The following is a 515,904-nucleotide window of genomic DNA, read 5'->3' as shown; positions in this document are numbered from 1 at the left end:
AAATTTTCACTCTCACTACTTTCTGTCTCCCAGAGGGAGACTTTACAAAGGTCAATCAATTCCACTGTTAGAGCTGAATTCGGGGGAAATGTAGACCACACTTTTGTCATTAAGTGTGAAAACACAAGTGTGGGGGTGGTTTTCAAAGAACTGCGTGTTTCTCTGGAACCAGGAAAACTGAGGTCAGCAGACAGGCTTACAGAAACTGTCGGGTTTTAGACTCAGCTCTACTCTGCGGCTCATTAAAAATCCGACCATATGTACCACATGGCAACCTGTCTTTGTGAGAGTGCACATCTGTTCGAGCATTTCACTTTTGAAACAGTTTGTACTGGCTTGCAGTTGTGTTGTCTCAATTTGTGAACAGTTGAAAAGAACACACTCCAGAAATGGAAAAACCTCTGAAAGAAACAGAGAAACAACACGGTGGGAAGAAAGGAAACTGTCACAGATAAGTTTCTTGGAATCAGAAACCTGTGATTGTTTAAGCCACAAAGGACACACAGAATAGGCTACTGCCGAATATCGTGAGCTTTCTGTTGCGAAAGTTACCTCCTACTGCTGCAGTTTCTGAGCCGCAGTCTTACGAGCAGCAGTTTCTGAAGATTTCAGTCTAATCACGATCAGCTATCTCTCATCAGCTCATCACAGCTCAGTTGACTTTTATAATGGGCAGGAAATACTGATAAATATACAGTTACATACAGAAAGTTAAAGGAAATTCTTACTCATTACATTTGAAGCTTGGTGACTAACGATAACTGGGAACAGAAGTTCAACAGAAGGAAGAAATACAAGCAGATGGATCTACTGATACACTTTATTTTTAAGTAAAACTGAAAGAGAACACACCCAGAATGGCAGAATCCAGCTTTTTGTATTGTTCATGGACCAAGAGAAGGGACTTTAAACCATTTAATCATCTGACTCTTTGGTGTTTTTTCCCAGCTGACACTGACAGCAATGCCACAAACATCTCACAAAAGAATCTATTTAACGAAATATACATTTTACTAAATTTTACATAACACAACATAAGTTTTTTTTATTGATCATGGTTTGTTCGGTATTGTTCATTCAGCACCGCTATATGCACAGTTGATTCAAGCTCCAGTTAGAGCTCTTTTTGGCCAGTTTATTGGAAGCGTGATCAAGTTATTGACTGAAGTATGTCCAACACCAGCCGTGGACTGTCTGAGAAAATGTCCAAGACATTTGGCTGCTTCAGGCTTTCTATGTGGGAGATCATCATATTTGATAACTGTCGCCAAATTCACTGAACAAATGCTGTCTTTTAGTTACTTGAATGGTGATTTTGTCAGATGATGGAACGACTATAAAATCAGGATTTTAATAAAGCAGATCAACAGTCTAGAAATGCTTTAATCGACACACACGTTGTTGTCATGTAACAAGTTCCTTTCCATTTACAATTATTCTTCCTATTACAATTTGATACGGCTGTGTTAAGATACAGCTACACGGGGCCCTCTCGGCCTGCTTCTGATTGCTGGAGGGGGGGGGGATTGTGGCCCTATACGCTGATATTTAAGCATGGTTATTATGTGGGACCATCTATGTGTATTGCATGTTCATGCACACACGCACGCACACACACACACACACACACACACACACACACACACACACACACACACACACACACACACACACATTCATTAGCCCAGTAGCAGGCTCGCTAAGCAGTTGTTGTGTTGTCCTGTGGTTTAAGGTCATCTGTATCCACAGTTGTATTATATGAGATTGCTGCTGCTTGTGCTTTTTTGTTTGTTTGTGTGTTTGTTCTCTGCTTGTCTGCTTACAGGTGCTCCTGGTGCCTCTAAGGCTGGATTCCCCACAAAAGCCGTGGATTGTCTTCAGTTTTGTTTTTACATTTGTAGCAGCTGGTTGTCTGATTTTTCATTGTTTTTTATGTTTGTCTCTTCATATTTCTGTTCCTTTTTTTCCCTTCTTCGCTCTCCCTCTCTCTCTGTCCCCCGGTCCGGTTCGGCACTATCACACTATCACATCATGTTAAGTATTGTAACAAAAATAAATAAATAAAAATGAGGAGTTGATGGGCATCAAGGGGAGCTTTACATTCATAAAGCTTCCCTTGGCATAGCAAATGTGTTTGGCATAAACGGTATTCAGATCACAATTCTGCTGCCATAATGCTGGACAGGACAAGGGGTAAAAAAAATTAAAAAAATTAAAAAAAAGATACAGCTACACATTAGTGTTTTAACAAAAAAAAAATCTAAAATTAAACGTTGGATCATGTGTGGAGTGTGTAGGTTCAATTTCGTATTATTATACTAAGACTAATATGGTTCTTTTTATTTCTAAAGTCTGCTTCTGGTTGGTCTAACATAATAATTTGTTGTGTGCTCAGTGGCTCTCGTGCTGCCACTCCAACAGATCCAATAAATATTTATTTGATAAATAACTATTGTCACGAGAGTTACAGGTGATGTAATCAAAACAGATACTAAACACTGTAGTACAGACAAATAAACAGCTTCAACCAAAGCTTCAAATGTAATGAGTAAGAAATATGACTCTGGGAGTCAAAATGAAATAGAAATTAAAACTAAGTACAAAGAGGGAAACATGCCTGTTTAAAACTTGGATGTTTGTTAGATAGAGAACATGATAAAAACTTATTTTACAAGTCATTAATAGGATAGCAACTATATGGATTTAAACACACACACTCTGCACTTTATGATTGCAACTGAGCAAACACACACATGTGACTCCAGTCCTTGTTTGCTGTACCATTTCTAACCCTGTAGTTTTACGTTTGTTTTTGTCTGGTGTGTGTTTGTGTGTGTATTTTGGGCACTCCCTGTATTACGCAGCCTGCTTTATGAAGAAGTACTCTCAGTGTGTAAAGTCGTGTCTGATTCGTTCTGTGTGTGTTTATCAACCCTGTCTGTTACACACTGGTTCTCTGTCGCACACACATGCCGACACGGTGTCCTTTTTCCTGTCCGCTGCACAGTTTGTTAATGTTAATTTTATCAGTATAGTCTGATCCACAATGAATCAGCTGTTTGTTCACAGTCTGTTTGACAGTACAAACTTATGTAGATGAACGACAGCTGAGTACAAAGACTTTTTTGTTCAAATCACCCAGCAGATAACACAACATTTCCTTGTTGCTCTTTTTTCAGATCAAGTGCTCAACTCATACTGGCTCCGTCTTATCACGGTGAGATACGATGATGTAATGACATTTTTATAGAGCAGGTGGATTTCCTCCTCCTTCAACAACAGCAACAACAATGTTAATAATAATATTAAGAGGAAGAAGAAAAGGAAAGGAATAGAAATACCATCAGATTTAGCTTAGTGTGTGTTTTCTGTCCAAGTTTTTAAAAAATTGAACCATACCTTAAAAAAAATCTAACAAGCTGTGAGAGTCTAACCATAGCTGTACAAAAAGGTAGAACGTTTATATTTAAAGAACAATGAAAAAAATAAAAAATTCAAAAGGTCTAACATTTGCCATTAATTCCACATGAGCTGAGCCAAGATCACTTACTATATTATCATGCATCTTTGAAACAAGATTTTTATTACATTATTAACATCAATAAAGGTATATTATGACACACGTCGAGATAAAGACTTCCTTCACTGCATCTGGGTTCAGGAGTTCCAAGGATTAAATATCAGAATTTAAATTAACTGTAACAATGATTTATTGCGTTAAACTGAGCTCAGTATGAGGACTATTCTGTTGATGGGGTTTGCTCTTCTCTCTGCTGGCATCAAATGAAAGTTATATAATCCTGCACCAAGTTATATTTAACAACAACAGTCGTCTCAGATGTGCCTCCAAAGGATCATTTTTAAAATCTAATTAAACAGGGTCCATGGTCTAATGCAAATCATTTTTGTTGGCATTGGGTGAGTTGTGGGTGGAGGTGTGGAGTCTTTGATACAAAAAGGCTTCAAATCCCCACGACAAAGGTGCTTTTTGTAGATTTGCTCCATAGGTTCTGAAATGCTAGATTCCCAAACAAATGTCTCCATTTTCAACCTGTTTCAGAGTCAGTAAGTCCTGTAGACATATTGGACACTGTGACTGACCACCAGCTGTCATCTGCAGCAGCAGCTTCCTCTACCCAACCACACCACTGTTTATGTCTGGGCTGCAGCCCTTTTGGAGTAGCAGAGGCAGCAAAACATGTTTTTCACCCAACGATCTGAAAGCTGGGCAGACAATGTTTCCAGAGTCAGTCTGCAGGTTGTTATCAAAGTCAACCTGAGGATGTTATTACTGAGACTGAGGCGGAATAGGCAAGGCAAGGCAAGGCATCTTTATTTATGTAGCGCATTTCATACCACAGGCAACTCAATGTGCTTTACATAAAGACAAGGCATTTAAAAGAACAGCATAAAAACAAGCAATTTAAAGAGAAAAAAAATAGAATAAAAATTAAAGCAATCAAAGAAGAGGGGAAAAAGAAAAATATAAACTCAACCATAAGCCCACCGAAAGAGAAATGTTTTTAACCTGGATTTAAAAGTGCTTACAGTTGGGGCTGATTTCAGGTCTGCTGGTAGTTTGTTCCAGTTGTGTGCAGCATAACAGCTAAAAGCTGCTTCACCGTGTCTAGTTTGAACTCTGGGCTCCACTATCTGACCTGAGTCAGTAGATCTCAGAGCTCTGCTGGGTTTATACTCTGCTAGCATGTCATTCATGCATTCTGGACCTAAACCATTCTGTGATTTGTAGACGAGTAGCAGAGCTTTAAAATCTATTCTGTATCTGACCGGGAGCCAATGTAAAGACTTGAGAACTGGGGTGATGTGATCTGATCTCTTTGTTCTGGTTAAAACTCGGGCTGCAGCGTTCTGAATGAGCTGCAGCTGTTTGAGACTCTTTTGGGGGAGTCCAGTCAGAAGACCATTACAGTAGTCAAGTCTGCTGGAGATGAAAGCATGAATCAGCTTCTCCTGATCTGTTTGGGACATGAAACCCTTAATTCTGGATATGTTCTTAAGTTGATAAAAGGTTGATTTGGTGACTGATTTGATATGATTGTTGAAGGTCAGGTCTGAGTCTATCAGCACGCCGAGGTTCCGGACATGGTCTTTAGTTTCTAGAGACAGTGACTCAAGATGTTTACTGACAGCAAACCTCTTCTCTTTGTTGCCAAACACAATGACCTCAGTTTTTTCTTGATTTAAAGGTAGGGTAGGAGATCCTGGATTTTGAGTCCAGCGAAGCTGCATTTTGAAAATACACAGGTAAAAAGTCCCAACCCTTTTCTTCACTTTCCCCCCGAAGGCACGCCTCTAGAGTACATGAACGCGCACGAGCACGAAGGTGCACGAGCGCTGTTCTGACAGCAAGCATCGATCGTTGCCGTATTTAGTATTTAGTTTATGCTAACTATACGTTTAATAATGCTAGGTGCTAGCCAAGCTGGCTCTTGTTTAGCTTCCTGCCAAACAAGGGGGGAGGAGCAGATTGCAGTTTGATAGACGGCATCAGAATCCAATCATTGTGAACGGACCGTTCACAATGATTGGATTCTGTTTTTCCTAGATTGTACGTTCTAGAGGCCACTAAAACTTTTCATATTTGTGTCAAAACTTTTAATTAATTGGTTGCAATGGGGGTGTGAAGAGTATTTCAAGCAGTATGTAAAAAAATGTTCCAGAAAAAGATCCCCTACCCCGCCTTTAACTGAAGGAAATTTAGGTTCATCCACTTTTTGACTTGCTCTAAGCAGTCGTACAATGACTCTATAGGACTGCAGTCATCTGGAGACAGTGCGAGATATATCTGTGTGTCATCTGCATAGCTGTGGTAGTTGACTTTAGAGTTCTTCAGAATTTGACCCAGAGGCAGCATGTATAGAGTGAACAGAAGGGGTCCAAGAACTGACCCCTGAGGAACTCCACATGTCATAGCCACTCGATCAGATTGATTACTTCCAATAGTCACAAAATAACTCCGCTCCTCCAAGTAGGACCTGAACCATTCTAGGACTGTCCCGTTGAGTCCTGCCCAGGTTTCCAACCTGTTCAGCAGTATACTGTGATCCACAGTGTCAAATGCAGCACTGAGATCCAACAATACCAGAACTGACACCTTGCCTGAGTCAGTGTTCAACCTTATGTCATTTAACACTTTAATAAGAGCCGTTTCTGTACTGTGGTGAGGTCGGAAGCCTGACTGAAATTTGTCAAGGAGTCCACTGGAGTTCAAGAAGTTACTGAGTTGATTAAAAACCACTTTCTCAACAATCTTGGCTATAAAAGGAAGATTTGAGATGGGTCTGTAGTTGGTTAAAATGGAAGCATCCAATGTTGTCTTTTTTAGGAGTGGCTTGATGCCAGGTACTTTTAAGGGTTTAGGAAACGTGCCTGATTGAAGTGAGCAGTTTATTATTTGCTGCAAATCTGTTTGGACAGAGCTTACAATAGTTTTAAAGAAGTCAGATGGCATTGTGTCAAGACAGGATGTCGATGGTTTAAGATGCTGGACTGTTTCTTCTATGGTTTTTTGGTCAACTGTATTGAATTCTGACATCATAGTTGATTGATTCCTAGGTGGTTTTAAGGTTTGCGTCATTTTATTATTTTGCTGATTTATGTTGATATTTAGCCTTATAGATTTGATTTTTTCATTGAAAAAACAAGCAAATTCATTGCATTTTTCTGTGGAACAGAGTTCTGAAACTATCTGTTTTGGGGGGGTTGTCAGCTTATTAACCATAGCAAACAGAGCACGAGTGTTGTTGATGTTCTTATTAATCATTTCAGATAAGTATTGCTGTCTAGCGCGGAGTAACCCGTGGTTAAAATTACAAAGACTTTGTTTGTAGAGGTCATGGTGAATTTGAAGTTTAGTTTTTCTCCATTTACGCTCTGCTTTCCTGCATTCTGTTTTCAAGGCCTTTATCATCATAGTGTTCCTCCATGGTGTTCGCTTTCTGCTCAAGATCATCTTATTTTTAACAGGTGCAACAGTATCCATGACATTTGAGATTTTCAAGTTAAAGTTATCTAAGAGTTCATCAACTGTCTCTGCACTCACAGTTGATGACATAGCTATAACTTCCATAAACTTAGCACTGGTATTCTCATTTATGTACCTTTTTCTAACAGACACACGGGTTAACTGAATGTTTGGAGTTAACTGTAAGTCAGAGAACACACAGAAATGATCAGAGAGCGCCAAGTCCTTGATATCAACAGAAGAAATGTCAACACCTTTAGAGATAACCAGATCCAGTGTGTGGCCTCGAGTATGTGTGGGTCCATTCACATGTTGAAGGAGGCCAAAAGTGTCAAGTAGAGAGCAGAGTTCTTTGGCATTAGTGTCCATGTTATTGTCCATGTGAATGTTAAAATCCCCTGTTATGATAAAAAAGTTATAGTCAGTGCAGATAACTGACAGCAGTTCAGCAAACTCATCAAAGAAAGTTCCTGGGTATCTTGGTGGTCTATAAATGATTAGGAAGATAACTTTTGGATCCCCCTTTACTAAAAAACAGAGATATTCAAACGAGCTAAAATCACCAAGTAAAATTTCTTTGCACTGAAAGACTGATTCAAAAATGGCGGCAACTCCCCCGCCCTTCTTACCACTTCGACACTTATTGATAAAACTGAAATTTGTTGGTGCGGCCTCATTGAGAATGGTATCACAGCTACATTCAGTCAGCCATGTTTCACTAAGAAATAAAAAGTCTAGATTATAGGTCATGATCATGTCATTTACTAAGAGGGATTTGTTGGCTAGTGATCTGATATTGAGTAGGGCTAATCTCGTGGAGACAACAGGTGATACTGGTGTGTTTCGGGGTTGACACACTATATTCAATAGATTGGTAGATTTAACTGAACCTTTTTTATTTCTCACCAGTTTGACCACTTTTCTGTTACCTGTCATCACAGGGATTGAAAAGGCTGTCTGAACTCCATAGGGCCCTGACTTTATCTGGGGAAGAGCATTCTTGATATCAGTATTACAGCCTGGACCCGGCACATATCAGTCAGACTCACAGATATGATGATTCAGAGGAGGTGGGGGGGCTTGGTCACTTCTGTTTGAGGGTTGTTTCCAACGTGATGGACGTGGTGCAATGGGAGGGGCTGGATGAGGTGGGATGTTAGGGGGGAAGAATATGGGATTTTGGCGTGGTGTCAATTGTATTCCAATATTGAGAAAGCTCTTCATCCTGTCCGGGAAATCCAGAAGTGAGGAGTCCAGGCTGAGTGGAGAGTGCTGGGGGCTGGGTGGGGTCCGGGGGGGCGAAGGCTGGGGGTTTCCCACTGGGGCTGGGAGAGACTCCGCCTGTTGGATTGCCGGGGCTGGTGAAGACTCCACTTGTTGGGCTGTTGGGGCTGGTGAAGACTCCTTATCTTGGGGTGAGGAATAGACTTTTTTTGTGCATGAAGAATGCACCTGACACGAAATAACAATGCTCGTTTCTAAATTTAAGCTTATAATGTTTGGATTTTCATTTGATCATTGTATTGGATATTCATTTAGGATTCATCCACCACCACAAAAGTCTAACTTTTTATATCTGTTCAATTCAAAATGGTTGAATTGAATGTAATGATCCAGCCATCCAGCCAAAAACAATTTTCAAGCTTTTACTTTAGGGATTGGAGCTACTATATCTAGAAATAAAGAACAACCAATGAACAGAGTGTTATATGAGGCAGAATTTAACCCCAGGTCAAAGATATTTGTGTGCAGAATTATGTTTAAAGGGGAGATATTTACAGTATCTCTAAGAGAAACTAAGCTAGCTGACTAATATGACCCAAAAAGCTTCTATTCGTCAAGTGATTTATGAATTTTTGGATATTGGACTGTCCTTGAACACATCAACGGGAAGGACAGGTGTCCAAATAATCTGTGATGTACAGGTATTGCATATATCAGCAAGACAATGCTAAACCATATACTGCATCTGTTATAACAGCATGGCAGACCAGTTCAGAACTCACAGCAACTGAAAACATTTGGTGCATCATGAAAACACAAAACACAACAAAGAAAGGCCCTGGACTGTTGAGCAGCTATATCAGACAAGAATGGGACAGCATTCAACACAAGGTGTAACAGCTGGTCTCCTCAGCTTCCAGATGTTTACAGACTGTTGTTAAAAGAAGATGAGATTCTACACAGAGGTAAACATGGCTCTGTCCCAACTTTTTTTGTGTTGGTGCCATCAAATTGAATATGAGCTAATATAATTTCTATACATATATATCAATGTCTCACTTTCAACATTTGATATATTTTCTACGTTTTTTTTAAATATGATATTAGATCATAAGATTTGTAGGTAATTACTCCTTTTAATTCATATTTAACACTGCATTGAAACCTCTTTGGATTTGGGATTTTAAATTCTGGTTTCAGTTATATCATGACCTTCTGAAACTCTTTTCTATTACAATACTAAAAGGCTGCATATCTTTGCATTTAAATGATGCTATCTTATCTGTTGTTACATTTTCATAAGGGAAATGGTTTGTTGGATCTATTTATTTAAAATACTATTATAATATGATAATATTTCAAATGCCATCAGATAACTTTAAACCTCTAAAGTTGCCTTGTTCCATTGTGCTGCCTCTGCTACCTCACTTGAGTGGCAAGCTAGCAGGTGATCACCATTTTGTTGTAGCTGAAAGACACCCGCTTTGTGCAAAGTGGCTTTACCCTTTGTTCGTAACTGATGGTGTAAAATGAAATATTGAAAAATATGTAAAATATTTCTAAACACCTCCTCACAAATTATTTGTTGTTGCGATGATCCTCTCAGGAAAGCTTTCCTCATTTTACTTTACTAAGAAGTATGCTGGATTCCAAGGAAAAATACTTCTAATAGTCCAATGTGACTTTCTACACAATTTATGTTTAAATTGAGGCCTTTACAGACTGTGAATGGATCATCACAGTCCAAACTTTCCGGTTATTAAGCTTAAAATAAAGTGTGACAACCTTTTACTTAAGTAGAGATTGGAAACAGGTTTGTTGCTTGCGTAGCTCTCTCCAGCATGTAAGAACAATAATCTATTGTTTTTCTGTTTTCATAGCAAGTTGCCAAACAACCAGTAGTGAGCGGAAAAGTATTTGCGCTTGCTCGGAAATAGTTACTCAGCAAGTGTTCAATGTGCTATAAAGTGGTTTGTTTTTACCTCGAATTACCAGATGAGCCGCTGAGAGAACCAGTTGCTGCTTCTCGCTTCTCATTTACAATGTAGATTTGAATTTGGCATTAATTATTTCATCTAACTCCCAGTAAGAAAGTGACATAGCCAGAAAAAGAAGGTCCTGTTTTTTCACTCATCATTTTCTGTTTTTTTCCGTTAATTTCTCTCCCATCTGTATATGGTATGTTGCTCAGAATGCCAAGAATTGTTTCCGGCAAACATACAAAACAACTGCCAAGGCCTTTTAAAGAAGAACATGTAGATAGATCCAGCAGCTGCAGGGCTACACATCTGCATGGTGAACAGATGGGGAGGGGAGAGGCGTGGGACAGCAAACCAGTGGACTCCAGGGCTGAGGGGTGACTAGTCTCGGCCGACTCCCCACCCTGACATCTTCCCCTCCTCCTCTTTCCCTTATTCCTCATTTCTTGCCTGCTTCCATGTCACCACTGGGCTTTCTGATGGATGCTGACAGTAGCGGCTGTCCTCCATCCCCTAAACCATCGCCCCTACCCATCCTCATCCCACCATCTCCTCCTCCTTTCCTTCATATTTTCATCTCTCCTTCACGCTTCCCCTCCACTCTTCACTGTTCAGCTCTGACCATGGTGACCTCACTTTGTAAGTTCTGATCCTGCGGCTCGACTCTTGGCTTCTTCTGAGGCAAAATCAAAATATCTGCTCTTGGCCGTCAAAAGCACATCCAAAGCGTGATCTGCCGCCCATCCTAGACTGTTAACCTCTGGTGTTGATTAACGTTTACCATCACTACAGGCAAATCACTGCATGTCTCTGATAGAGGAAAAAGGTGTTTTGAGCGCATGCATCAACACTTGTCTGAACTCATGAATGAAACGTAAAAGAAATGAGTCAATTTGACACCTGTGTTAAGAGAACGGTTACACAATGTATCACAAGTAAGTTTACCACATGTCAATCACTTTTTCAAACAGGGTGTGGCAGCATAAAGCACATTCACAAACGCACGCACTCCTTCCCACTTCCTGTTGTGCAATGTCATAAATAACCGGCAAAGACCAAACTTGCTGAACAGGATGGAAGATGGCAGCTAATCAGCACAATGGCCCGCCATAGAAATAAAAGTGGGGCAATCCAACACACAAACACGGCACATTCATTGCTGACATGGGTCAGTAATAATGAAGTAAACTCTACAAAATATGGGGGATGTCATCTTTCGGTGGGACATGTATTATTCATGCTGTCAGCGGAGACGTTGGTGAAGTCACAAGACTGTAAGTAATAGTATGTGTCACATAAATCAACAGCAATGATGACCTCATTTTACGGTATAACTCCTTCCACCCACACACTCTTTGAGCTCCATAAGCATGAGGACACGCACACACACACAGACCTTACAAACAAACCCACTGTGTACTTGTGTCAGCCGTGTGTGTTCTAACAACATATTTACAACAAGGCTACTTAATGCAAAATGCAATAAAAACGCCATGTATTTAAATTAAAATCAAATAGCAGTTGGATATTTTGGGAAATTACACTAATAAGACGTCTGATACTGCCCACAGCAATGTAGAGTGCAGCTCTATTCAGCGTACCTCGGAAGGTGAAAGTCATAATTGAAATGAAGCCTTTTTCTACCTCCATATGTTGTTTGTTCAAAGTTGTAAAAAAATGTGGCTTCTTCCAGGTTTGCTTTGCCTCCTTTCTACAAACAAAAAATGCTCATCAAAAGACATTATTTACTAACAGTCTATACTGTGCTCCTTATAGGTTCATTATTATTTTCTGCAGGGACTCTTAAAGGGGTTTCAATGCTTAAATGAATTAAAAAAACATTCATTATATTTCCCCAGACTGTACACTGCTGCACCAGCTTTGTTTTTCCTGTCCTCATTCTTAAAGGCCCCAAAAGGTCTGCCCTGCTGGTTGGTCAGGTGACTCATTGCACATCAACTGCACCTTTGAACTTCCCAAGTCCAATGTTTCACGCCTCAACAAAATAATTGGCTACATAAAGAGCTTCAAGAGTAAAGATGGTTTTCACAGTATCTGTGTTTCCTTTGCTGTCTTTGATTTGGATTTAGAGGATGTGTAAAATGAGAGGTGAACGAAAACAGTACAAAAAGAAAACTTCCTATGATGCACAAACGGGGAAGTCTTGATATGTATTGGATGGAATTGAAACAACTTTTGTCTCACTCGGAAAAAAATTTAATTATGTGACTCACCAGCTGTTTCTGGTTTGAGCTGACAAACAAACTCAGTAAATGACTGGCATCTTCCCAGATATGTTTTCAATAATTCCCCTTTCTGGGATCAATAAAGTTTTTGCCCAGTGGCAGTTGGGATGAGCTCCAGTCCCCCCTGTGACCCTGAACTGTATTCATCAGGTTTAGAAAAGGGATTCATTGTTAAAGTATTATTCAATTCAATGCAATATCCCAGAGATTAAAGTTGTTCCTGAAGAAGAGCTCTCTCCATTTTTCTCTTGTGATCATCCATTGCAGTTGTTGTTTTGTTTCTCCTTATGATAAGAGCTCTAGTTTCCAGTTAGGACAACTACTCCTACTGAATTACAACCACTAGCAGTGTATTTATTGCACCAACCTTTGGCAAAACTCTATAGCCTGTTTTATTCACTTCAAACTTCTCATCTAGTTATCTCTTAAGCGTACAAATGCCCCTGATACACATACTGTATATGTGCTATTGTCATTCCTTTAAAACTGGAGATTGCTTAGAGGTTAATCACTACAGACCCATTACTGTCTTACCAATTTTTTGAAAGATGTTTAGGAATGTTGTCTGTGAACAACTACTTATCTTTCTAAATATCACTTCAGGTCTTTTTGGTTCGGCTTTAGAGCCAACCATTCCACTGATACTTAAACTTCACATTTAGTAGAAATAATTTAATTAAAACTGGATAAAGGAAGGGTGTTTTTAGCTATATTTTAAATCTTGCTCATTGTTTAAAAATGATAGCTATCAAGATTCAATTTTTAATCCAGAGCCTTGGCATGTATGATTTCCTCCTTGATTAATAGGATACAATGTGTTAAAGTTGGTGACGCTATGTTCAGTAACAGGAAGTATTCCATAGGTGTTCCACAAGGATCAGTGTTCATTGCTTTTCAATTTATACATGCACATCAATATTTTTCCTTTGCAGTGTCAAGACAAAGAGCTGCATATATATGCAGATGACACAGCTGTGTATATACATGCAAATGCAGCTGCAGGATAGAGTTACATATCAGCTTGAGTTCTCTTGTCTCAGTTAAAGCATTAAAAAGACAAAAGGCATGTTCATTTATAACACAACGGTAAAAAATTCTGATTAATTTTGAATACACTTCAGTAAAATATCTTCTATAAGAGATTGTACCAAATTCTGGGATATCAGTGCTCTCTGAAACAGCTGCTAATCAGTCGGTTAACTTATCTCTTAATGTGAGGGGTTGTAGCTCTCTCTATATATATATCTATATATAAGTTGTGTTTGTTTGTATGCCTTCGTTAATAGATAATAATTACCTTTAATGTGACCTCTGCAGCATTTCAGAGTCCTAAACTTTATTTAAGATACAAGCAAACAGTGTGTTGACGTTGTGGTTACCACAGTGCTGTTATTGTGGTGCCTGCACATAATTATTGTGAAGAGGTATTCCTCCAGGATTCACGTTAGCTCATGGATAATGAAGGCCGGAGCTCCAAATGTTTCTCTTTTTTTAACATGGGTTGTCATAGTTTTCATGAAGTGGGGTTGCCTGAAATGTCTATAATCAGTGTAAAACTGACAGTAAACTGTGTTTGGCACTCACCTTGAACACCACATATGACTCCTCAGACTCTGTTGCCGAGTTACTGCAGACACAATAGGTGTTTCTGTACTTGGTATGATACAGCAGAGCTTACTCATTTTTTTTTCTTCCAGTTTTCCTCTGTATCTAGAACCCTGAACAGGTGTTACTTTTTTCGGGCACTACCTTGGCTAAAGTTCCAAGTGAGCTAAGCTGATACTTTACACTGACATGGAAACACTCCAGACTGCTGATTGGTCAGACAGGATCATCACTTGTGGGCATAAACAACATTGCAGCAGCACACACCAACACATTCCCTTGCTCCGTGAAGTAATTTGAACGTCTGGCCCACAAATTTTGGCATAAATCACGGATATCTCATTTGTGCACATGGATCATGTATCTTGTGAATGACTAATGAATACATAAACATATTTATCAATCACAAGTCTTGATTTTAAGATAATTTTTCCCCCCAAGCTGATCAGATTTGACTCACGCCCAGTCATCATGATCTCTCCCAAAGGATATTCAGCCTTTTTCATAACCACTCTGTGCTCCTCTATACTCCTCACTTGTATGTCATTTTAGATTTAATTGTCTGCTAAATAAATGTAATCCATCAAACACACACAGGAAAGCTGTTTGTCTCATCTCTGCGTTGCTGCAGCTTCATGCCCATTGCATTGACAAACATCTGATCCTATCCACATTGAGGTGATGCCAAGTTGGACCTTATTATACCGTATAATGAAAAAAGTGGCAGATGTAAATACTTTGCTTTTGTCATGTTTAGAAACAAATATCAAAATAAATGAAAAAAAGTATGATAGAAACAACTTAAGTGGTGAAAAAAGCAAGTCACATCACAGGTTGCTAGTTTACCACTACCTTGATCCATCAGTATGTTTTGATGTGACCATTGTGTTGTAATATGTTAGTTTGGAGCTGAATTTACTCTTTAAAGTCTGTGTTCTTGCAGATTTCCTGTAAAAACAGGTTAGGGTGGCCGACTGGCTCCCAAAAACCCTTACTCATTCTGTATCATCTCTGGTAAAATTCAAATAAGAAAAAAAATGAATCATTGGATGCACAATTTGTATACACCCCCTACTGCAGGCCGAGTCGAGAACATATTGGATTGATTTTTTTACAAGGTGTGAAGTGAAGAAATGCAGACAGGACTCCAGGAGGTAGATGGATCAGGAACAAAACACTTTTGATATTCTGATGAACTAAAGAAAACACAAAGTACTACAACAGGAATTCCAGGAAAACAAGCTACAGAACATAAATCTAAACACAATAAAATACAGAAAAAACATTGGCAGGAAAAAACAGAGCTGGAACAACAAGTGAAGGAACACAAAGATCTGGTAATGAACAAAGAAAATCAAGCAGAATATACAGGGGAAAAATAGTTGAACAAATGAATAACATGTGTGACAATTCAGGAGTTCAATTAAAAACTACAAGTATATGGAAAGACAAGCTCAACAGAATACTACAAGAAGTGAAGTAACCCACAATACAGAATGAATATTAACTAAACCCCGAACAGGAGATTTACAAAAGTGATGATCAAAATAAACCAAATCTAACCTAAATCGGGAGATCCTAAATAGGAGATAACAACACAACACAACATCAACGGAAGCAGCCAAAGAACATCTGAACCAAAACACAACAAAACCCCCAGATACCATTAAGATTACTCTCAAAATGACTTTTTTTTTGTCAAAGCTGGACGAGATATCTGTACATGGCGACATGAAATGTAAGATGGATCAAAGATAAGCATCAAATCTGACTTTAAGGTTGCGGTCGACTGGCAACTTCAATGTTCAGCAAGCACATAAATCATTAATCTCTTGGCAACTATGGGGGTCTTCAGTCCAAAGTTTCAGCTATTGTTTGAATTTCACTGTAGCTTTTGGCAGGAGTACAAAACTGAATGCAACTCTTTACCAAAACTGAGGAGAGAAAACATGCCATAGCTCGATAAAACATGTCTGATCGTGTTATTAACAAAATGGCCAAAACGTTGGGATAGAAATGGTGATTTCCTTTGATTTTTATGTTTCAAGAAATGGAAATTCCAAGTTTTTGTTTGCAACAGAAGTAGCATAGAAGTAGGGCATCAACCAATTAGGCAATTAGCTTTGCTGGAACCAGAGAGAAATATTACACTCAGGGTAGCATTCCATTAGCTACATTCGCTCATCTTTTAGAGGGTAACAGCTGAAGCCTATCTGAGCTGACAGTGGGAGGTAAGGTACACCTTGTTAATAACTAGGCTAGGTTAAAATTGACAAAAAAATAAACTCCTGCTGTAACAGTGCTCACACCTAAAAGAGTATTCCTTCAAGAGTTCACAAGATACATATGAGGGGTTGCAATATAATGTCTTGCAGTACTTTAATTACAATAAAACTATAACTGACTTGAAACTGAACCCAGAGTATCAGTAAATATACATAGTTACTTTCCAACAGTCCACATACTGCATTTTGTGTTCAGCTGCTGATGTCTGAGTCCATGCAGGCGTTAACCTAGCAGGAGAGCCAAAGACCCATCTGTCTACCTCTACACCTGGCTGGAACCGCAGACAACCGCACAGCAATAAACTCTTTTCCACACACGCACAATCATGAGTGCCCACGGCAGCACACACCCCACCACACACTCACCCATTGTCTCTGATAAGAAGATAACAGCGGCACAAGTCATGACCATTGTCAAAACATAGACAAACAAAGAGACTGTGAGGCAGCAAGAAACATTCCTGCCATGCAAATATGAAGTTGACTACAGTTTGTTCCCCCCTTTCCGAGAGGAAAAAACCCTCAGAAGTCATGAGCTTCATTTTCCCATGGCCTGAGAGCCGCATTCAAACAGAACTAATCATATAACAAAATACAGACGTGTCTGGTCTGTTCTGTGGTGAAGGCCCTCACATATACACCTTTCAAACACATTTCCTTCTCTTCGTTCTCACAAAACAGAGGAGTCCTATGATCGCAAACATTTCTCAGCCATTTTCTTTCAGTATTTTTTCCAATTGTCTTTCTGTTTCCAAGAGACCGTGGGACAGGTTCTCTCCTGATTCTTTGCCTCAGGCCAGCCTTAAGCCAGGAGGGGATGTCAATAATTTCTCAAGCCTTTATTTTCCACCTTGGTTCACGGCAGCTCTTGTCTTGTCTTGCTGCCTCTTGTTTTGCTGCTCAGGAGCCTTGAGAGGTGATCTCATCTGCACCTCGCTACTCAGCCCCTGCTCTCAAAACAACATTGTATTTATCTGACCAAAATAGCCACCTCAGGCTGGAAAAACCCTAGACAAACAGAAATAGGCCAAGAGTTTCCAAGGAAGCCAGTCTGGGCCGAAGGTGATGCTTCTGATTGACAACAGCCACGGGGCAGCAGAACAAGACTGCACATTTATAACTATAAAGTAATAGTTAGAAGCAGTAAGTAAAAACTGTCATTGTTCTTGAGCTACTGAAAACTGCAACAGCTGAACAGAAACATGTGGGTGCTTGAAATTCTCTGCCTGAAAAAATACTATAATGATCATGATATGTTATGACAAAAGGCTTATTGTAATGTGCATTAATTACAGATGGACCAACAAGAAAAGTCTAGTTGAGTCAAGGGTATTTACCTTTCCCAGATTCAAACATTTTACTATCCATAATTAGAAATTTGAATCACTTTAGCTTCTGAATGTTTTCTCTGAGTATCTGACAAGAATTTAAAAATAGGACTCTATAGTACTATAGTTATAGTACATTATTTAAAAAAAGCTATTTAAAGAGGCAGATATAAAAAAAAATCAAGGACTGAGAGGGTAAACATGAAAAAAGGGGAAAACCACAAGTCTCTCACTTCTGATTTGAACTGATAGTGCAGATGTTTTAAACCTGCTTCACTTATTTCCTCCATTTATGTAAAGCAAAGGTTTGACCATTCTTGTTGTCACTGTGTTGTTAGTATTGAAGCACAAGTGGACATGAAAATAGAGCACAATAGTCTTTTTCATCCAACTGTCATGTCATACCTAGCACAAGTCCGTATATGGAGTGTGGAGGAGTTACGTAGCTGTCACCCAAGAGGCCTCAGTTCATTTCCTGTCTACACTTTTGTTTTAAACTTCTCTTTTATGTTTAGTCACTAGTTACAGCTTCTTTCACTAGCTGTTTGGCCAGGTTTAGGCACCAAATAATAGACATCATGGCTTTCTTTTAAATAGACATTGTCACGATGTCAACCACATTTTACACTCTCATTTTGTTCACTAACAAATTGATAATTCTGAACGTGCAAAATCTTCAAAATGTTCTTTCCACTGCTGGAAGTTGTCCCCATTTTGGTCAGCAATTTTCCACCCAGATCAAGTGCAATTTTGGACAAGCCCTGCTGTCCCTCTCAGAGTCCTTAGATGTTTTGACAGAACTTCCATGAGGTCAAGTCTTCCTTCATGGCTTTGCTGAATTTTCCCACACCAAAGGTTTAGCTTCTGTAACCACCAAAGTTGCAGCCCTTTTGGCCATCTGGTGCCTGTCAGCTGCATCAGGTGCCTACCCAGATGACCAAGCCCGCAAGGCCTCCTTCTTCAACTTGATGGGTTCCCTTACCACCGGTAACACTATTGCACTGCATCTGTGGCACAAAAGCAAGCTTGTTTTCAGTGCATGTGGGACTCTGACAGGGCTGCCCACTGTCACTGATCCTATTTGCGGTGTTTATGGACAGGATCTCAAAGTGTCAACTGAGAGCATCAGCTGTGTGAACCTCGGGGGTTCATCTCTGCTCTTTGCAAATGATGCGGTAATGTTAACCTCTTCAAGCCATCACCTTCAACGCCCACTGGAGTGGTTCACAGCTTTGTGGGAAGCGGCCGGGATGAAAGTTTGCCCTCCGAAATCTGACGCCATGGTTTTCAATTGGAAATGGTGGAGTGCTTACTCTTGGTCAGGAGTGGGACTTTACCACAAGCAGAGAAATGTAAGTATCTCATGATCTTGTTCATTAGTGATGGTACGAGCATAGATGGACTGATAGATTGGGGCTTAGTCAAAAGTCATGAGGGTGTTGTACTGATCTGTTGTGGTAAAGAGGGAGTTGAGCCAAAAGGCGAAGCTTTCGATTTACTGGTCCATCTGTGTTCCAACACTCATCTATGGTCACAAGATTTGGGTCGTAACCAAAAAAAATAAGACCGCAATACAAGCGGCTAAAGTTAGTTTTCTTCCAAGGGTGACTGGGTTCAGCTGCAGAGATAAGGTGAGGAGCTCATGCATCTGGGGAGCTGTGAGTAGAGCTGCTGCTCTGAGCTCTCTGAGTCAGCTGAGGTAGTTTGGACATCTGATTATGGTCAGCCTGGTTTTGTTAAACTGGGAGGAGATGCCAGGGCAGACCAATAACTCACTGGAGAGATTATACATTCTTTCTCGCCTGTTAACGCTTTGAGATCCCCAGGAGATGCTGGAGAGTTTCGTTGGGGAGAGGGATGTCTGGGTCTCCCCTCCATGACCCGACCTCAGATGAGCAGATAAGAATGGTTGGATGTTTATCATAAAGTGATTGGTGTTGGGAAACAATGTGAATCTGTTGGTCAGACGTAATTTTATATAATGACGTTTGCAAATACAGTGGCTCTGAGTGTCTGAAAATCTGTCAAAAGGCTTTTGACAAAAAAAATGCTGACAAAAATGGAATCTCCGAAAATTTTGATGATGGATAAAAGCTTCTGAGTCAGTGTGTGAATATGATTTGAGATAGTCGAACATTGAATTATCTTGGAACGTGCAACAATATTAGAAATAAAAAAAGAAGTGTGCAAAGGCTTTAATAATATTGTTGTACACCCTGCTGTTTATTCTGCTACAGTACTGGCTAAATGTTGGACTGGGAGAAAAAGTCAATCCAGACTGAAATTCTCATTCACCATTGGAAATGAACCATGCCCTGGATGTGGGTGGTCGCTAGTTCAGCTGTATCTGAGACAGACAACTTTTGATCACAGCAATCCTTTGCTGTGATTGGAAAGGCTTGCACTCCTCAAATCTTAGTATACTGACAGGAATCAAAGGGGAATTCAATTTTGATATCACACAAATGAAACCAATGCCTCCACCCTGTAAGTGTTGATGACATTCTCGTATGAAAATCCATGCATACTGTACAAACACATTAGATAATGAGGTCAGTGACAAAATTTCCATTCATTTTAACATGACTCATCACTGTAATCACCATGGCAAGTCAGCATGTTAACCCTGAAAATGGAGGAGAAGCTTGTTGCAGGTAGGGGTCATTTTGGCTTCTGAAAAATAGCTAACATTGTGAAAAGGTCCGTTTCCACCAGCACAATGATCTTTTACTAAAAATAACCGAGCAGATTTGGTGCTAAAAGCTGACCAAACAGAAGAATAATGACCTGGACTTTAAAGATAAAACCGGCAAAAATCAATTGTTCCACAAACCCCAGGGTCTTGGCTTGCTGCTCTATCTTACCCATCTTTACAATTGTTCAAATTAGTTTTAGCGGTTCAGTCAGTTAGATATGATGAAATGTTTGGAGTTATCTTTGACGAGCTTGTATTTTGCAAGACCATTGGACTGTTTTAACTTTTATTTACTGTATCTATCTAACATGACTGTCTTATTTTTAAATCCAACTATCGGCAAGAGAGAAATTAAAGCAATTCCCAAAATGTGTAACTTTAAACTATCTTTGTATTCAACTGAAATCTAAAGTCAATCAATTATCTGATTGGTGTTTTTGTTTCAGCTCGTGTTGGGTCCAAAGAGGCCCCCCTTTCAGTCTTTTCCTACTCTCTGTAATCACCTGTGAGATAATTTGGGTTACCTGCCCTGAGGGATAGACTTGAGGCACACACATAAGCAAACAGACACACCGCAACATTCACACAGACAGACAAACATTTGTCCTTGGTCTGACCCTCCCCCAACCTCTCCAAAGCAAGGAGGAGTTGGGGGAGGAAAATAAAACTGAAGAATTAAAAACACATTCCACTTCCCGTAAAGCTGGGAGAAGGAGCAGTGAGTCACTGCAGCAACTTGAAACGGGCCCTTTTAAGTTTCAGACACATTGTGTGTGAACGTCCACTGGTCGTCTCAGTCGAATGATTGACGTTCCTTCCTTCGTCTGATCTGCCTGTTTGTACAGCTCATTCACTGACTGTGGCTCACAGCTGGTTTGAAACTGATCGCCACTTATCTGTTCAGTTTAGCTGGAGGTCATGTGGGCACTCTACATTCTGGGAAATGTAGTTAATGATCTAATAGTTAATGATCTAGCATGTTTTTAATTGTTTAAAGGGTAACTCTTTCCATGACAAAGTTACACTTATAATAACACATGGTGTAAACTCCCATCAAGAAAGCCACACATTTAATTACAGCTGAGTATCTGTAACCACTGTTTTTTCCCCACTATAATGCTGCCAGTAAAGGATTTTACTGTAGAGTAGAACTGCGGTACGTAGTCATTGTGAGAATTAAACCTCCTTCATTTCTTTTCATCTTGGTGTCCCCCTCCTACAGTCCAGACAGTGGCCCCCCAAAAAACACAAACCCCCAAATCATGCTTGTTTTCCATTTGGTTCACAGGCAGCATCCTGAGTCACACACAGCTTGCCCCGCTCCAGTCCCGCACATGCTGACAGCCTAATTAACTCCACTGAAGAAGAGTCCATGGTATCTGTTCTCTGTCAACCCCCCTGCTGGTGGGTCTGACTCATACTGACGTTCAGGTGGGCCAGCTCTCGGACGAATCTGTTCACACTCACCAGGGAGCCTGATGTAGACCAGCTGTCTCATAGCTTCATATTGTCTGTCTCTTTTTTTCTTCTTCCATATTTAGGCTCTTGTCATCTTATTTTACCTTGAGGTGTCAGCACCTTGAAGTCAAGAAAAAATCAATAGCAACCATTAAATTCAATTTCTCGCTATATTATTCATCCAACAAAACAAATCCCCTTCTATGTTTTCTATAGATTTTTATGCATCTAAAAGGCATACAGAGTTAGAAGTCTACACCAAAAGGAGATATGCTCCCCCCCAAAGAGATACTGCTCCTGAATTGCTTAGAAAAACCTAGTTTGCAGTCCAGGTTTTTCTTCTCCCACACGTCTACATCTCCATGTAACACATTTTAATAATGCCTGTCATCTGGCCACTTCAATACTATTCTGATAATGAATGCCCAGATGCCTTGTACTCCACCATTTTTTATTAATCAGGCCAATCAGAGAAGATGGAGGGGGCTTAAATAGACAGGAGCTCAAGCGAAAGTTCGGACAGAAAGTCACAAGGGGGTCTTCAGCAATGTATGGTGTGAGAAAAAAAGAAAGTTTTTTGAACATTTAGGCATGTATGAACATTCCAGCAAACCATGAAAATAGAATTACTAACTGGTAAATGAGAATATTCTAACTCCTTAATAGATATTTTGAGCCCCTGTTAACTTTTTATGTGGATTCAGCACATAATAAATAGTTGTTTTTGGTATTTTCATGGGATAACTTATCATTACAGTAACTTTATATCCTACTGACAGTTAGACTTAAGCTTGGGATCAATGACTATAATCAGGAGGTTAAAAGAAGATTCAACTGGACAGATTCAGTGTTGTAAGCAGTCACCGTATTGAGTTATCAGAGGAGAGTGCTCAGGTCTGGGCTTTCCACGGCACAAATAAGCACACATACACACCAAAGTATGGATGCTAATAAGCACACACGTGCATGCAGACAAGTACAAACTGCCCTCACTCTGTCTGTAACACACACTCACTGAAAAACTCTTCTTCTGTGCCCTGGCTGTGCACCCGGAGGGACGGCAGTGACTCAGAACGAGTCATACCAACAGCAAACACACAGCACAACACTGCCAACATGCCAAACTGCAACAAACTTTATTAGTTATAGTCCTCTGAGCCCCTGTGGAAGAGATGAGATGATGTCGGTGAGTGATGTTATATTTAGGTTGAAGGTAAGCTGTACTCATGAAGAGTTTCTGACTTCATGCAGAAAGATGGAATGTCTGATGATGTGATCCGTCATCACATATGGTCGGATATCAGCTTCTTCTATCAACAGAAATGTCTCTGCATGTGTGGCTAAACCTGAGTAAATCAAACATTCTTTAATATGAAACCACAAAAGTGACCATGTGAGTGCTGAAGTCAAACCTCATACATTAGCGGTGAAGGATATGAGTCTTGAATCTTGTTTGATGGGGGATTAGGGATTAATCTCCAAATATGGCTTTTGTTGTCATGTCAAAATTAATCCACACAGGGTGATACGTGCCAAAAGTGTTATTGGAGCCACTTGCACTTTCAAGTCTTTGTGGGGATAATTGTAAGACCCACAGTAAAATCCACATCACATGTAAGATAACGGCAGCCTTTTACTCAACATGGAGATATAAAAAATTTAAGTTTTGCACCAGAGCATTGTTGTATAAATGTAGGTTGCAGATGGCTTGAAGGGACAGAGGAGAAGGAATTTTGGCTGTGTTTTCAATCCACCCCCCCATCCTCATGTAGAACCATTAATCAGAGGCAATATGAAGTCATCACTCCCTCATGGGATTTCACTGCCCGTAAAAATAAACCTTACATGGCTCATAAGCTCGCTTGCTAATACTGATATCACGAACTAACAAGCCTTGGCAGCTTGTCGAGTATTCTTGTTATTCTGGAAGAATTCTTGTTTTTAAAAAATAACTTTTTGATGAAATAGGCCAGAATTAGAGGCACTGATGAGATTTGTTTCTGTTGCAGTTTTTATGGGATTTAAAAACAATAAAATACGATGACTGGAAACAGCAGGAGTCCATCAGCAGGTTCAGAGCTTAATATTTTCCATGAAGAGAGTGGAATTAAGCCTCTGTAACTGCCTGTATACAACATGGTGGAGAGGAGAGGTGAGGAGGAGGATAGAGGAAGGAGAGGGAACCTGAGAAGAAGCTGAAAGAGGAGAGAATAGAGAGAAATAAATTAACTTGGAGATGAAGACAGGAGAAGGCAGAAAGGGCAGGGGATATAGGAGAGAAAAAGAGAGGAAACAAGTTGGAAAGAAGAAAAGAGGAAAAGTTCAGAGGACAGATGGATGGATGTTGTAACACAGAATGGGGAGGTGAAAAAGGGCGGTTTGCTGGCATGGTGCTTCGAGCAAATGTATGCGTCACCGAAGCTATTCCAAGATGTACAAATTATCTCTCTCTCGTACACTCACAGGACAGGCTTTGGCTGTTGCCTTGACAACAGTATAGTATTTTTGGGGATCAGAGGTGGCAGTTGTATGTACGTGTGTGTCCAAGGCAGCCGTCAAAGGCCTGTTAGTCAACAGGCACGAGGCCAAAATGGTGAAAAAAAAACTAAACAAACCAACTGCAATCTACTGTGGTGAATTTAAGATTTGTCTACCACTTTATAGAGCAGCTACTCCTTTCATGCTGTCTGAAATAAGTCATAAAAAGTGTCAAGCTTCTTCTAACAATAGCAGATGTACAAAAAGTAGAGAAATGTAAATGTGTATGTGAGAGGACACATGGGATGTTTCTGATGTCCCCAGATGGCAGAACATGTTTAAATGGGTTTTGCAGCACAATCTAAAAATGTTGTCAATGTGTCAAATCTCTTCTCAGATCATCTCATTACTTTCATTCCTATTCATTGACGTTATCGATTGGCAATGACAACAAACTGACAACAAAACTGGATGGATTCAGTAATGTCAGGTGCATCTTTTTCACTGCTTAATGGGTGCTGATAAGTAACACCTTCACAGTTGCAACTCACCACAACGTAAAAGGAAGAGGAAAATAAACATGTTCTCATGTACTGCATTTCATTAACATCCATCCTTAGAGGGTGTTTCTGTGAAAAGCACAAGGTTGTTTTATAGATTTTAAAATTAAGTGTTTATACTGACATGCAATCAGAGGCTTGTCAAAAAAAAAAGACACACAGATAACCCCCACCTACACTTCACTACAGGAAATCAAGCGTTTCCTGCAGCACAGGATGTGAGGTTAGTAGCTCGCTGTTTCAGTGTATTATGAATGAGAGCCACTCTCACTGTGTACCACAATCTCACTCGCAGCACTTTTGATGTGCTATAATCAGCAGAAATCATATTTATTTTAGATGCTTCACTCCTACACGTTTGCTGAATGAAGTTCTGTTGTTGTTTTTTTAGAAAACAAAAGGTCAGGAAGCAACAGAATTTGCATTACATAAAAAGATAAGATTGGAAGTTAAAAAAAACAAGATGCACCAGCTTGCATCTTGAGGTTATTGCATACAAAGTAAATTCAGGAATATATTACTCGCAAAGTAAATCTGTAATGGCAATAGGTGTTTGTATACTGGGTAAAATATAAGATAATAGGGGAATTTTCTTCCCTTTAGCAATGACAGAGATTGGGGCTGACATTAGTTTTTATCATGATCAAACAAATATGTCAACCCATTTGTGAAGACATTTTCTCCTTTATTTTCTATTCTATTGTTTTTCTATTCCTGTTAAATTCAAGGTCCACAAAACTCGAGAGGGGATCTATGTTTGACAGACAGAGATGGACAGGTGGCACTTTGATGTATCAGATAAGGTGTGAGGCAGGCTACACATTGGACAGGTTGCATGTCCATCACAGGGCCACACAGAAATGAACAAGACAAATAACCACGCAGACTCACACTCACTCCTAGGATCAATTTAGAATCCCCAATTAACCCATGATGCATGTTTGCAATGGTGGGAGGATTCTGGAGTACCTGGAAAGAGCCACCATGTTATGGCCTTGCTAGCTTACTCAGTCCATAGTTGTACATGAAGTCGAACTGCAGGCTACGCCTCGTGGTATCTTTTAGTGGGTTTTCTTATATGCAAAATAACAGAGCCAAGCAAAACGTCTAGCATGTTAACATGTTATTAGAGTATTACCTCATTGCCATTTGTGCTTTATTAAAGCTTCCCTTCTTGAGTAAAACATGATTAAATTTACGAGTAAAGCATTTCTTTACCTGTTACTTTTCCTTAAAATATAGTAAGCATTAAAACAAAGTCACATTCCGATGAATAACACTTTAATAGGCTACTGTTTTAAATAACATTTAAGTAGTATTAGTAAAGTATCAGTTTCTTTAGGATTATATGATATGATCATTAATATATGCTGAATAAGTTATTTTAACAACTCAGATGGAAATATGAATTAGTCATCTGGAGATTAGTTTTTCAGCAGATTCAAAAAGTTGGTGATGATAAACGAAATGATAAAATCTGCTATTATGCAGCTGTCATTGGTTAGAAATAAGAAGCTACTTTTGATCACTTTTAGTTCAAATTGAAGATTTATTCATTGTCTGCAGAGTATGTTTTCATGTGTGCACAATGTATTTGGGTTTGGTTTGAAAAACATAAAGAATTCAATTCAGGTTTATCTACCAAGGCCCATATCATAACATAAGTCATCTGAGGGAACTTTACATAGTAAGATCACGACTTGAGGGTGAAAACCCAATTATTCCCCATTGGGTTAGCATTTCCCAACAGAGGGGAGAAAATCTTTCTTCAGGCCAATAGACTGGGATTTGTAGCTCTGGTATCAGAGATTCAGTCAAAAGAAAATATTTAGGCCCAGTTTCAATTGCATGACCAATTTCCATCCATTTAGATGTAAGAGCTTTCACATTAAACATGCAAATGAAGTTGATGTGCAAAATAGCCAATAAAGCTAAGGATTAAATGAATAAACCAGGTTTCTCTATGTGTATTATGTATTTGCACAGATCACATACATATTAAGCAATTTAATCTGTCTTGTTTCACACGATGCAATATTTGAAATAATCTAATGTTTTAACTGATTAAATTGAACTGTTATTAGTAACTGTAGATAAATAAGTAAAAGCTAGAAATATGATCATTTCAATAAAATCTAACTGATGTAAATAACCCAAAAATAAACAATGCCAAAGTTAATTTGTTGAGTGTGCCAACAGAAAGGCACAGGGACAGAGGACATATATGTAAACATGCAAACAAAGAGGGATGAAAGACAAAAATAATGACAGCAGCATATAAATACACTAAGAATGAGGGCAAAGAGAGTGGAGGCATTCCCTCCATTAAAGAAGGTCCACCAACAGCTTGAGCATATCCCAACATAGCTAAGAGAAGGTTCACCTGAGCCAACACTGACCATTAACCTTTCATCAATAGGGAAGATTTGAACCTAATCCTCAAAGCAGAGAGGGTGTCTGCCTCATAAACCTGAACACAGGTGAGGGATGGGAAGCCTTGCATCGCATCATGATTGCATGTGCACTGAGGCGTTCCTGCCTTAATCACATCGGTCAAGTGCTGCCCTGGAGCAGAGTTTTAAATACACAGCTTGTGCCAAGAGAGCCTGCACAAGAAAATAAAAACACCCAAAGGGCACACACCATGCTCAGCAAAGCACACATAATGTATGCATGCACGCAAGGACAAAAAAAGAGGTAAACAGACAGGCGGAAAGGGAAAGAAGGACCAAAGAAGAACAACGAAGAACAAGTAGAAGCGGTTTTCTAGAGAAATACTGAGCCAAGCAGAGATCTTTGCCTGATGGTTACTATCATACCCATCTGATTGAGTGAGAACGCCCTCCGCCTCATTTCCGGGCATCAGGCTCCACCGGTAATACTAGACAGCTGGGAGGTTAAAAAAAAGCAAAAGTGCAGTTTAACCGTTTCACTGCTGGGCAGAATTGACTTGCTTGTGGTTGTCTGACTAAAAATGCACTCTCTCAGTCTCTATATATCAGTAGTTTCACACAAGTGACTATTGATGAAAGTGTCTAGACCTCTCCCAGCCACGCCTGTCTCTGCAACTACCTGATAGATTTCTGAGCACATTGTGGCGACATTTAAAAGCATTGCATGTCCTTATTAATGGCTGGGTGTGTACCTGTATAACCTATATCACATATAGTTATCTCTTGCAGTAATACCAAAAATTAGGTGTTCACCACTTCTGTATTTCAGTGCTTTAGCAGAGGGAAGTTTTTTTTCTTTCCTTATGACTATGAATGAGTCTGCATTTCCCCTCCACGGTGTTTCTCTTTCTCCTTCACTCATGGGAATCTAAAGGGGGTAAATATGAGGGCTGAACTATGTGCTCAAAAACAGATGAGGACAGTGATTAAATTAACCGTTTGAACATAGATTTGAATATAAACTTGAAAAAAGGAGTGAACTGATTCATTATACGTTAGATTTGAAGTTATTTGAATAATCACTAGAAAGATAGGATTGCTATTAGAATATCTTCTGTATCATTTAACACTTGCAATTAAACCATAATGTGTATATGGTATGACTCACACCATCAGAATCAGCCAATACAACAGCAAACAAAGTTTTGATGAATCAAATAGAGATTTATCAAATAAAAGCTGAAGTGCGCTTTGAGTAAATAGCAGTTCTAACTTCTTCACCTCTGCTTTATGTTGAATCTGTGAAACCTTGGCAAAAAACAGACCATGTTGCTGTAAGATGACAATTTTGAAGTTGAACATAAAAAGCAGTTTACCAAGTGCTGTTACTCAGTGGTGGTAGTTACACAGCAGCATCTTAACGTTACACCATAAACCACCAGTCATTCCAGACCGAGTGGTGCTGCCCCCTGAGTGTGCTTTGTTTGATGAAAGCTTATGATCAGAGCCAGAGTATTTCAATTTTTCTTTTAAAAGTAATTCACTTTGGAAGTAAACAAACATGTACATGTGTATTAATCCAAACCACTATTTAAGACCAGTAAGAGCTTCATTTTAATTTACTTTTTTCAACTGTAAGGCATAAGGTTATTGTCATAATCAAACTAAAAGTGGAGCTGCACGGTGATGTGGTGGTTAGCACTGTCGCCTCACAGCAAAAGGGTTCCACGTTCAAATCCTGGCCTTTCTGTATGGAGTTTGCATGTTTTCCCCGTGTATGGGTGGGTTCTCTCTGGGTAACTTCTTCCCACCATCCAAAAACATGCATGTTAGATTAATTGGTGGCTGTAAATTGTCGATAAGATTAAATGTGAGCATGCACGGTTGTTTGTCTCTATGTGGCCCTGTGATGGACTGGCGACCTGTCCAGGGTGTACCCCACCTCTCACTCAATGACAGCTGGGATAGGACCCTTAATTGGATTAAGCGGGTATAGAAAATGGATGGATGGACCCTAAAACTGGCCAAAGAGGAATCTACAAAAAAAAAAAAACATGCATGAACTAAATGTCCTTCATACATAAGCACAGACATAATGCACTGATGTTTTCGAGTGGGCACAGTTTTTCAGTCATGCATGCAAAGAAATCTATCAGTCCATGTAGTCTGCAGAATACATTGTTTGTTGTTGATGCTGTTTAAAATTCTCCACAGATGCAAATAAAAAAAAAATAAAAACATTTTTAAATCCCTCCAACAAATACAGTTCATGTGGGCACAAAAAAAAGTGTATCCACAGAGAGCTTCACACACCCCTTTATTTCATGCAGCCCCCACAGAAGCCTCACAGGCCAGTTATTACAGACATTATATACCCCATAGAAACATACAGCTCATCACATGTGTTGTACATGCAGTTTATGTAGATTTCTTAGATGCGCAGTAGAGATTTTATTGTACAAGCACAAACATACATTGTCCATTTGTTCACTCACCAGACTAACATATTGTTGCTGGAAAGAGGACCCACTAAGTGTTAAGGCATGCCAGCTGCTGATGCATTTCAGACACCACTGACTCCCTACTCTACATAGTGAACTGTTTAGTCAATGAGTGGGCAATGCAAAGATAGCCATATTGAGTGCAGGTGAAATATGACTGGGAATTATTTCAAGGGGAATTATTTTATAGCACTTATAGCAATAAGCTATAAGTAGCTTATAACAACGGTAATATTTAGCACTTGAAAGTAAAATTTCTTCAACTGACTGGTGGATAGTTTAAGTATTATAAGCTGTTGTTGGGACATACAAACCTAATAATTAAGGGCTGAACATAGTTGATTGTATGCTCTCTGCTGGGGGCTTTACATTGCATATATGTAATTTATATTATATAATAATATAATATATAATAATAATATATTATAGTGTTTTGCTGCACTTTGGCAGCACTTTGACAGTAGTCTCATAAATATATGAAACAACCTCAGCAAAACCAATCAGCACTAAATCAACTTGCCGTGTAATCTCCGAAGCCCATGCGATATTTACTTTTTAGAGGACTATATGTCTGTCCATCTGTGTTGAAAAATAGCCATCTGCGTGGGCTGAGAGTGCCACAGATCTTCATGAAGGCATAAAATGGTTCTTACAATGCAGCCTTGACTCTCTTTCTCATGGGGTTTCACAATCATCCACACCTTAGATCTTGTGAACAAAATTTCTCACGAGGTGGTTAGGCAAGTAAAACATGCATAGGTGACAATGTCCTGTTGGCATGCAGGATGGGTGGGTAGTTGGGTCAATGACACATATGTGACCTCAGTGACTTTGAGAGTGTCAATCTTCCAACACCAGCTTCTTAACCAGAAATTTTCCACTCATCAGAACTAAATAAGGGCTTTGGATTAGAGCTATAACTTCTCAACAACCGTTTTTTATATAACAATGTATGCTGTATGTTCGACATAGATCATTTAACACTGGTATCAGAGCTGCACAGACTTATCTGCCCATGTATATGATCGTCCACACGCTCACCCATTGATGAGGACATTTCCCTGACAAAAAGCTTGCACCCTTGTATGCCTACTATAACATCCTGGCATCCTGAAGACCGGACTTCATCCCTTTGCTTATTACTTTTTGCAGTCTACTTCACTTTTATTTTAACTGATTGTTTCTGTTATTCTAACTTGCTGTTAGTCAGCAAAAATTGGGTAGTTAGGTAGTTAGTTAGGCATTATAACCAATTGGTCACACTTAGGAATAAATCATGGCTTACCCTCTAACAATGCCTAAGCAAACTTGTTAGAAATCTCCTTCCTCCAGCTAATTAGACAATGAATCCCTGTGTAGAAGATACAAATATGGGGCTGTCATGAAAGAAACCTTTAACAGAAATGCACTACTTTGAAAGTGGGTAACCACAAAAATGCACAATTTGTGGCTCAAGACAGTTTCCAGCTAATCAATCATAATTATTTTGGTTGTTATTAGAAAGGTTTCTTTTTAACTCAGAAGAGTGGGACAAAATAATTGGGGAAAGAAAAGAAGGTGTAAACAGATAAATAAAGAGTAAAACCAGTGTAGCAAACTGGTCGAGTACTATGACCGACCGTCTTACATGTAGATTCGCCAATAGATATGCGACAGGCTAAGTAGGTTAACTTAAGTGCACTTCTCCGTCTTATCATGCTTTGTTTTGACAGGATTAAACAAATGTCTGTGAGCCTCAAAAGAACAGTGCTGCCTCTCTAATGTTTATCAGTGATAACGAGAACTGGGCGATGTGAAGGATTACAAAGAATTTGTAGTAACAGCGATGAGGTGTTCTTTGCAAACCACAGAGCTGTAGGAAGAGCTCTCTTTTCATTCCCATGACTGTTGTTGCGCTCTACAAGCCCAAAAAGATGGAGCTAGAAGGATGCAAACAAGCAATATGATTACAAAAACAGAAATAATGGTTTTCTAAATATAATTTTTACAGGTGATTCAAATAACCCACTGCAGCGTCTGACCTGAACATTTTCAGTGAGCTGTTTGTGTGTGTAATGTGTATATGTTCAGTTAACACAACTGAGACACAGTGTTCAATATATTGTGCTAAAATGGGTATGTAATGTATGCAATTTGGCAATTAGCATAGCTGTCCCTCCTCTGTCTGTGGCAGACCAACGCGACCACCCATAGAGTTACCTATGGACATACATTTCACTAAAAAGGTCGAGAGGCTGTTGCAGGATGGTGACTAAGTCATCAGGAAATTCACACAGACACACGTCAGTAGGAGAGCTTGTAAACAGCAGATACAGTAAATGATGGAACAGACACGCAGTGATATCAGCTCATTCAAGGACTAAAAAGTCTCCCTTTGCAGTTTTACAGGTTGGTGTAAATTATTGCACAGCCCACTTATAGCTTTCAGTGGAGGCAGTAAAAGTGCAGATATAAAAAGCTGTCACCCCTGACCACTTTTGCACTCACTTGCTTGCCTTTCTTAGAATGAGAACAACTATCCTTTGACAGGAAAGTTCCTGTCTGTGTGTGTGCATGTGTGTGTGTGTGTGTGTGTGAGAAAACCCAGACTGGTGAACCACTTCTGGTAAATAAAATAGAAGTGGGCTTTGCTTGCTGGTGTCTTCTCTGCAGTGAGACAATAAATAATGAGGCTGGGTGAAGATTCTGATAACATTTTGAAGGGCTTGGAATGAGTAATGAAGCTATGAAGTTAGCATGTATTATGACTGCGAACCCTCTCACTGAGAGAAATTTGATTATGAGACTGATAGATGAATAGATGGATGGCTATTCTTCCTAAAACGGTCATTATGATGTTAATTTCCTCGCATTTTGTTTCTTTTATGCTTTTAAAGTAGAAGGAAAAATCTTAGAAACTGTAAACTGGGGCAGCGTGGGCATCAAAAGTCTTTCATGTACAGATGTTATCAGAATGCTCATCACTGATGAGCACTGTGTAATAAACCTGCTGCTTTAAATGAATGAATTAGTGGGTGGGAAACCAATTTTGAAAAACCATATTGAAATATGGAAAGATTTCATTACAAATAAAAATCATACACAAAACTCAGACTTTGATGTTAGCGAAAGTAGCTGTTTCATTGCATCCACTTCTATTCATGTCGCTTTATTTCCAGGAAGCAATGGATTCTAGAAGTGCTGAGTCTTGATGATCATCAGCGACAGTGAGAACATCAGAGTGCGCCTTCTGCGCCCACACAGTTTCAGCCAGATTTATACTACTGATGTTGCCCGTAACCACATAATTAGAAACACTATCCTTTCTTTGTATCTACTCAGCATCTCTTCGTAAACATTTCTCATAATCTAGGAAATAACTGAGTTGCTGGCAGGGATACAGTAAACACACATGCAGACAGCAAAACAAGGATTCCATATATTCAAACACACAAGCAATTCAAATGATTTGCCAGACTGGTTGAGTAGGCTATATTATCCAGCTGGTGGGCTGGTGTTGTTTTCACCTTGAGAGTCTAATAGCGTGTATTTGTCTGGGACATCATGGCAAAAAACACCTACAGTGGCGGATACAACCACAAAGAAGGTTTTTAGTGTTCATATGACTGTCTGGAGTTCTGTTACATTTTTACATTTCTAAAAAATCGTATAAATGTAAAATGACAACGTTTCTCAATCAGAAAGAGCAAAGAAAAAAAAAAAAAAAGAAAAAAAAAAAAAAGAGCAAATTGTCTCTCCCACGCATCGAATGACGTTTGGCTAGAAATATGTTGGGTTTTGAATGATTATTTTGCAGGAAACCATATTCTAGAGCAGTCTGTGTACCTTAAAATTATTAACTATATGACTCGTTTGGAAGTACAATGACTTTTGTTTTGCACATTCCCCAGGAGCTCAGGTACAGCAGTTCATGACTTTGTTTGCCCGCCCTGCACCACACCGTTTTGGTTTTCAGTAGCTTGACAGTTTTTAGGGCATTTGATGGGATCTTTCTGGCCTCTTCACAAAATAACACTTAACACTTATGGCTGCACATTTTCAGGGCTCACACTGACATTAGTTTTTATGACTGTGGTGTTAATTATTACAACTATAGGGGAAGCCAAAGAGCAAAAAACTTCCGAAATTGTTTAGTGTTACTTTAATTTAAAGTAACTTACTTTAACTTAAAGGGGAAGTTCGTTTTTTTAAACCTGGACCTTATTTCTGGCATAAAATACATTTATCTACTCACCGATAACAGTTCTTCGGCATCCTTCGGACGATATTTAGATTACTTGAGATCTGCGTATATCCATATAACGGGAGAGAACAGGGCATTGACAATACAGCCTCTAAATAAGGCATTATCTGTCTTTATTTCACCAATACTTTAAGACGAATGAATGAATGAATGAATGAATGCGTACTATTGCACTGTCAGCTCAGAGCTGCCATGTTGTTGTTATTGGGGGCTATCGGGGGCTTATAGGGGACTTTCTACAGCTAATTTTGACAGATGTTATTAAAGATATACGATCAAGCTTCCTCTGTAGATGAAATGGCATATCATCACTACTTTTCTTATTGCGACACAAACTTAAAACTTTCGGATATCTGTTTTCCTTGGTTTTAAACTCTGACTACACTAACCGGACATTTTCATTTAACTTTCTATTTTCTATATCAGTAACATTATCAAACATTGTCGATACTGTCTCTACATTGAAACATAAACATAGCTACCGTTTCTTATTTAAATTACCTGCTGGGAAATTGTGTAGGCTGAAGGGAGGCCTTAACCTCAAACCAATACCACATCTTGTCATTTGACGTCTCGAGAATAAACAAGTCAAGTCATTTACCAGCTACTGTGATTAATATTACAATTTACCTTCGTGCGAATGCACTCTCTTTCTCACAAGTCAGTTTTATACACCTCTCTCTCTCTCTCTCTCTCTCTCTCTCTATATATATATATATATATGTATATACAGCTTCCTCTTTAACTTTTCAGGAATGATGACATGATTAGAAGAATGCTAAGTGGATATGCTAAACAGGAAGAGGTATCCATACGAGGTCACAATGAAATAAATTCACGGAAGCCTGATAAAAAGAACCAGCACAAAATATGACTATGCCACACTTCATTGACATTTAATAATGGGGGAAAAAAAATTATTTTATGATAGAGTAGAAGTATAATACATATACAACAACATAGTACAAATAGGGTTTCCATTTCTCATGTCGAGTAAAGCCCACTTCTCTGCAATATGTGAAAGAATTTCCTGACACAAGCACGTATGCAAACCTCTAAAGAAAGGTAATTTGAGCAATGTACTTATTTTCTTTGAAGTTGAAATTGAAGGATGATGCTTCTTTTACATGTGCCATATAGCTCTGCAAATGAATAGCCCAACACAGTACAACTTCTCTTTTTGCAATGAATTAAAAAGACGAATGAATATCTTTAAAAAAAATTTTTTTTTTAGAAAAAAATTATTTGATGTACTTTAGACAGTGAGTCAGGCTGTTTCCAATCTTTACTGGAAGCTAAGCTAACTATTTCCTGCCTCGTGATTGATATTTTGCGGTGAGATAAGAAACTGGTGTCAATTAGGTCTCACAGCTCCTGCGAAAAAGCCTTCTGTCAAAAACGTCAAACTATTCTTTTAATGGTTAAAGCTGCAGTCGGCAAGTTTTCAAAATTCCGAGTCTAAAGTCGGAAAATTCGAACTGACACAACTTTCAGGTCCCTCCCCCAACCTCTACCAAGCTCCGAATCCCCCCCCAAACCCCTCCCCCTCTGTGGACGAGGTTGTGCACGTGAGTTCACACCAGTGTGAGCGCACACAAGCTGGGGCAGACTCACGCTCAGCAGCGTGTGCACAAGCTGTGATTGACAGGTAGGATTCCTCCACCCTAACTTGATTGGTTAAAAACAGCCGGGAGCGCTCGGTTTTTGCAAGCATGATTACAGGCTTCAGAGGGAGCTACAGATTTCGTTATTTTTCCTAAACAGCCTATTTAATATTCTACTTCCAGAATCCCATGACAGTTCAAGCTAATATGACTAAAAAAAAGTTGCCGACTGCCGCTTTAAATTAATTCATTGGTTAAATGAATCGGAAACTTTAAATATTTAATTTAGTTCATAGTGATGTAGAAAAACAAAATGAGTATAAGATTTAAACTGTGATTTTTAAACTGTGGAAATTAAGAAAACCTCATTTACAACAACAATAGCAAGTGCAGGCTCAAAAATCACATTAGTGGTTGTCCTACTTGGAAGGCTGCTGGTTTGATCCCATCTTCCACTAAGTTTTCATGGGCAATATACTGAGCCCCAAACCGTGTTCCTCACCTGTGAGTCGCTCTGGATGAAAGCCTCAGTGAAATCATTGTGATACTGTTTTCTCTACACAATACGTTTAAAGTGATACTCCGGAGTAGATTCAACCTGGGGTCATTTGAACCGTGATATCCAGCCAAGTAGCCCACCCTCAGTTTTTTCGATATTGGCTGAACATCAGCTGAGTTACCCGAATAGCTTCGTACAAGGGTTAATGGATCCTGGTCCGTATCTCCAAAATTACCACACTAAAATTACATGCCATGACACCAAACTTCTACAGTAGTAAAAATATGGTCTGTACTCACCAAACGATGCATTTGGAAGTTTGAAAATAGTCCAGGAGTTTATTATTATCAACACAAGCCTGATAGCTTCTCTGCAGCTAAAGCTGCGTCGACGTCACTTCAGGGAGCTGGGAGCTTCAAAGTAAGATGAGGGTTGATCTACTACTGTAGACAACAAAGCAAGGCTGCTCAATTTCTCCATTGATAAAATAATTTCACAACTCTACAACATAAAAAATTCATAAAAAAAACATGTAGAATATAGCATATACTTTGTTGTCTACAGTAGTAGATCAACCCTCATCTTACTTTGAAGCTCCCAGCTCCCTGAAGTGACGTCGACGCAGCTTTAGCTGCAGAGAAGCTATCAGGCTTGTGTTGATAATAATAAACTCCTGGACTATTTTCAAACTTCCAAATGCATCGCTTTGTGAGTACAGACCATATTTGTACTACTGTAGAAGTTTGGTGTCATGGCATGTGATTTTAGTGTGGTAATTTTGGAGATACGGACCAGGATCCATTAACCCTTGTACGAAGCTATTTGGGATTACTCAGTAACTCAGCTGATGTTCAGCCAATATCGAAAAAACTGCGGGTGGGCTACTTGGCTGGATACCACGGTTCAAATGACCCCAGGTTGAATCTACTCCGGAGTATCACTTTAATGAAACAGAACACAAAATGCATAGTTGACAAATGAAAGGGAAAACTGAGTTTGTTATATACTGGCAGAGTGAAAGGTAGAGAAATAGTCCTTATTTAATGGAGATTTTTCTTTTTGCAGCCATTGTAAGTGCTACTTGTTTAATTTAAAGGCACAATGCAGATTAATTCATCTCGTCTTCTGACACAAATCCAAACTGTTCTTCCACCAAACCAAGAGCCCAGCTGAAAGTATAACCGAGTTGTGAGGTATTGTTGTTTGACTCTTTGTCTTTGTGTCTGCAACAGTGCGCAAAACTTACTAAACTGAGAAGAAACCATCAAAGAGAATCAGGATAATTTTCTTTAAAACTGAGATAATCAGTACTTGCCTTGGCAGAGGATGGACTCACTTTCAGTGCACCTGTTTTAACTATGTTGAGTTTTAATTATGTTGATATCATCCTATAGCACAAAGAAGATGGCCCTGAGTGCCAAAAAATTAACATTAAGTTGGTACTTCCGATATAGGTTTCAATTTTTGTGGTAATCTGGCAAAAATAGATAAACGTTGTCCACAGCCATGATGTCAGTACAGAGATACAGGCAAGGAAAGCAGGAAGATGAGTTGTATTTTGACTGTGACCATTTAGGTAATCACAGGGGCAACTCCCTGCACTGTGTAAGGCAGTAATTTTTTTACATGAACTGTTGAACAAGAACGGATGACAATCACGTATCTGTTGTGTCTCAACCCAAGCTGCATGCTCATATTCACGTCTCCTGATGTCTTCTTCGCTCTTTCTTTAGAAAATAACCATCTATGAATATTCTTACAAACAGGAGGATACTCCTCTTTAAACTAATTAACAGTCATACAGTTTAACCCAAACCCTACGAAAGTTTACAGCTTTGATTAATTCATTTGATGTGCTGTGAAATAGAGGCTACTAGTGCTTATCCGTTGGAGGATGGGATCCCAGGGAAAACGTGGGACAGATCTGAACACATTTTTATAATGCATCTGTTGCATGATTCCTGACCCAAACCTTCTCAAGCCTCCTGTTACCACAGTGACACCAATGTTGGCCCATTACTGCATCTTACTGAGGAAATGAAAATGTGGTGCACCCACATCCTCCACAACTTGTCCTCCTGCCACTTCACATTCACTTCTCCTATTTTCACACAAAGAGGAACTCCTGGCCAGAGTCTGAGGAATTGAACGTCCGTAACACGCACCACCTCTCCTCTCTGATTCAACTCCTCTGAAAGAGGGTGTCATCTGTGTGGTATAATGGTCAACTGAAGTGGAAACCAAAAAAAACAAAGGCCAAGAAGGCACAATGCTGCCTAATAATCTATGTTTTGTTTAATTTAAGTATCAGAAGGCTAAAGGCTCATACTCTCACCTCACCTTCCTTTGTTGTTTCATGGGAACTGTGTGATGTGTCTTGTTTTGGTGTGTTTGCAAGGAAATCAGAATTTCTCCTCAATTTCTTTTCTGTTAGGTTTAAATACAGAGCATAGAAATTATAATGACCCTTATTTGATCTTTTGTTTGAGTTAGCTTTGGCCTTTTTTTTAGTGGGGCCATAGGAACTAAATTTCTTCTCTTTTATCCAAAAGCATTCACCTTTTTATGACTACATGAACATAAATATAGAAGCATTTCTTTTAATGGTTCAGTTCAAGGCATTAGAGGAACAAATCGAGAGAGATTAGTATATTCATTTTTTCTAAAATAAGGAAGAAGAGGGGCAGCATGCTGATTTGCTAAGGCCGTGTAACTGTCACAATAGTCAGCAGCAATGGACTTTCCTAAACAACTGATTTCCAAAGAGCAGGAAAAGTCTATGATAAGATCGTAAAATGTGCAAAGTGTCACTTCCATGGGGTTTTCCCCATGTTTTTAGTTTTATGTTTTATCATGTTTATGTCTTGGTTTTTAAGTTCATGTTTAGTATTAGTTTTGCCATTGTCTTCCCCACAGTTTCTGTTTGCTCATCCACCTTCCACCTTTCTCCATCCACCTTCACCTGTAGTTTTCTCCGCACTCACTCACCAATCACCCTCCTCAGTATTTAGTTTCCAGGTTTCCCCATGCACTTTGTCAGATCCTTGCACCTTACTCCGTCTTGACCCCTTCACGCCACGCCACGCCACGCCACGCCACGCCACGCCACGCCACACCACGTCCTTTTGTTATGTCAAGTCAAGTCTTTTGTTTTTTCTCACAGTTTAGTTTTTGGTATCCGGCTCAGCCGCTTTGTTTTGACCTTGTTTTAAATTAATAAATAGAGTTTGTTTTTTTGAAAGTCTGCATCCGTGTCCTTTTACGCCGTGCACCCACCCTTATTGACACAAAGATATGCTTGCGAAAAAGGGTGAAGAATTTCCCTCCAACTCTGTAGCTCTGAGGTAGATAAATCCTTCAATGGGCTGTTTTGCAGGGAGTAGCATGGGAAACATTTAACTGTTAGAGGGAAGAATGGATTCAATTAAATACCAGCAAATACTGTGAAAGAACTGAACATCACACTGAAAACAAACCTGTAAATCTTTCAAAAAGTATGGAAAACTCCAAAGAGTAAAACATGACAATATAGTATTTTTCTACCAACAAAGTGATTCCTAAAAATCTATTTGTTGAAAACGTATATATCTCAGTGTGTAAAAATTGAAGAAACTGAAGTGGAAGACAAAAGAAAAAGTGGCAGGTCTAAAAAAAAATGTATCTGAAAGTGATGTCCTTACGAAAGAGGACAAAATCCAGCAAAGACCTGACACAGGATCTGAGAGATGCATCTGGACCTTCAGCTGATCCATCTCCTGTTGGCCCAAGCCTCATCAGAAATGGGCTCCATGGAAGGGTGGCTGTTAAGAAGCCATTCTTAAGGAAGGGAAACGAGGAGAAAAAGCGGACTGAAGTGGACTGAAAATCAGTGGCAACAGGTCTGATGGAGGGATGAATCCTCCCCAGAGCCCGGACCTCAACATTACTGAAGCAGTGTGGGATCATCTTGGCAGAGAACGGAACAAAAGGCAGCCGACATCCAAAGAAGAGCTTTGGGATGTCCTTCAAGAAGCCTGGAGAACTATTCCTGAAGACTCCTTAAAGAAATGACAGAAAACTTGTCTCAGAGGGTTCAGGCAGTGTTGAAAAATAAAAGTGCTCAGACCAAATATTGTCTTTAAAGCATGATAGAACTCTACAAACTCTGTTTTGCTTCATATACTCTATGTTTGCACGTGTGTCTGTAAATCACTGCACCTATTTCCCTTTTTCCTGGTAATACATAGTGAAATGAGGGGTGGCTCAAGACTTATGTTCAATACTGTATATCTCTTCTGTAGGCCACGAATGTCTTGTTTCAGTAGCCCACTTCTCATCAGCATGTCCTCGGCCCCCAACATCTGAAGCAGACCTTGTTATTCCAGGTGGCGTCTGAACTGGCATGGCTTCTGTTTTACATCTTTCGCTCATGTAAATTCTGTGGTAGGTGGCTAGAGGCTTGCCCCGACTGGGATTCGAGCCACTGGGCCAACCAATGCCCAACTGCAAAAGATATATCTATATATACATATACAGTATTTAGCAAGGCTGTTATCGATAAAATTCCCAATACTTTAGTTAACGCCATCATCCTAATGCTTTTATTCGCCACTCGAGTTAATGTTTTCATCTTTTTCAGGCAAAAAAGCCAACAATGAGCCAGCTCAATTAATAAGCCAAATAAGCATGTTAAATCAGATTAGATTTAATTGCCCCACTTCCAGCTGTTTTCTGTATTTTACAGACTGACAAAGTGACAGGGAGTTAAAGCATCTGTGTAGATTGAGGGGAAGTGGGAAGGACAGCTCCATATGCGTTACGTCAGCCTGAGGGGACAGCTTGGTCCAACTGTCTTTTCCTGCCATACTCATTTGGCCTCAGCAGTCATCATGTCTTGTGCTAAAGGTCTCTCGTCGCTAAGAGGCTCCTTGGCACTGTCTGCGAGCTACAGACAAAGAATATACTGATTAAACATGCCTTCATTAAAACGATTACGTGCACAATGCAGTTCAATTTCCCACAGGCAGGCAACTAACGATGAAAGGGGGAAGAGGAGTAAAAAAGGCTGTTGGTGCACGCAGGGGTTTGGTTCAGAGAAGAGGGAAACCGATGGTGGCTTGTTTATTGTTAATTTAAAGAACACAGTCTTTGAGGACTAAGAGTCTTTTTACTTAATATGTTGTGGTTGTGTGAAGTGATGCACTGTCCTCTCCTCAAGGGGACAGTCATCTTTTTGCCCTAACGAACACCCCTACCTGACTCACCAAACCTACAGGCCGCTTCCAGGTCATCAAGCTTCCAGAATGGAAGACCTTGCCAAAGACACAGGAAAGATGTTACTTCTGGTTCATTTAATAAAGTTGGCAAGTGTTTTAGTGCTTGGGATGTAGAGGAGGGAGTTAAAGTTGTCATGAAGGCCAGATGAACATCAGAGGCTCGAAGGCATTCTTCAGTTTTGTCCTTTTCTGACAAAAGTTTTGTTTTTGACGTCAAAGAGAATAATTGCTAAAGATGGAAAGACAAGACAACATCAGGCTGGGTTTTCTTCTCTAATTAAAAAAAATCTAACACACAACTTGTTTTCTTTTTGTGTTAACAAGCGTTCTCCTAACCTAATTTTTGCCTGAACTTATTCTAATTTCACGTTAACTTATCTTGACTTAAAAACCACGTTTCTGGTTCACTTAAAACTCTTTGTCACCTTTTTTCTGGCTACTTAAAGCTTCTCAATTCTTAGAAATAAATGCTTGGAATGCATGATTCATTCATTCAGCTAAGACAGGAATGCATCATGCCATTATAGACTTTCTTATAAATGATACACACGTACCATCCAAATGTGACCATTTCAACTATTTCCTCTTCTGTGCTGCCTCACAGTCTCATTTGGGCTCAGCCAGCAGCCATCATGTGCTGCTGTGATGTGCTAAGAGCTAATAACAAACAGAAAAAAGCTGTTTATAACCCTCAGCCACAGGCGCCGTCCGCGCCGATGTGGCTGATTGCACCTATGCTCCTCTGCTGCTTTCATTCTTTTCTCTTTCTGCTGCTGCCTTTGTTCTCCATTGTTTTATCTGTCAATGTGAATCATACGCATTATGAAAGAAAGTGACAGAATTGTTTGTATTAGGTGTTTGTTCTGTGATTCTTTGAATTTCTGCCCATCGCTCTGCATAATCATGTGCATGTGAGCAAGAAACGATTCAGAGCCTCAGTTCTAATTAAGGAATTAGATAAGAAGTCACATGCATGTAAAGCCACAGAAAGTCTAAAAAGGATTCTGTCTCATTGTCAGACTGATAAATGAAAAACAGACAATAGACATCAGATAACAGAATTAAACATCACTCAGAATTATTGTCAGAAGTGACTTATGAGACCTTTGAGAAGTGGATGAGGTCACTCTGAAACTGGAACTGACCACTGACCGATACTTCTGTCTGTTTCCCTGAAACTACTTCTGTTTTTCTGTTTCCCCTGATGTTTGTGCTTACTGAATTTAGACCTGACCAGCCCATCAGACCACAGTTTCACTGGAAGGATCTTAGTTCAATCTGACCACTGCGTGACAGCTTGGATTGCATGACAAACCTTTGACTCCCACGATCAGATGAGGGATGGAAAGTGCGACTGATGTTGCATCAGATGTTCTAAATGAAAAAACAAAAAGAAGCTTTTCATGGAAAGAGAGGTTCAACTGAGTCCTGGGTTGTTGGTTTTTTTCAATCAGGGCTTTTCATGCAGTGAAAGAGCCCAAATGGGTGTCAGATAAAACTGCAAGACAACTAACCACAACCATTTGGACACATAAAGATCAGCGAGAAAAAATACTCAGCTTCTGACAACTTTGTGTGTGGCTCTAGGTGTTCTGAGGTGAATCTGAAAAATAACCCTGATGACCTCACAATGATGTCATCAGGATTATCTCACCATTAGTGCAACACTTATCTGGAATTTCTTTTAATTTGGGACTTAAAGAAAGACGCTGTTAAACTGTATTATGAGAAATGTTTTCTGGTGTGCTTCTGGTGTTTCACCAACAAACGTGCATAAAGGTCATGATATCTCAGCTTCTGCTTGTTTGACTTTCACCTCTCTTTTTCTTTTATACTGACACGTGTGAATTCCCAGAGTTTCTATGAATACATTCAAGAGAAAAACAGAACAGCTGACAAGGAAGCATAAAATTTCTGGCAAATTCCAAACAACAATCACAACCAGGGTCCAAAAATTCAGTTATTACCTCATTATCTTCTGCATCTTCCGTACTGGGATCATTTAATTGTAAATGCTCGCTTGACTAGAGTGGTGGTTCCCAAACTGTGTGCCGCGGCACACTCGTGTGCCGTGAGGCAAGTCCAGGTGTGCCATGGGATTTTGTGACAACCATACGTTATTATTGCAATATACAACTACACAAAAATAATTATTTTTTAAATTTACTATATCAGTACTTTGTATGCACTCATTTCATAATACAGAGGAAAACTCTATTCCTAAAAACAATTATTTAAAAAAGAAAATCCTCAGAGAACCCCTTATTTCGCTGTTAACGCAGTTGCGCAGGTGGGAATTATAAGATGTGACACATCAAAGGCTGAAGGACAACATTAAAACAGAGAAACATGCAAGAAGGAAAATGGAGCGCTTTCTTGTGCGGAGCAAACCACCATCAAATTTAGCAGACTGCTTATGGCTTCAGTTGGACCGGGGATGTCAACAATCTTCAGCCCGAGTGCGTCTTGTCCGGAGAAGTTAGCTAATGCCAACTTAACTCCTAGTTAGCTAATACTAACTTAACTCCTAGTTAGCTAATGCCAACTTAACTCCTAGTTAGCTAATGCCAACTTAACTCCTAGTTAGCTAATGCTAACTTAACTCCTAGTTAGCTAATGCTTCTGCATCAGACTACCCAAGCATCTCCAACCATGCGATTGAGCAACTTCTTCTTTTCCACACTACCTACCTGTGGGAGTTGGCGTTCTCTACTCTGGTTCACATGAAGAACAACAGGCAAAATAGGCAAAATATTTACAATAGCACATGTTTCAATGCTGATTGCTGAAATGTTACATTTCTAATTTGTAGTTTAGGACCATGGACAATGCAACTTCTTTGTTGCTGCTTTGATGAAGCCTAATTTGATAAAGTTTCAAATTCATTTTTGAAATATTTCGTTAATAAATATTTCATGGGTAATATAGTTGTCTTTGTCACATTTTATTTGGCATTAGTAAATAATTATGCACATTTTACACGATATGAGTGATAACACGTGTTATATTTTGAAAAATAGGTGTGCCTTGAGATTTTTACTTGTCCTTTGGTGTATGGAACTTGGGCACAAAAAGTTTGGGAACCACTGGACTAGAGGAATATTCTAACATTAAGAAACGCACAAAATGATCTGAGGTTGTTACAATCGACCAACATGTCCAGATAAAGCTTTTTATGGTACCAAATTGCTGTTTGTCCACATTCAATTTTAGATTTAAGAATTTAACTGAGTAAATGAGAAATTTCGCAAAAATTTTAACTGATTATGTCAAAAATACACATGAACGCATGTAAATTTGACCTGAGGATTGGTGTGACCATAAGACTGGAAAGTTAAAGATGTGAATGTGTGTTGGCGTAAGGCCCTCTGGGAAGTGATTCGGTGATTCAGAGGTCATTATCATACGGAGATGTCTTCTTCTTCTTCTTTTTTCTTTTCATTTATCAAACAGGTGTTCAGTTCTGGGGACATGCCTTCAGTCCCAAATACCTTAGCTGCTCCGTCATCCGTTAGAGCTTCCAAGATGAACACACTTATAGGCTTACTTTATAACAAACACAAAAAACTGCTGGTAAAACTTAGATAATAAAGCTCAACTGGATTTTATTTCTTTACTTTGTCAGTAAAAGGCGATTAAAACCTCATTTCAATCAACCTGCCTGATTTTTAACTTGCACTTATTGGCAGGAACACAATGTTCAGTCTGATATCCTGAGCGTTTGCCAAGCCAAGCACCCTTAGGGCTACACGCGACTCTTCAGTCATCACACCCAAGAGTTACCCATCCTCTCCACGCTTGCTGGGTGGAGGAAGGCAGCAATGCACCTCCTCCGCCTCCCACATCTTCGTCAGGAGCTGGACGCGCGCCAGGATGGGATCGGCTTCCTGCTCATGACAGGGAGGAACTGGTGCGCCGGGATACCCAAATATGGACCAGCAGATATCAGTTTGGATCGCATGACTCACCACCACACTATATATCCCAAGACTGGTGGGATTGATGATATGGATGATCATCCAAGTGATTGTTTAGGTGTTATGTTGAAATAAAACTGGATTGGGTTCTCTCTATATATTTTTTTATCTTTTTTTTTCTGGATGACGTCTGAGTTGTATGGGACAGAGAGATTAGTTAAGAGGTACTCGTTATGAGTTAACCTACTGGTTAAGAGGGGAAAACGTATACCGTGTGGACTATGTCGTCTACATATCTTGGCTTGAGTTTCCTCTACGCCGAATAAGCCTTGTCTTGTTTACAGTTCGTGTTACTGGCAAAAACGTCATCAAGCCCGGCAACCCATAGGCGGAGACACTGAGAAAACAACCAATCAGCAGGTATCTTGGAGCATAGATATAAAGAGAGCTGAAGCATTTCACCGCTTGTCATTAATAAGGAAACTAAGGGGAAGCACACACTCAGAGAGGAAGAAATTCTGCTACTCACGAGTGGAATGAAACATCTGAATTAGTCACTGGACTCCGCTTTGAACCCAACTAAAAGGTACAAATCGACGACTTGGTACAGTACAGTTCCACTATTTTGGAAGTTTTGCTGTTTTTTGATAGCTTTGAGCTTCAGTATAATAATACAACGGGACTTTGTGCTGAAGATTGACTCATTTGGGACACTGACGCCTCGGTGTCTGTGCAACATCTTTGCAGCGCACTCTTGTAGCTATTTGACTGTCTGATTTGAAATGTCCACAATAATGGAACAACCTTTTTATGACGACTCGTTTCTCTCTGCTTATGGCCATCCAGGCGCAGCGATACCCGACTACAAGCTGCTAAAGCAGAATATGAACTTGAACTTCTCCGATTCATATCGGAACTCAAACTTCAAGCCACAGCATCTGCGCGCCGAGAGTGATTTCTATTCAGCGGGCACTGCGGACGTGAGCTCGCTGAAGCTCGCCTCCCCTGAACTGGAGCGACTGATCATCCAGAACAGCAACGGGGTCATCACCACAACGCCGACACCTCCACAGTACATCTACAATCGCGGGATCACTGAGGAGGCGGAAGGATTTGCAGAAGGTTTTGTTAAAGCACTGGACGATCTACACAAGATGAACCAAATGGCTCCTCCAAACGTGTCAATCGGAACCGGTGGGGTCTCCTGCCCGGCTCCAACCTCGGTGTTCGGCCAATCCATGCAACCAGAACCGCTCGAGTACACAACTCTGAGCAGCTGCACTGGGAACCCCAGCATGACCTCTACGGCCAGCTATCCCTCCGCCACTATCAGCTACTTGCCTCATCACCAGTACCATCAGCATCCTCAGGCCATTGCGCACGGATCCCACCACTTCCAGCATTCCTTGGCCGCGGCCGGTATCCACTCGCAGCGCTTCGTGGGCCTTAAAGAGGAGCCTCAGATAGTCCCCGACATGCTGAGCAGCGACAACAGCTCTCCGCCGATGTCTCCAATCGATATGGAGAATCAGGAGAAGATCAAAGCAGAGCGCAAGCGGCTGAGGAACCGGCTCGCAGCCTCAAAGTGTCGGAGGCGCAAACTGGAGCGCATCTCCCGTCTTGAGGACAAAGTGAAAGTGTTGAAAACGGACAACGCTGGACTGTCAAACACGGCTTCTGTACTGCGGGAACAGGTGGCCCAACTCAAACAGAAAGTAATGACACATGTGAGCAGTGGCTGCCAGCTCATGTTAACGCCCAAAGTAAAGTCTTACTGAATCAATCACGCACTTTTAACAACACTGGACAAGAACTACACTGAAAAGCACAGCAGTCTTTGTACGCTGTCTACACGAGAACTGAATCACTGTGGTTTCTTTGACCAAAAGAAGAGTAACCCACACAAGACTAAAACACTTGGGGCATTTTTGAATACGTTTTTAAAAGTGTCGTCTTGGCTTTGCCTGTTTACATTTTCATTGCCATTTGTGATGCCTTTATGTAAGTTATTTGTGTTGATCAGGTTGAGTCTGATGAGCCTGTTTTCTTTCCTTTCTTACCTGTACAGTGTACATATATTTAAGTAAATTAAACTATGAAATCGAGAAACGTGGTGTCTTAACTTAGTTATTTTTAAATGTGTTCTCATTTGATTTATGCTTCTCGTAAACATAACCGCACTGTTGTCACTGACCAGCATTCAGGTTCACAGCAGAAGCTGCGAGACGTTGAAAACGTCCCAGCGTAGGATTTTTTCCCTGTTGACGTACGCACGTTAGTCCATAAATGGTAAATGTTGCCAGCAAACGTCATATCACGACAAGGTTTCCGGGAACTCCCTCCCTCCTACATTACCCGTCAGAGAAGCGGCTCTCTCCCCTTCACACCACAATGAAAAGGTTTGTCAATGAGTGGTTTGTTCTAGTTAAGGGAGTTTCCCCCAATCTGGTTTCAGTTTCCCAAAACAAGACGTGAGCAATAGATCAGAAGATGGTTGAAGAAAAAAAAAAAAAAAGATTCCATATAAATGCAGAATAGACTGAACAGCTTGTTAGAAGTTACAAGAAGTGGTGTAAACAAAAGCTGGCAGAAACAACAGGGAGGATAGCTAAATGTGTCCATAACAAGAGTGCGTGTGGAAATATCCACCCATCTCAGCTTCAATAGGAGTTTCTAAGGAAATGGTAGTCATTAGATATGAGACTACCTAAACTTTGAATACTGGTAGCAGTGAAAAATCTGTATCTGGGATGGTCATACAGGTATATTAACATAACCAACAATCCCATTTTTCCCAACGAGCCTCAGTGCCATTTGGCAAGAACAGAATGTTGTGCTGAGTCAGTCACCACAATAACTCCAATATTAACCAAGACCTGGCAGCTGTGATGTACTTGGATCTTTTGCCAGGCACAGAAGCCAAGGCGGTTGGCCACTGCATGTGCTTCAAAAACGTTTCTGGGAATTATACCTCCAATTCAAGTAAATGGGATTCAGTAGAGATTTACTGCCACCCAGTGGCCAACATTGAAACGACATTCCCCCTTATTCAAAATACAGACAAAACACACTCAACCAGTTTTCCCACTGTTTTAATAAAGATGGTAGCAAATCATTAATGACAGCAAGGAAAAATATCAACACTTTCATTGAAAAAGGAACAAAACTATACTTTCAGTGCTTGAGACTATGAGGTTACCCCACCAATTGTAGACTGCACATAAAAAGGTAACGTTTGCGACAGGATTTTCTTCCTAAACAAGCTGAGGGATTTGTTTTATTACATCAGATTGGACGCCATGTGTTACTGCTTCATGGGGACACCTCATCTGAAGGCAAGTGCTGCGGTCAGGAAATGAGCTGGACAGAAGACCTTCACATCTACTGCTTGGAGAAGAATGCTTTGCTCTTCTCGACATCTGGGACGATGGTGTCACTCCCAGGTTTCCAACCAGCAGGGCACACTGGGAGATAAGAGCAGAGGGACAAAGTTTACATCAAACTGCATTGTTACTTAACTCTTACATGAGGACAAAGTACAAACACGTAACAGTAATAACAGTGTGAACAAACTCTGTTAACTCTCAAACCTTGAAGTTCTCATTTAAAGATGTTCCTTTTGTCCAATATTTTTAAGTATTTAAAGATTACAAAACATCAAATATGTTAAAAATAAATAAACAAGAGCAGTCTAGGCATTTATTAGAAATTCTAAAACACTTATATTTCTGTTTAGTAATTTCCTGTTGTTTTTATTTCTAGTACAGTACGTCTAACAGTTGATTAGTACAAATAAAACTTTAAAAAGTGGTTTGGATGTTTCTGTTATATTTCAGATAGGTGGTAAGCACATGTCAACACATTTTTCTAATCAAACAAACCAATTATGTGCCAATAGTGGTGCTGTGACATTTGGCTTTGCGACTTAATCTAATGCCTGTGCCAACGGAGGGTAATTTAAATGCACTCGCACGAATGTTGGAGGCTAAACAACACCGCAAACAGTTACTGGCACCAACATGCCATTCAGGTGCTGTTAAAATGAAGCAGAAGTGGGTGTAACAAGAGCCTGTCAAACCCCACAAGGTGGAAAATGACATATTTGTTAGTTTAAATCCATTCACATTAAAGAGACCGAAGTGATTGTGACAATTGTGCCGATTAAATGAGAGTATGAATGCAGAGATTTACTCACCCTCCCCGTGTTTGTCAGTGTGCTGGAAGGCTTGAACCAGGCGCAGAGTCTCATCCACAGAGCGACCCACAGGTAAATCGTTAATGGTGATCTGTCTCAGGATGCCTTTGTCGTCAATCACAAACAGACCCCTGAGAGGAGGTTACAAAAATCGAAAAGAAAAAAAGCACATTTACAACCTTTTTTAGCAACTCGAGAGGCTTCAACTTACACCTCAGTGAAAACTTCAGATGTAAAAAAGAAAATATCTAACTGACCTGTATGCAATGCCGTCATCCTCCTTCAGCACACCGTAGTCTCTGGAGATTGACTTTGTAAGGTCTGCAACAAGGGGGATTTTCATGTTACCCAGGCCTCCTTGCTTCCTCGGTGTGTTAATCCTACAGAGAAAAAAAAGAAATGACCGAATGAAAAACTCATGTACAGGCCATCGATGTAACCACATTAAACACTGATCTGCTTCATTGCAAGCACCGGATTTTGGATTTTTATGAAACTTCAAAAGACCTCAGCAACTGTCAAGTAAAGGTTGTTCTTGAAGAGCTTTGACAGTAAGGCTGGTGTGTGTTCCACATGAATGCACGTGAATCTGCATGTGATACTATTCATACAACTTTTAGGGTCAGCTGCATTGAAGGTTACCATGCACGGGACTGTTTTAAAGTCTACAGACGGGTCTCTGAGGCTGCATACGTCCAATAAAATAACAGCGTCATACGGAAAGTCATTTCAAGTTTTATTTTCACTCTCTCTTCAGTTAAATAACACAAAAACTGTGTTACATTGTCCAGGTGAAGGAAAAGCAATAAACTAACAAAGCAGCATGTGTTCACAGATATACCTGCAACCTGCTTGTTTTAATAAACCTTTTTTTTTTTTATTGCTGTATACTTGTAATCCTTTTGCTTATTGTTTTTTTTATTTCCATTTTAACTGCTTTCTCATCTTTTTTTGCATATTGCTCGTTACACTTGAGTTTAAAAGGTGCAGGATAAATAAATGATTGCACCTCTCAGACTACATGCAGATTGTATGCATCTACCATTGTAGAGAACCTGTTGGTTTTAAATGTGCTTTTTAGGATATGTAGTGTATGGTCTATATGGTCATATGAACAGCATTTAGTTTAGAGCATGACTGGTCAGAGGGCAGGTCAGAGCCAACATGACACAGCATTAGATTTTCAATCAATCTTATTCTGGTGGTTTTATCAATTCAAATACACAGAAATTTGCAAAATAAACAGGTTTATTAAACACGTATCCTTGGACAGTCAAAGTCTGTTTTCCTAACAAGCGTCCATGTTGTTCTTCTGCTTCTTTTTCTTGGACGTTTTTAACAAATATTTTCAGTCATGTTTGGGCCCTAAATGGTTGGTCATAGTGGGACTTGATGGGGCCCTCAGACTGGTGTAGATGGTAAAATGTGTGTAAAAAGTTATGAGGCAACAAATGCTTACACCTCAAATATCATAAGGAAGTTTTAAAAATCAAGGCCTGTTCAGGCCGATTCAGAGACCGTTACCGCAACACTTATCAATATCACACAGGGAGGCGGGATGATAAGAGATAATCTGGGGCGGGTGTTTCTGCAGAGCTGAAACAAACTTCACCGTCAGCATTGCAGATAGAAACCTGACGAAGGCCTAGCTCAAATAGTGACCAGCTGGAAGTTCAGCCAACAAACCCTTTGGGCTTTTTTTTAGGATATTTATGTAGAGATGTGTCTTGACGCTAGTTTTCAAATGTATTTTTTTTTATTATTAGAAAAGGTATCAATGAAAGAATTCAAGAAATAATATTTTTTTAATTTAAGTAATCCAATAAACCCACCTGCTGACTCCTCATCAGCCGTGTGGGTCTAACTTTTTGTAAGGCATTCAGGACCCACTGAGGTTGACAAGTTCTCAAAAATCCACAGTTCCTCTCTGCTAGCAGGAGTTCTTACCATGCCAAGTGGCTGAAGTGGGAGTCTACGGAGCAGCCGATGACCTCGCATCCCAGACGGCGGAAATCCTCTGCCCTGTCGCTGAAAGCAATAATCTCGGTGGGGCAAACAAATGTGAAGTCCAAGGGGTAGAAGAAGAAAATCACGTACTTCCCTGATGCACACAGAGGAAAATAAATTAATCCGGTTTGCATTCTGGAAAAGGCAGATCAAATGCATCTTAAATGAGTGAAGCGCTGGTCAAACACCAGCTATGGCGTAGAAAAGTTCCTGCTCCTTGTTACCTTGGTAGTCAGACAGCTTGATGTCCTTGAACTGCCCATCTACTACAGCTGTGGCTTTAAAGTCCGGGGCAGGCTTGCCGATCTGAGCATTTCCAGAAGACATGGTGTTGGTGACAAATAACTGATGGAAAGGGAAAGCACATGTAGTTACCAAAAATAAATCCTTCACAATCAACGACCAATACATATTAGCTCAGTTGTATGGAGCAACAACATATTTAGGCAAGAAACTTCAGAAGTAATAAAACATTTAGCCTAAAAAGCCCCTACACAGTCGACTCTTTGTAGACCTGAAGGTTCAAAGGCTTGATCCTAAAGGCAAACACACCAAAAGGTCACATGCAAGTCTGGTTCAGCCAGCAGGGAACAATGAGAAGCTTACATAAGCATGATAAGCCAAAAAAAAAACCTTACTTAATGGATAATGGATGTTTTTAATAAGAAGAATGTGGATTAAAGACCAATTTAACCTGCAATCACAGACAAGTCGTGAGCATAATAGGGTAACATTAACATTTAAAGTAGTTGCATTGAAATAGTGGGTTTTTTCTGGTGGTGCCACTGAATGGTACAGTGCCGAAGCTAACAATCCTACCTCGCTTTGGTTTAGCTTTCATTTCAATAAGCATGCCGGAGATATCTCTTGGACAAAGTTCAGCACAGCATTTCAAGGACTCGCGTTTAATAACGTTAGTTCAATCAAGCAGAAACGGCCCAACATGGTCAAACTGAGCCGGTGCTCACCGGTATGCCCTGCGAGCTGCATCACAGGAACAAAGAAAGAGCCAGAAACAGGCCCAAAACACTTGGAAGGAGGGGAGCAGCTCACCCGCACAGCCCGCCTGACTAGCTTATCGTTAGCTAAATCAAGCAAACTGCTTTCTTTAGCTTCTCTTTGTTTCAGAACAAACGCTCAAAGCTGCGGCAGAGCTGTGCAGACAAGCTGTGAATTGCTGGCAGAAACACAGAAGATTTTTATTTTTTTTACGCACCTGTCTTTTCGTAACGCCGTGGAGAAGTTGGCAGCAGAAGTCTGCGGCTTGCAGGAGGAAAGAGAAGTCAAAGGAGGGAGGGCAGAGTGGAAAAAGTACACAGACAGCTGCGGCCCCCGGAAGTGAAAATAATACCCTCAAAAGTAAAAGCTGGGACTGTGCACAACTTTGCATTTACAGACGTACTTGAAACTTTGTGAACCCTACACAAGTTTGTGTATTTTTGTATAGCTGGGACAAAAAAAAAAACAACAATAATCGCACGAAAAAAATTTGACAAAAATACACCTATTCATTTAAGACAACTATCTGATATTAATGTAAATTAAATCATGTTTTTTTTTTTATCAAAGTACGAGTATCTATCAAAGGCTGTTCTTTACTTTTGTGGAAGTGGTACGAACAAATGAAAGTGAAAGTGAACAAAATTGTAGTGTGATAAGCTTCTGCCCTTTTGTTTCTAGTTTCCTAAATTAGCTTATTCCCTGTTCACTTTTTTAAATTGGAAAAGCCAAACAAAATTTTCTGCTAAGTTTATACCCTAATAATTAAGGTTATTAAGTAAAACCTCATTTAAAAACTAAGGATTTGTAAACACTGCAAACACTGAGCCATTTATGTGTATGTGCTTCTGCTGCTTCTGATTGAAGTAAATCGTCTTTTGTTATGCATATTCCTGGGCTTGAAACCACCCTGGAGTGCCATGGGCTGAGATACTGCAGTTCATAGTTTGCAGCCCTGCATCACACTGTTTTGGTTTATGGTTGCTTTACACTTTTGTGGCCTTTTTATGGGGCCTTTGTAACCTCTTCAGCATGACAATAAATACATGTGTATATCTGTAGGGCTCACATGGATAGGTGTTCATATGACAGTGGTGTTAAATCTTACAACTGTATGGGGGACCAAAGAGCAAAAACTAAATACTCTGTTGTGTTACTTTAAATCAATGGTCTGGACAACATTATGTTTGATTTGTAAAAAACGAACTGGTCGTTTATGCGCTTAAATCTTGTCAATCAAATTACATCCATTTAATGATAAAAGAATTGCAATTAAAATCTTTAAAACGTACAATGACAGAAAAGCAGATAAAAACAACAAAACACAGGATGTTTATATGTTTAGTGACAAATATTAAAATAAATGTGTGTGAAAAAATTGTTTGTACTCTTATCAGAGTGGCACCAGATTTTAGGGGATTATTATTAACTGAAAAATACATTTAATAATGTATTGATGATGCTGAACAGAATTACCACACCTACATAGTCTATGTCTTTAGGTGGTCACAAGGAGGCGCACTTAATCACCCAAAGCTCCAGTGTGTGCTCCTGGGCTCTTTTATTTTGATAGCTCCAGGAACCTTTGCAATGCTATTTCCACTGAGCCTGGAAGAATCTGATGTGCTGGGGCAGACTCAAAGATTTTAGGTAAATTTACAGCTATTGATCAATAAACGTTTTAGTTGGGTTTCTGCTCAAGGTGTAAGATATGTAGCGGGTTAAAACTGCGCGGAAATAAGATGGAATAAGGGTAACGTACGGCTAACAGTTGCATTTTAGAGCAAAACAAAGGGAGCTCTGTAGCTCAAGTTAGCTTTAATGTACAAGATTCATAATCCCATTTGGCATTTTTTTATATACTCCTGTTACAGTTCGTTAAAATTTGAACGGTAGAATAAGAAATAATGAAACCTCTCTGACTGTGAACAGTGTTATTAGGCGACATCAGGGAAAGATCCTCAGTTGTAAAGCTATATCTGAACAAGCTACTTTTTATCGCGAGATTTTAGTCCTATTGCGTTTTTTCAGGGTGGTCAAGCTGCTACTTTCATTTTTCTAGTACCGGTATGTTATTTGCCAATTTAGATGCCTTGATGGCTAATGACAATCTATCTAATGCCAGTAGTGTTAAGACTGTCCTCTTTGCTTTTTAAATTCCAGGTTTTATTCACGTTGGTGCACAGGATCTACAGAAAAACAGCTTTCCCTCTCCCTCAGATATAACTACATCATCATCAGTGCACATGGATTCTCAAGGTAAGACACAATAAATACAAGTTACCAGTAATTACATTGTCTATGGTAATTACATCACATTGTGTAGAGCCTGTGAGTACCATTTTCAATGGTACTAGATCAATATGGTTCTTCCCATATCAAATCCTCATCTACAATAACTTCTTTTAATTTGAGGAACCTGAGTGAAGAATCTTGATCAAAGGTGTCTCATTGAGTCAGTGATAACAATCTTCACCTGAACTTCCCTGCAGCGACCCCAGGGCCAGTCATTTGTGAGGTCTGCGGGATGTATTTCGAGACACGACGAGGGCTCTCCAGCCACGCCCGCCTCCATCTGCGCCAGCTCGGTGTCACAGTGTCAGAAAACAGCGGAGCTCCCATTGAGCTTCTCTACCAGCTCATACAGGAGAGAGATGGCTCTCTACCAGATTTAAAACCGGACTCTCCTGTACCTGTGTCGACGACTCTCAATAAAACATCCCAGCTGGTGTCCAAGACACCCACAGTGAAAGAGGACATGAACACCTCGGGAAAGACGGGGGTTCTTGCAACTCCACCAAAGACAGATCAGCAGGGATCTCCAGCCATACTGAAAGAACCAGCAGCATCTCTTCTCCCCTCATCTCCCTCTGCTCTAACGCCTGCTGAAGGCAGCAGCTCCTCTTCCTCAGATAACAAGCCACTGTGGGCACCACTGGAGACTGATGCCCCAATCTCTTTAAGTATGGCTATGATTTGAATTGTTTTCTTACTCTAATGTTGAACCTGAAGTTGAGAAGCTGTTTGTGAAAACTTACAGTGTGTAATTTATCAATGCAGATGTTGCATTTCTGTTTAACATCATCCAGCTGACTTTGTACCTTTCCCTTCGTTTTGTGTCATCCTTACAGCTTCTGACGCTAAAGATGAGGTTCATGTTTGCCAGCTTTGTGGCTGCTGGTATGGGACACGGAAGGGCTTGTCTAGTCACGCCCGTGCCCATCTCCGGCAGATTGGAATCCCTGACAGTGAGTTCAAGAGCGGTCCGATTGAATATCTTTACCAGATGATGGAGGAGGAGGACCTCAAGCCCATCAGTGCAGAGCAAGAGGAAGAGCTCACATCAAACAGTTCTCCTAGATCATCCAACAAACGTCCCTCTGATCTGTCCTCTGCACCTGCATCTCCCCTCAGCAAACGGCCGAAAACATCTGCGGATTGTACTTGTGTTCTGTGCGGGGAGGTATTCGAGAATCGCAAAGGCCTGGCCAGCCACGCACGCTCTCACCTGCGGCACATTGGGGTGAGTGACCTGGTGGGAAAAAGCTCTGCGATTGATGCCGTCCAGGAGCTGGTCAGCAGTGGTGTGTTAGAAGCCGCACCGCCCCAAAAAACAAACTGTGCATCCACCTCATCTGCAGCGCCATCTCAGACACCAACCTCTCCTTCAGTTCCCGCTCCATCTCCAAGCCAGTCCCGGAGCTCGTTTTCCCCCACCTGTCTCACCTCATGCCCTACAAAGAGCTCTCAGTCTTCTCAGCCTCCTTTAAACAGGGCACCGAAGGCTAAGAAAGGTTTTCGGCTAGCAGTGGACCCCCTACATAGAAAGCCTAAGCCTGAGCCTGTAGAGACGGAGGTATCTGTTCAGCTAAAGACGTCCTCTACTAACTCCTCTGGCAACTTGCAGAAGTCACCTACAGCTTCTGTTTCTACTAAGCCCGTTGACTCAGGTAAAAAGCTATTAATCTCCATATGTTTTGCTATTTTATTGGTAACTTGTTGTTCTATTAAAATTTCAATTAATTTGTATGTTGATGTGCACCAGATTTTGGATGTATAATGAAGTCACCACGTTCCACAGACGCGCAGTCACCGCCAACAGTCCTTTGCGACTTCTGTGGCCAGCTGTTTGAAACCCGCAAAGCCCTGTCATGTCACGTGCGCGCCCACCTACGGCAGCTCGGCCTAACTTGGTCAATCCGAACATCTCCAATCGATCTCCTCAAAGAGGTGATGTTGCATGGCGAAGAAAGAAAAGAGTCAGGACGCGGCGGTTCTTCAGCATCGGGCAAGGCAACGTGGACCCCTCAAAGCTCCAAAAGGTCCCGGGACAGCCTCCCATCAGGGGAGGGAGCCTCCAACTCCTGCATGTCCCCCCTTGATTACTCAATGAAAGAGAAATCTCCAGCAGTGAAGAGTGGTGCCTCACATGCTGGTAAGTCACATCAGCATTTTTTAAAGCATCAAATGCTGACCAATGTACTTTGGCTTGGTTTTTATCACAAACTTTGGTCAACTTGATCACTGAATCACTCCTGCAAAAAACTACTAAAGCCCTATTCGGACGGGACTAGTTTAATGGGGGGACCTGGGGTAAAGTAATAATAACCGGGAAATCTAGTCCCGTCTGAACGCGCCATGTCAGTAAAGATAGCGGAGTATGTCGGTAAACTTTGCCGAGAATTCTACCTCCTGTGAAACGGTCCGGAGTATCTACCATAGGTAATACTAATCCCGTGCGAATGCGACCTTCGGTAATAAGTACGGAATATGTCGTCACATCCTTGAGAGAAACAATTAGGTGTGTCTGTTTGCAAACATGGAGGTTCTGGATGAAGCGCTGCTTGCAAGCACGCATGGTCGGCGCCATGTCTGTTTACAGATGGGGTTTACGGAAGTGAAATGAAGACGTGCATGGCATCCAGGATGTGACAGTTGTGCGTAACCAACAGCTCCTCCCATGTTAGATGAATATTACAGGGATTTCTTGTACCGTCCGAATTGGTCATTTCTTCTCCCTGGCGTCGTCTGGTTAACCAACATTACCATACGTCCGCCCATTGAACTAGTCCCGTCCGAATAGGGCTTAAGAGTTCGTCCAAATGATGAAAATGATTCTAGAAAAATGCACTTTTTACTCTTGAAAACCAAAAAAAATACCTTCTTTTAGCATTTCCATCTTTGGCAGGAATAAACCGAGCTGATTGGAGCTAAATTACTATATTTGTATTGATCTTATTATCACATCTGTTCTCAATGATGGCCTGTTTCTACAGCATGTGCTGCTTATCATGGATAATTATGACAAATTCTCAAGCCAATTACACTATTACCACTGGACAGTTTTAATGTGAAACTGTCAAAATTTAGGATTTCTTTCTTTGGCAATTATGTTTCATTTCAATAACATTTGAAGTCTGTAGTACTCGCACTGCGGTGTGACGTTATGGATTCTAATATAGATACACAATGAGGCAAACCAGCTAAGGAAAAGGAAATTGCTTTCTAAATCCAGTCCCGCACACATGACGTAAAGTAAACAAAGTGTGTCTCCGTCTGTATGTGCTATTTTGGTTAGAAAACACAAATATTGTTATTTGCTTTTTCTTTGCGAGACGGGCACTTGGATCAGGCCTTGCCAAAACATGACCCACTTTATACTGCTTGTAGCGCACTGTAATATTTAGTTGAATTACCTTAAAGTGTGATTACAGCAAACGTTCCCTGTGGCATCAGTTGAATAAGCTTCTGCAATGTCACAACATTAATTTCCAACCAAAGTTGAATCGTTTTATTTTTCAAAACATTATGAATGGTTATGAAGGTTGAGCTGATATGTGTGTACAATACCTGTCATGTAATCACAATCACTGTAATCTGGTTGCACATGGTTGATATGTTACTCCGTGTGTCAGACACTTCCTGTGAGCTTTGTGGATTCGACTTTGAAAACCGCAAGGCCCTGGCCAGTCACGCACGGGCCCATCTCCGACAGCTGGGCCTCTTTGAATGGAAGGCAGACGGAGCGACTTCACCGATCGAACTCCTCAGTGAGTTGATCCGAAAAGACCCCGCCAAGGTGGCAGAAATAACCAGACGCTATCGTTTTGGAGACCTCTACATCAAGAAGGTGGGCTGTGCTCTAAAATGAGTCTGCTTCCGATACTCGGGATCAATTAATGAGGTGGATTTTTAATCATTGGCATTTTTTGTTCCAGTCCCAGAGAGCTGTTGCTTCGCCCTCTATGTCCACGGACTCTGAAACTGTGCCGAGCAGCAGCCCGAAGTTGTCCCAGCAGCAGCACGAACACAGAGCGAGCAGAAAGGACCACAGCAGCCTCCATGCACGCACAACAAGGGGTGAGAGATGGCAGGGGTTGGAAGATAGCTGGATAATGTTGTGCTGCTGTTTGAAATTCCTGTAACACTTGTCTTGTTGATTTCAGGGGTCCATCCCCTAAAACATGGAGTTTCTTTAGGGGAGGAGAATCGTGGCAAAAACTTCCAGCAGCCATCACGGTCTGGCATCATCCCTGCTCTGCTGCCAAAGCCCCCACTTACTCCTCTAGTGAAACTAGTGGGTAAAATATATTCCCTCAAGTGCAGGTGAGTCAATAAAACAACCTCTGTGTTTCTATTTAACTGCTGTAGAAACAAACTTTATCAGTTTCAGGGCTGTTATACACCAAATCAACATAATAAACTAGCAGCAGTGAAAGGGTCCTCGCAGGATGTCTTGCATTGCCAGCATCTGGACATTTTAAGGGACTTGAAGAAGTGTTTGCTTATCATCACTCGTCGTTCGCTCAGTATATAATATTGTGTCTAGTTTAGGGATCTGGTTAGTTAGTACTTTGTTGCAGGAGTGGTATTGGCAATGCTTGACTTGCTGGTTGTGGAAAAAGATCGGATGAGAAAGGGATGAAAAAAATAGATGAATCCATACTCAGTGGATGAAATTTCAACAGCCAGTCGGATGCTAATGCTAAATACAGGGTAGGCAGTGTTGTCAGAAAAGTGACTGTAAGTTGTTACACCTGGTTATATCCAGTGAGTGGCAAAAAAAACAGCCGTCTCAATGACCGTGGATTGTTTGACTAGCTGGAAAACACGTGGAAAATGGTAAAGAGCTGCTGTACAATCAACTGCATCAACAGATTCAGAAAGAAGTCAGGTTTTCTTTTCACAAAATTCTAGAAACTAACAAGAAGAGAAAACGGATTTCTTAAAGTCACTAAGACAACTGGCATCCAGGGCCAGAAAATTAATTAAGTAAAAATCATTATTGTACGATATTACGAATGCACTTCATGCTTATAGTCCGTGTACCTGCAGTGTTTTTGAGTTTGATGGAAAAACAAGACTTCTTTTAGGGTTGGATGTTAGCTAGTCGAGACAACCTTAGAGGAACACTAACAGGTCTATTCTGCATCTGATATGAATACAGAAAGTCACTTAATATTTAAATTATTGAGGTCTTAAAGGATGGTTAAATCACACTCTTCACCTGCCTTGTGATCCTAATTCCCAGGTTTACACATCAAATGTTTTTCCAGTGTTATTAGTCGAAGGGGGAAGGATATGAAGCTTAAAGTGGTAAAAAGTGCGCTCCCAAAACATTTAAACTGTCTCATGACTGTGGTCACATATCACATAGGCTGCACAGTGGATTCCTCATCCAGCCACTCAGTTTTCAGTACAAAGGTTTGAATGAAATAAAAGATGTTGGCATGAACCTTTCTGTATACAACCAGATTGTCAGCTGGTGTCTTTGTCGCCTTCATTTTGCTGGAAAATCCCTCTTTGAAGTGCGACCAGGCATCCAGACTTTTATATGCTTTCAGGGTTTGCTTCATGTATTTTTCTGGCCCACAAATGAAGACACGTAAACATCAGGAAACCTGATTTCTGGCCAGCTTTTAATGACCCATCTTTAAATATTATTTTAAGATGATGATCATTTCTTATTAACCTCCTGACTAGCGATGACAGCCATGTTGAATGTTTTTCCACTCAGTGGTGGTTCATACCCTTTATTTGCTGAGAAAAGACCATAATGGGGTCCAACAGTGCAGATTACACAAACAAGAGACGAGAGCGGCAGAAGTTCACGCTGCATAATGCATCACACATTTCCCCGCACTCTTTTTCTACTCAGCCACGCTGTTGTAACACATGCAGAATGTGCCGAAATAAGCAGGGACGTCCTAGCCTGGCTGACGCGTCCACAATCTCGATGAGATGGTGGTCTGGGAACTAGGTGTGCATTTTCTCGTATTTGAGGCGTGGTTTACGAATGCCTGGAGCCGTTTATTGGGCGCTACGAATGTCTATCAAATGACGTCAGGTTCTTCCCATGCTGCTTTGCGCGCGATTCATAGCCAATTGTATCACTTATACCAGATGACGACAGAAATTCGACGAGGAAGAAGAAAAAAATGGAAAATAAAAGTAAACTTGCGCTCTAAGCTACTTAAATTGACAACAAAGTAGGCCTATATGCTATATTCTACATGAATTTTTATATTGTAGAGTTGTGAATTTATTTTAATAATGGAGAAATTGAGCAGCCTTGCTTTGTTGTCTACAGTAGTAGATCAACCCTCATCTTACTTTGAAGCTCCCAGCTCCCAGAAGTGACGTCAACGAAGCTTTAGCAGCAGAAAAGCTATCAGGCTTGTGTTGATGATAATAATAAACTCCTGGACTATGTACAAACTTCCAAATGCATCGTTTTGTGAGTACAGACCATATTTGTACAACTGTAGAAGTTTGGTGTCATGACATGTGATTTTAGTGTGGTAATTTTGGAGATACTGCCAGGGTCCGTTAGCGCTTGTACTAAGCTATTCGGGATAACTCAGTAACTCAGCTGATGTTCAGCCAATATCGGAAAAACTTCGGGTGGGCTACTTGGCTGGATGTCACGGTTCAAATGACCCCAGGGTGAATCTACTCCGAAACACTTTCTAAGGCTGCATTGAACGGTAACGTTGTGTCCGCTGCCATGTTGGATTAACACTCTACAAGCTTCGGTGTAGCGCATAGACGTCGTCATTGTCTTGCTGCCCCCCCCCCCCCCCCCCCGTTCTGTGATTGGTTCCCAAACTCTAGCAAAAATAAGGGCGGTGGTTTCCAGGCTGACTTTGCAGTGAGAATGAAATCGAGCGCAAAGCAGCATGGGAATTCCCAGGCTAGGGACGTCCCTGAATAAGAACACAACCCCACACCATCCCAGATGCTGTTTTTTTTTACTTTTGGACCTTTTCCTCTTTGGCCCGAGGGACGCGAAGTCCATGATTTCCAAAAACACTTTGAAAATTGGACTCGTCGGACCACAGCGTCAGTCCATCTCCAAAGTGTTCCTGTGCCCAGATGGTTTTTCGCCTTGCTGCTTACATGCAGAAATTCCTCTGAATACTCTGTATCTTTTCAAATCAAATCAAATCAAATTTATTTGTATTGCACATTTCATGTACAAAACAATTCAAAGCGCTTTACATAAAATAAAAGCATTGCAGCAGGGAGTGGAAGAAGCATTAAACAAATAAGACAATTAAAATGATTAAAAACAAACAACAGTCCAGATGAATTAATTTGATGATATTATGGACTTTAGATGAATTTCTTGCACTTGCACTTTGAGAAACGTGCTTCTTAAACCTGTTGGGCTATTTTCTCACGCAGTGGAAGTGAACGACTGAGACTCTCAGGGATATTCCTTTTTTAACCAATTATGTCATTCACCTGTTTCCAGTTAACCTGTTCACTGTGGAACGTTTTTTTGAGCCTTCCCAGTCTTTAGTTGCCCCTGTCCCAGATTTTTTTTTTTTTTTAAATGTGTTGCAGGCATCACACTCAAAATAAGTAAATATTTGCAAAAAAAAAACAATAAAGTTTATCAGTTTGAACTTTAAATATCATGTCTCTGTAGTGTATTCAGTTGAATATTGGTTGTAAATGATTGTCTTCTGTTTTTATTTACACAATGTCCCAACATTGGAATTGGGGTTTGTAGTTAAAGGAATAGTTTGATGTTTTTGTCTTTGCTTGGTTTTTCCTTCTTAAAAAAAAAAAAAACTAGCTAATAAAGACATACTTGTGTCCAATTAGCAAAACATAAACCACTGCAACTTTTAAACAAACAGTTACCGTGGAAGTTGTGTTTCTTTAACCCGATTGGATTCAGTTCAGGTCTTTCCTCTGTCTGTCCCTGCTGTTCAGGTTCTGTGAAGAAGTGTTTCATGGACCTCTGTCCATTCAAGAGCGGTGGATCACACACCTGCAGAAACACATCCTGTCACTGGGCTACAAAGGCAAAGAAGCTCCACCTGCTGCACCTGTGACGGCTCCCACACTCGTTCAACCCGTCGCTGTCTAATCCACCAAATCCTCAAGAAGGAGTGATGTCTTCTTATAAAAATAAAGATAAATGGACGTTCCCTACTTGTCCTTGGGAGGGCAAGCATGAGCTATAAGATGGAAGCAGCACAGTGTAATTCACTCAGGTAAAATCCACTTCAGTGTTGATAACCCTCATTTTTATGGTATTGCTCCGCCTGCTCTCATATTTTTCTCCTTTTGAGCTGATGTCAGATGTGATTGGATGGGATGTAGCATTTTTGGCTCATAAACGCTGTGTTCCACAATGACAAATCAATCAAAATTGACGAGATCAGTATAGATTACAGTTACATGTATAGTCTTAAACGAATGTTATATTATGCATTTATTTTGAAATGTTTTACTCTGTGGGGTTATTTTTTCATCAAAGGATGCTGATATTGTCTTTTTGCACAGTCTTGCAATGTTAAATCTTGTTAACATGTCGATATTTTACTGATTTATTTGAGGTTTTTCCCCCTTTTTTTTCTGGTTGTTATGCGTTTTCTTTTTTAATTTTTTTATACATTATATAAATGAAATTTTCTCTTGTACAAATTTTCTCTTAGTGTATGTGTCATGTTTTCTTTTTAATTATTTCCAGATGTCATACAAAATAAACTTTTCAAGTGTTTGACAACTGAATTGTTCTTTTTTCCTCAATAATATCCATCCATCCATTTTCTATTGTCTATCAGGAACAATAACATTTCCATTCGGGGATTAAAAAGTATTCAATACAAATGAATTTAAACTGAAATGTGAGCTAACTAGATCACATTGTAATCTGTCAACCTGTGTGTATTTTTGTTTCCTTTTATTGACATAACTTTTTTCTTTTACTGTTCATTCAAGATTATTTAAGACAAAAAATGATGTCACTTGAGTTTATAGGAAAAAAAAAACTCACTGCTCTTTTTCTTTTTCTTATCACATAATAACTTATTTTTGAGCTGGGAAAGTACAGCTTTTATTGTGTCACAGTGCTTTCACTCGAGGTCAAACCCCTGCTGATGAAAACACTGAGCAAGTTCGAAGCAAAACACCTTTAAGCCGCCTTCATTTGAGCCCAGTTTGGTTTAATATCTTGTGTCCTTTTTCCAGGGCTGCTGCCGTCACCATCTTTATGAATTGGGTTTATAAAAGTGCACCTGATATCCTAAAGTTTTTGTGGAGGCAATTAAGAATAGTTTGGGAGAAACGGGTTATTTCTAGAGCATGGCGTAGGGCAGGAGGCGTTCTTATTTCAAAGGAGAAAGAGTCCTTGGACCTGAGTCAGTTCCGGATGATCTCTCTCCTAAATGTAGAGGGGAAGATTTTCTTTAGTTGCACAGAAATTAGCTAGTTATTTAGAAAAGAATACCTTGATAGATACTACTGTGCAAAAGGCAGGAATACCAGGTTTCGCAGGGTGTTTAGAGCACACTAGCATGATTTGGCATCAGATTCAGACAGCCAAGATTGAGAAAAAAGATTTGCATGTTATATTTCTGGATCTAGCAAATGCATTTGGTTCAGTGCCACATAGCCTTATTTGGAAAGCATTTGAGTATTTTAGAGTGCCTGTAGTAGTTGTTAACTTAGTAAGAGCATATTTTCAGGATATTAGACTGTGCCTAAGTACAGCAGGTTTCACAACAGGCTGGCAGAGGCTAGAAATAGGCATTATGGCAGGGGGTACGATTTCTCCATTAGCATTTACAATGGCGATGGAGATAATTATTAGAGCTTCCAAGTGGGTTGTAGGTGGAGAGAGACGTCAGGATGGCATGCGCCTTACACCAATTAGGGCATATATGGATGATATGACGTTAGTGACTACAACAGTGCCATGTATGACGAGAATACTTGAAAGACTTAATAAAAATCTAAAGGTGGCTGGTATGAAAATCAAACATACTAAGTCTAGAAGTATCTCAATAAGTAGAGGGAAATTAAGTGATAGATAGTTTGTAATAGATGAATAAAACATTCCAATAATTAGGGAAAAGCAGTAAAGAGTTTAGGCAGGTGGTACCAGGCAGACATGAATGATGGAGTGCGGGCAGTGTTTTCGGAAAGATGTTGCTGAGGGACTGGATAGAATAGATAAATCAGAGCTTCCAGGAAAGTTGAAGCGGTGGTGTCTGCAGTTTGGATTGTTTCCTAGGTTGATGTGGCCACTGTCTGTGTATGAGATTCCATTATCTGTTGTAGAAAAAATGGAAAGATTAGTTATTTTTTATATTAGGAAGTGGCTAGGTGTTCCTAGATGCTTAAGTACTGTGGTACTGTATGGGAAAGGCATACTCCAGCTCCCAGTATCTAGTCTAGTAGAGGAGTTTAAATGTACTAAAGTTAGGACAGAGCTCCTGTTAGCTGGGAGTAAAGATGTGGTAGTTAGTAAGGTGGTTCCAAACCCAACCTAGGGGAGGAAGTGGAAACCAAGAATGGCAGCTCAGGAGGCAGAAGCAACTCTTAGACATGCAGAGATTGTGGGTAATGTGCAAAAAGGCTGGGGAGGCTTGGGGCTGGGGAGGCTTGGGGCTTGGCCCAGGCAAACCAGTGTGGAGTAGAGCAGGTCCCAAGGAGAAGAGAAAGCTAGTTGTTGAGCAGGTTCGTAGACAGGAGGAAATGTTAAGGGGTGCAAAGGCTAAGCAGGGACGGTGGTTGAATTGGGAAGGTGTAGAGAAGAAAAAGCTTAGTTGAAAAGAGCTGTGGAGTATGGAGGAAAGGAGTATTAGATTTTTGATAAGTGCAACATATGATGTATTGCCAACTCCCCAGAACCTAAAACTCTGGGTAAATGGAGACCCGTTATGTTCGTTATGTTCAGGTACTGCAACTCTAAGGCATATTTTGTCAGGTTGTAAGGTTAGTGTGTCACAAGGCCGGTATACATGGCGCCATGACCAAGTATACTGCTTCCTGCTTCTGAAGAGTGCAGACGTGTCTCTGCTTCCTCCTGCTGCTTATCGCTTTATTTGCTTTTAAATCATTTTACTTCTTTCCACAAGTCTTGGATATAATTTTATTATTTTTCTTTTAAAGGGGAACTCCGGGGCATTTGAAGCGCGTTTCCATTGCTAGAGGTTGGCAAATACTGATAGTAGGACACAGAGAGGTGCAAATCGGCGCTCCCTGTGTGGAGATCGCGCTGTTCGCACAGCGTGTCATGCGAGGCTAATACGTGGTGGCTAAGGGGCAACTGCTAACCCTTCCACGTAAAACAACAACTTGCACACAGCAGAAACGTCACACCACTTTATAAACCATCCGACAATAAAGTCACAAGCCTTACCATCAAAACCATATGCATGGTTCTCACATTACTGGCATGGGGACGTTACAAAACAACTTTATAAACAGCATGTAACTCACCGGTTAGTTGTAGGCTCGCGCATGTGAAAGCCCAAAAGAGTCGATGGACGATAATCCCATATACAAAACAATTATATTCTCTAGAAAAACTGCGTTCAAGTATTTAAAACATTACAACAATACATGCCCAGTAATATTGTGCAGGGCTCTAGTTCAAGATATTTAAGTGGAGGGTGTGGCCCATGTGAGCCTTTTGAAACCAGGCGGCCATTTTGGGTGAGTTGACTTTGAGTGAGTTGTATGGCTTTGTTTTTGCTGGCATTTTTAGTGATTATAGGACTGTTTAGATGAGTTTGTCTGCTGAATCTGCTAGTGTGTTTTTTCCTGCCTCCACCTCTGGCACCCTCTATATTTTCATTACCCCCTACCCGAACCAGGGTTTGAATCCCATTCCTACTTATCTTTACCTCTTTTATTTCTCCCCCTACCCGAACTAGGGTTTGCATCCCCACCCCGCTGTGACTGGTGTGCAGTTGGTGAGAGGCTGAGGTAGCTTGTGGTTGTAAAAGATGGTTGTTGTGGTGTGAGGAGCAGTGTTGGCTGGCATTAGGGGGGTGACTCTGGGACGCCAGTGGTCATTGTCTACCCTCCTGGAGGTGTCGTGGGCCCAATTAGACGAAACACTGATGAAAGGAGGTTCCCACCTGATGACTCCAATGATATGTTGGTCAGCATTGCTCACTGATCTATATTATAGGGAGTATAGGGAATTATTCACTGAGTGTGGTCCATTTTTTTTTTCCCCATTAGCACAGATTCTTTTATTGGAAGCCCAAGAACAAGTTGGAGCAGTCTTAAGTTAAACAAAGTATTTATTGGAGGTCACAAGTCAAGTATCAGCGCTGGACTTGGAGAGACAGAGTTCTCGCATGAAATCCGTCCGACCAAGTCCCGATATCCGGAAACATTTCATATTTATGTTCACCTTTATCTTAGAGGTTGTACCTACACTTGACAACACATCATTGAACATTTACTCATGCTGTGAGCAGGCCATCCACCGTCTTCATCATGTTCTTTGGATGTGATAAGTGATGTGTGTGTGTGAGTGTTGTTTCAGGCGTGCATCTACTGTACCAGACCTATCTGTCCTAAGAGATGCTTTATCTGACCCAGTTATTTTATCCCGCTACGTCATCTTAAAGTCTTGGACAAACATTGCGTTTGTATGAGCAGAGTGTAAACGTACAAACTAGGAACATAGATTATCTAGTGAACTACAGAATATGAATACATAAAGTTTAAGAATAAAGCCAATTTATAACACCTTGAATATGAATGGTGTCATTAATCTTACCTCTGGTGCAGGTCATTCATCCTTTACTGATGAATTATAAGTGGCTAAATTAAGTTTAAAGTTTAAACACTTTATAATTTCAGTGTTTCTGAACGTCTCTAAAAGCTGAGAATTAAATTGGAATAAACGTGAATATTCAAATTCACATATCACTGAGCGCTACGTAGACCAAATCTGAGGTGTCACAGTCTTCCTCTTGTTCAGAAAAGGAAATTTGAGTTGTTTTGTACAAACGATGGGAAGCGTGCGCCTTTGCTCTGACAAGATTAAACAGTTGACTGATTGGTCCTTGTCTGTGCAGTGATGTTGGAGGGAGAAATTAGCATATATTTAAGGTTTCTAAGAAATAATTTCTGTTTGGTACTCTTTCCTTTTAAGATTCCTTCTTCCTCTCTTCTCTGGTAGATTCCTTTGACAGTAATATTCCCTGGACTCTCACTTTGTGTGATTTACTCCACAGGCAGTCCGCCTCCAGCCTCTGATGGATTAATCTGATGTTTGCTCCTCTACTGGTGTGCCAACCTAGAGGCATTTACAGATGGTGGAAGTTATCCTACCTGACATGATCAAACCGGACTGTTGCTCGCACCCTTCAACGCCTGATCGTTCAAAGTCAAACACAAGGCACATAAAGCAGAGGTTTTAAAGCACTTATTGAACTGAGATCCCAAATTAGAAGCACATCTGTCTTCCAAGGCTTTTGAGGCTGTGGGTTTTGGAGGATCTGTTATCTGGCATAAGAATTTGAAGATTCTTACTGTGGTTCATGGGTTTTATAACCAATGTGGTTTCAGGATGGTTTTCTTTCACAAGCAAGCTGGACAGTCTGGTACAATCAGTCAGTTCTTGTTGTCGAGTACAACCCTTTTGAGGCTTCTCCTGAAAAGATACAGGAATGTGGGACAATATCAATGGCAGTTTAAAGAGTTGAGGAGGGAGAACCATTAATCTTGAACCATAAAATTTCATGATGATTTTATTAAGTTGGTGTCCACATGCAGTCTTTCCAGGGACAATTAAACTTTGGTGTGATGGAACTAGATACAGTATTTAAGTACAAAGCTAAAAACATTTGTACTTTGGTTCTTTTTATTCCACTTTATACTGCTACTCGAGAGAAATAACATACTTTTTACCTCACCACAATTATGCAACTACTTTAGTCTCTAATTTGCATCAGGGCTAGCCAAACTTTTCTCTGAGAGTGCCAGATTTAATAAAGTGAACATGCCCAGGGGCTAACTGTCCTCCTGATATTACTTCAAACCATATGGCAGACCATTTCTAATCCATTTTAATATAGAAGCTGTAGGCTGTAAAAGATCAAAACCGAGGCCTGACTTTTTTTTAATCAAGATCACTCACGCAAAGTATCTGGAGAGTTTATAAAATATGTTATTAGCTAAAATACCAACCACTTCATCCACGCGCAGCTGAAAGTATAAGTAGATTCATCAGTTGGCAGCTTTTTTTATATAATCACTTAAGAGCACTTTTCAGAGTGTTTCTCATTATTTTCTAAATTTGAACAAATCAGACAATAAGTTTTATAAGGGACAATAATCAGCAGATTAATGAAAGTAATGAGTACCAACTCAAACAACTACAATTCAATGACATGATATACAGTATGAGTTAAAAGTTTACACAACTGCTGATTCAAAATGAAGGGGTAAATTAAGGGCGTGAGGACTGGGTGGAAAAGGAGCATCTACCGGGGCTTTAGAAACAGTTTCTCTGTGTTTAATGTACGTGTTATTGCCCCCTTCTACACTGGAGAGCTATGTCTCGTGCAGGTGTAGATTACACGTCCTGGCTGGGAGTTGGTGTTGCGGTGTGTTCAAGTGCTGTCTTGTTTGTTCAGATGTTGTTGACAGGAGGAGACACAGCTGGAGGGCCTCTTTTCACTGCTGGTTCGTCATGTCATTTTGGTGTAAAAGAGGCCTTAGTCTTTACCGACAAGGATGGGTCGTGTGTCACCAGTTTCAGCCAAGCTCTGGCAGAGAATCATCACTCTGTTCCAAATGTTTCTCAAGGCAAGATTGCAAAAAACTTTCATCTACAGAGAATGATATTGTGAAAAGAAATAAAAAGTTTGGAAAAATCTTAGTGCATAAAGGTCAAAAATGGAAACCAGTGTTGGATGCCCTTCAAGCCCTCAATAAAGCCACATGGGCTCAGGAGTACCTTAGAAAACCATTTTCACTCAACTGTTCACTGCTTTAACCTGAAACTGTGTTTTCAACACTCAGAAACTTTGCCGAGATGAGTCTCAGATGCACAGAAAGACAGTGGTCAAACAAGTCCACGTTTCAGCTGCTTGTGGGAAAACACTGACGTCTGATTCTACTTGATTAAGATGTGAAAGGCCATCCAGACTGTTATCAGAGAAAAGTGCAAAAGCAGGTGTCTCGCTGTACAACAGCTCTCTGTGCAGTAAGTGAACTCACCATTGCACTCCACATCTGTTATGTTAATACACTGTTAATAGTTATATGTACATTTTATTGCACTGCCCTTTTGCACAGCCATCTTTATATAATGTTGTAATCCTGGGACCACCTGTGATGGTATGGGGATGCATCAGGGTCCATGGCAAGGATGAAGGTAGCACTGATACAGAGGTGATGTATTTCCCCAGGTCTGTGGTTATTTAGCCAAACAATGTCAGACCACATTCCACCCAGTGTGTGTGTTTTATTGCCGTGCCTACAGTCCAAATCTGTCTCATATTGAAAACATATGGTGCATCATGAAGAAGAGAATCTAAAAAACTGCAACAATTAGGATCCTCAGTAGCTCCTTTTATACCCAATCCTGACACGTGTCACCAATTAATATGCAGATAGATGCTCACGGAACGGTGTTACTTCTGTTATCCTTTCAACCTTTCTGTCTTTCTTTGTCTCTCTAACAACATTTTAGAGCATAAAATCTTTAATTTGTTCATATTTTCTGAATACAATAAAGCTGGTGAAAAAGGAAACATTGTCTCGTGCAGATGTAGATTACACCTGAAGCCGCAAAATGAACACATTACAGTTTCAAGGTTTTCAAGCATTTATAGAAAATTCCCAAACTTTTCTGGAAGTGGGGTTTGTGAGATATTTGCTTATTAAGTAAAAATTTAATGTTTCTTTAAACACTGTAATCGAAGCAGAAATTAGTGGAACATTCTGGGGAAAATTTTGTGACTTCTGGTTCTAAAACTTTGTAGCTCCGAGCTACTTTTTGTCAATTTATTTTCAAAGGAAATTTGTTGTGTGTAACACAATTGATGATCCATTAATCCTGTGCTTTTATTCCTCTGACAAAACCAAATGACCTCAATGGACCTCTCTGTGAATTAGATTCACTTTGGAGTGAGAATAGCTGCTTTTATTCACCTTTTCTTTGTTTAACCAAAAAAGAGCAGAAGAAAGATTGAATGTTTGCCAGGATATATGACTATAGACAAGTTTTAGAGATGGTTTAGATAGGTCCACTATTTGAATGAATGAGTTATTTTTACATGACTGGTCAGTTTCTTGTTATCAGAATAAAAAAAAGCTAATTCAAGCAAGGCTTTTGTCAGTGCAGTTCATACATGATTTTGCAATTCTGCTCAATCATGTAAACAGGATTCAGAAAATATATCCACCGTAACTATGATTTTTAACCTCTGAAAGGTAAAAAGTGTATAATCATTCAGACTTTCAAGAGGCTCTAACCCTGTGCAGGAACTAGACTGATCAAACTATCCCACAACCTCTATTTACAGGATACAGTCCTGCACAGACCACAGCTTGTCATAGTCTGCTTTGATCAGAATTTACCTCCTTAAAAGACTGATTACTGCAGAGTGTTTGTACATCTACCAGATGGTTTATGGTTCTAACACCAGCTGCAAATCTGGTGATGCACTTTTACAATGATAAGACTTCTTATTCTAAGAATACGCTTCCCTTGATATCACAGGAAGCTTTTAGTACTGCTCTTTAAGGGGGAGCTCAAACAAGGCAGCAAGGGAGCAGATTAAGAGGGAGTAAAGTTTTCTGTTTTTCCCCTTCTCCGTCTATGACTCATTTTTCTGGAAGTGAATTCTTTCAGCATCTCCAGTGTGATTTATAGCATGTTTCAAGGGCTTGGCAGAAGATGGAGAATTGTCACACAACTTGTGGCTTCACAATCATCCCTCAGAGTGGACAAATTCCCCAAAACTGTGCAACTATGGCAAAGTATTTGTACTTTTCCATTTCTGTGTTCTCGTTGTTTCTAGTTTGATGTTCCTAGTTCGGTTTCTAAACAACTGGTCATGGTCCTACACGCGTGCTGCAACACTGCACCATAACCGAAGGATATTTAACACACACAGGGAACAGTTTTCAACACATATGCGATATATAAACAGATCAGTGTAATGTCCTTTTTGGATTATTGCCTCAGGAGTAAAGCGGAGCCGCAGCTCTGTGATTTTCAGATGGGGACATTCTGATTTGGTCACAAGAGTCACATATCAGATCAAGGTGCCAGCTTTGCAGTGTTGACTGTGCCTCCACTGACATTGGGCACCAGAGATGAGCTCAGAGTTGTTTTCAGAGGGCAGAGCTGCTGCTGGTGTCATCATAACACTGTTCCTGGGGCTGGTCACATGACCTCAGAAAACTCCAGTGTTGAGGTCACAGTAGTTCAGCAAAGAGAATCTGAGACATATTTGCCACAAGCAACTAATCACTCCTGTGGTTTACAGTGGAACAAATACAAGGCTTGCTGCCAAGATGCTTTCTGGAAAATCAGCACTGACTCATATTTCTTTATATCATTTTAAAAAGAATTAGTGGAAGCTGTGCAACACATCTTTACCTCTGACCTTCAGCAAAGAGACAAGACAATCATTTCAAGTGTGAGGTATTCATACTCCAATGTTACAAACTGAATATGTGAGCTCATTTTCATGCCAACTTCTAATTTTCTAAAGATTGACATGTGAAAAATATTCAACACCCAGAGAAAGACCTGACCATGAAACGTAGTTACTCAAAGCAGACTGCTGTTACACTGCTGTGTTATTTTCACCAGAAACACTTTTTCAACCTGGAGCTCACATCTGGTCTTCCTATCTACAGATGTGTGAGCCAGCCTCCATTTGTGTTGATGTTTCCTGCTGTGCAAAAAATTTGTGCAATACAGGTTAAGGTAAAATGATGGAAGAAAAAGCTTGATCTATTATTTTTAACTTTAACAAAGTGCTGTGAACAAATAGAAATGTTGCTTCTTGTGAGGGGTTTTCATGACATTCTGTACCGAACAAACTGTTCCCATAAAAAAGAAAAAGATTTTCGGAAGTTATTGTCTGGTCTTTACTCTCTGAGGTCCCATATATGTTGTAAAGCTCCCTGGAGAGTAAAAACCAGACAAAAATATGCTGAATCTGGTTATGAGCCAAACTTCTATCAGTGTCACCGCTCAAATGAGCCATTTGCAATAATCACTTGTACAGTACCTAAAATATGTTTGTTTACAACGCAGACAGATGGGGTAATAAGGAGCAGGCAAAACCTAAGCACTTTGTGAAGTTCACCACGGCAATTTAACTAGATTAACTCCAAAATTATTATTATTAATCCAAAATAAAAAAAAGCCGAATGAACATCTTCTAAATGTGGTGATTCCATCATTCCATCACAACTATATTTCAGGATCAAGATTAGAAAGAATATGGGTTGAAATAATTTGGCAAAACTTTGAGAGATTGTATATGAAGCAGAAGCAGGTGAGCAGAAGGGCGGGGAAGATCAGCTAATGCAAGACTATGGGAAAAACAAACAGGTGGGAGTGGCTGTTCAGAAATAATGAGATTAGACACAGGAAAAAGAATATCTGGGCTACACGGTGGTAGTAAGCACTGTCTCACAGCAATAACGTTCCCAGTTCGAATCTCAGCTGGAACCTTTCCGTATGGAGTTTGGATGCTTTCCCTGTTGATGTGTGGGGTCTCTGCGGGTATCCCCGGCTTCCTCCCACAGTCCAAAAACATGCATGTTGGGTCAATTGGTGATTCTGCATAGATCATAGAAGTGAGTGTGAGTGTCCCATCTGTCTTTACGTTGGCCATGTGATGGATTGGTAACCTGCCCAGGGTGTGCCCTGCATTTTGCCCATTGGCAGCTGGGATAGGCTCCAGCAACAGTGCACAGTAGAAGCGGATACTGAAAATAACTGACTGCTACCATCATACAGTCAGGGGTTAAAGTAGGTTGGAAAAAAGTTACTCCAGATGAACTCTTAAAGGTCAACCTGGAGGAAACTTTTTCGACTATAAACTGGTTCCGCTGCATTATCATGAATCAGACTGTTATGGGGGACTGAAGTTAACTGAAAGCTACTTTAAGAATAGTGTCTGAAACAGGCAGCGAATACAAAACATATATTTAAACAGCAATATGCTAGTTTAAGTTGATACGGTGAGTTAAGATAACGGGAGGATCCAAATCCAAATTTGCGCCCCATTTTATTCTATTTTCAGTTTAAAACAACTTCTCTGGGGAAGATTTGGCTCTTTAAGAGATGGCGCTCCACTCTGTTTAATGTTTAGTTGACCATTGTGTATTAACGGTTGGTTTTACAGATTTTTCATGGAATAACAAACATCAAGATCTGCAAATATCCTCAATTCAATGTCTCCCACCCCATGCAGGACACCATCAGTGCAGTAAGCAGCTCCTTCAGCGACAGACTCCTTCACCCCAAGTGAGTGAAGAAGAGATATCGTAGGTCCTTCCTTCCTGCTGCTGTCAGACTGCTTAACAATCCATCGAAATAAGATGAAATGTGCAATAATTAATGTGCACTAACCACTATTACACTGTGCAATTCACTAGTCCATGTCTAATTGTTTTTTCTTTATTTTTACCTTTCTCCTGGGCTAAGGATCTTTCTTGCTGCTGTAACAATGTGAATTTCCCCATTGTGGGACAATAAAGGGAAATCTAATCTAATCTAATCTAATTCCTATGAAGAACAAAACAAACAAAAAAAATCTGAGCAGGGAAGAACACTGGAAATGCATCCCCTTGATAACCAGTAAAGAATTAATCACATGAATAAATCAACAATATTAGCCAATGATCCAGTGTTTTTCCAGGCTTTGTTTAATTCCTGAAATGTTTATCTATTTTAAAATGTGAAGATTGCATTTAATGTCCTAAATCCTAGGCGGTTGAATATTTGTCGGGTAATCATCAAACCAGAACAATGAGGTGCTGCAGAGCCCAATGAGTCACAGCCATTTTTATTTGTAACTAGGTGAATGATCATAAATAAATACAGATAAAGAGATTCCAGAGTTACTTACACATATGATATTGATTTTTACCTTTTCTCTAAAAGAAAATAGGATAATAATTGGATACTTGGTAGTGGTAGTTCAGCAACAGCTTAAGTTTTCCAATAAGATGGGAAATTCTTAATGTGGCAAGAGGGATTTCATCCATTCATCTTCTACACCCGCTTATTCCAACCTGGGGTTGTGCAAGAGTACACGCTGGACAGGTCACCAGTTAATCACAGGGCCACATAGAAACAAACACTCACTCCTCGGCACAATTTAGTCACCAAAGAATCTGACTTGCAGGTTTTTGGGCTGTGGGAGGAAGCCAGAGTAACCAGAGAGAACCCATGCATACATGGGTAGAAGTTGCAAACTCCCCACCAGCCAGAATTTGAACAAGGAACCCTCTTGTTTTGAAGCGATGGTGCTTAGCACTACACTACTGGACAGCCCCACAGGAGATTTTTGCTGTGTATTAGGATGTTTAAGATATGTCGAAGTAGACATTAACCGGGACTAGTTTATTCTACACATGTTGGAAAATAAAGAGGAAGATAGGGTTGTAATTATCTTAATTACAATATAAACAATACTCTGACCACTAATGCCATGTTATTTTTAGAATTATTTGGCATTGCTGCAGTGGCCTAGTGTCAATATTAGGTCAGTTGACTCAATGAATAATTCTTTTAGAAGACATTGGCTCCAAAGTGCAACTCAGACTCTTATTTGTCTTCAGATCTTTGTTGATTTGTTTTGACTGTTGTCCAATGACTACTAACTGCAGAGAAGAATTTAACAATCAATTTTCCCGATAAACCCTGCCAAGCAAGAATCCTTGCAGGCATTTAAATTTATTGTAGGTTTTTCTCAGGAGCTCATGTGCTCAGTTGAGGCTTTGGTTGCCTTATATTTCTCACAGGTGACCCTTAGCTATATGATGCCTAAAATTAGCTGCCACTGCCTAATAGCCTGAGGCTGCATTTCTGCTCTTATTTTAAAACATTAACTTTATATCAACACTAAAAGGTGCCAGTGAAATTATCTTGGCTCCAGGATATTTCGTCTCTGTCTGGCCAGAGTTGATGTTGACATTTTTACTGTGCAGAGCTATGAAAACATTCTGCGGCATTTAACTGAATGTGTGGGACAGAGCCAGAGCAGCTTCCCTTTCCACAATGCTCACACCGATTGGAAGAAACACTATGATTTACAGTCATATCAAACATATGGGGAACATGAAGCACTAAAGTAAAGTGATGCGATATAGTAAGTCTCAAATAGCTTCTTTATGCAAATAGGTGATATAGCGATCTGAAAGAAGTAGTCCTTGTGCTTCATAAGAGCGGCATTTAAAGAAAGCATAAAACTTTTGCAGGGCTATTTGCTCAAGCATATTTCAAATCTCTGCATATTTACAGATTTTCTGTAAAAATATATTTGACATACATATATATATAGTATACATATATATATATATATATATATGGGAGGCTTGCTCTGTCCTCAAAAGGCCTGTTTGCTCAGATTGGTCAGCCTTATCAGGCCTTGCCCTCCATTTTCTGTGTCAGGTTTGGTGAGGGAAGGTAGGACACGAACGCAGACTTACAAAAAGGTAGATTTATTAAACAAAACAAAGTATCAAACGAAAAGCGCGGCAAAGCCGGATTCAAAAAACTTAACTGTAAAACATGGAACGTGGAAGGAGCAGGAATCTTAGAATGGGAACCAACTTGACATGGGACATGAAACAACAAAGATCTGGCAAAGACGACAGGGGAGGCAGGAAACTAAATAGAGGGCAGGGAGTGAGTGCAGCTGAGGAAAAAACACAGGTGACGTGAGTGAACTAATGACCTGAGTGAGGGAAGTGAAGGGAAAACTAAACCTGGACTGAAAAGAAACATAACCTAAACATGAAAACTAAAAACATGAGTCTCTGGGCGTGACAGAGCCCCCCCCTCAAGGGGTGGATCCCAGACATCCCAAAAAAGTCCAAGGGTGGGAGGGAGGGGCTCGAAGCCGGTCGGGAAACCAGAAACGGGCGTGGTACCGGCTTCGGGCAGCAGGAGGCGGTGGTCTGGCGGACGCCCAGACCGCAGACGGCGTAGCCGGAACAGGCGGTGGTCTGGCGGACGCCCAGACCGCAGACGGCGTAGCCGGAACAGGCGGTGGTCTGGCGGACGCCCAGACCGCAGACGGCGTAGCCGGAACAGGCGGTGGTCTGGCGGACGCCCAGACTTCCGTCGGCGTGGCGGCAGGAGACGGCGGTGGTCTGGCGGACGCCCAGACTTCCGTCGGCGTGGCGGCAGGAGACGGCGGTGGTCTGGCGGACGCCCAGACTTCCGTCGGCGTGGCGGCAGGCGGTGATCCGGCGGACGCCCGGACCCCCGATGACGTGGCAGCAGGAAGCGGTGGTCTGGCGGGCGGCCAGACATCCCGTGGCGTGGCAGCAGGAAGCGGTGGTCTGGCGGGCGGCCAGACATCCCGTGGCGTGGCAGCAGGAGGTGGTGGTCTGGCGGGCGGCCAGACATCCCGTGGTGTGGCAGCAGGAGGTGGTGGTCTGGCGGGCGGCCAGACATCCCGTGGTGTGGCAGCAGGAGGCGGAGACCGTCCCACGGTCGGACGGACCTCCGACGGGGGGGGAGCCCCCCCTTTAAGGGATGGATCCCAGACATCCCCAAAGTCTGGGGGTGGGAGGGAGGGGCTCGAACTAGTGAGTCCATGTCAGGCCCTGCGGCCTCTTGGTCAGGCCCTGCGGCCTCGTGGTCAGGCCCTAAAGCCTCGTGGTCAGGCTCTGCGGCCTCGTGGTCAGGCTCTGCGGCCTCGTGGTCAGGCTCTAAAGCCTCGTGGTCAGGCTCTAAAGCCTCGTGGTCAGGCTCTAAAGCCTCGTGGTCAGGCCCTGCGGCCTCGTGGTCAGGCTCTAAAGCCTCGTGGTCAGGCTCTGTGGCCTCGTGGTCAGGCCCTGTGGCCTCGTGGTCGTGGTCAGGCTCTAAAGCCTCTTGGTCAGGCTCTAAAGCCTCGTGGTCAGGCTCTAAAGCCTCGTGGTCAGGCCCTATGGCCTCGTGGTCAGGCCCTATGGCCTCTTGGTCGAGTTCGGAGTCAGGCCCGGAGGCCTCTATAGCTGGGACCAGCTCTGGAACGGCTGGGACCAGCTCTGGAACGGCTGGGACCAGCTCTGGAACGGCTGGAGACAGCTCTGGGACGGCTGGGACCAGCTCTGGGACGGCTGGAGACAGCTCTGGGACGGCTGGAGCCGGGGCCAGCTCTGGGACGGCTGGAGCCGGGGCCAGCTCTGGGACGGCTGGAGCCGGGGCCAGCTCTGGGACGGCTGGAGCCGGGGCCAGCTCTGGGACGGCTGGAGCCGGGGCCAGCTCTGGGACGGCTGGGGCCAGCTCTGGGACGGCTGGAGCCGGGGCCAGCTCTGGGACGGCTGGAGCCGGGGCCAGCTCTGGGACGGCTGGAGCCGGGGCCAGCTCTGGGACGGCTGGAGCCGGGGCCAGCTCTGGGACGGCTGGAGCCGGGGCCAGCTCTGGGACGGCTGGAGCCGGGGCCAGCTCTGGGACGGCTGGAGCCGGGGCCAGCTCTGGGACCGCTGGGGCCGGGGCCAGCTCTGGGACCGCTGGGGCCGGGGCCTGGGATGCTGGAGTGGTGAGGGAGGGTGTGTACAGCGCAGCTACCTTCTGTGGCTCCATGCCAAAGATATCCAGCATAGCAGCGCGTTGTACACCCCTCACCTCTGCCCAGATGTGCGTCACTCCTGACATGTGCCTGAGAACCTGCTTTCGTACAAAAAAGTCAATTAGTTCATTGGCAGAGTTCAGTTTCTCCCAGGAGGTGCAGCTCGATGAGAGGCAACAGAAGTCCCCAGCCAGCTCCCAGAAGGTTGTGTAGTCCGCCGCGTCCATTTCAGGCCGGATCTTTCTGTCAGGGTGGTGTAGAGGGGGAGGACACGGATGCGGACTTTCAAAGAAAAGGGTGATTTATTAACAAAAAACAAAGTACAAAACAAAAGGCGCGGCAAAGCCGGATTCAAAAAACTTAACTGTAAAACATGGAACGTGGAAGGAGCAGGAATCTTAGAATGGGAACCAACTTGACATGGGACATGAAACAACAAAGATCTGGCAAAGACGACAGGGGAGGCAGGAAACTAAATAGAGGGCAGGGAGTGAGTGCAGCTGAGGAAAAAACACAGGTGACGTGAGTGAACTAATGACCTGAGTGAGGGAAGTGAAGGGAAAACTAAACCTGGACTGAAAAGAAACATAACCTAAACATGAAAACTAAAAACATGAGTCTCTGGGCGTGACATTCTGTTAGTGACACTGCTTTCACACAAGGTAATCTTGAGGTAAGACCAGCATATTTTGTCAGGTGACGTACACTGTAAGTGCAAATCATAAAATCTAATTTTCAGGATTCCTGTTAACTGTGCTGACAACTAATTCTAACGTAACATAGCTAAAGTCTGAATTAAAGTAGCTAAATGTCACTAGACATCATACCCAGTTATCATATTGATTACATCATTATGTCTTAAATGCTTTCTGCTTTGATCAAAACATTTACTTGCTTCTCTCCTACTCAGGTGGTACTGCGGCCACAAGAGTGTGAGATAATGACTCTACCTACTTCTCAGTTCCTGAAATGCACTGCTCATTCACAGCGGACAGGTTGATCATGCCCTTGTGGAGCAAGATTAGCACTTCATACTTCACTTTGAAGTAGCTGAGGTCACTTTTTGAAAAATGAGTTCCTGAGGCGGTCTATCTGGCGACAAATCTGCCAAAGTGGCAGCACTGCTCCTTAAAACAGAAGTTATGGAAGCTACCTGCCCCTCTTCCTGTAAAACCCGCTTCACTCTGATTGGTCAGCTCCAGTGGTCTGATCAAGCAACACCCACCATTCCACATCACCTCTGCTGAAGTTTGAAAGTAAGGAAAACTTTTTATTGGACACAAAGTCAGCATATGCCCTGGAGTGCTGCTAGTGCCATAAGCATTTCAAATAATCTTTAAGGAAATACAATTGAAAATATCCATAGTGGGCCAGATACTGATGTGGACTTGTGATGCAAGGCAGATCATTTAAAAACATCACATTTGATTTAATAAAGACTTGAGCTATTTTTGAAATGATATTTTTCTATTATTTAAGGGAACACGAAGGGTGACTTGTGTGCAATTTCTGATTGATAATCTTACAATTTAATTAGAAACAGATGTGTTGCCAGAAATATAACTGACTTTGATTTCCTGCCTAAATGACCTCGAACATCAAACACAAAGTTGCTAAATGTCCACCCTCTACCAAAAGTTCAGTCCAACTGTCCTCCCCATCCAACAAAGTATAACTTTACATGAAACATTTTTAACTTGTTAGGATCCTGTTACAGGACACAGACAGACCCTTTAGCTGTGCTCATTACAGAGGAACTACTAAGCCAAACACACTCTGCTCCAAACCGGTGTGGTTCCTGTAATGTAAGAGACAGTGAGCTTGGTGGAAGCCATGAATAATATATCAATTTCAGTTCTAAAAATGGGAACTCGTCTTTTCATGTTGCTGTCAGAGACATGAACCCATGGGTTTTGTCGACACTTTCTTTTCTTACTTATTGTTTGGGGTCGTACAGATAACAATTTTGTATATTTAAAGATAAAATAGATTTTTTTTTTCCCTTTATAAATGTACAACAATTAGAAAAATTATCTCTGGGGTTCCGCAGGGGTCAGTTCTTGGCCTATTACTTTTTAACATAAACTATACTCCTATTCGATATAATCATTAAAAAAATTTGATAAAAAAATCACAAGGGAAAGCCAGCCCAGCAACTCCACCTGAAACTAAAGACAAAACATGTCGGAGAAAAAGAAAGAAATCACATTTTCCTGCCCAATCAGCCACTCCACGACACAGAGGATACACGGTTGTGCATTTCTCTTTTCTCTGATAATCTCAGTTTTATCAGTAAACTAGAAAAACTATAATAGAATATAATATTAACTGCTAAATTTCTAGAAACTTTTCAGAGCTGAACAAAGAGAAAACTGAGATACTGCAGTTGTAGTTGGTCCAAAGAGACTACAATGAACAAGTTAGATAACTTGGAAATATGTTTGATACTGATCTTAGTTAAAGATCACACAACCAACATAACCAGAACTGCTTTCTAACACTTAAAATTGTATCAAGGGGTGGTAGTGGGTTGAGCAAGGCGCCCCATGTATTAGAGGCCATAGTCCTTGCTGCAGCTGGCCCCGGTTCGAGTCCCGCATCGGACGGCCCTTTGCTGCATGTCATTCCCCCTCTCTCTGCCCCCTGTCTCTCTTAACTTAACTCTTAACTGTCCTATACATTAAAAGACATAAAAGCCCCCAAAAATAATAAAAAATAAAAAAATTGGATCAAAAGTTAGAAAATTTACTCTCCAAAACAGTACTGTGACATGAAAATTAGGGATGTCCCAATCAGGTTTTTTTGCCCCCGAGTCCGAGTCATTCGATTTTGAGTATCTGCCGATACCGAGTCCCGATCAGATACTTCTACAGTTCATTAAAAAAATGAAGAATGGCGAAGAAACAGATCCAGGATGTCCCTGATTTTTTATTTCATTCACTTATTTGATCTTTTAACACTTATAAACTTCTGTGGGGTAGCTTGAACAAAAAAAGTAATCAAGTAATAAACGAATTCTTCACATTGTAGTTTAGTGCAACAATGTCTGATATAAAAACGAGCAGCAGCTCAACTTGAAATACCTGGCAGGCATCTAAACAAATTAGCAAATAAAAGTGCCACAGTGTTATAAAGTAAGGCCAGTAATATGCTTTTCGGAACTGCATTCCTAATTCTTACTCTCCTCCTCTGGCTTCACAGAAGGAAATGTACATTTTTCTTGATGAAAACCAACATCTCTACCTTGTCAGGTTTGAGCCTGTTCCTGTTCTCATCAAGGATGTTAGCGATGTCCTTGCCACCTCTTGAAATCCAAAGTTTGCATATCTCACAGTTTGCAATCGCAACGTTTTTGTCATCCACTTTAAAATACCTCCACACAGCAGACGTTCGCACCCCAGCTTCAAGCTGCTGCCGTGTTCTGCTTCGCTTTCTGTGGAGTTGAGACCATAGACATAAAAATTTGGGGAGTTATGATTATTGTAGTTGGGGATATACACCTTCCTCAGTCGAAATAAATGCAATGTGAGGGCATTGGAGACCCACCCAAGATGGTGGCCGCGCTGATACGTCAGCTAGGCAGCGTCAGTCTATGAAGCGTCTACCAGAGCTATAGAGTAAGTTTACGTATATTATGTCTATGGTTGAGACGGTCTGACTCTGTACCACCACATAACAGTAAATACTAAGCTGTTTTTTTTTTTTCCATTTGTTTTGAAATATTATAGTTCTGATAAAAAAAAAAAAATAGAGTAAATATACAAGCTATATATATAAGCTACAGCATATATCCGATCGCTGTTCGGGGATGAAACGTCCGATTCCGATCGAGTCTGAAACCACGTGATCGACGCCGATTTCCGATCACGTGATCGGATCGGGACATCCCTAATGAAAATGTCACAAATTAGTGTGACAATTTTTTCTGCAGGATTACCAGTAGCCAAAAGAGCTCTGACCAGTCAGGGGATGGTCAAAGAACATCTGAAGGTGTTCTGGATGGTCTTGTACCAGAACCATAGCAAAGGATCCTTTGGGCCCTGTGGGTTGTGGGGACGGTCTTCATGTATTGGCAGGAAGCTATCGGATTGTACAGAGTTTAGAGGTCAGGGGAACCCCTTAGGCTCTTTGACATGCTTCTTAGCCCTTCCCAAGCTGTTCCTTCTGCAGAAAGCTGCTCATTAGGGGAGCGATGCTGCCACACTGTACGGCTGTGGGGTTTGTATTGTATTGGATCGAGATGAGAAGTGTTGCTCCCTTTACTTGTCAGAGGTCATAACTTTATGGCTGATTGATGTATTATTCCAGTACTTCAGTCACTTAATTGGCTCCCAGTTCAAAGCAGTATCATACAGTATCTCACTTGATTGTGTTTTTTGTGGTTGGTATTCTTGTATGGTTAGTTTGATATACAGTATATGCTTTAATTTTTCACGATGCTTTTATCGATTATTCTGTAATCTCCAGTGTTGACTATTACTACTGCTTATTTTTTTATGGCTTTATGTTTGTGCTAATATTTGCTAATTGTGTCTTAAATAAAAAGTAAATAAAGTCGCCACTGAAATCCAGGAACTTTACATTATTCATTCGATGTGTAAGTCGTTATACAGTTCTAGCTCTCTATTGTACTGTATATCTGGGTTTAGATGACCTGGAATTTAGTCAGCAGTGAACTCTTATGACTGACTCATCAAAACTGTGCAAGTTAATTCCAGGAAATTCATCCAGAACAGCCAGGGGTTGTCACTATTAAAAGTGTCATGGCTTGTCCATTTTTTCCTTGTCAACACTTCAGAGTCAACAGAGGACAGAAACATAAAGCCTGTAAAGAAAGTCCAGACTCAGAAGATAAATCACACAGAGAACAAGTAACATACACACACATGCAGGCTTTTTGTGGTATTTTGTGGTAAATGACCTGCCTTGCTTTTAGCTGGTCTGTTTAACCTGGAAAATAACAGCTAAATAATTCTTAGTCATTCAAATCAAGAAAAAGTATGACAAAGTTGAAAATCTGCACAAAGATACAGAAACGCTATTTTCAATGTCAAAAATTGATGCAGTGTTACTTAAGATATTCAATTATATTTTGAAAAACTTAAGAATGGCTTCTTGACAGCCACCCTTCCATGGAGACCATTTCTGATGAGGCTTGGGCCAACAGTAGGTCCAGATGCATCTCTCAGGTCCTGTGTCAGGTCTTTGCTGGGGATTTTTAAGCCTGAGACTACTTCTTTGATATCCCACTTGTTTGGTTTCCTCAAAATCTTAAAGGACACATGGCACATCATGCTAAGATATGCCAAGTGTTCAGCTAATAGGTCCATGGGAATCACCTTATTGTGGTTTTCATAGATGCAACCAAAGAAATGGGATCAAATTGTATATATTTTCAACAGGCTGCTATTAAACTAACTAAGGGCCTAAAGATACATTCTAAAATTGGTTCTTTGCTAGTGTCTGACATAATACTCAATACAGTTGGATGCACAGCTGAGTAGAGCGACAGTTACGGCTCGACTTGGTCAGTTAATCAGACCACCACCATTCTAACAGTGTACATGCACAGGAGTGCACTTGAGTGCAATCAAGTTTTTGACTGAAGAATACCAGACAGCGCAACGCTGTAGACTGTGTTAGTATGTGTTGAAGACATTCTGCTGCTTCTAATGTCCCCAGTGGGAGATCATCGTATATGTAAGTGAAGCTGAATTCACTGCACAGATGTTGTCTTTACTCAAAAGGGGATTTTGTCAGTTGATGCTGCGGTTATAAAATCAGGATTTTTTTTTAGAGCAGAATGACAATTCTGCTTTGTGAAACGGACCCCAGGACTATATTTATCCCTCATCATTTGCTGAGCAGAGAGGGAATATATAGATAATTGAAGTTTGTACATAGCATTGAGTGAGTCTTTATGTTGTCATATAAACATATGACTCCACAGCGCTGAGTTGCTGAGTAGGGCAGCACAAACTCCAAACATGGAACCAAAAATTATTCGGAAGCAACCAAAATGCCTAAAAGCTCACGTGGGATTTTATTTCTGTGCTGTTTACATTGATGCCTTGTTCAGATTTGAGCGCTGGAGTATAGCCGTCTGCCTCGTTGACAAAACACTGAAGAAAAGTGGAGTTTGGCTGCTTAACAGCAGTTGACTCATGTTGTTTCATAATGATTTGTTCATTCGCCTCCTCGATCTGACTCATCGTGTTCCTCTGCTGCCTCAGTGGAAAGTTCTTCAAAAAGCTAAATTTGCTTAGGTGGAAAAATACATTAAAATACTCTGGAATGTGGAATGTGTTGTTATTTACACTGAAAGCTGACTCTCTGGTTGTGTAAACGCATTAACAACTCCTGCCACCAGTGATGCCCTCTGAGCATACAGACCTGCACTAATGGCCTTTTCATGATGAATCTTGTTTACTCTTTGACGTCACAGCTAAATTGGAAATTCTGCTGGTGCAGTGTGATATATGGGGTGCTTTTGTGGGGGCAGGTAAGAAATGGATCGATATGATCAAATACATGGAAGGACTTTGTATTAATTGTATATTAGGACAAAAACATACAAAGTGATCAATAATAGGTTCAACAGTCCCAGTCCCTCAGGGTCACAGCTGTCACACAAACACTCCATCTGTATCTCTGCGTGATGAGTCTTTAGCCGCTACCCTTCAAATCTCTCATGAGCTGTTTTTAGACACTCAGGGAAGTCGGCCAACTGTCTCCACCCGCTCCCTTTGTGAATATACAGGCACCCAGTGCCCTCCCACAACACAGCACAGTACACAGAGGTCAGTCAACTTGTAAGCACTGAGGGATTTTTATATCATAGGCTGACTGTGGGAGGTTTAACCACATAATGCGATGTCCGCATTTAGACAATGTTTTCACTTGCATCCTTGATTTGGCTGTGAGATGTTCCATGAACAGTCACTTTAGTACACACTGAAAGTGTGAAGTCCAAAAATATTATTGTGTAATTATTTATAAAACAGTGACCCACCCAGAGTGATTCCGGAGAGACCCAGAGGAGAAAGAGAAAGAACATGATGTGAAATAGCATAGTGGAGATCTCAAGTGTAGAGCAGAAACAGAACTGAGAGATCAGCCAATCTAAAAGTAAATGAGTGTAATATTCTGGCATCCATGAAATTTATACCATTTCATGCTTCACACCCATTGGATCAACGCCCTGTGTTTCTTGATTTTCATCATCCCTTTCACTTGTCCTTTTCTTTTCTTCTTTCAATCTTTCCACTGGGATTCGGATTTCAAGCATTTCAAAGCCCTTGTACTGCCAAAGTCCAGGAAAAAGCCACCTGGAGGGTTGAGAAATGCACAGCAAAGCTGCTGCCTCGGATGTGAAATATTCATGCTGTGATTACAAAAGACTGAATATACTCTGGAAAGAATAAGTGGGAAGAATTGTACATTCCATCCCTGCTGCACCTGCTTGACACGATCGTGCCATTTCAACTGGGATTAAATTATTTTCAGGGGGGATTTTAGAGATCAGGTCACTGTTATAGTTATAGTCATGACACCTGGCAAACCTCAAAAATTCTCAATCATTTTGAAAACAATTGGTCCACGTGTTCAGACAGAGGCAGATCAAAGCAGCCTGCTCATTGACAGCTCATTTAGCAAATGCTTGCTTTTGATGTCCAGCTGAAATGTCTCAATGACAATCATTTAGGACGTCAAAATGCACTCTGGGATTGTCAGAAAATTCAAGTCCAAGGCTAAAGTATTGTCTGAAGCCAAAAATAATCTGTGCCAACTGATAATTTTGAAAAGATCCAACAAAGAATCAAAGTTGTTCCTGTTTGCAGTGTTGTGTTACAACTTCTACTATAGAAATAAGAAAACATTTCAAGATCGCACGGGTATTTTGTCCTATAAAAGTCTCCGTGATTCTTTGTGATCAAGGCGCAGCTGTGGATCTGATGTAAGGAAGCTTTCCAGTAATCAGAAAGCTTTAGGTAAGTTGCTCTCAGTGGCTGCTGAGTGAGCACCTTGCTTTGGACTGGCTATAATTGTTTTTAATAAAACCATTTACCGGCACTGCCACATGACGACAGCAGGTCGATATGATACCATCTCAGATATATCCTCTTAGAGACCAAGAGGTAGCACTTACCAGGTAGCACATGGTAGTAGCACTTAGTTACTACTGAGGGTTACATTAGAGCAGATAAACATAATTAATTCTTTAAATATGGAGTTTTGCTGTTTTCTCTGATAAAGACTTGACCATTACTGTCAAGGGTAATTCAAGAAATTGTCTAATGCATAATAAGTTTCAATATTTAGGGGAAACATGTGTCACCAATTTCTTGTCCAGCCTCTTCGGATGTCAGTAGTCAATTGTTTGGAAACAATTCATAGTTACTGCACATCTGCAGTGATTTAATACTTAGTTGACTCATCATAACAAGAGCTAATGGGTTTTCAGCGAATACTTTGGATCTTAAGTACATGTGAGCCGGGAACCAAAGATTTAAGGTCCTACAGTTCATTCAGGTGTCAATAATAAATTATTTAGATTCCAGATGTTTTGATAAAACCAGCTCAATCAAAAACATACAGATGTAGCCAACCTATGCTGCACCGGTAATTTAATATCTAAACTAGGTGAGTGATTAGTTTGCCCTTTAAAGATTTATACTTTTTTCATACTCTATTTCATACTCTATTTCATACTCTATTTTTCAAGTTATTGGATAGCTAAAATATTAAAAGCCAAAAGGTAAAAATCCAGAGCATCACAAAACCCTTGAATCCAAAAGAGAAAGGAGTCATTCCGGGAAGAAAGTCCATTAATGGTGTGAGTCTGTTAAATGTCAACGTCAAGATTTTTTATATTTTGAGAGTGTTGGGTGTTCTGAATAATTAGGTGCTACACTGGCAACAGCCATGAACATATGGGAATGACAAACCGATTGTGCTCCTCTATCAAATTGTCGAGTCTTTGTCGAGTTATTTGCTCATTAAACAACACAAATACTAATAGAAACCATGCATAGCGCTATGCGGGTTCAGTAGTTCACAGCAACCGGGTTCCAGGTTTGATCCCCAGCTGGGGCCTTTCTGTGTGGAGTTTGCATGTTCTCCCTGTGTATGCGTGGGTTCTCTCCGGGTGCTCCGGCTTCCTCCCACTGTCCAAAAACATGCATGTTAGGTTAATTGGGGTCTCTAAATTGTTCCTAGGAGTGAGTGAGAGCATGTGTGTGGTTCTTTGTCTCTGTTTGGCCCTGTTATGGACTGGTGACCTGCCCAGGGTGTACCCCGCCTCTCACCCGATGACCAATAGGCTCCAGCCCCCCCGCGACCCAACAGTTGGATTAAGTGGGTATAGAAAATGGATTGATGGACAGTTCAGAAGGCATTTCACTAGGCTTTTTTTCTCTTCGATCATTATAGTTATTCATTCTTCGTCTAGATAATCTCTTTTTAGAGTTATCTTGGTTGTATATAGATTTTTTATTTCTGCAGGACATTCTTTTATGTATAGCTTATCTGAGATGTATTTTTATGTTGTTAATTGTTCATTTTAATAAACATGCCTCTCACTTGGATTGACACACATAGGCCTATATATTTATACCACCAGGTTTCCTTCTTGCAATGTTTCATACAATGTTGCAAAAGTTATTTGTTATTCGTGTCAAACAGTGCTTATCGTTTGTTCTTTAGAAACTAAAAGAAGTTTGTTTAACTTCTTACCCAGTTGCCTCTTGCGTGTGGGTTTGCATTTGGGTTTTTGACGTCCTTAATCAGAACTAATAGCAGCATTTGCTGCAAGGAAGAAAAATTGCTTGGCTCTCCAGCTTGCATCTGGTTATTATTGTGAAATTAGTTACTGGAAAATGACATAGTTGAGTCTGTTTTTTTAACTAAATAAGTCTCCACAGCTGCTGTTAGCTGACATCCTCTGATGCACATACCTTCAATCCTACGGGAACTCAGCCTGGTTGAGCTTATCTGCGTCAAAAAGGAGTGTAAATCAGCGACTTTTGATTGGGATGAACATCACAGAGAATTGTAGGCTGACAGCTGCAACACAGCAACTGTAAAACATTGCTCATTGCTCTTAATCTTTCAAAACTTTTATAAATGTGACGTCATGGGAAAAAAGTAAACCCCTTTTAAGGGTCTCAGCTTTTACTTTTCGGGACCTAATGAAAAAATCCTCTCGTCCCTACGGGGTATTTGAATTGAATGAATACAACCTCAGATGAACAACAACACGACATACTAATTATGTCATAATCTATTTGACAAAAATCAGGTAAAAATGCAGAAGCAGTGTTTGACAAACTAAGTAAACCCCACGATTGAATCATTTGTAGTCACTTAAAGAATTTTTTTTCTGCAGTTCATATCATTGTGAAGAATATTTGTTTCACTACATTGCTTCACCCTTCATCCTAAGTCACGGTGGCCGAGAGGTTAAGGCGTTGGACTCGAAATCCAATGGGGTTTCCCCGCACAGGTTCGAATCCTGTTCGTGACGAAGTTTAATTTATATGGCAGCTGTAGCCTTAGTGGTTAGAGTGGGTTGTCCAACAACCTTGGCATTCAAAAATTGTGTGCCGAGGTGCGCTTGAGCAAGGCACCATACCCCATGCTGCCAACTGCTCCAGTGTATATGACATCTGTCTCTATGAGTGTGTGACTCTGTGCATGTACAGTTGCCAAAGCAGAGGACAATTTTTTGTGTGTGACTGTATCCATGACAATAAATCTGATCTTAATGTGATTATTATAACTTCCCAGGTTGATGGTCAGCAACAACTGCTCATTGCTGACATCTTTCCTCCTGAATGCTCCAAATTGACACAACTTCTGCTTTTATAGAAGAGCTCACACCTGATGATGATCAGCACCTGGCTGCTACTTACCTTCTTCATTCTATGGAAGGAGGAAGGGTATAATTATTTGATCACAGGCTGCTTTAAAGACCTGTCAAAGACAAGATGATCTCTTTATTATGTCTTAAAAGAGGTTGTCCAGTACTTTCCTTTGCACATGACTATACATTAACATTTAAATTAATTATATGGAGGGAAAAAGGTATGAATCAAAATAAATCTACACCTCTGACCTCCTTAGAAATGCTGCCAGAAGAGCACTTTGACAAGAACCATCAGATCACATGCATATTGAAAGGGCAAACAGAGGCCAACTTCTGTTGGACTTCACGCTCATACAGTAAACCGAAACATCATTTATTTCTTTATTTATTGCTGATTTTGTGTCAATCATCCCTTCTGTCAAGTTTTGGAACCTTTGAAATTCAGGACCTGTCTCACAGTGTCTGAACTACATTCAAATATATCATATGTATTGATCACTGACACCTGTTCACAGTACGTGTGAAATGTAAGGAATCTCTCATTTTGGCGGAAGATTCACATATTACTTGTTACAGATGTAGTCTGGAGCTGTGCAACCAACATACTTCTATGAAAACATTGCCGTCAACCCCAATTAATTGAATTTAATTTTTGCTTTGCTTACCATACAGATAAATCACTCCTCATGAAAAACAGCACGGAATACAGTTAAGCAGAAACAACTTTTTTACCCCACATGTTGCACTGTCATTGAATGGAGTCTGGTTGTGGTGAGCAGCAGTCTGTGCCAAACATGTGGTTTAGGTTTAGTGTGTGAGGATGCCAGGGTGCAACGACATCCTGTGACTTGGTGGTTACACACACATAACGTCCATACAGCGAATCGCTGTCCGGCTGAGGTGCTTCTTTGCTGATGTTTTACACTCACTGGGGCGAAATCCAGAGCCAGAAATTCAAAACGAGAATTCAAACTTGAGTGTTTTGCATGAAGTAAGCGGACATTGTACGATAAAGTCCACAAAGTAAAATAACTGTTCTGTGCTGGCTAAATATCTTTGGCCAGGGCCTTCAAGTCTCGTCAAAAGATAAAGTTGTTATCACCTTTATCATGAAAATGCAAAGAGCCCAAAGACTGTAAACAGGAATATATAACTAGACTGTCACAATATTTACTTATCCATGTAACTAAAAAAAAAAAAGATAATATGATAAATAACTGAAAAATAGAAAATTATAATAAATGAGGAAATACAAAATAAATAATATATGGAACCATACAGATTAATTCAATGATCTATTTCATATAAATGGCTTCTTAAATTCATATTCATAAAAGCCATTTATATTGTTTTATTCATAATATTAGTTTTTTTCCCTGTCAAAATAGAAAGGCAAGAAAAAAGTTTTAATGTAGCACAATTCAACAACAACAATGTGATTCAAAATGCTTTACCTTAGAACATTAAAGCATTGAAAACTAAATTTAGAAAGGTAAAACAGAGAGAGCAGTACAGTGTAGTTATCATGGTCTGTGTTTTTTTCTTGGGGGGTGTTCTGTTTTTCCTGTCCTTTTAGTTTCTACTCTTTTCGTGGTTTAATTATTCAGTCTTTTGGTTTGATGTTCTTATTTACTTACTTTATCCCTGTTTGGTTCTTGGCTCCACTTCCTCATCTGTCTCCGACTCGATCAGCCACAGCTGCAGACACTTCCTCATCAGTTTGCCTCAGTATATATTCTCCTTGGATTATTTCAGTCCTTCAGTCATAATCTACATGACTTCAACTCACTGCTTTCCAGTTCCCCATTTCAGCTGTTTGTTTGTTTTTAATTATTATTGTTATGTTGTTTTTATTTATTTAGTCTCTTGTATTGTATGAATTTCTGGCTCAGCTGCACCTTTTGTTTGTTCTTTAAATAAACATTTTAGTTTTTCATTCCTTTCACATTGGAGACCTCAAAACCATTCACCCTGGACTTTGTAACAGCAGTGAAAGTCATCAATCACAGTCCTTCCTTCTAATAAAGTTAATTTATCAAATGCAGTGGCAAACGGAAAAGTCTTCAGGTTTAATTTAAGAGAAGCAAGAGTTGACACACATCTGCAGTCATCTGGGAGTTTGTTTTGACATTTCTGGCCCATTAAAAACTGAAAGCAGCTGATGACACAAAGCAAAGCTGTTCCCGGAGACTTGAGATGTCATGAAGGTTCATAACATACCGGAATATCTGAGATGGACTGTGGCCCCAAACCACTACTTCACCATTTCAGGGTTAAATTTCTCTCGAACCGTGTACACGTGGTCTGAGGAAAGTTAGAACAAGAGTGCACATTCTTACTGCTTATAATCGAAACCTCGTCACTGTGTTTGCAAACACTGGTGAGTGTATTTATTTCCTAAATAATGTTTCATTCTTACGTCAGTCATAAAAACTGTCAAATCTGATGTTTCAAAAAGTGATGAAGATTCCAGTAGAAGCATGAGCTGCAGCTGGTGAGAAAAGAACTGTTAGTCAACACTTTCTAGGTGCTTTCAGGACGTTTTAAACGTGATGAGACGTCCCAGTGTTCTACTGTAAATGATGCCAAGAAAGAGGCAAGTGTTGTTTCCCACGATGATTAGTTGTTTTTTCATTTTTTTAACGCTTTCATCTTCACATTTAGCAGCCAAACTTCATGTAAACAAATGTGCCCACTCAATGGAACATGCTTGACTTCACCAGCCTCGATCTTCTTCTAATCACTCTTCCGCCCTCAGACAGTTTCCAGCAGAGAATGTCGTCATTTGGCGGCCTCAGGCCCGCCTACACACGGCTGATTATAGTTTGAAGTGAACAACACACGCACACAGGATCACCACTTTACATTATTTCCATTACATAAATGGTTGCAGAAATGCCAAATAAACAAAAAAAATCACTGTGAGAGCTGTTGTGAATGAGCGTGTTTGAAGAGAAATACATTTAGATTATTCAAATTGGACCAAAGAACAGTGAAAACAGCAGGACGTGCCAGCTATTTTCTGCAGTATTCTCGATTAAACCAAGATTCAAGTAAAAATTTGTCAGTCCTGATCTGAAAAATTTAAACAAATTCTTTATCATCACAAAAATGTCCTCTATTGCCTCACAAAAAAACCTTTTCATACAGAATCTATTTATTCATTTGTATATTTTATCCTGTTAAATAAACTAGATAAATGACGAAATAAATGGGTGTTAAATAAAACAGCTCACTGCATGTTAGAGTATATGTTGTCTGTGAAACACCAACCTTAATATTAGAAGTTAGAAGTAAACACTATAAATATGAGCCAAGAGAAGCTAAACGTGCTTCAATCTTCACTTTGTGTCAGCTTTATGGGAGAAAACAATAATTTATAAAGTACCCCACGAAGGTTTTGAACCAAAACTCATTTCTCCATATATTACCAGGTAAAGCAGGAAATGGAAAGAAATACAGCTGAAAACACTGAGTCAGTCTGTAATGTAGTCTAACTTAATGTAGTCAGTCTATATTAAAGTCAATAGTATTGTCAGTAATATAGTGAATAATATATATATATATATATATATATATATATATATATATTTATATTGCTTCAATAATGTCTGGGGAGGATTCATCCCTCCATAAGACCTGCTGACACTGATTTTCAGTCCACTTCTTGTGCCATTTGGCATAGCTCAGCCTTTTCTCCCTGTTTCCCTTCCTGTAGAATGGCTTCTTGACAGCCACCCTTCCATGGAGAGCATTTCCTTTGGGGCTTTAGTGAACAGTAGATGGATGCTGAGAAATACCAACTTTTCAGCAACTTTGGGAATCATCTTGTTGCTGCAAAAATAACATATTGTTTGTCAAACTATGTTTAATAAGTGGGGTCAAATGATATCTTTCTGTCTTTGTGACAGGCTGCTAGTAACGAAACATCTAAAGATACAATTTTAAAGTGGTCTTTGCTAATTTGTCTGACATGTGCAAACACAACACTGGTTCGATGAGTAAGATGCCTTTTTTGTACTTGAATGATTCATAGACTAGTATTAGCAAGGAAAAAATTTGGGGAAAAGCAGCCAATGTTTGCTGAAAAACCTTGAAAGACCAATGAAAAAGCTATTGTTTGAGATCAAATTCGAAGATTACAAGAGAAAAAATAAAAATAAATTAGCCGTGGTTTGACACTTTTTACGCAGGTCTGTGTATTACACTCAACATAATGAACATGATGACGTTTCCATGATAAATCTGTATGGAGAAGTCCTTTAAAAACTTCTCATCAGAGGGAAATTAGACATCATCAGTCAACTCAAACTACATAATCAGCTGCAGCGAACAAAGTTAAGAAACTATTTACAATGCTGAGCTGCAGAGGATCTTTTTGAAGTAGAGTTATTCAAAATTCACAAATGAACCTGTAATTGAAGTTATTGCAGCATGTCGTCCTGCAGAGCTCGATTAAAAAAAGACTGCCGTTTCTGAGAACGGTTTTGCTGTTTTATTTTCAAATCATTCTTCAAAGAGTTTATTTTAGTTTCATCTAGTTTCCAATAAATGTACAATAATATCAGCCAAGTTTGACACAGACTGCTGAGATGCTGTGGAAACAAAGGCTCATTGATGTTTGATCCTTTTGGAAGCTTCAGTGAGTTCAGCAAAGTGCAGAGCACCTTCTAACCACTCTTGTACCTCATCCCAGCTGTGGCTGTTTCATCAGCTGTTTCTGAGAGACTGAAACAGGAAAAAATAAACAGAGCTCTCGGAACCGAACCATATCCCTTACTAATATGATAAATGAAGTCACGAGAAGGCTTTAAACTCGTGATTTCTCACAAATCATCATTCTAATTCAGGTTTACAGCTGTTAATGTCCTGAATTTGCACTCCAGGTGATTTACATTAACTGTACTTCCACCTTGCATAAAACTGAAACCATACTAATCCAAAAGGATTTTTATAATTTATACAGGAGCTTAGACCTTAAGTTCAGGCATGGCCTGAAATCACACTGACTATAATCCAGCTTTTTTCCTTCTTCCTAATATCATCATGTAACATTAAACTGAGAACAAAGGATTGACATTCACATGGTTGTAATCAGAATATTCTTGATTTCATACCAAATTTAATGTCTCTATTTCTTGTATTTAGCGATGAATAACTTATTATAAGCGTACTCATGATAATACTTCACTTCTTTACTGTCTGCCAACTGGAAAAACTCGATGAGATGCAAATTAAAGTCTGCTATGTAGTCTGCTATGTAGTTTTTCTACAATTTCCAGGGTCAAAAGTTAACATTAAGAAACATTATTAAAGGTGCTCTTTGTAGAAATAAATGTTTACTACATTCAAAGTTTGACTACAGACATCAACAGTATTGGAAAAAGCATTGAGGTTACATTAAAAAAAACTCCTATGTGCCATTAAAGCTGCAGTCTGCAACTCTTTTTCAAGCATAATGCCTGGAACTGTCCGGGGATTCTGAAAGTAGTACATTAAATACCCCAATACAAAAAAAAAGAGTTCTCTAGGTCCCCTATATGTCCCGCTAGGTCCCTCCAAAGCCAGCAGGTTTGTTTACAAAATTGCAGACCGGACCGGTAAAAGGTAACCAATCAGGTTACGAGCTGGGCTCTGCTGCCTGTCAATCACCGATTGTGCACGCGCGATACAAGGTAGGCTCGTCCCCACGCTTATTTATCTAGACTATTGAACTTCATTACGGGCTAGTCTACTTACTGTGTCTTCCATGATCGCAAATGACAGGTGAGTTGATGAATGAGGAGTCGTGTACGCGCATCTGGCGTGCACGTAGACGTGCACGAGTTCTCATGTGTTTTGATGGGGCGGGACAGGAAGTTGAATAACTTTTTATTTTTCGGTTAAAAAATAAGCATTTCTTGCATTTTGCGGCTACGGAGGTCACCGTTTTCAACTTCAAGCGTTCTGATAGATCATGTAAACTCTTAAAATGCCAAAAAGTAGGACTTTACGTATGACAACAACAAATCCTGCAGACTGCAACTTTAAACTGAGATAAACAGCTCAGATCTTTTGGGGATGAACTGCATTTTACTGTAATATTGCTTTGCACCATTGCATGGTATGAGAGCCTCCATAGTTCTAGTCCCCTTGGTGCCAACAGAATAAGAAGAGGAGGGTGTATCTGAATAAAAAGCACAGTAATTACAACAGTAGGAGCTCCTGCCAAGCAAGCGTTACCTTCAGCACATCACAAAGGAATGGCGTTTAGCAGCAAAGGTTCGAAGTGATAGAAAAAGAGGCAAAACAAGAGTAAATATCTCTGTTGCTTTTCTTCACTGGAGACAGCTTTTGGGCAGAAAAGGCCTCAGATCTAATGCAGAACTTGCAACGTTTCTTCTCTCAGTAATAAGTTTGTGTTGTTAATATTGTAGATGGAGCTTTTGTTTTAATTAAAACCTTTCTCAGCTGATTCTGTGATGTCAGCGTAAACCGTATGCTATGTTTTTACCTGTGGTTGTCTCTTGTTTGTGGGTTGTGTTGGTGCTTTTTCTTGGAAAAAGAAATCTGTAATCTCAATGGGATCTTCCTAGTTAAACAACAAAATAAATCAAATAAATGCTTGTAAAGGCAGCTGTGACGGGGCCGCACGGTATTTGCAGTAAAATCCAAATTAGGGTATGATTGTATTTATTATTTTTAGTTGTTAGTTGGTAAGGTTTTAGTCATTAAGGATGATTCTCAGTTAAAAGGGAAGGAGACAGTAGCTGATGAGGAAGGGGTTTTTCCCCTATCTTTGTTATGGTGATATGGTGATATTAAAAAAAAAAAAAAAACAGACTTAAGATAAACAGATATGTAACAGATATTGAAAGATAAACCTGGTCTGGTAAATGTGTCCCCTTGTGATGGTAATTTTATTATTTTAATTTATCTTTAAACTGGCCTGTAAAAAGATTATTATTGACATTATATATTTATGTTGTCACAATGACGCATATCTGTCTTAAAGTGTGTTTCATGTAATTTATGAATTAAGCATTTACTTTTAATAAATGCTTAATAGAAGTCTTAAACAAATTGTGTAAGCCGTAAAGCATAAATTCTGTGATTTCTTGTTTTTCATGTAATTTATTTATTACTCTTGAGATTTAAAATCTCCTTTTCAAGAGTGTCCTGACCAAGTCAGGAGTGTCTTGTCCAAGCAGCTGTAGTTAAGACAATACACACACAACATACTTGTAATAAAACACACAAAGTGTTTGCACGTACATGTCCTATTAAATAAACACAGAAGCCATCAGAATCTATAAGCATTTGTTAATGTGACAATCTGTTTTTATGATAAAATATGGCTCAATCTAATGGGCAGGCTTTGACCTTTGTTAGAGTAATTGGTTACAAGCCACTTTGACAAATTATCCTGCAGGGGGAAAAAAGGAAACAGAGAGGGTCAGACTGGAGGTAAACACAGCGCAGTAACTATCAGCTGTGTATATGTGAGCTGGCATGTTACTTTCTGTGTCATTAGGTTCAACTTGTACCTCAGGAGAAACTATGCTGAGCCACTCCAGTGTCCTGAAGGCATTTTCAAGGTTGGGAGAAGGTGGGTTATTCGTCTTCCAGCCAACACTGTCTCCTGTAGCGTCACACAGCTGTGTGCGGCCTACACTAAATCTGTCACACAGCACAGCGCACTCATTCCTATGTTACCGCTCAGGCTAAAGATAAATGCAGAGAAAGTGAAAGCACATTCCCCTTCCCAATCTGACCAATCCCTATGGACCATTTATTGCTGAATATAAGGAACATTTGAACATTTTACCATCAGAGCTCAGAAAGAACATTTTGACTTCTGGCATAAGCTCAGGGACAACACTTGTCCAGACGATTCCTGCTGATTTCTGGTCTCCAGCAACAGGCACTGACATTAAATCATGGCTGTAGCAGTGATGAGACAGAAATAAAATGGAAGGAGCTGGAGTGAAGAGATGGATGGTGTCAAATTTCCAACCAACCCTTGGTGTTAGTGGCGTGGTAATCCAGCAAGAAGGAATGACATTGATAAAATAGTCTTTGCCTAAAAGGTCGCCTGATATTCAAATGAATCAAACATGTAATTTATGTTTGACATGATATGTGATGCCAGAGAGAATTTCTATCAATCATAAGTCATGGTTAGAAGACGGTTGAATGTAAAACGGCCACTATGTTGCTCTAAATCAAACGAAGGTAGTTGAAATTGATTTTTTTTTTTTTGTCAGTCCAGTCACATCAACCTATTTTCCTCAGATTAGTTCTAACAGATGAAATCTATGATGCTTCAGAGCATAAACTTCTATTTGGCAGAAAGTCAAAATACGTTTGTTTACTGACTGAAATCATCCAGCGTTTATTACAACATAGACGGGAGTTCAACATCTTTCCTTAACTTTGTACCACAAATCTGGAAGCAGGCGCTAACTGTCTCGTTTCATCTCTGATTCGGCTCTTTGGCTGAATTAATGGCTTCATCGCTTCGGGCCAGATTGACCTTATCCTCATTAAGTAGTGACATTTTCTGTCCTCTCGGCTTCTCTCACTAAATATTCTGTTACCTCCGAGAACTGAGACGACATATTATGACAGAGCCAGTGACAAATTCAAGCTGCTTTTGAAAAACACCGACATGTTTGGATACAGTGTGAACAAATTTACGTTCAATATAAAGGTACAGCCAAAATGAGCGTCAGCTCAAGAAAGAAAGATTTTTGGATCAGTTTTATCAAGCATTTAGGTAGTATTGGGTGGTATCTATTCGGTTAAATTGCTAAATTAATTTAAGTGTAATTAGTTGCCAAAACTGGGAAAAACATGATCATTAAATAACAGTTAAACTTCAAAATGAAAATGTTGGTGAATTCAAAGAGGTGACATCCAAACATAGTCTTTTCAGTAAAAATATTACATTGTTTGGCTTTAACATTGATTCTGTTGATGAGCATCATTAGCAGTGGTAGTTGCTTTCTGATGTTTGTGTGGATAAGCTAACTGCTTGCTGTCTGTATATTTGTGTTAGTTGTGATTAGTGATTATTTAACTCTCGGCAATATGCCAGGAAGTTGGCATATTTACAATAAATAAAGAAATTAATAAATGTTTTGTCTGTCCAAATTTTATCAGGCACGTGGGTATAAAACATCTTGCATGTATGCCCACATTAAATCATCCATTTAAGGTCAAGGTCGAGGCATTTTTATTATCCCTAAGGGGGACATTTGTTGTACAGCCAGCTGGAAAAAAACTCATTCATGGCAACATGAAGGTTCACACTCAGTGAACAATACATCAAAATAATACATAATAACATGGGATCAAATGAAAGGAAATTGAATAGTGAGGCCGCTAAAACAATCATATGAGACTGTTTAGAAAGCCAGTGGCAGCTGGTATAAAAGAGCTCTTGTATCTCTTCCTTTTTGCATCTTTTGGTCACAAATCTACGGCCGGATGTAAGCAAAGCAAACCCAATCAGAAGACTTAGATCAAGGAAACAGCCATACTCTTCATGTATACAGCAACAGGTCAGCCTGGCCCGAACCTTTGGAACCCTTAATAAGATCCAATACTCAATAACAATCAGCAACGTAACAATAAAAACATCAACAAGTCATATGCAAACACAAAAATCAACATGTCACACTCCAAAGTAAGGGATAAATACAATTACACAGTTTATTGAATACATTGGGTCCCATTAGAAACAATTGTTTCTAAAAGACCTCTTAAAGCAGAAAATGGCAATTAAATTCAATTACATAAAAACATTGTCAGTTTGACTTAATGGAGATCAAATTAATCTCATCAATATTTACAATCATACTGTCAGTATGATGTGAGTAATATCAGTACAAATCAGGTTAAAGGATGGCAATATTTGCAGCTCTATTCTGGCCCACCTTGAAGGTTTTAATGTGTGATGACATGGGTATGTGACACTAAGCCACTGTGTGTTTGTGTGAGAGTTGTTTGTTGTTGTGTCACTATTTCCTATTGATAACATTTTGCTGACTTGATAATCAGGCTGCGGTTCTTAAATCACCCTCCGCTGCAGACCCACTTTAATTACCACGTCCCCGCTTTTATTCACACTGACAAGACTGCTCATTAATCACTACACAGAAGCAAGCCCTTCCATTTTATCGTCCCATATATCAGAGCACACCGCCCACATGAAATGATGTGGGTTGTGGATCAGATAATGCAGATATGTTTAGTCTCCCTCAAAACCCTTAATAGCTCCAACAGATCGATAAAGTCTGGTGCTATTGCACATTTAGTTGTTTTCAGTTTCATGAAATGTAAGAAGAAATTGAATTTTTCAGATCCTACGAAACATGATTTACCTTCATGCATTTCACGCATCTGTCTCAGCAGATGGGCGTCACGTTCTTAACCATTCCACAAGTCAGACACATCTGCCAACACAGCTGCAGAAAGCCAGAGTTTCTATATAGATTCACCACGGTGGTGACAAAAATGGGTTCATTTGGCTCAGGCAGTTCGAGCAGAATTAGTTCTGATGTAAACGTTAAAGTTTTCAATGAAAAAATGTAATTTGTTTTGACACTGAGAAAGATTTGTGAGGAGGAAAAGCCACAAAAATGTTTTAGTTTTTTTCTCCATGATGACAACTGAGTGGAAGTTTTATTCGGCTGTTAAATCGTCAAAAATTCTGCACTCGATGTATTTCATAGCAGCTGTTAAGCTGCTGAATTTAAACAGACTGACATTCAACTGTTAAAGGAAACACATGAGCTATATTCTGTGAATTTAGAGAATACATAACATTAGTTATTCAGGAGGAAATCTGAAGATAAAATGATCAAATGGAGCAAATGATCATATTCTGAAAACAATGATCAATAAACATTTATGTAATTTACTGCAAAAAAAGCAGCTGGAAACAGTCACAGGAAATAGTTAAGTAGCCAGAAATCTTTTATCATATCTTTTATATCAACATGTTTGAAGACATTTGACACTTAATTATCTTTGAAACGAAAAGATAATACAGAACTAGGTAAATTATACAAATAAATATTTTCTTAGCTTTTGAATTTATAAAAAATAAAAATAAAACAGTAATGACTAAGAAATTAAGTAAACCTCTGTGTACAGAATCTCTTCAAAGCCATAAAATTAGAACCAGGGGTTCCAGATTAGGTGCCGTTGATTAGACCCTCTTAAGGAAGTGGGAACCTGTCTAAAGTCTGCAGCTATCTCTGTTACTGAAGCGTGTGACATCATCACGCCAAGATCCAACAGGTCTCTAATACCCAGCAAACACTGCACGATTTTGGGCCGTACCAGATGAAAGATGACCATCTTAAGACCCTAAACGTGTTCTTACATCACATTTTCTGAAATGTTCAAAGACGAACAGTGTCATTGTCTGCTGCTGTTACTTGAGTCTCCCAATCACTCAATAGGACTGGGCATGGAGTCATGAAAATGATAAAAGCCACAATAAAGCTGAACAGTGTAGAAGGAAGCCAAGTGAGATAAACATAACTCGTGGAATTCAAACTAAGTTGTAGCAACAGAGGCCTCGTCTGTATGATATGTCATCCAGCTCAGACCTATCAAAGAAAGACGCAGTGTGGAGGAAAATATAAGATATTAAAAGTAAGTGGCAAACTAGTGAACACATTAACACATAGTCATAAATAATGCCGCTGTTTTACAGTTCTTCAGTTCATAAAACTTTATGTCACTGTGATGCTTAGAGTGTGTACATCGTACTACAATTCAGCCAGGATCATCAAATGCTTCTCACACAGTGTGGTTTCCAGTGAACATATCCGACAGTGTGTTGCTGTATTAAGTCCTTGTCTGTTTGGGTCTGTCTGTTAATTCATCTAGAACACCTCAGCAAATCAAGCAGGTGTGATTGAGGGGGGGGGGGGTTCCAGGACCTTAAAACCTTTCAAAGGATTTACAGGTAACTCAACAAGAAATTTGAATTTAAATGGAGGCATGTCTTTGCTATCATACACAAGGATAGTTTTGGAATATTTGCTTGGCTACATAAGTACATTTTTATGCCTGATTTACTCATCTGGGAAGCTTCCCAGCATAGAACTGACTTTTGTCTCATTCTGTGCCGTAGACTGTAGAATAAAGAAATTTGTACTTTGCTGGTTGATTTATTACAAATGCCTCTTGACACCGAGCATATCAAGAGAAGAACCTCTAGCCAGCTGTGGTGGTGGAAATGTTATGGTTTGGGGTTGCTTAGCTGTCTCAATGACCGGGCATCCTGCAATCAACAAATTCTGTATCATATCAAAAATTTCTTGAAATTGTCAACTGGTAAAAACAAAACAAAAAATGTGTTCATTTGTCTTGAAATTCAAGTTTAACAGGAAGTGGGGATTTCAACAGGATAATGATTCTGCATACTGTCAAAACCACAAAGGAAAGATTGAAGGAGGAAAAAACAGAGGGTAAATGAACAGTCAAGTCAAAATACAGGTTTGGATCCCATTGCAATGTAAGGAATTTGAAACAAGCATTACTTACAGGAAATAAGCATGTAAAAATGCAAGCTAATGACTCTCTAGTGAGCAATTATGCAGTTGCAAGTTATTTGAGCCAAAAGAGATCATAGAAGGGTTCAAATCCAGGAGTGTAACTATTTCCATAAAAGCACTGTAACTTCTCTTGATTATTTTAGTTCAATGAATGGTTGAAAATGCTAATTTTCTATGTGATATTGTTCAAGTTACTTCAAGTCACTTATTCGCAGGACCGAACGAAATTTTTTTAATATGCTGGGAAAAGTCAATGATTATCATTTTCCCACTTTTTCATAACAATAAGTGGTGTTTGACAACACTTTGGAAGAAATGACAGGGAGAATTGAATTATAAAAATCTTTAAAGGAAAACAGATGTCTACAGGAAGTTAATCATTAAAGAGAGTGTTTTTAATCCTGCATATGAATGAATGCTCACAATTAAAACATGATGCATCTTTGTGTGCCTGGATTGCCATGAGGTTAGCATTCCACTGTAATTAAATCCCAACACAGACCATAACTTTTACAGGCTCATAATGGAGAGTGTAGTTACTGTGACATCCTGCTCCATTTCAGTCTTCACACACAGAAAGACCACAGGAAGTTGCTGTCTTTACTGAACTCTTTTATGGCCAAGTACTGCTACATTTAAATAATATTTTACTGTTATAATGGCACCATTAAAATACAGTAAGCCTAATGTGGTGTGAAATCTAACATAAAGGAGGATGGTTGTCTTCAGGATCAAACAAAAGTCAGGGGAAATTTTCATTTGTCTGTATGTACTTCTCATTTCACAGCCGAGTGCTTTTATTAGAAGATGATCTGTTGTGAAGACAAGATGCCCAACATCCCTATTATTTAAGTATATGACTACACTGCAGATGACTGTAACTATTGCTAAGTACAGCTACAAAAATGTGTAAATAATGAGAAAGATTATACTTTGCGTTCTGTGGTACTACATTATTAGCAGCTTCTTTACAAATCATGTGCTTAATGTGCTTGCAGTGGTGTCTACTGCAGGTAAGACCCTGACTGCTCATAAGTGTCACGGCTAGGTTGTTAGCCGCCTCAAAATAACTCAGACCTAAGAGACACTGAACAGGGAGGATTAAAGTTAACAGAGTTTATTGAATGGAGGAGGTGGTTTGCATTTCTTTATTTTACCAATACTTTAAGACGAATTAATGACTGAACGCGTACTATTGCACTGTTAGCTCATAGCTGCCGTGTTGCTGTTATTAGGGGCTATCGGGGGGCTTATAGGGGGCTTTCTACACGCGTCTAGTGGGATGACTTCATTGATGCGTGCCGCTGCAGCATTCACTCAAAGATTGGTGAAGCTGACAGCTGGAGGGGTGTCAGTCCACCTCCTTGCTACAGCTGACGTGCCCTTGAGCCTTGAGCAAGGCACCGTACCCCCATGCTCCCCGGGCGTGGCTGCCCACTGCTCCAGTGTATGGCATCTGTCTCTGTGAGTGTGTGCCCCTGTGTGTGTTCAGGTGCCAACCTGGATGGGTTAAAAGAAGAGAACAAATTTTGTGTATGACAAATAAATCTGATCGTACTCTTAATGTCACGCAATTCATACCATTATCGTTACACTGTTTTGTGAAACTGTTAAACACTGATATCGCAACAGCTCTGGCCCAATTTTAAATTCCTCTTGTTGAACTTAGCCTTTTGACTTGAAATCTGCATCATATATCTTCACTTAAGAGCATGATGATTCTTTTTAAGAGTTATCACCGCAGGAGACATAAAAATCAGCCTTAACAAAGTCTCTAGTTTTACACCATCCAGACAGGATGACATCTTGTTGTGATTTTGCAGTTTCTCATGGCACAGTCAGCAAGCCCTCTTTTGCAGAATTTGAAACATGCGGTGGGCAATAAAAGCAACTGAATATTAAAAATTGCCTCTGGGGTCCAGCCAGACAGTCAGACAGTTTTAAAACAGCAGTTGAGCTTGTTTCTGACAGCGTGCTTGTCTTCTTGCAGCTGAATACTCATATGTGAACGTTCCACCGTTTCATTTTTGGCGAGCAGTTTCTGAGGCGCCCAGATAGATAGTGTGCTGCTTTCCACTCATAAAAGCCATGAAATGTCAGCGAGGAATGCACGCACCATGGTTACCTTTGCCACTTTGAAGACATCAGACATCTCAATGTGACGAGCACACTGTAGCTGTGATAGGTATTTTCACACAGGAATGAATTTCTATCATATTCTGCAATAATATTTTGAATTTAAGAAAGTGCCAAACTCCTGTCAGTTTCCAAAAGACTGAGATGGCAAGAAATAATAAATCGATAACATTCAGGTATGTGCTGTTTGGAATATTTTGGCAAACTGGGCAAAGAGACGAGCCATCAGACAGTTGTGGTGGAGGAAATTTGAGTCCACAAGCCAAGATGGAATATTTTCTTCAATATTACATTAGAATGGAGAGAAACCTTACTCTTGACTTCAGCAATCTAAGGAACATATTTACTGTATCTCAGGGTGCTTCTGAGATCATTAGGTATGCAGTCTTTGGGTTTTTTCACATTGCGGTGATTGGAAAGGGAAATGCTGTAAAAAGGACCTTCAAAATCATAAACCCTAGACTTAGTATTGGACCAGCCAGTGGATCGCAGAGGCCAAATGGCACCACTTATAAAGTGATTTTTCTGGAAAATGGGGGCAATGGGGTCTCGATTTGGAGCTGGAGGGAAAACACACAATGGCGGCCAAACACTTGATTGTAAAGAGGGACTTGGAAGGAAAAAATGACAGACATGAATATTCAGTCCAGGACCAACACACACTGAAACAAGCCTTTTCAGATGTGCTGCTGAGATCTATGAAGTTGGCTTAGCAGTAGCTTCATATGGCTGATCAAGTGTGAGCTCCCTCTTTGGGCTTTAACAAAAACAGCTGCTTCATCAGAACTGATTGTGCATAAACTCACAGTAAAAAGCTTCTGTTTTGTTTTACAGTTACTGAGTAATTGTAACTGTAACTGGCGTACTGAGTAACACATTTCTCTGCTCTCTGAGAGCAGAGAAATGTGTGAGAATAATACATTTTGTAAGAGGTTTTGTTCAGTGGTTTTTCAAGCATTATCAGTCAGTTCAAAACATTTAAGCAACTCTTACCCTGGACTTGTATGGTCATTGCTTCCTGAGCATTGACTTTGTTTTTGTTTTTTGTTTTTTTGGGGGGGGTATTTTCTCGGGCATTTTATTTAAGTTTTTCACTTTATGACAGTATGAGGTTAACACAAAGAAAAGGGAAAAATCCAAACAAAAATGTGAAAGTTAATGTTCTGCTTTTTAACACCTGAGCTACAATCCTGATGAACTTTGTTGTCATTAAAACTCTGTCGTCCTTAGAATCTGGATTTTCATTTTGATTGCATTCTATACAGGAAATGGTGGATTGGGGTGCCGGGTAGCTCACCTGGTTGAGCAAGTGCCCCATGTAGAGAGGCTGAAGCTCCTCAACACAGCCACCCTGGGTTCACATCTCAGCTTGGAGCCCTTTTCTGATTGTCTTTCCCTTCTTTTGGCCCTGACTTTCTGTTGAGCAACTTTCCAACAAGGCACACCAGAACCCAAAAAAAATCCTAAAATAAAAAAAAAAGGTAGATTAAATGCCTTTAACTTTTACTTTTACTCTTGCTTTTCTACTTTGGTGTTGTCTTGTTACAGAGTTACAGATTGTTAACATATTCATGCTCGCCTCAACATGAATTTTAATGACTTTGGCAATCTGACTTGTCATGTTGCTCTGTGCAGTGCGGACATTCCCAACACACGGCCTTGCAGACCTGCCTGCATGTCATTAAGACCAAGATTAAGATCAGAAAAATATTGAATTATTTAATGTTTATTCTCTATTAACTTCTCCTCTTTTCCAAGATGCACTAAGTTCGATAAGGCCACCTCAATGTTTATTCATGTCTTTATTCATGTTTATTCATGTAAAAGACCTTTTATAAAAAGTCATCCTGCAGGTGTCTGTCTTTAAAAAAATAAACCAATCTTTGTGTCAGTGCTTTTGCCTCTGCTCTCGTTCCTGTAAGCCAGCGGCCAATTTTAAATGTTGTCTTTAAACCACAGACTGTGCAAGAATGTCTAAATCTTGCCAGGTTCTTGTAAAATTAGAGCAAACATGACCACCTGTACCCAGTTTGCAGGAACGGTGCATAAACACCTTCTCTGTGTCACTCAAACAGACAAAAACTGAGGATATTTTGCTCATGCAGCTCCAGAAACCAGAAGGACAAACATGTCCTTGAGGAACATCTGGCCCGTTTGTAAGTGAATATGACTTTTCCATATTTTTCCAAAAAATGTTCAAATAACAAACTGGTCTAGAAATGCAAAACAAATATGCCGTCATTCATCCTCATCTGTTTTTCTTTCTTTTTTCATTCAATTCTGTTGACTGCTGCACAGCTCATCCATAATGTGCAGGATCCTTCTGGACAACTGATACTCCAGAGGTTATTTTGAGCGCATTGTTGCGCACTAAACAGAAGAAATATTAATGCATGCAATGCAACTGAATCTGTTCAAATCGATCCAGGAGCTTAAAACCATCTTCACCACAAACTGATCTCAGCAAAGCAAAGCTTATTAACCTTTTAATGACCAACTCTTCAAGTTAGGAGGACATTTGGGAGACTGAGTCTGAGCAGCTGAGATAAAACAGGCCTAAAATATTTGAGATAATACTGAGGAAGAGTAGGTGTGACATAAAGTGACCAACGACGTTAAATTGCGCTTACTGGCAGTGGTCGAACATCCAATGTAAACAGACTGCAGCACAGCAGACGTGAACTTGACTCAGGAGGCGCACAGCAGCAGAGACGCCCACACAGACTGAAGAAGCGCGCTATAAAAACACGACACGGTGTCTCAGCGTCAGTGGGGATCCCTCACATGTTCAAGCCACCATGGCACGGACAGATGAAGTCTGTATTGGAAAATGCTCCTTGAGGGATATCGATGCCTTCATTTTTCCTGCATCGGTGGATTTAACTAAGGGGATACGTGACTTCTGATCTTTAGGAAAAACACATTTTCTTTATTTGTTCCCGGACTTTTGCATTTGTTGTAAAGACGCGCTGCTTGGAGTACCTCTGAATATTTGCTTTGCAAAAAAACAAGAAGTGTATCCGACCTACTATATTGGTGAGCCTTTTCTCAGTTTTGTTTAAAATTAAATTAAAATAATTAGTTAATAAGTTTTTCTGCGGTACAAAAATAACCAGAGAATGAAAGCGAAAACTGAGTTGAATTTGTATTTAAATTCTTAATGAGAATTATTTAACAGATACCGTTTATGTAGTTTTATATCTATATGTTCAGGAGCAGAATATACTGCAATCAGTACAAATATCCATTCCTATTTTACTAGAATTAACAAAGTGGAAACTGGTCATTGGTCTGCAGTGGTGCAGAAAATGCAGGTTTCTTTGGTCGATTTGCATAACATTCTGCTTCTTGGTAATCTGATCTAAAACACTGCAGTTGCTACTCTAAAGAATTAAGACCTCAGTCTGGAAGAGATTTGAGCCAGAAAGGTCTGTTTGACCAGCAAAGTAATACTAAATAGTAAGACATCATTTCCAACTCTACTGTGTTCTAATATTCTGCATCTTTCAGCAGGGCAGATTCAAAAACAAAAGTTAAGCTCTTTCAGTTATTGTAAACCTGCAAACCATTAAAGGCTCAGTGCTCCTCTGCTACAAAGATTAAAAACATTCCTTTCAAATTTATTCCCTCATTTGGTGTTTTTGAGGCAATATGTTGCAGAGCGTTTACTAAATTATCTAAATTCCTTACAATGCATGTTTATTTGGGTTTATATCTTTATTGCTCCTCTAATTTATTGATGTTTTTCATTGAATCTTTAGCTTCCAGTTTATGCAAAATTCACAAATATTCTTTTGATGTCAACAGTTGAACTAATTCATACTGGCACTTTTCAAACCACATGTTTATCTAATTTCTCTTGCAGCGCCTCTCAACTATGGACCCCATGAACTTTGGCGCTCAGAGATGTTCGCTTTGAGCCACTATAACTCTTCGGCCTCCCCGCTCCTCCCTCGTCTGATTAATGCTAGTGGAGGCACGGTGGAGGACATGGTGGCCAATGAAGCTCATTCACAGCAGGGAAATGTCACCTCTGTGAAGCCTGTTGTCATATTGTGCATGACATTGGGCATCATCTCCAATGTTGTGGCTCTCTTCATCTTGGCTAACGCATACTCCCTTCAGCGCCGGCGTTCTAAAGCTACATTCCTTCTGTTTGCCACTTCACTGGTGTTTACAGACTTCATAGGCCATGTTATTGCTGGATCCCTGGTCATCCGACTCTACCTCTATCAAGCTGCGAGCCCTCCTAACCCTGATCCTCCTTATCACTTGTGCCAGTTCCTGGGTGGCTGCATGGTGTTTTTCGGCCTATGTCCACTCTTCATGGGCTGTGCCATGGCTGTAGAGCGATGCCTTGGTGTTACTAAACCGTTGCTGCACTCATCCTTGGTCACCAAAACGCGCTCAAAGGTCTGCCTGGCTGTCATCTGGCTGGCAGCTTTATGTGTGGCCTTGCTGCCATGCTTTCAGCTCGGCTCGTACACCTATCAGGGCCGAAAGACATGGTGCTTCATCAAAGTGCTCAATGAAACTAAAAAGGAGGATGTGGCATTTGTGGCGCTGTTCTCTGGACTTGGTCTGACCTCACTAGCTGTGGCGCTGGTGTGTAACACAATCAGTGGACTGACACTGGTGCTGGCCCGGCTCCGTAGGCAGCCCGGCTCCCATCACTCAGCCAGGTCCCATGACATTGAGATGGTGGTGCAGCTGGTGGGTATCATGGTCACCTCGTGCATCTGCTGGTGCCCTCTGCTGGTGAGTATTAGGAAGTGCAACGAGGGGGAAGCAAAGTTGGGGATGAGTTTAAAGATGATGAGATGAGATGAGATGATGCATCTCAAGGGGCTATCCTTGAAAATAAACAAATCCACCATAATGTTCAGTATTTGTGTTTCACAGTTTTCTGTCTTTGAAGCTTTTATCCATAAAAACTCACAAAGGTGTTTACACAACTACATGATCAACCTCTTCTTAGAAATATGTGAGCATGCTCAGAATGTGCTCAGTGGAAATCTCCGTCATTGTTGTATTCCAATTGTGATAGAAGAATAACTTTAGCTTAGATTTACCTAACTTTAGTCTGACTAGAAGTTTAATCATCTGATATTTGATTCTGTCATTTAATGAAAGTGTTAAATTAGCATCAGATTCAAAACACCAAATGCCACTGTGTAAGAAAGACTGGGAAGTTTCTGGTCTTATTTGTTTTCTTTACCATTGCTTTCAGCACATATGAGTCAAATAGGAATGGAATAAAAATGATAACTAGAAATAGAGCAGTCATCCACCAAGTTTTAATGGTTTGAACTCTGGCTTCTCCAGTCTACGAGTGTCGCGTGAGATTCTGATCTTCACAAATGCTTCTGATGTGCTCATGTGAATACATCTATGATAGATAGATAATAATGTTCTATATATGGAACATGAAGTGCCGTATGAATGGGGCTGTTATGTTAATTGCTTTGAGTGGTTAGCAAGACAAAAAAAAGCACTATATAGAAATTAAATACATTTAGTAGCAAGCATTGATCACAGACACTCACTCAGTAGGTGCAGTCAGTGCCTACACTGTAAAATCTTGCATGTTGATCTTATATTTCTTTAAACAAAAAAGGAAACAACTTACCATGAAAAATTTGATAAATATTACTTGTAATATTCCTTTACTTCCGATCTTTTGTTACAACCACCTGTGAACAACTTTTAAACAAGTTATTGAGCCCTAAGTAAACTAAATATAGGAACATTGCTGTGATAATAATGACAGTAACAGCTGGACAGCAGGGTTCTTCTTTATTTAAACACAATGTTATTTAAAGTATGATCCGAGATTACGGGCAAAAGTACCCAGTTTGATTTCATGATGATGTCTGAGTCCTGTATGAATAAAAGAAGGGTGAAAAGTTGCAACTAGAATTGTCAATGTAAACATCTTTTGTCTTGACATAAACTATCAAAATATGATGTGCTGATACAAAAGCTAGTAGAAATAACAGCTTTTTTTTACAAAGGAAAAAACTGGAAGAAATGTATAAAAAGAATAATGAGGAACTTTGCCCCTGCTTAGATCAGTCACATAGCAGCTGTGTAGGGACTGTAAGAAACGGCACAACTGCTCTTAAACCCCATGACAAATAAACCTGTTGACAGCATTTCAGAACTGAACAACACAGACCCAATTTACGTTGTTCGGTCCTTGTTTTTGGTATGATGACAGGGTGTGACCTCACTATTTTCGTCTGTGAATTCTGGCACTACTACTACAGCAAAGCCATATACAGCCCCAATTCCAGAAAAGTTGGGATGCTGTGTAAAATGTAAATGAAAACAGAATGTATGGATTTGATCATCTCACGAACCGATATTATATCATTATTATCATTAATTTTACCAGTTCATGAAAAAGAATTAGCTCAGCTTGAGTTTGATTGCCGCAGCACATCCCAAAAATGTTGGCACAGGTCCATGTATCCCACTATGTTGCATCTCCTCTTCTTCTAACAAAAGTCTGTAAACATCTGGGAACCGAGGAGACCAGCTGCTGGACCTTTTTGATCTTATCTGATTAAGAGCTCAACAGTCTTGGGTCTTTTTGTTGTAGTTTCTTTTTCATGATGCTTCAAATGTTTTCAGTTGGTGAAAGTTCTACTATTTACCCTTACATTTGTGTTACTGAGTTATCAGATGTATTGTTCTCCCTAACATGATAGAGTAACACATTTTTGTGTATTGGGGATTGTCATTTGTTTTTGTTATCAAAAACCACTTTGAAACTAATTGAAACAAGGCTTTTCAGTTCAGATAAATGTTTGGTATCACTCAGCCTTCTTTTAATATTAATAATAGTCTTAACTGCTGTTGAGTTGAATGTTTGAATGCACAGCTATGTCACAGAAAATACCACAGGATGATTTTAACATGTGAAATCTTTTGCTGCTGCTACAGCAAAGTTGATATTTTTGAGAAATTTGAGCTTTTATCAAATCAAATCAAATCCAATTTATTTATATAGCACATTTCATGTACAAACAATTCAAGTGCTTTACATAAAATAAAAGAAATAAAACAATTGCAGCAGGGACTGTAAGAAGCATTAAATATACATAAAAGAATATAAAGAGAAACAAATAAAATAATTTAAATGAATTTAAAAACAATTTATGTGAAAAATGTGTTTTTATTCTTTGAAATTACTGACAAAGTAAATCTTTCTTGTCTTCAGATCTTTGGCCTGATGTCGGGGATCCTCTCCAACACAAAAACCATTAAGGACAACCTCCCCTACTACGAAAACCTGTTGGTGTTGGGAGTCAGGTTGGCCACATGGAACCAGATCCTCGACCCCTGGGTCTACATCCTGCTGCGCCGCACAGTGCTCCGCAAAATCTACCTCATCGCTAAGTGCCAGGCAGGCATGAGGGGTACCATGATAGGCCGCTGGGAGCAGAGCTCTTTCCCCAGCTTAGACAAGAAAGAAAGTCAGCCAAATCTGAGCCGGTAGAAAGACAAACATTGTGGATATACTTAGTTACCGGGTCACTGAAAGAACTCTGCATGCAAAGGAAGGCAATGATGGTGGAGCAGTCCAAGTTTTAAAGTTTGGCATTTCTCAGTCAATTATTTTCAGAAATGCTTTATGGATTCAATCCAAAATTTCTCTTTCACATGCCGTCAAAGTTTATCAACAAGTTTATGGTTTGAATGGAAGCTAGCTATCTCGCCCATTGACTGCTGGGATAGGCTCCAGCCTCCCACGCCCCCCGCGACCCGACCGACGGATTCAGCGGTATAGATAATGGATGGATGGATGGATGGAAGCTAGCTAATGCTATGATTTTGCACAAAATATTATTGTAACGTTGACTTACAATAAGTGAACATTCCTTAATTTATATTCACATCGTGAAATGTTAAAGATTTATGTGAATGCAGCCCTAACTGTGCTTTGTTCTGAGAGACTCTGAGGTTTGTAGAACGGATATTTATGAGACTGAATATTGTCTGGTTTAATCTCTTAACCTCATTTTCACCAGCTTTAACAGTAAAAATAAATAGACTACTTGCACAGTAACTTGCTCTTATATATCATGAGTCAGCTGTGGAAGAAGCAAGCTGTATCAGTATAACCATCAAGGAGCTCTGGAGCAAACCCAGAGGCATGAAAAGTGTTTTGCTAATGTTATGTATTCTGCTGAATGTACCTTACTAAAACATATTCAAATACTGTGGAGATAATGTATGCTTGTGTTCATACCAATTTAGTGTGTTTAAAAAGGGAAATAATGAAATAAGATTATATGTGAATGTTACCCTCGGACATGTAAAGAGCTTTGAACTGAATGTAAATAAAACAGTGCAATGTGTTTTTATTTCAAAATGTAGCATTTATTTTTCTGTTCTTTTTAATAAGGAGGATATTTGAGTGGATGTGTCAGTGTGTAGGCCTACACATTTCTGTATAAACAGCAGCAGCATTCATTTAGTCAGTTTACTGTAGTTTAGTTTCTTTAGAGTTCTTTGCTGTAGAATATGTATGTGTCCACTAAACACAGTACTGTCGAAAAGTCTTGAGCCTCTCGTTTGCTTTGTAAAAGTGAGCATAAGCCATACTTGTAAAAATAGATAGAAACCATGTGTGTCTTAATCCATCGCTCACTTGTTTATATATTGACAGGAAAACAGGAAATAGGTACCAGCGATTTATTGAAGCATGTGTAAACATAAATTAAACTACAGTATTTCAGGCAAAAATGGAGTTTGTACAATTCTAACAACTCTTAAAGTCAGTATTTGGTATGATGATCCCACACTGCTTCAATGATGTTGAGGTCTGGGCTCTGGGGAGGATTCATCCCTGCATAAGACCTGTTGCCACAGATTTTCAGTCCACTTCTTGTGTCCTTTGGCACAGCTCAGCCTTTTGTCCCTATTTCCCTTCCTTAAGAAGGGCTTCTTGACAGCCACCCTTCCATGGAGACCATTTCTGATGAGGCTTCAGTAGATGGATCAGCTGAAGGTCCAGATGCATCTCTCAGGTCCTGTGTTTGCTGGATTTTTTCCTCTTTCTTAAGGACATCACTTTCAGATTCTGTTCATCTGCTGTAGATAGTTTTTTAGGCCTGACTCTTCTTCTTTTGTCTTCCACTTGTCCAGTTACATCGAAGATTTTAAGAACACACTGCACACCATGCTGAGATGTGCCAAGTTTTCAGTAAACAGCTAATTGATACTCATCTTGATGGCGCAAAACTACTATTTAGTTTTTATAAATAGTTTAACAATCATCTGTAAATATATACATATTTTTCATAGATGCAACTAAAGAAATGAGAACAAATATGTGCCTCTGCAACAGGTTGCTAGTTAAAAAAAAGTGCCAAGTGAACCAGTTTAAATATGTTTTCTCTTGTTAGCTAAGTTGTCTGTTATGTGTAGACAAATCACTGGTTCGTCCCTTGAGCGAGAGGCCTCTTTTATGACAGTCAGTGTATAGGCCAGTGTTAAGTGGCTTAACAAACAAAAAATATGTCTCTGAAAATAGTCAGATACAAGGACTGAACTTAAAAGGAGTGAAAAAGCAGCCAATGCCTGAAGAAAAAAGTTTAAAGACCTTACGAAATCCTGGAAAACTATTGCTCAAGATCACAAAAAAGATTCAAAGAAATTCTGGCTGCTTGGAAGCAAATTATAAACAAATGAGTTTTGCACTGTATTGTACGTTATTCATAATTCCCTCTAAGAATGGCATGATATGCCAAAGAAATGTTCTAATGAGTAATGAGTCATTCTTGGTATCTCTTTCAACAGATTATGACAAATGGAAAGGGGTTATTCAGAAAACTCATGAAGATAAAATTTTACTTAATCAAACATACTATTGAGCAAAATACTTTGATTCAGGCTTGACTCAGAGTCTGGCTGTCTCGAGTGCTCTGCATCATAAGTTCAACGAACATCCATCTTTACAGTGAGTAAGTTAAAGATTAGGTGTGCTACTTCGAATAAATACAGCTGTTTGAAGCTTCTTTATGCTTCTGTTTCTTCTACAGCAACATTTATTAATGGCCAAATTCACATGGTCTGCGGCTGGAATATGTTTTACCTCTAACTCCAGTGGTTTACTCTGTCTTGTCTGTCATTTGCCACTGGTGAACAGTGATATACATGGCTTACTCTGAGGGGTTTTCACCTGAAAAACTATGCTGGTCGGGAGATTTCTCCAAATGTTTAACCAATCCCAAATTCACTTCACATGTGACCTACTTTATAGAATAAACTAGTACTCCATAAATCAATAATAAACTAGAAAAGTGTAAATAACCACCTCCATTGTTTACAGTTGGAGTTCCACCTGAGTTTGGTGGAAAATCTCTGCCACAAGTCCAGAGCAAATGTCACAGATATTTGCATTCACCCGTTCCACTTCTCCAGAAAATCTCTAAAAGATTTCAGGAGTTTTAATGCTTTTTTTTTGTTCTATGTTAAGCCGTTTTAACATTTTAAGCTGTTGATATGTGCTATTTAAGTCAATTTGCCTTGCATACAGCATACACACACAGATTTCACAAGATTCTGTCAATATAGTAGAAGAAGAAGAAGAAGAAGAAAGACAATGGCCAAGATTAGTTTCCCCCTTTTTTTCTTTCGTTTACCCTTAGTTTCCAGGTATTGATTTCTTTCTGACTTTGTTGATGTCACTCTTGTTCATAAAGTGTTGTAGGCTGTGTGGTGAGGTCAACAAAACAAGATTAGTCTTAGATTAGTTATTTATTTATTCATTTATTTCCAAGGACAAGGACTGAAAAAAGACTTCTATATCCATTCATTTTCTACACCCACTTAATCTGTCGGTCAGGTCGCAGGGGGGCTGGAGCCTATCCCAGCAGTCATTGGGCGAGAGGAAGGGAACACCCTGGACAGTTTGCCAGTCCATCACAGCCAGGGCCACACACATGCTCACACTCACTCCTAAGGACAATTACTTTTAGAGACACCAATTAACCTAACATGCATGGAGAGAACCCACACATACACAGGAAGAACATGCAAACTCCACACAGAAAGGCCCCAGCTGGGAGTTGAACCTGGAATCTCTTGCTGTGAGGCAATGGTGCTAACCACCACACCACTGTGCAGCCCAAAAGTTGTCTATATGATTTGGCAATTAGTAGGATATTATGAGCTGGTATATATCAGAGTGTGTGTTTGCTTTAAGATTTTGGTGGGAGTTTTTAAACTGATCGGTCATGTGAACTCCTGCTACCATGGTGACTGAAACTGGGGTTTCCACTAGATGAGGTTGTTGTTTGGAGACTTAGACTTGTTTTTCGAACTAAATGTATAATTAAGCTAGGATAGGTGTTGAGAAAACAAATATTTTAAAATTAAAATAAAAAAAAGGCACCACACTCACTCCACCTTTTCGGTTAGTTTTGCTAAAGTCCTAGTAGTCCAGAAGTTTTTGATTAAGTTTTCTAATCCAATACACACTTAGTAAATAAGCCAAGATAACACCATATTACTGTTTTACACATCAATACTACATATTATCATGATCTGTGGTAGATATGAAGAAATTAGATATGCTGTGATTACTTGGATGAGGAGAGCTAGGAGGACTGAGACTTCTTTGAGAAGCATTTTGACATTTGGTGGTGGAGAACAGAGAAGATGATGGTTTATCTAAATTATTGAAAAATACAGGACTTTTAAAAAGAATTTAAATAAACGTATGAAGACCATGTTCCACCAGATGGCAGTAATGCAACGCGGAAGATGCCAGCTGCCGTTAAACATCAACTAAAAGGAAGAAGAAGAAGAAGAAGAAGAAGAAGAAGAAGAAGAAGAAGAAGAAGAAGAAGAAGAAGAAGAAGAAGAAGAAGAAGAAGAAGAAGAAGAAGAAGAAGAAGAAGAAGAAGAAGAAGAAGAAGAAGAAGAAGAAGAAGAAGAAGAAGAAGAAGAAGAAGAAGAAGAAGAAGAAGAAGAAGAAGAAGAAGAAGAAGAAGAAGAAGAAGAAGAAGAAGAAGAAGAAGAAGAAGAAGAAGAAGACGGGGCGGTAGATACTGGCGCCACACGAAGAAGAAAATGTATCGTCCCTCGAATAATGGGCATTAACGGCCGTTAAACCTCTAAGAGGAATATATTAAAAGGCTAGTAACGTTCTCACAGGTTTAAAACGGTTTAGTTTTTCGTTAAATAAGGTAAGCCCCAAAAGCACCAACGAAACTCAATCGCACGTTATTAGTATTTAGAGAAATTCACACCTGTGATATGAGATTTGTACAGTGGTTACTAGAATGCTGGTTGACGTTAGCTAACATCAGGTGAACAGCGCTTAGATATTCAACAACTGCACGCCTTAATTTACGGGGATTGAAAAGTCATTGGGGTTGCATTAAATCACGTATATGTGGGTTGTGGGGAGGCCAATCTGTCGTGCTCCAGTTGGTAATGTGTCTGAAAATAAAGCTCCTCGACCTGCTGCGCAAGTTTTCTGCGCATGTTAGCCGTGAACGTTAGCTGACAGTAGCACCTGCACAAATCCCATTGATCAGGTTCGGCATCAGTGATGTTTCCTTGTCAGATCATTTGACCCCAGGACCAATTCGTTTTTACTGGATCTGCTAACAGTTTTCAATAACAACACTGCAAACGGCCTCGGTACGGTACTCGTGACAGCATGGCGACATCTTTAGCGCCAATGTGGGACGAACACCAGGCCTACGAGGAGCTGCTGTACTGGGACAGCCTTATTCAACAGGGCCTCCGACTCCTCCCGGAGGACTTTGATAGGTACGCTGAAAGCATGCTGTATTTCACCACATGTGCACAAATTAAGTTGACGTGAAAGCAAGATAGTCGTATATTAATCTAACGTTTCCCTCTGAACTAAACTTGGTGTGTATTTAATTGAAATCAAAAGAGGAAGTGATTGTGGCATAACTACAATTCAACTCTAGATTACCAGTGGTGACTTAACTTTTAAGTATTCTTCTCATGCACTGTCAAAGTAAATGGGGAATACACTTTACAGTGGGTAAATAAAGGCTTAAAGGATCTTGAAATCTGTTAAAGTTTCTTTATTCACTGCTACCTGCTTGAAAACTGGAGTTAGTCTTCAGAGTGTTGCTTATTTTTTCATTTCATCCTTCCAGATATGAGGAGCTGCGTTACTGGTACGACTGCCTGTGTTATGAAGAGGAGCTGAGACAGTATCATGACTACATCACTACTATTGGGGATATTGAGGATGAACGTCACATTGAGGTTTATCTTTAATCTTGTTGATAACCAGAGACCTTTTGTCCACTTCTTCTTTCACATTAAAGTGAAACACTTTGTGTTTTCCGTAACATTTAATTTCTGTTTGTACTTTAAAAAGATAGATCTTCCTCTTGCAGGAAAGCTGCATCATGTGTGTGTGTTTTTTTTTTGTTTTTTGTTTTTTTTCCCCCAAGTATTTATTTTTATAACTGCTTCAATTATACTTCCTAGTTAAATTTTTTTCCTCATATGAAGTATTTCACTTGTATGAAGCACAGTAGCGGTAAAGTAAAATGTACAAACTGCTTTAATGTTTGGCAGTTTGCATCTATTAGGAAATAATCTCAAATTGCTCTTCCATTTACCTTTTTTTCTTTTTTCTTTTCAATCAAGGAGCCTGTAGCCCCTCGGAAGCACATAGGGGCACATGATCGCACTGTGATGGCCAAACACGCTGAAGTGTACCCCTCTGCAGAGGAGCTGGAGGCAGTGCAGACTATAGTTTCACATGTGGAGTGTGCCCTTAAGACTGTGTCTGACAAGATGGACGCTCCAAAAGATGGCAATGAATACACAGAAGCAGTGAGGTAATCCAGGCACCCAGCTGATCTGTGATGGTTCTGATATGAGTGGATGACAAATCAATGGTAAACCCGAACGCTTAACTCATACAATGAGGACATTTGGTGGCTCTGTGGTGTTTTGGAGCCATTTTACTGGCTTGGTTTGGGTCTACTTACCCTGTTCCAGAAAATGTTAACTTTACTTTAACAAACAGTGGTTCTGAAAAATGTATCCATCCCAGGGTCTCCGCGGATCCTTAAAAAGTCTTAAATCAAAAAATACTTTTTTTAAGGTCTTAAAATGTCTTAAATTTCACCGATTTTCTAAGAGCGGCATTAAATTTCATCTGGGCGGGATGAAAGAAAGATATGTCTGGAGAGACGATTTTCTATCGCTCTGTGCACAATATGGCGACCGTTGACGTTCGAACTTTTGTGTGTGCGCCAGTACTTCCGGTGAAAACTTCCGGTGATTTGACAGCTAGCACGTCAGGTTAGGGCCAGTGGCCGTAAACAAAGGTTAACTTATAGCCGAGAAGAAAGATGATATTATAAAGTAGCTAAAAAGACTAGCTTTTTTCAGTAGCCTAATGCTTACCGATTTAGCAAGCCTAGCAGCCTAGTTGCTAATGCTAGCCGCAGTAACGTTACCAAACATACCCGACGTCAAGGAGTTGGCTGAGCAGGGGCAAGATTATGGAGGGGCTGGCAGAGTTAACTTCATAATGGGTGAGTGCAGGTTTCATTCACTTGTTTTCATTCTTTCACAGGATTGATTCACTTCATTGGTTTATCCGATTGCTGGCCGCCGAGCCATTATCAGGCATGCAAACTTGCCACCTTTCGGCGAAATTCGCCGTTTTGAAATCAAAATGGGTCATTCTTCTGAATCGCGTAGATCCGAGGAGAAAAAAAAAATGGGGGGGGGGGGGGGGGGGGGGGAGCATGTCAACTAGCGAGTGCAACTGTGAACCTCAAAACTACACTAGACCTATCACCGCTCTCTTCTCTTGACAACAAATGACTGACAAGAGTGGCGTGTGAGAGAAGCACTATCACCAATCAGAAGTGAGGAGGGCGAACATTTTGCCCATTTGAGGAGGTCGTTTCATTCGTCGTGAGTTTATCAATGCAGAGTCCGGAGAGCTCTGCCACAGGTCGTATTTGAGAGTGCGACCCCCATCCCCTCGCTGTTCGCCCACACCCCCGTTGATGATGACAGCCTACAGGTGCACTCGTGTTCATCCAGTATGATGCACCATCAATCGAAGTTAAAAGGGGCACAATGTAGGATTACGTAGTGCTCGTGGCATGCATGTCTCAAAACTTACACTGTCATGAAAAAATGCCGTTTAACTAAGCTTGCCGCGAGAATGTTTTTCATGTTAGAGTGCCAGCTGTCGATACAAATTTGTCTCTGGCGGTACGTCAAGTGAATTGCTGATATAAGTTTTTCCCGTGGAGCTCGTTTGGCTCAGCATGCCAAAAGTTCACTTTCGTGGTTTAATGACAGCGGACCGTGAAAGTGGTCGGGAGAGTCATCGTTCAGGCTAAGCATAGGCTGTCTTGGGGCAGTAATTAAAGCTGCAGTCTGCAACTCTTTTTCAAGCATAATGCCTGGAACTGTCCGGGGATTCTGAAAGTAGTACATTAAATACCCCAATACAAAAAAAAAAGAGTTCTCTAGGTCCCCTATATGTCCCGCTAGGTCCCTCCAAAGCCAGCAGGTTTGTTTACAAAATTGCAGACCGGACCGGTAAAAGGTAACCAATCAGGTTACGAGCTGGGCTCTGCTGCCTGTCAATCACCGATTGTGCACGCGCGATACAAGGTAGGCTCGTCCCCACGCTTATTTATCTAGACTATTGAACTTCATTTCGGGCTAGTCTACTTACTGTGTCTTCCATGATCGCAAATGACAGGTGAGTTGATGAATGAGGAGTCGTGTAGGCGCATCTGGCGTGCACGTAGACGTGCACGAGTTCTCATGTGTTTTGAAGGGGCGGGACAGGAAGTTGAATAACTTTTTATTTTTCGGTTAAAAAATAAGCATTTCTTGCATTTTGCGACTACGGAGGTCACCGTTTTCAACTTCAAGCGTTCTGATAGATCATGTAAACTCTTAAAATGCCAAAAAGTAGGACTTTACGTATGACAACAACAAATCTTGCAGACTGCAGCTTTAATTAAACGTTTAATCCTACATACTTGTAGTATCCCTTTAAGGACCATGGGACTAACTTTTTCGTTAAATTTAATGTAATTAAATGTATGATACTACAGTTAAATGCTTTTGAAGACCTGTGATGTTATATATCAAACACATAATAGTACAGTAAATGCAATTGATAGGCCTACTGTACCTATAAATTCATCTTTTATGCTGCACAGCTGTTCTCTACTTAATGCAAATGGGACATACTGTATATTTTATAATATATATTTTGTATAATTTACAACTTAATGCGTCTCTTGTTTCCGCTTTTCCGCGCGTGCCGTGTGTCCGTGTACCCTTGTCACCTTTTTCACCCCTGACCAGTTTGCATGCCTGCATTATGTTTCTGGGTTTGTGTAGGTTACTGATAGTCAGGTTGTGTGATGTGTGTGTGAGTGTGTATTTTTCTATGGGTACATGCCATTGACTGTATGAGCGGTCTGTGCTCGTTTTTTATTTATTTAATTAGATTGGAGATACATTATTAATCCCGACGGAAATTAAATTTTGTCGTGTGGTTTATGCAATGCAAAGTCACTGTCCATAGTCTGTGCTTCACGTGAGTTGTCCAAAGTTCTGGTTTAAGTTAATTTCTGTATTAAAATCGTTTTGCTTGTTGTAAAGGCACAGTAGACATAACTCGAAAATTAGGTTCAATTATGGATTTATTTTGCTCAGAGCCTCAGACAAACAGACAGACAAATGGCAGCGAAAACACGCTCCTTCGCAGAGGTGTGACAATTGGGCACGATTGTCACACCTCTGCGAAGGAGCGTGTGTCACACTGGACTTTTTTTCAACACCGAACAGCCTAGAGTTTTTATATATATTTTTGCCGTGGTAATGGTCTTAATTTTTATTCTTAGAGGTCTTAAAAAGGTCTTAAAAGTCATTAAATTTGTTGATAAAAAATGTGCAGATACCCTGCCATCCATCCTTCCATCCATCCATTATCTTCCGCTTCTCCGGGGATCAGGTCGCGGGGGCAGCAGCTTAAGCAGAGAAACCCAGACGTCCCTGTCCCCGGCCACTTCCTCCAGCTCTTCTGGGGGGACCCCGAGGCGTTCCCAGGCCAGCCGAGAAACATAGTCTCTCCAACGTGTCCTGGGTCTTCCCCGGGGCCTCCTCCCAGTGGGACGGGCCCGGAACACCTCACCGGGGAGGTGTCCAGGAGACATCCTAACCAGATGCCCGAGCCACCTCATCTGACTCCTCTCGATGCGGAGGAGCAGCGGTTCTACTCCGAGCCCCTCCCGGATGACCGAGCTTCTCACCCTATCTCTAAGGGAGAGCCCAGACACCCTGCGGAGGAAACTCATTTCGGCCGCTTGTATTCGCGATCTCATCGTTTCGGTTACTACCCATAGCTCGTGACCATAGGTGAGGATAGGAACATAGATTGGCCGGTAAATCGAGAGCTTCGCCTTCTGGCTCAGCTCCTTTTTCACCACGACGGGCCGGTGCAGACGCCAACAGAACCAAATCGTCCGCAAAGAGCAGAGACCTGATTCTGAGGTCGCCAAAACGGACCCCCTCAATTCATAAAAATTATGAACAGAATTGGTGACAAAGGGCAGCCCTGACGGAGTCCAACCCTCACAGGAAACATGTCCGACTTACTGCCGGCAATGCGGACCAAACTCTGACACCGGTCATACAGAGACCTGAACAGCCCATATCAAGGAGTCCGGCACTCCATACTCCCGGAGCACCCCCCACAAGAACCCCCGAGGGACACGGTCGAACGCCTTCTCCAAGTCCACAAAACACATGTAGACCTGTTGGGCGAACTCCCATGCTCCCTCCAGGATCCTGCTGAGGGTATAGAGCTGGTCCACTGTTCCACGGCCAGGACGAAAACCACACTGCACCTCCTGAATCCGAGATTCGATTATCCGCCGGATAATCGAAAAATGTATCCTTTAAGAAAATGCCCTGAACAGGCAAATATGAAAAGGGCTTTTCAGCACAACATGCCACCGTGACTTTTCGGCCAGGTTTGGGATACTTGAAGGGATGAAGCCACAGAGCACTGAATATGACAAATACTTTGTACATATATTTTTACATTTTAATACTTTATTTTATTATTATTATTATATTTTTTGTTTTTATGGCACCAAACAGACCAGGCCAAATTCCTTGTGATGTAAAAATTACTTGGCAATAAAACCATTTCTGATTCTGATTCTGATGATCTGATTGGGGCTGAAAAACAGCTGTTGTGACCTTTAATTTGTCAACCATCTGTAAAGGAATGGCACATTATTTTAGCGCTGCTCTGTTTCAGTTAAAAGTAAATAATAGTTTTTCTTTCCTTCTTTCCTTTTCCCCCTCTCAGTCCAAGTGGTGATTCAAAGGAGCGAATCTTGCGTGGCGTTATGAGGGTTGGACTGGTGGCCAAAGGACTTATACTGAAAGAAGATAAGGACCTGCAGCTGGTGTTGCTTTGTTCCAACAAGCCTACAAATACTCTGCTTAAAGAAGTGGCTCAAAGGTTATTTGTAAAGTTAAAGGTAGAAATTAATTTACAGTTAACTGTTGAAATTAATGTATTTGATGGCATATTAAAGACATATTTCAGTTGTCAAGTTATTTTTTCGTTTGTTTTTTTTACCCCCGACAGGCTATTTCTGCCGGAACATACACATTAAGCAACCATCCGGAGGATGCAACCATAGTCGTGAAAAGCACCAAGGAGTTAGTCCTGACTCTTACCATCCACTTGACATCACCTCTTATCAGGACAGAGCAAATGAGTCTAACTACAGAGGAGGAAGGTGCGTATGCTGGTCTAGTTTCCAGTTAGACCTCAGCTCTCACAGGCCTGCTCTGTGTGTCCTCAGTTTGCAGGCGCTGTGCTGCTCCACTGATCTGTAACGCCACGCTGATTATTACCTGGGAATTCCACCGGGCGCGGCTCACATCTCATCAGCACGGTTTTGTTTCGTCATCCACATAACTTCATGGCTGTGAAAGTTTCAGAAGCAGAGCATTTGAGTGCCAAAGTGAACGGGTGGCGTTTCGTTATTATTATTTATCATAATTTCACATGAACGCTAAGGTTGGAAATCTTTAGGCACTTCAGGATTGCATCCGCTTATGATTCAGAGGGCTGCATTGCGATTATAAAACCATTATCGATGTATCGTGATGTGACAGCTTGGCTAATTTAAAGCAAAGTGTTTTTAATGACCCCTTGTTAATTTATTGGCAGCAGCTTTTAATATAAAAAAGCTTGATGGTCTTCTGGTCGGCGATGGCGGGTACCATCGGCTGTTTTTCTTCCGTCTCCGGAGTTAGTTTCAATAAGGTTTCTCATGTTTCCAAAATATTTCAGTTTAGTTTTACACTCCTTGCATGTCTTGTGGCTCTTGTCCGAATCATTCATTCATAGAAGCCAGAGTGGGTGCTGGTCGTATTTGCTCAGCCATCTCCTCGTGACTCTGTTATGTGTTCGCTATCATCTGTCCAGGACTTTTGCGTTCCTCAAAATTAAGTTATTAATTAACGTTAAGAAAATCGAGTTTTGACAGTTGCAAACTGATTCAGAATCGCTCATGTCCGAATCGTGATGCCTCTAAAAAGAGATTTTACCCCCCACCCATAATGAACACCAGAGATTTTCAGAAAAAGCTTTTTCCGCATTTGCTGCTTACACAAACACGTCGCATCACATGTTAAAAAAATAGGACTTTTAAGTCCTCGTGAGTGGCAGAATAAACAAGGAGCAGCACGACAGCTGTGTGAGACGGGAAAATGAAAGCATTGTGTTGCTTTAAAAATATGACATGCACCCTAGTCCTGAAATGTTTGAGAGATGTCCATGGAGGTGGCATGTGATTTTCTGGAACGTCTTTTAGATTATTTAGTCCATCTTTCTTGTTTAGATTTTCCACCCAGCCCTATACTAAACTCTCTGGAACACCAGCAGGTGAGACTGTGTTAAGATTGGTATCAGGATCCTGTGGGACCTGATGCAGGTCAGCCGGGAATGGACTGTTGAGGAAATGAATTTGATGTGCTTATTTTTAGCAAAGCAGAGAGCTGCTTCTGGGATGCTTCTGAAATGCTCCATGTGTCGTAGAACCACAACCATTGTCTTTAGCATCGGTTATCAACTCCACAACCACTTTGCAGCTGCGTCCAGTGGAATCCAGGAGTTATTCCCCACAAAATCTGTCCATCTATATCTCATTGAAACTCAGTGGAGCTTCTACAGTGACTGTCTTAAACTGACGCCAGTGAACAACCTTCTCGTGTTGGCTATTCTTTTCCTTGACAGTCCTAGCGTCGTTTTGTGACCTTAACTGTTACTTAAGGCTCTACGTTTCCTCTGTAGTTGCTGATGCATTCTGCTCATGTTGGTATGACACGGCCTCAGTCAAAAAAAACAACTGTTTATTCTTGTTGTTTTCATGTTAAAAGTGAAGGCTCTCTCAAGAATAACAAGTCAAAGCGCGCATTGCATGTCCTTGATGGTGAACATGTACATTTGGGGCCAGCTGCAGCAAAACTGATAGGCAGTGAGGACATTTCCGTGGCTTAGCTTTTAGAGCATTACAATTTGAAGGAAACAAATACGTATTTCTAAAAAGGGAGAAGTAGTCAAAGGATTGTCTGTTTACAGGAATGCTCTGGTTAGTGGATTGTTTGTGGAGCTTCTGTGTTAAACAGCATGAGCTACGTTCACATGAAAGTTTTAAGTTGCAGTGTTTGTGTGTTTTCTTTTTAAAGATCAGGGAGTTTTTGGAGCCTCACATGTAGAACCATTCCAGTGTCAGTGCACTTTTAGTTGATTCACTACACTGCACACTGGAGCTGCTCAGTGAAACTCACAAAAACTGACCTTGATCGAAGCCCTGAAAATCTTTCCAAGGTAATCAAGCGCATTATCGTGCCGACATGTTCTGTGAAGTGCTCGGTCGGGTCCATCAAATCAGACTTTTCATATAGACAGATGTGCTGTTTGTCATAGACAAACGTATCATTACTAAACCAGTTTCTCTGATACCGCTGCTGCATCTTCTCTGTTTCTGATTACATACTCTGGTGGAACTGCTTGAAATATTAGCCTGCAATAAGGGAATCCTGTTATTCTTGCTGCATTTACTTTAAAACACTTTTATCAGGTAAAGACTTGACTATATAAAATGTACAATAACGTAATTCATTTAGTGATACTCATAAATGCCTTTAGTTGTCACTGCATTTAAATGCTGGTGAGATTACAGATGCATCTCAGTGAATTAGAATATCATAGGAAAGTTCATTGATTTCAGTAATGCAAATCAAAAAGTGAAACTCCTTTTAATATATAGATTCATTACACACAGAGTGACATATTTCAAGTGTTTTTTTTTTTTTTCTTTTATTTGCGATGTTTATGGCTTACATCTCCTAAAAAAATTCAGTAGCTTAGAAAATTAGAATATTACATCAGGGTCTTTGATAGAGAAATGTTGGCCTACTGAAAAGTATGTGCACGTACTGTACAGTCTGTGGACTCAGTACTTGGTCGGAGCTCCTTTTACTTGAATTACTGCATCAACGCAGCTTGGCGTGGAAGCGATCAGCCTCTAGCACTGCTGAGGTGTTATGAAGTCCAGGTTTGTTTTGATATTGGCCTTCAGCCCGTCTGCATTGTTGGGTCTAGTGTCTCTCTTAGAGTCTTTATGGGGTTCAGGTTTTTGGCGAGTTTTCAGGCCAATAAAGCACAGCGATACCATGGTCACTGTGGGCAGGTGCCAAATCATCAGCGCTCTGAAATGTTCTAGTAGACGCCTGCGCTGACTTTTGACTTGATAAAACAGAGTGGACAAACACCAGCAGATGACACGGCTCCCCAAATCATCACTGACAGTGGAAACTTCACACTGTGCCTCTCCACTCTTCCTCCAGACTCTGCGACGTAGATTTCCAAATGAAATGCAATATTTACTTTCATCTGAAAAGAGGACCGTGGACCACTGAGCAACAGTCTGGCCTTTTTTTCCTCCTCAGCTCAGCAAAGACACTTCTGACGTTGTCTCTGGTTCCGGAGTGGCTTTATGTAAGGAATGCGCCGGTTGTAGCCCACATCCTGGATACATCAGTGTGTAGTGGCTGTGGAATCACCGACTCCAACCGCAGTCCACTCCTTGTGAATCTCTCCTAAATTCTTGAATGGGCTTTCCTTTACAGTCCTCGCAAGGGTTGCAGTTTTCCCTGTTGCTTCTGCATCTTTTTCTACCACACTTTTTCCTTCCCCCCGACGTTCATTAATATGTTTGGATACAACACGCTGAGCTTCTTTAGCAGCAACCTTTTATGGCTTAGCCTCCTTGTGGAGGGTGTCGATGACTTGTCTTTTGGATAGGGCTGGGCGATATAACGATAGCTATCAAGAAATAACTTTTCCGAGAGAAAGAGAGAGATACAAAACATGGTCGATATACTTTTTGATAGATTACATTCGTCCATCTTTTGAGAGATAATACGAATAGCCAATGACAACGAGAGTTGCGGCGCGCTGAACCAATTACGTGGCTGGAATAGAGCCATGTCAGCAGCTAGTCGTGGCGTGTTTGTTTGTGCTGCTGCAGCCGTGTAAAAAAAGAAAATGAGTGCTCCCTCGGAAGAAACAGCCCAAGGCGTAAGGGATGACATTGTTGATAAGAAGGGCCCAAAAAGTTCAGTGGTGTGGAGGTATTTTGTTTTTTTTTAAGTCCGATACGAAACAGAGTAGTGTGCACTGCAAATTATGTCGAGCACATGTTCCGACAAAGACGGGGAATACCACTAACCTTTTCATCACCTGAAGCAGCGCCACCGTTTGAGCACAGAGAATGCAAACTTTTACAAACACAGCCTGGAACAAGCGCTTATCTTCCCCCAATAACGACGCCTGTACAGCAGCAACAGAAGACCACAGAGTCTGCTTTATCCAGCGCCGTATGACACAAAAATCTAAGAGACACCGTGATATTACAGCAGCTTATTGTATTGCAAAAGACATGCTACCAATAAGCACCGTGGAAAATAAGGGGTTCAAAGGGATGCTAAAAGTTACGGACCCGATATCTATCGATATCGACTGATATAAAAAAAAATAAAATAAATTGTGATATGACTTTTTCCCATATCGCCCAGCCCTACTTCTGGACAACTGTAAAGTCAGCAGATCTCTCCAAGATTGGGTAGCTTACTGAACCGGAGACCATTTAAAGGCTCAGGAAACCTTTACAGGTGTTTTGAGTCAAACAGCTCATTTGTCTGACACCATGAATCGACAATATTGAACTTTTTCACAATATTCAGATTTTCTGAGATACAACATTTTGGGTTTTTGTTAGTTGTGAGCCATATTCATTAAAATAAATAAATGCTTGAAATATGCTGATGCCACTCAAATGAATTAACTTTTCTATAGTATTCAAATTTATTAAGATACACCTGTATTATTACTTCATATTTTCACCTGTTTTAAGGACGATTCAAGTTCTTTATTTTTACTCATACATCCACCTATTCTGGGAAAGTACGAATCAACTTGCAGCAATCTAAATCTCGCTAAAATAAAAATGAATCCATCTTTGTAGTGAAGGATCAATGTTCTGAAACTTGGCCAAAGCTGGTATGGCTCTTTGTGCTTCTAATCTTTTATTAAGCCACGTTTGGGCAGGGACTAATCAGTTTTGCTGCAGTGCTGGGCAAACAGGAAGTTTCTCTAAATGCCTGTGATTTACAACTGATTGCCTTATAGTTTGTCAAGTTTTGTAGGAACGCTGGACCTTTGACCAACTGGAACCCTGTCTCAGGAGGTGGGGGGGAGCAGCAAACCCAAGCCAAGGAGCTGAGGGAAAGGGGTGTTTATTGTAGAGCGGTGCACATACATTTACAACATACCAGGCACTGTTACAATTACAACTGGCAGTATTTGTTACGAACACTTTCACAAGTTCTGGAAAAGTTAGCTGAGATCTGTGAGTGGTGACTTTTATACTTACTGGGGGGGAAATAAAAAGGTTTACACATTAGGTACTTGGGACCCCCTTTCCCTGCTGCTGGTGGTTTGGGAAAAGTTGCTACTCCCTGAGCTGCAAGACAGAGCCGACCCCCTTGGTCAAACTGTACCTTTTCTTCTTACCCCACCTCGTCAATAGAAACGCAAACAGTCAACGATCCGCCGGACGTTCTGGACAGGCAGAAATGCCTAACATCCTTGGCGTCTCTCCGCCACGCCAAGTGGTTCCAGGTTTGCATTCACGTCCTTATTTGTATATAAGGTTGAACTGTTTTCTTGAATGATCTCTTTTTGTTTATGGTCCATCTAAAGACAGTAAGAGCTCTTTTTTTTTTTTTTTTTTTTTTTTTGTTAATGTAGTTTATCCTTTAAGATGTCAAACTTTGATATCTGTTAGAAAATCAGCTGATCCATACCAATGACGGATTCGGATAAATCATTGGTATTGATTAAAGCGTAGAGTTTTGGACTGAGCTCTCTCAATTTCAACCCCGGCACTGTGCAAAGATCCTAAATGTCTAACATACCTGGTTCTAGCTGTTGTTGATTTGGAGATAGCTCAGTAGTCCTTACCGTTGAATCGTTTCGTGGAAACTCAGAAAGCGCAGGAGTGAGGTGACATCTGAGGCGGCAGATCCTCCAACTGAACTGGCTTTTGTTTTGTGTCTTCAGGCTAAAGTCAACGATCTGAGTTCTGCCGTCATCGTGATCCGAGTGATGAGGGATTTATGTAACCGTGTTCCCACCTGGATGCCCCTGACTGGATGGGTGAGAGGATCTGCTAAGACCTAAATTAAATTATTCCTTCAGCCTAATTTTGTAACCTCTGGAAGTTTGTAGTCCTTGAGCTTTGATGCGCCTCATTCAGCTGAATTTTTATGTAAGATTTTAATCTGATGATCATTTTCACTAAGGCTCCGTTCACACCCACACTGTGGGTCTTAAGGCTCAATCACGATTTAATTGCGTGGTTGTTTACTTTATCATTTTAATGCGACCGCCCTGAAGTGACCCACATACTCAGAAGAAGAGGTGACGTCACACGAAGCACGCTGTGTTTACAGAAGTAGATCTGGATGCCGCACATGTCAGCGTGTGTGCATCAGTTCTGAAGTTCAGAGCCAACAAAATCATGACAAAGTGATAAAGAGAAGAGGAAGGTTGAGAAAAAAAGAGCACACATTTTAATGATGTGCCATGGTGTCTGCCATGTTTTTTTGCCGCGTCCCGCCACTTCAATGACGTGAAAGTCGGATGAAATGCGACATGAATGTTTAGAGTGAGGTCTCTTTGAAAAACATCAGATATGTATCTGATTTAGGACCAAATATGAAAGTGGCGTGGGTCTGATTTGGGGAAAAAAGAAAAAGATTTGTGCTGTTCAGACTGTCATGAAGCATCAAATATGGGTCACAAATGGACAAAAAAAATCTGATTTGTTCCACTTTAGCCAGCAGTGTGAACATAGCTTTCGTGATCTTCCTGTTTAGATTTGTTCTCTTTTCCCCTTGTAGCCTCTTGAACTGCTGGTGGAGAAGGCCATCAGTACGTCTGAAAGACCAATGGGAGTAGGCGAGTCTTTCCGCAGGGTGTTGGAGTGTGTTGCCTCTGGGATCCTCTTGGAGGGTGAGATTTTATGAGTTGTTGAAATTCACATGAAAGGTTTTTTTTTTTGTTTTTTTTTTATTGGCACCAATATTAATGTACATTTTGAAATGTGTCTGTTTAAAGATGGCCCTGGTATTAAAGACCCATGTGAGAAGGATGAAGTAGACGCCATTGCTGGTCTGACAGCGCAGCAGCGTGAAGACATCACACAGAGTGCTCAGGTATAGTGAGCCTGCAAAAGCATGCAGACACATTTAACAACCAACAATCTTTAACAAATAAAAATGTAAATAACTCTTTGTTCCTTAGTTTGCCTTGAGGCTTTGCGCATTTGGACAGATGCACAAGGTGTTGGGGATGGACAGCAAGCCTATTAAGCCAAAGAAATATTTGGGCATGGGCATTGGCAGCAAAGGAGGCACAGGTAGACGATTGAGATTCGTCCCTTTTTGTGTGGGGTGTGTGTGTGTGTGTTGACATTTTCATATAAAGGTCTGCTCTCAGGCTTGTTCCTCTTCTTTTTCCCCCTCGCACAGCTCAGATATCACCTGCCGGACACTACAGCCTTCCAGCAAAGAGACCTTATTCAGAGGTGGAGAAAGGAGAGGAAGATCCCCAACTCGACACCAAACTGAAGAAGTTTCCTAAATTACAGAAGCGCTTTCAGAGGAAATCATGTCAGTATTGAATATCATTGGACTCTGTACGGGCTTCACCTTTTTTTTACGTGCAAATTCCCACGTTTACAAACGTCACAGAGCACTTCATAAACTCCACGATGAAACATCTGTCTGATATTATAGGCATTTTGTAATGGACAGTATTGTGTTTGTCACCTTAAGTGGGCCAATTTAACCTGATTTTATGTAATTTTATTTATTTTTCTCTTTTCTCCTTAGAAACTGTAGTGTGAAACCGCTTATAGACTCATTACATCGGTCACAGTGTAGAAGTACAGCCTTAGTGCTCAGGCAGTACAGTAAAGGTTGAAAACATTGGACTCAAGCAGCCACTTATTTTTGATCGCACAGTAAATGTTCGCTCATGTTTCTCTTTCCTGTTTCTTTTCCTGCAGTAACAGACGAACTTAACATGAATGCTGTGATGCGTCTGAACCAGTATAGACCTGGCCTGGAGTACCGTCTTACATCCCAGACGGGTCCGGTCCACGAGCCGGTGTTCACAATGGCTGTGGACCTCAACGGAAAGACCTTCGAAGCAACGGGGCCTTCCAAAAAGACCGCTAAACTTAACGTGGCCATTAAGGCAAGACTGATAGATTTGAATCTACATAAGTTGATGTTAATTTGCTATGCATTGGAACCTGGTATATAAGATAAATACAAATATAGCTGTGATATTTAAGACTGAGAAAACTAATTGAATCAGCTGATTTGGACTCTTTTTTTTTTTAGGTATCTTTTTAGCTACATCTTCACTACATGCACAGTGGAAACTTTGACCCAGCTCTTCTGTGTCGATTAAGAAAAAAAAAAAAAGCTTGAACATACCAGTTGTGCACTCGGCTGATTGTTTTCACCTTTTTTTTTTAATTTTTTGTTCTCAGGTCCTGCAAGATCTTGGTCTTCCAACAGGCTGCGAATCTAAAGAGTCCAGTGTTGATGCTGAAGCAACCCAGAAATCCACCGATGCTGCAGCCGCGACCTCCGTCTCGTCAGAGGAGGTGTGGTCCCAGCATCTTTACTTAAACCCTCTTTTTTTCCAAACATACCCTCTGCTTCTCCTTGTTAGATTGAAGCAGTCGTCTGCTTTGGTGGTTAATCTTTTTTTGTCCCGCTGTGCACAGAGTGGTCAGGGTCCCATCCTGACAAAAAATGGCAAGAATCCCGTGATGGAGCTGAATGAGAAACGGCGCAGCCTGAAGTATGAGCTGTCTTCAGAAACGGGGGCCAAACATGAAAAGTGCTTTGTCATGGAGGTGAGTCAACAAAATTAAAAGCAGAGAACAAATATAAACGGATGTTCAGAAGCATTTGGGTAGTTACACTAAAGTTGGCCGCCTTCAGAGAAGATGGTGGTTTGGAAGAAAAAGAGCATCTATCCATCCATTTTCTATAGCCGCTTAATCCAACTCAGGGTCGCGGGGGGGCTGCAACCTATCCCAGCTGTCATTGGGCGAGAGGCAGGGTACAACCTGGACACACAGAGACAATTAGCCATCCACGCTCACACTCACTCCTAGGGACAATTTAGGCTCGTCAATTTACCTAACATGCATGTTTTCGGGCGGTGGGAGGAAGCCGGAGTACAGAGAGAGAACCCACGCATACACGGGGAAAACATGCAAACTCCACACAGAAAGCGCCCAGCCGGGATTCGAGCCAGTGTGAAGCGACGGTTCTAACCACCGCACCACCATGCAGCACAGGAAAAAAGCAGTCACAGTGAAATCTTGTTCCTGGGTGGTGTTCTTTATATATGAAGGAGCTAGTTCTGGGTGATATACCAACTTTTTTCAATGCATACATGTACTCTTTTCAAAGAGAGGTGTGAAATCAGATGATACTTTTTACACTGATATAAAAATGCTGCCTGTGTGTATATCTCTTGGCAGTGCAGCCTCACCCCCACCTTTCTGTGTTTCTTAGCAACACTCTGAGCTGGACTTGCTTGATTGTTCCCCAATTTGAACCTCAAACTTTAACCTGGTCGACCAGCAGTCACCATTCAAAGCAAATAGTTAACGCCCAAATATATTTGGGAAATAACGCTTGCAGGACAAAACTCACAATGTTCAGTTTCTTCCCTGTTTCTCAGGTTGAAGTCGATGGGCAGAAGTTCACAGGGAGGGGCTCTAATAAGAAGGAGGCCAAGGCCAACGCCGCCCTCGCCGCCCTAGAGAAGCTGTTCCCAGATGACAACGGAGTTTCAAACGCCAACAGAAATGCTCCAAAGAAGAAAGTCACCTACACTGACATGGTAATTTATTCAACAGGTGATCATTTCAGTGTACATCTTGAGATGATTCGATTTTAGATTTTCAAAGCTTCAGTGTAAATTTTCTGTTCAATAGCACATCCCGGGATTTGGCACCATCCGTGGCATTCCCTCAGACTCTGGGTCCCGTGGCTGGGGACCCAACAGAGGGGGCCGAGGTAGGGGCCGAGGCAAACCGTTTCCCCCGGGACCCAGCTATAACAAGAGTAAGGAATTTTACACTAACTAGGTGGCAGCCTAGTCAACATTTGCAACAAGCCATTCACACCAATGAGGAAGTCAACTTAATACGATTTCTTTCCTTTGTTTTAAAAGCCAACTACAGTTATGAGAGCAGCACTGGAACAGGCTACCGTAAGTATCTAAATGTCTATCTGTTGTGGTTTTTGCATATTTTCTACCCTTTGGATTTGTTTTTTGTGTACATCCCAATATTTAGTGATATACTGAAATAAAAATCATTGGGGAACCTTGCTTATTTTAGATTGGTGCTGAAATTCAGAGCATATCTCGAATGGGATGTAATTTCTCTACAGTATGGGGAGAAAGGAAGGCCGGGGATGTGGTATCCACCCTTGCTACACTAGTTGCATCATAACTGGCAAAATGTAAAAAAAAAATGTGATTATCATTTTAGTCTATATAATACCTAAATATTAATTGGTTTTACCCTTGCCAAAGTGAATATTTTAGAATAATTCTGATAGCAAGAAAAATAATGTTTGTAGAACTGACAGAACTTCCATCCGTCCATTATCTTCTGCTTATCTGAGATGGGGTCACAGAGACAACAGATCCAGGAGGAAAGCCCAGACATCCCTCTCCCGAGCGACACTCTCCGGCTCCTGCTGGGGGATCCTGAGGCGTTCCCAGGCTAGATGGGATATATAATCCCTCCAGTATATTCTGTCTACTCAGTGCCTTCGCTGCCCAAAAAACCTCCAAAGGGAGGCGACCTGGAGGCATCCTAACCAGATGCTCTACTTCGAGCCCCTCCCCCTATCTCTAAGGCTCAGCCCATCCATTTCAGCCGCTTGTATCTGTAAACTTATTCTTTTGGTCACTACCCAGATCTCGTGGCCATTAAGAGGGACCAGTAAATTGCTCAGCTCCGTCTTCACAACAGACCAGCACAGCGCCCTCATTACTGCTTGCGAAGCCCCACATCCGTCCGTCCATTTCTCACTCCAGTTTGCCATCATTCGTGAACAAGATCCCTAAAGACTCGTCCCCGAACTTTAGGGAGAACTCCAACTTTTCCTGTTGAGAACCACAGCCTCAGATTTGGAAGGCTCACCTTCATCCTGGCCGTTTCACAATCGGCTCCAGTGTGCGCCAACTTATAACTGATTTTCTTCTTTGTTGGAATCGCAAGCGTTCATCGATCAGCGAGTTGTTTTATGTTGCATTCCTATGGATTCATTCGTGAATCCAAAAGGAAGCCAAAAATCATACGCTGCACACCCTTAAAAAAAACAGATAAGTGTTAGAAACATTTGACTTTGAAGTAGAAGTGACATTAAAGCTCTCTCTCAACTGTCTTTCAGATAAACTGTACGGCAATAATGCAGCCAGCTCCGCAGGTAAAAGCACCGTCACCATCGGATCAGGCAGTATCACCGGCTATGGCACATTTTACCCTGAGAGCAGCGCCACCTACTCCTCTCCACCTGTCCCGAGCTCCAGCAGCACAAAGGGAGAAAGCTACCGCTCAATGCCTCCTCCCACGGATCAGCAGAGCCCGTACAGCTACGGGTATGGAGATGAGAAGAAGAAGATGCTGACCCAAGGTCCCAGTGAGGGTCAGGGAAGCAGCTACTCCATGTACAGCACAGCTTACCCCAGTTCTGTGACAGGAGGACATGGGTATAATAGTTATGGTAAGGACAAATGACAACTGTAGTACTGTGTGTGTACTTTAGACATTGGTTTGCTCTTGAACAACTGTTTTTAAGTGTCATGGTTTGTTCCCGTTACTCAGGCTGGGGAAACCAGTCGTCGTGGGGGAGTCAGCAGGGATACGACATGTACCAGGGCTTCGGAGGACAGAACCAGGGCTCAAGCTCATACTCTGGATACAACACGAATTACTAATCCTCACCCCACACTGCCATCTTTTAACCTCGAGTCTTCAGCCTTGACGATGATCCTGAGATGCCACTTCTGTAAAGGAAAAAAAACTTATTGGTGTTTTCTTTGAAACTGGAATTTTGTCGTTTTGTTTCTGGTAAAACATTTGTCAACAAGGTCTGTTACTTTTATCTACATTTATCTATGTTAAAATGAGTTTTCTTTTGTTTTTCTATCACGTGTGTTGGTTGTCGAACAGAATGTGATTCTGATTTAAAACTGCTTGTAGTTTTGAGGTAAAGATTTATTCCTGTCATTAAAGAGGCTCTAATCTTTCTTTAAAAAACTTTATCATACTCTCTCTTTTTTTTTTTTTATAAAGTCTGATCTTAACGTGTGGTTTTCATTTTAGAGACGGCCTATTTAAGTACAGGGAGTAACATTAAGAGGTCAATATTAAACAAAAGAAGGCCATCTTGGTGCTATAGATGTTTTCCACCTCTCCTGAACTTTCTTGGAGCCTCAAAGAAAAGGGGATTCTTTCCATAATAAAGATTTCATAAATTAATATCAGACAAATCTTCTATGGTTGGAGGATCTAGGTTAAGCCGCTCCTTTGTAATAGCTTTCCTAGCTGCGATGCTCAATATCTCAAAAAAAGTATTTGGTCATTGTTTTCAGATTCTGTGGGAACCCAAAAAGCAGTTCTTCCCAATAAACCATCGTTTTCATGCAGATTACAGTCAGTAGTTCTGTTTAAATGACTCTCCTTAAAGTTAGTGCTTTTCGACAGGCCCAAATTAAATGAAAATGGCTGTCAGCCACAATTTCTCCAGCATCTAGAGGATTGGATATGTGATTTCTGGACGGGAGTAATGAAAGATCTATACATTTATAGCTAAATGCTTTCCAGAGACAGCCTTTTCCAGTTTCCTGGCAGGATAATGCTCTGACACATGACAGCTGAGCTCAAAAAAGTGCCTCTTTTCTGGAAAATGCCAAAAATATTCCTCACATCAGTGTTACTGGGGACCCGGTGACAGCCACGCGTGCTGCGAGTGACTTTTGTAGTTGAGCAGTCCGTCTAGTTTGAATGTTGTACAACCACGTTACAGGCGTGGCCTTTATGCTCAGCTGTGTGGTTAATAAGGACGAGGCCGTGTGAGGAAACTGGGGCACTGAAGATATCCAAACCCCCTCAGTCCTAAAAGTTGTATGACTCGATGACACAGTTACTCACCTAAAGGGCAACTTCACCTTTATTGTTACATCACAAAGTGATGAGCAGATGGATAAATGAAAGCCAGCAATGCAGGCTGACATGTACCGGCATGTTTTCATGGAATGGAAGAGCTCCACAATGCCAAATCCTGTTCTGCTACTTACCTCTGTTTTCAATACCTTCATGAGACATTCTTACATCTCTAAAGCTTGTAATAGAGTTGTTTGATCTGTTAAATCTTTCAGTAAGTAATGTGAAAACAAATGGTTGAATGTCCCTTTAATCAGCCTTCAGAAATCAGTTACTTACACCTCTGTCTGCATCCAAGTGTTTTTCATTTGCTCATTCATAAGGTTTAAAATGCACTCACAGCCGCCTCCTAGAGTTTTAACAATGTGTTTTACATCGTAGTATAAAGCAGGAAAGCTGTTAGAGGAGTGAAATGTTAAAAAAGAAACTACAAGACTGTATTCTGTGGCAGTACAAACTGCTCATGTCTGGACCAGGTTCTTATAATAAACAATGAATTTTAGGATTATTTAAAAAACAGAAGGACAAGATGGGGAAAATGTGGAAGTAGGAAAATAGTGATTAACACTGAAGTGGAAAAAGTCGAGTCCTGAAACCAGCTATAATAAACATTGTGGATCACATGTGGCACCAATGACCCCCTCGTCCCAACACTGAGTCAGGGTGTGAACAATGATCATGCCTCTTCAGCGTGGTCTGCAACTGCTCCTCCTGCGACCTCTCCTCCAGGAGCACTGATAAAAGACTCCGCGGAAGAGCGGTCGGAGGTCGGAGTGACCCTGAGCACACCTCTCCAGTCCTCAGCCGTGAGTGTTTTGACTTTTATCTCTGCACAGACACCTAACCTTTGTACTCGATACTGCTCCATTTTTCTTTTCTCTTTGATTGAAGGCAGCTGTTTTACTTTTGTTATGTGGCGTCTCTTCTAAGAGTGATGCAATGAGACATAAAATGGTGATCTCTGACCCTCCCAGGCCACATAGATGTGACCTCATTGATTGGCTTCTATTGACTCCAGCTGGGACATGTCAATGTCAGGCTGCAGCCTATCACAAGTCACCACAAAGTATAAATAAAAAAACACTAGCTCATGTTGTTTAGTGTAGTCAGAGAGAGGAGGTGTAGGTGTGCATGGTGCGCATGGTGCGGTTTTTTTAACTGCAGCTACTCGTTTCATGTTCCTCTTATCTCAGTTTTGTTTTTTCTCTTCTGTGATCGTGTAGGCGTTTACTTTCATTTTTGGGTTTGGCAACACTTCCTTCTTCTGTCAAGCTGTGTTCAGGTCTGCGGTTAACAAAGTCTGTACATTTCTTCCTTTTAAAGATGGCATTTGCTCTTTTATCCATCCTAATCGCTGCCATCCCTGTGACCTACTGCTATCCTACTACCTTCCAAGACCTGGAGGGTAATGGCAGTAAGTATTCACACAAGTAGCTGTGAAGTCTTGTTTTTCAGACACCGACTGTTATGTGCTTGCTACTTATTCGTTTTTGCTCTATGCTCTTACAGGAAACAGAACCTCTATAAAGTTTCTCGCTGTAGGTGACTGGGGAGGAGTGCCTCTCCCACCGTATGTCACTCCTGTGCAGTTGACTACAGCTAAAGAGATGAGTAGAGTAGCAGAGCAGATGGGCGCTGACTTTGTTCTGGCCCTTGGCGATAACTTCTACTTCAGAGGTGTTGACAGTGTGGATTCACCTCGGTTTCAGGTTGGTTGAGTGTTTCTGATGTGAAATGAGCTTTATTTTAAAACTGTATTGTGGAGACAATTGTTTCTCTGAATCACCCCTTTCAGGAAACTTTTGAGACTGTGTACACTGCCAAGTCCCTCAGAGTGCCTTGGTATGTTCTTGCTGGTAACCATGACCATAAAGGGAATGTCAAAGCCCAGATTGAGTACACTCAAAAATCTGACAGATGGTAAGCAGCTTATAAAACCTCTCTCTAGTGTGTTTTTTAACTGTAACTTTCAAATGTATTCATTTACTCCCCTGTTAGGAAATTCCCCTCTTATTATTATGAGCTGAACTTCCGCATCCCCAACACGGGGAAGACTCTGACCATCATCATGCTCGACACTGTCCTGCTGTGCGGGAACTCCAATGACTTTGTGGACGAGAAACCTGGAGGGCCTCTGTGTGCCGCCGTTGCCAATCGTCAGCTGACCTGGCTGCAGGAGAGACTGGCTCGGTCCAAGGCAGACTTCCTGTTAGTGGCGGGCCACTATCCTGTGTGGTCTGTGTCTGAGCACGGGCCCACAGAATGTCTGCTGCAGAGTCTTCATCCTCTGCTCATTAAATACAACGTCACCGCTTATCTCTGCGGCCATGATCACAACCTGCAGGTATGCTCAGGAAGAATATAGAACACTGGTTCTGTTTCTGCGCGATTCCTCATCTCATATTTATCCTTATTTTCATCCAACAGTACATTGAGGAGTCTGGTGTGGGCTATGTGGTGAGTGGTGCCGGAAACTTCCTGGATCCTGACATCCGTCACTGGAACCACATTCCCAAAGGTTCCTTGAAGTTTTTCACCGGCCAAGCTTCAACACTGGGAGGTTTTGTTCACGCAGAAGTCACAAAGGACAAGATGTTCGTGACCTTCTTCCAGGCCAAAGGCACTTCTCTGTATCGTACTGTTCTCTCCCAGAGGGAGTTTAATTAGGCCGGCAGCGGTCTGTTGCGACTGGAATTTATCTAACTTCAAATGATTGTTCGATTAATTATTATTTTTTTTTTTCTTAAACTTTGAAATTGTACTTTCAATGCACTTGAAATTTTAAAAGAATCAACTTGTTTTACACGTGAATTTATTAAATTGTGAAATAAATACCGTTTGTAAATATGTCTTGGTTTTGCATTTCTTATACCCTTTAATATTGACCTATCATTGGTCTGGTACATTACAAGCAATCACTTTAACAAATATTGAATGTTCATCTTCCCCAAATACATTGAAAGTCAAATTACCTTAAGTGTCTTAAAGGTTTGATTAAAGCTACCTGTGCAACTAATGGTAACTTATTGCATGGTCCAGGCTTTTTTAACAAGCTTAATCAAATTGTCATCTTTGCATGTTCATTGCACCAAAAGAACTGAGCAGTCATGGTGTGGCCAAAACACCTGAGCGTGTGTCCTACTGTAACCTTAGCTCTTTGACTTGGACTGGCTGAATATCTGGGGCTATAGCAATACTATGTAACATTTCTACCTTAAAATAACAGCTTGAAAAAAATTGTGCGGCTAGAATGAGTTTTAATATTACGATTGGCAGGGCTCTCAAGTCTCACGCAATGAGCGTGAGACACACGCATTTCAACAAGTTCACACGCCACACATGCCATTTTTCACGCTGAGAAATTATCAACTTCGTCGCACAGAAATTATAATGGCCTATACTATAAACGAGTCAATGGCAGGTGCGCTCGTACAGCTCAGAACTATAGCTCTGGTACAGCTGTCTTGATTTAGCAACCCATCGGAAAATCACAAAATAGAATTTCTCAGCCAATCAGAAAACAGAATTTCTTGTTGCCGGGTGAGGTCTGAAATAGCTTTAAGCTGCAAGCACGCGTTCCATGAATGCACAGCGGACATAACCTTATGCTCTGAATGCGTGCAGAAGTTGTAGACGAGCTGGAGGTGGAAGAGAACCGTCAGGATCTTCAGCAGGTCATATCTTCATTTATTTTAATCTTTTGTTAGTTACTATAGTTTTCCTACTCCTTGTAAAAGACCAATACCTGCCCATTAAAGTGTTCATTGGAGTAGTAGACCTAAATATTCAGCACACACCCTTTGACATGAGCAACTTAATGAAAAATGAAAAATATGTAGGAGTGTAATTAGGCTTCCGTGGTTAATTCTTTTCAAAGGTGACTGGTATGAGCAGGTTCCCAAGGCTATCTACAATTGCCAAACTGGTATTAGTTCTGCCACACTGAAATGCTGATGCAGAGAGGGTTTTTTCCATGGTGGGGCTCAATAAAACCAAGACCAGGAACACGTTGGCTCTGAATGGAACTCTGTCATCCATCATGACTGTGAAAATGGCTGACATTGAGCCACAGTGCTTTAAATGGGAGCCCCCAATATCAGTCATCAAGCATCAAAATCTGCCACAAACACTTACAACAACACTCATAAAAAAATTTTGTTTGTTAAGACTTTGCATACCTAAAACAATTTATTTTAAAATATAGCAGAATTTAGTGTAAAAGTGAAGATTTGTGATTTTGGTATAAATAAAACAATTGTTCTTTAGCTAGTTTATGGCGATGGAATACTGCAAGGGACCAGCCCCCCCCCCCCCCCCCCCCCCCCCCCCGCGCACACGGCCCGGCCCCTGCCCCGCCCGAATCTCACTCCAAGCAAACTTGAAAACTTGAGAGCCCTGGTCTTCAGTAAATTCAATGAGTGGTTTTAAATTTGGAAGCTGATTCTATGACCATCTGGTCAAAGGAGCTCTTAATGCAAGTGAGGGGTTATCCTCAGGCTGCAAAAACAATAAATCCATCAGAGGGAAGTGGAAACGTCAGTTAAAATGTTTTGTTTCAATGAACAAAACACACACACAATCTGAATGTCCTCAGAGGAAAACTGGTTCATGACTGCAGGTTTATTTATGTCCAGCCACGTGAGGAACACTCTCCAGAGGGAAGCTATTCCATTATCCTTTACGATTACAAAGAGAACACTTCAGGACAGAAAATACAGGGTTTACAACGAGGTTCAAAACCCTTTATAAGCCTGTCAGGATTAGAAAGGAGCAAAGAAACTAAGATAAACTTGTACTTAAATGAGAGTTTGAAAAATGCTTGGAAAGCTTCACGGTTCAAAGCAGACACGTGTGAAGTCAGTGTGGTGGCATATGAATGCAGGGCAGGACATGCAAAACTGACACGAGTGTTTACTGAAGATGTGATAGACAACAGAAGCAGATGGATGAATTCTCAGGTTCAACCAAACGTGGCAAAGCTGATTGCTTCAAGCTACTTCACGGTAGCCTACACGTAGAGATTTTGAAGGTAAAGAATTGAATATCAGTCACATGATCCCGGCCTGATTGAGCCACTAAAGACAAAAGTAAAGCCAGAAAGATCTGTAAACAACAACAGAAGGCAGCTGCAGTGCCTGCACTTTAAACTCACATTTATTATTTAGCTGTTGCTTGAATATATTTGATGAACAGCTAAAAGAAAAAGAAGATCTTTATTCATTATTACTTTTATGGTGTTAAACTGAGCCCAGCAGCAGTGGCCAAGTACAAGAGTACTTAAACCTTAACACCAGCTCTAACAGGAACGGAGCATTTGCTTTTCCTGCTCATCATATAAGGAGGTTTAAATGATGACACGTCAGGATGCTGCTGAAGGACAGGAGGGGACTAGTCTTCCTCAGTCACAGCTCTTTTTGTCCGTCACAGAGAACGACCTGGCCTGCCAACAGCGGATTAGCCTGGATAACAGCGGACCATCAGTGACTAGCCAGCCAAAAACAATTAACCTGAGAGGGAAAACTCGACCCAGAAACAACCAGCTGTTTCGTTATTTTTTTCTCCCATCTTTTGCTGATTTGTTAAAAACCACCCCCTTTAATTCAATGATCTATTATCAATTTTATGTAAGCTATTTCAGAGACTCTCGCATTTTTATTCTGCACAGAAAAAGTAGATGTTAATTCTATATGTTACTTCATAGCAAATCCACCTACAGGCCAGAACACGCTATAATTTCTTCTCTTATCATGTGATGTAATGGCACAGAGATTTCTTTCCTTGTGCTCTCTGGTCTTAACTAAAGGCTATTATAAGGTTACTGACAGTAGGTGAGGGCCATCCAGATCCAATTAGGATGAATTACAGTCTGTTGGTGTCATGCACCTTCAGGTTGAGAGCAGGACCGACAGATCTCAGTCAACACTAAAGAAGTTTGCGAGGTAATCTGAGGATGAGGGACAGGTGAGGATCACAAACCTTGACTTATGTAAATCCACTGTGGCCTCAAGAAAACCTTGGCAGGTTGCGCATCGTTTCCGTCACTGGTGATTAGAAGCCATGCAAACCAAGACGCTACCTCACAGTAAGTGAGTCATTTCTCCCCTATCATGTCATCCAAGCAGTCTATGAGCATGTTTGCAGTTTGAACTACAGAGTTAATTGGATTATTTTCATATATAACATCCTTTTGAACTGAAATCAATTTTATAAAAACTTAAAATTAATGTGACTTTGAACATTATGAGCCAAAAAGGCTTCTAATCTGAATCTGCACTTGGCTTTGCAGAGAATTTACTTCAGCTGATTGTTTAACCGTCTACTTCACTGTTTTTCTTCACATTGGTTGCTCATAGAGATATTTTTGGCCTCAGCAGGCCTATTCTTTTATGAAAACACACTAAACAACGCACAAAATGGCAAACAGATACATCTAGTAGCTAAACTAAGCTGAAGACACATATACATCCACCATGATTAAAGAGTGAACAGGCATAGAACTAAGAGAAAATTATAGTCTACTACCTTGCCTCCCTGAGAGGCCATTATTAGGCCATTGTTGTTGAATGCATACTGGTGCTAATTTTCCAGTCAGGCTTACCAATCTAACAGATGGTAAGCAGCTTATAAAATACTTACAGAGTGAAACAAAGTTAAAAGGCTGAAAAATGAAGCAGAAATATTGACAGAAACCCCATATTTGTGTCTTTTATCATATTCTCCCTCAGATAAGCTTTCTGGCTGCACAGCAGGTCAAATATTGCTGTATTGATCAGAGATTTGCTAAGCTAGGCTACATTTTCAGTCTGAAAATTAGGGTTATTTTTTCTTTATTCAATTGCTTTTCTAAAATGTTTAATATTTCAACTTTAGGCTTTGAATTGCCGCAGCAGTTCCACTAAGAGTTTTTAGTGATCTTTATTTAACTCTTGTGCTTTTTTACTTTGCTTGTAGCCTACCTCAGCATCCAGAAAACACATCTTGAACAGTGCATAGGCATCAAAGTATGTGGTGCGGTTTATATGGAACTTAATCATGTATTTATTTTTTAATATGAACGGAGAATGTCAAATAAAATCCTTCATTCATTCATTCATTCATTCAAAGACACTGTCTTAAAATGGTTTAAACCAAATCCAGCTGAATGCAGTTTACCACTGGCTAACAATAACAAAACAGTTGGATAACATCTCAGCTCCAGTACTGGGGTCCGTTTCACAAAGCAGGTTCAACAAACTCTGAGTCTATTCCTGAACTCTGAGTTGATCTACTCTTGAGATAGAAAACCCTGAGTTTTCGGTTCCAGAAACGCTGATTTGAGTGAGTTTAATCAACTCTGAGTAGGTTTACCTTGAGTTTTGCATGTGCGCCACAACTTTAAAAAGCCAGCATCAATGGAACCCCGATTCGACGAGTCACCATGGCAACGGGGAAGAGGAGGGGCTACGTTTTTCATCAACCTCGAATTGGAAATCTTAATGCGCTCATAAGGCGAGTTTCAACACGTTTTTAGAAATAAGTGAGACACCGCTGCAGCAGCAAAAGTGTAAGTTTAAATGTAGTCCTTTGCAATCACAATAATATTACAGGAAAACTGCTTGAATGGTAGCCTATTCATTTATTTAATTTAGGTGCAATCCCGCGGGGGAGAAGCGCACTTGGCAGCAGTTTAAGATGAAATATAAAAACATTGCTCAAACAGGTGAGACCTCGGCATGGAGGCTCATTTTGATCATGTTTTACACTGTAAAATAAATATTAAGTGGCTATTTGACTGTGCAGTTATTTTATTCCCAACATAATGCTGTTTTCACACACATAAACTATGTATTCTCATTTATATCATCTTCTGTTAAATAATTATGCCTATTTAAACTAACACAGACTTCTACTCAGCCAACAGAAAGAAGGCAGATGCCCGTAAAACGGGTGCACCCGTGCCCAGCACCGCCAGCTCTAACGGAAGGCCAGTGGCTGAGGGAATCCCTGGAGGGAATCCACCCCCAAGACACGAGTGCCTTTATAAAATATAATAGGCCTATATATGTCTTTTTTAAGCCTATTCATACAAATATTTATTTGTCTTTTATGTCTTTTTTTTCTTTTGTCCCAACACATTCTGATGGTGCCGCTCAAAAAGATAATTGTCTGTAAATGCAAAAATCTATGCGTGGTCTGATAACCATCTCCGACGAATATTTAATTCTCTGTGCAGTAATGCTGTACCTTCATCCACGGGATCGTTGTCAAAAGGACATGCCATGTTCATGAAAAAAGTCGCCTCCCACTGTGCCTAATGGACTTCTAGAAGTAGAAGAACTCGCTCTGCTGACTGAAGGAATGAGGAAATCAAGTGGCGTGTGTGGCTGAAAGAGGGCGGAGACGGAGAGAAACTCGAGGTTTCTTGAATAAAACCTGGTCCCGACCAGGTTAGGTTCAGAGAGTCTGTTACTACGGTAACTGACCGAGAGGTTAACTTACCTCTCTTTGTGAAACAGGCTAGAGTTACCCCTCTTTCTCGGGGTTGAGTTACCTCCCTTTGTGAAACGGAAAACTCAGGGTTTCCCAGGGTTAATCAACTCAGAGTTTTCACTAACTGCGTCGTGAAACGGACCTCTGGTCTTTCTCCACTGGCCCTTCAGCCTACCTGATAACACAACTCTTGCATTGTCAGACTCCACTTAGAGGACAGAGGTCCACCAGTCTGAGGCTCTTGGATGTTTTGAGGCCCAGCCACATTAATAGATTGTCTCTTTGCTGTGGCTGCCCCTAATGCCTCTAACTACCTCACCTTTACAAAGAAGAACTGCACAGAACCTGGAAAGACCACCCACCTTTATCATTTCTATTTGGTTGGAAGTTCTTACTCTCATATTCTTTTTACTATGGAGTCATTGTGTTTATTAGTTTACTATATTAGCTGTACAATTCATCTATTTTGATCATTTTAATAGTGTCATCAAAGAATTTGGGTTTCATGTTATTGTTGATATTGTTTCTGTTTTCTAACTGGTCCACACAGATATAATGTTTTTACCAGATGCTGCCATTTTTTTTAATCTATTGGGCTCGGAAGAGTAGAGGCATAGAGTAGAATAGTATTAGTAGAATATGAGCATTGAGATTTGAAGGAAGTAAAGCAAATTCCAACGAGCTAATCCTAAAATGCCTCTTGACTCTGGTGAGCACCGATGGGTGGAAGAGTTCATAAGCAGTTGCCGTAGTTTTTATTGCACTGTTGTTTTCATATTCAAGAGACAAGTGGAGTCATCATTGTTCCTATAATTTGAGGCAATACAATACAGATTTATCTATTTATCTTTTTTTGCCCATTATACTTAAAGCGATACAATGTAACTTCTCAAAAAGCCCATTATGGAGCTCCCCCTACAGCTTGGAGGTAATGTACGGTTACACTGTCGTAAATACAACACCCTTTAGCTTTCACGTTTCACGTTTGTTGACGAACCGGCGAGGAGTCAGAAGGTGCAAGCTATGTCGACACCGAGGAAGGTAAGAGTAATCAAATGTAACCTGGGAGCGTGAGAGGGGTCTATTTGTTTTTGCGGTAGGTGTGCCAGAAAGCAAGTCAAAGTACTTCCGCTCAGGTCCCGGGCCAGTCCAGCAAAGTTACATAGCGCAGTTTTTCCAACTCAGACCCCCGAAGGGTATAGGAGACAGCCAATCGTAATATTAAAACTCATTCTAGCTGCACAATTTTTTTCAAGCTGTTATTTTAAGGTAGAAATGTTACATAGTATTGCTTTAAAGGAGACATATTAGACCTTTTTTTCACAAGCTGACCCAGTTTCCTGAAATGATATGCTTTGGTCAAAATAACACAAGGAGATGCCCCCAGCAGCTCCTTTTCCTTCCATTGATTTACACCTCTATGTATTTTGGTAGACTTTTGATTCAGGAAATGCCTCTTTTCAGATCTGTAGTACTTAATAACCTTTGGACCACCGAGGGTTAACATTAAAAGGTAGGGTAGGAGATCCTGGATTTTGAGTCCAGCGAAGCTGCATTTTGAAAATACACAGGTAAAAAGTCCCAACCCTTTTCTTCACTTTCCCCCCGAAGGCACGCCTCTAGAGTACATGAACGCGCAGCACGAGCACGAAGGTGCACGAGCGCTGTTCTGACAGCAAGCATCGATCGTTGCCGTATTTAGTATTTAGTATATGCTAACTATACGTTTAATAATGCTAGGTGCTAGCCAAGCTGGCTCTAGTTTAGCTTCCTGCCAAGCTTCTGGATGCGTAATTCGTTCACGGAGCAGGGTACGCGCACGGGGGGGGAGGGGGGGGGGGGGGGGGGGGGGGGGGGGGGGGGGAGGGGAGCAGGTTGCAGTTTGATAGACGGCATCAGAATCCAATCATTGTGAACGATCCGTTCACAATGATAGAGGCCACTAAAACTTTTCATATTTGTGTCAAAACTTTTAATTAATTGGTTGCAATGGGGGTGTGAAGAGTATTTCAAGCAATATGTAAAAAAATGTTCCAGAAAAAGATCCCCTACCCCGCCTTTAATATGGAATGAGAGAGCAAACACATAATAACCTTGGAGCTCAGACCTCACACCCAACTGATTGAGTGGTCATGAGTGGGCTTCACTGTTGCTCCATTACCCTGTGTTTTGTTTAAGTTTTTCACAGCTAACATTAAGAACTGTTGCTTTTATGGCAACTATTTCACCACCGTTTGTTTTTGGTAATTGCTGCTACCATGCAGATGGAAAATTGGGATTTCTTCATTCTAACAGGTAAAAACCTTGTAGAACACCAACTGGAGGTCCTTGTTGGGGTATAAAGCATCAAACGAGGTATTGATGGAGCATTATTAGCCAATTCATTTCTTCATTTAAGTGAACTTTATAATTAATGATGAGATTTTAGGGCAATTTCAAAGCAAAAAAGCAAAAACAAAAGAGTTTCAGCTTCCCACTACTGAGGTACAGTGTATGCAGTGTCATCTGAAGTTAAAGTTTGGAGGAGACACAAAGGATGAATAACCTTGTAGTGACGTGTGTTTCCCCTGTAAATCACATACACAGATATATAGGACCCAAAACTAAATGCCAGTTTTTGAGTAAGAGATTTAAGACACCAGACTGTATGCTATCAAGTGCAGAAACAAATGTATTTTTTCCAAAATATATCCTATTTAAAGTTGCCATGAAACAGCTGATTTCAAATATTAAACCCCATTCTTAATGCTCTCATTCAGCTCTGGTCAGCTACAAGGGCCTGATGGGGAGGCTCTACCCACCAATTCATATCAAATCTTATTAAATTCAAAAGTCTTTGTTTGGAAAATTTGAACATGCCCCCCCAAAAAATGTTTACAGTGTTTATACTGTTATTTTAATTCCTTTACTATTTTGGTATTTTTTATCTTATTTTTTTATCTATTGCTGCCGCTGCAACATCAAAATGTTCCCCACTGTGGGACGAATAAATGTATTCGTATTCCTATTCCTATTGCTATTCGTATTCGTATAGGTATTCGTATTCCTATTCGTAAAAGTTGGAGAAGCCAGCAACATCTTTAATCTATTTTCTAGATAATGAGAAAGTCCTGAACACCATTAGGAATACCTATAAAACTATTATCTTTATTGGGCAGATACTGGTGTTTTATTTGAGAATAAATATTATACAGTAGATGAAGACAAAAGTAATGACATCCCTGTGCACAGCCTTAGCATTTACAACATAGCTTTGTGGTTCAGAACCTTCTCAAGTCCTTCACTAAATAACCTCCTGACAACCTGAGCTTCTTTGAGTCTTTATTGGCTCCACATTAAATCCTAACCAATCCGCTCCAGTTTTTGAGATCCCGTGCTACTAGTACACCTCCCACAGTGCAGAAATGCAATTAGGAAATTATCAAGTCCTTCCTGAGAAGACGGTCCACAATGATCTTCAGGCAACGGTGCTCAGGTTGACTTACTTTGAAAGAACTTACGTCAACTTACCAGGAAGAAAGGTAAAATTGTTTGTGTTTTGAAATGAAAATTAAAACAAATCTTTGCTCTTTTTTTGTGGGATAAAACACAGATTTATCAAATAGCCATACCTCAATCCTATTATGTTTTTTTTTGATGATTTTCTTGGTCTTAAGCTACCTCCCTTCATCATTTCCTTTATCAGCTGCTTAGTATTGCTTCACTTGATCATGCATATGACAGTTAACTCTGCTGTAACTCCACATCTGTGCAGTTGTTTTCCTTCATGTTCTCATTCTTATTCCAAAAAATATGATTTTCTGTGTCAGAATGTTACTCACGGCCAGTCACAACCACATCAGGAGGGGTTAAACAACCAACGACAAGTATTTCTCATTCATTACATCCCTCACTGTTTTTGGAAACTGTCCAGAATCTAACCCTTGCAGATTGGGCTGCAGCAGTCCAATCGTCTTATTCCACGGCTCAAAAGTAATAAAAGGACATTTTATAGGCTAAACTCATTTAATCTTCTCTCCCTAATCTCCATCCCTCACTAAATACAGGCACTCTGAATTTCACAGATGGGATGAGCAATGTGAGCTCAATGAGAAATTGAGAGTTCCCCCGAAATGAAAAAAAAAAATAATTAGAATAGACTTTTAATACTTTGTCTGCATGAAAAGAGACAGTAATGGTGGTGTAATCCCCTTTCTAGTGGCAGGGCAAACAGTGGAATAAAATAACATGAATGAAAGTCACGATACTCTGCATATGTGCGATATTCAAAGCCCACTGCCTTTGTGTGCTTTAAATATCTCGGATATCGGCATCTCTGCCAATATCCTCCTTCAAATGAACCCTTAAATCTGCTATGTTGTGTTGAATAACAAGGTTTATTTCATGCTGACAGGCAAAAAAGAGAATTGGATGGCTGTGCAGTTTTCTTCTAAACACAAAATCACATTTCAGTAGTTCAACTGCTATGATTTGAGCAAAAATTGGATCAATACTGATGCCACAGTGTTGCAACTCAACTTTAACATAGATTGATCTTTGAGTCTTTAGAAGGTTTCACACAGTCACCTTAAAGCAGTCACCTTAACTAATTGAATTAACTTCATCCTAGCAAGTTAGGCTGATCCTCCCAAGGGCAAAGGATGTATTTAGCATCAGAATAGGGCTGTGTCAGCAAACATTACACTATAAACCATTATTTTTATACATAAATTGAACCTATGTCTCTTCAAATGTTCTAAATTTATTTATTGCTCTTTCAGGTATCATTATTTGGAAATATTCTGTATATTAATAAAGTAAAAGTATCAAAGGATGATTTCAACCAAGTCTGTTTTGTTTGTGGGTCATTGTGGTTGACTCCTTTTAACAGCCACACATGAATTAACTATGCATGAGGATGTTTTTTTTTTATGTTTAATCCAGTCACAAGTTTTTCAAAACTGAACTTTATCTGAGGTTTGGTATGTCAATTAAAAGATTAAAAAAAAAGAAAAAGACAAATCTGTCCATTTAGATGATGTGACAGCTGAGTTTGGCAGGACAACGATAATCATGGCACAAATCCACGAGGAAAAACAGCTAATGAAGGCAGTCAAACAGAATATGTCAAGCTCTGCTCAAAGTCCGGTGCTGAAAACATCTGCCATTAGTTCCTTGTTTTTGTGGGCAGCACACCTTGGCTGTTCCAAAGGAAATAAATCCACAAATGCAAACTGGCCTTTATCACTGCTTCTCTGCTTCCAGTTAGATGTGAGAAAAATGAAGTCCTTACATGTCATATGTTGCTTTTGTGACACATGTTTCCAAGAAATACTTTTAAATCGCTTTTGAGACAAGGGGAAAGTTGGAGAAAAGGTGTTAAAACCAAAATTTGATGACCAAATTTATGTTGAGTGTTGTTGCCTCATGCGTCACTCTCCTTTGGGAGTGGATGATTGTAAGAGGGGCTGGAGATGCTGATGGTGGTGGGTAAAAACGAAGGGATGTAAGGGATGACAGACATCAAGGGGCTGGTCAGTGGGCTCTCATCTATCGGCATCATAGGGATGATGATGTCATCCTGGTCCCACACATGGAAGGCATTAGGGTGGGAGTGGCTTAGGTTAGGTGGCATGTGGAGTGGGTTGACTCCCTCCACCTCTCCCTCTTTTGTCAGCTCTTCATCAAGTGGGCCCAGCAAACAATCTGTTAATGGATGAAAGAGGAGAGATAAGAACACAATAACTTATCTCAACCATCTCTTCCCAAAATACCTAGAGAGCAAAGATTGTTTGGCCTACTTGTTGCCCATTAAAAACCCTGTTTGATTAGATCAAATGTGTCTGCTATATGTTCAAGGCTTTTCTCTCCCTTTTTTCAAAATGAAAAACAAAATTCAGTCAATAAAACATCTCTAAGACTAAAATCAACACCTGTCTGTTCAAAAAATTAAAAATCAGTTATTTTCTTGACTTCTGTCTGATCAAAACCAAAGTTAAGTAAATAACACCCTTTTAAAAATGAACCACACTGGTGTTACTGAGCCTGTTCTCTAAGTTCTCAGCTACAACTCTACTATATTTTTTCAAACATGCAACAGAACACACAGTAATGATTCTAAATCTGCTGCGCTACGCTCAACAACTATCTAAAGATGGCAGATGGCTGTCAGTTAATAAGAGAAACAGCCGGGTGCCAGTACAGGGACCTTTTTTGTCTTATTTTTTTGTCTCCATGATATAAACTACAGAGAGAAATAAACCATTTTTGCATCTCTGATTCTAATCAAACTTTCTACACAGACTTTGCTGTATTGATGTATGAGAGCAGACAGCACAAAGCTAAAAGCCTGATTAAATCATGCTTGGGTCAAGAGGAATTCTGGAGTGCAGCTTATGTGTTACCCCGGACACACTCAGGTACCTGTTATATCCAGCATGAGATCCTTGATAAGGTGACCAACAATAGCATAGGCCACAGCAACCACGACCAGGGCAGCCATAACGAGGTACAGAACTGATTTAGGTAGCTGGATGATGTCCCTGGGTGGAGGTTTGTACTGCTCATACAGAGGCTCTTCTTTTGGTACATATGGCTGTGACTTTCCTGCTGAAACTGTGAGGTTAAAGATTTCCATATTTCCAGAGTAGGAGCTTCCACTTCTTTCACTGGCAAGTAATTACTCCATTGTACTCAGAGCAAAAACAAATCCCAAATGAAGTTTTCCTCTTGCTGAGAAGTCTCTTCCTAAAATGCAGAGAGGAACTGCGAGAGTACGATCAACTTTTTGCAGTTTCCAGAGATTAATCATGATATTATCATCAGTCTAACCTTCTATGAGTAACCTGAAGAGGCATCAGGATGTTTCCAACAGTCCTCTGTCCTCTGTTCTGACATAATCCAGACTGTGGGCATTTAGATAGCGACAGAGGGAGAGGAAGAGAGGGATTAGATCAGATCACTACAGCGATCAATCAGCACCTCACCCGGAGGGTAAGAGGGGATTTAATCCACAACAATCTTGTAAGTGCAAGATCCACTATAACACTTATACACAATATACCCACCACAACATATGCACACACAGAATTTGTTGACACCCAAACTCATTCAATGGGTTTTCATTTAGTTTTACCATATTTTACATCACTAAATTGAGACTAAACTTAACAGAAAAATTAAACTAAATATGCTTCATATTAGATTCACCAAAGTAGATGTTCTTTGAAGTGGGCCTTCATGACAGCTCTGTACACTAACAGCAATATACAAATTTCCGAGGGTCTGTATGCACAAGAAATAGCTTTATTGTGTAATCCACATTGAAGCAAAGACGGCCAAACCAATTAAAACAATACGCATCAATATTCCGTTAAGATATGAAGGTCAGACTGCCTGGATTAAAAATTGATTTTGTATGAAAATCAGTGCTGTTCTGAAAAAGAAAACACATAATAGTGCATTGAAATTCTTATCTCACGAGCACAGAAAGACAAAGAAGTTCAGTTAATAAGAATTAACAACATCTAGTGTGAATTTAGTGGAACAATCAAAGCCTTGTTTGAAAACTCTATTGTTTTCTTTGCATCTATTTTTTTTTTTTGCTTCCTAAACAGGAACATACATTAATGACAATGGTTTGATGTATAGTACAATGTAGAAAATACTACTATGTGTATATTTATACAAATGTATATATGCAGTGTATTTATTTGTATATTTTATATTTTTTGAATTTCCCCCATTGGGGGATCAATAAAGTATTTTTCTATTCTATTCTATTCTATTCTATTCTATTCTATTCTATATACTATAAACGTATCTTCCTCTAATTTACTACAATTGTCAGGTAATTCATCTGGCATCTACTAATTAAAAAACACCTATGAAAATCTAATGCATCAATAAGTTGTAAGTATGTATAAAAAAATAATATTAACAGGGGCTGTGAGGAGGAGCAAACTGAATTTTAAATAAAGTAAATTATCTTTATTGAGCTCCTACCACTGTTAACTGCTGGCCAGGTGAGACCATCTCCATATCTTAACCGATGACTGCAAATTATATCATTATTTACAATCAATAAGTTTAACAACCCATGCATTTTTTTTAACAGGTCTTGGGATTTTAGCGTATTTAGTTGTAGGAAAACGACATGACAATAACAGCTGGTATAACACAGCATGTTAGCATGCTACTAGCTAGTGCAGAATTAGCTAAATTTGTCTTGAAATGGCCAAAAAGCGAGTTGAATAACTTTTTTTTAGGCATTAATGTTTCCATTTTTTTTCAGTGTACTGTAAACTGTATACAACTATATTAGTTTGTGGTTTTCTAAGTATTAAACTAAAGGTAAATTGGCATATCTGAAATTGCAGTTAGTTCAGTTAGTTAGCAGTTAGCACTTGTAGCTAGGTTAGCTGTAGACGTTGACTTTCTTTTCAGTAATAGGAAAAAATTGGGAAAATGAATCGGAAAATTATTAATGATCAGTAATGTAGTCCATTGGAATACAAAATGCTGCTAAATTTGACAACTTTTTCATTTCTGCAAAATAACAAATATTGCACTTTATATAACAATCAGGGTGCCACTATTATCTTTATTCCTTAAACATATTTAGATCATTTAAATTAAAATAGTGTGACTATGTGTACAACATACGAGATGCAGTTTCTTTTATTGGCTGGGGTGGGCACATTTCTTGTCTCAAACTACTTCTTACTCAAAGACATTATTTAGTTTTTGGATAAATTAAAAATGCACACAAAGTCAATGCTCGAGCATCACTTTAGAAATAAAGCTTTATTAAATACGGAGTAATGCTTTGTTATGGATTAAACTGTTTATGTGACAATACCAAATATTATTTCCCGGTTTCATGCATTTTAAATGTGAACAATGTTTGCTTTTCTTAAGATTTTTGAGCTGAAAGGATGCATTGTAGTGCAATCAATTGGAGTTTTTTTTAAGTTTAATCATCGATTTTTTAAAACCAAACAATCAACTAAATGGCACAAGAATAGGTAGATTTGTCATTCATGAAAATAATGAGTATTTGTAGCCAAGTACCTAATGGTTGGGCTCTACCTCCATCAATTATAAAACTCTGTAACAGGCACACAGAGTACTTTTAGTAGGCTACCTAAAGTGCTGCTTACTAAGTATTCTTTAAACTTTACTTAACTGACAATTTTCTTGCATTTTTTTTCATCTAATGTTGCATTTTCTGTGTTTTGCATGCATTTATACTGAAGCAGAACTTCAGACTACTGTATTGTTATCATAATGATAAGGATTATAATAGTGATTATTATTATCTCAGGTTCAGCTCTACAGAGACAGGCAAACCAAAATGGATTTTTTCTTTGAGGACCTACCATCCACCTCACAGTCCACTCCCAAAAAAAGGCATGAAGACACTCAGATGGTAATATATGATAATATTATGAAGGGATTAAATGCAACTATTTTAAAGTTGGGAGGACAACATGATTATTTTTTGGAGTTCAATTCTTCAGAAAATGTTACATTATGTAAAGTGAGCTTATTTTCTGATTGTAACCATCTGAGAAGAAAAGGTGGTTGCATACTTTATATTGAGCCATCATGATAAGCAGTGATGGGTATATGCTTAGTAAATGGGGAAATCAATACCTCAGTATTAATATACTTATAACACAGGTGTTTTGTTCTTACAAATAAAAATCTGTCTCTCACAAAATATAATTTTAAAAGAGGTAAAAACGATCTCACCGGCTTAAAATGATGCTAAAACAGATGCTACTGGTGATTTTTGGACATTTTGCTTGGCAACACAAAACAGTCAGAAGATACAGACTGCGATTCATCAAGAGAGAAATCATCAGGCGTGACCATGACTGATATTCAAGAGCAGCACAGCAGGTACAGAAACACCTGTACATGCCTAACTGTTAAATTTCTCTACTTGAGTTGAGTAACTCTTCATTCAATTTTCTTGTATATTAAAAATTCAGTGTCTGTTGCAGCTCAAGCATTGATGACATAAGCAGAAGAGCCCAGGAACTGGTGGAAAATATTAACCACAGCCGCACCAGTGACCAGAAAGTGATGGATAACTTTCAGGAGAAGATAGTAGAGAAGGTACAAACTGTTTGGCCCAAATCCGAGTCGTTTTTTTAAAAGCTGTAAAAGTTCATTGTCAATTGATATCCTGCTGCTTCCCTGTTCTGGTCTGGTTGACGGTGTGACTGTTGTGGTTATTTCCCTCCCACAGGTGACGGAGACGTGCCAGCAGATGAAGGAGCACATGTACACGGTGTACGAGGAGAACAGCGGTGAGATGCAGGTGAAGCTGCAGGAGCTGTCAGAGGTGCTGGAGAGCTGCTCCAAGCTGAACCAAGAGCTCCTGGAGGCCAGTCAGGCCCTGGCTGGCCTCAGAGAGGGTCTGGGCAGCAGTCAGAAATCAGAGCTCTAAGAAATAAGTTATCATCTAATGTACAAGTTACTCACTTATTAGAAATAAGTTGAGGACTTGTTCTTTTGTTTATTATAGGGAAGAATAGATGAATGGCTGTTATCATTACTCCTGTTGGTTTTCTCTTTCGTCTTCTTTCTCCAAGACTACACGCTTGACTCTGCCTTTGGTTTCATGTCAGTGGTTTATGATTGCAGCCAAAAAATACAAAAGCCGAAATCCATGTTTTCTTTATGTTCAGTTTCAGGGATCTGTTGTTTTTAATAAATAAAATTACAACAAACGAGAACAGAGTAAACTGAATGATCCTCTGTGATCCGTTAACATGCATCATACCACACCTTAGATGTGTAGTCCTCTGTATGGGACACTTCCTGCTGATAATAACCAACTTACCATGGTATCAATCTGACCGTTAAAGTGGGTACTACAGTATTTATGCTACACTCACTCACAAATTCCCACTCATTCAAATCCATTTATTTACAATTCAAATTATCTCAATATATGCCAGCTCATAATGCCACAACTTATATGTATAGTTAAGTACAGTTAAAGGATTTTAACTACACAGTAAAAATGTCATATTGGAGCAAATTGCTTTGACCTTAAATGTTCAGTAAAAATATAAAACAGAGGCAGGAGAAGAAATCTTCCCTTAGTAGTTGGAAAACGCAGATGTGACTCAATATTTGGTACTTATCCAGGCACTGCTCATAGTATGAGGCAAATTAATTGTATGTGTTTATTCAGAAGTTGATGCAGGAACATTTCACTTTTCAACTGTGAAGGACTGCAGTCCAGTGATCGCTCTGCCCAGGATTAGGGCATGAATGTCATGAGTTCCTGTAAAAGAATAACAATAAAAAGCAACAATAAACAAGCAATTCTCACATGAAAATATTCTTAAATTGTCAGTAAACATCAGTGCATTGCTGTGAAACTAAAGTGTTATTTTCCAAAGCTGTACTAGAAATACATTTAGAGTATTTTGCAATAGTTGGGTGAAGATTTTTTTCATTAAAAATATACCTGAATTGTTCATATAAAGTCCTGATAAATGTGCTTCTATCAACATGAGAAAAACTGCTATATTTTGTGCATTGCTGACCTCTGGTGGTAAATTTGTGTAACTGTACACAACGTTTAAAGGCTAATTCACTGTATTTTATTGGTACTTTTGCTTACCCTCATAAGTGTTGACAGCCTCCAGGTTCATGACATGACGGATGATGTGGTACTCATCTGAGATGCCATTTCCTCCCAGCATGTCTCTGGCTTGTCTGGCGATATCTAGGGCCTTGCCACAGCTATTCCTCTTCAGCATGGAGATCATCTCTGGTGCCGCTCTATTAGGATGAGAAAACAAACAAATGAGCACTGTTTTTGTGTTGGCGGCAGAAAACAGCGACAAAACGGCCAGAAAGAGTTATGAAAGATGTTCCTCACTTTTTGTCATCTATAAGTCTTCCAAGAGCCAGACATGACTGCAGCCCAATGGTGATCTCTGTCAGCATGTCAGCCATCTTCTTCTGCATCAGCTGGTTCCTGGCCAGTGGCACGCCAAACTGGATTCTGAGTGGATGATAACAAGTTGTGAAAAGGAAAAATAAGGGGGGGTAAATGGTATTTTTCTTCCTTTTCTCTGTATTTTTAAGTTGTTAAATGTAAGATCCTCTGAGCTTAATGTTTGTGAGCACATACCTGTCGAGGGTGTACTGTCGGGCAGCGTGGAAGCAGAACTCTGCAGCTCCCAGAGCTCCCCAGGCAATGCCATACCGGGCGTTGTTCAGACATCCAAAGGGACCCTGATCAGAGATAAGAAGAACTTAAAATGGTATCTCACAACAACATCAGTGGCCCGATATTTAAAGGATAAGACCGTTTTTTTTACATTGGGCCCTTGATTTCACATTATAACATGATGTTCTACTCACCCCTGCTTGTTGTTGGTCATTTAGAGCTGTTCCGAAGATATTCGCGAGGCGTCTGGCTGCTCTCTTGAGATATTCGGCCATGAAACGGTTTCCTATGGGCAAGCTCATACAGGCACAAACTATGCTGTTTATAATTTATTAATTACTCTACACTAGCACTGATAACGTGGAGGTGCGTCGCTTACTTAAAAAAGTCCGGGTTACTAATTTTGAATTTTAGCCGAATGAATAAATAGGCAGCAGGTCTGTGGGCTGCCTGTGGCAGTAGCACGACGATGACGTCAGTAACACCCACTTTACTACAAAAAAATCAAAATTACAATAACCCGGATTTTTTTAAGTAAGCGACGCACCTCCACGTTATCAGTGCTAATGTACAGTAATTAATAAATTATAAACAGCATAGTTTGTGCCTGTATAAGCTTGCCCATAGGAAACCGTTTCATGGCCGAATATCTCAAGAGAGCAGCCAGACGCCTCGCGAATATCTTCGGAACAGCTCCAAATGACCAACAACAAGCAGGGGTGAGTAGAACATCATGTTATAATGTGAAATCAAGGGCCCAATGTCAAAAAAACAGTCTTATCCTTTAAGTAAGAGGAGTCACTTACACCAAGACCTGAGACTTTGGGCAACAGGTTCTCATTGGGAACTTCTACCTCATCCATCACGATCATACCAGTGGCGGACGCCCTCAGGGAGAACTTGCCCTCAATCTTGGGGGTGGTGAAACCTTTCATTCCACGCTCTAAGATGAAGCCCCGCACTCTTCCATCCTCACACCTGGCCCAAACCACTGCGATGTCTGCCAAGGGGGAATTTGTGATCCTGGCAGAGGAAGGAGAGTGAGAATCAAGGACAAAGTTGGCTGTTTGGAGTGGTTTGTTGTACATTTTTTTGTATTTCACGTAAATACTTTAGTAGTTTAACCCAAAAGAAGAGTGCAAGCCTTCTCAGCTTTCATAGGTTATGGCATCTGTGTAATTTCTCTTCAAATACCAGACACATGAATAGTGGATAAACAACAACAACATACACTTTGAATAATATTACAGCTCAAAACAAGGCATAGAAAGATTTTTTCAACATATTTGCAAAGTAAAGTAGGATTCTGCTTTGGAAGGCAGTTGCAGTTTTTTCTGAACCCCAACCCATCCTTTCACTTGTTTAACACAGCATCATCTACAGCGTCGTGGTAATTATCCGGTGTTGTACGTCTGATCAGACGTCACATTCGTCCCATTTTAAGTTGAAGAAATTTGAGAAAACTTTCCATCATCTTCCAGCAGCTTTGTACGCACCAGGTTTTGGCTCCGCTGATGGTGAAGGTACCACTGGATGGGTTGTACTTGGCCCTCGTCTCCATGCTGCTGGGATCACTGCCGTGGTTTGGCTCTGTCAAGCCGAAGCAGCCCAAAATTTCTCCCCGAGCTGCACAAAAACAATGAACACACATTAGATTTAACTTTTCATGAGCATGTCCTTTCATTATTTCAACTGTCAGGCAAAGTAGGATAAACACTCACCAAGTCTGGGCAGGAACTTCTCCTTCTGAGCATCTGTGCCGTAAGCATTGATCGGGTACATGACAAGAGAAGACTGGACACTCATAGCAGACCGATACCCACTATCCACTCGCTCTACCTCTCTGGCAATTAAACCGTACGCCACGTAACTGGTGCCGGCACAGCCGTAACCTGCAGTGTAAACAGGAAGCGGAGATTCCTCAAAAAACAACCTTCACTCCACAAAATGCAGGTTATGTGGCATTTTGAGAAAGCTGGCAGAAGAAAAGGCATTCAGCTCATGTAGTCATTAATCGACCGAGTGGGATAATAACTTTAAAAATGATTGGCTCAGGTGGTTTTACCTTTAATAGTCGGGCCGAGGACGCCCAGCTCGCCCATCTCTGAAACAATCTCACGGTGGAAATCTGTGGCACGACACATGTTGGAAAAATAAAAAATCTGAATCAAACACACCTTTTTATGGACGTAAACTAACTGAACTGATCTGTGTTAGATACATTTCTCATGATGACCCTGTTTGGCTCACGTTCGTGTCTGTTGGCCATGAGGACGCGGGGCATGAGCTTCTCTTGGCAGTAGTTGCGGAAGCTGTCTCGGATCATTATCTCCTCCTCTGTCAGCTGACCCTCCAGATCCAGGCCGTCCTGCCAGTTAAAGGCCACCTTGGCTGAGGGTCAGAAAGAGTACACATATAATGGTTATGTCACTGTGCCGAGCAGTAGCAGAACATGTGACAGAATAAAACATCACTTACGTGCTTTTGCCGCCTTTTTGCCTTCTTCAGCATCTAAAGGACACAGAGTAAAAGTGGATTATACATCATCAGAGGCTAAATGATCTTTTTTAATCTCTTTTGAGTCCTTTTTGAATGCAGGTGGAGATGGGGTTGAAGTATTCCTCCAGTAACTATCAGCACACTTATCCTACCACTCAGTAAAGAGTAAAACAGCAGTATGTTGTGTACCTTTTGGTGCTGCCGCAGCTGTGCCCTGTGCTCTGGCTGCTGTGACAGCCACACATTTTTGGCTGTTGGTGAGCAGACGGGTGAATGCGCATCTGAGAGCCATGACGTGTTTTCTGAGCATAGAGGAAGAGAGGAGGAAATCTTGAATTTGGGATAGTCATACACAAAGTGAGCTAAGTTCACAGTTCGCCACACGCTGTTAAGTCAGGCCTAAAAATACAGACAAGAGCCAAAATATAATGCTAAAATGTCCTCATTTTAAACATGTGCCGTGTTATGAAAGCAGCTGTTTGCAGCACAGACTTATCAATACTTCTAATGTTTTATTAGCAATTAAAAAAAAAAAGAAGCCTGTTGAACATTCATGCCCTCATATACGTGCCTTCTTGGAGGATTTTTTTCATGCACTGCAAGTCATTTAAACCAAAACCAACACGTCAGCACAACAACTTAAACATCGAACTGTTCAGTACCTTTTCCTTCTCGGTGTATTTAGGATAAGTGATGATCCGATAACTTTAGAGCTGGGACTGAGCTGTAAATGTTGCTTAAGTAATACTTCTGCCGGTGAAACGTCACAGGTTCACGTAACTCGCGTCACGTGACCACTTTTCAGCTGTGGAAACTGAGGCCGAGCACACGGAGCAGGAGCAGACAGTTGTGCAACTCCTCAGTTACACAACTAACTTTGGACTGCCTTTGACAGAAAGTTAGATAGTTAGGGTATATCAACTGAGGAGGTTTGCGGATTTGGACGCCCGAGGCTTCTCCCGTGCCGCGTTTATCATTCTGTGAAGTTACATTAGAGTTAAACTAAGTTTTTTAAATTAATTTCCAAAGTCAAAATGGCGTTTAGGGATGAACGTGAGTGGCGGTGTGGAGGGTGTCGGCTCTCCACCTTCCAGCTCATTGGACGGTAATTTAGGGAATCGTGCAGAATTTCAAGCCTGTAAATAAGTTTTTAGAAACGACGCTACAAAACAAAGTCTTACGGGTCAGGGGAGCTCATGGAGCGACAAACTCAACACGTGTGTCATTTTATAGTTGAATTTTTGCACACTGAGACATGAAAAGACACAAATGATGTGAGGTCAAAGAATTGAAATAAACTGGAGCAGCGGTTTTCAGGGTCAGGGACTGTGGGCCGCCTCTCAGCTGGACACCCACCTTAATTAAAACCATAGAGGCACATGGGACGCTGTTGTTTGTGTAATATGACCTCTGAGACACGCAACAAGTAACCCAAAGCCAGGTGTGTTGTTCCACTGTTAATAAAACACTAACAACACAGTGTTCAGAGGCATTCATTAGTTTCTACCAATGAAAAATAGGTCGTTTTGGGTCATTTAGACTGTTTTTTTGTCTGCCTTTCACTTGTTTTCAGTCTCTTACTGCTATTTAGGCCTACTGGTATATTACTTTATTATATGTGTTTTTTGGCTCTTTGTTGGCTTTTCTGTCTGTCCCTGTGGACATTGTGAGAGTCTTTGTGGTTAGTTTAAGGCTCTTGGCTGTTGATTAGTGGCTGTTAAACATCTAGTGGTGGTTGTTTGAAATCTTGTCGCTTATTTAATTTCTCTTTTTGGTTGTTTTGTCTCTGTAAGGGCTTTGAGTGCCTTTGTTGTCACTTAGTGGTAATTTTACCTGTCTTATTGGCTGTTTACTCTCTTGGTAGTTGTTTGGACTCTGATTTGTCAGTGGGGTTACATGGCACTGAAAGGATCTGACTGACTGTCTCTTTGGGAAATCCTGTAAAAATCCTCAAAAGAATAAATTATTTCTGAAACATTTGTTTGGCCACATCTCATACATTAAGGTTATTCTATGTAAATCCCTTTTGATAACTAATATGTTATAATATTTGTTTACTTCCATTCACTGAGCCTGTGCTGAAACTATTTGTAGCCTCCGTCTCCCTCTTTGAAAACCTCTGAGCTGAAAAACCAATCAAAGATATTTACTAAAACTGCAAATTATAAATAAATAAAGGAAGTTTTTAACATGTATTTAGCTATTTCTTTGACTGACTGTTATTCTTTATACTCTAAAGGTTGGGCCTTCATTGTTTTCTAAAGAAACCTGATTAAATTTCATGCATCTAAATTATTCATTGCTTTCCCGGGACACTTGTACATGACACTTTTGCATCTGATGGTCTCAGCGAAATGATATGTGATAGTGTCTCCCAGTTGTTTGTCTTTTAAAGCATTATTTCATCTCTGCCGGAAGGTCATCGAGTTTGTTTTACATCACAGAAATGCTTCAGAGTCTGTACTGCCTACACGGAACAACACTAACCAAAACACAACAGCAATTTTGCAGTTGAGGCAAATCTACAAAAATGTGCTTCCAAACTTATCTGTTAACTACAGAATAGTATCCTGTTTGTACGTTGTTATGAGCTTATCTATCATGCCATCTGTCATCTAAATGTCATAATGTACAGTAAAAGTTTTTGTTGGATTAGACAACCTTGTGCTGGAGTGGTGGAGGAATATTCTTTACTGTATTAGAACTAACGTTGTTATGCACATGGTAAAGCTCTGTATTCACTTTTATTTGTTTTTACTGGAAAATACAAAATACTTTAATTACTTCTATGTGTGAAAAACATTTTAATCGTCTATATCTTCAAAGTGAGACTAAAACTGATCATTGTATAGACTTTTATCTGATGCCTAAGATATTTCTTATAGATAGTAATCTGAATAATCAAGTGGTGATTAGTGTATATTTTGCTTAAGTAAATGTTATTTCTACCACCATCTGAACATTTACAGTCTTTTCATTGAGGCCTAGCGTAGTTTTTGTCAGTAACTATAACTATGTCATTTTTAGGGCCTTTATAAACGCATAAAAACAAGTAAAAACACATAGGTTGTCACTATCCTCACATTCCATCGCAGTAAAGGCGAGTGTGGCTTTGACGCGCTCTGATTGGCTGTCGAAGCTGCCAGTTAACATGCCTCGTCCTCTCATTGGCTGCCTCTGCTTTGTTAGGCTGGAATGCGCCGTGCAGCCGATTGATTTGGAATGGTCTCTGCTCTGTGGCAGAAGCCGTCGGTTAGTGTTAATGATAATTTTTGCCTGGACATTTCCATGGTAACTGTCCTGTCTAAAGGTCTGATCAGCAGCGAGGAGCCGAGCAGCGCGTGAGAATGGAGATGGAGGAGAAAAACCCAGACCCCAAGAAATACGGTAAGAAGAGCTGTGTGTCACCGCTTTCTCTTCGATCTTTGATTTTTCTCTGTAAGTGGCGAAGAAATGGAAACAATGACTGCAATGGATGGATGGGTGTGGACCTCATGGATCTTATGCAGATCGGGAAGCATCCTCATCCTCCGCAGCCGGATTATTCTTTAAATGGGTGGCGTTCCTTTCTGAGAAATATGTGACAAGTTGCTTTAAATTAATTTCCATGTTATTAAGCAAACACAATGGAGGCTACATGCTGTAAGTTGGTGGCTGTATTTGATAAAAACTACATTAAAAACCACAAATCCACCTAGTTCTTAAATGACTGCATTTGACGTAAGGAGATAAAACTGGTTGTCAGTTGTCACAATAAAAGGCAGTTTTGTTTTTGTTAATTTTTAAATGGGATTTTCACGCCACTCTGTTCTGCCGGGGAACGCAACACACATGCATGGACTGTTTATTTTTGGTTTATTGTGTTTGTTGTATTGTGTGCCTCTTGGCTTGGAAACCATTTGGTGTTTGGAGATTGGCATATGGTCGTTTTAATTCTCAGGTGCACGCAGATTCTCACAAGCAGAGAAACATATGGAGGAAACAGATGCTTATTGTCTCTGGAAAACTGACTCTTCTTTACATGTTTACATTATGAGGGATGCATCTTTATCAGCCAAACACATGACTCAGTGATGAATCTAACGCTTGTCACACAGATCTTTTTCCAGCAGCAGTAAGTTAGCAGCCCACGGCACCCTGGCGTGGTCTTCTTGTGTCTGGGCTGGGTTGTTGTTCATATAGACTGTTGAGTCATGAAGTTTTCACAACCCGTGTTGTTCTTGCTGTAATACCCCACGATATACTGTTATTACATGACAGGGTAGTCATACAGGCCTGGAAAGCCAACCACAATCCTCAAGCTGGTATTTAACTGGGAAGACCTCCCTGATGCTGAATCCCTTTGTCTTTTGCAACCCAAAGTGAATGAAAGATAGACTTCATACCCAGGGAATTGATCCGATTTTATTGATACCAGTGGAATTTCAGACTCCGCCTATCAGCTCAATATATTTGTTTTCTTTTTTTTGTGTGTAGAACACAGCTTTTTAGGCTCAGCCTCGCTGTTTTATCTTTGTTAAAACCAAAAATGATGTTAAAAGGTGCACAAATAATTAAAAAGTGCAAAAGCAATTAGGTCATTATTTAATCGCTGGTAAATCTAGAACCAGTTGTCAGATGAACACACATGCACTGATAAAAGGAATCGATAAGCTAGTAGGCACATGATGGACAATTTCAACCGGTTCTTCACTACATCTGGTTTTCATTCCCCATCCTCATGCCATGTCAATCCTTGGAGCTGTCACCATGGAGCGTTTCCTTGTAGCTTTCCTGTTGCCATGTAAACAGCTCTTCTTTGACTACCCTCCCCCACAAAGGCTAAAAGGACAAAAAAACAAACCCTGACCTTTTAAAGTGGAGATAAAGCTTTACGTGATCAACACATAAAACACATTGATTGTTTCTTTAACAGTGGAGTTTATCAGCAGAGTTTGAGCTGTGAGTAGTCCTCACTTCTGTCTAGGCTGGTGTTCATGCATGCAGGCTTCATGCATTGCATGCATGTTCAGCCTTGTCTGATCTACACAGACACACTCAAGAGACTGCCATACACTTTTACGCTGACAAACACTCATTTATTGCCACACACACTGCATGTACACACACAGAAACCCCACCTCTAAATGTTCAGTGGTGATCATTTAATGATTTGCTTTGTTTGAGAAAATGACTCAAAGTGTTGCGGTTTGATTCAAGCAGACTATGAGGAGTACACAGAGGTCTTGATCTCAGCTATCTATCAGCTTTATGGAATAATAAGAGACGATAATGTGTGTCCTTATTTTCTCTATAAAGAATATGTAGGCCAGTGAGCTCAACAGTGGCTATAAAAGCAGGTTTTTGAGGCTGTTACACCTGCTTGACACAGTCCTGTATAACAATTATGGTTAATGAATTAATCATCTTGAGCTGCATTCTCAAAAAAGATAAAATGTAAGGAACACACGGGAGTAAACGTATTCTCTCATATGTGCAGTCCATGCACATACACACAGATGTGCACAACCATGGCAGCCACTAACCCATTAAGGTAGGCAGGAAGAGATTCATCTGATAACCCCTCAGGGCCCATTAGAGATTCACATCACTCATGACATCATCGCTCCCTTTAACAAACACTCATACACACACAGTAGTTCTAGTCTTCAGCATTCACACTCCATAAAAAGATCCTTAGTATATTATTCTAGAGATACTGAATACAGCCAAAGCTCGAATAATTGGCCGACGTTTCTAATTGCATATGAAACTGAATCTTGTGGGTTTTCAACATCTGGGCCTCATGAGCTACCTGAGGAAACCAGGCCACTCCAATGAGAATAGATACGTCCACAATATTTACATTTACTGAAGCAGACAGAAGTCAGGAAACTATCGTCAAATTCATTCAACCAATTTCACAAATAAAAAAGATGGAATAAGTCACTAAAGGTCAGTGGATTAAGTCATATGCTAATTAGCATTGTTGTGATCCCATCTATTTGCTTCTCTCACACTGTACTAACATATATACCACATATTAATGCAGCATATCCCCAATAGAGCTGCTCTCTTTTACATATTGTGTTGTTTCTGTTGTCAGATGGTAAAACAAGTCAGAAAGTGTGACTCTAAAGCAGCACATTGAGACTACACGTGTACCCACAGTCACCATCAGATCATTTCAAAGCTGCTGATGTGCTCTGGTAAAAACACGATCTTAGAACCACAATGTCATCTGACAAAACCACGACAAAAACAAGTCAAACACAACGGTTTTTGCAGTGATTTGAGCTGATCGTCATCATCATACTGGGGATGTTTGTCCTAAAATTTGCAAGATTTGATGCTAGTTACTTTTTCCAAAAAGAGAATAATAATAATAATAATAATAATAATGAGTAGCTGAAAAGATCTGAAAAGAAGGTCTGAAAAGAAGATAAAACTAGCAACAAAATCAACATTAAGCTTACGTTAGAAGGCAAGTGCGTAACAGGCTAGCGAAACCATGTTTTCAACGGATAAAATTCATATTGTTGGGTTGAAAAATCTGAATTTTTACGAGTTATTATCTCTAGAAACATAGTTGAAGAGAGCAAACATTAGGATGATGCTTGGAAATGTTTGATTGGCAAAAGTAGCTTAAGTCTTAAGAAGTAACTTTGCATTGGTTTAAACAAATATTTGCTGGTAGTAAAAACACATGAAGACATATGAGAGCAACTTCCCGACTCGGGAGAAGAACCAACTGAGCGTGCTAACTAAAAGGCTAGCTAATTCACCTCTGATTCCAGGCATGATAAGCTAACTTAAGCTAACCACAGCTTTGTCTGAGACTATTTTGAGAGTGGCATTCATTTTATCGTGTTCCCAACATGGAAGCGAATCAGCGCATGTCTCCAAATGTCTGGCTATTTCTTGTTTTCAGTCTCAGTCTATGTGACAGATTAGATCAATAGATAGTATTGTATTTCATTCTCTGACATCCTGTTTCTCAGTCACATGTCAGCAGAGGTGGTCTTGTGGTCCAGAGAACACGTAGGATGGTCTTTTCTCATGTGTCCAGTGCGGCTCACTCTTCTGCATGTATGGCACAATGCATCATAACCAAATCATTGTCTTAACAATTTTCTTTGTCCATTGTTTGTGTGAAAGAGAGGCCATGCAGTCGAATTGCTGTAACAATCTGAGAGATGCCATTTGAAGTGACAAAATAATTGGAAAACGTTGAGAGAACGTTGTTGTTTTTTTTTCTTACCCCAGAAGAGGAAGTTTGGGTTATGTATATCTTTGGAGATAGTGGTGCAGCATGCAGCTGCATGCGGTGCTGTAGGAAAAGCTGCACACAGTTTATCAGGTTATTTTAGAAGTCTCATTCCTAAAGAATAAAGATCTGGGGGAAAATACAACAAATGCTGGCACAATGGCTTCATCGGGCCAGCTTCATGAAACTTGGCATAGGAAATTTAAAACTGATTGTTTAATTTCTGTTGATGGCTATAAAATAGACATAGCTTTATTCACATATAATTTCGCTGAGACCATGAGATGCTTTAACATAGCATCTCATGGTCTCTAACATAGCTCTGCCACCACTGAAACTGATGTAAATGTGGATTTGTTTGGTTCAAAATCATCTCAGTTGCTCAGGTTTGCAAGATTCCCTTATATAGGTGTCTGGGCTTATGGATAAAGGACGAACTCATTTTCAAGCTGAAAGTGACGATTGGTTTAATTTAGCCTGTTATTCTTTTTTTAAACTTATGGAAATCACTGATTATAGTAACAATAACTGTCTCTCACTTAAATGTCTCTCACTCATCACTGCATTCTTTATGACTTGATGGGTTGGACATCATTGGCTGACCACAGACAACAGCATTGGATTACCAGCTTTAGTTGTTATCAGCGATAACAACTAAAGTCGTTGCTTTTTAATGTACTGAAATGTAATGAAAATTGCATTATTTTTTAAACTGCGCACCTTGGACACAGAATAATCTGTAAAAATAACTCAAATTATAAACCCTAATGACGAATTGGAGGGCATCATTAAGAATGTGACGTGAGAGAGGTGGTGTGAGTTTATCCTGTGAGTATTTTTGTATTCTAGCTTTTTTGTTCAATCATATCTATATGAGCTGCTGTTTAACATGTACGGCTACTATCTTAGACGGCTTGCTCTTGGAAAAGAGATTTAAAATCTTGAGATATTTGCATGTTCATATGTACAATAGATGAATAGAAATAGGCTAAGTTTTATAATTCAGAGGCTTAAGACTGTCTCAGTTTCACAACACAACACAGCACTGGTGCAAACACTGCCTGTGGTGTGTGTGTGTGTGTGAAAATTTATGTTTTGCAACAGCAAACTCTGAACCATCCAAAGTATTTCTGAAGTTTATTTTCAGGCCCCCTTCTAAATAATCCCTCTTGTAATACTACTTTGGTAGAAACTGCGTTGACGTTTTTGGGCCAAGAGGGTACCAAACAGAGAGTGTGAAAAGTGGGGGAAGGCAGACGTTTGAGTGCAGAAAAAGAAGGAAGTGGACAAGTTGGAGGACACAGACAGCAAACAGGAAGGAGACATAAAGAAACATTTGAAATACACAGCAGACTGAGGGGAATAGATAAACTGCCTGCAGGACAATCAGAAACAACAACAGAATGACAACATATGGAAGAGAAGGTATTGTTACAGTTTGGATTTATTGTCAGCTGTTACTTAGTAGCTTCTTGACACGATTTAAGGTTATCAGAGAGTGCTAACTTGAATAGCTGCTCTTGGTTTTAACAAATGATGATTATTGTATTGCTTCAAGTGCCTTTAAGTGCTTAGAGTCGGATCTATTTCTAGCAAATTTACGCATTTCAGTTGTGTGAGTAGGGACTGTTTGAGCATCTTGTGTATTTGTGTGTGTTAGAACATATTACCAGAGTTCGGGGTAGCAGGCTTATTGTACAGCAGCACTATCCCGTTACAGCCGCTTGGCTCTACTGCTCCCTTTGTATTTGTAGCAAAGTGTTTTAAAAGCAATTTACAACCGCTCAGTTGTTGTGAAGGGTGTGGCAGACACAGTAACGGGACAGGATGTGTAAGAGCTCTGAGTGAGCTCTGGTTATCTTGCAAAATAATGTTGGTTGAGCTTGAGGTCTGCACAAGTCAAACTCTGCCATCAAGCGGATTTTCATGTAAAACATATTTAAAGGTGTCTTTCACTGCCATTGCGCTCTCTGTTCTTTGAGAATGAGCTCACGTTGATCTCACCGTGGGCTTGGTTGATATTTCTCCTCTGTCATGTCTGAGGTGTTGCCATGGCGGCTGGTGATGTCCACAGGGAGCTCCCACCATCACCAGGGAGCCATTTTGTGGGTTGCTGGGCATGACAGTCAGGCGAAAGAATCCTTTTGTTCTGGAGAAAACTTTGCTGAGACATGGTCTGGCATTATTTATTCTTTTGTGAATCATGAAATAATAAAGAATATCAATAACGTGGTCCTTGCCAGGTCTTAAATTTGGTAAATTCCTCTTCACATGAGCAACGCATTTCATATCGCCTTGTATCATTATTTATTTAACAAGAAAATATGTCAAATGTTATTGTTCATCTAAGGTTGTATTTAACTAACCTGCTCAGGACCAAATGATTTTTATTTACCATTATTATATCCTTATGCATACTACTTTAGAGTTTAAATAAGGTGTATTCTCTTTTTTACCATGACAACTTAAAAAAAAAAATTTCACTAAACAATGAACAATGAGCATATATTCATTTTTAATTCAAATCTCAGAAGCAATTCAGATCATATTTGGCAATGAAATAGAGTTTAAATACAGTAAAACAGTTATGACCATATTTACTCCACGTATTGTTTCTTTATTTGTTATATGATGCGGAAAGAAAAAAATGAATAAATAAGGTTCCAGTCAAAGGAATCTTTTAGTGATGTGTTTTAACCATCAGACCATTTCTTATGAGACATCAAGAGATGTTATTTAGATGTATGTATGTATGTATGTGATGTATTTTTTAGAAGTAAATACTTGGTATCTTTAATACTGGGTTCATTACAAGCCGGTATCAACACGTACATATGCATTTTATGTTGTTTTAGAATTAACTATGGCCTCTTTCACATGATGCCGCATCACCATGATCATCACCGTATCATCACAGCATACTCAAAGCATCTTAATCTTTCCACTGACTGTGAACTAGGGCGGGACAATAGTTATTATTTCAGATTAGATTGTATTACAGTGTTTCCAATCCAAAAAAAAAAACAAAAATTGGACAATTTGGGTTCATCTCAAAAAGAAAAAAGCAATAATCTCCCACATTGCAAACAGTATTTGTTATAAAATGATTTAGCCATATTGTGGCATGTAGATGACATCTTTAACAATAACCAAACACTCGAATAAGTATGTAACTGCCACCTGTGACTTTTTAGTTAGGTTCATGGAGGTCATGATTCAATATTTAAAACATCAGAAGTGGCTAAGAGGTCAACTAAAAGGGTCCCTAAAAGTTTTGTTTCAGTCGCTGTACAGCATGTGTTGTAGTCTCGTCAGATTAAAGGTAAAAGTCAGAAATTCTGTTTATAGTCGGAAACATTAACCGGCCGTTTGTCTCTTTTATTCTCAGGGGAGTCCAGGAAGTTTGACCCAAACTTCAGAGGACCAATCCACAACAGGTAAAACTCTCTGTTTTAATTGCTGATCTTGTTTTTTTTTCTCTCTGAAGACATCAAAAACAATATATTTCTCCTCTCCCATCTTCAGGAGCTGCACAGATATCCTCTGCTGTATTCTCTTCACTGTAGCCTTGTTTGGATACTTTGGTGTGGGTATCCTTGGTAAGATTGAACTTTGATCATTATAATATAGACTTGTTTATTATCTTATATATTCAAAATCTGACAAAATAACCAAAAGTCCTGAGCAGGGTGATTTCCTAGGTTCAGCTTTCCTACACTTCAGGTTCGATTCCCGGCTGGGGCCTTTCTGTGTGGAGTTAGCATGTTCTCCCTGTGTATGCGTGGGTTCTCTTCGGTGACTCCGGCTTCCTCCCACCCCCCAGAAACATGCATGTTAGGTTAATTGGTGACATGAAATTGTCCCTAGGTGTGAGTGTGTGTGCCCAGCCACTGGGGAGCACGAGCCAGTGTATTTCTAGTGCGGGTCCCAATGGTGAGGGTTGCGTCAGGAAGGGCATCTGGCGTAAAACATGTGCCAAGTCAATGAAGCGAGTTCTAGTCACTGTGGCGACCCCTGATAACGGGAGAGGCTGAAAGAAGAAGAAGAAGAAGAAGAATGTTAGCACTGGGAAAAAAAAGCAAAAAAGAAAATTCAACATTTTTAGACTTTCTTGGTAAGAATCATATTTTAACATACGGTTGAAATGTCACTTGATAGCAAAAGTACATTTTAGAAAATGATTACATACCTAACTTGAGTGGTAGAGATGGCTCATTCCACACATTTATATTAAGATACGGCCGGAAAAGGGTGGAATGCCCTCTCCGGGTCGGGAATGAGATCCTTCCCCAAGTGGAGGAGTTCAAGTATCTCGGGGTCTTGTTCACGAGTGAGGGACGAATGGAGCAGGAGATTGACAGGCGGATCGGTGCGGCGTCTGCAGTGATGCGGGCTCTGCACCGGCCCGTCGTGGTGAAGAAGGAGCTGAGCCAGAAGGCGAAGCTCTCGATTTACCGGTCAATCTATGTTCCTACCCTCACCTATGGTCACGAGCTGTGGGTAGTGACCGAAAGAACGAGATCGCGAATACAAGCGGCCGAAATGAGTTTCCTCCGCAGGGTGTCTGGGCTCTCCCTTAGAGATAGGGTGAGAAGCTCGGTCATCCGGGAGGGGCTCGGAGTAGAACCGCTGCTCCTCTGCATCGAGAGGAGTCAGATGAGGTGGCTCGGGCATCTGGTGAGAATGCCTCCTGGACGCCTCCCCGGTGAGGTGTTCCGGGCCCGTCCCACTGGGAGGAGGCCCCGGGGAAGACCCAGGACACGTTGGAGAGACTATGTCTCTCGGCTGGCCTGGGAACGCCTCGGGGTCCCCCCAGAAGAGCTGGAGGAAGTGGCCGGGGACAGGGACGTCTGGGTCTCTTTGCTCAAGCTGCTGCCCCCGCGACCCGATCCCCGGACCAGCGGAAGATGATGGATGGATGGATGGATGGATGGATATATTAAGATACAGGATAGCCTCTCAAAAATGTGAAGGAAATGAAGGAGTTAACACAGAAAACAGTCATCGTTATGGGAAGGTAGGGAGCCTCATCCCTTTTCAAACATGCTGAGAACAACTACTCCACAGATTTCCTCAGTGTACTGAGGATTTTCCAGCTGTGAGAATGTATTTGCCATGGACAATCTCATACTGGGAACACTTGTGAATAGCACCTGCGGAGAAAGTTTGGAAGTAATTCTCTGCACATTGTCCAGATGCCCATGGGAGAAAATGGATAAGTACAGCCCTGGATGCATTTGCCACTCCACAATATAATCATTGTTTTGAGCTTCATCTGTGAGCTTTCATAATATTTTGGCTCATGTTCAGAATAGTGTGCTTTCATAAGGGACATTGTAAATATGTGAGAGATGTTTATAACTAAGGTGTAAAGACACACGGTTGATCAACTAACTGTATTCATTGCTGACACAACACATTGTCTACCTGTTTTCTCAGACTCTAAATCTCTTTGTCCTACCTTTACGCGTGTATGGACATTTTAACTTAGTCTCTGTTCAAGGATTTCATTTTGATTTGAATATTGAGCATTTCTCGCTCAGCAATGATTTCCATATCTGAAACTTGAATTCTTCCAGAAGCATTTTAAATGAATTCACAGGACAATCCCTTTATTTTCTGTCTCTGCAGCCTGGTCTCAGGGTGACCCCAGAAAAGTGATTTATCCCACAGACAGTAGGGGGCAGTTCTGTGGGCAGGTTGGAACACATCTGGAGTGAGTTACCTGAAGCCAGAAATGTTTCACATGATGATTTCATGTCAATTCTAGATAATGATTTTTATCTATGATGCACGTGACAACAGCTCTGATTGACTTTCACACCACAGAAAGAAGCCTCTCCTATTCTACTTCAACATCCTGAAATGCGCAAGTCCTCTGGTGCTGCTGGAGCTCCAGTGTCCCACCACGCAGGTCAGGAAAAGTATCTGCATTGTTCTATGATTACTGCGGCTCATTCCAACAACCAAGCTAACTGTCATGACCGTCTGTTGCTATTTGTGTGCAGATATGTGTGCAAAAGTGTCCTCACAGGTATCTTACGTTGTTGAAAGCCAAGTTAGGCAACAAAGATGACCAGGACTACTACAAAAGATACTGCAAGGAGGAAGTTAACTTTGCCACAATGGTAAACATTCAGATAATGAGAATATTCACATTCTGAACAAGCTTCAAGTGACACAGTTAAATGTGCAATATGATAGACACTTTGACTTAAAGCTGTTTTATATGATTCAGAGTGCTCCTGAGATCCTGAAGGATGGGCTTTGTCCCGCCATGCTGATGCCCAGTCAACCCTGTAAGTTAGAAGCGTGTTGAACTCAATTACTTTTCACCTTCATGCTGCTGTATGTGGATGTGTTTCCTGCCTGAAGCTGAAACTGATAAAAGTACTCCCTCTGCAGTCACGCGCCGCTGCCTCCCGGACCTGGGAACGATGAAAGGTGGAGTGGTGGTCGTGGGCAACGTGACCACTTTTGATGATGGAGAAGGCACCATGGTCAATGCCTCTCAGGTGCTAGAGGCGTCAAAGTGAGTCTTTTTTCATTGTGTGACAACATATTTTGTTCACTCAAAATGCGAGAAAAAAACTGTGATTTGTTTATTTGATTTGTTGGATAAACCTTGTACTAAATTCCTGGGATTCATACTGTATGTTTATCTACAAATATAAAAATAAATGTAAATTATGGAACCTAATGTTTGTTTGTATTCCTGTTTCCTTTTGTTTCAGGAAGTCAAACTTGGTTCTTGAAGCTCGCCAGGTGGCTATGAGAATCTTTGAGGACTACACTCAATCTTGGCAATGGATATTAGTGTAAGTCTACTTTACTGTTACAGTAACAGAAAAAAACGCTTTCAAATGATTACCCTCTTTTTCTATATTCATTTATTTAATCGTCTGATTTCACTGAGCAGTATCAGTGTGTGAACTTCAGCTAATTGGTGAATCTGAAACAGATATTTATGCACAACATTAACTCAGCTGAACACAGGGAGGTTGTAAGATGTTGCTTTTGTCCACCCCCTCCAGTGGCCTGGTGATCGCCATGGTTGTCAGCTTGATTTTCATCGTTCTGCTGCGATTCTTGGCCGGCGTCATGGTCTGGGTTATGATTGTTTTGGTTATTCTCGTCATTGGATATGGTAAGTCCCTATCCTCTAACCATAATGAAGTTGTTAATATTTTTCAAATTAATTGAACTAATTCAACTGTTTTTAGGTATTTTCCACTGCTACATGGAGTTTTCCGATCTGAAAGGCGAGCCTGGTGCTGACGTCACCATCCGTGACCTCGGCCTGCAGACGGACTTCTCCGTCTATCTCCAGATCAAACAGACCTGGCTGGCCTTCAGTAAGGGCCAAAACACCTCCACTGTCTGATATTTTTCTGAACCAAGTGTTTATAAACAGCGTAAATCTGCTGAATTCACTCTTTTGCAGTGATCATCCTGGCCATTGTGGAGGTCATCATCATCCTGCTCCTCATCTTCCTTAGGAAGAGGATCCTGATCGCTATCGCTCTCATCAAAGAGGCCAGCAGGTCAGTCTGAACCGATCGCTTATTCTGGAGGCATTGTGCAGGAGCTCTCTAAAGCGTGACCAGATCTGTCTACGTGTTTGTAAAGCTGGTTCTGTAATATGTTCATACTAACAACAGAATGAGAGAGAAAACACAAGTTTTCTGCAGTTCTCCTAAAGTAGTATTGTATTTTTTCAGCTCGTGAAATGGCTCAGAGTTATTCTTTTGGTTCAGTTGCATAGTTCTTATCAATAGTGAAGTATGTAGCAGCTTAAGAGTTGATTATGCGTTCAGGAGTGGCTTCATATAAAAAGATAAATTAAAGTCTAAATAAAACCTGTAAACGGTGAAAGAAATTGACACCTTATGCAACTGAAAAACCAAACAGTTTACAACAGTGTGCTCAGGATGTGCAAATCTGTAGACGAAGGATATATTTAAATGAGGCTCTATGACTTAAAGTCATGCTAAAAAACCTGCTATTGTTGCTCTGTCTCTGCTGGATATGTGTACAGTTCAAGGTTTTATTCAGACGGGTTATAAAATGTTGCATTTATAACTTGTATTTGCATCCTTAAAGTTAGTTTTTTTTTTACTAAAAAAAAGAAACATCGACCTTCCTTCCTCTTCTGCATGTTTTTTGTAAGGAAACTTGGTAAAATGATGTTTCCTTTCTCAGAGCTGTTGGGCACGTGATGTCATCGCTGTTCTATCCTCTGTTGACCTTTGTCCTTCTTGCTGTGGTGATCGCTTACTGGGCCATCACAGCTGTGTATCCTTTCATTAGCCTGTCGTGATGTGAAAGTGACACTGTATATTTATTACATCGTTTTATAACTGTAACTGATGCAAGCAGGACTCTTTATTGTGACTTTTTCAAAGATATACTCACCTTGTCACCTTGACAACTCCTATCAGTTTCTTGTCTACGTCTAATGATCAGGTGTACAAAGTGTTCAACAACTCCGACTGTCCGTACTCACGAGACACCTGCAATCCGAAGGTACCCCTCCAAATGTCAACTTCCTCAAATTATAGTTTCCTTTGTAAATGACAGAAGGGACTGACAGAAAACATTTTACATTTAGAAAGAAGCAGCTCATAAAGGAGCCAATTTTGTGATTATGTTGCTTCTTACACGAGCAACCTCGGGAGTACTCTGCCTCTTTTCTTCTCCTCGACAGACATTCAACACCTCCAATGTTTCAGCAGTGTGTCCAGATGCAGAGTGCCTGTTTGCTTTCTACGGTGGTGAGACAGTCTACCACAAATACCTCATCGTGTTTCAGTTTTACAACGTATTCCTCTTCTTCTGGTGCGCCAATTTTGTGACGGCCCTTGGTCAGGTCACTCTGTCTGGGGCATTTGCATCGTATTACTGGGCCTTCAAGAAGCCCGGTGATATCCCCGCGTACCCCATCTTCTCCTCTCTGGGACGGGCCCTCAGGTTAGAATATAAAGCTGATTTTTTTTTTTCTTAATACTTCTTTAAATTTGAATTTGTTCAATCTGAACTTGTTTTACACATGTTTTAATATTCTGTATTTTAAATTATAAATAAGATTAGTTTAGTGCTGCTTGGGCACCTCAGCCGTTCAAAGCTGGCAGGAATTTGAGGAAAAGATGTTATTCTCTCCAAATAGGCATATGTTAAGGTCAGCAGGTGGGTTCCCCTGGCCATGTGAATGGGCAAATGTGTCTAATGCTCACAGTTGGCCTCTGTTCCTGCTTCTGTATAGATACCACACAGGCTCCCTGGCTTTTGGCTCTCTGATCCTGTCTTTGGTCCAGGTCATCAGGGTCATTCTGGAGTATCTGGATCACAAGTTAAAAGGTTAGGTGTTTGAAGCTATTTCAACTATTATCATATATTTTGCTGTGGTTTTGAATGGATGCATGTGGATAGTCCTCCCTTGATCAGATACTTTTCATAAAGTTGCTTTTATTCTTGATTTCAACATTTAGAAATACATTTATTTGTTTACAATCCACATTCTTTGAGTAGATTGCATTTTTATCATATTTCTGCCTTGTTTCACCCATCTTTTAATCCGCTTTGATACAGTTTTGTGTTACACATATTCAGAGGTGCATGTAACCCCTGTATGAGCTGAACATTAGCACATCCTGTCATTATAAAGTTCTTGTTTTCTCTCTCGTGTCCCTCAGGTGCTCAGAACAAGTTCGCTAAGTTTCTGCTGAAATGCATGAAGTGTTGTTTCTGGTGTTTGGAGAAATGTATCAAGTTCCTGAACAGAAATGCTTACATTATGGTGAGCTCTTTTGTAACTGGATACAGCTGATTGAGAGAGGCTTTGTCCAAGTGGTTTGATCGCCATTTTTCCTTTTTATTTCCTTTTATCTTCAGATTGCAATCTATGGAAAGAATTTCTGTACCTCGGCTCGAGATGCCTTCTTCCTTCTCATGAGGAACATCGTTAGGTGGGATGTCATCATTCGACTATGATACAATACTGTGCAAAAATCTTGAGTCACCCGTCGTTTCTTCATATACTGCCAGGAAAATGTGGTTCTTTGCCACATTGTCTGTTATGTGTGGATGCACACTGGTTCATCCCTTGGTTGACTGAGGCCAGTGTTAGATGACTTAGCAAATACATGCACTGATGCATTGATATTCATTATTTAAGCTACTCTTAGCTTAAAGTGACAAACTCTGTGCTTTATTCATCACAGGGTGGCTGTTTTGGATAAAGTGACCGACTTCCTGCTGTTTCTTGGGAAGCTCCTTATTGTTGGCATTGTGGGTAAGGGAAGCTTTTATTTACAGATCCAGACTCTGTGGAGAGAACTTTGAGACTTTCTAGTTTAGATAAACTAAATTGCATTTTATCTCTGTACAGGGATTTTCTCTTTCTTCTTCTTCTCTGGGAAAATAAAAGTTGTAGAGGAAGCCGTGCCATCCCTCAACTACTATTGGGTGCCAATACTGGTGAGAACAGTTGACTTGATATGATTTCATCCTGAGTTTTGAGCTTTGACTTTTTGGGCATTTGATGACTTTTATAACTTGTCCTCCTAGACAGTGGTAGTGGGAGCCTACCTGATTGCCCATGGCTTCTTCAGCGTGTACGGCATGTGTGTGGACACACTGTTCCTCTGCTTCTGTGAGTAATTCTCATTCTGGTGGATCACCAGATCTCCTCTTCACTCATAAAACTGTTCTGAAGCAGAGCCGCTTGTTTTTCTCTTCTTCCTGCCGTGTTTCTGACTTTTCTCCTATTTGTCTCATTTCTCCCGTTGTTTCACTTCACTTTTGTTTTCCCACATTCCTTCTCTTTTACGTTTTCCCGTTTGTCTCGTTAACCCAATCAAAAACACGGCATACCAACACGCTTTAAAAGGTGAGGACTTGGAAAGAAATGACGGCTCTTCAGAGAGGCCGTACTTCATGTCTCCCGAGCTGCACGAGATCCTCTCCAAAACACAGAGCGTGGCGGAAGAGTGCGACGGTGTCGACCAGGCGGATGCTGAGAAACCAGCGGATAAGGTGAAAGTGGAGGAGGAAACACCTCTTCAGCAGCAGGACGAAGAGGTCGAGCTGAAACAGCAGATGATTCTCAAGCAGGACAATGAGGAGGCGCAGCCACTCCAGTCCAAGGTGGATGCTGAAGAACAAAAGGAGGAGAAGACGGAGGAACAAAAAGTCAGTCAGGCAGAGGAGACTGAGAAGAAAGAAGAACCGGAGGTTAAAGAAGCAGCAGAAAAGCAGGAGTTGAAAGCCGAGGAAAAGGCAGAGGAGGTGTCAGCTGCTGCCGTGGAGGTTGAGAAAGAGGAGATTGGTGAAAAGAAAAAAGAAAAAGAGGAGTCCAAGGAAGATGATCCTCCATCGGCACCACAGGAGTAGTTGTTGCAAAGCAGTTGAGGCTCGGTAAACCTCATAAAGCCTAAAGCGTTGAAAGTAGATGTGTACCTACAGCTTTGTGATATGGGCCTGTTAAATATTCGTCATACACGTTAGAATTTCAGAAAGCTTTGCTCTGTGAGTGGCGTGACGTCCACCTGCAGGGGGCTGCGGGCAGTGAAGGCTGAAGCGGGTCAAAAGCCCAGTGCATCTCTGTAGCTTGAAAAAAAAAAAAAAGAAATACTCCCGTGTGCTGGTTTGTAGAACAGTGTTGGTTTTTTATATTGTGAAGATCTGTAGAACATAGTGAGTGCTCAACCTGTGCCTGATTACTGTCAGTATGTGTTGTCTTAGTCCCATTACCGAATGCACTACAGAACCGTGTTTACAGCCACAACAAACATCTCAATCGATAGTGAATTTCTTTCACTGTTTACAATATACCAGCTGACGCCAAAATGTTTCAGACTTATTTGATATACAGTATGAATACTGGATCATTTCTTTTGCAGATGGAACTTGTGTATATACTGTATTGTGGGTTTATTATGTATTTGTTGGCTTCAGTTTTGTTGAGATCCTCACCAGGATGGGATCCCATATATGGTATTGCCACCTACTTGCCTTGGTATTTCGGACTGGCATAAGTGCTGTGATTGTGTGGCCATGATGCAGACATCATGTCCTCTCGTAATCAGCGGACTCCCCACTTGTTTACAGACTCCACCTGCCTTGCTCTGTCCTTTTCCTAAATCTGTCTCTCCGTCTAAGTGCTGCATGGTATTGATATGGCCTTCTGAATGCTCGCAACTAACATCTTAAGTCTTTGGATGCTTTTGTACCTCTTTTCGTGTCTGTCACTTCGTATAAGATGTAAGATAATTTTCCACTAAGGGTTTCTGATGACATTCCACAGTTATTGGATGTAAATCATGATTAAAGGTGATTGTATTTAATCATTGTAGTTCTGTCACGAGTAAAGATGTGTTTTTCAAGATGTTTTCAGATCTAAACGGCTAAGACTTTTATCTTCAAAGGGCACTCTCAGCAATTTCACAAAAGTCAATGTACTTGATTACTTGTAACTTTTTTTGGCTTGTGGACGCTAAAAAGTAAGTGTATACTTGTGAACCCTAATCACACATTCTTGAGTTTGTGCGGTCATGATTTGTGCACATTTAAAACTAAAACATACTTGAAGAACAACATTAGAAAAGTCAGACTAAATAAACAGTTTCTTTGCAACACAATGGCCCCAGCCACTTTTTTCCTTCTATACCTTTGATTTACTCGATAAAGTACTCTTCATCTTTAGCTGAAAGGTAAAAACGGTTATACAGACAATCCCTCAGTGTAAGTAAGTTGAATTACAGTTTATTGTTCCTCAACTATCTCTTTTCATGTCACAGTGGAGGACCTGGAGCGCAACGATGGATCCAATGAGAGGCCGTATTTCATGTCATCGCACCTACTCACCCTCATGAAGAAGTCCAACAACGAGCCCAAAACTGCCGACTAAGTCATAGTGTGCATTTGTGTGTGTGTTTGTGAAATGAACAAAAGGACTGTGTCATTTCCTTGAATGTACATAAAAAGTGTGTCTTTGTCTTGCAAGTTGGATTCATTTATTACTTATTAACTCGACAGTGTTGCTGAGCACCTGCCCGAGAAAGGCAGCTTTTATTTACAAAAGGAACACGAGGATACTTGTGGATAATTTAAACAAAAGTTTGCCTTAAAACCTTTTTCTATATCTCACAATACATGTTGACATTATAATGATTTGTTTTCTGACAAACAAGCAGCATGAACATGAACAGTTATGAACGTTTTCATTTTAACAAAATGTGTTGCACTATATTACATTAGCTCACCAAAGCAAAGATGTCATTAAAAACTTAGTGTGAATATCAAAGCCATAAGAGTTTACTCAAGTGATAACCTTGATACAGAAGTATTGTTTTTTTAATACTTTTTTTCATGGCCTTTCATGGCCTTTTTTATTGTGAATGTAAGGAGTTTGTATTGTTTACATTGCCTCTCATTTTGTTGTAAACTAATAAAAGTTTGTATTATGATATCAGTGTTCAAAGGGAAGAACGGCCACTGCTTCGTAGATTTAGTTTTGGACAAACTCTTTTTTTATGTGTGTGATCCAGCATATAGTGTTGGGTTTGATACTGCTGAAAGCAGAGTGGTGTAAAAAGAGAGTGGCGACACTCCCATAGACTTCTATAGAAAGAAAGGAATGCGGAAGTCACGTGGGTCACGGAGACGCCACAGTTTCAAACAAGAGACGCAGCTCCGTTAACCTCAATTGCTCGTCAAGAACAATTACTGGTAAGTTAATAAAATAACAGCATTTTAAACGTTTTTTACATTTTTAAGCATTATCTATCAGAAGTATACTCTTAGACATCGTTATTTTTACATTTGGTTAGCATGAAATGTCGATGTTGATGTTAAAAATGGAATGGATTTAGCTTAAAGCTTGGTAACGGAGGCTAAGGTGAGGTAATTAACGTGATCATTTCACTAAAGTCCGTTAACTTTTTATTGTCAGGTGACATTGTGTAAAGTTGTTTTGATTGTTAGGTTTTAAAACATTACCAAAATACTATATAGGCCTATAGTAATAATACATTTAATACATTTTTGGTATTTCTGACGTATTTTCTCCGGTAAATTGATTAAATTACAACATTTTTGGCATAGTGAGGCATTAGCTGACTGGTCTTTAATTAAGTAAGTTTTTTTCAGCATGACTTTGCAGCTGTGATAATGAATTTATCAATTTCTTTGTTGTTGTTGTCAGGGAGGTCAGCAGATGTGGTGCTCGCTGCTGTCATGGATCAACCCTCATTAGGACTTCAGAACTTTTCTACAATGTCCAAACCCTTGAATTTGATCAAATACAGTTCATTGTTGCAGATTAATCTACCCAACAGTATAAATAGCAGTAAAATAACTTCTTTATGAAGGCTTGTTTTACATTTTCCATGATGACATTTTATAATAAAATGTTTGGTTTAAATCTGTTTTGTTTATTTTTTTTCACAACTGACACATTTATTTTGTCGTTAATATGGTTTTAACCAGAAAAAAAGTTAAATTCATATTTTAATCCATCCATTATAGCCGCTGAATCCGTCGATCGGGTCGCGGGGGTGGGGGGGCTCATTGTCCATCCGACACCAGAGAGAACAGACAGACTGAATGACATCTTCTACAGATGGAGTGTTTGGGACAACAGGAGTAGATCCTGCAACAGACAGTAACATCAGGCTCTGTTGAAGGATGTAGATCTGAAGGTAAGCTGGACCACTGGCATGATTAGCTGCCCCCTGCTAGCATGCAGGGGTACCCTCTACGATTTAAAATGGTGATAAATGTGTCTCTGCGCTCCAAAAAAGAAAAACGTTGATAAAATACATCGTCGGTGAAGTGATCAATGCACATTATGGGTCAATATTTACCGAAAATTGCGTCGTAAATGTTAAAGTTATCGTTTTTGTGCTCCGTCCCGCTAAAACCCGTTCAAACTGACTGACAGCGCTGTGATGTTTGGAACTCCGGAGGCTAACATGAACCACGTGACAGCCCTAGCGGCGACTTCAAAGCGTGTCGCAACTCTGTATTATTCTATAGCTCTGGCTGAAAGGTAATTTTAATGTTAAATTGTATCATTTTAAAGGGTGGGAAAAGCGTACAGGGAATTTGAAATATTTAAGCGTTATTAAAATGATTGAACCTCGAAAACTTGATCATGTTTTATAGTCATCTAAAAAAGTATAGATTTAAGTTGGAGCGTCAAGACTCGAGCCTTTGGGCGTCCGTCACCCAACTGGTTGTGAGTTTTTTATACAGGATACAAAGAAAACGACCACTAACAGTTATTACGATGGTTCTCGTTTCTTACATTAGTGTTTAATAACGTCTGAGTCTCGCTTTAGTGTACACGTTACTAGGCAACACCGTAGCCTACGAGAGGTCTTCAGTTAGGTCGAGCTAAAGCGGACTGGCGGCATATTTTTTGCTAACTGACAACAGTACCACAGCAAGGAAATGCCGTTCACCGAGGACACAATTAAACCTCCGCTGCACGACCAAATAACAGAGGTCCAGTGTAAAATCCAACTCCTTGGTAAGTTTGTGTCAATAACATGAGCGCGCGTTTAGAGTTCGTGCAAAAGGACCAAAACTGTAAGCTACCTTGATTATCATGATGTACCTACGCGTAGTTGGTCAATACATGGTATTTGTGGCTGTATGTAGGCCAATAAATGAGCAGTGAGCCGCCCGCTTCCATGTCTTGTCCGTTGTTGATGCAAAGATTAAATGTGTCCACTAGAGGGCGACAGAACTGCATACTATGAGAGCTCTCAGTCCACCATCAAGAGGAACAAAGAGTCCATCCGCCAGCTGAGGCAGGAGAACAAGAGGCTGCACAGAAAACTGGCAGAAGCTAATGCTGTAAGTCAAATGTAGTCCTCTTTAAAAAGGTTAATCTCCTTACCTCTTTGTTTTTATGTCTCAGTCATCTCAGTCAAACACAAAACAGAAACCATTGCTGTACTGGTAGTGTCCTGCTGACTTTGTCCTACCTCTTAGGGTGATGGACACATCATCAGAGCTGCTTTCCATAACAGAGGCATGGAGAAGGATGCCTACCACAATATGACGGGCAAGGTGAGAAGCAGAAGTGGCATCACAGCTCGTTTCGATATGATTGATAGTTGCGATCTAAAATGTTTCCTATATTCTAACAACTAAAGTGTTCTTGTTGATAATTTGATTGATGATAATAACTGTTTACAGTCAATACAGACACGTGAAAGAGAAAGTAAGCTACAGCCTACAACCTCTTTCAGATCAAAGTTTTTACGTATCAGGGCATAATAAAAAATCATCTCGACCTTACTGGTGTTAAAATTAGGTAAATACAGAGACGATAGGTATCAGCCAGGTTCTGCTAATTAAAAGTACTTGATTAAGTGATCATCAGCAAGCGTGAGCACCTCTATAAAAGCAGAAGTTTTTGTCAGTTTGCTGGTCTGGAGCCTTCAGGTGTGTGTTTACACAATGCCAAGGAGGAAGACATCAGCAGTGATCTTAGAAAAGCAATTGATGCTGCGCACCTATCCGGAGGCCATTTCAAACTATTTGGAGTCCATCATTCCACAGAGAGAAAGATTATTCACTTGTGGAAATTATTCAAGAAAGTTATCAGTCTTCCTAGGAGTGGACGTCCCAGCAAACTCACCCCAAGATCAGACCATGTAATGCTCAGAGAGACTACAAAAAAAACAAGAGCTACATCTCAGACTCTACAGGCCTCGGGTAGCATGTTAAATGTTAAAGTTCATGACAGTACAAATAGAAAAAGACTGAACAAGTATGGCTTGTTTGGAAGGGTTGCAGGAGAAAGCCTCTTCTCTCTAAAAAGAACATGGCAGCACAGCTTAGGTTTGTAAAGTTAAATCTGAACAAACCACAAGACTTCTGGAACAATGTCCTTTGGACAGACCAGACCAAAGTGGAGATGTTTGCTCATAATGCACAGCAGCACGTTTGGAGAAAACCAAACACAGCATATCAGCATAAACACCTCATACCAGCTGTCAAGCACGGTGGTGGAGGGCTGATGATCTGGGCTTGTTCTGCAGCCACAGGACCTGGGCACCTTGCAGTCATTGAGTCCACCATGAACTCCTCTGTATACCAAAGTATTCTAGAGTCGAATGTGAGGCCATCTGTCCGACAGCTAAAGCTGGGCTGAAACTGGCTCACCAACAGGACAATGATCCCAAACACAGCAACAGATCTACAGCAGAATGTCTGAAAAAGGAAAGAATCAAGGTGTTGCAATGGTCTAGTCAAAGTCCAGACCTCAACCTGACTGAAATGCTGTGTTGGGACCTTAAGAGAGCTGTGCATAAACCAATGCTGCAAACTTCAATGAGCTGAAGCAACGTTGGAAATAAAAGTGGACCAAAATTCATCATACAGAAAACTATGTTGAAGACTGTTATGGCGTGTTTCCACTAGCACGCAGTACCTGCAACTGGGTACACTTTCCGTATCACCTCAGCCCTGGTTCCAAGCGAGCCGAAGCGTTACTAAAACGTGACGTCAGCCGACTGCCTTCCACTGATTGGCCGATGAGTGTCGTCACTGGAAGCGTCATAACCGCGCGACGACCGACTAGAATGTAAATAAATACAAGACTCAAGACAAGACTCCAAATTTTACTGCTTCAGTTTGTACTGCTACGAGATGGCTTTGCAGAGGAAATCCACTCCTTGGTCGGTCGAGGAGGTCCGGATTTGTACGTTGCTCGGCGCCGTGTAAATGACGTCACGGAGGTTTCGCGCAGACGTGTTACGACGAGGTGATACTCGGTTGTAATGGAAACACAACCAAACCGAGCCGTGCCGAGCTAGTGGAAATGCGCCATTAGAGGCGGTTCTACAAGCTGTTGAATCATGGGGTGTACTTAGTTTTTCACATACTGCTTCTGCATTTTGGTGTAATATTTTATTAAAGAAATACCAACATGGGTTAATATGTCATGTGTTGTTCATCTAAACTAATTGACCTCATTTTAAGACCCAATAGGAACCAGAATATGCTTTTTTTAAGATTATCATTACGTCTTAAAAGTAAAATCTTAGAAGTGACAGAGTACTTTCTTCTTTTTTTACATGACTGGAGATAAACAGTCTTTTCCCCTCTCTTGTGCTATTTTCTCAGAGAGCCGTCGCAACACTAGACCAAAAGGTGCTAGTTAAGACAAAGCGCCTCAATGCTCTCAAACACACCACCCAAACGTATCATCGGCGCCTTGATGAGCTGAAGATGGAATATGAGAGACTGAAACCAGAAGGCGTCAGGGGAACAAAGTCTACTGATGCTCGCACTATGAAGAAAGAGGAAGACGCCATGGTAACACCTCCCTCACCTCTAATAACATGTCTTTCTGTTTGTGTCCTTTTAATTTGTCTTTATTTTTGATTAACTAGTGTGTGCATGTCCTCAGAAACTGCGTGCACTGGAGAACAGTCTGGAGAAAACCCAATTCAAGTGCAAGGAGGCTGAAAACATCATGATCTACTATCTAAAACTGAAAGGTTTCTTACAGGTTAGTACAGTATGCACACTGTTTGCCTGTGAGGCATAAGTTCATGTTTTGTTTTCCCAGAAAACTTGGTATGAAAATTTGTTGCTGCTGTTTCCTGTAATGGTTGGTCTCATTTCCTAAAGCCCTAAAGTTTGCCCTTTGTATGATTATATCAGCTCTTACACCTCAACAAGAGTGAAGACGCTCAGGCATGATTATTGTTCTGTAGACAGATTTTACTTTTAACACCTAATGATAATTTTTAAAAAAGCATCATCTGGTTCCTACTGGGTCTTAAAATGAGGTAAATTAGTTTAGATGAACAACACATGACATATTAACCCACGTCGTTATTTCTTTAATAAAAAAATGACACCAAAATGCAGAAATAGTATGTGAAAAACTAAGTACACCCCATGATTCAACAACTTGTAGAACCGCCTCTAACAGTCTTGAACATAATTTTCTGTATGATGAATTTTGGTCCACTCTTCTTTCCAACGTTGCTTCAGCTCATTGAGGTTTGCAGCATTGGTTTATGCACAGCTCTCTTCAGGTCCCACCACAGCATGTCAGTCAGGTTGAGGTCTGGACGTTTTAACTAAAACTAAACTAAATTATATTTAGTTTTCATAATATTTCAGGCTTTAATCCTGAGATGACAATCAAGTCACTAATGCTTTAATATTTGTCACATTTTCCTCCATCCTCGCTCCTTCTACTCACGTTTCCTTTTCTTATTTTTCCACCATCGTCCCTTCAGGATGAGAGTCTGACGTTCCAGGGTCAGTTGGACAGTTTTGAAGCAGAGATCCTGAAGCAAAGAGACAAGCTTCACAACCTGCAGGTCATGAATAATGACGCCCAGCTCTCCAAAGACGCTGCTAAGGTGCTCGGCAAACTGTTCGGCTATGAGATATATAACATGCATTTTTCTGCTGAAAGGCTAAAGACAAGAGATGGTCCTCTAAACATCTCAAAGAATTGATTTAAGCTACAAGTAAATGAGCTGGTTAACTTTTACGTGACCTCTTTTACAAAACTTCTAAAGGTCTCTGAGTCGAGGTGACTGCATCAGACACCAATAAAGATCCTTCTGGTCATGTTATATCCAACTGACTGGTGTTACACTGAGGTGTTGCCTGTCTCACCGTTTCCCTCTTTTATTCATTTTTTTACTCACTGTCTGTCCATCAGGCCGAGTTACAGCTGCAGGAGGAACTGCTGTATAGGGAGCGTAAGGAGAGAGAACGGATAATAGCGAGTTATAGGAAGAAGGTTGAAGAGCGCAAGGCCCAGGCTGAAAAAGTTGACAGAAGGGTGAGACCCATTGGGTGATTGTGTATACTCAAGAATGTTGTCATAGGTATATTTTTTTGTTCTTTTGAGCGCCTGAGTTGTTGTTTGATACACATTGGAAGTAAAAATGAGTCCTTTTCATTTGAAGTGGTTGAAAACTTTGCTGCGTCCAGGTTCAGAGAACAACCATGCAGCCAGATGAACTGAGCAGTGAGGCCCAGCGCAGCACCACCAGGATGGCAGGGGAAGAGGAGAAAGCCATTTCAACATTTGAGGAAGCCTTCAGACGCATCAAGGAGGCCACCGGAGTCACAGACATACACGTATGGATGTGAAAAGAGCGGTTCAACTAAATCGGCTGGATGAGAGAAAAGAAGCCTCACGTCCACATGTCTGTGCCACAACAAATGGTATATGTTCATGTGGTCGCTCTTATGCTGCATGTTGTCTTTATTACACTGTGCAGGAGATAGTGGAGCGCTTTATCTCTCAGAAGGAGACACATCAACATCTGGAGAAACTGAAGGGAGAGAATGAGGAGGTCTTGTTGAAGTTGAAGCAACAGAGGGAGATTCTCCACCAACAGTTTGAGGAAATTAAATATTCTGGAGAGACTAAACTCTCCAGGTGAGACCCACATTCTGCCAATTCTTGAGAACACCTCTTCTCTTTTTCACTCTGGTTGAAAGGACCCCCGTTTACTTCTCACGCCTCTGCTTTGCTTTGTGGTTATGTTAGTGAGCAACAGATGCTGGAGGAGTGCGAGCATCAGCTGCAGGCTCAGCAGCAGAGGTGCGATGCAGCCAAAGAGCGTCTCGATTGGCTGGTGAAAACCTTCAGTACTGTGCGAGCTGGAGTTGAGCACCTTGCAGAGAAACTACAACACGTTACACTGGTAAGAAACGCATTATTTTATTGGGTTTAATTTCCTTTCTCTTAACAAATCTATTATCCTTGTTCTCCAATGCTTCCTGCAGAGTGAGGACACAGTTACTGACGTGCATCCGGACTCAGATGAGTTTGTGGGGGAGCTCATGACCCAGTGTGAGCTGAAATTACAGTTATTGAATGAGGAGCTTGAAGGGAAGGATCTGGCTGCTCTCATGAAGGAGATGGAGGAAGACGAGGTGAGAAAAAGCTTTAAGAAATATATGAATACAGGTTCTGGGTCCGGATAGGACTCTGAAAACTGACCAGCAGAGTCGGTGAAGACCATCACGATGCATGAATGATTTTTACAGAAAGTTGACTCTTAAAAGCCTGTAAGGTGAATCATTTACTGAAAATCTGACTGTTCTCTTATGATCGTGAAAAGACAGATTTCATTGAAATTGGGGATTTGGGGGGTTAATAGTTATTATGATTAAATCTACGTTTGTTTTATTGGTGGGAGTCCATAGCTGTTTTTTGTTGCTTTGAGCAGTTTTACGTCAGGATTGAGGGGAAACTGCCAGAGTACAACACCCAAGTGAAACGACCTGAGGACCAGACACTGGATCTCTTCAATGATGGTAATTTGTAACTGATCACACTCCGGCAGCAGCAGCACGCATATGGTCTAAATCTGTCTTTGCTTCACTGCTTCTGTTACAGAGGATGAGAGCGAAGAGGACGATGCTGACATTGTCTCGCGAGAGGCTCTGAAGCGGCAATCTCAGCTAATCATCGACTCCAACTCCAAGAAGAAGACCTGGAAGAAAAAGAACAGCAAGTTCTGATTCAACAAGAGTCTCTAGAGCAGTGTTTCTCAATCCCGGTCCTCAAGTACCACTGCCCTGCATGTTTTCGATGTTTCCCTCCTCCAGCACACCTGATTCAAATGAATGGCTCCTGATCAGGCCACTGCACTGAGTTGATGCAGGGCAGTGGTACTTGAGGACTGGAATTGAGAAACACTGCTCTAGAGTCATATATGATCTTCAGGGCAGGGAAAAAATAAATCCTCTTACTCAAAAACCTGATCAGAGAATAAAATGGCCATTTTGTAAGATGGCAAAGAACCCATAATGACTTATTATTGCTAGAAAGTTTAAATTCTAGTATTAAACTTAGTTTTAGTTCATACCAAAGGAATATAACTGTAGGAGCTATTTGTAGAGTTAGTTTTTGTTTTTTGGTTCTAGTTGTAAATTTAATTAGCTAATTATGAGTGACTTTATTTGATTAATTTCAGTACTTTATTTGGATAAGATTTTTTTTTGCTAATATTCTTTGTTCAGAATATTTTGCTAATTGGATCACACTGGGCACCTGAGGCTATTTATGTAGATGGGCACCTGGAGTACCAGCATGCACCGGGGTGGGCCAATGGTTTTTACCAGGGAAAGGGAGAGAGCAGTAGGTTTTCTTTGTTCTTTAGTTTGTTTTATTGTTTGGAAATCAATAATCAGAAAAACGCAAGAATTCATTTTTGCTTGCGTTAAACCACATCCCCATGGTGCATCAGTGGTCTTTTGATTTTGTTTGGTTTAAGTTTAATTTGTTTTTTTTTATGGACAAATGGCCACTACAATAACTATATATAAATATAACATTACAGCTTGGTTTGTTTTGACAACAACAATGTTCTGTGTCAAATGTTTCTGCAACACAGAGATCTCCACCTTCACGGATAACATTTCACACTCAGCCCCTCGGCAGCTTATAAAACCAATCAGAAAACTGCTCTTCTTTAGTCCTTTGAATGTACAGTACATAGCAGTAAAGTTTCTGAGACAATCAAGTGTCTCATCCCAGAAGCTTCGTCACACTCATTGTCCTGCTGATCGAAACCAATCCATTGTGCGGTGTCCTGAAAGCCAACATGACGCATTCAGCCTCTATTCATAGTTGACATACATCAGAACTGCAGACGCCCATAATCTGTCTCATCATAAGGCACAGAGTTGCAAGTTAAAACTCTTTTTTGAAGCATCAGGCATTTTTTTTTTGGGGGGGGGGGGTTATGTCCGATTGCTTCTACAACTGAATAGTGAATCCTAAATAACAAAACAACAGAGCTTAACAGAAATGTTTGACATGGATTCGACGGCAGCTGTGATTGACGTACAGAGTGTAACCGGACAGACAACTTTTAGCTGTGAACAATGCTCTGATGCTTTGATTTAGTGGAACAGCTATTGGGTTTACTTTGTTTGTGTGTGAGTGTCTTCCAGGAAAGAGTAGAAAAATAGCAGCTGTGTGTGTAGTGTCATCTCTAGTATGACTCATGTTTTGTTCTTTTTCTGTATTTAGTTTTTGTAATCAGTGTTCTGCATTCGTCTACATCTAAGTAAAACACAGAAGTTAATTACAGTCATTACAGCTTGATAAAAATAACAGCATTATGAAGGCACATTTGTAATTGGAACTATTTTAATAAAACTGAAAATAAAATTGGATGTTTTTTGGCCCTGGCACAATATAATTAGTCAATCAGTGATTAGCACTCAGGTTTAGTTAAATATAGAAAATATAAAAGCCACTGAGACCATTTATTTAGAAAAAGAATAACTCTAAAATCCCATCAGCTGAAACACGCTTGTTGATATACATTAGAGGTGAATATTTCTTATTTTGGCATGAATTGCAGTTACATCTTTGTGTGTTTGCCTATGAATGATTCAAGATTTAAGGCCACAGCTGACACGATGCCTCAGTGTCTTCAGAAAGCTTGTTCAGTTTAAACTTTTTGTTGAAGATTTTAAAGGTTCCATGGCATGAAAATAAATGGAGGCTTTTATATATTTTTATAGGCTTTAGTGGTCCCCTTATACTGTCTCTGAGTTTTTTCCCCAAAAATTCTGCCTTGGTGCAGAATTACAGCCAGTTCCAAAAATGAGCTTTCCTTAGGATCCTCAGAATGAGCTGTTTAGGGTCTGCAGCTTTAAATGCAAATTAGGAGGAGAAGGGCGGGGCAAAGCGAAGGGTGGGGGTGTGGCCTTACTTACGCCGTGGTACCATGCGCAAATGTTTTGTGAATCGCTATGGCACGTAGATGGCGCGGCAGCCCTATGCCGTAAAACTAGCGAAACCTGTTGAAATGAGCTTACTTTGGCAATATGACAAACTAGTTAGTGAACAACTTTCCTAACACAGTCAAACATCAAGCAAGTGCTACACAAGACACAGCAAGACGACAAAAAAGGCGTGCGTGAAGGGGAAAGTAGGAGTGAGGATTTTGACATTCTCATCTGATTGCTCTGGTTTGCAAAGATGCACGTAGCGCTAGCGCTGGAACCATGAATGAATCGTTATCCTGATGAAATGCACTGAATTCATTGTTCTTCAGGAAGCTTGAAGTAGGGGGTTTTGGTCTAAAATGAGCGAGCTAACCATCTCATGGGCATGCAAACACCTCCAACAGCCCAGTTGGCAGAGATAAGTGCTTGCAGATGCTATTAGCTGCATAGATAACGATACAAACCCTTTCTTGTGGTAACAAGCTATGTAACTATACTGTACATACAGGAAAGCAACACAATAATAGAGCGTTAAATTACTTACTCTCGGGAATGAGATCCTTCCCCAAGTCAGGGACGAATGGAGCAGGAGATGGACAGGCGGATCGGTGCGGCGTCTGCAGTGATGCAGGCTCTGCACCGGCCCGTCCTGGTGAAGAAGGAGCTGAGCCAGAAGGCGAAGCTCTCGATTTACCGGTCAGTCTATATCCCTACCCTCACCTATGGTCACGAGCTGTGGGTAGTGACAGAGAGAATGAGATCGCGAATACAAGCGGCCAAATGAGTTACCTCCGCAGGGTGTCTGGGCTCTCCCTTATTGGGCTCGGCATTAGCCCAAGTTTTGGAAACATTCGTCAGTGAAATATTTGGCGCACACACACACAAATCTCTTCGGTTCTGTCGTCACTTTCCCAGAAAAAACTAAATCTGTCCACTGGCTCTTTAGAGGTTCTGATGCAGGAGCTCTAAACAGATTTTTTACATCCATGTACAGCGCAATGAGCTGGCCAAAGAGCTGTGGGCGGGGAAAGGCAGTTTTGGCATAGCCATATATGGGCTCTGGGTGGAAACAACCTTCACGTCATAAGAGGCGCCATGTCATAAGAGGCAGCTTTCCCGATCAGGCCATCTGCATGGTCACATTACCAAAGGCGGAGAATAATTTCCATTGCATGGTTTAGGTCTATCGTCATTTTTATCCACTGGGGGACCGCAGGCAGGCTAGAGGAACTCATATTAATGTTAAACAACCTTAAAAAGTGAAAATTTCATGCCATGGCTCCTTTAAGTAATTTGGTTATCCCAAATACTAATAATAATATAAAAAATGTGCACAGAAATGGAAGAAAATATAGGTTTGATTATGATGTAAACAACACCAAGAAGTAAATATGAAAACCTTACACAAGGCAATAATATGACATGAAAATACAGAATAAACAGAAATCAACACGAACGAGGACACAAAAGATTTTATTTTAAAAAACCAAGTTTAAGTGGGCTGTCCAGCTGTTTGTTTAGTTTCAGACAGTTTACAGGTTATTGTAAAATCTTAAACACTTAAAACGAAGCTGAGATAACCTTGGTGGAGCTGGGCTCGGACTGGCAAAATGCATCAAATCGCCTATGAATCCATGCGTCTGTCCTCTTGGGGTTATGGTGTTTCTGACCAGCCAATCGATTTGTAGGGGGCGGCTCTGAGCTACCTGCTGCACAGTTTGAATCGCGGCCAGCAACAGCGTGGGTGACTTTCTTCGGCATGTCTTGCCAGCGAGGCTTCCACTTAAACACGCTGCAGCTGTCTGTGCATATTTCACCGTAGATGCAGCGACTGTCACGACTGCGCACGCTCATTTTGTCTGATAAATCCCTCGCAGGTAAGACATTCAAGCTGTATTTTTTAGGGCTCCGTGCATCAGGGTTTTTACCCATGTTGAAGGTGTAAATGAGGGCACAGAGTTCGTGCCTTATTTTAATGAGCAGGGCAGTGAACTGGAATGATCTGAATCGTGAGACGCAATTAAAATGGGCCGTAATTACACATATTACAGAGTACCGCCAAACAAGGAGGAGGAGGCCATTCCCACACAAACACACTCACACTCACACTCATGCGCAGGGCATCATCCACCCACTGAGACAATGAACAATCAGTCTTCAGCCATAAATGCCAGAGTCTCTTCCTCCAAGCTTCACACTGACTCTACATGAATATTCTGCTTGGATAAATGCAGCTCTGAACATGGACATCAGGAGTCAAGAGAAGCAGAATTGCAGTTAAGTGACTGTATTTTTCTATGTTTCTGACTGTATTCTTTTTAACACTCAGTGGTTAAGATGTTTGCTTTTGATGCTGTGAGTCTAATGTGTTATTGAATTTCTGCTCCTCTTGTTTAAGAAGTTTTAATGATTATCTGGAAATCTCTTTCATACTGACAATGAGGCTCATTATCATGCTCAACTGAACAAACGGGCAAATTTAACAGTGCATAATGTCCGACTGCCACATTCTTGCATCTATTCATACTGTATGTATCTAGACAAAATGGCTTTTTACTCTTGTGTGTGTGTTCACTCCAGTTAAGAGCGGAACGGATACTTATTTTTATGAGAAGAATTAACTAACATGACTCTCACCACTGTACTGCTGCTCCTCATGAGACATTTACCAATTTCTGGCCGAGAAATGATGATCTTTATATTCATGTTCAGCAACCACTGAGCCAGTTCTTTGTAGGATTTGTTTTTTCCTTAAAGAACTGTAAGATTTGAAGCCTACTTTTGATGGCTGCAGTGAACGTAACATGACTGTGAATGTGTCTGATTGCCTTCACGTTCTCCTCCCTCAGATGAGGCAGCAGGTGTGGGAGAGACCCGGTGAGGTGTGCGTGGGCCTGTAGCGTGACGAACATAGAGCGGGAGATGAGGACTGTTTTTCCAGTGTGTGGAGGTGGGGATGGAGGGGAACCCCGCAGCCTCCGCGGCAGGGTGGGCAGGATGAAGAGGCTCCTGTGGCTCAGGTCGAGTCACTGCGTGGGGGTCCACATGGACACGGAGCCCGGCGTGTGGCTGAGGAGCTTCCAGATGCTGGACACTGATGGACCGTATGAGGTAAGACACCAGTCTCTAAGATTTTTGGTATATTGCCTTATTTTCAAACTGTCCTGCCTAGACGTAATAAAAAGAAGTAAAAGAAGGACCACACTTGAGTTATCTCCACTACACAGGCAGTTTATCATTCAAAAAGACAATAACATCTAATCGTGAAAACATTGACATCTTTGAGGTATTCTCTGTGGCTAAAGGAATTAGGTTATTAAAAAAATGTATTTTGGTCTTTAAATATTTAAATATTTTTTTAGAGTTTTGTGGAACATTCACAGCTCATCTCAATCTCTAGTTAAATGGTCAGTTATTTTCTGGTTTAACCAGCAGCTTGTTTTTCTTCTGCTCTCATAAATTAATAAGAAAACCAGAAAATCTGTTCTAATTGGACAAAGGGAAATCACTGATTGTCACCAGTTTTACTCTAAATATTGTTAAAGAATTAGCTTTTTATTTAGATTTACTCAGCGTCCTCTCAGTCTGGTTTCAGTGGATTATTAGAGCTGATTTGGCTGCTGGTATCTGATACATGTGCTGTGCAGTTTTCTAATATTCAGTCACTAGTGATATCAGGATTTTTTTGTTGTGTAACCTCCGCTTTCGTTACAACTGTTTTTCCACTCAGAACATCAGCACCATCAGCACCTCTTTAGTAACATTGATAAGGAAATACAGGTCCAGAGACTCTCCAGGAAGTGTTTCATATCACTATCTATTTTTAGCTAAAATAAGGTTTTGATAACCTCTTTTTTGCCATAACAACTTAAACTAGAACGATCTCTGCAGCCATGTTGTTTGCCTGCCACCTCATCACTCAGTCATGTGTATAATTCCAACTAATTGAGGTTTCTCCTGCCGCTGTTTCCCTGCTCTTTTGTTAGGCCTTCGTAGAAATGCTGTGTGGGTTTGTTAAACACAAGAGAGTCAAAAACTCATTAGACAAACAAAAAGATCATTCTTCCCTTTGTACTTAATGAGCAGTGGACAGCCTGATTGGAGACGTAGGGCTCAACTTGTCAGTGATTTGCTTCTTTGGGACTTTGTCTCAGAACATGTGAAGTAAGTTTTTTTTCTGTATCACAGAAAGCTCTGAATCAGAGTCCAGTTTCCTCATGTCGTGCTTCCTTGAACTTGGCTTTTTAAGAATCAGACCAGACCTGTTTTACCTGGTGTTTGACACCCTGAGGCCATGGGCAGGAATGTAAGCTTGCAGACTGTTGATTAGATTCTTCCGTGAATAACCGCATTGCTTCTGGTCTGTTGATGTTGGACTGGACTCTCACTCTTATCTGCAAATGACCGATTTCTTCCTTAAACAAATTTAATCCTTTTACTGTAAAATGATCATCTGCTCTTTCGTGGAAACTAAAAGCGCAGATTTCCTGTTGGAATATGGGGCAAGCTTTAAGTTTTAAGAAGCTGCTTGCTTTGAAAGTAAGGTGTTCCTTATCGTTTATAAACTTCTTACTTTGTTGAAAATTTAAGGAAATTGTTCTAATTTAAAGTTCAAAATTTTGGCTTTGCCACCTGACTTCACAGCGTTCAATCTCAGTTGTTCAGTTCTGTTTGGAAATTACATTTCTGCTCTTGTAAAATGACTAATGATGGAATACAGTCAGACCCAGAAGCATTTTAAGATTTACACACCATCACATGCAGATATAAACGCGTCATATGAAGCATTAATAAGCGTCTTACACTCATAAAGAATTGTAGGCCGTCATACTTCCCATTTTTCATGGCAGACTTACAGGGTCATATACCGAAACCATAGTGTTTTCAGTGTGAGGCGCTGCTGCGGCACTTCCTTTTATCAGCTTAATGAAAAGTGATGTCGTATTAATGACAAGCAGGCATAATGCTGCCGGTAGATGTCAGAGTAAGCATTTTCTGTAAAATGTACGCTTTTTTTTTTTTTTTAGGAATTGACATAAATAGTGGAAGTAAAAGTAAACCTCACACCTCCCACAAGTTACTAAATAGTTTTCCTTTCTTTCCTCGTCCTCGTTGTTAATTGTTGCTTTTCTCTTGGCAAAAATGGCATGAATTGTACCTATTAATCTTAATTAACTAACTGGGAATAATTCTGAGCAAGAGTGCTGGATTTCAAGTAAAAAATTCTTGTGTGTCTCACCAGATTAGTCAGGAAATTCCAGTGCTTTTATGATCGCTGTTGTCTGACATTTCCTTGTCATGCTTTATACTCTTACAAGTTACACTCAACTTTAAAGACAGCTGCTTACATCACTTCATTTCTCATTGTAGAGATAATGTGCTTTTACACTGGCACAACTGAAAAATAAGTGTTCCTATGATTTTTTTATTTTTTATTTTTTTTTTTGCTTGTTTTACTTGCTCAAAGACTTTTAATGTGGATAAAATTCGCTAAATGTGGCTCGTTTTTAGGGAGAACCTTTTTTTTTAAGTTGTCCAATATTTCAGAAGCAGGATTGGGTAGTTAGATGGTGGTTGAACCTCGTTCTGCTACCTCTGATTTTGCAAATAGCAGGTGGTAGCAAGGCTAGAAAGTACAGTAACTATGTGAAGTTACTCAAATATTGTGCTTACGTGTACACATTTTAGGCACTTTACGTTTGTGCAGTTGTGCAGCTTTCTACTTCTTTATGACATATCAGAGGCATGCGTTGCACTTTTTACTGATTACAATTGTTCACACCTTTCCTGTGCACTTAAAACCACATGTACAAAATCTAGGTGACTTGTATTTTAAATATTTATAATGAGAACAAATCTTCCTTTTAAGGGTTGAGCACATTCCTTTGATCCTTAAAATATACAGTATCGACTATTTTAAACAAAAAACGTATAAATAATCCTTTTTAGGTTTGCTCTAAGGATGAAAATAGGATCTTTTATCTGAGCTCAAGACAAGCAAATATACGTAGATAAAACTCTTAAACAGGAATGCAGGACGTTTACTTCTAGTGGAGTATTTTCTTGGTATTTTATGCATTTTTATTCCAGCCTCACCACCAGGCACTACTGCTGCCAGTATCATAATCACAGTATCATTAGTATCAACAACTATTTTCCAGCCGTCTTTGAATATTCATAAACCTGTATTATTATGTCAGCTGTTATTTACTTCTGTGCCCTCATTGGTCTACAGTCGTGACTCCGCCCACACCTGCTTGCTGACTCCGCCCATTACTTGCCCTTCTGTTTAATAGTTGTCTTCCGTCACCTCCCTGCTTTGTCGGGACGAAACTGCGCGACTCAGAAGTCAGGATAACTTTTATTTTTTCTCTTATTATTTGGCTCCATCAACTCTGGAAAATGAAAGTTTCAGGTGCTTTTCAGAGAGAAGGAAACCTTCCGAGAACGGAGCTAAATCCTTAATTGACTGCAGCCTGCGCTGCGGCTCCATTGCAACCTACAGCAGCAGGAATTAAACACTTTTATTCACCCCAACAGCAGGAAAAAAATGGGGAAATGGCAGTTATCGATGGTAGGTTTGTTTAAATACCCCCCTCTGCCTTGTTAGGCTGTAAAAACATGAAGCTGCACAAAGCTTCAGTTTGTTTCTTCTGTTTTATTCACCAGGTCAAACAGTAATGATACTTTGATTCAGAGCGTGTAATCCTCCCCTGCTTCATTGTGTTTAAGACGCTGGTTTCTGTCATGTGACGTGCAACAGCATGGTTTGCTTCTATTGCTTCACATGTGCCCAAAAAAACCTCAGAAATGACCTCATGATTCCCATCTGTGCAGTCAGTGAGCCTCGCTTCAGATTTTGTGACTTGTAAATGATGCCATACTCGAACATTATGGTCACCAGCGTGTTTCATTTGATGAAGAAGGTGCAGATCTGTCACAAAATATTGGAAATGCCTTCAGCTGTAATTCATTTTTTGTGGAGTGTTGCTCTGATGTTTGAGCTGAAACTAATATTTTATGGTTAAAAGTCTAGAAAAAAAAGGTTTGTGAGAAACTGCCGTTTTATTTTCGTGCTGGGTTTAAGCATCGCTCTTTGATTTGTTAACTTGGTTTAGCCTAAGGTGTAATCTGTGCAAATATGACATCATTTATGTTTTGTGAAGGCTTTTTTAGGATGCATCATGAAAGATTTTTTTGTGACCCTAATTTGAAAAGTATGGGTTTATTTTATAGAATTAGAAATAAAATATACCGTCCTGCCTTCTCTTCTCAGTATCCACAGTAACCTGTTGGGATGTGAGTAGATACAAAGTCTAAAGTGTGTATATGTGTATTAAACTTAGTCATGGTTCAGTAATTAGTGCCTGTGTAAATAAGTGTGTCAGTGAATGCCTCTTAGTCCAGTCATTGTTCAGTCATCAGTTGTTTGTCTGTTTTTCAGGCTGAGTTACAAACAGATCGGCAGAGCTGTAAACACCCACTCTGACCTTTCTGTTTTCATTTGATCGACTCGGTTTAAAGGGTTTTTCTTGTAGCTCCACATCTGTATTGAAAGTTTATTTCTTATGCACATTTTCCATAGTGTTTAGAGTATTTTTGGTTTGCTGCTGTATCACAAAGGAGAAAAGTCTCCGTCATGTATGTGGGTCATTATTTGCATGACGATTGTTTTTAATGCTGCCTCTGCAGGATCCGGTGCAGGAGTGGGGCGAGGAGGAGGAGGATGGTGCCGTGTTTGGCATCACCCTGCGCAGGGAGCCCGCCCCGCTCAGCTCGGAGCTCTCGCTGGCCCTTGGCTGCGTCCAATACCACACAGTGAAGGTGCGCAGGCTCAAGGCCGCCACCCTGGAGCGCCTGGTCACCCACCTGGTGGATCCCGAACGCAGGGAGCCTGACTTCATCCACGTGTTCCTCTCCACCTACAGGGCCTTCACCTCCACCGGCACCCTCATCGAGCTGCTGTTTCAGAGGTGAGAGACCGCAGACTTTTGTTGAACTGAGACGAGTGTTAACAAAAATCATGAGGGCGCAGTCAGCTGGTCGACCAGCCCACATATGAGATCGTGGCTGGTGCCTGATTTGGAATGATCTGTGTTTTTAGACCAAACATTTTAGCTAATGGAGGAGTTGTGACATTCGGGGAATGTGAACCCACTTAGAAGCACCTGTAAAATGACATGTTAAAGCCTGGTTTTCATAGAAAAGTTAGGCTTGTGTTGGTTACATGTCATGTTAGGTTAACCAACTGTTGCTTCATTCAAGAATAATTTTAGTTTAATGCTTTTATTGCCCCTAAAGCTAAACAGTAAAGAGACCCTAAAGTTACCTCTCCTTTTCAGAGGCTCCACACAGAGATGCAGGCTTTAATATTTGCTTCACAACTTTTCTGGCACTGATTTGTTGTTCTAAAGTGTCCTACTTTTTTTTTTTTTTTTTTTTTTAAAAGGTCGTCACTGCATTCAGATGCAAGTGGTGCATATGCGTCACCTGCTTTTACAAGGTGTCAGATGCACAAATCAAATTACAAAGGAGAAAGCAGTCGAATGATCCTATTCACAGCGCAAACCTCTGGTGACATGGGTCTGGTTTCTATGACGAGACTTATCGTCACGAGCTAAACAAAGCAGTCTCCAGCTCTGCTGCCTTACGAAGTTGTCATGACTACTCGTGCCACACCCAGCAGGGGAGCTTTTGCACCTGCCGGATTTCTTACACTCAGGAATCACATGCAGGAATGTTTTGAAATGATTTCAGTGTTGGACACAGCACTCCTTCTTTACTGTTTGCTTCTTGAGTGAAAAATGAGTTAAATTTGAACTTGTATGAATCAAGAGTTAAAAAAGAAATCAGCTTGGTCATCCGTGCTGAATGGGCTTCAAATAGATGTGAACCGTGTTCATTTGTAAACTGATATATTATTTGTCAAACACTCTCCCGTATATGTGCTGTGCTGGTGGCAGCAGCTTCCTTGTGAGCTTTGGTGGAAGAGGTCATGGCATACTGGGAAATGTGCTTTCCCTCCTTTACACTACAGGGTTTTTGTACATGGCGTTCCTTTTCTGTTAGGGTGCTGTATAAATGGGTGTGAAAGTCTTTATGTGAGCAGTTTTTTGTCATATTTTGTTCCTACCAATAAGACTTGACTCAACACTTTAGTTTTACATCATATTTATACATAGTTTTTAAGTTACACTCTGTACCAAGGCCACAGCGTCTCTTCAGGGATTCCCACTGCTGAAGGACACTTCCACAGGATGAACAGTTAGGAGGGTTCAATGCTGGGACTCGTGTTGTTTACAGGACATTTTCTGTCACTGCTCAGGTCCCATGTTGTCCTTTCTGATATGGCGATAATCTTTTGATTTACAGTTTTGCTGATATGTTGCTGTTTCCCTTTTCCTCCACAGAGATGAATCAGTCATCAACCTGGATAACGCCGTCTGCCTTCGCAGGTGAGTGCAGTCCAGCAGTGTTGGCCTTGCATTGCACCCCCCCCCCCCCCTTTTTTTTTTTTTTTTTTTTTTTTTTTTTTTAATGAACAATAACTATTTTCTTATTTGTGGCAATGTATGCAGATTTTGTTCAGGCCTCATTTATTTCTTCCCTCTGATATCTTTTAGTCCTTTACTCCCTGTGATGCGACTGTGGCTGGAAGAATACAGCGAGGACTTCCAGGAGCCGCCTGTGTACCAGGCTCTCCGAAAGCTGTGTGTCTACTTGCGTCGTCGACTCTGCTTTAGGCGTTTAGCTCAGGCTGCCGATGCTCTCCTCAAGAGATTCCAGAAACAAGGTAGAGTAGTAAAGTAGAGAAGGGCAAAGCAGTTGATTAAACGTGAGCTTGGTAATTTACACATTTTTGTTGCAGTTAATAGACGGTTTACAGTGGATGATTTGTGTGATTATTTATTCAGTGGGAACACAACTTTGGCATTTTTCACTGTTTGTTTTTACTTGTCATTGTCAAACTAAATATTTATATAGTTAGAAATACTGATGAAGTATTTTGTGTTGTGTCAGCTGAGCAGGAAGAACTTATGTCTTTTATGACCTGATTTGACAGATTGCAGCCAGTCTGCGTCAGAGCACCATTGTGAATCATTCCAGCAGGAGCAGAGCGATCAGGAGGATGGAGGAGAAATGTCCCCCAAGGAGGACAGATACAACTTTATGGACTTCCCTGTGAGAGACGTGGCAGAGCAGCTCACCAGACTGGACGCTGTAGGTTTAATTTACAAACATCTTCTGTGTTAGATGGTTGTTGGATTCACCTGCTGGGATAATTTATTTCTTTTTTAACCCTCTTTATGTTTGATCATCCCTCAGGAACTGTTCGTCAAAGTGGTGCCCTTCCACTGCCTGGGCTGCATCTGGTCCCAGCGAGACAAGAAAGAAAACCGAAACCTGGCACCGACAGTCCGCGCCACCATCTCCCAGTTTAACGCAGTCACCAACCGTGTCATCACCTCGCTCCTCTGCCCATCCTTGCCCAGCCCTTCTACTTCCTCTCCCATCTCATCACCCTGCCCGGCTGCTACCTTCCAGTACCCCTCCTCTGCCCCGAGCTCTCCTCACTGCTCACACACCAGGCCCGCTCACAGGGCACGCGTCATCGAGAAGTGGATCGCCATTGCACAGGTCAGGATCAAAACACATGTACCATTTTACAAAATGTTTACCATCAAGTCACATATCTATAAAATGGCAGTATGTGTCTCCACAGGAGTGCAGGCAGCTGAAGAACTTCTCGTCTTTGAAGGCCATTCTTTCAGCCCTGCAGTCCATCGCTGTGTATCGCCTCAAGAAGACCTGGGCTGCAGTGAGCAGGTCGGCAAACATTATCAGGACACTCCACGCTTAGTATGCTCACAACTTCTATTAAGATCTGTCGTGATGTATTCATATTTGTGTTTCAGAGAAAGCATGAACACCTTTGACCACCTGTGTGAGACTTTCCCTGATGAGAACTGTGTGCTGACCAGCAAAGAGATTCTAGTGGAGGTGTGTTTTCAACCCACACACTTGTGAAACAAAGTTATTCAGCTCGCAACAGAAGAAAATTGCACCACGAATGACCGTTGCCTAGTCATTTTAAAAAAAGCACAGACACAACCCAGCATTTGTTTCTACGAAGCTACGTTTTCTATTACAACTCTGTAACGTAACTCCTCTCTTTTCATGGCAGCCTCTTCTCACTCAGATGTAGACTGTTTTCTTCCCACAAGTATTTTTACTTCACCATGTTTCGTTATGTTACGCTGGCGCTGTGGCCTTCTCGCTCAGTGTGGGTCTGATCGCAAAGGTTTTTGTGTCTGTCATCATTTTGCAGAGTGAAAATTTAAAAAATCCCTAGAAATTCTGTCACCACAGGGTAGCTTACAGAGAGAAAAACAGCAGCTCCCCTGGAGCAAGCACTTGGCAACAGCACAAAAAAAAAATCTCTTGAAACTTTTAGCAGAACTTGTCCCGGAGAGGCAACCATCTGTCTTGATAAAATCTCCACAATGAGTGTACCAGAGCTGACATTAATGGTTAAACTGGGTAAACTGCACTAACTTCAGATCTAAATGTCAAGTGCAAAGAGAATAAATGAACACGATACTGAATGTTGTTCATTGGTAAAACGGCGCAAAACTGTCATTGCCACAAACTTTGTGTGTTGCAAAATGTTGCCCACAAGTCAGAGTGGGTAGCTGCTAGCTAGTTTCATGATTTAGATGCTATTTTTCTTCATATTTCAGTATAGTGCCACTCCTAGTACTCCTAAGATCACCAGATTTCTGTTCTCTGTTTTGAGAGGTATTCACTGTGAACAACTGATATGAATGTGTGTTTAGTGATACTGCGTTTATCTGGAGACCAGTCTCGGTAAAACAAAGACAGACCTATTGTAAGTGCCCTATAAAACTCCAAGTAACTACGTGGGTACAAACTGTCTGCTATTCCTCCAGTACTACTCGTACTGCATGCATTAATCGAGCCTGAACATTCCCACACCCGCAGCACCCTGCGAGGAGGAGCTCAACCCTGAAAGGAACAGTTATATAACTCTTCTGCTTGTTGTCGTCTCGCATTAACACTCTGAATTTGACTCATTATGTTCTGTCGGCACTGACAAGACTGCTGTCCCCTCTCTGTAGGATGGGACTCCTGACAGCAGTGCCACGCCAAGCGATAAATCCCCCCGGCTCTGCTCCGAGTCCAGACAGATGGTAAAGAGAATGCTCAGCATTTTGTTTGGAAAATGCCTTTTGGTTCCTCACTTTCAGTTTTGACCTCTAAAATAAAACAAATGTGTCAGCAGTGCTGGGTGGAATAAAATGGAAGGCAGAGGCGTGTCTCTGCCGGCATCATCAATTTCACTTCCTTTTAAGTTGTTTTCAAGCTGATTTTGTTTAATGACAACTTCTTTTTTTCAAATTGAAGCATTTACTGGAAAACATTTAGACTTTTTTTCCCGCTTATGCAGAGAAAGATAAAAAAAAAAAAGAAAACGAATGTAGTGTTTCCCACAGTTAATCAGTTTACTTGGTGTAGGTGGGGAAGTGTGTTAAATGCTTTATACTCCCATATTCAACCTTTTTAAATGGTAACCACTATTTTCATTTCTGTGTATATATTTTTACCTTAACTATTTTTATGTTGTTACTGACTTACACGAGAAAGCTCAATTTCCTGCTTTCTGTTAAACTAATGAAGCTAACCCAACATGTGGGAGATCACTGCAGTGATAAAATGTCTGCAAGAAAATGATTAGTTTTTCTGCCTTTATAATGTAGCATTTATTAAAGGGTTTATTTTTACGCGTAGAACTTCAGCAGCGGTGTTGTCCCCTATCTCGGCACTTACCTGACCGTCTTCACCATGCTGGATACGGCACTGACCGACACTGTGGAGGTGAGCCCTTTATTTATCCTTCTTTATGGCACTTTAGGGGATTTATGATCCCATATAAAACTCTTTGTTTTTCCATTTTTCACAGAGCGGGCTTATCAACTTTGAGAAACGCAGACGGGTAGGTGTTGTGGCGCTTGTGTGAACATGTTTTTAAGATTAAATATATTTTATATGCATCCATGCTTCTTCTGTTTCTTGGCTTTATCTGTGTTTTATTGTTTCCCATTGCAGGAGTTTGAGATTCTCTCTCAGATTCGACAGCTTCAAGCTTTCTGTTCCCACTACAGCCTTCCAGACAACCCTTGCATCACCACCTGGCTGCAGGCGCACACTCTGCTCACAGACAAGGAGAGGTAAATCATACTGAACGCCATGCACCGTAACGATTAAGAAGCAGGCTCCACCGAAGCCTGTCACATCTCACTTTATCTGTCATTTTTCTGTAGCTACGAGTTATCTTGTGAACTGGAGTCTCCAGTTGATCCCTGCCCCAACTCTCCGAGCTCATGGAGTAGTCGTCTTCTCACTAAGAAGCTCGCCACGTAAGTTTGGAAAACCAGTCGAATGTTTCATGAGCTCTTTTAAATCAACAGATTTCATGAGTTGATTATTTGTCATGTTTGACACATCATCTCAGTTCGGTTAATGATTTTCCTCTTTTTCATTCGCTCTGATGTTGGTTTACTTTGGGGTGTGTTTCAGGTTGTTGTCTCGCTGCTTTAACGCTATTTATCCTTAGTTCATTCAGAAGTTAATTCAAATGATTACAAGCCATCTCGGGCCCTGACGTAACAAACCAGACCTCGCAGCTGAGGATCGGTTTTCACTGCAGCTCATTTTAACATCCAAATGTACATTTTTTGCCTGACTTTGAGTGGCATCCCATCAATCAGCAGATGGAGTGGAGCATACAGGTCGTTTTTGTAACCTCTGGAGAACTGGGGGTTCACTTTTTGAAATATCTCCATTAACCCCATTCTTCTGGGTTTATCTTACAGTGAACATTCGAATAAAGACTTTTAGAAAGTTGTAGAGATTTTTGCAGGTCTTTTTCACCTCTAGTCCTGAGTTTCCTGCAATTGTAGAAAATGTATCTTTATGAACACTCACCTCTCTAGTCTAGTTTCACACAAACCAGTCTTGCTTGAACAGCAGATCTTGTCTTTAACTAGACTTTGTGTTTTTTTTATTTATATGGCCAGCTCTACCATACTTCTCATCTCCTTAGTCATCTTCTTAAATTGTTCACCTGAATCCAGGCTGCTTTGACGTTCCCATAATTCTTCCAGCCTTGACTTTCATTGATTATGTCCCATATAGACATGAGAAATACAAACTATTTGTAGGTGTAACCATATTAGTTCAGTTATGTCAGTATAGTTTGATCTAGATGATCAGACCTCATTTTATCAGTAATAAATGCAAATATCCTGTAGATTTTAAAGGATGCACAAGCTTTATCTTACAACTATTTTAGGGTAGTTACTTCATTGGTTGAAGGTTTTGACGGAATATTTTACAGTCAAGGAATTGGATTCCAAACGTTGAAGTTCAACACCGCTAAATGTGACGACATGAGTGAAAACTCACAACATGATATTGAAATCTATTTTGAGAGTTAATGGAAAAGCTGTTTTCTTGTTGACTAACAGAACATGTAATATTTTTTCTGTCTCTAATGTGAATGTTAAAAATATCTTAAAATTGTCACCAACACTGGTATTAATATTAAATATATTGTTTTTTTGTTTTTTTTTTGTTTACTTTCTAAAAAAATGTATGTTAAATTATGTGTTCAGGTTGCGAACGTGCAGCGAGAGCTCCCTGAGGAAGACCCACGCCGACCAGATCAGCTTGTCTTCTTCTGGCTCCAGCAGTTCAGACATGGAGGACATCGCCGCCCCTCAGCCCCACCCCCTCAGAAGACTCAAATTCAAGGTATGAGCTCGACAAAATCTCCAGACTTTTGACCTGCACAAACATACATGAAAATACCCGATCCTCATGTTCTCTCCACTTTCTTCCCTTCAGTCACTCTCAGGCTCTCTTCACAATGTCACAGAGGACTTCTCCTCCATATCCATCTCCTCGTCAACGAGCCTCTCCAGCTCGTCCTGCAGCTCCTCACAGCCAGATCTCACCTCCTCCTCTCTGGTGCTGAGCCCGGAGTCGTCTTCGTCATCGTCTAGCTGCTCTTCTCAAGCAGTGCTGCCCGTCTACAACAAACAGATCTCAGACCTGTGCATAATCAGGGTCAGTGTGGAGTGTGTCAGCAATGGAAATGTCTACAAGAGCATACTGGTATGTTCTGAAGTTCGCTGTACGTGCACTTTAAAGGTCAGCCAGACTGATGTTGGCTGACGTACTTCAGCTGGTTGTAAAAAGGGAAAGCAGAAGAGTTTTGATTGCTTAATGACGTTTATTGACCTGTTTCAGTTGACAACAAACTGACAGGATTTAAATCAAAAAGCTTTGTGATTAGAGCATTTTTTTTTTTTTTTCAAGCATCTCAATTTGTGAACACAGCTTCAATCTCTTAGTTGTGACATTAATTGTTTTCCCTTTACTGAAATGATTTGCCGTTTTGTGGACACAGATGTGAACTGTTGTCTTTGGTTGGATTTTTTTTCTCCAGTTGACCAGTCAGGACCACACACCTCAGGTGATTCAGAGAGCTCTCGAAAAGCACAACATGGAGGACATCAGGTGCAACGACTACATCCTCTACCAGATGCTCAACAACAGAAAAGGTGAATCTCTCTTCTTGAGCACTGAGTGGTGATTGATCTCTCTGTATTTGAAGCCAGGACAATAGTCCTGTATTTTTCTACAGGATAATCATACAAATCAGACTCTGCAAGATTTTAATTAAGATGTACTCAACTCATTGGCCTAACTTGTGCTTTGATTCCTAAATGGAAAATGTAGAAACTTGTGAAAATTGCAGAGAAATGTGGGATAGCTTGGTAATTAAATTCTTATTTGTGCCTCAGAGCTCCACATACCCGACAAAGCCAACGTATTTTACGCCATGTGCACCTCTGACAACTACGACTTTGTGCTTCGTAAGCGCTGGAGGAGCCACGGGAAACATTTAGGCTCTTCCTCCAAGTGAAAAAGCATCTGTCCTGGTTGGAAAAAATTGCAGCTAAACTAAGAGTTGGAGCTGTCCAATTCTTCTTGTCGCCATGACAGTCAGCGTGCAGCAGAAAAGAGAGACTCCCAAACTTCCACTGAAAAATGACCTGGAGGAGTTCTCATTTTCGTCAGGCGCAGCTCTAAAATGTGTTGAAACATGAACTATTCTGTTCTGTTGAAGGAGATGTCGAGGTATTCAGAGGAAGGATGTCAAGAAGAACGAGATTCATCAAGGATCTTGTGTCTTTACAAGAGCAAACTTGTACAACAATGTGGATCGTAGTGAGCCATGAGTCCCAGTGGGCCCCTGGAAGGACAATTCAGCTTTCACTGCTGATGTTTAAGCACATGAGGAGCAGCTGGTCTGACACAACAGTCCTGTGTTGTGACTCAACAGTGGAAATTGATGAATCGGGCTGTGTGACTGCAGAATTAGGCACTTTTGTTTTCGTCTGCGACGGCACCGCAGATATGACACTTTTCCTTCAGCTTGTTTAAATGGGAACTTCTGACTTTTGATTGTGGTTCATGAGTAATCTGTCCCACACAGATCAAAAGTGAAATCTGTCTGATTTCAGCCACGCTGAATACGTTGGAGAACAGTGAAACTTAAGTTTGAAACCCATACTAGTAGTATTGTTCAGTTTTGATCCCATACGGTTGTCTGTGATACAGCAATTTTGTTTGGAGAGTCAGTAATGAGTATTTACTTGTCTTCTAGTTAAAGATTGATATATTTTAAAGTAACTTAATATATACATTTATCTCCTTAAATTATTTAATGCATTTCAGTATTCAGATTTTAGAGCAAAAGTAGCATGATGAAAATGTGTTTTTGTGTCTGTTCCAGTATTTTTGAGCCCAGGCCTTTTCTTTTTCCATATATAAGGTTAAAGTGATAAACGCATTAAAGAATCGATTCAGTATTGAGTGAATTGACAAAAACACTGCTGCAGTGTAATGTATGGCATAGTTATCCTGCCAGTTAACACTCTTTATCAGCAGTAGGTCTCTCCACTCTTTAGACAGCAGTTTTCTTCAGGAAAAATGGTCCTAACAAGTGTCCAGATCTGCTTGTAGCACTATTAGAAACAACTTAAAAGTGTCCCAGCCCTTTGGATATAGTGCCTGTAAGCTTCAAAAAGTGTGCAGCAGCAATTTAGAAATGCACAAACATGAAGCAGCATATTAAGTCTTTTCAGCAACAGGAAGCAGGAGTTTCCACCTTTCGACTCTGTAACCCTACACCTCTCTTCCCCGGCTGGCTGGATGACCATAATGTCAGATATTGCAGCCATTTTGACTTTCCCTGTTACCTTCTCAATTTCATTCTCTATATTGAATCGATTCCAGGCATTTCTGTCAGTACCCTAAAAGATGGAGGGGAAAACAAGGCTCAGGCTGAAAAATACATCTATTTACCTTTAAATAATATGCTTATTTTTTGGCATAAATCTCAAACTTTCCTCGTTTAACCCAGTTTGCATCAGTGAAGAAACCTGTTTTTTTTCTTTGTTTTTTTTTATCATCTTTGGTGGTCAAATGAAGGAAACTTTTTATGTGAGAGTGACTTTTGTCTGAATTGTGGCATCTATGTCAAAGGTTTAAAGTTTTAAATGCAGACATGAGAGACCGCCTTTCATCAGGTTTGGCCGCTGGTAACTAACCTTAGTAATCTAGAAAAAAGATGCATCAGTAGACCTTCCACGATGAGTGGTGTAAGGCGCACTAAACCTGCATCAATGTGAAAGATATTATTCTGAAGGATGGTTCTTGTATGTGAGAAGGAGGTGTCCCGGCATGTGAATTAAATTTGAACATGTGAGAGCTTCTCCGTGATGTGAAATCCTCCCTAAACTTCCAGGCAGTTGCATATATTCAAAATAAAGATTTCTTGAGGGATAAAGTCGAGTTTTCTCACATCCCTGATTGAAATTAATCAGAAAAAAATGTTTGCTCTCTAAAATTTTGGATTTTTGCATCACGGGGTCCAGTTTTAAAGCTTCTGTGGTTTGGTAAAAGTCAGGTGAGCAGTTGGTAACACGAAGTTTGATAGCTGCAGTAAATCGTTGTAACCGTCCATCATATTATCATTATGTATTTAACATGCGGGTGATGTCAGCATTACTGTGTATGTTTTTGTTTGAATATTTTATTTCAAGAGATCTATTTTTTAAGTCTAATGTAAGCACTTGCTGTACATAATTAGTATTAAATGTCCACCAATAAAGAAAATCTATTCTTTATGCATGGCAACTCCTTTTATTTATTATTTCTAATGTCTCGTTCATACATTTTTTTTTATTAATTATTTCTGATTGTCTTTGGTTCAGAAGAAATCTATTCATTTTTCACAAATGAGTGCCACAATAAAGAACAAAGCTGGAAAATTTAGGGAATATGAAGATGTATTAATGAAAGCTTTTATAGAGATTATAAAAAATGCAAAGGGAAATAAACGTGGAAATATTGCTTTAATTTTTTTTACATGATTTATTCTTTATCATTTCATTTTTTTCCAGTTTTTTCCTTTTCTGCTATTTCTTCCCTTTTGCTTTATTTTATCCTTTGTTAACTGTCGGTAGCTTTCATTATGAAGAATTAAAGAGCAGTTGCCAGCTCCTGTCTTAAACCTACAATTTGTGGCTTACAAGGAAGTTAAACCTCAGCTTTAGGCTGATTTATTTGTACCCATAGGTGCAAACAGATAATGGCATTAATTATAACACAATATATAAAATGTAGACCAAACATAGAACATCCCATCTGCTAAAAACATATTAAAAAAATTTCAAATAATTCAAATAAAATTATTAAAGTGCACTGGATCCATAAATCAGGACATACCAATAACACAATAATTAAAATAAATAAACACGGGAGCTGGCCCAGATGAGCGTTAAATCTCTGTACAGATGAAGTTGTTAGCATGGTTAACAGGAGGCGACACAGTCTCTGAGAGTAAAGGAAAACTGTGACACTGGAGGCAGTTTTTGGGGAACAGGATTTGCCTCCCAAATGTGTGCAGATGGTCTTCATCCTGAGTGTGGTGAAGAGGTTGGCTTGAATTAGCTGAATTGTAAGCTTCAGGTTGCAGGGTCACAGAGGAGCACAGAAAGTGGGAAAATAGTGAAAGCAATTACGAGAGGAGAGAAGCAAAACCCCTACAAGATAAGTGGAACTGGGAAATAAAACAGAATTGCTTTCAAAAGCTTTTGAAAAACACTAAAAAACAATGTGGCAATAAAGTTAAAAGGATGATAGGAAATGGACTAAATCATGATTAAAAATTATAAATATTAAATGTTTTTAACTTTTAGTAATTACTCATTCTTTTACGGATTCATTCTTTTCTGTGGCACTCGTTTTATAAAACCACTCATTATTTAACAAGCCTTCTAATAATTTTTTTAATACATTCACCACTGCTTATTCTTTCATCTATTTATCTATACATCCACTCGTCCTTCCTCCCTCTTTCCTTCCCTCATCCACGCACATCAGCTCATCTCTCACTTCATCCCTCCATTTTTGAATCCATCCTCTTATCTCTTCTCCAACTCCCCTCTTTTTCAGACCTCACCTGGGAAGGTTTGCGGTCAGCTTGGGTCAGTGATCCCCTGAGACAGAATCCTCCACTTTGAGTCTATTCATCCCGAGGCCCTAATCCCAAGAAGTCCCAAAATGAGCCTAGGAAGAGTGCCTTTACATTCATCCATCATAATTCTCCCACATACACCTAATACTTTGACTCGTTATTAAACCAGTATTCTTACACTGTTGAGGCGTGCTTGTTGTTAGTGATGAGTGATAGGCAAAGTAGGTCCATTTGTAGCGCACACGTCATACAAAAATGGCTATTTAAAGTGATTTATATCAAGTTTAGGAAGGTAAATACCATAAAAAAAATAATCATGAAATTAGTGTTATTACACACATTTTTATAGAGGAGCGGAATATAATTTGTAGGATAAATTGGAGCAATGTAGAGACCTGTAGCCAAGTGTAAAATGGAATTAAGAAACAAAGTTAAGGTGTCATATCTATTAAAAGATGTGGCAAGGAGAACAGTTTAGGGAAAACCTACATTTCACTGATTCAAGCAGAGGGCAACTAAAAACCCCTTCCAGTCTTAGACTCTGTAAACATATCTGATGTATTTTGTGTCCAGACTGGTTAAAGACTTGTAGATGACATGTTGGGCCTGAAATACAATTTCATGTTCAACTGGATGCTGATGCAAAACTTTTAGAATAAGAGTAACATATTCTCTTATCCTAGTATTTTTTCATTATTTAAGATTCTCTACAATCCCCATGTAATGCGTCAACATGATTTTTACTAGAATATTGACTCTTTTACAGCTTTGAATGGGAACTAAAGTGTAAATCCCCATCAGAGGTTACATTGTGATCTTTTATTTTGGTGTTACTTTACTGTAACACTGGACTCTGATAGACCTGATAGATAGATAGATAGATAGATAGATAGATAGATAGATTCCTGCTCAAGATTTAGAGTTAAAGTTCCCAGTTCCTCGGCTTATCTGAAAAATGTTGTCACAAGCAGAAAGTGGACTTTATTTTAACAGCTTGTGAAGTTATTGTTATGAATATGCAGGGATATTGTTAAGAATTGTTACTGTTTAAAACGGTTACAACATTTAGGGTTGTTGGCGACCACTAGATGGAGCTCGATCCAAAGACCTGTTTGGTTCCTCTTAAAATCAAACAACTGGTTTGTCCTCCAGTCAAACGTAGAAACTTTTGACAGTGACCTATATTTTGTGCAGTGTTTAGCAAGCTCATATAACCTCTATTTATAAATACTGAGATGAGAATAAATGTATTATAAAACATGAGATGCAGAGCTGCAGCAGGGTCAACGGGGCCGTTCTCCTGCTTCTTCACCCTCATGAACCGTTGAATAGCATGGGAGGTCAAAGGTCACACTGGCAGATGTGTGTGTGTACCGGGGGGAAGTGGGAGGTTATGACCTGTCTGGCCAGCTCTGCTCCCTCTTGTCGAAGCTCTAATTTCCATATTTGGGACTCACTTCCATCCAGTTAATCATTTCTGCTTTCAGATGGAGCAGATTTCCTTTTTTTTTAGTTTTTTCTCCACTCAACTGCTCATCCACATCTCTTTCTTACTCCTCTCCTTTTGTATATTTTGGCCTGGTGGTCCATGACTCCACACATTCTCAGAAAAAACAACAAAACAACACTGTTTTGTCATCATTTCAGTTGTTTATCATGTTTATCACCGATTTAGTAAAATGAAAAAGATGAAAAAAACAAGACGGCAACATCTCACAAAGCATGACAAAAACAGAGAAAATTACTGTGAAAACATCTCAGAAAACATTTTTACAGAATACACTTAAAAACAATACAATGGCATTTCAAGAAAACGACAATTAAAAATGGGAAACACATCATTAAAAATATCTGAAAAAAACTAACAAAATGTCTCCAAATACATCACCAAAATAGTAAACAACAGCATTTCTGAGTGTTTCCTGTGTTGTTGTGTTCTGATATTTAAGTTTTGCTTCTCAGAACTTCCTCTCTTTATCTTGAATAACCGCATTACTCTTCATGCTGAGTTTGGGATGCAACGTATATTTATTTTTGCACATTAACTGGTGAACTGACCCACCTTCCACAGTGCATCAGTTGTATTAGTTCCACAGAGACGACAGAAACACAGAAATAACCAGCGGCTTCTTCCCCGAGTGCAGCGAAGTGTGTCAGACGACTCACTTGTGGTTTCTTGCCATCCTCGTCAACCCCGAAGGCCTCGACTAATTGATTCTTAATGACATCCAGGGTGTACTTTTCATGTCGGGTTCCTGATCTGAAGCTACTCCTCACAAACCGGTCAATCAGCTGCCAGACCGTTCAGCAGTTAACCGGTATCATGTGAGAGCTGAAAATGATTTAGTTCCCCCCAGGCAGTCTCACAGAAGCTGCTTTGTGGGCTCAGAGATCAGTTTTAGATTGCTTTCAGGAGCTTTTATACCTTTGAGTGAAAGAAGTGAGGCCCGCATATGTAACACAGACTGTGATGCAAACAACAGCCTGTTTAGGATGTATATTTATTTAATTGTTATATTTATTTTAGATATTTTGGTGAGGCATACATAACCAAAACTATCTATATGGACAATCAGAAAAACAGAAATATTTTCTGAAATCTGCACTGAATGCATCAAAACACTTCTTACCTTTAACCTACTTTACGTTATTATTAGTGGAGTACAAACAACTTAGCAGCATCACATTGACCTGCACTTGTACTATGAGCCCAAAACGTTAACGGTAGATTGTATTAAGCAAAATGCACTAAATTGTAATAAGAAAATTCACTGAAATCTGTGACTTTCGTTCCTTTTTTTGCACACACATTTAATCACTCAATCACAGTCTTAAAATAAGTTACATATTCCCTCAAAATGGCAAAAAAAACATAATTACTTAACTTTTATACTTTGTGTAACAACCAAGCTTCTTAACTATCCATGTGATGGCGCTGTTTGCCTGGATTCTGATCAGGTTTTACTCACCAGTTGCATTTCAGAAAGGTTTACGTAATTTGCTGCGATTGGTTATTCAATCCAGTTTTAAACACTGATTCTTGTGTCATAATGTGACGCAGTCTCGTAATAAGTAGGAGGAGTTGTTCAAGTTTCAGTTTCAACAAATCAAAGATTAATTTTTTATTTACTTTTAGATATTCATTAGTCGTCTTATCTCCATTCCAAGCTGAGTCACTTGTAATACCCACGTTTTTGTCTTCTGGGGACTTCTGGGAAAATTCACTGATATTAAGGTTTCTGTTTCAAGGTTTCAGCATCGGAATAGGATGTGTTGAGTGTTACAAAGCCCTCACTTACACACATATACATCAATACATGTTCATGTACTTACAAGTTTCATCTAAAGCCGCTCCTCAGAGGCAGCTATGCCACTAACTCCACATTGTTATGTCAGTATTATAAGTTGGTTGTATGTTTACTGTTCACTCAGCTGAGAATTAAACCCACCAACTAATCACAGATTATTGTTTGCGTGTGTTTTTTGCACATGAGTGTGTCTGCAGTATACTTGCGAATAATAAGAGAAGGTGTGTGTATTGTGAGTGATCACACATAGATTCTTTGTAGAGTTTAAATGGAAAAGATTTTGTCTTGTAAACATGACCCTGATTCTAAAGCCTCTATTGTTAACCCATGAGTGTGTACATGTATGCGTGTGTGTGTACAGTAGCATATCTGTGCTGTAATAGTGCACAGATGGGAGAAATGGCTGAGACTAATCTTAAAGGGGTTAATCCACCTAATAGCCACTACAAATGACTGCAGGTTACCTCACTGTCTAACATGTTGTTTTGTCAGGCTTAAGTAATATTGACATTTTTCTGCTGAAACACCACATTAACAGCTTTGTGCGTCAGAAATGATCCTTCTGAGATTATCAGAGAATACGAGAAATAACAATCAAACTAGAAAGACTGTTTTGAAAATACAAACCCACAAATGGAAAACCCAGGGCAACAAAAGTGAATACACCTGTGATCACTAAAACAAATTTAACTACATCTGTGATTTCCAGTTGGTATAGTTGCATGAACATGACCGTATGACACCAGAACTTCCTCATTTTTGGATCAATGGGCTCTGTCAGTCTGTATGTTTGCACCATGACTCTGCAGAAATTGAAAAATCTGAACATGAGTCAGCAGAGATAAAGGAGGATCTCTAACCTGAGAGAAATGAAAAGCAGCACAGTTGCAGGATTAATCAGGTGATATAGAGTGACCCCTGGTACCACCAATCAAAGTTGCAGTGGCCGTCCTACTAAAATTATGTCACCAACTTGCACAATCTAGCTCTGAAAGAACGGCCCTTGCTTCCGAACTGGTGCAGCGGTTATCAGTGGCGATAAGAGTTTCTTTGACAGTTCATGGTTAAGAACATTGCAAAATATAAACTTCAATATCATAGAAAAATCCAAAGTTGCTTTCAGAGTTCTTCAGAGTTCTGGAAGAGTTCTGTTTGGCGGAAATGTAGTGAGGACTATAAAAAGTCAACAAAAAATCCTAGCAAAGTGCGTTTAGAAAAACATGTAAACATGTTAGTCCAACCGAAATTGTGCTGAATCAATTTCTCAAAATCAGTCCAACACACAAGCTGAATTATTCCTGCATGTGCACATAAGACTATCCTCCTCCCCAAAATGTGCCCACATGGCGTTGGTTCATGCAGGCAGATACAACTACTAATAACATTCAAAGAATACACAAAATCTCGTGAGAGAAACACCATGTGAAGGCGTCCATTACAGTGTTGTAAAGATAATTTCTTTTAGCCCTAACCTTCTTATACAAAAGACTTAAGAATGACGTTTGCTCCGATATATAAATGATTATTTGAGTTGTATTTCTCTTCTGCCTCTTTAATTCAAAGGATGTCATTTGGGGTTGGATTGAAGGGCATGAACAACAACCTATACGGCTATTTCAGTTGGACGGCTTGTTGGTATACGTTCAACTGGACCAGAACTAGTCTAGGTACTTTGCGAATGCTGCACTGTCCCCATCCCAAGCACTGATGTGAAGGTAGCAGAAAAATTAGGTACACAGAGGAAGAAGCCAGTAGCAGCTAATCTCATATATAAAGTAAATATATATATGCTCTAAATTTACCGGTATGATGCTAATTTGCTTCTCGCTAAATTGTATGTTAAAGTTTTTCTGATCTGTGATGTAATCGATCAACTGGGAAAAGCCCAATACCAACAAGCTGAAAGGGGGCATATTACTACATATTATAACCGAGTAACACATACTTTGGTCTATAAACCAATTGTCCATCCATGCTTGTATACCTGGACAAGGACAGTAGCCCAGTTGAATTGTTACATTTGCATGGAAATGTCCAATCAACACAGATGTGACTGAGCTGATTTATACCCAAATACTAACTGACAAGGATTGTGAGGAAAACTCTTTACAAAGAGGGCGGAAAAGACTACAGAGACGTATGTCATTTTGTTGTCTGACTTAAATTCAATACAACACTGTTTGGGTTATTTTAAATGGAAGGGAAACGCAGCAAAACATCTGCTGATGGACTAAGAATGGTAGGCTACAACATCTCTCCATGAACAACACTGTTGTCCTGAGAAGGACTGAATGCGTGAGAAAAAACATCCAAAGAACTGAAAATACATGAGCTTTGAAACGTATTATGACACATGAACTGACATTAGTTATATAAGTGCTGTGAAGGCTGTTAGAAATGTAGGCCCACACCTACTTAGATAATGCTAGATAATTCATCTCCTCTATACTGGCCCTGAGGAGATCCCTTAATAAAGCAATGCCATTGGAAGTGACAGGGCACAAAATCTACACTCATCATTCTGTGTAAAAATGTCATATTAAAGGATCATACAAGATTAAACAAGTTGATTTGGCAGAAAGAAAGGCTGCTCATGTTTGTTTAATCTTGCACATATGGGCATGGCTTGAGCTAAGACACCGTATTTCAGGAGACACGTGCTCAATGAATGTTTTCTCATCTTCTCACTGCCAAAATATGCATATGGTTAGTTTGAATGATTTGGCGCATCCTCTCAGACAACCAGTCAGCAGCATGTTCGAAAGCTCACCTTAATTTGAACTCATTTGTGAGCTAACATGTCTTACTGGGTTATAACTTACTGACTGTTTTAGTGCACATCTGGTAAAGTAAAAACATAAAATGTATCTAGAAAAAGAGATCCAAACAAAGAAATACATTAGAATCGATATTCTGCAACTCGTAATTAACAAAAGGTTAAAAGACAAAGCAGACTAACTTAGCATGAGATAGCCTATTAGCCAACCACTAAAGATGTTCCTCACTTAGATGCAGAGTACACGTGCACTCTCAAGAGTTATTTTTGTTTATGCATTTTAATGGACAATTGCAGATCATTAAACCAATAATAAATAACTCATTAATAATAAACCAGTTTTTATGAGAAACAGTGTACAAGTTTCCTGTAAGTGCTGCTGTAAGACTTTAGTGATGTGGGTAGTCTGTCTCCTCTCTGGGTTTAATTAACTTTATTGATCAGTGATGTTCCATTAGAAATATTTATGAATCTCTGTGGCAGCTGGGATTCAATGCCAAACACTAATGTGGACCAGAGCCATTAATGTTTCTCTGGTTTCAAATTATTACTGTCCACATACATGACACACATATGGATGTTCTTCCATGGAAGCAGTGAGGAGGCATTTATTACAGCTGAGTTAGAGTCCCCCAACAGCTATGTGGGAAATTTGTAAGTCTGGACTGAGTCAGCAGCTCAGCAGCTTGTTGTGTAATGAGAATCTTTCACAGATGTGTTGAGTAAAAATGGGCCAAAGATTTACAAAAACAAAAGGTTTATGAGTATTCATTTATGCACAGCTCTCTTAAGGTCCCAACACAGCATTTCAGTCAGGTTGAGGTCTGGACTTTGACTGGACCATTGCAACACCTTGATTATTTCCTTTTTCAGACATTCTGTTGTAGATCTGCTGCTGTGTGTGGGATCGTTGTCCTGTTGATGATCCGGTTTCAGCCAAGCTTTAGCCGTCAGACAGATGGCCTCACAGAATAGAATACTTCGGTATACAGAAGAGTTCATGGTGGACTCAATGACTGCAAGGTGCCCAGGTCCTGTGGCTGCAAAACAAGCCCAGATGATCAGCCCGCAAGCTTGACAGTTGGAGACTTGGAGACAAGAGGAGCAGACTACTAAATGTTTTAAATTAGAAACATTCCACTTGTTTAAATTGTACAATTCTATTTTAAGGAAGACTAAATTATATGATTATTGTTTATTTAATTTAGTCTGAACATCTTTAACTGAACAGAAACCCCACTGGAGTTACTTCCTCAAGTCAGATCCTGATTGCTACCTAAACGGCAGATTTTTCTTTTTCTGTAAATGAGAAGTCCGAACTTGAGCAAAGGCACAGCAGGCATGAGAATTCAAAAGGCAGTTTTCACTGGTTAAAACTCACAGTACCCTCCATTATAACAAATACACACTCACATGTACACTTGCAGGCCACTTCTTCTACCACAAGGGTACAAGAAATGGTAGTGAGTGTGGTTTAGCGTTGCATAAGATGAAGCTGATTCATCTCTTACACGAGCACGCACCAACACACACAGTTATTCCAAGTGGCCTACTTTCATTTCAGGAGTGCACAACTTTCTTGTGGCCTATTTTAACACTGTGACGTAAATGCTTTAGTGTGTGTGTGTGTGTGTGTGTGTGTGTGTGTGTGTGTGTGTGTGTCACTGAAGTCGGCAGTCCTCATATGATTGTTGCATGCACATCTGTAGAATTACACACGCATACATCGACTGACCTATTTTACAGTACTTTGTCAGACAGAGCCAGCAGGGACTGAATGGATCATTGCAGGCAACATAACTCTCTCTTGAATGGCAGCCAACCTAGCATGTTGAACAGAGGAGTCGTTTTTCTCCCTCTGTCGCTTTCTGTTTTATCTTGCATTCTTCTTGCAGGCATGTGATAAATCTGAGCCCTTTTTCATGTTGTGGGTGTTGTTCTTTTCACCGATATTAAACTCTTTGGTTTCTTTTGACACTGGGAAATGGTCCCTTCGACCCTGCAAATTCACACAGAAAGTGGCTCAGAAGGTGATCCACAACCACAGATATTTATTCTACTTATTTCACCCATCGTCAAAGGAATTTATTTACAATATATGTTATTCTAAGTAAGCTCTGAAAGTTTGTCTGTCTTTAACAACACTCAGTGAGGGACTGGGAATTATTCAATAATGAATTGGGCTGCATTCCAGAGTTATTTATTCTTTAACTCTGTCCCTTCTTTGTGTAATCCTGATTATTTTTATCTTAACTTTGATGGCCAATAAACACAGCACAACAGGTCCAGAACACTCATAATTAAACTCAAACTTTTCCTGGACTCTCTGTGTAATGTAATTAACAATGTTTGAACTGAATTGAAACTGAACGCCATCAAACGTTTTCAACACACCCCATAAGACACAAACTAATCCAAAGTTAATGGGGGCCGGAATGTGAAAAGTAAACATTTACTAAGTTAATGTTTAAATTTGGCAGCGTTCGGCTTCGTCGCACAACAGGTTTCTGCAGCACCCATCTTCTGATGATTTCCTCTTCTCGCTGTTCAGATTTCAGGTCATTAAGTGGAGATTTCAGCAGTGACTAATGGTATCTGACATCTGCTCACCATGATTTAAAAAAGCACATCCTCTGTGTGCGGACAAGTGGCTGAAAGGACTCACACACTCCTCAGCTTCATTCCCCATACCCCATCGCTGCCTCTCCCTGTGCAGCTGACCTACATACTGCAACATCTCGGTTACATAACCAGTGAAGGCTGCTGATCACCGCAGGCAGCACAAAGCCAACAACCCCCCCTCACTCTATATTTTTACACACACTAACACACTCCACACTATGACCTTTCATTAACTTCTTTATATATGAGGAAGTTGCCTTCCTGGGTCACACCTCCACTGCTTAGTTACTTTGAGATATGTGAGGGAAAACTCAAATTAGGTCAACACAAATCGTTTAGAGTTTTATATGCAAGTCATAAATTACTGCCAGATCCTCTGCTGCTCCACTTAGAAGAGCCATTTGTCACAATTTTAAAAATATCCCTACATTCAAATTCCATTTATGTAATGAACTAAGAAGTTAATGTTTCCATATTACACAAAAAGTACCTAAACGGCTGTTTGTTGTTGCGCTAAAGGTGATAAAATTGGTGATCTGCAGTCAAGTGAAAATGTTACGCAGAGTTCTAAAACGTAATCATGTTAGCTTGGGGGAATCAATCAGCCAGTGTGTGCTACTGACCTGCTCCCGCAGGCAGAGAGCTTCTTTCTGAGTAGTTTACCCAAGTTTACTTAGTGGAGGGATGTGATGTAACCCTCCTCTCCTCCCCCCCTTCTGTCCCCCCTGTCTCTCATTCTCTCCACTCTGAATAACCCCTCTTTCTCTCTCGCTACTCTCCCCTCTCCTCCATCCTCTCCCAACCCTCCTCACTGACCTACTTTCATGCTCCTGGCCTGTTTTCACAAGCCTCAGCACAACATAAAGCAGCTTGTAGACCTCGAAGATGGGCTGGAAAATAAGCGGAATGAGTGAGAAAGAGTGCGGGAGGGATGGGAGGGAGGGGAAAGGTGTCAGAGAGAAAATGAAAGACAGAGGGTGCAGCACAAAGCACTGCGGTTTCCTCAGGAATGTCACCTTGTTATACCTGGCTGTTGGTTGGTGTGGCGAGCAGAAGTGAAAACACAAAGGAGTTTCATATTACTGATGAGAAACAGCAGGTCTGTTTGTGGTCAGCTGCTTCCACACACGCACATCCGTCATCCATTAATCTGAAATTGAGACATGAGACTGAGAGTGCTGCTCTGGATGTGCTTCATGTTGTTGTGCAATGAGAGGCTCTGAGTATGAAAGCATCTTCTTAAGTTTTTGTTTTTTTTGGGGGGTGGAGGGGGTTCCTCCCTTCCTTGTTGAGATTTTCAAACTAGAGCCCTGAGATTTTCAAGAAAGTTGGGTTTGTCTTTGAACATGCAACACCTCTGCAGATGACAGGCTCTCCTTCCTGTCGTGTCTCTTATGTAACCCGTAACAGCGGCCCGCTCTGCTCAAGCCAACCTGCTGTTCCCAGCAGCTATTGTTCCATTATCAGCACGGCTGGACGGGGGCTGGCTCATTCAGCACTCACAGTCTGACGCAGTTGTTATCCTGAGACACTTGTGTAACTTGTTTTTGCTTGATTTTTGTTCTTCTTTTTTTTTTATTTCTTCATACACAACCTCCAAAGCACTGCTTTGTGATATTATGCAATTCTGGACAACACCAGATATAGAAAGTAAGAACTTATCACTTTACTCATGTGGAATAACTCATGTTAGGCAACACTGCCTAGCATGTGGTTTGAGCATTCTTTAAGTTGGGACACTGTAAACTGATTCTGCCTGTTATTGTTTTTGTTCGTTTAAACAGCTCTTTGACTTGACCACATTGCAATGCAATATTCATTCATTTTAATTGTTTACTTTTGTCTATTATCAGGAACTAGAACGAGCTGTACTGATAAAACAAAACTGACATGTCATCACTTCAATAAACAGCTCCAGTTTCCTTGTTAAACTGACACCAATCAGCCACAGCCTTAAAACCAGTGACAGGTGACCTGAATGAAGCTGATTACCATGTTACAAAAACACCTGTGAAGGGACTGGACATATTAGTTAGCAATTGAAGTGTCTTTGAAGCAGGAAAAAAAAAAGAACTTTAACAAAGACCAAATTTACAACTGTGTTTAAGTGAGAAATGAAGGTCCTGAATGACGTTCAACCAGTGAACCTAGAACAGGGTCATTAATGCTCATTAAAGTGTGAAGGTAAGAAAAACCCTATGCACCTGTTTGCTGATCAAAGTGTGTTAATTAGGCACCTGAGCATCAGAAATGAGCAGTGGATGAAGGAAGCAGGATGCACTGCAGGAGCAAGTGAAGGTGTGTCTTATGTAACCCATAACAGCAGCGTGCAGCTTTTTCCAGCAGCCATTGCTCCCTAATCAGTGTGGTCAGACGGGGGCTGGCTCATTCACTGTTCACCCTCTGCTTTTGATTCTACTTTGTTCTTTTTTTTTTTTTAACTTTCTTTAATTTCTTAAAGAAAAACACATCCTGTGAAGCCCTTGTTTGTGTAAATCTCGAACACCAGAAACAGAAAACAAATATTCGAAAGTGTATTGATATTGAAAAGGTCTCTGGGAATCGTAACTATTATAATGCAACTACAGGCCCACACTCCTGGAAGACTTCCTATGATGCATCTATCCTCACTTTGCTCTCTTTTACTCTCTATATACATATGACATAAATGTTGTCATTAACTTGTTTCTCTTTATCAACAGGTTTCCCTGCCTTTCTGTTAATAGCCTCTCATCCCCAATATTATACGAATTAGACTCATTTGGCTTTCAGTTAATTTAATTGGATTATAATTTAATTACAAATAATTAAAACCACTTCACTTTAAAGTGCCTTGAGGTTACTTTAGTTATGATTGGTGCTATTTTAATAAACTCTTTTTTTTTTATTTTTAAAAATTTGAACTTTGAGGTAATAATTGGCTCATTAACTTATAAATGCTCCACTCTGTCCAAAGCACCACAAGTAAAGTAAAAACAGCTGCCAGCTGTGAAGATTTGAGCTATTATTTATTTATATTCTTTTACATTTATTCCACAACAACTCACAGAAAGCACATACTGTAGAATTAGATACTGTCATTTTATTTTCTATTGAAAGTTATACTGATAAGTTGCTCCAGCTTCTCTTAACTTTGTATATAAACTGTGATCCTCGTTTCCTCATCTTTCATGTTGTCAAATTTGGCTTTTAGATTTGTATGAATTAATTTTGCTTTTCCAACTCGTAGCCAGTTTATTCAGAAATTCAAATATGAATATTTCATTAAGTTGATGTAATATTTCATCCCCATTTTAATGCACTCTTGAGAGCAGGCAGGGTGTTTGGGTAATATGAGCTTAGTGGTTTATTTTGCTCCCATCTGTGATATGGGGCAGTGTGTATAAATATATCGTGCTTGTATTCGGAGGTAAAGTGTAGCCAACAGGCCCCTCCCATGCTGTGGCTTCATACAGTTTGAGTTCGTCATTTCAGGAAAGGTTTGCGGTTATTAAATGACGATGTCATCGTGACGGTTGTGTGTGAGCTGTACTGGTAGACCTGAAAATCGGCTCATTGGTCTAGTTTGTGGCTCAAAAAGTTCAAAAGAGTCATGAATAAATTGAACAACCTTTTATTTCACCCCCACATCCATCTTCAATCTTTCACAATTAAAACTGTATGTTCTCAGAACAATTTGCATATCCATGTGAATTATAGCAATACATAATCACCTCAGGATAAGCCTTATCCTTTTTTTTTTTTTCTTAACTTTTACATTTTCGGAAAATTCTTTCGGCAGAAGACAGGTTATACATTAACACAGAATACAAATGGTGACTGGGGCAAAAAGTAGCATGGATAAATACACAGCACAACCAGGAAGAGCACAGAGCAAAAAGAGACAACAGGATGACAGAAAAAATACACTTAATAGCCAAAATAACGAATATAATAGAAAATATCAATAAAATAATAATAAAATAATGACAGCAGTATACAAGAAAGAGAGACAACTTTACATTTATACATAGTGGCTGGAGGCAGGCACCAGGAAGTGAAAGTTTTACATAATGTGTGATTTACTGCAGCTACTGTATCTAAAACAAATCAGTGCAGAGAAGGGAGGGGTCGTGAAGACATTTGCCAACGTGGGGACGAGGAACAACACAATAAAGAGGCACCTTTTGAAAAGAGAGCAGCTTTGCTGGTTGCGACTGGAGAGACATTTTATCTGTTAAGATAATTTTTGCCTTCTACTGATTTTATTTATCGACTGGCAAACAAAACTCGCCTTGTGCTTGTCAAGTTTTAAATAAACAGCCACGTGTGACTGCGTTGCCTTGACTGATATGCAAATAACTGGCATTGACCGCTTTGAGTGTCAAAGAGCACAAACAAGGAGCCCGATCTAAAAAAAACAAAACAAAAGCTGTACCTTTCTTTTCCTTTTACAAGTTGTGGCTCAGAGCTTTCGTTAAAGAAAAAATCTTTTTGAGGCTTTTTTTCTAAACAAATGGGGACTGTACAAGGCATTTCAAAACATCAAACTTGTAACTCCTGCATCCCCCCCGCTTTATTTTTTTTTTTAATTGTTTTTGACAATTTTTTTCTTAAAATATATATTCAATATATGTAAATTTATATGTCACAGTATTATACAATCTAAGTGCTTCAGGAGTGAAGAGGACTCGTGTGCCGGCGTTTAACAGGGTGAACGGTGAGGAAGAGGGGGGAGGAAGAATGTAACTCTGCCAAAAAAAGGGAAACAGTAAAGGAAATATGTGTGTCTTTGGTAAAAAGGAATGCTCCTGTAATGCCACAATGAACACTGACCAGCCACTAAGGCAAATTACAAAAATGAATAATTGGGTAATTCAATCTTCCTCAAGGGAAATGTCCCAAACTCCAGTTCTGGAGAGTTTTATCTTGTTGCATCCCTCAGTCTGTTATTGTAGTTAGAGGGACGTGTGGGAGGTAGGAGAGAAGGGGGTATGGGTGACACAGTGGAACTTGATGGTGCCATCACATCCTAAATACACCTCACACAGATCACAGGTTCTGCTCCGTCTTACAAGGTGCCGATGTGAGTCAAAGTTATAAGAGTTTGTCCCCTGCAGATGACAGGAAAACACTCAAGCTGCTCCCGTTTGTCCTAATCTCGCCTCTTATTGCGCCCGACTCTCACACTGCCTGACCCCTTTTTCCCCCTGTCCTTTTTAGCCTCCATACTGTCATTCATTTGAGATTTGGCTTCTTCCACATACTCAGTGTCATTCTCCGCCTCTCTGCATTCTCCGTTGGCCTGGCTGCTGTGAGGGTTGCTGGGCAGAGCCAAGTAAGGGTGTTGGGGTAAAGTGGGAGAGGGGGACATAGAGGTGCTGATCAGTCCCTCGAACTGAGCTCCAGCTGTCCCGTTGGACAGAGCTCTGTATTTGAGGCGGAGCTTGTGGGGCAGAGCAGTGCCTTTGACCTCGGCTTGACACTCGCCGTGCAAACTAGCGGCTCCCTCCATCTTCTGGCGGTAGCTGCTGATGTCTGAGGAGGACGAGGAGGGGGACTCGTCATCTGTGGAGCCCTCCTTATCAGAACTACGAGGGTCTCCATCGCTTGAGGAAGTGTCTTTAGCAGAAGAGTTCTCTTGATAGAAACTGTCCACTCGGGGGCCTCCCTCATAGGTGAGAACCGGGGGCTCTTCGTCCAGTGTGTTGAGGTAGCCGTTGTGCTGTGTGAAGGAGGACTTGGCCTCCTCACTGTGCATAAGATCAGTCGTGAAGGGGTTCTGGTGGCTCTCAGTGTGATGAAGGCTGCTCTCCTGAGCCTGGTAACCGCAGTGATGGAGGTTGTCATGTGATTGTTGGGCATTGTGATTATACCTTTGCTGCAGCTCCTCTGCAGACTCGAGATGACTGTTAGTGTATTCATACTGTGGTGAGTCCATGGTCTTTGTCCTCTGTAGCTTCTCAGCGACCTCGGAGATGGTCACTGAGCAGTCAGAGAACTTGGAAGGTACAGTGTGCTGGCCATGCTGAGGCAGTCTGCTCTGCTGGGACTGCTGGTCCTCTGACCTCTGGCTCTCCATGGGGTAACAGCCGCTGCTGGAGCGGTACAAGATGACACTCCTCTGTGCGGACGTGGCCTGAGGGGCGGGACTGGAGGTTTCCATGTGATGCTGCTGCTGTTGATGATGCTGGAAGTCTCTCGCACTTTCAGCCAACGGGGCATTTTGCTGGTGAGTAGAAACTAGTGTTGGGTGGTTGCCCTGGTAATTCCCAGTTGGAATTCCATTGGGTATCCCATTAGGGATCCTATTAGTAATCGTGTTGTTTTCCAGTCCGGCCATCTCCATGCTTGAGGACTCCTTCTTTATGGTGTAGCTGATGGGTTCGGGGCTGTCTCTGGAGGAGCCGTCAGACATGTCAGACACTGAGCCCCGTGGAGAGTACTTGTGGAGCATTGAGTGGCGCTCACCACGGACTGACTGTTCAGTTTCTGATGAGTCAGAATTCAGCATCACCTGGGACGCACTGGAGTAACCACTACTTGAGAGGTAGGTGTTTGGGGTGCCACTGGTGCTGCTCCCAGTATTCGCATCAGCAATACTGTTGGAGATCTGCTGACTTTTCTCCATGTAGGAGGCCGTGCTGATGAGACCAAAGCGCAACTTTAGCTGAAGGAGCTCCGTCTTTAGACGCACGTTCTCCTCGTTCAGTGCCATGACCCGGTTCTCCAACACCATATCATTGAGGCGACGCTTTTCCCTTGATCGCTTGGCTGCCTCGTTGTTCTTCCTCCGTTTTTCCCAGTAGGAAGCATCTTTCTTCTCATCGGAAATGAACTCTCGCTTGCGACGGGAGGCAACATTGGCCTTGGCGCCTTTACCCTGGCGACCGATCCGTTCTTCGTCTTCAGGAAGAGGGGATGGGAGGCTGTCGTCGTAGAAGGTGTCTACTTGCATGGCATTTTTGTTGCTGGTAGATGGGATGTGTATACTGAGACTTTCCATTTTTTTCTCCAGTTGGGGGCTAGAGTATGACCCTAGCAAAGGGCAAAGGGGGGTAGGGAAAAGATGTAAAACTGTGAGCCTTCTGCTTTGTTGGTGAGATGTTTGACCTATGTCGCAGGATCAGCAAAAACTTCCAGATGAGGTATTTGTGCTCCTCGAAAGGATAGCCTCATTGATTTCCGTTACTTATCTTTCAAGATCAAAACGTTCAAGTGTCCATATTAGCCAGGAAGATTAAAAAGAGGTGGAACTCCACAAAAACCTCAGACATTGAAGTAGTGTTTTGAAAAATTAAAAGAAAAAATAAACAATTTTGTATATTGAAGGGTCTTTCAGCTGCCTCTGCAAATAGCTCAACACTCTGTGGAGTTATGCTGGAGGTGACTGTGTTTATTGGCCTCTTCGTCAATCTTCAGCAGAGCTGGGATGCCTGTCAGGCCACTGCCCTGATTCCTGCAGTGTCTTACACAGGATGTAGGTCAGTGCGTCTACTTCAGGGCTCCTTGAGGATTCAGCTTCAGTGGCGCTGTTTGTTGACCGCTAACTGGGTTACTGTGAGAGAGGAAAGAGAACAGAGACAGAGAGAGAATTAGATTTGCTGTAAAGTCACTGCAGGTCATTGTAGTATTCATTTACAGATAAGCACGGTCAAATTAGATTTCTACGGTGGTAAAATGTGTTTTTTCCTTTTCAACTGTACCAAAAATATATGGCGTAACTCCAAAAGCTTAATGTTTTTCCATTTTGTCTGAAAATCTCTGAGAAAAAGAGGTCAGATTTGTCTGAGTCTGAACAGCAAGACACACAAGAGAAGATGGTGCTGTAGCTGTGGCTAAGCATGTGCTGCTGCTGCAGAGCTCTTTGTGCAAAACAGAGCTGTGTCACATGACGAGGAGTAAAGCAGGGTGACCTAGTGCAAGCTCTGCAGAGACAAACAAAGAACTGAGGGAGGGACAACTGGACGTTACAGTGGTGTGGCTTCAGCACACTATAGGAAGAAAGAGGTGATGTGCAATTCTATTTTTTTCTTTTTGAGGTGAGGTGGTTCTCTCACAGTTTCTCTAATAGGCAACACACCGTCTGAAATTACAAAACACCACAAGCTGCTGAGCTTCCTTCCTGTGGTGTCACGATCGTAGCCCCACAGGAAGCCTTTCTAACCCAACACGTCTTGCATCATAGAATTAAAAACAATACCAAACGCACCACAGACGGACATTGTTGGCAGTCCAGTGTTATGTAACAAGAGTAACTCTTGTTTTTAACCCTCATTCCTTTATTTCTCTCACTGCACAGCATCACACAGTTCATATGCAATAATTAACAACACATTGCACTGAGCACCTTACAGACACAAAAACAGATTTTTATGAACACACAGAGCAATGTAATAATCTAAGTAACTACGCCTGTGGTAACAATGATGGGGTGTTGCTTTTCATTCACTGCACTGGAATTAAACGGAGCACAAAGGACCTTTCATCATTAGAAAATGCTTTAATCAGAAGTGTTTCTCATTTTTTTAAAGGAACTCTGGAATTTGGATTCAGTGAAGCACACTTACTGCTTATAGGACACTGAGTTGTCTGAAGTAAAAAATAAGAGGCACCATGTAAAGGACTTAAAGTTATTCAAGCAGCAATGATTGGATCTCAAAGAATGCTCTCGGGAATTCTTTGTCTCCGTGCTGGCTGAGGTGCTGAGGACAAATGTTTTCACGTAGCGTACAACACATCTGTTGGGCGCTACTTGTCAAAACAATCGTGAGCTCCATTTAGAGACTAAAACCCTTGAAAAGGGGTAAGTTGTGAAAGAAAAGCTGCAGAGAAATGCCAGGGTATTGCTGAATAAACAGCAAGTACCTCCAAGTTTTTGTAGTCTCTGTTAATGGAGCCTTGAAAATAATAAGAACAAAGAATCTTATTGAAATAGTGATGGCAAAGGTGTAAAAACCCTCTCAGAACTCAAACTAAAGTGCCACGGTTACACAAAACTGACTTGCATCTATCCCTGCTGCAGTGTTTTGTTCCAATATCACCACTTTAAGTCAGTGCCATGTAGCTGTTTGAACTCCTTTACGCTCTCCAGACAGATTACACCTTTCTCTGCTTCCTCAGAGTCAGTGACCCTGTTACATAATCTCCCATTAAAGAAAAAACATTGTGACCTCAAAACAGCTTGAAAACTGCTCTGAATAATTTCAAAGTTAATCTAATCTTGCTTGTTATGTCATAACTCAGGCAAACTAAGAATTTGGCACGCCGTTCTTGAAATTTCTTGTCCTTCTTGTATGAAGCTACACTGAACACAAAGGGGCCTCAACACAACCACACAAAGATGTGGAAAAATGTGGGCTCACATCTCCCACCCGCCCCACATATCCCCCCTGCTGGATAATTGTCATAAAGACATACGGGAACGAGGAATGCGAAACAAAGGCGGGCGGGAAGGAAGCACGCACACGTCTGTGCTGTCCCACTGACCTAGAAACAACGCGAAACAGTAAACACTCCTCCTGTCTTTGACGGTGCACCAAAAAATAGGTCAGTGGGACTGCAAGGGAGGGGGGACAGGAGAGTATTAAGAGTGCAGTCTAAAAATAGAGGAACAGGGAGAGGTGAGGGTGGGAGGAAGCGGAGAGGGATTGGGTGACGGGGGGGATTCAATTGTGGACATGAGAGGAATCTTACAGAATCTTAAGAGACGCACTCGAATACATCATCTGCCTAAACATCAGGTTATGAAAGCCCCAGCGATTTTCATGCTACACCATCTCCTGTTCACTCAGCAGAACCCATGACACCTTTTTCAGCGCATTACAATATGAATCGGTGGCAGATGGAAAATTATAGTGTGAGATAAGGCAGTGGCATTGACGTCATGGCACACACCCATCTCTGCAGCCAAATTCACTAACAGGCTCTCTCTGGACTGCGCGGGGAGGGGCTGCTGTTGTTGCTCGTAGTGTACGTGCTCTGAATTTCTCTTGTTGCGGAGCACATGCCCATTACATAGCTGCAGAAGCTACAGGTTCCGCAATCTCCATTTTCACTGTCCTCTCTTTGAACGCTGTGCTCTGAACAAAAGCTGAGACCGACGCTAGATGATAAAGAAAAAAAAAAGAGGAGACATGGTGCATTGTGTAACTGGCACTTTGTGCAATAAGTTCCCATTAAAAATGATTCATTGCAGCAACTGTAAGCTGTTTGTTTCTCAATGCCCCCCCCACACACACACACACACACACACACCCCTGAAGCAGTTCATAGACAGTTGCCGCTCAGAGAGGAATGCTTCACCTCTAACCCTCTCTGAGGCAAGTGTGAGTAAAACACACATCATCCTCTTCCCCTCCTCCATCTTTTAAATGATCCAACACCACACACGTGGAGGGGGCCCCAGCTAGGAGCCTCCATTTTACCTCATGGCTTTGTGTCAAACAAAACTAGGAGACAAGAATCCAGACATTCCAGGTCACTCACTGAGACTTACAACACAGCATGCCTTAGAACACCGACCCAGAGAAATACGCGACTACACACTTGTGCCTCTGAGGTAAAGAGTACAGATTTTAAAAGGAAGCATCTGGGTCTTTCCTTGGCCAAATTCACAGTATCTTTTACTAATAAATCTGATTTCCTGCAGTATACTACAAGTCCAAATGAGCTGACAAAGAATATAGGTGAAAGTCAAAACTGTTAAAAAAAAACTTGACTAACAGACACTTAAACAGGAAAACTGAGCAAAACGATGAATCTTGTAGAGCCACAGCCAGAGAAGTCAAAGTAGTTCACCACTTGCCCTGCAAACCAACATACTTCTCCTCACCCAGTTTCAGGTCTGACCTATATTCAATGAGTTGGCTGGGACAGAGCTATGCAGACTCTAAAACCAGACCGGCTGGCAGCCGTCAGACACACCAAGACTGTGCCTGTCCTCGCCAGACAAGGGTTTCCATTGTCCATGCATTGCATCACAGCCTGGATGCTCACTTGTTGTTCTAACTTTACAACAAAGTCATACCGAGATCTCACCTGGATCTTACGAGACAAGCTTTGTATCAGACAGAAGAAGAAAAAAAAAAGGTGCCACATTTGATGTTCCCTGCTACAAGTTTTCTGGTGCAGAAAAGCGACGGAGCAGGTTAAAAATAGCAGCAGACATTGAGCAGCTGTGTTACATCACTGATGAAAGCCTTTCAAAGACTAAGTTCCCTGCAAAGGTTTACCACAAATCTGCTTTGCAAATAAGAATTTGAAGTTAATATAAATACAAATAATGAGCAGGGTGTGAACGGGAATCAATTACAGGCTTCTCTGTCCCAGGAGGCAGCTGCTGTTTATTGCTTTTCCCTGCTGTGTGCTGCTCGTTATGTCATACCCTCCAACTCCCTCAAAGCAAAGCTCTGTGCTTTACTTAACACACCTTACCAAAGAAGGGGAAACTGCCCAGTTACTCACTCTAAATACGCACCAGACATTTTGTTCAGTTTCCTCTTTGAAAGGTGACAATTTATTATTTTATAGTATGAACCCAACCACAGGGGAGATTGTTGCTTAACCCTGGAAGATAATTCAACATTTCTATTTGTCAAATATTAATATATATATATTAAAAAGAAAAACACCAACGTGTTTTTTTATTATTATTTATTATTATGTTCCTTCAATTATAGCCTTTAGACTAATCTGTATCCTAAAAGAGGCGTTGATTCAGACCTGTGTTTGCTTGAGAATAACAGACAAATAAATGTATATCTCTGGAACAACAGTAATCTAGTGACCTACATTAAACATGTAGGTAAGAACAGCGGCATGCCACGTGCAGGACCTGATATAGTACCGTGTCTGCATAGAGCAGACAACACAGCAGCTGTCTCTGTTCCCTGGAAAACACCACCATGAGGGATATTACCTACCCTTGACATTGACTACATATGTGTTTACCTGCTAAACCGCGTCCTTCAGTCGGAAAACAGTAAATAAAATTAAATAAGCGCGAGAACCCTGCAACAAAGTGGCAAATTTGCCACGCGGGTGCCGTGTGTTACGTGACAAAAAAAAAAAAGATCCGCAAGCGGCTCAAAGTCACGCACTGACGCGGGTTTATCCGGCAGGGCAGAGAGTCGCCATGTGAACAATAACCCGCCACGAGCATCACGTCCTCTTCGCTAAAACATGTTTAAATCTATTTAAACCTATAGAGAAAAAACACACGCGCGTGTAAGAGCATTTAGAGAGGTGAAAACACAAAGCAGCCGGCTGCAGTCAAAACATACCTTTCGTTGTCCTGGAGGAGGAAAAAATGTTCAGGCTTTCCCGACACAAAAGCTGTCTCGCTCTCGTCTCTCCTTCTTCTTCTGCTTGTCCTCTTAGAGGAAACCTCCCAAAAAAGGCTGAAAAAACTTTCTGCTGCTCCCTGGTCGGCGCTCGGGTCCGTGTCGGATGAGTCACTGGGTCGGGTGGATGCTGTTTCTGTCTTTTGGCTCGAGCTGCCTGCGTGTTGCGCGCTACCGGACACTTTGCTCCAGTTTCGCCGGCTTCCTTTCTAGAGATATGTGTTAGTAGGTCAGCGGTTGCATAACAGCTCTTAGGCTGCCTCGTCACGTTTTTTTTTGTCCCCTGTCTCTCCGCGCGAGAGTCTCGTACTCCCTCATGAAGTGTTATGAGCTCCTGTCTTTTTGTTCTCATCTTCATCCCTCATCTTCACCTACGTCTCCCACTATCTCTCTTACGGGAGTGGTTAATTTTATAACAAAAGGACGAATCAGTTATGAGAGCATGGTCCTTTATACTTTCATTCATCAGTATTTCAGGCTGTTTGCTCTCTAATGAAGTGAAAACTGAATTAATTCTCATGTGGCCTCTGAAGGACATTTGATGTACCCCTTGGTACCATTTTGGAAACATTTAGCCTGAATTAATTTGTTTTCTGTGCGTGTGAAAGGGAGAAAAGCAGCACTGAGCAAAGGTCTAGAGCCATGCTTCATGTCTAGAAATGATATAACCCCATTTATATAACTTTATATAACTTGGATTAATAATGTATTATTTCGTTTTTATTGAATGTTTCTTTATGGATTAACGGGAAAACAAGAAATAGGTGCAGTGATATATCTAAATATAAAATGAAAAACAGTATATAATGGAAAAAAGTGAGTTTGTACAACTGTAATAAGCTTAAGAGTCGATATTTGGTCTGAGCTCCTTTATTCTCCAACACATCCTGAACCGTCTTAGATGAGCTTTCTGTCATTTCTTTAAGGAGTCTTCAGGAATAGTTCTCCAGGCTTCTTGAAGGACATCCCAAAGCTCTTCTTTGGATGTCGGCTGCCTTTTGTTCCGTTCTCTGTCAACATGTTCCCACACTGCTTCAATAATGTTGAGGTCCAGGCTCTGGGGAGGATTCATCCCTCCATCAGACCTGCTGCCACTGATTTTCAGTCCACTTCTTGTGGTATTTGGCATTAAAAATGGCTTCTTGACAGCCACCCTTCCATGGAGACCATTTCTGGTGAGGCTTGGGCCAACAGCAGATGGATCAGCTGAAAGGCAGGATGCATCCTTGTCCTCCACTTGCCCACTTTCCTTCATTTTTTTAAGGACACACTGCACACCATGCTGAGATAAGCCAGGTTTTCTGCTAACAGTACTCTAGGAAGGTGCGAGAATACTATTTTACACATTTCAAACTGTGTTATCTTTGGCATTTTTAGTAGATGCAAATAAAGAGATGGGATCTAATTCTGTGTCTTTGCGACAGGCTCCTGGCAACAAAATGCGTAAAGATGCAAGTTGTCTGTTATGCGTAGACACAACACTGGCTCCTTAGGGGCAAAATAAGAAAATGAGAATTAATTAGAAGTGAGTGGATCATTTCTGTGCACTTCTTCTTTGACTAAAAAACAAGTTAATATAAGCATAATACGTTTGAACAAACGATTTCGAGTCAAATGCAGAAAGCTTTCATAATTCTGTTGTGTTGTGCTTGTTTTTGTTTTTGTTTTTGTTTTTGCCCTTATTTGGGTCTTTCGGTGTGAATTCAATTCAAACAATAGAGAGAAAGGGGGCTTAATTCCCATTTTGTGATTAATTAACATGTAATTTAATAATACCAGTTGGCCAACTTTACTTTTCTTTATAACACAATAAGGTTAAAGGGTCAACATCTCTCTCAATAAGGGCACATGGGGCTCAAAGCTTGTGATTAATTGATCAAAATAACAACAACTAAGTGTAGTTTTCTGGCACATATGTTACCGGTGTCACAATCTGTGGCTTTGTGCTCTGTTTTTTCCCATATTTTGAGTTTTTCTAGCAGTTTTCTATTTTTGTGGACTCTGGGTTTTGTTCTTTTCTTGTTTTTATTCCATTCTATTCTATTCAAGTCTGGATTTGTCTTTTTGTCGTTATTCAGTTTAGTTTCTCACTCTCTTTCAGTAGTTTTCCTCAGCTAGCCCGTTCAGGTTGTTAGCTCCACTCATTCCACCGATGTTCGATCTCCTCAGCTGTTCTCATTCACCAATCACTCCCCTGTGTTTTTAAACTCTCTGATTCCCTCAGGCGTTGCCAGATCCTCACCATTTCTCCTCATGGTTTACTCAGCCACTCGCGCTACTGTTTGACTTTTTTTTTGTAGTCCTTGTTTCTCTGTATGGTTTTTGGTGTTCTGGCATAGTCTGTGCCTTTTGTTACTGTTTTAAAAATAAACGACTTTTGCTTTCCCTCAGCCACCTGCTCTAAGTCTGCTCTTTGTCTCTGACTCATCCACCATCCGTGATAATTGGAGTATTTTCTTTTGTGCTACCTTGTTTTTCACTGCGTTTCAGAGGCATTTTTAGTCCACGACATTGATCGACAAGCTTTTTCAAAAATGAAGAATTTAGAAGGTGAACACACTATGTGCCTTTACAATCTAGGACTTAAACTAAAACTGCTGAAGGCTGGTGTTTCTGGAACATGACTCTGAAGTGCAGAAATCCTGTTTTATTCTTTCATGAAGTGCACAAGGACCCACTCTGCTCTGTGTTATTTACCTTCATGAAGCCTCTGTTTTGCTGCAACTGCTGCCAAACTACAGGGAGAGTTTGAATCTCAGTCTATAAATGATTTTCTTCTTGTCACTAAACACACAATCTTTATTTTTAACAAATGCTACAAATGTTTTTGTTTTTTTTAAAAAAAAAAGCCATTTCCTCTTTTTTTGCTTTAGTATGAGGTTGGACTGTGCTTCGTCCTTCCTGTTTTGAGGAACATCAAAACATATTAAAGTGCAGAAACAGGATGTATATCTTGGGAAGACCTGTAAGTGCAGAGACATGCTGCTTATGTAAACAGTTCGTTTCAGACTAATGTTTCACCATTTACCATTTACCTCCTTATTCTGCTGCTGCACACATTTTGAGGCATGATTAAAATGTATTCACCAATCACTCCCCTGTGCTTTTAAACTCTCTGATTCCCTCAGTCGTTGCCAGATCCTCACCATTTCTCCTCATGTATTTGCTTTAATGCTGTTTCTCTTTTCTAAGTTTCTCACACATACATGGCTTGTGATTATAATCTGTTATTGTTTTATTTTAAATGATATTCTTTTAACCAAGATTCTGATGTAATCAGTGATAATTTGAGCTTGAGACAGACACTAAAATAAGCTTAATTCAACCAGGATTTAACTACTAGATATTACCAATTAGCATGCAGTTGTTTTTAGATGATTTTATCTATATGATATCAAATATAATAAGGAGATTTTCTATCATCCAACAAAGCTGGTCGCTCTCAACACAAAAATGTTCCATGTTCCAAAAGCAGTTACATCAGCCCTGCTTCAGATATCCCTTCCCATATCCCTTCCCCCTGCTTTGTCGGATACCACACACGTGCACCACTTTACCACAGACACACATCATCGCCATCATTACCATGTTGGGGAAACAGCGGCCTTGAACTTGTCCAGCTCCTCCCCCATCAGCTCTCTGTAAGAACCACCAACCCCCAACACACTCCGCCATTTCTCCAGCTGCCCCTGTATGCAGGCATTCCCTTGGCAACAGTGGTGTGGCGGTGCCTGCCTAGCAACCAGAAGTCTTTCACTACCTCTCTTATATGGCTCATGGTGTTGGTGGGAGATTGTCGGACTGGGATGGAGGGTCTGATGTTTTTGTTGTTGTTTTGGTTGGGGGAGGGAGACGAGGTCGATAAAACGTATCTCTGCAGCTGCACAGGTCTGCTGATATACCTTCAACCTCATTATTTAGCACTAACAAGCATGTTGATATGTTGACATGAAGTAATTTCCAAACTCAAAAGAGCTTGCACTGTGCTTTTGGAGATGCAATTGATCAGTTGAAACCTCCTCTTCCACATTACATCTGTGTTTGTGTTGCATGTGCAGCATGTGGTTCAGTAGTATGCACAAAAGAAGAGCCAACCTCTATTCTAAAACCACGGTGAATGAATGAATGAATGAATGAGTACATGCACATAAAGACACCTGGCGCCCCCTTGTGTTGACAAAAAAAAGGGAATACTGAGTATGGAAATACTTTAGTATGTGTTAACATATTGTAATGACATTTAGTCATATTTTTAGTGAAAAACCTACTTATTCTAAGCATGAACTGCTGCTTTCTGGTTCCACTGTCATCCTACTGATGTCAAAGCCACATCCCTGATGTAAATGGGCAGATTTGAAGTTAATGTATTCTGAACCTGCATCCTCTATTTCCACATGGGACAATCAGTTTTCACTGCAGCTGCTAAAAGGCTAAAAATAGCTTTTTTACTGCTGACGTGATAGATGACTCATGCAGATTATCACTCCTTCCCCTGCATTCGCCCCTCTCCCCGGCACTGTCCCGCACCAATCTGTCCCCTTCGATTCAGTCACCTTAACTCAGAGCACCGTACAAGCAGACTGCCATCAATGTGTGGTGGTTGTAATGCATTCATTTGAGGGAGGAAAACCATGAATGAAATTAAACGTGAATTAGTTGGTCAGGAAAAGAAATATCTCCACCACTGTGGTGCCAGTCAGCCACACTGAGCCAATGATATCATTAAAAATGCAGCAGAGGTATGCTTGACTCTCTCTGGCATGTTCTGTCTTTAATGCAGTATGTCTCAAAGCATGTGTGACCTTCAGAACAAAAACATTAATGTCTCTACTATCTTATCAATGTGCAGTGGCATGCAAGAGCCTAGGCACACCTGATTCATTTTTCAGAGGGACAAAGACAGGGCTGATTTCTTGAAGGAGATGAGTTGAAGGTGACATTTTGTTATATTTCAAGCAAGATGACCATTTTTTTTCCATCATATGTAACAGGTTCAAAATAACAAAGAAGGAAACTCTTTTGTGGTCCATAGATAGAAATTCCATCTTGGGTAAGTATCACAACATCTTATGTTGTAAGCTAAGAGTCTTTCAGTTCTTGTTTATGAGAGTAAGACACATTATTCTGGCAAAATACTTCTAGTTACAGTTAAGCACACTGCGTGTGGTGGTTAGCTCTGTCTTTTAAACCTCAACTTGACCTTCACTGTTCTATTTAACATCCATGTCTTAATGACTCAGAAAACAGTGGCCCAAATATGCTTTGCTTTCTTATTATAATCTTCTATTATTTTAATTCCTAGTGTTAGTCATCTCTTTACAGTAATCCATGGGTGCTGGATGTTAGCTGACTACTCAGTGTTTGAAGGTTAAGAGTAATTATAAAGCTTAGAAATTTAGCTTCACTTGGCCTTTAAAAAAAGTGACTCAGAGAACCACACAGGCATAAGGAGATCATTTTGGTCTGAACTGTGGTAAAAATGATATGAGAGCTCAAATTTTCTTCTAAACTTTTGCATGGTTCCTTTCATTTCTAATCAAATTTTGTAAAAAAAAAACACACAAAAAAAACAGAACCACAACACACACAAGTAAGAATAATCTAATAAAGAACAAAAAAACCCCAAAAACCCTAAGTGAACAAGAAACAGTAATCGGTTTTTTTAATTAGGGTATATAAACACCTGCTATTACAGTGAAACTAAATGAAGATGGCTTCCACATTCTTTTGTTTATGTTGTTGGGTTTAAATCATGTCAAAATGATCCATATCTCATTTCAGAGAAGAATCGTTTAGTCTTTTATGTAATATATCATTTATTTTAAAATACAACTCAGTACTACTCAGTCTTCTTTTGGACAACTCAGATACAACTCACAGTTACAACAGCTTTAAAACAAATTAATCTATTATGTAAAATGACTATAAGCTGTGTGACAAAAGAGATATGTGAGAAAAGGTGTGTTATTGTTCACATCTGTGTTGAACAAGGTGACACGAGGAGTTACAGATGATGCATGCTTCGTTTTCTATCAAACGTTCAATCCGAAATGATCCAACAACCACTGTATAGTTTAGAGTCATTAAATGTGTTGTTGTGTTCGGTTGCTGCTGCAATGGAAGCAAACGGAAATGTGCTGTCGATAAGTTTTGTCCTTTCAGAGATAGCTGCTGGTTACACTGGTGCCACCCTGCACCAAGAAGAGGAGAGCGGTTCACAGTAGGAGTGCCTCTGAGAGACGTGATGTCTGTAAGCGTTTGTCTGGATCTGAGCTTTTAAGAGATCTTGGCGTGCAGCTGATGAGAAAAGAGCTTTTTGAGTTGAGCCACTTCCTGGGACAAACAGCTGATCTGCGACCTCAGATTTGTGTCTTCAGTGGAACACTTGTTTGAGTTCTGCAGAAATGAGGAGTTGTAACAACCCCAAGATGGACCGTGATACTGCTTCTCATGTCCATCAAAAGACTCCTCTCTGGGATAAGGAGCCAGATCCTGTAGCTGACCATCCCATCCCACCTTCTGGTTGTTTTTCACCTGGATGTTTGGTCCCACCATGGCGACAGGAGGGCCACAGTGTCTGGTATCAGAGGATGAAGACATCTCCCGCCCATCGCTGCTCCCTCCGGGGGTTTTGAAGCGGAGCTTGTGTGGGAGGCTCTTTAAACTCTCGAGAGAGTCTTGTCTGTGACTTTCTACACAAGCGACATGTGAGCCACAGTCCTGCTGCTCCTCTGTTGGAGAAGGCCTGCCATTCTCATCTGGTGTTTCATCAAAATACACAGGACTGTTGGATGCACCTAAGAGCGGCTGGGCTGTCCTCAGTCCACAGACAGCACCCTGATCCAGAAGATGAGGCTGGATCTGGTGGGCGCTGGCGCTGGACTGTGTGTTGAGGTGAGAGAGGCCTTCTGTGGGACCCTGGTAGTACTGTGTCAGATTGGATCTTGGGTGGGCACAGGCGGGTGAAGACCGTGGTAAGATGGTCACATCAGATGGGTCCTTGACCAAGCCAAAGCGAAACTTGAGGGCCAACAACTCGGCCCTCAGACGGGCGTTCTCATCCAACAGACCCAGGACCCGGGTCTCCAGCACCATGTCATTTGCTCGCCGCTTCTCTCTGGACCGCCTGGCCGCCTCGTTGTTTTTTCTCCTCTTATCCCAGTAGCCGTCATCTTTTCTCTCACTGGGGATGAGCTCCCGTTTGCGGCGTGCATTGTTGCTGTTGTCTTCATCACAGCTGCTGCCAGCCATAGCTTCATCAGTGGCGAGGCTCTCTTTGCATTTGAGAGCAAAGGTTTGACTAAGAAAAGTCTTTGCCAGGTGGTTTGTAGAGTGTATTATGGAAACAGCTTCATCGGCGAAGGACCCAGACATTTCAAGAGGCCTGGACTCTGCACTCAGCAGAGAGGGCACTGCCAGGTCCTGGATGATGGCTCCTCCTGTCTGAGCTGTCATGAGGAACACACTAAAGGTTGGTGGATGTGGGTGAAATACACTGTAATGGCTCCACCTAAGGGCAGAAAAACACAAATACATGTGTTAAGGTGACAGTTGATTTATAATGTTGCTAAATATTAAACCAACACCTTATCTTACTATGGCCTGACCTTTATTTGTATATGTATTCATAATTTCCCCAGGCTTTTGGGGATGTGCAGGGCCTGATAGGTATAACTCTTACATTATATTTAAAGAGGAAGATGTTTAAGAGAACAAATATGTCCTCATATAAGAATGAAGGGTCTCAGGAGGATATTGTTGTCAATACACGTTATACATTAAAAAGCATTAAACATTAGTTCAAAAAATGTTAATTCTACACAATAAAAGCACAATAGCGAGTTTAACAGTTTGATGATTTAGATTTAGATTAATAGTTGTCCTTTTCAGAACAAACCCAGGTTATTAATGCATCTATATTCCGCAAAACACGAGTTTATAGAGATCAAATGAGCATATTTAAAAATAACGATATAAGTAAGAGAACCGTACAAAAAAATATATATTGTCAAATGAATCCTAAATTCATCCGTAGAGTTAACGTTGCTTTGAAATATCCTGTTTTGAAATCTTATTTCTTTTCATCCCACGTGAACAACAAATTTAACTTTAAACAAAATAAGAAGTTTATAAACGATAAGGAACACCTTACTTTCAAAACAAGCAGCTTCTTAAAACTTCAATAAATGCTTCTCGGTTGGAGATGAGAACCGCGAGGCTCCGCAGGTCGTGCGGATGTTTGTGCTCATAAAAGCTTCGTGTTTCCCCGTCATCTCTTCCCGAGCTCTCAGTGGTTCAGCCAAGGTCGGAGCGTCAACCCGAGTAATCACCCACCTCCTCCTCCTCCTCCTGATGGCAAGCCGGCTGGACCAAAATAAGACCGAGCAACAAAAACAGCGCAAAACAAAGTTGATTTGATCTACACAGGTGGTTCGATTTTTATTTGATGTCCATTTGAAATAAACAAAACCCTTAATTTAATTCATTCTAGCTATTTAGGCTAAAACAGAAATTATTAATTTGAGCACAGCATGGATTACTACATATTAATTTGGAATATTAGCTCTATGCTAAATAGGAAAGTCTCTTTGGGGAAAAATGCTCATAGGAAGTACCAACTAACCTGCTAACTTGCTGATCTTAATGTTTATATAATGACATTGTATATTATGCAATGACTACAAACTGTGTCATTATGTAAAACACACAATGTCAGTCTTCCAACAATAGCTGCTTTCACATAGCTTTTTCCCGTGTGGACCTTCAGGTTGTCCTTTGCATCTCGTTTTCAAAATACAGAAGCTAAATGGGTCTCTTCTGGGCTGTCAACCGAGGTGGTCACAGAGGCCCTTTTCACACAGTGCTCGTACAGTATTGCTGCACAAAAGAAGCCCTTGTTATGCATCGTTTGCACACCATTGCTCCACTGACCCCTCCCTCAGGTCAACACTGGGAACACGAATGTTTCCGGCGCTTGAGGTTTTACAAAAATACAACCTCTGGCTCTCGAGGACTGTTTGCTGACCGTGTCATTTGTCTTTCCTGCTCTGTGGCAAGATGCATTAATGTCCTGAAAAATGACTTAGTCGTCAGACATCAACCCCACATTTTCCATATTTTCTTTTCTTTCAGCACCAAACTAAAGTTCCAGCATAAGCTGCTAAGCTGTTGCCAAGCTACATAGCAACATCCCCAATCCTTTCGTGATGATCTCGACCACACTTGTCTCCATGTTACACTTCAACTTTCCAGAAGTTTGTCAACTACATTTTATTTTATATTTATCCTTATGACATATCTGTAAGAATTATTTATGCCACAGTAATGTATAAAGTATTAATGAATTGAACTGAACTAAACTGAAAAGCTTCCATACAGAGTGAGCCACTCATATCCCAGAGAATATGAGTGGTGAATGGAAAAGCAAGCTGTTGTGTAATATGCAGAGACGGAGCATTCGAGGAAAGAGCAGTGCTGGGAGTTCAGCTGGGGTGATGTTATGCAGAAAAAAGGGAACATTGTTTAATGAGCTATCTGCTGGACATTTGATGCTTCCTCCCTTCCCAGAGAAATTCTTATCATTCAACCTCTCTACCTCCAATTTGGTCTCATTATTTCACTTTTCATTCAGCCAGTGCTATATAGACAATTTAGTATCAGTGCTGTCTCCATGTAGCTGTTATTGATCAAACAGAAAACCCCATGGAGAAACACCACTACGGTCAAAAACCTGAAATGAGAATGCAGGAGAGCTGAACGTAAATGGAGGAAAACAAAGCTTCAGATTCACTATGAGCTGTACAAACAAAGCCTGCGTAGTTATGACAATGAGCTGTGCAAGGCCAGACAGCTGCATTTATCTGAAATGATTAATAAGAATGTCAACAATTCTCGAACTCTGTTTGCTATGGCTGAAAAACTCACAAATCCTCCTAAACAGTCAAACCCAGACCTCCTCTCCACTGAGAAATGCAACGAATTTGCCAACTTTTTTAGCCAAAACATCAAAACAATTAGACAAAACATTCACGCAACACAGACAAACAAGAAAACTAATCTGTGTCTAAAACCTAGAATAACTCTGACGTTATGTCGCAATTTAATATTGTCACAGCCATTATAACTAATAACTCACTAGTATTATAGAATCTGTGATATTGTTGATTTAAAAATCCTAGAGGAAACAGTTCGGCATCTGAAATCAACCACTTGTTCTCTGGACATAATACCATCCGACTTTTTAAAAACTGTTTTTACCTCAGTAGAAAGTGATCTCCTACGAATAGTTAACAGCTCACTGGCATCAGGCATTTTTCCCAAGTCACTAAAGACAGCTGCCATTAAGCCACTCCTAAAGAAGAGAACTCTAGACGCCTCTATGATGAACAACTAATCTCTCTTTTATATCTAAGATTATTGAGAAAGTTGTATTTAACCAGCTCAACGATTTCCTGAATGAAAGTGGAAGTCTTGATAACTTTCAATCAGGCTTCAGACGTCATCACAGCACTGAAACAGCTCTGGTCAAAGTGTTAAACGACATCAGGTTGAATACTGATTCGGGTAATGTTTCAGTCCTGGTTCTGTTGGACCTCAGCGCTGCGTTTGATACTGTAGATCACAGAATCCTGTTGCACAGGCTGAAAAACTGGGTTGGACTTTCTGGAGCGGTCCTTAACTGGTTCAGGTCCTACTTAGAAGGCCGGAGTTATTTTGTTACTATTGGCAGCTATGAATCTGAGCGAGTGGCCATGACTTGTGGAGTCCCCCAGGGGTCAATTCTTGGACCTCTTCTGTTTAACTTGTATATGTTTCCTTTGGGTCAGATATTGCAGAACTTTAACATCAATTATCACAGTTATGCAGACGATACACAACTTTATGTGTCTCTGTCACCGGACGACTGCAGCCCAGCAGACGTACTGTGTCAGTGTCTGGAGGAAGTAAACACCTGGATGAGAGAGAATTTTCTACAATTGAATGAATACAAAACTGAGATCATTCTGTTTGGTAGCAAAGAGAAGAGGGTCAGCGTTGGTACATATCTTGAGACTCGGGACCTTACAATCACTGACCAAGTTCGTAACCTCGGAGTGTTGATAGACTCAGATCTGACTTTCAGCAGCCACATCAAAGCTGTCACCAAGGCAGCTTTTTACCATCTCAGAAACATCAACAGAATGAAAGGTTTCCTCTCCCAAAAAGACCAGGAGAAACTCATCCATGCAGTCATCTCCAGTAGACTCCATTACTGTAATGCTCTTTTAACTGGACTTCCCAAAAAGAGCATTAAACATCTGCAGCTCATCCAGAACGCTGCTGCTAGAGTTTTAACCCGGACTAAGAGATCTGAACACATCACACCAGTTTTAAAATCTTTACGCTGGCTTCCAGTCAGTCACAGAATAGATTTTAAAAGCCTGCTGATGGTTTACAAATCCCAGAACGGTTTAGGCCCAAAATACATCTGTGATATGTTCAGAGAATATAAACCCAGCAGAGCTCTTAGATCCAAGGACTCAGGTCAGCTGGTCCAGTCCAGAGTCCAGACTAAACATGGAGAAGCAGCATTTAGCTGTTATGCTGCTAACAAGTGGAACAAACTGCCAGTGGAGATTAAACTTTCACCAAATGTATCCATCCATCCATCCATTATCTTCCATTACCTCCCCGACCACTTCCTCCAGCTCTTCTGGGGGGACCCCGAGGCGTTCCCAGACCAGCCGAGAAACATAGTCTCTCCAATGTGTCCTGGGTCTTCCCCGGGGCCTCCTCCCAGTGGGACGGGCCCGGAACACCTCACCGGGGAGGCGTCCAGGAGGCATCCTAACCAGATGCCCAAATGTAGACATTTTTAAATCCACGTTAAAAACATTTCTTTTCTCATGTGTCTATGCATGAAATCTACACGATATATTTTAATTTATCTTGACTGTTGCTTGTTTTTAAATTTATTTAAATGATTTTATCTGTTTCTCTTTATATTCTTTTATGTATTTTAATGGTTCTTCCACTCCCTGCTGCAATGCTTTTATTTTATGTAAAGCACTTTGAATTGTTTGTACATGAAATGTGCTATATAAATAAATTTGATTTGATTTATTTAATATTCACTGGACAGATAGATAGAGTGAGTATATGAAGGAAAAGCTGTGTTCAATAAAGTTCAGTGCAAGTTTCTGTCCAATTTACTGTCAAACCAGCTAAGATAAAGGCCATAAACCAGTATTTGTCTCGTCTAAATTTTGGTCTTTGCAGTTAGAGGAAAAGTGAGGCTAGAATTCACCCAGAAAGGGACATGAATGTTTGTATTAAAGTTCATAGCAGTCCACACAATAGTTTTAGAGATATTTTAATCTGGACAAAGTGCAGGATCAACAATCTCTGTCGTCAAAAGAGCCATTGTAAAGATTAAAAGGAGGATTATATCCACTTTGAATCAACGCTATTAAAAATAAATCTACATTTAAGTCTCATTTATGTAATACCAGTGCAGCACTTTGTGTTATTCTGCATTTTTCAGGCATGATTTCACAGAAACTTCTGATGAAAAGTTGATTGCCAGATGCTTAAAGTTCTGATGGAAATCTACATTCAACTTAAAGAGGGAACATGAACCAAAACCATACGTCAACACCAACTTAATCTGCTTCCTGAAAGATTTACTAATTTATAGTGAAATCCATCATCATTCAGTAATTTGCCTTCAGACTGCTGGGATTACTGCTGGGATCCAATCTTTCTCAGACTCTCCCCGTTAGTGGCTCATCTTTAAACATCACCTCTGGGTCTTCATTTGTCACTGGTGGTGATAGTTGGTGGCCAAACAGTCAACAGTGTCGCTGGACAGGCATCATGTGTCTGTTCTGCACCATGGATTATGTAAATGAAATGTTCTGGAAAATATCAAAGTGGCAACATGTTTATGTGGCTTCATTTCAAGGGTAAACTGATTTCCAATGCAGCTGGAGGGCTCTTACCTCTTTATATATGCATATTATGTGTATTTCCTCAGGTCTTAATTATACTGCCATGGTCTGGATTACCGACCTTTACATGGTCAGGTCCTACTTTACTGATTGCCACACCTGCATCACTTTAGTCAGCTTTTCCTCTGAGTATAAATAAAGACAAGGATCTGTTTCCTGCCAGATCCTTGTCTTTATTTCTTCCATCTTATGCCAAGTTTAGATTTTTGTTTCTGCCACATTTAGTTATGCTTTTCTTTTTTCTTTTTTACTTTGGAGACTTCCTGCCACTGCTGCGCTTTTTGTTTGTTATTAAGAGTTTTAATTTTCTCAAATGCTCGCCTCCAGCCAGTTAGTCGGCATTTCAAACCTGCATAATTTATACTTGTGACACATGGCAAATGCACAACATTTTCACTTAGTTGTAATGTGCCAATAAACAAAGGAATCATTCAACAAAAATGTTTCATACTCATGGCAAAAAAAACGTGTTAAAATATATCAAATCCAGTTTGTCTTTCTCATCAGTCTACACACAATATTCAGAAATCCAGAGCAAAACCAGGTCATTTTAATATTTCATAAAGTAAAACAATGAAATAACATTAATATGAGGATTCAGACCCTTTGCTGACTCTCAAAACAAAGCTTTGGTTTATCCTACTTCTATAACTGAACTCTGTCTAATATAATCCATTGGACTTTATCAGGAAATGAACATGCCTCTCTGTATGTGGACTCACAGTTTATGTCAAAGTGAAAATCAAGCCAGGAGTTTGACCGGATTGTTTGTGGATTTGTGAGCATGGCAAAGATTCAGATGAGGGTATACATCATCATTACCATCCCTAGAGTCAAAAATAGTGAAGATACTATCATATTGTGGGGATATTTTTATGCTGTAGAGACTGGAAGACTCATACATAGTATATAGTATGTATACGTTTGTATCAAAATGTATTCTGAAAAATAAGTAGCAATCCTGGGTGAAAACCTTCTCCAGAGTGCTCAGAAGCTAAGGCTTTGTTACAACTCAGTAGGAGAAAGACTTAATGTTAGAACTGACAGCAGAGGATTTGGGAAAACTTTGTGAAAGTCTTTGAGTGACCCAGAGCCTTCACTTGAATCCTGTCTTGACCTGAAAATGTCTACAACTAGAGCCCCACTAAACTCATTTCAAGAAGACTTGCAGCTCCCGTTGTTGCTTAACTGCTTTCACCAATTGCTAACTGAAGAGTAGTAAGGCTGCTAGTTAAATGTGCTAAATCCATTCGTAATTTGTAATTAATCCACACTCACATTTACTGAGGGGTAAAAATTTACTTCAATCCATGTCAGATGTCAAAATGTGGAAAACTTTAAAGGATTTCTGTCAGTTTAGGGTGGAGACTTTGACTCTTTAATAAAACATTAATCTTAAATCTTAGAATCTTAAAAGGGAGCATATTGTTCCGTTTTCAGTTCTTGATATCCCGATAGGGACTAAACATAAGTATAGGTTTACCTCTGCTACTTGGCTAGTCTTTTTTAATGATGTTTAGAGCCCCCCCAACATTGTTATTCCGTGATGAATGACTTCAGGTTAAGATTAGAGGCTTGGAAATGCGTTATGTTAGTGCCCATAGTCCCCATGTTTATCCATGTGCATGAGAAGCTTCTTTAGCTCCTCAAAAAACAAAGGCACAAATTAATAGGCTGCCTGCGCACAAAGCAGACTGTGGCCTTGTTCGACTGTATGTGTACGCTCAGATTAAAACCAGCAAACAGTCCCTCGATGCGCCACTGCGCAGCAGCTTTCACTGCTCTAATCCCTGAACAGCAGGCTTAGATTTAAATTACGTGAGGTTACGCAATTCACAGCAAACTAAAGATAATAGATTCTTAAATAAAGAGTGAAAACAGACTCTTATTGTACTGGACAAGTTGATTTGTTATTATGAATTATTTTCTACCACACACAGGGTTTAAATATGTTCATAAACATACAAAAGCATACATAAGCAGCCACTACTCCAGCTGAACATGTGAATGCCAGCAGTTAGCACTTGTCTGCTTGGCCTGGGCAGCAGCGGATAGCCCCCAGCTAAATTCTTGTAGCTTGCACTAGCTTCTTATTTCAATTATTCCTCACAGTGCATGCAATGGAGCTGCAAAGCCCCAACAGGAAAATAGCCAGGACTGGTTTCTTCAATCTTCTACGTGGAACATACTGACCTAATCTTTCTGAGACTGCAGGTGGTGCTTAGCAGATTCAAAGCCTCAGCCATTGTACCGATGGACGATTTTGTTCATGATATGTCTTGTAACACATAAAAATATTATTTTTTATAATTTAGAGGAGGGTGACTTTGAGTATTTTCTCTGCAGAGTGCACAGAGTTAATTAGATTTCCGTTGCTTCTCTATTGCATTAAAGGAAAAGCAAACACAGAAAAGTATAATCATGCAATAGATGCACTCTTTATAAATACTATCTGTATCTGTACTATCTGTGTCATCTCTACAAAGTTTCTCCCTCTGCTTTCCCTCTTCTTGATTTGATGAAAAAGAATCCCTGAGAAGACCTCTGTAAGGGGAAAAGTCAGCTGATTAATTTGTGCTTATCCACAAGAGAAATGCAAGAAAGAGGGGAAATTGAATTACCCTTCTATCATCAGTAAACCCTCATACTGCTAAGCATTCATTTAGTCTATTTGTGGTTGATGTGGTTGGTTGGGAGGAAGAATATATACTTTGTCCTTGAATTGAATGAGTCCCCCCTTTAAGGACTGTACTATGTGGATTTAAAAAAAATATTTGAGTGGGAAAATAAACTGGTTTTAGTTATAGCAAATGTTTTAAACTTCAAACTTCAATGGCATTATGATAATGATATTTTTACCCATGGCCTATTTACCTCTGTACCCCAACTAGAAAGGAATCCAAGGAGGCATAACATGATATAGACTGGGAAGGAGGAACCAGAATGTGGAAGTAGAAAGTAGAGTTTCAGAGTTTATTTGTTCTACTCAGGGTACTTTAGGTCAACGTTCCACTTCTGTCCTCATGTCACTTCTAAAGCCTGAATCCAACTCCTTTAACGGTCGCTAAAATAAAACACGCCTTAATGGTCACTTTATAGTTCTGAGTTTATCTACTGATGTGGAATACCTTGTTATGTGAGCACAGTCACAGTGAATATCAGATTAACAGCAAAGGAGTGTACGCGTTGAGTTATAATTACCAGGATTACGTCATGTGGTTATATTCGTCTGCGAGTGTGTGAGTGTGTGTTTCTGCGTGCACTGCTGTGCTCGAATGTTATCAAACCATCCTGGACTAGAAGGATTACGAAGACAGTCACAGCTGTCATGGTACATCAAAATTTAAACTAAGAGTGGAGCTTGTACTTTGTCCCTAAATGGATCAAGCAGCTAAAACAAAGAGGGGTGGTGGTCAAAGCTGAAGCCTTGGTGTGCTTATATCCAACTGGCAAGCAAATTTAAACAAACTGTTAAGATTGGGCTAAATAGAAAATGAGGCACTATCAAATGTTGATATTATCTATTGTTATAATCAATTAAAAATGTTTCCATTTTTGTATTGTGCTATATATGAAATGCTGATTTAAATGAATGAGGATTAAAATTAAAAGAGCCCACTCCTCGTCTTGGCTACTGGTGCATAACACACTTTTTTCACATTCACATTTCCAACCGAGAACCACAAGTGGACATTTTGCATTACAGTTAAGGCATTTATACAAGTAGTGACATTGCATCCTAACAACAAAGCATCAGGTTTCATTAGTTAACTGTGTGAAGGTGCTGTGTGATGGATGTTGTGATATCTAATAGAAAATCTGCAGACTGCAGCCAACAGAATATCCTTCATCTTACTGCAGAGGACTGTATCTTACAAAAAAATGCCCCACGGTGCCAGTGTTTGTCCTTTTTGGGCCTCTGTTGTAACATGGCAGTGCGACGTGTAAGTTAAATCTGTATTGAAATGTTTAAATGTTAAAATTCTGTAACCGGCATGGATAAAGGGGTTAAGATGCCCTTAATATATGGGCACCATTCGGACCCCTGTAACACAGAACAAATAACAGATTTCTTTGGTTTCATACATTGTTATGTGTGCAGATACATTTCTGCAAGTGTATTTTTGAGCATGTACTCCAAATTAAAAGAGCTGAATGTTTGCTCATTCCTGTTGGTATGTGCCGGTAGATGTATTTGAGAAGCCTATAGCATAATGATGACCTCCTTCATGACATAATCATGATGAATCAGTGGGTGCTGAGTTACATAACTAGATACTCATCCTCAGCTCACCTCGCCCAGATTAGAAACACAGCATGTTCAAGTTCCAACAGCCTGCTGATACCAGCCTGCAGGCAAGGGGACTCAAATGAAAGAAAACTGCCACCTAAAGGCTAAAGGCTGACATTGCACTTTATTTGTGTTTAGAAACTGTTTTCTCGTTGACTGTAGAGAATGACTCAGCCTGAAACTCCACCTCCCGTATTAATCATGAGGCAAAGTTTACCATTTAGTGATGGGTATATTTCTTAGCCTCTTTTCGATAAATCATGCCACACTCCAATGTAGTTTTACAGCATTAAAATGCATTATTTATTACTGGAATTATGAGAAGGAAAACAATACTTATAAGACTTTAAAGCAGTATTTTGAAAATATAAAAACAACATACAATAATAGAGAATCTTCTGTTGATATAAAATATAGTAATAAATATGCTGCTCATCTTAAGGTGATCCTAAAAAGGTGAAGAAGATGCAATATATTAACAGCTTTAAATCTGCTATGAGAGAAAGTAAAGAACATACATTAAAGTTTTCTTAACTTAGAATTCATGAGCAAACAAAACAAATTTATTGTGTGTAACATGTAATTATACAATCAACTGAATTTTGAAGGGAAATAGACAGATATCAGATCCTCTCAGCGGTGATATAACTATGCATCATTCCAAAGCAGTCATGACTTTTTTCAGTGAGCTGTGAGTTTCTGCTGGATATACTGTTGTGTATCTTCATGTAACCCATGTTACACACACTTATTCGTAGGTCTTTTGTTAGTGTTTAGCTGTTTACATGCCCACAGTGTGTACAGTGTTGGTCAGAGTGGCCCCGATGCTTTGAGCACATTAAATTTACAAATGATCTTGACAAAGTGTTTACTTTAAGATTGATGATTGTTTTTAGACCTTTAGAGTTCCTGATTTTTCCTGAGAACTGATTGCTGTTTCTTTTGGTTAAGGTCTTCGTAAAGAGCAAAGATTGGCAGCATGCATATAGAGCCACAGTTGAGGTTTAAGAACAGAGGAGTTGTTACACTTATAAAGGTCCTCAAAGTAAGAAAGTGTGTGATACAAAACAAAGAGAATGATCCTGCTGCATCTATTTACAACATCGTGTGAGAAGTGTTAATTATTTTAAGCCGCTAGTAACGGAGGGTTATTCTTTAAACCACAGATATCAATCATTTCTTCAAAGAAATGAATGTAGGCTTTGAATATGCTGTTTGTATCATCACACGTGTGTGATTGAGCTTCATGTGTGTCTCTTCATGTGCAGAGCCAGGTGGTCTGAGCGGGAGAAGGCCCTCTGACACAGCAGACACTCGTAGGGTTTTTGACCCGTGTGCTTGCGGTAGTGACGCGTCAGTTCATCAGAGCGGGCAAATTTCCAGCTGCAGCCCTCCCACGAACATTGGTAAGGCTTTTCTCCTATTAATTAAAATATAAAGGAGAGGATAATGAGGAAATCATACAATCAGATATAATGGTTCACTGTCATTAACTGTCATTGGGACGTTTCTTTGTTTACCTGTGTGGGTGCGGAGGTGAGCCTTGAGGTGTGAGCTCTTGGTGTAAGTTTTGCTGCAGCCGGGGTATTCACAGCTGTGGATGGCAGGCCTCTTTTTTCCTGTAGGTCTCCTGCCACGCTTTCCCTCCCCCCCACCAGAGGGCAGCTGTGGTCTGACCAGCATGGGTTGCTGGTGATGGGGCAAATGAACAGAGGCCTGGCTATGGGAGTATTCACAGAAAAGGCTGGCATTGGGATTAAAGTGGGGCATGTAGCCGTAGTGTCGAGGGTCGGGGGTCACAGCCTGTGGCGGGATGAACCTGCTGTCGGGGATGGTTACCATGGAGGGGTGCTGTTGGGGATAGTAGGGGTTAAAATCCCATGATGTGACCTTATTAAGGCTTCCTCTGCCGTTCCTCTCCACACTTCCTCCTTGAATGAAGTCAAACTGATTTACATTATGTACACTGGCATATAAAGCCCGACCCGTTTGACCATCATTGTAACCACCATGGTAGAACTCTGGCTGAACTGTTTTGGCATCAGCAGTTGACAGGAGCTCAGTCATGAGCCCCCCACTGTTCACCTGCAGACTCTCCGGTCCTGTTTGGTCCTTAAATATGCTCACCTCTTGGTATGCTGAGTTTAGGTCAGGTTGGATGAGTTGTTGACTGTCCAGAGAGGGGTTTAGGTCGGGTGAAGAGCTGCTCCACTCAGACAACAAGAACTCAATGTCCCAGGATGCTTGGCTCTCATCATCCAGGAGCTCCTCTGGCATTTGCTGACAGACCTGAACCTGCTCAGAGCTGCTTGGTGACAATTTGTTGCTCGGAGAGTCTAGAGGAAGAGACCCCTCATCAGATTTCCACACCTATATGGAGAACAATATAATGAGCTCAGTGAAAATCATTGTGTGGGAAACTTTCTTGCTCACTACTTTTCGAATTGAAGAACAAGATCAGAAAACGTCCGGCATGGAAAATATCCACTGGTTGTTCTGTTACTCAGAGTATCGACATCCCCTCTTATTTGTGTCATGGAACATCAAAACCACATATCTCATCTGTAATGTATTCCAAAGTTAATTTAAGCGTCACAGCAGCATTATTAGCCTGTGTTAAACCAAATCCATAAGACTATATTTACAGTCTTTAATGTACAACAGTGTGTTTGTCTCCAATAAAAAGGGAAATTTCTTACTCAGACGCTAGAATTGCATCCCTCACAAACATCTCAAAAAACGTATTCAGCGATGTGAGAAATGCAGATGATTCCAATGAAGACTTCTAGCTTTTACTAACCTGCTAGAGCTAATGAAAACCCACTTTTATGTGATAATGTTAGTTCAGCATGATAATGCAAAACATGTGTCAAAGATTTATCGAGTTGAATAATTCATCAATATATTCTACAAATTATTGCACATTAAAACCAAAATTACATTTAAAGTTCTGTGTTTCTGTCCAATATGTAGTTTGTTTTACTGATTTGGCTCCAACATTTCTCACAACATAAGGAATATATATATATAGATAAATAGATTTATATATGTATTTTTTCTATCATTATGTAGGACTCAAACATCAGAGGTCAGCATGATTCTTACCTTCATGTTGTCGGTGGAGTGAGTTAGACTGGAGAAGGAGCTGAAGGAAGGAAGCGCAGCCTGGGTAACAGCCATTAAGCTCTTTGATATGACAGCAGGTGGAATAAAAACAACCGAGAGTCTTTTTCCTTTTTGTTTTATCCTCTTTTTTGGTTGTGTTTTCTTTTTTTCTTTTTACATGACCGTCTTACCTTCAGCCAACAGATTGTCACCAGGCCAGTCTTCCCAGTTACGGTCCACTCAGAACTTAAAGGCCATAAAAGAAGAGTTTCTTTTAAGGTTCCTTGCTATCTCTCCCTCTTCTGTCTTGTCTATCTCTGTCAGCTGTGAGTCTAACTTCAAATCTCTCTTTTTCATGTAGGTTTGGACCGTTAGGAGGAGGAGGAGCGTAAGGGTGAATTACTTTGCCGTTTCCTTTTCTTTAACCCCCCAAAACTGGTCATTTGTAATCACAAATAAACTCTATTATCTCACCTCAACTCTCTGTCTTCCTTAAAAAGGAACTGAAAAAGAAAACTATTCTGAAGACACAGGTGTGCATCAAGGTGAAGAAATACTGAGGAACTTTCATTTATGTACTTCTTATTTGGTAGAATAACTAAATACTACTGCACAAATAAGACCCCAAAACCTTCGCTGTTGAGGATTAATAATAAATGACTGTTAATTGTCCCCTACAACATGGGTAACAACAAACTCTGGTCAAACTTGTTTATAAGCTGCTGTTAAAGTTTAATTTAGCATGCTAATTGCTGAGACAGTGGAAGGACAGTGAATAACATATGACCCTGTCCAAAAGTAGCTGCTCATTTCTTTACCTGTTGCCAGGACAACAGGAAAATTGAGCAGAAAAGAATTGAAAGATGTACACACATAAATGGAAATACAGCATAAAGGGCAAAAACTGTATTTACAATACTCAATATTTGGCAGGAGCACCTTTATTGTTCAACATTTTCTAAACCGGAATAGTTCTCCAGGCTTCTTGAAGGACATCCCAAAGCTCCTCTTTGGATGTTGGCTGCCTTTTGTTCCGTTCTCTGTCAAGATGATCCCACACTGCTTCAATAATGTTGAGGTCTGGGCTCTGGGGAGGATTCATCCCTCCATCAGACCTGCTGCCACTGATTTTCAGTCCACTTCTTGTGCCATTTGGCACTTTCAGCCTTTTCTCCTCGTTTCCCTTCCTTAAGAAGGGCTTCTTGACAGCCACCCTTCCATGGAGACCATTTCTGATGAGGCTTGGGCCAGCTTGGATCAGCTGAAGGTCCAGATGCATCTCTCAGGTCCTGTGTCAGTTCTTTGCTGTATTTTTTTCTCTTTCTTATGGACATCACTTTCAGATACTGCTGAGATATGCCAACAGCACTTTGGGAATCAAATCGTTGGTGCTTTGTTAAAGTCTGCTAATGACAAAGCTCTCAATAATATAATTTTAGATGGTTCTTCTCTAAGTTCTCTAAGTTGTCTATTTGTGTAGACACAACAGTGGTTCATCCCTTGAGTTAGGTGTCTTATTTTTATGTTAATTGTGTTTTATGTTCTTAAAGGCTTAGATTTGAAGTCTAAACAAACAAACAAACAAACAAACTATTTTCAGTCATTATAAGCCATCACTGTGTGTGGTTATCTCTGCTGGTTATTGATATTTACAGGTATCTAAAAATAACAAAAACAATAGATAGATAAACATCCATAAAACATTATCCTAATATTCAAGCCATTGAAAATGTATTCAAATTCCTTAATAAAAAGCAGTAAAATAAACTCAATGGTAATTTTTAAACATTAGGCCTCGATCTAAGAAAGCATGCTTTGCTCAACAGTACATACCATACGTATAAAGTCAAAATATTAAAAACTCAATACAAAGTACACTTATACTTAAAATATAGGAAACGAGGAGTTGACAAGCACAAACATTCATACAACTGAATAAGATATGTATGATTGTTTTATTTCTTCATAATCTACTCTAAAAAGTGAATTTTTTGTTTTTCTGCTAATAGTTTAAGCCTCTCATTTACGCAGGATGGTCTGAGTATTCCTGGTGAGAATGTACAGCTTCTGAGAAGACCTGTGTGTGAAAGGTGATTATATTCTGGCTGCTGTTTATCAGTCCACACGGGCCAAATGCAGGCTGCTGTCCTCCAAATGATAATGGAGCCCTGACTGCTGCAGATCCAAGATGACGAGACTGGCACTGATAAAGACTCGTTCCCTCTGAAAGATGCTTACACAACACGTCCACTAATAAAATTGTGGTGGCTAGCTTCACTGAAAAGCCTCTTTTTGACCCTAAACATGAAATCTTTTAGATTGACACATGGAAGTTCTTTCTAAATGCACTTTGGAAGACCAAATTGTGAATTTGTTTGTCATGGCCTCTAAAATTGCCAGTTGGGTGTGAGGTACTTGGTTCCTATACTATACATAATTTAATATATGCTCTGATAATATTTCTTTACGGTTTAATGATATAATAATCTCAATATGAACCTATTAATAATACCTGTGGGGAAATTGGGCTTTGTAGTGGCAAATGAGGTATTCATTTCTATTATTCTCCTTTTCCTTGTGCATCAGCTTGGTAGAAATATGCCGTGGATGGCACATCTAGTGTGAAACCTAGCTGTAAATCATAAAATTACAACAAAAACAGTTAATTTAATTGATATTATCCATAAATGACGGGAGCATCAGCCATTAATTTCCATCTCTCTCTCTCTTGTGGCCTAAAATTGTCGTTGCACCTCCGGGCAGTAGATTTTAACTATACGTTATGTAAAATTTTTGCCAAAGTGACATGTTTTGTTTTAAAATTCTCTGAAAGCTATATTTAGATTGAGAATGTATCCAAATCTAATCAAATATTTGTGTGAATTTGCTGAACAGATATTTGTCAAGATTAACATGTTTACTTAGGGGATTGTGTGTGTATATATAAACGCTTCCTAATACACGCTTATTTACATAAATTTTAAACTGACAAAATGCCCAAAAAATACGCATGAAAAACACACAAACTTGGATCCATCCATTTTCTTAATTTAGGGTCCCTGGGGGGCTGTCCCAGCTGACAAACAAACAAACAAGCTAATTAGTAATTTAAAAAGTTAATAAAGAAAAATGTATTTGCATAAAAAACAGATGCAAAGGAGAAGTTAAACAAAACAAACATTAACGTCATCATTACGGAAGCGTCAGTTGTTACGTCGTTTCTATGGCAACAGTCCGTTGTACTCATCGCTGAAGAAAACCCCGCTGTCTCTCTGACTCGAAGTTGGAAATTGTCGTATTTGAACAGAACTTTCCACATGAAACAAAGTAGGATTTATTATTTCACTTTCGGCTATACGTTTTCTTTACATTTTCACATTGCACAGTCTGTTCACTGGTCATTTTGAAACCACACAGCAAACAACTTGCCTGAGACGTCTTGAGGGAGGCAATTTGCATTCTTTGAAATTGTGCAATTCGCGTCTCGATTCTAGACAGAAATTAGGGCACTTAAAGTTGAGCTGAATATATTTCTGGCAACAGCATACCAAACACAGACAACGTGTGTGTTGTAAACAATAAATGGCATGAGCTTGTATTTTCTTGTTGGAGTTTGGCTTGTTATGTCTCGCCTGCTTGTGTTTTCTTTGCAGATGGAGGCTTCCTCACAGAATACCTCCAGCAGAGGATTGTGGAACAACCCCAGACCTGCAAAGTGCAGCAAGGAGGGCCAGGACATGCTGAGAAGTGAGTTAAAGCACTTGTTCATACTGTATTTCAGTATAGGTGGAGCAAACACATTCAGTGTCCGCACTATGGGCGATCGGGCCTTTTCCTCTGCAGCTTTGAGGCTGTGGAACTTCCTCCCCGACCACCTGAGGGCCCCACAGACTGCAGAGGCTTTTAAATGTGACCTAAAAACTCACCTTTTTAAGAAAGCTTACTGCTAAAATATCTTTTATATGGCACATTGGAATTGTTAGCACTTTGAGATTGTTAAAGCTGCAGTCTGCAAGATTTGTTGTTGTCATACGTAAAGTCCTACTTTTTGGCATTTTAAGAGTTTACATGATCTATCAGAACGCTTGAAGTTGAAAACGGTGACCTCCGTAGTCGCAAAATGCAAGAAATGCTTATTTTTTAACCGAAAAATAAAAAGTTATTCAACTTCCTGTCCCGCCCCTTCAAAACACATGAGAACTCGTGCACGTAGACGTGCACGCCAGATGCGCCTACACGACTCTTCATTCATCAACTCACCTGTCATTTGCGATCATGGAAGACACAGTAAGTAGACTAGCCCGTAATGAAGTTCAATAGTCTAGATAAAGAAGCGTGGGGACGAGCCTACCTTGTATCGCGCGTGCACAATCGGTGATTGACAGGCAGCAGAGCCCAGCTCGTAAACCTGATTGGTTACCTTTTACCGGTCCGGTCTGCAATTTTGTAAACAAACCTGCTGGCTTTGGAGGGACCTAGCGGGACATATAGGGGACCTAGAGAACTCTTTTTTTTTTGTATTGGGGTATTTAATGTACTACTTTCAGAATCCCCGGACAGTTCCAGGCATTATGCTTGAAAAAGAGTTGCAGACTGCAGCTTTAAATATAAAGTGCAATACAAATAAAATGTGTTATTGTTATTATTATGATTATCAGTGGGTTCCAAAGGCCTGAAGTCATAAATGGGAAATGATCTATTAACATTTGTTTTGAAGTTGAACTTGGTATTCAAGGAGTTCTTTGTGGCTTTGAGATGTGTTTGGGCTCATCAGCCTGCTGCAGTTTGAAGATGCAGAGAGTTGAGCAAATCGTGCCGCTTCATCCTGGTCAGGCTTGAGGAGATTTGGGCCAGGTTCCCCTCTCCAGGGCGGTAAAGCATTGTGGGTTTGATACACATGGTCTTGTTCTCTCTTTTGTGCCACTCCTAACTTACAATATTCTGTTACAGCCACAAATCTGTAAGTGGGATTCATCAGGAGATACCAATTTCTTCCATCATCTACTAAGAAATGGAAAGAAAAAACGATCCAGTTCCTACTTGCATTGCTCACAAAAATGTTGAGCGTATACATAATTTTGAGCTCAGAAAATCCCTCTTTGGTGAAAATAAGTTTGACCTCTGATGTCAGAGACTTGAGGCACAGATATGATCACAACAGGTGAACAATGGCTAACTTGTGGCTATCGAACAATCCTCTGATGAACAAATCAGATCCACTTGTGTCGCCCGAAGTATTATTCTGCTCTCAATAATTAGCTTAAATCTAATTGCTGACCCATTTCTTTGTTTTATACGACATATTTGAAAGTGATTTAAATAGTTTTAAAATCCTGAAACAAGAAATATGACTTTTAACGTGGTCTCTCACATTTGGTCACACTGTATATGTTGGAAAGTTGGCTTTTGTGTGTGTGTGTTAATTCAGATTTGTATAAGTTTGTCGTTTTTTTTGTTATATCATCCTCTCCTTTTGTCCAGCAATGAAAGAGGAATCGAGGCTCACCAACTTTCAAAGAAAACAGTCCAACAGATGCCCAAAAAGTAAGTATTTTAAATCTCAGTATTGTTGAAAACTGTGTTTTCCCAACTTTTAACATTACAACAGTTTGTATAAATTAAAAACTCTCCTCCTCAGATGGAGCAGCTTTGCCTCAGACCTCTGACCCTGAAGGGTCGTCTCCCTCGAAAAAATTTGTCCAGAAACACCCACCAGGCAGGTGTCAGAGACGCAGTGCTGAGTCATGTTGGTCTGGGAACAGCTACGAGAGAGAAAAGTTCTGCCCTGGTCCTACACGTATGTTCCTGAAACTATCAGTCTTGGTTTTTACTAAAATAACGTCTTTCCTGTCATTTATCATTCAGTCTTTGTCACCCATGCTTTCTGCGCTTCACTCTAAGGAAACTTGGAGAAAGAGAAGAGGAGGCTTCAGAGTATCCTGGCAACAGGAAAAGAAGAGTCCACAGTGGCGGCGCCTCAAAAAAATCCTGTGTCAGAGGAGAGGGATCGATATCTGGAAAGTGAGGCTGAATTAACAGAAACAGACAGGGTGGAAAAGACTCAGCAACAATGTCACAGATTAAGATTAAGTGTTTTCTCTGCAGTTATCGATGAAATAGAAGAAAGAAGGCAGTTTCTGGCAGACATGGCGGCTCTGGGTCAGGAGACACAGTATATCGGCTTTATCAATACAGAGATATCGCAGGTAAAGAGGCAGCTCGTGTCATTAAAAACAAATCCTGATTCACGAGTGCACCCATCATTTCTTTTTTGATTTGGTTTAAAGAGCCAGACTTCTTGTACTCTTTTAAAATAGTCTTGAGTAATATCTCCAGGCTTTCTGAAGTTTTTTTTTTTTTCTGCTTTTCCATTCATTTAAGCATAAAAAAGGCACGCACATTAAGGGACAAACCAGAGTTGTGTCTACACATAACAGACAACTTAACAAAAAACACATTTTCCTGAAAATATATGAAGAAATGAGGTCTGTCTCAGGACTTTTGCACAGTACTTATAATAATGATAAATGCTAGCAGATGCAATTTAAACAGATCCTAAAAAAATAGCATAAAATCCAGTATTTATTTAGCCTGACCTGTAATATCATTCATTCTTATTCTTGAATACAAAATAAACTTAAACCTGTGCTGTGTCTTTACTCCAATAGAGAATTCGAGAACTGGAGTTGTTGGAACAGACCAGCAGCAAGCAGAACGCCGCGAAGGAGTGACGAACAAGGACAGTTTCTCCTGACCAGATACCTTGTCAGATTATTCAAACTCTTCACTTGGAAGCAAGATTCAACACAGACTTGAATGTAAAGTCTGCAGTGAAGGTTGTAACCCACTGGCTGCCCTGTGCTGTTATAACTTACATGTTATAAACAGCTGTGAGAGCACATTAGTCAATAAAACAAACATTTTCTGCTTGCATTAACTTATTTTATTCCTCCTACCAGTGTCAGTACTTCTTATAATTCTGCTGCTGTTTTATGACACAGTATAGTGGACAAACTGTGGAGCTACAGAAGCCCTTGGTTTCAGCTGGACAAAAAAAAAAAAAATCAGGCACAGAGCAGAAAGACAGACAACAGGGATATAGATGTCCGTTCACGAGGGAGGAAAAAAATCCACATGATTTCAAGACAAAACTGGAACAGAGGGAGTAAACACACGGACATTTACACGAACATGTTCACTTACATTGAAAATTTATAAAATTAAATAAATGGCACTCAAATGGCAACAATGTTATCGCGTTGTTTCTGATCTATTTTAAGGCAATTTACAAACAGAAAGGCATAGTGAAGTATAACTTAATGATTGCATATACAGCCCCCCCCCCCCCCACACGCCTGTTAAAACAGTTATAAGCTGGTATTCTGCTACAGTTTGTTTGTTTTCTGTTCTATCTATTGGAGGTAAGACCTATTTTATAAAAACTATGAGACATCTGCAGCTTGTCACACATTTTCTGTCCTCCACTCAACATATCTCATTAATACTGTATCCGCCTGCATCCACATCTCTGGCATTTACACAAACAAAAGGAAGGAAAAGGAAACGTCACAGGAGCTAAAAGTATCAGGGTGTACATTACTGACTGAGCTTTAGTAGATCAGCAGCTGCAATTTAAAGAGAAAAACACACTTTTTACCATGGGTAAAACACAAGTAAGTACCACAGGTTAAAATTAGACATGTCAACAACAAAACAAAGAGCAGAAGAGACATGTATCAAAGGAGTTTAAAGCAGGTAAGAGTGCAACCATTAAACTCATGGATGTCAGGGTTCAGATTAAAGTGACAAATCAGACCTCTGCTGAACCGTGATGAAGGCCTTCAGGGCACAGTCATCAGTGCAAGACAACAGAAATGCGTTCAACACTTCACTAGCTTTAAAATTCAGAGCTCAAAGCTCATAAAGCACTTGAGTTGTTAGACTGTCTCTTTAAAAGACACAAAGGCAGCTGAAAATAGACACAGAAGAGACTTTTTGGAGGAGTTGAGTCGAGGGGGGGAATTCTGGGTTGCAGGTGATTAATAAGACAGTTAAAAGAGACGTCATTCACTTGACCTCGATGTTTCTTGTCTCAGGTCATTTAAAACTCCTTAGTCTTGTTAAAACAGTCTCACATCCTCTTGAACTTGTCCTCTGCTGCTCAGCTTTTCTCCTTCCGAGGGCTGTGACTTTTTCCCGGTTCTCCTTTATGGCTCAGCCGCTTCAGCACCTTTATGGGTTTAAACTTTGCCCCTTTTTTCTTGTGGTGGTCACTGTCTGGATCCTTGTGAAAGTCTGATGAGGATGAAAACAGCCAATCAAAATTACAACAGAGCAAGTTGAGATGCAGCACGCATGTGTTAATTACTGAATGTTAAAACACCATCCTACCTTTTTTCTTCAGCATGGCCTCCATAACTTTGTCCTCCTCTTCTTCCCTGTTACAGAACAACCGTTGCAAACATCACCAATACGTACATTTCAGCACACCACTGACATTCACACTACCAGTTATCGATGTTACTGATTACCTCTGCCGGTCCTGGTCCATGTTGTTAACTATTTGGTTGCGCTGTTCGATGATGGTCACCAGCTCAGCCATTAGCTCCTGCTCTCGATTCTTGTCCTCCCCAGTCCAGTCTTTTTCTGATTCAAAGAAGAAAGGAGGACAAAGCGTGTGATGAAAAGTTTCTTTTTCCCCTCTACAACTTTGCGACTTCTGTAAAGAAAATGTAAAAATACGTCACAACGTATTGTTTGTGGGTGAGCGGGGAGATTTTCTAAGGATCGCTGTCCTGTTATCTCTGGCTACTGCCATTGTTGCCTGGTTAGATTCGGTTTTGTTTGGCCAAAAATGGACAAATAAAGTAGAGAAAGGAAGAGATGGAGAGATGAAAAGGATGGACCTGACTGGGACCAATTGAATCGTGCTACTAAATTAGGATCTGATAAATAATAAGCTGGTATGGTGCTGTAGTTTGATCCCCCACAAAATCCGAGTCTCCTTTTTCTGGGCCAGTTTGTCAAAGTAAACTAATTAATACTTTGAAATACATTCAGCGGGTTTGAAATGGATTTTAAAGGTCACTATATGAATAGAGATGGTGTAAGATATGATTTTAGAAGCTGTTGAGCACAGAAACGTGAGCTTGAAGTGAGAATTCAGGGTCTTTTCATATGAAAGACATTGTATGAGTAAGTGAGAATACAATACAGTGTCTAATTATTCCCTATAATGTGAATTGATAAAGCAATTGTTAAGATTCTTTTAACAGAAGCCCTTTGTTGCCATTCAGGGGGTTTATAAATTAGTACTGCAACAGCAGCGCAGCATTAGCTACATAATTAAAAGGCACATCGACCATCCTTTGAGGCTGTTTTCATTCTCAAATTACAGAAGACTTCAAACACCTGGTTTGTTGAGAAGACACCTCAGCTCGTACTCCACATCAGCTTGCCTCTCCTCCAGGTTCTGTTGCTTTGCCCTGCAGTGAGGATAAAAGGTTTAGTTAGGAAATGGTAACCACCTATTTACTACTTTTAAGCTGCTTTCTCCTTTATGTAAAAATACAATGCTACAAATGAAAACATATGCAAACACAAAGTGTGAATTTCCAGCTGATTTAGCTCAAATGTTGCCTACTTGAGAATCTGAATGCACTTCTATTGAACGTAATTTCAATATTCTGTTAAAATGTGAAAATGCATCCAGTGAACTCTGTTGTTTCAGAAAGTTGGAACATTCCTACAACATAATCCACTTCTCTATTGTTCATCAGTTTGCTCAAAGTGTTGCACAATGTAGTTTTTCTGCAGATGAAGCTAAAGGCAGCTTCCCCCAAGAGGGCCATCAAGGATCAGGGCCATCAAGGATCAGAGCTTTTATCTCCGTGCATTCAAATTGATGTGATTATTGGTAGTGTCTCGCTGCAGCCTGAGACTTACGTGTAGACCAGCTCAGCTTCACGTCGGACTAAAAGGTGTTTGTCATGAATCAGAGTGAACCAGTCCACCAGCAGGTGCTCTTCATCCTCGTCTGGACAAACAACAGGAGAGAAATGCTTTGAAATATTCTCATGTTTCTGCATGCAAAGAGCAGATTTTCTTTAATCAGTTACGTATTACAGTGAAAAAATACAAAGCTGCTCTTAACTGAATTCAGTTCATACTCAGGAAATGAAGAAGAGCAGGGCGTTGCATTACCATTAGGGTTGTCTCTCAGCTTCTGCTCCAGCTCCACTCCCCTCTGTTCCAGCTCATCCAGCTGCTTCTCCAGCTGCACCATCTCCCCATTGATATCCTCTGCCGGGATGTAATGATCTGATTGCACCTGCATGCATGTTTGGACCATGTGAGTACTCCCCAAGTGGTTGTTCTATATGACTTATTTCTACTTTTAAACATATTCTTTCCAGATGTTTTTCCTTACCTTGCGTTTGATAAGTGGGAAGCCGTGTCCGGGTGCCGGGGGTCTAGCAGGACGAGCGCCTCTTGGAGGCCTCTTTTCAGATTTAGCTGGGGAGGGAGAAGCTTTCCTGTTGAAGGGGTTCTCCTTACATATCCGCTAAAATTAGAAATAAAACAAGGTGTTAGTGTATTTATATAATGTGCAAGTTCTTTAAACTGACTTTTATTTTAAGGTAATTTAATGACCTTGTTGTGCGACTGAGTGGCCAGTGGGCTGGGGGTTGCAGTGGGTCGTGGTGGTGGGGCTCCAGGACCTTTGGCCTCTGAGTTGCGAGTGGTCTGTGGGGTGGCGGGAGCTGAGCTGGCAGTTGATGGCACAGGAGGGGGGCAGGGGCTTGGGGAAGTTTGAAGCAGACGATCAGCTGAGGAAGGGGACGACGAGTTGTCGCAGGGTGAACAGATGGAAGGCTCCGAGACGCTTTTGGTGAAGCCTTGTTCCTGCTCGCAGCTGGCACTGCCACCCAAAGGGAGCAGGGAGGAGCTGTGGTCTGAGCCAGAGGACAAACTCTCTATACTGAGAGCTGGGGAGGGAGAACAGGAGGAGGGCTGAGAGTGAGACAGAGCTGAAGAAGAAAGGTTTTGTGAAAAAAATAAAGCAGAAACAAAATGGGAATCGAAGAAGTTGGAAGAGATTGAAATAAAGAGAGGATGAGAGAAAAGAAAAAAAGTTTGTTCAATTTTATTTACAGAACACCTTTCCTGATCTTTTTAGCGTTACTGCTTGAAAAGAGGCTATTTCTGTCCTGTCATCTTTCTTCTTCAAAATCAGTAACTCCAGTTTGACTGATCTGAAAAGCCACCTCACGTGTTCCGACATGTCTGCAGGACAGAGAAAGGAGCGATGCCAGACAGGCAAGATTTGGATGAACATGACATTTTACAAACCAACCTTTGGTACAATGTCAGAGGAATACCAGAAACTCAGTACAAGTCTGTGGGATGTTATCTGTGGGATAACCTCAAAGAATTCACTGTGATACAAGAACGATGCTAAACTCAAAGACCAAAAACATGGACTTCAGATTACAAACAATACACTAAAAATCTGTAGTTATGGAATTAATTGATAGATTGTTCAAATCTCGCCTACTCAAGTACAAAAAAACGTCTTTAGGACTCATTAACCGGATTTTCATTTAGTAACAAAGCACATAAACTAGGCTCTGTACTGTTTTTGTCCAAACCACAAACAAACCTCAAGGAGGAACAAAGGAATTAATTATGATCTTTTTTGCTTGTTTATAGAGGTTTTTATTAGTGGAAGTAATCCTTTTTTACATGTAAATAAATTAACAGAATCCTCACTGACTACATCCTTGACTCGAAGGTGATCCAGATCTCAATCTGCATCTTGAAGCTTTTCCTTTACACTGCTCCAACTCTCCAAGTTTGGTCAAATTTGGCTCGATAGTTTTTGCTTCTTCGAGCAGATAAACAGAATAGCAAAAAGGAAACATCCCACACTTTGACTCTGCCTTGGTATGAGCTCAGGTATGTGACTGTTCCACATTTCTTGCTTGCATCACTGACATGAAACTGCATTTCAGAGCCAAAAGGTTTGTTACAGGCCAAGTCAAGCACATGACTGCAGCTTACTTGAGCTTATTAGACTTTTGGAAAAAGACCAAAGAAGTTGATAGGATGGCAGAGGAATAATAGTATGCCTTGTAATGATGATAATGATCAAATAAGATTTCTTTTAGGTAGCTGTTTAAAACATGTCTATTTCCTGTCCTCTAGTGTCATCTCGGGACAGCAAATGCATGTTTTTCAACAGAAACAATAATTCCTTGACGCCCACCTCAGAATTAGTTCTGCTTTGGCCAGTTTTTCCCGTTGTTATTCAGTACAACCTGTAAAACTTCTGATAAAACCAACCTTGTTTACCGGAGGATGGGTGTGGAGCGCGAGGTGCCGGCCTTTTCTTGCTCTTAGCGCTCCCAGGACTGGCGGATCGGGATGAGCTTCCTGGAGTGTCTGCACCTGCTGTTTCAGCTGCCCGAGTGATGCTGTACCACGGGTGGCTGGCCGCCAATGTGGGTGGAACTGCTCCTTCACTCGCTTCTTCATCATTCGCCTCGCCATTTTCATCATCTTCATCCTCAAATGGGTTGGAGGGCTGTGGGGGCGTGCTGGGTCTGGAGCCCTCCCCTTGGAGAGAAGACAGAGAGCCTGTGTTTGGAGGTGTTGCCAGTCCAGGCGGGGGAGGAGCTTTCTTCTTCTTGGGTTCTGATTGGACCAGGGCAAGCCAAGGTGGGTCTTTAGGTTTATTGGTTCCACTGAACAGTGAGACACACAGATAGTGATGGAGGGGTCACACAGAGGAAAACAAAATACATCCACGTGGAAGCATGAAGGTGCAAACGAAATGTTTCCAGAATTCTAACAAACAAACACTGAAGACACGATTCAGGCAGGAGAGAGACAGGAGACGCAGCATTTAACAGAAATTCAACTACCTGCCAGGAGACTGTGATCTTTCTCGAGGTTTGGGAGGAATTGGAGGCTTCAGATGTTCATCTGTGATTAAAAAAAAAAAAATGTCATAGCTATGAGCAAATGTTACCTTTAATCTTTTAAATAAATTCATGCTCTACAACAGGAACTTACCGACTGTTAGGCCATTTGTTGTGCGGGGCAGCCGAACTCGAGGGGCCGGGCGAGGTGGAGGTGTGGGTTCAGAAACCCTTCGGGGTGCAGGTACCGGTACCGGTCGACTTGCTTCCTCAACATGACTGTCGGGTGTCGAAGGGAGGTCCCCGTTAGATGTACATTTGGCTGGCGTTTGCGTTTCTTCCTCTTCTTCCTCATCGCTCTCATCAAAAGGGTTGGGAGGAGAGGAAGGACCGGTTTTGACTCCAGTCTCTTCACTGGCTTCTGTCTCTTTTTCTTCATCCAAAGACTCTTCTTTGGTTATTATCACCGGAGCTGCTGTGGCTGAGTCACTGTCTGGCCTGCCAGTATTTGCTCGGCCTACAGGAGAGGGAGTCTTTGCCTGGTCCCTCTCAGAGGGCACAGTGTGATGAATTGTGTTGCGACCAGTCCTGACAGACTGAACTGCCACCGGTTTCTTACTAAGATCTGGCCGACCATTCTGTTTGGATGAGGCATGCCTTGAAAGGTGACGTGTACAGACTAATGCCCCAGAGTCGCTTCCTTTGTAGGATCCAGGGAGCAAAGTGCTACGACACTCTGTGCACCTAAGTCGGTAAGATCAAGATGCAGATTTACACTTATTACTTATTCTTTATCTTACTCATTTATTTTCCCTCTCAGAATTAAACAAATATACACAACAAATCCAACTGAATTCTGACGTCTTAATTGAGCGTTCCTTGAGAAGTCTTATTACTTAAAGTCAAATTTTACAGCACTCTAGCTTTTGATTTGTCTGAAATAACCCACCATCATTATCCTAGATTGAAACACAGTGATTTTATGTTAAAAACAAAAAGTTTGCCTGGTTGCCAAAGACAAAATATTGTAACATAATCAAATGCTGCAGTATTAAACTTAATTTTCTAATTTTCCAGTGGCTGAAGTCTGAAAACTTTACGAATCTTTTGGATTGGTATAAATACGTTGTGGCTCCACTTCTAGACAGCAGTGCTTACCTGAAACAGTTACGGTGGTAGAGCTTGCCATCCACCAGAAACCTCTGCACCAGGTGGACGTGTTTCTGACAGACAGCGCAGGTGCTGCTCAGGGTGCTGCTCAGGGTGCTGCTCAGGGTGCTGCGCCTGACCGCTGCCTCTGCACCTGTCTGCACAGGCTGGAGTGGCTGATGCAAGCGACCGGGAGGTTGTTTGGAGGAAGGGGACGGCGAGGAGACATCAGGGGAAGGGGCAAGATGGAGAGTAATGGGGGAGGGGGAGATCATACACGGAGTCAGGATTTGAGGATGTGGATTGTTCATTCTGTTTAGCTAGTTACATCTAGTTGGTTACTCAAACATCTACAGATAATTAATTCATGTGGTTTATAATTTCTTGTCTTTTTTTAAGCTTTAAACATAATTCGATTCATACAAAAAATCTCATTCATAACTAAGTATTTAATAGTGTAAAATCACAACAGCTCAGGTTAGTGGCTCTGGTAGTCATATATGTTTGGCTGTGATTGATATTTATGAAAAACAAAAGTTTTCAGGCATGTAGGGGTGTATTATATGTTTCGTAAAGGGGTCAGAAGCAGCATGCTGCAAAACTTGGCACACACAGTGTTAGGATAATACCACTGTTAGTCTTTTATTTACAAGAGATGCTTAGAAAACAACTGACCTAACAGTATTTCCTTTCACCTGCTAACCCAACCCCCACCCCCACCCCCACACTACTGCCTAGGCTCAGGACCAGAGAGTGGAGGGGGGACCAGATGTGAGGATGAAGAACAGGAAGAGGAGGGAGTGGAATGAATTTCCATCTGAAGAGGGGAGTAGGGGTGGGGGGGGGGGTGATGAGGAGGATGCCAGTACGGGATGGAGGAAAGAAGTTGAAGGCATGCGAGAGAAAAGAGAGACAGAATACAGAGGCTATCTTTGTAGAATTACTCTACTGCTATAGCTTGGACTTCCCCCTGCTGTGCAACACAATGCTCACACAAGGAGGTAGATGTATAAAAATGTTCATTGTTGCACCACTTAATATTCCCAATTGTTCATGCACAACCACTGATGCATATTTGACGGCTTCAGACACAATCTAAGACACGGTACAAAAGGTTTTAGTGTACTTTTCCACGACAGGTCCACCACAAACAAAATATTAACAGTTTGCTACCATGCAGCTCCCTCCTGCTGACATCATGCATAGCTTATACAGTTTAATGCTAGAACAAAAGTCTACCAGGCCTTTGGGGGAAAAGTGCAATATATACACGCCTCTATGCTGCTTTCTCCTCATGTCGCATCTTTTACTTACTTCAGTTTCAGCCACCTTGTCCTCTAAAAGAGTCGGAGGCCTTTTTTGAGCTGGCTCGTTGTGACTGACAGAACTCAGCCTCTTCATACAGGGAGGGTTTGCTGTGTTACGAAGGGCAGAGAGAGACTCTGTGTCAGATGTTGGGGCATCTTAACCCACAAGTTAAGATGCTCAGTCTCGTGCCAAATCCAAGTGAATTAAGAGAACACACCTTGTGACTTGTTGTTGAAAAAATTGTAGTACTGGGAAACATATGTGATGACGCTCAGCCTATCAGGCACTTTCATGGACACCATGTCTTCTGGGTCCAGCAGGGCTGGAATCCCCAGCTGCGTCTCAGCCACTTCGAATGCCTACGACCAGGCAAAGACAGAAAAAAAGAGAAAAGAGTAGGACACAAGGAAGTTATGCCACTGATTACTTAGCTGAGAAACACTAAGCAATCAGCTTACATGGATGCAAAAATGGAATACTTCATTATAAACAGCTAAACAAACTGCCAAAGCACAACTTAAGTATCAAACTTAAATCATTTTGTGTGACATTTTAGTTGTAACCAAACTTTTAAAATGTGTTTTTCTAGAAATGTAGATGAAAAGATGCTTCTGCTAGCTGAACAATCCCTGCTACAAAAATGCATCTGATATTTTTACCCTTTGAAGATAACTGACAGCGAGGTGAGGACAAAAACCAAAACATGGAAGCGATGCGTGCACAGATAAGATTACACAACGAAACTGGCAGCCACACAACCCTGCAATACAAAGCCAACAAATGCTGCACATAAACAAAGGGAAACTATGCCTCAATCTAAACTCGTCGCTAAAGCAACACTTGGTTTCCTGCTCAGTGGTTATCTCTTGGTTTTGATCGAGTCCAACTATATTTCTGATTCACACAAGCTTCAAAAGATAAAATGACAATAACTGTTCTATATGAACCTTAAATGCAAAAAAAACGTGATTAGCTATAGGTGAAACATTTATTTTTTTAAATAATGAAGAGGTACAATGTAATTCATCTGCAGCCCACATACTAGAAAGCAGAGTGGTATAAAAGAGCTGCAGTAATGTGGATACAGAGGAAGAAGAGCTGCCGGGTGGAGTCTCCAGTAGTCAAAGGGGTGCATTTTAAAACAAGGAAACAGCTCGGGAGCGAGGACTGTGAGAGGTAAATCTGTCATCCTTGCCAGTCCACAGGGGCCCACTGCGTCCCTCTGCAGGCGACTGAGCACAGCTCAGATATTAGTAGCTGCACAGGCTGAGCACACCAACGACGCATGTGCCTGGATCCATCTTCATTAAGAAAAACAACATACCAAAAGGAAAAGACGAGGAGCACAAGAACAATATGGATGCTGGCTTTGAAAAGAGACATGCAGGAAAACCGCCGGATCAGTTTCTAACCATGTGCTCAGCCTTACTTAGTAACAGGAGACAGACAACAATGCATCAATTTATGGATTTTATTACCAGTCAAATATAACCAATAAGTTTTGCTTCTTATACTCCAGAATAGACTTCTCTTTAATACAACACACCTAATGACAGCCAACAAGCTGCCTGGTTTCTGTTGAGAGCCATAAGATAAAAAGCCTGCAGCAGCAAAAAAAAAAAAAACTGCCAAAGCTCAACCATCAAACTGAAAATGAGCCTCCTGTTACCTCTAATGTCCTGTTGATAATGTGGATATGAGGGAAAAACTGTCCAAGCACATTTCTTAGCCATTTACTGACTTATTAAGCTGCAAATCCAACACTTTTGCACTTTAAATCCTCTCTTCGTGCTCTTTCTACAGGCTTGACCATGAATAGTCTGGGTTTCTCCTTCCCACTGTGTGCCCTCGTCAGGCTCCATCAGGATTGAATAACGTCCTCCTCACACAGGCAGTCAAATAGTCAAATACAACAAAGTCACGCCCACAATGACTACTTCCACTGGCAATGGCTCACGAGGCGGTAACAGATGAGACACCAAAAGCTAAGCGGTAGATACAAATTAGCTCATCCACAACCTCAATTTATGAGCAAGTCTTTCCAAAAGATGACGACGTCATGGGTTCAAAATGTTCAGCTGGTAATTTGACTCACCAGTCGGTTGTTCTCGTAGACATTTTCTTTGGACAGTGAGTCAAAATCTCTGAAATTACAGAAAAAAAGTGAAGAAAAAAATTAGGTAAGGCCAAATTTGCAAACTCAACTTTGATATAATTGATTGATTAAATAATAATCATAAACCATGCTGATACAGGACAGTACTGTGGGATGAACCATCCATATGTTGTCATTCCTCCGACAACATGACAGCTGTTATGCTTCCACCTTACCACAGCTTACAATTTCCAAACTACACATTTATCTATATCTGATGTGGAAAAAGAAAACACTGCCAGGACAAAAGGAAAGAATGAGCAGGGCCAAACAGGAGCAGGGCTGATAATTACAAGGCACAGCTTGGAAATAAAGCCAGACTCCTGCCAGTAAACTTCCTGCAGTAAAACTGGAAAGTGTGTGAGGAGCTCTGAGATGAAAGCTGGTTTGTGTGAGTAAGTAAATGTGTGCTGAAGTGTGGACAACGCTATGATGGGAAAAAAAACCCGCCATAACCTTGGTGAGGGCGTGTGGAAACCATGTGGAACTTTCAAGAAGGCAAAATCCTGTGAATGAGCTCCGTGTTGGAGCTGCACAAAGTGACCTCTGTTCTCTCTAATCTAGTTCCCATGGCCACAAGCACACTAAGCAGCAACTCTAATATCAAGATGGTGTCAAACTACATACACTGGGCTGGCTCTACCAACACAGACTGCTGAAACGACCGCAACTTAAAATAAAAACACTTCCGAAACTGTTGGCGGGGGTTCAGATTTTCAAGCCTTACCGAACAGAGCCCGCTGTCACCAACAAATATGATTTAGTGTAGTGTGTGACTGGAATTGCGAACTTAATCCACTGTGACTCGGATACCCAGTCCAGGTTTATTTTGGGAAAGGGTACTGCTGAAGAATGGTGCGTCTCTGAGTGTATGTGTCAGGTTCTTTAAAATCCACATGATCCAAACCTGGGAGAACCAATAAAACAGCTAAATTGGGTTCAGTCAGACTTAAAAAAAAGTTTGTGTACTAGAATAATTGGGATGAAGTGACACTGTGAAGTGTAAGTTAATAAGCTTATATATCGGTTACATGCATTTTAGAAGAGGACCAGGTGAAACCATAAGTACATTATGAAGACATTTCCATATTTCTGATGCAGGGAGGGCATGGAGTTTGAATTACAAATTAATTTTGTTGCACCCAAAAGTGACGGCTGACCTGAGCTAAAGGAATTAAGACGCTAACTTCTCCGAAACTGCCATATATTTTGATGAGGACTAAGCTGGCTGCAGAGTACAGGGCTGAACTACAACAGGCCCGCCCGGCTCTACATTAGAGCTAAATCCAGTTTGACAGGCCGAGGTCTCAGCTGCAGCTTAGTCTGACGTGCTGTCGGTCTGGATCAGAGTGAGTTTGGCTGGTCAACTGCAGCTACATTAGAAATTGAACACTGGGGCATGCTGGGACATGGACCAAAAGAAAAAGAAAAGCTCTAAAACTGGGTATTAAGCATTCGTCTCTTCCTATACTTTGGAAGAGTGGTGACTAACACTGCCGCCTTACAGCAAGAATCTCAGCTGGGGCCTTTCAGTGTGGAGACGGCATGTTTTTTTTCTTTAAATGGTGGCACCGAAGTGATCGTAGGAAAGAGCATCAGCAAACTTCTGTGTGGTTGTTCGCTTCTGTGTTGGACCTGCGATAGACTGGCAGCCAGTTCGGGGTGTAAGCTGGAATAGCCTCCATCAGCCATGCAACCTTGAACTGGATTAAACGGGTGTAAGAAATGAATGGGTGGATGGAAAATGAATGAATACTAAAATATAGGAATTTAGAGATGGTTTGAATAGATTTATTGACAAATAACAAATCACCTTGAATGATTACCTGGATATTTTGTAGGATAAAAAAACAACAGTGAAAATAACTTTTTTGGGTGTTAACCCTCATGTCTTTAGCTTAAACAACAGTTTTCATCCCACCAAATCCTCTGAGGTAATTCTGAAAGGGACAAAATGGTAGCTTAATACACAGGTTGACTCACCACTAAAACACAGCCAGACCTAGCTTTGTACTAATCGTATGGAGATTTGTGGTGTCAATCTAAATAATGAATGGGAAAAATAACTGCTGTGTATCCTGGCAGACGCTGACTGCAATGGACCCCCACCATGACACCTGTTTATGCTTAATGTGATCTTCTATGTGACCAAAATATTCATTTTCGCAATCAAATCCTTCATTTTCGTGACTCTTCTATCATGTTCTCATACACACACAGAACCTGCATGTTGCTAACTACTAGAAAGTGCACATTTTTAACAAGAAAAGCGTGTTTCAGGTAAATGACCGTACTTGGTATGACCTGTGTATGTCCTGTGATGTGGCAACAGAGCTTTAACCCACAAGTTAAAATGATAAGACTGCACAGCTCTATTTCCACACAGATTTTTAAAACAACTAAAGGATGCTCCTCTTATATGAGTCAGAGGTACTGGGACATTCACACGGTTAGAAAACCCCTTTGCTGTGTTTGTTCAAAAACTGGTCAAACGACCACTCTCCCATGGCTGAAAATGTCTGCTTTTGGCCTCAACTCAAACACTGGCTAGTCACCCCCCCCCCCATAATAAACCACATAAATCACACAGATGTTATTGTGTTTTGTGGCATCTTGGGTGCTCTCTGTGTAGGTGTAAAATGTGGAGCAGAGGGGTGTGTTGTTGCAGACAGGGCATAGCTTGTCAGCCTGACACCACACTGGCCTCTCGAGCTAAAAGCTCTAATACAGTTATTATCAGAGGTATGATCAGAGGTAAGTTGTAACACTGTTTAAATTGAACACAAATGGCAAGGTATCTACCCACCAACAGTATAACTGCCTCCTATCATAGAGTGGTGATTTCATACAAGAAGCTTTCTGCTTCAAATGTGTTAAAATCAAGTATTTTTTTTGTGGACATGAACCTTACATAAAACCAGCTCCTCTGGTATGTTTCACAGGAAACCCCAGACCACAAATGAGCTCACAGCTGAGTGAGTTGCATCTACATCCTGAATATTTAAACGTACAAGTGATAATTGTACCTGTGAATTAATTTAAAGACAACAGATATCAACCTATCGTGTCTTTAAAAAAAAGATGTGTCTGCCTTTCACTGGATCCGGCTGCTTCCTCAAAAAAACGGTTTATCATCCTAAGTAATCTACCTTAAAACACAGCAAAACGGATTTTAACTGCCTATTAGGCTTCTTAGGACATTTAGTATAAATATCATGCTGTTAGATTTGAGGTTACTTACATAAGATCTGGTCTGAAACGATGTATAATGGCACAAAATGCCAAGCCGTTCCGAAAGGACGCTGACATGTCCCTGATTTCCACATCGTTGTAATTCTCACACTGTATCCGACACCACTCCTGGAGAGCCTTCAGAGATCCCATCATAGTACCGCCAGACAAAAGTTGTTATTGTGAAGCAAAACCGATATATTTTTGTCCTAAACGAGTCGGGACTCTAAGCAACGGGAGCAGGAGCGAGTTGGTCCAGGGGCGACAGCCAGGCTACACCCGATGAGACGACACGGTACCTTCATACACAACCACCGAGTCACGTTAGAAATACTAGCATAGCTTGCAAACGGGCAAGACTTTAGCTGACTTTAGCAACCACGAAGAGAACTGTAAACTTCATTTCCTGTATGCAGCTACCGACACACAGACGTTAACATATCAACTGGAGCAGAACATGGTTGATAACCTGAGTTGATAACGGGAGGAAGGGGGGCAGCGAAGTTCTTGACGTAGATACGTTAGCTAAGCGGCAACGGTAGCCTAACTGCTGGTCCAAAGTTTGCGGTTTTTCTTCTTCTTGCTATACAGTGACAACTGTTTCGGACGATGATGCAGATACGGTCGAAACAGAGGTGAGAGTTCCCTCTCTGAGGTGGACCGACTGTGACGGCTGTTGAAACGCTGGATGAGGAGTCCGTTAAACCGCTCGCTTCTCACGACACCCTTAATTCGAGGATATAATTCAAATACACAGTGCCAAATACGTCCCAGTCCTGTAGTGTTGATTAAAGCAGCACTGCTCCCGCTGCTAAGCCCTCCGAGTTGGTTCAAGCATCGGCAGGCTGTCTGCAACCTTGCTGAGAACCACCCTGTTGTTACTCTGTGAGCCCGACTGGGGGAGCTGCACAGCGGCCGCTGCTCCCGTTGCTATTCACACGAGATGTTACAAATGTCACGCGATAGTAGCCACTTGTTAAGAATTCCCGAAAGATGGCGGCGGCGCCTTCAGATGAGGCTAACCTGCAGTCACGCATCAGTAAGTCATATATCTCAATGTAGGATAAAGTTTTGAAGGCGAAGTGACAACCGAAGAATATCTAAGACACCATGATGTATAAACTAATAGTGATTTTTTGTGTGATGTTGTAATTGCCCCCTTGCTCCAAAGGAAACGGATTTCTAAGAGTCAGAAATGTCATCAAATCAAAAAGTGCACTTGGCGATGAGGAACCAACTGATAGTCGAACACTGTACAGCCTTTGCCGTGTTGTGCTATGTGTGTGAGCTTTGTGTTCACCTTTGACCGTCTGTAATATGTGATGATACACCAACGTGACCTATAGTTTGAATCTTAATACCCGGTAACATCAAGCTGAATGCTAACAAAACCTTGAGGACCATGTCAAACCAGTTCAGCAAAGACAGACCGAACCCCAGGAACTGTGGGACCTCTGCTGTAAACTCACTCGTTTTTGCATCCTTCTACACATGCACCAAACCAGAGAATTGACGGTCTGCATATTCAAACAACCAACTGCTGTCCAGCTAATCCAGCAGAATTTTATTATGTTTTTGTTTCGCACAGATAAGGCCACTAATCCCCTGAATAAGGAGACTGACTGGGAAACTATCAAAGGATTTTGTGATCAGCTTGACAATGAACCAGACGGGTGAGATTGTGAACAATGACTCATGTGTAACACCATTTTATACTGAAATGGAGAGACTGATGTCATTCCAGCTGTTATCTGGAATCATTTCCTGTGCGTTTTTTTTATTATTATTATTATGAAAAAATTTCTACACAGATTATATTAAGTTTTATCATTAGTTTAAAAATCCCTCTTTTATACCTCACTGCTGACACAGTGGATATTGTTTGTTCTTTATCAGGCCTCAGCTTGCAACCAGACTTCTGGCCCACAAAATCCAGTCTCCTCAGGAGTGGGAGGCGATGCAAGCGCTGACGGTAGGAGTTGGAATCGACAAGTCATTGTCAGTGAATGTATCTGTAAATATGTGAAAATAAGAAAATCTTTGTACGATTCCCAGGCACTTGAGACATGTATGAAGAACTGTGGAAAGAGATTTCACAGTGAAGTGGGGAAGTTTCGCTTTCTTAATGAGCTTATCAAGGTGGTCTCACCCAAGGTAATAACTGTTGTCTTATTGCTTGTCATACCTTATTTCTGAAGAAAGGTGAATAAAGTTATCATATTCATGATGCACACATCCAGGGCAATGACCATGGGAATTCTAAATATGAGTTTCATTAATAACACTCAAGGACTTTTAGTGCAGTATGTCAAAGAAGAAATATCCTCTCTCATTTTATCCCTGAAGTATTTAGGAACCCGGGCTCCAGAGCCAGTAAAGAAGAAAGTTTTAGAAGTGATGTACAGCTGGACTCTGAGGCTCCCAGATGAGACCAAGATAACAGAAGCTTATCACATGCTGAAAAAACAGGGTGAGCGCTTCACATTTCTTACTTTAAAAGCTAACTGTCAAGACAAAGGACTTAAATTGATCATTTTTCCACTGGCATTATTCCATCTATTCACCATAGATTGGTCTATAGAAGTTTTTTGTTTCCTTTATTCAGCAGAAGTTTAGTTTAGTTCTCTAAATTCTGTTTTTTAACACCTAGGTAGGGTAGTATCAGTTCCCCCTTTAACACAAGCATGAGACTAATGTCCTGAGTCATGGGAAGTTGAACCTAGTGTAATCTCAAAAATGAAGTTGCTATTGAAATTACATGAATGACGGTATTACATAAGATATATTTGTAGCACACTGACTTCTTCTGTATTTTATAGAGGGGAAAAAAAAAGCAGTGTCTTAATTATATTATTTGAATTAGTCCATAAAATGTCAAGTGCTCTCTCGGACAGTACTGTTCTTTACTCTGTAACTCATCTGTATACAGTGTAAATGCATAAAACAGAAGCTGAGCTGTTTATGGCTGATTTAAAAAATTTTTTTTTTTTTTAAATGTAAGGTTAATGGGTTTTCTTGTCGTTTCCAGGCATTGTAAAGCAAGATCCTGTGCTTCCTGATGACAAGCCCCTCCCACCCCCTCCATCCAGAGCCAAAAATGCCATCTTTGAGGATGAGGAGAAATCCAAGGTTTGTATGGGAAGTAATCAAGAAGCCCGAATGACATTAGAGAGGCATGTAAGGGGATTTACATACAAATGTACAGCCTTTATTGTCGTATGATGGGAATTTTTTTTGTTCATGTTCTGCACTTGTTTAGGTCTCAGTGAAAAGATCGCATCAAATCATGTGAAGTGAAACTCCTGGGAAAATTATTAAGGGACTTACTGTTTACAAAATTCTCTTCCTCTTTTCTTTCCTCCCCTCTTCTGTCTTATCCTGTTGTTGTAGATGTTGTCTCGCCTATTGAACAGCACTCACCCTGATGATTTAAGGGCAGCAAACAAGCTCATTAAGGAAATGGTCCAAGAGGTGAGCTAGTGGCTATGTTTACCAAATGTGGTGCACAGTATGTGCTCACATGCATGTAGATCTTTGTTTCAATTCCATTTCCAACACGCCTCCAGTCTTATCCATCACGGGTGTAGTGAGCTAAATATCCCAAAAAATGTTCATTGACATAATAAAAGCCATACTTCTTGGCTTAAATCTCCAAATGGTTGAAGTTTACAATCTTTAAAAGCTATTGTTTTCTAACAGTTATGTTGAATATATGTTCTTGAAGAGTTTTAAGAAGTAAGGCCATCGCACAAAACAGTCTTAAGCTGTTTATCACCATCGTTTTGTCATGCCAGTGCTGTCTGTACAGCCAGCTAAAAAGCAGCTGCAGTGTGTCCTACCAAAACTATGCAGATGACACTCAGATCTACGTGTCACTGACGGCAGGAGAACACGGGCCTGTAGATACATTATGTCACTGCATCGACCAGATTAGTGTGTGGATGCAAAATAATTTTCTCCAGCTAAACTCAGACAAAACTGAAATCATTGTCTGTGGCCCACAGAAACAGAGAAAGTGTTATCAGTCACCTTAAGACTCTCTCTCTAAAACCTACATAATCAGGTTAGAAATCTCGGGGTAATATTGGACTCAGACCTGAACTTTAACAGCCACATTAAATCAATAACATCAGCAGCTTTTTACCATCTAAAAGACATTGCCAGAATCAAAGGAATAGTGTCTAAACCAGACTTAGAAAGACTGATCCATGCATTTGTCTCCAGCAGGTTAGACTACTGTAACGGCCTGCTCACTGGGCTCTCTAAACGGGCTGTAAGACAGCTGCAGTACATCCAGAATGCTGCTGCTCGAGTCCTGACTAGAACCAGGAAATACAACCATATTAGTCCAGTGCTCAGGTCTCTGCACTGGCTTCCTGTCGCTCAGAGAATAGACTTTAAAACAGCTCTGCTCGTGTACAACTCTCTTCATTGTCAAGCGCCAAAGTACATCTCTGACATGTTAGAGCCATATGAACCAACTCGGGCTCTGAGAACCTCAGTGAGGGGTCTCCTGCTGGTGCCCAGAGTCAGGACTAAACAAGGTGAGGCTGCGTTTCACCCTAAAATCTGGAACAGTCTTCCAGAAGATGTGAGACAGGCCTCAACTCTGACAATGTTTAAAGCCAGGCTGAAAACAGTTCTATTTAGCTGTGCATATGACACCTGGAAGTATTTTATATGTGCTCTTCGTTTTTAATTTAATTAATTGATGATTATTTTTTATGTTTTATGGAACGATTTTATTTGCCTTCTTGTGGTTTTATTTAGCTGTGAAGCTCCTTAAATTGCCTTGTGTACGGATTGTGCTCTACAAACTTGCCTTGCCTTGCCTGTCATGATGAAAATAATCACCACTCCTTTTCCCAGGATCAAAAGCGAGTGGAGAAAGTGTCAAAGCGAGTAAATGCCATCCAGGAAGTGAACGAGAGTGTGAGCCTGCTGAGCCAGCTGCTGGAGGGTTACAACAAGGAGAGCTGCTCCCAGAGCAACCTGGAGCTCATTAAGGTTTGTGGAGCTCAACACATTTTTAGAAGCAATTTACAGACTCAAAATGTTATTTTACAGATGCGCTGGACTAGATTTTACTTGCTTAAGAAACATAATTGCTGCCTTTAAAGCTACTCTTGTTATCATTTGTGTTAAATGCAAATATTAAATGAATCTTTTTATGTTTCCTCTTAAAGTTCCAGTGCGTCACATTTAGGGTGATCTATTGTCCATTATATTTTCCATCTGTGTAAATAAGGGAAAATAAGAATAGTGTTTTCTATGGCATTAGAATGAGCCAATCAAATCCAAACGGGTTGCCCTCCTCCCACTCAAGCATGCAACTACAGCAGCCCTGAATGGCATGCATTTGGGTTTTTTTGCAGCCACGACTGGAATTTGTTCTGTTTTCACTACCACAGACACTAACCCACATTGACCAGTTATCCCATTTCCCAATTTGTACTCCCTTGATTCCTTGTTGCATTTTAGTCCCTCCCACCAGAGGACAGACGCAAGGAGAGAGAAGACAAGAAATCAGAGCTTTAACCAAAGGAGACGCGCTTGCATTGGGGCTTAATTTTTACATATACATCAAAATAAACATGACACAACTGTACCACCTAACCAGTGTTTTGGTGCAGTCTACCTTTTTTTTTTTAATTATAGTCTGATCAGGATTAAAGGTGTTTGTGTCTACGTATGCACACAACCTCTCCACCTGGTTTTAACTAAGCAAATAAGTCCTGCCTTCACATTGGAAACATACCGCAGCCTCAGCTGGCAGCAAGTTATTTAACCCTAACTGGTGCAATGAGTTGTTTCTCATTCTTAAAACAACATCAGAGGATACATTCTGTGGTTGTGCAAAAGATGTTTCAGAAGAGTCAAATTTATTCTGCAACAAGCAAACAAAACAACTAGGGAAACTCCAGAAATTGGGTCAAGAAGTGTCCGAGGTAGTGAAAGTAAGAACATTTCCACATGTACAACATAAGAGAAGTTATTGGTTCTAAAGAGCTTTGTAGCCTGAAGAAAACCTAGGAAGCAGTGAGATTTCACTCTGAAGCGATTGAAAAAAGGTTATCTGGTCTGATGAGTTCAGATTTAGTCTGTTTAGGAGCTTGTGGTCCTGCTTAAAGCACGCAGTAGAGGTTTGGTTTCAATGATCCAACATGTTTTTTTTATTTTTTATTACAGGATCTTTACCAGCGCTGTGAAAAGATGAGGCCTACGCTGTTCAGATTAGCGAGTGATACAGAGGACAACGATGAAGCTTTAGGTAAGTTCAATCTAAGCAGGATTTAATAGTGTAGGATTTGAAAGCCACTGTGGTGTTGATAATGTTTTCTCTCTTTGCAGCGGATATCTTGCAGGCAAATGACAGCTTGACACAAGTCATAAATCTTTACAGACAGCTGGTTAAGGGTGAGGATGTGACAAAAGATGGCATTTCCATGATGTCACAACCAGGTCGGTGCATGTAACTTTTTCCCAGGTTTCTGTTGAAGTGTGCAGTTAAGTGTAATTGGACATCCATCAGTATTTACTTTAACTTTTACACCATTTCTGCAGATTTGAAATCGGGCAGCAAAAGTTCAGCACTTTTAGACCTGACCGGACTTAACACAGAACCATCCAATCCAGAGTTTTCTGGCCTACAGACTCTGACTCAGAACGTGGGTTTGAGCCTTTTGGACGATGAACTAATGTCTTTGGGTAAGCAACTTCAGCCCAACTGGACACAGATGGTTAAAAGATTTATTTAAAAATGTTTCAGCGTAAATAACAAGGAAACCATTTTAATACATTTGATGTCATGTTGTTTTCTGATCTCTTAGGACTGAATCTAACGGAAAACTGTGACTCCAACAACATCTCTCAGGTGCGAAGTAAGACACGGCTGCACATGCTGGCTTTGAACCCTGGAAAATACACTTTTTTTTTTTTTTTTTTTTTAATAACAAAAACATGAATAAAATATGCTTTAATTGTCTACTTTACACCATCGTCGACTCGAGTATTAAACCTTCCCACATGCTCTCAGTCTTTAGATGCTGCAGAATCATCTGCTCCATCTGTGCCAGCTGCAGTGTTGCTACCATCTGTGCGTCAGACAGCACAGACTCCACCAGTAGGGGTCCCTACTGCTCCTCCTAAAGCCATGGAAGAGCTGGAGTTACTGGGAAAGACTTTGATACAACAGTCTTTGCCTCCAGAGAGCCAGCAGGTCAAATGGTAAGGAAGGACGACTGGAAAATACATAATTCATATGTTAAAAGTTGTCTCAAAGAAGGTAGCGTGACTTGTTTTATCATTACCTCTGCAGTGGGGTTTATTTAGTAAAGGGAAGTTGTATGTTGAAAATCTTTGAAAACCAAATTTTTGCGTTTTTGTTCTTAATGACGCAGGGACAAGCTCCAGCCTGCATCTAGAGTCACTTTAAGAGATCTCCAGACCAGGTCCAGCTCCAGCTGTCAGGCTGCTCCTTCTGCAGTCACCACCTGCACCGATCCCGCTCCAGCTCCCGGGCCGCCGTCCAGCCTGGTCACCAATTCAGAACAGCCTCATGCCCTCCTCCTCTCCAATCTTAGTCTTGCCGAGAAAAACACATTAGCTGCTGCTGATCCCTATGATAACATCTCTCTAGCTGACGTGACGGTGCCGTTGGAATCAATCAAACCTAGTAAGCATTAGAACCAGAACCAAGGCAAGGATGCTGGTTGAAAGAAAGGTTGTTCCTCATTTTAAAGGCCTTAATATCGATATGATTAAAGGCACTCTTTGTGTTTGTGCAGCAAAAACTTAAGACTTGGAGCACTTTACCAATAGCTGGCACTATAATAATAAAGTTTAAATTTATCTAAAAGGCTGCTTGGACTAGAGTAATCGAGTAATGTCTGCATATTTTGGTTTCCTGCTTGACATTGTCTCTTTTTTTAGATCTTTGCAGAAACCTCTAGAGCAATCATTTTGAAACTAAAACTGAATTGTATAGACTTGAGTCGTTTAAAGCTGTGAGGGAACTTTCAGTGTGCCCTTTTACTTGTCGGTAAAGAGAAAAAGTCATTTTCAAAAATTCGTAATATCTCACAGACATGACGAGATATCTCCCTGAAATTCTAAACGCATGTACGGGCCTGTTCATTTTGTATAGCACCAAGTGTTTGATCAAACCTCAGCAAAATATTTGCCCATACACATGAAACCAGCTGAAAAATGCTGCAATTAATGTATGTTTTCAAGCTCAATGAGATCACAGAAATGCTGATACTTGAAATGCTCACAAACTGTTTATTCATTGCCTGTTGCGGCTATATTTTCTTTTCATTTCTGCACGTCACGTGTCTGCTCATCTGTTTTCAGGCAGCTTGTTACCAGTTACTGTATTCGACAAACACAGCCTTCGGGTTTTGTTCACCTTTGCACGGGACTGTCCTCCATCGAGACCCGATGTGCTGGTGGTGATCATCTCCATGCTGTCCTCAGCCCCTATTCCTGTTACCAACATACGTTTCCAGGCAGCTGTGCCCAGAGTAAGTGCAGGTTTTTCTGCTGTTCGGTTTAATTACAGTAATGATCAAGAAGGCTCCTGAACTTTTAAATTCAACCGGCTTATTTTAAGACTTTCAGACAAGTGGAAAACATATTTGTGGACAAACTGCGGATATCTGTTACTACACAGTTTTTCATGCTTCAATTGGTGTGTTTTCTAGGTGATGAAAGTAAAGCTGCAGCCTCCCTCCAGTACTGAGCTCCCCGCCTTCAATCCCATCCTGCCTCCAGCTGCTATCACACAGATTCTGCTCTTGGCCAATCCTCACAAGGTCTGCTGTTATCACTCATGTGTCATAATCTGAGTCAGCTCGGTAGATCCTCAAAATAAAAAAAAGTTAGGACGCCGTGTAAAATGTTAACGATACGATTTATAAACCTCAAACCAATATTTTACTCACAATAGAAAACAGAACAAATATTGAAAGTGAGACATTTTGATATTTCATGAAAGCTCTGAGGAGGGAACTGAGACCAGCTGTTGGACCTTTGGGAAAGAAATGTTGTCCCATTCTTGTCTGATAGAGGACTTAATTTGGTGAAAGCTCCGGACTGCAGGCAGGCCAGTCCAGCAGCCAGACTCTTCTTCTATGAAGCCATGCTGTTGTAATTGATGCAGTTTGTGGTTTAACAATGTCTTGCTGAAATTAAAGGACTTCCCTGAAAAAGGATGGGAGCTAATGTTGCTGTTAAACTTTTATATACTTTTCAATATTGATGGCATCTTTCCAGTTGGCAAGTTGCCATTTCCAGGGACACTAATGCACCCACATACCGTCAGAGATGCATGCTTTTGGACTGAGTGATGATAACATACCAGATTATCTCCTCTACTCTTTAGTCTGGAGGATGCAGGATGAAAAAAAAAAAGAATACTTCGACTCCTCTGACCACAGAACAGTTCTCCACATTAAAATGAGCTTTGATCCAGGGAAGACGGCAGTGTTTCTGGATCATGTTCACATAGGGCTTCTCCTTTGCATGGTAGAGCTTTGCAACCTTAATTTGTGAATGGCACAGTGAGCTCTGTTCACAGACAATGATTTCTGGAAGTGTTTCTGAGCCCATGCAGTGATTTCCATCAGAGAATCTGTTTTTAATGCAGTGAAAATCACGGAAATCCCTTAAAATATAGGTTTTAAGCCGTGTCTCTTGCACAGAGATGTCCCCAGATGCTCTGACTCTTTGGATGATATTTTGTACGGACATCATTCTCACATTGCTTCACAATTTGTAGACACAGTATTTTGCAGATTACTGAACATCCAGCATGGTTCTCCACTTACTTTTCGCAACTGTTTTCAGACGTATTGCTGCCATCAAATTCAAGATGAGCTAATATTTTTCATGAAATGGTCAAATGGAATGGTAAAATGTCTCACTTTCAACACCTAAATATCAGAAGCATACAAAGCATTTTAAGGAAAGCATAAGGATTGAAGCATTCTTCTCCTAATCAGTTTGAGGTGTTCACAGCAAGTTGAGAAGCGTCAGCGGTTTGAAGTGATGGTTTTGTTCTCGTTTCAGGAAAAAGTGCGCTTGCGGTACAAGCTGACTTTCAACCTGGGGGAGAAATCTCACGATGAATCTGGTGACGTCGACCAGTTCCCACCTCCGAACACTTGGGGGAACCTTTAGTGAGAAGGACCAATCGCCTGTCATCTGATCTGCTGCTTCCTTTACATTTAGGTTGAAGTTGTCCTTCAGCGCTGCCTGAGGCACGATGGCCTCTTTCCCCTTAAGTGGTTTCAAACTCTGGGGTTTGGAAATACAGACGGACGTGAGAGCAGTTGTGGAAACCAGTTTACCTTGTGCCTTCTTTTCCTCGTTTGTTCATGTCCGTGTCCATGTCCATGCCGAGTGGTGTTGTTACTTTCTCCTCCTCCAACAATCGGTCCACTGTATTGATGTGAAGCCAACAAGTTGAGCCTTTTAAAAAAAGATGAATGTGTGAGTTTGTCCAATTTACAGACCGCTGAGTAAGTCCTGTGTCATGTGAATTACTGTTTCTCTTTATTTTAACAAGGTCAGATGCTCTTTCTGTAGCAAGCGTCTGATGCAGTCCTACCTACTTTGGAGTTAAAAATCGCGCACAGTCCGCTGCACATTAGAGTCATCACAGTTTGCATGTCCAGTGTTTGTCCTCAGCAGCGTTTTCTTTCAGCCCCTCAGAACTGCTGACCAGCTAAATACTTTGAGATGTTTTTGAAGTTCCAACCAAGTTTAGCAAAATCAAGAAGTATTATTTGAAATGGTTCCTATTTTAAATACTTGAATGCAAGCTGGTGATGTTGGTGTCTCATACACGTGGAGACAAAATGACACTAAATGTAACGGTCAACTCCAATATTTGAAACCACTTTGGGCTAAATCTGTTCAGAGTATGAGGAGTTGATCTGAAATGCTGGATCCAAAGTATCCAGGGAGCACACATGATTAACTTGTGCGTGGTTTTTAAGCCATGTGTGGGTTTTAGCGCTGTAGAGCTGAATAAATCGCAGTGAGGCGGTGTGTTTGTGTCTAAGCTTTGACAAACCAACTGACTTCAAAGCAGGCGGAGCTCGTCACAGGTGAAAAAGCACAGGTTGTATCGATAGCATCAACGACAGCTTTGCTCTGTAACTGAAACCAGCCAATTGAATTTAGTGATTCATCACTTTCCATCCAGTTACATGTACAATCGGGGCGTTCAATCTCTGTCCCTTAAAATCTTTTTTTTTTGTTGCACTTTTTGTATATTTTCAAAAATTGGAACATTTGTTTTAGATCGTTTGCTCAGGATCTTTTTCTTTAACTCACATGCACTTATTTTATTTATATTTTGCACATGAAATCATTCCCTTTTGCAGTAAATTGTCTCATTGTCATTTTCTTTCTGCTGGTAATTGATCCAAAGAAGGACGTGTGAAGTCCTGAGCTGACATCTGGTTTGATTCTGCCACATGTGCCTGAGATTTGATTTTCTTTTGCTTTTTACATAATGTATACAGATGATCGACTTGATTTCACCTGTTAATGTCCTAAACAGAAAACGATATGATGGTGGAAGTCCATTCTAGTTGATTTGAGGTCTGAAATAAAGTGAGACTGGAAGAAGACTAAAACGAAAGCGTAAAACGTCAAATGTGTTCATCTATTCAAGAATTACCCATAAATGTATTGATCCAACTGAACGCTTACCTGAAAGCATTTCTTAAAGTTTAATTTGGTACAAGCCCATAAGAACTTATGATTAGAAAATTACATCATTAAGCTTTTTTTCTTTATGTGCTATAAACCAGGGGCTTTCAAAGCCTTCAATTCTAATAACAGTAATGATTAAAGTCTGGAAAAAGAACACACTCAAACTTTTTGCTTGATTTTGTTACATCACTATGATATTAAGGTCATGTCAGTTAATCCCATACACACCAAACAAGTGAGCCAAGACCATCACATACTGCAGTCTGACACATACAACTAATACTACAAAATCCTATGGTTTGTTTAAAAAGTGTTAAACAGTCGCCTCAAAGCTAAACTATTCAACCACATCTCCGTTTCATTAACTGCAGAAGCCCATCTCATATTTGACTTAATCAGACTCAACGTATTTGTCAGTGAAGGATATTTGCTTCGTTATCAATAGATAATCTTTAAAGTATAGTTCTCAGGATGTGAAGTCGCACACTGGAATAGTTTTAACAAGATAGGAATGATTAAGACCATCAACCGTTGACTAATGAACTTTTTAATGTATTAAGAAGCTGTTTTGAGTTTTGCCTTCCTTCGTTATCGATCCGATTGTGAAAGTTCAACTAAAAACACTACAACCAAACATCGCATCCCTGAACTTACCTTAAGAAGCTTCTACATTTACCTTTTTTTCTTACTTAAAAAACATTTTACTTTAGACCTCCAGTATTGATCAATTAAAAGATCATATATATTTAAAAAATAAAAGAAAGAGAAGAGCTACAGGGTTCACAAATTAAATTCCACAACATGCACGTTGCTGAAAGATTTGTGCCCATTCTGTAAATTTACCAATGACAACCCTCATGTATATACTGCTCAGTTCAATGTACTATAAACATGTCTATAAAGCAAATAAAAGCATTATCCTCCTGTTTAAATCAATCATTTGCACGACAGGACATATAGCTTTGATTCCTTTATTTAAGAAAACACTGTAAAAAGAACATCGAGTGACAGATTAATGTAACAAACTGCAATTTGATCAACAATGCTTATCAAAAAAATACTTTTGATTTGCAACACTACAGGAAATAGCAAAAGCATGCGTATCCAAATGTGTAAATCTAGGACTAGTTCCTTTGAATAAAAAAATAAAAATAAAAAAAAAAAGCTCAAGAAAGGTCTCCAAAAATTAAACTGGTGTTAAAGATAAGTCAAAGACCCCAAAGTCAAACTGAATAAATCAGTTTGAAGATGAATGAAGCTTCGGAAGGAGTCTGGAATGTGACTGTTTGTACTGAAATACTCAACCACAGACCACTAAAGCCTCAGTTTAAAAATGATTCCCATTCTTACCAAAACATAACACAACTGATGGCCTAAACTCGTGAGTGTTGGAACATTTCACTCTTGTGAAACCACGAGAAACCTCCACGATACATGGTTGAGCGCCACTCCGCCAAGTGATGATCTGACTAAACAAATTCTACATGTTGGGTGTATCAAACGTGGAAAGGAGCCCTTACCTCATTGGATATATGACTGTTTAAACCCCTGCTCTCTGGAGATTACAACAGAAAAATGGAGATAGACACAAAGTTGCACAAATTAACTCACTGCTTGTTTACCATTACTTCACTTCCGGGGTGGTGGCGGGCCTGGAGGAGGAGGAGGAGAAAAGGGGAACGGCGGCTGTCCCATGAAGCTCATGAGTGGCGGCTGTGCTAAAGCAAACTGCTGGGCCATTAAAGGCTGCAGCCCCCCTGAAGGTGGAGCAGGAGGAGCCTGGCCAAACTGGCCCTGTGACTGGCTAGGCTGATCCTTACTGCCCCCACCACCGCCGGACTGACCTCCACTGCGGGAGTTGTAGGCCCCACCATTGCCGTAGCTCTGGTACTGATCTGAACTTGAGTTGTAGCTGTTCCTGTGGTCCCGGCTTCTGTCCCTGTAGGACGAAGAGGAGCGGTCTTCATCACGGTTGCTGCGGCTGTCCCGGCTGAAGCCACTGCGGCCTTCTTTGCCACCACCGTCTGATCGCATGCGCCGATCACACTCCTCCTGAAACATGAGGTTAGGGTTGCTGGAGTTGCTGCCACGGTAACGCATTCTTCCACCTAAATAAAAAGCAAACGCAACATAGGTTATGATCCATCTTTAGCCCCCCCCCCAAAAAAAAAACAAGTGTCGGTCCTTCCTACCGCCTCCTCCTCCACGGCCCGAGTTCACAAGCTGAAGCAGTTTAGGATTGACGGCTTGCCGGGCTTCCTCCAGCACTCGGACGAGGTCCCGGGCCTGTCGCAGGTTTCCCGGAGTGAAGAAGGTGTAGGCCGTGCCCTTATTGGTGCTGCGGGCCGTACGTCCGATGCGATGGACGTAATCCTCAGAGGAGCTCGGATAGTCATAGTTGATGACAAACTTGATGTCTTCCACATCTTTTGGACAGAGTGATTTTTGCATGAGGGAAAGGGAAAAAAGAGAATCTCAAGGAGGGAAATGGCTTCTGTGGAAAAAAAAAATGTTTATATATCTTCGTGCCCGTCAAGAAATTTGAGGGCTTTTAAAAAAATGCATATTTAATTACAATTTAATATTTTTTATGAGGAAGATATCTCAACAAATGAGAGTAACTTACCTGTTTTAGCAGACACCAAGCAAAAATCCACACATCTAGAGTAGTCACTACTCTAGATGACTATACTCACTCGCTTCATAGCGAGTATGACATCGATATGTAAAGAAAACCATATGAATCCTGTGTATCTCGTTAGCAGTGTGATTACTGGAGTCTGTTTCTCATTACAGAAGAGGTGGGGCTCTGACAGCACTGCTGATCAATAAGTCTCCCATCTCCCCTCTATCGTGACTGAGGGAAGCCATTTAATCATCAACTACACTGGAAAAATAATGATAAAAACAATGTGCCGGGATTTTTATATCTATTTTTTCTACTCAAATATAAACATGAAGGCAGTACTTTAATGTATGGTGAGCTCATGATTGAGGGGGTGCTGAGGTACTTACCCCCTTCATGTTGTTTTTTTACAAAGGTTGTCAGTCCCCCCTGATCAGTCCTGGTTCAAAGGGAGGGGCTGAGGGAGAGGGAGACAGGATTCATCCCTCACCTTCTGCTCACACCAGCAACGTCAGACGGGAGCAGAACCATTAAACCTCACGACACACTCAAGTTCTCTCTCTCTCTCGCACACATACACACAACGGCTGGTTCTGTTGCTCTCTCGCCGCATTGCAGGACCCTCCTCAGACCCTGGCCAGGACTGGATCCAGACGAGCCCGTCTAACTCTCTCTCCCCTGTCTGTCTGCTTTTAGGGGCGGACCGATGGGCAGACATACAGGAACCTCAGGCTGCTCCCAAGGAAGGCTCGTTGGATTTTACAAACTGACAATACTGGGCAGGGGGGATCTTTTTTTTTTTTTTTTTTGTAAGCCAAGGAGAATAAGAGGGGCTTTAATCCCTCTAAAACTAACAAAGCTTCTAGTTTTAACGTGACCGAGGGGGCAGTGACAGCAGCACAGACTGTTACAGCTGCCAAACCCTGAGAGGAGAAGAGGGGAAAAGAAAAAAAAAAAGGATACAGTCATCGGAATTTTGGCAAGTTAAGACACTTTACTTATCCCCCCTTCTCAGATTAGACTTCCAACAGATGAGAAGTGAAACTACTGATCATAGCCTTCACATGTCTTTGTGGATGTGACTGTTTACACATGTGCTTCTGCAAAACATAAAGTGTACAATTTTGTACAGCAAACACGTGTTAGATGAGCATCTTCATCAGTGGATTTGTACTGAAAACACAAGGAGACATGAGAAAAGGAGGTCTGCGCCACACACACACACAGCCCTCCTTTCAGGCAGCGTGCCAAAGAGCCCCGCTTGAAGGAAGCTTTTTAACTGCAGTAACAAGAAACAGACTATAAACCCAGTGATTCAGAAGGCATGAGCCTCCAACCGTCTACTGAACTCTCAACGATAATGATATGGGGGAATTCCTTAAATATGTTGCTGTGAATTTAACTGTTCATTAATTCATTCTTATTACGGTGGATGTGATTAACAGGAGTACTAAATATCGTATCAGTTAATATAACATCCTGTACCATTACCAAACTACCATTACATCTATGATTTTGTGGTTTGATTTATATTAATACACATATAACAGAAAAATAAGATATTGTTCTCAAGCTTTGTTGCTAGAATTGTCTTACTTCTCATAATACTATCCAAATGATTAAAATAACATGAAAAAAAGGTTTATCAAGTTTTATCTAAACACAACAACTGTGCAAAATTGTATTATTCCATTACCTATATCATAATTTGCTTAAGAATGAGGAGATATAAACCATAAGAGAGCTCATGCAGCGTTAACAGTATGTGTGCAGAGACATACCAAGACCACGAGAAGCAACATCAGTCGCAATCAGAATGGGGGCTTTGCCACTTCGAAATTCTGTGGAGTTAAAGCGAATTAAAAATGCTCAACTTTAAGAAGAAATGTCTATTTTCAAATGTTTCAAAGATTAAAAGCTGTTAAAAGAAAAAGATGATGTAAAACAAATGGAAGCGAGGGAGTGATATAGCTGACTGAGATGTACTCTTACCAATGAGAACCCAGTCTCTTTCTGGTTGACTCTTGTCTCCATGAATACACATGGCTGGCCACCTGGAGAACAAAGCCACATTGAAGCAACCAGATTAGTTCTGAATGCTGGAACCAAATATTCAAAACGATATGCAATAACAGGCGGTAACTTCTCACCCATCGCGCCTCATCCTCCGAGTAAGATCATCACATCGTTTCTTAGTCTCCACAAAGATGATGGTTTTGTTCTCCTTTTCAGCCATTATCTCCTCCATCAGCTGAATAAGTCTGTCAAAAATGGAGACAGTAATTTCTAATCAACAGTACCGAGCTCAGATTTAGCCGAGTGAGAGGATGAGCTCACGTTCTGTGCTGTTAAAAGGTCACTTATCTTCCCATTGGTTATTCTTACTTTTGGTCCTTTTCAGTCTCCATACAGACATCAACGATTTGCAGAATGTTGTGGTTGGCACTGAGCTCCAGAGCGCCGACATTAATCTGGATGTAGTCCCTTAGGAAGTCCTCAGCAAGCTGCCGAACCTCCTTCGGCCATGTTGCGCTCCACATCAGAGTCTGTCTGTCGGGCTAAGAGACAAAGAAGACAACCACAAATGCTTTATCTGAAAAACAGGTCCGTATCAATGTGTGAAGAGAGTCACTGAGCCTCAGCCCTACCCTGATTTGTTCAATTATCTTGCGAATCTGCGGTTCAAATCCCATGTCCAACATGCGGTCAGCCTCATCGAGCACGAGGTAGGTGCAGCGCCGCAGGTTGGTCTTCCCCACCTCCAAGAAATCAATGAGGCGACCGGGTGTGGCGATGCAGATCTCAACACCTGCAGTCATACACAATCACCACGTCATACTCATACTACTGAATGCTCATGTTTGTTCATATGTGAGCAGTCCCACAGTTACCGTACCTCTCTCGAGGTCCCGAATCTGTGGTCCTTTCGGTGCTCCGCCATAGACGCAGGTGCTTTTAATGCGGGAGGATTTGCCGTAATCATATGCAACCTGTTGAACCTGTTGGGCGAGCTCTCTGGTTGGAGCAATCACCAGACACTGAAGAGAGGAAAAGGAATGAGGAGGGAATAAAACGCTGGCAGTATGCAAAGACTAGAGTTTAAGGCTATATGTTGCAGTTACAGTTCGCACTCACTATGGGACCATCTCCCCTCTCCAGATAGGGCTGGTGGTTGATGTGAACAATAGCAGGAAGAAGGTACTGCAGGGAATAAGGACACAATAAATGATTAAATACTCTCTGACTTCTGTACTGCTGCAGTGAACCCCCCATTCATCATGTTGTGATTCAGTTTTTAAAAGTTTTTTTTGTATATCCATTCAGATTTCCTGTAGGTGTTGACAGTTACATGCATGCTATATGATGAGCTATAATCAGTTTGCCTCATTAAGCGTCTCAAATCTGTCATGATAATGTAAGACAATGTAAAGGAATCCTCACAGCGAGTGTTTTTCCTGAGCCAGTCTGTGCGATTCCCACCAGGTCTCGCCCACTCATGGCCACAGGGAAACCCTGTGACTGGATCGCTGTGGGCTCCTTGAAGTTCAGCTGCATCAGCACATCCATTGCATACTCTGTCAGACAAAGGTAGGAGACAATCAACAAGATCAAATCAAATCAAATTTATTTGTATAGCACATTTCATGTACAAACAATTCAAAGTGCTTTACATAAAATAAAAGCATTGCAGCAGGGAGTGGAAGAAAGAATATAAAGAGAAACATATAAAATCATTTAAATGAATTTAAAAACAAGCAACAGTCAAGATAAGTTAAAAGATGGCGTGCAGATTTCATGCATAGACACATGAGAAAAGAAATGTCTTTAACCTGGATTTAAAAATGTCTCCATTTGGTGAAGGTTTAATCTCCACTGGCAGTTTGTTCCACTTGTTGGCAGCATAACAGCTAAATGCTGCTTCTCCATGTTTAGTCTGGACTCTGGACTGGACCGGCTGACCTGAGTCCTTGGATCTAAGAGCTCTGCTGGGTTTATATTCTCTGAACATATCACAGATGTATTTTGGCCCTAAACCGTTCTGGGATTTGTAAACCATCAGCAGGCTTTTAAAATCTATTCTGTGACTGACTGGAAACCAGAGTAAAGATTTTAAAACTGGTGTGATGTGTTCAGATCTCTTAGTCCGGGTTAAAACTCCAGCAGCAGCGTTCTGGATGAGCTGCAGATGTTTAATGCTCTTTTTAGGAAGTCCAGTTAAAAGAGCATTACAGTAATGGAGTCTACTGGAGATGAATGCATGGATGAGTTTCTCCTGGTCTTTTTGGGAGAGGAAACCTTTAATTCTGTTGATATTTCTGAGGTGGTAAAAAGCTGCCTTGGTGACAGCTTTGATGTGGCTGCTGAAAGTCAGATCTGAGTCTATCAACACTCCGAGGTTACGAACTTGGTCAGTGATTATAAGGTCCCGTAAAGTCTCAAGATATTTACCAACGCTGACCCTCTTCTCTTTGTTACCAAACAGAATGATCTCAGTTTTGTCTTTATTTAATTGTAGAAAATTATCTCTCATCCAGGTGTTTACTTCCTCCAGACACTGACACAGTACGTCTGCTGGGCTGCAGTCGTCCGGTGACAGAGACACATAAAGTTGTGTATCGTCTGCATAACTGTGATAATTGATGTTAAAGTTCTGCAATATCTGACCCAGAGGGAGCATATACAAGTTAAACAGAAGAGGTCCAAGAATTGACCCCCGGGGGACTCCACAAGTCATGGCCACTCGCTCAGATTCATAGCTGCCAATTGTAACAAAATAACTCCGGCCTTCTAAGTAGGACCTGAACCAGTTAAGGACCGCTCCAGAAAGTCCAACCCAGTTTTTCAGCCTGTGCAACAGGATTCTGTGATCTACAGTATCAAACGCAGCGCTGAGGTCCAACAGAACCAGGACTGAAACATTACCAGAATCAGTATTCAACCTAATGTCGTTTAACACTTTGACCAGAGCTGTTTCAGTGCTGTGATGACGTCTGAAGCCTGATTGAAACTTATCAAGACTTCCACTTTCATTCAGAAAATCGTTGAGCTGGTTAAATACAACTTTCTCAATAATCTTAGATATAAAAGAGAGATTAGAGACAGGTCTGTAGTTGTTCATCATAGAGGCGTCTAGAGTTCTCTTCTTTAGGAGTGGCTTAATGGCAGCTGTCTTTAGTGACTTGGGAAAAATGCCTGATGCCAGTGAGCTGTTAACCATTTGTAGGAGATCACTTTCTACTGAGGTAAAAACAGTTTTTAAAAAGTCGTATGGTATTATGTCCAGAGTGCAAGTGGTTGATTTCAGATGCCTGAAATGAAACCACTGAAACGCCTGAAACGATGGCTGTTTCCATGTTGTAGTCTTTCCATCAGAGGCAGAGTAATGCTGAGAGTGATCTTTTAGTGGGAAAGCTGAAGAATGTTCTGTTCTGACAGTATTTCTCAGGGAAATCCGTTTGGGATTGTTTCAAGAATAAATATAACATCCGTAGGGATAAAGCAAGTATATTTGTCTGCGCCTATGTTGATAAGAGTATTAAAAAATATCCCTTTAAGTCGCATCAATAAAAAAGTGTGATTCTTTTGCAATTAATCCTGATGTAACAGTCACAGTGCCGTGTGGATTAAGAGTTTTTCAAACTTTGACAAAACCAACATTCCTGTGGGGGATGTTTACGTATGTGGATATAAACCAGATCTTCATTTTCTTTCCACAAAGGAAAAAGAGACAGAAACTGCCTAATTTACAACACCCTTAAGAGCTTTTGGGGAGTCGAACTCACTCTTGGAAAAGTGGGAGACTTACTATCTTATCTAGACCATAACTCGAAAGTTGACACTTTAACACCCCTTTTCACCAGGAATCCGACCAGATGGCTATACACATGAACTAAGAAGACTCACTTTTAGTCAAATCTTAAACTATATTAAATGTGTTTGATAACCGTGTACAATTTCTTTCAGGTTTCCAGCTTGATCACAAGACGCATATAGAGACAATTTGTACGATTCTGGCTTAAATATTGACAAAGAACTGATTTTGGTGGAAAATGCCCAACCTGCCTGATGGAACCACATTGCCCCCTAGTGGTCTGCAGTGTTGATTAGTTGAACATATAAAGGACTCAGTAAAATGGATATGAACCGGACAATATATGCAGCTAGTGACTTCTAACGATGTCCCTTCGGTATCTATTTGGTATTTGTTTAGTGTCCCCATTGTTAACACAGAAATTAGCATTGTGTAATTCACAATTCATATGTCACGATTTCATAGATATTCACCTGAATTTTGAAAGTCATAATTGTCTTTATCATGTGTGTTATTTTGATGTCTTTATATTACAAGTCTATGTTATATCTTTAATCTGCATATCTTAACAAGATGTGGTGTTTTCAGAATCACCGAGACAAATGTTCTATGAGATGGGAGTAATGGAGAAACACACAGTTCTTTGTCTAAATCCAGAAATCCCCCTAGCACAGATCACCTTACAGAGACATGCACACAGTTCAAGCATGTCATTGGCTGAAAAAGTAGTGTAAGCCCCGCCTCCGAGAGTCAAAACCCGGAACCGCGGAAAACACAGTTTTCTCTTGCCTTCTCCCCTCCTGGCGCTCGGGTGCTTGCTGGCTCGCTTCAGGCGTCTGCGCTTGCCCTCTGGTGCCCTGGATCTTGTTCCAGAAGGGTTCCAACCCAGAGTTTCAGAAGAAGATTTGAGCAGAAAACAGCTGCTCATAGACTTTTAGAAATGGTTTAAGCAGAAGAGAAGAGCTCGCCGGAGTTTGGGAGTTTTCCCATAATCTCAGGAGAGAGCGGAAGGACGTGTGGATAACGATGCAGCGGACGACCGGAGGAGACCCTCCAGAACCCAGTGAGACCCCGGAGACGAGAAAGAAAGACCCGAACAAAGAAACAGATTGAAATACTCTGAAGATGCACGTTTTACGTGTTTGTGTTCGTCCCTCGCCATCCACGTCCTAACCTCCGCTGGTTCACGCCATCATCACCTTTTCTTACCAAGAAAGCCAACTCCAAGCAACCTTTTATTAATCTTCTGTGAACTTAAGTTCACTTCATCAGAGAAAGCAGCAACGGACCAACTCTGACACAACGATGGATTTGATCATCCCACAGTAAAGCCCTCGACACCATCGTCCCCGTTTCCCGGTGAAAGAAGCAACTGAGAAGTCCGCTAAAGTCAGCCACCACAGCCAGGAAGGCCCAGAGAGCGGAAGAGAAATCCCCTCGGACCCGCGTGGCCGCTACCATTGGTCCGAAACGACTGAACAGAACTTCAGCACAGTAAGACCGACCCGTTTTCACCTTAAAGTGGGTTTGATGGATGTCTCGAGGCTTTCACAGAATGATAAATTAATCCGAAATGTCAGTACAGTATTTAGATTCAAATAGTCAGCCAACCCAAACTATTTGAATAAATCCAGTATTTTCCCATTCCCCATATTTTATTTTATATTCACTAAGTGTTTTATATAATCACCCATATTCCATGCATCTCCTGTTTGTTTAAAAGTTCATGTCTAAGATCATATCATTGTAATAAACAGCTCATATATCTATATATATGTTATAATCACAGATTGTGTCGTATGCTTTCTTTACGTAATGTCTGTCCAACCAAACGAGAACTTCACGAAAGTAGCGAGATATGAGACTGAATATTAATTGAATATTAATTTAACACCAGGATCGTAAGATTTCGAACAGTTTTCCGACCTGACTGTGACTTAAAATTAAGTCAAAACCTAGGTTGGTGGTGCCCCCTAAATTCGAGGTAAGGTTTATTTGAGACTGTAAGAACATCTCATAATTCCTTATATTTAATAGGTATATAAATACCCGGTAACGCTACACTGACTTTAATCAAATTACAGCCCCGAGTTATATGCCTTAACAATTTAAAAAAAATTAAGTCCTTGGATGCTTGACTGAGAAGTAATGCAGCTGCTCCTGCTTCCAAAAATAATTTGTACATGCAGTATTACGGTCTGAGTAAGACAGGGTTGACTTACGAGGAAAGTGAGCGTGGTGAAAAGCGGTGACGGGCTTGGGACAGCCAGAGCCTCTGACGGTGATCTCCTTCTTCCTGCGAAACTCCTCCATTTCATACTGGATATGGCAACAGAAGAAAGAAAAAAAACATAAAAGTGACTGTTTTCTCTGGTTCAACAAAATAATTCTTGAACCTTTTCTATCTATTGTCTGTGTGATTGATTGTGAGAGAGGGACAAAGACGTGTAAAGCTTCACCTGATCCATGCGCTGAACCTCAGGATGTTCAGTGTAGAAGTTCTTTTCAAATTTTGGCAGTTCATCAAGGTTCCACCTTTTTTTGCGAAGGCGCTCGCCTGGATTCCCAAACTTCATGGGTCCACCACGGCCACCCATGCCCCCTCCAAACCGTGGCCTAAGAAATAAGTGTCATGGGGAAATCAGCATGCAGGCTGAAGCATGTACTGAGCCAGTGGCCGACTGCTGTGGCACTACTGCCATGGGTTTTTGAGTTTGTCTGTGACCACTAAACTCTAAAAGTACATAACAGAAATTAAATCACACAAAAGAGGAAAACAGAGCCATATTCCACCATTTATGCAGGGTAGTAGATAATCTATCTTAAGAAATACAAGTGATTACAAGTTCATTTGAAGCTGAAGTTCGTTTTAAAATCAGGTGACGCAAGTGGATGCTCTTTGAGAGTTAAAGAACACTGATTTATCAAAATCAGACAACAACCAAAACATAGTTTTAAGTGTATAACTTGGACACCACAGAAAAATCAGTTACAAAGCCATCAATAAAGACTTTATCCTCTCAAAAAAGCTGTCAACCAACAAAGGACATCCCGAGAGAAAGCCTAAAACAGACCGAAAAGTCACAAAAGTAGCCAGAATAATTCCTAAGTAACTAAACTAATTCATATTCATGAGCCCACTGACAGAATCAAACAACAATGGTGTGAATGGTCGTGCTGCAAATAAAAAAGCCACTGCTCCCATAATCAAACACTGCAGAAGTGTTTTGTTGGGAGATGATGACAAAACAGAAGGATAAAAAGTTGAACTTGATGACAAAACATTATGTTTGGAAGAAGGAAAACTTGTGGCATTAAAACCTTAACCCATCTGCGAAGCAGTAGTGATGGCGACATGGTTTGGTCCTATGAGGCTTTATCTGAGCCACAACAGCTTGCAATAATTGATAAAACATTTCATTCTGCATAAAACCTGCAAAGTGTGAGGACTGTCATTTACAGGGCTGTAAATGCTAATGTCTCAATCACAACAGATAAGTGGGACAGGCAAATACACAAGTGGCTCCACCATAAGAAGGGTTAAACTAGCATCGCATTTAGGAATAATCTAAATACTAATTTCTCTTCATATTAATATATGTATGTATTAAAATGCCACGTCCGCATTTTATCAAGTCCATGAGGCACCTACTAAAGAAATAAAGAATGCTGGCTTTTCTTGTTGTTGACAAGCGCCACCATCAGGCCATCCATTTCTCAGCTTTGAGTTGTTATTGTTGGGTCGTGATCAACGTGTAACATTTGTTGCTCTGGCTCTTGCATCGTGGTGCAACTTTAGGGTTAATTTTACACCGAATATACACTATTAATTCTCAGTAAACGGTACCACAAGTGAGGACTAAATTTACCCGTTTTCCTGCTTTTGTGCTGCCTCTCGACAAAACTTGTCTAAGACCAGTTAGGGCTTTAAGTCAAACTTCCAGAAATATGAAGTCATCATTTAAAACAAACTTTGTACTGTGAACGAAAATCTTACCTGTCTCGCCCACGGTCTCTATCTCTGTCTCCATAGGACGAACCCCCTCTCATATTGAAGATGATATGTTTTCCCCTATGTTATATTAGTAACGGCAGCTTATGTCGGTTTGCTAACGTTATGCTCGGCAATAAACAGCTAAATAAGAGCAGATTAAACAAGCATAAAACATATAAATCCGTTGTTTAATGCTATACGTATATGAGATATTTAAAACGATTAAAAGGGAGTTTGTTGAACCATCGATAAATGCGTCACGTAGCTGGACGGCCTCGCTGGTTCCCTCCCTGCCCTCTTTAAAGACGTTACTTTGCCTAGTAAGTTTACGTAGCGTTGTATAAAAAGTTGCGCCACTACGTAAGCAAGTTCAATACGTAACGATGGTGAATATGATTCGTGTAAACATGGGCGCTTCTGAACAACTAGTAGCGTCGAAACTCTGCGCATCTTTTAGGCTGAAATAGCAAACGACGGCTGTACGACTTCACTCAATATTAAAACATCGTTTTCGAAACATATTTTCACTTATGTGAAAAATAAACTGGATTGATAACGCTACAATATGTAAGCGACACAGCAGTGGGTGGCGATGGCGCACTTCCTTGTTCCAGTTCAGCATCAAAGTGAAGAAGAAGAAGAAGAAGAAGAAGAAGAAGAGGACAACGGTCCTCCAGGAAGTTCCAGCCAATAGATGTAACCGATGGAGTCCTGCATGTAGTATGAGAGAACTGGCAAGAAAATTATGAAGTTATTTATTTTTACTATAGCATGATAACGTACTGATTTTAAGGTAGAACTCGTTGAAGGAAATGCCTTTGTTAATTCAAAGTAAAGAAATTGACCGCATAAGATCGACAGCGGAACTATTCGACAAAAATCCACATTTACAGGTTCGTTTCCAGCAAGTGCACCTGTATTTAGCTTTCCAATATATCTATAAAATACTGGCTTTTATATTTCCAATCTGGTTGCGACGTTTTCTTCAGGAGAAAAAAGTTTAATAAAACATCTTACTCTCATGTTTCAGGAAAATGCAAGAACATTTCGCTCCAGGCCTCTTGTTGATGTGGATCCAAGGTGCCTCCTCTATGTTCAGCAAAGAGAGTTTGCTGCAACCACACCAGCAGACAGTGAGTAAAGACTGCACCATGATGGAAAGAGATCCGCAAATACTCATTGTATGTTTTTGTAGCCTCCCTAGCTCTACAAAGTTGACTGGTTACTTTTTCCCTAACTGTGCACTGTGGCATGATGGTACAACCACACTCGTGTTATAATATGAGTTATATGTTTCCTAAACTTAACTAAGAGGATTCGTTGTGATAACCTAACTAGATCATAGTCATGTTGCCAAAACCTAACCAAACTGTGACAGAAAATGAAAACAGTAAAGGATTGAGCATATTTTTAATGAAAAGAAACATAATAGTAATAAATCTTCATATAATACTCTCGATATTCCCGACAATTCCATTAGTCTTGATGCAAATTATGTCATTAGACATGTAACTGTTCGTGGGTTATACCTGGTTATGTGCAGCTTGCTCAAATGGATTGCCGGAATTCTTCAGACAACTGCAATTCAGGCTCTGAAATTTGAATTTATAGTAAACAGTTGGTGTTCGATATGTTAGATCTTCTGTAGATGCCCTTATTGTACAATATTTTGACAAACCTAGAAAGACCGTTTACCATCTCCTACATACAAATATCTGGGGCTGCAGCTGGATGACAGGTTGGACTGGACAGCAAACATAGACTCATACATACATGTACACAGGAAAGGACAGAGCCGTCTGTACTTCCTGAGAAGGCTGGGGTCCTTCAACATCTGCAAAAAACTGCTGCAGATGTTTTACCAGTGTCCTCTTCTACGCTGTTGTTTGCTGGGGAGGTAGCAGCAAGAAGAGGGACTCTGCCCGACTGGACAGACTGGTGAGGAGAGCTGGCTCAGTGGTGGGCACAGAGCTGGACTCTCTGGTGACAGTGGCAGAGAGAAGGACCCTGGACAAACTGCTGTCCATACTGGACAACGCCAACCACCCTCTGCACAACACCTTCATCAGGCAGAGGAGTGTGTTCTGTGGCAGACTGCTGTCTCAATCCTGCTCCACCAACAGACTCAAGAACTCTTTTGTCCCTCTGGCCATCAGGCTGTACAACAGCTCTCAGTGATGGCACTTCTGCTACTTGTATGGTCACTTTATATATTCAGATATTTTCTAGTTGTATAAAACATTTTTATTGTTATGTTTTGCGACTGGATGCTTGAATTTCCTTCGGGATCAATAAACGATCTATTTATCTATCTATCTATCTATTTATAATGAGCGTAACTGCAGTGGTTTTGCATTTGATGGAACAAACGTGACACAACTTTAGGATGGGGGTTAACTGTAAGAGACCACAATAAAGTGGGGAAAAACTGTGCCCTTAAAACATATCAACTGTTCTCATATATAACATAGGCTGCATTGTAGACCTTTTACTATAGATTCATCCATTCCAAAAGTCACCATCATTATAAAGGTGTGAATAAAATTAAAACTGGTGTTACAAACCTGTCTACATGCAAACAGAATGTTCAATGGTGTCTTCGTCACCTTAATTTCACTGATAAATCCCTCTTTGAAATACAACCAGGCACCCGGACTTTTATATACTTCTAGGTTTGTCTTCATGAATTTTTCCAGCGTATAAATCAGGTGAAGGTGTAAATGTCGGTAAACCTGACGTTAATGTCTGTTCTCCACAGATTATTAAGGAGGTAGGTTGTTGTGAGCAACAGCCTTTAAGATGACACTCACTTGTACTCCCAGTTAGAGGATCGAAGGCCGTTGTAAACCCAAACCCTCAGTCCTTAGTTAAACATTTATATGTTTAGTTTAAATGAACAGTTTCATAATGGTAACATGTTTTGCCATCTAATCTCTCACAGACTCTGTTTCAGTCATTGGATCAGATGATGCGACCACCTGCCATTTGGTTGTGCTGCGACACACTGGTAACGTCCTTTCTGCTAGATTTACGCTGTGTTCTTAATTTGCATCATATGAAGTCATTTGATTTGGATACTACATCGTAGGAAGTGGAGCCGTTTGCCTCGCTCACTGTGACGGCTCCAGCACTTGTTCTGAGGTCCCGCTCCTTGTGAAAGCTGTCGCATCATTAAGTAACCTCTGCAAGGACGGCAGGTATGATGCACAAACACAAACTGGAAAATGCTCGTTATTCAATTCATTTATCGTGCAGTGCTATTTTTAGTCAGATTTTTATTAGTTTTAACTCGTTTATTTTAGCGTCTCCTGTCCTTTCATTTATTCAGATTTGAGCTCCATCTTGTCGGAGGATTTAACGACGACTCAGAAACATCGCATGAACTCAGCCTTAACATACTGGGTATGATCCCACCTATTGTCACTCTGCGGTATTAATCTCTTATTGGACAGCATTTGTGCTTTGAAAAACTTAAATGACTCTTTAACTTTATAGCAGCATTCCAGAAACAGAAGGAGGATATTCACCTGGAAACATGTTGCATAACAGGTAACTTTTATTTGTTTTTTAATATTATGTACAAATATTCTCCTATCAAGCCTTCATCTAATCAATATTTCTGTGTTGTAGAAATGAATGACATTGCTGATAATGGAACTCATAGACCCATTGTGTATGGAATAGGTGAGTGACAAGTATCCTATATGCAGCGATGTCAAACTCCGGTCCTTGAGGGCCTCTATCCTGCAGGTTTTAGATGTTTCTCTGCTTCAACATACCTAATTCAGATTAAATGGAGCTCTTCAAAAAATTGTTAAATTCTGCACAAACCAGCTAATGAGCCATCGACCTGAATCAGGTGTGTTGAAGCAGGGAAACATCTAAAACCCCGCAGGACAGCGGCCCTCGAGGACCGGGGCCCTCGAGGACCGGAGTTTGGCATCCCTGCTACAGAGAGAGATGCATTGTTTTCTTAGTATGTTATCTCTAATATTTTACTTCGTCGTTTGACTCTGTGCAGGTATAAATATTAAAACGGGGGATGTGTTTCCTGCCTCATTCACTCATAAGGGGCCTGCAGAGAAGCTGCGATCAGCACGGACCTTCACCGGGGGACAGGTATTTTGGAAAATTATACGATTGTTTTTCTGTGTATGAATGCAATCCATGATTGTGTAAAAACTATTGACTTCATATATGTTGATTTATTTATTTTGTTCAGTAACTACTAGATGATTTATACTACTGAATGATACAAAATTGTTGGAAAAATCTTGAAAATTTACCAAATTGTTTGTCTGACCAACAGCACCAAATTGACTCAAGTGAATGTGACTTTTGTGGATGGGTTATTGATTTATAAAAATGTATTTATTTTTTTAACTAGCGGCTAAAGGGACTGTTTCAGCTTTGAATGGAAAGGTTTAGGGGCTCTCCTCTTTAATTCCCTGAATGTTTAGATATCTGCAGACGCAGTGTATTTTTTCAGGAGACAGAAGCAAAACTGCACCGATCAGCCATAATATTATTACTGCAAGCCTAATATCGAGTAGGTCCTCCACATGCTGCCAAAAAAAGCTCTGACCTGAAAGAGCGAGGGCAAATAACACATGAGGGTGTCCCCTGTTGGTTTTGGGAGTTTTTATGGATTGGGCTTCCCACAGACTGGCCTACGAATGTGTTGAGGTATGTGAAAAGGATGCAGGTTTTTCCAGCTGAGCGATGAATTGTAAGTGGATGAGCTGTGTTACTCGTTCTGCCTGTCTGGTTTTAATGGAAATATTATTAACAGAATATTTGTTGCTCCTTTCAGATGGCTGACATATACGACTCAAGCCGTGAACTTGTTAAAATTGATCCGTGCAAGTGGTCTCCGAATCTGGATATTGCCTTTTGGTTATCACAAAGTGATGACATCATTTTAAAGGTGAAGAGATGCGGAATTAACTTTAATGACAAAACTGGAAATCAACTTTAGAAGCTAAATTATGACACAAACTTTGAAAGTAACAAGTGACATAAAGTAGATTTTGATTTGGGTATTTCTGTCCCCTGTTTAGTACCTGTCCACCTCTCCGATGGCTGAGCCACCGCACTTTGTCCAGCACATCAAGTCCACCATTCAGTTCCTTTTAGAGCACCCCAACTCTGACAGCCTGTTCCCAGGGGGTCAGCCGCAGGTGTACCACAGGGCCGAGAGCGGGGACTGGGAGAGGCTTGTCCAGTCGTAGAGCCCTACCCGTTTATCTCGCTGAACTTTTTTTGCCTCGCAGCTCAAGGGATACACTGTGACCCCTTCCCCACTGTCTTTTTTATTTGTCTATTGTGTCTTAACATGGAGCCAACCCTTGGCTAGAAAATATATCCGCTCTCCTGACTCATCCGGCTTGTCCAATCGACAGAAGAGAAAGAAGTGATTCTGTTTATGTCTCTAACATTTGATCTCAGGTGGTGTGAAGTCTACACCTAATACCACCTGTTGTGTTGCAGTAAATCGACATTAATGTCCTCTGCTTTACTATTTTGATTTATAATGACAAATGTTAACATTTTTGTCTTATTATATGTGCAGTTTGTCAGTATTTTAACTCGCACACAATAACTGCGTAACCTTTCCCATCGCATAAGCTGAGTTTATACCTGTGCAGCGCGAGAAACAACTCATGTCGGTACCAGGAAATCTGACTTTTATGACGGCATTAAACAAGCATGGTTATATATACTATATATATATATATATATATATATACAACACAATAATAGGAGTAAGAAAACTAATCTAAAAACGTATGCTTTGGAAATCTATGCATGGTCTGCAGATATGGGCCAAAACCTGTACATACAAACTCTTCAGCATAAAGTTCCATTTGCAGGTAAGGATCCATTACAGGTGGTGAACTTTGTGCAACAATAATGAAAAAAACCTACATTTATTTTTCTGTAAGGGTGAACCTTCCTCGACAGAGTATTATATTATATTTTGCTCTACACACTGTTGTACACTTGGCCATGAATGTGTTTGTTTTAGAAACTGCATGTGTACATGTGCAATGTAATCAACAAGGAATAATTGGAATTCCTGTTGAATGCAGCAAAAATTTGATTTAACTCGCTGTGTCTGTTTTCGAAACGGTTGAAAATTAGAAATGTGGCCTTTTCTTCGCTCGTGTTGTTCGAAAGATTGTGAAGTGCTTAAAGCATTCGATGTAACGTGTGAACATGCTGTACCGGTTGTAAAATAAATGTAAATGAGCAAATCCACTTCGGTGTGGTTACCTGTGTCCAAAGCATTGATGGTGAATTAAGTCTAAATGAATGGAAAGTGACAGGTCTTGTTTTTATTTAACACATTTTTTGTTTTAAACAGGGAATAAAAGAAGAAGAAATGATCTAACTCCGCTTTAAGTTTGTCCGACGTGTGAATAATGTGAATGGATTAGTGTCAAAATCAGATTCCTTTTTATGCTTGTATGTTTGCCCAATAAAGCAGATTTTGATAGTAGTCAGTGCTTCAAATATAGATGTTGCTGCTAAGAAGTTGCACATTCTATTATATAGATGTTCATAGATGTGTGAAATCGGAGGTTCTTCACAAAATTGTCCCTCTCTTCCGGGGTAAAGGCACTGGTCGGAAGCAAGTTATTAGTTTTTCTTGAACATTTCGATGTCCCATTAAAGTAAATCTACTAAATCAACGTTAAACTTTGACCCAGTTTCAGCCAAGCTTTAGACTGATGGCTTCCCATTTCACTTTGAAATACTTTAGGATACAGAGTAGTTCAATTACTTTTATTTATTTAACCCTTCAATCAGGCAAGTAATTTGGAACAAATTCTTATTTACCGTGGCCAGTGACTGCAAGGTGCCCAGGTCCTGTGGCTGCAGAACAAGCCCAAATCATCAGCCCTCCACCACCGTGCTTGACAGTTGGTATGAGGTGTTTGATTTTCTCCAAACGTGCTGCTGTGCATTATGAGCAAACATCTCCACTTTGGTCTGGTCTGTCCAAAGGACATTGTTCCAGAAGTCTTGTGGTTTGTTCAAATTTAACTTTACAAACCTAAGCTGTGCAGCCATGTTCTTTTTAGATAAAAGAGGCTTTATCCTTCAACCCTTCCCAACAAGCCATACTTGTTCAGTCTTTTTCTATTTGTACTGTCATGAACTTTAACATTTAACATGCTAACTGAGGCCTGTAAGTCTGAGATGTAGCTCTTTAGGTTTTTTGCAGTTTGCACAGTATGACCTTTGGGTGACCTTGCTGGGACGTCCACTCCTGGGAGAAGTTTTCCACTTGTGAATAATCGTTCTCAGTGTAGAATGATGGACTCCAAATAGTTTGGAAATGGTCTTATTATAACCCATCTTAGATTGATGAGCAGCAATAATGGCTTCCCTTAGATCAGTGTTGATGTCTTTCCTCTGTGGAAAAGACATTTTATTAGCAGAACCTGGCTGCTACTTACCCTCTAAATTGCTATGGAAGCAGTAAGGGTGGACATTTCCTAAAGAAAATACATTAGGTGTTGCTTTGTTCATTATTATGCTCTGGTTCTTAAACCTTAGATTTATGAATAAGGATGTAGTCTACTTTCTCTTTCACACGACTGTAAAAAAAAAAGCTTAATTTAATCCTTTTATCAGCTATTTTTTCAACTTTAATCAGGGTAAAAACTTTGATTTTCGTTGTTTGTCCTTGAGTCTGATCAAATCTTAGAATAATATATTTACAGTCCACCCTCAGTGGCTTTATAAATTGGTTTCACATTCAATCTTCGCTTAATTTCGCCGAGAACTCGGCCGAGTGGTTCTTCTTCTTATCTTGTAAAAACTTTGTCACGGCGATAAAAAAAAAACAGCCACTTCATCAGGTGAAGTTGAGACGTACTTTCGACTGTGCGCCACCATGTCTGCTGAGGGTTTTCAGTAGAACTCCGCCCATTCAACTGTACTCTCATTTTTACGTGGAAAAGGGGGCGTAATAAAATGCACGCAGGCCAGTGGAAGACTGACAGTTCCGAGCCGGGTCCTAGATAGAGTTTGACAAGCAAGTAGGCTATCCTGAGTGAATTTATATCACTTTGTAACTTTTATTAAATAGAAAGCGAATATAGGCTGCCGTTTCTAAGTGTTTGGTATCGAAAATCAGACCGAAATGCACCGCTGTGCTCATTTTAATGATGCTAAGACCTTCACATAGAGAGGGCATTCGTGTTGTAATCATCAGTATAGCAACGTTTAGCTAGCTAACTCAAACCATCAGTTAGTCAGCCCGAGTAACGCACGTCTCACGCGCTCATATTGTCTCCAAGCGGATGAAATTATGCAACAGGCGTTTTTGAGACACGTCCGTCGGTTTCCATGGGTCACGAACGTCACACTGTACGGCTGCCTGTTCGCCGGAGGAGACTTCGTCCACCAGTGGTTCTCTCAGAGGCAGACGATGGACTGGAGCCACACGCGAAACGTCGCCGTGGTGGCGTTCAGTTTCCATGGCAACTTTAATTTTTTCTGGATGCGCTTCCTGGAGCGGAGGTTTCCCGGGAATTCCATCAGGATGGTGATGAAGAAGCTGTTGCTGGACCAGACGACGGCGGCGCCTCTGGCCACCAGCGTCTTCTACACAGGTCAGTGGCCGTGGGACGGCGGGAGCGTGGAAGCCTTGTGGACGGTTAATGGTTAACGTCAAAACTGATCACCTATCTGTCAATTTGTAACTAGACCCACTTAGGTGAAGTTAGTTTTACGTTGGATATTCGACAGACATTCGCAAGCAAGCCGCTCCAACATTTCAAGTGCACCCGTATTGCAGACTTTACAGTAAACACACGGAGAGGACGACTGCAGTGTGTTCCAACTTCCTGTTTTCAAAATAAAATAAAAATGAAAAAATATGATATTTAAAGCAGAGATGAGCTACTGTGTATAAAGTTATTGAAATTTATGGACAGAACTGAATTGTAAAAATAAAAGGTGTATCTCATGTAGCAAGTGTAGTTAAATGACCCTACACTGATTTCGAGTCAATTGATCACATGATCTGGAAGCTATTGAGCAAAAATGCTAATATTTACATATAAAAATTAATAAAAAATATGAACAGATCTAAAATGTAAAAATGAAAGGCGTATCTCATGTAGCAAGTGTAGTTACATGATCCCGCACTGATTTGGAGTCAATTGATCACATTACCTGGAAGCTATTGAGCAAAAAGACTAATATTTACATATAAATATTAATAAAAAATATGAACAGATCTAAAATTTAAAAATAAGAGGCGTATCTCATAAATAGTGGCATTTCTTTTTGTGGCTAAGACTATTTTTTTAACATGATGGTATTTAAACACAAGTGTGCAACATGGGTTCTCTTTCAAAAATTCATGATATAATGTGTCTGTCCATGGAGATTATTCATGTCATGTTTTGGTTTTATTTTGTCCCATTTTTTTTGTTATAGAAATTTTGAATTTTTTTCTTCCTGGTTTGCAATGTCTGTAATCAATCTCTTCATCCTGTGCACCTTTGTCATCCCCTGAACTGTCACCTTCTGCTGCTGTGTCTCCAGAGTAACTCTCCTCCTCTTTGTCCTTCATACTGTCTGTCTTTCCCTTTCCATGGCTTTTCTTTGCCTGTTCTTGTGTCTTTTTGTGACTAGTTTGGACTGTCTGTACATTGTGGGTCTGAATATTTTCTTGTACACCTTCATCATCCACTGAACTGTCACCACCTTCTGCTGCTGTGTCTCCAGAGTAACTCTCCTCCTCTTTGTTGTACGGTCAATCAATTGAGACACTGAGTCAAGTTCTTCTTTGGCTGAAACAGTATTAGCCAAAATGCTCATTCTGAACTCAGGATCATCTTGCTCCGATAGTTCTTCTGAGCCGTCTGGGTTTGTAGGCCAGTGCTCCTCTGCTAGCAGAAATTGTGGGCCACACATCCATTGTTTATCCTTAAGGAATGACTTCACTCCAAGTCCCCTGGAAGCAATATCTGCTGGATTGGACAAGGTGCTCACTTATCTCCACTGAGCTGCATAAGACGCTGCAAGGATCTCTGAGACCCTATTGGCCAAAAATGTTTTGTATCTGGAGGTTTCATTTTTGACGTACTTTATTTAGCACTGCGGTGCTGTCAGTCCAAAAGACTCACACCGACCCTAACAGTCAGGGTCTAGGGCCCAACTGCAACATCTCTAGGCCTGAGAAGCCATCAACTGAGTTGAATATGAAGGAACCCACATGGCAAGAAATCCAAGACGTCGTCCGCAAGGCCAAATCATCGGCTGCCCTAGGCCCAAGCGGTATACCATATAAGGTATACAAGAAGTGCCCCAAGCTTCTTAAGAGGCTGTGGAAAAACATGAGGAAGATCTGGGCCAAGGGGACAATTCCACCAAGTTGGAAGTTGGCTGAGGGATGCTTTGTTCCAAAAGAGGAGGGGTCCTCCGCAATCTCTCAGTTCAGAACAATCTCTCTTCTTAGTGTAGAGTGTAAGATTTTCTTCTCTGTTCTGGCACGAAGAATGTCATTAAGAAGGGCAAAGTCACCAGCAAAGTCACCAGCAAGTTCAGTCGCTGCAGTCGTCCTCTCCGTGTGTTTACTGTAAAGTCTGCAATACGGGTGCACTTGAAACAACAACAGTTTGACCAGCAGAGGTCACTTTAAAGACACCCCAGAGTTGACTGATACCACAATCTGATGCAGGTATTTAAAGGCGGGGTAGGGGATCTTTTTCTGGAACATTTTTTTACATATTGCTTGAAATACTCTTCACACCCCCATTGCAACCAATTAATTAAAAGTTTTGACACAAATATGAAAAGTTTTAGTGGCCTCTAGAACGTACAATCTAGGAAAAACAGAATCTTCTTTAAAGCTGCAGTCTGCAACTCTTTTTCAAGCATAATGCCTGGAACTGTCCGGGGATTCTGAAAGTAGTACATTAAATACCCCAATACAAAAAAAAAAATGAGTTCTCTAGGTCCCCTATATGTCCCGCTAGGTCCCTCCAAAGCCAGCAGGTTTGTTTACAAAATTGCAGACCGGACCGGTAAAAGGTAACCAATCAGGTTACGAGCTGGGCTCTGCTGCCTGTCAATCACCGATTGTGCACGCGCAATACAAGGTAGGCTCGTCCCCACGCTTATTTATCTGGACTATTGAACTTCATTACGGGCTAGTCTACTTACTGTGTCTTCCATGATCGCAAATGACAGGTGAGTTGATGAATGAGGAGTCGTGTACGTGCATCTGGCGTGCACGTAGACGTGCACGAGTTCTCATGTGTTTTGATGGGGCGGGACAGGAAGTTGAATAACTTTTTATTTTTCGGTTAAAAAATAAGCATTTCTTGCATTTTGCGACTACGGAGGTCACCGTTTTCAACTTCAAGCGTTCTGATAGATCATGTAAACTCTTAAAATGCCAAAAATTAGAACTTTACGTATGACAACAACAAATCCTGCAGACTGCAGCTTTAAGTGAAAGGCACTGATCATTGCATAGCAAGGACATGTACCTGTGTGTCAACCTGGCTCCCTGGCCTGTGTTAACTCTTCAATAGTCACTAGTCAATAGTCAGGTCAGTTTATAAATATATTTTAAAACAGCGAGCACTGCCCTGGTGAAAAATAAATATACTATTTCACATATATTCACATTTTCAGTAGTATACTACCAATGTACTAATAATAAACTGTCCCATCAATAAATATATAAGAAAGCATGTTAATAACAACATTTCTCACACTTTTATTGGAATATATTGGGAAAAAAAATCTTTAAGTTGTAGGTGTCTGCAGTTATTAATGTGTATTAATTTTAAGTTATATTTTGGTATATTTTATTCTCAGAAAAATCATTGTAACAGTGCACTGAAAGCAGATTCTTGAAATATATATTTCAAAACTCTAAAGTTTTGGTATGTTTTAGATTTCATTGGAGCATAATTTTAAGAGCATTTAGTAACTCATTAAGTAATAACAAATATATTGTTAAGTTACTGTTGTGTGCAAAAAGAATGAATGACCTATCTCTAACTATTGATAAAATAAAAACATATTAATGGCATATTGCCTTTATATTGCTTTTCAGTAAATTGCTGCATGTATTTCCAGTTTTCATGGCAACATATGATAAAACTATGGTGGTTATTCGCAGACAAAGGTTAAAGAAGCGAGGGAACCATCTCATTATAATCAGTAGATTAAATATAAAAGATCTGTAGTTGTTTTAGTAGAGTGCAGTGTGATTTACAGCTCTGATATGAAATCCATATCCCTTGTGCAAAACAGCTGCGGTTGTATTGATAATATTTCTCAAGAGAATGTATTGCCATTCCTAAATCAATAAGACAACTTTAAATACCATGACATGTACTCTTGGTTTCCATAGAGACTATATTTTCCCCGTCATACTGCTCTGACACAAAGCCCTCTTGACAGTGTCTGTAAATCGTTCCTCAGTGAAATCTCTTGTTTCATCCAGGCGTCAGTTTCTTGGAGGGGAAAGAAGACATTTTGGAGGACTGGAGGGAAAAATTTCTGAACACATATAAGGTGAGTCAGAGCAGAGATGGGACGTTCAAACGCTGTGACATGTTGTGACAGTTTACATTGCCTACATCAAAACACAGGAGAAGCTGCTGCTTGCACTCATATCCAAATCTATTGCTCAATGTGTACATGCTTTACATCCACAGTTATGTTTATGTCACATGTATTTATCATGGATTGTTTGATGATCAAATCTAAAGTCGACTTATGCCAGGTGTTCTCTCTGTTCGTCTCTCTTTCAGACCGGGCTGATGTTCTGGCCTTTTATGCAGGTAAATATTGACTTAAGCTCCAAGGTCCACTCACTCCTGATTCAGAGAACTGTGTCTCAGACTCTCAGAACAAACCGGATAGTAGATTCTCTTAACCATTTCACCATTATTTCCATTTATTTTGATGGTCAGACAAAGTGGCCCTCTCAATATCTTTCTTTCTGAATTGTTAATCAAAATGGAGTGACTCTCCTGTAGATATTAAAAACATCCAAATGATAAAGCAGAGTAATTTATTCAAGCGTAAGCATAGGAACACAGTAATGGAAACGTACCGTAACTGTCGGTTTCCCTCAGTTTCTGAACTTCGCCTTGGTGCCTCTGTACGTTCGGACCACCTTCACCGGCTGCTGCGCCTTCATCTGGGCCACCTTCCTGTGCTTCTCACGTCAGTCTGGTGACGGCACGGCCAGCGCCGCCCTGGCATGGATGTTCCCCCCTAAAGAAGATGTGGCAGAATCCACCAAAGAGGGAGTAGACGCCAAGCTTAAGGTAGAGGGAACAGCAGCATCTAAACCCACACAGTAGCTGAATCAGCTATTGTTGTGGAGGGGAGTCAAAGCGTGAATAAAAACTGGTGTGAACAGGACACAGCTGCTCCAGAGGTGGTTGTCCTGTGTAGTCAGATGTAGTCCAGTCTAGCTCATTGACTGACATTGCACTAACTGCTGGGTTTCACCTGCTGATGTCTCACCTAAGTCATAAAAATGTGTGTCCTCAGCTCACTGAATGTAAACAGAGCATACAGTCATTTTCAACTGTGGTGATATCAATCAAACTTACCCATCTACATTACAGTGAACAGTCACCGTGCTTCATTTCTCATCAGGGTACTGTGTGCTACTGTCCTGTCATTACAGTAAGACAGAGACCCAGCTCAGCTGGACGAGGCTGAAAATACTGGAATGATTTACGAGTACTTCTCCGGTTTGTCTGAGACAGAAGTTGTGATGATTGATGTTTGACATCGAGTCCAAAAAACAACAAGGAAACTAATATGTAACAGTGAATCATGTCCACCATGTGGAGTCTGATTAGCTTAAACTTTTAACTATATAAAGCGTGTGTAAAATTATACACATAAATATATCAGCCTGATCATTTTGGATTCAGGTCACACTCTGGTGCATAAAGGTCCAAATACTGGACAATAATCAATAATAATAAATCAAAACAATAATATGTTTAATTATATAGTTCACTTATAATGTGTTTTTATTGGTAGGTACTTTCTGAACGTCGATCATAATGTGCTTTTTTATTTAATTTCCACATTTGAACCATTGTCCTGTTCCATCTACATATTACTGTAATGAGATACTACTTTGAGTTTGTCTCATTATGTTGATGAAGAGACGCTGCCAACCTCTTTCTGTACCTTTATGTCAACGTTATACTGTGGAGTGTGCCATAATTTCCTTTTGTACCATTTCATATTTTTTAAATACAGTTATTCTGAGATGCTTGAACAACCTTTTACAGCTCCATATTAGGTGCTCTTGCCTGCATTGATTATTATGATTTAGTGTCGGTATAAAAGCCATCTATAGAGTTAGTGGAATGGTTTAAAAAACAGGCCTGCTTAAGTTCTCAACACTAGTAGAGAGTATGCAAAGCATGTGATTAAAATAGTAGATATTTCATGTGTCTCTTGGAACAGAATTAAGTCAATATCGTATATTAATATATATGTAGTGTTTGAATTACTGTGCACAGAAAAAAGTCCTGAACACTACAGGTGTTTAACCCTTTTTATATTGAAACTGCTGGGTGTAGTACTTTAATATCAGTGAAGTATTACAGTGTTTGGTTCTAATGAGGGGTTTCCTGTTAACTGGTTATTTGTGTGCTGATGTGCTACACTGGAACTGAAATGTCAAATAATTTAATTTTCCCTTTGTTTGTATCTTCTGAGTGATATTGCCACCAATTTGTTTGCACAGTTTGATATTTCTGTCTTTGTTTTTGTTTTTTGGACCTCACAAACAACATATTAGTGCTCTGAACCTTTTAAACTGATCTGATCTCGTCTTGCATTAGTTGCACTAACTACAAATGATATTTTTATGTTGGAAAAAAATAAAAAGCATTATGTCCACTTACTGTGTGAAGTTTTCTGAGCTGAGCCACTCACACAAAAAGGGTTATTTCAGACTCACGGAGACAATGTCGAATGTACAGAACTGTGCAAAAGTGTGGAGCCACCCCTCATTTCTTTATAGTTTGCTTCCCAGCAGCCAGACTTTACTGCAGTCTTCTCATGTTCAGTGCAGTCCTTGTACCTGACCATTTTCAGAGGAACGCTGTATGTTGTTTAAGCCACTTAACACTAAACTATGAATCAATGAAACGTAAAAAAAAGACACCTAACTCGGGATGAATCAGTGTTGTGTCTATACATAACAGATCATTTAGATAAAAAGCTATTTTAAATAGTAGCCTATCCCGAAAGACACATAATTTACTACAATTTATTTAGTTTTATCTTTGAAAAATATCAAAGATAACACAGTTCGATAGACATGAAATAGTATTTTTTGCACCAACAAGCTGATTCCCAAAGAGCTTTTAGCTGAAAACTTGGCATATCTCAGCATGGTGTGCAGTGTGTCCTTAAAACATTTGAGGAAACTGGACAAGTGGAGGACAAAAGAAGAAGTGTCTGGCCTAAAAAACTATCTACAGCAGATGAACAGTATATAAAAGTGAAGTCCTTTAGAAAGAGGAAAGAATACAGCAAAGACCTGACACAGGAGCTGAGAGATGCTTCCTCTCCTTCAGCTGATCCATCTACTGTTGGCCCAAGCCTCATCAGAAATGGTCTCCATGGAAGGGTGGCTGTCAAGAAGCCGTTCTTAAGGAAGGGAAACAGGGAGAAAAGGCTGAGCTGTGCCAAATGACACCAGAAGTGGACTGAAAATCAGTGGCAGCAGGTCTGATCCTCCCCAGAGCCCGGACCTCAACATTACTGAAGCAGTGTGGGATCATGTTGGCAGAGAACGGAACAAAAGGCAGCCGACATCCAAAGAGGAGCTTTGGGATGTCCTTCAAGAAGCCTGGAGAACTATTCCTGAAGACTACTTAAAGAAATGACCGAAAGCTTGTCTAAGAGGGTTCAGGCTGTGTTGAAGAAGATGCTCATACCAAATATTGACTTCTTAGAATTGTACAAACTCAGTTTTTGTCTTATCTACAGTATTTAAGTCTATGTTTGCACATATTTCACATTTTCTTGGTAACAGATAGAGAAATGAGGGCTGACTCGTGCGATTTGTGGGTTTTTTGCCTCGTGTTGACTCAGAAATATAAATCTTAATTATTTGTTAGTTTATTAAACTGCAGCCCTGCTTTCATCAAGTGTTAAAAATATTGAGCACTGAGTGTAGACCGACTTTTTAAGGACAGCTTCCAGCATAGTTACGCTCTACAGCTCATTTTTAAGTCTGTGCGTCTGTTTTATTGTGCTGCCTGAAGTTCTAGAGATGAAGCTTTGGGGGCCTAATGATACAGAACACTCCAATAGATATTAATCTAATTTTGCCTGTATGAAAACCAGCTGCTTACCCTTCAGTTGCAACAACCAGTAGTGCACAAAGACAGAATTACTCTATGTTAGCGTCCATATACACTTGTTATTCATGTTTGATTTAGCTTATCTGTCAATAATAATCAAATTTTCCTGACAGCTGTGTACCTTTATCTTTTTCTATAATCATCTCAGTGCCGGTGGGTGTCTTCCAGGTCCTCCCATCCCTGCCCGCACTGCGCATGCTCCCTTCATCCTCTCTATCCGCTCGGACTTGAAGGCTTGACTAAAGATGCTTAGCACCTCGGGTCGCTGGTCGCGTGTCACCGGTTGAAACGGAGTTATCTGGAGGAACGCAGAAAAGAAAAGAAGAAGAAGTAAAGAGTAGTTTTATTTGAACCTCGCTTCTTTCGGCGCGCGTGCACTCCCGTCGACAATGGAACTGAAGAAATCTATTTCGGACACCGAGCGCGCGCTCAGGAGCTACGGCTCCGTGTCGGAAACGGCGTGGACAACGGACAAAGGTGAGCATCTTGCATCAAAATATGACGCCTATTCACCGCCGGGTGGTCACAAATAACCAGTGTTTTTCAGCATGTCCCACTCCCAGAAAGCAGCAGTTAGCGCTGAAACGGTTAAAGCGTGACTCACAGAAGGTTTGGGTTGGATCAATTGCGCTACCTTGGTGCTAAAAGGCCTATTATTTCCTCTACATGCACGCTGTGCATTATTCGCGGTGCGTAAATGAGTTTCAGCCAAGAAAAGAAAAACCTTTCCAAACTTGTGGTAATTTGACTGAACCTGAGCTGACAAATATGTAGCAATAAACCGGACATGGTTGTGACCCTCTGCCTGAATCAATACATATTTAAGACCTGGAATTGTTTACTTATTCATGGAAGAATAACCGACAGCTATCAGTTCGTTGTGGGCTGCTTTTTGTCACAAAAATTACACACCTTACATAATTAGGCTATGGGTGTAAGTTTGTATTGTGATAATATGACTCATAAGTGTGCAGACTCAGCACAGCAAGAAGATTTTCTACACTATATATTCAGTATATGGTATATAAATTATACATAATTGATGTGATGGGAAGTAACCAGTTCTGAGCCTTTATAGTTTGAGACAGTATTACAAACTAAATCCTCAAAACTGGTCAGAAAGCTGCATAAAATATCTCATTCACTTAAAAATTAACATGAGCTGCAAAATACATGAAATTCTGTTATTTCAGCTGTTATCTATTTCATCTATAGGTTGCAAGTAACAGTCAAATCTTTCAACTGATTTAGGGCTCTTAAATACCAATACTAAATAATAATTTTATTGTCAGTATAGTTTGATTTTCAACAAACAAATTAATAAACATTATAAAACAAAGAAAGGCATCCACGTTCAGGAAAACCTAGGAGAAGGCAAACAAAAGGTGTCACTTTTCCTTGATAAATGATAAGAATTACCCATCAATTTTCTGTCCCTCGACTGATTGAATTCAGCTCTTGTTGATACCACAAACTACAGCTTCAAGAACAACAGCTGAGGTGAACAAAAGGAGTTTGTTTACATCAATCTTGTGGTTTTTATTTGGCCCGTTTTAAAATTCCAAGTCATAAAGAGCGGTGGATGACGCATGTGTTCGGATAACAGATGCTCTCTCAGATGAGCCTCGCTTGGTTCTAACAAGGATAAGTCATCTCTGAGGAGCGGGGTGTGAAGAAACTTCCAGATTAAGTCTGAGAACTAGAAGAGGTAAAACGCAGAGTTTATTTTTAGTCACAGATGCAGTCGTTGTCGTCGCTCCTGCTCCCACGAACGTACAGCCGTAAGAACACTAAAGCAGAGCCCACTCTCCCGGTTTAACTCCCGTCATTTTCAAAGCAAAGCGGAATATCTACATATGTCAGCTTTGCACTTTCTATTTTGTGCTCACTGTCTTATTTTCCTGTGGAGGAGGTGTGGTCCAGCAGCAGCAGCAGCAGCAGTCTGACTGCAGGATGTGTCAGGGGTGTCTGCATTGGCTGTCATACAGATGCTGACATTTCCCCGTCGTCAAGCCCCATGTGGCAGCTGCAGCACACACGATCTATGCTGTTTAACAGATTAAATCATAATCCCAAAGAGCAGCCAGTTTGGTTTGATTAAAAAGGTAAATAGATGAATAACTCATCTATTTTCTAAACCTGCTGAATCCGTCGGTTGGGTCGCTGGAGCCTATCCCAGCGGTCAATGGGCGAGAGGCGGGGTACACCCTGGACGAGCTGCCAGTCCATCACAGGGCCACAAGACAAACAACCACACACACACTCACTCCTAAGGACAATTTTTAGAGACACCAGTTAACCAAAACATGCATGTTTTTGGACGGTGGGAGGAAGCTGGAGTACCCAGAGAGAACCCATGCATACACAGGGAGAACATGCAAACTCCACGCAGAAAGGACCCAGCTAGGAGTTGAACCTGGAACCCTCTGGCTGTGAGGTGATGGTGCTAACCACCACACCACCGTGCAGCCCAAGACTTGTTGACTAATTGACTAATTATCTATTTATCTATGTGAGGAGAGTAGTGTACGTCAGCAAACTGCGTCAGTGAGGAGGAGAAGTGTTGGTGTCATGTGTCAGAGGTGGACAAGTTACTTTTCATTAGGAACTACCTCAGCTTTACAGTCCTGACAGGGATCCAATGCTTTATTTCCAGACCACTTTCCCTATTCTGTTTTCTAAAATATATAAAATCTGAATTTCAGAAAATAAATTTATTACAAAAGGCTTTATTTATAAAGATTGACCGAACCACCATTGAGTTACCTCTGGTTTGATTTCCATTTGGAAAAGCCTTGAGTTGACCATTTTAGCCAATGCTATCTTGGTTTTTGAGACTCTATCCTTACCTGATGTGAGTTTTTGTGTGATGTTAGAAACACGTGCAAGCACTCATTGGGGTAATATTGATCAAGAAAACCAAGATTCTGGTTACACATTGCTATTAAATCTGGTTAAAAACAGTCTCCAATCACCTTTGTCCCAAGGCTTTACTTTTTTAAGAGCAACAAATGCTTCAGGTGAAAATGAGATATTTAAGATAAACAGTACGTGTGTAATGACCTCTGTTCGGCCTGCAGAATGGATGAAGTGACTGTCCTCAACGTTTAATTAATCGGTCAATACATCATTAAACAAACAGCTGGTAAAGAACACATATGAACACATATGAAGGAACTCACAGAGGCTATACGCTACCTGGTAGGTATAATCATTCTCACAGTGACTGAAATTAATGTCAAATAGTAATCAGCATGATAAGTAATTTCTCCTGTTCCTAACAAACAGATTTTCATATAAGTTGGTTAAGAATTGAATATTTACAGTCAGTTTTACAGAGTGGAAGCATATAAGTTACTGTATGTGTAGACGCAGGGTGAAAGACGGAGAGGTTTTGACTTATCAGCCGAGATCACGCATACCTGCTTATATGACTGTATGGGCGCTAAAAGGACGAGTTTTGCATTGTTTTGCATGGCAGCTGTGTGAAGTGATTTAGAAACACACTGTGAAACAATTTGTGAACTTAACAAAGGTAAAAAGGTGCTATTTAAGTGCAAGTAGTTTGCTACATTTGCGATTCTCAATCAGAGTCAGCCCTTGAAAATAAACCACTTTGTCTATTTTACTCAAAAGGGAGACATGTTATACAAAATTAACATTATGCTGTATTGAAATTGACCTTAAACCAAGCGATTAAGGCCATAAACTCACCAGGAAAACAAGTAACAGATAAATAAGAAGTAGTCATTCCTTCATAGACTAGAATCTGCCTTTATCTCCAACCATAGATGCCACCTTCGGCTGGCCATTCTCTTTAATAGTGGCTTTACTTTTCAAATCTGGAGGTTATATCCATCTTTTATATGAAGTTCGTGGTTATTCATGGTGGGTGGAGCATCCAGCCAGCTTCACTATGTGTGAAAATAAATGATTTGGGGTTTTTATTTAGAGAAGATATTTTTTTTTAAATGTAGGGGAACCAAGATATAATAGTGGTTATCCATTGTGTTGAAGGGAGATGACAAAAGACTTGTTAACACCAGTTAGTTTTCTTCAGTTTTAGCAGTACAGCTAAAAAAAAGGGCTGTGTGCATGAACTGCAGTACTCTAACATACGATACTTGACTCCAAAATAGCATAAATAATCAGAAAATACCATTTCATTTCAAAACTATTTACAAACATCTTAAGTTTTGTATTACAATGTCCCCAAAAAATGACTGGAAAGCCTGTAAAAATATGGATTTTTGAAATCTAGTTTATGCTCGCTGGGATTTTATTCCCCTTTGCCTCTTCTAATGGTCATTCAGGGATTTATTGCTGCGCGGTGTTACTGAAGGTGAGCATGAGGATTCGAGTGAAGCTGTGGACTGCACAAAGAAAGCAAAAAAAGCAAACTTTAGCTTAAACCATGGTGCTGCTCCATGAAACAGACTTTGAATTAGGATCAGCATCTACCGTCAGCAGGCATGTTGGATAATGCACAAACAAACGGAGCCCTCCTGTGCAGACTTCTGTCTGCTGTGGTGAGTCAGCTCCATCCTCAGTAAGCATCCATGATCGGTACGACAGACGCAGACTGCAGCGTGAGTTGGCGCAGGAGGATGGAAAGCCCATCAAGCTGGTCCTCTAATGTCAGAGAGCACAGTGTAGACAAAAGTCACGCCACATATTTGTTGACTGGGCATTAATGATGCAAACAGTTACTTGGGTATGTTTTGTTTTAAGGGGTTGCGCCAGAGTGGGATCACGTCACAACTAGGGTGGGTAAGAGCAGCAATCAGATTATCAAAATAAGTGGTTTAAAGGTTCAATATACATGATTTTGAACATTAATACAGCAGTGAACAACTGTTTTCTATGCAGATATAGTGAAGTAATATTGTTAATTCCACCTACTCTGTTTTATGTAGTGGCAGCCACAGTGAGTCCCTGCTGTTCTGTCCCGAGTGTTCAGCAAGAAGTGAGCCTCCAAATTTCCCCGCAGTGAGGAAATTACACTCTTCAGTTTAAAGGGCCCCCCCTCAAAGAGCAAATTAAGACCAGAATCAACACTGCTCCTGCTTTTCTGACATGTAAAGCTGACAGAGTTTCTCAAGTACAGTTTCAGTGCAAGTTCAGTTTGTTTTGGTTGGAGATGTTGATTTTCTAGTGTTACATCCAGTGTCATATACTGCGTCTCTGATGTCCATACCTATTTATATCTGTGTGTAGATAAAGCAGGCTTGGAACTGTTTTATGAAAAAATCTCTGGTTCCAGTCATTAAATTTACAAAATTTGCTGGTTTTCTTAAATGTCTGAAATTAAAAATCTAATAACTTTGGGATTTAGTCTTTAAATGTATTTAAAGACATTTAAATACATGATGTCTGGTGACAGGTTAGTGATGGTGTATCAGTGCACTGAAGAAGGTAATTTCTTAAATATTTACATTTTGTAAAAAAAAAAAAAAAAAGACCAATTTAAAGCAGCAGATGCCAAGATATCAGAATGCATTATTAGACAGACCCATTACTGTCTGGAATGGGTCTGCACCTCCAGCAGGCTTCATGTTTATAGCAAAACACAGGGAATTCTCACACTAAACCTAACTTAGCACCACAGGTAATACGTATTGGGGTTGGCTTATTAGGAGCCATGTTGTTGTTTGTGTGCTGAAAAGGTCACAGCTGTTCGTAACTGTTGCAAGCAGATGCTGGAGCACTTCCACCGATCAGTGCATTGATTAGTGCATTAAGTAGTTGGTTTCTGTTGTTATTCGTGGATACAGTGTCTGCATGTTATTGGCCGACAGTGCTGGTATGGAGGTTATTTCCTTCTCTTCTGCAACATCAACAACCTTCCTCTCTGAAAAATGGTCCCAAAGGGCCTGTCTTGTGTATTCCTGGTTTACTGTCGCATCAGTTTGATTTCTGTCTGTGTCTTTAAACTTCAAATCACTTCTCTCTCCAAATGTCTCTTGGCTGCGGTGTGAGGACACGTCACACTGGAAGCAGGTTTGCCAAAAAGCTGACAGTGAGGGGACTTTCAGGAACCAGAAGGCAAAAAGTGAAACGAAAACATATTTGCAATTAAGATCTTGAATTAGATGCGGCTGGTGTGTCACCGGAGTCTGTCATTTGTTATGTGGAATAAGTGCTCTCTGTAATTTAAACTAGCACTGGTCTGCTTGTTTCTTCTGCTTCTTAGACTTCCTGCACCCTTCTTCCTTATCTTAAAAATTGTATTGTTCTGACTCTGGTCTTTTCTTCTCTCTGCCTCTCAGGTCACTCAGACGTGTCCATGGCAGAGAGCACTATGTCTCCAGAGGAGATCGAGGTTGAGATGGCTCGCATCCAGCGCCTGCGGGAGGTCCTGGTGCGCAGAGAGTCAGAGCTGCGCTTCATGTGAGTGCCACTTTCTGTGTGCTTGTCACACCAAACCAAAGACAGCATGACAAGACTTAATCAATACGATGTCATAACAATTCCTGTTATCCTTTGGGTTTATCTTGTTGTCATGATACTTTTGGCACTCTTATGATGCGCTGCAAAGACATTCGAGCACTCCTTCCTTCAGGAATTCAGTAAATTGGCTGTTTGGAAATGTGCATTGATTATTCAGAAGGCTGGACATGCTGTGAGCAGATGAATGAGTCACCGTGATGAAGTCTCTGGCTCCTCATCAACAAAAGCTTCAGGGATTATGGATCAGTGTTTGGGATGAGATACTTTTACACTGCCAAGCCAAGAAAAAAGAATGACACACTGTAGTATTTTGTTATTATGACACACATTCACCGTGTCATTATTTCAATAAGCTTATGAAATGTTTATGAAAGCATATGAAAATAAATTACATTTATTTTCCTCCACCATGGTGTTATTTTTAATTTTTTGTACTGATAAAGGGAGAATGGGATCCCTGTGTGAAGCCTTCTCCTGCAAACCCCAAATATTCTCAGTGGGGTTAAGGTCTGGACTGATTTATCATGCTCCCTGAACCACTCTCTGACATTGCCATCTTGTAGTATATGTCTGTGTCATCAGGAAAGAAAGGAACCTGATCTAACCCAGTCATTCATTATATTCACATAGTCAGCTGATCTCATTTTGTGGGCACATAATGTTGCTGAACCTGGACCTGACCAACTGAAGCAACCCCAGATCATGACTCTGCACCCACAGGATTGTGCAGTAAACATAAGTCCTGATGGGTGCAGCACCTCACCCACCCTCACCCTGATGCTCCCATCACTCTGAAACAAAGTAAATCTGGACCTTATTTGACGATTTTCCGTTGTTCCAGAGTCCAATCTATATGTTCCCCAGCAAGCTGAAGCCTTTTTTTCCCCCCAATAAGCCTCCCTGGTAAATGGTCTTTTTAAGGCTACACAGGTCTTTTGTTCTACTACCTTTAGTTCTCTTCATAGTGTATGTGGGGAAATGCACTTACTTTTTACCATTAAACACTGTGGTCTCTTCTGCTATTGTATTTCATCTGTTTGATTTCAACAAACATTTAAGTGGCTTCTCATCATGTTCATTAAGAATTTTCTTCCAACATTTCTTCCACAAAGATGATGGTAAACCACTGCTCTTCTGGGTTTTATTAATGCGTTGGACATTTGCTTGTTGCAGACCAATACTTTGATTCCCCTGAAACAGAGAAACATCTTTTCAACAACCAAAGGATGTGTTTTCTGACAAAGTTGTTTAATTAATCAGAAGCTAATCAATGCAGTATTTTTCCAATAGGAGGCTCTTAGCTATTTGCTTAGTTAAATCCAGACTTTTTTTCTGGGCAGGCAGTGTTGTCAGAAATGTGGTCTTGCAGCACAACGATTTAGATATTGATAAACTGACCAATTTTCTGGTTTTAATACTGTAGCAGTACATGTTATATAGCAATAATTCAGTGAAAAAGTTAAAGACAGATGAGGGCTGCAAAAAACAATAGGTTAGTGTCAGTTAAGACAATTCTCTTGTTCTTTTAAATGTGATTCAGACATGTACTTTTGAAAATAAAAATGGTGCATTGCACCTTTTAAGAATTGAATTAACGACAGACAACTAAATCATTGCTTTCTGTGTTGGAACTGTATAATCTTCTCTCACCTCTGTAACTTATCGACATGAATAGTTTCTTTTGTTGGTCATTACACCCACAAACATCTGCAGTGTGATGGTGAAGGTGTCTGATGACGCTGATACACTTAAAGGGCTCACTCGGTTAAAAATGTTTATTCACATGCTCTCTGGAGAGGCTTCATTAGGCCTGCTTACTGCGTACATACCAGATGACAGACTCTCTGTGTCACATGTGCACAACCACACAGTGAGCGAGTGTGAGAGTACTGAAGCGGCTGGAATCCATAGATAGTATCTAAAGAGTGCAACACAGGGCAGAAGAGCGAGAAAAACAGGGAGAAAAGGGAGGGGTCTGTGAAGAGAAATAAGGTGGGGGGTGTAAATCGGAGCAACAGTGAGAGAAGGGAGGAGGAGGAGAGGGAGGCTGTGGATGAGTCATCAGCCTGATCTATCACACGGAGAATTAAATCTTTGATGTCTGTCACTGCTTCAACGTCAGAGAGGGAGGGATTCGGGGTGGGGGGGGTGTACCCGAGGGTGAGACATGAGCGTTGCAGGAGGTTTAGAGAGCATTGACAAGCGCTGATTTTTGTCTAAAATCATACACACAGTCATACTTCTGATGCGTGACGGCAGCCTGAAGCTGTGAAAGAATGAGATTAGTCAGGCAACATCTCACCATTTAAATAACAACGGTAAAACAATTCATTTCATTCACTGACAAGTTAAACAAACTGAGTGAAAGCGTTTAATTAACAACTGTGTGTCAATAATCTAGAATGATACCCGACATTCAAGCCCCTTTGCTGCTTTTTCTGTGTTAAATATGCATGTGATTTGAATATTCATTTATTTATTTTGGATGAGTATTCAAAGATACTGTCTTGAACTCATGGAAATTGTGACAGTGTGTAAAATGTCAGACAGGCAAAACATGTTTCACCTTATCAAGGCTGAATATCAAAAAGTCAGATTAGACAGCTTTCCAACAGATTTTCTGGCTCTGTCCACTCTCTGGATTCACAACACCATACAAGCCCGTCTGACATCATTTCAGTCAGATATCCAAAGTGGAAGCAGCTAATAATATCATGAGCTCTCTAATCTGATGGAAAGCAGTGATTCATTGTTCATTGTGTCTCTCTTCTTTTCTTTGTCAGGATGGATGACATTCAGCTGTGCAAAGACATCATGAGTTTAAAGCAGGACCTGAGACAAATTGTGGCAGTACCAGGTACAGTTCGCACTCATTTTGCTTCCCAAATCACCATTACAAAGAGCCTGACTGTAGGCATTTGAGGAGAAAGAGCTCCTTTTTGCAGCCCGGAAATCTTTGCAAGCATCATTGTGATTTATAGGAGGTCTTGTTACACTAAACTACGCAGGACTGGTCATAAGTCTCAGGGACAAGGCAGAGAGAATCCTACACACAAACACCCATGCATCATCACAGTGAAGGCAAAACAAGCTTGGGGATGCTTTCCAAGCACAGTCTAAAATCCTTCAATATTACACTAATTTATACTTCATGAATGTTTTTGTGTTTCGTATGTGGCATGAATACCAACACAAAAAAGTGCAACTCTGCAGTCATCTGAGATGCAGCAGGAACACGTTGAAGTGCCTCACTGACGTCAGCTGCATATGGGCGCATAGTAACACATACAGTAGATGAAGCAGTAAGTAGAGTGAACCTGGCAACAGCAGGAGAACACGCCTCCTCAAAGAGTATGTACATCATGTGTCAGAATGCATGTGTGCAGGAGGGGCTGGTGTTGTGTTCAAGGACGCACACACAGCCAAATGACATGCTGTTGATGTCTCATGCACTGGGAGGATTTTATGTAAACACTTGACAACCCAGCAGTGAGGAGAAAATAACTTAATCACTTGGTGTTGTGAAGTTTTTAATCAATCTTGTCAAAAAGCACTGAAGTTAAAAATGTACAGTACTGTGCAAAAGTCTCGAGACACTCCTTGTTTCTTTAGAATTGGTTTCCCAGCAGCCAGACTTAGTTGTAATCTTTTAAAGTGATCTTGAACAAGAGTTCTCCAGGAGAAAAGGCTGAGCTATGCCAAATGACACAAGAAGTGGACTGAAGAGCCCGGACCTCAACATTACTGAAGCAGTGTGGGATCATGTTGACAGAGAACGGAACAAAAGGCAGCCGCCATCCAAAGAAGAGCTTTGGGATGTCCTTCAAGCAAACACTTTAATATCTTTTGATACAAAGCCGACACATGAACGTGATATACCTAAACAACAAGAAGAGGAAATATAAACTTACCTAATTATTGTCTTCACCTCAGCTCCCAGAAATATCTTCCTGGAGGTGTTTGACGGATTTGCCCATCAGCCTCTGAAATCGACTTGTTGACATTTTTGGCTCGTCTGCGCACAATTCTGCCAAATGCCTTTGCATTTACCTGTCTGTTTCAGATAAACCTTATAGTTGCTTCGCAAAGCTCTCTCTTCTCCTTTTACTTTGATTCATCGGTCCAGAACACGATTCCTTAAAAACACATGGCTTTTGCCTCCATTTTTTGTGGAAAACTGAAGTTTTACTGTGATATTCTTTTGTGGGCCCTAAAGGATTTAATGACTCATCTCCTGTGCAGGTCAAATTTGTGGAATCTGTCTGTCTGTAGATGTGTGGCGTTTGTTTCTGACAGTAACAGTTATCCACTTCTGCCAGCCTCGGCTAAATTAGCAGTCAACACCACTTACATTTCTTCTCTGACAACATGCCATACTTACATAAACTGGGTTTGAAAGTAGTGAAATATCCACATAAAAATGCTTTTTGCTTACAGAATAAAACATCCTTTAATTAGACCGTATTAAAGTGCCGCTATGATTTTGTCATTTTGCCACCCACGCAATGTCACATAAAAAGTGCTATTCACTGACATTCCCATGAGCCAACAGGGCCTCATGTATGCAGTTGCTGGGGGCTTCTGGCATCTGATTACTTCAGTCCAGGACAGTTTGAGCCACGTGACAAACGCGGCCCACCACCCCTCCTGCTCCTTACTTAGTCGTGGAGCCTTCAGGTCGTATGGACCCCATGGGGATATGCGCCATAGCTGCACTGCCCCACTTATTTCCACACAGGAGAAAGAGCTGATGTGTGCAGTCATTTTTTAACTGCCGTTTTGCAAATATATTATACACCAGCGGTCCGAACATGTGGTGTATATGTGCACTTTGGATGTAGTCTGTTCTGCTTTTATGTGTGAAGGTTAGGCAAGCTGAAATGGATGTTGCAAATTCATATTCCTGCCGGTTGGCCTTTAGGAAAGGCTTCATGGGAAAGGTTTTCGGAGAGGGCTTTGTCCTTGGTGGGGTCTTTGTCATTGGGGCGAAGGCAGCAGGGAATATTTCTGGAACACAGAGAGATGGAGTTTGGAGACAAAGTGAATACTTCAGAGGTCCTCCGAGCTGCCAGAAGAATACCACAGGAACTTTAGAAAGGAAATGATTATTTTTACAACCCCGTGTGATTTAAGAATGTCATGTGACATGTTTGATCAGTTTATGAAGTTAACCTGTCATCTTTCACACTATTTGACGAGAATATTTGTTATTTATATATTTGTTGTTATTCACCCAACAAAAGAAAAAGTAGAGCTCTCCTGCATTTGCATAATTAAGTCAATGCCTCATCTGTTGTAAATTATACATTAAAGGAGAATTACGGGTCCATTTGTGATACGACTCAGTGTTTAAAAGGCAGCTGACTTTGTTGTAGGGTCAGTCATTTAAAAGCATCAAAAAGTACTGCCTCTGCTTTGATATTTTTAGATTAAGAGTAAAAATGTGTTAGCATAACCATAAATGTATTATATATATTATTATATATATATTACAGTAGAATGCTGGTGACTGTTTCATTACGTTTCTTATTTTCCAACAGAGAAAGAAAAGAACAAGAAGCACAAGCAGCGGGAAGAGGAGCTGATCCTGAAGATCCACAAACTGGTGCAGAAAAGAGATTTCCTGGTCGATGATGCTGAGGTCGAGAGATTAAGGTACAGTCCACATATTGAGCACAGTTAATATCCGGGATGACATCTATGTGAGACGAGTGTTTTCTGGAATACTTGGTACAGTGGGAATCGGATTAGCAGGAGAAATCAGCGCATGCAGTCAGATGACAGACAGTGATGCAGATAAAAGAAAGAATTACAAGAATTAAATGTTAAAATAAATGTTATTTGTTTTTTTCACATACAATGCTGTGCAAAAGTCTTTAGCCATTAATTTCTTTATATTTTGCTTCCAAGGATCCAGACTTTCTTGTAATCTTTTAAAGTGGTATTCAGCAACAGTTCTTTATTTTTGGGTGCTTTTTCATACATTTGTATCTTCAGGCACTTTGTTATTAGCAGCCTGTAGCAAAGACATAATCTGCTCCTATTTATTTAGTTGCATCTACACAAATACCAAAGATAACAGTATGACAGACATAACATAATATTTTTGCACCAACAAGGTGATTCCCAAAGAGCTGTTAGCTGAAAACGTGGCATATCTCAGCATGGTGTGCAGTGTGTCCTTTAAACATTTGAGGAAACTGGACAAGTGGAGGACAAAAGAAGAAGTGTCAGGCCTAAAAAAAAAAAAAAACTATCTACAGCAGATGTATCTGAAAGTGATGTCCTTAAGAAAGAGGAAAAAATCCAGCAAAGACCTGACACAGGACCTGAGAGATGCATCCTCACCTTCAGCTGATCCATCTCCTGTTGGCCCAAGCCTCATCAGAAATGGTCTCCATGGAAGGGTGGCTGTTAAGAAGCCGTTCTTCAGGAAGGGAAACAGGGAGAAAAGGCTGACTCAAGACTTTTGTACAATACTGTAAACTCCCACCCAGGCAATTACCCTTTTCAAAGAATTGCTTTCTTGTTTCAGCAAAAATAAACCACATATTACATGTTACAACGTTATGGCTCTGTAGTAACGGAGCAGGGCAGCCCAGACCTGTCACCAACTGCAGGCAGTCTTGAAAACATTTGGTGCATTATGTAAAACACAAAATAGGCCATGAACTACTGAGCATTTTATTTCAAGGAAGAATAGTAAAAAAAAAAAAACCTACAGCAGCTGGTTTCTCTCTTCCAGAGTATTGTTAAAGAAGGTGATGCAACACAGATGTAAACATGCTCCAAATTTTTGGATGCTTGGATCTGAAACACGAAAGCATTAATAAAAGATGCTGGGACTGGGCCATGATGTTCATTCACTGATGGCATATGAGTCAGATAATCATTGACATTTATTCAGTTGCATTCAACTAAGATTGTATCGCACCTCAGGGAGCAAGAGGAAGACAAAGATATGGAAGAGTTCCTCAGGCTGAAGCTGAGGCCTCTGGAACAGAAACTCAAAGTCACACAGCGTGAGTGAGAGGTTTAAAATGGACTCACATACACAATAAGAAAGAGAAAGTTTTGTGTGCATCTACTTATATCTTTTTCTTTTTCTTTTAATGAAAAGACCCTCCAAAGCCCAAGCGACACATCCCAGAGCCGCCTCCCAACAAACCATCCATCACCAAGTCAGGAGTGGCCATCATAAAGGACTGCTGTGGAGCCACCCAGTGTGCTGTAATGTAACTGACAATGACCTCTTTAAGGCTCCGACTCCGTGTCACAGCGCTCACATGACATGATCACTTCCTGTTACTCAGAGAACCACAGGCAGCGGTTTGCCCTTGAACCTGCTCAGGAATCAGATTTACACCTTAACTGTAGGCGTTTGGGAACTGATCCCTAATCAGTTTTCAAGGGAAAGTTAAGAGTAAGGAGGGTCTGTAAGTAAAGTAAAGAGCGGGGAAGCTTTGACCAGAACTGTAAATAAAATCCGATTACTCTATGTTGCTATATTTATTCAGTCTGTTGACTCAGAGGCAGATCAAATCGTTCCATCATGTTACATTCCTTTAAGCTGATGATGCATCTGATAGTACAAGCACAACGTCTACATCACTAAGTGATGGGGTTCTCTGTCTGACATGGAAAAAAAACAAAAACGTTTTCATTCGGTCATGTTTGACAAAAGGGTTTTCTTTCTTTCATTCAAGCAGCTCAACACCCACAAATGAACCTCAAATGAAGCTTTCAGGAGCTCTTAAACTCAGCATTCTTATGATATTGAGAACACGGCCTCCGTATAAATGACTCACAAACTGGTGCGTAAATGCTGGTTAAGACCAGCAGCAAGTGGATGCTTTTGTATGACAAGTGAACAATGTTTTCACTGAGTTTACAGATGAACTAAGTCTGCAGCAGTCACCAATCGCTAACAAATTAACAGAAAAACCTAATGAGAAGCCCGTTTGCTGCACCAAAGCAACGCACGACTGCAAACGCTGCTACAAAGCTGGATCATATGAGGCTCGGTGCAAATTAGCAGGATTTATGTGCCACACAGGTGAACCCGTGGCATCTCCTGGGTGGAGTAAAATGAATTACGACAATTCAATTTATGGATTCAGTGTTGTACTTCAAGATAAATGAGATGATTGAAAGGCCTCTCAGGTAATAGACAGTTATTGGGTAAAATGAGAAAATCCACTGACGTTCTACTGCAATAAAACCATGCTGGGAAGGCAGAATGTTCAAGAATTTCTGCATTATAATAAATGGAAACTTGGTCAGAAAGTTGACACTAAAATATAGCCCAACCTTGGCATAGCTCACTGTAGAGAATGCATACTGGCATGCAGCTGCTCATGACTCACTTTTGTTGTGTTTTTGGTTACCCAGATCATGATTTCAAGGCCTGTAAATACCAACACTTGACTCTTTTGTCATCATGCTTGCTCATTCTGCAGTCAACGCATCACCATCGGCTACTGGGAAATATTAACTGTGGTAGTAAGACTTCATTCATAGTGGTTACGAATATCGCAGACAAACAATTTGCATCCTTTGAACTTAGTCTTGCATTTTTATGATAAACGCCAGGAAATTAATGCAACTCTTGTGAATGCCTCCAATAGACTGTGTGTGTGTTTGAGTGTATTTAGGACATTAGTGACTCGTGTCAACCAACCTAATGCTTTGTCACTTTTCCTTCCTACCGATAACTTAGAGCTCTGTAGTTGTAGTGAATTTATGAGGGTCCCAATGATGACTATTGAGCAAATATGCAGAAAAGCTTAAACCACTTGTACATATATGTTTAAATAAAGAGCATCTTTCAGGAATGTGCTCCGTGTGTTTTTTTTGTGATTCACAGAAACAGGAGAAGCAGAATTGATGCTTGTGACATTTTATTCATGGAAGTCTTTTTGGTCCCGTCAATAATAACCGTTACAACCACATCTGGTGCAGCAAGGCAGTAAAACAATGCGACTGAGTGGGCAGGTGAGCGTAGAGCAGACACATCAGTGAGACAGTTGTCGAGCAGGTAAACAAAAATTCATCACAAGGCAAATGCTTCAAGGACAGCCGAATAAACAAGTTCCTTAAAATCTGCTGTTGAACAACTGACTAAGAGACACAGTAAGGTGCACAGGGAAAGATAACTTATTTAAACCCCTTTGCAAACATGTATTTCATGAACCAAAACTATGCATAAATGCATATTTCAACAGGTACAGTAGCTTCTCATTGATCTAAACAAAACAAGAACTCAATAAAATATGAGTTAGTTGTCACTGAAGTACTCTGAGTTCCAGCAAAGCCTAGCAACTTCTCTAAGTAATGCCTTCATATTGCCAAATCTAGAATGTTCTTGTGAGCAGCAATTTTCTGTCTTTGAACCACCTACAATTTTAAATCATTATTCTGAACCGGCGACTCTTTAATCAAAGTGGTTTCCCGACAGTCCATAAAACATAGCGTGAGATATAAGCCGTAACAGCCCAAAAAATATTCTGATTTGCACGTCACATTTTAGGAAGATGTGAGGTAGGACTATTTCCACACCAAGTTGAGATCCAGTCTGACGAAGAAAATTCATGTTAGAATAGTTCAAACACAGACTTAATCCACTAGAAAGTGCAAACAAACTGAATAAGTGGGCTGTTACCCATCCTCCAAGCGTTTTCTCTGAACACAAACAACCTCTGCCTTTGACTTCAGCAGCACCTGGGTCAGTTTCACAGGCAGCAGACATTAGGTGGCATTTCAGCAGCCAGCAGCCGATTAAACACTTTAGACAAAGAAAAGTTGAGAATCAAACGCACATTTGTAAGTTAAAACTACCCCATGTGGGATGTGAGAGGGTGGGGAGGAGAGATGGCACCTTTCTTTCTGCGCCGTGGCAAATACAAGCCATTGTAAAAGCCCGGTAGATACCAGAGAGCCGCAGAGGGTCCTCTGTGTGTTCAGTCTGTTCAGGAGGCTTCCCGAAGCCCCCAGCCTGGTCCTCAAACCCACAACCTCCGTCCCATCTCCCCCTAAAACTCACATCCATCCACTGTGACATTAAAAATCAAACTCAGGAGCGCTTGTTGCCCTCCTCAGACTCTTCAACTCAGAGCGGACTCCACCACTTGTACAGTCCCTACCAGCAGCAAAGGTTACCTCAACAAACCTTGAGCACTTCCAAGGCGACTGCTAGGGAGATGCCAAACGATCCAAAAATCGTGGTGGAAATAAAGACCGATCTTAAACAAAGTCATCTGTTCCTGCCTGCTCCTCCTGGGATTACACTTTGCATAAACTCAGTTATGCACTCCATGCACATTTCACACCACCAACTCCAGTGTAAACCGCACACGGACAAAACACAGCTAAAAGAACTCAAAACACACCGACTGCTGGCTAAAGACAAACAATAAAAGTATGTCAGTATCTGCTGCCCAAAGAACACACACACACAGAAGGAAAATCAAGTGCCACCCTTCTCCTTTTCAGGCCTTCATTATTGGCCACAGAGAGAAAAGTCAAAACCTTGCTATGATCTAGGTCAGTAAATGATAATGGGGAAAAAGAAAAGAAAAAAGAAAAATCCAGAGAGCAGCCATTGATGCAATGCGAGTCAAAACCTTTTGATCCAGGCCTTAAACAGCCGTTTCTCTTCAGTCCCATCACTGAACTGCCCTCATTCCACTTCATTTAGACCAAACTCTCCCACAGACGACCAAATACCCTGCACAGTATAGAAGGAACTAAAAACAACATGCGTACGCTTCCTTTAGGAGGAGAATTTATCTCAGAGATAAGCTACTACTTTTTTTTAAAAAATTCTGCAAAATGAGACAGCCAGGAAGCTTGGGAGCTGGATTGCTCGACATTTTTCGGGGTTACCTACAAAGAAAAGTCCTATAGATTTGAAAATATTGTTTTAAAGCAAAGTTATTGTCTTTGGAGAGACAACAAGAAAGTAATGCTGAAGGTGTCTCGACATAATTAACTTACAACATCCATCTAAAAACCTTCCTTTTATATGTCAACGTTCCAAACTGAAAATGTGGGCAGCTACATTTCTTTGATTTTGACAGAAAACCAAGTTATTCATCACTAGCATTCCTCCCATTGTTAAACAACACTCTGTACACAGTGACAACCAACTCAGTTTCATTCATAGTAAGCACGAGTTCCTCAACACAGTGGATATGGCTCTAAACTGAGGATGCACAGTGATTGAACTCAACTGCTGTTGGGATGAAAAACAGGTTACAGCAGCTGAATTCAGCAAATTAAAGAACTGCAGAAAATCTGCAATGAGAAAAATCAGAGCTTGGTGGACATCAGTGAAAACTAAACAAAAAAAAGATTGCTGATGAGAAGAAGAAAGCAGAGTAATGCAACAGCCTGTTGGGATGTAGAAGTTACAACACAAATACTCTTCAGGGGTCATTTTTATGTAGTGCGTTTGATGTGGCCTGTCAACTCTTCTATTCAGAGTTACGCTTTGTGAATACTAGTATTGCCGTGTACGAGACTGGGCCTGGATGTGTGAGAGGATCATAGGCCTGCTGTGAATGAGAAGTTGGCAGCTAGTTTGATTTTGCTGCGTGAGGCTCTTCTGCCGGGGCTGTTCGTGGACAAAAGGCTCATCATGTCAGGAGCCGGTGGCGGTCTGGTGACTGCAGAGTCGTCTGTGCTGCCAGGATGCTCCGGTGGATCATCTGCTGCTGGATCTTCAGATTCAGCACTTTCTACTGTCACACACAAATACAGACTGAGCTAACACAAAGATGCAAGTGACAGTGGCAGCTACCATGTTAGTTAAATAAAGGGGGAACTTGAATGGATGCCTCCAGAGTCAGTTCTACTTAAATGAACCTGAAACACTAAATCTGACCTGTTGGTATCTGTGGTGGTGGAGTCTTCTCAAAGTGCATTAGGTCAATGTGCTGGAGGACGACTGGGTCCGGGTGGAGCTGAGGTGATGGCAGACAGGATGGTACAGGACCACACAACAGGTCCAGTGGTGACGTTAGACACAGCAGCTCCGACTCTGCAGCTGCATCACCACCTGGCAGAGAGAACAACAACCCACCTGAAAATACAGACACCTTTGCAGCGGCGACTGCAGTAAGCAGAAAACTTTAAAGAGAGAAAGTGCAAGAATCCTTCAGGTCATGAGGAGCTTAACACCCCGTCTCAGGTTGGTATGAGTGGTCAGCTGTCGGTGACGGCTGAAGGAGGGGGGAGCAGCCTGACTCGAGATACTTCATCCAATGCAATCTCATCATGTTGTTACAAGAAGGCGATCCCACATATATGCTGCTTGGCCATATGAAACCGACTTCAAGCCCCCTTGATTTCCTTCCCATTTTTCCTCATCAATGTTAGACTGTACTGGCTCCTGTATAGTGGAATGATTAATACCGCTCTTCATACTGGCTCAGTTCCCAGCTTCTTTAAACAAGCTGGACCCATCTCTTGCAAACAGTTACAGGCCATATATCCTGACAACCTTTTACGTTAAAGATTTTGGAAAAAAATAAAAATAAAAAAAAGTAGTAGAGCAATCAAATTTCTTGGAGAAAAAAAAAAAACCCAAAACAATGTTTTGGATATTTTACAGTCTGGTTTTAGAAAACTGCACTCCACTGAAACTGCTTTACTTTCCAGTTTAGTTTCCAGTGACATTTTGATGGCAGCAGAAAACACTGCTTTGGTTTTATTGGAGCTCACCTTTGCTTTTGATACCATTGGCTGCAGCACCATGGCAAACAGGCTTGAGGACTAGTATGGGATTAGTGGTGCTGTTTTAAAATGGTTCATGTCGTATCGATCTGAAATCTTTGGGTGTTTGTATGAATCAAGTGAAGTCTGAAACAACAACTCTGCCTTTTGGGGGTACCCGAGGGTTCGGACGTGAACAATCTTGGCCAGTCTATATGAGGAAATGCATATCACCTGGACTCTGGGTTCCAGATGTTGCAGTGCTAACAGGACTGTCTCTCGGGCTCTCGATGTTCTCTCCTGGCTGGGGACTGTTGGGCACTGAAGAGCTTGCTCTAGCTAAAAACACAAAAAACCCCATATGATCATGGCATGTATACACCGCGCAGGCACATCTCATTAAATCACAGCCACAGCTTATCCTTCAGTCATCAATCAACAAGGTCATCGAGTCTGATTTAAACATATTGGCTTAGACTAATTAAACATGCACTGAGAAATAAGCCTTTACCTTTCATATCGTTCTTCAAAACGATAATCCTCTTGTGACCGTGCCCTTTGATCCAAACCACCTGACAATACAGCCACAAACAATCCACAAAAAGAGTTCAAACAAACAAAGATAACTGTATCAGAATAATACAAACTACAGGTTGTGTGAACAGAGGCACCTCTTTAAGAGAGGCCTCTTTTTTCACTTTGTAAAGTTTGACAACTGTTCTAGTTGACATGAACAAATGAATACAACAAAGACATGTCCACCTGTGGAATGGCGCTGAGAAGCTCATCAGTGCTGAAGCATCCGTAAAAGCGTGGTTCAAGGCTGCAGCCTGTAAATTTGCTATAAGCCCCCTGGAACTCAGTCAGGAAGATCTGGTTGTAATGGTAAGTGTGGAGCAGCGCACAGACGTTACGAGCAAACTGGTAAAGCCTGGTGAGCCTCACCCATTCATCCCCACTACCACTGGCTGTGTTTCCAGCCAGTGGTAGTGGTCCATCTTCATCATTTTCTTCATGGTACAGCTGGAGGAAAAAGAGAAAAGGTCACAGACATTAACTTTTAAGAAGGCAAATGTAAAATCATTAAGCTTCTGGAAGGAAAATTCTTGTTCCTACCTCCACAAGATATGGGAGACTCTTGAGTAACTCGCTCAGGGAGAGGAACCCATATTCACATGGATTTAGCAGGTTTCCCTGAGCTGTGAGGTAGCGCTGGCTCAACTCCTCCACCTTCATCCCCTTGGTGAGTTGATCGTTTTCTTGGGACATGAGCAGAGCCAGCAGCTGGGAGGTCAGCAACCTCAGAGACTTCCTGTTGATCAGCTGCACTTCCCGACCTTCTGAGCCAGCCACCACCTTGAATATGACAAGAAAATGGCTTTTTGTGAACTCCTGTATTGTAGGTAGCAGAGTACAGGGTTACACAAGCAAAGTGGTAGGGTAATGCCAAAAAACAGCTCCAAATTAGATGAATCAGGCATTCAAACACATCAATATTAGAGATGTACCAATTAAAATTTCTTAGTTGACCCAGATTCATTTTGTTAGACAAAGGCCTGACTAATCCATCATATTTGGACAGTTCAGATTTTCAGATAAAAAAAAAAAAAAAAAAGCTGAAAAACAAGTAAGAACACGTGTTCTTACCTTGACAACATGGCAGAGTTTGGCCAGCAGAGCGGGCAGGGAGGTTGCGTCATAGTCCTGAAGACGGAGACCATAACCAAAGGTCTTGCTGTACTCTGTGAGCAGCTGGCCGACAGGAAGACTGGAGTTCTTCTGAGCTCGCAGCAGCTTGACCAGCTGAGCTGCCAGAGCCTTGACGCGCTCAACCTCCGTCAGAGTCAGGCCCTTCTCCTCGCCGCATTCCAACACCTGATGGAGGAGAGGGAATTGAATAAAATCAAGAAAAAATAGAATAGAAAAAAAAAGTAGCCAGAGTATAGGAATAATGTCCTACTGAGTCAAGCAGCAATGTATAACATTGAGTAAAATAAACTTTCATTGATTTAAAAAAAAAAAATCCCACTCAAGGGTAGACCGTTGCCGTCACATTACAACCACCAATACACACCAAAATCTCCCTTCATCTCGCTCCTTGACCCGACTTACCATCAGAACGTCGGGAATTGCTTCGAAGAGCTCCATGAGCTTGGTGAATCCGTAGTAGCTGAGCTTGCACTGACGACCAAAGTGGTGGTGGTACGTAGGTATGAACTTACTGAAGGGCATTTGGCAGTGAGGCTGGTGACGGAGGAGGTCCACCACCTCCTTCCCAAACTGCTTGGTTCGCTCCATTTCCTCTACAGTCCGCTCTGAAACAAGAGGGAGCAACTTCTTAAAGAAAATATTATGCAGATACAAAGTGAAACTTACCACTTCTGTCTTTTTAAGTAAACAGTCTTCAGACATTAATGTAAATTAGATGACCACTGGCAACATTTTAACACAAGTAGTTTAAGCAAATACTTATAAAGGGTCACTTTAAATAAGCAAATCTGAATTCATTCATGTCTTCAAAATAAACTAGTGGTGTATTTAACATTTCCGATTCACTTTCCAAAACAAGCGTTTTAAACTGACCCCTCTTAGGAACAGAGATGATTGTGTCCATTGCTTGGTGTGTGATGGTGATGGTGGTGTCAGGGATCTCCGTCAGCAGGTCCATCAAGTCACATATGCCGTAGTCTGTTACCTTCCAGTCTCTGGAGAAGCACCTGAGTTAAATGAACACATTACAAACATCTAAAACTAATGATCCAAACTCTTCTTAGACAGTTTATTTATGAGGGGAAGTCACAGTGAAAGCCATCATCAACAGCTCCAAATAATGTTTACTGACCAATGATACGCCTGCATGAAGTCCCTGATTGCCACTTGCTTGCTGGCTTGAAACTTAAGTAGTTTAAGCAGGTCTTGGGTGAAGCGCTTCACTTGCGCTCGGTGGGTTAGGGTCAGTAAACGCTTGGTGCCCATACCCAAGATCTGTCATTGAAGAAAACGCATTTTTAAAAGCAATATAACAATACATAAAAACAAAAAAAAATTGGTTATAATAGATTATTCTCAGTACAATACCTGTAGGACATGTGGCACAGCCTCCAGAAGCTCAAGCAACTTAGAGAAGCCATAGTCAGAGACACGGCACTGCTTGGCAAAGTGATGGTGGTATAAAGGTATGAATTTGCTGATTGGCATGATGCAAGATGTCTGACTCTTCAACAGATCAATAATCTCTCTGCTAAACTGGATGAGCTGTGGGTTGCCAACTGGGCTCTTGCAGCGCTGAATCCATGGCTCTGCGTGGAAACAAACACACAGCAGTGATAAAAATGAATAGATATGAACTTTAGAGAAAAAAAAAAAAAAAAACTACTTCAGAATTCTGACATTTGTGAATATTCTTACCAGAGTTTTGTGCAGGTGGTTTGTTGTGGACCCACTTGATGACTTTGAAGCCATTCTGAGCTGTGACGATTGTGATACTGGGAACACAGGTGATGAGATGCTCCAGAGGAACGCCATCCTCCATCGTCTCATTTCCAAGCTGCAGAGGGTTGAATTTTGCAGCATAACAGTCTGGGAAACTAAACAGAAATCAAACCACATTAGTCACTTTGTAACGACTGCAAATATTGCCAAGTCTAAAGGAAAAAGGTTTGAGGTAAAAAGCTTGTACATGGATTAATGAGCTATTTTGATACCTGAGAAGAGGAAGAGTGCCCTCATGTGACTGCAGCAGACTGTGGATCTCAGAGGCTAAGGTGCTCAGCGACGTCACAACAAAGGGGATTTTGTAGGAGTCGGGGTCAAAGTCAGCCTCACTACAAACAAGCAACAAACAAAAACTCCAATCAGTGATGGAGGAAGAGGTGGCAGTCTGCTAACCCCTCCTGTCCACATTTCTATACCTGAAGTCCTTTTGTGCATAATGCTGTCTGCAAACAGGCTCGTGGTACTCAAGCTCCTCAAATACAACAGGGCTCCCACTTGAGGAGGAGCCCTCCTGGGACTGCGAGGATCCTAGTGGACTCTGTCGAATTTGGCTATTTTGCAGAAGGCATATAAGCTTTGAGCCTCCCTGTTCCCGCACTGAAAGCAGGTCCGGTAGCCTGTAGAGGTCACCAACCGCCAGTTTACGGGAATATCTAGATACGGGGGATAAAAAAAATAAAAAAAAATAAAGACAAAGTTTAAAAACGCATCCACTTTTTAATGTAGAGTTTATCGTCTTGTAAATTAGTGCAAAACACTATTAAAGAGGGTTTGAAAGCCAGTCGTCGAGACAGGTACTAACTTCTTCTCATAGATCTCAGTGAACTTGAATAGAGGAAGGCAATTTGCAGGTGCATCCTGAAGAATACAGATGATCTCTGTGCTGTAAAAGACAAAAAGGTGAACTTTAACAACAAAAATCAAACAACGAAAAAAAAAAAAAAAAAAAAAAAAAAAGTTTGTGTGTTCAGTCACATCTCCGAAGCTTTAATAATCACGACCAACATATTCACCAAACAGTCGAATACACCTCAAAATAGAAACTTTACCTGAGCAAAGCAAGAGATTTGTTGTTGCTCCCGGTGATCAGAGACACCTGAATACGTTTGCCTCCAATCTTATGACGGTGCAGGCCACTAACGGCCCCAATAGCCTGCTGCAGGGAAACCATCTGAATTGTGGCCTTCAGCTGATAATCAGTGTGGGGACTCAGCTCCACAGCTTTCACCTAGACAAAACAAGTCAGACCACAAGGACAACTTTGAATGAAAAGATTAATCTTGTCTCAAATAGGGAATGTTTCTATCTCACTGCAAGCAAACGCTAATATTTTCTTCCTTTGGACTAAGATTTGATCTGTGCATAAATCAATTTGACCTGTCCATATCGGGAGAAGCCGTCATGCAGCGTCTGCTGCAGATCCATACGAGACATTCTGTAGTCCAGGTTGGCCACCTGGACCTCTGCCCCCTCAGAGAAAGGCTCAGCAGAACCTTCAGGGCAAGGACTACGAGGGGTAGCAAGTAGAGGCGAGGAGCGGCTGGACAGGGAGGGGGATGCACTCCTTTTTTTTTTTTGAGAAACGGAAGATATTTGAGGACGCGGCTTATGTTGTCTTTTCTGTTTGACATTATGAAATGCTGGATAATGTGTACCTGGACGACCAGGAGCCCTGAGACGAGACAAGAGGACTGAAGCTCCTGTGCAGATTCAACTTGCTGAAGGCTGAGGGTGTGCTAATTTGGAACTCCCCTGAGGTCCTATCCCCTTTTTCTGCCAGGGATTCAGTCACACTTCGGGGACTGGAACAGTCTCTTCTACACAAAAAAAAGATGGGTGAAAAAAAAATTAAATAAAAAAATATATATACATTATACTGGACAAATAAAAGTTGGTGTCGAACTATTAAAGACAAACAAACAGCAAATGTCCTGCCCCTCCCAGGTTAAAGCTACTGTTTTCATACTTTACAAAGAAAGAAATATTAAATCAGAAGAGTTTAATCTCATTATCAAGTGAGACATTCTAATGTCCCCCGTCTATGTGTGTACCTCTTCTTGTACATGGCTTCTCCGGGAAGGCCAAGCTTGGACAGATGCTCCAGTGCTCTCGTCTCACCATTGCCGTGGGGTGACAAGGAAGCACCACGTCCTTTGTCCAGGTGGGGAAGACCCACTCTGGACCTGCCCTCTGTATTAACCAGCTCCTGGATCAAGCAGAAGGGAGGAAATATTATTTATGGCTGGATACTGTTCATGTCTTTAATGTGTAAAGGCAGCAGGAGGGTCAGATGATTAGTAAGATTTGTTAAGGCACATGAAAACAAGGTAGAAAAGTAACAGAAGGACATAAACTAATGTTCTGGGATAGAACTAGAGATGCATGTTTAAAATTCACACGCCAATGTAGCGTATTGCACAGTCCAATATAGTGAATTTTACTGTGATTTCAACCTGCTACAAAGTCAGTCAAGAGAACTGTGACAGCAGAAGAGACAGCTTTACAAGATTTACATTAGTTGCTTGTCACAAAGCCAGTGATCAAGAGAAATAAAGAAATAAAAACTCCAACTGAAAGTCCTCTTTACTGTAAAGCAACAAAATCTCCATCTGTAGCTTTTGTTTGTTTTTCAAATCCAGATAGATACATTTTTTTGCAATTCAGCAAGAAAAACAAAAGAAACGTCAGTTTTGTCATGATGGAAAAGATCACGAGGCAATTTCCCACAGTTCAGAAGAAGAAAATGGAGATCAGACAAAAACTGGCTACCCACAAAGCAGAAGTTTGTAAGCTCAAATATACTGAACAAACACACAAAAAGATTAAGCTATATGGCAACTCATTAATCATATGATTAATGAACAACATGCATGCAGGACAGGAGGGGATGAATGAAGCACGAGCAACAATTAATACATGCAAGCACAGGCAGACATTAAGGCAAGCGGGCAGTTATAAGCTGTTAGTTAAAGCAGCAATTAGAAGGGCACTGAGAGGGGGCAGGGAATGCGATTTACATGCCAGTCCAGACAAGGACAGAGGGCAGTGGAGTTTGAGGGGAAGCAGGCATAGATGAGTCTGCTGACCTGATGGGGCTTGGCTGGAGCACCACCGGGAGGCCCACTGGACCCCCTCCTGGGGCTGTAGGGCCTCTCAGGCTCTTGGCCAAGGGTAGGGCACGGGCGTGTTGCCCGCCGTGGCCTCCTGGGCGACCTGGGCTTCTCCAGGGGAAGAAAAGAGAATGCGGATATTGATGGGGGAGGGGCGAACACTGAATCCTGGGTTTGATAGGTCTGGGGCTGATTCTGAGGCAAGTGATGGGACTGAGACTGGAGCTCAGCCTCAGGACTGGCATCATCTTTGAGCCTTGGGGAGAAGGAAAGGCTGATTCGGTGGCCAAACACATCCTCATTTTCCATTCGCTTGCGGGCCCGTGCAGCTGCCTCAGGGCTGCCAAAACGGAGGACTGCTGCGCCCTGGGACATGCTCAGCACCTTGCCACCACAGTTGTCTGACAGGCGGCGGAGCCTGAGCTTCACGGCATTCCGAAGGCTCTTGTCACAGATGACAGGGAGGTTGTGCACATGGACAAGGTTGAAACTGGGCTGAAGGAGGGGAGGAAGAGACATCGCGCTTGTGTGGTTTGTATGATTTCCACTTAAAAAACTGAAGCTGTTTTTGACCTACTTGAAAAATAAGTTAGAGAATGGCTGACAGTGGTAAACAGTGATGACAGCAAGTTTTCAAACCCTTTTACATTTACTACACATCTTTAAAAAGATTGGCTGGTGTTTGATTAACTTCCACACGATGAGAAGCATAGTCTTTTATTCTGATTAAAAGGCGATTAAACTTTCCGACTACAATTGCCAAACGTGTAAGTGGAGCAAGCCAGAGACAGCATTTTGCCTCATTAATAGCACTCCTATAGTCAGACTTCATGCTGTGGGGATGTTTTTAAAGGGATATTTTGTTGTTTTTAAAGATACTCGAGTATCTCTCCAGCAGTAAACATTGTTATCAGGTTGGAGTCAAGATAACAGCTGCTCAGCACAGGGACAACAGAAAAGAGAATTTTTTGCCGTCTGAGACAACCGAAACCTCAAATTTCACTACAGTTTCTAAAAAAAATACAAAGTAGCGCAAAGCGACACTTTCTCATCAGCCTTTTAATTTGTAAAAAAATAAATGAAAAATCGAAGAACACGCGTGTTTAGTTTGATGGGGAAAAAAAGAAAAAAGGGGTACAAACGTGAAACAAAAAAAAAAAACGTGAAAAAACTGAAAGAGTCCGAAAACTTTCTGTCAGCACTGTAGATGTGAAGAAGAAAAAAAAAAAATCCCCAAAATAAGTCTGAAACTGCCTCACACTCTGCTTTCTTGGCGAGTCCACACTAAAATAAGATTGTTCATTGTTAAACTGCACAGTATCCACTTACCTTACTCAATAGAACATCAATTAAAAACAAAACATCATTCTTATAGACCCCAACGCAGAATTAGAGGCCTACCTGTGCTTTGACAAGCATACGTGGTGGCAGATCAGCTGTGATCTCCTGAAAGGCCACGTGGCTGTGTGCGTGCTGCAGAAGGGCTGAAGACGTATGGTTTCCGTGGACCAGAATCACCTGGAAACCGTGGCGATGACGCAAGTCACTCAACTCGCTTGCAAAATTCACGTCCGCTGTTGACAATGAGAAGAAATTACATTTTTTAAGTCACAGAAGTTTCTGTGACACTATGGCTGTAATACTCTGCTGTTAATCTTAGGAACTCACAAGACACTAGTACGACAGTTGCAGGTGCAGTGTGGGTCTCAGCAAAGCGTCGTAGGCTCTGACGCAGCTTATCATCTGCAGCATTCTTGGACGTGGCGTTAATGTGTGCAACAGTAACCTGATGCAAAGGCAACATTTTTTTTCCTTTTTCAAACCTCCAATGTACAGTGTCCAGTTTATTGTGTGCGTAGCACAGGTACACCAAATTCTCCCAATCAAACTTCATAAGTCCCATTTTTAGTGGCAAATATAACCAGGGAAATTATTCTTAAAGCTAAAAGCATTTTTATATAAATTTTGCTGATACCTGGCAGTTGTTGAGCTCTTGGATGACAGCTTTACTCTCCTTGCTGATATCACAGACGCAAATAAACTCAGCTTCACGATGTCCCTGGAAGAAACGGCTGCGAATACGCTGGACTACAGCTCCAGCAGAGCGTCCACTGGGCACATTGCAGTTCTCAATGTCCCAAAAGACACCCACTGGAGGGATGTTCTCAGGGCCACTACTTTCTGGAGAACCTAACAAAACAAATCATTAAAAAACTGGAGGCATCTTAACAGCATCAATTCTCTGAAATTACTTCACAGCTGGCGCCGTTCCGACAGGAAATGCAATACATGTCAGATATGTGGGTGTCCAAAACTGGATTATAAAGTTCACTAACCATACTTATATCCAGTCTTGCCAAGGTTGCTGGAGGGCATGATTGCCTTGCCATCAGATGATGTGCCACAGCCATTACAAATAGGGACAGGCATAGAGGCAGTTTGAGGGGTAGGAATATTGGGCCACACTTTATCAGGCCCTGTAGTCAGACCATTCATGGGCTGCAAATAAGGAAAAGTTAAACCACTGACAGGGAAACTGAAACCCAACTGACATGAAAATGAAATAATAACATGCCAAAACATACAAAAACAGTGCTAACAGTGTCTACATGGTTCTGTAATCAGTGGACGCAGGATCCAGTTGCCTACATATTTATCACACAGACAGACACACACACACACACACACACACGCATACAAAGAAAGGAATAATGAATAAGGAACTCTACCAACCTTCAACAAGTACTCCTGGCAGTAGTGTCCCCCCTTCACACAAACCGTGCTTTCAACATTTAGGTGCATAGGATTAGAGTAAAAGTGTGCCGAGGTGGTTGAAGCAGTAATAGTGTTGGTAGCTGGGTAATCACAGAGTATGCTTCTCTGGGATCTTCTGGCTGATGGGCTGCAGTCCACACCACAGGTGTAAAACCCAGAAGAGGCCAAGCAAGAGCCATGCAAAGGAGCAGGTAGAGAGGAAACAGAGGAAGCCAGAGGGGCTAAAGAGGGAAAGATGTTGGGTTGACTGCATGGGAGAGGTGTAGCTGAGCAGGTGTGGAGAAGCCCCGAACAGCAGGGGTGGTAGGGGTGTGATGAAAGAGGCTGCGAGGTAGCAACAGAGGGCAGGCAAGGTTTACAACCAAGATTGAGCAAAGAATCAGAGACCTCAACTCCACTGCCACAGCTTGGTTTACATTTAAGCTGATAAACAGATGAGGATACAGAGCAGGACGCAGAGCTGCTACTGATGGGTGCTCCAAGAGAGCGTTGGGCTGTATAAAGTGAAACAACCCCATCAATGTTGCCACGGCTACCAACAACACCTCTGCCACCCAACAACCCGTAGCCATCTGTGCTGCAATAGTCACAGTGGGTGCAAACGCTTACTTTGGGGTTAGCCCCTTCTTGCTGTTGCGGTAGATGTTGGTGAGAGTCTTGTGAAAGCTGAGGAGGAGGCGGCAAGCAGGGGGGAGGCAAATGGAGAGGGGCCAACGGAAAGGGCTGGGATAATTGGGAGGGGGAGCTGTGGTGTGGAGGAGGAGGAGGAACATCTTTCAGTTCCAGCACAGCCTTTCTGTTGTCCATGTAATTGTTCTGAAATACGAAAAAAGCAAAAAAAAAAACAACAACATTAAAGTTTTAGTCCAGTGGATTGTTTTGATTAAATGTTTTCAAATTACATTAAAAAGCTTCATGATAGTCAGCTGAACCCACTCATTGAGGAGGTACCATCTGAAGTGGGAAGCAAAGTATATAAAAGTACTTTGAACTAATTGAAAGAGTCAGGGAGTAACTTGAAACTGAAAAAACAGACAAAGGAGAAAAGGGTTTACATATCCCATTCTGATCCGAACGAGTCTTCAAATAATCTTCACATTCAAATCTGTACTAAGTGCAGTTTTCCTGCGATCAGTTCACCCAGGACACACGTTAGCAACAGGTCTGAACACACTCGCACTGCTGGCTGTTATTAGCATTTAATGGTGTTCAGGGAAATCATTAATGCAAATGTATATAACCACTACTTACATATTCCTCATAAACTGTCAGTGCTCTTACACTGATGATGCACTTTTATTGGAATACATTTATGACTCAATACCCAATCAAAAAGGTTCATATCTGTTAATTAAAAAAGGTTGAAAGCATCTATAACGCAACAAACATTTGATATAATAGTCAGTGAAACTTAAAACTTTAGACAGATGCTCAGAGAATGCACCAACAACATTTTGTGTTCAATTCCCTGGTTTTCAATAACGATCTTCCAACTTCGCGCGTAAAATGTTTGTGTAGAGCTCTCTTGAATGTTTCAAGATGTATACATACACTTTTACTTGTCGTCTGAGGGGATGTTGTCTCATTTGCGGGGAAGCAGTCTTTGAGTTTCCACAGCAGAGTGGAGGCCTCTGTTTTGGGGTGACTGAGCCATGACATGGGTCTAGAGCTGCATATGGATCTCTCCTTCCCCAGTCCTTCCATCATACAAACCACAGGGGTCTTTCACCACACCTTCGTCTCTCTTTACTCTCATGCTTTCCTGTGCGGAGGAAATGAAAGTGAAGATCGGACGTGTCCTTCCGTTTTACTGATACTGATATAAGGCACCGACTCATTTTTGATAACACGGTCTCGTGGTTAAAGTGCGCTTCAGCCACGTAATACGGCTTCGTAGCCAGCTCAAAACAACCACAGGAATTTCGATGTTGAAAACCTTCGTAAATTTTACGATTTCGACAGATTTTATGAAGCTGGTGCCAGTTTTGTTCCACCAAAACGAGCCAGAGAAACAAACAGACCTTACGTTCCGTTAGCTACAAGCTAGCTAAGGTTATGGTCGTCTGAGTTAAAGCCGTTTATATCAGTACTAATTTGCTAAGTTAACTAGCTAGACTGCTGCCTAAAATGGTCCCTTTACCAAACTCAACTTTACCTATGTGTAGCTACTCGGGCTAACAACAGACACCGTTCATTTAACTTGAGCAGGTTTGTCAAAACACAAGCATAAGTGCTCCTCAACGCAACCGAACACTACATTTACGGTATAATCATTATTACTTGATAATTGTAAACCATTTTCACAGCGGTAGGTAATTCAGCTAGCTACCTGCGAAGGTTTCCTCCTTCACATCCTCCTCACCGAACCGTTCCCTACTATCTATCTCTCTGGAAACGCGCACCTTTTTGTAACCAACCACCGCCAGAAAGCAGGAAGAGCTGTCGTAAATCATGTTGTTTACAGATTGCGTGTTGTGTAAAGCGACTTTAAACGTAATCGAAACAGCAACAGTGTTTTTCTTAGCTTTGGCTCCAATTTATCAGGAGGCTATTAAGTGTGGGTGAGATAAGAAAAAGATTTGACAATTAACAAGCCGGATTATATGGGAGATGTACTCGACTTTTCCAATCAGTTTTGGGTAGAAACGGATTACATGCGATTGAGATTGTGTCACCAGATTGCATTTTAAAATTGTGTAAATAACCCAGTTACGTCGTCAAGATAACGCGATTACGTCTTAGTTAGATCTGTATCTTAGAAATATGACAGAAAAAACTTAAAATGAACACCTTTGAAAACCTTCTGTAGGGATGATTTTATATGTTTATAACGTATGTCAAACTAAAATCTTGAACTCCTCTTGTTTCTCTGCAGCAAGAAAAACTACACATCCCCCAAGCTGTAGAATTCACGGTGTACATGTGTAGTTAAAATGTTCACTGGTAACTCAATCTGACCAAATTTAAATGTTGAAAGCAGGAAACATTTTCAAAGTGCAATGTTTTCATTGTTTGATTGTGGGGCAAATAGGGTTAGTACTCTTTGACAAATAATATGATTTTTTTTTTGGTATTTTCACATTTCTGCATACCATGTCGTGAAAATGTTCCCTAATTTATTTTAAATTTATTTCCAGGAAAATTGGAAATAGGTGCACCTATGTATTTAAACGTGTGCAAATATAAATGGAAATACAGCATATGAGGCTAAAATAGTTTTTAAATTATTAACAAGCTTAAAAGTCAATATTTGGTCTGAGCACCTTTATTCTCTAACACAGCCTGAATCATTTTAGTCAAGCTTTCTTGTCTTTTTTTAAAGCAGTCTTCAGGAATAGTTCTCCAGGCTTCTTGAAGGACATCCCAAAGCTCATCTTTGGATATTGGCTGCCTTTTGTTCCGTTCTCTGTCAAGATGATAACACACTGCTTCAATAATGTTGCTCTGGGGAGGATTCATCCCTCCATAAGACCTCCACTGATTTTCAGTTCACTTCTTGTTTCCCTGGGATTCTTGATAGCCAACCTTCCATGGAGATCATTTCTGAGGCTTGGGCCGACAGTAGATGGATCAACCGAAGGTCCAGATGCATCACTCAGGCCCTTAAGGACTAGCTCATTGTAGCAATCATATTTCAGATTAAGAGTAATTTGATGCAATTTCAACCAGTTCAACAAAAAAAAATCCCTTAAAAAAAGTACTTCGTTTTGAATAGTCTCTGGTCACCTAAAAATAAGGCCTGAGTAGTTGTTGCCCTCCAACAGGTGCTCCTCACTGACTAAACAGCGCCCTCCAGCGGCTGGCAGGCACCCAGAACCCACACCTCTCGAATGCCTTGGTTCAGTAACGGGACAGCAGGTTTAACCATCCTGTGCTCTGAAGGGAGGAGGGTAAACAAGAATTTGATACATATTATTTGATGAATATATTATTTGCATTTATTTCCAACGGGAATTATCTCAGTAATCAACTACACCTTCAAACGGAATTCGTGTTTGGTTCACTGACAAAAAGACGCTCTTGTATCAATTAGGCTGTGACGGCTTTTTGTTCCCGTTTGTCATGGCGATCGCCACCGTAGCCACGGAGTACGTATTTTCGGACTTTTTGTTAAAGGACGCCACGGAGGCGAAGTACAAGGGAGTGCGTCTGGAGCTGGCGGTGGACAAAATAGTCACATTTCTCGCGGTGGGGCTGCCTTTGTTTCTCATCTCGCTCGCTTTTGCTCAAGAGGTGTCAGTGGGTGAGTTGAATTCATGAGCGTCCTCAGTGAGTGTGCATTAATAATGTTGCTTATTCTAATTCAATTCAAACCTCGATTTACTAGTCGTGGAGGGCGAAGAGGTGTGATATTATCCGCAGGAGCTGAGAGGTGTGAATACTGGAGAAGGTGTGGTTTTAATCCCCACCCTTCTATCTATTTCACGCCCTGACATGGAAACTCATCTGCTCACTGCCGAGCTGAAAGGTGCATCACACAAATAAACATCAAAATTCACGACTCTTTTAGTGTGACCAAAAAGTATTTATCAGCAGTTTCACAATTCAAAATAATCTTACGGAATAAGGAGAGGACGGGCACTCAGCATACAACCATTACTCCGATTCAAGAGAACTCTATTTTCCATCTATTACTGAAATGGGTTGTGGTCAAGTTCCAGCATTGATTTTCCCAAGTAAATGCATGTAGCAGCCACAAAGGCTGAAATACAGAGATGGATTTCCTGTTGAAGTAGAGATACATGAAACCAGGATTGGCTCTTCTAACCCCATACACTGTGGACTTTTATCAGTATGTAACTTCACAAGGTGCAAACCAGGCAGGTAAGAAAGATTCGAGGCCAGGTAAGACTCCAACTGCAAAAACTCAGTAACAGTAGAGGTAGAAACAGGTACAGATTTTTATGATCTTAAAATTACGAGATAGTGTCTCATAAATTATAATTATGAGATAATTATCTCATAATTTTGAGATCTCAATTTTTTTTACTTTTGAGTGAATGCAATACTCCATTGTACGTGAGGAGGTTTTATCAGACAATATGATGACAAATGCTCCAGAAAACATCACAGACCCCACCTTTAACTGTGATGTGGCTGAAGTTTTTTTTTAATTTTTTTTTTTATCAAATTCTAAACATTCGCATGTTTACAAAACCCTTACAAATGAGAGGTTCAGTGTAAATTTAACAGACAATGTGTCTACTGTCTGAATGTCACTATTTGTCGAGTAGTCGAGTATCTGGGTCATGGATCAGGCTTATTCAATTCCCATTGTACCCCCACCATTATTGAGGATGGCATAATTACCGACACAGAGTCTGCTGCAAAATGACCATGAAACAAATGAGGCAATGAGTCCAGAAGAAGGAGGGGAGCACAACCCTCAGTTGTGTTTTCTTTTTTTCCAATTTGTTGGTTCTAACCCTGATCCTTCATTTTCCTCACACAGGTACCCAGATCAGCTGCTTTGCCCCCATTACATTTTCCTTGAGACAAGCAGCATATGTGGACTCTTTTTGTTGGGCAGCAGTGCAGCAACAAGCTGACAGTTCACCTCTGTGGCTACACAAGGTACAGGTTTTAAGAATTAGCAGCTACAGTATTGCAACTGTGAAAGATACATTCATAAAGAAAGGTGCATGTGATGGTTGTATGTATTATGCAGTATACGGTCCAGGTAAAATGCTAAAATGGGAGGTTTAGTAAATAGAGCAGATGTCAAGCACAGGTGATCAATCCACAGGCAAACCGACGGACAGGGTGCGTGCAAAAGCCAGGATTCGAGAAGAGAGGTCACCACAGCAGCATACAAGGATCCCCGCCAAACAATATATTCTTGGACTCTTATATACCTTTTGAAGCCACATTCCTATGTGTATAATGTCCTGCACAAACATTTTCTGTACAGTGTATAGAGTATAGTATAGTCTCTGTTCAAATGTCCAAATTTTCCATCGGTGCAAAATTGTTGGTTTGATATTAGATAAGATACAACATTCTTTTGTTTCAAATTGCTTTTTGGCAGTCAGTGTACATGTAGGTCTATACAAGATCATTTACACAGTACATCACAATAATTCAAGAATCTTAGTTTTCAGCACAATATAGTATTTGATCCTACAGGATAGAACGGCCTTCAAAATCCTTAAACATGTTTATTTTTAGGCTAAAAGCATGCTAGATTAGATCATTTAAAAAAAAAAAATCAAACTAAAGCATTAGCCACTTATTTTTTAAACACACTCCTCTGTTCTGTTTTCTCCTCAGTTCTTTCCGTACGTCTTGCTGTCACTGGCCATCCTCATGTATATCCCCGCCTTGCTTTGGCGTTTCACTGCAGCTCCTCACCTCTCCTCTGACCTCGGCTTCATCATGGAGGAGCTGGACCGCTTTTATAACCGTTCCATTAAACTGGCCAAGAATCTTGCAACATTAGATGGCAAGGATGAGGACAGCCAGAGGTAAACCCCAAAAATTTCTGACTGCATCTGAATACATTTTTACTTGTTGTTTATTACTTTTATTGGGAAGTTGCAGGAAGTTGGAAAGGGCGTGCACAGTGGATGTTTAGAGCTGAAAAAAGCACGCTTTGCATCTGCAACGGAGCACAGCTGGACTGTTTTAATTTTTGCTGTCCTCAAGTAGTAGGTAGTGCTCAAAAGATATTGAGCCAGTCTGCAGTTGCGTGCTGTTAATCATGCTGAAAGGGACACCGAGATCACAGGGAAATTAATTAAAAGTGTAAGTCTCACATAAAACAGATAAAATGTGGTATGTTTTCTTAGAAAATGGGAAATGCTATGAAACCCAGTATATGAGCAGTTTAATCTGAAGCTTTCAGTCAAACTGCTGTTTTCCTTCGCTTAATTTTATCTCTTTACTTCCTTGTACATGATAATGATGATTTGATCTCTTGTTTTATCTTCCTTTTTCCACAGCACTGCTTTGGAACTAACTGAGGGCTGCTTTAAATACCCTTTAGTGGAACAGTATCTGAAGACCAAGCGCTCCTCCTGCAAACTTGTGGTCAAGTACATGGCCTGTCGGGGCCTGTCTCTTATGATCCTCCTGCTGGCGTGCCTTTTCCTTGGCTACTACATTCTGCTGGCTTCTCACATTGATGAATTTCCATGTGACCTGCGGACGGGAGTGCTGCAGAACGACAGCACGATACCGGCTGCTGTTCAGTGCAAGCTTGTGGCAGTGGGCGTCTTCAGACTGCTCAGCTACATCAACCTGGGAGTATACGTGCTCCTTGCTCCATTGGTGGTGTTCGCTGCTCTTGGACCGGCACGACAGAGTTCCAGCCTCCTCCGGCCTTATGAGATCCTGCCTGGATTTGGTGCTTTGGGTGTGGTCACACCCGTCTACAATGACCTCAGTATCTATCTGCTGTTCCTGAGAGAGAACCTGAGCCAGTTAAAGTCATTTAAGTGTCTGCAGGTGGGTCTCGACACAAACACTACAGGTCCAGTACATTGTTTTTGTGTATCTTTTTTCTTTTATAGCGTATGTAACGTTTCTGGTTAACAGGTGCTGGAGTTGTTGCAACAGGCTGGTGATGAGGGGTTTGACACTATGTGCCTACTGCGAACTCTGGGTCAGGTGAGGACCGACGTGTTAGATAGTCAGAAGACGTGCTCACACAAGAACAACACCCAAACAAATAAGGCTGCGGAATAATCAAACTAAGGTAAGGAGGAAGAGTTGGTCCATTTATAGATGTTGTGTAACAATATTGAAAGAAGTTGGATCTAACCTCAGGCTTATGTTTTTCCTCAGATCACACTGCCTTGTTTCTGAATGATTTAGGTGGTGAGGATAAGCCCTACTGTGATGGCAAAGAAGAACTGGGAGCAAAAACCTGTGCACTTATTATTATTATTACTTATATGAGTTTATGGATGCAAACACACCTACTACAGTGTTCACTGTCTGTAGTTTGATCTATTGACAGTTTAGCTCTTAGACATCCTGTTTGTAATTTACAAAAACCTCAAGATCAAACATGTTGCGTCTAATGTTTTTTTTATGGCACACACAACTTTTCTTAATCTTTCTACCAATCTAAGCCACATTATTTGGACTGAAAACAATTAATTAAACAGCCTACTTCCTACCTCCAAGGATGGAACACTTTATAACACTTTATAACACTTGCTTAATATGTTTTAATGTATAGGTAGAAATGACAAGTGGCATCCATCTGAAGTAAGCCTTAAATGAAATAAAGAGCTTTTAGATTTGTATAGTGGGACTGTTGTTAGAACTCTCAACATCACAGAAAGAAGCTGGCTGGTCAGGTGTGTGGAGCTTGCATGTTCTGCTTTTGGCTTTTTTCCCCCCTTTTTTTACGTTTGCACAAATGACCTCCTACAGTCTGGGACATGCAGGTTATTCCATGGTGGTACATTGGCCATACATACAAGCGCTTACTGTCTCTTAGTGTAAGGGACAGTTTTAGCTGTGTTCAAGAGCATGTGTTTTTTTTTTTTTAATCTGTAGCTGTGTAGTTAACAGCAGTAGCATACTGTTTGTATCCAGTAGAATGCAGTGTATGCATGATAAAAGGGAGATAAACTGGGCTGATTATAAGTTCTCATTTCATGGGAAATATGAATTTTTATTCTTTGAGACTGTAAAATGTCAATATCATAACTGTCAGAGGAGAGGCCTCTCAGGCCTTAACAAGTCCTTATAGAATTAAAGTATGTTGGTCTTAGTTAAATCCATATGCGCTCTTGCTGTTCTGTACAAACTAACTGCAGTTATGAAATATAAAATAACTATCAAGACAGTTGTGGAAATTACTATCAGGGTGTATGATGCAATCAGACATAGCATACATGAAACATCATTACCAAGTGGCAAGAATATTGCCCAGGAACATCTGCACCGAGTATGTGTTGAAAGTCAAATTGACAGAGCTAAGATCCTGCAGGACTTCCAGATCCAGACAAATAAAATGGTGATGGCAAACCAATTGGACATTGTGATGGTCGAAAAACTCCAAAGGAAGGCAGAAGTGATAGATGTAGTTATTCCAAGTAAGGCAACATCAATATTTATATATAAATATGTACATAGCAATATGTAGCCTATATGATAATAAAATATTTTTCTATTCTATTCTATATATGTTATAATAAAAATAAATAAATAAATAATACACGTAATTTTACAAAAAAACTTCTCTGTAACAAATACTACTGTATATAAAGTTCCATTCTTTAAATAAATAGATAACGTAAATCGGAACTAAACCTACTTTAAATTCCATTAGCTTGATTGGAGACAGACAGGCATCACAACAGTGGGAGAGGACGTTGTCAGAGGCTCCGCGGCTTGAGGTTCGTTCGCTAACGTGATTGGTCAATCTTCATGTTTCGTCATCTGTATTGTCCAATTGCCTTCAAGAAGCGAATGATAGTTTGTATTTGGTTGGTGAGTCGACTGCTGTGCTAACGTAACGAGAGATTAGTTTGTGCAAATCACAAAACGTTAAATCCGGAATATCGATTCATACGTCGAAATACATTCCTTTATATGTAGCATGTTGTAGCTGTTTCCTTTTATGCAGGTGAGTCCGTTTGGTTCTGGTTAGCTTTGACTTGTGATCACATATTCTGATCTCGGTTCTTAGCTTTTTAATTTAGCCTAAGTTAGCTTAATGCTAAGCCAATCTAGTCCTAAACACCACTGGCTACAGTTTCATTAACCATCTTTTCATTGTATAAATTGCTAAAATAACATAGAAAACATGTTTATTTATTACTTTCCTCGGCTTTTGAGCATCGTGACAAAATTCATAGCGACGGTTACTTTTATGTGCTAATCTAGTTAGCGTTTGCTAACGGTTCAGAGGTTTAAATTGTGTTGATGTGTCCTCACGCCAGACGACTGCAGAATATAAGGCTCTAATTTGATTAACTTCACCATCATCTTTTATCAGAGCAGCAGACATGGTAGAGCCGACAGCACATTCATTTGCATCCCTAGAGGAGGAGCTGGGGTTCTGGAAAGAGCAGGCACAGGGACACCAGCAAAGGTAACTATTACTAGTTCTCAACCAGCTGTCTTTAATATAAATGATACTTACAAGAGCTTAAATAAATTGAATTGAGTATAATTACCATATATTACCACGACCTGGATGACTGAGAATCTTCATCTACATAAAGGACAATTACCTCTTATAGCTAAAATGATGTTATGCATATTAGTTTATTTATTTTTGTTTGGAGTTCAACATGTTTTTGTCACCAGGGCTCAGGAGGCTCAGGAAGAGCTGCAGGAATTCCAGCAGATGAGTCGAGATTATGAAGCAGAACTGGAAACGGAGCTGAAGCAATGTGAGGGTAAAAATAAAGAGCTGCGGCTGGACAACAACCGGCTTCGCATGGAACTGGAAAATATAAAGGTAGAGCACCTTTTATTATAAAAAGACATTGGTCTCTGTAGAGCTGGAGAAGCTTGCTGATCTAGTTAGTGACATTAAGTAAATGTCACTGGTCTCTCATTCATGCAGACACTCAGGTTTTTGTCAACTCTAATTCAGCTCATCATTTACTAGGAAAATGTTGCCTTACTGAGCAGCTGACCGCTATTTTTATTTTGTGCTCCACGGGAAGCAGAGCAGTAAAAGAGGCGATGAAGGAAGGACTGGTTCTCACAGGTTTTCAAAATCATATTTAGTCTCGGATAAGCAAAGAAAGTAAAAAAAAAAACCAAACACTTGTCCTCTTGTAAAATGTGACGGTAACTGCATTGACCTGCAGTGACCTTGTAAAGTCTGCAGTGTCGATGTGAGCTGAGTTGTCCGTTTGCTGTTTGCAGGAGAAATTTGAGTCCCAGCATTCTGATGCTTTGAGACACATATCAATGATGGAAGAAGATCTGGCAGAGACCAAAGCAGTTAGAGATCATCTACAGAAATATATCAGAGAGTTGGAGCAGTCCAATGATGACCTAGAGAGGACGAAGAGGTGGGTGTTTAGTGTGTCTTATGTCATTATTTGAAAATTAACTTTTTCGTTCTTTTTGATTGTAAACTTTTAATCAATGTACTTTTACTATTTATGATGTTTTAATTTTAATTTTATTGTTTCATTTTATTTCTCTATCAAGTCTAAGTCCTAAATGTTGATATCACAGAGTGCAGATTCTGTATAGCTGATGAGTTATTAGGGCAGGTCAGGAACCACCCGAGACCTTTCTTGAAATGGGTACTGTAGAGAAAATGAACAACTTTTCTGTCTTGTTTTCTAGCATTTCATTACATTAAGTAAAGCATTTTGAATTGAATTTGGGTATGAATCGTGTTGTAAATACGCTTTCTTCACTTAAAAGTGACTAGGTGTGCTCTGACTCTGTTGCATATAGATACTCCCATAGCTATACTCTCTGTGCATATTCCAGGGCTACCATCATGTCTCTGGAGGACTTTGAGCAGCGGATGAACCAGGTCATTGAGAGGAATGCCTTTCTGGAAAGTGAGCTGGATGAGAAGGAGAACTTGCTCGAGTCTGTTCAAAGACTCAAGGACGAAGCGAGAGGTACGCTCATACAAAACGCTCTCTGTGGCTTCTCAGATTCACAAGAACTGCCGATTTATTCTTTCAACTAACTCAGTGAATTATTATACTGGATTAATTTAATAAGTCCTGGGTTTCAATACATTATATACATTCCTCCTGTGTATACTATATGTGATCTAATTTGTAGTTATGTTCAAGGATATAGCAGCTCACTGAGATCTAATACTCATTTTTTTTGACAGTGTTTAAATGGCTTTACATGACTCCTCACATAGCAGCCATGGCAGAGTCATCTTGCTGGATTTACAGTCATTTGAATCTCCCTCAATTCACTGAAAACATTTTGGACTGGATTTTAAATATTTTAACTCCATTATTTAATGTAAAAGTAGAACATGCATAGCAGATGTTGTCTGCCTTGGTGTCTTTTTATGTGAGTAAGGGTGGCTTGGTGTTTTACAGCCCTCACATTAGGCTTGAATTGTTTTACCAAACGATATCAAAGACATCACATGGCGTATTGCTGTTCTGAATTCTCTGCAAAGCAATGTGCCCCATAGTTTATAAGAAAAAAAACTAAGAAAAAGATGACTTTTCTGTTTTGTTTTTTTTTTCTTGTGGCAGATCTTCGCCAGGAGTTGGCTGTACGACATAAGGAGAGACGACCGTCCAGCAGCTTGGGCAAAGACACAGATCGCACAGATCTGCTATGCTCCTCCACGGTGAACCCATCTATCCCCGTCACTCCCTCCAAACCTATCAGCTCATTCATCACGCCCCCTGCCTCCAGCATCCGGCGAGGTAAAGGACATTAATAACTTTGCGTTTCATGACGTATTTAATTTTCACTCTATGTAGTTACCTGCTCGTGTATGTTTCGTTTTAGGTGATGGTCTAACAGGGACCCCCCTCACTACGTCTGCTAGAATATCTGCGCTCAACATCGTGGGGGAGCTGCTGAGAAAAGTTGGAGTAAGAAATTTTACAAATGTACTAATATCATTGCTCTGTCTTGGTTTTGCATGTTTCTGCAAATGTTTTTTGTTTGATTCCTGTCAGAATTTGGAGTCAAAGCTGGCATCTTGTCGAGACTTCGTGTACGACACGTCTGTCAGCAGACCAGCTCTTCCGGCCGGCCCCGGTAGTCCTTCGGGTTTAGAGGCAGGTCCTGAGGTCCAAGCCAGCAGCTTGATCGCTCCTCCTCAGTACGACAGGTGAGGGAGAAGAACACTGGAGCGTCTCTTTTTCTTGTGAGTCAATCGGGATAAACTTGCGTAGAGTTGGCTCATATCTGCTGTATCTGGTCTTGCAGTTTGGTGAAGCGGTTAGAGTTTGGACCAGCTCCTCCGAGAGGGATCTCCCAGGGTCCCCACTCTCCACAGGGAGGTGTCAAGATCCTGCTGTAAGAGGATAAAAATGTTGAGCCACCACCCTCCCAACCCTCCTTCCCCTTGTCAAACTACAGTTACAGGACTTTGAGCTGAGCTGTCTTCCCTTGTCGCCTCTAGCCCTGCTGAACTTGTTGATCAAGAAAGCCTCTCTTCTTGTGCTGGGCCTCTCACAGCAAGTATGAGTGGCCCAATCCATCAGTGTATGGACCTCTTCTGCTTCAGGCTTACACCTTATCATATCTCACGAAGCAGCACTTCATCAAGGAATGCAGAACCCATCACTCGCACCATATATCTTTTTCTCCATCTTTGACGCTGTTCAGTGTCTAGGACCGTCTGTCTGCTGTTTTCTTTGAAGGATCAAGCACAGCAGAGCCCACAAAACTAATTTGGTGTTGTTGCTGCACTCACACATTGATCGTGACAAACACAAGGACCAGTTGTATTGATTACAGGCACTGGAAAGTGACTTTGGTGTAGGGACCAAGGAGCTGGAGTGGAATTAATGAAAAGGCTTGAACAAATACTGTGTTTATTACAAATTTAAAAACCAAAGCTGTGATAGAAGAATTATAGACAAAAGCAGTTGGATTATTTTTCTCTCTACGAAAAAAAGAATTTGAATAATGTTCAGTGTCTACGTACATATTCTTTCAACCATTGGCTTGATATCATCTCATACTGAGTATAGTTATCAGATATTGTTGGTTTAAATGTTTTCAGAGATTTTCTTTTTTTTTTTCTTGAGAACCCAGACGGAGTGAGTTAATGAGCTGAGAAGAAGTTTGTATTTTAACCATCACTGCCTTCATTTGTGCTGTTACCTTCTCAGTTCGTGAGCCCTTCTCTGCTGTGACTCCAAAACTGACCCACTTGTTAAAGGGTTATGTGTGTTTTTTTTGTTGAGTGGGTCTGTGTGAAGTACTTATTAGTAGTCAGTGGCTGCATTTGGACCGCACGCTCGTTTACTCTCTCACTCTATTTAAAGGACTCCCTTATGGATACGGGCAAACAGCACGTAATACATTTCAGACACCACTTTGATATGGTGGTGTTTCATAAATGTATACATATGCGCATAAACTAATGCCAGCATTGTCAGCAGAACTTTATTGTTTTTAGTACACAGAGTGCACGTTTTAATTGGCATCACAACAGACTCAACATTTTAGGTGACAAATATTTGCACTTTTGTATTAATTCTTTTTTTTTCACCTGTATCCATCTACACAAGTTTTGGCTATAACTGTATAATAATCCTCAGTTTGCGAATAATGAATTGATATTACCCACTAAATGCAGTCATTATGGCTCACATTCCAATAGTTGAAAAGTGAGCTGCGTTTAGAACAACTTAAGTTTTGAAAATTATTCGTCTACATGTTTTACTGATATTTTCTCAAGCAGAAATAGACTAACTACCTCATGATTGAGATCTCTGGGGAGCATTATTTGATCACCAGGGATTTTCACTGGGTCAGAAAGATCACAATGTGAAGTCACAAACGTTGGTGCCAGCTCACAGTAGCAATCTCCGTCAGCTCCTCGCTCCAGGGCCGCAATGCATCATGGTCTGTTTCTACCAAAGTTGTGTAAAGCTTCAGGACACCACCTTCAGTGTAACACGTAACAAGTTTGTGGTGCGCTGTATGGTGAATAAAAAGTACCAGTTAAAGTTTCAAACAGCACTTCAAAATGGCTGACTCGCTACAAAGTGAATGAGTGGCCAGTTCAAACGCAGCCAGGATCTTAACCGCAGTACACGGCAGTCAGATCACTCGGTTTAAATAAGGGACCCAAGACTGCAAAAACTAAAACCTCAAAATCATCATACTGGTTTCAGCAAATGTTATAGTCACACATGGGCTTCTTCGGACGCCATGTTGTATTCTCACCTAATCTCGGGCTGCCTTTTTGTATTTACTGACCTTGGATTCTTACTTTAGGATCGTGTTTCTACATTCAAACCGTAGGACCAGCCTTTAAAATCACACCACTGTCCATTTCCAGTCCTCAATACCAAATATTAAAACATAACTGCCCACAGCAAGAAAAAGCAGAGTTTCAGTATCAAAAACCATCTTTATTATTAGAATAGTGACTCATAAAATCTGTCCCATCAAGATTAATTAGCAGATCTTGGAATCAGTGGTGCGATTCAGTTTTGCCTGGTACGGACCATCTTGTTTTTCCTTTTTTTTTTTTTCTTTTTTCTTTCTTCATCTCCTCTCTTCTTCACTGGATTCGACTGTTTTCAGCCAAACAAAACAAAACCTAACCAAGCAACAATGGACTTACACAAGGGAATGAAAGAGCATTCCTCACAAGATGCCGCTCCCGTTCCAGCATACAACATGGCATGATGTGTGCTCACATTGTCTATATATCGAGATTTTACACCAAGTCCCTTTTCCGTCAGGCAGTTGTTTACTTTGTCACTACTTTCCAAACCAAAGAACGTCCGTGTTGCTCAGTAACTGGTCAGCGTATCCTGCAGCTGATCAGCTGAGGCTGCTGGAGATGTTGGAGATTGAACTGGTTGCTGCTGGACTTTACTTTTTAAAAAGATCATGTTTTCTTTTCCAGCTTTTCACTCGTTTTTACTGTCCTGTGGTTGTGTTTTTGGGATCAAACTGTTGGTCCCAGCTGATCAGTGGCAGGATTTGTTTATTCGCTGCTGTGTGTGCAGTGATGCGCAGCAACAGGAAAGTTTGTCAGTTGAGAAAATGGTGAACAACAAAGTAAACGGCTGCCTGATGCAAAAGGAACGTGGTATTAATTCCCTGCTTACAGTACTCGCTCAAACCTCCATGACAGTTTTTAGGTTTAAGTTTTTGATGGAGAAAATTCTACTTTAGCCTTTAACGTACAAACATGGGTTGTCAGTTTCTTTACACTGTCAAACATTTTGAAATAAGGACTTTTTTTTTTTTTTTTTCTGTATTTCTATTGTTTCTCTCCTGACATCACACAGACCTGTTGTATCTAACTATTTTATTGTGTTCAAGGATTGTCAATGTGAAGAAATTTAGGATTTCTTCTTCAGAGATGAGATTTGCCATGCTTCAGATTTATCATCCAGTCCTGGAGGAACCTTTGTTGGTCACTGAGTTTTAGCTGATGATAGAATTTAGTTCGGGCACACGTGCACCACTGAATGTATGGTAATAATTCTCTTATGGGTCTTGGAAATCCACTTTGCCTCTAAGGGCTGCACGGTGTACGTATGGGAGAAGATATCGAGCAATAATAGAGTTTAACAAGTTAAAAACAAGCACAGTTGATAGTATATATCTGCAGGTATGTAGAGCCTATATTGAATACTTTGTTCCTGCTTTTTTTTTTTTAAGAGGATGTTTTTGAATTTGAGGAAAGGTTTCTTGTGACAGCTGAGCTTTTTCCTGAAATGTTTCTGGTTAATCTAAAGTTGTCATTACTGCCATCCAGCAGCTCATTCAGCAGCTCATTCAGCAGCTCATTCAGCAGCTCATTCAGCAGCTCATTCAGCAGATGATACTATTTTGTATTTAGATCTCAGTTCAGCACACTGTAGCCTGTGTGTAGGAAGTAAACCGTGACATGAGAATTGTTGTTCCTGCCCCTATGTGCTGTTTATGCTTCCTTGGGCAAACAGGGGCTCATTGTAATTGCAATCCTTGACCACTGTCTTCTGGGTGTTTGTATGCAATGCCTCTTCAACTGCTTCTGTATGTGCCTGAGGTACTATACCCATCTTCTATCCTGCTGGTTTGCGGTTTTATGATCTAAACAAACGACAATAACATTGTGAATTCGTTTAAAGTTACTGACCAAGAAAGAGAAATTAAAAGTCAAAGAAATATTTTTTTTAGGATCTTTATTTCTTGTGCTTGTGGTTCAACAATTAATAGATACAAAGGGTGGCATGTAAACATTAGTTGATTATAGATAACAGTATCAAATGAGATTGAGTTTGTGATGAGGAGCTTTTAAAACATGTACAGTAAATCTGAGCCAAGAGCAGATATAACAATATGAGTGTTAAGTGCCCAATATCGACATCTGGCATGTGATTTTTATGAATGGATTGACCTTAAAACTTATCTGACTAGATAATCAGATGTTTGTCATGATTGGACTAAAGGATATCTAAATATTTAAGGGCACATTAAAGGTGCAAACAATGTAAAACAGTGATTAAAAAGTCTTTCCTGGCTAAATATTTGTCGGGATACAAACGTCAGCACTGATGGGAAGCAGACAGCGTTTAGAAATGACTCTACACGTCCAATCTGAGCCCATTTCAGTGCTGCTCTGAAACGGTAACAGCAGTCACAGGCAACAGGACGACAGTCGCTGATAGTAGTTACACATCTGTAAATTTACTTTTCTCTGCATTAAGTTCAAGGTGGGTGGTAATTAGAGGCACCTATTATCGTGTACAAAATATCGCATAAGAAAGAATCAGACATTCAGTGCAGTTCAAAACGGTGTACGTTTAAAAACTAAAGGAACGGCAAATCACACATCAGCAGAGCCACCAAAACAACTCTTCTGCATAACAAGTTCTGATTGTTTTGTGCTAAGAACATGCGCTCCAAAACAAGAATACCAGTACACTGCTGGAAATCAGAGAAAATATATATTTTGAAGTGATGTGGAAGATAGCAAAGCAGGCTTTTGAAGTTACTTTTTGTTTTTAAGTGGCAAGCGTTGTCCTGAACAATAATTCTTATATCATTAACACCCCTTACTCTGAGGACTTTGTTCCATTGAAGTCGTTTTGGGAGTCTGCTTCCTCCTCTGAGGCATCCTCAACCACCCTTCGACCTCCGCCCATACGCCGCGGCGTGCTGCCAAAGGAGGGCTCATTTCCACGCCTACAAAGTCACAGAGGTGTACACACCACACGGATACAAACACAAAAAAGACACAGTGAGATGACGTGATGGTGTGTGTGCTTGTTAAGGTGTGTTTAAAAACCAGTCGGGTGTTGCACACCACAGAGAGGATCGATGAAACGCAGAATGTACAGATTGTGCTTCGGTTACAGCTCAAGCACGCCAGTTATGTTTGTAACTCATTTAAGTCCTTGCTCAGGAAAATGAGTTCGGTTTATGACACGTAAACCAAGCACTGAGAGAATCATGGCCATCAGAAAGTGGGAATAATGAGATTTGATTTGCAACTCATTGTTTTTCTGTTAAGTCACTGGAAGCTGATGAGCCACATGTCTCTCAGTTGGGCTCAATGAAAGAAATGAGAGCATCAAGAGTGTGCACGGAGAATTAGAAGTCATTGTAAATGAATGAGAAATGGTGATGGGGTAACTTTTAGTTGCAGAGGTACCTGCCGTGTTACTCCTTAGGTTCAGGGTTGCCTCTGTAATAGAGATGGACATTATTTTGCTTTTGCTCGGTAAATATTTCTAAGATCTTGCTGCTCAATAATTACGGATGTAATTTACAGCTAACAGCTGATTGTTGTGTAAAGTTTGTGTTTCATTATGTGAACCAACTGAAGAAATATTCAAATTCTTTAAAACCCTCAGGAAAAAAGGCGGAGCTGACGGTGCTGTGCAAAAGTCTTGAGCCATCCCTCAATTCTTTATATTTAGCCTCCAATAATCCAGACTATCTTGTAATTTTTTTAAAGTGGCTTGAGTAATATTTCTCCAGGCTTTATAAAGGTAAGTTGAAGTTTTTCTTAGGTACAGGCTGCCATTTCACTCATTTTAAGTACAGAATTGGCTGACCCAGTGACTGACCATTTTCAGAAGAATGCATTTTGTTTTTTTTCTTCGCTTCTTAAGCCATTTAACACTAACCTATCAATCTTTCAAGCATGAAAAATTGCCTCAATAAAAGGGAAAAATCTGTTTTGTCTCTATGTGCAACAATCAATTTAGATAAGATTGTGTAGTAGCAGCGTATTAATGACCAGATGAACAGGACCTCGAAGTGAAAAAAATCCAGCAAAGACCTGACACATGACTTGAGAGATGCATCGGGACCTTCAGCTGATCCATCTCCTGTTGGCCCAAGCCTCATCAGAAATGGTCTCTATGGAAGGGTGGCTGTCAAGAAGCCCTTCTTAAGGAAGGGAAACGAGGAGAAAAGGCTGACTCAAGATTTTTGGCTGAAAGTGCCAAATGGCACAAGAAGTGGACTGAAAATCAGTGGCAGCAGGTCTGATGGAGGGATGAATCCTCCCCAGAGCCCGGACCTCAACATTACTGAAGCAGTGTGGAATCATCTTGGCAGAGAATGGAACAAAAGGCAGCCAACATCCAAAGAGGAGCTTTGGGATGTCCTTCAAGAAGCCTGGAGAACTATTCCTGAAGACTGCTTAAAGACCCAAACCCAGTAAAGCTTTTCTAAGAGGGTTCAGGCAGTGTTGAAAAATAAAGTTGGTCAAAACTAATTTCAAGATCTTGAGAACTGTACAAACGTTGTTTTTCCTTAAATGCCGCATTTTCCATTTATGTTTGCATATGCCTTCTGTTTTTCTTGGAATATGTAAAGAAAAAAGGGATGCCTCAAAACTTTTGTACGATACAATCGGTGAACTAAGGATAGCTATAATCCTTCCTATCTTAAAAATGTGTTGACTATGTCTCATATATGTTATACTTAAGCTCAGATTTTTCTACGGTACAGAATCTGTGTTCTGTTGTAGCGTCACAGATATATAAAAGGGGAAAACCACGAGACAAAAACTCCGTGAACAGAAACAGAAGGACTCTTTACACATTGTACTACCTGAGTTTGCTCTTGAGAGAGTTGACCTCGCGGCTCATGGCATCGTTGGTCTCAGTGGCTTCATCCAGCTCGCGTTGCAGCTTCCTGCGGGCAGCTGTAGCGCGCTGAGACTCCTCCTCTGACTCCTCTAGCTGCCGCTTCAGCTGCTTCATGCGAGAATTTGCCTTCTCCGCCTGACATGTTAACAGAGGGAATATCCCAAGTTGGTACTGTCCTCACCTCTTCCCCAAATATGATCAAAACTGCACGTTATTTTTTGTAATATGGTATGGAGGAATCGAGCGTTTTTTACCTGGTCTTTGTACTGTTCCGCCTGTTTCCTTTCGTCTTCCACCTGGATTATCAAGTCTTTGAGCTTCTTGTCTTTCTGACGCAAACTCTTGGCACTTGCCTGCTTATCCCTGAGACAAGATGGACAAGAACTCAAAGTTACTAAATGTGTAAGAAAATGTGTGAACAGTTGCATGATTAAAGTCAATCATAAATGTAGAGTAAAAGTACCAACTTTAAATGATAGTGAGATTACTTGAACATAAATTCCATGTTTTATAATTATGCTTATCTAAATTTACCGTGTCTGTCATGAGATTAGGCCAACTAAGGGCTTCTTTTCTGTTATAACATTTGTTCCTGACCTGTTCTCCTGCTCCAACTGCTCCTCCAGCTGTGCCACTTTAGCCTCCAAGGCGGAGATGGAGGACTTGAACTTTGACTTGACCTGGTTCTCCATCTCCTGGAGCTTTGCCTTCAGGTCCTTGTTCTGGCGCTCCATCTGCTGCCGAGCGCTCTCGTTCTTCTGAGAAGTGGTGCGCTCCGTCTGCAGCTCATTGTTCAGCTGGTCCACCTGAAGATGGAGCACACGCAGAGTAAAGTGTTGACATTGCTTGATTCATTATACGAATAGTCTATTTTGCTTGGGAACCTTCCTAACTGAAAGAAATGACAAAATGAAGTATTTAGCATAGGATACACCGGACCATACATTTAAGAAAGGAGAAGATTCTGTCTCACAATTCCTTACACCTGCAACTTCCATAGCAACGCTTGATCATTTTCATCCATTTGTACTAAATATATATTTTTGTTGGATAAATATGAGGACAAAATGCTGTGTTTGAGAAGCCTGTGACACCAATATGTTTAACTTGAACCATGATAATAGACAAAGTATCTAAAGCACTTTTTGTAGAATGTTTATTGAATGTCTGTAGTTTCAGTGATGCAAATCCACTTCACAGCTTCTTTAAGAATTCTTCCTACCATCTTTACTAAACCCCCTAATGATTTCCATCAAGAACAAGATAAAGAACTTAGGAAAAGAGAATGGGAGATGTATGTCATAAGTCACCTGCTGTGTGCTCTTTCTCAGCCTGTCATTGAGGATTTCCATGTTGCTCTGCTCCTCCTCCAGCTCCTCCTCTAGCTGGGAGATCTTCGCTTCAAGACGGCGCTTCTCATCTGCCAAGGCCGACCTGAGCACATTAATCACAGCGGGAAATGTCAGCATTTGTTTTCTCTTTTCACTTAGCAAAGTGAAGCATGAACTTTCCACTCACTTTCCAGAGGAATTGCTTGCCAGCTCATCGTGCAATTCGTCTCTTTCAGCCTCTGCCTGCTTTCGCGCCCTTTCAGCTGCAGCCAGATCCTAGAAATAGATTAGAATTGCATCCAATTATTTGAAGCCTCCGCTCGCTGTAAACTTGTTACCTTGTTAGGAATCTACAGTGTTACCTCCTGTAGCTGCATGAGCTCAGCCTCCAGACTCTTGGCCTTCCTCTCACTCTCCTTTGCAGTGGTCAGCACCTCCTCCCGTGCAGCACGGGCGTCATCCAGCTCTCTCTGGTAGTCCTTCATCTGGGCCTGGAGAGAGCAAAAGAACCAGAAATACAGATGGAGAGAGATGAGACCTCAGAATGGGATTTGTTTTACTGGATTGTCCTCTTTGTTCTGCAGTATGTACAAACTGTTAAAAACTCTTTTTGTTTGTGCAAACCTCCAACAAGGCATGTCTCAGATTCTAAACCAAAAACACATGTCCATTGTACAATGTGTACAGCTGCAATGTTCTCAGCTGAATCTGCTGCTATACGCTGTCATTCTCACCTGGAGTTTACGGAGCTGCTTGATGGCTTCATCTCTTCCCTTATTGGACGTCTCAATCTGTCCCTCCAGATCTTTCATGTCTGTCTCCAGCTTCTTCTTGGCTGCTGTTGCCAGAGTTCTCTGTTTACGTTCATCCTCCAACTCTGTCTCCAGCTCACGGACCTGCAATCGGTGTGCATCATTGTTTAAGAAAACCGTCCCAGCTGGTCTGACACTTTGATACTGAATAAGATTTCAGTCTTTTAGCTGAACAAAATATGTTTTTGATGCTGCTTTACCTGCTTGACAAGCTGTCTCTTTTTCTCCTCTCCCATCTCATCCCGTCCCATGAGGTCTCTATCGAACTGGGCTTTCAGGGCCTGCATGTTGACCTCCAGGCGCAGCTTGGCATCTTCAGCCGCCTGCAGCTCGTCCTCCAGCTCCTCCAGCTGGGTCTTCATCTCCTCCACCTGGGCATCCAGGCCTCGTTTGGACTTCTCTAGCTCGTGTACCTGCCATCAATTCATTTTCAAATTAATTTGAGTGCCCTAATTGTTTTGTCTGCAAAAGAAATCTGCTGATTGGCTGATGTTCGAGCACTAACACTTTTTCCAACATCGTCCTTGGAGCTGATCAGGTCCTCCATCTCCAGCTTCAGAGTCTTGTTTGCCCTCTCAAGCTCCTCTTTGGCATCCTGGGCCTCTTCCAGAGCCCTCGCCAGAGACAAAGCTTTGGTCTCCTTCTCTCTGGCCTCGGCTTCTGCACGGTCTCTCTCATCTGCATATTTACTGGAGATACTCTTCTCTTCAGCCAGCATCTGATGGTCAGAGTGGACAAATGAACATGCATTTGAAATTTCAGAACCTCAAATTTCAACAAACACTTGTGAAATTCCAACTGGACTAAACCCTGTAAGTTTGAACAGTTTACCCTATTATCCTTCAAAAGCTTATTCAGAACTTTGATTGTAATTTGGTACCTGGTCGAACTTCTTCTGCTTCTTCTCCAGGTTTGACACAATCTGTCGCTGGCTGTCGAGGTCCATCAGCGTGTCCTCCAGCTCCTGCTGCAGACGATTTTTGGTTTTCTCCAGCTTGTCATATGCTGAAGCCTTCTCTTCAAACTGAGTGTTGGCCGCCTCCAAATCTCTCTGCAGACGTTTCTTCCCCTCTTCCAAGAGCTCAATGTTTCCTGACATTTCCTCTAGCTTCTTCTTTCCATCTGATAACTGAGCACAAATCAAAACTGAGTTAAAGAGACATTTTCAGCCTAATTGGTGGCTCCTCTCCCTCTGTTCCACCCACAGTTTAAGTTCACTCAAATCTCTCCTCTGTTTCTTACTGATTTTCATATTTTCCTTATTTTACCCCCTCAAACTTTTTATAAGGTTTAAATGAACAGCTCCTCGTCCGACTCCTGACCTGGACATTGAGGGTTGACACATGTCTCTCCACATTCCTCTTGGCCTCCAGCTCTTCTTCAAGCTGCTCCTGCAAGCTGTTCTTATCATCTTCTGCTTGTCGCAGCTTTGTAGAGAACTGCAGTTTCTGACGTGTCTCCTCAGCCAGCAACTCCTATTACACCAGAGCAGTTCAGCGGTTAATACTTCATTTCTTACAGATTTCCTATTAGTTGGAATTATTGATCAATGTCATTGTAACAGGAAGTGATACATGCGGACTGTTCCATTCTACATATTTCAGTACATACTTTACCTGTGTGTCTTGGAGTTGGGAGGTAAAACTGCTAACATCTTTGCTTAGTTTGATGTTCTTGCCCTCTGCTTCATTCAGTAGGTTTGTTACACTCTCCAGTTCAACCTACGCAGACATAAACATGAAGTTTATGGGACTTCAATTGCTAGCATTTATGTGCACTTGCATGGAGAACTGATGGAACAATGGAAAGTGATTTACAGTCATCTTGGAGCAGCGCTCGCCCAGCTCAGCCTTCTGCTTCTCGCTGTCATTGAAGCGGGACTGCAGTTCTGTAACTTGACCTTCCAGCTTCTTCCTCTTGTGCTCCCCGTCTTGTTTTCCCTGAGTCAGTGAGCGCAGCTCCATGGTTAATTCTGATGTTTCCTTCTCCAGAGCCTGTTTCGCCTTCTCCAAGTTTGTCTTCACCTGAGCAGAAGACACAAGGGAAGATATCAATACCGTATACACTAGATAACAAAGTAAAAACGACAGTCACAGTACAGTACTGTACAAAAGTCTTGAATCACCCCTTATTTCTTTATGCTATATATATATATATATATATATATATATATATATATATGTAATAAAAGCCTAAACAGAGTTTGTACAATTTTAAGGAGCTTGACAGTCAATATTTTTTATGAGCACCTTCTTTAACACAGCCTGAAACATCTTAGAAAAAGTTAAAAAAATTCCCACACTGCTTCAATAATGTTGAGGCCCCGGCTCTGGGGAGGATTCATCCCTCCATCAGACCTGTTGCCACTGATTTTCAGTTCACTTCTTGTGCCATTTGGCATACCTCATTTCTCCCTGTTTTCCATCCTTAAGAATGGCTGCTTATATAATTCATGCGTACTCGTTTCGACTGCTCCAGCTGTTCACTGAGCTCCTCCACAGCCTGGGTGTGTTTCTGTCTCATCTCATGAATCTGAGCCTCATGTGTGCGGTTCTCATCCTCAATGGCTCTCTTCAGCAGCGTCACTTCCTGCTCACGTTTGGCTCTATATAAAAACAGAATCATAGAAATAGTTTTATATTTTACAACCATATATATTACCTCACCTTTGTCTTACAGCAAAATAGTTGTTTCTTGGTCGGTTACTGTGTTGCCATTTAATCAAGATACTACCAGCCAAATTCCTAAAATGAAATAACTTTTTAAAACTTCTTTGAGTTCTTATTTGTATATTTGAGTTTAGTATGACTGACCTCAGCTCCTGCTGTGTGGCAGTCGTGTCCAGGGTGTCCTCTAGCTCAGACTTCAGGGCCTCCAGCTCCTCTCCGAGGTCTCGTTTGATCTTCTCCGCCTTGTTTCTGGCTGCCCGCTCAGAGTCCAGGTCTTCCTGCAGGTCGGAGATGTGTCCCTCCAGCTCTCTGATCTTCTTCAGAGCGTTGTTTTTCTGGGCTGCCTCATCCTCTAACCTAAGAAGATGAGGAGTAAAAGTGCTAGTTAGCTTGGTTGAAATTAAGCATGTATATGGGTACATTTATTGTCATTTTGCTACAGACCAAATGAATATTCACTTCGCAAGAATCAATATTTGATACTTTTGAGAAATTAGTCAGGACATGAACAAATCAACATTAGGCAAAAATCAGAGTAATAAGAGTGACATCACCTGGCCAGGGCATTTTGTAACTCCTCCTCCTTCTTGGCAAGCTGAGCTTTGAGGTCAGCGATCTGGGCCTGCAGGTCAGCTATCTGCTCTTGTAGGTCGTTAGACTCGGCCTCCAGCTTGCGCTTTGCCTTGTCCAGCTCCTGGCGACCCTTTTCTTCTTTCTTCAAGCGGACTAGAACAGAAGAAAGATAACACTCAGAAATCTACATAACAAACCCATGGCTTACATGTGTATGAATACAGCTCAGATTGTGATGTCAGTTATGGTATTGCTGAAGCATAAAAATGACTACCTTCCAATTCAGAAATCATGGATTCATGTTTATTTTTTAGCTTGGTGAGGTTCTTAGATTTCTCCTCTTCCTCTGCCAGGGTGGAGCTGAAGTCAGCAATCCTTTCCTCCATCAGCTTACGCTCCTAAAAAACATCCCAAACAAACTCTCTTAGAAAATGACTCAATGAAACCTCTCATAAAAGCTGATTTCTAAAACCTACCTTAAGAAGCTTGTTGTTCTGGTCTTCCATAACCAGAACATCCTCCTCCAACTTTTTAATCTTTCCTTCACAGGTAACCTTTTCCAGCTGCAGCTTTTGACGAGCATCCTCCTCCTCTTCTAAATGCTCCTCAAGTTCCTACATTTAAAATGATCACCAGTTTCGTCATCTGTCAGATTAAAGACTTTGAGCACAGAAAAAATCAAGCCATTGCAACAGCAGACATGTGAAAACATGAAACTGATGTGAAGACCTGCATCTGTTGTTGCATCTTCTTTTTGTCCAGCAGCAGTGACTGAGCACGTTCTTCCTCCTCATCCAGCCTCGCCTCCATCTCATGCAGGATCTCCTCCAACTCTTGTTTCTTAGCCGCCAGACGGACCCTCATCTCCTCAGCCTCAGCGTACAGCTCCGTCTCTGCCTGAAGCTGCTCCTGGAGAGCATTCCTCTCTTCAATAGTCTGAAGGGCACACAGTGAAAGACATTAGTTCAGTTTCATTATCAGTTGACGACTCATTAAGTGTCACTCACTCCTCACTTGCTTGCTTTCATTCTTGAATTTAATCACCTCTGAGAATGAACCTCGAATTGTTAGCTGGACACAGTTTTAGATAGTTGTTACAGAAAAGAAGAATAAATAAAGGGTTTGTGTCTTTGTTTCATCCTTTACCTGAGTGTGTTTCAAGGAGATTTCTTTCAGCTCCGACTCAATCTTTGTGGCCACTTCCTTGGCTTTTTGCAGTTCTTCGTCCTTTAGACTCATCTCCTCCTCCTGTCGGGTCACTTGCAGCAGAGGCTTGACCTGTAGTTAGGAAGAGTATGTATTGTCGTGTTAAACATAGTGTAAATGCAGCATTTTTAACTTTTGAGATCACTCTTTTAATTTACATGAAAATACAAATTTAGCTCAAAAAACAAAGTTGCACTGTGAGATTGATGCATTTGTCTGTAGCTGACCTTTGTGAAGAGCCTCCACCACTGCCAGTTTCTTAGTTTGAGGTATGCAGCACAGTTCCTCTGGATCACTTTCATGGCTGTCAGCTGCTGTTGTCTCTTGGCAAAAGCCCTTAAAAAATACAGCAGTAAAAGCCATTTAATCTTGCATGATGTTGAGTATCATGTACAGTTTTCTAATTCATGGCAATAAAATAGGAAGATGACTAAACTATTAATATGAAATCCTCCCTCATGTCAAATAGATGTTGCCAAAATACTATCCATAAGACTGGATTAGTGAAAACTGTGAGGAGTCTGATGCATCACGGACAGTTTAGTTTATTAGAGGATGAAGAATGACTTTGGAAGCTTTTAAAATCATACTTTCTGGCCAGGAAGCCTCTCGCTTGTGCCTGGAAAGCGATAATGATCACAGTGATCTTCAAATCTCTCTCCTCCTCCAGCTGGGCAAGCACTCCTGTGCGGAAGAAGATTTTACTCTGTCCAATCCTGTACAGATTGGGGTCCAAATCCAGATGCTTTATCTACACAGACGAGAGATCGGTGGTATGAGTATATATAAGAGTACAGGAAAAAATGTTCAATTCAATGAGTATGGATGGGAATTTTAAATGTATGTGCTCACCATGAGGCAGCAGGCTTGTTTGCCATCCATGAAGCCTTTAGGGATAGCACTTGCAGCCAAGATCTCATAACTGCGAGGAGATAAAGAGATATCACGCTTTGCACAGAAATATGAGAAACTAGATTTTACACTTTGCATATTGTTTGACATTTACCGTTGTCGGAACTCCTGGAAGACGATTCTGTTGGGAAAACCTTGTCGACAGATTCGGATTCCCTCCAACACTCCGTTGCACCTCAGCTGCTCCAGGACGAGGTTAGCATCCAGTTTCCCTGCCTGAAAAGAATACATCTTATTAGCAGTGACATACAGTGAATGAACTCTCTCAGTGCTACTTGTTTAATGTATTTTTTAGTTTATTTTTTTCTTAACGCATTAATGTAGAGGATTACACTTTAAAAGCCATAAAAGACACCAGCTTTACCCTCTTCTCATGGTTAGGGATGATGCATCTGACGAAGTTGGGCTGGGTGTTGTGCAGTGTGGTCATGAGTTTTGCCAGAGACTCCTTGTAGAGTTGTCCTACTGTACGGAACATGCCCTTCTTGGTCTTTGAGGCGCTTGGCATGGAGCTGTCTGTCATCTTGGCTATCGTGTCAAGGCCCACCACTCTGTCCCCTGAAACACACAACGCACATCTGTTGTAAACTCACACATCTATGCTTTGCCTTAGATCTGATTTTGCGTATGTGTGTGCCTTTCAGACATCTCACCGTCTTTCCAGAGGTCTTGCACAAACTGACTGGAGGAATTGCTGAGCAGTGTTGTAATGTTGTCATTCAAAGGATCCATGTTCTTTGTCAGCCAGGCAGTGGCGTTATAGTCTACCTAAAAACAAAACATCAATATTCTGTGAGCTATATTGTCACAGGATTTTTATGAGACGACAGCAATAAAAACATTTTAAGCTTGTCAGTCAAATAATAATATATCTTTCTTTGACACTGTGTGTTATTGCATGTCTGTACGAGGCTCGATTTTAAGTGTGCAAATTAAAGTGTTGGAACACCAGTTCAGGCACAGCATACTAGTATAAAAAAAACTTGATAAAATTCAAAGGCTCGTTCTGTTTCAAAAGCTTTGGGAATTTTTGGACAATTGACTATCTTATAAAGAAAATTACACCTGGCATTTAAGTTTGGAGTCATTTTCAGTGGTTGAAAAATGTCTCATGATGATGTGAACCCGGAACACCTGATATACCAGACATATAACCTTTAAACTGACAATTGTGACAAATATTTACTAGATTTTTGCTCTCAGTTGATTTTGCAACATTCTAAGTCAACTTGATGCCTATTTTAGTTTGAGATAAATGTAGAGAGCACACTCAGCTTGAATCACATGAAATGGCAGAATAGAATCTGCTTTCACTCGCCTCAGGATTTACTAAGAAAATGCTGTTTTACATTAATGTATTTGGAGTGCTTAGTTTCCATTAGAGGACGTTTTGGGCCTTACTGAGGTGGTCCATGGACTGCTTCTAGCCCTAGGGAAATATTTAGCCCATATTTAGACCAGGGCTACTGTGGATACTTTACTGTTATCTAACGATTCTTAGTTTACCTGTTTTGATATGGAATAATTTCAATTAATTTAAAAAGAACTTTAGACTGGGCCAGTGTTTAGTTTTCTTCCTTCCATACTTTTGAACATACTTTAAGTTGTTTTCCTCTTAAGATGCACAAGATTTGGGTGCTGCTTGTTGATATATTTAGCTTAAGATTGGTAGGATGGAGAGCAAAGCTATTTGTTTGTTCTTTTCTTTCTTATCTTAAGGGAGGATGTAAAAACTCTAGTTAAGAGTGTCTTTGTTTTGATTATATATTGATTTGAGCAACACTATCCACTTCTGTTTCTCCCTTTTTAACTTGTCTTAGTTTTGTGTACTCTTTGATGAAACTTACGGGCCTACATTTACACCTGACAGCATTGTTCCCAGCAGAGGTTGGTCATAACCTCATCAAACACTGAAGGATTTATATCTTTAACAGAACACAGGTGTATTAAACTCTTCTCTTCATACTCACCTTCCCAGCATAATGAAGAACGGAGAACTCTGTTTTGTCTTTAAGCTGCTTAGGTTTTCCAAACTTCACATGGTTCCCTTGTGTGTTCATGAGTTTCTCCACAAAAGAGATGTCTGTGGCTTTGGGGAACCAGCATTCTTCGTCCAGCAGGGCCAGGATGCCTGGAGGGTTGTTCTGTATGAAACACACAAGCAAGTTTAACCAAAAAATGATTAAACAAAGAAAATGTAATAAGCAAGCTAAATTACAAAATATATCTGTGACTGGCAGAGGAACATGGGTTTAATTGCCATACCGGCCTCTCGATGAGCTCGATGCAGGGCTGCAGGTCAAGGCCGAAGTCAATGAAGTTCCACTCGATGCCCTCCCTCTGGTACTCCTCCTGCTCCAGGATGAACATGGTGTGGTTGAAAAGCTGCTGCAGCTTCTCGTTGGTGTAGTTGATGCACAGCTGCTCAAAGGAGTTGTCCTACAACAACCAGAATACACAGCAGAAGGCGCTTATCACATGCACTGACTTCGGTTTACTTTTTAGGTGATCATCTTAACAAATGTAACACTATAAGAGCTGTTTGCTTCCTGACTCTTTAGAGTGTCTCTACCTCAAAGATCTCAAAGCCGGCAATGTCAAGGATTCCCAGGAAGGAGGCCCCTTGACGTTTGGTCTTGTCCAGGGCTTTGTTGACTCGACCCAGGATCCAACGGAACAGCCGCTCAAAAATAGCCTTGGCCAAGGCTTCAGTTGCAAAGTCAGCCTAACATACACACAAGCACAGAGAATGAGAGACCAGAGTTTGATGTAGGTTCAAACTAAGTCGAAAGACGTGTGAGAAGTGTTTGTTTTACAGTAATTCTTATGCTTTCAGACAGTTTAAGTGTTTAAATGTAGTACCTGCTCTTTGGTCTGAGCCTTCTGCACCACTTCTCTGCCCACTTTGATACGAGGGGTGAGCATGGCTCGGGTAAAGTCTGTCACATTGATCCCCTGCAGGTGACACACTTTCTGGGCCGCTGGAGAGACAAGATGGTACACTTGCTAAAGTTAAAAAGCTGATGGCAGTGTGTAAATAGACATTCTTCTAGTAGCAGGTAAAGGTGTCTAACCGGTGTTGTCTGGCATGGTGGCCTGCTCCTGGTTCCTCTCTTTCTTGAACTCAATGTTTCCAAGCTGCATGACGGTGGAGCAAACCTTCATTATATCTGCAACAGAAAAAATAGACATTTAGCTTCACAGGGAGACAGCAGTGAAAACAAGTGGATGAAATGTACAGAGTAAATGCAGTCACAGTGTGTAACAGGCACAGCATCCCCAGAGATGCACACAATGGTGACTGAAATAACTGAATTACAACTGGAAACTCAACCATTCAAAGCAAACACATAATTTATCACTGATACCAGTTCTCTCCTCTTCGCTGAAGCCCATGATATTCATGGCCTCCATAGTCTCCTCATACATCTCATCGTCTTCCTGACCGGCAACCTGAACATGGCCCGCACTCAGGAAGCGGTAATTACTGAAGGGTTCCAGAAGAAGCTCCTCTGACATTAAAATAAAGATGGAGCGTTAGTGACCACTCATCGTAATGGTGAGTATTATCATAACGGACATCAACAACAGGAATGTGAAGTACTTCTTCTTAGCTCTCATTTGAATATTGCGATTCTGCACAAGTTGTAGACTCTTTTTAAGTTTGTGAGAATATACACTGACATTTTACATTTATTGTCATCTTACCACGCAGTTTGTCTTTGGCACCAGCTATCATGTAGTAGAAAATGTGAAAAGTTCTTTCTGTCTTTGCCTGTCTGATACAGCGAGACTTCTCCAACAGGTCTGAGAGCAGTCATTTGTTAAAGAAAACAAATGTTCTTTTTGCTTAGGATGGTAAAGCATATACGCATATATTTTTCCACCTAAATGACAGAAGCTTGATTTACATATGAAGCATAATTTCTGTAAGGAAATACAGTTTATAAGGAAGTGTAATAAATGCATTTTTAATGGCTAATACATTTGAAAACAAAAATAACAAGTTGAAAAAATATTTCTGCATTCTAACATAAAAAGCAGGCCAGAGATGATAAATCTGTTTTCTCAGAGTGATCAAATAGGTAAGAAAATGAATGAATAAGGATACAAGTCTCAATGTTGGCTCCAACAATGTAGCCGGTTACATCAAAGTTGATTCGGATGAATTTTCCCTGGAAGAGTGAGGAGGAAAGGAAAAGTTACAGGTGTGATTTCAGACACAAAGACTTGATTTTAAAATGAAAGAGATTTGCAGAATCAGATCAGAAAACAAAACAAAAAAATCATTCTGTTTAAACTCACAAATCGAGAGGAGTTGTCATTTTTAATGGTCTTAGCGTTTCCGAATGCCTCCAGAATGGGATTGGCCTGCAGGAGCTGCTTCTCTAGCTCCCCCTAGTGATGACAGTGGTACACAGACAGATCACAATGAAGCACTTCAACACACAGTTTGGTAATTTGGACCGCAGTAAGAGGTGGCGGGTAGGTTCAGGGTGGGTTTGTATACCAGAATATTTTCACTGATGTGGTAAACGACAGGGGAGAAAATCAATCACAGAATGAAGTATCTTATTGGCTCCTCACTAATCAATAAATATCCTTTAGCAAGATGTAAAAACACAAAATAACTCCACAAAATGACCTAAAGACTTCTCCGTCAGTTAAAGGAAGAGAGTCGGTTTTTAATGACGGGAAAACAGAGTGAGGTCAAGATGAGCCAGACTTGGATGTTATTGTCACATAGGATTGATGAATTCACAAAAGTTCAAGTTCATTAGCCTTCAGGAGATTTGCCTCCAGCGTGACTGCAGAGCCAGTGGACCTGCGAGCAGAACTGGGCGATGGTCAGTTAATCAGGCAGACACTCCGTCACTTTGAAGCAAGTTAATCCGCCTGATCAAAGTGGTTCTTCTTAGACTGCATCCAGGTCAGGTGATGTAGATACATAAACTGTCCCACTCAAAAACACCCTCTCTAGCAACTGCTGTAAGGCCATAAGGAGGAGAGGTGCAGGACTTTTTAATGGACTCATTCCAACAGATGTTTAAAATCTCCACGTTTAAATTCAGAATATGCGAAGTACGTTGAGCAAGTTTGAGCTTTTTTCATTGAACCATAATTCAAGGTAAAATAATAATGGACATTTCTATTTCAGTACTCATGACTGCAAAAGTTTAAGAATTTTATGGAGGAAAGAGCCGAAAATGTTCTTGAAATGTTTAAGGCAAAAAAGGGAGATACAGACCCACTGATGAGGTGCAGTTCAGAGTTGGCAAAGCAGAGAGGAGGATCCTGTTTAGTAAATTCACTGGGAGGAAAAGGGGAAAAAAAGAGAAACGAGACAGAGAGCACAGCAAGATGGAATGAAAGAGAAAGTTGCTGCTGAAATGGAGGATTATTGTTTGAGACATTGTTTGAATACAAATAGACAAAAGACAGATAAGCAGCAGGGGTCAAAGAAAGTGCCTGACGAAGACAGAAAGGAGAAAAAAGATTCACCCACTGCTATTTCTGTTCAGGTAGGGTCTGTGGTAGGCTTTAGATCTCACAGAGGACTGTGTATATTGGTAGTATTTCATCTGGAGGACACTGTGGGTGTGTGGCACCAATGATAAATGACCTCCTCACTTTGACTGACAGATTAATCTTTCTAATACAAAACCAACACTATCAAGTGCTTAAAGAGGATGACTGAGCCCTGTCACAATATAGATGATTTCAGAAACTCCTCACAGTGCAAACATGGTGTTAAAAAAATTATATACAACAAGACAGCTAGGGCACCCATCTGCACACCTGGCAATTAGGAAGATGAAGACGAGAGGAAGTAGGGGGAGGAAAGGGGAGGCTGGTGTTGGACAAACAAGAACAGGAGATGGGCATGCTCACACTGTGCTCATTGATCTGTGAGAGACCCTTTTACTGTCAGGGAGGTTTCAGTTGTAACTCCACAGGCAGTGAAAGGGTGTCTAAAGAAGATGGATGACACAAAAAAATCAACACGATGAACCACTTCAGGAGGCAAAACTGGACGTCCATCAATGGAAGGCTTTTAGATTAAAAAGCAACTGTGTGTCAATACTATAATAATGTTCATGCAGTCTTAGCAACCCAGTCAACAGATTAAAAAGTTGGTGTTTCATGTTTTCGTGAGCTGAGGATCCTTGAATAAAGGTAGAATATTGTGCAAAAGTCTTGAGCCACCTCTCATTTCTGTATGTATTCCCAGGAAAACAGGAAACATTAGTGGAAATACATTATATATGGTAAAAAAAAAATCAATGTTTAGTCTGAGCACCCTGATTCTTCAACTCAGCCTGAGCTTCCTTGGACAAGTTTTCTTGTAATTTCTTTAACTAGTCTTCAGGAATAGTTCTCCAGGCTTCTTGAAGGACATCCCAAAGATCTTCTTTGGATGTCGGCTGCCTTTTGTTCCATTCTCTGTCAAGATGAACCCACACTGCTCCAATAATTTTGAGGTCCGGGCTCTGGGGGAGGATTCATCCCTCCATAAGACCTGTTGCCACTGATTTTCAGTCCATCCTTCAGATGTTTTCCCTATTTCTCAAGGATATCATACTGTTCATCTGCTGTAGATTTCAGATACAGATATTGTTTTGTAGGGTTGATACTTCTTTTTTTGTCCTCTCCTTGTACAGTTTCCTCAAATATCTTAAGGGTACACTGCTCATCATGATGGGATATGTCAAGTTTTCAGCGAATGGCTCTTTGAGAATCACCTTGTTGGTGCAAAAATGCTACCAGGCTGCTAGTAGCAAACTCCCTAAAAATATTATTTCAAATTGTTTTCTTGCCATGTTATTTGTTATGTGTAGAGACAATAATGCCTGATATTTCTACTCGGGTGCATTTTTTTTCTACTGCTTGAGTGATTAATCGGTAAGTGTTTCCGTGGCTTCTGAATTATGAGAGAAGTCAGGTACAAGGAATGCACTAAAAATCAGTAAAAAAAAGCAGCAAATGTCCAAAGAAAAATTTTCAGAAAGCCGGGAGATCTATCGCTCAACAGCATAAAGAAAAATGACAAGAAAGTCTGATTCCTTGGAAACGAGGGCCAGATCAAGACTTTTGCACAGTTCTGTATGCCAAGATTTTTTTTGGCGATGGGGCTGGTCTAAATCAGCTCTGGTTGATGACGAATGCTGGATATACGCCATCTAACTGAGGAAAGTAGGATCTTATATTTTGGCTGTTGCTGTAAGAAAACAGAACTTTGTTGGGGCAACCAAGTGACACTATCTTCATGCACTTTTCTAACCTGAGGGCGAAACACACAAGCACTACACACAAAAACACACTCCAGGCATTACCCTTTACTCACGTAGGCAAACTGTGATCCTGTTTGTTGCTATTTGGAGGAAATGGCAATATAGAGGATTAAACTGGGAAGTTTCCTACACATCTTTAAGAGTGAGGGAACTGGCTGACAGATCCTAACTATCATGATGTCTTCACACAGATACCTACAGCGCTGCTGTCCTTCTTGCCTTTGTGAGAGGAGGCCACAACAGCCAGATACTGGATGACCTTCTTGGTGTTCTCCGTCTTCCCGGCACCAGACTCCCCACTAAAGAAGAAAGAGAAAGAAAGATTAAAAGATACAGAGAGAGAGAGAATGAGGAGAGAACAGGAATATAAGCAGCACTGACAGGTTTTCTGTTCACAGTTCAACAACTTGACCTTATTGAATGGAAATCATGTGCAGCAGAGATAACCGCAGCAATGCCTGACACAAAGTCTAATGTTACCGCTAAGTCTAAGTCATAATCCAAGATTTTAAACATTTGAAATTCAATGATTTTTTTTTACTTTTAAAGGAATGCATTGTAATTTAGGAAAATATTTTTTTTCCAAAGTTACAGAAAAAAGTGAAGCTTCACTCAGCAGCTGCTTGAAACAGCTGAGAAAAAATACTATGATCAAGGAAAAATTGTGTGAATGATTCCTTTTTTTTCATTAATAAAAATGATCTTAGCTTTTCTGCCTTTTCCACTGGTGCTGAAGTATACAGAACATGTATGGCATGCAACGGTAAGTAATCTGACTGGTTGCCGGCTGTATCCTTATATTTACAGAGTGTCAAGTCACAGAATTAGAGACCTGAGCAGCAGAACCAGTGGGTTTACACAGTAGTTAACAAAACATCTTATGGAACTTATAAAATGGGTTATTTGTAAATGATTAAGCTACTAAAATTTAGAAAATGTGTAAAAAGCCATATTTAATCCACTTGTTTTCAAATAAAACAAGAACACATTCCTCTTTCCATAAATGAGACAAAGTTAACTGATCCCAGGGACACCAGCCATCGATCAGCGCACAGATACTTGCTCAGTCAAGGGCCCATAAAAGGCATTGGATGCTGTGTGTTAGGACTTGGTGGCTCGAGGAGGAATCTAATTACTCTATAATATTCAACTTGGTAAGGACATGCGACATCCAGGCTCCTACTGCAAGCAGTTGTTACTCTAGTTCACTGTGCACTAAGGGGCGGTTGGGAGAGAAATTTCCCTGTCTAAGAATGGGAAAAAAATGCACAGGTAAAGTGCTGCTCTGGGAATATTGCGTCCTACTTTGCATATGCTAGGAATTTACTGCTGAACTTTTTTCTGTGAGGACGCAGATTTAAAAAGAAAAAAATTGTATTGGTTTGGATGCTGTGCTGTTCAATGCATAACCATGACAACATAAAAGTTGTCTGCATGAGGGAGCAGCTGATTGAGTTTTCAAAAACCCGAGTCATGCCAGGAATATGTCTAGATGAATTAAAGAGGAGATGTCAAGGTTGCAGAGCAGGAACAAAACTGAGAAAAAGGAGGAGAACGTTTAAACCATTTCTTCCCTTGATTATCACAGAAAGTGTGAGATCACCAAGTTATTTTCTTCCCCGAAACATGGCTGCAGAAACAACTCTAACACACATCACCAACACAAAACGTTTGAGGTCATCGGAGCCATACCAGCAAGTCAAGAGGACACGGATGTAAACAGCTGCACATTTGGCTACAGGTGATGACACCATTTCAGTGTCACCATACCAGCACCTCATTTTAATCTGAAACGTTCATTGTTATTTCTACAAAAGAACTGCCAATACTGCCCGTCCTCGGTCGTCATAATGTAACATTCATGGGTAATAACATGTTTCTGTTAAGTTTTACGACTCATTTACACATGACAGCCTTTTCCCACTGTGTCCCTGCCTCACTGCACCATAAAAAATGTTGTAGACCTTACCCCAATCATATTTATTATCCGTGTAGTATTTATTTTACAAATGTGCTACTGGATGTTGTCATGATTTTGTGGAATTTTATCTTGGCCTCTAATAAAAGTTTTTAGTATCTTAATAAAATAGAAAGACAACAGAAAAATAAAAATCTTTTTAACTCCTGAGTGTACAATCCGATGTCATGAGGCAATTCTTGGTTTTAAAATGTTACAAATCCAACTTAAAACAACAGCTCTAAAACATAGAAGTGGTGAAACAAATCCCTGTAGTATATAAAGTAAAGGTAAAAGCATTCTCTATACATAGTATGCAATGAAACGTTTACATTAAAAGAAAGAAAGAGATCTGTTTAATTACGTCTGCTTTCAGCCTTTGGTGTATTGGCTATTCCCGCTGCTATCTTCTCTTTATTATTTCCACTTTCCTACACTGTCAAACTCCACCTTCCTCCTCCCTATCTTCAGTTTCTTTTTCAGTATCAGACAAAGGAAACTGGTGACCTTGCTGAGATGACATGTCAAGATCTCAAAAATGGATTTAGTAGATTCCAAGCTATTTTCCATGACAAACCTTTGCTCCTGTGGGGAGGAACTTGAGTAATATAAGCACAAGTTAAATTGCTAAAAGATTCTCAGAGACCAGAAAATACAACAGAATAATCCTAAAGTTGACTGAAGATTTTAATTTATCACAGTGTGGTAGATTTATTTATTGCAATTTCTATATGAAATCTCTTTTAACATAATAATTTGAAAATAATCTTGGTTTAATATATATAATTGACATACTATTACACTATAAAACAATTATTTTTGTCTTAACATCTCACAATTAGACAGGATGTTATCAAATCTGTCTTACAAGTTATTAAAGAAGCTCAAAGAGGGAAATTAAAGGAGGTTAAGACTTAAGCAACTCTTTCAACTTAAGAGGAAACAAACTGTGTGAGGCACATAGTTGTATGAACAACATTTTCAAGAGGATTGACTTAAACTACTCATCTTCTGCAACCAGCCTGGATAAAAGTGAAGGCCCAGATTCTCAACTCTAAAATAGAGAGCTGTTTATCGTGCAGCACGGCTGCATGTTGACCACCATGTATGTCAGATTGACTTGATCTAATCTGATCTGAAAAACTGGAAAAAAGGTTTGTAAAAATCCCCCAAATTACAGTAATATAAGTGCTCTATTACAACATTTCCACTTCTGCTCCACTTCTGCTCCTATGATGGACTGTAATAAAAAAAACACACTGATGAAGAACACAAAATAAACTCACGTGTGTGTGCACATGCAGGGTGAAAACGTCATTACTGACATTTCATGTACCACACCAGAAACATACTGCATCACAATGTGGTATGTCAGCTGCTCATCAACAGATAAGAAAGCACTTCACAAATCATAGGGGGCTCAATGCCATCTCTGGAAGACCTCAGAGCTCTCAGTGTTTCCGCAGAGACAAAGATAAAAAATAAACAGATAAAAGATACACCACATTCTGGACAAAATGTTCATCCATCTTTCCCCACTGGAAGACGATGCAGGAGTATGAAAAGTTGGACAAAGAGACCCAATAACAGTTTCCTTTCTTGGGCCATCAGAGCCCCTCGAGTGCATCACTGTCGGTGAAAATAAACTAAATATCTATTAGCTCATAAGTATCTCACTATTGGTGTTTTTAACTATTAGTTGTGTTATCTTTTTAAATCTCACAGTACAGTTCAATAACAATAAAGCCTTTCTGTTCGATTCTAAACATTTTACCCATTTATGGCTCCAGAGACCTACTGAGGGTACAGCATCATGCAACATCGTGTTCCAAACGAGGCAGAGTTTGTGTCCAGCTTGTCACTATAAAACTCTTTTAAATATTACTTGATGTAAACAATATCCTATTGACATGAAATATCTTAATAGTTTGAGCTCAATGTTAACTATTCAGCTGCTGGGAAACTAACTACAGGCAAACGTTTCCAGTTTCCTTCTGATAAAGCTTAATAGTTGAGGAAATGGTTTAATCTGAAAGAATTTGCTGCATCCTGGTTTCAGTAAGTTGAAGGAAGTAATAGGAAGAGCCTTTTCTGTCTCCTCATTTGCAGAAAGTACTGGACACAGAGAAGCAAAGTTTTTGTCAAGGATAGTAAAGGAGATAAGATGGTACTTGGTTGATGCGATTTGGTAGAGGAAGAACACATTAGTCCATCAAAGATGATCAAAGTTGCTTGAGATATATAGTATGTATGTGCTATAAAAATGGTACCAAAAAAAAGGGCAGTTCTTGAATTAAATCATGAGTCTAATAGAAATGTAAAGCACATAAAGCAAAAGTAATTAATCATTTAATTATGAATTCAATTAATTAAAAGTAAAGCTCAGCCCATTTCAAAGATCTGTTATTACTGCAAACAAAAAGAGACCGTTTGTCTCAGGATGCCCGAACACCCAGTCAGAGTTCTCAACAATTAGTTTAGATGAAATAAACAAACAAAAATGGAGCCCAAACATTTAGAGAGCTAATCTGGTTCTTCCATCAGGGTCCAGGGCACACTTCCTGACCAAGGCTCTGAGGGAAGAGCGACGCCACTGTTCTCTGGGAGAGGTGTAAAAGCTGCACACCCAGTTGGGATACGATACAGCTCACAGCGCAACATAATCTTAAGAATCAAAGGTATTTCTCACTGGAAGTGTAGCTGTAAGAGACATTTGATTTGTCTTTGTGTTTACACTAACATTATGTAACTGTTCTTTCACTCATGCAGACGTCACCTCCCTTCTTGCATGTATGTGAAGTGAAAGAGAGAGATTAAGGAGAGATGGTTGAGAGAGTTTGAAAGTGGCAGATTTCCACTTACGTGCAGAGAATGGACTGGTCCTCGCGATCTGCAGAAACAAAGAAAGTCACAGCTTAAGGTGATTGACAGACATTAGTGAATGGAAAGATACTTCACATATTAAGACATACAAATGTTGCAGTAAACCAAAAGAATCATCAGTTATCAGAGTGTAAATATGTAATTACATGTACATATTACAAGCATAGAGAACTATATATATTTTTTTTTATTATTTTCCTTTATGTTTACTTTGCAAAAAAAAAAAAGAAGCAAAAAAGCTCAGTACACGACAGTGAAACTGCACTTTCTCCAGGAATAAAGATCAATCTAACATTTGGCCTAAAACACCATCTGAGAGTCAGGCTCTGTGATTTATGAAGTCTCCCTTAAGCCTAAGGAAACATGTAACTGCTACAAATACTTTGATTTTTAAACATAAAAAAAAAAATCAACTAAAAACATGCTGAGAAATGAGCCATTAAACTGCCTTCAAAAATACTCTTGGGAGAATACAACAAGTCCATGTAAGGCTAAGCTGTAACTGTATCCCCTCACGCTAAATCACTCCGGGGGGATCTTTTTTTTTCCTCAGTATTTTTTAATGTGATGCAGCCTCTGTGAACATAACAAAGAATATTCTCCACATCTCTTCATTCTCAAACAGAACTTGCATCATTCCCCAGTATCAAAATGCTGTGTCAGAAAGAAACGCAACTTTCCTAAAAATGTCCTCACCCCCGAGATCTGCACACAGAGACAGGTATAAGGTACAATCTCCCTGATCTATAAACGAACACAGATGCTGTTTCTCTATTTGGACTTGAGTTTGGCTGCTGCTCTCCTCCACTCCTTACATACACACAACATGCAGCCTGTTCCCTCTCTGTGCTTCCTAATTAAGGCAGAAGGAGAGAGAAAGTAAGACGGCCAGATTCGTGAGTTTTTGCAGAACAGCCAAAACAAACACACTTGCATGAGTGAATGAAACTTAACGAGGACAGATACGCTTTTTGTCACGACACAAATATTGAGAATATTTGATAACATTGAAGTTGAAGAGTCTCTGCACCTGTAAAGACACCAGGAGTGCAGAGGGACAGCACTAATCCTCTGCTGCACAGGGACAACAAACTCCCTTTGGGAATTTCACATTTTTATCTGCTGGACATCAAAGACTGACAGTACAATTTTGGAAGACCGGGATCTCAGCCAAGTTTAAGGCAGAATGCTTCAAAGCTTAGGAGAGTTATCTGGAGTTGCTGCAGTTATGCACCACATCCACTTTAACATGTGAATTGGTCACACTGGAACACTCAGTGTGGGACATCCTGCATCACAACTTCATGGGAAATACACCCATTATATCGACAACATCAACTCACCCCCAGCATAGGAGCTGGCAGGTGTGCAGCCTTAGGTTTAACCTTCTGAGACATTTACACCGGTCAGCCATAATATTTTGACCACTGACGGGATGAGCAGCACTTCTAATCTTGATCCAATGCAATGTTCAGCTAGGAAAATCCTGGGACTCACATGGATTTAACCTTGACACCTACCTAAATAATTCTGCAGACCAATAACCCCCCCACAGCCGTACAGTGTGGCAACACAACTCCCCGAACAGCACTGAGCATTGCAAAAACAGTTTAGGAAGAGCCAAATAGCATATCAAAGAGCCTGAGGTGTTCCCCTGACCTCTAAATTCTCCAGATACCAATCTGATGAGATCTGATAGCATCCGTGGGAAGCAAACCCAATACACACAAAGAGCCTCCCCACAACCAACAGGGTCCAAAGGTTCCTTTGCTATGGCCCTGGTACAATACACTCCATGACACCTTCAGATGTTCTTTGATCACGTTAGAGGGATGAGGAGAGCACGCTCTTTATTAGGCCGGTGGTCATAATGTTATGGCTGATCGGTGTATACTGACACTGTCCTGAAGCGTAACAACTATTGAATACACTTCTTTTCTTTTTATTTCTTAAAGAGGGTTAGGATTGAAACAAACTTTCCAGTTAAAAAATGTGGATAAAATTCATCAAGGCATGATGTTAGTATAAGCTAATCATATATCCTTAAAACAATAGGGGATGACCCCATCTGTTTGCACAGATGTCATGTCTAAAAATAATAGATAAGGCTTATTTCTGATTGACATCTTGAAAATATGTCCAAGTTTTAAAGTGTAAAAGCTAAATGGGTGGTCCAACACTTAAACATACAGTAACTTGTCACATCATATATCACAAGCCTGAGCTAATGTTTAGTCTGAAGTAAATGCATAAAAGCAAAACATGTTCATCTCTATGTGTACATAGAGTCCCGTGTGATTTGCCTTTAAACTTTTCTCAAAGCTGCATAGGTTCCTCTGCGAGGATGAGCTGAAGACATGTAAATCCAAACGCCTGCACAAACACCAATCAATCCTCCCCCTTCTTATTTACTTGTTTTCTGACACTATATCTACACACCATAGCTGTGGTGATAAACACTTATTTCCTGTTTAAAGGTCTGATGAAGCTTAAAAAACCATGTTAAACTGCTATAATAGTGACAGGTTCCTTGGAGTGAGAGAAAGTTCTAAGATGCATTTCAAAGACTACGAAGGATATGTATGTTGTCAGTGTCAAACTCAACATTTAATCAGATGTAGTCTAATTTCTCCCCTCAGAATGATGTCGGGCATGGTCCCAGCTGGATTTTTAAAATGTTCTTTTGTCATGTCATTTTTTAGGAACAGTCAAGGTATTAATTATTCTAAATTACAAAGGCATTAGCTTTCATTGTGTGCCTGAACAACTCACTCTCACATCAAAATGATATGTACACATGCAGCCCAGTCTCAAATAAAAGTATCTAATACCTTCATCTGTGTCACTTGACTGTCAAATTTCTTACTCTATGGTTAGGTTATGGCAACTAAGCTTTGTGATAATATTTATATCTTAGCAATGTTAGAAAAGTTAGAGATCTTCATTCTTTATATTTCCAGCTTAACAAGTCTAGCCCCCCTCAGAAATACACTCGGAGCAAAGAACAGCTCACAAGTTTACAGCTTTTATGAAATTATTGTGACACCTTTCTCTGTCTTGGCAACCTGGTGTCATGTCAGAACCTAAAATAAATAAAAGAGCAACTAAAATTAATGAATCAAACTTGGTCCACAGCACAGAAATTGTACAACTGCTATGTTTGTCTTACTCTGCTGCCTTCACAATTGATTTTAAATTTGTCAGCACATAACGCTCCATGACGTCCACTTCACATGCTTTCCTAGAGTTCATTTGGCCACAAACGCTTATAAAGAGTAAAGAGGAGATGGTGGAAGGCCATCCAGGGACACTCATACTACATATTTGTAGTTGCACACCATTTTCACAGTCTTTGCACTGTTCCACGTTCGTCCCACTTGCAATTTCTTACTTTTCTAATGTCCTCTCACTTGTGAATTGTTAAGGTTAGAATTATCGTACATGATTAAGTCTAAGTCTCATGTCATGTTAGTGCAGGCCGACAGAAAAACTACAAACTGGGATATGTTGCCATCTTACAAATGATAGCTATTGACTATCTTTTGGACAGGTGAACAGATATATGTGTGACACATTTTCTAGTGAGGCTGAGCTGATCTTGAAATTTGTAGCTACAAAATATTTTAAATGAATACATGGCATTTCTCACTCCAAATTTGATAAACAAAATTAAGATATCCTGATAGTTTACATCCTTGGATAAGGAACAAACTGGGATCCTTTACATCAGTGATGTAAGATGCCTCTTTATTCATAAGTTCTGTGCAGTGATACAGAACAATCTGACTCTATGAGCTCTCCAAACAATGACTATAACTTACTGTAAATCGTCTAAACATCCTGCTTCAAGAGGAAACTCTTTTTTAAATGGGACATATAAAATCTCTTTTTTGCCTCCAAGAAAAAAAAGGGTTTGGCATTCATACTGACCGACCAAAAGAAAAAAAAAAAGCTGAATGAGGAAGGGAAGGTTTCTGAAACAGGAAATGCTTTACTGCCATCCGCCCATCAATCCAGATGTCAACTCATCTGAGAGAACATCCTCATGTCAACATGAAATCCAGTGGGCAAGAGGCCGTGGAAACACACAAAACAAGTTCTATGGGAAATGGGCCACTCGGAAATCACATCACTGTAGTTTAAGCCCAGAGCCATTTACTGTTAGCACAACTCTGCCAAGGCCACAATCGTCACCTCTACGAAACACTGACTCTCAAATGGGCCATAAAACACTCTTTAGGAGACCTTCATGTTTCTTCTAGCAAAAAGCCAACTTACATTTGCAGTAGAAAGATAGAGATCTGCCTTTGGACTGAGCATACTAATAACGCATCTTCGTGTGAAACAACAGTAGCAGCTTGACATCACTGACCAGTTTGTGGTTTTTATTAACCACTCTGTCAACACTAAAGAGCTGAAAGGCCGCTTTCATCACTAAGACAAAAAAAGCTGACTGCACAGCTCACCCGTATTGATCTCTTACAGCTACCAGCAAAACACCTCAGTTTGACACAAATCCGTTTCAATAATGACATCGACAGCTTATCATTAATTCATTTTATATTGTTTCCTTCAGTGAACAAAGGCTGCAAGCTGGCTCGCTATTCAGCAATTAACACACTCTGTTTAAATCAGGAGCCCATTGCAGAGCTGAAATGGCCAAAAACACACTACTTTTTAAGTCATGAGAAAGTGAATCATACACAGTCACATTTCTACCTTGCATCATGTTTCTGTAGGCGTTATCAGTTATGGAGTAGATATGTGGGGGGACTTCATGTCGTTTCTTCCCTTTGTACATGTCAATGATCTTCTCGGAGTAGATGGGCAGCATTTTATAGGGGTTCACCACCACACAGAACAGGCCGGAGTACGTCTGCAAACACAAGAATTATCAGATGAAATAGTTGGCACTAGTGTGTGTTCCTGTTTCTGTCAGAGCTGGAAAGCAAAGATATAAGTTTTAGGATTCTGAAAATATATATTGATGATTAGGTTCAGATATGTGTTTGCATGTTTTTGGTGCATACTTACATAAATGAGCCCAGAGAAGTACCTCTCGCGGATATTGTGCAACACAGAGGCCTCGTTCAGGCAGGTGAGCTCAGCCATGTCCTCCACCTTGCTGAACTTGGGTGGATTCATCTTCTGGATGTCATCTTTGTTTACTGTTATCTTCTTGGCATTATCAGCCAGCTCCACCAGCACCTCGTCGCCACGCTCCTCTTTGACGCTTGCTGCCTCAAAGCCATGCTTCTCCGATGGGATCCATACCAGCTTCTTGGCTGACCAATCGGCCTGAGCCATCGGGCTGTTCAGGAAGTCTTTGTCAACAAAGAGGAACTTTTCGTCCTCACTTGGGGCCTTCTTGGACATCTTGGCTTAAGGTAGAGGGCCAGCTGTAGAAGAGAACACACGAAAGGAATGTTAAGAAACATGGATGGTAGATGGATTACTTATAGGTAGTGGATGTCCATCAACGCAAGTGTCCTGTTGAATAAAAAAGGCCAAAATCTGTCTTGTGACTAGGAGGCAAGAATAGGAGACATGCTTGTAAAGTTGCCTCTTGCTTGTGGTTGTAGCTCAAAGAGTTAACATGTTTCTTCCATCGGGGAGTTCCAGAGTGCAGCCATTCTCACAGACCTCCACCCCCTCTCGACCCTACAGTTTCACACACACCATAAGGGAAACACACGAACAATTCCCCTCCCTGGAGTAGACATGAAGATTGAGGCTGGGAAATGGATCTTAATTAACTTCAAAACATTTTGTCAACAGCTTTATCTGAAATATCCCTAAACAATTAATACTCAGTGACTTGTACCCATATTCAATCATTGAGTCATTGCTTTATTGACAACATCCATTTTTTTTCCACGTTGTTCACCCTCCATCTTTTTCTCCCCCTCTCTATCTCCTGCTACGGGCCTTCAGTCTCGTGCTGTGATGACCATATATGGGTCCCTTCTCTGGAGCAGGGCTCTTTTCAGTGGAACTAAACAGCAAGGCTGGTGAACTCCCAAACAAAGCCCATATAGGGAATAGTATGTCTCTTGCGGGATTTGTCGTTTACTGCAAAATGATAACAGCAAGGCAGAGAGGCTGAGGGGGCCCGGGCTTTTAACAATTATGCTTCACATGGGCCCCTGGCGGCATTCATTTTTAAATGTAACAGTAAGTGATCATATCATGCACAAGTGTCTGGGTCTTAGCCGTGTCCTGGGAATTTGCAGAGGGAAGTAACGCAAAATACAAACAGGAAAAGGCGCAGGAAATGTACATGCCTCTGATTATTTTTAAGTGTCAGAAAAAATACATCTTAGGCAGCAAATATGATAAAGAGGGAAACTGAAGAAAAAAAAATCTCAAAACCTCAGAGGAGAGTGACATTGAAAATCAATACAAATTATTAACTGATCATCTTTATCTCTTGATGACACATTTACATCCTGATTTGAGTGGTTTCTTTCAGGATTACTGAAACTCCCATCCATTGAATATGAGGGGTCAATTAATCATCAATTAATTCATGGGTAGGAAAATGACGTGAATCATATCCTATTGTTTTCACAGATGACAGATCTCAAAAACTGAACACCTTTGGGAGATCTCAGACATCTTTTTTAGACAGCACTCGAGTGAATACCTATATAAAGAAAGGTATTTCGTCCGTTCAGTAGATTTCCAGAGACAAGAACACTTTATACTGGTTTATCCTTTCATTTGTTCTTCCTCTGTATACCACCATATTCTCTCCTTAATAATTTGACCTTCTACCAAGTTAATTTGGTCCACTAAGTAAAGAAACAAATCTCTAAAACGATACTGTGATTTGCCTCTGAACTGTACAACATAAACATCCCGGATTACAGACAATAAATTGCTTCTGTAGACTGTTACTCCAAACCTTTTTCACATCTTTGGTACACACTGTGAGTGGAACAAAAGCAATAAAAAAGGTTTCTAACTGTACAGAGAACTAGTGAAAACCGCTCTGTATATGCCAACAGAGACACTTCCAATGAGTCCAATGAGTCGAGCACACCTGGAAAAATGAGGAAGGGAGCAGCTGATTGACGATAAGTAGCCAATCAAAGCTATTCTCCTAATCCCCTTTGACTTTTCTCATAATTCGCCTTGATACCTTTATAAAGCCCCCCCCCCCCATCACACAGTCTGTTGTGTGAACAGTTTCTGCTCAGTGAGTGTATCTTGAAGACAGCTGTCTGAAGTGGGGCTGACAGGTTGATGGAGATTGACTGAAACCCTTAAGAGTGTCAAACATCACAGGACTCTATAATGCATCATTCACAAAAATCCCCATACATCTTCACAATCAGTGTTCATAATCAGAGGATAAATCAGTCTGCTTCATTCAGTGTAAACCATATTTTCTGTTGATCAAAATTCCTAAATAGAAGCAAATGGCTGCAAATGTACAAGTCCAATAAACAGAATAACTGTCTCTCTGTCAAAAATAATAATCCAGTGGAAACTGGGGGAGACTTTGTGACCTTTCTATTTGTGGTTGAGAGAGTTTGACCTGTAGGGCTGCTAAATGATTTTACTCATTTCCTCTCTCAAATGTTTCACAAACATTTTCCTGTTATCATCCAACCAAAAAAACAAAACAAAAAAAAACAACAACTGTCTTACAAGGATTTAAAGCATGGATAACAACATAAAAAAAGAATTAAAATCTGTTGACTCAAGTTAATACTTGATTTGTGCAAAGAACACATTGTGCTCGTCCTATGACAGCAAGGATGTCTCAGAATGATCAGGTTTAATACAGATAAAGCAAATAAACTTGACTTCTCTTTTAGAGATGACTTGGTATAAAACATAAAAAAAACCACAAAGTCAAGTCTGTTCAGCTTGAGAGCATAAATTATTATCCATGTATCTGAAGTTGAATCAGTTCATGCCAGACAAACAAAAATAAATGTGATGTTGGTGATTCTTTTGTACTTTCCAGAGGCAAAACTAATGTTTACAGTTACAGCAGAGTTGTGCAAACATACAGTTTAGCAGCATTTACTTACAAACAATTAATTAAACTGATGCAATTCTGATAAAAGAAAGCACTCAGATAAGTTTCACTGGTTCGAGGTTAAAACTGTCATGAGTCACTTCTCTCAAAGAAATCGACATCTCTGGCCACAAAGCTCATCACGTATAACAGACAAGCAACTTATACAACCATATTAGGAAGACAGGAAACGCCATGGTTAGCTGCATGCTTTTACTCAGATAATAAAACTTCCCCATTCGTCACTACACTTCTGTAAACTGTGCTTTAACGCTGTGTGCACCAAATATTACACCAGTTTTATTGCAACCACCTTTTATTGAATTATAACACAAACTTTACCCTCGAGTTAATTTTACTCGAATAAAGATTTGCACACACGAAAAACATTACAAGTTAATACACGAATTACAAAATGTATCCGTTACCTGATAATGTGAATACAACCCTGTTAAATGTCAAGATGCAATTTATAAGCAAGGAATCAACAAGTGGAAGATAATAATGCTACAAATAACGTAGCAAGAAACGTTTTCTTCCCTGTTACTGTACCACATGAATTGAAAGAGAAAAAACAAACACGCATCCAGAAACACAGTTAAAGTAGCAAAAGGATGTGGTGCGACAGGTGCGCGTTACTATAATGGTTTCATTTCATTCTACAATAAACGACATACTCACATAGTGTGAAGAAGTTCGCGATCAAGGCAGCTTCGGATTTGGAAAGTTGGGAGTTTGGAAAGGGTGGCGTTGGTAAGGTACTCCAAAACCAAACAGTCCAAATGACCCCAGTCAATTACAAAGCCTTACCATTTAAACTGCGTACTGTAGCGCAAGGGTGGAGCTGCACGCGCTGGCCCTCCTCCTCAGGCGTCATCCTTCTGTAGGCAGCATCCATTAGAGGGGCAGGAGGCTGCAGACATGCGCACTGTGGTCAACACCGGGTTTAAAGAGTCACGGGATAGTTTGACTTAAACGATGAGAAGCAGAATGGGGAAGACAGTGCTGCTGATGACGTGTCAGAGGATGAAAAGTTAGATTAAACACTGAATAATAAGATGGAAAACACCATAACCTCTTGATCAATGTGCTTACTGTTCTGAAGGGCCAGGCACCTGCAAAAAGACATGATGGAGGTATTAGCCATTATGGTTTGGTGTCAGATCAAAGCTGTGTATTATAGTGGTGTAATATTGGCTAGAAATATTTCAATAGGTACAGTAAGTACAAACACAGTGCTTTCTTCTTATTTTTACCACTTTATACCCAACTGATTAAAGAGGAGAATGTTTTTAGTTCACCATGTTACAGGTGTGTATGTGCTCTTATGTATCACATAACGCAAGAATAACAGTTACAGTATTGTGCAAAAGAACGGACAGACACATCTCTCAGGTCCTGTCCGGTCTTTCTTAAGAAGATCGCTTTCTGTTCACAGGCTGCTGACAGCTTTTTAGGCCTGCCACTTCTACTTTTGTTCTCCATTTGTTTCCTTTTTTTTTTTCAAAGACAGACTGCACAAAATGCTGAGTTATATCCGGCAAAGAGCTCTTTAGGAAACGCTTTGTTGGTGCCCAGATGTTATCTGGCATTTTCATAGATTTGAGCTAAGACAGAGATGCAAAATATGTGTCTTTTGAATAGAAACGAATAATAAATAAAGTGGCTTTTTTATGCTTGAATGATTCATAGGTCAGTTTAAACCAAAATATGAACTGAAAATGAGTAAAAAAGTAGCCAATATTTAAAGAAAGAATTTGAAAGATGTCTGATAATCATTGTCAGCAAAATATAAAGAATTGAGTGGTGGTTCAAGACTTTTACATGACAACCTTAATGTTAATTGTTTAATGATTAACCCTTTAATGCTAAGGCTGAGAGAAAAATCAAAGGAAAATAGGTTCCTTTGCAGATTTTTCATTTGCTTGAGTCAATAATTATCATAATCAATGTAATTTTCACAAATGGTTGGGTTGATGCTTCATGGTAGAAGTACCAAAATTTAAAAGAGTAATGGCATAGCATACATGTTCTTTTAGCATGACATACCTAAACTGAATGGTAGAAATGGTTTACTACCACAAATATTCGATTAGATATGGTATAGTCACTGAAAAGTGTGTCCTACCAAATGATAGAGCAGAATATTAAAGGGTAATCATGATCAATTTTACAACATTAAAATGCTGGTGTTTACATAATAATTTAGCTGTTGTAAAATTAGATACCATTAGATCCACAAATATTTAAATAAGGGCACAGTCTGTGTTAATTTAGTTAATTTACTAAACTTATTCAAGTTACAGTAAAATAATTAATATAGACTTGAAGTGCAGACACTCAGCTTTAATTTGATGATATTCACATCCAAGATTGAGGAAGGGTTTAGGAATACAGCTCTTTGTCATGAGCTCAAGTATAATTGGACATTCAACTTAATAGCTGGATCTCCCTTCAAATGTCTTCATCAAATATGGCAAAAGATCCGGAGTTGATTTAAAGTGCAGTATTTGTATTTCAATATTTCTTGCTCCAAATTCAAAACATTCAGCTAGAGGAGACCTAAGAGTTATGAATAAAAGGCTATCCTAAAGCTATGGAAACCAAACAAAGCCATCAGAGAGATAGCAGCTATGCTAACAAGGTCAACTCAATGGTTTGGTTCATTCTGAGCAAAAAAAAAAAGAAAAAAGGAAAAAAGAGCACACTTGTGATCTTGACATGAAAAGACCTGAATGTCTATGGAGTACCACTGTGGTGCATGACCGTAGGCATTAATATCCATGTCTACCAAACAGAGAAGACTCATTGAGAGCAAAAGCAGAGCGTTCACCACAAGTTGCATTGAGCAATCATTGGACAGATCAAAGGATATCAACCTATATCTGAATGATATGAGGTAACAAAACATTGTGCAGGCTTGGAATCTCTCACGATCTGACACATACATCATCTGTGAAACAAGTAGAGGGAGATTGATGGCATGAAATTTTATTTGAGCCCCTCGAAATGAGTGCTCTACATATCAAAAAGCTGTCATTCCTAAATCCTTGCTAAGAGTTTTATAAACCTCATCCAAAAAACTGTGATTTGCTGTATTCAGGATTGTATAAAATATACCTATTAAAATACAAAAATGGTTTAAAGTGAAATGGGCTAATCATATAACAAAGACACAGCTAGTAAAACCTAGTGGCTGTGCGCTCCAGTCCCACACCCAGTAGGGTTTATAGATTATGCAATGTGCTCCCTCTCCTCATAAGGCAAACCAGCTGTTCACAGCACAGGACTCCCCTTTTACTGTAACATCTCTGGAGAGTTTCCCTCCGATACATGCTCATAATTCACATAATGAATGTGAGTTTCTTTTTGTGTTCGTGCAAACATCCCCTGTGTGTTTTCTATCGCTACGCACATCAAATTCCACTATCGAAAGCAGCCATACCCCCTCCATCCCTCTACTGCTGCATCCCTCCAGCTTCCAGTTTCTTTCCAGTGGAACTTCCTATATAAGGACACTGTTCTATTTGCTCCAATAAATCAAGCTGCCTGGTTGATAGCTGTGGCCTGTTATGTGCCAGAGACGGAACGCTTTGCTGGTGTGTCAGAGTGTGTGTGTTAGTGCGGGGAACCTGATGATAGTCCAAAGACCAACATGGAGAACCTTCAGGCTCCTTCTGGCCAACATCACTGAGATGGAGAGGTGTCCATGAGGGAGGTACACAGACTGAAAAACTCAGAAGAGACAGGATGAGAACAGGTCAGAGGGAGAGATGAAAAGTGAGACAAGGAGGAAGAGGGAAGGAAAGCAGCAGATACACTGAACAGGGAGGCTGTTGTGTGTGCCATATAAGGAGAATGGCGTCTGTACGGAATCTCAGCAGCTTTCTGTGTAACTTTCAAAGTCTAGCACGAGCAACAACGCCAGGTTCCAGTGACTAAATATGGTCCAACAGCAATAGCATTGTTCAAACAAAGATGCCTCTATGGGGATAACTCTTATTATTTACCTGCAGAGAGCTGTTACAGTTAAATGGTCAAAGATGCTTTGGTATCTGAAGAAGAGGAGAACTGCACCATACATGTGTTTTATTAGTGATGTATGTGTGAAATAAAAATCTGATCAACTCTGATAAACTCTATTCTGATCTCCAAAAGATACATTAAATGATTAATGCACTGCAACAGTGGTCGGTGAAAATGTGGTTTTAAAGATTTTAGTTAACCATGCAAGGAGAATAGCAAAGAGAAATCTATTAAAAAACATTTAAGTGCAGGGGGCACAGTGTCCTGGCAAAATGAGTCTGTCCTCAACTTTGGCCAAATATCAAGACTCCTCTAGTTAGGAGATAGAAAAAAAGTGTCTGACAAGCTCTTCAGAGGAATTTATAAAGCTGTTAAAACAAGTCCATGGAATAAGGAGGAGAAAGAGGGAGTAAATGTGGACAAGAACTGGATGGTTATATCAGAAGAAGGCAGTGAAACCCAACAGAAAGGAAATCCAACAGCATTATTATTCTTTTCGTGATAGGTGAAAACATGATGATTTCAAAGCAAGATTTCTATTGAAATTGCAGGACTCTCTTTTCAGCAGTTCATCACTCAAACTGAACAGATCCCAATGACCGTCCTCAACACAGCACTTTGAAATAAAAAGCAAAGTGTCATGCAGAAATCTCCAACATACAGCATGTTTAATGGGATTCCTATTTTTTTCTTCACTCTCATGTCCATAGATGGCTGTCTATTGGAGAGAAAATATGTTCACGGATATGTTTGACTCTCGTGGAATGCAATTGCATTCTAATTTGAGCCCAGGGGCAAACATCAGTCCTCTTTGCTGTAGTCAAAAGACCATTGAACTCAATACTATTTATAGCTGTTTCTTTTGCACACAATTAATCTATGGAGTAGATGAGAAATGCTACACATGATAGGACAAGCAGCCAGTTGAACAATTGTGTGCCATTTTTCAGCTTTCTTCATCGATATATCCTTTTTTTAACAGCATATTTGAACATGTGTTTTTAAAGGAGCACTCACAGCTTGCCAATTAAGTCAGTGCTGTGGGGCAACAGGGCCACACGAATCAGGATTAGTTCAAGGAGGTACCAATAATTCACATGCTTTCTTAAGGGGCTGTTAAAACCATATATTGGGACATCAAATGTTTCATTAAGAGGCATAGGTAAATTCAGCAAAACGCATTTAAGATGTGATCTAACAAAATCATGCCTGTCAAGCTAAAACGTTGTGCTGGAGTTAAAATTGTCCAACTTAGATGCAAATTAGGTTAAAGGTAGCAAAGTGGATTGGAGTCAGAGGCTGACGTCGGTAATTAGGATGAGAAATACCCTCACAGCTTCAAGGGTAATCAACAAAAAACTTGTGTTAGATAAGAATGTCAAGTTCCCTTATGTGGTAAAAAGGGAGGTGAGATGTAAAAAATATGCACACAATGGAGGAAACATCCAGCTTGTGATCAAGGCTGCAAACTGTCAGGTGGGTCTTCTTGTGTGTCTTTATATTGATAAAAAATATGACCAAGTCTTGAAATTAGGTAAATGCAACCTCAGATGAAGAACAGCACGTGACATATTACACAGTGTTATTATTTATTTGGCAAAAAGACTGAAGCAGTGTGTGGAAAATCATCAGTTGATGATCAGTTTATCAAGTGTTTTTGGTTATCAGCACCTGGCTGCTTCTTAGCCTGTAAATTTCTATGGAAGCACTAAGAGTGACATAATTGAATATTTCATGTGTTGTTATACATCTGAGGTTGTATTTACCTATTTCAAGAACTGGTGAAATATATGTAATATGTAAAATCTTAGAAATGGCAGAGTGTACTTTATTTTTCCACATGACTGTACAAAGAAAGGTCTAAGTGATAAGCAATAAGAAGAAGTAGAATAATCAGCGCCTGGATTATTCCCATAAGAGACCAGTACACTAATCAACAGCAATGAATCAGTTAAGTTTTTGACCAACCCAAAGGGTAAAGGTGCAGAGCTTAGTGTCAACAACTGTTAAAATGTTACAATGATCATAGGGAAGCGACTGTTATTTCAAGGGCTGCACCACAATCTAAATTCTCCTGTGGTGAAAACTGCAAAAAGCAAAGAACCTCACGCACTGTCCAAAACTAAAAAGGAAACATGTCACAACAACAAAATGGCAATATAAGTTGTAAGACCATTTTAGCACTAGTGTTAATATATGTCGCTGAAATGGAGTGCACAAGTTGTGGACTTTGCCGTATATGTACAGTTTTGGACCAAAACATATAAATTGCCATGATGTTTTGCCATCACAAACGCTTTCAAATATCCCCTCAAAAGGTAATCTTAATTTAAACAATAACATTTATTTTGAAGTTCTAAAAAAACAATATAAAATATCTAACATTTGTAAAACACACAAAAAAAGGCATCAAGGAATGTAATCTCAACCTTAAGCTAAAGGAGAACAAACGATACAGACAAAATCAGATTTTTAAATTGAAAGAAAAAAGTCAACGGAGATAATTTGGCAATTTATAAACAATACACGAAGGCTATCCATCTCATTTGCATCAAAATTCTTCATGCTGCCATTCTTGTAGATTAAACAGTGAAAACCTGTGTAAAAGAGGCAACAGAGTTCAGTCAGGCGCTGCAGAATTTCATATAATCTACAGGAGTGTCGAAGCATTTTTTCTGTCCATCAGCATCATAAGTCCCTGGTGCATCATTATATTTTAGGCATCTGGTCCTGAAGTTTTGTGACTGGCAGCCGGACCCCGCAGAAACACCTTCCCCCCGTTGTCACTGCTGTTCAGGAAGTGAGACACTAATCCATAGAGAAGAGGTCTGCAAAGTTAAAAAGCAGAGTAATGAGCACTTTTTTTCTTCATGTTCTTTTTAGAAATGACTGGCATGGAGAAAAAGGGTTGGTGGATCAGGTTCAGTATTCTACACAGAGATAAGCCATGTAAAAAAATAAAAAAAACGTGCTTGACAAGAACTTCAGGGAATTGTAGTAGCTAGCTGAAAATTCTTAAACATTATAGATGAAAACTGAGAGAGTTGTGACGATATGAAACGATTATCCCCAAGTTGACCAAACCCAGGAGAGTTCTGTAAATCGCTGGATATCGTGTTGGATAGCAGACTTCCAAATCCTGATTTACACACTTACACTGACTTGGAGCTTGCATCCTCTGATACTTTCAGCTCATTTGCCAGGAACTGTCTGTCCAAACGATCTTCGGGTTGGCCTGACTCTGAGAAAACAAACATCACTGATAAATAATACAATTTGCTCAACAGTATTGGCTGGTTACACTGACATTACCTATAATCGGAAATGTCATTGAATGAAAAGTCTTTACAAGGCATAACGCTACTGATTTTATGACATTATTTTCACAGTGATTAATCTTGAGAGTAAACCTGGAGATAATGTATTTTTTTTTCACATTCGTTGCACCAAGAAAAAACAAATAAAACTATATCACTATCATACAAAAAAGATGGCGAATACTTGGATCTTTTCACCCACCTGCTGTGAGCACTGACGCAGTGTACCTGTACTTGTTAAACTCCAGATATTCCCGGATGAGCTCGTTGATAAGCAGATTTTCGTGGGACAGCAGCGGCCGCGGTTCACGCTGATCATCCAGGGCGCTGAACACCTCGGCCCGGATACGAGCCTTCAGCTGGCCCAGCACACCACGGGACTCAAGCGTTTCCTTCACGGCTGAAAAATTGAGATTTTCATGGGAACAATACGACAATAACCTTCGTCTGGTCAAAAGCGAGGGCTCACTTTTAGCCCGAAAATAATTCAGGTAATGACTAAAGTAAAGGGTAGTCTTGGTGTCACACGCTGAACTCCACTCAATTATTTGCGAATTTAACATCTACTTAGACATTTTCAAAGTCAGACTGCGCCGAATATCACTCATATTCTTGTAGACAAATCATTAGAAGCAAGTCTTCAAATCGTATCAGATAAGAATAACTTTCCCATTTCCTTTTTAATACATATGTATCATCCCCACACAATAATATGTTTAATTCAAACTGGGCTAGCTTGCTAACTGTTGACGAAACTTGCAGTGAGAATATCGCAAAAAAGTAAAATAATTTGACCGAATAAAAATGTCGATTTCAATAAGACGGCTCATTCTGAATAATTCAATGAATACCAATTTCCTAAAACTATTGCCACATAGTTGGTTGAATTGTCAGACTTCTTAATGGAGGTTGGTAAAGAACTTCCCTTGTTATGACTTTAGTAAACCCAATGTTTGTAGTTGACATATTTCACGAAATATAGCGTAAACTGGTTTGATTTAAGAATTTGGTAAGTAGATATGCAACAACATGATGAAAGTGCTGATATAAGATTGAGCGCTTACCACACTTCAGCTCAGTGATGGTCGCCATTGCAAAAAGTGTAAACAAACTGTATAATACTGCTCAGGTTTATAAACTTCTGCCATCTAGTGACCGAGCTTTGTAACTACAACTGAGTGGCTTACAAAACAAAAATGTTTCATATCCGTTTCAAAATCTCCTCCACCAGTTAAACTTGTGATGGTGATTACTTGTTAAAATTCAGCAACAACAATGGATACTTTCAAGAAGATACACATTAGTCTCAAGCGTGCATCATCTCACACTTCAAATTGATGATTATTAGGGATAGCATGTCAGACAAGTCAGACACAATCATAGAATCGAATAAACTTTATTATCCAGCACGATGTATGGAACAAGACAGTACATTAACAATAAAAGGTCAGTGAAAATGATCAAGCTTGTTATAAAAAGTATAAATATAATATATTCCTCAGAATTTTAAGGACACTTACATTTTGTCATATGACATAAATAAACACTTGGGTTTCTCTTAGAATATATTGTCTAAACCAGTAAGACAAAAACAGTAAATGCTTCTTCTCTTGGAAAAGTTCATAGGGTGCTTTTTTTTAATCAAGACTAAAGCTCAACACGGACTATTTACAGTCTGTTATGTCAGCACCATAGGAACAATACTGATTTTCTCCTCACTGCATGAGTATGGCCTGAGTTTGTGTGGTGTAGGCAGAGAGACAATCCCATAGAGATTTATCACCATTGTTTTTAAGAGGCATTCTCTTCATTCATGGTGGTTTTCACTACCAGTGTCAGGTTAAATTTGACTAGCAAGGTCTCTATTGACTTTTTAAAATGTTTACTTTGACAGAAATAAACAACAGCCACAACATAGTTGGACGATTGCTAATGTCCTGGCTTGCTTCAATGTTTTCCCCTCCTTACCTGACATATAAAAATGGCTTCAAACTCAAATTTTAAAGGCTGTAAAAGCTAATTTCCCCTGCCACCTTGCGAAGGTTAGTGTGTCATAATCTCTCCTGTCCCAGTTTCTGGGATGAGAAGAAAACTTAAACTTCTATCAATCTGCAAGTACAAAAGTGCCTCTTCTTTGGTATACAAGGCTAAAAAAGTGTGAGTAAACATCCATGTGTAAGCCTGAGACAACATCAAAAATATCTCGTGTGCTTTATAAACACTTACAAAAACTACAAAAATAATATGACCTCCATCCTTAAGAGAATGAAAATCATTACGATTTGTCTGTCACTTTTATTCCAGCCTTTGGCTTAATCCTTTACAGTATAAACTGACTCCACCACTCTATATACAATATTTATAGCTTTGAGACGCAACAATCCACTATAGCTTTGATTTGAGTGTTCATGATTTGAGGTTTTGCAAAAGTCTTTTCCTGACTAAGAACAAGGTGTCTTTGTGTTTTAAAGAACAGCAGATGTTATAGGGACTGCATCAGCAGCTGCTCACGAGATTCATTGACAATGTCCTCACAGAGAGGAGTTATGAGCTGCCACAAAGGTTGGAATGGCCCAATTTATTATGTGTTGAGGAGCCATGCAAATGCGGTGCCACATCTGTACACCAAGTCGTCAGTTATCTGGCACGACGTCCAACAGAGATCTAGACCAAGCCAGCTTCCCGGCACATTCGATAGAACTGCCCTCGCTGTGAGATTAGGTTGGCTGGAGAGTCCATCTCAGAAATGTGGCCTCTGTCCATGACGATTACTCTGCAAAGCGGCGAGAAAGGAGGAAAAAGGGTTTAGATCTCATATTTCTCTGTGCACTTCATCTGATAAAAGTGTAATATTCTTGACCAAGTCTACAACTGGGCAGATGGTTAACATGTTTTTTTTTTTATTTGATCAGCGTTACAGCTAAAATTACATCTAGGAATGATTTTTTCAGTTGTTAATTTTATCTTTAAAGTAATGAATGAAAATAATACCAAATGCTCATTAAATGTTCACCGAGTCCAGAGTAAAGTTTCCTGAAAAGCTCACTGAGAACAAAATGGTGAAGAGCCATTGTCACATTTTTAGCCCATTTTTTAAATCAAGAATTGCTGTAAGAATACTAAGAATCCAACTGAATATCAAACCAAAAATCTTTATATAGATAATCCCAAGTGCACGAATACAGGTCATATGGACTGAAAGGCTTCCTCAGCTCTCAGTTTCTTCTAGAACTGATCAAGCTATTTAAAAGTAGAAAATCTAAACATCTTCAAGAACCATGGAAAAAATTTTAGTTGCTTCATAACCTGTTAATCTGCCAAGAAACACCAAAGCAAATATAACTTTGAGTGTCAGGTAAAGTAAAAGTCCTGTTGTTGGAAAATAGAAGCTATTATTTTATTGGTTGCACGGTGCTAATATATATATTTGGATTTCCGACATTTATATGAAACATTAAATGCATTACAGCTTTGTGTAATACTGAAATCCTGTTTTTTTTGCTCACAGGGGCCCAGTGATATTCAGCTGAGTGATTTTAAAAAAGGTACAAGTACCAAATCATCACATTTGAGAAGCAGTAAGCATCAAATATATCACTTTTATGTTTTCTGTCATTTGAGGTTAGAAAAATGATGCCTTGTACCTTGTGTAGTCCATGATGGTGTTAAGGCGGTGAGCAATTGTCAACACAGTGCAGTCCTCAAACTGTGTGCGGATTGTTGACTGGATGAGTGTGTCTGTCTCCAGGTCCACAGCAGCTGTTGCCTCATCCAAAACCAGAATCTTGGTTTTCCTCAGCAAGGCCCTGGCTAAGCAGACAAGCTGGCGCTGACCCAGACTTCAGAGACAAAGTGGAGGAAGGGAGGGAGAGAATTATATACTCGAAGTCTTCCACACTTTTTTCTGGATGCGTAGCGTCATATCAATGTACACAGGTGTACCTGAGGTTTTCTCCTCCCTCTGAGCATTCGTGGTTGAGTTTGTCGGGCAATTTAGACACAAAGTCTTTAAGGTGAGCGAGCTCCAGCGAACTCCAAATTTCTTCATCCGTGTAGGTATCAAACGGGTCAAGGTTCATCCTGAGGGAGCCTGAGAACAGCACTGGGTCCTGGGAGAGAAGATGGAAGAAGTTAGTTATCACCAAGCTGCGATTGTGCATGGCTCGTTTTACACTGGATCCAGACTGCAACTAATAAAAACAGTTTATGTGATCAAAGCCAGAGCTCGGTTTCTGTTATTACTTCTGTACCTGAGGAATGATAGTAATGCGTGATCTGAGGTCATGGAGTCCAATGTCAGCGATGTTGACTCCATCAATGTAGATCTTTCCCTTTGCTGCTTCCAGGATCCTGAAGATTCCCAGGGCAAGTGAAGACTTTCCAGCTCCGGTTCTACCCACAATTCCAACCTAAAAAAGAAGAGGTTTTTGGGTTTATATATTCGACTACATTGCAATTCCGGTGTGTAAGACTGGTGGTTCATGCAGGAAATTTTTTGTATCTCAGAAGATGAATCACCTTCTCTCTTTCATTTATATTCAGCGTAATGCCTTTCAGAGCCAGCTCAAGGCCTTTACGGTACTGCAGCCCATAGTCTTGGAACTCTATGGTGCCGTTCTGGGGCCAAGCCAGTGGCAAGGAGCTACCCTCTGTGCTCCAACCAGCCTGTATGAGGTAATCACAACAATAAGGGTGAGTAGAGAGCATGAGCAGCTCTTGTTGTACAGCGTTGTGTATGCATGGTGGGAGCACCAACCTCTTTAGGTGTATCAGCGTATTCGTTGACTCTCTCCACAGAAACAATATTGTTTTCCACATCGGTCCAGGATCGTACAATCCAGCTCAGGATTCCAGTAACCTGGAAAATCCAGCACAGTGAGGTTTACTTTTTAAGTATGATGCTGCTGTAATGTTGTGCATGATAGTTTGTGTGTGTGTGTGTGGGTTATATCTCTTACCTGGAGGGAGTGTGACACAGCTAAACCAACCAGGCCTGGACTCAGGGTGCTTTTTCCCATTACAGAGAGAATGGCAGCAGCTAAGACCACACCATTACCAACGAACTCCAGATTGACTGCCAGCCACCTGTGAATGTAAAAATGATTTAGCTTTAGGGCATTTTCAGTGTGTGTCATCATTTAAAATCCTAACCCACTGAGCTATCAATTATATGAGCAAATAAATCAAGTTAAAGCCTCTATTTTCTCACCGGGTGGCTACAAATCGTGGGAAGTAGGAGGTTTGATTGAAGTCCACTCTTTCATTAGCCTGCAGAATGAACCGGGGCTGCTCTCCGAAGGCCCGGATCACGCTGGCACCCTGCACCGTCTCATTGAAGTGAGTGTAAATGGGCGAGCGGCTCACAGCTTCCAGCCTGCGCAGCTGACAGGATGTGGCAACGTAGAAACTCTGCGGCCCACAGTGGAAAAGTAAAACACCAGCTTTAACAGGCGAAACAAAAGGGAGCACTGAGGGCTTTCCCATAATTCATAATGAATGTGTATAATATCTATGTCAGCAGGTTGGGATCAAAATACAAGGCAAAAGCAGCAGACTTGGTTTTGGAGCCCAAAGCTTTCCAATAACACAGAGTAATAGAACCCAGATTTTACTAAGCCATGTTAAACATAAAGATCTTACATAAAAGATTAAAGTGGTTCTTTTTGGAGGAGAGCATGTACCTGGACAAAGGCATAGAGGAAGGCAAGAGGCAGGATGATCACTGCTGCAAAGGGTGTCGCCATCAGCACAATGATGCAGACCTCCATGAGTTTAAAGACATAGCTCAACATCATCTTCAAGCCTTCGGGCACCATGCAGTCAATGGCATCAATCTCTTTGGCAAAGCGGTTCAGGAGGTTGCCACTGGGTGTACACTCAAAAAAGGACATTGGAGAGTGGAGAACGTTGAGCAGCAGCTCCATATGTAAGTGGCGAGAGGCGATGATGCCACAGATGGAGATGGCAACAGTCGTACCAAAGATAGAAATACCTGAAAAAAGGGAGGGATGTCTGATTAAGCTGAAGATGAATATTACCAAATCTTTGGAGGCTGATCGAGAGGTTTGTAGCGTTTATCCACAAGGATTTACAAAACAAACCAACTGACCTTGTACAAAGCCCAGAGCCCCAAAAACAGACAATTTCAGATCTGTATCAATCTGGGTGCCATTGACAATAGGGTCATCAGCCCACATGCTGAGCCAGTAGTTGTAGGCCAGAGAGGCACCCTGCTGAAAGGCATACAGGAAGACGATGGGTATGATGATGGCCAAGCCAATGGTTTTGAAGTACTTCTTATACATCTCCAACCTCACCTGCAGTGGGACAACAAAAAAGGTAGAAGTCACTTCCCAATATTTACCAGCTGGTCACAAACTTATTTCTGCTGTTTGTTGCTTTGTATAGTGGGTTTATCAGGAAAATACTAAATGGTGAGCTGAAAGCAAGTAAAAAGCTCTGCTGAGGAGCCATCTAGAACTAGAATATCACACCATCAGATGTGAAGATGTAAGCCATTTTTGGACTTACTCGTCCTGTGCGAGCTTTGTCAACCTCAGTCAGCTTGCCCAAGTCCTCTGGTACCTGCTCCTGGTCTGTTTCAGACACAGGCTCCATATTTTGCAGGTTGGTATTAGTGGTGTCACCCCTGGAAAATAAGATGAGGTGAGAGGCCAGTCTAAAAAAAAAAAATTTTTTTTCTCCATTTCCTTACATACCCAATGAGCTGCTCCTGTGACAAGTCTCTGGAGAACGGCATGAAATCAATCATGCTGAGTCGAGCATTGGATCTCCTGGAACCAGCTACAGAGAAAGGAGTTATTAAGTGATTTAACTTGATTTTGAATAAAACCAAAAAATTTGGATCCCTTTCTGAAATGTTTCCACACCTCTCTGTATTGCACTCTCCTTTCGCTCTGTGTTTGCAAAAGTGTGAATGAAGTCAGCAAATGCACCATGGCGGCTTAGCAGCTCCTGGTAGGAGCCACTCTCTGTGATTTCTCCATCTACCAGAACGAGGATGAGGTCAGCTTGCGGCAGGAAGCTCGTTCCATGGGTCACCAGGATGCGGGTCTGTAAAGCAAGCCACACAAGTCAGAAAAATACGATGTAAGCACTATCCAACGCTAAATTCTCAAAAACAAAGGTGTCAGCAAAGTGGCAGTTTTCATATTATGGTAACAATAGCACAGAGCATGGACTTGTAAGTGGTTTAGGTGTAAAACTTTGGCTTTAGCAGCTGAATTGGATAAGCTGAACTGCAATTAGCAGGTTTTGCATGGCAATACCTTGTCTCTAAGGACTCCTCTTGGTCCAATAACTTTGTCAAAGATGTGTTGTCCTACATGCGCATCAACAGCAGACAGTGGGTCATCCAGCAGATATACATCAGCCTTTCTGTAGACAGCTCTGGCCAGACTCACTCTCTGCTTCTGTCCACCAGAGAGATTCAGCCCCTGCATGGAAATAAAAAGTATTTGAAAATTTGACAACCTATGTACATGACAACAAACAATATTGTTTTTTAACTTATTCCACACCTTTTCTCCAATTTCTGTAGCATCTCCAGCAGGTAGGATGTCCAGGTCAGGCAGCAGGGCACATGCCTCCAGAACACGTTGGTACCATGTTTTCATCTTCTCACGGCCAAATGTGATGTTGTCTTGGACTGTGGCATTCTGGATCCAGGCCTGCTGGGGCACGTATGCCACAGAGCCCTGCCAACAGAGAGACTGTCAATATTTAATAAATGTAACCCACAAACTATGAATAGATCTTGCAGATGGAACACTTGCTTTGTACCTTGACAGTGACTTGGCCACTTCTTTTCTCTGTTTCACCAAGCATGGCGGACAACAAAGAGGACTTTCCACTGCCCACATGCCCAACCACAGCAACAAGGGAACCTCGTGGCACATGGGCATTAATCCTGTCAACAAAGAAGTGAATTGTTCTGTAAGTTGTCTTTGATTTTACTGCAAATTTTCTTTTTAAATCCTCATTTTACAACTCATACCGTTTGAGACAGGGAGGACCCTCTGCAGACCAGCTGAAAGTGCCGTTTTCTATGACCACATCTTCACCATCTAAAGAGGAAAGAAAAATCATCTAAAATGAACAAAACCTGCAATGAGCACTGGGAAACGGATGGATTGAGGGGCAAAGTTTCAAAACAAAGTTCCTCCTCGAAGTTATGCATCAGAGTGCTGTCTGGGCGTAATTACATGTGAATTTGCTTAATCATGCAAATTACAGAGTTGTTGCTTTATCATAAGCTGTCTCAGGAAGTGTTGACAGATTGTAGACAGAGAAGTACTGTAAGCTTTTTTTTTATTTCTGTATGAATCATATGTCTGAATTCATGCTATGATTTAACTTTAACCACTAAATGGAAACATCCTATAATTTCCCTGTCTACCAGTCAGCCTGGGACCCAGGAAGTGACAGTGCATATGATCCATACAAGGCTGTGGTACTCCGCAGTTATAAACAACATTTTGTGGGTGGCCTGTATTGATTACGTCAGCCTATGATTTTAGGCAGTATGGGAACAAAACTTTGGGAATTTATGAAATAAATCAGTGTAGATAAGTTAGTGATTCATTCAGTTTAATAGTTTATGCATATATAAATGCATCGGGGAAGTTTTCTTTTACCAGAGCTCAATGGACCCTTTGAGACATTCTCCACCTTCAGTTCCTCAGAGCATAGGTACTTTCCCAGACGTCTCAATGAAACTAGAGCCTTAAAACAGAGAGAGATGATTTAAATGCATTATCGGCATTCCTCAACAGAGCAATCATATATACCAAAGGGAAAAGTCCTCTACCTGCATGGTTGTGCTTATTGCAAATGGAAGCTGACTTAGCGGGGTCTTCAAGATGTTGATAAGTGCCATGGAGACAAACACTTTCTGTGCGTCCAAGACATTCCTGTCATCCAGCGTCACGTAGACTCCAAACATGGAAAAGGCAATCTTGGAGGCAAAAAAGCAGGTTTTAAGTAAAAAGAAAATACTGAATGGATTTCCATGAAATTTAGAAAGGTGTCAGCTGTTATCAGCTCACAAAGAACAGGAACAATAATTAATTTGGTAAGCTTTTGTAATGAGTTTAAAATCCTGTGATTATAAAACCACTCATCCAATGCTTAGAGTTAATCTGCAGAAGTCAGCGTGAATATTTTGTAGGCTATATCTCAAACTGTAAATATGTTGATGTACTATGTAATTTATCATTAATCTCCCCTCTAATTGGTTTTCAGCTTGTGCTTTCAGTTGTGTTGAATTTCTTTAACTATCCCATACTTTTGTGTATCATTTCGTCAGCTTCAGTTTCAGCTGTAAAGCTGTAAATCTGTTAGCAAAGGCCAACATGTTAACACTAAACTTAGAGTGAAAATGGTAAAACTTGTGCTTTCTGGTAATACCCTCTGGTTATCAACATGATGGCATCACAGCATTGAGAGAATGTTGGCATGCAAAGCTTGCATTAGGTATCATTGTAAACTGGTAAACTGTCTTTAGAGGTAATCACTGCAAGCATCTTGAAATTGACCTCTAATTTAAAAGATCTTTCACTTGAGTTATCTTACCAAGAAAGAGGAGGAGTTGAAGGATGCGATAGAGATGGAATAAAGAATCTGAGACTTCTTCAGAGCATTGAGTTCCTTTTCTCTGTAGCCCAAAACCTGCTCCAGGAAGGCCTTCTCCCAGGCATAAAACTTCAAGATCTTTATTCCATTTAGGATTTCATTCATCAGTCTGATGCGGCCATCCATGAACTTCATTTGAATTTCCTGTTGACCAGACAATACAGCTTTTTACTTTTTATTCTCAAAAAAAAAAGTCTCAAACTGAAACTAGGACACAGCTGACAGGCAATTACCACACCAAAGTAAATACATGCATTTGTGAACATGGGTTTGGGTGGCCGCATTACGGCAGCAGTAGTTCCTGAACGTCACAGAACTAGTCTAATTCGGTAAGAATCTGTAGCTTGTTTCTTTTTAGTGATTTTTATTACAAGGAAACAACAAAGTGCCAGAGTGTGGTCACTGAATTTAAGACTAAGTTTGATTAAACTGGCATCCAAATTTACAGAAGTCTCTGTTGTTTTTCCAGAGAAATGAAAAATTATGTCTTCCTACTGCCCATCCTTTCCTGTCATTGTTTTTCAAACAAATTATATGGGCCAGACATCAAAAGGACAAGAGAGAATGTAACATCCAGGCCAAACACCCACACAGCTTTTCAGGCACTATCTAAACCAGCTGTGGCATCCTTTGACCTTACATGCCAGATGTCTGGGCTACTGTTGTGAACGTGTGAAGGATTCTTGCTTTTACCTGCAGCTTACTTCTTTTCTTTGCAATGAATCCGTTAAGCGGGAAGATGAGAATGACAGTGGCAATTCCTGCCAAAGCTGAAGGACCTAGATGCTAAAAAAGGGAATCGTGTCAAGAGACAGTCAGCGTAATTGCATCTGTGCATGAATGGGAGGCATTGTAAGCTACACAATGCTGCATTTCAACATACCTGCCAGAGGAAGAAAAGACAAAGAGCAATCTCAATAGGAGCCAACCAGACAGCATTGAAATAGACCACAAAGTCCATGAGCTTCTGAGTGTCTGCTGAAACCAGATTCACAATCTCGCCCACAGTGCAAGTCCTCCTCGCAGCGCTGTTTATCACCAAAGACTGGATTGACAACAAAAGAGACATTTCAGCCCTCAGTTCACTGTGCACAATATAATTTCATTCCCTTTTAACGATTACACATCATCATTCATCTTAGGTAAGAGCTGTTAATCATATGCTGTGATCTGTTTTTCATTTTGGAAGGAAAGAAAGATGTTGTTTTCTCCATTTAAGACACAATTTATGTCATGACAAGTGGTTTGTGGCTAAATGTATATTGCATATTTACCCACCTTTCTGTAAACCAAGCCCATTACAGCTGTCTTCACCCTCATGCCGACTGTGAAGCAAGTGTACATGTACTGATGGTTGAAGAGGGACTGAAGGCACGACAACAGGAACATGAGGGTGGCATAAAAGTAGCCCTTCCAATATGGAGCATCTTCATCTCTCATGAAACCCAGAAGAAGACTGTGGAAGAAGAGAAGTGAGGCATTAATGATGAGTCAGGTTGTGAAGTAGTTTGATTTTATTTAACTCTTTCTGTATGACTGATTAATATGAAGTATAAAAACTCAGTTTTTTCCTGGAAAGTATGATAAAAAGCTAAGCAGACCGGGACAGAGCCATACTTTGTCGACACAATTTATCTTCATTCAGTCTGATCTTATCTGACTCCCATTATGTGACTTTAACCAGTGGCCTTGAGTGCTGCTGTGGCTTCAGGCTGACTGGTCCACACAAAGTAGTTCGGGTTGCACAACAGAGCTCAGCCTGCGGTGGAGCTGCACTCACACTTGGCCTGTGGCTCCCTTATTGTGGTCCGACAGCATTTCTGTCATTTAGAGCCTCCTCTCCCTTTTCTGACAGTCCTTCTTACTGAAGCACAGAGGGCTGTGGTCTCGTCTACTCTTCTTACTCACAGTTCTATGACTGTAATTAACACTTCCACTGATTCTGTGCTGTGCTGTGCATGAACAACAACATTCCAGTCTGACTGGTGGGATGGTGAGGCAGCAGGTGGCTGGTCAGTCTTGACTACTGCCAACCTATCTATCTGTCTATCTATCTATCTATCTATCTATCTATCTATCTATCTATCTATCTATCTATCTATCTATCTATCTATCTATCTATCTATCTATCTATCTATCTATCTATCTATCTATCTATCTATCTATCTATCTATCTATCTATCTAGTCTAGTCTATTCTAGTCTAGTCTTATTACATAAGTGTCAATATTGAATTGGTCTGTTAATCCCCCCCAAACCCCCAAAGCTATTTTTTATTATGGCCTGGGCTGCACTGCATCCAGGTATTTTAAGTCTAAGCTGAGGTTTGGAACACTTTGGGTGAAGCTTTTGTTAATACAGTGCACTCAAACAATTTGGTTTGTGGGACTCCAAGCAATGAAAAAGTTATATTTGACTAACTCAACAACAGTATCTCTGTCCACATGCAATGACACGGTTACTTGCACATCCTGTAACCTTTTCACAAGAAGTTTTTCTCAAAATTCCCTGCAACATCTGTGGATTATATTTGAAAGGAAAATGATTCATTTGAGGCAAACAGTTCTAGGGTGAGACACAGCTAATGCTAAAAAGTTACAGCCAGACTCCTTCTAATGGTAAGAGCAGAGTAAAAGTTTTACTGCATTGTTCCTTAAATTTTACCTCAGCACCTGAGGGATGGCGAACATGAAAGCATCATGGAATATGATACACATGGTGCCGGTCAGGAAATATGGACCAAACTTGCGTGCCAGCGTCCTGAGCAGAAAGAAGCCAGAGCTTTGCTCTTTCTGCAGCTTCCTGAGGAGCTGGGCCTGGTCTGGTAGCCTGCTCCCCAGTGCCACACCTGAAGCTAAAGCTTTCTCCTGCCTGCAAAAAGTAGAAAACGTACAGTTAAACACAAGACATCTGTGAGAGATGCACACACGTGGCGCGGGCAGCTTTCAAGTTTCGCATGTAAAATAGACAATAAAAAGCTGTTTTAATTCTTGCCATTACTGATGGACCAAAGAATTTGCCAGCAGCTGTGGAAAGCATCAGTTGCTGAAATAATCATTAGACTTAACGGTGGCCTTTCAAAGCACTGGATGATGTTAACTAGCCTTGAAGATGAATCACAGCTCTTGTCATGACATTATGGCACTATATGTCCTCAAGAGACTTGTTGCTTATTTTTAGCATGAAATGCTTGTAGTGACGAGAGACTCTGAATTTCAATTACCACTGCCACGGCTAAATCGTGCTCTGCTCGGGTCATTAATTTAACCGACAACATGTTGATGCTTGACCACAATGCTATAAAACTGAATTGATTTTTTGGCTGTTAAGCTATGACAATGGTGAGAGCAGTACAGTGGATCACAGAGCCGTGACAAAGCAGAGAGCCATTTGAGCCAGAAGAAATGAAAAAGACAAACATGTGCATGTCCTGCGTGTGTTGTGTCTGCTACAGCAGTCACGTGCACTATTTGTTGGCCACTTATGCAATAACAGAGCAGACAAATTTTACAAAAGGTGGTGGAGTCTTGATAAAAAGGATAATGCCTGGCTAAAGGGTTTACCTGTCTTATGGAGCACTGCTAAAGCAGTGAAAATAACGTATATAATGAATCTAGCTGCTGATTATTCAATTAGAATTTAATTGGGATTCATGCAAGTCCCAAAAAATGAAAGTGCTTCAATACAATCTGCAGCGCAATTTACTAAATGACTGTAATTCCCCACAAAACTAACATTATCCATAAATGAATAAGTCTCACTTCTGAATCTCGGCACACTCAGCTGTCCATTCCTGTTGCAGCTCAGATATTATCTTGTTTGACGTGTCCTCCTCCCTCAGGGTCCACAGATCTTCTGCTTCCAGTGGATTGCGATATCCTTTCACAACAAGCCTAAAGAGGGAGCATGATAGATGAGTCACACACTAAAACATCAACAAAAAAACATATTATAGAAAACAAGTATACACTGTTCCCTTAGTGAGTCAGCTTGTGCCTAAAAATGACAGGTTTTTAAAGAACCACCTTACCCAGTGAACCACCAGAAGAGAATCTGTGACAGGAAAGAGGCATCTTTCACGGGACAGGGATTCTGCAACAGATTAAAGACCACATTCAGTGTTATTTTTGTGGTAAAGCTCTCTTAACTTGAAGGCTTTTTAGAAAAATACACAGCCTCAAGAGGCCGTCAGTTGATGGTTGAATGGTGTTCTTGGGAGGGGTGTGATTAAGAATGCTAATGTTGTAAACAACCCGGGCACACTCAGGTGGTCCACTGTGGGAAGGAGAGACCATGAACTCTCACAGGACAGAATAAATAGGGTTGAGTGAAGATGATGTTTTGAGGTCTAGAGCAGACAGAGTGGAAATGTGTCATCACAAACTGTCCAACATGTAGACACACACACACACACACACACACACACACACACACACACGCACAGAGAAAGTTTGTGCTCTTATTCAGACTTCACGACATTTCTTCCACCCTGCCACCCCCTCACTGGGGTGTTTGCTCTCCTCATTACAGCCCTTTTTGTCCCCTCACTTCCTCGCTTCCTGTGAGTAACTCTAACCAGAGTATGGAGCAGAGAGGAGCTGCAGGAAAAAGTAGAGGACACACCATTGGGTGTGTCTGCTGAGGCAGACTGTGGCTTCTGCACCCTAAGCCTCACCACCAGCCACTAGTTTGTTAGGGACTTTTCCAGCCCTTCGATCATTTATCACCGGGTGAATATTACCTCACATGTCATTTTGATTGATTAGGAGCTCATTTTCATTCACCTGCCAGCTGCTCTGAATCAATCTGCTATTTTGAGCTCAAAAAAGGTTTAGCCAAGCTCATGTTTGATGGGATAGTGAGGTTTGTATTAAGTATCGTTTTTCCTGTTGTGTAGTCACAGATGCTAAGCTGCGGTTATGTTATCTCACAAAGTGAGTAGGTCTTATTGAAGGTATGCAAGACCACAATGTCAAACACACACACACTCATTCACACACCTCTAATAGGAAGCCAAAGTGGTGAAGTGTGAGAGAAAGAATGGAGGGGGTGAATCACATCACTTCCTCCAAAAGGCAAAAGTGTCTTGACAACAAAAGTCGAAAACCACAAAATAGCTACTTTGGCATTTTTGTTTCTGGGTATTGGATCAGAGCGGAGGCTTTTTGACGGAAGTGGGATACATTCTCCACTGCCTACCTTCTCCAAGATGGGTTTTCCCTGCGGAGGCTGGTCAGCAAAACAGCAGAGGAAGAGCTGGGCGAGTTGGATTGTGAAGTAGGAGAAGAAGGCGAGGTATCGTACAATATCGGAGGCAATGCCCTGTGGAATAAAACACACATCAAAGGGAATGATAGAGGGTTAAAAAAGGCAGAACCTTCTGAGTTTAAATGTTGTAAGATTGACCTTTATTTCAAAATAGTGAGACAATTAATTGGCATTGTAGTCAAATGGATGCTAAACCAAAAAAAGCAACAACAAACATGTAAAAAAATTCTTCCTGAAAGACAAATGTTTTTCAAAAACATCAAAATGTTCTGTGGTTGTTTAATTTCTTTCTGTAGTACTGAACAAATCAGGCAACATCCTGTAGTATACTGAATCATTTATAATAACTGTGGCTTTGCAGTTTCACAACAGCACCAAAAACATTTTATGGCTTTTCCCTTGCTTACACAATGTATAGCAGATGACTGTCTATGCACCAAGATCACAGACACAATAAAGAGTAATTTGGACCTATAAGCTAAATCAGGGTAAAAACCCAGAAGCTTTAATAGTGTACTTTATATAAATGAAGCAATAGTTAAAGCTGCCTCTCAGTCATGCTAAGAGACCATATCTGTAAATAGGGAGATTGTGGTTTTACAAACCAGCAACTTAACTAAGCAGATATGAAGGGGCCAAATGAGTCTGGCCACACAGAGAAAAACAAGGTCAAGATGGTCAGAGGGTGGGTGGGGAAAATGTAGGTCAAGCAGCAAAGAATGGCCAAGGGTCTGCAAATATGAGCTCTGTCAGCTTGAGATGTCAGCACTGTAATGTTAAGCCGACACTTTTTAATAAATGTGAACATGTTTAGACATGTACTGCGTCTTTGCTGTTCTTTTGCCTCTTATCATCTCTTATGTAAACTAAGTTTTCATGTCAAAAAAACAAATCATCCTGAAATAGCTCTAGCCGTCAACTTCATACGTGACATAGAGTAACATGAACACATACACAAAATACACTAGCATTAATTGCTAATTGTCCGAGCCAGAACACATGTTTCCCTTTATTCAAAGACTTGGTGGTAGGCTAACCTAAGTGACTTGGTGTTGCTTCATGTGAACCCACAAATATTAAAGTAGTGTAGAGTGGTATCAAATCACTATTCTGTGTCTTGGCAGGGATGTAAAAAGGCACAGCATATCCCCTGAATGTTAAATCATTCCCTCAGCACCACACATAACTTGCTCTTGAATATCTTTGTTTTATTAGTTTTAAGGTGCAGTGAACAGTATTTGCTTCATTAAGTTTTTGTAGATGTCTGCATTTCCTCCAAATCTGCTTCATAACATTTAATGTTGCTCCTTTAAAAAAACAAAAAAAACAGTCTTTTTTATATATAATGGTTGTTAGTTCCTGCAGCTTTTGTAGAAGAAGATATGGTTGAAAAATAAATAAATAAACAGAATCTAGCATTTAGATTCCCCCATGAGGACATAGATGCACGGTATCGAGTCTAAGTACATAAGACGTCACGTGTGCCTCCTATATGTGTCCATGTGCGGCTGTTTGAATTGAACATCTGCTTTTAAACTGTGAATGGCTTTGCATTATGTGTGGATGCATAGATTTTCATCTGGCTGTGTTTATGGCAGTGTAGGCCCATAAACACAGCGCTGACGTTCCTCTGGGCTGACCCTGGGCTGCCATGTCTCACCAGCGTTTATCCCAGGGCCATCATTACTCTCCCCCAAGCAGTGTGGGAATGTCACGCCGAGAGCGATAAAACAGAAATATGGATGCGTGTGTTTTTATAGAAATGTAAATACGATTGCCCCATGGCTGTATGCCCTAACCTACCCCATACAACAATGATTGCAATGTCTGACAGGAGACGCAGGAAGAAAGGGAGCACTTAAACACACACAGCTTTGACCAGAATTGGCAGTGTCATCCTCTAACACTTTGTGTTAACTTTAGGTTACCTTGTTTAAAACTGGGGGGTGAAAAAGAAAATCTTTGCTGACATAGGGTATAGCTCAAGCTGTGCTGCCTGAGTCTTGTGTCTAGACTATGGGTAGGAATAGACCAGATTAGATATTCCTGCACTGTGTTTTGACACTTCAGGTTCACTGAGTTCAAACTGGACTCACAAACAGATTCACTTTAGTCCTCATTTGGATTAATGGAATGCATACAATAATGTGTAAAGACACAGGGAAGTGCACGTATACTTAAATCAAATGCTTTGATATAATGTTAATCTTTCATAATAAGCATTAGGCATGCTACATACCTCATCAATGGCGAGTTGGATCTTTGCTCTGAGAGGCACCAGAGAACAAACAACTGACAAGACCCAGAACAAGAAGAGGAATACAGAGGATCGACATCCTCTTATTCTTTCCAGCTGGATAATGAACAAGGCCAGGATCTACACAGACACACAAAGAAACATAAATATGTGATTTAAGAATCCACAGCAGAGGAGGAACCAACTCTTTTCAAGAGTCAACGGACAGAGAGACAAGAGTCAGCAACTAACATTTTCATTACTTCTCTTTACAGTTTGATCATTTCACAGCATAACAAATGATTTCACGACCTTCATCAGCAAATTCACGCAATCTAACCAACACATTAAAATAATTTTAAACAGATTTGTCAACACTGTGATCAACAGTGTGATCATCCCTGAAACCTTTATCAGTCAAAGCCCACACATTTAAGCTTACTCCGATTAGGTTTCTTTCTACCGGTGCAAAACTCCAGTTGACACTGGATGCTGTATCATTATTTGAAGTAAAAGCTTCTTCACTGAAAATCAGTCTATTAGCTAGAGATTCATTGCTTTTATTGAACAAATCCACACAAATTAAAAATTTCAGAGCAGCCAGGTGCATGCTGTAAATAATAAAGGAGAAATAAGCTTCTCCTTAAAACGCCCACACAATTAAGTAGAAAAAATAATATGACCAGGGAGCATTTCTGAACACAATCTGTAATTAAAAGCCAAAGAACAAACACCAAAAATATAACCCTTTTACACTTGTTTGGCTAACTCCCCAGTGCGTCTGTGTGTGAAAGTGTCCTTGGGAAAGACACTGAAACCCACATTTGACCATTTTATCTAATTACAGATTTCTTAACTTCATAAATTTGTAGTGTTGATGGGGAATTTTTTAACACAGATAATGTTGCTCAGGGAAATCCCTGCAAGCTGCCATTCAGCACTACTTCTCTTGAAATCAAAAGAAAAAAATTAAGCACTAGCTTTTTTCAGCTGCTATTGCCATTGCAAATGTTTTCAGCTTAGCATACAAGGTTTAATTTTGAAGATACAGGCTGTTGGTATGCCTGCTAGGCATTGCTGCCTGACGCACCTCCACCAGTGCCCTCTATTCTAAAGTGCTCCCTTGAAACACCTATGGGCAGGAACGGGTCATCAGCTGGGGACCACCAATCACAGATGTTTCGCTCCTTTAACCCCAGTACATCTCTTGGTGGTGGAGCGATGGCTGGTATCTCTACCTGCCACCCCCTGCTGAAGCCCTAGGTGTTCTGCCCCCACCCTCTATCTCTCCTCCTTAGCCATAGCCAGAAACTGCCCTTCTCTGCCTCCTCCGCCATTTCCTTAATGGCTTTCCGGTTCCCTGCTCCTGTCCAGCCAATGTTTCGAAGCAGGCGAACCATTGAGGAGCCCACGAAGCCCCTACACCCCACCTCAACAGGGCATGTAATGGCTTTCCAGCCAGCCTCCTGACACTCTGCCGCCAAGTCTGCATACTTGGAACGCTTGCGTTCGTTGGCAGCCTCCATCCCTTGTTCCCACGGGACAGTGAGTTCCACCATCAGGATGCTCTTGCTTGGGACTGACCACAAGATCATATCTGGCCGGAGTGATGTTTCCACTATCTCCCTAGGAAACTGGAGCTGTCTTCCCAGGTCAACCCTCATGGTCCACTCTCCACCGGGTGAGAGGAGTCTTGGTGTTGCTCTCTGGTGGGTGGGTTTGGGGTTCTCCCCAGCTCTAGCAAAGGGGATGGGCTGTCTCACTGGGGCAGGAGGTTGGCTGTTGGCCTGTTGCCTGCATGCCTCTGCAACCTCTGCCAGCTTTTTCAGCACCAGGTCATGCCGCCACCTGTAGCGGCCTTGCGACAACGCCGTCTTGCATCCTGAGAGGATATGCTGGAGGCTTGCGTTGATGGTGTTGCACAGGGGGCAGCTTTCTTCCGCGCCAAACCATAGGTGGAGGTTTCGGGGGCAAGGCAGAGTGTCATAGGTGGACTTGATTAGGAAGCTGAGTCTGGCTTGGGGGGTTTTCCACATATCTGCCCATGACATGGGCCTGACTGTGACGCCTTCCCAAGACATCCAGCCTCCCTGCCGGCTTTGGGACACTGCTTTGACGCGTAGCCGATCTTGCTCCGTCCTTGCCACTTCTGCCACCACCATTTACTGCGATCTAATGAAGTTGATTACAGTTCTGAAATATAACTTGGGTCTCTAGGTTCCCTGGCTGCAGACGAAGTTGTCATTTGTCTGACTTCTGCCTATAAAAAATTACATGTGTATGGTATGCTTGAGCACATTGCTCAAAGCTATTATAAACTATCCTTAAAAAAATAGACTCTAATGTGATGTTTTCTCAAAAATAAAACTGATTTAGTTTTTGGACGCAGCGGTATGTCTATCCTCAGAGGAGGCATGCATCTCCATGTGAACAGCCATAATCGCCCCCTTGCTAAGTGGTTAGCCAAGTGAGACGTCACTTTGCCATGCCAGCTCATCTGGAAGCATGGAGAAAGCTGGTTTTGGTTTTATAATGAGTACCACATTGGTGACCTTGGGATGAGCCCCAGTGCTGTCCTGTTATAAACTAGTTTCTGGTATATTTCTGAGTCTTTTGGATCAACAGTTTGTTGTAGTTTTTTTGAGGAAGATGTGTACAGACTTTGATTCAGTGGCAAAGAGAGTAAACATGTTGATCTGAACGGCTTCCATGGCTCTTAGATGTCTGCTGCAGTGACATTGATTCATTTATTATTCTTTTAACTTGTTTTCTCTACATATTTGTTTCAGTCCATCAGAGAATGAATACAAATAGACAGACACATATAGTCATACCTATGGGGAATTTAGAGTGTTCAGCCCACCTGACTTGAATGTCTTTGGGATGCTGGAGTTAGTATAGAGGGGATGTGAAGACAAAGACAACATGCAAACCTGAAGCCTTCAAACATCCAATAATTTGATGTGTATTAAGAATGGAGACATTGTAATAAACTGACTATCTCATTCAGTTTTGTTCCATTACTTGACAATACTTGACTATCATTCAACAGATGCAATTGTATATTTATTCAGTATTAACTGATTGTTGTTGTTAATCGCAGGAATTTAAATGCAACTTTATTCCCTCTTGATGGTAACGGTATTATCTTGTTTGTGATTGATCATTATGTACACATTCAGCAGACACTGAGTAGAGTTACGGTCAAGGAAAAAATAAATTATGACCTTTGTTAACTTTAAGGCTTTATGTATCGATGCATAATAAAAATCCTAGACATCAGCAACGATCTATAGAGAAGTGAATTCACCCAGGAGTGGACGTCCCGGCAGGGGAAACTGCAAAAAACCCAAGAGCTACATCTCAGACTCTACAGGCCTCAGTTAGCAAGTTAAATATTAAAGTTCATGACAGTACAATTAGAAAAAGACTGAACAAGTATGACTTGTTTGGAATATTTGCCAGCAGAAAGCCTCTTCTCTGTAAAAAGAACATGGCAGCACAGCTTAGTTTTGCAAAGTTGCATCTATAGTAAACTAACAACAACAAGTCTTTTGACAGATGAGTCAAAGTAGAGATGTTTGGTCATAATGCACCATGTTGGAGAAAACAAAACACGGCATATCAGCACAAAGCAGCTCATATCAACTGTCAAGCATCACGGTGGAGTGGGGTTGATTTGGGGTTTTGCAGCCACAGGACCTGGGCACCTTGCAGTCATTAAGTTGACAAGGAACTCCTCTGTATATCAGAGTTCTATAGAGTCAAATGTGAGGCCATCTGTCTTATAACTAAAATTTGGGCAACATTAAGCAACAGGACACTGATTCCAAACACAGCAGAAAATAAACAACAGAATATCTCAAAGGTGTTGCAATAGTCCAAATCAAAGTCAAAACCCAAACCCCAACCTGATTGAAATGGGTGAAGTGGGATCTATTCACCTGCTTTTAAGACTTAGTTAGAACGAGATGATTTTAAAAGAGGATCTATTTCTTTTCTATATGACTGTATAATTCATTTAGAGGCCTGTCTGAAGAATTGAACTCAAATAGTAACTCTCATTTCGCTTTTATTGCTCAATTTTGTGGTTGTTTTGTTCTGGGGAATTTCTGGACATGAGGTTGTCAACATTAGTGAGACGAGATCGCAACATTTAAATTGGTGATTATAAAGACAATTCTTGATTCTTTGTTGAAAAATCCCTATGTGACATATGTCATATGTCACCATACACATACTGAATTGATTCACTGTATATTTAAAAACTGATTACTGCAGCTCTTTATGTTCCCCATTATGCTCACCATCTACTCGTGGGAAAGAGTGCTGGGGACTTTCCTCTTAAAGGCACGGGGCTGTATCAGCCCAAATCCAAACTTTAACATAAAGCTGCCATGGGGTAACCGAATGAGGGAAAGGTCCCTCCTGCTCTGAATGACCTATTACTGCAAAGCATCTGTTTGTATAACCCAGTGGGTGGGGCTAACTCCATCACTAAGGCTTGAATCAAAACCCTACCTTGTAATTAGATGGGAAGCGTAAAGTGTTGGAGGGAAGGAATTGGAACGTTACGTCATGGTATTACTGATTATAGCCGGTGTCCCGCGTGTACATTTAATTTGTAGTAACCACTATTCAGTCTGGGGTAAAAAACCTTTCCAAACTTTCACTTCAGCTGAAGGGCAACAAAACAAGTTTTTAGGAGCAACAAGCGGGCACTGTTTCATTCCTGCATCACGGAAACGGGTGGTGGCATGTGGCTACAAGACACTTCTAGAAAATTATATCCTTGAAAAATACTTGATAACTTTGGCAAGTAGATGAGAGTGATGACAGGCTCTTAACGTGATTTAGAAGAAGTTTGTTGTCTGGCCCTTTGACAAATTACATCCTCAAAATAAATGACCTTTTCTGACATGCATCCCCAATACAAAAGAAGTCTCAGTGTATTTTCACCCAAACACGTGCTGATATTTACTCAGGAGTCTGAAAAGACCACAGGTGGGCAAAGCTGTCTTGCTTGAGGAGAGTGAGACTGTGCAGGACCTGTATACAGCAGCAAAAAGAGGGAGCTTTGTAAGGAAATCTATGTGGCTCTATGTGTTGGTGTTAGAGGCTCACAGCAGCTTAGCAACCTTCCATCTGAGCTCTGTGTCTTTGTACTGCATTGTAATTCTTGTATCACTCCTGCAGAAGGATAAACCATATTTCAACTTGCCATGCCACCCATGTGGAGCTCTCCTCCTTTATTTTCCCTACTCATATAAGTTAGGTATAATTTAAAATCTACTGAAAATGAGTGGGATGGAAGTTCTGAGAAACATTTCAGCCCATTTCCATCAACAAATGTCACTGAGAGCATTTCTTTGATTGCATACTAGTACTGACTTGAAATAAAAAATGTTCTGTATCCCACCCCACCATGCCACCCTGATCCAGGTCATAGAGGCCATTATGGTTTGATTTAAGAGGTGAGTAGGGAAGAGATAAACAACACTTTTCAAGATTAAAGATTTCACTTGGGGTGTGTAAAACTGCAAAGTTGCTGCACTGATTTAGATCTGAACATTTGAGTTGTTTTTATTGTGTTTTCTCCAACCATCAATTTCCCAAACTTGTCTATATAGCACGGGATCGGTCCTCTGTTTATCAAACTCTCCCTCACAACCTTCTCGTCCACTTCCCTTTTTCCTTATTCATTACAGGAACCAGGTAGTCAAGGACCAAAGCCTCCCAAGTTGTACGTCCACCCTGAGTCTTGCTCAGCCCTCATCTCTTCCTCTCAACCATTTTACCCCATTCCTGGATATCAATAAATGTCATGACGTACGTCATGGTGTGGTCTTTATAAGTGAATTTTCAGTTATCTTCAGTGTGCATAAAAGGGATTTAGGGTATGGTTTGGGATAGGAACAAGAAGACTGGAGGGTTATGGTTAGAGCTGGCGAGCCTTAACCTTAAAGTCTTATTGCAAGAGAAACAAGATAAGTATATTGTCTTCCCTACTGCTGAGGCATCACAGTGACACACATTGCACCCTAAATATTGTTCTGGCCAGAACAATGTTGCTCCACTCCAACTGTACAACTGTAACCTTTAAAAAGATTGAATCACGTTGTGTAATTATGGTTAAAGTAGATGACAATTGCAGGCCTGACACCTTTGTATCTGGTAGTTTTGTGTTTTTTAAAGATTAACCAGATGGTTGGAAGAAAATCAGATGAACTTAATAAGCATTAAAGCATGTGATTTGCCCAGACCGAGCAAAGCATCACCTCTATCTTGACGAGCTTGAGTGAGAAGACTCGATTTCAACCCATGACACATCTGTTTTCTTTGTGACTCGTTGTCTTTGAGTGATGCAGCACCTTTTTCTGCATTGAAACTTTGGACATCTATAGTTAACACTGAGTGCACTTCAAACAGTAACTGATGTCATTACATATGTACTCTGCACCCTGATGAGTGATTGTCAAATACAGGTTGTGTTTACAGGCCACTGTGATGTTTACATTGCTCTGACACTATAAATCTATCCCTGGTTGTGCATCTTTACACCTCAGTGTCGGGCCAACATACCATACACACTACATATTCTTTCATGTGTATGTACAGTGACGTGAGCCAGTAAGGAATATTCCCAAAACATTTCCGTTACCTAGAGCAACTCATGGAGGATGCGAGATATGCAATTTTCACCACAAATCAGGCACAGTTCAATAGGTAAAGCTTTCTTTCTATTTGGATATGTCATGCTATTGCACAGTTACGTGATTATTGTGCAATCATTGTGTATATTGATAGCAGAATTCACAAATTTCACTATTTCAAATATCCCATTCCTCTACATTTTTGCAGTATAAAACCTCAGCCCACACTAGAGGAATATAGGTGAATGTGGAATAGACTGCAACACTGATAGACTCCAATCACCACCATGCAGGATGCTAGCTATTCAGGGTCTGAAGTAGATTTAGCCTATGCAGCTCAACAAAATACAAATTTGAAATTATTTTAATCTAATGTGGATGGATGTAATTGGTGACAAAGAGCCACAATATTTACCACAGTCATGCTGCGTATGATGGGGCTCAGTAGGAAAACCATGTGCTGCTGTATCTCCTGGCTCCTTTCTAGCAGGATGTAGAAGAACTCCACAAAACCAAATGAGGCCAGCAGAAAACCCAGCACCTGAAAAAGGACAGGCAAAAGTTAGATTGGAGAGGTATCTGGGTGTACTGGTGCATTTTGCTTTTTTTTTAACCTTAAACATCAAAATGTTGACAAGTTCATCTGTGTCGCCTCACCATCTTAGCGATGCAAAGGCAGGACATGTGAATCCGTCCACGGTCATGACAGTACAGGTGAAGACAGTAGAAAGGGACCAACAACCACAGATAGATACAGGGGACCCACACTAGCACTGTGTTCTGGAAACACTGGGTAAGGTCAGGGTTGGCTGTGTACCATGTACGATTCCAGTCCTGCAACAAAGAGGAAAATAAAAAAAAAGCTCAATTTTAGATCAAGAGAAAAGAAGTCAGAAAGTCAAACTGTAAAGTTACTTTTAAATTTGTGAGCAGTGAGCAGTCAAGGGCCAAAGTCTAGAGAATCCAGACTTGGTGCAGCTCCTACATTTCAAGTTAGTCAAAAGTGAAACCGCAGCAAGTCAACAAAAATGTAAGTGTGACCAATCCAGCGACAGTGGGAGCTGGAACTCTCTTTTACTAAAAAGCTGGGTTTTTTTTGTTTTTTTTCTGAACACATTTTTTGCTATTTTCCGAATAATATTGGTACTTTATGACTGTCAACACTGTTCGGTAAAACACTATTTGAATATTGGAGGAGCTACAAATGATAAAACGTTGTGGCAGACTGGGAGTCTTTGTCAGAAGAAGTTTGGGATTATGTAACAACAGGAGAGCAAGGATATGTGGCCTACTGTTTAAAAAAAATACTGTGAGCAAAGTGGCTTGTTGTTGTCTTACTTCTCTTGTTTATCACCTCACATGTCCCTAATGAGGGACAGAGAGTCTGGCTGTGTTAACGAGACTGCCCTGCAGAGTCACCTCAGGAAGTGGTTTAAAGCTTCTAGCTGGCAAAGGAGTCTGGTCCAGCTGGTTCATTTCCAACTGGGCTTAAGCTAGGATGGCCACAATTGTTGGCAGCTGCTGGATCATTATATTACAACACCACAGCTCTGTGAGTGAACCAAGGCAGGTGAGACAAACTTCACATGGATTTGTGGCGGCATGTCTGAGCGTTAACCATTAACTGGCACTCATTGGTGACTCTGGAGCGGGAAGATTCTGACTCATGATCTGACTGCAGGTACCAGAGTTCAAATGGGGACTTGTGCACTTTGGTGCATCTCTTGCCACAGGATAACAAACGGAGAATAGCCTTCTCAACGTTCAAAACTTGTTTGGTTAAGGTTATGCAATAAGGATACCCTTTTGCACGTACACTTAGATATGCTGAGATGATAAATCTCTGTGGAGGCAATGAGTGGGAGGCTACTTTCACAGTCCCTTCTGACTCCTGCGGTCAATGGCAGGCAGATGTTCAGAGTACTTTTATGAATAAGTCCAACTTGTCAAACCCCCTTTCTGCTTTCTTCTGCATTTGGCTCAATTCTCATCCTGTTTCTCACCCTCAGCTGAAGTGGTTGCTATAAACTTGTGCATGCCAACAGTTGCTACAAGGTGTCTATTTTTACCAATCAAACACAGTAATGTGAAAGCGGAAAGCAGATACTTTTTCTGCATTGCTGCAGATCTGCTGAATATTTTTTTCAACTTTCCGCTCATGTGGCATTATGGAGTTGCCACAAAGAATGTTGAAAAGAGGATTCTCCATTTGTGTAAATATGTGTTTGTGTAAATGGAGGGCTGTCATTTTAGGTAGCATCGATCACTGTCCTGTCAGCATCGCTTTGTCTTGCTGCTAAGATTACAGGTCAGGTCGGCTTAAAGAGGAAGAAACTAAATATATAGCCAGCTTCTGTCATAACAACAGTAACAACAAATACTTTTGGAAAATATTCAAATTAGCTATAGTGCTTCAACTATGAATCTTAAAATGTACTTGGATTACTTGGAGGTAGGGAAGATAAGTTGTTGCATGCTACTTCAGATGCTACATGACGAGCTAATGCTTCCTGGAGTGCTTCCACCTCTGGACCTCTATTTTCTGGAAAGCAGGTGTCTGACTGGTGGGAGCAGTACACAAAGGCAAAGCTGATACTTGCACTTTATAATCAATTGTTTATATAATCTAAATTTATGTATAACCTATGAACAAGTTGAGTGAGCTCAGCTGAATGGCATTTTGACTGAAGGTTGAACTTCTTATAGGTTAGCTTATCTGAAGTATGAGAGCTTCCAATTTAAAAGCATTTTGCAGGTTGTACAGCCTTGCTTCTCCAATACTGACACCCAAAAGCTGTGACCCAAGAGTCAGTTGTGACACTATTTAAAAAATATGTAAAAGGTTGATTCAGTTAATAACTGAATGTACTATTCAGGCAGCATGAGCCCAAAACAGCTGTTACAACATCTAAAAACGACAACACACAATGAAACAGATCACTTTCACTTTTTCAGACAAACTTGATGGCCCTTGTTTGAGGTTTTGCAGAAGCAAAAGCAAGAGAATGAGCTGTAATGAGTTCCAGAAACAGAGGAGAAGACAGAGGAAGAGGGGGAATGAGACATGCTGGGAACAGAGGCATTCGATTCCAGCTGGATCACAGCCATTCTTCTATTTTTGAGCCAGGATTCAGAATGTGGAGGTTTGCTAATACACAAAACTCGAAAGCCTTTGTAACCACAGCAGTGCATTCAGTCTGGTGCATTTTCACCACTCAGCATCTCTTTGAATTGACTCAAAGGGCAGTGATGAGAAAGACACCTCTGACATGCAATGGAGGCAAACTGTCCGATAGGCTACAGGATGCAAACTGAAGTTTGTATGCTACAGTGATTTTCTCTTCTTTATAACTGAGAACTGCTAGATAACATTTTGGAGCTCATCCCCATTTTCATAAAATACACACAGGTTTATTAATCTGCACATTTCTAATGACTTGCATAGTTTGTAGTCAATGGACAGATAATTTCTGTGGCTAATGCTAATCACAATAGTGAATCATAAAAATTCTGAAGAGGAAACAAGACTAGAAAAATGAGCAAAGACCTTTATGAACCGATCATCATTCAGAGTCAGAGAAAAAAATGACCTAAGAAGTGATATTCAGCAATAATTAACAGACAAGCTAGTCTGACTGACTGAATTAAATAAGCATGAATGCTTGAACAATAAAATCTGATATGACATACAAGTAATATCAAACTTAGCATAATTGAACTACACACACACTACATTCCCAGTAAAGAAATGTGAGTTCAGGTCAGTGAGTACATCTTCAACTCACCCACAGAGGGTCCAGGCCACTGAGTCTGCAAAAGGCATCCATCCACTCACTTGCTCCTTCCTCCTCGATGTGCCACTTGTTGGGGTCGAACAGCCCTGGTCCTCACACTGGGTTGCCCACTCACTCTGCACCAACACCAATGTGTGAATATGTGTGTTATGGGGGGAATAGAAGAGTAAACTCTTATTGCTCTCTTTCTCTAATGGCAGAACTTTGAGTTTCAGTTAGCTCTTGCTTGTCTGTCTGTGTCGAACACTCTGTGTTAATTACTGTGTGTTTGAGTGAGTGACTTTTCCTCCCCTTTAATAAAACATCTTCTCTCAATGAAGCTCTGTGTCTGCCTGCCTCTCTGCTTGAACTGCTGCTTCCCTGAGATCCTGTGTCTTTCTGACTCTCACTCAGTCTGCCTGCTGTTTATGAGTGAGTCTCCTTGCTGGGTGGGTGGAAATATTTCTCTCTCTCTCTCTCTCTCTTACTCACTCACACCCCTCTCTTCTCTCCCACATCTGCTGGATTTTGATCAAAACACCACAGCTCCCCTCAATGGGATGACAGTCCCACACCCAGACTCACTCCTCCCATTTTCACTTACTGCCCCCTCACCTCCTTTCTCTCCACATCCCAAACAGCCAGCTGTCTGACCACAGACTGTCTGGTTGTACATAGATATATCTTTTAAACTGAGACTAGCCACAATCAGATTAACACCATACTTATATTTTATATAAATCCAAGATATTAGCAACATAAAGTGACAAGGTATATGTATCAGTATATAGTATATCAGTACAAATTCAAGGCACTTTCTTTCTTTCGTTATATACTTTTATTTCTATCTATACAACCCCCCTCCCCATTACATTACATCTCAGGGGGAAATGTTTTACTTTCCATGTCATTTATTTGAGAGAGTAAATGGTTGGATGGAATAAGTAAACTTGTTCTATAACAGTTTGGATCACTAATCTCACCTTTTTCATTCACGAAATGAATAATCAATTGATCAGCAGACAAAACTATCAGGTGGTTAATCCATAATGGAAATAGTTTCATTAGTTGCATCTGGACAGAAATAGTTGAATATGAGCTTCAGTAAAGTTCTGCTTTGCATTAATGCATCAGTGATTTTATGATTATTTTCTATGATATTAGTACTTTTACTTAATTAAAAGATGTTCCTCCATTATTGACAATTATGTTCAATACATTGATCTGGAATGGTCCTTTTCTCCCCACACAAACACATTATTATTTCGATTGAGTGTAAAATGCTGAGCCACTGCAGTGATGCAAGGCATCACATGTATTTCCACGTATTGCAAAACTTGCTGATAGGGTAAGAAAACATAATATATTTAGTTAATTAGTCATCCAATTGGACTGAAAGTTGCATTGTAAGTGGAAAATGTGAAGTAACTGCATAGTGATCCCTGTGTCTTGTTGAATTAGAGAATATCCATGTTGTAAGTGATGGAAAAATTGGGGGGTGGGTAACAGGGACTTTCCTCTTCATGTGTTGACAAAGTTATGTGATTTCAACAGTTAATTTAAGAAATAACTGTGCAGATACCTTCATTGGGCTACTTTGACCTATGACATTGGGATAAGGAATGATCATACTCTAAATATACAGAAAAATCAGTATCTAAAAATAAAGTCACTTGCCCTACAGGCACAAAAACAAGACTGACTGTCCTTAAAACTCTTTGAAGTCTGCTGAAACCCCTCCTCAAATGCCGTGACGCTGCTCAATCCAGGACACAGGAAAAAACTTCAGCTGCGCAGGAAAGTATGACACTGTCTGGACTGAGAGTAACACCATTATCACCGCAAAGAAGAAACATGGAAAGTTCGGCAAAGAGGCAGACCACCACCAGGCCTAATGTCTCGCCATGTGCAAATATGGGATTATTATTCTTTTAAAAATGAGTCATCACTTTACGTCTCTCCTTTAGAGAAGCAAATACTTTTTCTTCACTTCAGTTGGTGCAAAATGAAGCGAATTATGTAACGTGACATGTGAATTAATTTTTATGTAAACTTTGTTATAAAGCTTGTTTTTTTTAGTTTAGTTTCATGGTGTAATTTTTGATACAAACTACAGTGCTGGAAAAATACTACAAATACATTTAAGAAATAAACATTTCTGCGTTAGATGTGTTTTAGTTTTGGTCATGAGGTCAGAGATTTCAAAATGACCCACAGTTTATCCTGTTGGCTTTAATAGTAACCAATGAGAATTAAAAGTAAATGAATAAGTGCAAGTCCAATGTTGCTGTCAGACAGATCTAAACAAAATCCATTGTCTAACCAACTGTTGTTATGTCTCAGTCCTACAGGCGAAGTGGAGTCTTGCTACTACCAAGAAATGGTCCGAAACACCATTTCGGGTGAGGTGGGTGGTGTGTGTATCTGAATGTAGCACAGTCCGCAGTGTTTACAGTGCACCTTCTGTCCCAAATAATTACAAGGATCCAAAAATTGAGAGACTACAGCCATCTGCATGTGGTCCCTTTCTTTTTTAACTTAGGCTTTAAACTCTGCTGCAGAGCATGCTTGTGTTTTCTGACCAGCAGTGGACAGATGACAACATCTGGAGCTTGGCTTCAGGAGGACATTTTTAAGGGATGTGTCAGGACTGTTCTCAAAACCGGCCCTCTGCATTGTGGTGACCATGTTTACATGTTCTATCTTAAAGCGGCTTTGTTGTTTGCTTGTAAATTGTGCCCATAAAAGTTGTCATTAAATGTACAGATATACTTTATGGGTTTCCTGACTGGAGAAGCGATAGACTAATTCCTCCCCTGTTGGGTCCAAAATAAACTTCATTGAAACCTCTGGGCCAAGACTCCCCAGCTGATCATTCCCAGACAGGGGCTTGAGGTTAGAAGTGTTGCAACTTGTAGAGAGAAAGTTGTACAAAAACAACACAGACATATAACTGTGTACATGCAATGAAGAGCAATATCTGTTCAAACTATTGATATAGCACCTAACACAAACATACACACAACTGGTCTGTAAAATTGACCTAAATGAACTCTGATACAGCCGATAGCCAGACGGCAGACTGTTTACACCAATGAAGAAAGAGAAAGCACAGAGCAGGGATCCAATGGGAGGCTAGTGCTGGAACAGGGCCACTAGCGGTCATAGCGTGTAGTAGTAGTAATGTGGACCTGGCAGGCGGTGGATGCAGAGGGTGGCTGCGGGGGTGGCAATGCCCCAGCCAACCCGTGGTTGTGCGGTGGTTAACCAGTCTAGGTCACCTACACTTCCTCTGGCCTCTCTCTGGGAGGAAAAACAGTCTAGTCAAAATAATGGTGTCATTTTGGCTTCTTACGTTTGAGCAAGGGGAGACAAATTTAGCGACAGCAAAGCAAAGGGAGGGGCCTAAAATAGTTTAGGAAACAAGCGAGGAAAATATCTGCTCTGCATTTTTTTTCTCACAGCTCTTAAATAAGCCATCTTAAATGAGTGGCGCAGCTCCAGTGAAGCCTGTAAATTCAGATGTGTCAGCCTACGCAAGCAATTATAACTGGGCTTTGTCTTCCGCTTTTCTCCCCCCTCCTTTAGTCACAGTACCCTTCTAATCTGTCCTCACTGCTTCAGTCTGGTTGATCTTTGACTCTGACCTGCTTCCTGTCTGTTAACATGAGTGCTGTGCTAGTTAATATGATGAGGAAGGTGTGTGCCCACTTTATCTGTGTCCCTTTGTGTGTCAGATCAGTTTCTTCCGTCTGCAGACTCCAGACCCGTCTCACATGTCTCTGCGAGTGAGCAGACCCCAAAAGTATTTAACACCCTGCTGACCTGGCACCTGCTGAGGAGTTGCTCATTCACAAGAAGACCAACTCACAAATTGATCACTCACATACTGTTACAGAAATACATCAACACACATACACACAAAAAGAAATGATACTTGCATGAAAGCCAGAGTATCTTGAGCTTAGTTTGGTGTAAAGACTAGATAAAAGGAGGGAACAATATGGTGTCGTCCAAAATAACAAGAGCATACTTAAATGTATTTGCTTTAAACTAATTAATGTTTGTACTGTCCTGAAGCACTTCAGTGCACATGTTAGAAGTTCTTACCAAATCTGGAAACACTGGCATAAAATCAACCATTTGGGATAAGAATGATATGAATGTTTAAATTATCCAGACAGTGGAAGCCCACTTCCTCATCAGGTTATTGATTTAATCTGTGAGAAATTCCTATTCAAATTTTAGTCGATTGAGATTTTTCATACAGAGGCCCTATGATGGCCAGAAATTACTAAAGTGTAAGTAACAAGATTTTTAAGTCGTGGCCTGACCTTACTAAGATGTGGGAAAGAGTCATCAAGTTATGGCCAAAACCTCATTGTGGTGTGGCTCCAATTTAAATCTATGATTGAACAGCCTGAAACTAATAGCTGGTCGTCCGTGCAGCTATTGTAACATCCATCCATCCATCCATTTTCTATACTGCTGAATCAGTCGGTCGGGTCGCGGAGGGGCTGGAGCCTATCCCAGCGGTCAATGGGCGAGAGCTATTGCAACAGTTAAAGGTAATTATATACTGTGCATACCTTCCCCATGTTAGGCTCACCTTTGGTAAAAGGCTCAGAGGTTTGGGAACTGGTGGTGGAAGCTTTGTCAAGTTTTCTTAGTAAAATCATAATTTTAATGCATTCACAAAAAACGGGGTATGACATCAATAATCAAGCTGGCTTTCTAAAATAATTGGACGGGGCTGGCTTGCCGTTTCATTCTGTTTTTCAGGCATTATGCAAAGCTTGTTGCTGGCTGGAGCTATGTGTCTATTGGGTGTGAAAACCATAATAGTCTTTATGTAACTCTGCAAGAAACCAAAAGATAAGCAAGTTTCCCAAAATAGATAGCTATTGTTTTAGTGGACCATCTATTTAGCTGATGGGTAAAGCTCCAAATCTGACTTTAACCAGCTCCAGCTTGTTATGTTGGCAAACGATATTTACTTTGAATGTTTGTTGCCCTGCATGTCATTAGGAGACAATTTGGTTGCATAACCAATCTAGAATTAGTAAGGTAATTGTTGGGCTCCACATTTTTTTCCCTTATGGTGACACTAATGTCAACCTGACATGTCCAAACCTCAGACAGAGTAAAGATGATCTTTTCCCTCTCAGACACTGCTCTGGAACCAGAAGGTGTCTGAATGAGACTATGCTGTGATTACTCTTCAGAGGAAAACCACACTGGACGACAGCCAGCCAGAGGAATGGCAGTGATGCCGCAGGATTGGTTTGTAGCTCATGATCTCTCAAACAAACAATGTTCATTTACAGGTAAGTGTTGGCTTTTTTCACGTTGACAAATTTTCTTTTTGCTTATGTTTTAAAAAGATCCGCCAATTAGAATGTGAATATAGTTAACTTTAAATACAGAAATCAGTTTGAAATTGAGTTTGTTTTATCACAGTTTCCATTACCAACAAACCTGTTTGGTGAAGCATCAGTTAGTTACAATTGATCAAAATGTATCAATATTAGAATCAACGAAAATCAGTGATTTAGTTTTTTAAATGACAAAGATTGTATCCAATTTCCTGTAAAACAGAAAATACTGAATGAATGATGAATAGATTGATTGTTGAAGGCAAAACTAAAATATACAAAATGTCAGTTAATTAATTTGGTTTTATTTTTCATAAATATACATATAATATTGAAACGTAACATTATTTTTATTTCTTAAAGACTTAATAGGAGAGTACTATACTTTTTAACCTCTTGGAAATAGATATTGCACCATAACATGCACATTCTTTTAGGATAAAGATAGGATTAGGGCCTTCATTTTGAGAACTAAATTCAAGCCCCATGCACACTTTTGAGTAGCTGTGCTTTATGTGTCAGCCTGTGGTGAATTTTGGTGGAGCCCAATTTGGCTGTGTCTCACAGCTGACCCAGCCACAGTCACAATGGAGAAAGCCTTAGAAGAAAGCAGAGATGGAGGCTGTGATTCAGGAAGACATAGCAAGGGTTGCTGCTGCAAGAAGGAAAATCTGAGGTTGTCTGATGTGGCAGATTTAGTGCCACCTTAAACTGAAATACAAGCATATCATATAGTGTTAATCCATCCATCCATAGCCTTGATCTGTCGCATGTAGCCTCTGCAGAGACTCAGCAGCTCAGTTCAACAAGGTCAGCCCTCTGGGTAAAGATTGCTCAGCTACTTTAACAATGCTTAATAGGATATTGTGGCTTCTCTCAAAACTCAAACTCAAAACAGACCTGCTACTTTCTGAAAATAGCAGTAAGTAGATCCATGGGACAATCCCCCGTCACTAGTTGCCCAATAACCTGAACAACTGGCTCCCCCTTAATAGATCCTGGAGCCTGACTCCCACTCTTTTTGGGCACTTGTGACGTACGAAGGCACCAGCTCATCACAACTCACCGCACCAAAGTGGTAAGACGAGCATCAACAAAAACAATTCCTCTGCTTTTCACTTGGGGATTGTGGACAGATTCCCTCTAAAAATATCAGCAGGAAAAAGTGAGGGGGAGGCTTGGATTGTGGTTGTGGCATTTATTAGCGAATCATCCACTCCCTGCGTGCTATAAAAGCACAGTCGTTTTCAGGGTGGAAAACAAATGGGATGAGTATATTGTGGTAAAAATAATGAAGTGATGACCAGCACTTTTTTTCCTTTTTTTTTTTGCCACTGGCTGTTTTTATATAATATTTAATCACAGAACATAGAAATTACCACAAAGTTCTACCGCAGCCTTGACTGTGATCGGATTAGCCTCTCTTTTAATGCATTTTGAAAAGCTGCCATCTGTATAGCTCTCATTTGAGTCATGGCTGTTTTGCAATTGTTAACATGTGCTTGCTACTCATCATAACAGTGGCACCTGAGTGGAAAAAATACCTCAAAACCTATTAAAAGTTATGCCTTTGTGTTTTTGTGCTTTAACAACCAGCTCATTCAATCTTGAGAATACTGGGAAAATGAGCAACATATAGTACAGTAAATCATGTTTTTTCCAAGTTTAAATGGCAGCTCTCATTCTCAGTTTCCTGTTGTATGGCCATTTGTTCAAATACGTACCCACACATTGGAAACCTGCACTTTGCACTCTGTAAATCAGAGAGTAAAAACATAACATACTTCCGGATAACCATATAGGACGGCAAGAGTCGGGATGGTAAAGCAAAATGAGCCACATCCTGTGGGTAACAGGAAATGCTGGTTAAATGACAGGTTTCATGATTAAGGGGCTGTTGGTCTTTCCATCACACCCTTTACTAAATGAATAACTTCCTAAATTTCCTAAATTTATCTGCCTTACTAAAATCTGTGGAACTCTGAGAGCTCTGTTTGAAGTCTGTGTTGGATCCAAATACTTAATTCTTACACTGACCACATTGCCTTTAAATAGCTTTTTACAGAAAAGATATCGTAGCTCCTGTCTTGGAGGATTTCATTCACTTAAAAAACTATTTCATTGAACAGCTGAATATTTTGGCTTTGCAAAACATGCAAACATTCATAAATAAAATTCAAATTAAAAAAAGCTGCCATTAATAACAACCGTTTACAGTCCTTTCAGTTGAATTAAAATCTTTATGGTGTGAACCAAGACGAAGGGGGAACCCCAATTATTTGAAGCATGGACTTCACTAATTGAAAAAAGCTTTATCAGTCACAGTCCAAGTTTCTTGTACAGCAGTTGACAGATCAGCTTTGCAGGATGGAGCCTTGTCACAGACCATTTTTAAAAGAAATTTCCATCATAAATTTGAACTCAGATTTAAAACTGAACTGTTTGCTGGTCATCTCATTGAGTCTGTCCCGATGAACAGTTCAAGTCTTCTTTGCTCTGTGGGAAGATGTATTATAATACTGGAAAAATATCTTAGCATCACCAAACATCTTGCTTATTCATGAAATGAGACAAGTTTACTGTATTTAATGTAGAGGTAATGTCAGCCATCTCCTTCATCTGACATCAACCCCATATCAATGATTGTAGAAATTCTACAGAAAGTCATCTTTACATGTTTCATTGGACGTGCACCAAACGCTCCAATTGTTCCGGCATCACCTCCTTATTGCTTTGTGTTTTCCGTCCTGATGCTTTGACATCTTCCTTGGTTGAGCTATATGTTTCCCTTTTACAATCTTCACATTTTGTTTGTACTTGCTCCAAATTTCAGACACAGCTAACTGGGACGTCTTTTGCCACACTCCAAATTGAATTATCCCCTTGAAGGAGTTTTATAATTCCTTTCCATTGTTTCCACTGACAGCTCTGTTGTCGGGACCATGTTTCCTGTCAATCCGTGCAGCAGCTCTTGAAGTCTGCAAGCTCTCTCTTTTAACCACAAACAAGTTTGCATATTTAGACTTGTGCAGATGTTTGTTTTAGAAATGTAAATTATATGGTGATTTCGTAACTTTTTTCACAACTTGATCTTAAAAAACTACCAGTGCACTTTATTTATCTTTAAGTATGTTTGGCAAAGTCAAAATGTTCAGCTGCTGAATGAAATAGCTGAATGAATATCTGCCAGGAGTTGTATAAACCAAGTGATGTTTTGAAGCTTGCCTCTGAGGTACATCTAATGTATGTTGTGAATAAGTTGTACTTTTGACTCTGAGGCTTGTTAAGAGGCTTTCTTTAAACAGTCTTGTGTTGTTGAGTGGCAAACAAATGTTTCTCCATCTGTCTTTCATTAAAAACTATAGTTTTTCTGACTGGTTCTGCATGATTCAGTCACAACCCATGCATATTTTTCAAATAGTTTTTTTATTCTACAACAATTTAGAGCAGATTTAAACATGTTCTCTTATCCAAATGGTGAAAAAAATACACCACCGAAGTAAATGTGCCAGACAGACAGGGGCCATTTAACTTGTATGAGACGAAGCTAAATACACTCTCCAGTGTCCATGAAAACAGGCAGTTTAAAGTGTGATTTAGGTCTACAGGAAGCACAAGACAGATTTTGCACGTAAACAATTCAATAATGGCAGAGAAATCACTTTCCTCTGGTTTCAATCTTGTACAGTATCTATAAAGAGGATTAGGTGGCTTTTTAGGAGACTTTGTGGATTTAAATCAGAAAATGAAACTCTCTTTTGGTGCCACTTTATGTGCATCTCGCCTTTTCCAGAGGGATACCACCAAACCATAAAATGGTTAGCTTTTTAAAACATTGTTGCATAACTTTAATTTCCCTGTTTGTGATGACTAAATATTGTTTTCAAGGGGAATACCATGCCTTTAAAGAATTTATATAGTCTAGGGCAGGCCAAACAATAGTTGTGAATATCAACAGTGCCTCTCAAAGTATATAACTATATCCAAAGTGCAGTTGTTATTGTGACCCATTTTATACCTCGTTCCTGTTTCTGGTCTTGCACATTGACTTCTCACTTTAGTTTTGAAATCAGTTTCTGATTCTTGATATCGGATTCAGTTATCAGGGTTCATGACCCTGGACACTCTCTGCATGCTTTTTTTGGTCAAAGTTCAACTTTTATGATGACAGAAATCAATCCTCAATCAGCATGGTAACGTGCACAGTTGAGTCGAGCTAAGGTTGCAGTTCCCCTGTCCACTGTTAATTAGACCACTATCTTTGTCCCAGTATACATGCACAAGAGCAGACTTGAATTATTGACCTAAGTTTGTCTGGTGATGTCACAGCACTAGATTGTGTGAGAAAACCTTCAAGACAGGATTCTTTCACTTCTAAATTTTTCTGTGGGAGATCATACATGTTAGTACAGCTGAATTCACTGCAGATGTTGTCTTCAAGCAACATTAATGGTGATTTTGTCAGATGACAGTGCAGTTACAAAATCAGGATTTGAATAGAGCAGAGCGACATATACTTTAAGCATCTACGAGTTGACACAAAGTCTTAATGAGCTGATTTTCGATCCCAATTTAGCTGTCTGACCAAAGAAACACCAAAATATTGGGAATCCAGCTGTATTAATACACACTCAAACTTTACCGTTTTTACCAAAAGATGCAGAAAGAAATGACTTTGGGGCATTTGTTTGTTTAGTTAAAGGTGATAGAGAAAGGTTGAATGGGGCATTAATCCTTGTTCTGTGATGTGATATGTAGCCCCAAAAAAAATTGGTTGGGTCTGTAATGGCTCAGAACCTCCCTAAAAGGCTCTCTGAAACAGCCATGTTACTATGCTGGGTTTAGAATGCGTTGTTTGCCTTTATTGGCGTCGTTTCAGAGCTTATCTGGCAACCTCATTATGAAATGCAGGTAGGTGTTGGCGCTATTCGGTTGCCGTTGCTTGATTGGCTGCCCTTGCCTAGCATTGAACCACCTGCAACGAGGTTACTTAGTCGAGAACGTATGGCTTCTCAAAGCCCCCTCCTATTGTGTAGTAATACATTTTAGTTTGGCTTCATTTGTTTTGTTTTACTTTGGTTACTGTGACTTCCAAAGGTTATGCATTGAAACAAGCAAGCTGGCCTTTGCAGGCTTACTTACCGCCTGCATAATAGTGCAAATAGCTGCAAATATGCTCCTGGTGGGTTGAAGGTCCAGCTTATGCATCCTTTCAGCTCTTTCTGTGGGACCACTTCAGCATATCCTTGAGCTATGACATCATTCAGGAAGGCGGAGTATTCATCATGGAACACCGGATTTCGACTCAGTTTCCTTTTCAGGCTGTTGAGGCGCTGTAGTAGCCTGACTACGTCATACTCACGATTCCAGTCAGAATGTGAGTCTGATACCGCTCAATAGAGTTTTGAGTATGGGGGCGTCTTTCAACTGAACCAGGAGAAAAAATGCCTCTTCGCTCAATTGGATAGACCTACAACCAATCAGAGCAACGTAGTATGTGACGTAGATTAAGCAACACACACTTGTTGTAGGAAGGATGGCAAAAACATCTTTTCTATCGATAAAAGCCTTTATCGCGTTCCTCTGTTCGTCTTTCAAAATGAATGCAATGTGGAGATCCTGTAGAACAGACTCGATGGCAGAATCTACACACCCTAGCTCTCCAGCGGCAGCCATGTTCAGCTCTTTAGTGACATAGTCGATAATGTCCATGTTGATCATCTGTCCATCATCGTATAAAGCCTGCCCTGGCAATCTGATTGGGTCGACCGATTCTTGGTCGGGCATAATGATTTTCCAACTGAGCAGAGCCAGACCGAACTTCCCAACCAAAACTTTAATGGGCGGGGCTAAGTTCGGCTGGCACCCAGGCTAGCGCTGTAGGGCAATGGGACGATTATTGGGCAACTTGACATTATCGTCCTTGAAGGGTAAGTCTAGTGTGTAGTGGCCATCTATGAGTGACACAGAGTTGTTTGCAATGTCAAGGAACTTTTTGTCCTCAATGGAGTGCTCACGCTTTTCGTCAGCAGTCTTTTCATTAAATTCATGGCTGTATTGACTGATCAACAACTTCTCCAGATTTGCAACAGAGATCCTGTTCACTGCTGCAGATTGACAGTCATCATCTATGGCGGACTTGCCATGTCTTAAGGGCCCGTTGACAACCCATCCCACTAGGGTCTTTATGACATAGGGTCCCTCATCCTGACTGTTTATTACTTCCCAGGGCTCTATGACCTTCGAAGCATTGGTTCCTATCAGCAGTTCAATGCTGCTGTCGATCACTGGAATGTTGTCCTTTTCCAGGTATGGCCATCTGGCGAGATCCTGCTTTGTGGGGATATGTTCAGAGGTTACAGGCATTTCTTTTTGCGTGAACACATCAGGTAATGGAATGAAATTGTTTTCTTCAAGACCAGAAATTTCTAAGCCTGACACCACATAAGTTGGCACAGATGTCTCGTGACTCATTGTTTGTAGCAGTATGTTTGTTTTTCTTCCCTGAACGTTCAGCTGTGACATGAGCCGCTCAGTACAAAAAGTAGCTGAGCTACCTGGGTCGATGAATGCGTATGCTGTTATGACCTTTTCTCCTCTGCCTGCTTTTACTTTCACAGGGGGCACTGAGAGCATGTTACCGGCCCCTGTACCGGCCCCAATGTGCCAACATTCTTTGGGCTGTGCATCGACAGGATGTACGTCTTCAGACGTGTCAGGCCTTTGTTGTTGCTGTGGCTTTTGTTTTGTGTCAATGTGCAGGACACTTGGGTGCTGTTTGGAGCATACAGTGCAGGTAAGTCTTTATTTGCAGTGTTTGCTGAGGTGACCTTGATTTAGACAGCCAAAGCAGATCCCTTTTTCCTTTAAGAAGTCTATCTTCTCTCTGTGTCTCTTTTTCATCAGTGCATCACAGCAGTCCAGTGTATGATTAGAGCCACACATAGGGCAAGTTGCTTGCATGGCATTACTTTTGGGGTGTTGGCTGAGTTGGGGGGAAGAGGCAGAGACATTAGTTGCACCACTGACGAAAATGGCACCAGTGGACTTGGATTGTGGCCTAGATGTATTGGGGAGGTTTCCCGCAGCTCTTGTGGGCCTATGCTGAATGTCTCCATACACTGGATCAGTAATCACTCTCAGTTGCCTTTCAAGAAATGTGACAAGATCAGAGAATTGTGGTCTGTTGTTCTGCTTCTCCTGAAATTCACACACATAAGAGCGCCAGCGCTCTCTGAATTTGTAGGGGAGCTTCATGATCAAGACCTTCAGGCTGGAGGACAAGTTAATTTCCTGTGAGTATCTCATTTCTTGCATTGCATTACAACAACTCCTCAAAAATAACACAATGGCTTGTAGTGCCTTCGCGTCCTCAGTTTTAATGACAGGCCATTCCAATGCTTTTTTCAAGTAGGCAGAGCAAATCTTGAATTCATCTCCATAGTGTTCCTGAAGCAAAGCCTTTGCCTTTTCATAGCCTGTGTCTGAGCTCATGTGAAGACAACTCCTCACAAGGTCTCGAGGGTGCCCACTTGTGTATTGATCAAGAAAGTACAGCCTATCTGCAATATTGTCAGTTTTAAGCTCAATCATATGCTCAAAAGCTCTGATGAATGGCCTATACAACAAAACATCTCCACTGAAGACTGGGACTTCTCTTTGAGGGAGTTTTGACTGTTGTTGCTTTACAAGAATGGATGTTATGTCATTTTGACGCTGTAGAATATTTGCAAGTCCATCATTAACATCATGCCTTGGAGGTGCTACGAGTTGGTTAGACATGCTTGTTGTGTTAGAGGGGTCACTCTTTCTAAGTGAATCAAGAGGACTTGAGATGGTCTTGTGGTTGGATCCCTTGGCATCTCCTCACTTGGTGGTTCCACTGTTGGACTGGACAGCAAGGCTCCTTGTTGTTGCTCAGCAGACTTGAGAACTGCAAGTTTGGATGATGAGGCAGCCAACTGTGTTTTCAGCTCAAGAGCCTCACGTTTCTGCTTTAATGCTCACATCTCTTTCTGTGGGGCACTCTCCAGTTCTTCCAATTCATGCATTTCCTTCAGTGCTGCAGCCTTGGCCTCGAGTCCAGCTCTTTCAGCCTCTGCAACTACTCTGGCTGATGCTACTGAAGATGTCCTGGACCCACGTGACCTGTGAGAGACTTGAGAGATGCTGTCCTTTGCGGTCACCTCCACTTCCTCCTCCTTCTCCTCTTCTGGTTTAGGATTAGTTGTCTTAGATGCACCAAAAAGCCACTCAGACACAAGAGAAAGAAAATGATCAATTTCAGCCATTTTGGATTTAAACCATTCACATTCATCTTTGTTCATTTCATCTTCACTCAGTTGCCCCTGGTACTCTCTTATGCACAGACTTAAACTCTGCAAGAAGTTGCATGTACTTTTGAAGATTTTATTTTACTTCCTGTATGCCAGTCACATCTTCCATTAATTCAAGCATTATATTCTTCCTTTTTGTCAACTGACTAAGTTTTCCCTTTAACATTTTTCAATTTAGGTTCATGTTCACCATCTTCCATTTTTTTTCCTGAGTTTGAGGCACTATTAGCTACTCCCTCCATCACATTTGTTTCCATTTGATCAGCCATGTTTGTTTCAGTCCTTATTTATCCAGTCATCCAAACAATATAGTAGTCCACTCCAATAGCAGAAAACTTTACAACTGGGTAAATTCCGTATAATCCACTCCAATAGTAGACTTCCTTAATTGAATCTTCAACTTCAACATCAAACACGTCTTCTTAAATGTACTAGAGGGAGTACATACCATGCTCTCAAACAATCAGCTCCTTGTGCTCCATAGCTTCCATCAATTTCTCCTTTTCCATCTTGAATCCACAGTTTGTTTTTTCAAGTTGGCTCACTGGATGGTATCCATCAGTTTGGGAGAGGTCTTTGACTTTGTAGTGGCTATTTATTTGTCCTATTGTTTCCTATTGATAGCCACTGGTGGCTGAGCTAGAGAGGCTGACTCAAACATCCAAGTTGAAAATAATATCCAGAAGAAAAGGTTGTCCGAAAATATTGAGGGGTTTAATGAAAATAAATGATGATACAAAACTTAGAAGATATATAATGTCCATATGAAGCAGGATTAATAAGATAAACTAAGGATTCTTTTGCTTGGTAGTTAGGTCAAACACCATCACTTCCTGCTCCAGCCACGCCTTCTCAGGTAACATCACCTGTAGATATAGGAAAGGTGGATGGCCCCTTTGGCCACAAGAGGGAGACGGGAATGGGCTTGCACAACACAAAAAAGGGAGATGTAAGAAAAAACTCAAATGTGCATTTTGGCTCCTACAACACATTTAAAACAAAATAAAATGTGATACTTACAGGCTGTACTGATTGCTGGGGTTGATTTTGTTGCAAAGTCGGAACTGACCCTCTACTGAGCATTAAATTCCGACTGAAGCCTGCTCGGAATCGTGCAAGGTTTGTGAAACTGTATTCCGTGAAATGCGCAGCGCAAAGGAAAAGTCGGCGGTTGTATGTACTGGGGATGCTGTTAAAAATAAATAAAAGCCATTGATCGCGAACATTGCTTTCCGGGGGAAGAATATGTAACGATCGTAGTCCGCTTTCACAGCCTTGGAAGGCACACCTGTTTCTGTTTCTCGCGTGTCTGAAAGGGGGTGGCTGTGGATTTGGGTGTGGGGGGGTGATTGTGCCAAAAGTGACGTCACTTTATGCTCAAACACGGATTTGCCCATTTTCTGGCGGCAATTCAAAAAAGGGGGAGTACTTGAAACAGAGGTTCTGACACTTGCTGGCACTTCGTGTGTACTACCCACAGTGGGGAGACTCAGAACTAACACCAAAAACGTGAAAAAGATGATTTTGATTCTCTATCCCCTTTAAGTGTGTACAAACAGAAGTAATTATATTCCTCAACTGCTTTTTCTGGGTTATTCCATCTGGTTTTGAGAAACTCAGTTTTGTACAACTGCAGTCGAACTAACATGTTTAAATCCATTTTAACAGTTTGGTTTCGGTCACACTCACACAATACATTGTTTTTATTCTAGTGTCGTGTAAACACAGTTAGTGTTTCATTCATTTCAGCTGCTGAAGCAATTCAGACCTGAGGTGGCATTCTGAAAATTTCTCAGCCTCTGAAGAAACTATAAATATGACATAAACGATTTTGTTGTAAATTATAATCTTTCACCTTGTGTTAACCAGCTTAAAATGCTAATGTGTCTTGAAAATTAGGTTATGTCTTTTGTAATGAGACCATTGCTACAGATCTTAAAAATGAAGTACTGTGCCTGCATAATTTGTCGTGAAGAATTTCACCTTTTTTCTAGTGGGGTTGTGTGAAGTCCTCATGAGCAGTACTAGCCTGTTGTAGACAATGGTCAGGGCTTTATCAGTTTTGGGGAATCATGGAGAATTACTAACAAATCTTCCAACTAAAATGCCCATGTAAGTTGACACGATAATGGAGTCCTGTAAAGTACCGACCCCACAAAGAATAGGAGGTAAATGTGTCTCACACTGTTTCACATTTCCCCATCAAAGCAGACTATGTTCTCAAATGTTTTGTTTATGAAGCCACAAAGTCCTCATATGCAGGCATGAGGTGGAGCTGGGTATGTGCTGCGCTTTGTAATTTCCAAGAAGGGTTTACACATTAACACTCAATGGTTAGGGTTAGAAAACAAGGGCTTTAGGGCTTTAATACAAGATATTTAGATTGCAATTGTCACCATCGTCGATGCCATTTTACACTTCACATACAGTTATCCTCACAACCACTCTAGGTTGCATCTCCTTCAAACATAATAGTTGGGGATTTAGACATGCATGCACCTAAGACCCAAGTAGTTGTTTTTGGGCGGAGTAAGGTCTCTAGAGTTTCTAGCTAGCCAACAGTTACTCATCTTTTGGCAACAGAGGAGCAAATTTTCACCATTAATAACAGCTCAAACCTTAAAATGTTCATTGTAGTTTGAGCCAATGCTGTACATAGGAATTTTTTCTCTGTGTCATTGTCGCATCAGACAGTTTTTTACTTCACTTTTTGTCACTATTTTCTCAACAAAAGAACATCTGTGTTGCAACAAATCATTGCATGCACGGTTGTGTGTATTGTATGTTAGTACATTTTTCTGAAGCGTCATAAAGGACTGGGCAAAAGGGCCAAAGTTTCAAAAACTTCTAGTGGGAATATTACATAGCACAGTATATATTTCCTACCTGCAGTGAGCGACTTAACTGCTAAAACACATCTGACATGCATTCTTGAATGGAAACTTTGCTCCAGCTTTCTTCCAAAGTTTTGATATTAAGTCAATATTGAGTCATTTAGTTCTGGGAGTTTAGACAGAGCAAATCTTCCACTATGCATAGTGCTTGGCTGAAAGACAGAGCATGAATTATTGTAATCTACTCCCAGCTATTCAACACGGGACTAAGAGATCATTGGGCACTGACACAGCAGCAAACTGCAGAAGCACAAGCCGGTGGACAAAGTGAGCTGGAGATCAAAATGGTGTGGTTATTGCATTGTGCCTGAAAAGTTCATATGATTTTCCAAAGAACTAGATTTTTCAGGCCATGTGACACAGCAGGATTGTCTCTAATATCTATGCATTCTTTTTCCATTTGGATCGATGCATATTCATTATACTTGTCTGTGAATCCTTCATATTAAAATGCAAGGAGAGCATTAATGTAAAACTGAAACTCAGCCTGTTCTTTGTGTTTGCCCATTTTCCCGATCCATCCCCTTCCACTCCAAAAAAGATTAAGGTTTGTCACTTGTGTGAGTTAATATGCGCTGGGATAGAAGCCAATCCCCAAACTGGGATTCTGAAATGACTTAGGAGGATATTGAAAATTTAGGAGTGGAGAATCTCACTTTTTCTACAGTTCACAATGGCAAACACATGGTGGATATCCACAAAGTCAACACAAACAGAAATATGTTTCAAGTGGAATAAGTGAGCCATGAAATGGGACTCAAGCATGCACCCTTGTCTTTTCACGCAAACATCATTGGCCTCTACCGCAAGTATTACTTTGTATCCAGACCCAGGTCAACTGTTACAACTTCACTAAGAACCGAAATCAGGTGTATGCTTTCTTTTCATATTCACTGGTTCAGTGTGTTTCACATTTTGTATCTCTTGCAAATTTTCTATGCCATCAACAATGGTGAATTTGGTGAACATTTTGGATGGATGTTTTATTGCTGTATAGAAGGAGAAATGCTACTTTTACAAACATACGTGGCTATGTTTTTCCATACAAAATAAAAAAAAAAACACTGTTATGAAAGTGTTGTTGATGTAAGGAAGAGGAGACGGGTTGGAGTTTTTCCACAGCACAAAATGAATCCTATCTGAGTCTTTCATAAGTATGTTTGATCTTGTTTTTATGCATCATTTGATGGGCCAAAAGCCAAGTTATGATTCAAGATCCAAACAACTTCGAGCTTTCTTTAAGAGGGTTGTCACAAACAACATGACGTGAGTGAGCTGAAACAGTGACGGATGTTGTTCTACATCTGGTTAAATAGCTAATTTTACATATAATTATAAATGCCGCACACAAGCTCTGGGAGTCCTACCACACAAGTCAAGGACCAAATGAGACAAGACCTATCGTGTCTCCTCAAAGTGCAAGGAGACACTGTTGACTCAGTGTAGTCTAGAGGCGCTTAGGCTGCGTCCCACCACAGTTATGCACTGTCTGACCAGAGCCTTGGAGCAAGGGTGTGCAGACGCACAAAGGTCCATGGATGCATGCAAACATTACACAAACACAGCCAGACTCACATACATGCAGGTGCATAGATTCATGCATGAGTTTTGCTTCTCTCCAGCTCTGTGGTTTGTTCTTCAATCCTGTCGTCATTTGAAACGCAAACAAGAAAAGCAAGACTTTCTTTTGATCTTTTCTTGCTTCAGTTGAGCCAAAGAATTTTACCAAACCGTTTACTGGTTATTTCATATGTGCACTTTCATCAAAGAGGGAGTGTTCACTCTTTGGGGATTAACTTTACACCTGACAGGCAGATCCTTAAATTGCTTTATCCACCTGTGTTGAAAGGTTTGTTTTTTTAGGTTTCTATCCCCCAATTCTTTACATGCCTGTTATCCCCAGCAAAAAAATACTGTGCAGCCCCCTTTTGCCTCCCAAACCTCCTTCTTTGTGCACTTTCTATGTACTTTTTCCAATCCCCATCAATCACAATACAGTCTGCAGACTAAATATGGCAATTTCATTAAGACCAAGCATCAACAAATCAACCTTGACTCAAAAGCTTGAATAATACTTACCCATGTTTTGAAGAAAAATACATTATAATCTTACTAAACCCAATTTTGATGTGTGTGCTATTTGAACATAAAAAGTACTACAATAACTAAGGTTTCCAAAGGCTACCAAAACAAATTAGTAATGCACCTCCAAATATTTTAGATGCTTCTTCGAGGTGGGTTGTAAACACAATCAAATGGGACACAGTCCTTGTCGGTCATTTTTACTAGACTGAACCTGAAAGAGAATCCAAAACTCTGTTTAGCTTAATAGGAAAATATAGTGTGTTTCAGCTTACTTTTAATCAGTCTAGCCAACTATTTTTAATGTTTGGGTTTAGTCTATTGCCTTTCAAAGAGTAGTTTTCTGTTATATCTGGCAACAGCTGCCAGAGTGTGTGTGTGTGTGTGTGTGTGTGTGTGTGTGGGGGGGGGTTAGAGTTTTAGTGTTTTAGAGAACCAGGTTTGACTCCAGGGTGAGATAGATATTTCTTGGTCTTGGACACTATGGGCCCAGTTTCTTGTGAGTCCTGTGCGAGACCATAGTTCTGCTTTTACTTTTATTCTCACCCATTGTTTGGTTAAGTTTAGGCATATATTTGGTTAAGGATAGGACAAGATAATGATTTTGGTGGAAACTTAAATTACTTTGCAGTGGTCAAGTCAATATTAACCTAGACATACTAATTTTCACTTAGGGCCACAAGACAGAGCATAATAACCCCGCAAAATGTGTTTCAAAAAAACATTTTTATTGATTGAAACATCTCACACATTTGCCCTGACAGAGGCACCAAAACTGTAGGTAGAGGAGAGAAAAATGATCAGTTTTATTAGTTTGCTGGGCAGCAAGCACTCACTCCCATTTGCCTAGTGTAGGTTTGGCTCCTACAGTCGAGCCAAAAAACTTATGATCGCCACAAATTGTGGTCCAGCTGCACGATTGTCGGAATGCCAACCTTTCTGTAAATGTCTGCAGGATCTCAAAATTCAAGCAATTACTTTGACTGTTAATGGCTAGAATACTGCAGGTCGAGTTCCTCTGAAAATGCCAGAAAAATCATAGAACAAAGTCATCATGATAACTTTGGTAGAATTTAAACAGGTCCCTGGGGAGCCGCAGATGACAACAGCAAGCTGTTTTCACATTTGAAAGCTACGCTGGTGACATCCAATATAGTCTATTATTCTAAGTTAAAATTAATGTTTCACATATCGACTGTGATGATTTCAGATATGAGATAAGACGAACCTTTATTAGTCCCACAAGAAATATGCAATGACTAAAATGTAATTTATCCAGGGACATCCCATGACATGTTTGCCTGTCATATGTTGGACTTTCAATTGCACAAATCCACAAATACATTTTTGATATTTAGGATGAATATTCTGAATTTCTTTAATAGAATGCGTCCTGGGATTTTAGATAGATACCATAGAAAAACTATCTCAGCTATATATCATTGAAATATTCACAATACACTGTAATGAACTACAATATGATTTTGTATATGAACTATTCATTTAGTTAATCATTTATGACTAGTAGAAATAGTTTCCTAAAAATATAAATTTAATTATTACATGTCAAAATGCATGGAAAATAACAACTATACAAATAACAAAATAACATGGCTGGAGCCTATCCCAGCTGTCATTAGGCGAGAGGCCGGGTACACCCTGGACAGGTCTTTGGTATGGAGGATTTTTATTAATTTGTTACACATATACAACACATGTCTAATTTATTTAATTGACAGGGGCTGGTGAGAAACATTTTGTTTCAGCCTTTAATTGTGTGTTCTAATGCTCAGTGAAATGACAATAAATAGAAATATTGAATATCAAAATTGGTGGAGTGCCCTTTCACAACAAAACCACACCATATTAAATAATAAAGGACTAGCCCTAGATCATATTGTGCTTTGGTATTGCAAATTCCCAAACAAATATTAGAAATGAGTTGAATCATTGACCTGATAGACCTCAAAGGTGCTTGGAGCCCATAAACAGTTGCTCACCTCCCGATTAACCCAGCCTCACTGACACCTGTAATCGACACACACTCCTATAAAAAGGGACAAAGGCAACCCACATTAACCGATGTGAGGCCACACAAACGTGGAAACCCACAGTCAGACAGACAGATAGGGAAACACATAACCAGTGTCTCACCACAAATACACACACAGACAAAACCGGCACACCCCGTCATTCACCCTCTTGGCCTTGTTTACTTTTGACCATCACAGCTCTGCAGCAGTCAACCTCATCATTCCACACATTCCTGCACTCAAACTATTTTATGTGTTGTGCAGAAAGTTTTTGCATACCAAAGACAGGAGCAACGATTAATAGTGACACGAAGGTGCAAGATAATGCATGGGTTTCTTGCTATATCTTGAGACTCGGGACCTTACAATCACTGACCAAGTTCGTAACCTCGGAGTGTTGATAGACTCAGATCTGACTTTCAGCAGCCACATCAAAGCTGTCACCAAGGCAGCCTTTTACCACCTCAGAAATATCAACAGAATTAAAGGTTTCCTCTCCCAAAAAGACCAGGAGAAACTCATCCATGCATTCATCTCCAGTAGACTCGATTACTGTAATGCTCTTTTAACTGGACTTCCCAAAAAGAGCATTAAACATCTGCAGCTCATCCAGAACGCTGCTGCTTTTAACCCGGACTAAGAGATCTGAACACATCACACCAGTTTTAAAATCTTTACGCTGGCTTCCAGTCAGTCACAGAATAGATTTTAAAAAGCCTGCTGATGGTTTACAAATCCCAGAACGGTTTAGGCCCAAAATACATCTGTGATATGTTCAGAGAATATAAACCCAGCAGAGCTCTTAGATCCAAGGACTCAGGCCAGCTGGTCCAGTCCAGAGTACAGACTAACCATGGAGAAGCAGCATTTAGCTGTTATGCTGCAAATAAGTGGAACAAACTGCCAGTGGAGATTAAACCTTCACCAAATGTAGACATTTTTAAATCCAGGTCAAAAACATTTCTTTTCTCATGTGTCTATGCATGAAATATCTTTTAACTTATCTAGACTGTTGCCTGATTTTAAATTCATTTAAATGATTTTATTTGTTTCTCTTTATATCATTTTATGTATTTTTAATGCTTCTTGCACTCCCTGCTGCAATGCTTTTATTTTATGTAAAGCACTTTGAACTGTTTGTATATGAAATGTGCGAAACAAATAAATTTGATTTGATTTGATACTGATTTAAGTTATGATTTAATACATTTCATACAGTTTTCTTGTATTAAGATTTAACAGGCAAAATTAAAAGCCCACTGAAGTGTCACATATTTACTGAAAGTGAAATGATGCTGAAAACTGGGACCATGTGGAGGTTAGAGAGTAAATTTTCAACAACCAACTTTCTCTGGGAAACACTGCCATCTGTAGACCACGACCAACAACACTGATTGCTCCACAAAAGTCCTCATTTTCTTTTTGCTTAATCACTTCTTATATGATAAATCCAAACAAAAGGAAGAACCATAATTTGTTTGGCACGGAAAAACAAAGATTACCAAGCCAAAAGTTAATTTTCCCTTTTTACGTTCTTTCAAATGCTGGTTTTCCTCCCACAAGCCAAACATATGGGCCATGTGAACTCTGTGAACTCCAAATTATCTGTTGCAAGGATTTGTTTATGTTGTGACATAATCCGTTGACAGACCAGAGACTCAACCAGGATGATGACCCTGTTAACCTGCTCAGCAGCACATGAGCCACTGTAAAGTATAGATGGATGATTATACACTGGAACAAGTTGGGCCATTTTGATTTGTGTATTCCACACTCAGACAAACACAGACAATATTGATGTATGACAAATAAACAGTGCAGACCTATTTGCCTGTTGACCCCATGAAGGGTAGTTCTTCACCTTTAAACAACAAAGTTGTTCTTGTATCAGAACAGCTTGATGTTGAACATTTCAGTTCTACTGATGCATCATCAATCTGCTCTTTCTGTTGATTATTAGAAAGCTCAACTGATTTTGTAAATATGAAACTGTATCTTTTTTAAGATGAACAATTCTGAAATGCAGTCTGATAAACCCTGCAGCTGCACAAATTGGTGTTACCCGACAAATATATGAACAACTACTGCAGCAAGAAAGCAAAGCGTGCCAACTTTAACACATTAGGTGCACTTTCAAACAAACTTTCACAATTTCAACAGAGAGTTCAATGCTTGTGGATATAGCTATTATAAAAGTTTCTCCAGTAGTGTTTGTCTTTCATATTCTTCCCAACACCATGACACAAGGCCGCTTTTATTTGATATTCCATTTAAGTTGTGTTTTCTTTACGACAGTACATGGGCTCACTTCTTTGGACAGATTGTTATATATATATATATATATACACACACATATATGTGAGTGATTTAACCAATTTTTAACAATTGCTTTTAGCTTTCTTCTCTCATGTGTACAGGTTTGTAAATGGTAATTAATTAGTTTCTTTAGAATTATTTGCAAATAATTAATTTTTTTTTCTTAATTTCACAGCACATTAAACCATTGAATATGCAGCTTTCTGGGAAAGCTTCCTTATTTACAGTAATACAAATGCAAAATTCTTGTCTTTCCTGTCACCTCTGATTGAAAACGATCGCAACAAAAACTCACACAATTTATAATTTGATTTAACAAACTATAAAAACCGACTTTACCCTTTATTTGCACTGAAAATATCTTTAGGTGATTATGTGGCTGATTTTTTTGTTGTTTTTTTGGACTGTTTTTAAGTACAAGGTGAAACTTTGTTTCTCAAGAACAAATAAGTATAAAAATATACATAAAAAGAATGGTGAAATGAATGCGTGGGTGTTATAGAGATGGGCTTTTGCAAAGCTACACCCAAAATGATATTAAAGATTTAAAATAAAGACATGTAACATTACCAATGCATTTTTTAACAAAATATATAGTTAATAAAATAGGTAATTTGTTTGTAGTTACTAAAGACGGAGCAAGCAAGCAAATGGACTTGACATTTTGACACACGCTTGTCTGGAAATAAAAAAACCACACACACAGATTTGGGGTGGGGGAGCGGTGTTGTACAACGTGGTTACGTCATAAGTGTGAGCCACGTCCACCCTCTGACGCTCAATGTCAGCTCGTACACATTTACTTTTATAACAGTGGTAGTTCAAACATTAAGTAACTACCATGCAACGAGCTGCACGGACGGTTTTCTCTGACTGGTCTCACACTGTGAGTCCAGCGATGATTCGCCAGAGTTTAAAATGCAGAGGTAGGTGGTTGGTTTATGAGCTCGGAGCTACAGTGCTAAAAACACTCATGATGTAACGGTCATCTGTGCATAATGACTTATTACCTTTTAAGTTAGTTTTGTTATTCTCTTAATCGTGTTTACTGTCACAACAGCCTTGTTTATACAACCGAGAAGCTGAACTACCGTTTCAAAAGTTTGCCACTAGCTTAGACTTCAGAAGAATCTCAAACGTTTAAGCTTCCTCTCAAGACGGAGGAGGTGCAATTATATCTTTGTCTGCTACTTTGTTTTAACAGCGTCCCTCCAACACAGCACTCGTGCATACAGTGTTCTTCCGCCGCCACTTGACAATGAGGAGAAAGAGATGTTGCACCAAATGCTGCGCGTGGACCATGCGGGGGAATACGGTGCTAACCGAATATACGCCGGACAGATGGCGGTGTTGGGTAGAACAACGACTGGACCTCTTATCCAGGTATGGAGGACACATGGGTTCAGATGCTGTTTCACGACTTGGAAAGACAATCGATTCAATAAGCTGTATTATAGTTCACAGAAATGATTTTTAGTCTGTAAAATATCTCATAACCACCTCATGAACACTTACAAATATGGCTCATAGCCACCTCATGAACACTTAGAAATATGGCTGCTTTTGCTTGTTTTCAACTAGTGCAAACCCAATAGATCCCAAAAAAGAAGTGCCTCCATTAAGGAAAAATATGTGTTTTGATAAATATTTGGATCTGCCGGAAGAATAATCTGCTCAGTTCCCATCCAGTATCTATTTGATTGACAAAAACGGAGGCTAAGCAGTATTTATAGTAAATAATTTAATTTAAACAACATTTGATAGGAATCTTAGACAAAAAATGAAATTAAATCTATGATCAGCTGTTCACCTCAGCAGTGGCTGCTGTGCTGGGTGCAAGCGAGGTGCTGTAGAAGCAAAATAAAGAAGAGAAACAAACGTAGAAGGTGAGAAAGAGCAAGATCGAATGAATAGCTACCATAAATACCTGTGGTGTCTGCAAGGTTACCCGCTGAGGAGAGAGCAAAGAGACCTGGAAGAGCACTCATAGTGTTTAAAGTTGTCATAGTGGGGAAAAAAGTGGATCTGAAGTGAGATTTCAAAATGGGGGGAAAAATATATACAGTATGTATATAAATGTATATGTTCAGATTTGTGTTTTTTATGTTTGTTCTTTAGCAAATGTGGGATCAAGAAAAGAAACACCTAGCAAAATTCAATGAAATCGTTGCTGAGAACAGAGTTCGTCCCACAGTACTGCTACCTATCTGGAACATTGCTGGGTTTGTATTAGGTTGGTAGAGCCTATAAACATACTGTGTTTACAAAGCTGTGAGATAATTGAAAAAAATAAAGATTATTCCTTCTTAAAAGGCTCTTTTACCATGTATGATGTTTTATGTTTCAACTGTGTAGTTCTCTTGCTTGTTTTTTTTAATGTTCTCTAGGGGCATCCTCGGCATTGCTGGGAAAAGAGGGCGCCATGGCCTGCACCGTGGCAGTGGAAGAGAGCATCTCAGAGCACTACAACAGCCAGATAAGAGCTCTGATGGAGAGGGACCCAGAGAGATACACTGAACTGTTACAGGTGAGCAGAGGTGGGTAGAGTAGCCAAAAATTGTACTCAAGTAAAAGTACTGTTACTTTAGAATAATATGACTCAAGTATGATAATAATATGACTTCAGGTCAGTCACAGAATATATTTTAAAAGCCTGCTGATGGTTTACAAATCCTAGAACGGTTTAGGGCCAAAATGCATCAGTGATATGTTCAGAGAATATAAACCTAGCAGAGCTCTTAGATCCAAGGACTCAGGTCAGCTGGTCCAGTCCAGAGTCCAGACTAAACATGGAGAAGCAGCATTTAGCTGTTATGCTGCAAACAAGTGGAACAAACTGCCAGTGGAGATTAAACTTTCACCAAATGGAGACATTTTTAAATCCAGGTTAAAAACATTTCTTTTTTCATGTGTCTATGCATGAAATCTGCACGATATCTTTTAATTTATCTGGACTGTTTGCTTGTTTTTAAATTCATTTAAATTATTTTATTTGTTTCTCTTTATATTCTGTTATGTATTTTTAATGCTTCTTGCACTCCCTGCTGCAATGCTTTTATTTTATGTAAAGCACTTTGAATTGTTTTGTACATGAAATGTGCTATATAAATAAAGAAAAAAAAAAAAGTAAAAGTAAAAAGTAGTCATTGTTGGGTCTAAAAGTTAACCCAGCTGGAAAACAGTTCACTCAAGACAACCCCAGTGATCAACAAAACACACAAGATTGTATTTTTACTTGCACGGGGAGCCTGACTTAGTGACAGATCTTACTCCTTCACCCGTGCTCAAAGGACTCCATCCGACTTTCCCCGTGTAGTTCTTTTTATCACACAGCTTCGTTACAATCAGCATGTGTGAAACAATCTTGTGAGCAAGATGCAACAAATGTTTTACTGGGACATCTAGTTCCTCACGTGTTGAGTGGTTGCACATTCTTCTACATGGGAAGACCAGAGCACCCTGTTTCTCACAGTTCCCTTTAATTACTTTGTATCACACTAAGCAAAGTTCACACACTACATGTCTGTCTATAAAATGTTGTTTCCTCAAAATGAAAATCTATATACATTTTTCCAACAGTCTTCCAAATAATTACTTGAGTAAGAGTAAAAAAAAAAAAGTCCTTGGTGAAAAAACTACTCGAGTACTGAGTAAATGTTGAGTAACGTCTGATTTATTTGTTAACACAAGCATTCAATTCTTTCAAATGCTGGTTTTCCTCCCACAACCCAAACATATAGGCCATATGAACTCTGTGAACTCAGACAACTCAGACAGACAGAAATACAAAATAATCATCTTTAGGCAAATTAGAGTTCATCCAATTGATAAAATAAATTTTAATTAATTAATTACAAAATAGCTTAAATTAAAAATAATCCAAGTAAATTCAAGTACTTCAATAAAAAAATAAAAGAGACTTAGGAAATGTGTAAAACATATGTAACCTAAAAAACAAACATTCGCCTATCCACGGGGGAAACGAATTTAGGAAGCTTACCGCTACATGTTTGATCAAGTTAGATGTTGAGTTTCTGCTGAAATGTCCGTTTGTTTTGGTTGACAGAAGACACATAATGTAGCTGCTGTTTCTCACTCTTTGTAAGGTAAACATGCTTTCAGTATGAGGCCTCGTCTGTGTTTTCATTTCCGACCGTTGATTCTGACATTTTTCATCTATTTCTTTTTTGTTTGCTACGGCTGTAAATTGTAAAACTGACCCATCCCGCCGCTGAGATTGAGTATGGTCACGTGACCAGAGCTATACTCTGCACGTGACGAGTCTGCATGGCTACGTTTGATTGGTGAAACACAGTCACGTGGTAAAGCCTTTGACGGAAGTCTCTCTTTCTGTCAAAATAAAACATTAAAATGAGGCATACGCGGGGGGGGGTAAAAATAATGACACGTAGAATACCAAAGAGGTAAGAAGAAAAGTAATGAGCGCATTGTAGCCTAATGTAGCAGAGTAAGAGTACAGTTTCTTCTTCACAAATCTACTCAAGTAAAAGTAAAAAGTATAGTAATTTAAAACTACTCCTAGAAGTATAATTTTTTTCAAAAACTTACTCAAGTAAATGTAACTCGTTACTACCCACCTCTGCAGGTGAGTCTTTTATATTGTTTTCACTTGACTGGGGCTGTTATTGAACAATAGGGATTTTACCCCATACTCACAAATAGATACGCACATGTATGACTGATGTCACCATATTGCATATGTCAGTCATGTATTGTCTGTGAGTGTGTGGCCAGCTGCTGGCAAATTTACTGGAAGGTGCAGCATGCATCAGTGAGATAGTCCTACCTACTTTTTCTAATTGAAAGTTATGAAAAACTTCAAACTCGACCACTCTGAGACTGAGACTTGAGACTGTGGCTAGTTAAAGATTAAAACAAAAATTAAACCTTATTTACCACAGTTTCAGTGGTTAAATGCGAAAAAACACATCCACACCTTTGGGCAACCCAGGGAGAAACATTTAATGTGTGTGTAGCACAGATGCCTCACCACACGGTCCTCAAACCGGCACGCTGTTATCTTTTTGACTCATTTTGTAGCTTTTTGTAAATCTCAAGACGGGAAACTCTGGGCAATTACAACTGCTATCAGTTGCAATTAGGTTGCAAAACAGTTAACAGTACACATAAAGTCTACACTTCATAATCATCCACCACAGTGTAGATCTTTATCCACTTTGACTTCTGTCTTTTCCACAGCAAAGCAAAGCTAAAGAGCCAAACAAAGCTACCAACAAAGAACAGTTCATACCTCAGAATATTCCACATATTTCTTAGACTGCCCCCATGGGGTAGAAGAGCACTATAAAGTGTAGAGGCTTGTTGAAGAACTATGTGCAAAGCTTAGAATTCATGTAAAAGATGGACAGTGTCTTTTGGTTAGAAAAATGGAGCCAATGTGGAAATACCTCAAAGTCGCAAGTAGAGCTTTGATCACAGTGCATTCAAGTGTCAAGTAGTAAATAAAGTGTCCAGTAGTAAGAGTTATAAATATAGGAGAAAAAGATATATACAGTTATATGTTGAGATTAAATCATATTTTCCCTGTTTCAACAGAGGTCTATAATGTTTAGTTCTTGTTTCACCCATCTGCTTGAATGCCCGAGAGGAAAAGTACTGTCACTTTCGAGCTCAGACAGTGTGTGACACATTTAAACCAGAAAACATATTCATACATGTTGCCTTCAGTGATAAAGCGAGGAAAAAAATTACTTTTTTAAAAATCATCCTCTATACTCTTGGAGACACAACTAACATTAAAACCAGTCAACTATTCAAGGAAACCTGGAAGTAAAAGGAAATAAGACAAAATTAAACTTTGAAGTTATCCACATTTTATTGTTCCAAAGTTATCTTAAGGTGGACTTATCTTAAGGTGAATTGTAAGTCGCTTTGGATAAAAGCGTCTGCTAAATGAATAAACGTAAACATTTACTACATTTATTTTCTCATAGATCTAATCCAACTCTCCACAATGACATAACTTATTAATATAAAGAAACTTGAAAATCTTGAAAAAGCAAGCATTTAGACGTTTTGTTATGACACTTGTAACTGAGCTTCAATACATCTTCTTTTCTATAAAGGTCCATGAGATGTCTCAGTAACTTGTCAACAGTTCATCAGTGCATAATTGTATCTAGTGGGCATCACTAGGAAAAGAGTACACTAGTCTATACAGTGACTCAGTTGAGAGTTACATTGGAGGAGAAAAAATGTCCGCGGTTATGAAACTGTCAGCAGAACTAAAAGACAAGATTACAAGATAAATTCTGCATTTAAACCGCCATAAAGCTCAGCAGCCACAACAATCTTATTATGAAATGTTGGGTCTCATGACAAATTTATTTGGTTCAGTGTAACAGTTGCCAACACCTCACTTTAGAGCAGCATATATATAAGATGAGAAACACGGTATCAATAAATATGACCTGAATCCAAGAGTGAAACTAATAATTGTTATTGCTGACTTTTTGTTTCTTTGTCTTTTCTTGTGGTTTTTATTTTGTAAAGTAGTATATAAATACTGTTATCTTTAAAAAAACAAACAAAAAACATTTAACAATTTAATTGATATTTTATCATCTATTTTGATAGATAATAAAGGAATTTAGAGATGATGAGATGGACCATCACGATACAGGATTGGAGCATGATGCGGAATCAGTAAGTGTTATTTTTCCTCATACTCTCAGATAATAAGCTGCTTTATCACTTTCAAGTCAACACATACTTTTATTTCATTGTAGGATTAATTTCTTATAAAACAGTAATTTTATGCTTCAATTTTGCTTGTCGCATGGTGTTTCTTTCTTCTTTGTTGATCTATTTATCAGCTTTCATTGGCATCTTAGCTCAACTGTGATCACATACATATATCAAAGTGATCCAACTTTGTTTTTTCTTGTGTTTTAGGTACCTGGATACTGGCTACTAAAAAATGTTATTCAGCTGGGTTGCAAAGCTGCAATTTATGTTTCTCAACGTGTTTAGCTTCGTGCTTTAAACCGAAAATTGTTTTGATATTTTGATTCAGTTTCTGTAAATGAGTTAATTTGTCATCTGTGAATGAAGCACGTGGTGTTGCAACATGCTGTACTTTTGTCAGATAAAATGTGTTGTACACAAACATTTACTGTTGTCTTAATGACATACTTTTGATTGCTTTGCACAGCATCGACTGTTTAAGTGTGTTGGTGGAGGTGACCCTTGCTGACATCAGTGCTGTTTTCTGAATGAAATGGTTTTATCTCTGTGTTGCAGTGGTGCTGTTGAAATGTAACGTGTCATAAAAGCGATGTTGGTGACAAAAATCTAGTAAAGTGAATATTGAATTGAATGAGTTCATGAGTTATATTCTCCACTTATCTCTAATGATATACGTCCTTATTCTGCCTCATGTTGTATCAGTATTCTTGCACCTGCTAGTGAAGTTAATGGAGTTTATATGCTTGTCTTTGACCAAAAGGTAGATACCTCAAATAAACCTGATAAGGACATATTGATACCATTATACTTACACCATCATACCCTTCAACAAATCCTCCTGTTTCACATGTAATAGCTCATATATCAAGCTGACCAATGGCTTGTCATCCCGGCCAAGCAGCTAAGCACCCTCACACAGCTGTTCTGGGTACATTAGGTCACAGAGCAAAAAGGATTGACAAAAGACCTGTTCAGGGGCCCCTAATCTATTAGCCCTTTCATCGAGTTGAGCAAGCTGAACAAAGTTGTCATTCCCGTGCTGGTCATTATCCTTAATTTTGTGTTTATAAATGGGGTAAAACTTAACATGATTGATACGACTCAATGAATTACTTTGATTAGTTTCTTGGATCTTTCATAGTAATGGCATTTACTAAATGAAGTGCAGTATGCTGATTTGTGAAAATGAAATCAAAGGAATAAAGGACACTTTCTGCGTGAGGATCTGCTACTTAAATGAAATATTAGAAACCTTAATACATACTTTGGTGTTTTGATGATTGTGACGATGTCTTTTTTCAGTAGGGGTTCACTTGAAAGGTTGAAAACCCCTCTTTCCAGTACAATTCAACACCTTTTAGTGTGGCTCACTGACTTTTCCTCTAGTGTCACTAATGATGATAATATTAATGATGATAATGATGTAATACCATATCCATCTCTAAATTAAACTGTTCCGTGTCACAACTTGTATATTAACTATTTTACCACTGGTTATTATTGATGTCTATCCATTCATTTCTTTAAGTCCATTAATGGATGCACAATAAGTCCCTTTAGAGGTGAGGTGTTACCAAACTTTGCAGATCTATTTTTCTTAGCATGAGGTCAGGGGAGTTATTTCAGCTGCAGTGGGTTTACATATCAGACCTGACCTCAAGGGTTAATGTGCTGTATGGCCTTCATTCCTTAAAAATAGGATATTTTGTACTGTCCATCAGCCCAAGTGAAAGCTGAGTGTTAAAAATCTTTAGCTCTTGCCATGTTTGCTTTGATGGTTGACACGTTGAGCCTTTTTTAAATATGTCCTCTGACAGGTTAATTGGTGACCAGTTCTTTAAGGGCTGCCAACATAGGAATGGTTTGACACTCCTTAACTACCTTTACCAATTCCTTCAAGTACTGATAACGTAGTTGGTCAAAGCCCTTTTGGATGGCAATGGCAGCCCCAACTCTTGTTGGGAATCAAACTTGGCACACCTTGACTTTAGAGGTGTCTCATAAAGTTTGTCTCGGCCAGGTTGGATGTAGAGCACCGGTGTACAGTCATTTTCAGAAATGCTCTTGTTAGTACCAACCTCTGGCTGGATCCCAGGAGTTTTTGCAAAGCTACTTCTGTGTTTTCATGCCAGAAGCTTTGGGTTGTTTCCTTGTTGAAATGTAAATCTTTATCCCAGCTTGAGATCTTGAGCACTCTGAAAAAAAATGTTTTTCACTCAAGGTTGCTCCAAATTCTTTTGCACTGTATCCTAACTTGTCTCTCAGCTTATTTTCCATTATGGTGCCATTACCATGTTTACTGCAGAGATGGTATAAAGGAGGTGATGCTCAGTGGTTTCCTCCACACAGGTGTCTTTCAGCGAGTCTGTCTCTCTACCATAAAGATCCAAATAGGTTGAGTACTGATCCAATGGTTGATATTCTAGAAGGTTTTCCCATCCCCACAAATGAACAAATTTATTGAGATTGTTGGCTATTTGGTTACCTACCTGACAAAGGCCCTCAGTCACTTGTAAATAAGTCTGGTTTGTTCTAAATGCCTTCCATAATAAGATTGTTGTGGCTGCTGAGCTTTATGGCGGTTTAAATGCAGAATTTAACTTGTAATCTTGTCTTTTAGTTCTGCTGACAGTTTCATAACCGCGGACATTTTTTCTCCTCCAATGTAACTCTCAACTGAGTCACTGTATAGACTAGTGTACTCTTTTCCTAGTGATACCCACTAGATACAATTATGCACTGATGAACTGTTGACAAGTTACTGAGACATCTCATGGACCTTTATAGAAAAGAAGATGTATGGAAGCTCAGTTACAAGTGTCATAACAAAACGTCTAAATACTTGCTTTACCAAGATTTTCAAGTTTCTTAATATTAACAAGCTCTGTCATTGTGGAGAGTTGGATTAGATCAATGAGAAAATAAATGTAGTAAAATGTTTACGTTTATTCATTTAGCAGACGCTTTTATCCAAAGCGACTTACAATTCACCTTAAGATAAGTCCACCTTAAGATAACTTTGGAACAATAAAATGTGGATAACTTCAAAGTTTAATTTTGTCTTTTTGACACCAAGTCTTTGTTGTGGTCCCTTTGTTGTCCTGTTTTCTATTCTATCAAAATTCTGACCATATAATTTAAATGCACTAAATCAAGAATAGTATGCAGTTATATAATAATTCATTGGAGGTCACTCACTATATGTGAGCAACATGAGACAGTGTGCAGCTGAGCAAATCAAAGGTAGATCATCATACATTATCTCTGCCCCAGATTAATAGCGTTGACAGTTTCATAGCAAGGTGTAACTGTTTAAATAAAGCAACATATGTACAGCTCCATTTGCATCTCCATTTTGGGTGATGAAATTGCCGCTATATAAAAACAGGAGTGATAACTCAGTCAAAGTACTTGGGTTAATAACTGTAAAACCTTTAACACCACATCTAAATGGCATGCCATGTTTATCTATACGTATATTTTTCACACGATAACACCTGCAATATAATACATTTTCAGTCAATAACAGAGCTTAATTTTGCCTTTGCCTATGACCGTCAGGAGTTCATGTGCACTGTTTAGGTTCTTTCCTCAGAATCACTTCCAGAGGAATCTGCTGAATCACTGACTTAGACATTGGCAATGTGAAGTATGTAGAGAGCAATAAAACATTACTAAACTGTGACTGTCTCGCTATCCGTGAATAATTGCTGTAGTAAATTTTGAACAGCACAAACAATACAAATCCCTATACACCATAAACTCTTTCGGATGCAGGTTGTATCACGTTTTGGCTTTGATGTGTGCAGTCTGACAGAAATCAGGCTTGTCAGGGGTTTATGGTAACAAATAGATACTATGAGATCCATCTGGAGCATTCAGAATTGAGCTCATAAAGATTAGCTTTAGTGTCACTGTCATAGGATGAAATATTATCATTTAGATTTGGTAAATGAGTTAATATAAAATATTTGAGATGTTAGACAAACCATTCTTCTTGGTGTAGTTGCTGCAATCCAATTGTTTGACAATCCAGTAAAAAGAATGAGGATTTAAGGCCTAGTTGCATAAGATACAGAATTGCTCCCTCTCCTCTTGAGATGATATTATCTTGTTTGTGTGATTTATAATGATTATTCCTCTCTTTAAATCTATTCATATCATAGATGTGTTTACATTTGAATTTCCGATAATCATTTTGATCATGTTTTGCCCTCTGTGGGCATTATAAGATTTCATTTGATGTTGAAGTTGATTGTATAATCTGTCTTGTATAACAAGACACCCGGGGAGTAGTATCTGGTCTAACAAAAAGGCAAAAAAGTAGTTTTCTAGTTATTCTTAATGGTTTGTTTTTTTTAAAGTAAATTGTCCCCTGTAAAATTATCACAAATATTGACGACTCCTCTTGCACACGAGAGCATGAAGTAATTTAGTGTCCAAATAAAAAGTTTGAACGGTAGCACTTACAAAGTGACTACAGTAAGTAAAGCAAATATACAGTAAATGTGAAGCTACAGCCAGTGACCTCTTAGCTTAGCATGCAGACTGATCATCTTAAAGGTATCATCAAGAGTTTTACAAACGATCAGCATATGTCAGGAAGATACAAAAGATATGAAATCGCAGTGTCATGTTTTTAAGGAGATTCCTACACTTTGGTTTTGTTACAGATTCAAAGAAAAACACTGAACAATGGAGATAAAGGCCTAAAATTTTCCAAAATGTGGAACTAATGCTTTGAAATTATGACCCATGTTACTAATGTTTACACATCATGAATTTCCCTGGACTTTTATTATTTTAAGCAATATTGGAGAAAGACTATTCCATCCTGACATATTATGACTCTGCAAGAACCAAACCTGAACCCACATAGAATAAGGCTATAATGTTTTTTAACCTGAGCCATAAAACTAAAAAGTGCTAACTGTCATACCACCATAAATCTCCAAATCAAATCAAGTGCACAATTATTCGATTTTGTATTGCCTTGACTATTAAATGAAGTTTTCCCAGAACTGAGGGGCTATTAGATCAAACTGACTCTGACAGGCTTTTCACATACTTCTGGTTAAACGGGTCAACGATTCCCACGCGGCAACATTAGCTAAGAAACTGCCACACTCTATAAATAGTAAACATTTTAACTGTTCTTTGGTATGTCTGTACACATAAATGCCTGTGGTGTGATGTCACTGTATGCTTTACATTGCTGTTCTTCACCTAGTGGCTTGGTTAGGCACAAAGTTTGATCTCTAAATTATTGATTTTATTTTTCTGAGGTATAAGTGAGTATTTATATGTAATAAAAGACATGCATTTTGCATATGTGCATGTGCACATGCAACTGTATACTTACACATATGATAAATCTTTCAGGAGACTGAGGGATGTGCAGCTGAGATCGACCATGTGTCCACATGTCTTCATAGCGTGAAGTGACAACACATGATGTAAAGGGCTGACATCACTTCAGCTGGAATCTCTGATTTACGGTCTGTCATGCAGTGACCAAATGCTTTGCAGAAAGAAAAAACAAACCAAGGTCAGTCTTCTAAGAAGGTTAATCTGTGTTCTAATTCTATTATTAAAAAAAAAACACTGTACACACCATATTTATCATGTCTCCTCATATTAATAATTATACACTTCACTTTTCGATTGATTAAATTAAAATGGAGAAATTACTTGCAACCAGTGCTTCACACTGAAATGAACACGAAGAAAAAAGACGAAGAATGAACACAAAACAAGAATAAAATTAATAAAATGAACCATGATCATGTTGTAGGTGTTTGTTCATGTTCAGGTTCATGTTTAATCAATTTCAGGTCATGATAAATACAAGGAGGTTCAAACAAACTCAAAGGACATCTAATTTAAGGCACCTCAAATATACTCATATTTGTGTCTTTGGCTGTAATTAGAAAATTTGAAGTCAGTCAGAGATAGATATCTTACGCACAAATAACAAGACTGTTATGACATTTTCTTAATGGTGCAAGCCATCTCCTCTTATCAGATGAGGCTGGCACAGTTGTTTCAACTTATTGTTGTGTGATAGTTTGTCGATCAGGTGGTAGCACTCATGTCGAGTGCTGAAGTTAAGCATTGCGTGACCCCTCCTCTGGTATCCATCAATGGACTGACATGCCTGTTGGTTCGTCCAATATCACTCCAAGGCCACGTTGCTGCTTCACCGTGTCATAAGACCCAAAGACACTTGAAGTTATTCACTCTGACACTATAAGGCCCCTGTCAGAACCAGCGGCCCACCTATAATAAAGGACAGCATCAAAGACTGTGAACTGACCCCTGCACAATGTGTCACATAAGTGAAGTATTTTAGTTTTTAGAGACTTTACAACATATGTAGCTTCAAAGTAAGAACATTTTGAATATGTTACATTTCTATGAGAGAACTGAATAAAATGGCTGCGCAAATCTTCTTCCAATCTATTTGTACTTCTTCTGCTTCAAATTGTTTAGAGAAAAGCCGCACATCCACAAGTTGGACAAGCAGATTATACACTTAATTTGTACAAATCTGCACATACTAGTTAGTAATTCAACGCTTTTAGTTTTCTGAACTCAGTTTCTCCCTTTTGCATCACTGACTCTGCAGGAGTACAGTTGCAGCATTTTTGCTTAACACTTATTTTCCCTTAATGGAGATGTGTCTGGCACAGCAGTAAGTTGGACATGGCGCACAGTTAGTTGTGAGGAGTTCAGCAGAATGAGCTTCAGCTTCTTAGATCACACAAAAATGTTTAATTTGTCATCCATCCTTTTCTTAACAATTCATTTCACCTCCCACCCCTCCAGAATCCAACACTTTGTATTCCTCCCGTCAACCCCTCCTCCATCTATCACTGTGATGCATTGGCAGTTTGCAGAAGGTTACTACGCAAGGCCTCTGAACACCTGGTTTTAGGGATAGTTTTGCCCACACCACCTGCTCGCCTCCTGCTGTGGCTCAGCACTTTACACTGATCCTGCTAAGACGCTGTCTGTCGTGCTCACTGATTGAATGTTGAGCTTTGGCAGTGTTACTCCAGTCAGGTCTCTCTCGACTGAGGCATGTTTTCATGATGCTTGTAAAAATGACACTCTTATTTCCTATTAATCGTGGCCCTGTTTGCCCAGCTCTGCCCTCCACTGCTGGTGACAACACAGATTCAGAGTGATGCCCTTGCAGATTGTCAAATTACACGCAACATGACGGAAGGAGATGCATGATGTGATTGTTGTATGGATCATAGCCTTTGATAAGTTTTGATCTTTAATTCTTGCTGCACCTCTGGGGTTTTGATTATTATTAAAGACATGTTCTTTTGTTTGAACCACTGTTGGGTTTTGGTCTGGCTACTTGTGAGTTGCAACCTTTCCATGCAGTGGTGTGATCAGAAGAATCTAGCACATGACTGCTGTCCCAAGCTTGATATTCTTTGAAGCTATTAGCCGTCAAATATTCCAGCTCACCGCCGGGCCCTCAGCTCTTGAGGGTGGTGATGACACACATGCTCAGCAGACAAAGTACCCGGACCACCCGGGCTTTAGGTGTCCTGACCTTGGAGGCTAGCTGTGAAAAATAACAACACAAGGGGAAAAAGAATGCCTCCTATGTTGCACAAGGGGTTGAGCTGCTGCCCCATCAGGGTGAAGTTCAACATATCTCATGAGCCCCTTATGAGTTATGCAAAATGTTTATTTTCAAAGGTAAAGAGGCAAAAATAACAGACTCCAGAAGTGTTTGGTGTGGGATTTTTCTCGTATAGTGGGCTGAGGAAGCTAATAAGGACAACGTTTGACAAGCTCTGGGAACTGAATCACTAAAGGTCGAGAACAGAAATTCACTTCAATCCATTGATCTAAAGCCTACTCTGAAAAACTTATCAGTCTGTCCAATCCCATATCAAAGAAAAACAAAATAGCAGCAATGCCATTTCTCTGTCCGTGACATTCTGGCAAAACGCTGATAGATTTACAGCAACTTCTTTCGTTTTTCAGCTATTTCAGGTATCTGTTAAACAGATTGCTGCATTGATTTCTGGGAAGACAGATGGTGGTGTGCATGCTTCGAGACAACTGAAAGAATGAAGAATTGTTCAGCTCAGTAGATCAAATTCACTATAGGCCTTAGGCTACATTTTTATTGTGCGTAGGTGCATACGGTCTCACATTTTTGAGTAACTTTGTTTTTTTTGTTTTTTTTTCTGGCCACAGTTGAAAGTAGATAGAATAGCACAAGGTACTTAAAAATGAAACAAAAATGCAATTTTTATCCTGCCAAAGCAAAAGAAAATATTTGTTATGTCTTGAAATGGTTAGCTGATTACTACTGACCCACATACTGTATAATAATTACTTTATTTTGTCAACAAATATAGCTATAGAGCGGCAGTTAACATTTTGGTGTGCTGTTTTCATTGTGTCCATTTTTAAGAGGGATGTGAACTCGGCTTTGTTATAATGTATTTCTTCCTTTTTTCTGTGCTTATCTCCCTTTAAACCTGTAGCACCTGACAGTCTCTTTAGCCCTCGCAACCCTCTGCAGACCTGCTTACTCGGTTGTAGCCTCTGGCCTTCCAAGTGATCATTATTTGCTGTGATTGACACTTTGAGATGGTGTGCATTTCATTGATGAGAATTTTAGAGCTCTGGTGCTCGTGATCCTTCAGTGATCGGTGGTACGTCACCCTGCAGCCATCTGAGGGGCGACAGTCACAGATCAGTTTCAAATACCCTATCGCTTCCATCACCAAAGGCAAACTGACTTAACCTGCCATCAAGGAGTCTGCAGACACCAACCTGGATGAAGAAACCTCATCAACACTTCACCAAAACCTTTCATTCTGCAGGTTAAAAAGGACTTTACTTGAGTGCTATCTGTCCTATCTGGACTGCTGTGGTAATACCTCATTTCTTTAAGAGCTTTTTAAATTTTCTTTGCCTGATAGCAGAGTGGAAAGGGGATATAACAGCCAAAGAGTGGAGCTATTAGCATGACTACGACAACCTCATTATATAGAACTGAATCTTAAACCAAATGTAATCTTTAACAACACTGCAGGAACAGCACATTTTACATGTTGTGTCATTTAAAAGGTTATGCTTAAGAAGAGCTGAATTTCTGTTAGGCTAAACAGAGTTAGTGACACAATGTCAAACGGCATTATTTGCATTGAAATGTGTTGGATATGACAAATCTGTGACATGTAGGATGTTTCTCCAATGGTGTGTAAAAGAAACAAAAAAGTGTGGCCTCACAGCACCTTACCTTGAGAAGCAATTTAATCAAGCCAATGCCACTGAAATTCAACTAGAAAATGCTACTTGAATTTTGACATGCACTTCTTTTATAGCGCAATAAAGGGAATGTGATTCAATTTTGCCAAATAATACAAGCAGATTTGAATTTTATCCATAATTAAGAGTACAGTATACGGGAACATCACTAGAATTCATTTATCTGTTTATGTCGTGAAGAAACAAATAGAGGAACACTTTAAACTTGTTGGGGGAACATTTGATATCTGTAACTGTTAATTAGAATTCATGTGTGTGCAGTCACAACCGAGACGAGTTTCCACCACATGTGCCATTAGTGTTTGCTGAATTATCAACGGTTCACGAACCTCACGGTACTACTCATTCCTGTGTCAGAAAGTGTTTGAGGTGTGCGCTCCAATGACCTCTGGGTCACATACCATTCAAAGCAGCTATGCAGTTATGCTGACCGTTTAGACGTTTAGATGAAAAAAACTGGCAATTAGAGGTGGATGGTGGGAGGGAAAAGAAGAAAGAGGATGGGGGCAAGGAGGGCTCATTCTTGAGCCATGGTCAGCTGGGAAAGAGCTTGGTGGTGGGTGTGTGCAAAGGCTTGAAATATGTTGATGAGATACGTGTGTTATCTTTTCTCCTCGCCACTGACCATCCAGTACCTCCCCTCGTGGTGTGTCATCAGCAGTTTATCTCAGGGCCTGGCAAGAGCTGCAAGTGAAGACGGGAGGAAATCTGATCCAAATGGTGGCACTATAAAGCTTCTCACCGATTTGCAGTCTTCATCAAAACCTGGTCAAGACTTCATCACAACTCATGACTGCCATCCTCGTCTCACACCTGGTCCCTGCTTTCTGAACTTCTCACTCACTCCTCAGCAGCAGCAGCAGCAGCAGCAGCAGCACCAGACATCTGCCAGACTCCAGCGGTGCCTCAGCAGCAATCTTCAAAAAGGGGTTCTTCTTGAAAAGGTAAATTCAGTTTAGGTTGAGGAGAGTGTCTAAATATTAAGAAGATCTAATCAAAGTAACAGGGACTATTCATGTCTTGTCTTGTCTTTTCTTCAGACATGAAGATACTTGGGCATGTTACTTTTTTGCTTTTGTTCGTGGGAATCTGGGGTCAGAACAATCGTAATAGTAAACCTACTGGAAAGTCCACAAAGAGAACTGGTGGGATCCATGGATTTGATGTTGGCCAGTCTCCCCCTGTGGTCAATGTTAGCCCTGGAAGCGGCAGAAGCACCGGAGGGCCAGCTGGATCAGGACAGGAGGCAGCTGCAGGAGCTCGTGCAGCTGGACAGCAGACGGATGATATGAGGCTGCACTTCCTCAAGAACACCCATGTTACATGTAATGATGGAACAGCAGCAGGGTGAGATGTTCTGGGCTTCTAACTGATATTTTGGGCAATTTGTTGTCTGATTTTAAAAGCAACAATGGGTCCATGCATAGTTGCTTTCCCTTGATCCCCTCATTATTTCTGCCTGTGGTTTCTCAGATTTTACCTAAAGGAGTTCAGAGGAAGCCGCAGATGGCTGTTATTTCTGGAAGGTGAGTATTTTCAAACTGGGTAATTTGGTCCTCAAAGGTCAGATTGTTTTGGTGTGATTTAAAAAAAAAACATTTAATCTGCAGAGGTGACTGAGACAATACATTTTTAAAAAAAATTGATTAAGTCATTCTCAAGCCTGTGCAACACAGTGGCATAACAACTCGCCAAACACATCAACAAAAATCCGCAAATCAGGTGCTGAAATTTTGTAAACTGATGGATTAATTTGTCTCTCTTGTCAAAAATAAAGGTGTATTAATCTTCTCATTCCTCAGAGGCTCAATGGGCAATCCAGGGTGCCCCTCTCTCAGATATGAATGTCTAATATTAGACCCCATTATTTTTAGGTGGCTGGTGCTGCTACAGCAAAGAGACCTGCGATTCCAGGTACCAAAATATCCCCCGACTAATGAGCTCATCAGGGTGGCCCCAGACTAAAAGAGGTTGGTCAGCTAGCCATGTTTTAGAATGAATGCCACACATCTTTCAATAAAGTTGCTTACTTTGGTGAGGGAGATCTAATCAGTGATTGGATGTTTTACAGGAAGTGGAATATTGTCTTCACAAGCAGAGGAAAATCCACACTGGCATAATGCTAACATTGTGTAAGTACCTGTATCAGTGTGTGTTTTATCATTGTGGCTTCTAAAGGTGTCGGTTGCATCATCTGTAAAGGTTTGTGAGAACTGCACCGGCTCCCCTGGATGCTAAAGAAAGATAAACCCAATGTTCGATGGACTGTTAACTTAGAGCTGAAATTAAAGCAGCATATTTGTTTCCGCTTTAGCTGTTTTTACGCAAACGTATAGGGTGGAGTCTCTCCCCTATGGCTATAACGGTAATTATAAACATAGTTGACGTGGACATCAGCATCACATTTCTTCCTTAGATGATTTGTACTGCACCATTTTCCTTGTCACTTGAGAAAAAAATCTAATCAAATAAATCACATCAACAGAAAACATCGGAACGGAGACACTTCAGCCTGATAATGTGAATGCATGCTAAGTCTATAACCACCTCTTTAAATAGGTCCTCTTTTAGAAAGTCTTTGGCATTATCTCATTTATTTATCAGACATTTTTATTATTGTAGTCTTGTGAATATCTATCTTTATCCATTTACTGTACTCTCTATCATCTAATCCGCCTTGTAAAACATTTGCAACACTGTTAAGATAGGCGCTGTACAAATGATCAGTTATTATTACCATTATGCCAAGTTTCATGGTACTTTTTTGTGTAATCTTGTGGACAAACAGCAGTGAGAGTGAATCAAAACAGTAAAATCAAAGGCCAGTCCAAAAAGACCTAAAACAGACAAAAACGTTCAGCTGAATTTTATGGAAGAGAGGAGCTGAATTGATGACCTACAGCTTTAGTCTAATAAATGTGGCTGTCTCCCTCACTGCAGATTCATCCCATACTGTTCAAGTGATGTATGGAGTGGTACAGGGCCTGCCCCAACCCCCCCTCCAAGGCCACGTCAAGGCAGAGACAAAGTAAGAGAAAGAAACACAAATACAAGTAAGTTTCTTCAGATTTGTGCCTCTTTTTGTTAAAAGAAAACTCTATTACTTGTCTGTTTTCTGCCCCTAATCATTTGATCTCTGTCTCTCTAACCAGCCGAGTATACTTTCATGGGATCCCTCATCATCCTTGAGGTCATCAAAGATCTCATCCCCAAAGGAATCAAGCAGGCCAAGGTTGTCATGTTATCTGGCACCAGGTAAAATGTGATTTATTGCTCATGCTCTGATGATGACTACAACTTTTGGGCACAAATTCCCATCCTCAGTGCCATCTGGATCATCTCCATGCCTACCATTAGGCAAGAGAAGCCATATTTTGGGTGCATCCTTTTGTCAGCAATAAAGATGTTTACAGTTTATGTGATCAGTGACATAATGTTTATCAAAAGGCCATGGCCTGTAATGGTGAAAATTCCTCCCTGGTTAGCAACATGGTTGTTGGGACACCCCCGTGCCCTAAAACAGAATCCACTGTCTAAATGTGAAGCTGCTAAAGTGTTGGCATGCCCTGTCATTTTGATACATCCAAGGAAAAATATCCATCTCAATGCCAAATTATTCATTGATTTTCTGGGCTCACCTACAGTGCTGGTGGAACGGGTGTCTTGCTAAACATTGAGAGGGTTGCCAGTCAGCTGGAGCAGCTTGGTGCAGAGGCTCAGGTCCGAGGACTGGTGGATTCCGGCTGGTTTCTCGAGAGTAAGCAGCAGAGATCCCCCAACTGCCCTGAGACTGTTTCCTGCTCACCCGAAGATGCTATCAAGATAGGACTCCGGTAAAGACACAGGCCCTTCTGACAGCTTATAGAGATTTTAAGTTGATTCAGTTTCATAGACAGACAAAGACTTTGAAATAAACTCATCTTTTTTCTTGATTGGGATCCTTTTTTTTATGTTATTTATAAATCGTGTCTTACTTCCACAGATTGTGGAATGGGGTCGTGCCTGACAGATGTCGACAGCTCTATAAGAAAGGGGAGGAATGGCATTGCTTCTTTGGTCACAGACTTTACTCTACCTTGACCTGTGAGTGCTTGTTGATGCCTTTGTTTATCACAGTGATGAAACAGCATACCGTATAGCTGACTTAAGCTGGTCAAAAACAATGTGTGCTGAAATATGAGAGCTGTGACTGTCATTTTCCCAGAAGCTGAAAGTGAAGCGACTGATTTACTTGCTGTTACTTAAGAGACAAGATGAATAGATGTACATCTATCAGCCACAATATAAAAGCCACTTGGAGACAAACCAGCTCTGTTGAGTTGTCTTGTAGTGTCTGACACCAGGATGTTAGCAGCAGACCCTTTGGGTTGTGGGGAGGGTTTGGATCCAACACATCCCATGGATGCTTGATCTAATCGGTATCTTTGGAGTCTACAGTGAAGCTTTTTTCTCTCTTTAATCCTCAATGTGTTCCTGAACACTTCTGTGGTTTAGCAATCACACTGTCCTGCTGGGAAAGGCTGCTCATATCGAGGAGTACAAAAGCAATGGCAAGGCATTGCAACATGATGCACAATTACTTTCATCTGTTTTTGGTTTTAAATCTCTTGGATCCTAAATTCACAGAAAAAAGCTATAATCACAGTAACAGGAGAAAAATAGACAGAAAAAATTGAGGACAGTTTACTCCAATTGGACAGGAGTAGAGAAGTTACTTTCCCATTTTATGCCTCTGTCCCAGGTTTGTGAGTTTTCTAAGATTTTTTTACTGAGCATGTATTTGTTACATTTTTTACCTTTGAATGCCTGAGAATTAATTTGTGATCCCACCACAAGATGACTCCTAATTTCACATTTCTGCAAAGGACAACTGTTTATACTGGCCACTTGAGGACAGATCTACAAGATGTAACCTAGTGTATTATTGCTCAATAAGATTATTATGCTCAGTGTGTTAACATACATCATGAATAGGAAAACAATAACATTTATTTGAAGCTCTTTCTCACGGCACCTGATGAATGTACATTATGCCTCGTTCTTCTAAGCACAATCATGTCTGTTTAAATGAGATTTACACCTGACTGCTGTGCGGTTATTCTGCTTGTCTCCGTCTGCCAGCTGCTGTCTGATCTGTAAACTAATTTGAGCATCTTCAACCCTTCGTTTTTGCCTGTAGCCCCTCTGTTTGTCATCCAGTGGCTTTTTGATGAAGAGCAGCTGAGAGTGGAAAACATCTACATGGGAGGACAGAGTCTGTCTGAGGAGCAGTGGCAGTACATACAGAATCTGGGCTTAGAGCTCAAAAATTCTCTGAGAGATGTCACGTAAGTTCCCAACAAGTGAGGACAGCACTGGGACCTGCAAATGCAGCTTAAGTCAAAATCAATTTTCCATCAGATAAAAGTAAATTCTACATTGATTTAAACAGCTACCAAAGATTACTTTTCTTTGCTGTTTATTCATTTCAGGGCAGTTTTTGCTCCTTCCTGCCTCTCCCACACAGCCATAACCAAAAGGTAAGAATGGACATTTGATTTGTTGATGTGAAAAATTCTTTCGCATCTAACACCACTTGTTTTATTCTCACCAGCTCTCACAAGCTTGGCAGACTGTTTCTATACACTTTAATATTTCTGAAACCTCTTGTTTCTCTGTGAAAAACACCTTTACTGCACAACAATTATACGTCATTGTATTCTGTGCTGGAATTACTTAGTCAGGCTAAGTGTATTCACAGAAGGAGGTATGTTTTTATTTTAAGAGCTTAAAGCTGCAGTGTGCAACTCTTTTTCAAGCATAATGCCTGGAACTGTCCGGGGATTCTGAAAGTAGTACATTAAATACCCCAATACAAAAAAAATGAGTTCTCTAGGTCCCCTATATGTCCCGCTAGGTCCCTCCAAAGCCAGCAGGTTTGTTTACAAAATTGCAGACCGGACCGGTAAAAGGTAACCAATCAGGTTACGAGCTGGGCTCTGCTGCCTGTCAATCACCGATTGTGCACGCGCGATACAAGGTAGGCTCGTCCCCACGCTTATTTATCTAGAAGACTATTGAACTTCATTACGGGCTAGTCTACTTACTGTGTCTTCCATGATCGCAAATGACAGGTGAGTTGATGAATGAGGAGTCGTGTACGCGCATCTGGCGTGCACGTAGACGTGCACAAGTTCTCATGTGTTTTGATGGGGCGGGACAGGAAGTTGAATAACTTTTTATTTTTCGGTTAAAAAATAAGCATTTCTTGCATTTTGCGACTACGGAGGTCACCGTTTTCAACTTCAAGCGTTCTGATAGATCATGTAAACTCTTAAAATGCCAAAAATTAGGACTTTACGTATGACAACAACAAATCCTGCAGACTGCAGCTTTAAAGTCAAAGTCGTTTGTAGTTGCAGTTCTTGTATGTAACACTTTCTGCTTTACAATAATGAGTCAAACGTCCTCAAAGAAAATTATAAACTTTGTGATGAGACCACGACGTTGCTGTTTGCACTTTCATGGTCCTCAGTTAGTGACTGACTTAATCCACTTATCTGTTCCTTTACATCTTTCCTTGTTTGTAATTTGTAACTTCTCCAACTTTATGTTTCTGTAGTAACTGGATGAGCTTCCAAGTAAAGGGCACCTCTCTGCCACGGGCTTTACACTGCTGGGACAGAAGTCTGGAGGCAATTCGCAACAACAGAACCCCCGCTAAAGGATGTCCTTTCCACCTGGTGGACACCTGCCAGTGGCCCCAGTGTAACCCCACCTGCCCAGCTTTGGTGGACCGGGCCACCCAGCAGGAGCTGACTTTGCTCCAGATGCTGGTAGCCATGGGCCTTGACCTCCAGAGGGTGGGTGTGGATCCCCAGGGAGACGCAGATTCTCTGGCCAGCATGGTCAGCAATGGTGGCTAACTGTAAACATGGACAGGAAATTAGCAGATTGGCTGAATGTATAAGGAAAATTGTGTTGAAAATTTAATGTAACCATAGAAATTCTGTAGAAATCTGGTTACGATGTCTTGTGCTGCTCAGCATTCCATTATGCACCACATGTTTGTTACATCTGTGACTAGGCTGGTGGGTACATTGCTGCATCTGGGTTTGTGTTGTTTGGCGGGCCCTCTACAGGACACCAGAGAAAATAGCTTTAAACTGAAGTCATTTCAACGGTATGGGTCAGAGAGTTTTGAGCTTAAGAAGAGGGCTAGGCATAACCTGCTACACACTTTTCTCCTGATCACTCAAACATACAACACCAGAGCACCATAGTAGAGTTTTGATGAACAAAAGTGCTGCAAAATAGCAGCGGCACAAACATTCAGTTTAAAAAAATATATACATTTTTACAACAGTTTTATACTTTCTTCACTTGATAGTCATTCAAAAAATTCCACACGACAGCAAATACAAAAAATTTGAGTGTTCTGATTCTTCATAATAACGTACAACTAAAAAAAACTAAGAAAAAAACAAACTGTTCACGTGAGATATCTATATATAGATAACCCCCATATATATATCCTCACATGAACAGTTAATCATGTGTCTTCCCTACATGCAAAACAAAAGTGTCACTAGTTAGTGGTATATTTAATTTGTAGGACAGCACAAATAGATCACTATCTGACTATATCTCATTAAATAGTTCATAATCTACAAGGGCAAAATGCAGTCTTTGACTGTGAAGCCTTTTGATGAAAAAAACGCTGTGGTAATTCACTGCTCAGTTGTTATAATTCATATTTACTAGCAAACAGAGAGACTACAAGCTGTTGGGATTGTCCTTACTTGTTGTCAATCATGTGCTTTTCCCTACAATGATGTGCTAGTTTTGCCTGACATTTACATATGTATGTTCTGTTTTTAGTTAGATACTGTAATGACTGATGTACATGTTAAAATATGGAATAAAAAAAATTCTGAAACTAAAATTCTGAACTCTGAAAGTGTTTTATTTTCTCTCCAATACCTCATTACAGTAATTGTGGGGTTGTGAGAGGCTGTAAACAATTCCAGCTCCAGTTAGAATCAGAATCAGAATCAGAATCAGAAAAAACTTGATTTATCTCCGAAGGGCAATTAGAAGTAGCCTGGGCGAAAGCCGACTGTTGACTTTGTCAAACAGTCTGGGAAAACCCAAGAGGAATCCGTTTCCATGGAGGGCGGGACCTTACCCAGCAACTTAAATTCATTGGAGTAACGGAGTTCCCTTAACCAATCATAATGTTTAGAAATGACGTTGGTTATGCGCCGAGGTTCATGCTTACTCTCGCGAGTCTCTAGCTCGCGAATCACGCTTCCCACATCCGCTTTCATTATACCGGTACCATTTGATAAATCAAACTTTTCCCAAAGCCAGTTGGAAGGAGAGCTACGACATCCTTGCCACTAACAAAATTGACGAGGCATTCCTCTTGCTCTCGTTTTAATTGTGTAATGATCTCCAGAGTTGAGACAACTTCATGGATAGCTTCTAGCATTCTTCCGTTGCCATGTTTATTTCCGCTGCGGTTGAACTACAATTATATGGACTACAATGGACTCCGCGCGTGAGTTCTGCGTCACCACTCGCAACTGTTTGCTGATTGGCAAAACACTGAGCGAACCGAGGTAGGGGGATTTGGCCAGACTATGTGCGGAGCCAAAATCTTTGGGCGGAAGTACGTAGGATGGCGTCGCCAGGCTAAATTAGAAGGGCGAAGAGCGGTACATTAAAAGAAGAGCAAGAAAATGGAATCGCAAAGAAAATGAAAATAAAAACACAAAAGGGGGTGACAAAAAATGAATAAATAAAATATTTAGCAAACAAATAAAAATAAAAAAAATAGGGCGTCGATAAAATTAAAATGACAATGTGATTAAAGTGACATTAAAGGGGCACTAGGTAGCATTTTCACCTAAAATTATAGCCTTCAGGAGTTTAACAAAGGCTAAACAAGTCAATGGTAAGCGAATGAAGCCTGTCTCGCTCCCAACAGGGGTCTGTATGCTGAAAATCCCATATGTAACTTCGGCAGGAGCGACCCGCTTCTGAAGTGTCGTGATGCGTGAGAAGAGTCGTTTGTGTTTACGGCACTTAGCTAGGTACTGTATGCTAGCTGTAGTTGTAGCTATGTGTTCGCTTGCGTTGAAGAGCCAACACCAAGCGTTTCATATTCTGCCTTTCACAGACTGAATATGAAACGTTCGATGTTGGCACTTCCCATTTGTGAAATTTCTCCAAGCGTGATCTTGTTCATCTACCATAGTGATCTGCGTTTTAGATCGCAAAGAGACAGGTGGTGACGGCCGGTGCTCTAATTCCTCCTGAGTTCGAGACGTAGCCTAGCTTCAGAAATACACGGACTGACCTGATTAGAATAAGAATAGCGTTTTGATCCGAACAAGAATTGTTATCTACAAATGAAAATTGATTAATTTGTGATTGTAATCGGAATAGTGTAGAGCTAGTCTGCGTTTATTGCGGCGTGTGTTGGTAGTGCTTGCGCGCATCTGTCTAAGATGTAACTTTTCTAAGTGTCTGCTAATACAAAGGAATCACTCCACGAATACACCATGATGAGGGAAGAATCCCATTCAAGATCAGCAACAGTCCATCCATACATCCATACATCCATTATCTGCCGCTTGTCCGGGGATCGGGTCGCGGGGACAGCAGCCTGAGCAGAGAAACCCAGACGTCCCTGTCCCCGGCCACTTCCTCCAGCAACAGTATTATAGCATATTATCTTGAGTTCTCTCTACAGAAAATCTCTGATTATAGTATCTTACGTGGGCAGTCTACACTTGTGAATCAGATGACCTAACTGCACTGACTAAATAACACAATGGCAGCATTCGCCACGATGGTTAGTGGGTGTGTACAGGTGGGGATTTTTACGACAGTGTAGAATTTCAGTTTGACCAATAGAGATCGCTATACTGCCGCTAAACTACCTTGTATCCCTTTAAAGTGACATCAGCCTAGGTCCGTGTAACGCTTTGCAGTGCTTTGATCCATTTTTAGAATTCACATGAAAAAGATGAAAATTGGGTTCAAAACTTCAATTTTCGATTTTCCAGACAACTCAGAAAACAGATAATTGATGTTGTTTGTTCATTTCATCGTAATTTGTCGGTGGAAATTAAAATGAGTTAATATTCCAATTTTCAATTTCTGTGTCGTGGTTGGACTGAACCATGCACGCGGGGGCCGGGGGGATGTCTTGGCTCGAGTAGCGCCAGATGTGTTTTGTAGAGATAGGCCTACAAATGAAATGGATGGCAAGTCAGCTTGAGACCTACAGATCTGACAGAACGACTGGCTCAGCTGTAGGCCAACCTGCAAACTTTCCAATAGGCTACAGTACCCTATTAAGTTGCGGCATGATTTAATATTGTCATATGTTTTACGCCCTTCGCACTATCAATACTGCACTATCAGTAAAGAAACGGTGATGCTGAGTGTTGCCTATGCCACTTAGGCTATATTTGGGCACGAATAGCCTACATTTTGTTAAACGGTCAGTATGAGTAGCCTATTTAATTAGGTTAATACTAGTCCGGAGTAGATTCAACCTGGGGTCATTTGAACCGTGACATCCAGCCAAGTAGCCCACCCGAAGTTTTTTCGATATTGGCTGAACATCAGCTGAGTTACTGAGTTATCCTGAATAGCTTCGTACAAGGGTTAATGGAACCTGGTCCGTATCTCCAAAATTACCACACTGAAATCACATGCCATGACACCAAACTTCTACAGTAGTACAAATATGGTCTGTACTCACAAAACGATGCATTTGGAAGTTTGAAAATAGTCCAGGAGTTTATTATTATCAACACAAGCCTGATAGCTTCTCTGCAGCTAAAGCTGCGTCGACGTCACTTCAGGGAGCTGGGAGCTTCAAAGTAAGATGAGGGTTGATCTACTACTGTAGACAACAAAGTATATGCTATATTCTACATGTTTTTTTATGAATTTTTATGTTGTAGAGTTGTGAATTTATTTTATCAATGGAGAAATTGAGCAGCCTTACGCTTTGCAGTGCTTTGATCCATTTTTAGAATTCACATGAAAAAGATGAAAATTGGGTTCAAAACTTAATTTTCGATTTTGAAACTAGTCCGTAAATAGATAAATAGCGTTATTTTTATTCAGTCGGTGATCAAACACGATGAAAAAACAAAACTAAATGTCAACTGAAACTAAAGTAAAATTTGTTGATGTATTCTTTGTAATTTTTGTTTCGATTTTAGTTGGGCTGAACCACAAGGGGGGGAGGGCCTGCTCAATGCACATTACGTGTTTATTATTTATATTTTTCTCAGAAAATGGCACGTTATGATAACGTTGCGGGAACGGGAGCCTGACTTCAGGTGAATTCTAAAAATGGAGCAAAACACGGACCCCCGGGGCAACTTTGCGCTGTAACCCATGCAAAGTTTCGGTTCAGCTGATGTCTGCTTTGCAGAGGTCATTCACAAACTTATTCCTGTCACATTCTTAATGTAGCCTACATCTGCGTCTTTGTAGGCAACCATCTTCGTGCAATGAATGTACTAAAATAAAACTTAGGATATTGTCCAAAGCCAGTGTGTTTACGCAGAGGGCGGGGTTTACACACTTAGTATTAACCTAATTAAATAGGCTACTCATACTGACCGTTTAACAAAATGTAGCCTATTCGTGCCCAAATATAGCCTAAGTGGCATAGGCAACACTCAGCATCACCGTTTCTTTACTGATAGTGCAGTATTGATAGTGCGAAGGGCGTAAAACACATGACAATATTAAATCATGCCGCAACTTAATAGGGTACTGTAGCCTATTGGAAAGTTTGCAGGTTGGCCTACAGCTGAGCCAGTCGTTCTGTCAGATCTGTAGGTCTCAAGCTGACTTGCCATCCATTTCATTTGTAGGCCTATCTCTACAAAACACATCTGGCGCTACTCGAGCCAAGACGTCCCCCCGGCCCCCGCGTGCATGGTTCAGTCCAACCACGACGCAGAAATTGAAAATTGGAATATTAACTCATTTTACTTTCCACCGACAAATTACAATGAAATGAACAAACAACATCAATTATCTGTTTTCTGAGTTGTCTGGAAAATTGAAAATTGAAGTTTTGAACCCAATTTTCATCTTTTTCATGTGAATTCTAAAAATGGATCAAAGCACTGCAAAGCGTTACACGGACCTAAATGCCAGCATCTTCATCTCTTTGTGACGCTGAAACGCTAAAACAGCCATACCAGTTAGGACACGATTTTTTAACTGATGGACACATTTTAGGTAAAAAATATTAACGTTAAAAATATCTCTGTCTTTTTACCTTTGACACCTAACGAAAGCAGAAAAGGCGATAATTTCGTAGTGATGTATATATCTTGACTTAAAAAACTCTTGGATTACTCCCCCCATAATGCATTGCGGTTTCTACTACTTCCTCTTTCCGCCATATTGCAGAACCGGTAAGAAGTCTTTTTTATACTGTCATCTACAATCTTCAATGTATCTAAAGCATCTGAATGTTATAAATTCAATCCATGGTCCCGTTTTGAAGATAATTCACATAATAACAACTTCGGATGATTATCGACTTGACCAGTGAAAAGATTTGATCTCATTTGCCCTATAAAGTTTCTCCATCAGCCCCTCTCCTCGGCCCTGGAAATCGGTGCGTTCTAGGCTCCTAGATAGCGGCTAGGTCTTCTTTTGCTGGAATGTTTCCTCAGTTTATATAAAGAACAGTAAACTGGCTGTCCGCAAATATTTTTGTGTGGCATAGTTTCATTTTATAAGTTATTTACCATGGTAAGAAGGCGCCAGGGCAGTTCTTTCACTGTCGTTGTAGTCGGCTAAGCTACGTAGCATATCTGGGGGCTCATGAAGGACCATGCTTTGGTTGGAGACTGTTTTATCAACCGTAGTTAATATCCCTCAAGGGAAATGACTGTTCGTTGATACGCGTTTAGTTCATATAAATGTAAGCATATTATAAGCGGCTGGCTAATGAACATCGAGTTGGTAATCCATCAGTAGAAAACAAATTTCCGCGACTTAGTTAGCGCTATCCAGGCTTTGCTAACTGTACATACGACCCTCACTTTGTTCAGTATACGGTAAAATCCAGCCATATGATTCCTAAGAGGAAAAAAAGGGGGGGTTGTTTAATTTTTAAGACCAAATATACCAGTTGGTTTTGTGAAAATGGGAGCGAGGTTCCCTCTCTTTTGTCTGCAAAGCGGTGTGTATGAGGTTTGTTGATGAGGCTCACATCTTCTTTTAAAAGACTTGACGTTTATCCTTTGAATGTGTCTGCAGGCATCATGGTGCGCATGAACGTTCTCGCAGATGCTCTGAAAAGCATCAACAATGCTGAGAAGCGTGGGAAACGCCAGGTCCTCATCAGGCCATGCTCCAAGGTTATTGTGCGCTTCCTAACCGTCATGATGAAGCATGGTGAGTGGCTTTTACTGATCAGCATGCAGGTAATAAACTAAGTTATAATGCGATACTGGTTATTACAGACTCTGAAACAATCACAAGTGTGGTGTAAATGACTGTATAGCTGATGAACTGATGAAGAGGAGTTGGGAAGGTGACAAAGTGCATCATGTGCTTCAGCTACTGATCTTTTGCTTTTGTATCTCCAGGTTACATTGGTGAGTTTGAGATCATTGACGATCATAGAGCCGGAAAAATTGTTGTCAATCTCACAGGAAGGCTTAACAAGGTAAAGCTTTTCTAACTCTACATTTACCACAGCTTTTACTTGTGTGATGATATCACTAAGTGATCAGTGGCGTAAGGGTTAACTTCAGTTACAATGAGAGATTTAATTTTTTTTTTTAAAGAAATTTGGATCAGTACTTTGTCTGATTTGCTTATATTTTTTACAAGAGTAGAATGGTAAATACAGTAACCCTCTGAGATGAGAAGAATTAAAGTCAAAGATGATGCTGCTTCCTCTGTTTGCCTCTATGTCTGTGTGTGAATGTGGAGTGTAAACCTGTGCTTTTTTTTACTCTCTCTCTCTCTCTCTCTCTCTCTCTCTCTCTCTCTCTCTCTCTCTCTCTCTCTCTCTCTCTCAGTGTGGTGTGATTAGTCCACGTTTTGATCTGCAGCTGAAGGACCTGGAGAAATGGCAGAACAATCTCCTGCCCTCAAGACAGTTTGGGTGAGAATTACATCAACCGACCGTGTACTGTACAACTCTTCAGTGAGAAAAGACGAGCTTAGACTTAATCTTGCTCAGATTAAGTTTAGATGGTGCGTTATTGGCATAGTTTGAAGTGTGCACAACTATCCCTTCATGATGCTCTCTTGGCTCTTGAGTGTGGTGTGTTTGGTTTTCATTTTTCAGACCAGGCCTGCACCCATACGCTGCTGACACACAGTGCATAGTTATCTGTAAAACCTTGATTTCAGTGACAAATCGTCACTGTTTTAAGGCGACGCTTCTTCCTGTCAGCAAACGTTTTCCTCTCCCTTTTGAGACGCACTCCTCCTCGCACCACCTCTTCACTTATCGGCTCATTTGCTGGCAAAAAGAAAAGAAGCAGTTCCACTGCTTGGCAGTGTTACGCTTAGTCTCAGAATCTAAATATGTTGTTTAATCTTGATTTTCAATGAGGAACCCGTTTTAAACAACTGAATTTGAGTGTTAAAAGATTGTTTCTACAGCAGTTCTTTCCTTTGTTCGTTTTTGATCACATGTTGTCTCGTGGGGCTCACTGAGTCTTTCAGACTGGACCATGTGTAAAAGTGTGGGCTGACGTACGTTGACCCATTCATCATTTACCTGTTACACTGTCTCATTATGTCACTGATTGACGTCTCCTCTGGCAGCTGGGTGGGGTCTGATCTCTGCCCCCGTTTTATTTGGTCAGTCAGTAAAATGACATTTTTGACCCTGTGCAGAGACACCCCTGATGTGGGTTTATCCTGTCAGTGTGTCTCTGTTGGAGCACAGTTAATGAGGTTACTGCTCTGAAAATTAAGAGCGTTACCTGGAAAAACTTTCTGTTAATCAGTAAAGTGATCAGATAAGTTTGTCATTGCTTTGGTGTTAGAGTCGGTGTGTTTCCTGTTTTTAGGATTACTTAAACTCATGGATGCTCATCAGTCGTGCACAACTTCTGGCTACTGTTTGTAATGCAGGTGTTTTTATTCAAAGAGAAAAGTGGGATTCTGCTTGGTTGCAGAAATGTCAGCCAGCCTGTTTTTATTTAGTCTAAAATGTTACTTGGAGAAAATATTTGCAGTAAACCAAAAATAGCCATGAGTTTAATTGATTTGGAATAAATCCACAGTATATATTCCATGCTGCAGTCTGTCTAAAAAATAATGAGAGCTGGAATTGTAGAAATAGCATATGACAGCGACCTTTACACCCCCAAAGCTATATAAATACCAGAAGACGTAGCTCTGACTTCTAACAGTGAAGTCATGCAAGGATTTTATTTATTTTAACACAGAGACAGCCAAGCATGCCCTATCATATTGTCAAATAAGTCTGTTTACCAGGTTTAAACACCAATAGAAAGTATTCTGTGGTTGTTGTTGGGGAAAGTCATAAAGTTTAACACTGAATTGTGTAGTTGAGCAGTAAGGATAAAATCAGCTGGCCATTATTTTCTCTGCTGCAGCTCTGCAGTCCTGTCTGCCTGCCAAAATGATTTACTCAATTTAAAGACACTCATTGTTCATCACCACCTTATAGGAAGTAAATAGGCCTCGCGTTTGAAGCCCTCAGTCTGTATTCTGTATGGGACATTTTGTTGTTTTGGACATGATGGCCTATGTCTGTATTCATTTCTAGGAATTGTGTAAGCTGAGTTGTTGTTTTGGTAGTTACCCACTGTTCAGTTGATTGAATGAAAACGGCGGAAGTCGGACACGAGGGTACAGTGCAGAACCGGATCACCTCATCATACCTTAATAATAACTGTCATCTTCTGTCTGTTATGTCAACAATTGCTTTTTAAAAACAGACTTAAAAATAGGCTACATTGTGGTTTAAGCCAGACTTTTGACAGCAGCCAGACCGGAGACCTGTAGCCTCCTGCCTCATGTGTCTGTACTTATAGATGGTGAGGAGATGATGGAAGGTGGAATCGCAATCAAAACATACTGAATTCAGTGTCTCTGCGAGTGATCTGTAGCTTATATTTGCGATGCTGCTTTTTCACTTGAACTAAACTGGGTCAACGTCCGCAGTATTTCAGGAGGTAGACCAGAGGGTTTTCGGTCCACCTGGATATTACTAACGGACAGGCTGTCGCACATAAGGATGCATAGGAAGCTTAAGGGCTCAGTGAAACGGCAACCCACATTGTCCACATTTAAGTTCAAACACAGTGAAAAGCTGAACCTCAGCTACAAACGGCTGGATGAGCAAAAGTCGCTGCTGAAGTGCAACAGACTGATTCAACGAACAAGTGTTTTGTTTCTGAAGTCTCATCTTTTGTGTAGTTTGAAGATAACGATTTGTTTTTCTGGAATTGGTGTTGCAACATGGAGAGACCTTCACAGTACAGGAGATGAAATTTACACCGCAGCAAAGCTTCCATCCTTTACTCAAAACTGCTTTGGTCTTCAAAAGAAATGATCAAGCATTGTTCTTTTAAGTTTATACTAGTAGATCATGAAAAAATTACATCTTAAAACTGAAAGAGAAAAATCTACAATCACGTTCCTTTATCCGCCCCCTCTTAACATAGAACTTCCCTTTTTATTGAATCTGATCAAAATGTGAGAAGAGTGTGAACTGATTCCGCTGCTGGCTCAGATTATTTATTTTTTTTGTCGTATTTAGTATGATGTCATGTTGCATAGAGCACGTTACCTCAGAGTTGCATCACTTTGTACCTCACCTTTGATCTGGGTGTTAAGACTTTCCTCTAAAGCTTATCCTTTGATGTGTGCATCATTTAACCCATTAAGACCTGATAGAACACGAGAGTGTGCCTGTCCTGTAATAAAGAGGTCACACGATAACTCCTCATAGTAATTATGACTGGTAAAAGGTTAGTACTATTTAAATTAAGCAGAGTTTTTTCCTATAATTAAATGTGAAAATATGCCGGTGTCCCTTTTTTAAGTCACTCACTGGTGTGGATATTTGGCGATTTTTGTTTTCTAATAGCTGTTACAAGCTCTTCTGATACAGTCTGGCCAAAACACGACAATCTTTTGGTGTAGAATTGAGATCCATAATGAGTTGCAGCTCTCCACAAAGTTTTAGTTGACTGCAGAGTAGCAGAAAGCCTCCAAGTTAAGTCAAAATCGGTCATGATGTTGCTCTGTTCAAGTGTAGCGAGAAGGTTAAGACACACCTACTGTAACATTCCCATATTTTGCACCAGTTTCACCATTGAGCTATAATCCCACTGCCTTTATGCTGTCCTGTGAGATGGAATATCGCAGATGTTTGTGCTAAAAGTGATCTTTGCCTCAATAGGTACATTGTGCTGACCACCTCAGCTGGCATCATGGACCACGAAGAGGCCAGACGGAAACACACAGGAGGCAAAATCCTTGGATTCTTTTTCTAAAATGTAAAGAACTGCAAATAAAAACAACCAGGGGAAAGCTGGCAGTCTGTGACTTATTTCTTGCATGAAAAATGCTGAAGAGATCACTCAGGAAGCACTACATATTTAATGTTGGTGTGGAAGGGTTGTGTGGATAGATGACACCTAATAATGCAGAATGTTTTTATGGTAGTAATATAGTCTGAATGATCATGACCAAACAGAATAAAAATGTAACAAAGCAGTTCTAAAGTTTAGTGTTAACACTTTAACCTACAGTTTACATCCATTTAAGATGATAAATTAACAGTTGGATGATTTTAAAAGTAGCTGCTGGTTAGTATTAAGCTGGATAGTCCAAAGAAATCTCTAAAGTATGAGTTAGGGATAAGGATCAGTTGTAGATGTTTACATGAGCAAAATTTGACTCAAATCAGACATGCTTGATATAAAACTTTTTTTTTTTTTTAATGAAGAAGACTGTCCTGTTGTTTCTGATTCAAGGACACTAAATCATTGGCGAGGTCATAGAGTAATTATGGTCAGCCCACTAACCTGAGCAGAAGTGAAGCATCCAAAAAGCCTAAAGCTGTCCATGGAGGCAAGAAGCCATTCCAACAAATGGCTGCATTTTGTGACCTGACCACACACCCTGGAGGTTTGCATCCATAGGCACTATATTCCTGTCTGTGTGTGTGCCCCGACTCCAGCAAACTTCAATTAAGTACATTCGTGTTGTAGCGCTTCCCCCAGTGGCTATTAAAAGCTGCTACATCTTCGCTACACAGTTAATCGTTTGTAAAAAAAAAAAAAAATAGATCTTGCTTCTGTGCCCTGGCAATCATCTCACAGCTGTGACCTTTTCCATGGTCCTCAATGCGTTTTGTCTCGTCCCCAGACTCTTGTTGTCTGGCTCCTGACCTCACATTAGATGGGGAGGAGGGACGATAACAGCCTGCTAATGCAACACTTGTGTCCAGATGCTCCTTGTGCGCTAAGAGCACACAAACAGACCGCCTCCCTCGTGGCTGTATAGCACTTGAGAGCTTTAGTTTCAAAGTTAAAGCAAACTCTGATGCTGCTCCTGTTTGGTAAAGGTTTGGGATACTAATCTCAGTGTTTTGAAGCTCTGTTAGCAGTTAGCACAAAGATATCAATGCATCTGGGCTCACGGGTCCTGATGGTAAGAAAAAAAAAACAGTTATTCAGATTGCTAGGAACAATTTGAAACTATTTGAAGAGCTACACTAAAAGGCAGGAGCGAACTAACAGAAAGTTACTTCCAATCTGACTGATAACTGACTCTGAAAGAGCACCATCACCTTAAGTGCTGTAACACTATCGGGGAAACAAACCCACCTCTGGGTAGTGGCATTTACATAACCTTTCAAAGGAATGAAAATAAGTAAGACTTCATTTTGTTTGAGTTCATCAAGTTTTGTATGTCACCCATTCTTAAAATACTAGCATGTAGCGAAATGCCATAAGAAATGATGAAATAGGGATGAACAGTCGCCAAAAAGGTTCAAATAAGTCTGAAGTTATTTTCCATTAAGGTGCTGGTATTTGATCTGTTGAAAAAATGTTTTGTCTCCAGGTAATGAAGAGCAGAACTCTGAAATTGTTGGAGAACTTACAAGCAAGTAAATGTTAAAGGAACTTCAATCAAAACCATACACTTAAAATAGAAAGAAAAACAGCCAACATCTTCCCTTTGGAAATTTTGAGAATCAATGCATTCTGATGAAATTTTAGCCATCAATTTGTGTCTTTTACTGCAGTCATTTATGTCCTGATGTAATAAAAAACAAAATTCAGGCACTAAACGACAGTGGTACTTTAGTTATATACAATTACGTTTCAGGCCTGCAATATACAAAGCTGATTAATGGCGATTTGAAATGATTTTGGTGTATATAGATGGGATGATTGTGCTTGGCACAAAATATTAAGTGGTTGTCTGCACATAATTCATGTATATGGGGGTAAATAAAGACCTAAGGCTGACAAAAAAAAAAAAGATTTGCCCCGTTAGATATCTTCATTAGTAAAGTTCATACTGCTTTTATTATATTTCTATTGACAGGCAATGTATACATGTGATCTGAATATTCAGGCGGGCGAACCCCCGTTTATATATATATATGGAACATGTTTAAATTAACTAAAGATTTACATTTCAGCAAATGTGACCGAATGAATAGACTGTTATCTTCTTTTACATCTATGTTGCTCTTTTTTTTGTAATTTATTCACAAAGGTTTAGATTTAGTCAAAGACGTGTTGACCCGCATCTCTATACAGTCACAACAATATGGAAGAACAAGTGATCTAAAGTTTTCTTTGTTTTATACAAAACTGAAATACTTTTACTCAATTATTTGCTTGTGAGGTTTACGAATGACCCATAATGACCACCTAAAAGTGTTGTTTTAAATACTCTTCCTACTGAAACACCACCTACAACTGTTTTGATTCGCTCATCTTTTTCCAGTTACCTAAAATTCACACATTTTGTTTTTATCAAACTTAAAGATTATCATCAATCGATTTGATTTTACACAAGAAGCTAATGCACCAATGGTTCATATCGGTTATAATCCCATTTTAAGCGCTCAGATGATCGGCGGTAATAGTCGTGAGTACCTTTGAAACAGTACCAGGGTTTTTCAAAATTGAAAATCTCTTCAGAAGGAAAACACCTGCAGTTGGAAAAGAATGCAGAAAAGCTTCCTTCGTTCCCCTGTTTCCGCCACTGTGGCAGAATCTGTTTGAAGACTATATGTCATTGTACGTCTTTCACCGGGGGTCCACAGCCTTGCAGCCTCCGACATGTATCTTCTGTCTTCACCATATGTCAGCTGGATCCCTGAGATGTCCCTGAAGGTTCTAAAGCACCGCTAGGGAGGAGAAGAAGAGATGTGCAGCTCTCTAAACAAATAGAATACATTAATACTGAAATAAAAAGTCTGCTCTTTGACCTGCTTTGATACAGACCCAGAGGGAGCAGGGGAGCATCATGGTTGTGTCTTCGTGAGCCTTTGATGAATGAGTCAGTTGAAAACGCTGTACTTATTAAATAGGATGACATACTTATGTATTAAAGATACGGTGCTTACATATTATTTAAAAAAAGGCCAGGTCTTCCAGTTTAGTGGCAAATTGAAGTTTTCCTCTAATGTTTTTTACATCAGTCTCTTTTTCATGGCACTTCCCCCAGTGTAGATGATGTTCACTCTCTGCTTGATGAGGCTCATGCATCAAAGCCTCTTAAGATAAGGAGAGGAAAAAATCTTTTCAAAGCTGAGATGATATGTTTGTTAATTTCAGAAACATGCCAATGTTTTTTTCTGGCATCTAGACTGAGAGAAGTTTTAATAAGACAGGTTCCACTCATCACTCTCTAAAGACATTTTAATGGTTGGCTATCTCATCGCCTGACTCTCTCATTGTCTCATTTTTGTCGCCACTATGGCAACATGATGAATCAGTACCGGGTTGCTACAGCAGCGAGGATGTGGAAAAATGGTTTAACTTAAATCAGCTTTTGAAGGAAGTTAAATAAAATAAAGCCCACTATTTGTCCTTGATGTGTGGATGTCGTTTGATCTGAAAGTCAGTTTTGAATGTTTTTTTCTTTTCTCTTTGTTTAGCTAAAAAAAAAAACATGAAATTAATAATTCCATTTTCCGGGAAAGAGTATCCTGGTTATCATCCACAAAACTCACAGCCAGCAGTTTTACCTCGACAATTAAAACCAGATATGTATTTTTTCCTTTTCCTGCAGTGGCAGAGTGCAAAATGACTCTCTTTTTAACTATAATGTGTACAACTTTTGCTTTTAATAAGTTCCAAACACATCGATTTTACTGTTGCCTGCAGAAAAAATCTCCTTGCCTGAAGTAATTCTTCCTCAGTGTTGGGCTGAGTAATGAAAGTACTGTGAGATGCTCTTGTCTCACAGTGTTCTTCCTCAATGTGATGGTGATGCAGCTTGAGCAAAGCAATTCAATGCTGCAAATTCTTGGCAAGAGGAAATCATTTTGCAGTACACGTAGAGGTCCTCGCGCAAACATCTCATCTATTATCACGGAAAACTGAGAGACTAGCCATCAGAGTCTGGAAATATATTAGCTGCTTCCTATTGCATCAGTTCTCACAGAGCCCACAACAGTCCAGAAGGTAATGGATGGTGTCAGTATGTCTAATACCTGCCAGTTTACGGCTTCCTTACTGTTCCTTCACTGAACACTTGAGGGCAGTAGAAATATGCCTCATTTTGAGCGTTCCTCTTCTGCTTTTGGTCCATACTGCATTCAGGCCAGGTTGGTTGGCAAGCACCAAGACTAATTATGATTGATTCAGAGATAAGAGAATTAATATTGAAAGTGCAGTAAAAATTTGAAGCATGGATTCAGTCAAAAGAGAAACATTTGTTTTTACTAAGCTGCCTTACATCACTTTGCTGCACAGAAAAGTCAAAATAGAAGTGAATCAAGGCACTTCCTCCTAAATGAATTTATACACTAAGGATTTATACATTCAAGCCACATGGTGCGAAACAAAGGATTTTGGATATAAGATATAACTGAAGAAACAACAGAGAACTAAGAATGTGATAAAAAGAGAGAATTTGTTAAACTTTGATCAAGACTGTCCCCTGTCATAATAAATCTACATTTATAGTGAGAGCTATGAAGCAAAAAGGCCAATCTGAAAATCAACACCAGACGACACCCAGCCTTTCCTTCAGAGCAAACAATATAAAAGTGACTTCCTATACATCCTTAAACTACGTTGCCTCTGCACCAACACAAAAACATCTCCTTTATGTTGCATACACTGGATTTCATTTTTTCTCCCAACCATGTTATTCATTCCACCGCCCAACATAGCTATGCTATATCTACAAAGACCTGAGGAAACTCTGGAATAAATGGTGACCGGCAGAGAGGAAGATATAAAAATGGATCATTGGTAGGGATAGAGACGACTCTTGCACAGTTGTTTCCCTCAGCTTGAATGACTTTATGCATTCCAAGGTGAAATAAAGGGCTGAGCATTGTCATATGGTCATTTCACTGATACACTTATCTAATGTTTTTCACTTTCTGCCCTATCTCTGTCTGTAAACCTTATTATTAGGGCGAACCGGTGAGGTGGGAGTGGTGTGGGAGGTGTGTGTTGGTGTATTCACGGTGTGGAGGAGTCTGGTGTGCATATGATGAATGAGATAGTTAGGAAGCAGTGAATTTATGGCTGTGAATGCAGCCATCCATTCTGCCCTGCAGTCCCCGGCTGTCCTCAAGGGCACTGTGCTCCACCGGGTCCCATCTTAGGATCCCACTACTGCTGCTGCTGTGGAGACAACACCTGGGTTGTCCAGGTAAACGATGCAGCAGTCATTCTCATTCCCCTCGCTGCATGTAAAGCAATGGTTAATTAGCAGGCAATGAGCACAAGCTGCTTATGTACATGTAATAGCGGGGAGGCCAAGAGGTGCCGGCAAGAGTCCGCCTTCATTAATTAGTCCTCCCATTTGTCCGCTATAGATCACCTTGAGCATTACAGCACAGTTTGGCCTTCTATGTGGATGATGTGCAGTGCGCTCTGCAGTAAATAAGAGTAATCACTCTTTAGCTTTAAATAATTAACTATGAGTGAGTGTGTCGTGTGACTTAAAGCATGTCACATTGCATTTAATTGGAAAATAAGTTCTTGAAACAAAACAACAAATAAGCCTTTTGTGATTGCTTCTCAGAATGATCCATATTCCCTGTGGAGTTCTTTCTAAAACAACCGTTTTCAAGGATCAATTAAATGTAAAAACAAAAAAAATAGTCTGTAAAATAGTCTCTCTATATACCTTTTCCTAATTTTTTATGCAGGGTTATATGAATATGCAAATGAGCCCTGCCCGTGCCCTTCCCTACTTCACCTTCATCTTAACTCTCCACATGCAAAGAAGATCAAAGGAGGGAGACACTGCCCAAAAAACCTAGCATCATATTTCAAAAACAGTACAAACTGGATCAAAAAGCTAGAGTTAGGAGCGTCAGAGGAGAGAAAAAGTCACAGAAAGGATCAAAACATCAAAAATGACTGGAGCCCATTTAATGACTCTTGCTTGCTTTTAAGAGTAAACAAAACCGCTATCAGAAATGAAATATTTTCATTTCAATTAAATAACACTTATTGGAAAGTTTGATAACTTGTCCTCTGCTTCATTTCACTCCTAACTGTTGTTTTTAACTAAGAAAAGATATTAATATCTTTAAGAAAGGGGCAAAAAAAAGTAGAGACTCTCACATTAAGCTGAAATTTAAGTACCCACTAATGATATTAGGCCTTTGACCTGAGTATTTAGCAGGCAGCTAATAATGCTGCTAATAACAGATAAATCCTAAAGCTTTGAGTTTGCCCCACCCTGCAGGTTGACAGTACTGTTTTTTTAGGTTTGTCATGTATTAGACGTGTCTAAATGTGAGATGTTCACTACATGCTTACTTGTGGCCAACAGCATTCACAATAACTATAATATTCCTACATCAATAAAAAAAAATGAATCTTTGTTTCTATCAGTTTTATTCATCTTTGATTTTTGAGGGGGTTTTTTTTATCTCCTTTTTAGGCAACTGAATTACCTTCAAAAAAGGAAGTAAGTGACTGTACAACGACCCCAGTCTTGCAACCAGGACTGTTTTTGTTTTATCAGCTGAGATGCAAATATATGATATTATCATGTGTAATTTAAACACGAGATGAATATTTAATTCTTTTAATACCACAATCATTGCCATGTGACAACAGCCTTATTAAATCTAAATATCTGACAGTTTTACTCTGTGGTTTTGAGACTGTCTTTGAAGCTGTATCATATTGTGTTGACTCCTTATTATACTTATGTCTTCAAGCATTGAAAAAAAAAATGTAAAAAATCTACATGGACATATTAATAGGGTCACGGGTTAGTCTTCTTATTATGCATATGTTTTGCCATAGGTGATCTTTAAATAAAAGTGTCTCAGTTGTGTCTCTTATGCCACCAGGTTACGGAAAGATTGTTTTTGGGAGCCATGTTAGCTGCTGTAGCACAATTTTGCTGTGAGTTAGATACTAATGTACGCATATTTGCATGATTAAAGGATTAGTAGCATGTTCACAGTTCACGTGATAACATTTGCTAAGCTGTGCTGTTTTGTTTTTACCATGCTTCTGGTTATTTAGAAGTATTCAAGTGACATCTAACTCTATTTTGGTTGAGGCATTTTCGTATTGTGATTTTTAATTAGCATAAAACACAGTAAACACACACAGTAAACACACAGTAAAAAGTGAAATTTTGACCTGAATATGGCACTGGATATGCTTTTCCAGTTTATGACACTTCTTAAAGGCAACATGAATATATGTAATACATTTCATGGGCATCTTTCCAGTGTTTGCTTAAATATTTAATTATTTTAACAGCAGCATTGTATCTAATTTGTATTATTATACATCATCAAATACTAGAATTTACATACGTCAGATTATACTACATGATTTTTCCATTATCTTTGTTTAGTAAAAAGGTCCTAAGCTTTTTCTTATTCTATACGTGATGAAGATTTTCTGTGCAGCCACTGCTGCAGGCGGCCATCTAACATTGGGATCCTTTTATTATTCACAGGTGGTGAATCATCTTTTTAAAGGTTGTGCATTCTCTGTATTTCCCAAATAAAACTGTTTTTTTTTCTTTGTCATGCCCCCAGAACAAAGGAATCTAGTTCACAAGGAAAATATCTATTGAAATACAAAGCAGACTTGTGTGTACTTGACATTCCTCTATGTAATCCGGAGAATTCACAGCCATAAAGTAACACGCACAATTTTATCTCAAAAGGCGATGAAATAAATGGAAAATTCCTTTACTTTACACCATAGTGTCTTATCTTTCATTTTTCAACAAATTTTCAACAAAGATGCTCTTGTTGCTGTTTAACATTTAGCAAGTAATGTAAGATTTGCTTTTTATCAGTGAGCCAGAGTGAGATATTTAATGACACTTTGTACTGTGGCATTTTATAGATACAAAACATGGGAACTCTCTTTATGGTCTATAACCACTTAGGGCTGGAATGCAGAGTTTTTTTGTAATTTTCTCTGGATACTTATACAATTTAGCTTCTGCGGTGCAGGGATTTGTGAAATGACATGAATGTTGGTGTGGCAGTACAGCCACTAACTGCTCTGACTTTGATTAAGAGTAGAGAACATTTGTAATCTAAGGGCAAGACTTGTACGCATTGCTAGAACCAGAAGGATGTCGTGTTTTCATCTGTGTTTGTGTATTTAATGTGTGTTTAACATAGAGGGAGCTGCAGCAGCTGTAGGAGCCACAGGGGCCCCCAGGCTTCAGAAGACATCAGGCCCAGCTGGCTGCCTCCAGGGGAGGTCAGGATGTGTTGACAGCTTCTCAGGGCAGATGAAAGAGCAGAAGTGGCTTTGCTTCTCATCTCCAGCTTATATGGAGTTATCTTAGGATGGCTCAGAACAACACATCCCATCAGGGTTCTCTGTAATTATCACCTTCAAGGGTTTGTTGAAGGCACATCTATCTGATGGAAGGCAGAGAATGTATTTGTGTGTGTAGCATTTGTCATCAAGCAGCATTTTTTTTTTAATTCATTGTGCTGGGATAGAAGTCCATCCTTAAAACCTCTTTTTTTAAATATCTTTTTATTGTAAGTGTCCTCAGATGTGTAAAGTACATTGTACTGACACTGGAATTGCCAAAAGTCACTGCAACTGTGTACAGTGTTGTGAAAATAATGTACTTTTTAAAAACCCTTGGCATTGTGTTAACACACACCTGGATGCTCCAGACCAGCAAACTGCCAAAACCTCTGCTCACACTTGTTGATGATCAATTAATCAAATGCATTTAAAAAACAAATCCTGGTTGCAACTTACTTTCTTATTTCCTATTAAAGTAGTAATGGTGTACATAGTTTTTGACACACTGCTTCTGCATTTTGTCTTAGTATTTGAAAACATAGATAATTAAAATGGTGTAATATTTCACATGTTGAGCTTTATCTGATGATGTATTTTTCTAGTTTTGTCCTAATATGCAACAATTTAGATTTGAAAGAGTGTCGACCTTCCTTTTCTAAAGGGCAAATTTCCTCTTCTACACATGAGCATATAAAAAGACAACATATCCTTGTGAACATCAGCTTGTATTTCTCTGTTTAATTATCCTTATATTGAAGCAGCTGGGTAATGCCAGACATCATTACCTTGCTTGTCTTAGAATAGCTTCATCCTTCTCTCTTTGGGAGAGAAGGATGAAGCCCCATCGTCATTAACAGCCTTAAAAAAGACAACCTCCAGGTGCAAAGGTCACATACAGCTATGATCCCCGGCTGCCATCCCATGATCTAGGTGCCTTCTTCTTCGCTTGGCAGCGTCCATATTGATTTGATTAGTTGCTAATTAAAACTTGGCAGGCTGAGCCGGGCACAGAGGAGATCGCTCAATTAGCGGGGTGTCAGAGAATTTAATTCTCTCCTTTTCACCCTGTCCTACTGTCTATCTTTGCCTCTTTCCCTTCTTGCTCTATCGCACATCTCCATTTCGTTTGATGAGCATAAAAGATGGGTGAAGATGGCGGGTTATTCTCTTAGGAAAGAGATTGAGCGCTGTTGTGGAGCTAAAAGCATCCAGTCCTATAATCCTTTAGCTAATCTTTGCTTAAAGATGAAGTTTGTAAGTTGTAAGGAAAGCGCTTCCTGCCAGAGAGCATTTGTTTGGGCATGTTGCCTCCAGCACGCCTTGATGCCTGCTACCTTTTCTTCTCCTGGCAAGTTACACGCAAGCTGTTGCAGTTTTAGTTGTATGCCTCTGGGAGAAGAACGTAAAAGAAGATAGTGTCCCTGTTTTTTGTCAAGACTCCAGATTTTCAAAGCTCATTAGATGGGAAAGCATTGAAAGGACCGTTTCACGTGTTTATTTCATGATGACATTTGAGATATTTTTACTAACTTACATCTTTCAAACTACATTTTTGAGGAAACATCTCCATTAGAATAACAAACTACGTCTGAATGTCCTATCAGGGTTGAATGTATTCCGTGCTAAAATCATCCTTTTATCCAAGATGACTGACTGCCTGTGCTCTCAGATCCCTGTCTGTCTCTGTCTGCAGCCCACAGAGGGAAGAAGGTAAATCCTTTAATGCCATTTTTATTGAATAGGTTGCTTTAAGGCATTAAATCTGGATGCATTTTCACATAGATGGAATATGTATCCTCTAATTTGTTCATTTCGAGAAGTCACCTACAACTGAATATAAGATGTGGAAAAAGAAAAAGGAAAGTATAACTGGGAGATTTGTTTATGTTGTTATCTGTTAAAAGCAGGAGTCTTGGCTCCCACAGACTCTGCATCTTGAGGCTCAGCCCCCACATTGATCTCGCTGCCCACCACTTTGAAAAGGGAAACACTATTACTGTTAAACTGACACACACATTCATTGGGAGATGGTTTTTCTTTTGGAGAAGCAAAGTTTTAAGACAGGAAAGTTGACATTTCGAGTCAAAGAGCAAACAGAAGATGGATTTTCAAATAATCCATCATGTCTTGTTTTTATTAAGTTCTGCTCACTTTATAAGTCTGTAAGGCTACACATGATGAACACCTCTCACACTTTTCCACTGACAAGCTAAACCACAACAGCTCTCCCAAATGTATTGGTGTGGCTGCCATCAACCTCCTGCTTGTGGCAAAGAGGACAGGGCCTGCATTCATTAGTCATCTTAATATTACTCTTACATAATATTTACAAGCAGCAGTTTATGTGACTGCAGGAGCGCTGGCTCACCTTGGATCCTACTTATGGGGAATTTTATGTCCCTTTATTTTTGCAGAGCAGCAGTGCAATCTAAAATGTCAGCAGTTGCCAGTTGTCTTCGGTGCCAGTGGAAATCACTCAGAGTTTTGGGCTGATTCAAATAAACCTGAAGAGAAACCTGGTCAGAGGTGTGCATACTCTGGTAGGCCATTATCTGATGGCTGGAAGCACATTTGGAAGACATGGATGGATAATGACAACCGATTAGTCCTATCATTCAATCAAAGAGAATTATACAGGGTATGTTACAGTTATAGAGCAATCCAATTTTATAATACAGTGGTATTCTGGAATTCTGGTTCCTTATAATATCATGATTTTAAAAGCTGTCTACACCTGTTTTATCTTCTCATTTTTTGCATTAGTTATTCAATTAGTAATATTAGTTTTCATATTCAAAAATTTTCATTAGAAAACTGTCAGAAATGGTCACATTTTGTTAATTTACCTTTAATTAGATATATTTAATACATGTAAAGGGGCAAGGGGACTTTGCAAAAGTGAGTTCTTATGTAGCAAGGATTTTACTGATGACTGATCTGAGATCTGCTATTTCTGCTCTCTCCATTTGTCTCTCGTTTGTTGAATTTTGTTTGTTCCCTGTTAACAACCACTATTCTGTTTATCTCAGTCATGTGTAATGTGGCTTATACTACTACTACCTTCTGCTGACACTACACAGCCTAATTAGGTCCAAATCCATCTATCCACCCATCCATTCATCCATCCATCCATTTTCATACACCTGCTTCTACAGGGCCTGTTTTAAATGTGTTGGTGGAAATATGCCTAATGCACATTTTCTATTTAGCAACATTTTAAGTGTTTTGCTTCAAATGTGCTTGATGGCTGGATAGAGTTGTCCAGTCTAGATGTCCAGACCTGAACGGTTTTCCAGGTTAAAACGTTTCATCCTCTATAAAGGCCTAATATCAGTCTGGATTGTTTAGATACCTTCCTTTAAATCAACCTCAAAGACGGTGAACAGGACTGCTGTAGCTGTGGAAAATAATGTCCACTTTTCGACCTCTATGCTGGCATACATATATGTTGGGATTCAGTGTTTGCCCATAAGGTAATACAACTATGATGAGTTTAGTTTCTCATGCATCTTTTTTTTTTTCAGAAAGAACGTCTCTATTTTTCATTTTCTTAGGAACTGTTGCCTAAATTGACAGCAGCTTCAATAAAAACTGTCCACAGTGAGATATTTCTCTTTTTTTAATTTCTATTTTAGACCAACTGTGTGTAAATGTAATGGATCATAAAACAAATCAAAGCGCCTGCTCTGTAATGCCACAATGGCTGTACATCATATTATGTTAAACACATAATCTCAAAGAAAGTCAGTGTGTGGGAGTGACAAAAAACAGAAGAACATGTGAAAGAGACAGGGATTGAGAAAGAGTGTGTGTGAGAGAGACAGAGTGTGTTTGATGTGGGAGGTACAAAAAAGCAGAAAACCATACACAAAGGGAGAAACTAAAGGCCCACACAGACTGAGGTGTGTATGTATGTGTGTGCACATCAGGTGACAGAGAGGGATGGGAACATGGGCAGGTCTTGGTAATGAAGGACTGATAAGTCCCTATTTCCTGGGCCTGGGTTAATTGTGCCTACAGATAAAGGGTAATAAATTGTCACGGGGTAATGGCAGAAGCCTGGGCTGGGCCCTGTTCCACATTCATCATGACCGGCTGGGCCTGTGTGTCTGGAGAGCAGGCAAGACTGAAAGACGGTTGGAAGGCAGAGGAGGAAAGACAAGAAATAGAGGAAAGCTGGAGGAGGATGTGACATTCATCTGCATTATTTACAAGACTAAACTGCTATGATAAATGACATCATAACAAGAGAATGTAATTTCTTGAAATTTTTCTCGACAAGTCTTTGATTTGAAGTTCAGAAGCATTATTGACAGCTAAAAAAGTTTCAAAAGTGACAGTGCCATGGGGTTTGGGAGCTCGGCGCCATCACAGGAGGACCTCCAGCCCTCACTTTTACATGTTTACGGCTGAGTGTGATGCAGCTGGAATGAAGATCAGCACAAATGCGAAGCCTTGGTTTTCTCCCAGAATAGGATGACATGCATCGTTCAGGTGAAGGTTGGTTGTTTACCTCAGGTGGAGGAGTTCCTGGGGTCTTGTTCATGAGTGATTGGGGGAAAAAAAAACAGATTACGTGTAATGTACTGGAGTTTGTGTTTCTTTGTTAGGGAGCGAAGCTCACCGAGACAAATTCCAATTGACTATGTTGACATGGCAGAAAAGTAGTGAATGTTGAATTTTGAGATTTATGTTTGGTAGGTGCAGCTTCCACAAAGATTTATTTGAAAAGGAGCTGAGCCCCTCTTCAGTGTTTACCTGTGCATATACCTTCCTTGCTTAGAGGAGTAAACCTGCTACTTGTCCAATCTGAAGACAGGTGGGTCAGTACCTGTTACGACCAACTGGACGTAAGCTCTGAGGCTGCCTCGGGACTCGCTGGAGAAAAGCTACTGGAGACAGCGTCTCAGTTCACCTGCTGCTACCATGACCATGTTTTTTATTTAACCATGAAATAGATTTGTTTGGAGAATTATTGGAGAGATAGAAGTAAAGGTTGTTTGTCTGATGAAAAAATGTTGACATCTGTGAGTCATTTGTTATCATATCACAAAAGTATGCCACATAAATGGTATGGAATGGCAGGAGGTCCATTAGAAAGAATAATTCTGTTAAAAAAATAACAAAACAAAATACGGATTATTCACAGAAATAAGCTCTCACTCCCTAGTGCTGTGAGAAGAGCAGAATGTTGCTGTGGAGTGTAAAATGTTGAAGACATTCTGCTGCTTCTAACCTTCCCCGTGAGAGCTCATGATACATATAAGTATAGCCAAACTGACTGCACACAGATTGTCTCTGAGTAACATGAGAATAACATGTTTACGAGTATTTAAAAAGTTCGGTTGGGTTGGTGAAACACAATGCTTAATTTCTTTCTACACTCATGTTTATAAACTCAGTGATTTCTGATGCTATCCACTGACTTATCAGTAAAATTCTTACTGTTTCTTTTGGTCATGAAATAAAGTGGCAGAAAATAATTTTACTGGCCAGGTTTGAGATGTATTGACAGCATTATAAGACAAGACATAAAGATAAAGAGCAATTCTCAGCAACATATAGAGAATCAATTGTGGTCTAACTGTAACTCATTTAGTATCTGATTAGTGTGTGCGTTGAGGCAGCAGCGCAGCACAGTGTGATGGCAGCTGGTGTCTTTCAGAGAACAGTTCACCACAAAGAAGTTCATCTCAAGTGTTTTTTTTGTTATTTTATCCAGATTCTGTAACATTACATATTATAAATTTAATTCAAGTAACATTTAAGCTGAATATTAGTTCCTGACAGGTGGCCACAGGAAAGAAGAATGTGGGGGCACTAATATTCTCAAGTGCTGTTACATGATGAATGTATTCAGAGCACATGTTCAGATATGCTGTCAGTTTGATGTAGTTCATCAAGTTGAAAAAAAAAATAAATTCACAATACACATTTCAGTGGGACTCAATGTGCCACCTGGGCAGCGTGACAGATCGCGTCTTCACACTGAGAGACGGTGGTGGATGGAGGCTGCCGCAGAGGCTGAGGAATGATGCATACACATATTATACAGCAGAACTGCTCCCATAGAGGAAGTTGATGTCCCTACAATGCACTGATGACACTCAGTGCAGTGTGACATATGATGTGTGTACAAACAGTAAGCACATAGGATGGGGCTGTTGTTCCTTTTGACTGTTTTATGTGGGTCACACACAGCGTACTGAGGCACAACGGGATAGGAAGGACGTTTTTCATGCAACTCATAACGAAAGCCAAACAATGCCCTTGAGATGTGACTTCTTGTCTCACAGGAAATCACCAGGCAGAGTTATGTTATGCACATCTGTGACATTGAACCTATAGGAGAAGTTAAACTATTAAGTGTTCTTCCTTTTTCAATGTGAATTCAGTCACATTTTTCCACTCTGACAATCCTCCTTTCATTTTGCTAACCAAGATCCATTTAACAAGAAGGAAAATGGTGTGCAAAGCAGAAATGAAGCTGCATTGCAAGTTGTAAGCTTCAGATTTTCCTGTTTTATGGTTTATTTTTCTCCAAAGGAAGGAATCCAGGTCAGGAGGAACTGGGACATATGATATTGCTCTCATCAGAACCTTTTATCACAGACAATGAGACAGCCAAACATTATGAGATGGGAAACTAAAACAAAGGAGAAAAACCCTTGAAACATGAGAAAAAGAAAGATAAGCTGAATTTTTTTTTAAATGATCATACTGAAGAATATAGTTCTCGTACCAGTATTTCAAAACGTAAAATGTGGCAGCCTTTTTATCCACTCTAAAGAAGATCAAGCAAATGAAAAAAAAGAAGAAGAATGAAAACGAAATCTGAAATAAGATGAGGACACACAAAAGCACCAGACATGATGCAAAATGGCAACAGAGAGCTAGAACCAACTAAATAGATAGATGAATGTGTCTTTACATTCCAAAATAACCACAAAGACTTAAAAGCTCTAAGAGATATTTAAGTATCATCTTTATTGTATGTGTGCCTCTTTCAGTGTCTTGTTTATATAAGTCAGGGGCTTTTTAAAATGTCTGTGCCAAGTAACCTTTTGTCTCATAATTCATTAGTTTAATTTAAAAAACTGTAAGCTTTCCTTCCCCTTTGCAGGAACAAACAACCTCCGAGTTCATAATAGAAAAATCAAAAAAGCAAGCTGTGCGTCACCATCTAGTTTTATTGAACCTTTTCCACATAAACTTTTTCACAAAACTAATCATTTCTGCGCTTTTTTTCTACACTCAGAAACTCTTTACTGAATAACATTATGTCCAATCCTGCAAGCAAATGGCAGTGCAGGTTATTAGCTAAGTACAGGATGAATAAGAGCTTTCAGAGAGCAGTTGTAACACTATCACCATCACTTAGCTCATCAGATCCATTTTACTTTTCAGTCCAACATCACCAGCTTTCAAAATATTTCTGGTGTGAACAGTTTTATGTGTATAAAGTGATCTCACAAGAAATCCCCCATTAGTACAGTTGAGGAAGTCTCTCGGAGGAGAAGTGAAACTTTGAAAAAAATAAAAATGCAGCATGCCACTGCCAGTCTTGTTGCTAACATCTCAATCTGTTATTTGTGTACCATTAGGTTCCTACTCAGCATACTGGTCAAATCCTGAGTTGGTATAACAGCTGAGAAACCAACAAAATAACATGTTATTATAGAGTTCTGAAAGAATGCATTTACATCCAAACCATGTGATTTCCTAGTGCCAAAATGGAAAGCAGGTCTGCAAGTGGCCACAACTCAGGAGAGAGGCCCACATCAAACACAAAGAGATCAAACACGGAAACTCAAGAAGATAGTGGGTGGGCTTAGACCATTACAAGTCTAGCTGCTTTTAACTTGAGCTTTTAGGATTACGATGGCCTGCATGGGTCTTCACAGACATAATTTGCTACTTTCCATGGAAATACCAAAACCAGCAGAAGATTTAATGTACCAAATGTGCATTTGGTACAATGATACCCAAAAATGCACCATCTATGCATCCCAGTCTCATGGAAAAATGTGTATTGGTCACAAAACAGAAAATATAGTATTTGTGGTGAACTCCGTGCGCTTTTGTGCGACCCAGCACCAATTTCATAGTAAATTATTTCTGTAGAGTGTTTGCTTCATGTGTCCTATGTGCACATGCAAAGCAATATTCCAGCTGCTGATCTTAATCTAAATAAGACATTATTCCACTTATGGTGTTTAATAATTAGCAGACCTGGCAACTTGGAGCCTCGAACTTGTTGTAAAGCTGCAGTGTTGCAAGAAGCCAGCACGTCATATAGTGATTAAGGTATATCAACAAAGATTTGGGCCCCAAATAGTTTAATTCTATTCTTGCTTACTTCAAATATGACGCTATTAGAGTCAAGGTAATCAGAAAATACCGTTTACAGTGTCTTATTCAAAGTAAGGTCTGATAAAAGAATTTGTTGTACACTTAAACGTGTACTGTGACTGAAAGTGCAAGGAAACAGTCAACCACTCAAAACTAAAGTTGCTTTTATTCATCAGCGGTTGAGACAGAAGTCGGTTGTTTGACTTGACAGTGGTGGGTCGTTCACCACACTCCCCAGCCTCCACTTGCAGATTTTGCTGCCTCTTAAATGTGATGCGACAGCTTTTTGTGAATATTTAATCAAACTTAGTGACAGAGAGTGTTTGAAGTTAGTTTCTTATCTGGTAGCATGAGAAAAAACAGTGAAAGTCATGTCTGTAGACAACCAAGATTTTGGGATTATTTCTGGTTTTACTGTGAGACTTGGTTAATTAATTTCTGTTGTGTAAACTTTGCTCATAACTAAACAATCCAGAAAAGTTTTGGAAATGACCTTGCATTTTCTAAATAGACATGACCACGTTTTTTGTGAAACTACTATGTATTGGACACGTGGACAAATATTCCTAATTCCCAATTTCCGGTGAGACTGGGTTGAATTTGTACATAACAAGAGAAGAAAAGAGCCTGAATATGAAATCAGCTGATTTTTTTTTCGTGGAAGGATAAAAAGGATAAGACAATCTTACAGTAGAGAGAAGATGACAGGGGATATCAAGGGAAAAAAGAGGAGATGGAAGTTAAAAACATTAAGCAAGAAGATGGAGAGCCAATGAATGCTAAAATTCTTTTTTTCTCTGCCTCTGCATACCTGGTTGCACACACCTTCTCTCCACTCTACCAGCCGGTGTTCACAGCTATAAATCTTGGAGTGACATTTTGGGCAGTGAGTCTCACGTAAACACGGCCAGCTAAATGTCAGTGCAGAAAGCAGACAAGCCTGACTTAGGAAGAGGGAGAGCAGAGGCAGTAATGTCACCACACTTAAACACACCCGCCATCAGTCTTCATGACATTTAAGAGATATATCCCTCTATCCATCTGGCCATGGCACACAAAAGAAAAGTTTGAAAATAAGGCTGCGAGGACCTGATGAGGCAGGGGGTTTAACAGGTTGATGCAACCATACACAGAAGGCTTGCTCCCTCACTTATGTGTAATTTTACTTGATGCACCAGTCAGCAGCTTTTAAACTCCACAAAGAGTGCAGTCTGGAAGGTTATTTTTACAACCGTCTGTTTTACAGTGTTCTCACCGATTCAGTAAGTGATTGGCGAATGCATTTCTCACTCAGCAGCACTGGCATTCAGCACTAACCCGAACCTAGCTATAAACCAGCGTAGAGGGCAGTGTGACCTCTCACTCCATGTCAGTCACATCCTTTTTCTTTGCTAGAAAATCCCAGGCATCCAAAGCTAAATAAATTAAATTAAAAGCAAAATCAATTGATATTCTATCATTCATCTTCTTCTCCTCTGATGTTCCTCTTTAATTTCCCTCACGGCTGTGCGGGTTTGTATTGATTTCTTAATGAATAATTGAGAAAGATGGCTTAACTGCTCTTTTCAGATGTCCATGGCCTCCTCTCTGATTCACTTTGCCCCCTCCCTCTCATCCGTCCTCCTCCAACCCATCTCTCGTCCTTACTGTGCCATCACCCTCTCACCTCTTCCTCTTTTACTCTCTTCTCTCCTCTTCTGACCTTCCAATCTGCTCCTTTTTGCTCTTCTCCTCTACTCTCATGTGCTGCTGATGTGGATCCTATTCTGTGACGGGTTGTTCAGAGGGGAATGGGTTGCTCGCTTGGCTGGCCAGCAGGCCTCTACATATCATCCGTCAGCAAGACATGCTGTTGTTTTAGGGTTCTGCTGGGAGCTGTCTCCTTGTCTCTGTCTCTTTCTCGGTTTCCTCACTCTCCTCACACACATACACACTCTTTCTCTGTTTCTCTCCATCTCATCTTTACACCTCGGTCTCACTCTGCCTCCTTTCCCCTCCTCTTGACTTATTTCAGCTCTACATCTCAACTCGAACACTCAGCTGGTGAACATTTTAAATCCAACCTCAGGGTTTTCACTCCAAGTGAAGAAAAGTGTTTATATGTTGATTTGTTGTTGAAATGTCTATGGAGCTAAATCAATTTCAATATTCACAAATGCGCAGGACAAGATTCACAAATGTATTTCAAACGACAAACTTCTGGTCTGTGGACTTCGCTGCATTTGTGTGTGGATTTTGAGACTCGCCTGTTGATAACGTAGTGGTGTGAACGTGTGCGTGCGAGAGCATCCTGTAGGGCGGCGCATGCATGCTTCAGTCATTGCCATTTCTGCTAACCGGATTGTCTGATGTTGAGCCTCACACCCACACACGGAGCTCACTGTTTCTATATCTGTTGACAGTAAAACTGTTGAAATGGATCCGCGTCCCTGTTTTTCATTCCCACACAACACAACGCAGAGGAAAAATGCACAGCGAAAGGCACGCCGGCTACACTATATTGAGAATGAGGAGTCACGTGACTCCGGTCGGCCATGTTGGCAGGAGACACTGTTGGTTGCCAGGGGCAACATATACATATACATGCAAAATAAAGATAAAGCCTGAGAGGGTAACGCTGCTCATGGTATGATAAAAGGGCTGAGGGGGTACACATTAACACATTAGCCACATTAGGGGGTAGTTAACATTAATTTTCGAAGAGGCAACAGTTTGCAAATTGAGCATTTTCGAAGAGGCAACAGTTCGCTAGTTAGCTAGCTAGGCAGCAACGTCAGGTGCACTTCAGGGTTTGCAACAAGGCAAGGCAAGGCAAGGCATCTTTATTTATATAGCGCATTTCATACCACAGGCAACTCAATGTGCTTTACATAAAGACAAGGCATTTAAAAGAACAGCATAAAGCAGCAATTTAAAGAGAAAAAAAAATTGAATAAAAATTAAAAACACAGTTAAAATCAATCAAAGAAGAGGGGATAAAGAAAGATATAAACTCAACCATACGCACACCGAAAGAGAAATGTTTTTAACCTGGATTTAAAAGTGCTCACAGTTGGGGCTGATTTCAGTTCTGCTGGTAGTTTGTTCCAGTTGTGTGCAGCATAACAGCTAAAAGCTGCTTCACCGTGTCTAGTTTGAACTCTGGGCTCCACTATCTGACCTGAGTCAGCAGATCTCAGAGCTCTGCTGGGTTTATACTCTGCTAGCATGTCATTCATGTATTCTGGACCTAAACCATTCCGTGATTTGTAGACGAGTAGCAGAACTTTAAAATCTATTCTGTATCTGACCGGGAGCCAATGTAAAGACTTGAGAACTGGGGTGATGTGATCTGATCTCTTTGTTCTGGTAAAAACTCGGGCTGCAGCGTTCTGAATGAGCTGCAGCTGTTTGAGACTCTTTTGGGGGAGTCCAGTCAGAAGACCGTTACAGTAGTCAAGTCTGCTGGAGATAAAAGCATGAATCAGCTTCTCCTGATCTGTTTGGGACATGAAACCCTTAATTCTGGATATGTTCTTAAGTTGATAAAAGGCTGATTTGGTGACTGATTTGATATGATTGTTGAAGGTCAGGTCTGAGTCTATCAGCACGCCGAGGTTCCGGACTTGGTCTTTAGTTTCTAGAGACAGTGACTCAAGATGTTTAGTGACAGCAAACCTCTTCTCTTTGTTGCCAAACACAATGACCTCAGTTTTTTCTTGATTTAACTGAAGGAAATTTTGGTTCATCCACTTTTTGACTTGCTCTAGGCAGTCGCACAATGACTCTATAGGACTGCAGTCATCTGGAGACAGTGCGAGATATATCTGTGTGTCATCTGCATAGCTGTGGTAGTTGACTTTAGAGTTCTTCAGAATTTGACCCAGAGGCAGCATGTATAGAGTGAACAGAAGGGGTCCAAGAACTGACCCCTGAGGAACTCCACATGTCATAGTCACTCGATCAGATTGATTACTTCCAATAGTCACAAAATAACGCCGCTCCTCCAAGTAGGACCTGAACCATTCTAGGACTGTCCCGCTGAGTCCTGCCCAGGTTTCCAACCTGTTCAGCAGTATACTGTGATCCACAGTGTCAAATGCAGCGCTGAGATCCAACAACATAAAGTAACTTTGTAGCTTTAAGAGACAACAACATAAAGAGATTTTTAGAGAATGTACCCGAGTGAAAATGCAGAGAACACACTCTCATCGACGGAGGGGTGCAATCGAAAGTAAGGTCCTTTTTTTCTTATTGCAGCCAACCAAGCAACCCGGCGTCTCCTCGTCAGATCAGACGCCTGCTCTCCCTGATGCCGCATCCATTTAGGAAACCTAAAAAAATGTATTTCGTTGTTCCTATGTTTCCCAAACGTATTATGTGAGGTACTGGAACAGATGAGGAAGCAGAGTTGAGGAGCTCGGACGTGGGACCTCCCATCTCTGGGGCTGAGGTCGCCGAGGTGGTCAAAAAACTCCTCGGTGGCAAGGCCCCGGGGGTGGATGAGGTCCGTCCTGAGTTCCTCAAGGCTCTGGATGTTGTAGGGCTGTCTTGGTTGACACGCCTCTGCAGCATCGCGTGGACATCGGGGGTAGTGCCTCTGGACTGGCAGATCGGGGTGGTGGTCCCCCTCTTTAAAAAGGGGGACCGGAGGGTGTGTTCCAACTATAGGGGGATCACACTCCTCAGCCTCCCTGGTAAGGTGTATTCGGGGGTACTGGAGAGGAGGATCCGACGGATAGTCGAATCTCGGATTCAGGACGTGCAGTGTGGTTTTCGTCCTGGCCGTGGAACAGTGGACCAGCTCTATACCCTCCGCAGGATCCTGGAGGGTGCATGGGAGTTCGCCCAACCGGTCTACATGTGTTTTGTGGACTTGGAGAAGGCGTTCGACCGTGTCCCTCGGGGACTCTTGTGGGGGGTGCTCCGGGAGTATAGAGTGCCGGACTCCTTGATACAGGCTGTTCGGTCCCTGTATGACCGGTGCCAGAGTTTGGTCCGCATTGCCGGCAGTAAGTCGGACATGTTTCCTGTGAGGGTTGGACTCCGTCAGGGCGGCCCTTTGTCACCGATTCTGTTCATAATTTTTATGGACAGAATTTCTAGGCGCAGCCAGGGCGTTGAGGGGGTCCGGTTTGGCGACCTCAGAATCGGGTCTCTGCTTTTTGCGGACGATTTGGTTCTGTTGGCGTCGTCAGGCCGTGACCTTCAGCTCTCACCGGAGCGGTTCGCAGCCGAGTGTGAAGCGGCTGGGATGAGAATCAGCACCTCCAAATCTGAGACCATGGTCCTCAGCCGGAAAAGGGTGGAATGCCCTCTCCGGGTCGGGAATGAGATCCTTCCCCAAGTGGAGGAGTTCAAGTATCTCGGGGTCTTGTTCACGAGTGAGGGACGAATGGAGCAGGAGATTGACAGACGGATCGGTGCGGCGTCTGCAGTGATGCGGGCTCTGCACCTCCCCGGTGAGGTGTTCCGGGCCCGTCCCACTGGGAGGAGGCCCCGGGGAAGACCCAGGACACGTTGGAGAGACTATGTCTCTCGGCTGGCCTGGGAACGCCTCGGGGTCCCCCCAGAAGAGCTGGAGGAAGTGGCCGGGGACAGGGACGTCTGGGTCTCTTTGCTCAAGCTGCTGCCCCCGCGACCCGATCCCCGGACCAGCGGAAGATGATGGATGGATGGATGGATGGACTGGAACAGTTCTTCACACAGCAGTGATTTGCAGGCATGTTCTTGCAATTCCGCACTGTTTAAACTTACTGATTTAAAAACACATGCGTACACTTAAACGAACGGAGAAAATGGCGTTTTCACGCTAGCATCCTGCCAACATGGTGGATAGGGGCGGGGCTCTGTACTATGACGACAACTCCTCATTCTCAATAGCGCAGTTTGAATGGCTTAATGTGATTGGCTTATGAGTAAATGGTCTCTCCCACGTTGGGTGCGTTCTTATGATTGGCTGAAACAAGGAAGATATCTGTTTGGTTGCAGATCATTCCGTGTTAAAAAAAAAAAAAGACATTTGTGGGTTGAAGCAAGTCAGGGGAGTCTCAAAATCCACACACAAATGCAGCGAAGTCCACAGACCAGAAGCAGTTTGTAAATCAAGTTATATTTGTGTGTGCATCAGAAATACATTTATGAATCTTGTCCTATGCATTTGTGAATATTAAAACTGATTTAGCTCCATAAATGTCTGCTTTATTTTACTCCATAAAAACTCAACACATGTATTTATGATATTGTGTTTTGTATTATTTGCGTTAGGCTTTGACGTCACATTTTTTGCTTTTCTCATTAAGGCTAACTGAACATAACAGCATCAGATACGGACACTTGACACACATTGTGATACTTCGCATTAAAGGTGGGGTATGAGATGTTTTCTGGAGCATTTTTTATCATATTGTCTGAAAACCTCCTCACGACCCCATTGCACCCACTAAAATAGAATGTTTGGAAAAAAAATTAATGTTTTAGTCCATTGTAGAGGGTGTAGCAAGAGGAAATGTCTGACCAAGAGAAGTAATGATGAGAGTTACTTCTATTGGATTCTGACATGCCAATCAACCGTCAGAGAGTTGGAGAGGGGGTGTGTCTCTCAGGCTACCTGGCTCGGCTCAGAGCCCTTTACGACCTGCCGTGAAGCAGTAGTTCTCGGCTCTCGTGTGTCGCGAGACTTCCAGAGCTAAACAAAGCACGCGGCGCCACAGGCAAAGTTGCAAGCGCTGTTTCGGGCTAGGGCCACCAGATGGAGATGGAAATGTCACCGTTTTCATCGGAGCAGGTCAGCCAAGCAAACTGATGATTGCCAAGCAATTTTATGACCATGAAAAAGTTGCATAGCATGTCTTTAATATATACAAATCCTGGTTACATAACAATGAGCAATATCTTAGAAAGGTAAAAAAAAAGTCAGCTAATTAATAAATGTCACTCTGGCATAACAATCAGCCGTATATTTGTGTATTTCACAAGTTGGTCTCATGGCTGTTCTGTGCCAACACAGTCTAAAATCAGAGTATGCAACAGCTACTTTAGTCAACAGCACAACATTTTTGCAGTCAATTTTTAAATTACCACTCTTACTGGGCTACAAAATCACTACATGCTTTGTGTTATGTTTCATTATATGAAACTGTTATCCAAAAACTCAAAAGACACTATACTGTCAAGGCTCCAAAAATATTACCCGCTGCAGTTTTCCTTTGCAAATGTTAACATTATTAGCTTATGTTTGCATTATGTGAAACTGTCTCAGATGTTGTATTGCACAACTATTACATGGTCAAAAACACAAGAAGGTAGAAGGGGGTAGATTTAGTCATTAAATCACAGACTGTTATATAAGAGAACTAAGTTTAAGTCCCATCTGACCCAGTACTGTATAACATTTTCTCACTTTTAATCTGCCCTGTAAGTCACAGTGGAATAGGGTTGGACATAAACAATACAGTACATAGTTATGTTTGGTTATTAATAAAAGCATGGTTAGGGTTATGGATAAACAAATATCTAAGGAGTGGATGTGTCTCTATCAGATGGTTGTTGTTTTGATCTGCTGAAGTATCCTTTTGCAGGTTACTGATCTCCCCTTTGCCAATGATGTGCTCCCTCATTATAAGTTGCTTCAGGTGAAAGTAGAAATATACAGTAATTCATAGTAATATTAGTAACAATATTATTACTAATGATAAAACGACTTGGTTATGGTTAAATATGAAGGATTTTGCAGTTACAGAGTCACATCACTTCACCTGAATTCTTTATTCTACAGAACAGCTTGCAGTGACAGATGCTCCCATCTCACAGTTTTTGACAGATCTACCTTTTGTAGCGTAACAATTGCACAAGCTGTATGTGCAGTGCTAAGTTCTTCATCTGGGTTATTTCTACGAAAAAATTAACATATGCAAGGAATTTTGAAAAGGGTTACAACTACACATTATGATACAATAGTTTGTTAAATTAGCTGAGTAGATACCTGCCAGTAGACAAAAGTATATAAATATTAGAGGAAAAAAGAACAGCAAATCTCTCAGTTTTGGATATATGCTTGTTCCTATTTACCCATCTACATATGCTCCCTTACATACCCTACCTTAAGTAACACATTTGTCATCATTAGGCCATTGTTTATTCTGGGTGTTTTTTTGTCATAATGAGATATCTAGTAAGTTTAAAGCTGCTTTACACTTGCAGAAAGTTAGCTGCTGAGCACTTCTGAGGAAGAATGGTGGAAAGCCTGCTCGAAAAGACTCTGACAAATGTTTCGGTTTTCAGTAGTGTCTTGGGCAATGCAGGTGAATTTGTTCTATAGAAAACAGCAGAGTATTGTCCGGAAACTTTCCAAATCTGTCACTAGTTGCTGTACAAAGAAATGTTGTTAATCATGCAGCAAAGTCATTTGGCTAGAAACCGTGAAAACAACTCTTCAAACAAGTTGTGAGTTGCCAGCGTGTCGTGTCCATTTTTACTTCAAGTCATTGTAGTGTCATTGCTTTATTCTCTTCTAATATTGATAAATAGATATAATATAGATAATAGGCCCGGAGGAGAAGTAGTTCTAAAGACCATCAATTTTTTTTTAAATTACTCCATAATCTTAGTGCATTCTTTCTGATATTCTCTCCTCCTTTTGCACCAACCTAGCACCACAACTCCCATATTTGGTACTAGTACAGGGGAGGGTGTGCTGACTCAGGTCAGCTGGTCCAGTCCAGAGTCCAGACTAAACATGGAGAAGCAGCATTTAGCTGTTATGCTGCTAACAAGTGGAACAAACTGCCAGTGGAGATTAAACTTTCACCAAATGTAGACATTTTTAAATCCAGGTTAAAAACATTTCTTTTCTCATGTGTCCATGCATGAAATCTGGACAGTATCTTTTAACTTATCTTGACTGTTGCTTGTTTTTAAATTCATTTAAATGATTTTATTTTTTTCTCTTTATATTCTTTTTTGTACTTTAATGCTTCTTCCACTCCCTGCTGCAATGCTTTTATTTTATGTAAAGCACTTTGAATTGTTTGTACATGAAATGTGCTATATAAATAAATTTGATTTGATTATTATCATCAGCTGGTCATTTTACACACTGTAACGTACAGAACAGATCAAATCTTACAGTTTATTCCGTCAAATGATACAAATCATAGGTCTGCTTTTAAAGTGCTTTCTTTAAATGTAAGATTTTGTATGTATAAATCTTCTCTGCTTCTGTGGCTGATGTGCACGTGGAATTGCATGGTTATCCCACATGACAAATCCCAACTTTAACTTGTAAGTAAAATAACTGCTTGTGGCTATATTGCTTGTGTTAAATGAAGGTACTTGCACTAAAATTTATTATTTAGTTGAACAACACTTGGTTTAAGAATATTAACACACGTGAAAGAGCAATATGAAAGAAAAGCATTTATTCTTCTCCCACAAACAAACCCCAAAACATTTGGCTTTATTGGAATGCTGTGATTACAATCCACACACAAATATGTGATCCACAGTATGCTAGCATCCTGTGGTCACTGTTCTGGGACGTGCATGGCTGACTCTGGCTGAGAAATGGGAAGACATGGGGGAATTGAACTTGACTTGTGTTTCTTCGTCGGTGTCCCTACTGGTTTTTATGATTTGGGTTTAGTCTACGAAATGCATGACCAGCACTGAGCATGCTGGCACGATAACAAATGGCAGCCGCTTGTATTTCTTAAAAGGAAATGGGATCTTTGTCCAACCTTCACAAAACCTCCACCACATTTTTGGGGGATTTCTCCTTAATGAACAGCAGATGCTCCAGTTCTTCTCCTCCATACATATATTTATGAATCCTGCGCATGAAACTCACATTATTCTCAGCTAGGTTTCCTCGCCTGCGGTTGTTTTGTCTGTGAGAGTAAAAGCTTGTCTCCTGCTGCCTTGCTAATGCTCATGCACACACCTTGTAACAGCAGGTGTGTAAGTAGAGATCCAACGGATGCCTTCTCGCTATTTTTGTTCCTGGTGTTGTTATTCGTCCAATTGCTGATGTTTCCAGACACTTCCTCATGTAACACCAGCGTCGGCCCGTCACCCCTCACTGCTGCTCCCACAGCGTCTAGCGCCAAGCCCTGCTGCATCTTCATACACTTTTCCCCATTCTCACTGTTGGTGAGCTGTTATTGAAATATTTAGCAGCCACTCCAGCTCACAAACACGTACTCCCTTCCTTCTGCCTGGTGGGATATATATTGGCTTGACAGTTGAACTTGGAGCGGTGCAGTGCGGTGGTGCTTTCAATCGGATTTGACTGTTAGGGATCTTTTTCTCATGTTCGACGGATGTGCAGCTGAAAGTCTGCTGCTCTCCACAGAGCAGCAGGAGCATGCTGGAGATTAACGATGAAGTCATTATTCAGTCCACTGGAAAGAAGATTGCAGAGATAAGTGTCATTACCAGACAGCTTGTGATCAAAGTCACACCATTCCCATTTAATTTAAATCTTTTAGTGGCTTGTGATAGCAGTAACAAATGGTAGTTTCCCCCAACTCACTGTTTCAGATCGATTCTCATCTCGGCCTGAGTATCTCACTCGCTTCATTATACATTTTTAAAAGTCACCAAGAAAAAAAATCAGCAATACAGCTGATCGCTGCAGCAAGGAATTTTTCAGAAAAGCATATCAGTGGGGTTGGACCGAAACACATGGAACATGGAAGGAGAACATCAATGGAGCTTGTTGCATGTTCATTGCAGTTGATGAAAGAATATATTGAAGAAACTTAAGAGAAAAGAATATATTCACATGTACATATTTTAAGCTGATTCAATTTCAGGCTCCCAGCTGTATCAATAGTGTCAGAGAAAAATAAACCTGAATTTGGGTGTGGCTGCTGATGAATGTTGTGTCATTTTTAGCTTATGTAATATAGGGAAAGCTTTGATGACTGTAATGGATTAAAGGAAGGCTATGGAAGGCCTTTATATATATTGGAAGTTTTCCAAGAAGTAAATGTATAATAATTATATGTTCAAATACAAGGTAATTAACAAATTATATATACAGTAATATGGTTAGTTCATTCTGATTAACATAGTGGCTGTAGATTAGGGTAGGGTTTAAAGTAATGTTAGAAGATAATTTCATTATATGTAAAGTACTGATCTTTTCAACAAATTCAAAAAACACCTGATCCTCTTTAAAACTGTTCATATCAATAAATGTGATATACTTAAACAAATGCAAAAAAAATGAATTGAAATGGTAATTAATACATCAGTCATACTTCTACATTTATCACATCCTCACATACATGAAATTGAAATCCAGGGTTCCAGACGAGGCGCCACTGATCTGACTGTCCAAAGGACCCTGTTTTACTAAAACCTCAGAGATCTACAGGGAAGATTTCTTTAAAAAGAAGAACTGCTTTTGTGTTGAACACACTGCAGCAAATTCAGAGTAGCCCTTTTACACATTAACAAAAAGAAGTCTGCAGGAACCCTAAAACTTCATAACATCATTAGCAGATAACTCTGCGGTTGTTGGCATCAAAGTGCTGTAATTACAACCAGCCAGGGACGTCACTACTGTGATCCACGTGGGAGACATGTCAGAAAAAGCCTCTGCTACCCAAACAGAACATTACAGTACAACCTATTGTTAGCCATGAATGGATACGAATAATTACACATTTGCTAATGACATTTGGACCATACCTAAATAGACATGATGGTAATAAAAGCAATAGTAAGAAGAAGCATAATTCTACTGTTCATAAAACTGAGACACTCAGCAATGAAGCAGATAGAAGGAAATAACATTTATTTGGTGAAATCAGTTTTGTAATCACAAATAAAACAAAGACTGTGGTATTAAAGAAGGAACACGCAAGCAAGTTCAAAGCAAAACACTATGGTTATAAAAAGGAAATGGTCAGATTAAACATCTGCTTGCACATCACATCAGGGCTACAGTGAAGCACTGACAACTCGTGTTCTATCTGCAGTAGGTGAGTATACATCCTGGAAAACATACAGTCTGTGTGGAGATGATCAGCAGGGTCACACAGATGGATTATGGATGCGTTTGCTTTTTCTTAACCAGCCCTGTGGATGCACATGAAACAGTCTTGTTGCAGAAATTCTAAACAACCACATTACACAGCACACTGTTTTTGTCTGAAAGCTGTGTTTAAAAGTGAATTTATATTTGTTTGTCCAAATACATATGAAAATACATCACCGAACAAACAATAAATTCATCAGGATTCCATGTGGATTTGGAAAAACATACCACCCACATCCCCTAAACAAAGAAAGATGCATTTATAGACAGGAAGAGCACTTTGTTTTAAGCCCAACATGCAATCATTTTGATTAACCTTACGTGGCTACAGACAGTGTTCACTATGTGCTTGTCTTTTTTAAATCCTCACATCTGATGTGTCAACTATGAGCTGAGCGCTATCTTATTAGGTTGCACATTCCCAATGAAGAAATAAGTTGGAACGCTGTGTAAAATGTAAATAAAAACATAATTGAATTATTTGAAAAATATAATTAATCAATATTTCATTTACCGTAGAAACATAGAAAACGTATGAAATGTGGAAAGTGAAACATTTTCCTGCTTCATGAAAAATATCAAATTTGACTGCGGGAACAAATCTCAAAAAAAGATGGGACAGGGGCAACAAAAGGCTGGAAAAGTAAGTGGAACTGAAATGAAACAGCTGGAGGAACATGGTGGAACTAATTAGGTTAATTGGCAACAGGTCAAGAACATGATTGGATAAGAAAAGAGCACCTTATAGAGGCAGTCTTTAAGAAGACTGGCACAGGTTCAGCAATCTGCAACAAGTGCATCTACATATTCTGGAGAAATTTAAGAATGATGTTCCTCAGCGTAAAATTTTGAGAAATTTAATGTTTCAATTTAATTACACATCATCATCATCAAACATTTCTGAAAGTCAAGGGCCTCCGAATCAAAATTGGACGCCTGTGGTCTTCAGGCCCTCGGGCAGCACTGCACTAAAAACAGACATGATTCTGTCATAGAAATCACTGCGTGGGCTCTGGAATACTTCAAGACATCATTGTCTGTGAACACAGTTCGCCGTGCCATCCACAAATTACACAAACTGAAATTTGAGTTACTTTTTGTTCATCATGGACATGATCCAGCTTGTTATTAGAAATCAGATCAAAAATCTTGCATCTCTGATGGTATTGAGGTACATTACTGCCTTTGCAACAGTAAATACAGGTTTACATACGCCCCCATCCAGATTACATCTTTTTCATGAAAGGCCTTGCATAATTCAGAAAGACAATCCTGAAACCACATGCAGCGTCTATTACAACAGCATGGCTTCAGGGTAGAGGAGTCCGGCTGCGGGACTGTCTTGTTTGCAGTCCCAACCCTTCACTAGTTGAAAACATTTGGCACACCATGACACACAAAACACAACAAAGGAAACCCAGGACTGTTGAGCAGCTAGAATCCTGTATCAGACCAGAATGGAACAACATTCCTCTCCCAAAGATCTAGCAACTGGTTTCCTCACATCCTAGACATTTATTAACTGTTGTTAAAAGAGGAGGGGATACAACAGAATGGGCATATGGCCCTGTTCAAACTTTTTAGAGCCAACAAATTCAGAATGAGCTCATTTTTCCCATGAAAGAGCAGAATATCCCACTCAGCATTACATATTCTTTCTGTCCTATTTGGAATAAAGTTATTGGTTTATGAGATCTGAAAATCACAACATTCTGTTTTCATTTGCATTTTGCACAGCATCACAACTTTTTGGGGAATTGGAGTCATAGATGACTGTGGAGGAGTTCTTCTTCAGTTTTCAGTATTCTGATGTTTTTAGGCAGTATCAATATGCAGCCTTAGGTGCATTGAGGTGCAACCCCGGCTCAGTTAATGAATTTATATGCATGTGTGTGTACTTATGAGGGGTTTGCCATTTGTTGGCTGAAGAAATTGCTTTAGTTAGCTGTAAGGTTTGAACATAATAAAGGAAGAAACACCAAACTTTACTTATGTAAGCTGTAACAAAAAGTAACACTCTTCTAAGTACTTGGGAAGTATGGAAAAAAGCCTGCAAACATGAAAAACCATCATCACAGTGGGTTCTCGTGCTGAGTGGCACCAGTGGCCAGATGGCCACTTAATGCTTTCTCAGACCGACACTTGACTTGGCTATGAGCTTTATAATTAAAGGGCTGCAAGCTTTGCTGATAATGTCTTCATTGTTGCCAAACACAAAGTGGATTTTTCAAAGTCTGGACATCAAGTAGAGCACAAGGTCTGTACAGTCAAAATATTTCAAATTAATCTCCTCTCAGAATTTCTTTTAATATTTGAGCCAACAGTCCTGAACACCCGGACCATGTTAAATTACTCTTTTGGATAAAAACACATCAAAATGAACATTCTTATTCTCAGTCTCAGTCTTGAAAATCCTTTTTTAAACTTCTCATATTAACAGACTGCATTCAGTGTACCCTGATAATGCCGTCTTAGCTCAAAGATAAGCTTGACTACAGAGCAGCAGTCTAGATGGGATGCAAAATTTTGATGTGCAGTATTTCAGAGCTGCAGACTCCATAGATGGAAGATGAAGGATGGAAGAAAAACTCAAGTATCTGTCAATTTGATGACAAGTTGATGACTTTATATATATACATATCTCTATATATATAGATATATATATAAACTATGTGACTGAATATAACATGTATAACATGGAATGATGAGCACACAGTGTATTTCAAGTTTAAAACGTTTTGTGCTGCACACAGAAAGAGGAGAACTCAGTCAAAGTAAAGACGAGAGAAGATAGAATCCGCAGCAGAAGAGGAAAGTAGATGCAGACTCAAATTTAAATTGGCCTCCTTACCAGCCAATTTAGATCTATGAGACCATGTACATCAATTCATATTCAACTAAAATTTTTAAAATATTTCTTCTGATATAAGGGTGCACTATTTTTCCAGTCTTGTAGCTAACCTTCTTTAAGGTTTCCCACATTAATCCCTTGCACATGTGATAACATCAGCTGTTGATCGAATGTCCAGTTCTCCCAGTTTCCTTGGATTTACTGATATAATGTTCTGTAGAAGGAGAAATATCCAAATCCTCTGGAATCATTGTTTTAAAGATTTGATTCATTTTGATACAGTATTACTTTTCTCATACATTTATTACCAAACTGGGGTTTCATTACCTATTTTAGATATCACCTTTGAACTGAAATTATAATTGATTGCGGGTTCTAAGAATTCCCTTTGAATATACATGCTGCTGGCTTTAAAAATCTGAAATCAAGGTAGCTAGAAAGCACCTGCCTTGCAATATCCCATCATCTAATGCCAGTACTAAATGAGGATTTTGTTCAAATTATTCATGGGAAAAGAAAAGAAAGCACACCTTTTGGCAGACAATCTCCTCAATAACAATCATTGTTGAGGAGATTGAAATCAGGGAAACAGTTGGTTGAAAACCAAAGCTAGAAACACTGGATTGTCACTGCAGTAAGAGAGAAAATAAAGGTCTAAAACTATAAGAGGAAAACATATACCACTGTGTGTCGAGTGAATTATTACTCAAACCTTTAAATGATAAATATATAACTAATTATTCATAAATTTATTGCAATGTTCACCACAGGCCTGGGGGCACGTATGTGCCAAACTAAAAGCAAATGCTGGATCAGAGCTGGGAACTGCTGTTTTCTTTTGCAGACTTTGTTCAAACTGGTAAGAACAAATCTGTTTTGGACTATTTTTGCTTCTGGATCATTGCATTTGTTGTTGTAGAAGAATATCAATAGAAGAGTATCGATATTTATTTTAAGGAAGGAATAGGCCACCTGGTACAACTCACTAATGTATTTTTAATAGCCTTTAGGACAACAATAGAAGCTGGTGGACCAGAACAGTATCATAAATAACATAACAAATATCATAAACATTTAACACAAAGGCAACAGTAGAATCAATTGATTTGTTTCTAAGATTTTTGTTGGAAAAGAAATGCTTCTTCAGTCAATTTTGGGAGAATCCTGATTTGACTGTGTTGTAAATAACAACATTTGCATTTTCATAATAGCATGAGCCACAGCAATATGCCTCAGGGAAATGGTGCAGTTATGTATTATCATTAATACGAGTATGTAATTAAGAAATGACAATGATGAGGTTGCTCTTTATAATTTTATTAAAGCTTCTGCTTGCACAGATGTTACAGTGTTGAGAAAGATGCCTGCTATCACAGTTATTCAAATCCTTCTTCCAGGGATGAAAAATTAATCCAGCAATGTGTGTCAGTATTAAAAGCAACACATTATCATCAGTGTCTGTCTGCTGCTTCCTTACATTGTAAACAGGATGGTTTTTACATTAAGGTTGAACAAACATGATAACATTCATCCTGTTCCAGCTGGATTCAGCAGCAAAAGCACTTCACATCCACCTTTCACAACACACCTACACATGTATGTACTATCCTTTTTTTTTTTTTCAATTTTCTCACTCAGTGACTAATGCATTGGCTTACTCTTGAAACGTGTACACTCCACACATGTGCAGACACACACTCGGACACACACACGCGCAAACGGCTGTGAAAGTTTGGATTAATTAGGCTACATGTCCCAATGGGCCAAATCTATCTTATGGGACAGTAGATGGGAGCCGTACAGGCCCTTTGATCAATGTCTGTCAAACACTGAACAGAGCTGCCTTATATTAGAAAGCCTGTGGGAAAACACACACACACACACACACACACACACACACACACAGACACACACCGCTGTTAGTCTATTGACAGGCCTTTGCGTTTGTTTTTAGATGCTATAAGTGGACAAGATGTAAATTCACATCATTTGTCGGTTTTTGAAGTGGAAAGAAATATAGTCGGGCGAAAAAGAAAGTTTTAAAGTTTAACATACCAGGGCATAACGAAAAGAAATGATCAGGTCCTTACCAGAGGTGCGTTTCACAAAGCAGGTTTAGTGAAAACTCTGAATTTATTAACCCTGAAATGAGGGAAACTCAGTTTTCCGTTTCACAAAGGGAGGTAACTGAAACCAGAGAAAGAGGGGTAACTCTAGCCTGTTTCACAAAGAGAGGTAACTTAAAGGGATAGTTTGCCTCTTTTGATATGAAGCTGTATGACATCTGTATGACATTTGGACTCCAAATTTCAACAAACACAAAAATTACAATGAAGAAGCCTTTTGGAATGCTGAGTGCAGCTGCTAGGAAAGCAATTACAAGGAAATGGCTTAAACCAGATACCCCATCTATTAGGGAATGGTATGATATGGTACATGAAATCTATCGAATGGAGAGAATTACTTTCTCTGTGAGGCTCCAGGACTGTAAATTTGAGGAAATTTGGAAGAAATGGAAAATGTATATTCTCCCGAGACGCCCAACCTGTTTAACAAGAAAGAAGCACATCTTGCTTGTATGTTTTAGTGTTTTTTTTTCCCTTTGTGGTTTTATTTTTATATATCACCTCATGTTCTGTTCTGATTATTAAAAAAAAGTAAAAGGATCAGACTGTAAAGGGATGTAACCTGTGATAATAGTATGATTGACATGTAACGATCCTAAATAAAGACAAAATTTAAAAAAAAAAGGAAGCTGTATGACATCCCATATTAGCAATAACATTTATGAACATTGACTTACCCCCCGCTGCGTCCTGTGAGCCGAGTTCCAGCTGAGTTTTGGCGTTGACGAAGGTAGTCCGGCTAGTTGACTGGGGCTTAAAAAATAAATTGTTTTGCTTCTCAAAACAATATGCGTTCAAAAGAGTAATACATTTGCATCACAAAATCGTTTTCCAGGAAAAAGTCAGACCTCACAATCGCTTGGCTCTATTTCTCTCTTCCTTCGTATCACTACGGGCTGTGTAAACTGTGCAGACTGAAGTGCAGACCGAGCAGTCCCCTGTTTCCGAGCAGTAAACACCGTAACAGGTGCGGCTATCGGCAGGTGGTTGTACGCATTGATACGAATAGACTAGGTTTGTTGAACCTGCTTTGTGAAATGGACCCCAGGTCTTAGAATAAGGTAAATACACCCTCAGAATAATAAAACACCTGTCACAGTTTTATTATTTATTTCCCCAAAACTAAGACAAAATGCAGAAGAAGTGTGTGAAAAAAACAAAGTACACCCTTACTTGATTAAATGATTATCAGCAAGTGCACCTCTATAAAAGTTTTGGCAGTTTGCTGATCTGGAGCATTCAGGTGTGTCTTAACAAAATGCTAAGGAGGAAAGACATCAGCAGTGATCTTAGATCAAGATCAGATTTTTACGTCATGCATACACATGAAATTTGTCCTCTGCTTTTAACCCATCCAGGTTGGCACCTGTTGATACACACATGCACAGGGTCACACACTCAGAGACAGATACCATCCTGGAGTGGTGGGCAGCTGTTCATAGTGCCCAGGGAGCATGGGCCCTCCCCTGTCAGTGACACCCCTCCAGCTGTCAGTTCCACCAATCTTTTTTTGAGTGGTGAGAGTGGGAATTGAACCACCAACCTTCCAGTTATTGGACAACTGACTCTAACCTCTGAGCCACAGCCACCCCGTGGAGAAGCCATCATGGCGGCAATTATGGCGGCTCATCAATCTGGGAATGGGTAAAAGGCCATTTCCAAACTATTTGCAGTTCAACATTCTTCACTCACAAGTGGAAAACATTCAAGACAGTTGTTTATCTTCCTAGGACTGAAGGGCTCAGAAAAGTTCACCCCAAGGTCAGACCATGCAATGTTCAGGGACACTGCAAAAAACCCAAGAGCTACAACTCAGAATCAACAGGTCTCGGTTTGCATGTTAAATGCTACAGTTCATGACAGTACAATTAGAAAAAGACTGAAGAACTTTGGCAGGCTTGCCTGGAGAAAGCCCTTTCTTTCTCAAAAGAACATGGCAGCACTGTTTGGAATGCAAATTTGCATTTAAACAACCCACAAGACTCTTGGATTAATGGCCTTTGGACTAAAGCTTAGCCAAAATTGGGTCACAGAACATGACAATAATCCCAAACACAGCAGAAAACAGAATGTCTGAAAAAGAATAGAATCCAGGCGTTGCAATGGTCCAGTTAAAGTCC

The 515,904-nt window shown here is 40.4% G+C and overlaps 29 protein-coding genes and 1 non-coding gene across 49 annotated transcripts; 19 read left to right on the top strand and 11 right to left on the bottom strand.

Annotated features, from left to right (window-relative positions):
- The first annotated feature begins 45,477 nt into the window (after positions 1-45,477).
- Positions 45,478-47,364, top strand: LOC142378825 (transcription factor JunB-like). 2 transcript variants are annotated; one of them, XM_075463738.1, is made up of 2 exons: positions 45,483-45,841; positions 46,102-47,364. In XM_075463738.1, exon 2 carries the CDS (start codon positions 46,140-46,142, stop codon positions 47,031-47,033), a length of 894 nt encoding a protein of 297 aa, XP_075319853.1. In that variant the 5' UTR covers positions 45,483-45,841; positions 46,102-46,139; the 3' UTR covers positions 47,034-47,364. The 2 variants fall into 2 exon arrangements, with proteins under 2 accessions (XP_075319852.1, XP_075319853.1); XM_075463737.1 differs by having other exon boundaries at positions 45,478-47,364.
- A 967-nt stretch (positions 47,365-48,331) lies between these two features.
- prdx2 (peroxiredoxin 2) lies at positions 48,332-52,769 on the bottom strand. The gene is made up of 6 exons (XM_075463739.1): positions 52,674-52,769; positions 51,682-51,802; positions 51,398-51,551; positions 49,708-49,830; positions 49,451-49,581; positions 48,332-48,719 (listed from the first exon to the last, which is right to left on the bottom strand). Exons 2-6 carry the CDS (start codon positions 51,782-51,784, stop codon positions 48,637-48,639), a joined length of 594 nt encoding a protein of 197 aa, XP_075319854.1. The 5' UTR covers positions 51,785-51,802; positions 52,674-52,769; the 3' UTR covers positions 48,332-48,636.
- A 1,274-nt stretch (positions 52,770-54,043) lies between these two features.
- Positions 54,044-63,413, top strand: LOC142378824 (protein Wiz-like). Of its 2 annotated transcripts, none has more exons than XM_075463735.1 (9): positions 54,044-54,106; positions 54,620-54,715; positions 54,949-55,419; positions 55,588-56,406; positions 56,538-56,891; positions 58,372-58,586; positions 58,675-58,816; positions 58,903-59,062; positions 62,681-63,413. In XM_075463735.1, the coding sequence occupies exons 2-9, from the start codon at positions 54,703-54,705 to the stop codon at positions 62,835-62,837; spliced, it is 2,331 nt and encodes a 776-aa protein (XP_075319850.1). In that variant the 5' UTR covers positions 54,044-54,106; positions 54,620-54,702; the 3' UTR covers positions 62,838-63,413. The 2 variants fall into 2 exon arrangements, with proteins under 2 accessions (XP_075319850.1, XP_075319849.1); XM_075463734.1 differs by having other exon boundaries at positions 56,502-56,891.
- Positions 63,414-88,929: 25,516 nt separating this feature from the next.
- Positions 88,930-89,011, top strand: trnas-cga (transfer RNA serine (anticodon CGA)). The gene has a single exon. It is a non-coding gene; the product is annotated as a tRNA-Ser (tRNA).
- A 17,817-nt stretch (positions 89,012-106,828) lies between these two features.
- LOC142378823 (prostaglandin E2 receptor EP1 subtype-like) lies at positions 106,829-112,555 on the top strand. The gene is made up of 3 exons (XM_075463733.1): positions 106,829-107,082; positions 107,912-108,804; positions 111,272-112,555. The coding sequence occupies exons 2-3, from the start codon at positions 107,953-107,955 to the stop codon at positions 111,548-111,550; spliced, it is 1,131 nt and encodes a 376-aa protein (XP_075319848.1). The 5' UTR covers positions 106,829-107,082; positions 107,912-107,952; the 3' UTR covers positions 111,551-112,555.
- Positions 112,556-116,017: 3,462 nt separating this feature from the next.
- On the top strand, positions 116,018-135,082 carry LOC142378822 (interleukin enhancer-binding factor 3-like). 2 transcript variants are annotated; one of them, XM_075463731.1, is made up of 20 exons: positions 116,018-116,249; positions 116,680-116,841; positions 117,204-117,315; positions 117,706-117,899; positions 122,432-122,606; positions 122,717-122,870; positions 128,235-128,326; positions 128,768-128,863; positions 129,610-129,721; positions 129,827-129,924; positions 130,013-130,127; positions 130,240-130,380; positions 130,779-130,969; positions 131,271-131,387; positions 131,511-131,642; positions 132,482-132,643; positions 132,738-132,867; positions 132,977-133,015; positions 134,209-134,541; positions 134,643-135,082. In XM_075463731.1, the coding sequence occupies exons 2-20, from the start codon at positions 116,729-116,731 to the stop codon at positions 134,753-134,755; spliced, it is 2,619 nt and encodes an 872-aa protein (XP_075319846.1). In that variant the 5' UTR covers positions 116,018-116,249; positions 116,680-116,728; the 3' UTR covers positions 134,756-135,082. The 2 variants fall into 2 exon arrangements, with proteins under 2 accessions (XP_075319846.1, XP_075319847.1); XM_075463732.1 differs by having other exon boundaries at positions 116,633-116,841.
- A 1,647-nt stretch (positions 135,083-136,729) lies between these two features.
- acp5a (acid phosphatase 5a, tartrate resistant) lies at positions 136,730-138,830 on the top strand. The gene is made up of 6 exons (XM_075464509.1): positions 136,730-136,789; positions 137,307-137,397; positions 137,493-137,692; positions 137,779-137,903; positions 137,982-138,327; positions 138,411-138,830. The coding sequence occupies exons 2-6, from the start codon at positions 137,307-137,309 to the stop codon at positions 138,648-138,650; spliced, it is 1,002 nt and encodes a 333-aa protein (XP_075320624.1). The 5' UTR covers positions 136,730-136,789; the 3' UTR covers positions 138,651-138,830.
- A 15,478-nt stretch (positions 138,831-154,308) lies between these two features.
- syce2 (synaptonemal complex central element protein 2) lies at positions 154,309-154,890 on the top strand. The gene is made up of 3 exons (XM_075464271.1): positions 154,309-154,337; positions 154,442-154,556; positions 154,690-154,890. Exons 1-3 carry the CDS (start codon positions 154,309-154,311, stop codon positions 154,888-154,890), a joined length of 345 nt encoding a protein of 114 aa, XP_075320386.1.
- Positions 154,891-155,610: 720 nt separating this feature from the next.
- LOC142379364 (glutaryl-CoA dehydrogenase, mitochondrial-like) lies at positions 155,611-159,923 on the bottom strand. Its single transcript, XM_075464508.1, has 12 exons — positions 159,795-159,923; positions 159,322-159,434; positions 159,112-159,144; positions 158,884-159,024; positions 158,699-158,761; positions 158,355-158,525; positions 158,130-158,259; positions 157,440-157,656; positions 156,595-156,698; positions 156,340-156,465; positions 156,079-156,239; positions 155,611-155,736 (listed from the first exon to the last, which is right to left on the bottom strand). The coding sequence occupies exons 2-12, from the start codon at positions 159,422-159,424 to the stop codon at positions 155,663-155,665; spliced, it is 1,323 nt and encodes a 440-aa protein (XP_075320623.1). The 5' UTR covers positions 159,425-159,434; positions 159,795-159,923; the 3' UTR covers positions 155,611-155,662.
- Positions 159,924-162,311: 2,388 nt separating this feature from the next.
- Positions 162,312-179,844, top strand: LOC142378821 (choline transporter-like protein 2). 3 transcript variants are annotated; one of them, XM_075463728.1, is made up of 22 exons: positions 162,312-162,519; positions 169,767-169,815; positions 169,904-169,977; positions 172,010-172,094; positions 172,208-172,292; positions 172,387-172,506; positions 172,617-172,677; positions 172,784-172,910; positions 173,113-173,196; positions 173,413-173,525; positions 173,602-173,733; positions 173,823-173,922; positions 174,581-174,673; positions 174,820-174,904; positions 175,086-175,348; positions 175,641-175,735; positions 176,071-176,174; positions 176,270-176,343; positions 176,599-176,669; positions 176,766-176,854; positions 176,945-177,029; positions 177,267-179,016. In XM_075463728.1, exons 1-22 carry the CDS (start codon positions 162,480-162,482, stop codon positions 177,767-177,769), a joined length of 2,532 nt encoding a protein of 843 aa, XP_075319843.1. In that variant the 5' UTR covers positions 162,312-162,479; the 3' UTR covers positions 177,770-179,016. The 3 variants fall into 3 exon arrangements, with proteins under 3 accessions (XP_075319843.1, XP_075319845.1, XP_075319844.1); XM_075463730.1 differs by lacking the exon at positions 177,267-179,016 and adding an exon at positions 179,176-179,844 and having other exon boundaries at positions 162,313-162,519; XM_075463729.1 differs by lacking the exon at positions 162,312-162,519 and adding an exon at positions 167,610-167,803.
- A 1,815-nt stretch (positions 179,845-181,659) lies between these two features.
- Positions 181,660-189,527, top strand: odad3 (outer dynein arm docking complex subunit 3). Its single transcript, XM_075464507.1, has 13 exons — positions 181,660-181,910; positions 182,118-182,239; positions 182,378-182,455; positions 184,520-184,711; positions 184,806-184,907; positions 185,650-185,775; positions 186,084-186,206; positions 186,359-186,508; positions 186,652-186,812; positions 186,924-187,080; positions 187,163-187,312; positions 187,609-187,696; positions 187,779-189,527. The coding sequence occupies exons 1-13, from the start codon at positions 181,832-181,834 to the stop codon at positions 187,901-187,903; spliced, it is 1,653 nt and encodes a 550-aa protein (XP_075320622.1). The 5' UTR covers positions 181,660-181,831; the 3' UTR covers positions 187,904-189,527.
- Positions 189,528-192,057: 2,530 nt separating this feature from the next.
- Positions 192,058-208,582, top strand: LOC142378819 (ral guanine nucleotide dissociation stimulator-like 1). Of its 2 annotated transcripts, XM_075463722.1 has the most exons (18): positions 192,058-192,402; positions 192,976-193,237; positions 197,819-198,099; positions 199,537-199,581; positions 199,750-199,919; positions 200,190-200,347; positions 200,453-200,764; positions 200,850-200,953; positions 201,043-201,127; positions 202,267-202,338; positions 202,937-203,023; positions 203,109-203,141; positions 203,255-203,376; positions 203,470-203,565; positions 204,823-204,961; positions 205,055-205,324; positions 205,659-205,773; positions 206,017-208,582. In XM_075463722.1, exons 2-18 carry the CDS (start codon positions 193,049-193,051, stop codon positions 206,136-206,138), a joined length of 2,400 nt encoding a protein of 799 aa, XP_075319837.1. In that variant the 5' UTR covers positions 192,058-192,402; positions 192,976-193,048; the 3' UTR covers positions 206,139-208,582. The 2 variants fall into 2 exon arrangements, with proteins under 2 accessions (XP_075319837.1, XP_075319838.1); XM_075463723.1 differs by lacking the exons at positions 192,058-192,402; positions 192,976-193,237 and adding an exon at positions 196,454-196,700 and having other exon boundaries at positions 206,017-208,581.
- A 13,480-nt stretch (positions 208,583-222,062) lies between these two features.
- LOC142378818 (uncharacterized) lies at positions 222,063-231,112 on the bottom strand. The gene is made up of 2 exons (XM_075463721.1): positions 230,729-231,112; positions 222,063-226,002 (listed from the first exon to the last, which is right to left on the bottom strand). The coding sequence occupies exon 2, from the start codon at positions 225,448-225,450 to the stop codon at positions 223,600-223,602; it is 1,851 nt and encodes a 616-aa protein (XP_075319836.1). The 5' UTR covers positions 225,451-226,002; positions 230,729-231,112; the 3' UTR covers positions 222,063-223,599.
- Positions 231,113-236,446: 5,334 nt separating this feature from the next.
- LOC142379362 (uncharacterized) lies at positions 236,447-239,093 on the bottom strand. The gene is made up of 2 exons (XM_075464506.1): positions 238,941-239,093; positions 236,447-238,298 (listed from the first exon to the last, which is right to left on the bottom strand). Exon 2 carries the CDS (start codon positions 238,241-238,243, stop codon positions 237,065-237,067), a length of 1,179 nt encoding a protein of 392 aa, XP_075320621.1. The 5' UTR covers positions 238,244-238,298; positions 238,941-239,093; the 3' UTR covers positions 236,447-237,064.
- Positions 239,094-248,389: 9,296 nt separating this feature from the next.
- Positions 248,390-251,524, bottom strand: klf1 (Kruppel like factor 1 (erythroid)). 3 transcript variants are annotated; one of them, XM_075463725.1, is made up of 4 exons: positions 251,365-251,524; positions 251,174-251,254; positions 249,589-250,438; positions 248,390-249,488 (listed from the first exon to the last, which is right to left on the bottom strand). In XM_075463725.1, the coding sequence occupies exons 2-4, from the start codon at positions 251,246-251,248 to the stop codon at positions 249,313-249,315; spliced, it is 1,101 nt and encodes a 366-aa protein (XP_075319840.1). In that variant the 5' UTR covers positions 251,249-251,254; positions 251,365-251,524; the 3' UTR covers positions 248,390-249,312. The 3 variants fall into 3 exon arrangements, with proteins under 3 accessions (XP_075319840.1, XP_075319839.1, XP_075319841.1); XM_075463726.1 differs by having other exon boundaries at positions 248,391-249,488; positions 249,589-249,919; positions 250,196-250,438; positions 251,174-251,524; XM_075463724.1 differs by having other exon boundaries at positions 251,174-251,524.
- A 692-nt stretch (positions 251,525-252,216) lies between these two features.
- On the top strand, positions 252,217-258,412 carry c4h22orf23 (chromosome 4 C22orf23 homolog). 2 transcript variants are annotated; one of them, XM_075463720.1, is made up of 7 exons: positions 252,217-253,263; positions 254,827-254,920; positions 256,655-256,717; positions 256,812-256,970; positions 257,075-257,194; positions 257,279-257,379; positions 257,842-258,412. In XM_075463720.1, the coding sequence occupies exons 2-7, from the start codon at positions 254,827-254,829 to the stop codon at positions 257,902-257,904; spliced, it is 600 nt and encodes a 199-aa protein (XP_075319835.1). In that variant the 5' UTR covers positions 252,217-253,263; the 3' UTR covers positions 257,905-258,412. The 2 variants fall into 2 exon arrangements, with proteins under 2 accessions (XP_075319835.1, XP_075319834.1); XM_075463719.1 differs by lacking the exon at positions 252,217-253,263 and adding an exon at positions 253,294-254,500.
- A 102-nt stretch (positions 258,413-258,514) lies between these two features.
- On the bottom strand, positions 258,515-272,843 carry micall1a (MICAL-like 1a). 5 transcript variants are annotated; one of them, XM_075463710.1, is made up of 16 exons: positions 271,950-272,843; positions 268,649-268,697; positions 266,771-266,912; positions 266,560-266,660; positions 265,255-265,421; positions 264,251-264,840; positions 264,100-264,160; positions 263,519-263,919; positions 261,827-262,203; positions 261,603-261,737; positions 261,377-261,503; positions 261,119-261,209; positions 260,585-260,658; positions 259,705-259,819; positions 259,565-259,611; positions 258,515-259,468 (listed from the first exon to the last, which is right to left on the bottom strand). In XM_075463710.1, the coding sequence occupies exons 1-16, from the start codon at positions 272,093-272,095 to the stop codon at positions 259,335-259,337; spliced, it is 2,757 nt and encodes a 918-aa protein (XP_075319825.1). In that variant the 5' UTR covers positions 272,096-272,843; the 3' UTR covers positions 258,515-259,334. The 5 variants fall into 5 exon arrangements, with proteins under 5 accessions (XP_075319825.1, XP_075319827.1, XP_075319826.1 ...); XM_075463712.1 differs by having other exon boundaries at positions 261,827-262,161; XM_075463711.1 differs by having other exon boundaries at positions 263,528-263,919.
- A 31-nt stretch (positions 272,844-272,874) lies between these two features.
- Positions 272,875-284,592, top strand: LOC142378814 (ADP-ribosylation factor-binding protein GGA1-like). Its single transcript, XM_075463715.1, has 17 exons — positions 272,875-272,978; positions 273,528-273,612; positions 273,836-273,911; positions 273,995-274,093; positions 274,286-274,409; positions 274,968-275,068; positions 275,330-275,410; positions 276,809-276,946; positions 278,129-278,210; positions 278,291-278,401; positions 278,504-278,647; positions 278,770-278,813; positions 278,976-279,166; positions 279,340-279,614; positions 280,295-280,464; positions 280,645-280,755; positions 282,011-284,592. The coding sequence occupies exons 1-17, from the start codon at positions 272,933-272,935 to the stop codon at positions 282,119-282,121; spliced, it is 1,989 nt and encodes a 662-aa protein (XP_075319830.1). The 5' UTR covers positions 272,875-272,932; the 3' UTR covers positions 282,122-284,592.
- A 31-nt stretch (positions 284,593-284,623) lies between these two features.
- Positions 284,624-296,415, bottom strand: LOC142378815 (putative ATP-dependent RNA helicase DDX17). The gene is made up of 13 exons (XM_075463716.1): positions 296,102-296,415; positions 294,564-294,720; positions 294,327-294,423; positions 289,734-289,867; positions 289,428-289,493; positions 289,189-289,330; positions 288,941-289,101; positions 288,678-288,850; positions 288,443-288,553; positions 288,285-288,346; positions 288,074-288,133; positions 285,859-286,092; positions 284,624-285,774 (listed from the first exon to the last, which is right to left on the bottom strand). Exons 1-13 carry the CDS (start codon positions 296,152-296,154, stop codon positions 285,296-285,298), a joined length of 1,929 nt encoding a protein of 642 aa, XP_075319831.1. The 5' UTR covers positions 296,155-296,415; the 3' UTR covers positions 284,624-285,295.
- A 70-nt stretch (positions 296,416-296,485) lies between these two features.
- On the top strand, positions 296,486-302,359 carry ntan1 (N-terminal asparagine amidase). Its single transcript, XM_075463717.1, has 10 exons — positions 296,486-296,991; positions 297,129-297,231; positions 299,040-299,105; positions 299,187-299,295; positions 299,427-299,500; positions 299,594-299,647; positions 299,729-299,782; positions 300,120-300,217; positions 300,912-301,025; positions 301,159-302,359. Exons 1-10 carry the CDS (start codon positions 296,911-296,913, stop codon positions 301,327-301,329), a joined length of 924 nt encoding a protein of 307 aa, XP_075319832.1. The 5' UTR covers positions 296,486-296,910; the 3' UTR covers positions 301,330-302,359.
- A 1,739-nt stretch (positions 302,360-304,098) lies between these two features.
- On the top strand, positions 304,099-327,782 carry LOC142379133 (uncharacterized). The gene is made up of 11 exons (XM_075464269.1): positions 304,099-304,725; positions 308,586-308,656; positions 308,896-308,925; positions 309,223-309,449; positions 312,647-312,731; positions 312,840-312,975; positions 318,768-318,888; positions 321,732-321,805; positions 324,489-324,603; positions 325,888-325,970; positions 326,069-327,782. Exons 1-11 carry the CDS (start codon positions 304,422-304,424, stop codon positions 326,185-326,187), a joined length of 1,365 nt encoding a protein of 454 aa, XP_075320384.1. The 5' UTR covers positions 304,099-304,421; the 3' UTR covers positions 326,188-327,782.
- A 49-nt stretch (positions 327,783-327,831) lies between these two features.
- Positions 327,832-343,458, bottom strand: marf1 (meiosis regulator and mRNA stability factor 1). 3 transcript variants are annotated; one of them, XM_075463706.1, is made up of 27 exons: positions 343,372-343,458; positions 342,594-342,804; positions 341,001-341,858; positions 340,604-340,766; positions 340,243-340,457; positions 339,936-340,053; positions 339,669-339,841; positions 338,244-338,762; positions 337,209-337,363; positions 336,813-336,974; positions 336,535-336,721; positions 336,207-336,385; positions 335,960-336,040; positions 335,574-335,810; positions 335,367-335,486; positions 335,071-335,249; positions 334,741-334,961; positions 334,505-334,647; positions 334,246-334,379; positions 333,775-333,977; positions 333,310-333,537; positions 332,779-333,018; positions 332,425-332,685; positions 332,174-332,234; positions 331,897-332,001; positions 330,833-331,006; positions 327,832-330,689 (listed from the first exon to the last, which is right to left on the bottom strand). In XM_075463706.1, exons 2-27 carry the CDS (start codon positions 342,747-342,749, stop codon positions 330,493-330,495), a joined length of 5,469 nt encoding a protein of 1,822 aa, XP_075319821.1. In that variant the 5' UTR covers positions 342,750-342,804; positions 343,372-343,458; the 3' UTR covers positions 327,832-330,492. The 3 variants fall into 3 exon arrangements, with proteins under 3 accessions (XP_075319821.1, XP_075319822.1, XP_075319823.1); XM_075463707.1 differs by having other exon boundaries at positions 327,832-330,686; XM_075463708.1 differs by having other exon boundaries at positions 341,652-341,858.
- Positions 343,459-344,890: 1,432 nt separating this feature from the next.
- LOC142379361 (pannexin-1-like) lies at positions 344,891-349,784 on the top strand. The gene is made up of 6 exons (XM_075464505.1): positions 344,891-345,285; positions 346,495-346,616; positions 347,313-347,506; positions 347,984-348,488; positions 348,579-348,738; positions 348,828-349,784. The coding sequence occupies exons 1-5, from the start codon at positions 345,105-345,107 to the stop codon at positions 348,726-348,728; spliced, it is 1,152 nt and encodes a 383-aa protein (XP_075320620.1). The 5' UTR covers positions 344,891-345,104; the 3' UTR covers positions 348,729-348,738; positions 348,828-349,784.
- A 692-nt stretch (positions 349,785-350,476) lies between these two features.
- LOC142378810 (nuclear distribution protein nudE homolog 1-like) lies at positions 350,477-354,249 on the top strand. Of its 2 annotated transcripts, none has more exons than XM_075463703.1 (9): positions 350,477-350,625; positions 351,003-351,093; positions 351,312-351,465; positions 351,882-352,030; positions 352,464-352,600; positions 353,207-353,383; positions 353,469-353,554; positions 353,642-353,796; positions 353,895-354,249. In XM_075463703.1, exons 2-9 carry the CDS (start codon positions 351,008-351,010, stop codon positions 353,986-353,988), a joined length of 1,038 nt encoding a protein of 345 aa, XP_075319818.1. In that variant the 5' UTR covers positions 350,477-350,625; positions 351,003-351,007; the 3' UTR covers positions 353,989-354,249. The 2 variants fall into 2 exon arrangements, with proteins under 2 accessions (XP_075319818.1, XP_075319817.1); XM_075463702.1 differs by having other exon boundaries at positions 350,998-351,093.
- rps15a (ribosomal protein S15a) lies at positions 354,246-479,989 on the top strand. 2 transcript variants are annotated; one of them, XM_075463705.1, is made up of 5 exons: positions 354,246-354,249; positions 475,717-475,855; positions 476,050-476,129; positions 476,488-476,573; positions 479,859-479,989. In XM_075463705.1, exons 2-5 carry the CDS (start codon positions 475,723-475,725, stop codon positions 479,950-479,952), a joined length of 393 nt encoding a protein of 130 aa, XP_075319820.1. In that variant the 5' UTR covers positions 354,246-354,249; positions 475,717-475,722; the 3' UTR covers positions 479,953-479,989. The 2 variants fall into 2 exon arrangements, with proteins under 2 accessions (XP_075319820.1, XP_075319819.1); XM_075463704.1 differs by lacking the exon at positions 354,246-354,249 and adding an exon at positions 474,823-474,864 and having other exon boundaries at positions 475,718-475,855.
- On the bottom strand, positions 357,813-389,219 carry myh11a (myosin, heavy chain 11a, smooth muscle). 2 transcript variants are annotated; one of them, XM_075463701.1, is made up of 42 exons: positions 389,100-389,219; positions 385,421-385,785; positions 385,106-385,262; positions 380,366-380,393; positions 375,746-375,845; positions 372,560-372,652; positions 372,366-372,429; positions 371,963-372,061; positions 371,623-371,766; positions 371,329-371,424; positions 371,117-371,235; positions 370,827-370,979; positions 370,520-370,693; positions 370,225-370,398; positions 368,908-369,022; positions 368,619-368,812; positions 368,349-368,470; positions 368,195-368,264; positions 367,933-368,093; positions 367,570-367,678; positions 367,283-367,414; positions 366,866-367,072; positions 366,613-366,750; positions 366,411-366,534; positions 366,118-366,289; positions 365,708-365,920; positions 365,355-365,499; positions 364,712-364,918; positions 364,511-364,615; positions 364,217-364,369; positions 363,775-364,023; positions 363,400-363,612; positions 363,095-363,307; positions 362,817-362,978; positions 362,445-362,573; positions 362,270-362,358; positions 362,062-362,185; positions 361,349-361,557; positions 361,006-361,114; positions 360,714-360,886; positions 359,302-359,334; positions 358,743-358,832 (listed from the first exon to the last, which is right to left on the bottom strand). In XM_075463701.1, the coding sequence occupies exons 2-41, from the start codon at positions 385,760-385,762 to the stop codon at positions 359,310-359,312; spliced, it is 5,805 nt and encodes a 1,934-aa protein (XP_075319816.1). In that variant the 5' UTR covers positions 385,763-385,785; positions 389,100-389,219; the 3' UTR covers positions 358,743-358,832; positions 359,302-359,309. The 2 variants fall into 2 exon arrangements, with proteins under 2 accessions (XP_075319814.1, XP_075319816.1); XM_075463699.1 differs by lacking the exon at positions 359,302-359,334 and having other exon boundaries at positions 357,813-358,832.
- On the bottom strand, positions 394,257-396,870 carry cep20 (centrosomal protein 20). The gene is made up of 4 exons (XM_075463698.1): positions 396,826-396,870; positions 395,964-396,161; positions 395,601-395,685; positions 394,257-395,272 (listed from the first exon to the last, which is right to left on the bottom strand). The coding sequence occupies exons 1-4, from the start codon at positions 396,851-396,853 to the stop codon at positions 395,161-395,163; spliced, it is 423 nt and encodes a 140-aa protein (XP_075319813.1). The 5' UTR covers positions 396,854-396,870; the 3' UTR covers positions 394,257-395,160.
- On the bottom strand, positions 397,213-423,739 carry abcc6a (ATP-binding cassette, sub-family C (CFTR/MRP), member 6a). Its single transcript, XM_075463697.1, has 31 exons — positions 423,357-423,739; positions 420,229-420,405; positions 419,987-420,112; positions 412,922-413,059; positions 410,614-410,736; positions 409,445-409,506; positions 409,176-409,307; positions 408,079-408,285; positions 406,694-406,871; positions 406,299-406,460; positions 406,109-406,201; positions 405,356-405,559; positions 404,592-404,738; positions 404,419-404,506; positions 403,779-403,848; positions 403,565-403,691; positions 403,303-403,479; positions 403,051-403,218; positions 402,652-402,835; positions 402,481-402,565; positions 402,293-402,410; positions 401,871-402,078; positions 401,443-401,753; positions 400,971-401,170; positions 400,720-400,846; positions 400,518-400,619; positions 400,280-400,426; positions 400,012-400,170; positions 399,704-399,870; positions 399,406-399,600; positions 397,213-398,534 (listed from the first exon to the last, which is right to left on the bottom strand). The coding sequence occupies exons 1-31, from the start codon at positions 423,396-423,398 to the stop codon at positions 398,426-398,428; spliced, it is 4,533 nt and encodes a 1,510-aa protein (XP_075319812.1). The 5' UTR covers positions 423,399-423,739; the 3' UTR covers positions 397,213-398,425.
- Positions 447,131-454,588, top strand: coq7 (coenzyme Q7 homolog, ubiquinone (yeast)). 2 transcript variants are annotated; one of them, XR_012769628.1, is made up of 6 exons: positions 447,131-447,306; positions 447,585-447,763; positions 448,499-448,613; positions 448,768-448,917; positions 452,999-453,067; positions 453,317-453,409. XR_012769628.1 is itself a non-coding variant. In XM_075463696.1 (6 exons), exons 1-6 carry the CDS (start codon positions 447,222-447,224, stop codon positions 453,392-453,394), a joined length of 666 nt encoding a protein of 221 aa, XP_075319811.1. In that variant the 5' UTR covers positions 447,131-447,221; the 3' UTR covers positions 453,395-454,588. The 2 variants fall into 2 exon arrangements, 1 of the variants encoding a protein (XP_075319811.1); XM_075463696.1 differs by having other exon boundaries at positions 448,768-448,907; positions 453,317-454,588.
- notum2 (notum pectinacetylesterase 2) lies at positions 463,004-470,244 on the top strand. The gene is made up of 12 exons (XM_075464503.1): positions 463,004-463,365; positions 463,462-463,768; positions 463,895-463,947; positions 464,296-464,391; positions 464,493-464,553; positions 465,362-465,474; positions 465,574-465,676; positions 466,066-466,254; positions 466,404-466,504; positions 467,601-467,748; positions 467,893-467,940; positions 469,023-470,244. Exons 2-12 carry the CDS (start codon positions 463,464-463,466, stop codon positions 469,324-469,326), a joined length of 1,521 nt encoding a protein of 506 aa, XP_075320618.1. The 5' UTR covers positions 463,004-463,365; positions 463,462-463,463; the 3' UTR covers positions 469,327-470,244.
- Positions 479,990-515,904: the final 35,915 nt, after the last annotated feature.

Source organism: Odontesthes bonariensis, chromosome 4, assembly GCF_027942865.1.
Source record: "Odontesthes bonariensis isolate fOdoBon6 chromosome 4, fOdoBon6.hap1, whole genome shotgun sequence".
NCBI classification, from domain to species: Eukaryota; Metazoa; Chordata; class Actinopteri; order Atheriniformes; family Atherinopsidae; genus Odontesthes; species Odontesthes bonariensis.
Note: the sequence above shows the minus strand (reverse complement) of the source record. Positions and strands in the feature narration are given on the sequence as shown.

Coding starts and splice junctions, on each gene's coding strand:
- LOC142378825 (XM_075463737.1), top strand. CDS start 46,038: ATGTCCACAATAATGGAACAACCTTTTTATGACGACTCGTTTCTCTCT.
- prdx2 (XM_075463739.1), bottom strand. CDS start 51,784: ATGTCTTCTGGAAATGCTCAGATCGGCAAGCCTGCCCCGGACTTTAAA. Junction 49,831..51,397: donor CACTTCAGCCACTTGGCATG/GTAAGAACTCCT, acceptor TTTTCTCTGTAG/GATTAACACACCGAGGAAGC. Junction 48,720..49,450: donor CACTGACAAACACGGGGAGG/GTGAGTAAATCT, acceptor CTTATCTCCCAG/TGTGCCCTGCTGGTTGGAAA.
- LOC142378824 (XM_075463734.1), top strand. Junction 55,420..55,587: donor TGATGCCCCAATCTCTTTAA/GTATGGCTATGA, acceptor TCATCCTTACAG/CTTCTGACGCTAAAGATGAG. Junction 56,892..58,371: donor GAGTGGTGCCTCACATGCTG/GTAAGTCACATC, acceptor TCCGTGTGTCAG/ACACTTCCTGTGAGCTTTGT.
- LOC142378823 (XM_075463733.1), top strand. CDS start 107,953: ATGTTCGCTTTGAGCCACTATAACTCTTCGGCCTCCCCGCTCCTCCCT. Junction 108,805..111,271: donor TCTGCTGGTGCCCTCTGCTG/GTGAGTATTAGG, acceptor TCTTGTCTTCAG/ATCTTTGGCCTGATGTCGGG.
- LOC142378822 (XM_075463731.1), top strand. CDS start 116,729: ATGGCGACATCTTTAGCGCCAATGTGGGACGAACACCAGGCCTACGAG. Junction 116,842..117,203: donor CTCCCGGAGGACTTTGATAG/GTACGCTGAAAG, acceptor TCATCCTTCCAG/ATATGAGGAGCTGCGTTACT. Junction 131,643..132,481: donor AAAAGTGCTTTGTCATGGAG/GTGAGTCAACAA, acceptor CCTGTTTCTCAG/GTTGAAGTCGATGGGCAGAA.
- acp5a (XM_075464509.1), top strand. CDS start 137,307: ATGGCATTTGCTCTTTTATCCATCCTAATCGCTGCCATCCCTGTGACC. Junction 137,693..137,778: donor TGGATTCACCTCGGTTTCAG/GTTGGTTGAGTG, acceptor CACCCCTTTCAG/GAAACTTTTGAGACTGTGTA. Junction 138,328..138,410: donor GCCATGATCACAACCTGCAG/GTATGCTCAGGA, acceptor TTCATCCAACAG/TACATTGAGGAGTCTGGTGT.
- syce2 (XM_075464271.1), top strand. CDS start 154,309: ATGACTGATATTCAAGAGCAGCACAGCAG. Junction 154,338..154,441: donor ATTCAAGAGCAGCACAGCAG/GTACAGAAACAC, acceptor TGTCTGTTGCAG/CTCAAGCATTGATGACATAA. Junction 154,557..154,689: donor AGGAGAAGATAGTAGAGAAG/GTACAAACTGTT, acceptor TCCCTCCCACAG/GTGACGGAGACGTGCCAGCA.
- LOC142379364 (XM_075464508.1), bottom strand. CDS start 159,424: ATGGCTCTCAGATGCGCATTCACCCGTCTGCTCACCAACAGCCAAAAA. Junction 157,657..158,129: donor ATCAGCGGAGCCAAAACCTG/GTGCGTACAAAG, acceptor TTCCTCTGCCAG/GATCACAAATTCCCCCTTGG. Junction 156,466..156,594: donor CGACAGTACACCCTCGACAG/GTATGTGCTCAC, acceptor TCATCCACTCAG/AATCCAGTTTGGCGTGCCAC.
- LOC142378821 (XM_075463728.1), top strand. CDS start 162,480: ATGGAGATGGAGGAGAAAAACCCAGACCCCAAGAAATACG. Junction 172,911..173,112: donor CAGGTGCTAGAGGCGTCAAA/GTGAGTCTTTTT, acceptor CTTTTGTTTCAG/GAAGTCAAACTTGGTTCTTG. Junction 175,736..176,070: donor TCTGGATCACAAGTTAAAAG/GTTAGGTGTTTG, acceptor CGTGTCCCTCAG/GTGCTCAGAACAAGTTCGCT.
- odad3 (XM_075464507.1), top strand. CDS start 181,832: ATGCCGTTCACCGAGGACACAATTAAACCTCCGCTGCACGACCAAATA. Junction 182,240..182,377: donor AACTGGCAGAAGCTAATGCT/GTAAGTCAAATG, acceptor CCTACCTCTTAG/GGTGATGGACACATCATCAG. Junction 182,456..184,519: donor ACCACAATATGACGGGCAAG/GTGAGAAGCAGA, acceptor CTATTTTCTCAG/AGAGCCGTCGCAACACTAGA.
- LOC142378819 (XM_075463722.1), top strand. CDS start 193,049: ATGAGGACTGTTTTTCCAGTGTGTGGAGGTGGGGATGGAGGGGAACCC. Junction 199,582..199,749: donor AACGCCGTCTGCCTTCGCAG/GTGAGTGCAGTC, acceptor GATATCTTTTAG/TCCTTTACTCCCTGTGATGC. Junction 200,348..200,452: donor AGCTCACCAGACTGGACGCT/GTAGGTTTAATT, acceptor ATCATCCCTCAG/GAACTGTTCGTCAAAGTGGT.
- LOC142378818 (XM_075463721.1), bottom strand. CDS start 225,450: ATGGAAAGTCTCAGTATACACATCCCATCTACCAGCAACAAAAATGCC.
- LOC142379362 (XM_075464506.1), bottom strand. CDS start 238,243: ATGACAGCTCAGACAGGAGGAGCCATCATCCAGGACCTGGCAGTGCCC.
- klf1 (XM_075463724.1), bottom strand. CDS start 251,248: ATGGCTGTTACCCAGGCTGCGCTTCCTTCCTTCAGCTCCTTCTCCAGT. Junction 250,439..251,173: donor ACTCCACCGACAACATGAAG/GTAAGAATCATG, acceptor TTCTCCATATAG/GTGTGGAAATCTGATGAGGG. Junction 249,489..249,588: donor TCACCTCCGCACCCACACAG/GTAAACAAAGAA, acceptor TTTAATTAATAG/GAGAAAAGCCTTACCAATGT.
- c4h22orf23 (XM_075463720.1), top strand. CDS start 254,827: ATGGAGGCTTCCTCACAGAATACCTCCAGCAGAGGATTGTGGAACAAC. Junction 254,921..256,654: donor GGGCCAGGACATGCTGAGAA/GTGAGTTAAAGC, acceptor CCTTTTGTCCAG/CAATGAAAGAGGAATCGAGG. Junction 256,718..256,811: donor GTCCAACAGATGCCCAAAAA/GTAAGTATTTTA, acceptor TCTCCTCCTCAG/ATGGAGCAGCTTTGCCTCAG.
- micall1a (XM_075463710.1), bottom strand. CDS start 272,095: ATGATGGGATCTCTGAAGGCTCTCCAGGAGTGGTGTCGGATACAGTGT. Junction 268,698..271,949: donor CGTTTCAGACCAGATCTTAT/GTAAGTAACCTC, acceptor CTGTAATTTCAG/AGATTTTGACTCACTGTCCA. Junction 259,612..259,704: donor ATGGACCAGGACCGGCAGAG/GTAATCAGTAAC, acceptor GTTCTGTAACAG/GGAAGAAGAGGAGGACAAAG.
- LOC142378814 (XM_075463715.1), top strand. CDS start 272,933: ATGGCGGCGGCGCCTTCAGATGAGGCTAACCTGCAGTCACGCATCA. Junction 276,947..278,128: donor GCAACCTGGAGCTCATTAAG/GTTTGTGGAGCT, acceptor TTTTTATTACAG/GATCTTTACCAGCGCTGTGA. Junction 280,756..282,010: donor TCTTGGCCAATCCTCACAAG/GTCTGCTGTTAT, acceptor TTCTCGTTTCAG/GAAAAAGTGCGCTTGCGGTA.
- LOC142378815 (XM_075463716.1), bottom strand. CDS start 296,154: ATGAGAGGGGGTTCGTCCTATGGAGACAGAGATAGAGACCGTGGGCGA. Junction 289,868..294,326: donor TCACCACGCTCACTTTCCTC/GTAAGTCAACCC, acceptor TTTGTCTGACAG/AGTATGCAATGGATGTGCTG. Junction 289,331..289,427: donor AGAGGGGAGATGGTCCCATA/GTGAGTGCGAAC, acceptor TCCTCTCTTCAG/TGTCTGGTGATTGCTCCAAC.
- ntan1 (XM_075463717.1), top strand. CDS start 296,911: ATGCCTTTGTTAATTCAAAGTAAAGAAATTGACCGCATAAGATCGACA. Junction 297,232..299,039: donor TGCAACCACACCAGCAGACA/GTGAGTAAAGAC, acceptor AATCTCTCACAG/ACTCTGTTTCAGTCATTGGA. Junction 299,648..299,728: donor GGAAACATGTTGCATAACAG/GTAACTTTTATT, acceptor TCTGTGTTGTAG/AAATGAATGACATTGCTGAT.
- LOC142379133 (XM_075464269.1), top strand. CDS start 304,422: ATGCAACAGGCGTTTTTGAGACACGTCCGTCGGTTTCCATGGGTCACG. Junction 308,657..308,895: donor AATTTCTGAACACATATAAG/GTGAGTCAGAGC, acceptor TCTCTCTTTCAG/ACCGGGCTGATGTTCTGGCC. Junction 318,889..321,731: donor GAGTCAGAGCTGCGCTTCAT/GTGAGTGCCACT, acceptor TTTCTTTGTCAG/GATGGATGACATTCAGCTGT.
- marf1 (XM_075463706.1), bottom strand. CDS start 342,749: ATGATGGAAGGACTGGGGAAGGAGAGATCCATATGCAGCTCTAGACCC. Junction 336,386..336,534: donor GCTTCTCCCGATATGGACAG/GTCAAATTGATT, acceptor TGTTTTGTCTAG/GTGAAAGCTGTGGAGCTGAG. Junction 336,041..336,206: donor AAATCTCTTGCTTTGCTCAG/GTAAAGTTTCTA, acceptor TGTCTTTTACAG/CACAGAGATCATCTGTATTC.
- LOC142379361 (XM_075464505.1), top strand. CDS start 345,105: ATGGCGATCGCCACCGTAGCCACGGAGTACGTATTTTCGGACTTTTTG. Junction 346,617..347,312: donor CACCTCTGTGGCTACACAAG/GTACAGGTTTTA, acceptor TTTTCTCCTCAG/TTCTTTCCGTACGTCTTGCT. Junction 348,489..348,578: donor AGTCATTTAAGTGTCTGCAG/GTGGGTCTCGAC, acceptor TCTGGTTAACAG/GTGCTGGAGTTGTTGCAACA.
- LOC142378810 (XM_075463703.1), top strand. CDS start 351,008: ATGGTAGAGCCGACAGCACATTCATTTGCATCCCTAGAGGAGGAGCTG. Junction 351,094..351,311: donor GCACAGGGACACCAGCAAAG/GTAACTATTACT, acceptor TTTTGTCACCAG/GGCTCAGGAGGCTCAGGAAG. Junction 353,384..353,468: donor TGCCTCCAGCATCCGGCGAG/GTAAAGGACATT, acceptor GTTTCGTTTTAG/GTGATGGTCTAACAGGGACC.
- myh11a (XM_075463699.1), bottom strand. CDS start 385,762: ATGTCCAAGAAGGCCCCAAGTGAGGACGAAAAGTTCCTCTTTGTTGAC. Junction 385,263..385,420: donor ACTTCTCTGGGCTCATTTAT/GTAAGTATGCAC, acceptor TTGTGTTTGCAG/ACGTACTCCGGCCTGTTCTG. Junction 371,236..371,328: donor CACCATGCCAGACAACACCG/GTTAGACACCTT, acceptor TTGTCTCTCCAG/CGGCCCAGAAAGTGTGTCAC.
- cep20 (XM_075463698.1), bottom strand. CDS start 396,853: ATGGCGACCATCACTGAGCTGAAGTGTG. Junction 395,686..395,963: donor TGCGTCAGTGCTCACAGCAG/GTGGGTGAAAAG, acceptor TTGTTTTCTCAG/AGTCAGGCCAACCCGAAGAT. Junction 395,273..395,600: donor GATGCAAGCTCCAAGTCAGT/GTAAGTGTGTAA, acceptor TTAACTTTGCAG/ACCTCTTCTCTATGGATTAG.
- abcc6a (XM_075463697.1), bottom strand. CDS start 423,398: ATGGATGCCTTTTGCAGACTCAGTGGCCTGGACCCTCTGTGG. Junction 406,202..406,298: donor GTCTTTTCTTCCTCTGGCAG/GTATGTTGAAAT, acceptor TCCCTTTTTTAG/CATCTAGGTCCTTCAGCTTT. Junction 404,739..405,355: donor TCAACTCCTCCTCTTTCTTG/GTAAGATAACTC, acceptor TTTGCCTCCAAG/ATTGCCTTTTCCATGTTTGG.
- coq7 (XM_075463696.1), top strand. CDS start 447,222: ATGCAACGAGCTGCACGGACGGTTTTCTCTGACTGGTCTCACACTGTG. Junction 448,614..448,767: donor CATTGCTGGGTTTGTATTAG/GTTGGTAGAGCC, acceptor AATGTTCTCTAG/GGGCATCCTCGGCATTGCTG. Junction 448,908..452,998: donor GATACACTGAACTGTTACAG/GTGAGCAGAGGT, acceptor CTATTTTGATAG/ATAATAAAGGAATTTAGAGA.
- notum2 (XM_075464503.1), top strand. CDS start 463,464: ATGAAGATACTTGGGCATGTTACTTTTTTGCTTTTGTTCGTGGGAATC. Junction 465,475..465,573: donor AGAAAGAAACACAAATACAA/GTAAGTTTCTTC, acceptor CTCTCTAACCAG/CCGAGTATACTTTCATGGGA. Junction 466,505..467,600: donor ACTTTACTCTACCTTGACCT/GTGAGTGCTTGT, acceptor TTTTGCCTGTAG/CCCCTCTGTTTGTCATCCAG.
- rps15a (XM_075463705.1), top strand. CDS start 475,723: ATGGTGCGCATGAACGTTCTCGCAGATGCTCTGAAAAGCATCAACAAT. Junction 475,856..476,049: donor AACCGTCATGATGAAGCATG/GTGAGTGGCTTT, acceptor TTGTATCTCCAG/GTTACATTGGTGAGTTTGAG. Junction 476,574..479,858: donor CTGCCCTCAAGACAGTTTGG/GTGAGAATTACA, acceptor TTGCCTCAATAG/GTACATTGTGCTGACCACCT.